The sequence below is a fragment of the Homo sapiens genome, chromosome 6 (genome assembly GCF_000001405.40).
Source record: "Homo sapiens chromosome 6, GRCh38.p14 Primary Assembly".
NCBI classification, from domain to species: Eukaryota; Metazoa; Chordata; class Mammalia; order Primates; family Hominidae; genus Homo; species Homo sapiens.
In genome coordinates this window covers 131,750,126-132,271,662 of record NC_000006.12, presented here as the reverse complement: position 1 = coordinate 132,271,662, position 521,537 = coordinate 131,750,126, and the positions used below count along the sequence as shown (strand labels likewise).

Below are 521,537 nucleotides of genomic sequence, written 5' to 3'. Positions count from 1 at the left end.
AACAACTTCCTCTTCCCACCTCCTCTTTTCTATTCCAAGAAGAAACAAAGAAACAAAATATGTTTTCTGCAGGAAGGTGTGTGTGTGTGAGACTGTGCATGCATGTGTGTGTCCTCATTAGAGGAAAAACAGAAACTGTCCATTTCTATCAACTATTCAGAAACAAAAAAGGATAAGCTTCACAAGCAGGAGCTTGGAGAAATAAGGAGCAATATTATTCTAGAAACCATCTTTTCTGTTTGTTTTTCAAGATCTGGAGAGGTCCTGCATTTGCTGCCTGACATCCCACTCCACATGGTCTTCCAGAAGGAGCCACAAAAGGTAGGAAGTTGGAAGCCAGCCTTGAAAAGGGAAAGGAAAGGACCCAGCAAGGAAGGAAAACTAGTGGCCAGTGATCAGCTGTGTTTACCCACACTGAGCTTATAAATACAACCTAGGCAATACCTCGTGATTTGGGTGAATTGCCAGGTGCACTTGGATAAAGAGAAAACTCAGGAACACAGGAATAAGAAAGGCCAATGTTTGCTCTTAATATCTGGCTGTTAAAGCAATTTACGCAAATCACACTGGGCTGAGTAAGAAGAGACCAACCAGCTGAGCAACAGCATAGGAGGGAAATTGTCTCAAGACATGGAAGGAGTTTTCACATCCTGTTAAACTTGAGGCTAGTGTTATTTTTTGCAGTAAAGCTATGGAAAATACTGGAAGGTTTGGGCAGGGAGTCTGAAAACAAAAATCATGCTGCTTGTAATTGTATGTCTGCCTCTTTGCCAGCTGATGTAGACGAGAAACCGCCCAGCTGTAGATCATTTCCTCTTGCTTGAATACCCATTTGCAATGATTGATTTTAAAGGTCACAGGAGTGCTTGCCAGCACATTTTTATATAAGGAGTCCAGCCTTCTGTTTTGACATTAGTCAGATGCATATGTGGCACCTGAGGAACAAGGAGGAGACAAAGGATCAGGTTCCCTTTTGGATCCATCACTGTCAAGATGGAAACTCTTGCATGTCTGAGTGCCTTATTTTGGCCCAGACACCCCCAAACTGATGGGGAAAAAAAAAACACCTCTGTAATATTTTTATACCGTAGTCTCAAAATTTTACCCTTTAAATTTTTTCACTCTTCTAAAACTTTTCCTTTTTCTTCCTTCCCTTTCCTGTATCCTTCCCTAAATATTTTCTACATCCTTACTATGCATGTCACGTCCTATGCAGCTACTGGGTATGTATGTAGGAATACCAAATAGTTTTGCATCAGGATGTTTACAAATCTAGTGAAGTTTTGAAAACAAATAATAGCAACACGATCCACCAAGAGACTCACGTACAAGGTACCATGTGTCCAGATTAACAACCTACAAAACATTAAAAGTCCCCACTAATTACTAATTTAATGAAATTATTTCTGCTATCTATCTATAGCTATCTATTGCTATATCTATCTGATTAATAAGTTATGGAAGCTTTTTCTTTTTAGCTTTTCTTTCTTTATAAAAAGTTCACTTATTCTTAGAAGGCTTCCTTGACTGATTTCAACCAACATTTATTAAATGCTTATTAGGGGCCAGCCAGGCAGAGTACTAGGATTCGAGGGTTACAAAAATGCATAGAAAAGCTCCTAACTAAAAATAGCTTATAGTCTTAACAGGTGAGACAGATTCTCAAAGCAATACTATAATGCAGGTAAGTAAGTTCTGCAAGTTATGTGTGAAGTACTTACTATGAGAGCACTGAGCCAAAAGAGATGGCTTTTCTCTGATGGACTTCCTGAGAGATGAGCGGATCAGATGAAGTCACAAAGAGGGGAAGACATTTGAGCTAATGCTTGAGAATCATTAAGAGTTCACCAGACCATCTGGTGGCACTGTGTTTATTTCAGACTTTTACCAAAGTTTAGGTGCAACCCAGTGGGTTTTTACAGCTACAGAATGCAAACATTTCAAAATTGATTATTGCCCATCCTTGTTCTTGGGTCTCTTCATTGCCCTGGTAAGTCCGGTCACGTTAATCAGTCCCTGCGCCTTTATCGAGGCCTTTCCTAGCTTACCCATCTCCTCCATTTATCTAACCCATGACCTAATGGTGTCTTGCAAGTTACCTTTCCACCATCCACTCACTTCTGAGCCTACGTTTCATCTCCAAAAGACCTGTTAATTTGTTCTTTCTCAAAAAAGAATCACCTGCTCTGGGTCTTATCCTATAGCAGAGGCTTTGTAATTTCAGCCTTTCCTTTTCTCCAACAGCTTCTATGACTGGAAGGGAATGGAATAAAGATTTTTTATTCCACTACTAATTATTCAAATACCTATTCCATCCCTAGGCAGTAGAAGTCACCATGGTCAGCTTTCATTTGTAATAATTTTCATCCCTGTGAATAACACTTGACTCCTGACCTCAAAGAGGTCAGGTATTTCTAGGTACTTTATACTAGCATTGCTTGTTCTTACTTATTTATAACTCGTCACATCCCTACAATAAAACATAAATGCAGTGACTGCATACTGTTAATTGGCCAGATTATCTCATGCCAATTTCTCTTACTATTAGATACCAGTTAGTTATAAATGCTGCTGAGCACCTTAATTTTTTAATGAAAAAGCTTTTAAAATAGTAATTGAGTGTTTTGAGCTACCATTTTCTTTTTTCTTTCTTTGTTTCTTCTTTCTTTTTTCTTTCTTTTTTTTTTTGAAACAGAGTCTCACTCCGTCACCCCAGCTGGAGTGCAGGAGTGCAGTGGTGCAGTCTCAGCTCACTGCAACCTCTGCCTCCCAAGTTCAAGCAATTCTCAAGCCTCAGCCTCCAGAGCACCTGGGATTACAGGTGCATACCACCATGCTTGACTAATTTTTATATTTTTGGTAGAGACAGGGTTTCACCTTGTTGGCCAGGCTGGTCTCGAATTCCTGACCTCAAGTGATCTGCCCACCTCGGCTTCCCAAAGTGCCCGGATTACAGGTGTGAGCCACAACGCCCAGCCTGAGCTACTATTTTTTAGGCGATCAAGCCCAGTCTCAACTGCAAGAGACTGAAAATGTGGAACTAATTACAAAACAAAGTAAGTTAATTAAGTAGGGACATAAACATTTAAATGGGATTGGGGTCTATGTTTGACGGTTTGCAACTGGTCAAGTTATATAGTTATAGCAACAAATTCTGCTGTTGCCTTTGTGGTTTAGAATGACTGGACTAAAAATACCCAATTGTTTTTAAGTTCTAAAAAGCAGGCCAAATCCCACTTTAGGGACTCTGTGTTTTCTGACGTTTTCTAAATTTTCTCTTTGAAGGTAGAGAAAATATTGCTTTCTGAGAAAAGGTATGTTCTTGGAACAACTGCATAAAGCTAAAAATAGTGGGAATTGAACATAAGAATGCTCACAGAGAAGTGAGCCAAGCTGTAGATTCTGGTTGTTATATTTGACTAAGAAAGTCTCCAAAAAAGGAAGAAAACAAAATCCTAATAGGTTATATTAAAAATCCAATTGATGTTATTTGAAAAGCAGCTGTCTTTTACGGGGTAAGATTTACTCCCTTTAAAACAATCCATTTTGTTTCATTTATTTTTCTGAGAACTCAGTATGATTCAATTGGCTTAAGATATTACACATTATTGGCTGGATAACTAAATTTAGTTTTGTAGTCATAAAATAGAAATCATAACATTCTACTACAAAGTATAGATTAGCTTCCTTCATGGTTTTTAAAAACGTCTGGTTTCTTTTTAGTTTATAAATGTAAAGCATTGAGGTTTCAAAGAGGAAGTGAAAACTGCCAACTGAAAATGGCTAGTGATCCATCTAAACCCAATGCAATGGCCTTTGGAACATACTATTTGGATATTAAAGAGAGAATAACATTTTTATATATCTGTTGGGAAACAACATCTCTACAACCATATGTTTTAATGATGAGCCTGGAGAGATATTATTTTTTAAAAATTCTTCATTTAAGCCCCCATATCCTTTAATTTTAATTTTTATAGTAAATGACACTATAACAACACTCTGGCTTTTTTTTTTTTGAGACAGTCTTGCTCTGTCGCCCAGGCTGGAGTGCAGTGGTGCAATCTCAGCTCACCGTAACCTTCGCCTCCCAGGTCCAAGTGATTCTCCTGCCTCAGCTTCCTTAGTAGCCGGGATTACAGGTGCACATTACCACACCTGGCTAATTTTTTTTATTTTTAGTAGAGTTGGGGTTTCACCAACATGTTGGCCAGGCTGGTTTCAAACTCCTGACCTCAAGTGATCTACCCTCCTTGGCCTCCCAAAGTGCAGGGATTACAGGTATGAGCCACTGTGCCCTGCCCAACACTCTAGCTTTGAGTGTCTAAATTAGTCTTCAGGCTAATTCACTGGAGGTCATTCATCTTTGTACAGTAGTAATAGAATTGGCAGTTCTCTTAGCTTTCTTTGTTGATAGCTTCTGAGCTCAGAAATAAATTTTCTTTGCTATGGTAAGAAATAGATTGTGAGAGTCCATAGAAATGAGGCATGATATTTGGCTCAGAAATTCAAAATATGTTGCACGTTCTTTTGTGGATTGACCTTTCATTTATATAATGGACTGAGGGATTTTCAGTAATTCCACAAAATTATTATTCATGCTCTTAATCCTGCCCCCATTCTAACACCTGACCATGATTTTGGGGTCACCTTATTTTTTGAGAACATACAATGCTTAAATTTTGGGTGAGGCTTCAAAGTTAGTACTAAATATATCATCAGACAATACTGCCACACCGGTAAAAAAGCCATGTGAGAAATGCATCAGCTATAAGAGATTGATAATGTACTTTCAAACCTGGGCTTCAGACAGCTAGTGAAGAAGTCATTTTTAAAGTATTCAAAAGATAGCTCAGGGGGTTATGTAAGTTCAAAGTGTAGCTTCACATACATAATAAATACTTTTGGCCAATCTCTAAATGATGTGGATATAAATATTATCAAAGGCTGATTTGTTCCCTGAGCAATCTCAGTTTCAATGATGGAAGTATTTTATAGATTGCGAATGCTCTTGCTCCTGGAACATATATTATTTCTCACATATTAAGATGCACCCTCTCTTACCCCATATTCAAGAATCAATTCAAAATACATTAAAGATGTAAACATTAGAACTGAAACTACGAAAGTATTAAAAAAAACATATGGAGATACTTCTACAATTTTGGTCTGAGCAATGATTTATTAGATATAATCCCAAAGCACTAGCAACCAAAGCAAAAACAGGCAAATGAGATTGCATCAAACTAAAAAGCTTCTGCACAGCAAGAGAAACAGTGGAGTGAAGAGACAACCCACAGACTGGGAAGAATATTTGCAAATCATATATCTGATAAGGGGCTAATATCCAAAATATATAAGGACCTCAAACTACTCAATAACAAGAAAACACATAATCCAATTAAACAATGGGCAAAGGACCTGAATAGACATTTATCCAAAGAAGACATACAAATGACAAACAGGTACATAAAAAGTGTTCAGCACCTCTAATCATTAGGGAAATGCAAGTTAAAACCACATTGAGATATAATCTCACATATGTTAGAAAGGCTATCATAAAAAAAAGAAAGACAACAAGCATTGGGAGGATCTAGAGAAAAAGAAAGCCTTGTACACTGTTGGTAGTAAATTAGTACAGCCATTTTGAAAAATAGTATGGGGGTTCTTCAAAAAACTAAAAATAAACTACCATGTAATCCAGTAATCCTGGTTCTGCATATGTATGCAAAGGAATGGGAGTCAGTATGTTGAAGGGATGTCTGTACTGCCATGGTCATGGCAACATTATTCACAATACCCAAGATATGCAAATGAACTCAGTGTCCATCAATGGATGAGTGGGAAAAGAAATACTATTCAGCCTTAAAAAGAAGGAAATTCTGTCATTTATGACAACATGGATAAATCTAGAGAACATTATGTTACATGAAATAAGCCAGGCACAGAAAAACTAATACTGCATGATAACAGTTATATGTGGAATCTTAAGAAGTCTAGCTCCTAGAAGTAGACAGTGATGGTTACCAGAGGCTGGAGGTAGGGTGGATGAACACAGATAAGGGAAGTGTTAGTCAAAGGGTACAAAGTTTCAGTTAGACAGAAGGAATAAGTTCTAGTGATCTATTGTACAGTATGGTGACTATAGTTAATAATGATGTATTGTACCTTTCAAAAGTGCTAAAAGAGTAGATGTTAAATGTTCTCACTACAAAGAAATAAGTATATGAGGCAATGAATTTTTTATTAGTCTGATTTAATCATTCCACAATGTATATATGTATTATAACACCACATTGTACTCCATAAATCTATACAATTATTATTTGTCAATTAAAAATAAACATTAAAAAATACACCCACTCTTGCGGTCCTAAATCAGGTGCAATGAGCATTAGCTAAGGAGATGAAAAATATCAGATTCTCATTACATTCCTGTGAAAGGCAGATAATATACAGCATAAACCCATTTTAACCAGAAAGGTAATATAACCATTACTTCATTGAATGCACATTAACTGAGGGCTTAACAGGTGTCAGAGAAATTCCAGATGTTGGACATATAGAGACAGAACCCTTGTTTTAAGAAGGGCTAAACAAAATCTGTGCAGAGTCTAGTGCAGAGATTATATAAACTGGTAACCCAGGGTTAGAAGTAGGTGGCAGAGGCCGGGTGCGGTGGCTCACGCCTGTAATCCCAGCACTTTGGGAGGCCGAGGCAGGTGGATCACGAGGTCAGGAGATCGAGACCATCCTGGCTAACACGGTGAAACCCAGTCTCTACTAAAAATACAAAAAAAATTAGCCGGGCGTGGTGGCGGGCACCTGTAGTCCCAGCTACTGGGGAGGCTGAGGCAGGAGAATGGTGTGAATCCAGGAGGCGGAGCGTGCAGTGAGCTGAGATTGTGCCACTGCACTCCAGCCTGGGAGACAGAGCAAGACTTCATCTCAAAAAATTAAAAAGTAGGTGGCAGAAATGTTTGTTTTGATCTGCAGAGTTTAAATATATATATGTCAAAATACAGATACTTTTCTCTCCAATTCTGGATATTTAGAATTTTCTTGAAAATCTGACATTGGGTTATTGCCTAGGCAGACATGCATTTTTCAGTCACTCCCACTTTATGGTAAATACGCCAACCCACTTTGTTCACTTGTATGTAATAGTAATGCAAAGGAGAGAATGAGAGAGTCTGTAGGACTTGATAATTTTCGGGATGTGCAAGATGGTGGGGAATACGGTAAGCAGAATTTTAAGATGGTCCATATGACCTTGGCGCCCTGGTGCTATTCCTGTGATTATGTTACCTTGTGTGGCAAAGGGGAGGTTATCCAGATGCTCCTAATCTAATCATACAAGCCCTTTGAAAGCAGAGTTGTCTCTGGTTGGGAGCAGAAGGGAGATTTGATGAGAGATTTGAAGCATGAGAAGTATTCAACCTCTTGTGAGAAGCACTTCACATTGCTGGTTGAAGACAGAAAGGGTAAGCTGAGGATTACCTCCAGAAGCTCGAAAAGACTCCCAGCTACCAGTCAGCAAGAAAAAAGGCGATCTTAATCCAGCAACGGCAAGAAACTGAATTCAGCCAACAGCCTGAATAAGGTTTGATGGTGATTCTTCCCTGAGAGCCTCCAAATAAGAGCCCAGCCCAGCTAGTACCTTAATTTCAGCCTTGAGAAACTCTAAGCAGGGAACCCAGTTGAGCTCACCTGGGCTTTTGAGCTGGAGAACTGAAGTAATAGATGGGTGTTGCTCTAGGCTACTAAGGTTATACTAATTTATTACAAAAGTAATAAAAAAAATCCAAGCAAGGAAATAGCTAAGGTCAACTTGGGTCGCTAGAAATGTGCAAGTATCTATAAGTAAAATAGTTAATATAAGAAACGGAATCAGAATGAAAAATATGACTGAATTTAGTTTCTGATTCAGCTCCTTGGATGGGCCATCAAGTTTCATTCATTCATTCTTTTATTCACTCAGAAAGCATTTGTAGTGCACACACTGCAGGCTAGGCCTTGGGTTTGTAAAGATACTGATGAAATTGACCTAGATTCAATGTCTGGTCAGTAATAAGCAGTCAATATATGTTGAACTGAGTGGAACTGTATTAAAAGCCTTTGAGAATCTTCAGTCTGGTGACTTAAAATTCTTAAGCTATGTAGTAAATAAATGCCTGTATCTTCATAGCCCTAGCCGCTTCATGGACATGCTCTGTTTTGATCACTTTATTATCATTGTTGTATATTTTTTGTATATAAATTTGTATATTTTCTACATACATTTATTTACCTTGTTTACTACTGAACATATAAATAACATAGTTTAATTCCCCTTTCCTCAATGTAGGTATGATTTTGTGTGTGTCTTTGAAAATCACAAATACCATTCTTACAGTTGACCACTAAATTAATGGACTAGATAGACAAGGGTCCCTTGTCTGCAGCTTGTTCCTCTGCCTGAAATCCATAGCAGATATTAGGCCATGGGTCACTGTCTCTTATAGTGTTTCTTGTCTGTGCTCTCCAGTCACCAAACAGAATATGAATACCTTGAAGAGGCTCTTTCTCACTCACAGCTGTTTACTCACCAATGCCTAGTGAATAGTAGGGTGTCAATAATTGTATGTGTACAGATTAACTTGCTAATCAAATATGGCAAATAATTTTACCATAAACACATAGAAAAGGTGTTAAAAACTAGAAATAGACACAAGTACTAAGACAATACTTTAATCTCTTTGTTTTGGTGCAGTAGACTTAGAATATTTACAGCAGGTTCATTAATCTGTCCATCCACTAATCCATCCACTAATCCATCCATCCATCCATCCATCCATCCATCCATCCATCCATCCATGCAAACATTCAGCATGTCTTAAGCGCCAGCCATATGTGGACACTCTTCTCTTCCTTTTATTTACTGATTGTGTGACCTTAGACAAGTCACAACCTGCTTGAATACTTTTTCTTTCCTATAAAGTAATGGCAATGATTCCTATCTATTCTTTGCCCTTGAAGTCTAAATGAAATATTCATTTGTATGTGTGGAAGAAAATGCTTTGAAAAAAAGTTCTTTGAAAACTGTGAGTTTATCTACAAAAGTAAGATATTAGCATTATGACTAACATAATTATCACCAGGAATGACCACATTCATATAAATGAGGGCCAGGAAAATAAGAAAATTTATTCACTTACATACAAATAGATCTTCCTATGGTTCTCATATGTCCTCAGGAAAATGGAGGCTAAATATAATGTCTTTGTATTTTTTGCATGGGGTTTGAGAGAACAAATCATGTGCTGTGTGATGGATAGCAACACATCATGCATTCATTCATTCATTTTACAAACATTAATTGTTCCAAACTATATGCAAAGCTCTTTGCTAGGCACCTTATGTGAAATAAAGTGTTTCGAGAAGGTAACTTAAGGATAAGTCTGTGTTGTTCCAAGTTAAAAAAAATCAATTAATCAAATTATTTCAAATATTTTAATATCCCTAATCATTTTAACAAAATCTGGATTATTGTCTTGTTCCCACTTTTAATCCCGGGTGTTGGCGTCATGTAATGCTGACTGTAGGTAATATTTTTAGAACACTCCATCTGCGTCAGTAAATGTGAGTACTTTACTTGCATTATATAATTTAATATTTGCAACAAACCTAAAGACATATCTTTCAATTTTACATATTGGAAAACTTATATGATGTGACCCTGAGGCCAGTCTCTTGGCCCCTATTTTGTACTACCTCAGCTTTTGTTGTCTGAATGCTTAGACACATTATGTTACATAAAGATTAGTAGCTCAATGATATAATGTGTTAGTGATGATTGTTCTCTGGATGGGGCTCAGGTCCTAACTTGATCATAGAGATTCAAAAAAGCTAGAATCCTGTAGGCACAGGCAGCTTTCCATGTTGTCTCTCTCATGTAACATATTTTCTCAGAATAAAAAAATTGATCTGTTTTACATGGAAAATATAGTTATACTTCCAAAAAGCTGAGAAATATTTCAAAGCATGTCAAGCCAAAGCCTGCAGCAAACCCCTTCTTTGACATCACACAATGACAGCTGTCCCAACATGTCTGTCTCTCTTGTGCTCAACAACAGTGATGTGGATCATGTAACACCACATGCTTGGGAGGCATGCCAGATTCCAAAGGCTCCTGCATCTTTCCCAACATTTACCCCTCAAGTACAGATACAAGAGTCATATAAGAAATGGTCAGTGTGGATGAGGTGGGTGGATCACTTGAGGTCAGGAGTTGTAGACTAGCCTGGCCAACATGCTGAAGCCCCATCTCTACTAAAAATACAAAAATTAGCTGGGCATGGTAGCGTACGCCTGTAATCCCAGCTACTCAGGAGGCTGAGGCAGGAGAATCACTTGAACCCACGAGGCAGAAGTTGCAGTGAGCTGAGATCACGCCACTGCACTGCAGCCTGGGCGACAGAGCAAGACTCCATCTCAAAAAAAAAAAAGAGAGAGAGAGAGAGACAAAAAGAAATGGTCAGTGTGTCATAATTCAAATGAGAGAGAATTTTTACTTATAAGAGGGAAATTCTCCTTAGCTGAATATTATAAAAATCAGATGTGATGTTCTACTTTACATTAAGTAGACTTTTCATTGACATCCATGACTGAGAGAGTAGAACATATAAGAGTCACAGGGAAGATAGACTTTGCTGGAAATGAGATGAGCTGAGAGGAGTGTTATCCATCAAGAGCTTCATTCTGAGCCTGCTCCAGTTGTTTCCAGTACAGACTAAAGGACTGAGCCTGCAGTTGTTACAAGCACAAGAATAAAATAGGTTTGGAAAACTCATTCATAACCAATGTGTAGTCTAATGATCTGCTGAAATATGCCTGTGTGGCTGGCAAGAAAGCCAAAAGTAGCCCTGTCGTTTCATTCATTGAGTCATCTAGAAGTGCTGGACAAAGTGATTTGGTATATTTACCTTTATGATTAGAACTGTTGTGTCTCCAAGATCTTCTCCTTCTATACAGAAATCTGTGTATTACAACCTAGAACAATGCAGCAAGGTAAGTCTAGATTTAGAAGGGGACCATTACTGTCACTGTCCTATTTCCTGTCATTGGTATGATTTCAAGATGCCAAGAATCTCTTTCCCTGTTGGAGGAAAGTCCAATAAACTGGAGATCAGAGGACCTTGACTCATCCCACACCGCTACCAATAAGCCATGTGTAACCTGTTATGTTTCTTCATCTCCTCCAGTAATGAATGAGAGTTTGGAAATTTTCTTCCAAATCTAGAAATCTCTGTTATTTTCTCTGAAGCTTACATTGCTTTTTATCCATGGACACTTTCATGCCTTTAGCTATTTGTTCAAATCCCTTTTATCTTGAACCTGATTCAAATGCTGTAATAAGTCTTCAAACACCCATGCTCTTGTACAAAGACTTTAGTGTTCAACTAGGACACACCATATATTTTTCAAGTTACTGAATCTTTGGAAACAAAGCAGGGTCTGGGAGATATCAAATGTGTATAGGATTTTTATTGGAAGGGAGAGGAATAATAGCAGACCTGTGATTGTTACAGACTATTTGAAGAGGTCTGTGTGTCCAAAGCAGAAGTGCAGCTAATTTCCTTGTGCTTCCTATTATTACTGTTGTCTATATTTTAAGCTATCATTGTTTTGTTGATTCGATGGTAATTCTGTTTTAAGTTTTTTGAAGTAAAAACGAAGTTTATGTTATAGAAGTTCATTGTTAATCGGTAAGACAAAACTAAGAACATAAATACCAATGATGATAAGTCATCCTTAACAAGAATCCATACTACTGAAGTACAAAATAGTATATATTCAACCATTTAATGGGATGAGGAAAATTTTAGTTATTTACCATTTTTAAAAAAGCTTAATTAGAAAAGGAAGAGCTACATGAAGTATATTAGTCCATTTTCACACTGCTATAAAGAACTGCCTGAGACTGAGTAATTTATAAAGGAAAGAGGTTTAACTGACTCACAGTTCAGCATGGCTGGGGAGGCCTCAGGAAACTTACAATCACGGTGGAAGGCAAAGGAGAAGCAAGGCACCTTCTTCACAAGGTGGCACGAATGAGAATGAACTCAGCAGGAGCTACCAAACACTTATAAAGCCATCAGATTTTGTGATAATTCACTCACTGTCACGAGAACAGCATGGGGGTCACTGTCCCCATGACTCGATTACCTCCACCAGGTCTTTCCCTTGACACGTAGGGATTATGGGGATTATAGGGATTACAATTCAAAATGAGATTTTGGGTGGGGATATAGCCAAACCATATTATGAAGACTTTTGGAAGTACTTCTGAGTAAAAGAAACAAACAAAAATCCCAAGTTTTTAGATGTGCCACAAGGTGGTGTGAAGAGTCCAGTTTAGCTTGGTTGTTTCATAGCAAGGAGAGAATAATGGAGATTAAAAGGGTAAAGTGCAGCCTCAGAGGAGGTAAAGCAGAGAAGTGGTGCAGTGGAGGTGGGAGCTGGGAGTAGGAGGTGTTTGTAAGTTAAGAAATTGGGATGGACTTGTAGTATTTTCTTCAGAGGCTGAGTTCCTCCCTTTCTTCAAAACAACAATGCTCCTCCTGGCATCTCTTCCTCTTTAACTGATAGGAATCCCTTTTTTGTTTTTCTAAAGTGTCTTGAAAGATGACTTTTATTTTTAGAAGTAACCACACAATACATACACCCTACAGCGTGCAACTTTTCTTCTTCAGCCATAAAACATTTTTGAGTTAAGAATTTATGACTATTTTTACAGAATGTGAACTGTTCGAGGACTAAAATCTATAAGCAATGATTCATACAGACTGCCTATCACTGATAAGTATTATACCTTTAATTCACATTTCTCTCTCCTTAACTTGAGAGAATTGAAAGAGTATGAAAAAGTGTAGTTGTATCGAAAGGATATCCCACAGGCTTTAGCTTGATGTAGTTGGAAGAGCATCCTTATTGAGTGTTTCAACATTTTCCATCTGGGCTGTCAACATGTGTTGCCCGAGCAGGGCAAAATTGGAGAAAACAAACCTGGAAAATCCCCTTCAGGGTATTGATTTTCCTTTTCCCAGAGAAAGGTTTGGGCATGAAAGGAAAGCCCTGCTGTTCTTACTGAAAGTCACATTCTTTGGAGTGGTTGGTTTTTCTACTGGTTTGCAAATCTGAGAGTAAGCCAGTCCAAAAAAGCACTTAGAAAACTTTATTTTCATGGTAAACATTATGCATGCCCAGGGCAAGTTCTCCTCTGTAAGATTATCATTACAGGGGCATTCCTCAAGAAGCAATTTATATATCACTTTTGAGTGAAAGAGCTGCCAAATATATAAATATTCATTTATTCTCAGTTCCATACTAGTTTCTGATTGGTCTTAAATGCCAGTGCTTTAGGAGCAGGTAATGGATACTATAGTTCTTGCCCTTTCCTGAGTTTTTCTCCCACTGGGAAAATGAGCCAGTATCCTCATGACTGCTTATGTGGTAGGTACAGCAACATAAGCACCAAAAGAAAAGTAGATCAAAGTTCCCCTGGTATTTTAAAGAGAGGGTTCATTACGTTTAGGAAAAGGTCTTTGCAGGAAGCAGAATTATAGATGGGACATGAATATTGAGCACCTGTAGTGACTCAATTTAACACTGAGATTCACAATCCTGTTTGCAATAAGCAATGTTAACAAAAACCAGCATTAGCTGAGTCTTTAGTGTGTGCTAGGCATCACTGTATGGACTCTACATATTTAATCTTCACAGAAGCCCCATGAGTTAGGTGCTACTATTATCTTTATTTTACAGATAAGACAACCATGGAATACAAGGGTTAAATGACTTGCCTAAAAGGCACACAGCTGCTAAGTGGCTGAGTCAGGATTTGCAAACAGCCAGGCCTGGTCTCTTATCCACTGTGTGATACAAGCTCTCATTTGAATGCTGTAGATAAACATAATTGTACAGGTATAAAATAAACAAACTCATTGCATCATCACCTAATCTACTAAGGAACTCATCTGTTTGGCAACCTTATGTATTTGAAATACAGTTATAAACCAGGTGGGGGAAAAACAGCTTGTGAGCGGATAAAATACACACCAAATCAAAGCACCAAAGAACAGGTACAGTATTCTTGGGAGGGTATAGCTGACCCTTACCTCAACTGTATTTGCCATTAATTAGCACATACACTGCATGTACCTGTTATTATTGTATTACACAATTTCTCTGTTGTTACTGTAGACAAAAGTGGTTTCCAAATCCAAGGAAATTCAGATCTGCTTTCATTGACATCTATATTCACAGCAGGGAATGAGTTTACATCGGGTCACTTAATGCAAGAGCCCAAATTCTTATCAATTTTAATGAACCCTAGAAAAAACATAGCCTTGCACCAGAGTTCATTAAGAAATGTTCATGCTGGTGACAATAAATCATGAAAAAAATATCAAACCACTTTTGACTATTGGTTCAAGAAGAAGAGAGCATAAAATGCTGTATGGAAAGATCTCTGTTCAAATTAGCTAATCATTTTCAAACCGATAAGTAGTACTTTGGGGAGAAAATACCCTCTTAGAACCAAAACTCATCTATCCATAGCAATATTCTTTGAAGGGTCCAAAAAGTTGAAGTTGAATATATTTTTCTACTTTTGTAAGATAGTGTGACTCCTGAAACAAAAATGCTGAGTGCCATGGCCTCGCATGGGTAGAGTTGATGCCTGTTGGGCACACAGTACCATCACACAGAGTGGGGCTGTGAGCAGGAAGGGGTCCTTCAGGGTGGGTGCAGCTTTCAAGACCCAGTCTGGAAGCAGGACCAATGGAAATTGGTTTTTCTGTCTACAGAACTTTCACGTAGCCTATTTTACCATAATAGATGTAAAAAAATTGAATATGATTCACATATTAGCAAATAAAGGTGCATAAATTATTTTTCAGTTAAGGGCTAGGGGTCCAGAAGTATCTCACCAACATCTGATAAAGTTTTAACTAAAATGCTGACTCTTTAAATAATGGACCAGAAGTCTTTGCCTGAGACACAAAAATATATAGGCACCTTTCCCTTCTTTACTTTAAAAACAGCCCTCCTAACAGCCCTCCTTTTTTACTTTAAAAACAGCACTCTGTTCAATAGAACTGTTGATTTTAGTAGTTTATCTGCTGTTGCATAGGAATCAAAACATGGAAGACATCCCCTGAGTATCCTGCCTTATCTCACATACTTATTCTGTACTCTCAGTTTTGTAAAATTAGCACTTCTTTACTGATAACATCAATTGCATCAAAACATCAGCTAAAATCAGTTTTATCCTGCTTTTTTTCATAATAACTTTATCCAGCTTTAAAAACAACAGTTAAATGATATCATCCCAGGGAGCCTCCATGGTAAAACTAGAATGAGCAAGAACCTCTTATTACTATATTCATTTGTATATGATGAGACCACCTTGCTATTAAGCTGAATATTATGCCTAGAATACATAGTAAGCCTTTTTGCTCTGGAGAAGAGATCCATGTCAACAAACACTAAGAACCTAGTATGTATCCATCCCTATACCATGCACAGAGAATATACTATTGAGGAAAAGAGAAAAGATGGATCTCAAGCAACTCAGATTCTAACAAGGAGGCAGACACAAAACTGTCTAACAAACAACATGGAAAGTGCTATAGAAGCACACTAGTGCCAGGAAGGAAGGGGTGCAGGTGCGCAGAGGGAAGTGTGTTACCCTCTGGGCAGGGCGTGGAGAGGGAGAGAGGGGAAAGGATGGAGCAATGGTTGGAGAAGATGGTATAGCTGTTAAGATTCCTAGCTCTGGAATCGTTCAACAGACCTGCACTGCAAGTGAAGCTCTACTATTTATTAGTTAGTGGGCCTTGGGCAAATTATTTATCTCTTTGTGCCTTTTCTGTAAAATGGGAATAATAGCAGGACTTTCCTACTTGGGTTGTTTTGAGTATTACTTGAGATCATGTATGGAAAATAGTAGTCCAGTGCCAGCAGACAGTTGCCCTTGATAAATGCTAGCCAAAAATGAAGAAGAAAGAGGGCTAATCTGGTAGGGGAGAGACACCTGAGGTTGGTTAAAGGATGGCTAGCCAGAAAGGGGACACAAGGTTGAAAAGTACGTGGAGGTATTATTTGGAAAAAACAAAGTGTACATAGGAACTTGGGTATAGAGTGTATCATGGATGTGAGGAGTAATAGAGTGGGGACGAATTAATACTACAGGTGAAAAACAAAGTTTGGTACATTGCCACCCCCCTCACAATTAGGAGAGAGAAAATATTATGAAAAAGAGAATAACTTATGTGCTAGAATATGTATAATACCTAAATACCTAGCACTGTCTGGATATAAAATTTGTACTTACATGAAATAAGAATTGGGTTTACTCCAGTGTAGCAACTATAAACCTCAGGCCACCATGAGGGCTGCTCATGAGACCTATCACCAGCATCTGACATGGTGGATTGTCTCTTTCACACCTACTTCACGTGGGTTCCAGGATACCACACTCTCTTGGTATTCTTCTTACTCCACTGTTTGTTAGTTGGGTCTGAGTCTCTTTATTAAACAAGCTGGTGACAAAACGTTACTGATAGCTGACTCTATAAGAATCTACCAAAATAATCACTATGGATTTTGAACACGTTCTCCTGGTCCCTTCAGAACTTCCCTGCTGAACTGCCTACATATAGCTTTCTTCCCTCTCATTGATTACTCTGCCGTCACTGGTACCATCCATGAATTGTCTTGCCTGTTGTCCTCTGTACTCTAGAACAGCATCTCTCTTCTTTCAATGTTACCTGTGGTCTTCTGTCATGCCAAACCAAGCTGTATTAGATGGAATTACAAAAAGCAAAATGATTAGAGGATGAAGATGTACCATGGAATGCAGATGCAGAACCATTAATTTCCCATGGGGTAGGCTTTTCACACGGGATCAATGTGATTGAGAAACTAGCGGTGGACTGTAGCTGGACAAGCTCAAAGATTAGCCACAATTTTGGCTGGTGTATATCTTCCATAGTGAAGTCACTTACTGGGATATTAGCAGATTTATGATGATAACTAAAATGACTACTATTAGACATCTATTATATACAAGGCAGCAAATTTCTTTTTTATTTGCTTGCTTTGCATAACTTAGCACTCCCAGTGATCTCTGGATTTGGAGGTTAAGATGCCTAGTTTCATAGAAAAATATTTCTTGGCACCCGGAAAGCTTCTAGTTAATTGCTTTTAGACAGAGATCTTTGAAGTCATTTAAGGGGTTGGACTAGTTTCCTATTGTTGCTGTAAAAAATTACCATGAACTTTCGTGGCTTAAAACAAGACAAGTTTACTATCTTAAAGTTCTGGAGCTCAAAAGCCTGAAATAGGTCTTCTGGGCTAAAACTAAGGTGTTGGCAGAGCTTGGTTCCTTCTGGAAGCTCTAGAGTCTGGAAGCTCTAGAGGACAATCTATTTCCTTGCCTTTTCCACATTCCAGAAGCCTCCTGCATTCCTTGGCTCATGCCTCCTTGCTCCACTTTGAAGTACATTACTCCACCCTCTGCCTCTGCCATTCTCCTCTCTCTGCCTTTGGTTCTCATGTCTCCTTCTTATGTTAATTCTTGTGACTACAATGGGCCCACCAGGATAATCTCCTGCTCAAGATCCTTAACTTAATCATATTTGTAAAGTTCTTTTTGCCATATAAAGTAGCATATTCACAAGTTCTGGGGATTAGGACATGGAAATCTTTGGGGGGAGGCATTGTTTTGTGTATGACAGTGTCTTATAATGAAACATTAAAATATAGTTTTCAGTAGACCAGTACTACCTGATAGAAACCATGAGAAAGCAGAAGCTTCCCATAGTTAAACTTTCATTGAGCAGCAACTCTGTGCCAAGCTTTATATTACTTGTTGAGAATGTAAAACAATAATTGCAATAACAAACAATAACACAGCTACCAATGTGGGAAGTACTTGTAGGTGCCAAGATATGTTGAGATAAATTACCCCTACATCTCACAAGAATACTAAAAGGTTTCTGACCTCGTTTTGAATTAATTACTTCTATAAAGACCCTCTCTCCAAATAATGTCACAATACTGAGGATTAGGAATCTAACATAAGAATTCTAGGGGACACAATTCAACCCAAAACAGACGTTAATACCAACATCCCCACTTCACAGCTAAACCACTGTGAGCATATTTGGCTCTCTTCTCTTAAACCCTCATCTCTTTTGATGACATACTTTAGCTAATTAAGGGCAGCTGTCTGCTGGCACAGTGGAGTAGGAAGAACACCAAGATATTCTCTAATTTTACTATTGCATAAAATAAGGCTCTTAATGGGTAAAGAAGCAATTAACTGCAGGGCAGGAATTTGAATATGGATCTTGTCATTTCAAATCGTAGGCCCTTTGAACTAAAATATATTGCCTATTTTCCCCACTCCTCTTTTTCCTCAAGATACTTGAGAGCTTTTCCTATGTCAATGTTCATAAAGTACTACTTGTTTTCATTCATTCAGCAACTCACTGTGCATAGAGAGGTAGATTCCCCAGATCTGCCCTCTGTCCTCAGGGAAGTTAATTCTCTTGTCTTCTTCCCTTTCTTTAATTTACTAGAAGTCTAAAATATAAATATATCTTTCATGTTTTTGGAACATTTGAATGCTAAAATCATTTTGTCCAAAAAGAAAGTAAAAAAGTTTTATAATTGCTCATGAGTGAAGCCCTGAGTATATTGTGGTATAAGTTTTATTGTTCATTTTATTGTATACATTTCATTGTATATTCAGAAAATAGTTTATTTTCTGAACTAGAAAGAGATCTCCCTGGACAGATCCAGTGGGGTTAGTTCAGCAAGATGTGTCTGTACAAGAACATTAGAATTCCATTGAGATGGAATTTCCTTCTCATGCAATGGATGAAGACTTTGTAAGTGAATTAGCATGATTTGTACATAATAAAGAAACGGATTATTTCTAGAGCCTAGGATTTATAACCGCTACATTTAAATAGTTAACTGATATTGACCAAGGAGGTGGTGTATGCTCAGAAAAGTCCTGGGCACTCTGACACACAACTAAGCAAATAATTTATTATCTTTTACTTGATGTTTGATATTCTAGATGGAAGTTGACATGGTAATGCACTGAAAGGATGCAGGATTTTTCTTGGTCACTTTGCCAGCCAGGAGACTCCAGCCAGGGACACTGCTGTCTGGGCCTCCCTCAGTCACACTACCTGTTACAAGAAGTGCTCCATGCACTCGGTCTGCCAGGGCCGAGTCTGGCTTGCACACTGGCTCAGCTCGTGACTGGCCGGGCATGCCCCAGCCTGCCTCTGTTATAGCATGTACTCATGTTCAGTGGTTCCTAAGCTCTTGTCCCACTTCCAAGAAGAATGAGGATATGCTGACAATTGAAGGTAGAGGAGGGCAGAGAAGAATTTTGTTGAGCAATGGCACAGCTCTCAGCAGAGAGGGGGTGTGGGGATGATCTCTCCCACAGTGTGGCTTGGTCCAGGGCCTTAATGGGTTCAGAATAGGGTAGTATATGCTGATAGGTTTGTGAGTATGCAAAAAAAGTTAAAGGCACCACTCAAAAGTGGGTATGACAATGTAAAAACCAATTAGGAAAGGGTAGGTATATGTGAAATAGGTGAAGGTTGGGGATCAATCACAGGAAAGCACAACAAACAGGAAGTTTGACTTGTAGCTTGGCTTTCAGGCTTTAAACTGTCTTTGGCTTGGAGATGGGGTTTCACTGGGGACCTGCCCCTACCTGCCTAGGCATTTGTCTGCCTCCTGCTGCTATCAAAACTGTGATTTCACTTTAATTGGAATTGTACTTCCTTGTCTTAAAAACAAATAAACAAAAAAACTCAAAACCCAAAAACCCTGGTGCCTGACCATCTGAATTATAAAAATTGAGGAGGAAATTATTTTTCAATCAACTGAGTTCACTGGAGTATTATTTGTTCCACATTAGCTAATGTATGTCATCAAAAGAGATGGAGGGTTTTAGAGAAAAGAACCAAATGTGCTCAAAGGGGTTCAGCTGTGAAGTGGGGATTTTGGTATTAATGTCTGTTATGGGTTGAATTGTGTCCCCCCAAATTATGATGTTAAATTCCTAATCCTCAGTATTAGATTGTGACCTTATTTGGAGAGAAGGTCTTTATAGAAGTAATTAATTCAAAATGAGGTCATTACAGTGGGATCTAATCAAATGGGACTAGTGCCCTTATGAGAAGACAAAATTCTGACACAAACACAGGGAGAATGCCATGTGAACGAACATCAAGGCAGAGTTAGGCGTGATGTGTCTGCAAGACAAAGAATTACAAAGGTTTCAGCAAAACCACCAGAAGCGGACACAGGCATGGAACAGATTCTTCCTTACAGCCAGAGAAGGAGCTAGTTCAACTGGGACCTTGGAGTTGGACTTTTAGCCTCCAGAACTGTGAGATAAGACATTTCTGCTGTTTAAGCCATTCAGAATACCATGTGTAGTACTTGGTTACAACAGCCCTACCAAACCAATATAATAGGTGAATCCTTTAGTAAGGAACTACTGATTTAAGAAAATCCTGATAAGTTTCCATAACCCTGTTCCAAATCATTCTAATCCAGCATTTAAAAACTGTCTCCTGCTTTGCTGTCAAATTTTATGGTTACCATCCCATCCTCTGGCAAAACTCTAGGCCTTGGATTTTCAGATATAAGTCCTAGTGGTATACAAAGCCACTGAATGTTCTCTGTGTACTACTAAAATCACTTTACTTAGCTGTACTGGTCTTAGTGATATAAGCCTTGGAACCCAGGCAAACTATAGCAACTGCAAAACATTAACATGTGTAAACAGATTGTATCTTTAAAAAGGCTAACAGCAAAACAAATGCTAATTGGGCTGTTAAATTTCAGAGCAACTAAAATTTTATACTTAATCTGCAGATTATAATAATGATATCACTGTTTTCTTTACAAAACAATCTATTATTCCATCGAAGTAGCCAAATCCGTTAATGACTTTAAGAAGGAACATACGGATTAGGGTGATTCAATATTTTCATATGGGAAAATTTTGTTCATCTGAGAATAAAATATTAATGGCACATAAATAAGATTTTCTAAATCTTGCTAGTGGAAACAACTTGAGCCATTTTACCTAATTTTTGAAGATAATTTGATTCATTGGATGGTATTCAAGATGCATGCTATACAGGACAAGAGAGCTTTAAAAATGCAAAAATTAAATTCCAAAAGTTACATTTAAAGTAAATTGACTTCTCTATAATCCATATAACATAATCATAATCATGATAAGCATGGGAAAAATTAGAAAATGAATAAGATACTACCTAGCTTTAAGAAATGTTTGGTTTATTGGAAGCGATGAACTATTGTATTCAGAGTTATAATTCAGAGAAATCAGTGCTACAGTAGGACGGAGAATGGGTATGTTAGGGTTTCCCAAACCATAGTCCAATCTATTATAAATTCAGTATTCTTTCTTTTAGCATGGAGGATGCCAAGTGGTTAAGAAAAGTCTTTAGAATGTTAACTGTTAGGATCCTTGGTCTGGGAAAATTTGAGAAACATCTCCCATAATGTGTGTCAAAGATTAAATTATGCATTTCCTGCTATCTGCTAATTCTGCCCTTGCAATGATTTCTCCTAGTCTCACTGACTCTTCTTATAAGGCAAGAAGAACCGGTATCATATCAGGCTATTCAAGCTGGACATCAGTTCAAACTTGGCGACAGCTCTGAATTTCTTCCAGAAAAGGCTGTATGGATTAAGGAGTTTCATTACTGAAGTATACAGAACAGAACTCTAAACTCTGTATAAACTTAGAGGTTAATCATTGTCATATATAATTCAGTATGTCTACCTTGTGAGAAGTTTCAGTATCACAAGAATTAAGTCAGTTCTTTACCATTTCAGCTTTGATACGTACATGAAACCCAACCTTCTCCTCTTGTTCCTACTGTGCTGCCACAGTTGTTTATGCTACAGAACTGGGAGTCATTCTAGTTTCTTGTTGGGAGACAGTTTTTCATGGGTATCTCCAATTTCTGCAAGTCTTGCAAGCAAGACACATTGTTGTAAATTATCTTTACAAGAATATCTATAGAATGAAGAGCCATGATGATAGAGTTGGTATCTTTCTCTGTAGCAAAGTGGAAATTTGCTTTCAGTCTTGGAAGATAGAGAGAGTATATCCCTCTAGAGAAAAGGACAGGCATGCTTAATGGCCATGATGAAAGTTTTGGGTTCCCTAAACTCAGGGTTCTTTTTCTGTAATAAAATCTACTGTGTGAGCAAGTGTCACCCAGCTTTTTTTTTTTTTTTTTTTGTAATGCCCTGTGGACATGGAGCCTTAGGAAACTGGCATAAAAAATGCAGATACTCTGGCTGCTGCTATTGCTATGAGTAATAAATTATATTTTGTCTCTGATCCAGGAGATTTCTGTCTGCTGTCAGCATCCATAAAACTGTAGAAGGCTAAATTGTTAATCTGCAGGTAGAGTATAGACTAACTGTAGTTCTTAACATTTCCCTCACTCATGTATACATGCCTCTCTCATACTAGACATAGAACTTTATATTTTCCCGTCAGAGCTTTAGAGTTCCTCTTTTTTTGAAGCCCAATTTCTGTAGCTACTTAATAGCATCCCTGAGGTCCTCTCGCTCGTATTGCCTCGCTTTTCTTCTTAATGGTCCTCAATGTCGCTGCCCAAATGATCTTTCTAAGATAAAAACTGTGCATCATTCTCCTGATAAAATGTTGGGTTGGCTTCCCCAGGAAGGTGACAAAAATTCATGGATCACAAATTCTACAGAGTGGCATCAAAGTTTCATGAACACCTCCCCTAACCTAATTCTTCCACTTAACTCCTGGTATCCCCAAAGTATGTACAATATTCCAATCTTAGCAAACTATGGATTCTTCAAATTCCCACTCCTACATTCATGCTTTTGCATATCCCATGGTGGTGAGTGGGAACAGCCCACCACACTTTCCACCCCATCCAGGCCTGGTAAATCTTTTTCATCATTCAGGACTCAACTACCATTCTATTCTAAAAAGAAATTACTCCTGACACCCACTTCCCAATCTGACTTAGATATATACCTCTTACTCTTATTGCACCTTAAACACATTTCCAGAATTAGATTTATAGAATTGTGTCATAGCTATTGGTTTCCGCATCCGTATTATCTGCTAAGGGAGAAAGTCATGCCTTCCCTCCTTGTATCCTCTGTGTATCACACAGTTCCCAGAAAAATGTAGGTGCACATTGATCCTTTCGTAGATGCATTACTGAGTACACACTGATGACTGTTGCAAAATGTAAGCCTGTTCTGGAAAGAGACACATACTCAAGTTAGTAATATGAGGGCTTTTGATGAAGTTGTCTTCAGTATATACAAAATGTAGATCAACATTTCACTTACCTGTTGATTATGATCATTACTGACACATCATTATACAAGAATTATAAAATATCATCAACGAATTAGCTGTTCAATAATTTCTTGAGCTCTGTTGACACAGCTGGCCTTGGTCAATGTTATTAACTTTATGCCGGTCAGTTTAAAAGCACTCAAAACAGCCATTGCAACAACTCTACATGAATGAACCAAGTTTAATAGTAAAAATAGGATCTTCCTGAGTTCCTCTTGTGGGAAGCCTGAGAACTGCATCTGAGAAGTATACGATAAAAACACCCAAATTTTGCTATTTCCCGTTGGAAGAATATCAACTGTCAGAAAGGAGGAGCGCTCTGTAGCTGCTTCCTAGTGGATCTAAACACATCCCTTTGCTTCCTCTCCCAAAGTTTATACTGCTTTCCCAGGAACAGCAAATCAAAGGAAGCAGGAGCATATCTTACATGGGGCAGGAGGGCCAGATGAGGAAAAGCAAAAACAAGAGAACAGGGAGAGTTATGACTTTGGACCCCAGAGAAACAGCACATGCCCTTCCTCACACACTCTCTCTCCTGTGTATATTTTCATAGCTTCTCAGTTTCAGTTCACTTAGCAGTCCCAGGAACCAATGCCAAGTGGGAAGATGTGACTCAGTGAAGAACTCTGAAATGTGACATGGCTTGGCCTCACTGCTTCAACCTAGGAGGCAGCTTCACTCACTTCGAAAGGCACATCATCTCAGATATCAGCCCGCAGGCACACACTACCTGGTACCCCTCAAACTTGGGTACCAGGAGGAACCTGTGATTAGCCAGTGTCACCTCATCAAAGTGCAAAGAAAAGGGGCTGGCAGCAGTCACTCAAAGGAGGGAAATCCAACCAAGATTCCTACCTGAAATCAAAGGCCTGTTCTATGGAGCAGGGGTGGACATGGGGACAGACACTTCCTCTGTGAGACAGCTTTGAAGTTGCCCTTTAGAAAACATGCCTCTTCTCCAAGCTCTGCACACACACTGGGCTGCCACCCACAATTCTACCTCTACCACCCAGAAGAAACCCCCAGGTGGCATGGCTTTTCCTCACACTGAGAACGAAGAGGAGGGCAGTAAGGATGCCCGTGACCTCCCGGCACCGGGCACTGTGGAGCTGGTTTCCCGCTGCCGCAGAGAGCTGGTGGGAAGGGTCTGTGCCGAGTTTGAACTGGCATATTTCTAAAGTCTTTTTTGTAATGAAATATTTATGACAGGAAATCAGGTTAGACATTCCTGAAGCTAGCAAGAGTTTAAGAACACACTGTCCTATCCTTCCCGGACACGTAAATGCAGTTAATTTTTTGCAGGAAGACTCAAGTACCTCATTCCTTTACATTTAACCTGAGCCATCGAAGGAATGCAAACACTGATGTGGAGCCAGGCCTCTGGTAAGGGATCACCGTATGCGGGCCGCACAAGGAAATCCCGACTGCCGCCAGAATTGATACTGCAGAGTGAGCTATGAATAGAAAATTTGTGCATGATTATGAATATGGATAAAATACATCACTCATGGCCAGGGAACGGCAGGCAAGATTGAAAACACATATTTTGGATCACAGAATATTTTCAAAAATATGTTTAAAAGAAAATAAACACAGATTGTGTGTGTTCATTTACTGCTTGAAGGACCTTTGGGGGCAAGAGACATCAACAACTTTTCCTTCCAAACCATTTGGTTTTCCTTGTGCTTTTGAGCACCGAGCTGGACCCTCTGGGAAGGAAGAGGGTTCTTGTAGAGTGCAGGGTAAGCAGTTTTGCTGGCAGGCATTGTACCCCTTTCCTGTGGAAGACAAGCAGTTGAGTCTTTGAGTATGCCTGGGAAGGACCATGTGGCTTGGGGAGATGTGCTCAGCTCATTCCTATTAGCATTTGTTTACTCCTCCTCCAGCCTTGGAAGGATTCTGCTGGCTTCTGCATTTTGTGCTCTCATCTTTTTACTTCTAGATTATTCATGAACATTAAGATTGCATCTATACTGTTAAGCATTCAGATGAAAACAAAATTCGCCATTTTGTGTTACAAAAAAAGGGCTGGCCTCTGGCAAAATTAAGAAAGAGGAAAATGTCATTTTGAAATGTCATCCCACTTTGATAACTATACTCCACCACATCAAGTCCCTCCCTCCTCTTACAGGAGCCCGAGTCTTCTTACTGTTATCTTCATATGCCCAGAGTCACTCATTTCCATAGCACCCAAAAATGCGCTGTCTGGATACTCCTGTCTCCTTTACTCTTCTTTCCCTTCAATTAATCTCATGTGCTCTCCTTCTCAATGCCTTGGGACCCTGTGTTCTAATGTAATATATTTAATTAATCTGATAATGCAGCAGATTATTCTGTGGTTGATTCCAAGTAACATGTTCCATTTAATAGGAATACTCACATTTTTTCATTTCCTCTCCTGCTCACTACCTCATCCTGAGAATCTCCCTAACTCACAGCATTTACTGGAAGCAACCTGAGCCGCAAGACACACTGCTAAATTTGATTGGGTCATGCATTGACACCTGACCAAAAGAAGAGTAATCTGTAGTCTGACCAGCACCCTATGATATCATCTGATGCAAAAAGACTGCCCAAATGGAGACATATTGTGTACTAATTTTACTATTTCTCAGGGGTCTTAAATAAGAAGTCTACCAATTATTATCATCTGAATTGAGAGGTCATAATGTGGAACACTAAGGGTAGAAGGTTTAGGTTCCAGTTCCCAGGTTCAGTGCACATGAGACCCAGCTATGCTGTTTTCTGCTATAGGTTATCATGGTACCCTGGCCTTGTTCTGGAGCTTTCCTCTCAAGCAAGACAGCAGAGATGAGAACAAGAAGTGTCTCCTGGGGATTATGCCTTAATTCCAGGAAGGATTCTGTCTTGTTCATGTCAACCATTGGATTAACTAAGAGTTCTCAGAGTAATTGAACAAGGGAAAAACATCTATGACAACTCCCCGAGTTAAATAAATCTGTTCCTATGTTGATGAAAACTTGAATAAGTCAGTTTGTGACTCATGGACTGAAACAAGAAATCTACTTATCACTTCCTAACCCTTCAATAATTATAGCCCCATATTCTATTATACTCAATGTTGACTATAAATTAACTTTATGTAAAAATGAGATGTTCCTTTTTTGACTTAAGCCAATTACCTCTGCATGAGATAGCCTCCAGAATATAGAGATACTATCTTTTAACTTGTTTTGTATGTCTTGTGGCCTAGTGGTTATTCCTATAAGTGTTGAGTAAGCATTATTTGAAGGTGGTCATGCCCATGCTAATGTTGACGTGTGTGACGATGATGTGGATAGACTTTACATTTAAGATGGGTCATGTGTAATTGCAGCATAACACTAACTGATGTTCTATTGTCTATTTTCTCTCTTACTAGGAAGGAAGATCCACGTAGACAGTGGCTTGTTTGTCACTGTTACATCCCTAATGCCCAGAACAGTGTCTTTAATGTAGTAGATGCTTAATAAATATTTGTTAAATGAAAGAATGTGTAAAGATTAAAACAAAACAAACAAACAAACAAAAAAACACTTGGGTTGGGTGCGGTGGCTCATGCCTGTAATCCCAACACTTTTGGGAGGCCAAGAGGGGTGGATCATGAGGTCAGGAGATGGAGACCATCCTGGCCAACACGGTGAAACCCCGTCTCTACTAAAAATACAAAAATTAGCTGGGCATGGTGGTGGGCACCTGTAATCCCAGCTACTCGGGAGGCTGAGGCAGGAGAATCACTTAAACACAGGAGGCGGATGTTGCAGTGAGCCGAGATTGCACCACAGCACTCCAGCCTGGCGACAGAGCTAGACTCTGCCTCAAAAAAAAAAAAAAAAAAAAAAAAAAAACTTGAAGGGGAAGCCATTTCCTCTTCCATAATCCAAATTTCAGTGTTTGGCCTATTGCAGACTGTGTTTTTCTCCATGCTATGCCAGACCCACTTCTTTTTGACATTAGTTCGTGACTGCTGTTACCCCAGATTTTAATGAATGGTTGACCTACTTGGTACAATATTTTTTTTGATAATGTGGTATTTTTGGAAGGCACATACCTGATAATATTTCTTATTCTTGACACTGATGTGGTAACTACAAAAACACACCCCAAATATATGCTCTTGTTATTAAGTAATTTGTCAGTGTTTGAATAGGGCGCAAGGGAGGATGTTTTGGTAGTATTTAGGAGTAGAAAAAGTAAAATCAACTGTCCATGTTCCTCCCTCAGATCTACCTTGTAATTTTATAAATAAATATTGTACATTCACACACATACACACACACACACACACACACACACAAAACACACACATGGCATATAAAAATAAATAGATAGGAGAAACTGGCTTGTACCTCAGTTTAAGAAGGCTAACATTTCTACAAAAATCTTTGGAAAGCTGAGGGAGAATTATCTTCCAAATTGCTTCAAGGTTACTTGGAAAGTATGTTTATATGAAAAATGGCTTAAATACTGAATTCACATCAATTTTCTATGAGTTTAGTTTTTCTAGGAGAGAAAAACCAGTCCAGTAATGATTTATAAGAAGATTTTCCTATTTTGTTTTACTGTTATTTTTGCCTGAGGGAATGTTTCTTGAGAATCACAAAATTTAGTAGACTTCACTTGTTTTGCAGCAATCCCAGAAAAGAAATAAAGAGCTGATATATATGATCGTTGCAACAAATCAGTATTATGGAATATCATTGTTTCTCTCCATTGTTTGGAAAAGTATTTAGAAGTAAGAGGAGAAGCATTATTTGAAGCTGTGAGTAATAAGTAAGTGAGAATTATTTAAGTTATTTTACTTGTTTGTACAACTGATGTGCATATGTTATGTGTCTTCTGCAAATATTTGCAGCATGGACTCTATCATCTTTGTGGCTGTGAATATCTCCAGACATTTCATGACCAGCTCACCTTAAAGCTTTTTGGCATCAAAACGTATCAATCAATACGTTATCAATTGTGACAAATTCTTATCAAATATCATATTTACTCTTTGTTGGTAGAAAATAAAATTTTCTAAAAAACAAAGAAAGCCAAAACTTCCAATTTCAAATGCACAACATTCAGGAAACATGAAGTGCATGACTGCCATTTGACTTCAGTCATCTCAGGGACTGCAATGTTCAGCCAGGGGAGAAATGGCTGCCTAACTGCTAACCATAACCATCTTGACCTGTTTATTAACTTCTTAGTGTTATTATTTGTTACTTTTCTTTTACTTTCTGTGCTTTCTTCATTAAGTTCTGTTCCATATTTGTAAATGGATCAGATAACCAAACTACCATTAAGAAAATGAAAGTAGAAAGTTGTAAAGGGAATTAATCCTCTTATACATTTTCAAGACAATAACCAAACAATCTTTTAAAAATTTAATATGACAGAACCAAAGCTTCCTGTATAATCACTAGACTATACACTTCATAGTGGTAGAAAGAATGGAAATCTTGTTTACTGCAGAATACCAAGGGCCTAGCACAGTGCCTAGCATGTAAAAATTGCACAACATAGACTTGTTGATAGACTGGAACATAAGGAATATGTTCTGGCAGAAAAGTCAATTCAGAAATATATTCTTAGCCAGGGTGAGTGCCAAGCACAAGCAGTGCTAACCAGAAAAAAGTGCCCTTTAGGGAAATGATGAAAAGCACATACATAATTCAGAGAAGTAAACACCTTAAAAATTTTTAGTAGAAGCTTCTATGTCCAACACCATTTGAAGAATTTTACAAATTAGAAGTCAGTGTTGGCCAGGTACAGGCTCACTCCTGTAATCCAGCACTTTGGGAGGCCAAGGTGGGCAGATCACGAGGTCAAGAGATTGAGACCATCCTGGCCAACATGGTGAAACCCTGTCTCTACTAAAAATACAGAAGTTAGCTGGGCACGGTGGTGCACGCCTGTAGTCCCAGCTACTCCGGAGGCTGAGGCAGGAGAATCACTTGAACCCAGGAGGCAGAGATTGCAGTGAGCGGAGATCACACCATTGTACTCTGGCCTGGTGACAGAGCGAGACTCCGTCTCAAAAAAAAAAAAAAAAAAAAAAAAAAAAGAAGTTAGTGTTTTGAATAAACCCAGAGCCTGAACAATTATTTACAGCTTTTCAAATGTGCAAGCAGATTTTTCCTCTTTAATTTCCAGAAAAGGCCTGAAGAATCAGCATCATTGCAGGGACTATTCTTATGACCCCACTCTCAAGGAATAGACAAAGAAGCATCATGAAGCAGAGCAGCCACAGTGACAAGAACAAAGCCAAATACACAAATATAGGTTGCAGACACAAAAGGCCAAGGATTTATGTAAATCAATATGAAATGGAACAACTTTGGGGTCATCAACATCTAATCATAATTGATATGGGCTTACTTTTTTTTACAATTTGAAATTTTCATATACAGTAATAGAACTCAGATGTAAGATAGAAAGTAAAAGATAAGATTGATGAGCTTTAATTGTACAGCAATGGTGCTTCCTTGGAGGGTTTGGGCAGGGAATGGAGATGGTAAGATGAGTTTTGAAAAGTTTGAGAAGAAATACAGGGAGGATACTCACAGCATTTCTCTCCCCCAGTTTATAAATAGAACATTATCCGTTACCTAAGAAGACCTCTGAGAGCCCTTCCAGAATGCTATGTCCTTTCCTCTTCAAGCAGAAGTAACTACTGAGCTGCATTTATGGCTGCTGTTACTTAAATCTGGGCAGGGGTTTGTGATAGCCCCAGTCAATGTAGTATGGGGAAATGATGCTATGTGGCTACTGAGGCTAGGTCATGAAAAGGAGGTAGCTTCTACTTGGCTCTTTCTCTCAGGATGCTTGCCCTGGGAACCCAGGCTTCATTTGTGAAGAAGCCAGGCCACGTGCAGAGGCCACGTGCAGGCTGAAATCTTCTGCTAACCTACCGGCTGAGACCAGCAGGAAGCAGCCGACCTGGGACTGAAAGAGTCTCCATATGACTCTACATCACAGTCCGTCTTCCAACTGAGGCCCCTGACATCATGGAACAGTGTCCTTCCTTTCCTCCTGCAAATTCATGACCCACAGAAATTATGAGAGATAATGAGTGGCAATTTCTGTTTTAACTTCTCTGTTTTGGGGTAATTTGTCATGCATCAACAGATAACGAATGCTCCACTTTACCATATGGTTTTTCTCCTTTTCTAATACATGGCTAAGTTTTGCATGCTTTTGAATTTTATATGAATAACATCATACTTGATCTATTCACCTGAAATTTTTTTTCATTCACAGTTATATTCTTGAGATATATATATATTGGTATATAGCTAAATTTATTTATTTTCACAGCTACACAGTAATCTCTCATTTTGTGAAACCAAAGTTATTGATTGGTTAATACTGAAGATTACAGAAACTTTTTTTTTCAGTGTCTTTGGTATTAAAAACAGCACATTCTTGTATGTGTTTGATGGTGGTGATGCGCAAATGCAAGAGTTCTCTAGGGTATAGATGTTATCTATGATGTTTATGAAATTTGATTTAAGGCCCAATATGGGTCAATTTTCAGAAATTTTGCTTTGAAAGTATAAGTATCCTCTATTTGTTGTGTGAAGTATTTTGTATGCTTTTATGACACCATTTATGTTAATAGAGTTCTTCAAATATATTCTTTCTGATTTATTTCTTACTATCAATTGCTGACAAGAGTGTATTAAAGTCTGCTGTTTTGGAAATCTTATCTATTTCTCCTTGTACTTCTGTCATTTTTTGGTTTATATTATTAGGTGAAATTAAGTTTAGCATTAATATCTCTTCTTTATTAATGAATTACTTTATCCTTATTCAAGAAATATTCACAAGGTCCATATCGCTTGATGTTGATGTAGCTTTATCAGCTTTATTGTAATTAGTTTTTCCTAGTATATATTTTGTCTTTATATTATCATTGTGGTTATTATATATAGCTGGATTTAGTTTCTAATGCAACCTGAAAATATTTATATTGGAGCATTTACTTAACATGTAGTTTTTATTATTATTTAAATGTTTGGATTCATTTCTACTTTCTTATTTTGTATTTTATATTTGCCTTGAATGTATCATATTTCTGTTTTTTATCATGTTTTCTGAACTCCAGAAAGATTTATTATTATTATTTTATAAGGTAAATCAGTATTTTTAGATTTACATATATATTTGCTTGCATTTTAATCATTATTTTTCCTTACATATTTACATCTGGGATCATTGTCTTTCTTCTTGAATTACATCTTACGACTTTTGAATGTGAAGGAGATTCTGTTAGTGGGAAGTTGTCTTAGATTTTGCTTGCCTAAAAATTTATTTTTTTCATCTTCATCCTTGAATTATTTGTGAAGTTTTTGTAACTTTCTGCTAATATTTGTTTTTTTCTCAGCATATTGGGGATTTTGTTACACTCTCTTCTGACTTTTAATTTTGCTATTTTTTAAGTTGGCTCCAATCTAACTGGCATTCATTTATATAGTTTCTTTTATTTCTAGCTAGATTTTTAAAATAAGTTTCATTGAGGTATAATTTAGATATCTTACAATTCACCAAGTGTATGCACACAATTGTCTCTTAACTAGGATCGAAATATTTTCACTGCTTTTTTTTTCATAATTTTACTCTGATATATTTAGATGAGGTTTTCTTTTTTATTTATCCTGTTGGAATTCATTTGACTAATGGGATTCTTCATCTGTGGGTTGGAGCTATTCTTTATTTCTGAAAAATTATCAGCCATTATTCCTTCAAATATTTCTCCTCCACCACTAATTCTATGACTCTAATTTAATATGTGTTAGACCTTCTCACTTTATCTTCCATGACTCTTAAACTTTTTTCAGATATTCTACTTCTTCCTTCTATATGTTGTTTCCATAATTTTTTTCAAGTCTCTCTTAAAATCCATTAAACACCAATGTTAAAACTGACTATTGAGTGTTTAATGTCCATTTTTGGTGCTTTTCTAGAAGTTTAATTTTTACTTTTGGAAATTGTGCTTCACAGTTATTTTATACTATCTTGGATCATATTTTGCATTGCCTTTTTTACATCACTTTTAGAACATGAAGCACATTATTTTGTATTATAGTCTGTAATTTTTACTGGCATGAGTCTGCTATCTATCATTGTGCCTGGCTCACACACATTATGACTTGCGTCCTTCTGTATTTTATTATTTTTGATTCATATTTCTTGGAGTATTAGGTGAAGGAATTAATTGGGGTCTGAGTTTCAAGAGTTCATCCAGAGAAAGTCTGGATTTGCTTTTGCAAGGTGCCTAGTGACATTGCCAACCTGGTACCATTTTACAGTTTTAACTTGAGGATTCCCAAAACTACCTCGTTGGTGTAAAAGTGGTTTGCAAAACCATGTAAACTGCAACTTATGACAACAAATTTTCAGGGAAAATGTTCTGTCTCTCTATGTAGCACGAAGGTTTGCACAGGTGTTTTTCTGTGCAGTCCCCAGAGTAAATTTAAACGGTCTTATTTCTAGTTCAGCCTTCCACTGAAGGCGTAAGCTTTGGGATTCTATTTTTGTGTAGAGTGGGAGAGTACATTCTGGTCTATAATTTGAATAGGACCTGGGTTTTATCTCCTGTCCTCTGTGCACATGAAGCCATGAAATTAAGCTCAAAACCACCGGATTTTAACAAATACCTTCAAGATAAAAGCAGCATTCAGCTTACTCCTCTAGTTTATATTTTATCTATGTTTTGACCTCTAATTATCCTTTAATTTATAGCCAAATTATTGATCATTTGTCTTACCCAACATTTTATTAATAATTTTTTACAGCAGGAAGTTGATCAGAAAGTCTAGTCCACCATACTGCCATAATCAATAGTTGTGTTTCATGTTTTTTTAAAAATGAAAATATTAAATGTGACATCACGAAGATGTATCATTTTTTCACTAGTTTTTCTATGCCTATATGTCAATATATCTCATCTCTTATATGTATTCCCTTTATGCAGAGGTAAATTACTTAACCCTTATGTCTAATTTAAACTGGGAATAATTCTGGTATCTGTTTTATAAGTTTGTTTTGCAGGTTAAATTGGCAAATGTACATAAAATAGTATAGTGCTTGGCATGGCATTTAATGCTGACAAAAGCCTGGCTATTATCATTTTTATTTCTATACTCTATTGAGAAAAAAAAGACTTCTGTGGCTAATACACTCTCTGTAAAAGGTTAGAAAGCCCTACTCAAAGACCTGTACCTGCTTACTAATCTGAAACTAACAGAAGTCTGCAAAAGATTTGAAAGAGACTTTGCTAATAAAATACCAGAAATTTCTATCAATGGTTTAAGTGAGAAGACAGTGAACACATGTAATGTGCATTCCTAATCAAGTAGCAATAGCAATGATAAAAGAAAAAAATCAGAGTATTCCAAGAAAAAATGAAATAAAGAAATAGGTGGAAGCAATTAATGCTGGATTGTTGACACTGTTTTCCAGAACTGTTGTTTCGTGAGCTATGGTGCTTATGATTTGTAGGCAGCTGTACATTTCATATAAAGGACTTTGCTAATACTCATGTACACTTTAATGTAGACATCCTTAACTTCTTTGCTTCATATCTTTTCTGAATTTAGACTATTGTTATCCCTTATGTTCTGAGAAGTGAGGGATTTGAGCAGGTGATTTGTAAAGAATTCTAAACCATGAGATTATGTCACTAAAACATAACTATGCTCATTGATGGGTAGAGAACTAATTTGGGGGGGCATTTGAACTTGGGCTTTCAGAACAGTAAGTTCATAAAAATCAGGAACAGAGATAATCAATATTCTGAAGGTGGCAAAGTATCTAATAAAGAGACTAAAGTTATCTGGGTGCTCTGTTGTCATTTGCTGCCTCTGCTTTTGCGAATGTTGATGATAATAAAGATTAAGAAAGTCTTTATCTCCTGGATAACCTGGATCATTGGGATTTTTTTTTAAAGACTGATTTCTTTGGCATCTTATTTTCCTAATTTTTAAAATGAATCTTCAATGAATGAAAGGTGATTTAGGGACGATATCTCTGGAAGCAGGATGCTGTTTATTCACAGACTGGGGACAAACCTGTGTGGCTTGCATTTTCAGCTTCCCACAGTGTTATGGAAACAGAAGTTAGCTTTGGCCTGGAAAAACGGCTCTCTGTCATTCTCTGGATGTGTGCATCTTCAGGGAACAGGCTGCCAAAACAAACAGGCACCATCAGATTCCTTTCCACCTCCCACGGAAGAGTGGCCTTATTGAGGATGAGCTCTAGAATGGTGAGAAAGGATTTATTCACCCATCACTGCCTTTGCCCTCCCCAAATTCTTAGACCCCTCACTTGAACCCTGCGGGGGATGCAGACAATCAGCATAGGAATGCTTTTGTAAACACTGTTTTTCAGACAGTCCTTCATCAATGAAAAAATGAGGACAGCCTGGACCCTTCCTCTGCCTGTGCTGTTGTTGACTGGCTCAGGAAAAAAAATGGAAAGTTGCCATTTGAAATCTCACCTTGCTGTTAAACATGGCTTTTATAGACCTACATATACATACAAATATATTTAATCTAAAGTTACTCATTAGTGGCATCAGAGATTTGTCCTTGCTGTTCAATAAGAGAAGGTGTCATAATGTTACAAGCTGGGAAAGATCTTAGAGTTAATTAATCCAACTCCTCTTTGTATATACAAAACATACCTTGCTTGTGACCCAATGATTCATAACCACTCAAAAAATGCTCACTATGTGAAATTTCTTGAATATTCCCATAAATTTGCTTGCCATTCCCGAATCCTTTTAAAAACAGTTCTTTGAAAGGGCAATAGGTCCAAGTGACCTTTTAAAACTTACAGTGAGAAATTCATTATTGATGGATGCTTATTGTGAGACCAATGAGAAGATACTTTAAATTGGGGGAAAGAAAAGTACATTATTAAGTGTCAGCAATATAAGTGCCATTATTATAATCATCTGATCCTAAGAGTATCTTTTGAGGTAATGTTTTCAAACTAATGAGCCAAAAGCAAATATTTCTTTTATGGCCTGGTGTGTTCTAAGCCTTAAACTTGGTATCTTGAAGGACGTGAGAAAAATGAAAGGCAGTTATTGCTCACTGAGAGCTGGCAGAGATGAAGATATTGCAAGCCATTTGTGAATTGGGGAACATAATTGCATAGCAGAGTACCAAAATTGCATAGCACATATCAACAGCAGATCTGGATGAAAAGGTAGATCAAGGATAATTGAGGGAAAATCTTCACAAAAAAGATGAGATTGGAGTTTGATTATGATTATAAAGAGAAATCTTTTGGTTTTGCTCCATTTAGTGTGGTCATCAGCACAAAGAACCTCTTATGAGTTGACATTAAAGAGCTATTACTGACCATTTCACTGAATGACATAACAGGCAAAGGAATCTACGGATTTTCCAGACCACACACCCTTTAGTAAATAATTGGATCTTCTGGTCTCTAAGTGGTACTGTTTCAATTATCAGATCTGTTTTCTAAGTTAAAATACAGTGCCTGGTAGAAAGAAATGTAGGTTTAGAAACACTGACACAACAGGGAATACACATGATATGACTTTTTCAATTGCAGTATTTTGTAGCATTTAGCCCCCGATATCCTAAGTGTGTTTTTCAGATTTTCCTATGTTAAGTCTCTTAGCAATAGTTAGGAGATAGAAGAAAAGTATTTTGCAACTTATTGGTGATATCACAAGAAGAACAGCAAAACCAAATTTACAGAACAAAATGTCTTGGCTGAAGCTTGTTCAGCAGCATAGCATAGTGTATAAGGGAAAGCTATGATTGCCCCATCATGTAAAAGTATTTATAAAATTATGCCACACACACATAATTATATATACAAATCAGCATACTAACCACTTGACCCAACAGATTTTCAACTCGTCTCAGATATTCCGTTAGTTCACTCAAAGATTGTATTCATCACTTTTGCTGAAATGAAAAGATATATAATTTACTAAAGCCAGAGCTAATTTTACAGTATGTACAAACACATACATACATATAAATAGCATATATTTAATTATAACATATGTATATATATGCACATACATATATAAATTAACATAAAGCTATAGCTTACACATACATACACACACACACATAAATAGCCTATACATCTATTTATAGCACATATACACATTTTTTTGAAACGTAAGTCAGTGTTGACTTAAACACACCTTAAAGACATTTTTGTTACAGAATTTGCTATTAAAGCAAATGTTTTCATAACATTGTTTTCATAGCAATGGTTTCAGGGGTCAGAAGAAATCTCTAACTTATTTTGCAAATGAGATGAACAGAATCTAAAAGTCTGGGTGCATCTATTAAGATCTATATGACCTTCAGATCAAGTGTATGTAGGATATGCAGATGTGTATCAATTAGAAGAGAAATTGTTTTCTAGGCCTTCATAAGAATCTTTTATTGTAATTATGTGGTTAGTATAAACAGGCTTTTGTTTTGATTTTTCTAGGAATCTGCTTTACAACTTTAAATGCAAACAAATGACATGATCAGTTTACATCTCTAAGAATAATTTTGATATAGGATGTGGTTTTCCTGGGTAGGTCAAAAATATTCCATCTCCACAATAAATACACAGACTTGTTTCTACTTGATCGATGACTCGAGTAATTAAAAATCCTGTGTATAAGACCAGCACTGTTACCAAGTTCCAATTTAGGAAAATATCTCTCAGAGATGAGCATTTTTCCTTCAGGGAATAGTTTAGTCACTTGGATCAGGTACCTTATATTAATTCATCACTAGCCATTTTAAAAATGATTTACAACCACTGCAAGAATTACTGTTCAATAATAACTTATGCTAACTACCTCAAAAATACAAATTCATTATAAGACTTCCTCAAGAAACAGACCCCTGGTTTCTAAAGTTGCAAAGAATATTTAAGCATCTTTAAGTACATGGTTTGATGATCTTAACTTCTTTAAATATTTGAAAGAGTATAGTGCAGTGTATGTATTCAGCTCATTTGTAGATATTAACTCAGGTATTTGTTAAGCAAACAAAGAAAATAAATATCACCTAAGATAATTATGTGTTTTTTAAAAGGTATGATTTAAAAACTTTTAACAGACTTGTAAAACTTTTCAATAATTTAAAAATTTTACTAAAATGTAGCCATTTGGAATTTACAAGTAGCTGGTAAAAATCCTCCTAGGAAAATGTCCTGTTGTTGAAGATGGCATCAAGAAAAGACAGACAAAAATCCTTTCCTCATAGAGTTTGCATTCTAGGAAGGCGAGAGCACAGACCATGTGTGAGCGTAGTTCTATCACAAAACCATGGTCCTGAAATTTAGCAGTTTGAATACTTTTTTTTTTTCCAAAGATAAACATAGGACAGTCATGATATTAAATTATTTTAAATTCTTTTTAGGCATTCCAAAGAACATGATTTTGAAAAAAATCTTAAGATCAAAGTTTTATTATTTTGTTTTTTTCCCAGCCCAAAATAAGAAACGAATGAAAGAAACTGTAGTAACTGCCTGCCTATCAGAGCTCCGCATCTCATTTTTTGGCTCCACAGCTAGGCCTGCACTGTGCTCTTATTTGTCCTTTCATCAGTGTTTACGGTCTTTATTTAGATTTGCTGTTTTTAGTGCTTCGGGAGACAGATGTGGGAGGATTGCTTTAAGTCAGAAGTTTGGGACCAGCCTGGGCAACATAGTGAGACTCCATCTCTATGAAAAATTTAAATATTAATTGGATGTGGTCTTGTGTGCACCTGCAGTCATACCTACTCAGGAGGCTGAGGTGGGAGGATCACTTGAGTGACCATGCCACTGCACTCCAGCCTGGATGACAAGGCAAGATTCAGCCCCTAAAAAAAAAAAAAAGGCTTTGCTGTTTTGGTTGACAACTCAGAATTATGTTAAATAATCAAGCAATTTATTAGTTATTTCTGTTAAATTACCTAATCATTTTGACCACTATGTGAACCAATGAATTTCTTGCTCATAAATTAGTTTGTCGTGTTCAGAACACATTAGTCAGGCAGTCTATGAGAATACTGTCTTGCTTCACTGAACTCTGGGACATCAAAATAAAGTTGCTCCTCAACAAATTTGAGTTACTTATTGCTGCCCCATCTGTTAATAGGAGTAAAAAGACTATTGTTGAAGAATTGGCTATTAACAGTTCCAAATCCATTGCAGAGGCCAGTGGTCAAACAAACTTGAGCCCCTTTACATAGGATAACTGCGTCTGTGAATCTCTCTTTATGTATCTGGGGTTAATTTGGTGCTAGGATCGCTCCACCTGCTGAAAAAAAAAAAAAGAATCCAAGCTGTGATACCACACACCTCCTTGACCCCAGGTTTAGTCATAGGTCCCTATTACAGTCAGATTTTCCCTTCTAATAGTTCTAGAATAAGTTACTATGTCTACTACTACTACTACTGGTAGACATAGTCCCCTAGACCTTAAAATGAGCTAACTTTTATGCAAAGGCCAATCTCAGGGAAAGAACTCTCCCATGCCCTCCCTTGATGTGCAGATCCCACCAGGTGGACCGCGGGTCTAACTCTTTGCCCAATGAAGGACATAAGCAATTTGAAGGAGGATTGAGGAGGCCACAAATATTCTAGAGATATGGAAATTTTCTCAGAACCAAGTAAGACTTTCTAAATATCCCCTGTAATCTGGAGAGTCTAAGGTCAATTAAATATTCCCAGGTCTAGAAGATGACCCAAGACCCAGGCTTCTGCTTAGATGTTAATTTCATGGTTCAGGCATGAGTAGTTCTGGATGCCTATCAAAGTTCTGCAACTATTTATGAAAACTTTGCCATGAAATTTGCTCTTCTATGCCCTTCATTTATAAAATACTTGCATGGTTTTTATGGAGATTTGTCGGCTAATGAATAAATTTTAAAAGTGCTTGGCTTTGTACTCACTAATAATTGGCATATTACTAATCAATTTAGGCACAATTTTATTTTGTGCCAGGCTTTCAGCTCCAGAGTGAATGTTATCTAAAGCCATGTATTTCAAACTATTCATGATACAAAGCTAGGTAGTAATAATTATGAAATAATTTACATTAATACAGTAGAATAGACTAGAACATATTCAAGAGCACCACGTAATTATAAGCATGTGTATTATTCCCTGAAAAATTTGTTTCAGATTATATATGTGGAATCTGATATAAAATATGTTTCTTAATATGAGTCATATGCTACAAGCTAGAAAAACACTGATTAAAAGTTTACTCTTTTAAATCATTTTGTTTAATCTGATAGAAACTAACCTGTGCTCTTGGTGGAAAGGAGAGGTCCATCATGCAAAATACTGAATATCCTAGCAGCTTTTATTCTGATCTTGTTAACATGAATTTGCCAGTAGTTTAGTGATTTTAAAAAATGGATGAGCCTCTAGGTGGGAATTATATTAAGTGATTTAGCTTTGCACTAGCCAATGGTTTAACAAGATTGGCCCAGAGTCTGTAAGTTTATTGCTTAAAATCAGTTATCTTGTGCCAAATGTACCCTTCCAAGAAGAAAGCATTATGACATAAATCACATTGATTCCCTGAGATTGTAGCCAGACTGCATTGTTGTAATGATAGTACAGATATACGGTTGGTGAAAAATATCTTTTAAAAAATGAGCAGATAAAAATCGATTCTTCTTCCTTTCTGTGCTCAGAAATCTGTTGCATATAATGTAACAATACTGCTTTATAAAATTAGCTTCACCTGTCTTGCGTTAACTATATCCAGCAGATGAAAGGAATTCCTAATGAAATGGTTAAAACCAATTGAATAAACATTCTTGGTAACTAATGACAACAGTCCAAGAATATAGGGACCTGATTCTTTCATTTTCCCAGCTCCAGGGAATTAAAGTCTCACATAACATGGGTTTCTCTCAGTGTTTTCCACTCCAACAGAAGTTTCCTTTGTAAGACTTCTGCAAATAGCATACCGATGGGTAAAGAAACAGCTTTTTAAAAATCTGTTCTGTTTTTCCCCCAGATTTTTCAAATATATTAACTTTGGTTTCAACTCATCTTTCCCACAGAAAAAGTGGGGGGGAAAGTGCTTGTTTTCATCTGGCCTGGGCTGCAATGTTTTCCTTCAGAACAGAGAGAAGTTGAGAGGGCATCTGTCTGGGTCACAAAGACAGATCTCAGCTGTATTTTCCAATGTGCAGGTAGGTGGTCTCAGTGTCTTTGGCAGAATACAGAAGTCAGATAATAAAATGACTCCAGGGACAGAGTACCCTTGTCAACCTGCCATCAAAGACTGTAGTTTCTCCTCTGCTAGCATGACAGGGTTGTTCTCTTCAATGTTGCAAACCTTCAGAAAACCCCAAACTTTGTAGAGTAAGGAATTCCAAATGAGTCCCTCCTTGAAAAAAACAGAAAAGAAAAAAATTCTTTAAGACATGTGTAGACCACATCAGTGATACATGAACCACAGCTGAATTTTATAAATGTCTTGTGAACAACACAAGACATTTATAAATGTCACATGGGACATATCAGTGACCCATAGCTATGGTAAACAGCTGTTGAGAGAATCATATGCCAACCACAGAAAAGACATGCAAAACACTAGATCTACACAAGCTAGGTTGACTAATGCAACTGATAAGGTGTAAAATTCTGCCAATCATTCCATTCATAGGCGTGAAGCCATGAAACCTTATGATCAATTAAATCAGATCTATCATACTATTTTGCAGAAATCTTCTATAACATTTATATATTTAGAGATTCCTGATTATGCAAATTGTGGCCAATGACATGTTAGTGGCTTGGGGAAGGTACTAGATAGCCTTAACTAGCTAGTTCTATGTGAAATAACCAAGTTATTTCATATTCATTAGCATATCCATATGAGAATACATTTCTTTCATCCTATTTACTTTAGCTTCATTTCCATATGCTATTTTTTAAATATATGGCAAAAAGAGAAAGCAAACAAACCAGACACTGAATTCTCAGTTACTTAGGCATTGCAGATTTAAATGGTCCTTAAAGGATACAAAAGAACCGAGTGGGAATCAGGGATGGATATATAAAGAAATGGTACTTTTCCAAAGTCTAGAAGAAGAGATTGAAAGATGACACAAATAACATTTTTAAATGCTTATATTAGAGGTATGCCTAAGTCATATTTCTTATGAAAGCATTTATAGTCTAGTAGAAGCATCCAGGCAGAGTAGAATTCCCTGGGTTAAATAACTCCAAGAGCACAAAACATTACCTTCTACTTTTAAGTATGAGATCACTAGTCAAATATATAATTTTTATAGCACATTATTGCTATTATTTGCATCTTCAAAGTCATTTTTTACTTCCACAATATATTCTTACTTCATTCATGTTATGATTAAACTTAGTTATGACAATTATTGAAATTTAAATACAACCTAGAAGTCTTAACCACTACTATTTTATACTTGCACTAGCAATTTAGTTCTATGTATTATTGCATGAATAGCATGAAGTTAATGAAGAATAGGTTATGATTTCAATCCTTGGGCAATCTAATTAACTTTCCAAGGTCACAGAAAGCAGCCTTGTCCCAAGCAGCCCTTCACAAGTATAGGCCTTTTGCCCTACAGTAGATTGGATAGATAGGAAATAGGGGCAGAGTTCCATCTCTAATGCTGCACACCACTGGAACCCTAGGACTTAAGAGTCAGTGAGTTCTACAAAAGAACATTTTGTTTTCATTTCAATAATTATCAATCATCAAATGGGTCAGAAATACTGAACCAAAAAGCACAGATGCCATATATGCCTAGGTAATGTAGAACTGAAGAAAGCTTTAGATAGCAAGCAAAAATATAAGTATTACATGAATTTCTGAAAATCTCAGTATTGGGAGATGAAGAGTTTTTCTCTGGGCCTCCATATTATATATAATTGCTATTTTTACTGTATACTGTTTTGTCTCATTTGTTCTTCAAAGTTTCCAGTGATAAACCTCCCATTACTTTCCTTGATGGGGATTCCATGATCTGAGAAATCTCATCAATAAGAAGTTTATCCCAGTGTGGTTCTTGTGTTTTTAACCAGACATTTTTGAGGTATTAATGTAGTCCAACTATTTCTGTGTTAACCACATAAATTTTATGGGAGTCCGTCCATTTATTTTTATTTAGGGAGGAACCTGTCAGGAATTTCTTTTACCACAGAACAGATACTTTTTGTGATTATTATTTGTTTTTTGTAGAATACAGATGAAGTTTTTGATGTGTTAGAAGTCCAACAGAGCTAAGAATTTAAAGGTCATACTTATGGAAGAGAAAATAATTTCTATCTTGGCAGTTGACAAAATGAAAAAAGAGTTATGAGTTTGGGTTTCATGGTTTACTGCTATTTGCATAGCTACTTCAATTATTTCAACTGTATTGATTGGTAGATTTGGTAAATAAATTAATCAATTCACTGAAAACTTATTCCTACTGGTGTTTAATTCCTCAGAGATGAAACAGTCATTTGGTAGAATTTTCCCCCACTTTTCTGTCATTTTTTGAAAAAAATGGAGATAAGAATTAATCTTTGGTGGTGAGGAAAAGTCAAACCAAAAATGGAAAGCATCCTAATTATATTTTGATTAGGTTATTGAGCATAGAGCTCAAATATAAAGATAGTAGGGCAGGAAATATCATTGATAGCTCTTTGCATAGGAGTACTGGAATAGTATAGAGAAGACAATATTACTCCTGTTATTTAATTATAAAGGGAAAAGATTAAAATGAAGGAAAAGATAATTTAAAAAATAAATTTCTTTCATCATAATTTTCTCTGGCCTCATATAACCTCTGTTCTTGTCATATTCATCTCATTACACACCTGCAGATATCATATTAATTTATAATTATCCATTCTGTTTTTTGTCCTTTCTGCCAGAAGTGCTTTCACTTTCCTCTCAATTGGTCAATATCTAACCCACTTTTCAAGTCCTGTATCCTTCATAATAACTTCTCTGACTACTGTTACACATCTAATCTCAACTTTCACTGTTGTGAGCCAGATTTCTTAAACATAGAAGAATTGAATCATTTGTTTGTCTTAAGACTCCAATTAGATTGCAAGTGCTTTGTGAGCCAGGGCCTTGGTTATCTCACAATAAACTAGCTCACTATTTCCAAGAGGCATTCAAAAAATATGCATGTGATAAAAATGCAAGGGGAGGCATGCTAACAAATGAAAAGACCTAGAGCAGAAAGGCTCTGGGAGTGAATAAAGAAACTAAAGTTGTGGGTCAAATGAAAGTACAGCTTAAATAGATAATAACACAAAATGTCTCAAGAAAAATTATGAGACATGCAAATAAACTGGGTTATGTGATCCAAAATCCAAAAAAGAATCAGTCAATTAAAGTGGACTCACAGGTATCATAGATATCGGATTACTTGACAAGGCCTTTAAAAGGTAATTATGACGAATATGTTAAAGAGTTTTACGGGAAAAAGGAAACAAGATGCATGAGCAAATGAGATAATTCATCAGAAGATTGAAACCTACAATACCAGAAATAAAGATTTTATTTCAAGGGCTTAATAGTAGACTGAACACAGCTGAGCAAATGGTCAGTGAACTTAAAGACAAGTGAACGGAATTTATCCACACTGAAGCACAAAGAAAGAAATGCAAAAAAAAAAAAAAATAGAAAGAAAAGAAAAGAAATGAGACAAAAAACTGATTGGTGTGTGAGATCTGTGGCTCTCAGCAGATTCATATTTAGTGAACTACAAGCAAGGGAAATATAGCAGAAACCCAAACTAAGTACACCATAGTCAAACTACTGAACATGAATGATAAAGTCCTGTTTGAATATATAACACTCAAGAAAATATCAATAAGAGTGAAGACCGAGTTCGCATTAGAAAAATAGAGCCCAGAATACAGAATAACTTTAAAGGAATGAAAATAAAAATAGGACCAAAAAAATCAAAGCTGAGAGAATTTATTTTCAGCAAATCTGAACTACAACAAAAGCCAGAAGTTTTTCAAATAGAAGGGAAAGTGATCACTTACGGAAGCCCAGATTGTCAGAAAGAAATAAAGAGCCACTGAAAGGAGATCACTCACAATTAATAAGAAAAATGGTAAACAAAAACAACTCTCCATTTTTAATATAGCTCTGAGACATCTTGAAACTACAAGGCACAAAAAAGGAGAAAAGGCTACCAAAATAATGAAGGTCAGATAAGAGTATATGAAGATACAAGGAAATGAGTAATTGCAGAATTCAGCAAAAGCTGATAGAGCATGCTTTTCCATAGCAAGTAGTACATATGATAGTTTTAAAATAAAAATCTCCTACTTATGATTATGAGAATGGGCTGCATGAACTGCTGGAAGGAGCTTTGATGGACCCTATTTGAGACTATGTCTTAGGAGCTGGGAAGGCTGAGATGAATAGGAATCACAAAAGTCACACTGGCTATCTATTTCCAACTTGGTGCCTGTATTAGTCCATTCTCATGCTGCTATAAACCACTGCCAGAGACTCGGTAATTTATAAAGGAAAGTGGTTTAATTGACTCACAGTTCAGCATGGCTGGGAAGCATATCCTCAGGACACTTGCAATCATGGCAGAAGGGGAAGAAAACATCTCCTTCTTCACATGATGGCAGGAAGGAGAAGTGCTGAGCAAAAGAGGGAAAAGCCCCTTGTAAAACCATCAGATCTTGTGAGAACTCACTTGTTATCACGAGAACAGCAGCATGGGGCTAACCAAACCCCATGATTCAATTACCTCCCACTGGGTCATTCCCATGATACATGAGGATTATGGGAACTACAATTCAATTTGAGATTTGGGTAGGGACAGAACCAAGCTTTATCATTCCACCCCTGGGCCCTCCCAAATCTCATGTCCTCACATTTCAAAACACAATCATGCCTTCCCAAAAGTCCCCCAAAGTCTTAACTTATTCCTGCATTACCCGGAAAGTCCATGTCCAAAGTCTCATCTGAGACAAGGCAAGTCCCTTCCTCCTATGAGCCTGTAAAAATCAAAAACAAGTTACTTACTTCCCAGATACAATAGAGTTACAGGCATTGAGTAAATATACCTGTTCCAAATGGGAGAAATTGGCCAAGAAGAAGGGGATACAGGCCCCATGCAGTTCAATATCTAGCAGGGCAGTCAAATCTTAAAGCTCCAAAATGATCTCCTTTGACTTCATGTCTCGTATCCCAGTCATGCTGATGCAAGAGGTGGGCTCCCATGTCCTTGGGCAGCTGAGCCTTTTCGATTTTGCAGGGTACAGCCCCCCTCCTGGCTGCTTTCACAGACTGGCATTGAGTGTCTGTGTCTTTTCCAGGCACACGGTACAAGCTGTCAGTGGATCTACCATCCCGGTGTTTGGAGGATGGTGGACCTATTTTCACAGCTCCACTAGGCAGTGTCCCAGTAGGGACTCTGTGTCGGGGCTCCCACTCCACATTTCCCTTCTGCACTGCCCTAGCAGAGGTTCTTCATGATGGCTCTGCCCCTAAGGCACACTTCTGCCTGGACATCCAGGCATTTCCATACATCCTCTGAAATCTGGGCAGAGGTTCCCAAACCTCAATTCTTGACTTCTGTGAACCCACAGGCTCAACACCACCTAGACACTGCCAGGGCTTGGGGCTTGCACCCTCTGAATCCATGGCCCAAGCTGTACCTTGGCCCCTTTTAGCCATCGCTGGGATGCAGGGCACCAAGTCCCAAGACTGCACAAAGCAGCAAGGCCCTGGACACAGCCCATGAAACATTTTTTCCTTCTAGGCCTCCAGACTGGGCCTGTGATCTGCCATAAAGACCTCTGACATGCCCCGGAGACATTTTCCTGATTGTCTTGGTGGTCAATATTTGGCTCCTTATTACTTATGCAAACTTCTGCAGCTGGCTTGAGTTTCTCCTCAGAAAATGGGTTTTTCTTTTCTATCACATCGTCAGGCTGCAAATTTTCTGAACTTTATGTTCTGCTTCCCTTTTAAATGTAAGTTCCAATTCCAATCCATATATTTGTGAATACATAAAACTGAATGCTTTTAACAGCACCCAAGTCACCTCTTAACTCTTTGGTGCTTAGAAATTTCCTCTGCCAGGTACTCTAAATCATCTCTTTCAAGTTTAAAGTTCTACACATCTCTAGGGCAGCGGCAAAATGCTGCCAGTCTCTTTGCTAAAACATAGCAACCGTCACCTTTCTTCCAGTTCCTAACAAGTTCCTCATCTCCATCTAAGATCACCTCAGCCTGGACTTCATTGTCCATATCACTATCAGCAATTTGGTCAACGCCATTCAACAAATATCTAGGAAGTTCAAAACTTTCCCACATCTTCCTGTCTTCTTCTGAGCCCTCCAAACTGTTCTAACCTCTGCCCATTACCCAGTTCCAAAGCCACTTCCACATTTTTGGGTATCTTTATAGCAACACCCCACTGTCTGTGGTACCAATCTACTGTATTAGTCTGTTCTCACACTGCTATAGAGGACTGCCCAAGACTGGAAAATTTATAAAGGAAAGAGGTTTAATTGACTCACAGTTCCATATGGCTGGGAAAGCCTCAGGAAACTTACGATCATGGCAGAAGGGGAAGCAACCACGTCCTTCTTCACATGATGACAGGAAGGAGAAGTGCTGAGCAAAAGGAGGTAAAGCCCCTTGTAAAACCATCAGATCTCATGAGAATTCACTATCATGAGAACAGCAGCATGGGGGTAACTGACCCCATGATTCAATTACCTCCCACCAGGTCCCTCCCACCACATGTAGGGATTATGGGAACTATAATTCAAGATGAGATTTGGGTGGGGACACAGCCAAGCCGTATCGGTGTCCTATAACTTAATCTCAATATAGCAGGCAAACTAATCCATTAGTCTGATCACCAACATCCACCTGTTTCCCTATAGGCTGATCTTAATATAGCATCCAGAGGAATCCATTGAAAACAAGCCAGATAGTGTTATATCCCCATTCAGAATTCACCAGTGGCTTCCCTTCTCACTGAATCCAAATCTAAAGGTCTTACAAAAGTTTACAAGGCCCTGTATGATCGGATCATCACAGCCTCTCTGCAGCTTTCCCCACCCTTCCCTCATTCAAGTGACCCTAGTACTCCTGCTGTTCCTCAAACACACCAGGCATTCTCCTGGCATGGCCTTTTATTCCAGTTGTTCTCTTTAACTGAAAATCTCTTGTCGCAGATATCAGTAATGCTGGCACCTTTTCCAAAGTCATCTTGGAATCTAAAAGAGTCTAACTTATAGAAGTAGAAAAAAGAATAGTGGTTACCAGAGGCTGGGCAGGGAGAGAGGTGGATGGGGAAAGGGGAGATGTTGGTTAATGGGTGCAAAGTTTCAATTAGATAAGAGGAATAAGTTCTGGTGTTCTATTGCATAACATGATGACTATGTTTAACAGTAACATATTTTACATTTTAAAATTGCTAAAAGAATTTTAAATGTTCCGCCACAAAGAAATGATAAATATTTAGGTTATGGAAATGCTCATTAGCATGCCTTGATCACTCCATAATGTACACATGTATCAAAACATCACATTGTAACCCATAAATATATACCATTATTTTTAATTAAAAATAAAATAAAACCTTAAAAAACCCAGTCACCTTTTCTTAAATTCACTCTATTGATGAGGCCTTCCTTGACAGATCTATTGCATTTTCCTTGCACTCTGACACTCCATATTTGCCTTTCCCATTTTTTGTTCTGCATAGTATTTAATACCATCTGTCACACTATATGTTTTATTTATTTATTTTTTTAGTTTGTCTTTTTTTATTGGAATTAAGCTCCATGTTTAGTTTACTCCTGTTTCTCCAGTGCTTCAAAAAGTACTTGGCACATAGAAGGTAATACATGAATAATTGTTGAGTAAATCAATAAAATAAGAGAGTATAATTGTTGCATAAAGGAAAGGAAAACTTATGAAGAGATTTGTGAGTGATTCAATGAAAATTCTGCTCAGGGAAAATTTAAAAAAAAAAACAGAACCCTCTCCTCAAAATCTCTTTAAAAACTGTTCATTTTTTAGTTTTCTGAGCTTCGAGCTCCTTATCTGTAAATTGAGAATAATAAAATACATATATTATGGGATGTTACAAAGCCTAAATAAAAAGAAAGACTAAAGCATGAAGTAAAGTTCCTGGCATGGAGGTGGCAGAGTATCTTTAATACATATCACTTCTCATACCACTTTTACTTACTGTTGTCTAGGGAAAACCTAAAATTATCTCAAGAGCAACACCTGGGATGGCATTATTCTTCTCTTAAATGAAAGTATGCCCAAAAGTGGAAAAAAGGCCCAACTCACCCACTCACCAACCAACCAAACAAAAACAGATGTTAGTAAAATAGAAAGTCTGAGACTTCTTTTATGCTTTTCAAAGTTTTTGTTGCTCCTGCTTTTGAAAAATCAGTTTGTCTTTATCCAAATTCTACAAGATAGAAATGTATGAAATTACTTACATTTATGTAACTTCTGTGTAGATGTGTTTGCAATACATTTATAAGCTTATCTCCATATATGTAGGCATACTTCATACATGTAGCCATATCTCCATACGTGTAACTATGCTGGAGTCAAATTTGGGAAAGCAAAGGCAGGCTCAAAGAGATATATTAAGTGAAACTATGCTGGAGCCCTTCTTCAGCACAACTGTACTCAAATAATTATATATCTGGTTTCATTAAAGGGTTTTCACTTTATTCTTTTTCTTATCTCTTCCAATTTTGGCCATTTCTCGCCATATTTTTCTTGTTATCCAAAAGATTGACCCCTTGCTGCCATTTTTTTTTAAGTGGAAGAAGAAAATAAGCACCTCCCTCCTAACTCCGTTTTTTTTTAATCATTTTATTCCGGGTTAACTTTTTATCCTTTTGCTGGAAGTAAGAATGCTGTATTTGACTTGGAGAAATATATACATTGGGAAAAATAAGGCCATTTTTGGCTGTGGTTATTTGGGAATACTTTCTATTTCTTTTTGTGTCACTTAGAATGCAAATCAAATCTTTTGGAATGTTAGTCTATCTCAATGAACATATATATAGTGATTTGGGACACAGGATTTATAAAGCATTATGCCTCCTCTTCAAGGGAATTTTACTTTCTCTGTGGTTCAGGAGTTTGAGTATCTGGGTCTCATTGTGAAATAAGTAAAATGCCAAATGGATGCATAAGAAACATTAGCAGTTGGCTCATGCCTGTAATCCCAGCACTTTGAGAGGCTGAGGCGGATGGATCACCTGAGGTCAGGAGCTCAAGACCAGCCTGGCCAACATGGCAAAACCTTGTCTCTACAAAAAATGCAAAAGTTAGCTGGGTGTGGTGGCACAGGCCTGTAATCCTAGCTACTCAGGAGGCTGAGGCAGGTGAATCCTTGAACCTGGAAGTCGGAGGTTGCAGTGAGCCGAGATTATGCCACTGCACTCCAGCCCGGGTGACAGAGCGAGACTCTGTCTCAGAAAAAAAGAAAAAAAAATAGCGGGTAATTCCTGCTGACACTAGCTATGTGAATCTGAGTGATGTAGTTAAGCTTTCTAGGCCTTGGCTTTAAATTAAGGAGTTTTGACTACATGCATGAGACTACAGGAATATGTTGTAAGAAAAATAAATCTTGAAATGGGTTGACAGTAAACTGGAATTTCATTCCCTAAAGAATGCAACAGAGAAAGCAATGTTTGGGAGCTGCTCTGATACCATTTATCCATTTAACTCAGAAACTATAATACCATTTATCCCAGAGTGGCTACTAAGACTCAAAGTAATAGAAGACCACTGAGGTAGGACTTAGGAGAAATTATAAGGAACCGCCAAGAGTTTAGAAGACCAGCTGAAGCTCTTATCTGAGAAGGACAGAGTCGGCACCTGGGTACCTTTAGACTTTTCCTTGGAGATTCTTTATCAGAGCAGATGCTTCTCCAAGCTTATTTCACTTTTCAGGTGATTCTGGGAACTCAAAGTGACATAAGAGTGAGGGCCATTTTATTTTGTGTGTGTGTGTGTGTGTGTGTGTGTGTGTGTGTCTGTATTTCATTTGCTCTGATCTTTTATCCATTTTGTAAAAATCTCTGCCCATTACATCTTTTGGGTCATTTGGCTTGATTCATTACCTTACACAACATCTGCATCTTGTAAAATTTTCCTAGTTGTGTATTTTCAGTTTAAACGTGTTCTTGACAGTTTTACTGTTACAAAATGAACTTGTTTGTGCTAGCATTTGCCAATTCACAGATGTCTTATTTATAGGATAAGAGAGGGCATTTGTCTTCATTTAGAAAATAGATCATGAGTCTTCATAGTCCTTATATTCTTCTTATCCATAAAAGCTATGAGCATAGCACTGATCCAAATCTATTTAAACTTTGATTGGTCAAAACCCAGAACAATGGAATTAAACAAATATTTGGAAAAGAACTTCTCACTGCCCAGATCTATTTCTCAATCCTCCATGTATTTTAATAATTTAGGTGGCCAAGTGGCTTATGCAGGGCACACTGCTGAGATGTATTTGGTGAGATATATTTTGTGTGGCTGCCTTTATTGGAAGCTGATTGTCAAATGGTATAACAGGTGAGGGGCTTTTTCCTAGTGAAGCCAGAGATCAGTGTTTACTTATATAAGAGACACATTCAGTAATTCAATGGGTCATGTCTATTTATTGCCTACCATATTTACCAGGCATTGTTGCTTTTGAGAGTAGAGTGATAATCAATTCAGACATGATCTTTGTTTTCACTAAGCCCAAACAAAATAAGCAGACAATTATAGCACCATATGTAAAGTGCTAGGATAAGGCAGTACCCGGAGGGATACCTAACCCAGACAATAGGGTCCGAAAAGACTTCTCAAAAGGTGTGAAATCTATATTGAGACCTAGAAAGTGAATAAATGGAAGTTAAGTGTTGTGGTTAACTACTTTGGTATAACAACCCTCAAACATAGTGACATAGAGCAATTGTTTTACTATATTTTACAGTTTCATGGGTTAGGAATTTGCACCGGGCTTGACTGGGAGATGCTGGTGCTCCATGTGATTTTTATACAGTGGGTTGTGTTCTAAGCCCTAATGCTCAACTGGAGAATTCTTTCTTTCTTAGTGGCTCAAGGCTCATGGAGAGCACTCTGAGATGAAGATGGAATCTCTGAGACCTTCTCTGACCAAGGCTCAGATATCACACAGCATGACTTCCTCAGTATTTCAGTGGTTTCAAGAGAGTCATAGAGAAAGCCCAGATTCAAGGAAAAAGGATACACAAGGTTGTGAATAGAACAATGTTCACAATAGAATGTTCTGTGGCAATTAAATACATGATGTTTGTCTCCTTTTCTCTTTATCAATAGAAATTATATTTGTCTTCGGGAGTTGCTCTTTTTAAGGTTTTCCCAAATATGCCTAGACATTTTTCTCCTAACAAAGTTGCAACAGTTTCCAGTTTCCCAGAGGGAGGAAGAAATCATAGAAGTCATTGGCCATGATCTGTTGGCATTGGAAACTTGTCCTAGTTGTGAGAAATCTTTTAATTATTTAAGCCAAGTTTAACTTATAAAATAAACACTCTTATGACATGAAAAGCCTCATACAGTCTGTATATGACACCATTACTAATGTAATGAGCTAATGTTAACTGGCCTCTATCATCACTCCACACCATGTTACCTTTTTGCATAATATAAAGTCCTTTTCTGAATTTGAGGCAAACCTCTAATCTCATTAATTTATTCTGTTGACTAATCTCCTGTATTTTCCTCCTGGTGATTGATGCCAAGGGAAAACTGGCCAAAGATCTGTGGAGGCTAATAGGATGACTTTTCATATACCATGATATTAAAAAAAAACCTAATCTGGAAAAATTAACATGAGATCAACCTATTTTTATTGCTAACGAAAGTAAAGGGGTGGTGTTGCCTTGATTTTCAATATTTTGAAATTTTTAAGTAGGTATAAAAAAACCCCTTTTGCCACACATTTTAGGCCCTTGAAACAAACAACTTCTAGGCTGTAAAACAAAACTATATACAGTTTTGTAAAATGTTAATTTTTAATTTTTGCGGGTACATAGTGGTTGTATCTATTTATGATTTACATGAGATATTTTGATACAGGCATGCAATGCATCATAATCACATCATGGTAAATGGAGTATCCATCACCTCAAGCATTTTTCCTCTATGTACAAACAATCCAATTATACTCTTTTAGTTATTTTAAAATGTACAATTAAATTAGTTTTTACTATATTCATCCAGTCGTGCTAGCAAATACTAGGTCTTATTCATTCTTTCTATTTTTTGTACCCATTAGCCTTTCAAACTTCCTTCTCAGCTCCTGACTACCCTTCCTCTGGTAACCGTCCTTCTACTCTCTAGCTCCACGAGTTCCATTGAAAAACTATGCACAGTTTTGATTGTGCCATAAATGGCCTAATTGAAAACAAAGACTTTTATTTCTTCCTGTTCTGGGTGGACCCCTGTTCTGAGTTGCTTACACATTAAGTCCGTAGTTTATAGAAGATCTTCTCCCCTGATAGGCCAAACGTTTTTCTCTTGGGTGATTTTGTAAAAAGTTTAAATATGTCAGAATATAAAATTTTGAGGCCATCCTTACTCTCCTGTGTTCTCATCTTTTTTCTTTTTTGCAGCAGGGAAATAGCTTCACAGACTTTTGACAGTGTACTCAAACTATGTATTTCAATATGTCTACTTCAAGATTATGTATCTTCTATCGGATTATTTACTTGTCAAGTTTGATATACGTGATTAGAAAATAACAGTACTATTATGATTAGTATCATTTCTCACTACAATTAAGAAAATAACATGTACATATTTTGATTTTAGAATAATAGTAATATTTAATATTATTATACTGACCACTAGATGGAGACAAGCCCTCCTCGCTTCACTCATGATAGTTTTCTCATGGTTGAGTAGAAACCTGCAACAAAAGAGTCAGCTTATTACAGTACTGGATGTTCAGAATTATAACAGATATATTATTACAAGCTTTTATTACTGTCAGCATCATAAGTCTCAGAAGCTGTTTAATCTGAGGAATGTGTACTCTGTTTATACAAAGCATTTTCTGTTATCACTGGGAGTCATTTCCAAACTAAATAGTAATGACATTATAAAAGCAAATTTTTTTCTCAATAACTTATCAGTACATTCAAAGTTCACAGGTTTTGTTTCTTGCACTTTTTTAAAATTGCTTTTTTGAAACATTAAAAGAGTTGCTCTTTCACTGAGTTCTTAAGGAGACATTTGGTGTTCAACTTTCATGCAAGTTATTTGTTTTGACATAAAATATAAAGCAAACATTTAGAAAAAACTAACATAAATTCATACTCTATTGCTTAGGTAATGTTTATCACCTAAGAGAGATTGATTTAATAAAATATAGAGTCTACACATTACTTTATACTTTAGCATCCTCCTAAGGTAAGATGTTAACATCTTAACAAGATGAGAATTTGTGCATTCTGTCCAGTGGTCCTCATATTTGCTCACATGTTCTCTTTTACGTATCTCAAAGACCAGTTTTTTCCATTTTTTTTTAAGAGTAAGATTTCCTGTGTATTGTAAAAAATGAAATAAAATAATTTTAGGACACTGTTCTATCACTGTTTTTAATATTCCAATGAAATCTAAAGCCATATGATAGATATATATATTTATATATAATATAATAAATATAAGTATGAAGCAAATATCATATAATATAAATATAAAGCCATATGATATATATATGATCATATAGCTATATGATCTTTAGCATCATCTATTTTTAAAATGCATTATCAAGATTTTCATTTTAATATTTCTTTTTTACCCCTTGGACTCATGTTTTTCATTCTATTTTTCTTCACAGAATATTATCCAAATGTAACATATTTTATGCTTAAAAGTCTTATTAAACACACTATAATATTTTTCTGGTACAAAATTTTGTATCTCTGCCATTAAGTTATATATGCATTTATTTGTTTTTTGTCCATCTTTACCTACCAGAATACAGACTCCATACTGGCAGAAATTTGTTTTCTGTTTTGTTGCTGTTAAATTCTAATCATTTGAAACAGGGCTCAGTCCAGAGCAGACATTGACTAAATTTTTTTTAATGAATGAAGATGAAATTTAAAAGTTTTCAATTTTTGTATGATGAAGAGTCTCTATGTTGTAAATATTTCATCCTAGATTGCATTTTCATGGCAATTATTAACATAAACCTTTTAATTAATATAAAATATGTTAAACTGTTGATAATTACTAAGACAAAAGTAAAGTGTTGTCAGAAATGCAGTTTTTAATGAGATGAATGGAGCTTTTCATGTTTTCATTAAGTCACATATCCGTGGATGAATATTGTTTATTGCTGGATAGAGCTCAGTATCAATTCTATTTCAACTTTTTATTTTCATAGATGTAAATACTAAAACAAGTTAATCATATAATCACGACTCTTTCAAATGCTCCTTAGATGCCAACTATCATATAGTTATTTGTCATTGACAGAATTGCAATGATTCATTGGATAATGGGTTGATTAGGTTCTTCTTCAATTTTATTGAAAGTAGAGCATATAACTACCTTATTGGCAAGACGGTGTTACCCAGAGGCACCATTGTTTCCAAATGTCCATTTAACTTCTTAGACATATATACCTCTAGATGTACTTTCGTTAAAAAAAAAAAAAAAGAAAAAGAAAAGTGGACAATCACAAAGAGAGGGGTAATAGTGAAAGAAAAGGAGGGACGACATTGGCTTCAGTTCCATCAGAGTTTCTTGGGTCCTCACGCAAATTACGTGAAGGAAGCATACAAATGAAATTAGAGACCTAGAAATGTATTGCCTTAAAGCTATACCTCCTACTATTTATTTTTTGTGAATACACAGATTACGTTAATTTATAGGTTATAGTTCCAGGCTACCATTTAATTTCACTGTGGCAGCCTGAGTCCCAGTACTTTGAGCTGACACAGCTAAAGCAGAGTAATACCCTATCTGACAGTGGTGGAAACTGTGCCAGTCTTAAATACCCCACAATAATGATAGGAAAGCTGTTCCAGTTGGGCAAATAAACTGATACATGCAGCATTAAATGATAATGCGCTCATCTAACAGAATAATCTTCCCATCTGATGATCATGACTGGTCATAGGTCAATGCAGGGACAGTTGTGTTTTCCAAAAGATTAGTCATCTGAGCCAGAATAGGATCTCTATTTAGTATAAGAACTATAATTTACTGAAAAATTGTGGAGATGCTTGCTCAATTAAACACATTATTTCTAGTCTTCATGGTCATCTAACCTAGTAAGACACGTATTGTTATCTCCATCTGCTAATTAAAATATGAGGATAAAAGATGTTGAGTAACTTGCCTAAGGTCATATAAGAAGCGATAAGTAGCACAGTGGTCACATAAAGAGCACATATTGCAATGTCCACCCCAAATAATAATAACAATAAGAAACATTTATTAAGCATTTACTATTGTTAAGCTCAGTGTTCCAGCTGCTGAGCATGAAGGATGAAGCACCAAGAAGCTTTGCTAGGAAACAGCAGAGCCAAGATTCAACACACGCAGCCTGAGTCCAGAGCACAAATTTTTTTTTTTTTTTTTTTTTTTTTTTTTTTGAGACAGGGTCTCGCTCTGTCACCTAGGCTGGAGTACACTGGCATGATCGCTCACTGCAACCTCTGCCTCCCGGGTTCAAGCTATTCTTGTGCCTCAGCCTCCTGGGTAGCTGGGACTACAGGTGTGCACTACCACGCCAGGCTAATTTTGTATTTTTAGTAGAGACAGTGTTTCACCATGGTGGCCAGGCTGGTCTCAAACACCTGACCTCAAGTGATCCACCTGTCTCGGCCTCCCAAAGGATTACGGGTGTGAGCCACCATGCTGGGCCAGAGCCCAAACTCTTATTAACTCCCATATGGCACCTAGGAAAGTCAATCATTAAAATTCATAACTACATTAAAACAACAGAAAGGGAACATCTCACTGACTAGAACCTAGGGGGAATGCCTGAAATATAGAAAGCAAATTGAAGCAGAGCAGCATTAGGCAGATAATGGGAGCAGATGCTGGAGAGGAGGTGGATGCTGAGGAGACAGAGGCAGTGGTCATCCTCAGGGTAATTAATTGGGTATCATAGCAAGAGCATCTAGGAAACAGACTCCCAGTATGTTACTTCTTGGCCAGCCAGGATGTCTGCATCGTCAGGCACTAGCATGTGGGAGTTTGGGTCTGAGAAATAAGGCAGAATTCCAAGTGGTTGGCAAGACTGAGAAGTGGAGTGTACTCACATCCAGGAGACCTGCTGCTGATGCGCTTGGTCCAGTAGCACATTCTGCACCCTCAAGAACATCTCTCAAACACACTGCTGCACAAATTCCAGCAGCTCATTAGAATCCTTAACCCTTACCTGGGTTATGCAAATATGCAGCAGACAATCTAATCAGAAATTTCAGCCATAAAATGAAGAGCACAATCAAGAATCATCAAACATTTAAGAATACAGTAAAAGGGGGCCGACATATTTAAGTACAGTAAACACATTATGAATATCTGAAAAACCCAGAATGCTGCAAGAAACATTTAACTCATAAAAAATAATTAAACAGAGATCATAAAAATTAAAGCTAAATCAATTCAGTGCTGGTAGATGAAACAAAATGGGTCGCTTGTTCATAACTGTTGAAGATATTTAATGATAAGTACATGGGTTTTACTATTTCTTTCTATTTTAACATACATCTGAAATTTTCAATAATAAAAGACTGAAATCATATATTTAAAAAGCCAAATAGAAAAATCAATACGGTAGAAATTAAGCCAAGGGATTCTTACTGAACCTACCACAAAAGATAAAGAGAATGAACATATCAAAGAAAAATTAAATGACAGGAAAGGCAGATCTTGCAGTTGTAACATCGTCTTGTAGGAGTAACCTGAGTGATGGGCCACAATATACAATCATGTACCCTATAATAACATTTCGACCAACAACCAATGACATATACGACAGTGGTACCAGAAGATTATAATACTGTATTTTTACTATACTATGTACTATGGAGTACAATGTGATATTATGATACTTGTACAAAATGTGGAATGATTAAATCAAGGTAATTAACATATCCATCACCTCAAATATTTATCATTTTTTGTGGGAGAATATTTGAAATTTACTCAGTGATTTCGAAATACACAGTACATTATTAATAACTATAGCCACCATGTTGCACAATAGATCACACACACAAAAATTATCATTCCTTCCTAAAATGAAACTGGGTATCTTTTGATCAACGTCCTCCTGTTCCCCTCCTACTCAGTCTTTAGGAACCACCATTCTACTCTCTGCTTCCATGAATTTAGTTGTTCTAGATTCCACGTATAAGTGAGAATACGCAGCATTTGTCTTTTTTTTTTTTTTTTTTTTTTTTTTTTAACACAGATGTCCTTTTCACACCCCGGCTTTCTCAATTATACTGATCCTTATTTTCTGTATTTCTGTTGGCATCCTTTGCATAGCCATAACCTAAAGATTTATATTTAAATGTTGTTTTTCTAAAGAAAACATTTTATTTCCTCATTCACATACATTGTGGTTTAAAGGATATTTTAGCTTATCAAGTAAATGACGTGTCCCTTACTATTAGAAATCACTTTTAAAAAAATTTGCAATCACAGGCACCCAAAGTCAGTGGCTATTTTCAATTGGCAGTGGATTCGAGCTCTAGCTCTCTTTTTTATGCCCTGTCATCCCGCTCAAGTGGTTAATGATCAACAGATATCTACAGAATATTGGAGAAGCATAACAGGAATCATTAAGGCAAATATTTTACCATTTCGTATGGGTTATTTCCCCTCAAGTTCTTTCTCTTTTATGTAAAGGTTTTTGTATATCAATTTTTCATAAGAAGGAATAAGTAGTTTTCTTAACCTTTTGAATATTATTACCAATAATTTATCAGAAAGGTAAATATAAATTATTTCAGATTTTACTGTATTCTTGATTGTTCCTGGAATGGAACTATCTTTATTTTCTGGAAAACCACACTTAAAAAAAAAAAAAAGAAAAGAAAAACATTTGTCCCCTCTTGTTAGCCTCCTGCCAGGGGCTGTGGCTCTATAGAAAACTGTGGTCTCTTGAGACCAGGTAATGAGCAGAGCCACCTTCTGTCTTCATGTCTGGATCTGCAAATTCCTAATCATACCTTGGAGCAGAAGCCTCAGACTGACATTGAATAAGCTGGGTCTTGACTTTAGTGGAGGAAGTGGCAAACTATCACATAAGAAGACATGGTGACACAGTGGTAAAGGGAGAAAGAAAACAAGATCCTCCCTCTCTAAAATGAGACTGAAAATAAAACTGTTTAATAAGTAATATGTAAAGGGAAAGATAAATGAATTTATTGGAAAATAAAAGTGCTTGGAAATTAAATGAATATAGATTTAATTCAAGAAAATAGAAAAAGAGTGGAATAAGCTGAAAGAAAGAAGAAAGGATGTTACATATGTAAAAGCAAAAATTCATAAAATGAAAACAAAGGAACAATAGTATCAGGAACTAAAATCTGGTTCTTTTTACAAGACTGATAAAGTGGAAAAAAGATATAAATAAATAACAAATGAAATGATAATAGGACATGATTATAGATCCAATGGCAACTTTTGAAATCATTTATGAATATTATTAATAACTTTCATCCAATACATTTTAATATTTAGATACAATGCATAATTTATAGAAGAATTACCAAAAATTATGTTGGGAAGGAATAGAAAACTTAAAAAATAATAACTATTAAACCTTGGCACAATTAAAGCTATTATTTCAGTATTCTAGAGTGTCCCGACCCCTTTCTCCAACATTAAGGCTAGAAAATTTAATAAGTGAGCTTTATAAAGCTTTCAAGGAACAAATAACTTCTACTATGTATATATTGTGAAAGAAATGAACATTATCCAACTGGTTCTATTAGATTAATTTATGCTTATTATCAAAGCCAAAAAAGATAGTACAAGAAAAGTCAACTACATGGACAAATCTTGTTGTGAACCCAGAGAGGAAAATTTAAATAAAGTATTAGGAAATTAAATGTAACATTTATTGAGGATATATGAATAAGTTAAAAGAAGAAAGTTGTATAAGGAACTTAATATTGTTGAAAGAAAATTTAAGAGAATATGCTCATGACTCATGACTGAAGAGGATTTCACCATAGATAAATTGGAGTATATGAATTTTAAGAACCTTTATTCAGCCAGAAATAAAAAACATGCTATGAACAAAGTTTTGAAAAATCTACAGTTTGGAGTATGCATTTACAACTGTGATATCCAACAAAGGATTACTCTGCAGAAATAAGGAATAAGTTCTACAAATATAGCAGAACCAAGTGATGGATTTGGATAGAATCCAATAGCTAAAATCCAGTAAGTACTATGAAAAAAGATGCTAGTAAAAAAATTAAAATTTAAAAAATACACATCAGATTAACAAAAGTATATCTATTGTTGACAATACCCAGTGTTGGATAAGATCTGAAGCCTAGTGGAAATGTAAATTGCCACATGCATTTTGAAGAGTAGTTTGGTTATATTAAACAGAGATGAAAACTGAAGAATCTCTTATTTATGTATTCAAAGAGATATTTATGAAAATGTTCATAGCATCGTTGAGTAATAGCAAAAAAAGAGGATAACATTACACATATAAATTGTGGAAGAAATCTTGTAATAGATATGGCACAGCAGTGAAAATGAATGAACTGCAGCTGCATATATCAACTTGATTGGGTTTTTTCCCAAGATGGCAGATTAGAAGCTTTCGGCATGACTCAGCCCCTTGGAAATAGCAATATAGTAGATAAAAAGCAACTTTATGAGTTTTAATTCAAGAAGGAAAACAGAAACCCACCAGAATCATGAAGGACACCCCAGATCCCAGGGAGGAGAATGCTAGCAAACAGCCTCTGTGATGGTGTCTGGCTGATAAAAGTCAGTGAAGCCCAAGTATGTGAGAGAGGCAGAGAGCCTCCCTCTGTGCGCTATCTTTCCCCCAGAGATCTGAGCAACCCAGGCCAAGAAAGAGCACTTTGTTTCTCCCAGGCCCTGGAGCTAACTTGGGGAGAGACTTGGAGATGCTGTGAGAGAAAGACATGGTCTTTTCCCAGACCTGGGACTGAGAGGATGCCATTTTTAATTTGGGAACATACAAATTCAGCCACTCTTAGCTGACCCAACAGCATGGTCATGCAGGCATTTTAATCTCAGGCCAGAGATTGGAGCGCCTGCTATGGAGCAGCATAGGGGCTTCCACAACCAGGAGTGTGGAAAGTGTCCCAGCAGTAGGTTTTTGAATTGTGTTCTTTCCTATCACAAGCCTGGGGCCGGAGGAGAGCTGCTACAGCTGCAATTTCTCCCAAGCAGCAAGACTTGCAGCCAAGAGCAGCTTGGGGACCTGGAACTGATCTGTGTGTGCCATTTCTGGGTGTCCCAGGCTGCTCCCCTGAGATCATGGTGCCGCAGGGCCCTCTCCACTCTATGCCCAGGCAGATTTCCTGGCATTCAAAACACTTATTTGCCTGGCTCAGCAGCTTTAGCTGCACCATCTTTCCTGGGCATGGATTATGGTACAGTGAGGACCTCTCTGCTCCATGTCCATGCAGATCTCCAGGGATTTGCAGCACACACTCACCTAGACCAGCAGTCTGAGGTGCCCCACACTTCCTGTGCAGAGATTCTAGTTCAGGGGGCACCGCTATGCTACACACCCAGGCACACAGCCCTCCAGGCATTCAGAGTACCTGCTTGCCTGATCCAGAAGCCTGAGTTGTCCCATCCCTCCTGTGCAGAGACCTTATGCAGCGAAAGCCCTCTCCACTCCACTCCTGAGCAGATCTCCAGACATTCAGGGGCACCCACTCACCCGGATCAGCAGCCTGAGCTGCCCCACCCTGCCTGTGCAGAGATTCTTGTGTGGGGAGGCCCTCTCTGCTTCATGACCAGAGAGATCTTCAGGAATTTAGAGACACCTGTTCTGCTTCACCAGCCTGAGCCACCCTGCCCTTTCTGAGTATAGATTATGGTGTAGTGGGGCTCTTTCTGCTCTACACCCAGGTAGATCTCCAGGCATTTGGAGCACCAGATGGCCCAAATCAGCAACTTGTGCCACCCCACCCTGCCAGTATGGAGATTCTGGTGCAGGGGGTCTGTCTCTACTACACACTCAAGCAGATCTCTAGACATTCAGAGCACCTGCTTGCCTGGTCCATGATCCTGAGTTGCCGCACCCCTCCATGCAAAGAGTTTAATGAAGGGGATGCCCTCTATGTGCTCCACACCCAGGCAGATCTCCAGGCATCTGGAGCACACACTCTCCTGGGTTAGTAGTTTAGGACATTCCACATTCCTGTGTGGAGAACTTGGAGACAGGAAGGTTTTCCAGTTCCATGGCTAGGCACACCTCTAGGCATTTGATGACCATGCACTGGATTCTCCCATGCTGCCAGTGCGTGTGCCTGCCATCAGGTGACCTGTAGGTGGACCTGCCCAGGCTGGCCCCACCCTTTGTGGTTCCCACACCCTGGGGCTGAGCAGGGAGATCACAGCACTGTGCATTCTATGAATCAGCCCATTGCCTGAGGCAACAGAGAGCTTCTGACAGTAAATAGGGATCAAGTATATTCCTAACCATGTTGGCTGTAGCTGGCTCTTACCTATAAGGACCATCTACTGGCTTATAGGTGAAACTGCACAGCCCAAAATAAAACCTAACAAAGAAGTGCCACAGAAGCAAAGCCAAAAGGTCCTACCCTGTATTCTCTATAGTTGCACCCGCAAGGAGGGGGGAAAGGGAAAGAGAAAGAAAAAAACATAATATTATAGGAAAAGAAAGAAAAAAGAAAAAGTCCTACTCGCATGAAAATAATTACAAAAATTAGAAGTGCCAGTGTCTCTCAATGAGAAAGAACCAGCACAAGAATACTGGCACCATCAAAAAGCTGAATGTAGTGACACCACCAAGGGATCGCACTCTCTCTCCAGCAATGGTCCCTAATGAAAATGGAAACTCAGAAATGACAGAAAAAGAATTCGAAGTATCAATTGCAAGGAAGCTCAGTGAGATCCAAGATGGGCTGAAAGTCAATACAAAGAAACTGCTAAAGCAATCCAGGAAATGAAGGGAGAGATAAACATTTTATTTAAAAAGTCAATCCAAGCTTCCAGAATTGAACACTTAAGAAATTTCAAAATACAATGGAAACTTTTATCAATAGACTGGAATAAGCAGAAGAAAGAATTTCAGAGCTTGAGTACTGGTTTTTCAAAGTAACACAGTCAGACAAAATTTTTTTTAAAAAGAATTTTTAAAATGAACAAAGTTTTCAAGAAATATGGGATTATGCAAATGACCAAACCCATGAATTATTGGCATACCTGAGAGAGAAGAAAAAATAAACAATCTGGAAAACACATTTGAGGGAATAATTCAAGAAAAATTTCCTAATCTTGCTGGAGAGGTAGACATCCGGACACAAGAAATCCAGAAAATACCTGTGAGATAATATACAAAATGAACATCACCAAGGCATAGAGTCACCAGATTGTCCAAGATCAATGCTAAAGAAAAAATCTTAAAGGATGCTAGAGAAAAAGTTTAGATCACATATGAAAGGAACCCCATCAGGCTAACAGCTGACTTCTCAGCAGAAACCTTACAAGCCAGGAGAGATTGGGGGGCTATCTTCAGCATTCTAAAAGAAAAGAAATTTCAACAAATAATTTCATATCTCAACAGACTAAGCTGCATAAGGAGTTTTTCCAGAAAATCAAGTGCTAAGAACTCATTACCACTAGACTGACATTACAAGAAATACTTAAGGGAGTTCTAAACACGGAAATGAAAGAACAATACCTGCTACAACAAAAACACATTTAAGTACATAGCACTCAGACTTTGTAAAGCAACCACACAATAGAAACTGCAAAGCAACCAGCTAACAATGTTATGATAGCGTGAAAACCTCACATAACAATATTAACCTTGAATTTAACTGGTTTAAACTCTACAGTTGAAAGGCACACAGTGGCAATTTGGATTAAAATACAAGACCCACCCATCTGCTGTCTTCAAGAGACCCATCTCGCATGTAATAATACGCATAGGCTCAAAGTAAAGGATTAGAGAAAGATCTATCATGCACATGGAAAACAAAAAAGAGCAGGGGTCACTATTTTTATATCTGATGAAACAGACTTTAAACCAACAACAGTGAAACAACAACAACAACAACAAAAACCAAAGAAGGGCATTACATAATAATAAAGGATTGAATTCAACAAGACTTAACTATACTAAATATATATGTACCCAACATTGGAGCAGTCAGATTCATAAAACAAGTATTTATAGACCTATGAAAAGACTTAGACAGCCACACAATAATAGTGGGGAACTTTAACACCCCACTGACAGCATTAGATCATCAAAGAAGAAAAATAGCAGAGAGATTCTGGGCTTAAACTTGATGCTTTACCAATTGGAACTAATAGACATCTACATAATACTCTACCTAACAACCACAGAATATATATTCTTCTCATCTGCACACAGAACATATTCCAAGACTGATTACATGCTCAGCCATAATGTACCTCTCAATAAATTAAAAGAAAATTGAAATCATACCAACCACACTTTTGGACCACAATGGAATAAAAAATAGAAATCAATACTAAGAAGATCTCTAAAAACCACACAATTACATGGAAATTAAACAACTTGCTTCTGAATGACTTTTGGGTAAACAATCATATTAAGGCAGAAATAAAAAAATTATCTGAAGTAATTGAAAACAGAGACACAACATACCAAAATCTCTGGGATGCAGCAAAAGCAGTGTAAAGAGGACAGTCTATAGTGCTAAATGCCTACCTTAAAAAGCTAGAAAGATCTGAAAATAAAGATCTAACATCACACCTGCAGGAACCAGGAAAACAAGAACAAACTAACTCCAAAGCTAGCTTATGAAAAGAAATAACTAAAATTAAATCAGAAATAAATGAATTTGAGACCCAGAAATTCATACAAAAAAGAACAACGAATCCAAAAGTTGGTTCTTTCAAAGGATGAATAAGATTGATAGACCACTAAATAGATTAACAAAGAAAAAAAAAGAGAGAAAATCCAAAAAAGCACAATCAGAAATGACAAAGGTGATATTACAGTTGATCCCCACAGAAACACAAAGATCCTCAGAGACTATCTGAACCCCTCTGTTACACAAACTAGAAAATCTAGAGGAAATGGATAAGTTCCTAAAAACCCACATTCTCCCAAGACTGAATCAGGAAGAAATTGAAACACTGAAAAGATGAATATCAAGTTCCAAAATTGAATCAGTAATAATACACCTACCAACAAAAAAAAGACCCAGACCAGAGAGATTTTACAGCAGAATTCTACCAGACATACAAAGAAGAGCTGGTACCCACTCTACTGAAACTATCCCCAAAAAAATTAAAGAGGAAGGACTCCTTTCTAACTCATTTTATATAGCCAGCATCACCCTGATACCAACACCTGGCAAAGATACAATGAATAAAGAAACTAAAGGCCAACATCCCAGATAAACATAGATGTAAAAATTCTCAACAAAATACTAGCAAAGTGAATTCAACAACATATCAAAAAGTTAATTCACCATGATCAAGTAGGCTTTATTCCTGGGGTGCAAGTTTCATTCAGCATACACAAATCAGTAAATACAGTTCACTACATAAATAGAATTAAAAACAAAAACCAAAAGATCATCTCAATAGATGTGGAAAAAGCTTTCAATAAAATGCAACATCCCTTCATGATGAAAATCCCTAAGAAACTAGGTATCAAAGTAACATACCTCAAAATAACAAGAGCCATTTATGAGAAACCCACAGCTGACATCATGCTGAACAGGCAAAAAGTGGAAGCATTCCCTTTGTGAAATGGAATGAGACAAAAATGCCTACTTTCACCACTCCCATTCAACGTAGTACTGGAATGCTAACCAGAGCAATCAAGCAAGAGAAAGAAATAAAAGGCACCCAAATAGGGAAAGAAGTCAAGCTATCTCTCTTCATGGATGACCTGATTCTACACCTAGTAAGCCCTAGAGATTCCACCAAAATGTTCCTGGAACTGATACACAACTTCAGTAAATTTTAAGGATACAAAATCAATGTACGAAATTCAGTGGCATTTGTACACACCAATAATGTGCAAGCTGAAAGCCAAATCAAAAATACAATCCCGTTTACAGTAGCCAAAAAAAAAAATACCTAGGAGTACATCTCACCAAGGAGGTGAAAGATCTTTACACCAAGAAGAACAAAGCACTGCTAGAAGAAATAACTTATGTCAAATAAATGGAAAAATATTCCATGCTCATGGATTGAAAGAATCAACATAATGTAAATGGTTATTCTGCCCAAAGCAATCTATAGATTCAACTCTATTCCTGTCAACCTACCAATGTAATTTTTCATAAAACTAGAAAAAAAAACTATTCTAAAATTTATATGGAGCCAAAAAAGAGCCCAAATAGCCAAAGCAGCCCTAAGCAAAAAGAACAAAGCCAGAGGCATCACATTACCGGTTTCAAACTATACTATAAAGCTACAGTAACAGACCCATAGATCAACGGAACAGAAAAGAGAACCTAGAAATAAAGTCACACACCTGCAGCTATCTAATCTTTGACAAAATAAACAAAAACAAAAACAATAGGGAAAGGACTCCCTATTCAATCAACGATGCTGGGATAGCTGACTAGTCATATGCTGAAGAATGAAACTGGACTCCTACCTTTCACCATATACAAAAAGCTGCTCAAAATGAATTAAACATTTCATTGTAAGACCTCAAACTGTAAGAATCCTAGAAGAAAACCTAAGAAACATCAGTCTGGGCATTGGCCTTGGGAAAGAATGTATGATTAAGTCCTCCACAGCAATTACACAAAAATGAAAATTGACAAGTGGAACCTAATTAGACTAAAGAGCTTCTGCACAGCAAAAGTAACCATCAACAGAGTAAACAAGCAACTTACAGAATGGGAGAAAATATTCACAAACTATGCTTCCAGTGAAGACCTAGTGTCCAGAATCTGTAAGAAACTAAACAGTTGAATAAGCAAAAAATAAATAACCCCATAAAAATGTTTAAAAGACATAGACATTTCTCAAAAGAAGACATACAAGCAGCCAACAAACATATGAAAAAATGTTTCATATCATTAATCATCAGAAAAATGCAAATCAAAACCACAATGGATACTATCTCACACCAGTCAAAATGGCTGTTAATAAAAAGCCTAAAAAAACAACAGATGCTGGCAAGGCTGCAGAGAAAGGGAACACTTATACACTGTTGGTGGGAACGTAAATTAGTTCAGCAACTGTGTAAAGCAGTTTAGAGATTTCTCAAAGAAATTAAAACAGAACTACCATATGACCGAGCAATCGCATTACTGGATATACGTGTCCACAAGAAAATAAATCATTCTACCAAAAAGACAGATGCACTCGCATGTTGATTGCAACACTATTCACAATAGCAAAGACATGGAATCAGCCTAAGTGCCCATCAGTGGTGGCTGGGATAAAGAAAATGTGGTACATATTCACCATAGAATACTATGCAGCCATAAAAAAGAACAAAATCATGTCCTTTGTGGCAGCATGGATGCAGCTGGAGGTCATTATCCCAAATGAATTGATGCAGGAATAGAATACCAAATACTGCCTCTTCTCAGTTACAAGTGGGAGCTAAATATTGGTTACTCATGAACATAAAGATGGCAACAACAGAAACTGGGGACTACTGGGGTGGCAGAGAAGCAGTGAAAAACTAACTATTGGGTATTATGCTGAGTACCTGGGTGATGGGATCATTTGTACCTCAAACCTCAGCATCACACAATATATCAAGTAGCTAACCTGCACATACCCTCCCTGAATTTAAAATAAAAGTTGAAAAGAAAATTTAATTAAATCTCAATTACAATATTAAGAAAATACATTACCAAAAAATACATACAATATGATACCATTTGTGTAAAATATGAAAACATGCCAAGCAGTGTTGGACATTGTGCTATAATAATGTTATAACAATGTAAACATGCATGAGAAAAATAAATAATCAAATTCAGGTTGGTGATTATCTTGCAGAAGTTAGAGAGGGAGGAAGGAAAACATAAGACATGAGAGAGGTAGAGAGGGAACCCCAATCATATTTGTAATAAGTATTGCTTTAAAGAAAACCCTAAAAGTTGAAGCAAGTATGGCAAACTGGTAGAACTTGATAGAGCTGGGTAGCTGGGTCTTGGTTCCAGATACTTAATTGTCACATATTTGAAATATTCCTTTTCTTTCTTTCTTTCTTTTTTTTTAATTGAGACCGAGTTTCACTCTTGTCGCCCAGGCTGGAGTGCAGTGGTGTGATTTTGGCTCACTGCAACCTCTGCTTCCCAACTTCAAGTGATTCTCCTGCCTCAGCCTCCCGAGTAGCTGGCATTATAGGCATGCACCACCATGGCCGGCTAATTTTTGTATTTTTAGTAGAGATGGGATTTCACCACATTGGTCAGCCTGGTCTCAAACTCCTAACCTCAGGTGATCTGCCTACCTCACCCTCCAGAAGCGCTGGCATGAGGCACCGCACCCAGCCTGAAATATTTCTTGATAACCAAAGTAAGGGCATTAAAAACACAAGAAATCAGAAACCATCTTTTTAAAAACAGGTTTGGGAAAGTGTTTTATATAGGGTGGAGTTGGATTAAAAGATCCAATTTGCTGCTTCAAACTCTGGGACCCTCATTTAAGGAAATGATGTCCTTTTCTTAATATCAGTCTCCTGGCTAGTTCAGGCCCATTTTCCCTGACCATATGAATTTTTCCAAATGGGATCTTTCAGCAGTATGCTTTTCAGCAATAAGGATACAGGGGTTTTATGGGATCAGAATCTTTAGACAGTATGATCATTAAGAGAAGGTTAAACTGAAAAGTCAGAAGAAGAGAAAAATTTCACAGAATTCAAATGTAAGATTAGACATATGTTAAGGAACAAACAAGCCACATATATACATCTTATGTGATTGGGGGGAAATGTTTGTATTGCTTTTTTAGCTGTTTCTGGAAGACTCTTAAAAGTCCTCTTTATAGTCTCATTTGAGCATTTTGTTTTCTTCTTTTCTGGGCATGGTTAACAAATTAAAGAGCCTATTTCCTTTCCACAGCTGTGCGTCATTGCCTTAGGGACTATTATGGGAACGGATTCTAAAGGAGTTACTTCTGCTGTCCAGCAGCAAGAGCTCTTAATATAAACAAGGCTGTAAGCTACCCACATATTGAACAGATGTCTGCGAGCATTCCTGCTGGCTACTCTGTCCTGTGGGATGTCCACTGTGTATTCCCTGATAGCAGACCCCTGACCTATGAAGTAATGTTGCCCTGAAGACACTGGATGCAAAGACAGGTCTGAAGTAAATTCAGTGAATTTGCTTCCTTACGCAGCCCTTAGAAAGTGATGGCTGCAGTATCTGGGAGTTGTGGGAGATTGGATTGTATTTTATATCTATAGATATTTGTTAATTTTTACTATTTTCATGAAAATGAGAAACTCTAAAACTAAGGCATTTTGGAAAGCTAATATTTTCCAGTAGGGATAAATACATATTTTAAAGTTCCAAATGATTAAATGGCTTAGATGGGTGCATTTTACCAAAGGCCTATTCATAAAATGAGAATTGGATTAAGATTGTTTAAAATTAATGCAATAATGAAGCTGATGCTGACTTTCTTTCTAATGTACTAAAATAACCAGTCTGACTTCAAATATCTGTATTTATTTTATTTGCTAGACATCCTCACCTTATTAAAAAGGAATTTTCTTAGCAAGACTTATTTGGAGAATTGAGCAAGTGAGATTTTAGGAAATGGGACAAGAGCTAGAGCAAGATAATGTTCTAGAATATGCAAAGACAAAGGGAACTATGCAGGTGCTTCGATTATCTGAGATGTTTCCAGCCTGCTGAGAATGGACCTGATTGTATACCAAAGTCAGGCTTTCATTCTAACTGACTTTGGGCAATGAAAGTATGTTAGTAAATGGCTTTGGCATATGGTCATCTCAGGCTGAGATCACTGATCTCACAGTCCTGAACTTTTAGAGTTGAAGGAGTTTTTAATATTGATAAGGAACTGTGGCCCACGCAGGACCACACATCATGATGGTGTAAGTATCATTTAACCTTATCTTTACCTTTAATTTTTGCGTTCTAAAGGTACTTGATTGTTATAAAAGTCTAAAAATATTATTTACATATATACATACACATATATACATATAAATGTATATATTTAAACAATATATAAATGTATGTATTTATATATTTAAACATATGTATATAAACACTACTCATGAACAGATTTTGACAAAAAAGAAGAAAAAATCAAACTTGAATCCAACCAAGACTCTAGATCTTATTAATAATTTATGATAAATTTAAGGGAAAGAAAAATATGTCAGATTACATCATGAGGTTGCAATCAGCAAAATTTAGACAGTGCAAACTCTACTGGTTAAGGAGTTGTGTTTCTTCCACACACAAACATAGTTATGAAAAGGGAAGCTTTAAATGAAAAGAAATGTAACAGACCTACCAATCTAATGTCAATCTTAATTATAAAACTGTGGAGAGGGGTGTGTGTGTATGAAACAAACAGGTAAATATAAACAATAATTCATTTTTTATGCTATTAAGTAACCATTGTTAAAATTATTTTCTTTTTTAAAAAAATTATTTCAGTTTTTTGAGATATAATTGGCAAGTAAATTTGTATAAGTTTAAGATATACAACATGATGATTTGATATTATATATTGTCAAATGGTTACCACAATCAACACATCTATCACCTCACCTAGTTACCATTGTGTGTGTGTTTGTGTGTGTGTGTGTGTGTGTGTGTGTGTGTGGTGAGAACATTAAAAATCTATTTGCTCAGCAGATTTCAAGTATACAATATGGAATTTTCAACTATGGTAATATTAAAAGTTTCTTGGTATAATAATGACATTATAGCTTTTTGAGGGAGTTCTTATCTTTAAGAGATACAAACTATAATATTTACACATAAAATGATAGATGGCTGAGATCTACTTCAAAATATTCTGACTGGCATGGGGTAGCGTGGATGGGGTATAGATAAAACAAAACTGAACATTTTGATAATTATTGAAAGTGAGTAATAGACTCACTGGGTTCCTTAAACTAGTCTTTCAACATGTGTGTTATATTTGAAAATTTCCATAATAAAAAGTTAGAAAAATTTACTGAACACTAAGCTAAAATTCCCATGAAGGCCAGAATTGCGTCTATCTTATTTACCCTTTCATCCCTAGAACATAGCATAGTAGATATATATAATAGCATCTCAATGTAGTCAGAATTTATTAACCAACAATATTTGATATTTTATACTTGAATCTAAAGAGTTTCATTTGCCTTCATGAGGCCTCTGAGAAGTAGGATTCACTATACCTTAAGAAGTAGTGGAAGAACAGGGCTCAAAGAATAAACTCAGTCTATGTGCTGTATTAATTTATTTATGCCCCTAACATTTCTTGATTTAAGTGATCCTTTCAATCTGAGTCTGTCATATACCCTATTACAGAGGTCTTCCAAAAACTCTTCTAGAGTTATTTTAAGGTCTAAGGTCTACTTTATCCTAACTTCCAAAATTCCCAGCAAGTTAATTGATATGTTTTGGTTCTGTGTCCCCACCCAAATCTCATCTTGAATTACAATCCCCACGTGTTGGTGGAGGAGCCTGGTGGGAGGTGATTGAATCATGGGAGTGGACATCCCCCCTTGCTGATCTAGTGTTAGTGAGTTCTCATGAGATCTGGTTGTTTGAAAGTGTGTGGCACATGCGCCCTCACTCTCTCTCTCTGGCTCTGCCATGGTAAGACGTGCTTGCTTCTCTTTCACCTTCCAACATGATTGTTAACTTTCCTGAGGCCTCCCAGTCATGCGTCCTGTTGAGCCTGTGGAACTGAGCCGATTAAACCACTTTCCTTCCTAACTTACCCAGTCTCAGGTAGTTCTTTACAGGAGTGTGAGAACAGACTAATACATTAATTGAATAAACTTTTGTTTAGAAATTCAGTATAAAAGATATTCTGCCCTGTGATTGGGGTAAAGCAAAGGAAATATTTAGTCCTCGAGAAGCTAACTTCTATGGTGTGGATTAGGAGCCTACTCTCTATATAGAAACTGACCCTAACATGTTTAGGAGTTGCTTTGCTCATGAGCTATGAGGGACGTTATTTTTTTTCTTCTTCATCTTACTGTCTTGAAACAAAGTCAGAGCAGCTGAACTATAGTGGGGTTATTGGTTATTTGAGTCAGCTGCTGCACTCACATGCTATTACTCTAAGCTATGAGCCCCGATATGATTGAAGGGAGAGTTTTTGTCACTGATGTCATCCTGGCTTTGGTTGTGGAGCTTTCTTTAAAATTTCACTTTGCGTGATAGGCATACTTAATCCTATGCAAAGATAAATCTAAATAGTGCTGGATAGTGAACATACATTATCATTTTTTGGCGTCTTTTTGTTGGTGGTGGTTTTTGTTTTGTTTTGACCACTGTCTAAGGCAGAAATCTAGTCCAAATTATGACAGACTTCTGACTCATCATTTGGAAAATGGCCTTCCATTTGCCAAAGGTTTATTCAGATGTTTTTATTGTATTATGATTATTATTTCTACTTTTTTTCCCTAGAATCTGAAGTTTTTAAGATTAAACCTACAAAATAGAAGGTTATCCTTTAACTATTAAAAAGGGAAAAAATAAAAACCCCAAGAATGTGATTATAATTTAGACTAGCCATGAGAATTAATGACTCCAACCCACACTCAACACAAAATTTTATTAGTCTACAGTTTGTACTGTATGCTCTTACATTTCAGTCCGTCATGCCCTAAAAATGTGCTTTTCCACTTGGATAAATAATTGAAAATCACCCAATGTCTAAGGCTAGTTTGCTTCTGATTTCCACTGTGAGGCTATACAACTTTTGGGAACATGTGATCAGTGCCGAACAAGGGCAAAAGTTTACCAACTATAGCTCCTTTAGTGTGAGTGTTGGTGTTTGGGCTCTGTTTCCCACAGAGAATTTTATCCTTAAATGGAGTGTGTCTATTTTTTATTTTACAAGTCCAAGTAACAATTTCATTTTAGTCAACAGCACAATTTTTTATATATATTTTACTGGTTCTGAGTGTTACTTTTGAGCAGACTTTCACATGAATTCACAAAAGTTAATATATTAAAAATAAAACACATATAATAAAAAATAGGCAAAGATGTTCAGAATCATGATATAGGGATGTTCCAGTTGGTTCTATCACTGGGTACACTAGCTATTTAACAATTCACTACCAGATACCAGTTCTCCTCCTTGTTCCCATACAATTCACCAAAATCAAAGACTTCTACACACACACAAACACACACACACACACAGACACACACACAACAAACCTTCTTTTAAAGCCATATCCATTAGAAAGCCCAAATGTGTCATGATCAGCTAATTTCATTGATCAAGTCCAGCCCATTAGGAGGAAACAGGCAATATCTTTGCATGTCTATTTTAAACTTAATAAAAATACAAATTTCACTGAAAGCACTAAAGTGCAATATCTTGGGGTATGTAAAGAACAGGCAGGGCATGGGCCCCATAAACACCACCTGCTCTTCTCCAGAGCTGCTGTGATAAGGAGATCCTAGCTACAGGCTGTCAGTCTGGAAACTTTTTTTCGGTGAACACTTCGGTGTGCCAGTTCCTGGCCAGCAAATGTCAGTTGCTGAGTCAAACCTGAGGCATGCAGAGAAGGCCATCTTCTTAAGTGCCGGTACTGGGCACCTCTGACAAGAATGGCTTGGGCATCTAAGCATCTCAGGGTCTTCCTTCAATTCTACTGATGATTGAAATATATTTTGATCCCTTTGTAGGTTTAGTTTATTTACTTTTCAAGATCAATATTTTTCCCCAGCAAACTGATAGACATGATCTTTTAACATAAAAGTAAATTTCACTTTTTAAAGATACTATTGATAAATTACTAGATTTTTTGAGACAGATGTAAATGGAGATTTTCCAGCTCCAGCAGCAGGCTTAAGGAAAAGTAAAACTATGGTACATAAGGAATATACAATTGTGAACAAAAATTGAAGTATACTTAAGGATGATAAAAAAGTTTACTAGTATATATTTACAAAGTTGATAATGTCTAATTAACAAATGCAGTATTCAAAATTCAAAGACAGAAAGTAATAAACTATGACACAAATGAAGCATTGTAGTAAAAACTAGCAAGTTTAAAACTGAGATTAGCTTAGCTGATACAGGACGGTCTTTGACCAATCCTGCTGATACGCAGGAAAGGACATAACCTCAGCAGCCCCATAGCCTGGACTTTCATTCATTGCCATTAAGAATAACATGAATGTTTTAGTGATCTGTGGCCACTGAAAATCTAACAGTTCCCTCTGGCTCTCAGGGTAGACAATCTGGATCTGCTAATACTTCCACTGATAACTGACTGTATGTCTCTTCCCAAAAGAAAAAAAATGGATTTGAGTATTTCAATGGGCAGAGTTTCAGTATCTGGCCATCTCTTTAGCCTCTGGAAAGTTTACAGATAGCCACTTTGGGTGAGCTCTCCATGTTGAGTTGGTTCAACTGGGCCCTGTAAGACAGAATCACATGGGTCAAAACTCAGTAGATTATAACTAAGAAACCACTCTTTGAAGGTACAGAGGTATGGCTAGACTTCTGAAGCTTTTTAGAAGAATGTATTGTAAATTGCAAACTACATAGGAGTATGGGCTATCTGGCACAAGAAAAATAGAAAAATATTTTATTATGTAGATACCCACAAAGGCCATCATCATGTACTTATGAATAAAATCTTTTATTCTTTGTTATGTTTAGAAATTTTATAATAAACATTTGCTATTCAAAATAAAAATTATCACTACTGCTCTTCTCAACAACTAAAACATAATAGATACATTTTTACTCATTTGACAAATATTTATTATATGCTTATTATATGATAAACATTGCTAGTTGCAGAGGATACAAGAGAGAAAATACAGACAAAGTTTATGGTTTTGGAGAAGATATGCACATTGACAAATTTAACAGTATTATGCAGGCTATGATAGAGGAAAGATAATAATATTTTTGGGTTATAGACAGGCATTTAACTGTAACCTGTGTAATCTTGCAGGGTGGGGGCTACCTGCAGATAATTACATATAGGCCAAAACCACCTAGAACTGAGTATAAAGGAGAAACAAATGCAGAATGATGTCCAAGTTTCTCTTTCTGCCTTGAGGGACCAGATGAATGATGGTGCTATTCATTGAGGGAAAATAAATCCAGGAGGAAAAGCGAGATTGAGAGGAAGATTAGGCCAGGTGCAGTGGCTCATGTCTACAATCCCAACACTTCAAAGGTGAGAGGATCACTTGAGGCCAGGAATTCAAGACCAGCCTGGGAAACATAGCAAGACCTCCCTCTCTCCAAAAAATTTAAAAAACTGAAGAAGGTCCTGCATTCAGTTTTGAAGATGTTCTTGAAGTATTTGAGAAACCTTCAAGTGGATTGGAACAATAGGTAGAGAGAGATACGGTTCTGAATCTGAAGAGATGGAGCTATGCTGGAGATAAAGCTGTGAGATTCATCAGCCTATAAAAGATACTTGAAGTCATGGGAGTGAATCAGCTCACCCAGGGATAGTGAGAAGAATCAGAAAAGGCTTAAAAGGCAAAACCCAGGCCGGGCGCAGTGGCTCACGCCTGTAATCCCAGCACTTTGGGAGGCCGAGGCGGGCGAATCACGAGGTCAGGAGACCAAGACCATCCCGGCTAACATGGTGAAACCCCGTCTCTACTAAAAATACAAAAAATTAGCTGGGTGTGGTGGCGGGCGCCTGTAGGCCCAGCTACTCGGGAGGCTGAGGCAGGAGAATGGCATGAAGGCGGTGCTTGCAGTGAGCCAAGATCGCGCCACTGCACTCCAGTCTGGGCGACAGAGCGAGACTCCATCTCAAAAAAAAAAAAAAAAAAAAAAAAACAAGGCAAAACCCTGAGAAACAGAGAAACATCATTATGTGCAGGTAAATGGAGGAAGGGAAACACAAAGAGACAGAAAAAGATTGGCCAGAGATGAGAAAGGATGGGAAAACCAAGGAGATAACAAGGGAAGTTGAACAATGGAAGTAGAAGGCATATGACAGTGAATTGAGATTTTATTAGACAATAAGCAAGTGTCAGAATGTATGAACTTAATTTTTAAAAAACTATTTGTCTGTCAAAAGGGAGGAAAGAGATAAGGTAGTAACTGGAGATTGAGAAGAATCTTAAAAGTGGAAGAAGCTTGTACACAATTAAAATGTTAATGGAAAAAACTCCCGTATAGAGTGAGGAACTTTAGATACAGCACACAGGCAAACAATCAATACAGCAAAATTCCTGAAGGCAGGGAGGAGCTGGAATTCAGATAATAAATGGAGAAATTAGCTTCAGATGGACGAGAAGCATCTCTTTCATTGTAAAGCAGAAAGAATGTTTAAAAAGACAATAGACTGGTTTGTGAATAGCTGCATATGTGATTTTGGTAGCGGGAAGTTCCTATTTTTCTAATGATATGGACAGGAGACAGGGAAATACTGGGTAGAAGAGGGTGGTTCCCTGGCAAAGGCCCCACCCTCAAGCCTGGATTCCCATAGGCCTAACTGAGAACAGGCATTCCTGTTTTCATGCCCAAAGCGTTGCCTTTTGGCCCACCACACCCCCTATCCTGTAACCATATAAACCCTGAACCCCAGGCTCCAGAATCAGAAGATGAGGAGACAAGCAGACAAATGGCAGCACAGCATGGCAGAGAAAGAGAGAAGAGAAGGAGCGACTGAGCACTGAGAGGAGTCTGACCACTGGCCAAACTCCAGGGGAAGATCATCTTCCCACTCCATCCCCCTTCCAGCTCCCCGTCCATCCCATTGAGAGCCTCTTCAACTACTCACTAAAAGCCCTGCATTCATCCTCCAAGTCTGTGTGACACCTGATTCTTCCAGGATGCTGGACAAGAGCTCAGGATACAGAAAGCTGCCACACTGGCCGTCTGTCCTTGCTGAAAGGCAGAGGGTCCACTGAGCTGGCTAATACTTAAGCCATCCACGGATGGCAAGGCTGAATGGGCACACTATAACACATGTCCACGTGGGCTCCTGCACCTGTCCAGTTGCATGCTCCCCCTCCTGTAAGAGGTTTGAGCAACAGCAGCCACCAAACAGACAAGCCACACCTCCATCTCACACCCTGCAAGGAGGGGGTCAGGGAACTCTCTTGTTTCAGTAACAGTTTTTGTTTTATATCATGATTGTCACTTATAGATCTTACTATATGCTATTGTTTTTATTCAACACAATTCATATAACTAAATGATTTTTCTCTTTCTACATAGTTTTTTTTTAGAATTTAGCATATTTAAAACATTGCTTTGAAATATAAAGTACCCAGGTATACAGATATTTTGCACCACATCAACAGTTTCATTTTTATTTCTAACTTGCATAGTTTCTGGCTTCACAGTGAAACATTAACTGGGCACCAGAATTTCCATTTACGTATAGGTCTTTTGGCTAATATCAAATGTATAGAAAATCATTCTAAATTTTAAATATTAGCTCTATTTTTCAGACGTAGTTGGCAATCTATATAAATAGCTTCAGGAATGCAGCTTAAGCTGTATTAGTAGTTTAAGAAATAAGATAACCAGACATACAGGCAAAATGCTTGCAAAAGAATATTTTTGTTTGCATCATTTTTCATACTGACAAAATTTGGATACAAAGTAAAATTCAAACAAGGAGAAAATGCATGAATGTATTATGATTAATAAAATACCTACAATTTAAAATATTATTCACAAAGGACTTAACAAATATTTATGACAATCATTGATAAAAACAGTGTAACATTAATAAATACAATATGACTTTTGTTATGTTAATGTAAACATGCATTGAAAAAATAGATTATTTGATACATTGCTACTATTGTGGTTTGTATTTTGTTGTTCCATTTATCTGTGCTTTCTTTTTTTGTTTGTTTGTTTGTTTTTGTTTGTTTGTCGAGACAGAGTCTTGCTCCGTCACCAGGCTGGAGTGCAGTGGCATGATCTTGGCTCACTGCAACCTCCACCTCCCAGATTCAAGGGATCCTCCTGCCTCAGCCTCCCTAGTAGCTGGGACTACAGGCACCCACCACCACACCCTGCTAATGTTTCTTTTTGTATCTTTAGTAGAGACAGGGTTTCACCATGTTGGCCAGGATTGTCTCGATCTCTTGACCTCATGATCTGCCCGCCTTGGCCCCACAAAGTCCTGGGATTACAGGTGTGAGCCACTATGCCCAGCCTTATCTGTGCTTTCTAAAATGGAAATATAAACATATTAGAAGCAGTAAAAATTAAATTATATTATGAGAAATATATTCTTGGATTGTTATATTTTGAGGAACATGTGGTTAAATTATTTCTAATTACTAAACTTTCAGATGATATGCACATCTTGAAATGTCTATTCTTTTATGTATCAGATCTGATATTTACCTACTTTCCATATTAATTCTGTTATAAAAATGCTTCATTTTCTAAATTTGCCCTTTTTTGCTGAGAGTTAAAACATTTATATTTAATAAAGAAAGTACGGGTTAAATGCAAAGGCCAAAAAAAAAGGGCCAATACTATTTAATTTAGAATTTGTTGTATTTAACATGGATCATCTCCCTCTTCCTTTCCTCTGGATCTTTCCAGCTGAAGCTTCTCACTCAGTCTGTGCTGTAAGTCAGAGCACGGTATGTACTGTACCTGTACTGGAGCATTTTATTATTTGTTAGAATTTTTCCTAGTGCTAGGTCATTTTGGGCAGGAAGTCATTGCCAGTTAGAAAGAAGCAGAAGGAAAAGCAAAAATAATGTACTCTAAAAAGGGTGGTATTTGCAAGTTACACATAACTGTTATTTTAAACCATCAAGAACTGGGTTTGGTGGTGGCAGCCACATCTACCCTGGAGGGTGTCATTGAAGAGAACTAGGTATTACAGGAGCCACAAGCAGACTGTGCAATTAGGGTTATGTGAAAGGATTGGGTAATCCTGCAATAGTTACTGTTACATAACGCGTCAGTCGCTGCCCAGGGATATGAGCGGTAACTGAATATTATAGCGGGAACTGTTAGCATTGATGCTGCCAAGGGTCACTAACTGTTTCCATTATAAACTTTATTTTGTAGTTGGCTTATAACCCAGACAGTTGAATTTACATCAGGTGGAAACCTGGCATTTAAATTAGAAGCCTAGAGGCACTATTTTTTTTTTTCAGTAAGAAAATTTTGAGCTAGGAGGTACTAGAGAGAACATCTAGTCCAACAACTATTTTACAAATAAGATAGAGGTACATATTTAAAATAGAAAGAGAGACATATTTAGTAGCATGCAGTTACCTAGAGGCAGAACCAAACCTAGGACACAGGCTTTTCTGCCCTCCAGATTAAAAAACAAACACAAAAACAAAAAGGCTCTTTCTCCCATCCTGTGCTAATTTAATTTATTTTTAATATATGGAGGTGCCAGAGGAATGTTGACTATCTTACAGTCAAGAGGTGTCCCTCTTAAAGTATGAAGTGACTTGCCCAGGGAAATACAACATGTGGAACAGGGAAATACAACAGAAAAGAACACAGGCCGTCTTCTGTCGCCATTTGGCATTTTTATATCCTTTCCTGCAGTCCTGTCAGCTGTCTATTCAGTTTATTCATTGATTATCAGAAAAGAAATGATGGTTAAGCCATTGATACATGGGGCTAGTTTACTGCTTCTCATAACCAAAAAATGAATCATAAATTGAGCTGGAAAAGAAAGAAGGGCTATGAAGCCAGCATCATGTTTCTGTAAAACCGCAATTCGTTGAAAGGTGAGTTCAATCAGTTAACCACGCAGTCTCCATGATATCAAAAGTGTACTGGATTAATTTTCTTTGATAAATTCTAACAATTAGTTTGTGAATATTAGATAAAGTCAGAACTTTTGATGTAAATGAAGTGATGACATTTTCTTGAGCTATGTATTACATCAGTTGGTTGGAAGTATAAATTATCAATACATCATGACATCCTGCATAGTTGGCTTTCCTGAAATCTAACCCAGAAGAACATCCTCTGTCAACTGTACCATAGCTCAGTATTTAAAAGAGACCTGCTCTTCCAGACCTGAAAGAATATTCTATCATGACGGTAGAAAGTTCATACCAAAATCACATTTGAATTTTAAAACCTATGCTGTGACCAGTATACAGCTAGTATTCCCCCTCCTCTCTCTATTTTCACCTGTGTTGACACCCAAGATCATGGAACTTTTTTTGAACATGTCTTTTTCCTTTACCGGGTGGTAAGTTCCTTTGAGTATAGGGACTATGCATTGTTTTTCTGATTCACATTCTCTCTTCCATCTACCACAGTTGTACTGAGCCATAGTGCTCTATATACACAATCAAAATTTATGTTGTTTGTTATATTATTTTCTCAGAGATATACTTCTGCAGAGCCTAGGATTATATTCACATCTCCTATGGAAGAATGTGATGATAAAGTGTACTAAGCCCAGTTTAAAACAGGAGAAATAAACATGCAGAGGAGCCTTAGACTTTGACTTTTGCTTACAATAAGTCAGAAATGAGTCGGAATATACTAATTAGAATTCCCAGTGTATAATTCGATACACCTAACCCAATCAAGAAAATTTGTCTATTGTTTGTATTTTATGCTATTTGTAACCTCTATTTCCCAAATTAAGATGTTGCATTATGTTTGTATTTTGTTTATACTTTGTTTGTGGTCATTATTATTCTGTAGCTTTATGACATTGACAGCTTGAAATTCCTACAAACCATGAAAACCATACTGAGGAAGTGGGTGGTAATTGGCAAAAGGAAAGCATAATACGGAGAGAGTTAGTCAAAGGCTGTTGTAATAATTTGGCTCTGTTAGAGGGTTCATTTGTTTTGCATTTCTTGTCCAATGTATTATAACGTTATTGAAGATGACTTCATAGGTCAAGTGTCACTTAGGAAACCTCGTATTTTTATTTAGCATGAAGAGATCCAAAGTTGCCAGAAAGTCAATATTTATCAGGGTCACTTCATCTAATATTTTTATTTTCTCCATAACCTAATCCCCATTTCAGGAGTTGACAACTTTAGTCAGTGGTTTAGTTATCCTCTTTTTGTCAGAAATGGTGTGTGCTACCAACCTAACTTCTTGTTGCTAAGAATGAGAGTAGGCCGAGGTGCATTTTCCACTGAATCACATGTCTCTGTGGTTTAAAAGCACAGATATTAGTTGACCTCTTGCCATTGCTGTCAGGTTTCAGTGGTGTTTGGGATTCTATTTTAGGAGTTTGGGACCGAAAAGTGAACATTTAAATCTTTTATGGAGCACTTGTCCTTAAGAAAAATCCATGTGCAGACACTGAAATTGCATATTAACAAAAAATGCATTACAAGGATTTTGACATGCAAATGAAATTCTCTGTGCTATTTGATTTTAAAGCCATTAAAAAGGAATACTGTTTTGAGATGAAAACTATGTGGAATCCTTGTAAATCTAAAGTCAACCCTGCAGGAAGTTGGAAAAACTGACTCATCACCCCAAATGACCTTTCTATCTCTCGTGTATACCTACCCAAAAAAGCCTTGCTGTTCTATAATCACAGAAGTGTTAGAGCATGCATGAACTCCATGTTCACCACACTTCCAGCCCACATAAAATTCCAACTGGTGACTTCTAGGAACGAATATGATTTCTACAATGCTGAGAAATAATTCTATAATGAAGTTTGTCTTTTGATAGAGATTTAGTGATATTGCTCAATTTAACCCTTCCACTGGACACGTACACATGGATATACTAACATATTTATTATGTGTAAGATGAATATATTTGCTGTATTTTTTATTCAAGTATTACTGATGCCACCTTACAGCTTATTTATTATTAATGCTACCTTAGTAGTTTAACATCCAAAACACTTTCAATACTTCATTTGTTTTCATTCCTTTGTGGTTTTGCTCCTCATTCTGGGAGATTTTCCTTGATGTGTCTTTATTTTCCAGATCACTAACCAGGTATAATACCAGGATTATTTTATTCTCAGCCCCTTTATGAATAATTTTATTTTCATAATCATGGTTTTAAAATATTTTATTTGTAGAAGCATAGTTTTAAATTCTAAGAAATCTTCTGGTTTTCTGATTGTTCTTTTTTCATAGTAGCATGTTTTTGTTTTATTGATAAAATATTCTCTGGATCATGTTGAGGATAATGATTGTTTTAAATTCTCCTTTCATAAAAATAATCCTTTTCTCCCCTATGGTATTAGTTTCCCTTTTTTTTTTTTTTTCTTTTTTTTTTTTTTGAGACCAAGTCTCACTGTTGCCCAGGCTGGAGTGCAGTGGTGTCATCTTGGCTCACTGCAACCTCTGCCTCCCAGTTTCAAGTGATTCTCCTGCTTCAGCTTCTCAAGTAGCTGAGACTAAAGGCACGTGCCACCATGCCTGACTAATTTTTGTATATATTTTTAGTAGAGACCAGGTTTTACCATGTTGACCAGGCTGGTCTCAAACTTCTGACCTCAAGTGAATCGCCCACCTTGGCCTCCCAAAGTGTTGCAATTACAGGTGTGAGCCACCATGCCCGGCCAGTTTCCTTCTTTATTTTTGTACATTTTCTCCCAATACTTGATGATAGATGTATACATAAGTTTGTGTATGTGAAAGAGGAACATAAGAGAAGGAGGAAAAAACACGAGGGAACAGAATGTTGATTTCTCCATTGAATAGGTTCATTAATCCTCCCAAAATCTGCATTGTGGTATTGAAAACCACAGTATGTGGGAGAGAGGAAGTTGTGACTCATACTTATGGATGCAGTCTAAAGTGAGGCTCAATTTGACCTCCTAAATCTGTGTACTTTGATTCAGCAATTCCATTTCTAGAAGTCTATATTAAGGGACTAGTCAAGGTTATATGTACCAAGGATTAGGTTTGAGAATGTTCATCACAGTCACAACAATGCAAGAATAATAGAATGCAACATCAAAACTGATATGCTGGATAAATTTAAGTTATGGTGATTCAGATAATAGAAAATAATGTAGCCCTTAGACATTATGTCTTAAGGTACTATTTTAAAAAGGAAAGAAAGGCTCACATGATAGTATTGGCAGAAAGAGAAAATGCCTAATAGTCTAAACAATGTGATTCTATTTAGAAAAATAAGACAAGGGAAATGTGTGTGTGTGTCCTAAAATGAAATATGCCAAAGTATTAACCATGATTATCACTGATAGTGAGAACATTATAATTTCTGTGTTTTGTCTTAGTGTAATATAATTCCTCTTATTTGTAATACATAACTTCTAAAGTTTCCTTTTTTTTTTTTTTTTTTTTTTTTTGAAACGGAGTCTTGCCCTGTCTCCCAGGCTGGAGTGCAGTGGCGTGATCTCTGCTCACTGCAACCTCCACCTCCTGGGTTGAAATGATTCTCCTGCCTCAGCCTCCTGAGTAGCTGGGATTACAGGTGCCCGCCACCCCACCCAGCTAATTTTTTTTTTTTTTTGTATTTTTAGTAGAGATGGGGTTTCACCATGTTTGCCAGGCTGATTTCAAACTCCTGACCTCAGGTGATCCAACCGCCTCGGCCTCCCAAAGTGCTGGGATTACAGGCATGAGCCACTGTGCCTGGCCCTAAAGTTTTCTTTGTATATAGTTAACGCATATAAACTATATGTAACATATATATAAATTATGAAGGATAATAGTGAAATAAATAGAAACAAAACATTTCCAGATTCATGAACTGGAATACTGCCAACCATTTTGAAACTACTTATACATACTTCTTTAGTTCTTTGTATTTCATTTTCCTGTCCCAAGAGGTAAGCACTCTCCAGAATACTGAGTTTATGCTTCCTTTGTTTTGTTTGTCTTCCAAAATATATTCCTTAACAGTATAGTTTAATTGTTTTTGTTTTGGAACCTCATAACATTGAATGATATCATGTGTAACCTTTTGCCACTTTTTTCCCCACATGTTTTTCAAAATTTCATCACTTTCACTCCTGTATAATATTACATTATGTGACTATGCTTGAACGCAAATGACCATGAACAGAAAATATAACTATGAAATATACAATTAATATTAACTAATAATTAGTTATATTTTCTGTTCATGGTCATTTGCGTTCAAGTATTTTTTATTATATGAATACCATTACCTAAATCACTGTGCCTGTGTCAAGACACAGGACACATGTGAAAAGATTTCTCTAGCTGATAACCTGCAATGGAACAGCTGGGGCACGTATTGTGTGCTTATTACTTTTATATTTCAAGGTTAAAGTGTTTTCCAATTACTCTCCTAACACCAGTGGACAAGAATTTCTATAGCTCACACCCTTGTTAATGGCAGTCATTGTCATACTTAAGTTTTGCCCATCTAGTGGATATAAAACTGTCCCATTATACTGTTAAATTGCATTACCGCATTGTTAATGATTAAAACATCTTCCATATACTTTTGGTCATCTAGTCTTTCTCCTCTGGAAAAAAAAATGCCTTTTGATGCTTTTCTGTTAGGTCGTTGGTCTATTCTTATAGCCACTAAGAGTTTTATTAGAAGATATTAGGAGATATTTGGTTTTTTTATCTTTTGTTAATATATGGCTGATATATTTTTCTAATTTGTGGCTTGTATTTTACTTGTTGTGATTTCTTATAATTAATGGTAATTCTTCATTTTAATGAGTCAAAGTTATTAAATTTGTATTTTTTAGTGGGTACTTTTTGTGTCTTGTTGAAGAAATCTTTTCCTAGCCCCATGACTATAAAGAAACTCTCCTTGTTTTCTTCTAAAATTGGGTAATCTACCTTTTCAAATTTAAGAATTTAATCAATCTGAAATTGATTTGTGGAAATTGTGTATGATAAGGTTCTAGTTTCATATTCTTTGAAATGAATAATCCACTCAACCAGCATCATATATTGAGTGGTCCCAACTTTCCCATTGATCTGCCTTCTCAATCACAGCATTTCCATATGTGTATGGGTCTATTTGTATTTTCTCATTTCTATTATCAGTATCCTTTTTGTTTGCAAACCAATACCACACTGGCATTGCCATGGCTTTTTAAAAAGTCTTGCTGTCTCCTGGGGAAATCGCACACTATTTTTATCTCAGGGATCTCTTAACTAATCTTGGGCTTTTCTTTTCTTTCATCAATATCAGAATCGGATTCTCAAGTTTCTTTAAAAAATTCTATGAAATTCAAATTAAAATTGCATGTATGCTATTTGGTGATATTGACTTCCTTGTAATAGCAAGTCTTCCTTGAAAGTGGCAAAATTTAAACTTATTTATGTCTCTTTTAATGTCTCAATAATATTGAAAAGTTTCCTCCATGAACTCTTTATATTTTTGGTACATATGTTTTTACACATCTTATATTTTGTGTTAATATAATAAATGGTGTTTATTTTAAAATGCTATTTCCAACTCTTTATTCCAAGTATACAGTTTCTGTATATTAATTTTTTTCAGCACTTGGCTATATTGTCTTACTAATTCTATGGATTCCTTTGAGTTTTTCTATCTGTCAATTAAAAAGATTTTAGTTGTTTTCCCAAACCTCAGAATTTTTATTTCTTTTTGTCTTATTTGACTGTCTTAGAATTCCATGCTGAATGGGAGTGCTGTTCTTGTTTCTGATTTTTTTCCCAGTTCTATTTTTTGTGTATTTCAATAGGTTTTTGGGGAATAGGTGGTGTTTGGTTACATGAATAAGTTCTTTAGTGGTGATTACTGAGATTTTGGTGCACCCATCACTGAGGCAGTGTACACTGTATCCAATGTGTATTTATCCCTCACTCACTCCCACCCACTCCCTGAATATATATATATATATATATATACACATATATACATCTATATACATATATACATGTGTGTGTATACATATATATCACAATTTGTTTATCTGCTCATTGATTGATGGGGCATTTGGGCTGGTTTCATATTTTTGCAATTGCAAATTGTGCTGCTGTAAACATGCGTGTGCAAGTATCTTTTCGGTATAATGACTTCTTTTCCTCTAGGTAAATATCCAGTCATGGCATTGCTGGATCAAATGAGTTCTACTTTTAGTTCTTTAAAGAACCTCCACACTGTTTTTCATAGTAGTTGTACTAGTTTACATTTCTACCAGCAGTGTAAAAATGCTCCCTTTTCACCACATCCATGGCAACATCTATTATTTTATAATTTTTTTTATTATGGCCAGTCTTGCAGGAGTAAGGTGGTATTGCATTGTGGATTTGATTTGCATTTCCATGATCATTAGGGATGTTGATGATTTTTTCATACTTTTTTTTGCCACTTGTATATCTTCTTTTGAGAATTATCTCCTTCATGTCCTTAGCCCACTTTTTGATGGGATTGTTTGTTTTCTTCTTGCTGATTTGTTTGAGTTCCTTGTAGGTTCTGGGTATTAATCCTTTGTCAGGTGTATAGATTGTGAAGATTTTCTCCCATTCTGCAGGTTGTCTGTTTACTCTACTGATTTTTTCCATTGCTGTGCAGAAGCTTTTTAGTTTAATTAAGTCCCATCTATTTATCTTTGTTTATGTTACATTTGCTTTTGGTTTCTTGGTCATGAAGTCTTTGCCTAAGCCAACGTCTAGAAGGGCTTTTCTGATTTTATCTTCTAGAATTTTTGTGGTTTCAGATCTTAGATTTAAGACTTTGATCCATCTTGAGTTGATTTTTGTATACAGTTATACAACTAGATAAACTAGATAAAAATCTGGTTTCATTCTCCCACATGTGGCTAGCCAATTATCCCAGCACCATTTGTTGAACAGGGTGTTTTTTTCCCCACTTTATGTTTTTGTTTGCTTTATCAAGATCAGTTGACTGTAAGTATATGGCTTTATTTCTGGGTTCTCTATTCTGTTCCATTGTTCTATGTGCCTATTTTTATGCCGGTACCATGCTGTTTTGGTGACTGTGGCCTTATAGTATAGTTTGAAGTTGGATAATGTAATGCCTCCAGATTTGTTCTTTTTGCTTAGTCTTGCTTTTGCTATGCAGGCTCTTTTTTGGTTCCATATGAATTTTAGGATTGTCTTTTTTTTCTAGTTCTGTGAAGAATGATGGTGATATTTGGATGGAAATTGCATTGAATTTGTAGATTGCTTTTGGCAGTATGATCATTTTCACAATATTGATTCTACCCTTCCATTAGCATGGGATGTGTTTCCATTCGTTTGTGTCATCTATGATTTCTTTCAGCGGTGTTTTTTAGTTTTACTTGTAGCAGTCTTTCACTCCTTGGTTGGGTATATTCCTAAGTTTTTTTGTTTTGTTTTGTTTTGTTTTGTTTTGTTTTGTTTGCAGCTATTGTAAAAAAGTTGAGATCTGGATTTTATTCTCAGCTTGGTCACTGTTGGTGTATAGCAGAGCTACTGATTTATGTATATTAATTTTGTGTCCTGAAACTTTGCTGAATTCATTGATCAGTTCTAGGAGCTTTTTGGACGAGTCTTCAGGGTTTTCTAGCTATATGATCGTATCATCAGCAAACAGTAACCGTTTGACTTCCTCTTTACTGATTTGGATGTATTTCTTTCTCTTTTGTCTGATTGCTCTGGCTAGAACTTCCAGTAGTACTATGTTGAATAGAAGTGGTGAAAGTGGGCATCCTTGTCTTGTTCCAGTTCTCAGGGGGAATGTTTTCAACTTTTTCCCATTCAGTATAATGTTGGCTGTGGGTTTGTCATAGATGGCTTTTCTTAGGTTAAGGTATGTCCCTTCTATGCCAATTTTGCTGAAAGTTTTAATCACAGTTGGATGCCGGATTTTGTCAAATGCTTTTTCTGAGTCTATTGAGACAATCATGTGATTTTTGTTTTTAATTCTGTTTATGTGGTGTATCACATTTATTGACTTGCATATGTCATATGTTAAACCATCCCTGAATCCCTGGTATGAAACCCTCTTGATCATGGTGGATTATCTGATTATCTTTTTGATATGTTGTTGGATTCGGTTAGCTAGTATTTTGTTAAGGGCTTTTGCATGTATGTTCATCAGGGATACTGATCTGTAGTTTTCTTTTTTGTAATGACCTTTCCTAGTTTTGATATTAGGATGATACTGGCTTAATAGCATGATTTGGGTGGGGGCGGATACCCTCTTTCTCTGTCTTGTGGAATAGTGTCAATAGGATTGGTACCAATTCTTCTTAGAATGTCTGGTAGAATTCATCTGTGAATCCATCTGGTCCTGAACTTTTCTTTGTTGACAGTTTTTTTAATACCATCTCAATCTCGCTGCTTATTTTTCTGTTCAGAGTTTCTATTTCTTCCTGGTTGAATCTAAGATAGTTGCATATTTCCAGGAATTTATCCATCTCCTCTAGGTTTTCTAGTTTATGTGCATAAAGGTGTTCACAGCAGCCTTGAATGATCTTTTGCATTTCTGTGGTATTGATTGTAATGTCTCCTGTTTTGTTTCTAATTGAGCTTATTTGGATCTTCGCTCTTCTTTTCTTGGTTAATCTCTCTAACTGTCTATCAATTTTGTTGATCCTTTTAAAGAACCAGCTTTTTGTTTCATTTATCTTTGTTTTTGTTTTGTTTCAATTTCATTTAGTTCTGCTCTGATCTTGGTTATTTCTTTTCATCTGCTGGGTTGGGGCTTGATTTGTTCTTGTTTCTCCAGTTCCTTGAGGTATAAGCTTAGGTTGTCTCTTTGTATTCTCAGATTTTTTCATATAGGCAATTAAGGCTATCAACTTTCCTCTTAGCACCACCTTTGCTCTAACCCAGAGGTTTTGATAAGTTGTGTCACTATTATTGTTCAGTTCAAAGAATTTTTTAATTTCCATCTTGATTTCATGGGTGACCCAATGAACATTTTGTGGCCTATCATATGGTCTATCTCAGAGAATGTTAAGTATGCTGATGAATAGAATGTATATTCTGCAATTGTTGGGTAGAATGTTCTGTAAATATCTGTTAAGTCCATTTGTTCTAAGGTATAGTTTAAATCTATTGTTTGTTGATTTTCCATCTTGATGACCTGTCTAGTGCTGTTAGTGGAGTATTAAAGTGCCCCAGTATTATTGTGTTGCTGTCTATCTAATTTCTTAGGTGTACTAGTAATTGTCTTATAAATTTGGGAGCTCCAATGTTAGGTGCATATATATTTAGGAATGTGATAAATATCACATATTGGACTAGTCCTTTTATCATTATATAATGTCCCTCTTTATCTTTTTTAACCACTGTTGCTTTAAAGTTTGTTTTGTCTGATATAAGAGTAGCTACTTCTGCTCACTTTTGGAGTCCATCTGCATCTTTTTCCACCCCTTTAGCTTAAGTTTATGTGAGTCCTTATGTGTTAGGTGAGTCTCCTGAAGACAGCAGATACTTGGTTGGTGAACTCTTATTCCTTCTGCCATTCTGTTTATTTTAAGTGGAGCATTTAGGCCATTTGTATTCAATGTTAGTATCGAGATGGGTGGTACTATTCTATTCATCATGCTATTTGTTGCCTGGATATCTTTTTTCCCCCATTATGTTTTTGTTTTATAGGTCCTGTGAAATTCATGCTTTAAGGAGGTTCTATTTTTGTGTACTTCAAGGATTTGTTTCAAGTTTTAGAGCTCCTTTTAGCAGTTCTTGTAGTGCTGGCTTGGTAGTGGCAAACTCTCTCAGCATTTGTTTGTTTGAAAAATATGGTATCTTTCCTTCACTTATGAAGCTTAGTTTTGCTAGACACAAAATTCTTGACTGATCATTATTTTGTTTAAGAAGGCTAAAGATGTGGCCCCAATCCCTTCTAGTTTGTAGGGTTTCTGCTGAGAAATCTGCTGTTAAACTGATAGATTTTCCTTTATAGGTTACCTGATGCTTTTCCCTCACAGCTCCTAAGATTCTTTCCTTCATCTTGACTTTAGATAACCTGATGAGTATGTGCCTAGGTAATGATCTTTTTGCAATAGATTTATCAGTGTTCTTTGAGCTTCTTGTATTTGGATGACTAGATTGCTAGCAAGGCTGGGGAAGTTTTCTTCAGGATGACAAGATCTCTAGCAAGGCTGGGGAAGTTTTTCTTCAATTATTCCTCAAATATGGTTTCCAAACTTTTATATTTCTCTTCTTCCTCAGAAACACCACTTATTCTTAGGTTTGGTCATTTAACATAATCCCAAACTCCTTGGAGGCTTTGTTCATTTTTTTAATCCTTTTTTATTTGTCTTTGTTAGATTGAGCTAATTTGAAAGCCTTGTCTTCAAACTCTGAAGTTCTTTCTTCTACTTATTCAATTCTATCACTGAGATTTTCCAGTGTATTTTGCATTTCTCTGAGTCCTTCATTTCCAGATATTGTGATTGCTTTCTTCTGCTTCTTTTTTTTTTTTTTTTTTTTTTTTTGAGATTGAGTTTTGCTCTTGTTGCCCAGGCTGGAGTGCAATGGCATGATCTTGACTAACTGCAACCTCTGCCTCAAGGATTCAAACAATTCTCCTGCCTCAGCCTCCCAAGAAGCTGGGATTACCATGTGCCACCACGCCCAACTAATTTTGTATTTTTAGTAGATACGAGGTTTGACCATGTTGGCCAGGCTGGTCTCGAACTCCTGATCTCAGGTGATCCAACTGCCTAATTTTCCCAAAGTGCTGGGATTACAGGTGTGAGCCACTGTGCCTGGCCTGTTTTTTATTTATGCTATCTATTTCACTGAAAAATTTTTCCTTCATATCTTGTATCATTTTTTTTATTTCATTAAGTTGGACTTCACCTTTCTCTGGTGCCTGCTTGATTAACTTAATAATTGACCTTCTGAATTCTTTTTCTGGTAATTCAGAGATTTCTTCTTGGTTTTGATCCATTGCTGTGAGCTAATGTGATCTTTGGGGGATGTTAAGGAACCTTATTTTGTCATATTGCCAGAATTGTTTTTCTGGCTCCTTCTCTTTTGTGTAGACAAATCTGGGGCTCAAGGGCTGCTGTTCAGATTCTTTTGTCCCATGGGGTGCTCCCTTGATGTGGTGCTCTCCCCCTTCCCCTAGGGATGTGGCTTTCTGAGAGCCAAACTGCAGTGATTGCTATTTCTCTTCTGGACTCAGCCACCCAGAGAAGCTGCTGGGCTCCAGGCTAGAAGTGGTGAGTGTCTGCTCAGAGTCCTGTGATGTGAACCATCTTTGGGTCTCTCAGCCGTAGGTACAAGCACCTGCTCCAGTGGAGATGGCAGGGGAGTGAAGTGGACTCTCTGAGGGTCCTTGGCTGCAGTTTTGTTTATTTCACTAGTTTTGTGTTCACTGGCCTCCAGCCAGGAGATGGTACTTTCAGGAGAGCATCAGCTGCAGTAGTATAGAGAGGATCAGGCAGTGGGTGAGGCTATAGAGCTCCCAAGAGATTATGTCCTTTGTCTTTGGCTACCAGGGTAGGCAGAGAAAAACCATCAGGTGAGTGCAAGGTTAGGTGTGTCTGAGCTCAGGCTTTCCTTGGGCAGTGCTTCCTCTGGCTGTTGTGGGGGATCAAAGTGTGGTTCCCCAGCTGATGGAGTTGTTTCCACAGGGATTATGGCTGCCTCTGCTGCCTCATGCAGGTTGCCAGGGAAGTGGGGAAAAGCAGGCAGTCACAGACCTCACCCAGCTCCCACGCAGCCCAAATGATTGGTCTCCCTCCCACCATGTCCCGTCAACAGCACCAAGTTTATTTCCAGGCAGCAGGTGAGCAAGGCTGAGAACTTGCCCCAGGCTACCCACCTCCCAGCTGAGAAAGCAAGCAGGGTTTCAGGTCTTGCCTCTCTGCCTGCCATGGCCTCTGTGCTGTGTCTGTACTTCCAATTCACCCCTCCCCCAGGTTCTGTCCAGGAAACTTTGCCTTCTGTCAAAATGTTTACAAAGTTAAGCTGGAAGTTTTATTCTCCCCGTGGTCTTTTCCTAGGTCCTCTGGCAGCCCTCCCCAAGGACCCCTGACAGGGAGAGCTCACAGGGCTTTCCTTGCTGTTGTTTCTAACCCTGTATTTTGCTCAGCTCTCTAAATTTGTCTCAGCTCCAGGTAAGGTCAAATCCTTCTCCCATGATATGGACCTTCAGGCTCCCCACTGAGGGTGTGTATTCCGACACCCATGATCCCACTTTCACACTTTGGGCACTCATAGTTTTTCAGCTGTCTCCAGGGGCCTGCAGCAGCACTCCGCTTCCTTCAAAGGATCTGTGAATTCTCTCAGCTTTCCTGGTATGTTCTTGTGGTAGTTCTTGGAGCAAAAGTTCATGATGTGAGTCTCCACACGCTGCTCTGTCAATCCAAGTGGGAGCTGCAAGTTAGTCCTGCCTCCTGTCTGCCATTTTTTTCCTCCCCTTGTTTCTAATTTTAAAGGGAGCACTTTTACTATTTTGCCTCAAAGGTTGATGTTTGATGTAGATTTTCTGTTGAAGATTTTTATCAGATTATGGAAATCCTCTTTTATTTCTAGTTTACTAAAAGTGATTTTAAGATTATAAATAATTCTTGAATTTTAGCTATTATTTTCTCTATTTACCGAGATGATTATATGTCTCACTTTTTCTATAGAGTAATTAGATGTATAGATTTTTCTGAGATATTTAGCAATATTGAATTTCTTGATCATAATATCATTATAGATTAAGATTCCCAAAATATTCTTTTGTCAGAATATTGTTTAGAATATTTGTATATATGTTCATGTCCTTTGTTTTCCTTTCTCATATTTGCTTGTTAAGTATAGTTGGCAGAATAATGGCCCCAAAAAGTTGGCCACATTCTAATCTTTGGAAACTGGGAACACGCTATGTTACTGGCAAGAGGGGTCTTTATGGATGTGATTAATGAGCTATGTATTTTGAGACTGGAAGTTTAAAAGCAAAGAACATTTCTGATATATCATAATAATGTGTGATCCTAATTGCTGAGACCAGCTCAGTCGGGGAGACCCTAACCCAGCAGCGCTAGAGGAATTAAAGACACACACACAGAAATATAGAGGTGTGAAGTGGGAAATCAGGGGTCTCACAGCCTTCAGAGCTGAGAGCCCCAAACAGAGATTTACCCACATATTTATTAACAGCAAGCCAGTCATTAGCATTGTTTCTATAGATATTTGATTAACTAAAAGTATCCCTTATGGGAAACGAAGGGATGGGCCGAATTAAAGAAATAGGTTGGGCTAGTTAACTGCAGCAGGAGCATGTCCTTAAGGCACAGATCGCTCATGCTATTGTTTGTGGCTTAAGAATGCCTTTAAGTGTTTTCCACCCTGGGCGGGCCAGGTGTTCCTTGCCCTCATTCCTGTAAACCCACAACCTTCCAGCTTGGGCATTAGGGACATTATGAACATGTTACAGTGCTGCAGAGATTTTGTTTATGGCCAGTTTTGGGGCCAGTTTATGGCCAGATTTTGGGAGCTCGCTCCCAACACCTAATGTCTCAAAATGTAGTCACTCATATCAAGTAGCATTGAACCCACAGTAAAGTAGTCTCCCTCTTCTCAAGTGATAAATATATATGTAATGGACTGAGGTGATAATTCCTGCTGTTGCCTGATATCACTCAAGACCTGAAATGAACCAGTAGAAAGGGGAAAGTCGTAAGATGTTGAAAATAGACACATCTCTGAAGGATTATAAAAGCAGCCAGGACAAAGCCTTGTTCAAGATGCCTTTGGAGGCCTGTGAGAACTCTGAGGACTTCTCACAACTTTAGGTGGCTGCCGCTTGAGGCTTTGCCCTAGAGAGGCAGTGATGCCCCAACTGACCAGCTTCCAAAGGACTCCAGACCCACTAGAATAGGCTCCTGGGCCATCACTGTGGTTCATTACCTCCCATCTTTTATTACTACCTTTAGGTTGAATATAAATTACATGATTGATGACATGTAAGGCCTCACAATAAATTGTGCACTCAAGCATACATATATATTTTTTTAAAAGATGTAAAATACATATAATTATATGTCAATATATAACTGTATTATAATTAAAATTATGAAATTATATTAATTATTACAATAAGTATATATAACTATAACATACAATTATATACAACTATAAAATGTATATATATATAACTCTTCTGCCTCTGGTGGGAGTTAGCACACTTAATTCACATAGCAGTCTCCCAGTTGTGGAGAACCAGAGAGTATGAAGACTCAGCCCACTGTTGCTGGCTTTGAAGATGAAAGAAGAAGACTATGAGCCGAGGAATGTGGGCAGTTTCTAAAAAACAATTCTACCCTAAGCTACAGGAAGGAAGATAGCTCTACTGACACCATAATCTTAGTCTAGTGAGATCAGGAGACTTCTGGCTTCTAGAGGTATATATAAGATGATAAATGTGTATTGTTTTAAACAATTAAGTTTGTGGTAAATTGTTACAGCAGCAATAATATACTTGTTTTTGTTATTAAGATCATACTTGGCTTTTAAAACGAAATGGAATTCTTTACCTCCTACTTCCATTTTCTGGAAGAATGTTTACAAGGCTGGAATGATATAATACATTAGCAAAAATTAGTAAATCTTTTTCTTTGAATTATTTGGCCTGCTGTTGGCTTTGTAAAATATTTTTTAACAAAAACTCTGGTTAAATTTTAAATTGCTGTAAGATTATTCTTAATATTCTAAAGTTAATCTTACTCTTGTAAGATACTTCTTTTCTTATGTGACTTTTGTTCAGGAACTTCTAATTTTCCTACATCCAAATGTAAAGTTTCATCGTATTCTGATCTTCTTTAATTTCTGCCTTATCTTTAGTTATGTTCTCTTTTCTATTCCTAATACTATTTATTTGACTCTATCTCCCTTTTATTTGTTCTGACCAGTTAACCAGTAGTTTGCCTATTTTGAACATAATTTTTTCCAATTTTTTTGCTTTTGTGTATCTATGTTTTTTTATGAGTCACTTTATTTTGTGCTGAAGAACATACCTTAGAAGGTACTTTACTGAAGTTGTGCTGGTGATGAAAGCTCCAAGTTCTTGTTTATGTTCACGTCTTTATTGTGCCCTTATTATTGAAAGAGAATTTGACTGGTTACACAACTCTAGGTTGACAATTTTATCATTTCACTGTGTCCTGGCTTCGGTTGCTGCTGTTGAGACACCTACTGTTAAATTCAATTGCTTCTTTTTGGGTGATTTGTTTGTTTTCTTAGTCTACTTTGAAGAGTTTTGCTTTGGAGTTCTAGAGCTTTAGTGGAAGGTACAGGGTTATGGATTCATTTTTATTTATTCAATTTGGTATGTGTTGTGCTTCTTCTATACGCAGATTATCTTTCATCACTTCTGGAAAATTCTTTGTCATTACCTTTCAAAAGCTGGCTCTGCTCCATAACTTTTATTCTCCTCTCAAACTCTGTGATATGGTTTGACTCTGTGTCCCTAACCAAAGATCATGTCGAATTATCATTCTCAATGTTGGGAGAAAGATCTGATGGGAGGTGATTGGATCATGGGGAGTGGATTTCTCCCTTGCTGTTCTTGTGATAGTGAGTGAATTCTCATGAGATCTGGTTGTTTAAAAGTGTGTAACATGGCTAGGCACAGTGGCTCACGCCTGTAATCCCAGCATTTTGGGAAGTCAAAGCGAGTGGATCACGAGGTCAGGAGATCAAGGCCATCCTGGCCAACATGATGAAACCCCGTCTCTGCTAAAAATACAAAAATTAGCTAGGTGTGGTGGCATGTACCTGTAATCCCAGCTACTCGGGACGCTGAGGCAGGAGAATTGCTTTAACCAGGGAGTCGGAGGTTGCAGTGAGCCAAGATCATGCCATTGCACTCCAGCCTGGCAACAAAGAGAGACTCTGTCTCAAAAAATAAAAATAAAAAAAGTGTGTAGCACTTTCCCCTTTGCTCTCTCTCTCTCTGCTCTTCCATGTGACAATTATGCCTGCTTCTCCTTTGCTTTCCACTGTGATTGTGAGTTTCCTGATGCCTCCCCAGCCAAGCCTCTTGTACAGCCTGCTGAACTGTGAGTCAATTAAACCTCTTTTCTCCATAAATTACCCAGTCTCAGGTATGTCTTTATAGTGGTGTGAGAACAAACTAATACAGAAAATTGGTACCAGAGAAGTGGGGCATTGCTATAAAGATACCTGAAAATGTGGAAGTGACTTTGGAACTGGGTAATGGGCAGAGGTTCAAAAGTTTGGAGGGATCAGAAGAAGACAGGAAGATGAGGGAAAGCTTGGAACTTCCTAGAGACTTGTTGAATGGTTTTGACCAAAATACTGATAGTGATGTGAATAGTGAAGTCCTGGCTGAAGTGATCTCAGATGAAGATGGGGAACTTATTGGAAACTGGAGAAAAGGTCACTCTTGCTATGCTTTAGCAAAGAGATGGTGGCATTTTGCCCCTGCCCTAGAGATCTGTGGAACTTTGAACTTGAGAGAGATGATTTAGGGTATCTGGTGGAAGAAATTTCTAAGCAGTAAAGTATTCAAGATATGACCTAGTGGTTTCTAAAAGAGTACAGTCATATGTGTTCACATAGAGATGGCCTGAAAGTGGAACTTATGTTTAAAAGGGAAGCAGAGCATGAAAGTTTGGAAAATTTGCAGCCTGACCATGTGGTATTAAAGAAAAACCCATTTTCTGGAGAGGAATTCAAGACTGCAGAAATTTGCATAATTAAAGAGCTGAATGTTCACAGCCCAGACAATGGGAAAAATGCCTCCCGGGCATTTCAGAGACCTTCACGGTATTCCCTCTCCTTACAGGCCTGGAGGTCTAGGAGGAAAAAATGGTTTTCTGGGCCAGGCCCAGGGCCCTGCTGCTTTGTGAAGCCTTGGGACCTGGCACCCTGCATCCCAGCCACTCCAGCACTAGCTGTGGCTAAACAGGGCCAAGGTACAGCTTAGGCCATTACTTCAGAGGGTGCAAGCCCCAAACCTTGGTGGCTTCCACATGGTGTTGGGCCTGTGGGTACGCAGAGGGCAAGATTTGAGGTTTGGGAGCCTCAGCCTAGATTTCAGAGGGTGTATGGAAATGTCCAAATGTCCAGACAAAAGTCTGCTGCAGGTCCAGAGCCCTCATGGAGAACCTCTGCTAGGGCAATGCAAAGGGGAAATGTGGGATTGGAGCCCCAAACAAAGTCCCCACTGGGGCACTGCCTAGTGGAGCTGTGAGAAGAGGGCTACCATCCTCCAGACCTCAGAATGCTAGATCTAGCAACAGCTTGCACTGTGCAGCTGGAAAAGCTGCAGACACTCAATGCCAGCCTGTGAAGACAGCCACAGGGGCTCTACCCTGCAGAGCCACAGGGAAGAGTTGCCCGAGGCCTTAGGAGCCCACCCCTTGCATCAGTGTGGCATGGATGTGAGAGATGGAGTTAAAAATTCTTTTGGAGCTTTAAGTTTTAATTATTGCCCCACTGGGTTTCACACTTGCATGGTGCCTGTAGCCCCTTTGTTTTGGCAAATTTCTCCCTCTTGGAATTGGGGGCATTTATTCAATGCCTGTAACTCCACTGTATCTTGGAAGTAACTAACTTGTTTTTGATTTTACAGGCTCATAGGTGGAAGGGGCTTGCCTTGTCTCAGATGAGACTTTGGACTTGTAGTTTTGAGTTAATTCTGGGATGAGTTAAGACTCTGGGGGACTGTTGAGAAGGCATGATTGTGTTTTGAAATGTGAGAAGGACATGAGATTTGGAAGTGGCCAGGGGTGGACTGATATGGTTTGGCTCTGTGTCCTCACCTAAATCTCAGGTCAAATTGTAATTCCCAATTTTGAGGGGAGAGACCTGGTGGGAGCTGATTAGGTCATGGGGGCAGATTTCCTCCTTGCTGTTCTCATGATAGTGAGTTAGTTCTCATCATGAGATCTGGTTGTTTTAAAGTGTGTAGCACTTCCCCCTTCCGTCTCTCTCTCCTGCTCCACCATGTGAAGACCTGCTTGCATCCCCTTTGCATTCTGCCATGATTATAAGTTTCCTGAGGCCTCCTCAGCCATGCCTCCTGTACAGCCTGCAGAACTGTGAGTCAATTAAACCATTTTTCTCTGTAAATTACCCAGTCTCAGATATGTCTTTACAGCAGTGTGAGAATTGACAAATACACTCCGATAAGACAAGGTTTAGATTCTCATTTTCCAACTTCCTTATCTATTAACCACTCTTTAGTAATTTTTTTGTCTTTGTGTTGCATTTCTAATTTTCTTTCTGATGAAACTTTCAGTTTACTTACTGACTTCATGTTAATCTAATCACCCACCAAATTTTTAATTTTAAAGAGTTTATTTTCATTTTTTAAAGTTGTATTTTTTTAAATCTGTCTGGTAGTTTAAAATATTTTTACCTTCTGTTTTTAAAATATTTGATACATATGTCCTACATCTAACAATTTCAATATCTATAGTCCTTGAGATTCGTATCTATTGCTTGTTGATTTTATTGAATCTCACCAATGATGGCCAATTTCCTTTTGCTGTAATCTTTGATCAGAGTTTATATTTGACTGACATAAATAAATAAAAACACCAAGGACCTGAATTTCCTCCAGAGTGGATTAATACCATAATACTCTTTCTCATTCAGTAGAAATGACTAGAAATTTACAAGCAGTAATGTCCAGTGCTGACACAGTTTGCTAAAGGAGAAAAACTTGAATAGTTATTGATTGTTAAAACTGAACATGTTAAATCATGAGGTTTGTTGTGATTATACAGTATAAAACAGTATATAATATAAACCAGATTACATAGTAGTATAATGTTTAATAAAGGTTCTTGGTGTGTTTTTCATGCTTCTAAGTAAATTCAAGCTACTACCATGGAAGTTGCAGAGCAAATCAGTGAAGTACTAGAGTAAGGTAATTATTTCATGACTGGTGAGTCACTACAATCTCATACCAGAAACATAATTAAAAACAAGAGTATATAGTGTTTTACAGAAAACACTAACAAGTGTGCTTTCTTATTTTTAAAAGTCGTGAATTTGGGATTTACAAGCAAAAAGTCCTTGGAGTCTTTTAATAACACAAAAACTCTGTCCTTTTTGAATAAAATTAGACAAAAACTCAAATTTCATGATGAGAAGATACAGGTGAAATGCAGATTTTTCTTAAATTTTATGGAAACAGGCATTAAACTATTTCCCAACCTTTTTCTTATCCATCTGATAAGATGCAATGGCTATATGAGAGCTTTGTCTTTTCAAAGCAGCTGCATCAACTGTCTTACTATTATATTTAATGTGTTTTATTAAACTTCTAATTAAGTTCTGTAGTGTCTGCCTTCAGTTACTTTCCTAGGAATGATTAGGTTAAAGAATATAGGGCTTGTCAGGTATTTTTTTTCACAACAAGAAGTAAGTCACTCTTGGGCATACTTCTTTGAAATGTTCTTAATAGGTTCTCAGTAGAGAAAACTTGCAAAATATGTTAAAATTAAACATGTCTACTTCTACCTAATAATCCAACCTGATAAATTATCCAATAGAAATAAATACCACATTTGGATTATTCCATCAGCTAATACTGGTTTTTAATAAAAGAATACCCACCAATGGTGGGGGACATAGTATTTGAATACATGTAAGTACATTCAAACCACAGAATGTGTTCAGAAACACTTCTCTCACATTTTGACACATCTTGAGAAAAGATGCACTGACTGTCTTTTCTTCTGGATTGTCTTTTAAAGGATGTTTGTGTAATGAATAACCTTGAGTGACAGAGATAGTGTCTCTCCCTAGAACAAAGAGCAGGAATGCTTGCTGTCTTGTATAAAAAATATCATGTCTCCCTCTGGATCAAAGGACAGAGACACTTACTGCTCATTATAAAATATTCATATTCCCTATGTAGAGAGTTCCTCTCCTGGAGTGTAAACCACTACATACGTGGGCTATATCTGGGCCCATCTGGGTCACCTTCACAGGGTTGTGGAGCAAAGAGAACCCGCAAAAATAAGCTGATGTTCATGCTGCTTACCAGGCCGTAATAAAGTCATTTGTTTTGACTTAGGAGTTTCATGCCATTTTTTAAATCCATAAAGCTGTGGCAGACTAGCTCATTATCTTGCAGTTAGAGAACATGTCAGGTCCTTCACAATTCTTAACAGTTTTGGTGACAATAATGGAAGCTGACTTAGGTGTGGCTTTCAGGAAGAGAAAAGACAAGAGTCCTGCAGGCCAGGTTTGGGAATATGACAAGGCTCTCTGCGACCTGATACCAAATGCTGGGCAAAAGAAAGGGAGCACAGTAAGGGTCCCCTACTGTCCTTCCTGATAATGAATCTTTAAAGGATAAGCTGTAATAGACAGGACTGAAACAAACTGCCCAAATGGCACCTTGGTTTTTGCTCACTCTCCTCTGGGAGGGTGGATGAGCAAATGTTACTATGACAATGGGGCAGCAAGCCCTCCAGCCCCAGCCAAAAGGCAATGAGGCCATGGCTGATGAACCAAAGAGTCCCCAAAGCAGAAATAAATGATGTCAGCAGTGGAGACCTTGCCATTCAATACAGAGCTTTGGGAAGATTAAAATCATTAAATGTTCTTTTGGTTGAGCCATAAGCCAGCACCTGCTCAAAACCAGCTCAAATTGAGTGAAATGCCTTACTTAATGGCATAGAGCCCCTTTCTCTTTTGATATGCTCTGATTACTCTCTTCCCTTCTACCCTGACTTCAGCTGCTTTAAAGAGAAGTCTCCCTGCCCCCCAGAAAGACCAAAGGCCATATTCATCAATCTCATTATGCTGGAACTCTGTTGGATAAAACTGCCCAACTCATCATCTTACCCAATACTGTGTGGGGAGCAGGCACTAGATTCAAGGAATGGAGTTTGGGCCAGGTTCACAGTGAAGAAGGGAAATTAATGTGACTTTGTACGTTGAGGAATTTTGGACCAGTTCAGTGTACTGTTGTAACTTCTACATCTGAATGTACTTCCTCATCCCAAAAGTGCCAAGGGGATTCTCCTGATCACAGAAGAGCTGCATGCAAAGTGCTAATGCACAACTTCAATACACCTCTGAGCTCAAGTCTTTGTGACAAGTCTTAGTCAGTTAGGGTCCGGGCAAATAAAGCCAACCTCTACCTTGAGGGGCCCTTGGGATATGGGGTTAACTTCTCTGACATGGCTACTTAAAAAAAAAAAGTAGCTAGTAACTTGCTGGGCTCTTGGCAAAGCTAAATACCTGACCCATAGAAACCTTGTGACTCTCTTGCCTGGTGTTCCCATTTTTTTGGGTGGGCCCTTTATTGGGTGGGACTCGATGACTAACAAAGTAAGAAAGGCCCAATAAGCCTCACTTGTCAAATAAAATGATATATTCAAAAGCAAGCTCCCAGCAGCATCTTAGCATTAAATGAGACATGACAGCTTGCCTTCTCAGGGAAACTGTATCCTCCATTCTGCTTCTGAAAGCAATGTCACTGGCTCAGTGGGGACCTCAATGCCTGGTCTGGTTCCCTGATGGTGAACATCTATGTATATAATGTTTTCATCTAAGTAATTCAATTACTAGTAATTTGTAAAACAGCATATTCATATGTGTGCCTAAAGTAATGTTTACCAGAATGTTTACTGCAACATTGTTTTTGACAGCAAATGACAAGGAAATACTTAAAAATCTCTCATTGAGGAACTCTCTAAAGAAATCACTTGTAGTTCCATACAAACTATGGCTAATTGTCCCAATAAAAATAGTGTTAACAATTTCTATCTTTACGAACAGTGACTATTTTCTCTGTGTTTGTAAAGTGTGAATAAAAGCATGTTTCATTACCTTTGCCATTTATTGACCAGCTATATACAACATAACAAATGACAGTTGCTTGCTTAGCAAAGGCAACTTGAAGGCAAACCCCTTAGTCTCCTCCCTCAATGTCCCAACTCTCCAGTCCCACAAGACTGTCCCTATACAAATTCTGGGACTTATACTGATTTCAAGATTTATTGTTACATGAAAAAGCAAGGATCTGAAAAATGTAAAATTTATCATTTTCCTGTAAAAATGGCATATATACAGATGTTTGCATGTACTCCTCTGAAAGTAAACACAAGACACTGGTAATAGGGCTGCCTCTACAGAAGAGGATAGGGGAACCCTGGATGTCTTTGGTGAAAGTAAGACTAATTTTCATTGCTATAGATTAAGGCTCACACTTAGATTAAGAACTATTATCTCTGGGTGGTAAAAATCCAAAGGACTATTCATTTATTTATTGCCTGTTACTCATTTTGTATTATTTCTACAATGAACTGAAATTCACTTCAAACAGAAAAAGTTAAAAATATTTTGAAAGGAGTTGTCCAGCAAGAATATAGCAGAAGAAAGGAAATATCTGTATTTTGGCAGCTAGAAAAGGAACATAAATTGTTGTAATCCCTGGTGATTAAAAAAATACAATCCTTAATGTAAACCTAGGTGCTGACATTAAAATAGGAAAGAGATAAAAATGACATAAAACTAGAAAGGCAAGTGACTGGCAGAAAAAATAAATCCAGATGCAAAATTACTTACCAGAAAAATTCTCAGATTATATAATCAAACAAAAATTCAAATAATATCTTGCTTTTATTATTTATTTTTATGTCTTCCTATATGCAAGGATATATTCAATCAAACAAACAGTATTATAACAAGAAATTCTCAGTTCCATTCATTAGATTTCAATAGCTGAGTTTCTCCCAGAATCCTATCTGGAATAACCTCAGTCATTACCATACCATACAGACAGATAGATTTCCCTGGGGCTTTTGGTGGGGATTCTTTTATTCTGACAGCACTTTGAAGGATTTGAGATGGAGAACGCTGTGCCGTTGCCTTTGCACATCTTCCAGACAGTGGAGAATGCGTTTAGGGGCAGCAGATTGGAGTTCATCTTTTGGGGGCCTGTGAAAATATTTTTGGCCTTTGTAGATTGGTTGAACTAAAAGGGAAAAAAAAATACCTTAAATCATTGGATTGGTATACACTACCAATACTCTACTCATGTTAGAAGTAACACACACACAAATTAGTTTATGTAACTCCAAGAATGTAAGGTAGATGTTTCATCTTTTAGGAAAACAGCACCTCCTAAAACAATTATTTTATTTCATTCTTGGGGTTGTTGCTAATGGCAACAGAAAGAATGCACTGGAGTGTCATAATAATCCTCCATTAAATCCCTACTGTTTAAATTTTAATGCTATAATTCAAGAGCTGACAAAAGCCCATTGAGTTTGTCTATGGGGAGGAAAACAGGCAGGCCCATTTTCTCAGGGGTGATGCTATAGCAACATGGAATGAATTTGGGGTCAGGGAACAAGCAGTCTCCAAGCTTTGTTTGCATTTCCTGACTAAAAGTAGAATCTAACATTATAAATTTTACCCAAATAAGTATTTATTTTGAATAGCAGGAAGATAGCTCACTTTGTACTGCTGTTTACATTGAAAACAGAGAGAAGGTAACAAAACCAGAACTGGAAGAAAGACATGCCGACAAACATGTTATGAAATGACTATTGAAGTGACCACTTTAGAAACCCCTAGAGCCTCTCTGCGTTTGCTTGACACCCAACCCCTCTCCCGTGGACAAGCAATGCTTTAGAACATGGAAAAGTATTAAATTTGCAAAATGCCTTTTTAAAAGAGAGAGACAAAGGAAGTCTGATCAACAATTCCTGAATGTGACCCCTTACAGTCATGCAAGACATGGCAAAGACGGGTGTTGTTGATTTTGTCTAGCTCTTTATAATGGCACTTTTGTTTTAGTGGGAGAATTTATTTCTACCAGAATAAACAAATACACCTGAATCACAATTGCCTATTGTGCAGCAGAAGGCCAAGAAAAACCCTACCCAATTCCCACTAGTTTCTGCTGCCAACTTTTCTTTCCTCAGGCATCTGTGTTTTCACTTTTGGTTTGAGTGTTGAATATTAGCATATTGAGTCAGTGTTCAATAGCATAAAATATTACATTTTGGGTGGTTATCCAATAAGATCTATCTAGTTATAGACTCTATTTATATGGCTTGCAATATACAAAAAAGAAGACTGTTAGGTTTTCAAATGCTAAGTCATAGGTGAAAATATAAATATCTGTAAACCTTGTAGCTCAACAAAACTCAAAGCTGTTTCTTCTTTTTTATTTCCTCTCTCAGACCCTTGCTGTCTCACCTTGACAATGAAAAACTCTCACCCCTCCCAAACCTCTGATGACCTCTAGTACCCATCCTTTATAATTCATCCTAAATATAATGGCAATATTAATTATCCTCTTAATAACAAAATCCCTCTTCTATTAAAAATCTTTGATGTTTTAAAATAAAATTCACACTTCTACATATTTACTCTGCTATTACAAGTAAGTCAAACTGTATAACTTGTTGTTCCATTTATATATCTTGCTTACACTTTTCTCACGGTATATTTACTTAGATGCTGTGTAGAATTTCCTCATCAATATTCTATTCATCTTTCAAACCCAGTTTATATGTCACCTTTTCCATAAAGTTTTTCTAGATCACTCCTTCTGGAAAAGATTTCTTTCCTTTTCTCACTCTAAGCTCACATGGTCCCTGTAGAATTATCTTTGGGTCATTATTTCATATTTTCTAATGAACTCTGTTACTATTATCCCACAAGGACAGAGACTATATATTTAGTTATTTTTCTTTCACTCATTTTACTCTTAGAAAGAAAAGTTTTTTAATAAAAGTATTCTCTAAGCTGTATTGCTTACCTGGTTTTGCCTCCTAGAAACACAAAGCAGATTACATTCAAGTTATAATTATTATCAACAAAAGGATTTGTAGAATAAAACTTAAAGCTATAGAATAAAAAATATTAAGTGATATGTTATGATCAAGTACTAGTGCCTTAAATAAAAGAATGGTTTAGCATAAAAAGAAAAATAAAGGATGGGTTATTCTGCATAGACAACCCTAATATCTGAGTAGTTTATCATAACAATTAAGTATGTGCTCATGTTACTCATTCAATGAACACTGGCAATAAGACTTTGCTCATCACAGTCACTAAGGGATCCAGACTGACAGAAGAGACATCTCTATACATATTTACATAGTCACTGTGTCAGAAAAAGGGAAATTGGTGACACATACCATGCTACCTCTGAAAATTTCTTCCCAGAAGTAGCACATTTTTTCTGTTCATACTTTATACATCAGAGCAAGTCACATGGCCAACCTCACTTCCAGGGGACAAAGAAGTGAAATTCCACATGTGTTCAGACACAGAGACAATTTGAAATACGTGGAGAATAGCACTAGTAATTATTTTTCCACATTTTCCCCCCCAGTAGTTAGGGGAAAAAATAAATTTCAAAATCTATATCAAAATAGCAAAATACTCAAAATTAGGAAACTCCCTGAAATCATTTGAACATATATTTCAATAACCTTAACAAACAGCATCCTTAATCATGAAATTTGAGACTTTTTTTTTCTCTTAAGATACATTAAATACAAGGATAAATTAAATACAAGGATATTATCATTGCTACTGAACCATATAGGCTGCAAGTCATGGCCAGCATAAGATGTAAGAAAGAAAATAAGGTAGATGGTTTGGAAAATAATAGACCAAAATTGCCATTTCTATAGGTATGATATGAATTGTTGATATGGCTTACCTTTTGAATTTTTAGAATTTTCTATTATAGTTATTAAAAATTATGATCAAATTTTCCATAAAAATTACTTTAAAATTTTAAAGTAGAATATTAACAACCTGTGAAATAATGGCAAAAGAATGAAAGTTTGTAATTAGAGTACTAGAAAAAGAAAAAGAGAGAGTATGAAGCAGAAAAATTACTTAACCAAATAATGGTTAGAAATTTTCAAACTTTATTTAAAAACCCACACATAATTTCAGGAATCTAAGCAAAAAACAAGCAATGGACATTATATTAAACTGCTGAAAATCAGAATTAAACAGAACATTTGAAAAGCAAGAGAAGAAAAGACATATTACACATTAAATGCAGAGGACCAATAATAAGAAACAAGGCTGACCTCTCATCAGAAACAATGAAAATGAGAAGACAATGGAACAACATCTTTAAACTAAATGAAAGACAACTATATAACTTGTCAACCTAGAAAAGTGTTAATCAGCAGATATGTATTACAGGAAATGCTACAGGAAGTTCTTTTGGCTTCTGGTTCTTTGGCTCAGAGTAAATGGTACCGGATGGAAATTTGGTTATATAAGAAGCAATGAAAGATTAAGTATGTGACCGGTTTCATGAAAATAAATTGAACAAATTAGATGAAAAGGACAAGCTTTTTTTGAGAAGCCATAACAAATCAAATTAACAAAAATGAAAGAAAAATATTGAATAATATTATTAAATAAATAGAATTCATGATTATAAACCTTTTCTCAATGAAAATGATGGTGTATACTGGTGAATTTTATTAAACATTTAAAAAGTTATATGCTTTTTAACTTTAAATACATAACATACTTCTGATATTTTTTATAGGAATTTGCATTTAAGGAAATAGTCTACCTTTACTTGTTGAATGGAGATACATAGATCTCAGGTCTGCTAAAAAAATTCACTAACAATTTCAACCAGGATATTGCATTGTTGAGGTTATCCATTTGTTGTTCAGTTAGTACTTGACATTAGCCTTTAACCTCAGCCAGTCTCCCCCCTGGCATAGGCTGATATATGAGAAAAGAAATGGTCCAGGCACGGTGGCTCACACCTGTAATCCCAGCACTTTGGGAGTTCAAGGCGGGTGGATCGCAAGGTCAGGAGTTCGGGACCACCTGAGCAACATGGTGAAACCCCCGTTCTCTACTGAAAGTACAAATATTAGCCGGGCGTGGTGGCACACACTTGTAATCCCTGCTTCTCAGGAGGCTGAGGCAGGAGAATTGTTTGAACCCAGGAGGCGGAGGTTGCAGTGAGCTGAGATGACGCCATTGCACTCCAGCCTGGGTGACAGAGTAAGACTCCATCTCAAAAAAATAATAATAATAAATAAATAAAATAAGAGAAATGTAAACTTGGCCCAACTATTGGACAAAAAAAAATCAAAGTTACAGCCTTCCTGATGGTTATGTGATTGATGTTAACATTGATATAAATAAAGTCTGTTTCTGAAAAGAGAAGAAAGAAAAGAAGTGCTGGCAAATTTGAGCCCAGGTCAAGTGAGTTTGTATTTCATACCCAAATACTTCAAGCCAAATATTTGGTGGACTCAAACTACTTATATTTCCTATCATCCTTTTTATCACAGGGTATTTGTTGTAGATAGAAAAGACATAAGAAAGGACAGACTTTGATGTGTTTTTCTTTCTAGTTCTAAGAATTGCTATTTTGTCTTCTAGCAGAACACCTTCCCAAACATAAGATAATTGGCCAAAGTAGAGAAGAGAACGAATGGTGTATATCTATGAACAGACAAATTTTCAGTGGAAGAAGGGAAGTTCTGGCAAGCTTCAGCAGCATACTTTCACTAAATCTTTAAGTGCACGGACTATAGTGTATGTAATAATGTTGCAGGTCAGGTGACTCTGAGATCATGCTTAGTTTACAGAAATTTGGGGGGAAATTGCTGTCAGGATCAACAATTGGGGAATGGGAGGAAAGTAGAATTAGGCCAAAGAAGAAGTTGGACTGCAACATAGTAATAAGAACTAACTAAGGAAACTCAAGGAGAGCCCTGAGGTTAGAACAGTCCTTTAGATGGGGAAAGGAGACCAGACCATCATACCCCACATCAATCAGACTTCAGGTGCAGCCTGCGCTCTGGAGGAGGAAAGATCTTGGGCAATGTGCCTCTTTTCAGAAGAGGGCAACTTCCAAAAAGGTCTGATGGCTGAGAGCTCAACCATCAATGCTCCCAGAAGTTGAGTGAATTTGTCCTTCCTTCCTGAAGGGGGAATCTGAGCAGTGTAGCAGAGCATTCTGTACTGTCCATTCTTGCACACCTTGAGTCCTCTTGCTTCACCTAAGTTCTGAAAGCTGTATCTTCAGGACTCTGAGGGATTTCTTTCCTGCAGTAAGCTTCCTAGGGGAAAGTTAATGGAGAAATGCTATGTCTCATTGATGCAGTTGGGCTTGAGGCTACATCTGTGATAATTTATTGTCCTCTTCCTCTACACTCTATCCTAGAATCACTTCTCCCACAGCTAGCACCTGGTCTTGGTGGCTTACCTGGTTGGATGACCCAAACCCATATCTCTGATTGTCTAAACATCTGGTCCTCAAGCCCTTATTAGATTGTGGCTACTGTATTTGTCAATTTATCATGAAAACTGGGCAAAGAATTGCCATGAGATAATCAAGTACCAAATATGTTCCTCCCCTGTCCCAGTGTGTCATAACAGCCTTTCTCCTGATGATCAGCTCAATTGCTTCTATCAATATGGTATTCCCCCCTTGCCAACTTGTCCCTTGGCATATGGAGTCTGAAGTGCCCAGGCCAAAATCATAGCTTATGTTTCACTGATAGATATTCCCCATGGTAGGAACGAAGACCACTAAACACATGGAGTTCAGAATTTCAGAAAAAGGAAGCAGAAACTCCCTATGTGTCATTGCTATTTTCTTTTTTTAAAAAATGTTACTTTATTTTAGTTCTGGGATGCATGTGCAGAATGTGCAGGTTTGCTACATAGGTATACATGTGCCATGGTTGTTTGCTGCACCTATCAACCTGTCATCTAGGTTTTAAGCCCTGCATGCTTTAGGTATTTGTCCTAATGCTCTCCCTCCCCTTATGCCCCACCCCCCAACAGGCCCCGGTGTGTGGTGTTCCCTTCCCTGTGTCCATGTGTTCTCATTTTTCAACTCCCATTTATGAGTGAGAACATGCAATGGTTAGTTTTCTGTTCCCGTGTTGGTTTGCTGGGAATAATGGCTTCCGGCTTCATCAATGTCCCTGCAAAGGACATGAGCTCATCGTTTTTTATGGCTTCATAGTATTCCCTGGGGTATATTTGCCACATTTTCTTTATCCAGGCTATCCTTGATAGGCATTTGGGTTGGTTCTAAGTTTTTGCTGTTGTAAATAGTGCTTCAATAAATATATGTGTGCATGTGTATTTATAGTAGAATGATTTATAATCCTTTGGGTATATACCCAGTAATGGGATTGCTGGGTCAAATGGTATTTCTGGTTCTAGATCCTTGAGGAATCACCACACTGTCTTCCACAATGGTTGAACTAATTTACATTCCCACCGACAGTGTAAAAGCATTCCTATTTCTCCACAGCCTTGCCAGCATCTGTTGTTTCCTGACTTTTTAATAATCGCCATTCTAACTGGCGTGAGATGGTATCTCATTGTGGTTCTGCCCCAAAACTCCTTAAGCTGATAAGCAACTTCAGAAAAGTATCAGGATACAAAATCAACATGCAAAAATCACAAGCATTCCTATACACCAACAATAGACAAGCAGAGCCAAATCATGAGTGAATTCCCATTTACAATTGCTACAAAGAGAATAAAATACCTAAGAATACAACTTACAAGAGATGTGAAGGACCTCTTCAAGGACAACAACAAACCACTGCTCAAGGAAGTAAGAGAGGACACAAACAAATGGAAAAAAATTCCATGCTCATGGATAGGAAAAATCAATATTGTGAAGATGGCCATATTGCTATTTTCAACTCTTCATGCCTGCCACCATGTGTAACCAATGGAGCACCACATATCTAAATAATGGAGCACAGTACCATACAATGGTCATGAGACTTGAGTATAGACTGTATCTTGGAATATGATTTCTTATCCTTATATGGTATCATTTTCAAGCTTCTGCCTCACCTATGCCTTCTATGAACTACTTTATTGCTCTTCAATGGCAGCCTCTTTTGGATGGTGTAGTTTTTAATAGGAACAGTCGATCTTATAATCATCCAGCCACTGTTGCACCTCTTTTCCTGTAAAGTGAGTTTCTTTTACAACAAAGGAAACAATCAACAGAATGAAGAGACAACCTATGGAATAGAAGTAAATATTTGTAAACTACATATCTGATAAGGAGTTAATATCAAAAGTATATAAGGGACCCAACTCAACAGCAAGAAAAAAATCTGATTAAAAAATGGGCAAAGAACCTTAGTAGACATTCCTCAAAAGAGAGATACAAATGGTTGACAAGTAATACTCAACATCACTAATTACCAGGGAGATGCAAATTAAAACCACAATGACATATCAGCTCACACCTTTTAGGATGTGTATCAAAAAAAGAGACAAGTATTAGTGAGGATGTGGAGAAAAGCAAATACTTTTACACTGTTTACAGCAATGTACATCAATACAGCCATTATGGAAAACAGAATAGAGGTTGCTCTTAGTCCAGAATTTCTGAACAGTGGCATATTGACATTTTGGGGTGGATTATTTATTGAGGGAGGCTGTCCTGTCCACTACAGGATATTTAGCAGCAACTCTCTAGCCACTAGATGTCAGTAATATCCTCCCGTTTCCGACAATCACAAATGTCTCCAGACATTGCCAAAGGTCTTGGGGGTGGGATATGGGAGATAAGGAATTGCCCATGGTTAAGAACCACTGTGTTAGTGTGAGGCAATGCTATATGAGATCTCCTGTTGATGGACTAAACTCTCTGCAATCCCACGGCTAATGGTGCTGTTTGAGGTTCTTTGACATAAAACACAGACCATACCTGGAATATGTATAAATTCAAAAAGCATTAATTCGAAATGAATTAATGCTTCCATCCTTTGAGGATGGAAGAAGTCCAATGAATTTAACTTGCCACCAGGTTGGCTGGTTGATCTCCTGAAGAGATAGTGCTGTATTGGGGGCTTAGTGTTGGTCTCTGTTGCTACTTCTGGGACATTTGGCAGTGACAGAAGTTATAACAACTTCAGTAAATTGGTGGGGCCCATGCAAAACCTGCATCCCTTACACCATGCTTACTCTGTTCATGTGCTTATTGTCCAAACACTGAAGTCTCTGATGACAGAGTATGGCTGATATTGACTGGCTGACACTTTGTCTACTCCAATTACCTGGTTGTTTAATGTCTCTTCTAGGGTAGGTATATTCTCCCTTAGACATTAGCTGCACTACAAAGATCTTCAGACTTTGTGCCCACTCTCACTAGTTCATTCATATACCATGACTCCAGACTGCTCCTGATCTTCCCATCTTTCAAGACTGAATGCAAAAAAAAAAAAAAAGGAAAACATCTCATCAATATTTTCATGCTGATTACATGTTGAATGACAATATTTAGATATATTGGATCAAAAAATATGCTACTAAAATTTATTTCACCTGTGTTTTTTACTTTTTTATTTTATACTGTTTTGCTTTCTTTTTAAAAAATTTTTATGGGTACATAATAGTTGTACATATTTGTAGGGAACATGTAATATTTTAGTACAAGCAAATAATGTGTAATGATCCAATCAGGGTCATTGGGATATCTATCACCTCAAATATATATCATTTTTTTGTGTAAGGAACATCCCAATTCCACTTGTTTTGTTGTTTTGAAATATACAATAAATTATTAACTATAATTACCCTGTTGTGCAAGTGAACACTAGCTCTTATTCCTTCTATCTAATTGTATGTTTGTACCTATTGCCCATTCCCTTTTTATCTCCTGTTCCCAACTATCCTTTCAAACCTCTAATAATCATTATTCTTATTCTCTATCTCCATGAGCTTTTTTTTCAGCTCCCACATATGAATGAGAACGTGTGATATTTGTCTTTCTGTTTCTGGCTTATCTCATTTAGCATAATGTCCACAAGTTTCATCCATGTTGTTGTAAGTGACAGGATTCCATTCTTTTTTTATTGCTGAATAGTATCCCATTGTATATATGTACCATATTTTATCTATTCATCTGTTGATAGACATTAAGTTGATTCCATATCTTGGCTACTGTGAATAGCCCTGCAATAAACAGGAGAGTGTCGATATCTCTTCCACATACTGATTGCCTTTCTTTTGAATATATACCTAGCAGTGCAATTGCTAGATCATATGATAGTTCTATTTTTAGTTTTTTGAAGAACCTCCATACTGCACTCCATAGTGTCTGTACTAATTTACATCCCCACCATCAGTGTTCAAGGGTTCCCCTTTCTCCACATCCTCACCAGCATCTAGATACACACACATACACAAAATGGAAAGATATTCCATGTTCATGGATTGGAAGAATCAATATTGTTAAAATGTCCACACTACTCAAAGCAATCTACAGATTTAAGGCAATCCTTATTAAAATACCAATGACATTCTTCACAGACACAGAAAAAATAATCTTTACATTTATATGGAACCATAAAAGAAAACCAGAATAGCCAGAGTAGAGAACTCAGAAATAAATCCATGCACTTATAGTCAACTAATTTTTGGCAAAGGTGCCAATAACATACACTGGGGAAAAAGACAGTCTCTTCAATAAATGGTGCTGGGAAAACTGGATATCCATATACAAAAGAATGAAACTAGACCCCTGTTTGTCACTATATACAAAAATCAAATCAAAATAGATTAAAGAATTAAATCTAAGACCTGAAACTATGAAACTACTAGAAGAAAACATTGGGTAAATTCTCCAGGACATTGGTCTGGGCAAGGATTTCTTGAGTAAGTTCTCAAAAGCACAAGCAATCAAAGCAAAAATGGACAAACGAGATCATATTATGCCAAAAAGCTTCTGCACAGCAAAGGAAACAAAGTGGAGAGACAACCTACAGAATGGAAAAAAAAATTTGCAAACTACTCATCTGCAAGTAATTAACAACCAGAATATATAAGGAACTCAACTCAATAGCAGAAAAACTAATAACCTAATTAAAAAATAGTCAAATGATCTGAATAGATATTTCTCAAAAGAAGACATACAAATGCTAGCAGATATATGAAAAAAAGGCTCAACATCACTAATAATCAGAGAAACGCAAATTAAAGCTACAATAAGATACCATCTCACCCTAGTTAAAATAGTTTTTGAGTTTCTTACATATTTTAGATACTCATTCTTTTTGAATATGTGGTTTGAAATTTTTTTCCCAGTCAGTAGCCTAATTTTAGAGCATCTTATCGGGGTCTTCTTCAAAGCAAAAGTTTTTAAAATTTTGATAAAGTCAAATTTATTACTATTTTTTTTTCTTTTTGAATCATACTTTTGGTATCAAGTCTGACAGCTCTCTGCCTAGGCCTAGATTCCTAAGATTTTCTCTTTTCTCTTATGTTTTTTTTCTAAAGCTTTTATAGTTTTACATTTTACAATAAGTCTATTATCCATTTTGACTTACATTTTATATAATGTGTGAAGGTTAGATTGAGGTTTATTTATTTATAATGTTAGTTGTAAATGCTCTTTATCAAGTTGAGGAAGTTTCCCTCTATTCCTCATTTTCTGAAAGTTTTTATTATGAATGGGTGGTAAATTTTTGTCAAATGCCTTTTCTGTATCACTTGATGTAATCGTGTGATTTTTCTTCTTTAGCCTATTAATACGATGGACTACTTTGATTAATATCAAAATATTGTAACAATATTGTGTCTCTGAAATAAACTTTGCATGGTCATGGTGTGTAATTATTTTATATATTGCTGAATTCTATTTGCTAATATTTTGTTAATAATTTTTATATTTACATTCATGAAAGACACAGTTCTAGTTTTTTTATTTTTATACTGTTTCATCTTGTTTTAGTATCAGGATAATATTAGCTTCACAAAACTAATTGGGAGGTATTTCCTCCTCTTCTACTGGCTAGAAAAGATTGTGTAGAATTAGCATTACTTTTTGTTTAAACATTTGTATGATTGATTTTTAAATTATAAATTCAATTTCCTTACTAGTTAGTTTTAGGACTAGTTAAATTATCTGTTTAATATTTGGTGAGTTGTTGTAGCCTGTGCTTTTTGAACACTGGTACACTTCTAAGTCATCCAATTTATGTGTGTAGGTCATTTGTAATATTCCCTTATAAGCCTTTTGAGGTTGTTAAGGTCTTTACAATTTGTGTTGCCTTTCTTTTTCTCTGTCAGTCTTATTTTGTCAATCTCTCTTACCAGTCAAACTGCTGTCAATTTTATGAACCATTTCAAAGGACCAGCTTTTCATTTCATTGGTTTTTCTTTTAAACTTTATTTATTTCTGCTATCATCATTATTATTGCCTTTCTTCTGCTGGCTTTGAGTTCATTTTGCTCTTCTTTTTTTGAGATTCTTGAAGTAGGAGCTTAGATGACTAATATAACACATTACCTCCTTTCTAATGGAAATATTTAGTATTACAATTTCCCCCTCAGAACTGTTTTAACTATGCCCCTAATAGTTAAATATGTTGTATTTTTTAATTTCATTCTATTCCATTTATTTTTTATTTTCCTTAAGAATTCCTCTTTGATCCCTGGACTATTTAGAAATGTGTAGTTTATTTTGCAAGTGGTTAGAAATGTTTCTGATATCTTTTTGCTGCTGGTATCCAGGTTGATTCCATTGTGATCAGAGGATACACTTTATGTAATTTCAATTATTATAAATGTGTTGTCTTTTGTTTTATTGCCTAGGATACAGTCTATATTGATATATATTCCCTGAGTGCTTGAAAAGAATGTGTAATCTGCTGTTGGGGGGGCAGTATTCTACAAATGTTCATTTGAGTCTGTGGATTGATGGTGTTGTTGATTCTTCTATATCCTTGCTGAATTTTTGTTCAGTTCTGTCAGTTGCTGAGAAAGGGATGTTGAAACCTTGAAGTATAATTGTAGTCTTGTCTATTTCTCTTTTAAGGTCTATCCGTTTTGTAGATGTATGTCTACTCCATCTTCTCAGAAGTAGAAATCTTCTCTTATTGACAATTTTGATTGAACTTTCCTAACTCCTTCTATGAGCATTTTCATTTTAAAGATATTATTTGAAATCAGATTCATTAACTTTATTACTTGAGAATAAAATGGTCTCCTTATACATCTGTTTGAAGAGAAAGAAAATCATCTTAATTACAATCAAGTTTAGCCTGTTATCCTTGAAGGATTCTACTGGATGAGTGATGCATAGTCATGGACAAGTCCCCCAGCCCATGTATATATAGCATCTTCTGACCTAAAGATAATGGCAAATGATAATCAGCCAATATATAAGACATGTACATTACCAGCTGGCTTTTCAGCCAATGTTTTTCACAAGAAAATAAAATGAAAAACAGAAAATATTTCTCTTGTGAAATTTATAAAGGACCGAATGGTTGGCAAAGAGAACATGAGTCCTAATGCCAACCACATCAGTATCTTTTGGGAAAGGGTTTGTGCCATGTCACAAAAATTCTCTAGTATGTTCACCTGAGAAACACAAAAGTCCTAGTGCTCTGGGAAGAACCACCTTAAAAGACATATCTTTAATGCAATTACATAAGTTTTGACTAATTTTAATAGCAAGAAATATGTCTTTATTCAGTATAAAAGAACAATCCTGAGCACAGTAAACAAACCAAAAGTTGTAGACCAGCTCCACAAGATTTTCTGTTAAAAGTCCTTTTCTAATTCTACAATTGTTTTATTACTGCAGAATACAGTTTTAAGAAATTATGAGAGAATACCTGAAATTGGAGAAAATCCGTTTATTTTTAAATTTTGAAAGCATTTATTATTTTATTATATAAAACAGAATAACATGATTCTGCACAGATATCTAAGTGACCTTACAGCAAGCTACAGAACTGAAAAGCTCTGATAAGTGATTTGTTTTGGGATTCTGAGTCTCAGTTGCTGACTTGAACCTACGCTGTATATTCAGTATTGTGCTTTAGAATGACACTGTGGCCCTGATAGAAGGAAGGGAGGAAGAGAAAAAAAGAAGGTAGTAAGGAAGGAAGAAAGAAAGAAGGGTAGAAGGGCAGAAATAAAGTAGAAGGAAGAAAGGAAGGAAGGAAGGAAGAAAGGAGGGAAGGAAGGAAGGAAAGAAAAGTTCAAATATTTTAAATAACCAGCATTTGTAGGGAAAGGCCATTGTTTTTTTATAAATATGTCTCACTGGCTCTGATTTAAGGAACATGCAAAATCAATAAAATAAAAAGGACTGGACAATTTTGTTTTTTTCAGCCTTTCTAAGCTTCCTTCCCATTCATTTCGTAATAACACCTCTGTTTTCCTTTGGAGATTTATGCTTCCTAGTGGATCAAGTGGGAGAGCCCATTACCCAAGCTGGGCCAATCAGTTACTTGCAACACAGACTGTTAAAAACTTTAATAATATACAACAATATTTGTTTCCCCTAAAATATTGTTGATCAGCCACATTTGACTAGAATATAAAAAGTCCATAATCATTTTGAATAGCTCATCTGAATCTCCGGATTGACTGATGCTTCATGCCTTTCAAGTATTCAAGTTCCCATATGATTATGGGAGCTATGATTATGATTCCATATTAATTTCAATACCCACAAGGATGTTTACTGCTTCAAAAATGACTTTCTCCTTAAAAATGCAACAAGAGTGGTCAAGACATATGTCCTCTCAGAGCAGTTAATGAAATTGGTTTGCCTTAAATGGCACAGGTTGAAACTTCATAGACAAACCACTGTCAAATCTCTTCACTGGATACTTTAAATAGGTAGGCTGTTCATGAGTCTTTGGTATAACATAATTTGCACTATGTTGGAGGAGAATGTTTGTGGTTTTCAGTACATGGCTTTATAACACCTTTCAAAAAAACTTCTAAGAAATCACATCCACAGAAGATGTTATTTGAAGGTACCAGAAGGCATCAACCTTTGACTAGAGGGAAAATATTTCTCTTGAAGAAGAATAATAAATAGAAAAATATGCAAATTCTAATAGATTGAAGGTGATTTCTACAGTTTCTACTGAAAACTGGATTGTGGCAATTGAAAAATCAGATGGGTGTAGATTCGAGATGAAAATTCTAGAAATGTTCATGTTTTTAAAAAAGTTTTAGAACTAAGTTGACTGAGTGGGATGATGTGAAAAGTTGGGTTCAGAGAAAATATACTCAGTTACTTGGTGAATAATCTCACATGAGGCTTTACCATGATGAATTAATGCCTACCACAAGCTGGGAATTTAAAGCAACATCTGAAAGAGAAACGTGCCTTTGCCTGGGAGAACCTAACACAGATAAACCTGTGAAAGAGATGATCTCTAGCCTACCTTTACTTTCATTCTTCTGTCAATACCACAAACTGGCTCTTATTCTCCTCATCAGACAGAATAATCACCTTGCCCCCGGCCGGATCCTGCCTTTTTTGGATCACCAAGGCAAGCACTTCTGTCTGAAATGAAATGTAAAAGTGAAACACCTGATTTGTGACATCTACCAATGCAAATACATTTTAAAATAGCTATCTAGTTCTCTCTCTCTCCATATATATATATATATATATATAGATAGATAGATATATAGATAGATAGATAGATATAGATATATACAGTTTTTGTACATAAAAAATACTTTTCAATGAGTCACCAGAAGAAGAGATGAACTGACAAACAGTTTTAGGATGATATATTATTTAAACCATATAGATAAAAATATGAAGCTTTCATTAGTAAATGGTAAAAAAACATAATTAAAACACAGGTCTTTGGAAACTTGTTCTGCCTTAACACACTGCTACCTCAAAATAAATATATAAATCAATAATACAGAAATAAAAGTCATGAAAATATTGATATTCATTGAGTTTCAAACATCGATGAAGATTTTAAATCACATATTCTCCAAACAAAAAGGTAATGACTAATTAACAGGGTTTTTTAATGGTATGTTTTTGCTTGATTTATTTTTATATTCCTGTTTAGTTGTACTAATAGTTGTACATAGTTGTACTAATGTAGCACCATATAATTTTAGATTCTAAACTTTTCCATTTAACTTTATAATAAACACATACCATAGTTTTAAAACTTTTGTAAATATGCATGGGTGGTATTTCATTGAATTGGATGTTCCATAATTTTAAAAATGTTTTCTATTTTTGGTATAATTTTGGAGCGCAGTCCTCCAGGTTTAAATATTTTGTACTGATGCCTGAAAATAAAATAATTTTGACCTGCACCTCTTGTGACTTTAGGAATACAGTGTTCGTTATAGTTAAACTCCATCTTCTCGAGAAGAATCTTGAGAAGAAAACCTCAATGGCAAAGTGTGAACAAGCAAAAGAACTGCCAATAATGGGAAAAAGCCATCCCTATGATGTTGCAGTTCTCGGAGCCAAGGAATAAGTCTTGGATATTTTGGGATTGGTTTGCTCAAATATCGGATTTGAGGAACTCTTCAGGCTCACATTTTTCCTGGATTAGCCTGACTTTGACTCTTTATCCTTATATAGAAAGGCCTGAACTGGTCATATTTTAAAAAGAAATGAAGAAAAGATTTTTCAGGTTAAATCAAATTTTATGTTTCTGTTTCTCCCAAATTATTTTCAGATGCAAGAAAAAGCAAACCACACAGACGAACTGCACACTGCAATGAAGTTGGAATGCAAGACTTCATCAGAAGGGAGGGAACAAACTGGATAATTCAACCGCAAAATATGTGAACCACAAACGAGTAAATACACAAGTAGACACAACACACACACGCACACACACACACACACACATACACACGTCTGCTTTTTACCCAGGAATTTTCATCAATGGAGTTTTAAAAAAGCATATATATCCCCCAGCAAAAGCATATGGAAAATTTCACATTTCTATGTTTAAATGCTTGGCTTTACACGTATTGTGAATATTCTTTTAGAAAAGCACGAAAAAATGGAAACAAGTTTTTTTTTATCAGGCCATAAACAGCAGATTAAAGTTGAAAATAAATCACTATGCCTAAAGTCTTCCTTTAAGACCCAGGCCTAAAATGTTTCCCTAAAATATATGAGTTTCCTGCATGAATCATTTTTGTTATCCTCTATTATACGTGCTCATTTGTGTACAGGGCAAAACATTTTTACCAAATAAATCAATGTTAGGGATAAAGAAACCCATAGGTTGTCTTCTCCTTGGGTCTGACAATTAAGTAAAAGAGCAAGGTGACTAAAACATAATATTCTAATATCAAATGTAATCTTTTTGCCAGTTGTCATAAATTTTTTAAAAAATATATTTGGTTATGTATAAATTATAGACTTTTAGCCAAATTTTGACAGTTTAATTTTCAAATAATTAAAATGTTCACTGGGCTATGAAATCTCATTTAGGAACCTTTATGGTAAAATAAAAACTTAGTATGACTTCTAAATCCCTTGGGGAAGTACTAATGTCCTACATTTCTAAAATGGTTTATAGTTTTCAAAGACCTTATGCTCTAAGATTATATAATTGATTCCATTAATTTCTTCCTTATTCTTTTTTTTTTTTTTTTTTTTTTGAGATGGAGTCTCGCTCTGTCACCCAGGCTGAAGTGCAGTGGTGCAATCTCGGCTCACGGCAAGCTCTGCCTCCCGGGTTCACGCCATTCTCCTGCCTCAGCCTCGATTAGCTGGGACTACATGTGCCTGCCACCACGCCCGGCTAATTTTTTGTATTTTTAGTAGAGACAGGGTTTCACCACTTCCTTATTCTTTATATGTGTCTGGTACTATAGTAGGTGTCAGGGATTTCTACATCCATAACACAAAGCATATCTATGAAAGGTGTTCATTCATATAGAGGAAGAAGATAATTTAAAAGACGATTAGGCACTTTTACTTCTGAAAATATAGTAGGATCGTTGTTTATAAAAAACCCTTCCAGTAAACAATGCCTAAAAATACTGAATGAAGTTTTGTAAAATAATACATTTTTGTGTTATTTGTCTGATAAACAAGTCAAAAAAATCTTGATGGGCAGAAATGAAAAAAGGTGTGACTCCAGAAAGTAGACAAGTTCAAAAGCCATTGTTTGCCCTAAGGACATCTGCCATTCCTGGTAGCCCAGAACTGCATGGACAGAGTAGAAACAAAGCCTGGTCTGTGCAAGGGAAAATGGAAAAGCAAAGAAACAGCCTCAAATCAAAAGTCTCCAAAAGGTGACATCCCTAGTTGATGAACTAAGAAAGGATGTTCTCAGGAGATTGAGACCATGCAAGCAAATGTGAATGAGAATGACCGGAAAAGAAAAGTCAACCTGATGATTCCAGCTCAAAATGTTGCAGATTTTGGAAAGACACATATATACTTTGAAGTAAATATCAGCCTCATCTTTCAAAAAGAGTAAGAACATAGTAAGATGATGAAGAATAAGAGATTTTTCAGAAATCACTAGGTAGATTTGAAAAAAGAACCAAATGATCAGTCTGGAAATAAAGGCATTCTTGAGAATATAATATAGGGAGAAAGAGATTGAAAATAGGAAAGATAGTTAAGCAAAACAGAAGGTAGAGAAGGTAATTGAAGTTTCAGAAGTAGAAAGAGAGAGAGAGAATGGGAACAAGGAAATACTCAAAGAGTTAGTGATGTGGGATTTTCTAGCATTGTTATGGACTGCAATCTTTAGTTTCAGGAAATCCAACAAATGCTAATATAAAGTAGAATAAAACACACACACACACACACACACACACACACACACACACTTTTAGACACATTGCAATCAAACAGCAGAACACCAAAGACAAAAAGATCTTAAAAAGAGACACAAGATAAAATAACTTTAAACAAATGAAAATTAAACTGAAGTAGACTTCCCATTAACAACAATGGATGCCAGAATAATATCTTCACAGCTCTGAAAGAAAATTTATGTCAAGCTAGAATCTTATACTCAGTAAAATTATCTTTTGAGAATGAGGATGAGATAAAGACATTTTTCATGCACCCAGGAAACAGTATAGAATGCTGGAATTCGAGACATAAATGAAATTATTTTTTTTAAATCCCTTATATTTGCTTTATGCTTTATAATCACAACATACTTTCACTTTTTTTCTCATCTAGCCATATTAATGTGGTGATGCTATTGCCTCAAATAAGAGTTTATGTTTTTCTAAAGTTGGAAGAACATTTTATTAATTAATTATTTAAAATAACAAAAATAATATGTAATCTGTTCAGCTGACTTGGAAAACATTGAAAAGCGTGTAGAGGGGAAATAATCAAAACCATCCAATATCTCATTCCTCAAAGGTAACTACTGGTAATATTTCATTCCCAAACCTTTCTATAATTTTCTGTGTATGTATCTTTTGATAACTTACTTTTTTCCTTGAAAGTAGATCATAAGAATACTACTCTGCCAGTCATTTTTTTCTAATTACATTTTTAATGGATAAGTAGCCTTTTGTCATATGAATGCTGCTTAATCATTAAATCAGTTACTACTTAGCCATTGTGGTATTTGGATAATTGTGCAGCACATATTTCCTTTCCTCCCTTCTGACTATAGAAGACTTTCTGTTTATACTGAGCTTGGCCATGGAACTTAATTTGACCAATGGAAGTTAATGGATTTTGTGCAGAGATCTTAATTGTGCTTACCCCAATTAGTTTGTCTCTGGTGCTTTGATGATTCACCATAGGTAGTTGCCGTCCTTTAAGCTTGGGTCCCCAAATAAGCATACATGGAACAAACCTGAACCCAAATTGGGCCTTGGTGCCAAGCCCCACCACTGCAGAGCTGCCCATTTGTGCCTCGTTGAGGTAGGCTAATCTTTGTTGATTTGCAGACCCACGAGCATTGGAATAAATGCTTGCTGTAGCAAACCATGGTGTTTGGAGATGGGTTTTTTTGTTTGTTTTATGAGATGGAGTCTCACTCTGTTGCCCAGGCTGGAATGCAGTGGTGCGATCTCGTCTCACTGCAACCTTCGCCTCCCAGCTTCAACGGATTATCCTGCCTCAGCAGAACTACAGGCACGCGCCACTACACCCAGCTAATTTTTGTATTTACAGTAGAAACGAGGTTTCACCATGTTGGCCAGGATGGTCTCGATCTCCTGACCTCGTGATCCACATGCCTTGGCCTCCCAAACTGCTGAGATTACAGGTGTGAGCCACCATGCCTGGCCTGGAGATGGTTTTTTACATGTATTGATGTGACAGTAACTGATGAATACAACTGGAATTGGACACTGAGGTTGTATTCTAGTTTTGCTATTATGAATAGTGCTTCATTGAACATGTCACTATAGCTTTTTAAAAAATTATCATTAGTCCCTTTCCACAGAGGAAGAATCTGAGGTTAGGTTGAAGTTTTGTCACCCAATGGCACAAACCTATTAAATGACAACACTGTAATTTGAATCTGAGTCTGTCTAAAGCCAAAGGCCATGTTCTTTTAAGATGCTACATTACTTGTCACTAAAACATGTACACTTTTTAAATGATAAAATATGTCTGGCAATTTATAATAACATAAAAATGGCTTTGACTGGCACTGTAAGTATTAACTGCTTTTTGTCTCATTTTCATGGTCTTTTAAAATAAATATTGTATTGCAGTCATCCTACAAGAGACACTAAACTTTACACATATTGTTTAAAGCAACCTTAGTTTGGTACAATATTTTTTCTTAAAGCAGGCATTAAATCAGACTGTAATTTGTAACAGAAATTTTAGATTCAACATGAGAATGAGCACCTTGCTAAAACTTGGATTTCTTGGTTTGCTTTTGAAAATAGTCATCTTTTTTATAACATTACTGTAGGTTTATTTATATTTTACAAATATAACAGTAAGCTAATACTTGAAAGAGTGTGCAGTATCTTAAAACTGAGTACTTCTTATTAGGAATAAGTAATGTTCACATTATTTATGTGGGACAGAGTCATAAGATAATAATATACATCTTGTGAAGAAGCAGACAGGCAAATTAATAGCTGCCAAAAGAACCACAGTTTCTGCTTATGTTTGATAAATTAAACATGTTGATATAGAACTAATGATATGTATATAAGTAAAGAATACCATTCATTTATTTATGTTCAGCTAATATCTAACTTGACATCATGTAACCACCCCCAAAAACTGATTAGATTTAGTTAGAATAATTCCAATAGACAAAAGAGCATTATTCTCATGAGCCCTCTAGCAAATCATATCTCTGACTTTGACGTCCATGGATATTATAGCCAAAGCAAGGGATTATAGTAGTATGATCAATTTGCAAATACAGTAGTTTCTCTACATGGTCTTTATATTACCTGGCTCTACATATATGCATATAATACTTTGATTAGCTGTGTTCAGTCACACAAAGACAAGCCAAGTTAATTGAAATAAAAAATACAGATCAGCTTTGTCTTTCACAAGCAAAGCTGCCTATGATAACAGCTAATAAATCACTTCCAAATTTTAACATACATTTAAGTGTGTACCCCATATCTTTGCATATGTACTCAAATGATAACACAAGATGGAATGGAATGTAGAATGAGAGAGGCAAAAGCAAGTTTCTAGAAGCTAGGAGACAAAGTCATTTTCTAGTTGGATATGAAATATCCAACTTTTCAATTGTCTTGAAGGAGGCTTTTCACGTCTTTGCAGTTGTCTTGAAGATGAGTGTGGTGATAATAGGCTGGGACAGTGGTGGAAATGTGGAATAAAGGTATGATGGACAGAAGTAAGCCTATTTTAGATAACATGCAAAATTCTGAGAGTTATGAGAGGTCAATACAGGAAAGTAGATAGGATGTCCAGGATGGGTGATTGTGTGTGTGTGTGTGTGTGTGTGTGTGTGTGAAGAAAGAGACCTGAAGGGCATCTTTCCATATAATACTTAAAATAGTGCAATATATGAAGGCTTATATATACAGGAAAAAAATTCTTGAATTTCTTTCTCTTCCTAGAGTAAAATTGCTTGTGTCTCATGCATGCCAACATTATGACACAGTGTTAATTGGCATCAGTGAAACAAGGCAAAAGGGTCTTAATCTTCAGGCTCCTCACATCAGCATATTCCATTAAAGAGTTCAGTTCAATATGGCAACATCTCCTGCCATATTAGTCTTCTTTGCTGTTATGTATTAGGGACATGTGGGGCCAGTATGGGATGTGTAGATGTATCCAACTCCTCCCTGAAACAGCTCAGGCAAAAGGGTGTAGGCCTGGGTTCTGACCAACTATTTCTCAGGCCCTAGGAACTGCTTAAAAATCCCAGTTTACTCACTGAGCATCCAAGACCATGGATGTCTGTGGCATTTCCCTTCACCCCAGGGAGTCTCAGGTCTTTTTGGCCTGCAAATTGCTCAGCCATAAAATGATGTCATAATGAATGCACCAATGAAACACTGCCAGCTGAGGCTCACAAGGACAGAACCAAAATGACAGCACTGTCGAATGCTTCCATGCATTCCCAGACTCGTTTTTGGATAGTCTCATTAGCCAGATGTGAACTTAATCCACTCTAGTCAGCTAACTTTGGGATGACTCTCCTCCCACATTGCTGACCATAATTATTTCCTGCTGTAAGAATACTACTCTTACTGAATGTGACTCTTAGTTTGCTTTCTGCATCTTGGCTGCCATGTCAGGTTATATAAAATCGTATTTTTCAAAGTATAAAATGGATATGCTCTATATAAATGTAAGGTATTAATTAGCATCTCCAAAATCCTTGCTCTGCTGAATGTTTATCTAAAGAGAGACTTCTTTTTCAGTGTTTATGAAATGGTATTTAGTGTCTCTCACACAGCCCAAAGAAGCTACTTTAATGTAGCTGAAAACCACATGCCCAATCACATCCTACTCCATTTAACACATAAATATAGGGTGAGAAAGAGTCCACTCCAAGCAGCAATAAGCACACGGTGCTCACCCCAAAAGTCCTCTCCTCCCCACCTTATTCAACAATAAAAGACCTACCCTTCCTCCTTTCTCAACAATAAAACAGCAAGGGAGTGTTATGTCGCAGTACATTCAGGCTGCTAGAACAAAGTACCTTAGACTGAGTGGATTATAAAGAAAAGAAATTTATTTCTCACAGTTCTGCAGGCTAGGAAATCCAAGATCAAAGTGTTGGCAGATTCAGTGTCTGGCGAGGGCCCACGACCTGCTTCATAGCTGGCCGTCTTCTTGCTCATGTGTCTTCTTATGATTGAAGAAATGAGGGATCTTTCTGGTTTTTCTTTATAAGGCAATGAATCTTATTCTTGAGGGCTTCATCCTCATGACCTTATCATGTCCCGAAGGCCCCACCTCCTAATACTATCTCCTTGGGGGTTAGAATTTCAACATATGAATATTGGGGGAACAAACATTTAGAACAGAGCAGTGTAGAACAAACGATGGTTCCTTCTTGAGCAGTCTTGAGACCCAAGAAGAATAAAAACTTTATCTCCACAAGAAATTTACATTAGTAAATGTAAACACCTTTTGTCACTTTAGAGTACTACTTAAAGATTTGCTAAGGTTTCACTTCAATGAAGGAATTCAATGCATCCTGCTATTACAAATCTAGGTTAAGGTAAAAAGTAATTGTTTCTGATGGTCAGTGGCTAAATAAGCCATTTCAGGCTGAAACTGTGTTCTTCTGTGTTGTTTCTTACTCCAAAATAGTTTCTTATAAACTTCTCTGTGACACACTAAGCAACAACACTTACAAACTCAATATACTCTCATGGGCATATGTAGATTTTCACATCACCCACGACATTTCTTTTATCAAGTGCTTCAGTGATTCAGAATCTCCACCATTGTTAATGGCTCATCAGTATCAGTCTCCCACACTTAGCTGAGACAGAAGCTACTGGTGATGTACAATTCCTGAGCAGTCTGCTGCAACTCCATTCTCTCCTGCAAAGCACAAGAGAATGCAAGCGACAGTCTTAGTCCATTTGTGCTGCTATAACAAAATACCTTAGACTGGGTAATTTATACACAAGAGAATTTACTGCTCACAGTTTTGGAGGCTGGGAAGTCCATGATCAACGCACCACAGATTCAGTGTCTGATGAGGGCTTCCTCTCTGTTTCAAAGATGCACTCTCTAACTGCATCTTTACATTGTGGGAAAGGTGAACAAGCTCCCCCAGGCCTCTTTTATAATGGCAACAATATTCTCACCCATGAGAGCTCTGCCCTCATAACCTAATCACATTCCAAAGGTCCCACCTTTTACGACACTCACCTTGGAGGTTAGATTTTAGCATATGAATTTTGGAAGGACACATTCAGACCACAGCACTGAGAGAAATACTACCACTAGAATAAACTTTAAATCATTTTAATTGATATTATAAAAACTAACTCATTCACAACTCAGTACTCTAAGAATTATTAGAACCAATACACTTTATGGTCATTGATTTAAACAACTCGATGCCAGGACAGGAAGTTGAAAAGCGCTACTCTAAAAGGGGACAACAACGTGCGAAAAAGCATGTGGACTTTTAAAGGATTGTCATGTTCAGTTTGCGATTGGAATTCTGGTTGCTAAGAGGTTCAGGCATTGTTGTGAATGTCTCAGTCTCATTCCACACTCCACTCAATCTTTACAGGGAAGTCTCTGTGTGGGATGAAGAAGTCAAGAGATACAGGAGAGATAACAGAATTACACTCAAGTCTGATAATGCCATACAATTTCATTGGAAACTGCAAAGATTGAGGGAAGTTGAAGTATTCACTCTGTGTGGTGTTCATTCAGCCAGATCCTATTAAGCCTGAGCATCACAAATGCTCATGGGAAATTGAGAAAACTATAGTTTATAGAAGTAAACGGATCATTAACCAGAAATGTAAGAAATAGCTGATGGTCCCTGTGGACACATGATCTTTGGGGATCTGTGACTCTTTTTTGTTGAAACATTATTTTGGCTTGTGATATTTTGCTTGTGGGCATTTTGGGCTTGAGCATAAACAGTGGTGATGGTAGAAGAGGGAAATTAGTGTAGGTAAAGAGAGAGAAGGAAAAGACTGAAGGAGAGAAAGGGGAGAGAGAAAAGAAACTTGGAGGTAGTGTGGGAAAAAGAGGAGTTACCATTTATTATACACATTTCCTAAGAACTTGAACTGTACGATCTTTCGTTTAGTATTCACAAGATTTTCTGAAATAGATGGGGTTTTTTAATAGAGGAAAAAAACTTAGAAGAACATTCTTGTCCAAAGCCACCAAGCTACTAAGCTGGGACACAAACCCTGATCTCTCTGTTGCTGGAGCCCTGTGTTCTAACTGCTGCATTGCTCAGGTTCCTGGGCCTTTTGGAGGGTCTTCCTCTCTTTGAGGATGGAGTTGGGTGTTGGCAAATTGTTTAAGAAGAACTCCTTGGGTCTGGAGAGCTCAGAGGAACCAGAAGTGAGAAAGTTGGGAACTGACTCCAGGCTGATCTTTTTGGGGAGGAAGTGAGAAGAACTGGGAGATAACATGGTGGTTTCCATTTCCTTCCAGGGTGTTCTGAAGGTTCACCAAGATAAGGAAGAAGGCAAGGACTCAGGAGAGCACTATGTAGGAATGAAGATTTGCATTTGGCTGTAGCTTTCCTTGTGTCATGGATCTTAGGAGGAAAGTGTTTTAATATGGAAACAGAAGGATTACAGAACTCTCAGACTTTGAGAATTCTTGATTTAACTGATCAGTCTCATTTTTTTCAGACACTCAGAATAGTTTTGGTATATAGTTTTGTGTTTATTTCTATTCAGACTGCAATTGGCTGTAATGAAGTCCAATAAGTAGGAACAACTGTTTGAAGAATTGGAAACAGGGGAGGGTTTTGAAATCACGTTCATCTTCATATCATCATCATCATTATCATTCTTAGGTAGTGGATTTTTCTTCTTTCTCTCCCTCTCTCTTCCTCCCCCAATTTCTCTCTCTCTCTCCCCCCCAACTCACTTTCTTTCTTTCTCTCTCTCCTTCTATCCCCATCCTCTCTTTCAGTAACTTCAGATCTAAAGATTAATCAGATTTGTGAATTTTTAGTGAATTAGCACCATTATGGTTTAAGTCATGCAGACTGGACCTTGCTAGCTACTTTTTTCTCTGCCACAGACTCCTGTGTAAAAGCTGATCAGAGTATATATGCGCACTGGAACCAGTTCCAGTGATTGAACCGTGGTAAGTATTAACAAACTTTTCCACACCGCTTTGTGACACCACAGAATAAATTCTCAGAGAAGTAATTACTCTGAGCAGCCACAACACAACTTCTGACTACAACCACATAGTCGTTGCAATCTTTTAGTGCATACAACAGGTTTAATAATCTTGGCAATACAACTTTTGAAAAAATGGGTGGATGGTGTTTTTACTAATTGCTGAAACACCACAGAGTATCTTATACTTAAAGCTAATGATAAATACTCCAGCAAATACTATAGTTTCTATAAGATTCTTGATATTGACACTGAGTAGATACACGTATTTGCTTTCACTTCTAAACAAATAGTCAAAATAATTTAGGCCTGTGCTTCTCCAATATTATCATATCAGGAGATTTTGTTACATTGCAGATTTTGATCCAGGTGGTCTGAATGGGGCCTGAGATTCTGCCTTTTTAGCAGGCTCTCAGAGAGTGCTGCTGCTGCTGTTCTAGGGCTCAACCTCTGCAAAGCTGGGGCTCTAGAGGGCAGATGATGTGTGCTGTAGAGCTCAGCCTTGGGACACATTCTCATGGATATTTAACGGTGTGCTCCTTCACAGTGGTCCTGTCCCAACATAAGAAACAGATGCAGCAGGATTTGATGTCAGTTTAAAATTCATAATTTCAATATTGTGCCAAACAATCCAAATTCAAAAAGGAGACCAGTCTAGGGTAAAAAAACCAACTGGTTGCCAGAGTCACATATATATTTTTTGTGCATTTTCTAGAGTCCATGTATAGAACCTGACTACAAATAGTCTTTTTAAACTAATGTGCACAGTAGCTCTTCATCCCACTTGTATGAGAACACATCAAAATGGCAATCTGAGGGTGTAATCATCTATTTTTAATACCAATGTTTTCAGGACCCATTTAATTAAAACAAACAAAAAAGATTTCCTTTCTTTGAACCCACAAGTCTGATAAGCAGCCAGTGCCATTTCTTGGTGTAATCTTAGTAAAACACATTCCACATCCCAAGAAGTTTTTATGAAACCATTCAAATAATTTCAAACATTCTCTTCATTCTATTGTCCTGTTATTTAATACACACACAGACACACACAGTCAAAGCACATGCCCAGTTGTGCACACATAAATGGGCACATACAAGTGGGCATGCACAAGCCTGCACATTGTCTAAAGGTATTTGTTATACAAACATCACAATATCATTACTTTTCTTTATCTTGGATTCAGGCACACTACATTTTTTAGTGTACATTCAATAATATGCTGATAGTGAATTCAGCTTTTATATAATCTATGGATTAAATTTTTCCAGGAACTTCCAATTTTACTCCAATATGATTCCAGTATTCTGAGAGAAGGTTATTCCAACTAGAATGTGCTGAAGGGATGGATGTGGCTTCCATGCAGGGCATATTTCAGCTTTTTCCAAATAACATTCTTGTAGAGATTACAGGATAATCTGGAAGCCAGACCCAGCCAATTAAAACAGTAATTGAAATGGCTGAAAATGTTTTCCTTGGCAATTTTTTGTTATTTTGCTTCATTTTGGGTTTCCTTGAATAACAAAAAAACTAGGGTCAATCATAAGACTCCTAATTTATTTTCTTGGTTATCTTTTCTCATCGAACAGAAAAGGGCTGCTGTGGAGCTTAAATTAAAACCTGAAAACTGTGGTATGGGGTGGTATGAAGGCAGGCATGAGAAAACATGAAATGATTCTTAAGCTAACACAAGTAAATCTCCTCTGAGCATAGAAGATGTGGGAGTTTCTGTTTTAGGTGGTAAGAGTGAAATGGGGCGGGGGATTCAAAAGGAAATATAATAAAAAATACAGAAGAGGCTTTCTTGTAAAATATAGGTTTAATTTTTTTGAGATTAATAGGTACTTGAAAGTTGAGACTTATAATTTTAAGACATCTAACATGAAGAACTAAAAATCATTTATGTACCATAACTCTCTTCCACTGAAATCAGTTGTGTACTATTGAATGATTGATCATGTCTGGGGTGAGAGAGTATCTGATGATTTTTAGTATTTGCCAATTTCCATAGTGTAAACATTTTTATCACGGCTGATTTCAGTCTGCCGATCTGGCATTGATGAACATAGAGCTGGAAATAGATAGGCACCATCAATTTTGCAAGGCTCTGCAAACTGCTCCAGCACACTTCTGACTAAAGTCATCACTTTACAAAAGAAGACAGATATGAAAAAGCAATCGCAATTGATAGCAAGTAAAAATATCAATAGAGGAAATTAATAGGCAAAGATAAGCATCTCACAAATTAATTAATCTAAGTTCTGCTGATTAAAATGGCAAAACTTGAGAAAACCCAAATTATGTAACTGATTTAAAAAGAAAAATACTTTTCCACGTCATTCCATGATGTAGCTTCTTTCCTTTAAGGCTCTACTTTTAAGTCAATTCCTCTATGAACCCCCTCTGAAGAAATCTGAAAGTAGTCATTGTAACCATGTTAGCATCCTCTTGGAATTATGATGACTTCAAAATATCTTAATACTACTGTATCTAACTCCACACATTGGAATCCCTTGGGAGCTTCCATAAAGTACCAATTCCTTGGTCCCACACAGGACCAACTAAATTAGAAATCTTGGGTAGAGCTCAGCATCTATAATTTTGGAAAGCTCTCCATGTACTTAATTTGCAACCAGGGTCGAGAACAACTACACTATATATTTATTTGTCTGTATTTTCATTAAAAGTGCTCTGAAGCAGGGTTATGTTCCATTCTCTTAAAGTATGGCCCTGTAGCTGGGCCATATATAAAATTTTTTTCTTCCTTTATTCATTTTCCCATCTGCATTGTACTGGCAAATGTGGTGAATCAATAAAGACTTTTGGTTAAGTTTTAAAAGGACTAGAAATACAATGTCGTTTCTATGGATTGTAGATTGAACTTATGTTTATTCTTATTTTCTTATTTTTAGGTTTCAAACCAAGCTCAGAAATTTTTGAGAGGGATCTCAGTCACCAGCAGCATGTACTAATTAATAATGATTTTCAATTATTCCACACAACACATGTGGAACAACTCAACCTTTGACTTAGAAATGGAAACTAATTTTAAATTTGATTTAGTGAATAATTAACTCATGAGATTTATCTACATTATGCTAATATGAATATCTTTATGCAAAACCAACAAAGGAAGCAAAAATTCACTCATTTAAATAATGTAAAAAATATATATATATTAACAATATAGGTGAGGTTTTAGCTTTTTCCTGGAAGGACAAACCATACAATGCTATAGCATGCATGTTTATAGGATTAATTAATTTACATTCTTCTTACTCCAAAACAATCTTAGGCTATTTAGAAATGATTCTACCCTATTTTCCCATGCACAGTCATCATCATTAGTAGCTGTATTGATCAAAGTTCTATCTGTGAATCTTGGAAAGCCACGCTTCATGTGTAGAAATCTATGCCACCCTTAGGCAATGCAACAGAGCCAAGAATAGCAAGAAGCACAACAAATAGCAGCTGTGGCTCTTTGCATGTGTGGTACCATTTAGGCTAATGCCCAGGATAGCATATCATTTGTCCAAAAGGTGCAGCTGCACCAGCTGGCAGACTGTTGAAGGCGGCAAAAACACAGAAGGCAGAAACTGGCACCGATCCTTGCCTCTCCCCAAACCCACTCAAGTTCTTGCAGCACTACTCTGTGCAATGTTCACAAAGAGTCATGGCCAGCATTTGGGCAAAACATGCAATATGACTTGGCTGAAGAGCAGGTGTCATCATTTGACTCAGTCACTGGTAGATGCATCTGAAATTAAGTGTATTAGTTCACCACTGCTGCATAACAAACCACCCCAAAGCACAGGGGGCTTTAAACAGCAATTACTTATTGCTTACACCTATGTGGGAAGGATGGGGTTCAGATGATCTAGGTTGGACTTGGCTGGTGGCTTTTTTTTCTCACTGTGATTCTGTGAATTGACCAATGCATCTCTAGCCTATGTGTATTCATTCTGGGGCTCAGGCTGAAGGGGCAGGAGCGACCTAAAAGGAATCTTCTCATGTCAGTGACACAAATGCAAAGGTGCAAGTGGAAATACACTTACAGAGCTTTTAAGGCCTAGGCTTAGAACTGGCATATTGTCACTTCTGCTCATATGCTATTGATCAAAACATGTCACATGGCCAAGTTCATATTTAAGCAGGGAAGAACCACACTTTTCACATGAAGAGACCATGGAAAAGGCTTAGATAGGTTCAGGGACACATAAAGAGAATTAAGTTCAACATATTTATCTGACATATAAACCCATTACTTTTTACAGAAAAGAGGGATGATTATGATGACAACGGCAATAGTAATAATAGTAGCTATCTTGTACTATGCATTTGCAATGGTCCAGGCACTCTTCCAAACTCTAGATAGATAGATAGATAGATAGATACATACATACATACATACATACATCATACATACATACATACATAGCTAGGTAGATAGATAGGCAGATGAAGTTCCATGTAATTCTCACAATAATCTTATGAAATAAGTATTACTGTATCCTCCTCTTATAGACAAGGCAACTGAGGTAGAGAGGGGACTTATAAGAAATATAATGGATTATTATTATTATTATTATTATTATTATTATTATTTTGAGACAGGATCTCTCTGTCACCCAGACTGGAGTGCAGTGGTGCAATCATGGCTCACTACAGTCTTGACTTCCCAGGCCCAAGCAATCCTCCCACTTCATCCTCCTGAGTAGCTGGGACCACAGGCGTGCACCACCATGCCTGGCAATTTTTCGTGTGTGATTTTTGGGTAGACAGGGTTTTGCCATGTTGCCCAGGCTGGTCTTGAACTCCTGGGCTCAAGTGATCTGCCCACCTTGGGCTCCCAAAGTGCTGAGATTACAGGCATGAGCCACCATGACTGGCCAATACGGGACAATTATTAAATTAAAAGAACAATATGTGCTCATTTTCTTAACCTATGGTACAGGAATATTATGTGAATTATGTTCTGTAACTTAAGGATTGCCTCCCATGATATTTACTGTGTTGGGAGTAGAAATAGACAATCTGGATGAGCATGCCATGGTCATCAAGGAAGAGAGACATGAACATGATGTGCTCATCTCTGGGGTTTACCTACAGAATGTGCACATCAGTAGAACTTAGTAGCAGTGACCACCAAAACAAACTGGTAGACTTTTGAGGAGGAATTCAATTTGCTTTCTATTTCTTTCAGGTTTGAGGCTTATGGAAATCTGTACATGGAGGAACCTGTGGGGTTTGAAAATGGAAATCCTTTGCTCGTTTATAATTTAGAGCACGTTGGGAAAGATGAATTCTACAGAAAGGGGAGAAGCAGAAGCTGTCATTTCCTTTTTAGCAGTAGTGGGCAATGTGGGGAATGGAACAGACAACAGATACGGGATTTTACAGCAGCTTCTGGGAAATTTGCTGAAAACCTGCCCCAGTGCCACAGCTGTGGCTGAGATCAAGAGTCATAGGGTAGTTTCTTATGATTCTTGCAACTTCCTGAATTCCTCAAAGGTTACAGTGGCTTTGTCTGGCCCTCACTCCTCAAATGGACTTTTTTGGTGCCTAATTCCCTATGTTTAAGTCTCCTCCTGTTTGAAGTCTCTAGTTGACTACTCTAGTTGATGAAATGAAACCTGTTTCAGGTGATGAGTGTTGAAAGCTTGTAAACAGGGATACATTCAAACAATGATGATACATTTGCTCAAAAGAGAATGATTATCTTAAAGATATCCTCCAAAGTAAAAAATTGATCAACAGAAAATGATATCTTAATAACAATAATCTAGATGTAAAGGATCTGTTAACAAAGATTAGGATATGGGCTTGGCAGACAAGTTGTCAAGTGGAAGAAGGTGTACTTCACAACTAGAGAAGGTCACTTAAAAACCCCACTTTTTAAAGGTATAACTGACAAAAAATAACAGCACATATTGAATGTATACAACTTTAGTTTGGAGATAAGTACACATCTGTGAAATCATCACCACAATCTATGCAATAAACTTATCCATTGTCTCCGAAAGTTTTCTCTCACCCTCTTTATTATTTGTGATAAGAACACTTAACATAAGATCTATCCTCTTACCAAATTTTTAAGTATATAATACAGTACTTGTAACTATAGACACTACACTATACAGTAGATCTCCAGGGCTTGTTCATTGTATATAACAGAAACTTTGTGCACTTGGAGCAATAACTTCCCATTTCTCTCACCACCCCCTCCAACTCCCGGTAACCATCATTCTATTCTCTATTACTATGAGTTTGACTATTTTAGATTCCACATATAACTTAAATCATACAATATTTGTCTTTCTGTGCCTGGCTTGTTTCACTAGCATGATGTCTTCCAGGTTCATCCATGTTGTCACCAAAGGCAGTATTACTTCTTTTCTAAGGTTAAATAATATTCCATTGTATATATATATCACATTTCTTTATCCATTCATCAGTCGATGGACATTTAGATTGATTACATGTCTTGGCTATTGTGAATAATGCCACAGTGAACGTGAGAGTTCAATTACCTTTTAGAGATCTTGCTTTCAATTCTTTTGGATCAATAACAGAAGTGGGATTGCTGAATCATATGATAGTTCTATTTTTAATTTATTGAGGAGCCTCCATGCTGTTTTGCATAGCGGCCGAAGCAGCTGCACCCATTTACATGCCCCCTAACAGTGTACAAGAGTTCTCTTCTCTCCAGATCCTCGCCAACACTTTTTATCTTTTGCTTTTTGGATAACAGCCATTCTAATGGGTGTGAGATTCATTGTGGTTTTCATTTGCATTTCTCTGATGACTAGTGATGTTGAACATCTTTTCATATGTCTCTTGGCCATTTGTAGAAAATGCTATTCTTGAATTCATTTTCAAAATATACATTGAAGTCTGTTTTTGTAAAACTTAACAATAATCATCAAATTAAAAACTAGATGTGTCAGTCTCAAATCATTTAATAATATTCAATCAAGAATAAAAAATTTAGAAAGCAAAACTCATTAGTTCTTTTATTTACTCAGCAATTATTTCTTGAAAAGCTGTAAGTGCTAAGCAGTACTTAGATGCTGGGGGAAGTAACAGAGAGCAAAAGATTTGAAGACAAATCCTTGCCTTCATGGAGCTTGGTTTTAGAGTTTGATATAGACAATAAAGATGTTAAGTACTAAGATGCTTATATAGTACTTTAAAAAGAAGATCATTATGGCTGGGTGCAGTGGCTTGCCTGTAATCCCAGCACTTTGGGAGGCCGAGGCGGGTGGATCACCTGAGGTCAGGAGTTTGAGACCAGCCTGACCAACATGGAGAAACCCCATCTCACCTAAAAATACAAAATTACCCAGGCATGGTGGCACATGCCTGTAATCCCAACTACTCAGGTGGCTGAGGCAGGAGAATCCCTTGAACCTGGGGGCAGAGATTGCGGTGAACCAAGATCATGCCATTGCACTCCAGACTGGGCGACAAGAGCAAAACTCCATCTCAAAAAAAAAAAAAAAAAGAAGAAGATCATTACTATGAAAGATAAAATGGATATGAGGAATTCTGGGGTGTTAAGTTTGCAATTTTAAATAGGACAGTCAAGGTAGGCCTTATTGAGAAAGTGATATTTGAGTCAAGACTTAAACTAAGCAAAATGCGAGCCATGGAGATAACAAAAACAAGATTTTTCCAGGCATTGGAAATTGTTTTTGCAAAGAAGCTGAGGCTGGGATGTGCCTGGCATGTTTGGGGAAGAACAAGGAAACCAGTGTTGCTTAGGTGCAGAGTTTCTGTGGAAGAAAAGAAAAAAAAACTCGGAGGAAATAACTTATTTAAGAGTTAAATTGAACAGTTAGCTAAATAGCAACAGAGGAAGATCTCAGTGTTTCCAGTTATTTGGCTTTTCTTTTTTTTTAACACCTTATTAATTTACTTAGCTAATGAATTAGCCAGGTAGGAAGGTAGGTGGGTGGGTAGGTAGGTAGGTAGATAGGTAGCTAGCTAGTTTTAAGGAGGTAATACATGCACACCGTATACAATTCCGAATTTCCAGTGGTCTGAAGGAGTGTGCACAGTGAAAAGTCAGCCTCTTTGATGCACTTACACAGTGTCTCCCTACCCACAAGGATCCAATGTCACTAGTTCTCCTATGTATCTTTCCAGAGACATTCCATGACTCTTTCTAATATTCACTGCCAATTGAGGCAATTTGGAAAAGCAGAGTGTGTCACTGAGATCTCGACAAAGTTCGCTTTCATAGACGCACCTGCATCTTTGTACAGTAATTACAGACCCCGAAAGAGGAGGTCAGCCCAGATGGTGCTCATTTCATATGGGTGGGGTGGGGCCTATCTTGTGAAGTCACCAAGTCACCTCATGAAGAAGTGACATGGGTGTGGCCACTATTTATTCTGACAGCTATTTTTGTTCTCATATCCAGAGGAAGATTCCGTGGCTGTCGTTTCTTGTCATTTTCCCCCAAGTATAAGGAGTGATTTCACTGCATGCATGAAAACAGGTGTAATGAAATTTAAAAAGAAATGGTAGGCAAAAATAAATAAATGCAATAATAAAGTGAATAATAAATGGAAAATTTCTGTGTTTCACCAATCAATATGGACCAGGGACAATGCGTTCTTTGTTTGATAAAAGTTAGAAATCCAAGTTTTTCCTCAAGTGCAGCCAAACTACATGTAATATATACTTTAGGCATTCGGGCATTTCCCTTATAGGTAAACAAACAGCAAGCCATAAAATCTTCTGTATTTCTTTGATGTTACAGACAGTCTTCTGTTTTATCATGGGCTGCAAGTCTGATTCTGTTCTGTGAGATGTCTTGCATAATTTTCTAGTAGTATCAAAAAAAAGTGCCATACAATCAGAGTCTACCTCTCCAACGATAGTAAGATAAAGGATGTTGATTTCTTCAGGAACATTCCTATGGCCCTAGCATTGTCATCACTCAACAGCCTGTCTCTATAATGACTACTATATTTTCTAAGACACCATCTCTGGAATTAAAGTGTATCTTTAGCTTTGTACTGGTGTTTCCAGTCCTTGAATTCCCCCAACTTGATTTTTCTTAGCCTAAAAAATGACCTAAATTTCCTTTTCTTTTATGTTCTACCTCTTTTTTGCCTCACCTAACACATGTAAACCACCATAAAAGTTGAGTAGTAGCTCTCCTGTTTTTCCCCTTAAGTTTTTTACTTACTCCAATACACATTTATTCTAGAAGGACATTTTGGTTCCAGCATATCCTCAAGTTAATGATATCATAATGTATGCTTCTGACTCAGTTTGAAAATCCAAATAGATTAATGACAGTAAAGACTTTTGAGAAAGTAAATAAATATATTAAGGATGCTTGAGAGACAAGTAATATAAATACAGTCCCCCAAAACAAGTAAAGAGAAAGCTGTGATTCAGTGATAGCAACTTTTACCTGATTCTTACCTTGTTCTCCCACTGTACTGCCTGCTCCAGGCTTCTTTTCCCAGCATAATCTATCCAGACCACTTGTGTTTAGTATCCAAGTGTAGCTCTCCTTTGTTCCAGGCTGAGGTCCAGGATATAAAGCTGATGCAGTCACAGGTTCTAGTGGGTTAAATAATACTTGGGCACTGCTGGATGCCAACTAGCACAGTTTTCTGGAGATGATGTCTTAACTGGAAGAATGGAATCCATTAGTTGGAATTTCAGTTGCTGACTGATCAGCAGAAGAAATATGTGGGATAAGAATGTCTTCTGCAGCCCCTTAAGTCAAACCAGATAGGAAACTGCCTCCTCAGACTGCACGAGGAGTCTACTGAAATTCTGATTTTCTTAAATGTACAGCAAAGAAGTTTAAAACACCAAAATAGGGCACAAGAGAGTTATTGTAATATTAGTATCAACTTTAGGTGAGAATTTAGTCATTAAATATAATTTACTTCCTATTTATTAAAAATGCTGGCTTCCTGAAGTCATTCATAAGGAAATGAATCTGTGAGGCATAACTTGTGATCACAGCGGGGGGGTGAGGAAGTCCTTCAGATGCAGCTTCGTGGGGAAAGCGTGAGGAACAACTCAACTGGCTTCCTATGTGAAATAGACAGATTTGTCTCTAAGACGTTTAAAAAAGAAGAAGAAATAATAATTTATAACTTAGAAATTAAAACTGTTGAATGCCTCATCTAAGATGAGGCAGCACTATCCATTTCAAGGATTATAAAATGAGAGAAGTATGATTTGTAGAAATGAAATAGAACTTTTTCTAAGGGAAGCTTATAAACTTGAGACTACATATCAGACAAGTTCACAAGTTTGGGGAAAAGGGGTACATGTGTAAGCCTCTCATGTTGGGCTAAGAAAAGGAAAAAGTTGTTGGGTCTTGAGTTTAATTTTTAAATGTTTTGGTGAGTAGAAATGAGCTCATATAAATAACATTTCCTCTTTTGTGCTTTGCCTAAACTATTCTTGTAAATTGTGATCTTTAGCCACACCAATCCCCAGAGTTCCTCAGATTTCTGCTTCAGTGCTGCTCATGTCATAAACAGAATTCTTATAAAAGCATTTTTAGAATGTAAAATCTGCAGTGGTCCAGAGATGAAGCTATGTTTTAAATAGACCTATATTATTAGTGAAAATATGGTGTAGTACAGCACACAGCACAGAGAGCCTGAGGGGTCCTGGTCCTAGGCCCAGCTCTTCTGCTGGCCATGTGGCAATGAATGCTTTGTGTCTCCGATTTTTCACTGGTGAAAGAAGAGGGATGAAATGAATGGCTCCTCAGTTATCTTCCAACACTGAGAATCTGCCTTTGTTATGTAAGAGTAGCCGGGCTTTCACTCAGGCCTGATCATGAATAACAATCTTAATAGTGGTGAGTAATGCACAGAGTCACTTTTCCACAACTAGGAGAATCTTGGGTCTTGAAGAAAACCTAGGAAATCATATCACCTTGTCCTCCATTGCCAGTGAGGGCTGCATCTTCATCCTTCAAATACGCTCTTTCAGGCTAATCTAAACAACTCTTCCCAAGGGGCAAACTTCACAACTTCTATGTCCTTAATGGCAGAAGTTCTTCCTTATGTTTGGTCTGAATCTCCCTGCTGAATTTGCAATTTATTTTCATTTGTCCTATCCTTAGCAGAGAGGGAGCACAACTGGGGCACACATTCAAGTGCTATCTATTATTAATCTGAGCCATAGTAAATTTGTTTGTACTAGAGTTTCTGGGGTCTTACATTGCATTCCAGTGAGATGATAGAACCTGATCCCTTGATGGAATGTTCTTTTTGAGGTCTAAAATGACTGAACGATAAAGGCTAACAGGCTGGCAGGAATCCTGAGCAGTTCTTGATAGTGGTCACAGGAAAGGGCATTGTTTCTTTGGCTGTCCAGTCTCCTAGCAACCTAGTGTACAGCGGCTCTTGACATAGGGCTCTCTGAAACCCCACATTTAGAACTATTAAACTATTTCTTCTAAAATTAAATATGTGCTCAGGCAACTGTATTTTAAAAATCTGATAAAAAGGTAATTTTTCCAATAGCACCTGGTGCTTAGTAGAGATAGGGAAAACTGATGAAAGGGAACATAATTATACCATCTAGCCCTACCCACTGCTTTCTGAAAGGTGAGCTCTTATTATGCCCATTTTACAGACAAGGCAGATGGACACACACTGAGAAACGAACAATGCTAACAATATCAACAGTTTAAGAGGGAAACGTTTAGGATTTGGAAAAGCAAATGAAAGCAGGTTTACCTTGCTGACACTCAAAAAGTAATAAGAGCTCCCTATTCACTTTCTGCCTCCTCCTAGTCATGTGGGTGTCCTGTGAGAGGCACAGAAGAGGAAAAAAGTGGTATTCCCTGGGGATGGACTTTCCCAGCCTCCTCCAGAGCAGTCCAGGTTTGTGAATCAATGCAGGAGGTGGGGGTGGGAGTGGGAGGGGTTGGCCAGGCAAGGCTTTCCCTTTACCCACACAGGCTGTGATTAAGAAGGCATCCATCTGTCAACAGAGGCTCTCAGCTGTATTTCCAGCCCAGCTTCCTCCCAACTGACTCATTCAGTGATGCCACAATCTAATGTTTATGACCTAACAGATGATCACCATGGAAGTAGCACAAACCTTGGACTGTTGAGGAGCAAAACCAGCGTAGAGGAGCTGGACCGTTTAGGAAAAGAAAAAATGAAGACCCTTATTCATAGAGACCACATGTTAAGACTGAACATCCCACTCCTCATGTGGGCATTTCCACCCATTACTAAAATTGATATTTGGATGCCTTCGTGCCTGTTGGAGAACCCAAATAAGGATTTCAGGTGACTGAGTACAAACAGATAGCATGGCATTTAGAAACAGACAGCAAGAAGTAGAAGGGAAAATGTGTGTGCAGCAATTTAACGAGGTTTGGATTACAAATTCAGTTTCCTTATCTTTTTGCCAGCATGTGGCAACAGTTCTAAAGGAGACAGAAAATGCATTGAATGCCAGGAGAAAGATGAAGATCCCCCCAAACTCAACTTTATAAACAGTCCTGGTGGAATATTCACAATGTGGAAGTCAGGATAAACTGGCTATTCCACCCGCCACTGCCCCCCAGGAAAAGAAAAGCCTAAATGAATAAGAAAGCCAACGGAAATAAGTGCTTTTTAGTAAAGATCATCGCATTTGGTGCTGTGAGTGGCAGGAAGCGTTGGCACAGACTTGGGAGCTACATGAGGACTCCGGTGGCGTGGTCAGGGTGAAGTGAGCCTGACTTCCTGGCCTGGCCTCCCCAGACTAATAATCAAAAAGAGCTGCCCTTCCCCAGCCCTAAACAGCCCTGTGTGAACACAGTGTCTCCTAGTAGTGCCTGTGGCTTACAAGTAATGTGAGAGTCTTTTTATAACTGTTGAGGTTTAACGTAAAAGGAAGCTCAGAATCAGCGGTAAAGGGAGGGGAATGTTGTGAACTACAGACCATCTGAAATGGGGAAAATCATAAATACCAGAGTGTCTGATTATTTGAATGTCTCTTGAAGTCAAATAATGAACCTTCTTCATGTTCTGCTTTTCTGGACTTGGCTCCCTCTGACAAATTTGCAGGCATCAGGGTCTGTCTGGAATTCCTTCCAAGTTGGAGGGATATTTTTTCCCTTGACATTTTGCAGCTGAGACAGCCGGAGCAGGAAGCTGAGGAGCGTAACATTACCAAATATGTCCTTTCTCCTGCCCGTAAGTTCTATTTCCACAGGAAAAGAAGGCAGATGCTGGCCAATGAGAACTGGCCAGTAGAAATGCAGCCACAGCAGGCGGCCTCTACTGGAAGTGAGGAAATTGATCAGATGCCATTTTTCACAAAAATGGAAACTGTTCTAGGTACCACCAATTAAAATTTGTGCTACGCTGGAGGAAGAAGTTTGACAGGTTCCTACAAGTTGCCCAGCTATTTCAGGGGAATTCTTTATCACTCTATTGGTCTCATTTTCTCAACACCCCTGGAGTGGGAATTAGAGAGTTGGCCTTGGCTGCTGACACACTGTGCTTTTGACCAGATCATTTCTCCTAGGATGTGGGGGAAGCTTCAGATGCTTTATTGCTAAAATGAAGGTTTGGATGTGATGAGCTCCCAGATCCCCTCTGGGTTACCAAGACTGTGGTCTCCAAGCTTCTTCAATCGTGTGTTTCAACCACTAAAATAAATCCAAATATTTGTCCAGATGCTTTTCTTTATGGGTCTAAGACACTAATCTCAAACTATCGTATCTACATGGTCTAGGAAAGAACATAAGTGAGCAAAATAGCTGCAGATTGCATACTCTTTGCTTGCATATTAAATACAGTCAGTTCTCCATATCCGCAGTTCCACACTAGCAGATTCAATTAACCTTGCATTGAAAATATTTTTGAAAACAATAATACAACAATAAAAAATAATACAATTAAAAAAATAAGATAGCCATTTACATGCCATTTACATTGTATTAGGTATTATAAGTAATCTAGAGGCGATTTAAAATATAGGGAGGATGCGTGTACCTTACATGCAAATACTACATTTATACAAGGAACTTGAACAATCTGTGTCTTAGAACCAATCCCTTCCTCAAACCTCACCCTTATCCCCACCCTGCTGATACCAAGGGCCTGCTGAATGTAAGAAAATTCTTTTTTTTTTTTTGAAACATAGTCTCACTCTGTCACCCAGGCTGGAGTGCAGTGGTGTGATCTCAGCTCACTGCAACCTCTGCCTCCTGGGTTCAAGAAATTCTCTGCCTCAGCCTCCTGAGTATCTGGGATTACAGGTGTCCACCACTACGCCCGGTTAATTTTTGTCTTTTTAGTAGAGACGGGGTTTCACCATCTTGGCCAGGCTGGTCTCGAACTCCTGACCTCGTGATCCACCCGCCTTGGCTTCCCAAAGAGCTGAGATTACAGGCATGAGCCACCGCACCTGGCCAGAAAATTCATTTTTTAAACATAATCTTCTTGTTTCATCTTTATTTATCCTACTTTTAAAAGAGAACGCTTACTGAGAAAGTTCTTTACTGAGGAAAATAACAACCTATGCATGTTTTAAATGGCCAGCAATGCTTAATGTTGAGTCAAGAACACTTTGGGGAATGGTAGAAATAGGAGTAATCTGGAGCATGGACACCCCATTGGTCCTAATGTGGAAACTGCTTCTCCAGTGGGTCACCTTCAAGCAGAAATGGAGGCCTACTGCTGTTCAATTGTGATTTTTCAAGAGAAATGGGAAACTCTATTTTAACGTGAAATTGAGTTAATTTCAAATATTTTGTCTCAAAAATTTTAGAGTCAAGATTTGAGGACAAGTGTATGATGGCAACGGGCCACACTCAGCCAATGAGTAGCTCCTTGGTGATCTCTGATCTAATATTCAGCTGATTTAGCTAGCCCTATAATTTTTTTGTGTGATAATATTGGAACTTTGCAGTCAGACCTCCATACTCCAGTCAGGGTAATTATGTATGTGTAAGGCAGAAAAACATGAAATATTTCATTAATATCACAGTGTTTTTCTTTGGAGCCACTTCTTGAATCTTCTTAAAGCTGCTCCATCAGACTAGTGATCTATGTTGTTCAGTCATGAAAGTAAGGAAAATATTCCATTGCTCTTGATATAGTTGTCACTTTTGCATATGAAAATCTCACAGAAAAAAATGTATTTTAAACAACATTAGATAAGATTGGCAAACTTTTTTTGTAAGGGTTCAAGCAGTAAATATTTAGGCTTTGTGGACCATATGGTCTCTGTTGCAACTGTGCGTGACTGTGCAAAATCAACCATAGACAATCCATACACCAATGGGCCTGGCTGAATTCCAATAAAACTTTATTTATGCAAACAGATTGTAGGCCAGATTTGGCCCACAGGCTGTAGTTTGCCAACTCCTGTATTAGATCATAAGCTCTTCTAAGTTGTAACCTGTACCTCATTCAACTCTGTATTTTCAGGCTACACAATCCTGGCACAGGGGAAGCACTCCATTAACATTTAAAAAAATAAATTGAAGGTTGTTGAACCTAGCAGTTTATGACAATCATAATTAACTTCCCATTTACATGATTGAAACTTATAGTAGTGTTTATAGGTTGTGTTCACTCTGAGACTTACATCAGCATTTGAACCTCCTCAGAGAGTTTGTGGCTTAATCTCACTGTTCAAAATGAGGGAAGGAGGTGCCCAACCAGACTCATGCAGCAACCTAATGGCTTGCTTACACCTCATTCTGAGACTGATGGATCAAAGATCAGGAGCCACAAAAGGACCCTCATGATTTTACAGAGAGGCTCCTTTACAAATCTTTACCTCCACTCTTCCTTTGACAATTTAAATGACCCCAAACCAAGCATCTATGGAGTCCTTACACTGCTGCACAATGGTTTTCAAAATGCTGGTTATGACACAGTGCACATATACTAAAACATTTCCCAAAGCAATCCTCATCCTTATGAAGGGTAATTCACTGGGATATTTTCCCTTTGCTTATATTTTATTTATTTTTTAGTGCTGATCATAACTCTCTAAATTGATTTTAGAGAAATTTTTCTAAGTAAAAATGAGATCAGAAGTCACCAAGCTGCTGTCCATTGGCTGGGTAGGGCCCTTGTCAGCATCCTATGCTTGGCTCTAAAATTTATGAGCCAAAGTTTTATTTTCAAAATGTCACTGGATGTGACATTTTGTTTGAAAACCAAAGAAGCAGGCTCAGTTCTGTCCTTTGGGGATTTACAATTAAACTGGAGACATAAGACACAGATATCCGATGTCTATGGAATACCTCCTGAGATCTGTTAGGAGACAGGTCATAGTATTTGTGCCACCTGGAGTTCTTCACTGGTGATAGCTGGCATTTTGACAATCATAGATAAGCAGTGTCATTGGTCTGGGCTGGAGCCTTGCACATGGAAACCTGTCTAAAGAAGAGAGAAAGAGAGAGAACTGAATTGGGATGAGGACCCACTTTAGAGAAAAAAAAAATCCAAGTAAAAAGGCATCAGAAATGGTTTTTTTTCACCCAATTGCATTCCCATGGTGAATGAGGAGAACCCAAACTGAAATCAAGATTTATTGGCTGGAACAGTGTGTGAGAGGATTAGAGGAGAATGAGAGCTCAACCTGCTTGACTTCCAAAAGTCAAAATGGAGTTACTGGAGGAAATGGTCTGGAGAAGAGCTTAGTTTTTTTAAATGAAAGTAACTCTGTGGAGAAAGGAGAAGATAAAATTTCTCCAACGCTCCAGCCAAGACCAGTGAGGCCAATCTAGACATGCAGTTATTTTTTAAAATTAAGTATTTTCTTTTTGGTTAATAAGTTTGTCAAACCTGGCACAGTTTTGGAAAGATAATGGGGAAAAGAGCTGAGATAGTTTGGGGTGGATAATGCGGAAGAGAGCTGAGATAGAAACTTGGGTAGCCAAATGGTCAAGCAAATTAATTAGTTTTGATAGCCATATCCAAGTTATGGGCAAAATATACTAACTGACCACCATTTGGCAGTAGGTGTGGGGAGGTAAGGAATGAAGGGATTGGATTTGGCAGAAAGGCCCCATAATCAAACACATAAAAGCAACCATATGGATTTTCATCAACATAAAGAAATTAGCCAACTGCAAATTCTGATAGAAAACCTCTGAAAGTGAGAACCAAACTATGTAGGAAAAAAATTATATGAATAGAAAGACCTATAAAATAGTTTGGGACACATAAATTAATGTTAAAGACATGTCTATTGAGAATCAGAAACAAAGGACTGCATAAAATGACTTAAGAGAAAGGGAGATAAGGTGGAGGGAAAATAGGAGGTTTAATATTAAAACCTGGAAGAGGAGAAAATATTAATTTTCATTATTGTTATAGACTAAATGTTTGTATGCCCCCCAAAAATTTACAAGTTGAACCCCTAACCCCCAATGTGATGATATTAGGAGAGGGAGCCTTTGGTAGGTGATTAGATCATGAGAGTCAAGTAATGGATGAGATTAGGGCTCTCGTAAGAGAGACATCAACGAACTCCCCCTCTCCCCTCCTGCCATGTAGGATACAATGAGAACATGGATGTCTATGACCAGAAGGGGGCCCTTGCCAGATGCCAAATCTACCAGTGCCTTGACTTTGGACTTCCCAGCCTTCAGAGCTGTGCAAAATAAATTTCCTTTGTTTATAAGCCACCTGGTCTATGGTATTCTGTTATAGCAGCCTAAATGGGCTAAGATAATTACTATGCAGAATTCTAATTTTATGGAAAGAAAAATCATAACAACAATGAATATCTTATTTAAAGATTATTTTCACTTTTACAACTCTACAATGGGATTTTCATTTCAAAGGGCTTTATGAAATACACAAGTAAAAGAAATAAGAAAACAATAATGAAGCCAAGTGATAATATTCTCTATTACATGAATGATGGCATCATAGATATCAGGAGTCTGGTTTTGCAACACTTAAGGGAGGGTGTCTATAATTATCTCCCAATGATGTGAACCTTCACCTAATTTTCCTCAAAATATAATTAATTTTAAAGCAATTTTAAGAAATCTTGGATGTTATAAGTCCAGTGCTATTATGTCCATCAAAAACCCAACTCCATTATTTTGTTGACATGCTAAGTTTCACATAGCATTTTAATGAAAAAAAAAGCCATATTTTTAAAGTGATACGTCATATCATATACTCTCTCTTACAGTTTAGATTTCATTCTCCAAAAGGTTTCTCCTAAGTCTCTGCCATATATTAGGAATAAATGGAATCTTTTGTAGTGATCTTCTCAAAGTTATGGTTTTAAAGACAAGACTTATTGAGCTTGATCTCAAAGTGCTAGTCAAGATTTCTTAACTTTTCTTCAGAAGAGAAGGTGTAGGTCTTTATCCCAAGACTAGTTGAGAAATAATTGAGAATAAAAACAAGTGGCATTCCAGGTGCAAATCATTGTGGACTTATAGGAAGAAAAAGGGAGAGAAGGGGATGCCTCCTGGAACCTGAAGCAAGTGTCTTATAATGAGACACATAGTGTCTGATTGCTCATTCAAATATTCAATCATCTCAGTAGTAAAAGGAGAAGTAGCAGGAGACTTGGACTCACAATCCCAGCTGCTGGACTCTCCCTTAGGGTGGGGTCCCCTTTTTGTCATTTGCCCTTAAGGACAACCACCATCTTCTCTCTATTCTGGGCAACTTGCTTGAATAGATGGCTTTTACTTAATATTACAGAAAAATTTTCCAGGGCACTACATCAGTTCCCAATGCAGACTTACATTTTTTTGTTATTTCCCTCCTCTCTCACTGTGTTAGTTCATTTGCAGAAGAAAATTCATTATAAACATATATATCTAATATAGATACTTGTGTATAGTATGTGTATACATGTAAACACACTCATTTGACATCCTATTTTATCCCCACACACAATTCATAAAACAATATTTCTAGAGTCCTGTTCAATGAGAGGTAGAGTTATTACAAGGTATTTTAATACTTTGTAATATAATATTGTTTAACATAATATTGTAATATAAGAAGTGACCTGCAAAAAGTATTTCCCCTAAGCCTTTCTCTATATAGGACCAGCATTTATTCTGCACATGTTCTATATTGCAACTTACAACATAGAAATTGCAGTGACAACAATTTGTAGGAGGTAGAACATAAAAATGACTGATTTTTCCAAGAAAAGAAAATATTCTTTAGACAGGAAATGACGTTACCAGCTCCTAAGGCACCTAACAATATTTTCTGGGTGAATAAGTAGATATTGTCAGGTTGGGAGGACACCACTTTTTTTCTTTGTTGAAATGTCAGTACTAGTAAGCCAAGTCATCCAGCTCTGGTAACTTGGATAGTGCTGGGTCAGGTCAGGCCTGGGACTCAAGGTGGCAGGGCAATTTCACTCAGGTAAGAGTGAAATTAGAGGTTAACATACCATATGTCTTAATATTTAAGTTACTAATCAAGCTAACACACTATAAAAACATGTTTGATTCTCTTCCTTGACATATATACTTTCAAAATGACAGAATTGGAAGCATGTATAAATCTATGGTTTTTATGTGACTGAAGACCAGAAAACTATTGAAGACCGTTGCATTAATTTTTATTGTGCATTTCTAGCTGCTTTGTTGAAGTCCCATGGTATTGGCATGCCTAATAAAAGAGGTAAACAGATTTAACAGTAATATGAATTTTTAATATTGTGGAATGCTCTACAGCCACGTTATATGATGGTTGTGGATACTACACTAGTTTGTGCGTATTTCTGGAGCCACCAATTGGAACATGAAGAGAAGTAAGAAAACTTCCTTTTTGAGTAAGAAAATGGCTCAGCACTACTTGGAAACAAGACTTTGTTATGAAAGAATGAATTGCATTCATATTATTAGAGAGGAGGAATTTGACAAGTTACTTAATATTTTCTTGTTCTCTTACCTAAGGGCTTCTGCTGTTCAAATCTTGCCTCTACTCCAAAACAGTTTCTCTCTTCTACATCAGCAACAGCACAGACACAATCACTTTTTCTAGGATACAGGGCATGAGATAGGCAGAAGCATTTCCCTGGAGCCTGAGCCATTTTAGTCACGAGAGCAGTGGTTAGGGTTATAGGTCATGCTGTGCCAGTGCTGAGGACTGGATCCACAGTAAGGGCACTCATGTGTTTTTTACTAAAAGTATTTGTCATGTGTTTGTGATATGCAGTTAATGGCAGGGGCCTCTCTTATGTGCAAGTAAAGGTAGTACTAGGTCTAGGTTTTTTGTCAAGTGCTTTCTAGATGTTCAGAATCCAAAAAGCCTTAAGGCATGAACAGCTTTCAAAGAAAGATGTCAGTATTATGGAGTTCTTTGGCAGGCTAAGATTTGATAATTCTATGTACTATGTTGTATTGCCAAGGTGGCCATTGCCATACGGGAATAGAGCTGTAGATCACTTATAGCAAAAGAGTTGCACCGATGTTTTTTTTTCCTCATGGACATGATCAAGTCTGTGGCAGGCGAAATCAGGTCTCCTCCAGTGTTTTGTTTTTGTTTTCTTATGAGAATTTCTGATCCAATTGAATTTGGCAACTCCTTGATCTTGACCCCTGTTTTTCTTGCTCTCATGTCTCTATGTCTTTTTACCTAAAAAACACTCTGTCACCACTGGTTTAATTTCAGTTTAATTACAAGTCTTTTCAATTTCTGATCCATCAAAGGTTTGGTCTTCACTAAGCATGCATTTCCCACTCCAGACTCCAAACACTGTACAGGCTTTGAACAATGGGTATCTGTTCCCTCCTGTCAGGTTTCCAGAAATAGGCTTTAGAGAGCTGCCATGTGTTTCTCTTTCTTTACACTCCAGCAAGAACCCCTCCGTGACTTACATACACAGAAAGCCAAAGGCCCTGAATGGTTATTTATTCTTGCTAGCTGGATGACCCTGCACGTGGCTCTCAGCATGGGTGAGGATTAGAGAACTTTGGAGAGGTGCGTCATGTAATTTAAGTACAAACAAAACTGCATGAATTTGCGCTTTGCTTAGATCATGCAAGGAAGTTCAGGGTTAACCATGAAACCCAACTCAGCTTCCTATCTTTGTTTTTCCTCATGTACACTCAAATGGGAGAAGGATCAGGTATGATCCTTCTCAGAGACTGGTCATTTTGAAGAGCTTACAACATAGCATTCAGCCCTTAGAATGGACACTCTGAATATTTTAGCACATGACGCCTGATGTCCTGATTAGATCAATTTGCTACACTTGCTTTAGATAAATAAAGATGGACAAAGTTTTACCCCAATCATGAATTGTATGTGAGCTCTAGGAATTGTTCGTCTTACAGCTTCCCTGTCATCTGGTTGTTTTCTGCCCAGTTTTGTGGAGTTTTATCCTACGCATGCAATTCAGTATTCAGCAACAGGCTCAAGGGATCCCAATGCAGAAATGTGGGTGTCTTTCTCTCATAGCATTCTCCTCTCTGGTGGTTTGCTCTGCAAATTTCTGCTGTCTCTGCCTCCCTGAAGTCCAGTCTCTACTCCTCTACTCTGCAAGACTGAAGTTCTCTCTTTGAGGTCTTGCTACATGCACCATGTAGCAAATGCCTTCAGGCAGGAAACAAGTACATTCACTGAGCTCACCTCCTTTGTCTCCCTTCTCTCAGATGTCACAGTTCTGGCTGCCCATTGTCCAGTGCCTGTTTCCAATGATACAGGTTTTACTCTGCTTTCTAGTTATTTACAGTAAAATGGTAAATGTGCTACCAGGTACTTTTTTATGGATGGAAGTAGGAGTCTCCAGTCATAAGTTATGATTTAATGATATTAAAACCAAGATAAAGACGATCTATGTGTTTACCAAATACATTTTCTGTTTTCCTAGACTTCACTTTCCATGCTAGATACAAAAAGTTAGAGCTTAGTTCTGGGGTAAAAATTGTCTTAATCTTATAATGAGTCATAATCAAGAGAAACACTTCTTTGTTCTTGGATATTGTCTTAAAGATGTGAAATCTGGAATTGCTGAAGTCAGCTTGCAACTAATCTACAGAAGAGGTACATATGCCAAGGATGGCCACATGGAAACATATAAAGTACCTATGTTCTTGATGATTACATAGAGCCAGTGAATTAACCAGTTAAGAAATATCCTAACTTCAGACTTCTTATTATATGAGATAATAAATTCCTTACAATTAGAGCTAGTGGAGTCAGGATTGTCTGTTACTTACACCCAGACACATTGTAACAGATAAATTCCTTCTTATGAGTAAGTTAGTAGGTGACTTTGAAAGCCCTTAACTGAAATGAGGGGGAAAGGACAATTTTGAGGATTTGGAGAAAAAGTGAGGAGTTCACTTTGGACATGTTGAGTTTGAGTTACTTACAGATCATTGATATGGTTTGACTCTATGTTCCCCCCAAATCTCACTTTGAATTGTAATCCCCAGATGTCAAGGGAGGCCACTGGTGTGAGGTGATTGAATCATGCAGGTGATTTTCCCCATGCTATTCTCATGATAGTGAGGGTGTTCTCATGAGATCTGGTGGTTTAAAAGTAGCTGTTTCCCCTGCGTCTCTCTCTCTCTCTCTCCTGCCACCTTGTGAAGAAGGTGCTTGCTTCTCCTTTACCTTCTTCCATGACTGTAAGTTTCCTGAGGCTTCCCCAGCCATGCAGAACTGTGAGTCAGTTAAACCTCTTTTATTTATAAATTAGCCATTCTCAGAGGGTATCTTTATATCAGTGTGAAAACAGACAAATACAATCATCCAGTGGGATGTCAATAGGCAACCTGGATATGTATATAACCAGCAGATGAAAATGTTCTGTAGATTTTGGGATCATCAGTGTATGGTTTTTGAAGCTATGGTTATAGAGACTATTACTTAGCAGAATAAGCAAGGATGAAGATGTTCATCAAATGTGGTCTCAAGGAGAATGTATTCATCTCATTGTAGAGGGTAACCTAATTTTATCTTGCTATTTCCTTTCAGACATCTGCAAAAGGCTGGGTTAGGATCTGTGATGAATCTGGAGGCCCGGCCTAGTAAAAAGGTCAGGAGCACACACTGATGACAATGGAAAAGCCACGCTGGACCCCGTGGAAACACAGATGGTCCCTAAAAATCAATGCAGCCTGGTCACGTATGCAACAGTGTTGTCTACTTCTTGTTTTTAAGGAAATATATAAAACAGTCCAAAACAAAGCCATAAAGATTACAGTGCCTTATAATCAGGAAAAATTGTATAAATAGAAACCTATGTAGTTTATCAATATAACTCATAGTTCTTAAAGAGAGTTTGACAAGTTTATGCAATAAATCAAAACTGCAACAGTTTATTCTCCTAGGAATTTACCCCCTAGTTAGTAGATTATAAAACTTTCTAATATTAAAGAAGCATAACCCAAAATTGCAGTCATAAGAACATTGATTTGGTGATTCCTTAATGATCTTTCTTCATAGAATCATGAATGTCTTCAAAACAGCCAGACGCAGAACACCTTTATGTCACATTACCAAATTTTTAAAGAAATAAAGTTTCAGTTTGTGTTCAAATAGGTTTAGAGAAAGATTATTTTCCTAAACTAAATTGGGTGGAACGATCTCCTTTGACAGTCAAGCACAAACTAAAGTATTAAAATAAGCTTTGACGTATGTTAGCGACTATATATAGACTCAACCAATCATGTTAAAGGCTAGAGTAATTTGATATTTATTAATTACCTTAAAATACAACGAAAAGATAAGTAACATTAGAAGCAAATATACTTGGATATGTAAATGTAGGCACTATTTTTCTTTAGAAGTGAAGATTATGTGTAAAGTTACAAGGACTTGAGAGAATGTATATAAAATATTTGCTCCAGGGCCTGGCACCTACTAATACTGAATAAATGAGAACCATCGCTGTTGTGACATCATCATTCCAGCTAGGCCAGTCCCACTGCATCATTGTAGTATTATTAAAAACACTGTAAAATTTTATTTGTTTTCACCTAAGACTTGTACAGTGTAATTATTTGTCTATAAAGACAAATCATATCAGTGGTCTATTTAAGTTTAGGAAGTGGTAGATAAAGTTTATCAAACAAAACCGCCCTCCCTCAAAAGTCCCAGTAATAAGAATGAGTCAGGAAATGTTGAGGCTAAGGACTGAAGTAGCTCTCTTTTAAGATGTTACAGTCACGATTGTGAAGGTTCTCCCACCTTCCCAGCCTCACCTCCGCCATGCCATCTTGGCCACCCCTTCCCTCTCTGGAGGTATTGGGAATCCCAGAAAGAGCCAGAGGAAGCTAGCTCTACTTGTCTGCTCATTAACCAATCCAATCTAGCTCTCTCTTTCCAAAGAGTATTAAATAACTTACCATCCCTTCAGACTAATTATTATTCCTTCTTTCAGACCTTTTGTACAATTAACTCTAAAGCTCTCTCCTTATCCTTTCCCTGTTTAATTGCAGTTCTAAGCTAGATATTCTTTTGCTGATAATAGCCTGGAAATTCTAAAATGGCTTTAGGATATGCCTTAGTTAGGGTTGCAGGGATCATGTTATTACTACTCTACCTTATTTTAATGTCCAGGTTTAATTTTTCCTTGAGGGTCCCTCACAAGGTTTGATAAAGGTTCAGTAATGCTTAGGGTTTTACCAATCACATTTATTGAATGAATGTTGACCATGCTAATCTCAGTCTCCCTGAGGCTCTAATCTTTCTGAACATCTGTTAAATTTGGTGTTCTACCATGCTCAGTTCTAGGCTCTCTTAGCTCTTTCATTATATAGTCTCTCTAGATGATCTTATCTTTCCACGTTTCCATTATGATCTATATGCTGATGGCTTCCAATATATTTCCAGTCCAGTCCTGTATTGAGAGCACAAAGTACATATCTCCAATTATCTAACTGCTCTTGAATATCCCACAGACATCTTGTCCCTGAACCCAAGAGCCTAATCCTCTCCATTTCTCCTATTTGTAATGGAATCATTTAATTAGCCCAACAGTAGTCCAAGCCACAGAGAAAAATGTCACTTCTGTTTCTCCTCACACATCCAATCAATACAGTATTTTTAAAATCTTACTGCTTAAGCCTTTCTACTTCTGTATAATACCACTGTGTTTTTTCCTGTTTTGGGTCACTACCATCTCTTACCTAGAATCCTTAAAGAGCCTCGTAACTGGCCTCACTGCCCCTAATCTTGTCTTTCTTCTACCTCTACACTCAAATCAGGATGATCTTTCCAAACAAAAACCTGTGATATACAATAACAGAAAGTGGAGTAGAAAAATATGGGATTAATGCCACCTATTGAGCAGTGATACTAAGGAGTTTATTAGAGTTTTAAAAATACATTTGGTCATTTAGAAGTCCAGGAAAAAAAAAATAGCTGACATTTGCTGAGGGCTTTTCTTACAACTATCTGTAAAGTTGACAAAGATGATGATGATGATGATATGAGGATGAAATAAAAAGATGACTTATATGTTCTTAACTCATGCAAGCAGACCAGTGTGGAAGTAAATAAATTGAAAGCAGTGGGTTTAAGCTAAAGGAAACCAGTCTATCTTTAGGGCTGGCCCCAGCAGGGGTAAAGAAACCAGAACAAATGTGTGTCCAAACCTAGGCAGCATTCAGACAGATGTCAATACTGCAGGACTCCTGACCTCCTAGGTGACTAGAACAGCAGAAGAGTACACAGGAGCAAATGGGGACAACATTCTTGTCCTGGGTGTCCGATCAATTTGGAGAAGGACTGCATGCAATACCAGTGTGTATTGAAAAGATAGGTGGAGGCATCAGGGTCATAGCAAAGCAGGCTGGCATTCAGGGTAGGACCACACCTAGAGTATAGGTGGGCACGTTGAGAATAGAGCTATAATCAAAATACCCGTGCAAAGCTGAGGGTGAATCTTGAGCAGATAACTCTCTTCAGACACACTGAATACAGGCCGACTGGAGAAAAGATGGACCTTGTCTAATGGTGTCTGCAGCTGGATAGAAATGAATGGAATAGAGACTGATGAAGAAACAAATAAATCCACTCTTAAGTTCAGCAAATACTCCTGGAACGCCTACAGCATGAAAGACACTTTGGTGACTTTATGGGCATCGCAATTATGCAAAGTCAGGAGAAAATGCCTAATTCTCCCATAATGTTGGTACCACTGCCTTCTGTAAAGAAAGGCATGAATAATGCCACCATTTCCAGGCACAGAGACCACAGTTATATAAACAAGCATCCATCCTTTCAGGGAAGTCAAAGGATGTGCCAGAGCTCTCACTTCTGTTTACATGGGGAGAAGACTTCATCTCCCATGCAGGGAAAACAATTTTGATTTTGCCAATGCCCCTGGAAGGTAAGAGAGTAAAAGCTATGTATGAATTAATACAAGACAGTTTTCTTTCCAACGTTACAGGACCAAGAATGGAGTGAGGAAAAGAGAAAAGAGAAATGGAGGCAACTTTGCAAGAGGGTAAGATCTCAGAGCACCAAGACAAAGTATACTCTCTAAAGTCAGTGATACTATGTAGACTTCTACGTCATTAGATTAGGCCTGCCTGGAGTAAATTTTTAAATGTGCCATTTTTAAGTTACCTAAATGAGTAAAGGTGGTCTTTTTATTTTTACTCTATTTATATTGCATACACAAATTTTCTTAGAGAAAATTTCAGAAATGATACCTTCTTTCAAACTGATGGCCAATATGCTATCACCAGTTCAATTTTCTGTATTTAGACACTAATTAGAATGTTTTCAGGGAATCTGCAATAAACCTAAGAAAATAATTAAAGTTTACTGATGATCAGGTCAATTTATATTCTATCTGGCTGTCTTGTTTTTAAACTCATGCATATTAAAGGTATGATATGAGTGTGAATTTACTGAAGCACAAATCAAAACCTGGGATTTGTGTTGTAATTGTGTGCATTAATAGACTAGCCAAAACTTGCAATAACTTTCTGCTAAGCATATCAAGTAGTCCTAAGTAGTTGATACATCTACTTTCAAGCTTCTGCAGATATTCTCAGCTTATGAGTAATTGTGTTTCCCATGCAAGTAAGAAAAAACGAAGATTGCTTGCTTCAGAATAATGATAACCTATTACAATAACCCAGAAAACCAAGGTATCAGAAACCTGATGAGATCATTTATTCCATCATCTCCTATTATGCACCCACACCACCACAGCAATGTCCTCACTTAGCTCTTGGTTTTCTCAGAGGGCTTATTCTTCAGAAGTACTTGTCTTTTGTTTTGCTGCAGACTACTTTGTTTTTGGCTTTAATAGTCCTCCCTGCTTATTTTCTGTGGAGACCCAGGTTCCAGTGCTCATTTGGGCATCTGACAACAAGTAGGGTATTACATTTTAGAATCCAAAGAAATAAAATTCTTTCTGTTTTGCTAAATGATAAAGAACAAAGAAACAAATATCCAGGCCATTTAAAAAATATAGACTTTCACAGATATGAGGTTCCTCTAAATAAAGCCTTCTCATTGTTATTCATATTCATTTTTGAAACACAGACTAGAATGTCTCAAAAAGTTTTCCAAGAATGTTATCTTTTACACTCAACTCAAGAGTTCATTGCCAATTCCAAAGCTCACGAAGTTTATTTTACAAAAATACGCTCTGCATGAATGGGGCATATGAATCAAAGCAATTATGTATTAATTAGCCATGTTGCCCACGTGTATGTTTCTTTCCTTCCTTGCTTTAACTCACTTGTATGCATCAAAAAGAATGAAATTTGAAAAGGAAACACAAGATTTCAATTGATGGACTATTACGATACAAATGGTTCACTGACAGTAGCCTTGGTTTACTTTCTGTTTCTGTTCCGATTCTTCCCCACAAATCTTTGACATTAGCAAAACTTTCTTCTACAAATTATTCTTAATGAAAACCTTCACACTCTTATGCTTTATCAGATTATGTCAATTCATCTCCTGAAGCTCTGAGAGACTGTTGTATTTACTGGCAAATATCCTTTGTAAATCGCCTACTCTTTCCCTCTCACCAGCTGCATCACCTGAGGCAAGAGGACATGAGAAAATTGTGTACTAGTCACATTCCACAGTGACACATCTTCATCTGTCAGCTCTTGGCTTCGGTGTCTTGGGAAATTCTGACATGAGGAAATATTTCAAAGAAGTGGTATTGCCCCCAGAATGAAGCCTAGTTCTAGTTGTTTCGAAGGTATTAAAATGTTTCCCATCTGTTCTGTAATCATATCATTTTTAAGCACCCTCCATATTCTATCCAGGCTTCCAGCTGAACTCTGGGAATACAAATATGAATACCACGAATAGAACAGAGTCCTTGATCTCAAGATGTGCAAATTCTAGTAAACAGAGACACAAGGAAGATAATTCAATATATGTTGCTGATATTATGTATTCATTCACACAAATGTGTTGAGAACCTCCTTTGCCAGGCATTGTGTTAATCATGACCGTAGAAGGGAACTCAGAGGAGAGGCCCTTCGCCCCGATAGAGACGGGCAAGAAAAGTTCATGGTCAAAAGCACAGTAATGTGAAATGTCATAGACAATGCAGGGATCCATAAGCTATTTGCTATTTTTAGAACATAAAATGCTAGGATTAGAAAAATGACAGACAAATTTGAAGTTGTGTGAAGGAGAAAGAACTAGGCTGGGAAGGATCCAAAGGCACTCGGCTTCCTAAGGCCCCTTTCACCAGAAGGAATGTATTAGATTGGTGTAAAAGTAATTGCAGGTTATGCCATTAAAAGTAATGGTAAAAACTGCAATTACTTTTACACTAACCTAATAGAACAGCTGAAGATATTCTCTTAGCGAAGTATTATAAACTCATTAGGCTAATTTATAACTACTGTCTAGAATTTGATTAAAAGATTCCCATCATGAACCAAACAGATAAAGGATGCTAAATTTATGTGACAGAAATAAAGAGGGAGGTTAGTTTGACTGAAGAGTGGAATTTTTCACAGACATACAACACACACATTCACACACACACAAACTCTAGCATAGCAATTTATTTGTATTAGCTAAAAAAATTTACTTAATATTCAGTGTGTCTAAAGCCACTACCCAAATCATGATTACCCTGAAAGGGAGTGAAAACAGTCAAACTATCTTCAATTTGACTCTTGCTCACTCACTTTCCATATATTCTTCCTAGTCTCTGTGACTTCTGAGACTAGATACCTTTATTATTGGTTGCGGAAAAGACAGAGAAGTATTACCGCTATATTGCTCACTTTTTCCTAATCCCTTTCTCGCTGTCCTACAAGGAGCTGGAGAAAAACCTATTCTCTGATGTGAATTACATACAAACTATTCACATTTGACCACATCCGCTGGGAAAACTCACTAACCAATCCCAAGGAATGTACAAATGCAGGTTCCAAAACACAGGCTGACTGATCATTCTGGCCGTCTAAATTGGGAGCTAATTAAATGTTTTCACTGGAAGTCTCTTCTCACTGCAGCAGAACAGAGCCATTCTGAAGCAAACACTTTAGTGAAACACTTCTTTGGGAGAATCCAGCTCAGCTACAAGAAACAACCACTTCTAGCTGGTGGCACGATCTATTCCTACTTGATTTCTCCCCCAGTGTATACATGTAAGTGAAATAACACTTATGCACATGTAACCGCAGAGAAAAGATGACATTATATCTCATTGATGTCAAAGTGATCGGCAACAGTTTGTTATTACCTATGCAGGATTTGGATCCAGTCCACTAAGGCTGATGAAAGATTATATAAATAATTTGTATAAAAGAGCTTTCAGAGCAGCACTTAAACATGTTGGGTATCACTTGAATGCAGTAAAGAGTGGGAAGCTAAGTCATTCATTTCATTTCCATTAGTAATTAGATATTGCTTGAAGCATTTTTCCTGCTTGGCAATCTCCTAAAGAAATATACTGTTTGAGGCGGTGGAGCTCTAACTCTCTCCAAATGAGGAGCCTAAATTTGGACTTAACAGCCCAGGCTTCTTGTGAGGGGCAGCTGGACTTAGACTGGCCTATGTGGATCTAAGAAGGAAGGCTGACAAGAAATCCTGAAGGCCGGAAAGGGAAGTTGCTAAGTGTCTCCAAGTGAGAAGTCTCTACTTGGACTCAGCCCAAACTTCTTTAGAAAGTCAGAAGCTTTTAGCACCACAAAGTCTTACATGTTATTAATTATTAGGGACCATCATTCAATCATTTTGGATGCAAAAATTAGTAGCATTTTGGGAGGCTGAGGCGGGCAGATCACTTGAGGTCAGGAGTTCAAGACCAGCCTGGCCAGCATGGTGAAACCCTGTCTCTACTAAAAATACACAATTAGCCAGGCGTGGTGGCACATGCCTGTAATCCCAGCTAATCGGGAGGCTGAGGCAGGAGAATTGCTTGAACCCGGAAGGCAGAAGTTGCGGTGAGCCGAGATTGCGCCATTGCATTCTAGCCTAGGCAACAAGAGCAAAACTCCATCTCAAAACCAAAAAAAAAAAAAAAAAAGGAGTTGTAAATCAGAAAAGGTAAAAAAAAAAAAGTCCATTTTTCAAAAGATTCAAATGGGCACATTACAAAAGTGATTATCTAAATATCCAAGAAACATATGACTATTTGATTGCCTCGTTAGTAATCATGGAAATGCAAAAAAGCTTTTATGCTACGATAAGAAACCTAGACTTTATCCTCTGGGCCATGGTAAGCCATTGAATAATTTTGACAGTAAACCAATTAAAAAAAAACTCAGAAAATAGAAATAGACCCACAGAGGATCCAAATATTGATACTCGCACTTATATAGAAATGTAAAGAGCCAAGAATAGCCAGAATATTCCTGAATAAGAGGAATACAGTTGGAGGACTTACTTTACCAGATATGAAGACATATTTTAAAGCAATAGTAGTAAAAGCAAAGTGTAATAATAGACAAATAGACCAATGAACACGCTACAGTCTGCAGAAATAAACTCACACACATATGGACACTATGGCTTTGATAAAGGTGGCACTGTACAGCAGAGGGGAATATACTGTCTCTCAGTAAGTGATACTGGGACATCTGGATATGCATACAGGGGGGGAAAAAAAGAAACGACTCCTACATTACATCGTACACAAAAATCAATTCTAGGTATATTGCAGAGATCAATGTGAAAGGTAAAACATTAAAGCTTATAGAAGAAAACGTATGAAAATATCTTCATGATTTGGGGACAGGCAAAGATTTCTTAAATAGGATCTACAAAGCACTAGCCTTAAAGGAAACAATTGATGAACTGAATTACATGAAAATTCTAAACACAGATTATTAAGAGAGCACAAAGGTATACATACCTGCATATCTGCATCTATATCAATATCTATCTATCCCACAAGATCTTATATCTGGAATATATAAACAACTCTTACAAGTCAGAGAAAAGGTAGTGTGTTCAAATTTTTAGTTGAATAGGCACATTACAAAAATGAATATTTAAGAAACGTATGAATATTTGATTACCTCATTAGTAACCAGGGAAATGCAAAGTAAAACTACAGTGAGATAGCATTAGACTGCCCCCATATTATGCAAACTTAAATACCAAATGTAGACAAGGTTATAATACCAAATGTAGACAAGGTTATAATACCAAATGTAGACAAGGTTATAATACCAAATGTAGACAAGGTTATAATACCAAATGTAGACAAGATTATAATACCAGATGCAGACAAGGTTATAGAGCCACTAGAATGCTCTCAAACACTGATGGTAGAAGCATAAATTGATACAACCAGCTTGGAGACTCTGGTAATCACCAAACTGGACGTAAATGTACACTGTGAATTAACAATTTCACTACTAGGTAGATTCCTAGTTTCTAGTTTTCTCAACAGAAATGCATATATATCTGCACCAAAATAAACCTTTAGAGCATCATTATTTGTAATGGCCCCAGACTGGAAATTTCCCAATTCCCATTCTACCACCTATTCTAACAATAGAATGACTAAATAAATAATAGTATATTCATATAATGAAATACCACACAGTAATAATAATGAATATTCTGTAACCACATGCAAAAAAAACAGGAATAGTTTTACAAATATGAAGCCGGGCAAAAAAAAAAAGAGTATATTCCACATGATATCATTTCACAAAATTAAAAGCAGGCAAAACTAATTTATGTTGTATTCAAGATAGTATTATCCTTGGGGGTAAGTAGGTACTGGAAGATGACCAAAAAGGAAGTTTTATGGGTGCTGATAATATTCAGCTTTTTATCTGAGTAGTGGTTATGCAGGTATATTCAGTTGAGAAAATTAATCAAGCTGTATACATATACATCCTTTTCTGTATATTTTACTTCAACATAAAGGTTAAAAAACACCTAAAACAGCCAGGCAAGTAAAGTACATAAGTGAATCATATTGGGTATAAGTAAAGTACTGACAATATTTCTTACTATTGTTTGTTCTTAACAGCATCTTAGTCTTTTTTGACAGACATACTTGCATATTACACATCCAAGACTACTTTTTACTTTAAAATATGTACCAACAGCATTGCTGAATCAAACATAATACTAAGTGGAAGAAGTCAGATGTGGAATTACCATATAATTCCTTGTATACACAGTTCAGAGTCAGGCAATACTATCTGTGGCATTAAAAGGCAGCTTGAGTAGTGTTTGTAATGGGACACAGTAGGGAATTTTAGGATGCTGGTAATATTCTCTTGATTGGGTGGTGATTACAAGAGGTTTTTTTCACCTTGTTGACTCATGTGTGGTGGCTCATACCTGTAATCCCAGCACTTTGGAAGGCTGGAATGGGAGGATTGCTTGAGCCCAGGAGTTCGAGATCAGCCTTGGCAATACAGTAAAACTTTGTCTCTACTATAAGAGTAAGGGTTCATAAATATTAGACCTTTATTAGGCTACATATTTATGGTTTATGTACCCTTCTGTATGCCAATAAATATCACATTAAAACACAATTATGGAATATACCTTGTAAGAGAGTTGGAAAAGGATATAACATCACTTTTTTCTCATCATTTAGAACTGAGAAAAAAGTTGGCAGAAAGTAAAGGCAGAGCAACTGACCTGCTTAAAAGAATCCTTCTAGGGCTGGGTGCAGTGGCTCACACCTGTAATCCCAGAAATTTGGAAGGCCAAGGCAGGAGGATCACTTGAGCCCAGAAATTTGAGACCAGCCTGGCCAACATGGTAAAACTCCATGTCTACTACAATTACAAAAATTAGCCAGGCGTGATGGTGCATGCTTGTAATCCCAGCTACTCAGGAGGTTAAGGCACAAAGATAGCTTGAACCCGGTGGGTGGAGGCTGCAGAGAGCTGAGATAGAGCCACTGCACTCCAGCCTGGGCAACAGAGTGAGACCCTGCCTCAAAAAAAAATAAAAATAAAAAAAAAAAGAATCCTTCCAGGCCCATGTTGTTGCGGGAAGTCAGGGACCCCAAACAGAGGGATCGGCTGAAGCCATGGCAGAAGAACCTAAATTGTGAAGATTTCATGGACATTTATTAGTTCCTAAAGTTAATACTTTTATAATTACTTACGCCTGTCTTTACAGCAATCTCTGAACATAAATTGTGAAGATTTCATGGACATTTATCACTTCTCCAATCAATACTTTTATAATTTCCTATGCCTGTCTTTACTTTAATCTCTTAATCCTGTCATCTTCATAAACTGAGGATGTATGTCGCCTCAGGACCCGGTGATGATTGTGTTATCTGTACAAATTGTTTGTAAAGCATGTGTGTTTGAACAATATGAAATCTGGGCACCTTCAAAAGAACAGAATAACAACGATTTTCAGGGAACAAGGGAGATGACCATAAGGTCTGACTGCCTGCAGGGCCGGGCAGAACAGAGTCATATTTCTCTTCTTACAGAAAGCGAATAGGAGAAATATTGCTGAATTATTTTCTCAGCAAGGAATAGCCCTGGGAAAAGAATGCATTTCCAGGGGGAGGTCTCTAAAATGGCCGCTCTAGAAGTTTCTGTCTTATGCAGTTGAAGATAAGGGAGGAAATATGCCCTGGTCTCCTGCAGCACCCTCAGGCTTGCTAGGATTAGGAAATTCCAGCCTGGCGAATTCTAGTCAGACCAGTTGTCAGCTCTCGAACCCTGTTTCCTGTTAAGATGTTTATCAATGACAATTCATGCCCAGCGGGACATGGAACCTCAACAGTAATTCTAATTTTGCCCTGGCCTTGTGATCTTGCTCTGCCCTTCTGCCCTTGTGATATTTTATTGCCTTTGAAGCATGTGATCTCTGTGACCTATTCCCTATGCATACACTCCCTCCTCTTTTGAAATCCCTAATAAAAACTTGCTGGTTTTGTGGCTCAAGGGGCATCATGGAATCTGCTGATATGTGATGTCACCCCCAGAGGCCCAGCTGTAAAATTTCTCTCTTTTGTACTCTTTCTCTTTATTTGTCAGACCGGCTGACACTTAGGGAAAATAGAAAAGAAACTACGCTGAAATATTGGAGGCTGGTTCCCCCGATACCATGTTATATCTATCATGCCTGTTCAAGGTCATCCACTGACACTTGACCAGGTGGACTTTAATAGAATGCACTCCCACTCACAATGGCAGAGTATCAGCCCAACTCCATTTTTCTGAAGGAAATTCTGAGTTGTAAAGAACCTTTGAAAAATATCTATACATAGAATAAACTCAAACTTTTACAATTAGGATTTTTTTCTAATTATTTGCAATCTGTTTCAAAACACTGAAAACATGTTAGTGTGTACCCAAACAATTTTGTTTTCTAGCTGAACTTTCATCTTCAGAATCAGCTGTATAATATGGGCAAAGTTGCCAATATACTCTAAACATTTTGCTATAAGACTACAGCCTGAAATTCCAAAGAAGTGTATATTGCAGCCTGGTTTGATTGATTTTTATTCTTTTTCTAAACGAATGCTTTTCTTCTTGTTTGCTTGCTTTCTCCTTTGAGGGAGACTTGTAACTTGCCTCTAACTAAGCGTGCCCAGCACGAATTGTTACTCATAAGATTAGTCTATGTGCTGTTCTTGCTTTTCGGCAGTCCGCAGCGTGGCAGAATCTTTTGGAACTATGCTTCACATAACCACAGATAATTTCCTTGCTTTGCCTCCTTGTGCTTGTCCTTCAGAGTGTGACAGCTGCCTAGTTGCCACCAGCCTATATCCTTCTCATATACCCACCCTAGAAGACAGTGCAACTAAGCTAGGGCAAGATACAGGGACAATGCACTTTTTGAAGCCCAAAGTTGACAGTTGAGGCCTTCTTTTTAAATTACTTTTAGTGGCCAGGTTCTGTGGCTCAAGCCTATAATCCCAGAACTTCGGGAGGCTGAGGCGGGAGGATCATCTGAGGTCAGGAGTTTGAAACCAGCCTGACCAACATGATGAAACCCCATCTCTACTAAAAATACAAAAGTTCACTAGGCATGTTGGCGGGTGCCTGTAATCCTAGCTACTTGGGAGGCTAAGACACGAGAATCCCTTGAACCTGAGAGGCAGAGGTTTCAGTGAGCTGAGATGGTGCCACTGCACTCCAGCCTGGGCAACAGAGCAAGACTCTGTCTCAAAAAATAAATAAATAAAAAGTAAATTACTTTTTGTGTATCACTTATAAGTAATTTTCATGAGGCCTTTGCATAAAGGCTTCTTGTGAGCACAGCAAATCAAGCAATTGCACTGGTGCATGCTTCAAATACCTTGCCTGCTAGTTACTTGTGTCTGATGTCTCTTCTCTGGCAGGAGGGGGCCAACCAAGGACTGGAAGAGTTGAAAGGATAAAACCAAAATAGCCATGATCACAAGTCATGTCCTGGAAGGATGTTAGAAGTTGAAGCTGGGGGCAAATCTGAAAGATGTTCTCAATCCAAGTGATGAGACAGAGAAAGGATGCTGAGACACGTAGATGACTCATAAAAAGGGAAATTAGAAATGAGGGGCGGGGAGGTACACAATCAGAAGTGGTCTTTAGTTGATAATAGGTTGCTGCAAAAGTAATTGCTGGTTTTGCTTTTTTTTTTTTTTTTTTTTTCACCAACCTAAATAGCCTACAATGAGTTAGCATGACCTAAGAATTAAAACATTGATGTCTGGTCTCCACCCAGACACACTAAATGAGATTCTTCAGAATGAGGGCCTAGAATCAATCTTCTTTGTAGCTTCCCAGATATTTCTGGTGCAGCTGGTCAGTGGAGCAACATTTGGGAACCACTGCTCTGGAAAAACCTGAGGACAGAATGGATCTCTCACTAGCTTTTTGCAAAACTCCAGCAAAAGTTGAGTAGGAGATAATGCTGTTTAAAGGGGCTGGAGGTAGTTGAACAGGTTGTTAGTTATTCAGTAAAATGGCTTCCAGGAAGAATATTTGCTTCTCACACTGAAGAAGGGAAGCCAGTTTAGTGCAAACCTCCTGTTATAGGAATTAATCCAGAATGATGTCTGACTTGGGAACCTTCTTAATAGATCATTTCCTCTCCATGGTAATATCAGATACATTTAGACAGCAAAAGGGAATGGCAGTATGCTAGCCCATCATAAGCTGAATAATTGATTTTATTTTGTTACTGTCACTGAAGGTGATAATATTAGCATCTTCAACTAAAAAGAGAGAGGAAAAGAAACTAGTGTCAGGGGCAGCTGAGCTTATATCAGCTTATGGGGAGATAAACAGAAAGCCCAATCAGGCGCTCCAATGGTCAATAAAGAGGAAGTAAATAAGTGTTTAATTCAGGGACAGAAGAAAGCACCAAGACTTGTTGAGATAGCAGAGTCTTCCGCAAATCCCAAACGCCTCTCTTTGTGTTGACAAAACAACACAAAGTGCCTGAAGCAGGACGCTAGGCTTGTTTACAGAGTGAGCCTGTGTGTCCTTGGCTCTCTTGCTTCCACAGCTGGCATTGTGTCTGTACTATTGTCCCATTCACTAAAACCAGAATTGAGGGAACTGAGGTAAGCCATTGCCCAGAGTGTTTCCTCAGTTCTTGAGGAATGTTTACTGAGGTGTGGTGTTTTTCAAAGTCTTTAATAAGTAGTACGCCATGTCCTCCGTACCTTTATTTTTCTAAATGTGTGGGGAGAACACTGTTTTCTGCTCCTTTGCCAGCATTCCAAAACATTTCTTGTTGCTGTGAATTCCATGCCATCTTCTGAAAGTGGACAGCATGACCAGTGCTTTGTACTGCAAGGCTATATTCAGGTTTTCCAAATAAGAGAAACTTGACTTTGTAGACAACCCAAAAACTAAGGCCCATCAATGGTGTAAAATGGAAATCTTGAAAGCAGCAACATGTATAAGAAGAGTACAATTCATTTTTGCCTTCGGGACTGTAGGACAGAAACAAACAAAAAAAATTTTCTTTAATATCTTCTTCATGTCATTTTGATTCATCCTGAAATCAATTGCCATCATTTAGGCAGACCACAAAACATTGTATTAGAAAGCAAATTTTAGGTTTAATGATATAAATATTTGTTTTTCTAATGTAAGCACTGAAACTTTTACTGATTTTACCACTGTGTACTAACCTCTGTTTAAATGTTCTCTTTTTGCAGAATAACTAGCCTAGTATGAAATTTTTACTCTTTGCCTACTAAGAAAATAAGGAAGTGCATTTATTTCATTTGGATGACAAGTAGACTATAAGACATAGGAGGAGAGAAGGAAAACTATTTTATTTTTATCTCTGTAAGTTAAGAGATGGAGGTTTATTAAAAATATGCAGGGAAGACATTTTTCAACTAACCAAAGAGCAGTTTTCAGACTCTACCAAAATGCTCCCCAACTTTGAAGGATATGAGAAATTCTGACCTCTGTGAACCAAGGGTGCCCATGTTTTGAGAAGGACTACTTTGTACTCAGTTTGGAGGTTCCTTTCAGAGCATCTCACACATGCATTTGTGTGTCATACTCCAAAATGGGGTGATATGGTACACTGCAATTTGCATGTTAGTAAGAATTAAAGTCAGAGCTGGACATGATGGCCCACTCCTGTAATCCAGCACTTTGGAAAGCCAAGGGGGGTGGATCACTTGAGTCCAGGAGTTCAAGACCAGCCTGGCCACCATGGCGAAACCCTGTCTCTAATAAAAATACAAAAATTAGCCAGGTGTGGTGGCACATGCTTGTAATCCCAGCTACTCAGGAGGCTGAGGCATGAGAATCATCTAAACCCGGGAGGTGGAAGTTGGAGTGAGCCAAGATCACACCACTGTATTCCAGCCCGGGTGACAGGGAAAGACTTTATCTCAAAAAAAAAAAAAAAAAAAAAATACAGCTGGGAAAAACATGAAAGGGAAGGACACAAACAATTTCTGTAGGAACTATTGTAGTCGAGGGGTTGGAGGCTTCATCAGACCTCGAAGTGTCTTTTTAGAAATCAAAGATTGAGCACTGATTTTTTGAAAGGATCCAATGGAAAGTGGATAATAAATAGCAAATTAAAGAAATTGCCTTAAAACAGGAAGACTGTAACTTTAGATCTTAAATATCAAAATGTGAAAATAAAGAAGAGAATTGTCTGTGATGAAAAAACGTACTTTACAATTTTTCAAAAATTAGAGAATTAGGATAGATACAGAGATTTCAGGAAGGTAGTTTGTTATGTAAAAAGGATGCATTTGGCTGGGCACGGTGGCCCATGCCTGTAATCCCAGAACTTTGGAAGGCTGAGGCAGGCGGATCACAAAGTCAGGAGTTTGAGACCAGCCTGGCCAACATGGTGAAACCCCATCTCTAGTAAAGATACAAAAAATTAGCCAGGTGTGGTGGCGGGCACCTGTAATCCCAGCTACTCAGGAGGCTGAGGCAGGAGAATCGCTTGAACCTGGGAGGCAGAGGTTGCAGTGAGCCAAGATCGCACCATAGCACTCCAGCCTGGGCAATATAGCAAGGCTCCATCTCAAGAAAAAAAAAAAAAAAGAAAGAAAGAAAAAAGAAAAAAGGACACATTCATTAGAAAGGCAAAACATTTTAAATGGCTCTATTTTTTGTAAGAGTTTAAAAATATACTCCTATATTAAATTAGCATCAGCAAGGCCATTTTATCTGTTAGTCACTGGAGACCAGTGTCAATGGATTGTAAGATTTTTAAAGTATTGGCTCCAAACCACAAATGCAAGCTGCAAAATGGAAATTAATAAATGTTTAATTAGCTATCTACAAAAATAACATCAACTAGTCAGCTGCAACTCTACTCTTATAATTGCAATATAAATTATATTTAATGTAGGATATGGGTGGATTTTAATTTGTTTGATATGTTATACATGTGGGGTAGCCAAAAATAAGAGCACAAGGGCTCAAAACAGCCCTGAATAACATCCATATGATCAAAATGGAAATCTGTGTTTTCCTAGAGACACTGGAAGTTAAATAATAAAAAGTAGGAGAATTGGAAATGTCAGTGTTAAGTACCAAAGCAGCAGGCAGGCCTGGGAGAAAATACTGCTACTCTCTTACCCTCAGAACAACCAATGCTGGCTGAAATCTTCACCTCCATTCATCCAGATGAAGGCACTGTTGTATATATCTCTTGATATCTCTTTCTTTTCTTTTTTTTTTTTTTTTTTGCTTTTAAAAGCATGTTTTCTCTAAAATAGGTAAATATGCCATTAACATTTCATTGTGAATCCAGTTAGAAAGTCAATTAGCTACTATTCCCTGAGAGGTGATATCCCAAGGGTGGGTTGAGTGGTGGGGAGTGGGTGTGAATTTTAAATGTGAAGAAAGACCTAGTTCAGAGCAAGACAGGACTGACAGGGATGTAATAATTAGGAATGACTAGGATATGAATATATTACGTGGACAAGTTTAATTTGGGACTAACCCTGGATTTAGGTATCTTCACCTGATCTTCCTGACTAAAGAAAAATGATCCACTTTTTATTAACCACTTATCACCCAACAAATATTGTGATACATCAGCTGATACCCTACCAACATAATCTACATTCAAGGGACATGATGGAGAAAGGCCAAAATGCTTTCCTTAAAGGACTTTCTTCTCTCCGTTGCCCTTCTCTCTCCACCTCTGTATTAGTGCATTTTTCCACTGCTGATAAAGACATATCTGAGACTGGGTAATCTTAAAGAACCAGAGGTTTAAGGGACTCACAGTACCATGAGGCTCGGGAGGTCTCACAATCATGGCGGAAGAGCAAGGGAAGTCTTACATGGCAGCAGGCAAGAGAGAGCTTGTGCAGGGAAACTCCCCTTTATAAAACCATCAGATCTCATAAGACTTATTCACTATCACGAGAACAGCATGGGAAAGACCTGCCCCCATGATTCAATTACTTCCCACTGGGTCCCTTGCATGACACATGGGAATTGTGGGAGCTACAATTCAGGATGAGATTTGGGTGGGGACACAGCAAACCATATCAGCCACTCCACATAAACAGTTAATCTTTAGAAATTAAGCCAAAAGTTATGTAACTTGCTGGATCAGGAGCTGTAAAGCCAGCTAGAACCTTGCAATGTTAAATCATACAGACTACCATGAAACAAATCATTTTTAGGTTTTTATTCATTATTCATGGAGTTGCTTCTGAACCTCTTAACCAAGACAGAAAAAAAAATTAACCTAGGAGGTAAAGTAGGAATTAAAAGAGCCATGTATACAAAGCAGAGGTATGGGATACAGGGAAGAAAGCTGCTTAATTAACTTAACAAAATTAATTTTGATATACCAATAACTCCTTGTGTTTGACTCTTTACATAACTGTCCTCAACATGAAACTGCTCTGTTGATCTGAAAAGAAATCAAGATTGAGGTTGACAGGCATTTTAAATTTATTTTTCATTCTTGACTTTGAAAAGTTGATTACTTGGACAAGCTTTCTCCTGTCACCCTTAAGTTTTCAGAAGCAGTTCTTCAATTAAACTTTATTCATAAAAACCCCAAACCTGTCATTTCTCTTGGATGAATGAAGCTTTACGGTTTTCACTGGGAGAACACAGGGAAAATATTATTTTTTATATATAGTTTATGAAAATTTACTTAGTTTTAAATAAAATGAATACCTACCTGTTATAAACAAGTCAAATGGCATAGAAGGGAAAAGTGAAAATAAAAGTTTCCCTGCCCCCAGTTTCTTCATCTTTTTAATCCTACCCCCTAAATGTACACAATTATTTCTTATGTTCTGTACCTTTATTTTCCATTGTTAAAGTGACAACAGAGACTTCTGCTTCTGATAAAGGAGGAATGCAGCCATACCCTATATAGATTAGTACAGAGGTTTTTCTTTCATACCCAATACTTTTTCTCTGAGTTGCATTTTTCTCCAGATGCTGAGGTACATCCTGTAACATGCAGTGTTTGTCTATAGGTAACATAGTCATCTCTTTTGACTTAGCAACTGGGAATCAATCCCACAGGAATCCTGACATCTTTGCAAAAGATATGTGCAAGACAGTGGGGCATTATCCAAAACACTGAAATTTTGGAAGCAACCTTGAATGTCCTACAATAGGTACAAGGCACATCTTCACTAAGCAGTCATGAAAATGATGAGATAAATTTATATGTGCTGACAGGGAAATATATTTTGATGAAAAACCAAGGAAAAAAAATCTATTAAACGCCAAAAGCAAATTACTGAATGTATTGTATGATTACACACATATACAACACACACATGCAAAATGAACCTATTTTATTATTGTTATTCCCAAACTTTTCTATGCATTTACATACATATGTAACATAAATACCGCATATATTATGAAATGAATACCAGAAGATAAAGGTAGTTAATCTTAGTACTAGGAAGGGTTGTTATATATATATTACACTCTTCTGATGAACCTGAGAGTGGCTTTCTTTTGTCCTCTAAGATTCATGAGGGCAGGGATTTTTATGTCTTTTTATTCACTGCTGATCCTTGCATCTGGAACATGGTGGGCTCTCAATCAAAATGTGTTGAATGAATGAGCAATCTTGTTCCTCCCACATTAGAAAAACTGTATATGTTAATACTTGATAGATTAGGCCCAAAACAAAGAGGAAAAAAATAGGACTCTAGCTATAAAAAGAAATTTTATTTAAAAAATTCTATACAAAGAAATTTAAAGAGGTCAGAATGGTGACGAGATGGAGGGACCAACCTGCAGGGAGAGGAGGAGGAGGAGGAGGAGGGGAAACCTAGGGGAGAGACTGTTCAGAGGAGGAGAGCAGAGAGCTGGTATGCAGCACCCTCCTTTCTGGGTCTAAGCTCCATTTTCCAAAGGGAAGACTTTCTATTAATAGGTTCTGAGTTCACATTCTTACAATACTAAGAATAGCAAAAAAGAGAATGCCATAGTATTAGCAACTAGATTTAGAAAGATGACTTTGACTTTGCAGGACAATTTCAATATTGACAAAAAAACACGAAACAAAAACAAACAGTGGCCCCGAGAACCATGGTTTATATTTATATATGATCATTGATTCCAGCTGTTAGTGATCACTTCCTTCTTCCTCTTTTAATGCCAGATGACTATCTTTCGTTTTTGAGGAAAGGACCTATGGCTGAATTATAATTGAAGAATTTATGACTTAAATTGGTTTAATTAAAATATATAGAAAGGGGCAGATATATATATGAATGAAACTCACCATAATATATTTCTGTTTTCTCTAATGGTTATTGATTTAAAGTTTAATCTATTATTTATGAACAGATTCAACGTTCATCATTCGTGAGGCATGAGGCTTCTCATAAGTCACTCTGTACTATGACTAATTAAACTTATAGAGTAGAAATCCATATTTGTGTGATCTCTTAGGGCTCTTTGGAGTTACTTAGTTAATGATTGCTTAACTTTTTGAATCATAAGTTTTTATTCTCAGTAAACTCAGAGGTACAGGGCCTATGTGACACCAAATAGTCTCACAAAGCCACACAGTATTAAAGAATAAAAAGCTTACACTTTATAAAGACTAGCTACATTTAGTTATATTTAGCTACTAAGATATACAAAAACTAAAGAAACAATATATTAGACATAGATTCTCTATGACTAAATGGAGTATATGTTCCATTTACCTGGGACAGTTGCTACCGACTCCCATTGTCCTGGCACAGTTCTTAAAAGAGCCCCCTTCGGAGTCTGTCCAAGTTTGAAAATAAGTTATATGGTTACCCTGTACTAAGGAAAGAAAATGGTTGGCCTTAGGCCAAGTTTCTGTCTTTTCTTCGTGTTAGTCAATTTCCATTTCATATCAAATTCTCAGAAGCCAGAATTCCAGGAGAATGATTGAAAGGATATCTGAACCTCCCTTAGGATATTGAGGAACACACACTAATTTGGACTACAACAAGGTCCCAGCTGTGATACGGCAAAAACTCTCAGAACTCTTTGAGGTTGCACTTCTGTAGAAGAGACAGTTGCTTGCTGTTTGGGTTTCATATTGAAATAAGACAGTATGTGCTTCTCTCTCTGCCTCCCTTAAGCTCCCCTCATTAGGACAAACAGCATTATAACAAGGAAGCTGCTGTTTTGCTCCCTACAAATCTTAATGGATAAACTAAAATTCCAGTGCAGTGTAATAATTTGAGCTTTTTCTTGAGATAGCTTTTGATGTCCACAACAAAATTGACCCAATACTTTGATAAATGTAGAGTCTAAAAAACTTCAGTCCTATGTAGCTTTCAGCTTATCCCTCTAGTATTTCTTGTTCTATCACTGAATGAGCTCACTTATCTGATATTCTTAAGAACCTCTTGACATTCCCAGGCTTTTCTTCTATTTTGTAATCATTTTCTAGTTCCAATTTGTTATTTTTATGTTATTAATTAAAACACTTCAATTAAGTCAGGGGCATCTATTTAAAGGCAAGAAGGAAGTTAACTGAATTGGAATGCACCATAAATAATAGCTTTGCATTTTTAAAGAGTGGTGGTAGTAGTGATGGATACTTTTTTGGATTTTTACATTTTACTTTGTCTGCTTAAGCTATGGCTATTATCATGGCTCTCTGATACAGTGTGCTGGGAAGCAATCTCTTCCTTTTCACAAGCATCAGTAAGCAGCTATTTTGTACAAATATTTAGACATTCTTTGAGTTAAAATGGCATTGTTGTATTAATACCCTTGTAGAATGTTAATCTTGGTATTTTAGATTTCAATCATAATTTGTTAAAAAAAATTAACTCCTACTTTATTTCCCTTTACAAATATGTTCTGCATTTATTTGATTACAAGTGTCTTCATGTATAATTCTGACTTCAAATGGACCAAATTCTCCCCTGCCCACATTCTTCCTGGCTATTGGAAGCATCTTGCCTCTGCAGCCTTTGTATGGTCATGTTTGATAATCTCACCTCTACAGCGAGCCTGGCTGCTGGCCATCTGTGCCTGAGCTTCCCCTTCTGTGTGGCCCTTCTGTTCTCTTCCCTCCACTGATCCTAAACTCATAGGTGAATATGACAGTTTGATATCCCTCCTCAAAGCTGTAATAACAAGGTGCCCAAATATGACCCAGCTTGAATAACAACACTTTGTTTTAATGTGAGGTCTTCTCAGAAGAGCTTCCCATACATCCTTGTACTGGTTAATTACCCCACAGAAGCCAGTCTAATAGGGAAGGAGAGATGGTGACAGCTTAGCAACAACGGTCATAGCCCTGCCCTTAGGGGAGCTGTTGTGTAGAAATGTCCTCTCAGTCCAGATCTTGAGGCACAATTCCCAGGCTTCTGTCTTCATTTTGGTATTGCTGATTTCTTTTGTCTTTAATTTGAAACTGGAACCTTAAGCCCTGGCTATATTCTCAAATTCTACACTGGACTGACAATAAGTCTACAAACTGCCCCCAGCCATCTCCTCAGACTCAAAACCTTACTGCCTTATCCACACTGGCCTGCTATTACAGACCTCTGATTTCCATTTATATTCAAGACTCACACCAATGAAAAGAATGCTTTCTGTTTCTAGAATCTTCCATCTGCTTCAATCTCTAGCATAATCTTCTCAAGCCATTTATGACTCCTGAAGCTCTTAAACTTGCTCTTTTTGTGCAGACTTCTCCCATGGCAGCCTCCAGTATTATCCTAAAATATGGATATGGGAAAAAAGAAAAATTAGAAAATGCCTAATTCTCATTATTCTTTTCTCTGCCTACTAATCTCTGGTGGCTCCCTCAAATGATCAGCAAATGGATTGCTTTGGTAGACAAGATTCCTTAGAATCTTATTCCAAACAAACTTTTCAATAGCATTTGATAACTATCCCAATGTGTCCATGCATCCTAAGTCCTAATTAAGCAAGACAACTAAAATGACTCCCCCAACTTAGCAGGGGTTTCAATATCTTCATGCTATTACTTGTCTCTTTCATTGGTCTGGAAATGCTTTCTTCTCATGTTTTATCTTGCAAACTCTATTCACTCTCTACAGGCCCACTGAATTATCATCTTTTTTAGAAAGCCTTCCCCAGTCCATCTAGAAGGTAAAAACTGCTTACTTGTTACTTACTACAGTGCATTAATTATTAGTGTTCTTATGATTTCTCAAGCCTTTGTTACTGGAGAGGAAATATCATGACTACAAGAGGCAACTCTATCTGTTGAAATTAAAAGTTGGCTGGGGATAAATAAAAGTATGGTCAGACTGATTATAAGGATCTAAAATGTGCAAACAGCTCCTCTTAAATCTTTTATTTTGCTTTCATTGCTTTTGTGAATTTGTTAGGAAGATAATCTTCGTTTTCCTAATTTAAGTTTCCACATAAAAGTATTCCTTAAAAATAAAGAGCCTTTTGACTGCTGTAGACCTAACTATTAGCTTAGCTTCTATACCCCCTAACCAGGTACTTAGGAAAGTTCCAGGTTACTCAGTAAAGATGATTCCCCCTTTATCAGTCCTAATTGAGTTTATTCAATTTCTTTAATATATTCATTAGCCGGCCAGGCAAGGTGGCTCACGCCTGTAATCCCAGCATTTTGGGAGGTCAAGGTGGGTAGATCACTTGAGCTCAGGAGTTTGAGACCAGCCTGGTCAACATAGTGAAACCCTGTATCTACAAAACAAAACAAAACAAAACACCAACAAACAAAAATTAGCCGGGTGTGGTGGCATACACCTATAATCCCAGCTACTTGGGAGGCAGAGGCATGAGAATCGCTTGAACATGAAAGGCGGAGGTTGTAGTGTGCCAAGATTGTCCCACTGCACTCCAGCCTGAGTGACAGAGCGAGACTCTGACTCAAAAATATACAAATGTATGTGTGTGTACATATATATATATATATTTATATATATATGTATTTATATATATACTCACATTTAGAGCTACCCCTAAAGAATAATAACTCGTGTTCTAAATTTAGCACACTTACACACCTGGGGAGAGCATAAACTAATCAATGGGTTGTCAATGTGAGAACTGGTGTTACTGATTAAAGGGTTATTGAGAACTTTCTAGAATTAAAAAAAAAAAAAAACATGAGTTCTGAGATTTAAAGTGTTCAAAAAGTAAAATGTTTGGTCAAGAGAAATAAATTCACATTTGGTTACATTGCAAGGAAACTAAATACACTGCATCAAAGATAAATATATATACATATATATGTATATATATTCATTAGTCTCAAGTCAGAATAATCCTGAGTTCAAGAGACATAGACACACTGTTAGTAAAAAATGAAGAGGTAATCTGCTTTTAAGGAGGGAGTTATCCATGCCCCTTGGGAAGCACTTGGAAAACACTTTGCAGTTGTTCTACCTAAATTCCATCGTGAGAGTGGTCACTTCTCGACTGTACAATTCACTCTGCCAGATTTAACACCAGCAAATGACTAACTGGAAGTCTGATCGTTAAGTTAGACACATGGCTTCCAAGGAACTATGACGGGAAGTCTCCATGTAAACATGAGAGGCAACCATGTGCCTTTTCCATGTAAAATTGGATTTCATTTCTTAGGGAATGAAAATCACAACGGTAATTACTACTCACATCTTCCACCACACCTCCCAACATCACCCTGTTGTTTTCTTCAGAGGCATGGCATTTTCAAATGAACAGTTTTCTACCTATAACAACGTAATCTTGATTTCTCTCCATGCCCTCAACATTGTTTAATTTATATATTTAATCTGCTCCTTTTTTTTTCCTGAGTTCAGATCTTGAGTCTGACATAAGTTCATAATATGATTAATTGTACCCCAGAATACTATGACTTCATTCTAGGAATAACAAAACATAAGTTGCAAAATCTGAAAAGCTTGTTTTGTATGCCATCATCTTAATTAGGTACAAAAATTTGTATGTAATTTGAAACATATTATTGGGAGGGAGAGATTTAAAAATCAGACATTGTATTGCTTAACTATTGTTATATAAAAATAGCTCCAAAACTCAGTGACTTAACACAACAAGAAATTATACTTTTTCATAATTCTGAGTGTTGCCTTGATTCTGCTGATATTTTCTGTGGCTGCGTTCTGCTGGAGGGTTGGCTGGGATTACGTCAGGAAGGCTAGACCATGAGTCCTTGTAAGATAGTGATCTCAGGGTTTCAACAGGGCCATCCCCAGTGCACAAGCTTATATTCAGCCTCTGCTTATGTCACATTTGCTGATATCCTATTGGACAAAGCAAATCACATGACCAAGCCTAGAGTCAGTGTGGAAAGGACTACATAAGAGCTTGGATACTGAGAGGCATTGTGTATCAGGACCGTTATTGTAACAACCTACACAAATAAGACAGCATGAGAGCATTTTTTAGTTTAGTTTTTTTGTTTTGTCTTGTTTAAAGACAGGGTCCTGCTCTGTCACCCAGGCTGAAGTACAGTGGAATGGCCAGAGGCTCACTACAGCTTGAAACTCCTGGGCTCAAGCAATCCTCCTGCCTCTGCCTCATGAGTAGCTGGGGCTACAGGCATGTGCTACCATTTGCCACCAAAATTAACTATTGGCTAATTTTTTAAAAAACTTCTAATAGAGATAGGATCTTGCTATTTTGCACAGGCTGGTCTTGAACTCCTGGCTTCCAGCGATCTTCCTGCTTTGGCCTCACAAAGTGCTAGTATTACAAGCATGAGCCACCATGTGAGGCCAAGAGCATATTTTATTCTTACATTTGGAGATACCCCTAAAGAATAATAACTTGTGTTCTAAATTTAGCACACTTACACACCTGGGGAGAGCATAATCAATGGATTGTCAATATGAGAACTAGTATTACTGATTAAAAGGTTATTAATAGAGAGCTTTCTAGGATTAAAAAAAGACATGAGTTCTGAGATTGAAAGTATACAAAAAGCAAAATGAAATGTGTGGTCAATTGAAATAAATTCACATTTAGGTACATTGCAAGGAAACTAAATACAGTGCATCAAGGATAAATATACATTTTTTTTTAAAACAAAGACTAATTATAAATGAAAAACATTCATAAGACAAAACAAATCTTATGGTAACAATAGCTTGTAGAACCAAGTGGAGTGATATCTTCCAGTTACTGGGGTTAAATAACTTTCCATTAGAATTCTGTGCTTAATTAAATTATCATTTCAGAATATGAACAAATCTTTAAAAGTTTAGATGATAAAAGCTTAAGAGTATTTTCTACTTTAACAATTATAGATACAATTCTATATAATAGTTAATAAGAAATGATATGGAATTGGGATTGTATGAATAGTCAAAGCATATTATGCATTTTTAAGTATAGATAAATATTTTGAATAACTTTACTTTGTTAGAAAAAAATGTATATTTAAGTAAGTAAAATAAAATGTAGTAGGTGTTCACTAAATGAAAAGAAATATAATCTATACTTCCAAATCAGCAAAGAAAATAAAGGCGAATTTTGACAGTGGTAGCCTTTATTTCCTTTGCTGATTTGGAAGGGCAAGAGGGTGTTGATGAGGTGCTGAGAGGGTGTTGTAGTCAGGATAGTCTAGATTGTGCTGATAAACAAACAACCCCAAAATATTAGTGGCTTAAAACAATGAAGTCTGCTACCAAAGCCAACTGTTCTCAATGCAATGGCTTGACATTTCACCTCCACATTAACATGTCCTTAAAGACCATAGTAACAAAGGAGGAAAGCTTTGGAGACTCTTCCATTTTAGTATTGGCAATTGTACATGAAAGTTACGTATGTGACATCTACTCATATTTTATTGGCTAAAGCCATTTATCAAGCCAGACCCAAGCCCAAGGAGCAGAGAAATCCAATCCCATCTATACTAGAAGAAAAACAATAATAACTATTGGTGAGTAGCACTAATGTGTATCACAGAGGGAAATGCTTACATAGGGGAGTTATACATGTAATTATTTTTTTCCTTTAAAAATTGAAGCAAAAAACAATGCCATCCCCATAAAGCTACCAATGACTTTCTTCACAGAATTGGAAAAAACTACTTTAAAGTTCATATGGAACCAAAAGAGAGCCCGCATCGCCAAGTCAATCCTAAGCCAAAAGAACAAAGCTGGAGGCATCACGCTACCTGACTTCAAACTATACTACAAGGCTACAGTAACCAAAACAGCATGGTACTGGTACCAAAACAGAGATATAGATCAATGGAACAGAACAGAGCCCTCAGAAATAAAGTCGCATATCTACAACTATCTGATCTTTAACAAACCTGAGAAAAACAAGCAATGGGGAAAGGATTCCCTATTTAATAAATGGTGCTTGGAAAACTGGCTAGTCATATGTAGAAAGCTGAAATTGGATCCCTTCCTTACACCTTATACAAAAATTAATTCAAGACGGATTAAAGACTTAAACGTTAGACCTAAAACCATAAAAACCCTAGAAGAAAACCTAGGCATTACCATTCAGCACATAGGCATGGGCAAGGACTTCATGTCTAAAACACCAAAAGCAATGGCAACAAAAGCCAAAATTGACAAATGGGATCTAATTAAACTAAAGAGCTTCTGCACAGCAAAAGAAACTACCATCAGAGTGAACAGGCAACCTACAAAATGGGAGAAAATTTTCACAACCTACTCATCTGACAAAGGGCTAATATCCAGAGTCTACAATGAACTCAAACAAGTTTACAAGAAAAAAACAAACAACCACATCAAAAAGTGGGCAAAGGACATGAACAGACACTTCTCAAAAGAAGACATTTATGCAGCCAAAAAACACATGAAAAAATGCTCACCATCACTGGCCATCAGAGAAATGCAAGTCAAAACCACAATGAGATACCATCTCACACCAGTTAGAATGGCAATCATTAAAAAGTCAGCAAACAACAGGTGCTGGAGAGGATGTGGAGAAATAGAAACACTTTTACACTATTGGTGGGACTCTAAACTAGTTCCACCATTGCGGAAGTCAGTGTGGCGATTCCTCAGGGATCTAGAACTAGAAATTCCATTTGACCCAGCCATCCCATTACTGGGTATATACCCAAAGGACTATAAATCATGCTGCCATAAAGACACATGCAGACGTATGTTTATTGTGGCAGTATTCACAATAGCAAAGACTTGGAACCAACCCAAATGTCCAACAATGGTAGACTGGATTAAGAAAATGTGGCACATATACACCATGGAATACTATGCAGCCATAAAAAATGATGAGTTCATGTCCTTTGTAGGGACATGGATGAAATTGGAAATCATCATTCTCAGTAAACTATCGCAAGAACAAAAAACCAAACACTGCATATTCTCACTCATAGGTGGGAATTGAACAATGAGAACACATGGACACAGGAAGGGGAACATCACACTCTGGGGACTGTTGTGGAGTGGGGGGAGCAGGGAGGGATAGCTTTAGGAGATATACCTAATGCTAAATGACGAGTTAATGGGTGCAGCACACCAGCATGGCACATGTATATATATGTAACTAACCTGCACATTGTGCACATGTACCCTAAAACTTAAAGTATAATAATAATAAAATAAAATAAAATAATAAATAAAAAAATTTAAAAAAAAAACATAACATTAAAAAAAATTCTTAAAAGTTAGCATTTGTTGAAATATGACCAACACATGAATGATTGTTATATTATTTGTGGCACATCTCTATATTATTTTATATAATATTAAAAATCAAATGTCCTTAGTTATGACAATAAGAATTTTATATTTTAGCTTTATTACTTATAATTCTATGTTTGCAGCCGTACATAAGCAATGCTGTCCTAATAATTAAGCTCATAGTGTTGACTAATCAGCACTTTGCCTTAGTCTTTTACCTATTCCTTGCTGATGGAGCACATCAAAGCATTTGGCTATATAAGTGTTGTTCTTACCTTAGCAATTCTATAAGAGATATTTAATTTTAAAGCGTCTTTCCAAAAATACAAGAGAAAATAAAACAAACAAGAATCCCTTATAAATCCAGGTAATTATGTAATTATTTGTATAACACTGAAAAAACATTTGTTTTAGAGTTAGATAATACTGAATTTGAATCCCTAGTTAAGTAGCTGCATGATTAGGGCAAATTTTTCTAACCTTTCTTAAGTTTCAATGTCCTCTACTGTAAAAATAGTGACTATAATGCTTATTTCTAATAATGTTATGGGGATCAAATGGCATGATGTAATTAAAAGCACCTGACACATAGTAAATGTTTAATTATTTGGTAATTCAATCAGATGCAATTATTATTTTAAATAAATCCTAGAAGTAAGAAATGAAATAAAACTATTCTAGATTAGCCTTTTGAAAAAAAATGCCATCAGTGACGGTAATAACAAAGGAGTGAATCCCCACACCTTCTATAGCCACTTACTCCTGCTGCTGAACCTGCTTCCCAAAAGATATAGGTAAAAAGAATAGCACAGCAAAATGCAACTATTATCAGTAATGACCTCTGCTCCGAATCCTTATCTGATTAATCTTTATCATGATGAAATAGATTGAAATATTTGTGAGTTTTGAGAGCTAATTTTGCTCTTTCCCCCTGAGATTTATAACAAAATCATTTTCTTTATTGTGAATCTGGTGCAAAATCTATTGTCTTTCCCAAAAGTCGGTAGTTAAGACTTAAAAAATATATATTTTCTTGATATCTTTGGTTTCAGTAGTTTGACTATAATGTTGCTAGGTTTTCATTCTATTTATCTTGTATGGGTTTTGCTAAGGTTCTTCAGTATGTGATTTGATAGTTTTCATCAAATTTATGAACTTTTCAACTATTAATTCTTCAAATTTGTTTTCTGCCCCACTCTGTCATCTCCCTCCAATGACAGATGCCTAATAGTGTTCCACAGGTCATGGAGGCTTGGTGAATTTATTAAATGTTTTTTCTCAGAGTTCTTTAGATTGAATAATTCTACAGATATGTTTTCAAGTTCAATGACAATTTTCTACCTTCTCCAATCTGCTGTTAAGTCCACCCAGGGAACTTTTAATTGTGCTTTTTAATTCTAGAATTCTCATCTGTTTCTTTTTTATAGGTCTCAATTTTGTGCTTAGATACCCTATCTGTACACTCATTAAGATTATCTTTACATTTAAGTCTTTAAACATTATCTACAATAGTTTTTAAACATTATCTATAATAGTTTTTTAATATTCTTATATGTGTTTAGAATGATATCTAACTCATCTTTGTTTTAATCAAATTTATTTTTTCTTGTTTATTTGTCGCATTTTCTTGTTTCTTTTTAAGTCAAGTAACTGTTTATAATATGGTGGACATATAATTATAACTTGTGGGAGGCTGGATTATGTTGTATTTCTTTAAAGGGGAATGCCTTTTATTCTGACAGGTAATTAAATTACTAGAAGGACTTTTTGCTCTCCTTAAGTTTGGTCTTACTCTTTATAATCATAGGTCTATTTTGGTTTGATCCTTAGTCTTAGAATGAGACCCTTACCACAACATGTGGTCCTTACTCAAAAGGTATGGCTTTTCTAAGATCTCAATTAAATTCTCAAGGCAATAAGGACTCTATTCTGGCTGAATTGGAGCTTCAGTGTTTCCCAGCACAAAGCAACCTCTGGTATCTCCATTCCTCTCTCAGCCCCTTAGCAGCTACTCTACTAGGTCTTACACACACAGCCCAGCCCTTGGTTAAGGATCCAGAGTGAACCTCCATGCATATTTCTATCCTCTCCACCTCCCATTTCACACACACAAGGCTCAGTTCTCTTCTGGTTTCCTGCTCTGCAAATTTAGCTGTGTCAAGAGCCCAGAACTCTGATCTCTGCCTCCTCAATTTAGTTAGACTGCCATTCTACTTGGGCTCTGTCTTTTGTGCCATCATAAGAAAAGTATCCCCAGGCCAAAAGGTAGGGTGAATGTCAGAGCTCACCTCATGTGCTTTCCTTCTGTTAATTATCAGAATCCTGTGCTGCTTGAAATGCATGAGATCAGTTGCCTATATATTGTCCAGTTTTATAGTTGCTTATGGTAGGAAAGCAAATATAGTAACAGGTACTTCATTATGGCCAGTAGAAGTCTTTTGAGTCCTTTTCCTATTCCACTGCTAGCATGAGACAGAAGATAGTCCATAGCTTGTTTTTCTTCAGGTCCATATTTTCTTTGCATGGGCTTCATTCTAACCTTGTTTTGCCTTTCTGAGTTTAGCACTCTCTGGAGGAGGTAAAAGAAAGTAAAATACAATAAACTCTCTGAGTCCTAGTATTTTGTGACTGAATCTCTTAACCTGTTAGAGAAACATGAACATTTTATGGGACAAAATATGCTACATTTTTTTCTTCAGCTATAACCTCTTGATATTTTGTGCAGTGGATTTTTTAATGGATAATTAAGGTTGGCTACTTTGTAATCAAAGTACCCAAGTAAACAAGTACCCAAAGTACCCAAAGTAACCAAGTCATATTTACATAGATATTTGTTATATGGAAAGCCCCTTAGTCACTTTAGGCTGCCATACGAAATACCATAGACTGGGTGGCTTAAATAAGAGAAATTAATTTTCTCACAGTTGTAGAGACTAGATAGTCCAAGATCAAGGTCTGGCAGAATGAGAGCTGTTTCTCACCTATTTCAGGTGAGAGCTGTTTCTATCTTGTAAATGGTGGACTTCTCCCTGTGTCCCCACATGCAAGAGAGAGAAAGAAAGAGAGAGAGAATGCAAGCACCCAAGCATAAGCTCCCAGTGTCCCTTCTTACAAGGGCACGAATCCCATTGTGGGGGCCCCATCATCATGAGTTTATTTAAACCTAATTATTTCTCAAAAGCCCCACCTCCAAATGCCATCACACTGAGGGGGTGGGGCTTCAACATATGGATTTGGGAAGTACACAGTTCACCCCATATCAAGTCTTCACACTGGCACATCATGAAAGTTTTCTTCCATGATATATAACATAAGAGAGAAAAGGGTTTATATGAAGATCTCTCCTGTGATAAAGGTATGTTTGTACTTTTTCCAGTTTCATTAGTTTCATGTCTAAAAATAACTGCTCCTTAAATAATATTCACCTACAATGGGAAAAATTAGTCTCAAACATGAAAAAAAAATCATTTTTAAAAGGCTTGAGGGAAATGTGGCAAGAATCCCAAGAGAAAAAAATATTCTACAGAAATGTCTACAAAGACTAGGCATACATTTTTGAGGTCTTGTATCCTGCGGGTATTTGTAGAAGAGGAAAGTTTCTCTAACCTCCTTAGTCAGGCATTTATAGAGCATCTCAATCCCTGCATTTAGATGCTGATGAGACCCACCTGCTAGCAGCAGGCGCTTCAACAGGATGGCCAGAAATCCCAAGAAAATAATCAAGATGGAAAAAAAATAAGCCATCCTCAGCTTCTGAATAAGAAACTGGCTCACAGTCACACACAAAGCCATAGACTAAATAGAAATTTCCCATCCTAAAAATGAAATGTGTGCAGAATTCTTGGTGAGCGATATTCAATACTGCATCCACATTATATTATCACTATTTGCAAAACTACTCTGAGTTTTTTTTTGTTTGTTTGTTTTGTTTTTGCAGAAACATGCTTCCTTCTTTGTGATATTGCCGCTGGGTGAAGGGGAAGAATCTCCAGAGAGGCAATGTGACACCTGACACCAAAACTGTACACGACGTTAATACTAGAAAAACTATCTTCTTAGTTCAGTAATAAGACACTCGTTTCACAAAAAGAATCAGGAGTTTTCTGACTCAATTTTTACTTTAGTAGGAGAAATCTTAGAACACTCTTATCAGAGTGAGCTCTAAGATGTAAGAAAAACCTAGATGTTTGGAGAAAATTTAGTTACTTTGTGTGTGCTTCTGTGTGTTTCTTTACTTTGGGTTTCTGTGTGGATAGAAAAGAGGAATAGACAGTATTCTTCATTTATAAATTGAACCTACTCATTCTTATTTCTAGTGGTGATTATCTATATTTATACTCTCAAGTTCTGTTGTAAATAAGGGCAAAAAAGAGGGCTGGGTAAACTCAAGGCCCACAAACAAAACTATGCACTAGCAATTGGCCCGGGCAGTAATAATTGAATCCAAAAATGTAGGATAAGTTTTGAGTATATGTCTATATAAGTCATTATTGTGTTAAATTAAAATATTGCAAGGTAGAGTGTCTTTTTATCATTGTGCCATTTAGTAGCAATGTGTGCATCTAGACTCTGACTGAAGTTCTGAGTGACCAAGGATAAATAATTTATCCCTCTCTGCTCCATTTCTTTAGCTGTAAAATGAGAAGGAGAATGACAGAAACATGAAAAGAAATTGCAGAATGTGGAGTCGGGACAATTGAGCTGACATTCAAAACAACCTCACTCTTGAGGTAGAACACCTTCTGTGTAAGTGCAACTGAACATAACGAACAATTTCTGTGGCATCAGCCCTGCACTAAAGCTGATATTAGGGGCAATTCTGGAGAAGAGATGTTCAAAGCTCTATTCCAGAAAGCATACCATATTTATTTTCTTCATGAGATAAATCTTTTCTTATATCACACTGACAATTATCAGAGTAATTTGTATTACATATTATTACATTTTTACTTTAATATTTCACTTTATTCATTTTAATATCAATTGGCTGCTGCTGCTTTCATGACAAATAATGTTTAAATGGGAGGATGGTACTTGTGTGTGTGCGTGTTTTATTTTATATTATATGCTATCATATGTTTAATTGAGATTTAATTCACATACCATAAAACTCACTCATTTAAAGTGTACAATTCAATGGCTTTTAGTATAGTCACAGAGTTGTACAGCCATCAACACAACCAAGTATAAAACATTTTTCCCTGTGATTTGAATTACATGCGCCTTTTACATAGACAATGCCTGATCTTCAATTGAAGGGCTCTATAAGAGAACCATAGAATTTCAGAGCTAGAAAGGATGTGTAGGCTATGTATTCCAGTAATATTGCTTACATAAATTTCACAGCCAGGAAATGGCAGATTCCTGGCTCCCGGTCCTTAGCCTAGCACTCCTTCTTTCACCAAAGATAATAGTCTTTCACATGAATCACTGGTGTTTGCCAGTTAATGACAGCCTATTTTGTTCTGAGCTCCCTTCATAAAGAACATAGCATAGTTTGTCTTCCAAGATTTGTCATTAAAATGAAAGAAAGCCTAACCAAACAAAACTTGATATGCTTAGCATATGATCAGCAGAATGATAAAGTTATATACGAAGTGTTTTTACAGTACAATGAAATATATCACTTCTATTTCATGTATTAGAGCCTAGTGGTCAGAAGCATATATTCTGGAGTTATAAATGTCTGTGGCTCTGCCACTTATTAGTTGTATGATCTTTTTGAGCCTTAACTTTCACATTTAAAGTGGAAATAATAATAATAATAGTACTCCCCTTACAAGGTTAATAAGATCAAGTGAGATAATCAGTATGCATACTGAGGTCAGTGCCTGGCTACTAGTGCAACACATGTGCCATTAGTATACTTTCTTTCTTTTTTTTCTTTTTTTAAGAAATGGGGCCTCACTCTGTCACTAAGGCTGATGTGCCTTAGACTCACTGCAGCCTTGAACACGTAGTCTCAAGGTATCCTCCTGCCTCAGCCTCTCAAGCACCTGGAACTACAGGCATACACCATCATGTCTGGCTAGGTTTTTAAATTTTTGTCAGAGATGAAGTCTCACTATGCTGCCCAGGCTGGTCTCGAACTCCTGGGTTCAAGTGATTCTTCCACCTCTGCCTCCCGAAGCACTGGGATTACAGGCATGAGCCATCATGCCTGGGCTTATTATTTTCTGATACGTATATATCTCTTTATATATTTTAACACTGTCAATTAAAACAAACTTCCTCGAGTTAATGTTTAAAGTCACTATAGGATCTTAAATTGTTGCAGCATTTTAAAGTTTACCAAAGCAAATTTACATGTATTATTTCATTTGATCCACTCAAAAATCTGCTAAGATAAAACCCAGGATAACCAAAGGGTTGATCTAGCTTTTCCTTTCTCCTTCATTCTGAACATGTTTGCTGTATCAAGTTACCAAAAAGGAGAGTTTAGGAAAACAGACTGAAGACCCAAATTCATAACACAGACTGATATAGATTTAATAATTATTTTCTAATGTAGGTCTGATGGCTTAGCAGTGTGAATTAGAAGAAAAGTTTCTTTCTGTCATGCCCAGGCATGAAGAAGAGATGCAAGCACTAGAAAGCACCATCCTCCATACTGAAGTTCTGGGACACTGAGGGCCACGTGGACATGACTTTGTTTCTACAGGAAAGCCAGAATATCAACTTAAATAAATACTTTTATAGAAAAAAGTGTATTTCTCATATACAATTTCAGCTAGAAAGGCATATTCCAGAGTTTAAAAAATTTGCTATTAAACAGCCAATTCTCATAGTATTAAAAGCCAGTGTAATTGAAAGAGGACATCTCAATGCTAGACAAATAAATAATACAAGGGAAAGACTGTCACCTCCCATCAATCATCTTTTTTTACTACCTAAACTTGTATCTTTGTCTATTTTACACGGCACCAGCACCACCCTCTCTTTAATTTGAATGGCTATTTTTATCCCTAAAAATGCCCGGTTACTTTATTCTTCCTGGGGCTGTCCCAAGCCTGGGTACTTGCACCACCAAGACACCGTGGCTTATCTGTGGCTGCTGCATAGCTACAGGGGCTGCAGAATTGGGAGGTCTAGGGACTGCCAAAGGATTGGACACATTGCAGCACCACCACGTGACATGCTTTCCATTTGTAATTCTGTTACTGATTTGCGTTTCCCAATGAAAGGCATCCTTGCACTCAGAGACAGGAAGCTATAAGAAGTGATTTCAATTCTGTTATAATTGGCCAGGTTATGGGGCAAGGTATTTTAGTTTCTGTCTTGTTCTCTTCCTTTGCTAAAGAGGAGCTTGGACTGAGGATTTTTTAGTTTCCTACCCTGGTCATGCATTCTATGATTTTGTGTAGTTTATCGTTAGTTATCCAGTAACTTACAATGTTGTCTTGTGTTTGGAGTTTCATGGTTGTCTTGTTGGTTTCTTTTTGTTTGGTTTTGGTACTTCTGTCCTCACAATCCTAAGGAACACAGTATTAGGCAGAAGCTTCCCTCATGTCTTTAAACAAGCAGGCCAGTCTGGGTGCGCTTACAAAAGGCACAGACCCTATTGCACAGCAATCATGTTTTCTAAGGTCAGAGTGAAAGCTAGAAGACAATTGGCTGGGAGATGTTGCCTGGGAAAATTCGCAGAGTCCTCTCACATACTTTTACATTATCCTCCAAAGTGCCTCAAGTTCTATTTATTCTTACAGCACTGAAATAACCCCAGCATACCTCTGAAACAGTGCAAGAAAGAGTCTCTTTTTGACTTCGCCATGTATGGTTTCAATCTGACAGTTTCCATTTTCATATCACATGCTGTTCCTGCATTGGGTTCTCACAGGCCTGACATATAGCCATGTCTCCCCCAAAAGGGTAAGGGATGCTTGCTGGGAAGAGGCACATAGAAATTCCATCCAATTACTTGAGGGTTTTATTCTTAACATAGCACTGAATAGTTTAATATCTCTTCTTTCCTGTTATAAATAGGTTCTGATGCCTATCACTGTAGCTCACTGAGAAAGAATGCAAACAGTCCCAGGAATGAAATACTCAGGAAGGCTGTTCTGCTTGGTAGGAGGTATTTTATTTTAAATGACAACATTTTCCTCTCAGACACAGAGAAAGCCTTACATTTTTGACCTGTGAGTTTCTCCTCTTTAGGAATGACATGATGTTTCATATGAGAAAAAGGCAAAAGAAACAAAGAAGGAGGAAGTGACATCAGTAATAATAACGTGCTAAAATAATATCTTTCTTTCCTCAGCTTTTTTTTTTTTCAAGTTGGAGTCTTGCTCTGTCACCCAGGCTAGAGTCCAGTGGCACGATCTCGGCTCACTGCAACCTCTGCCTCCCGGGTTCAAGCGATTCTCCTGCCTCAGCCTCCTGAGTAGCTGGTATTACAGGTTCCTGCCACCACACCCAGCTAATTTTTGTATTTTTAGTAGAGACAGGGTTTCACTATGTTGGCCAGGCTGGTCTCGAACTCCTGACCTCGTGATTTGCCCTTCTCAGCCACCCAAAGTGTTGGGATTATAGGCGTGAGCCACCGCACCCGGCCTCCTCAGCTGGTCTTCAAAGGAGCATTCGTTACTGTGACCAAATCTGTGTGTTCATGCTGCATTCTCCCGGAGCAAATATCATCCATGTGAAGGTCTGTTCAGAAGGACACCTAGAAAGGGCCAACAACATGAAGCAAGTGGAAGCACATTATAAAAGGCATGAATTTGAATCCATAGCATTGATAAAAAATCTCAGGAAGAGGGTTGCGCCGAGAGGCTCATGCCTGTAATCCTGAAACTTTGGGAGGCCAAGGTGGGTGGATCACCTGAGGTCAGGAGTTCAAGACCAGCCTAGCCAACATGGTGAAACCCTGTCTCTACTAAAAATACAAAAATTAGCCGGGCGTGCTGGCTCATGCCTGTAGTCTCAGCTACTCGGGTGTCTGAGGCAGGAGAATCGCTTGAACCTGGGAGGCAGAGGTTGCAGTGAGCTGAGATTGTGCCACTGCACTCCAGCCTAGGCAACAGAGTGAGAATCGGTCTCAAAAAAAAATCATCACAGGAACATAGTTTCAGAAGATAGACTTGTTCTTTTTCTCCTATACAAGGAAATGTAGATGTGAGAAATGATCTGTATGTATTATTACCTAAACAGATTTTTTTGTTGAATGGATACCAACCAATGCAGCATGTAAGAAACAAATACATGAAGACAGCTACAATTATAAAATTTCCTGGTTTAATTATCGTAAGTTATCAGATATTTGTAGAGGGGATAATGAGGTTTTGATTTCTGAGTGTAGAAATATTTCTCATTCCTGCTACAAGATAAGGAGAAGGCCCCTGATAAAATTTTATGTCTCTTGATTGTAGTAACAAAATATGATTCTAAAGAGTTTCTATGTCCTTTAAAGTCAGATAAAACTTACCTTTCCCCAAGATTGCCATATCTCAAACTCAGCTGCACATGACAGTAATCTCCAGTTTTTGCATGACTGCAATTCTTTTTTTGACCTGAGTCCCTAGTTCTGCCATTAGAAGGTTGTAAGCTGTGTGCATTTCTGAATGTATACCATTTTAGTAATTCTGGATCTTTTGAAGCATGTTAGAATAAAGAAAGTATTCAGAGCTGATGATATATAGAAATATCTAAACACACAAAAATGATGTTAAATGATGTTTGATTTTGAACAGTATGATAAAGAGTTTTGAATTATAGGCTGGCCCATATTTATAGTAAAAATCAGATTTCTAATGATACCCCCCAAATAGCTATGTCTGTAATCTGTAACAAATGACATTTTTCTTGAAATCATAAATAGGAAATTATTTGAACACTTATCCTAAGAGTTTTTCAGTTGGCTCTTGGTCTAAGAAACATAAACCTATCCAAAATCAGGGAAATATAAGTGCAGTAGTAGTATTGGAGTCTTGAAACATTCCAAAAAAGCAACATACTAAGTTTGTTTTGCTAGTTCAATCTGACTGTGTCAATCAAACCCTAATGACTTGCACACACAAAGGTTTTATTTCAGGCACTTGAAATTTTTACATAAAGTTAATAGAGTATCTAAACAAAGTTGTTTTTAAATTGAATCTTCTAAACTGCTTTTACTTTCCTCTTTCCTTTCAATGACAGCATCCATGTTATTAATAATTATCATCCTCACCCAGGTCTAGCAGATACACAAAGTGGCTATTAAAATGCTTATAAAGTTGACTCTGCTCCTATAACAAGCATATACACATGACTATTTTCCCCTAATCTCAATATACTCTTCAAATAATTTCTATTGAAGTGAGCTCATTTCTGTTTCATGGCATTTGGGATGTTTAGCATGACCCTCATCAATCCAGCCCTAAGAGGTCATTTTTCTCCTGGCCAATTAATTACTCAGTAAGGCTGTGCCATCTGCAACCAAAATATCCAAATAAAATAAACATTTTGAGAATTACATACAATGTGGTTAATCATTGTACTCATGATATTGACTCATGTACCTATAAAGTCTAAATCTAAAGAATAGAAATTCTTTATCAAAAGCCATCTTGACCCACGTGTCTTTAAAAAATACAATGGAAATTCGAAGAGCAGAATAATTAGAAAGCAGAAAATGTAAAGGCAGAGTTTCAAAGTGACCCAGATCCATACTGGAGGTCAGTCTACCTTTACAGTTTCCTCATACAAAAAATAGAAAGAGAAGGCAGCCAGGCGCGGTGGCTCATGCCTATAATCCTAGCACTTTGGGAGGCTGAGGTGGGTGGATTACGAGGTCAGGAGATCGAGACCATCCTGGCTAACACGGTGAAACCCCACCTCTACTAAAAATACAAAAAAAATTAGCTGAGCATGGTGACACCCGCCTGTAGTCCCAGCTACTTGGGAGGCTGAGGCAGGAGAATTGCTTGAACTTGGGCGACAGAATGAGACTCTGTCTCAAAAGAAAAAGAAAAATAGAAAGAGACACCTTTAGTCCATTTTCCCTTGTCAAAGTAGACAGAGATCATTTAAAATCTGGAACTCTTTAGGTTTTAAATCAAGAAACCAAATACCTACAACATGGTACCTTATGATAGATGAGAAGTACAGTAAGTCATGTTAGAAGGTGCGGTGTATAAAGCCATGTGGGGATCTGAATAATAGACTGACCTTTCTAATTAATATTAAAGCAGTTCGGCTGCTAAACAAATGGAAATAACTGAAAATAGTCATACTACCAAGTTACAAGCAAAAGCTATTAAAATATGCTTTTCCCCCACATATACAGACATTTCAAATGGATGTAACTGCACAGAGAGGTATGAGCCAGTAAAAAGCAGACAATAATTAGTAAGTTGTCTTATATAAAAATTAGAACAATCTTGAAAGCTTGCACTTTATACTTGGGAAGGATGAGCTTTGATCTTAATTTCAGTTAAAAGCCACTATTACAGGTACTATTTCCTTTTATTTGTTTAAACTTTTAAAAACCAATGTCAGCAATTTCACATTCTCTCTTATACCTGGAAAAGTGCTGGTTGAAACTTACAGGTTATCTTTCAGTCCTTTACTCATTTCACTTTTTATCTCTAAATGAAAAGTTGGGAAAATAGTCTCTCCACTAAGAGTATCTTCAGTATACTCCTTGTTTATCTATTTCATCGTGGCTATATAGTTTCCTGGGTTTCAGACATACCACAATGTAAAAGTTGTGAAAACCCTTTAACATACAGACTGTGCTTTTTGCATGCCGAGAAGGGAAACCATACAAAGAGTGTTTCCAAAAGAAGTGTTGATGTCTCGGGGAAGAATGTGGAGGAAGTTTCCAAACAGGAAGACAAAATGTCCTTTCAGACAACTTAGGATATCATTTGGTAAAGACATAGCATGAAGATATGAAAGGTCATAAGAAGTTTGACAAATATTTTTAATTTTTGGAGAAGACAAAATGAGAAAAAAATGAGTATAAACGGTATCAGTGAAGAGGTCTATAAAACATTAAAAAATAAACCTTTATTATTTTCTCATAAGCAATATTGCTGAGTATCCTTTTATGTGCTTAGCATTTTATTTGGTTTTGCAGGGGACTCAGAGGTTTTGACACAATCACTTCCCTCAAAGAGTTTACATGTGTACATAAAATTAATAAAACAGGGCAAGGAGAGATGAAATAAGGTTGTGACTGTGACACTAATAATATGTGTACTAGGACTCAGCAAAAGAACAAATAGGAAGTCAAGAGTTGTCAGGGAATTAGACATGGCGAAGGAAAGACTTGAGCTGGACCCTGAACGTAAGTAGAAGCTGATTGCAGAAGATTGAGAAAGGGTTGGGGAGGGGTTATACAAAGGGGAAGACTGGAATTTCCAAAGCCCATACAGAACCCAACATGGTGAATAAGAAGAGATTACTGAGGGTACTGGTGTGCATGGAGAAAGGCCACATGTTGGGAAATGAAAGGATATTATGTTGGAAGGGTAGAGTGAAGTTATATATAATCCAAACAGGACTAAAACCCTATGTGATAAGTGATGAAGGGCCACTGTGCTTTCTTTAATACAACTTAGGCCATGAGTAAGAAAAGCATTTTTTTGAAATTTTTACAGGACTCTTAAAATGTTTCAACAACTGGGACTTGTTCAGGAAAATGTTCTAAGTATTTATAACCTAAATCCTAAATTTTTGTAGATAAATGTGATTATTTTTACCTAGGCCTGTATCTTATTCTAGTAGCACAAATTTTGCTGCCTAATTCTGTAGGATACTTTATGGTATTCCATAAAACCTACTGGAGAATTATTCTATGCATACTTCTATAGAGGTTAAAGTTCATCTAAGGCCATACCACCCTGAACGCACCCAGTATCGTCTGATCTTGGAAGAATTTAGTTATATATAGATTCAACATAAATATACTTATTCAGTCTGTCATTCATTAATTAATTCATTCCACATTTACTTAGCACTCTGTCTCCCTCTCTTTCTGCCAAGTATTCTACTTAGTACAGAGGATGTAAAGAAAAAAAATTAGTTCTTGACTTCTATGAGTCTGGTGGGAGATTATAAACAGATAAAAAACTGAGTATAATCTAAGTAAAAGTTCACTGTAGCACCTATTTTTTTTCTTTTTTTTTTTGAGATGGAGTCTCTCTGTCGCCCAGGCTGGAGTACAGTGGCACTATCTCGGCTAACTGCAAACTCTGCCTTCCAGGTTCACGCCATTCTCCTGCCTCAGCCTCCCGAGTAGCTGGGACTACAGGCGCCCGCCACCATGCCCGGCTAATTTTTTTTTTTTTTTGTATTTTTAGTAGAGACAGGGTTTCACCGTAGTCTCGATCTCCTGACCTCGTGATCCGCCCACCTTGGCCTCCCAAAGAGCTGGGATTACAGGCGTGAGCCACCGCGCCCGGCCTGCAGCACCTATTTTAATAAGGAAGAGAGTTTTGTTTTCAGTAGCTTCTTATCAGAGATCAAATACAAAACACATAACATTCCAGGATGTCACAAGAGTCACATTTCTGTAAAAGCTTCTACTCAATGCTGCTTATCATAATGTCACAATGTCAGAATGCACAGATGGCTTGTTTGACCTGGAAGGCTCTGTACAGGTGGTGATGGTGGGCTGAGTGTCTAGAAGGAATGCAGGTGCCCTAGATACCTGGCCCAATCTTGGAAAACAATGATAACAATGGGGTTTGTACCTTTCTGCCCCCAGAAACTCTTGGAAAATACCTGCTGCAGCAACTGTGGGACCACTGTTAGCCTTAGTTCTACCAAAGGAGAGTACCTCTAAACAAGGAAAGAAATTATGCAGTGTCATTCCTTTAGGCCATCTATACCCTCACATAGTCTCATTAAATAGAGTAACTTGTGAAGAGATGGAGTATTTCAAGGGCCTCCCACCCTCAAATTATCTTGCCATGTGGTTACTGAATGGACTCAAATCATTCAATTAGAGATAAAATAAAAGCCTTGAATTATTCCAGTGAACTCAAATTTATTCCTTCAGAGATAAAACCAAAGGCTTGAATGAAGATGCTTGGTTGATATAATGCAGATGACTGAAATTCATCTGCATCAACCTAATGTGGAATCCATCTGCCACACTATAAAGGCTGGCATCGAATTCTCTTCTGGTTATACAAGAGGAGAAGGTTAGAAAGCAATTGGGAATAATGTAGCAAGAAAGGTCAAGAATGTGGAAGGTGAGGGCCATGAAAAGGAATACAAATTCCATCAACTTTATGGTTTGGTTTGGGATGAGTGTGTACCTCTGAGTATGTGTAAGTCAATGCTGTTTATAAGCTGATTGCAGTATGCTGCTGGAGTCCCACCAGTTAAGTAAGAATCATGTCACATGGCAGAAATCAACCCTGTTTGACATGATTATAAATATTTTATTTGCCCTTTTAACAAAGAATGTTATCCCCTCATGATTCCAGAAGAAGAATAGAGTAATATGTAAAGGTGGGACCTCTCAGGAGGACCATTTGGTTTCAAATCCTGGATATTCCTCTTTTGAGCTGTGTGATCTTGAGGACATAACTTGAGCAGTTTGTACTCAGGTTCTCGTCAACAAAGAGGATGAGAATGACACCTAACTCAGAGGGTTGCTGCGATGCTTAAATGCAACAATACAGAGGGGGCTCTTTATGCAATAAAAAGCTCTAAATTCATATTAGTTAATATTGTTTTTGCATAGGACTGAAAACATCCAAAGTCATTTAATCGAGACAACAGTAGGCATATTCTGGCAAAAAGGAAGACTGAGAAACTTAGGATAATTGCACATTTACATTGTGCTCTGCAGGCTATTCTAAAATATTTGGCACTTTTACAAGAGCCATGGAATATGATATCATCAGCATCTAACCCGGGGAATCTGCAGAATGGGCCGGCACCACAGGAACTGTTTTTGTGAACTACCAGAAAGAGCTTCTTAAATATTTCTAACAAGGTGACCGAATAGAAAATGGCACACGTAGGGTCTTGGGTTGAGGTATAGCCCAAGGGGATCTGTGGCAGGTGGAAATTTCTTTTACGTCTCCTTTGTGCACATTTTGTTTTCCATATCAAAATATATTGGCTTAAATATATAGAGTGTTCACAAAAAATTCTAATTCTAACAAGATGAATTCTCCAGGAAGTTCCACGTTGTTCATCCGGGAGTATCAACTACTAGGGCAACCTAGCATGAATTCTTGAGGATTCAGTGACTTCAATTTGAGAAGCACAAAAACAGGAGATACATTACGTGTGTGACAAGTTAGTGGGTGCAGCGCACCAGCATGGTACATGTATACATATGTAACTAAGCTGCACATTGTGCACATGTACCCTAAAACTTAAAGCATAATAATAATAAATTTAAAACAAAAAACAGGAGATACAAACAGAATTTTATTTAACCTACTGCCACTGAAATAGGTCATACAAATTATTTAACACATAGTTGTGATTTAAGACAAAAACAGGAAAGATAAACCTTGAATATTCTGGTTCTCTGATAATTTCCATGCTTATCAACAATTTGAAAATAATGTGATTGAGTATTTTCATCACTCAAAAAAATTTAATTTTTAATGAAAATTAAAAAATTTCATTTTTTAAATTTATTCAGAGGGTATATGTGATTCTCAATGTAAAGTCATCATATTGATCCTCAATTAATGCCTCAGGTTGTCCAAGTTACTCTTATTGAAGTTGTCACATTTTTGTACAAAGAACATCTTACAGTATGTATTTTTTAATATGTAGTAATTTATTTCTTCTTTAATGTTCTTTACTTGATCATTTTTGGCCATGGAAAAGACAGGAAGATATAGGAAATACCTAAAAGAAATAAACAAATCCAGTTAAGGTTTGACATTCTTCTATAAAACAGAAAAAAAAGTCCAGTGGGTAGCCAATAATAGCATAAAACTCTGGCTTGCCATATTCAAACAGAAAAAATGCTAATTAACAAAATACTGATTTTAATAATGTATGCATTCATCCAGTTCTTTTAATGAACCTTCATCACACTTCTCAATGAAAAACTTTAAATATCTGTTTCAATTCGTTAGATGCTTTCCAATTCCTTATAGACTTAGGTAGGGTGTGCAGTATCTCTTTTGGGGCACATAAAAGTTCTTCGATGATTATTACCAGTCATTCTAAAATACCAAAATGGACTAGTTTAATTATGTGGAAGTTAATTTATAGATATCATATTGCAGTGACAGGAATAAAAAATAATCTCTCTCCATAGAAACCAAATACAACAAGGAAATTCTAATTGAATCACATGTGTTACATGGACATGAGCCATTTCACACCACTTCCACTACTATCACTTCTGCTATATCAGTAGTCATGACCACCATCAACTCTTGCCTAGATTATTGCAGCAATCTCTTCCTTGGCCTCCACTGATCAACTACCGTCCATTCTCAGCATAGCTGCCAGATCACTTCTTATAACAATGTCATGTCTCCTTAAAAAAAAATTCTTGTCCGGGCGCAGTGGCTCAGGCCTGTAATCCCAGCACTTTGGGAGGCTGAGGTGGGTGGATATCTTGAGGTCAGGAGTTCAAGACCAGCCTTGCCAAAGTGCTGAAACTCCGTCTCTACTAAAAATACAAAATAGCCAAGTGTGGTGGCGCACGCCTGTAATCCCAGCTACTTGGGAGGACGAGGCAGGAGAATCACTCGAACCCAGGAGGCAGAGGTTGCAGTGAGCTGAGATCGCACCACTGCACTCTAGCCTGGGCGACAGAGCAAGACTCTGTCAAAAAAAAAAATTCTTAATGCTTATTAGAATTCTAAAATACACTGTTCAGCAATCTATATTTATATAATATGGATAACCAAATGGTGACATATAAAAATAAAATGAAAAATGTTTTACTTAAAGGAGATATAAGAATAAATTTTCATTGCTCCATGTTGTTGAAGCTGAGGTTATACAAATATAAATTATAGGGTTTACTACTTTTTTAAACTATTATTTTAAGTACAGGGGTACATGTGCAGGTTTGTCTTTTAACAATATCTGTCGTATTTAAATACTACCCTTGTGCCTCATTCAAAGGAGCCTAATTTTCACAACAGCCCCCAATGCTCCCTACCTTGTCTGTATTCCTGTTCCCATCCTGACCTCATCTTACTGCTCTTGCCCTTGCTAATCCACTGGGACCACTAACTGCACTCCTGCCATGAGCACACTAGCTGCATTGCTGCTTCTGGTTACACATGCTGCTCCTTCTTCCTAGAAAACACTTCCCCCACAAACTTATTCAACTAAAGTACCTGCTGTAATTTCACTCTCACTTTGACATTCTTTCTAACACATCTAAAGAAAAATTTCACTCCATATATATCTGATACTCATTTGCCTACTTCATTTCTTTTTGATAGTGTTTATCACTCTCCAACACACTATATGATTTACCTATTATGTGTAATATCTTACCCGGTCAAATGTAAGCTCCTGACAGCAGGGATTTTTTAACAGTTTTTATCTCCACTATAGTACCTATACCTGCAACAACAGCTAATCCAATAGATACTCATAATAAGGTTGTCAGATAAAATACAGGAAGGCTAATTAGCTTTGAATTTCAGATAAAGAGTGGATAAATTTTTAGTATAAATATGTCCCACGGTATGTCCCATGTAATATTTGGACCATACTTGTACTAAAAAAAAAATCTATTTGTTGTTTACCTGGAATTCAAATTTAACTGGTGTCATGTAATTTTACTTGCTAAATCTGTCAATCCTAACTCAAAAACATTTGTCAAATGAATGAATAAAAATTTTGGAGGGTGGAAAGCAGAAGGAATAAGGTAAATAATATGGCAAGTTATAGAAATTAAATACTAATTGTCAACAGAGCTGGGGTAAAGGAGGAGAGGAATGAGGAAGCCAAAAAGGAAAAAGCTGATTCATGACATGGACCCTCAAAACTATAAAGAGTTAAAAGCATCGGCTGGGCTCAGTGGCTCACGCCTGTAATCCCAACACTTTGGGAGGCCAAGGCAGGCGGATCATGAGGTCAGGAGATTGAGACCATCCCAGCTAACATGATGAAACCCCATCTCTACTAAAAATACAAAAAATTAGCTGGGGTTGGTGGTGCATGCTTGTAATCCCAGCTTACTTGGGAGTCTGAGGCAGGAGCATCACTTGAATCAGGGAGTCAGAGGGTGCAGTGAGCTGAGATCGCGCCACTTCACTCCAATCTGGCAACAGAGCAAGACTCTGTCTGGAAAAAAAAAAAAAAAAATGGCATCAAATACTCAGAAGTGGCAGTACAAAAATGCATGGGGGCAGGGACCTGGTGCAGCAGCTCCTATAATCCCAGCACCTTGGGAGGCCAAGGCAGGCAAATCACTGGAGTCAGGAGTTCCAGACCAGCCTAGGCAACATGGAGAAACCCCATCTTTACAAAAAACACAGAAACTAGTTGGGCATGGCAGCACACACCTGTAGTACCAGCTACTCTGGAGGCTGAAGTGGGAGGGTAGCTTAAACCCAGGAGTTCAAGGTTGTGGTGAGCTATGGTAATGTCACTGCATCTTAGCCTGGGCAACAGAGCCAGACCCTGTCTCAAAAAAAAAAAATGCATGGGGACGGGGTGTGAGGAACTATAAACAGGAAGATTAGATACAAGTCTTTTAAGGAAATAGTTAGACTAGTTAGACATTTAAAACCACCCCCATGTTGACAAGACAGATGACTGCTCCACCTTACTCCAGCACAAGACTACAGTTGTACCTTTTGGGTGTAAGGAACAGTAAAGGTACAAAAGACAAAACAATTGAGCAGAAATTTTGATAACATGTAACCACAATCCATTATAAAAGCTCTAAGCAAACTAGCAATACTGCAAATACTTGTCTAAGAAAAAACCTACAGCAAACATAATGCTTACTGGTGAAATGTTGAAAGCTTACGCCAGATTTTGGAAACAAAACTAAGATGTTTTCTAAAACCAACTATACTCACTACCTTGTTAATTAATGAAAGGAAACAGAATAAAACACATAAGAACTAGAAAATATGATTGTGAATGTAAAAAATCCAAATATTTACAGATAAAATGATAGAATTAATAAGTGGATTTAACAAAGTTGCAGGATATAAAAATCATTTGTATTTATATATGCTAGCAAAGCCAGTTGAAAATGTAATTTTAAAAAGATAACATTTATAAGAAATAAAATTAAATACACAAGAATAAATCTAAAAAACATGTATAAGACCTCCATACAATACTACAAAACATTTCTGGGAGAAATTTAAAAGATTTCAGTAAATCCTTATGGATTGGAAGAATTGATACTGCAAAAGTTTCAATATCCTTAAATTAATTTACAAATTCAGTAAACTCTTAATAAATAATTTTGACCTGTGAAAGGAAAATAAGTCTTGGGGCTCCAAAATCACTAAGCTAAAGTGAAAAGTCAGGCTGGGAACTGCTTAGGGCAAACCTGCCTCCCATTTTATTCAGTCATCCCTCTGCTCACTGAGATAGATGCGTATCTGATTGCCTCCTTTGGAAAGCTAATCGGACACTCAAAATAATGCAACCATCTGTCTGTCACTACCTGTGACCTGGAAGCCCCCTCCCTGCTTCAAGTTGTCTCACCTTTCTGGTTGATACCAATGTATATCTTACATATATTGATTGATGTCTCATGTCTTCCTAAAATGTATAAAACCAAGCTGTGCCCTGATCATCTTAGCCACAAGTCATCAGGACCTTCTGAGGCTGTGTCATGAGCGTCTGTCCTCAACATCGGCAAAATAAACTTTCTAAATTAACTGAGCTCTGTCCCAGATATTCGGGATTCACACACCCAAAATGAAAATCTGGTACTAAATTTACATGAAACCACAAAGGGCCAAGAATAGTTAAGCAATTCTTGAAGAATAACAAAATAGGAAAACTCAAAATGCCAGATTTCAAGATTTATCTTGAGGTTACAGTAAATAAGACAGTGTGGTATTGATGCAGGACCAAGTAGAAACAATGGAACAGAGAGAGAATGTTGAAACAACTGGGCCAAATGTATGATCTCCTGATTTACAACAGTACAGAAAAATCAATTCCATGTGAGCTGTGATGTGTAAATACAAAAGGCAAAGCAATAATATTCAAGAAGATAACATGAAAGAATATCTTCATAAATTGAGAAGGGACAGATTTCTTAAACAGGACAAAAAAAGCAGTCACAATGAAGAAAAACAATTAAAAAAATAAAACTTCTTTAAAATTAAACTTCATTTATAAATGTACCATTCAAACAGTGAAAAGTCACAGCATGAGAGAAGATATTGACAATATTTGATGAAGACCTCATGGCCAGAATAGAAAAAGAACTCCTAAAAAATAAAAAGATAACTCAAATAAGTTTTCTCACTAAACTAGTTATCCTCCACTAAAGACGATAGTCAAATAGGCAATAAACATAAAGGTACAAAATAACCAATAGGGAGATGCCAATTAAACAGTAAGTTGCCGCTGCTCACTCATCAGAATGGCTAATAGTAAAACAAATAAGCAAACACAATGGATAATAAAAAATGTTGATAAGGATGTGGAACAACTCCAACTTTCCCACATTGTTGATGGGAATTTAAATTAGGACAACTACTTTGAAAAACTGCCAAAGATTATATTTATTACCCTAGCATTTCCAGTAATAGCTATATACCAAACATAAATGAATACACAGATTCACTAAGAGACATGATGGAAATGTTCACATTATTTGTGAAAGCCCCAAATTAGAAATAACCCAGTTGTCCATCAACAAATAGAATGGATAAATAAATTACAGTATGTTCATAAAATACAAAGAAAAAAAAACTATTACTGAGCACAAAACCATGGCTAAATTTCATAAATAAATGTGATGCCGTGCAGAAAAAAAGTTTGTATTTTGAATATTTTTCCTCTATTTGAATTATATTTAAGCAAACAGTTTCCAAATGAAAGAGCATTGTGGAAAAAGAGAGTAAAAAGGAAAATAAGTCTCCAGAGTCCAAGAAGGAAGCAGTTAACAGAGGGATAAATGAGGATTGAAATTAAATCTGCCCTGAGGGCATTTTCTGATCCCTGGAACCTAGAGAACTGAGTTTTAACTTAGATACTTGCAAGGTGGTGAGTTAAAATGGAGATCTTGTGGATAAAGTTGAATCTTCCAGGACAGGAGGCAGGAGAGAGCATCTAGAAAATATGTAGCTCTTAGAAAAGAGAAGTATCAAGAAAACTTTTTAGTCTTTATTTATCTGGATTTGGGGAAAAGGTATTCAAGGCTACAGGTTTTAAGATCAAACTTTAGATGACCTGTGGGGTCTGAGAAAGCCCAAGATAAGGAATTAAATCATTAGTAGATAAATAATGTCTCAGGATGCTTGCCTGAAGCAAACAATATCTTACCTGGAGGAATACACACTCCCAGTTCAGGTGTCACAAAATTATCACAGATTAAGTTCTGAAGAGGAGCTCAAAATACAAAATTGCAAAAAATCACAAAGAAACAAGCTACCATAGACTCTCAATGTCATTTTTTCTACTTAGAATAAACTTTAAGTGAAGAAAATTCGTCTGTGGCTCACACCTGCAATCCTAGCACTTTGGGAGGCTGAGGCGGGAGGATCATGAGGTCAGGAGATCAAGACCATCCTGGCTAATATGGTGAAACCTCATCTCTACTAAAAATACAAAAAATTAGCCGGGTGTGGTGGCGGGCACCTGTAGTCCCAGTTACTCTGGAGGCTGAGGCAGGAGAATGGCGTGAACCCGGGAGGCAGAGCTTGCAGTGAGCCGAGATCACGCCACTGCACTTCAGCCTGGGTGACAGAGAGAGACTCCATCTCAAAAAAAAATAAAATAAAATAAAATAAAATAAAAAATAAAGTAAATTCCAACTATTGATATACAAATCTTTAATGATGTAGGTGGTAATTATTGCATGGTATGCTTTTAAGTGATTTATGGGAAATGAATTTCTTTTCATAGCTAGACATGAAAAAGATGAATAAAATATAAAGGAAATTGACACAGTCATAACTGAGAAATTCTAATATATGGATCCTATTTATTAGGTGTGTGAAGTTTGGAAGACCTTGATATGCTATAGCTGACAAGACCAATACCTGGCCAAATGAAAAGGCAAGTTCATTAGGAAAGTGACCAACCCATAAAAGGTAAAACCATGTATTCTTGGTTCCCATACACATCTTAACTCTATAGACTATTATAAAGACTTATAAAGGACTTAAAAACATAATAAATAATTGTGAATGTCTGTGCAATATCAGTACTCAATATGGAAAGCCACTCTGCATAAGCCTTTTCCCTGTTTTATGCAAATAGGCTTGCAAACATCTGAACTAACAGAAAGTAAAAAAAAAAAGTACCAGTCAAGTTGCTTAGATGCTAGAAATAAACATGTATAAACTGTTCTCTGTTCAGCATGAATAACCATAGACACACACAATGCAACACAGAAAGCTAAAACTGTGCATTATAAAGATAGCAGGACTTTTGAAAAGGCCAAACAGCTGTGAAGTACACTTAGCCACGGGTCAGAGCCTATTTTATACTGGGAGGTTTTCATGTTTTTGTTCCACTAATAATTCAAGACTGGACTTGTCTTATACCCACACTTTGTATTGTATTAGTAACACATAAAACATAACCAAAAGTAACATCATTCTAAATAAAACAAATGACAATTTTTTTATTTTCCAAAATTTGAAGATGTTTGAGGCAATAACTTTCAACTCAGGAATATTATTGGTTTCTATGTAAACTCAAAATTATTCCTGAAAACTCTAATTTCCTTTTGTTTCCAATTTTTAAGTCTTTTCAATGCTTTTAAGTCTATACCAAAATATTTTATACATAGCAAAGAATATGACATTTAATGCAAAATAGGATGAAGGAATTTCTCTTGAAATTCTAATTCTTAAAAACTAAAACTGAAAGTTCATTAAAAAATCCGTTTTGAGGAATTGTCGACCCAATTCAAACCTTCTCTACTTTGACTTAGTACTAGATTAAGATTATTGCATTCTAAGATCAGGTGGCCTCTGCCAAGTTCTTACCCATTGCTTTACAGATTAATGTTAATTTCATAATTGTAAGACTGGATAAGTCATGAAGAATTCTATTTCTGGGAATTACTCCAGCAAGACCTGGGGAACATCCACACATTCATGTAGACAAATTATTTTATACTACTTTTTTAGAGAGAGTGCACTATTATCTAGGTATATGGACATAATATACAATTGATAGATAGATATATATCTTTTATTTGCTCTCTTATTGGGCCAGAACTCTAACAACCCTCTGCCATCACTATCCAGCCCTATAGACGGAGATCCCAGGTAGGTCTCATGAAATCTTGTCCTACACAAGCCAAGCTAATCCCAAACCAAAGATGCATAGTGAATCCTCACAAAGAGTTTCGGTGTACACCCTCCATACAGCTTCGTCTTCTCTGACCCTGCTTTACAAATTCCAGCTACTTCAGGCAGCCTGAATCACTAATCTCTGCCTCAAAAGTTCATCAAGACTGGGACTCTATTTGGACTTTCCACCCTTGAAAAGGGTTCAAAAAACCTTCCCTGGCAGGAGGCGGGTGGAAACTAAGGAAACAGTAGGCTTTTCAATGAACTTACCTTTTCGTGGTGTTGCTCTTCTATACTGAGTGTTCTACTCTTATTATTTTCTGTTCTTATCTTTATTGTTTCCTTCATTCTTTATACTTTAGGTTAGTTTTTCTGTATTGTAAGACTACATATAATTCTTAGCAGTTCAGAGTCATTTCTTTGGCTGTATCTGATTGTTTATGTGAAAAGTCATATTGGCACCAATTGGATATACTATGCCTTGAATGACCGCAGTGACAACACCTATTTATTTTTGTATTTTTAGTGCCTAACAAGTGCCTAGAACATAAGCCCCCAAATAACGTTTGTGTTTTTAAGGATCTAGAAAAATACATTTCAATATGATTAATCTTTGGAAAAATGCAAAGCATTTGGTTCATGTTGCAAAATCTACACACAATATAGTCTTTAAAAAATCACTGGGCACTGGAAGTGGTGGCTTATGCATATAATCTCAGCACTTTGGGAGGCCAAGGCCAGAGGATTGCTTGAAGCCAGGAATTCAAGACCAGCCTGGGCAACATAGCAAGACCTCATCTCTACAAAATTAAAATTAGAATAAAAAATAAAATTAAACAATCACCACGTTGTCCAAAGGATGTATGAAATAGAATAAGCATCAATTTTAGTCAACTTTCAAATCATTGTCCATATCAATAGATAAAAGCAGCAGTGTTAAATTTTTCTTTTACAATATCTCCAATTTTCTCTGAAGTATCTCTAAAATTCTTAAAAAACAAAACAGCTACACAGTGCATTTTAGATATTTTTTTTTCCTCCTAGCCTTCCTCCTGATTTCACTTGGATCTATGGGCAATATCTGATAAATTGGCTCCCACAAGTAACTTTAAATAATATTAAAAAATGAAATAGTTTATTTTATAAATAGGTCATTAAATATCTGCCATCATAATAGTGTATTATTAAATATTACTAACAACCAGATTTTTATTTTTACAAGAAGGCTTCTGTAAATTTACCCCAAATGTTATCTGTCTATGGCTCAGGTCATCCTTACATAAAGTATAATGTAAAAATAAAATTATTCCATTTTAATTTTTAAAATACTCTGAAGGGAGAAAATTGAAAACATAGACCACAGGCCCTAGGTCTCAAATATCTTCTCTTGACAATTTCATTTCCAAGTCCTTTCATCCTTTACCTGTTAATGAACTTTTGGATATCCATGTAATGGAGAGGAGTAATCATATCGAGCATTCAAAGTTCTGAATGCTTTGAGAACTGTAAACACTTAAGAGGCAAAGATATGGCTCTTTCTCTATTCAACACTGAAATTAATACATGAGTATTTAGACCTCAGTTTTACCTTCTACTTATGTTGTGATTGAAATATCCCTGGACTGAATTAAAATCAGTCTGCATTAATTAAATGACAACAAAATGTTGAGGGCCTTCGTCTTGGTGACAGGCATTGTATAGATGCATTTCCTTAAGCACCCAGAATCATGCCTGGTAGCACGCACAAATCATTCTAGGGTCCATTTACATTTACACACATTACTCACAAAGAATACAATGCATATATACTTTGGATCAGATAACCTACAGGACTAAAGATGTGTGATTTCAAACTGTGTTAGGAAGGGCCACCATGAGGGATCATCAAGTGCAAGCTAAACAAGATTGGTCTTTGGATCTCTTCTGAAGTCTGTAATGAGATTTCACTGATGCTGAAATAACGTTTTAAACCTCATGTTCCACTCAATATAGTTTTCTTGGAAAAGCATTATAAAAATACCACCTTCCAGTCTTACTTGCTTCTGTGTTTACGTAAACTGTTTTTATCCCAGTTTGTAACCAAGGCTGCACATAAAAGAAAGAAGGAAATCCATTATGAGTCTGAAACAGGAAATTCTACATGTGTTCTAAATCATCTAACTGTAGAAACAGCTACATCGTTACTGAGCAGCCACCACGGTAGCCCTGGGAGTGAACAAACATCTCTCTGGGGCCCTGATGCCTCACAGAAGAGACCTAGAGAGAGCAGCTCAGAGATGAGTTGCTGAAATTTGAAAATGTAATTGGGTTGTTTTTTTTTTAATTTAATGGGTTTTAATTTGGTCTGACAAATGTTTCTTTTCCAATTATGAATATAGAATTTGACAAACAAAAGCTCAAGCCAGGCATGGTGGCTCACACCTGTAATCCCAGCACTTTGGGAGGCCGAGGCGGGCGGATCATGAGGTTGAGAGATCGAGACCATCCTGGCCAACATGGTGAAACCCTGTCTCTACTAAAAATTCAATAGTTAGCTCGGCGTGGTGGTGTGTGCCTGTAATACCAGCTAGTCGGGAGGCTGAGGCAGGACAACCGCTTGAACCCGGGAGGCGGAGGTTGCAGTGAGCCGAGATCGTGCCACCGCACTCCAGCCTGGCGATAGAGCAAGACTCCATAAAAAAAAAAAAAAATTTACAAATCTTTGTTCAAATATGGTGTTTTTTTATTCTATGATTCTGCTCTTTAAAAATATGTAATGTATTTATAAATTTAGATTATAATATTAATATGAAATTGAATATTATAAGGATAGAGAAAAATATCCAGTAAAATACTTCTACAGTAGGATTAGCTAATGTAGAAAAGAATAGTCTTCACAAAGAAAAAGAGGTTTAAGATAAAAGAACAATGATTTGAACAGGAATATTAAGTGATTTTTAAATTAATTTTTTCATCATTCTTTTCTAGGTCATCTATAAATAGCATGTATAAATAACACTTAAAAGATTCTAATTAAATATGATGATCTAGCCCAATTTCCCCTCTAAATTTAGAAAGAAATATTCCACATGACAGCAGCTACCACCAATCAGTCGTCTTCCATCTTTGCAATCCCAGCACCCCACACTACAGCAATTTATTTCATCTCTGCCTCCCACTTGCCAAAACCAAGTGGTAGTCATTTTCCCATCTCAAAACTCCATGCACCTTTGTTCTCATCTCTCATCTAGTGTGTTGTGCTTTGTTTTTAAGCAAAGAATGAATTTGACCAAGAAACACAGAAACTCTACAGGGGTAAGAATACACTAACTGAAGGGTCTACATAAAAAGATCTGGGCTACACCATCTATTAGTCTTTTGCTCAGATATGTGGAAGACCCATACTGACATATGGGTCACCATAAGGAAGGATGGATGGTATAAGGAAGATGGCCAGCTGTTGCCACAATAATTAAGTAGACTCTGTCTACTATTTTCTATTAAACACTTCACCTCAGCAAAAGCAGCAAGATTGAAGCCTTATTTCTAAATAAGATCAGTTCTAGGCAAAAAACAAAAACAAAAAACAAAAAAAAAAACAGTGGTCAAAATCGTGGTCTTCTGCCATTTTTTTGTCTGTGTCTCCTTTCTCCAGTCAACCCTTCACCATAATCACACCACCACAAGGGTCTCTCACTGGGTACCCCTTGAAGATCATCATATCCAGCCAGAAGTCCACTTCCCCAAACCTTCCCTGCATCCTCTCTACACTCACTGAACTCTAAACCGCTGCCTCATGGGCAACTTGTTTGTTAATTTGATAAAAAGAACTTCAGGTGAAAGCTTGCTAAAGATGAGCTCATGTTTTGTCCATTCATAGTAACATACCATACCCACTCACAAGGTGTAATCCAGATGAGTGACTCATTGTATGTGGGCTTCGAATTACATGATAAGAACATATATTTTTAGCAATTTAAAGTCTTACTGTAGTATGATCTATAGTTTCTATAATTCAGTCCTTTTAAACAAGAGCCCAAAGGCCATTACTGCTCCTTCTGCTGCTCTCCAAGGAGCAGGAGCATTTAGTGTAAAAGGGAGACCTGCTTAGGCTCTACCTACTCAGATGTGGGATAAAGACCAGAACCATACAGAATGGCTACACAAAGATTTTGCCAATACTTCAGGAAATGAAAAAATGACAAGGGCAAAAATTGTTGAATCCCAACTCAGTAAGATCTAAAATCTTTAAAATGAGTTTGCAAAACTTTTGTGCAACACATGGAAGAATCTATTTCAGAAGACTTCTAGAACAATTAAGAAGGACGGTCAGGAAAAGATTACCTATTGGAGCAACTTTTTAATACCAGTAAATTTAGTTTGCCTTAGTAGCAGATGCCTTCACGACCTTATACGAATTGTGATATTTAAGTGAATGAACATACACACCATTTTTATTGCTGTTCCTACAAACTTCTACTTTGTTTTAAGTTCTCAGTCTTACCATCCGTAGTTTTATACACCACAGTCCTTTTCACAAGCGTGCCACAGCCACACAGGTTTAGGGAAGATTACTTATTTCCAGACAGGTCTATATCCCAGCCCCACCTAATCACTCCACTCAGCAAATACCTGGACTGTCTACGTGAAGTCTAGACGGGCTTCCAAGGGGCAGCTGAGAAAATGCAAAATTGCTCTCAGTTAGCATGCTGCAACTAAACCCACCATCTTCCTCCCTGGCTTATGAAAAAAATGCCCTTTCTCCAACTGTATACCATTCCTCACTCTTAAAATATTTTGTTTTTTGTTAAGTAGGAGAAGAAATACAACCTATTCTTAATAATTAAATGTGAGTATTGTGCTATTACATTTTCCAGGCAGATCTACAAACATTCCACCCTTTCATTTTTCTGAACAACACTATTAAGTTAGATATTATTCTTATTTTATAAGTGAGCCTTCCATCCCGCAGCTAGAGTTGAGGTTAGGGTCGGGCCTTCAGATTCAGTGCCTTTTCCATTATGTTCTTCCGCTCTCCCTTATTGAAATGTTTGTTGCTCTGTACATATTTTGCTATATAAGTTTTAATTACAACATCTGAATAGTAGGAAGGCACTCTGTTTCTTTTTTTACAGCACATAGCATAGTTTTAACTAATATTTCTAAATAAAATGTGTATTTGCCAAAATCAGTGACATATTTCTTTTAGATAAGAAATATTTCTATAGATTAGCCAGTGAAATTCATTAACAAGTTTTCAAGCAAAGGAAGCAAAAAAGAAAGTGGACCTTTTCAGTGCTATCCAGAGGCAAGGACATAGTCTGTCTTAACTCTTTTGATCTTCATGGCAACACCATGAGTGAGTTATTATATTTTATACATGAGAAACCTGAGTTTCAAAGAAGTGTCTTACCCAATTCACGAAATACGTGGCGGAAATGGGATTTAAACTTAAGTCTCTCTGACTCCAAAGCTCATAGCCTTCCCACTAAGCCATCATACCTTTCTACAGGGTGGCCTCTCTGGTAAACTCTACGAGAAGGAAATTTACTTTGCACAAAAAATTCAGTCTAAGCCTATCCTGATTAAAAGGTCGTGGTCTGTCCCTGTTCAGACAGTAAATTCCAGACAAAGTGCATGTGCACTGAGCACTAACTGTGTGTTTCATCCTGGAGATTCTCTGCAATAACAAGAGTTCCTTTGGGGAAAGTTCAGTTCTTTAGCCACCCTGGCACAGTCTGGGATGACTCAGGTCAGACTACAAAGGCTCCAAACAATCCCTTCTAAACAAGATCTTAAGAATGTCAATGACTAAGGTACAATTGTTCTCAGATGACCTTGGGTGGGGGCCATGATCACTCACAGTATGAAAAATTAAGTGATATGAGATGGGGAAAGTTAAGGTGAGGAGTTTTACTGCTTTCAGGATCCAAAAAGAAATTTTTAAAATGTGCCAACAGACTACAGCATAACCTGATAAATAGCAATCCTCTCTCAAATCTTACTTTTTCCTCTTTTGTTGAAGAAAATGGAAGATAAGACTTGAGTGAAGTTACCCTCTAAAGCCCTACAGGAAGTGTTTATTTTGTCTTATGTATAAAACCATAACTAGTATCCAAAAGAACTTGATGTCCCTGTTAAGAATGAAAAAGACCACGGTAAACAGCTGGCGGGAGCTGATAGCATGTCGCACCATGTGCATTCTTTACCAGCCCCTTGAATTGCTCATTTCAAAAAGGAGAAAACATTTCCTGCCTCAGTGCATAACAGGGAAAGGCGAATGGTCTGGAATGACCTCACAAGATTTAAGCAGTTTGCCAAAGAACTTAAACAGAATTTGCTCAAAGCTTCGATCAACTGAACATTTGCCATACTATTTCAAAAATGTCTGCATTCACAAGAAAGAAATGTCTGCATTCAGAAGAAAGAAAAATCCTCACCATGAGACATATTCTCAGTAAGAAATCATTACAACCACTGAAAATGTTTTCATTGTTAATATGTACAAGTGATAATATCAGAATTTTTGGTGTTTCTTCAATTTCCCTTACTCCTATCCAACTATAACTTTGTGAAAGCAAAGACTATAATTTACTAATGTATGGGTTCTTTGTAGAATTTAACATATTTATGCATTTACTCCCTCAACAAACAATTGTGCTTAACATTGTACAAACACTGGAGATACAAAGACATTTGATGTATAGATCAAATGTTTCTTGAGCATTTGCTGTGTTTCTGGCACTGAGCTAGAAAATGGGCTTATAACTGTGAACTAGACAGTCAACTGTCCTATCTTCATGGAGCTATCAGTCCAGTTCAGTGGGTCATAATCCTGGCTGTGAATCAGAATCACCAGGGAGCTTTTTAAATAGACCGCTGACCGTGCCTGACCTAACACCAATTAAATCAAAGTCAAGACATGATTACAATATACTATGATAAACGTAATGATTGAGAAAAATAAAGAGATATTTTGAGAGCACATAGAAAGTACATACAACCCAGATTCAGGGCTAAGTAGAATGTTTTAAATAATGATTTATCAGTTAGCCTAGGAAATAAAGGGAAGTAAGGGAGATGGAAGCGTTCTGGACAAAAGGTGTATGAGATTCAAAGGCAGAGAGGCCCATTTCTGGGGTAGTACAGTGATGTCACTGCTTCTGATGTCATATAGCATGCAAGGAGAGAAAGACCACCAAAGAGACAGGATAAGTATGTAGGGGCCAGAGCAAGAAAACCCCAGATTCTCATACTGAGGAGGAGGTATTTATTCCTGAAATAATTAAAGCTTTGGAGGAAATTTAAACAAGAAATGTATGTGATACGACCCATTATTTTACTTTCTTTACCCTCAGGCCACGGACACGTATATTTTGCAGATCTAGAAGCAATAATACAGTAATCCCAAATTGAATCATCTCTTAATCCCTGAAGAAAATCAATCATTTGATCCGCTAAAGCGATCTGTCATTATTCCACTTAAATTCATGCCCGGCTTTTTCTGTTTCCCTTCCAGCAAAATCAATCATTTGTCTTGCTCCTAAGACTTTCTCAAGCCCAATCCCTGAGTGATGCTGGGGACACTTAACACCCTTGTTCCCAGGAAGAGGAGAAAGCACTGGGGTATGGAAAGCATAATTTGAGCTTTGTGCACAGTCCTCCAGTGGAAAGGGAAACTAAGTATCCCAAAGTTGTTTTTAAAGCATTTTGTCAGCTTGCTTACCTGATAAGGCAAGAAAGTGGATCATTTATTTTCCTGGGAAATTATGGTAATTTAAACTTTTTCTTCAGAGTGTCCTATAATTGCCTTCTGGGTTTCATGAAGCCCAAAACATGTTTTTGTTATTTATATCCCCTTATTTTTCCCCACTATTCATAAAGCAGTGAAAAACAGTTCTTACAAATAAGGGAAAATTCAAGTACAGTACCTGCTTGTGTGACTCAATATTTTAATTTGATTTAAAAATCAATAATTTATTTTAACTAAATGACAGACATTTTATTCCTATGTACAAAGAACTCAGAAATTCCACCCTACCTCCCACATCCCGTTTGGTCACAAGAGAGATAATGGCTGCATTGACAAGAACTATTTCCAGTTCCTGTCAAGGGTCATTTCAGAAAGAAAGCTCAAGCAAAAGCCTCACACTATTATTTTTATTTTAGAACATTTAAAAATAAATAACCAGTTATTGGTCTCAAGGGTCTTCCTGTTTCTGCAAATGAAAACCTTGGGAGAAAGTAGTTTTATGCTGGTGAAGCATCAGGTTGGTCAGATTAAAAGGGACCAAAGAGAACAGCCCAAACCCAAATCCTATTCCTCTGGAGCTACAAGTGAGATGCTGGGTTTTTTTCCCATTCGGTTTTCCTAGTGGCCTTATGGGGTCAATCATATGAGATGAATACTCACATGAGACAAATTTAGGTTTTAATTTCCTTTTAAGAGGAGCCAGACAACAGCATGCCACATCTTTTGACATCAGTACTAATAGCAGATACGAGTTGATGCCTTACTCTGTTCTAGGCACCATGCCACATGTTTTACATACCTCTTTTTATTTAGCTTATACAATAAACCCATCCCAAGACCCTTATGTACATCCCACTGATAGGAAAAGAGACACAGCCAATAAATGGCACAAAAGAGATTAGAATCCGTTTTTTAGACACAAAATTGAAAGCTCACAACCACTATGTATTTGTTTCTCTGTCATTAAACTGATTTTCCATGCAAATCATTGTCGTTCAGTATTCATATGATGCATATGTGACAAAGGCCCCAAGTAATGAACTGCTGCTCTCTGACTCATTACATACACATTTATGGTCTTTAGCTATGTATCACAAAGCTGCGGAACAGTATTTACATCTTCAGTGAGGCTCCAGCAGTTAACCATGAGCCAGCTGCAGGTCACCTGGCCTTACAAAACAATTCAAAGTTATATGCTCGTGTAGCTCTTTCCAGCCAGGAAATGGAAATAGAGTATTATTGATGGTATATTTGTTTTAGATTTGTTAGCCCTGAGATAGATTAATTGTCTGCTGAAATATTTATTCTTTTCTTCCTTGATAGTATCATTCCTGCTACTCTTGATACAGTCAGCATATTACCACTGAAAATTACTTTTTGTTCTCTTAATTCTACCTTCTGCTATTCTAACCCAGTGGTTAAAAATAAAAAAAAAAAAGTAAAAAACAAAACTGTCATTTTTTCATTCTATTGTTCATTCTGACATTTCTAGTTCAAGTCAATGTTGGCAATCATTCTTAATAGCCTCAATAATAACCCTTATTCAAGGATTTGAGAAAACAATGTGTGGAATCAGAGGAGCAATGTGTGGTATAGGGGGAGCAGTCTGTATTTTAGAGTAAGACTGGTTTAAACACTGGTGCCTATGCTTAACCTCTACAGTCCATGAGATTCTTATTTGTAAAACTTGAAAATTACTGCTTACTATGAAGAGTTGTTAAAAGGATTAAATATAAGGTATCTGAGGGCCAATAATTTTACATGTTTAAAATAAATGACACTTTATAAATGACAATACTTACAGTCCTATCCTTAAAGGCTGTTTTAAAACTATTTTCTTTTAAGAAATAGATTTTAAAAATTAAACAATGTCAAATACATTAGTGTCCAGTACAATAATAAAATCCTTTTAAGCAGGAACCTTAAGTGATAGCTTTATCTCTGCCATATTCATCTAGTCCAGTCCTGATAAACATCACAAGGAATAAGTGGGTAGGGTATAGAGTTTTAAAAATATAATTAAGAGCCTCCTTTTATGAAAATGTTTCTGTGACTATGAATTCCATGAAGATACTTTTTAAAACTTCATTTTTTTCTTACATCATTTCTGACTATTGTGTGTAAAATCTTTTACATCATCGTCATGAGAGTGCCAGCAAATGTTCATGAACATCACAGCGGGCTCGACTATGAACTTCTGGGTGAAGAGGCATCATGGTATCGTGGTCATGACACATGAATGGAAATCACACTTGAGTCTGAATTCTAGCTCTGACATATAAAGTGGTTTGATCTTCCTGAACTGTTTCCTTATCCATATGCTGTAAATATGATAGCTATAGTTGCCAGTATTAAGGACAATGATGCTGATGAAGGTGTACACATAGTAGGTGCTCAATAAATGTGTTTTTTCCTCTAATCTCTCTATTTGTCTTGACATACCTATTATTTGCACTTATTAGGTTAATTTGATTGAATCAATATTGTATAAATATATGAGATAAAAACACTTTACAAAATCCAGCTAAGCACAATAACCTTTTATTATAGGTAAGAAAATATGCCTCTTCTCACTTCATTTTCCAACTGGTCTATGAGTGCAGATATGCACACATGCATCTGTGGACACACGTCACAGACACATGCTGACATGCAAATTGCTTAATCTTGTTCCAGTTAATAACAAAAAGCAGAGCCTGGCAGCAGCACTGCAAACACACTTTTGTTTAGTGCTCCCCAGTGCCCCAGATAGCTGAGTGAAATACTTTATGGTTTAGTTGTTGCTGGACAGCAAAGCCATTTCGAGTGTTGCAGTGGGAACTGCAGTTTTCCAGTGGACATATAATCAGCCATGTCAGAAAATAAGAAGCCCTTATCTAACTCACAATTCAAAAGATATTGTGATATCCTCCTGAGGTCAATATCTGGTTACATGATTCCCAACAGAAATATAAAATTCTTATGATTAAGAATGATTAAGAAAGCAATGTACAATGTAGAAGAATCGCCAGATTTCATAGGCCACTCCAGACCCATTCTGCTTTCTGTGGGAAAAAACAAAAACAAAGTAAATTCTTTTATATCTTTCTCAGACAGGAAACTTCATGATGAGAAAGTTAAAAAAAAATTGTAAGGAAAAAGCAAAACAAGAAATTTCAGTGATGCAACTTATTTATTCTTAAAGCTATTTCCCTGATCTACCGTTACACTGGAAACCATTAGCAGGTGCCTTAAATTTCCAACAGTTTTGAATGTGTGAATCTTGTTAGGTTGCCAAATAATTAACTTTGTTTATTAATTACCAGTTTCAGGATCTTTAGCAATAAATTTTGCTGGTAATGAAGAACCCCTTACTACACACATGCACACACACACACACACACACACACACACACACACCCCTGGGGGACCTTTTACAGCATGAGGCTATTAATAGGCAGATAGCCTCTGTTTTATGAGACTCTGCCACCAAATTGATGATGCTGACCCACTGCTCTTTCATATTACGCTAGTAAATACTTGAAATGGAAATCTTGGGATCATAGATGAAACATCACAAGGTAAAAACATTGCAAGGTTAAAAACTTCATGTGTCTCAATTAGAAATTATTCTGCTTGGTTGATATTTTCCATTTGAAACTTTTTTTTAAGGAGTCCTGGTTTCTCTGAGGTTTTGCTCAGGAGGCTAAAATGTTATGTCTAACAGTAAGCTGCTTTAATTCTTCTTCCTTTCTGTTTCACAGTTGAAACAGAGAATTTGCATTGTGAGGCATATCCCGGCCTTCCCCTGAAGATAAACAAAATGTTGAATCCTCCAAAAGTTGACTATGTGATCTATGCCACTGGAGGCAAACTATAAGTAATATATTACATGTTGAATCTGCTTAAGAGAGAACTAAAAGTATAATTGAACAGCTTGAGAGGTTGTTTAAAAGTATTGTTTATTCCCTAATGAAAATTTAGCCCAGGCCACAAGTCATTATTACTCCAAAGATCAAGGACTTGAAGATTAAGCCCCACTTTTGCTGACAGAGGTCTTCTCACAGCAGAATCGAGAATGTTGGTGGGGAAGTCTACACAGTAATTTCCTATACTGCAAATAACTCAGTAGAGAAACAGTTTGTCCCAACAAGATCACCATTACATTTTTTAAGAAGAGCAAAAAATATTAATAAAATAGTTAATAAAAATGGAGTGCCTCAGATTATCAGGATTGTTTGAGAAACTTGATCGTGTAATATTTTACATAAAGAGTCAGTTTGCATTTTGGGGGCCTTTTCAAAGACTGAATTCATTTTCCCTTTATTTCATGTCATGCCACCCTATCTTTATTTAAGGTACTTAACCAAACTTTATCTCATTCATCACTTCAGAGAGCAGCAATTGGGGCTGGGCTCAGCTGAGGAGTTCTGGTCAGAGCTAGACTCACTTATGCATCTGCAATCAGTTTCTGGTGGTCAAGTGCTGGCTGGTCAAGGATGGCATGGTGGGCAGAGTAGTGACCACTCTTCCCCTTTACATACACACACACACACACATAGATGCACGCGCACACACACACACACAGTCCACATTCTAATCCCTAGAATCTGTGGATATACTACCTTACATGGAAAAGGGGGGTTAACATTGCAGATGAGATTAAGGTTGCTAATCAGTTGATCTGAAAATAACATTACTCTGGATTATTTGGGTGGGCTCAATGCAATAGTAAGGTCCTTAGAAGTGCCAGAGAGAGTCAGAAGAGGACAGAGTGATATGATGTGAGAAAGACTCCACCTGCTTCTGCTGGCTTTGAAGAGAAAGGAAGAGGTTATAAAATCAAGGAATGTGGGCAGCCTGTAGAAGCTAGAAAAGATTAAAAAATAAAAAAGGGGTTCTCCCCTAGAACCTCCCTCTGAAAAAGAACACAACCCAGGTGACACATGATTTTAGCCCAGTGAGACGTGTGTTGGACTTCTGCCTTACAGAACTGTAAGATGATAAACTGTAAGATGATAAATTAGTGGTGGTTTTAGTCACTAAATTTGTAGTAGTTTGTTATAGCAGCCATAGAAAACTGACACTGATTATTTCATCTAGGACAGTTCGTCTCTGCTCCACATGGTCTCTCAACTTCCAGGGCAGGAGGGGGCCTGTTTGCATGAAAAGTGAGCAGGTTCCAAAAGAATGAATAGACAGAATGGAAGACTTGTTGTTATCTAAGTCCAGAATTGGCACACCATCATTTATGCCATGTTCTATTGGCAGAAATTCACATGGCCTATCAAGATTTAAGGAGAGGGGAAATAAACCCCACCCCTTACTGAAAGGAACTACTAAGTAGCTCAAATAAAAGAGGGAAGCATTGAGTAGAGTTTTGCAAGAAATCTACCACAAAGACTAAAACGTTCACATGCAGTTCACATCTCACTTTTATTAGTTTTTAGGAATTGAGTTTAAAATTTGAACAACAGGATTATCTTGAAGATAAGAATAGTATACTCTATACTTTGAAAACAATGTATCAGTTTTGAATTGCAGTAACCTTTCTTTAAAAGTTTACTAGTATTTTTTTTTTTCATTTAAATTTACACTATTCAGGTTGTTCAGTTTATCCCGTCATCTAAAGCAGTGTTGTCCAACAGCAATAGGATGGGAGTCACATATGTAATTTTAAAATTTTGGTAGCCACATTTTAGGAAGTAAAAAGAAAGATTATTCTACTCTCTAACTCCATGGGTTTATTTTTTAGCTCTTGCATCTGAGTAAGAACATGCAATATTTGCCTTTCTGTGCCTGGCTTATTTCACTTAATGTCCTCCAGTTCCATCCATGTTTTTGCAAATGACAAGATTTCATTCTTTTTTTATGGCTGAGTAATATTTCATTGTGTATATGTACCACACATTTTCTTTATCCCTTCATTCATCAACAGACATTTAGGTTGATTTCACATTTTGGCTATTGTGAATAGTGCTGCAATAAACATAGGAGTTCAGATATCTCTTTGACATACTGAGTTCCTTTCGTTTGTGTATATACCCAGCAATGAGATTGCTAGATCATATGGTAGTTCCATTTTTAGTATTTTGAGGAACCTCCATACTGTTTTCCATAGTGGCCAGTACTAATTTACACTCCTACCAACCGTGTAGAAGCATTCCCATTTCTCAACATACTCACTGGCATCTGTTGTTTTTCGACTTTTTGATAAAAGTTGTTTTCACTAGGGTGAAATGATATTTCACCATGATTTTGATTTACATTTCCCTGATGATTAATGTTGTTGAGCATTCTTTCATATGTCTCTTGGCCATTTGCACGTCTTCTTTTGAGAAATATGTGTTTGGACCTTTTGCCTATTTTTTAATCAGATTATTTGGTTTTGCTATTGAGTTGCTTGAGTTCCTTGGGGTTGGTTAATGGCTACAAAAACATAATTAAATAGAAGGAGTAAGATCTAGTGTTCAGTGGAACAATAAGGCAGCTACAGTTAAAAATAATTTATTGCATATTTCAAAATAAACATAGGAGAAGTGGAATTTGAATTTCCTAACACAAATAAATGATATATATTTGAGGTGATAGCTATCCCAGTTACCCTGATTAGATCACTACACTTTATCTGCTTGTATCAAAATATCACATGTACCCCATTAACATGTACAACTATTATGTATCCATGAAAATTTTTAAAAAATAAAAAGGAAAAATTTATTTTAAAAAAGTAAAAAGAAACAGGTGAAATAAATTTTAATAGCATATTTTTATTTAACTCAAAATATCTAAATAAATATTGTCATTTAACATGTAATCAGCATGAAAATATTGATGAGATGTTTGACATTGTTTTCTTCATGTTCAGTCTTCAAAATCCAGTATGCGTTGTATGCCTCTAGCACATCTCAACTTGCATCAGACTCATTTCAAGTGCTCAGTAGTCCCACGTGGCTAGTTGCTAGACAGAGTGTAAAAGATTCAAGGAAAGTTGCAGGCAAAATTACAAGTTGCTCTTAATGCTCTTCTCTCTTTTCTCGATTTAGACACCTTCCTGCTTCCCGTTTCGGGCCCCCCAGTGTTTTGCTGTCCATACCCTGCTTCCAGGAAAGCAGAACAGCACATGGTGTGGAAGTGCATTCTGATTCAGACAATCCTGGATGTGAAATCCAAAATACCATTTACTAGACTTTGTAACATAATGTAATCTGAGCTTCAGATTGCTCATCAATACCTATCTCACTACTCATCACAGAGTTTTTTTTTAAATCCAAGTGCACTGATAGACAGAAAGACATTTAGCACAGTGCTTGGCACAATAAAGGCACTGTAAAGAAGCTACTACTAGTTTTGCTTTTTAAATCATGTCTGCCAGATGAAAACAATGCCCAGTATTAAAAACTGGATTGCTTTTGGAGTTTCAGGAACCAGTCACAAGCTCTAGTGGGTATTCATTTAGGGGAGGATAATGAATCAGGGATTTAAACAGATGATGGAGGAAAGGTGTGCTAGAGAGCAAGATTTCCTGTGAGATGCCTGACACTCCTAAATCCTTCTCTCCTGATAGTATAAAGGGAAAATTAAGAAATCATATTTCGCTGGGCATGGTGGCTTGCACCTGTAATCCCAGCAATTTGGGAGGTCAAAGCAGGCAGATTGCTTGAGCCCAGGAGTTTGAGACCAGCCTGGGCAACATGGCAAAACCCTGTTTCTACAAAAAATAAAGAGATTAATCAAGCATGATGGTGTTTGCTTGTGGTCCCACCTACTTGGGAGGCTGAGGTGGGAGAATCACCTGAACCTGGGAAGGTCAAGGCTACTGTGAGCTGTGATCGTGCCACTGCACTCCAGCCTGGTGACAGAGTGAGAGACTCTGTCTCAAAAAAAAAAAAATCATATTTCAAGACTTCATTCAAGATAAAATCATTTCCAGTTATTCTATTATGATAACATTTTAAAAATCAGAATGTGAATATGGAGTAAACCATAAATTTGGTTTTCATTTTTCTTTCAAGCCAAGAAGCAACTGATTTTCCAAAACTAGACAGACTGTAATCTGCTTAAATATGGAAATGAAAATCGGGACAAAGGACAAATTCATTGATGATTTACAGTTGTTTGGAGCCCTTACAGTTTTTCCCACAAGCTAGACAAATCTTAATACAGTTACATGATACCAGCGTAGTTCATACTGTCTTAATGAATCACTGCCCCTCCAAAATGAAGAAAAATATACAATTATTAGCTTCCCAGAAACTTAACAAAATGTTGGCAAATTCAATGAAATATTCACTTTGTGAGTCAGTCAGGGTGTTCTCTGATATTTCCAAGGTGTACAGAAGCAGTAGCAAACATATTATCTTTGGCCTTCAGCCCATGTGACTGGGCACCATGCAGGTATCTGACAAATGAGAGAGGACACAGATGAGGAGTAAGAGAGATGTGTTCATGAGCTAACTGGGTGGTTGGTTGGACACTGGAACATCCTTTAAGTCACCAGGTGTATTAGTCTCCTCAGGATGCTATAACAAAGTACCACAAACTTGGTGGCTTAAAAACAACAGGAATTTATTGTCTTACAGCTTTGGATGCTAGAAGGTACAAAACCAGGGTATCAGCTTGGGTATATGCACCCTCTGAAACCTATAAGAAAATCCTTCCTCGCCTCTTCCTAGCTTCTGGTGGCTTGCAGCTGCGTAACTCCAATCTCTACCTTTGTCATCACACGGCATTCTCCCTGTGTATATTTTCACACGGCCATCTTCTTATAAGGACTCCAGTCATACTGAATTAGGAACCAATCCTACTCAAGTATGACCTCTTCTAAACTACAGGCATACCTCAAAGATACTGCGGGTTTGGTTCCAGACCACCACAATAAAGTGAATATTGCAATAAAACAAGTCACACAATTTTTTGGGTTTCCAGGTGTGTATAAAAGTTATGTTTGCACTATGCTGCAGTCTATTAAGTATGCAATAGCATTATGTCTAAGAAAACCAATGTACATACTTTAATTTAAAAATACTTAATTGCTAAAATGTGCTTATCATCATCTGAGACTTCAGCGGGTGGTAATCTTTTTGCTGGTCTTACCTCTATGTTGATGGATGCTGACTGATTAGGGTAGTGGTTGCTGAAAGTTGGAGTGACTGTGGTAATTTCTTAAAATAAGACAACAATGAAGCTTGCTTCATCAATAACCTGCACACCAAGTTTGCCACTGTTCATGAAAGACTTCTCTGCAGCATGGGATGCTGTTTGATAGCATTTACCCAGAGTAGAACTTTCAAAATTGCAGTCAGTCCTCTCAAACCCTACCACTGCTTTATCAACTAAGTTTATGTAATATTCTAAATCCCTTGTTGTCATTTCAACAATGTTCACACCATCTTCACCAGGAGTAGATTCCATCTCAAGAAACCACTTTCTTTGCTCATCCATAAGAAGCAACTCCTCATCCATTAAAGTTTTACCATGAGATTGCAGCAATTCAGTCACATCTTCAGGCTCCACTTCCAATTCCAGTTATTCTGCTATTTCCATTACATCTGCAGTTAGTTACTTCATCTACTGAAGTCTTGAATCTTTCAAAGTCATCTATGAGGGTTGGAACAAACTTCTTCCAAACTCCTGTTAATGTTGACATTTTGACCTTCTCTCATGAATCATGAACGTTCTAAATGGCATCTAAAATGAATTCATTCCAGAGGTTTGCAATTTACTTTTTCCAGATCCATCAGAGGAATCACTATGGCAGCTATTGCCTTACAAAATGAATATCTTAAATATTAAGACTCAAAAGTCAATATTTCTCCTTGATCCATCAGCTGCAAAATGGATGTTGTTAGTAGGCATGAAAACAACATTAATCTCCTTGTACATCTCCATCAGAGCTCTTGGGTGACCAGGTGCATTCTCAATAAGCAGTAATATTTTGAAAGAAATCTTTTTTCTGGGCAGTATTTAAAATATTCAGTAAACTATGTTGTGTGAACATTGCACTATGATCTAAGTTTTATCATTCAAGTTATAGAACACAAGTAGAGTACACTTAGCATAATTCATGAGGACCCCAGGGTTTTCAGAATGGTAAATGAGTACTGGCCTCAACTTCAAGTCACCAGATGCATTATTCCCTAATGACAGAGTCAGATTGCCCCTTGATGTTTTGAAGCCAGGCACTGACTTCTCTTCTCTAGCTATGTATGAGATGGTATCTTCTTGCAATGGAAAGCTGTTTCCTTTACACTGAAAATCTGTTGTCTAGTATAGCCACCTTCATCAATGATCTTAGCTAGATCTTCTGGATAACTTGCTGCAGCTTCTACATTAGCACTTGCTGCTTCACTTTGCACTTTTATGTTACAGAGACAGCTTCTTTCTTTAAACCTTATGAACCAACCTCTGCTAGCTTCCAAATTTTTTTCTGCAGCTTCTTCACCTTTCTCAGCCTTCATAGAACTGAAGAGAGTTAGGACCTTGCTCTGAATTAGGCTTTGGCTTAAAGGAAGGTTGTGGCTGGTTTGATCATCTATCCAGACCCCTAAAACTTTCTCCATATCATCAATAAGGCTTTTTCACTGTCTTATCTTTCATGTGTTCACTGGAGTAGCACCTTCAATTTCCTTCAATAATTTTTCTTTTGCATTCACAACTTGGTTCACTGTTTGGCACAAGAGGCCTAGCTCTTGGCCTCTCTTGGCTTTGTACATGCCTTCCTCACTTAGCTTAATCATTTCTAGCTTTTGTTCGAAAGTGAGAGACATGAGACTCTTCCTTGCACTTGAACACTTAGAAGCCACTGTAGTATCACTAATTGGTCTAGTTTTAATATTGTTGTGTCTCAGAGAATCAGGAGGCCCAAGGAGAGGGAGCGAGATGGGGAGCTGGTCACTGGAGCAGTGAGAATACACAAGATTTATTGATTAAGTTTGCCATGTTTTGTGGGCATGGTTTGTGGCACTCCAAAACAATTACAGTGGTAACATCAAAGGTCACTGATGACAGATCACCATAACAGATATAATAACAATGAAAAAAATTTGAAATATTGCAAGAATAACCGAAATGTGACACAGAGACATGAAATGAGCAGATGCAGTTGGAAAAATGGTGCCGATATACTTGCTTTATCGCAAGGTTGCCACAAACTTTCAATTTGTAAAAAATGCAATATCTGTGACGTTCAATAAGGCAAAGGTCAATAAAACAAAGTATGTCTGCAATTATATCTGCAATGCCCCTATCTCCAAATAAGGCTACACTTTGAGGTACTGGGGATTAGAACATATATATATGAGAGGGGACACGATCCCACCTACAATCCCACAATCCCACTGGGATTTGAACAAAATGATTGAGAAACAATATTGTATAGTGGTTTAAACATGGACTCTCGAATGCTTATCAGCTTGGATGAACACAGGTGAATTCCAGTCCTAGGTTCGCTGCTTAGCTGTGTGACTTCAAGCAAGTTCTTTTAATCCAGATGCCTCCATTTTTTCTAACTATACAATGGAGGTCACAGTAGAAACTAACTTACAAGGTTACAGTGAGGATGAAGTAAATATATAAAATGCTAAACAGTGCCTACCACATAGGAATATTATAAAAGTGGTTGCTAATTATTACTATTGTTATTTTTCTTGTGTATTGCAGCATAGCTACTCACAACTATTCCTATCCAAATCTGAAGTTCTATTCCTCACAGAGGCAGCTATGCTAATATTCTGTTTTGTCTTGTTTTTGGTCTTTATTGTATAGTTATTTTTCTTTTGAAATTAAATGACTCTTCTGTCTCTTATGCTTAGGGCATGTAAACAGATAAACTTTCTGAAGAGGAATTTGGCCACACATATCAAAAGCTATAAAAAAAATGTTTACAGCATTGGATCCAGTCATTGTATTTCTATGAATTTATGCTAAATAGATAATTTGAGGACAAAATTCTGTTACTTGGGTTTTTTTTAAATAATAGTCATGATTATAATAACAAAAAGTTATAAAAAAGCTATTTTTGTAATAATTGACTTTTGAAAATCATGATAGCTTAATGTGATTGCATACTATTCCATTTTAAATTTTTGAGATCATCTTTAACAAGAAACTATATTCACCATATATTGTTGAATAAAATAAGGACAAAACACTGCCTAAAGCGGCAATGCTCAACAGAATTTCTGCAATGATGACAATGTTTTATATCCATGATAACTAAAACAGTAATCACTAGACATGTGGTAAACAAACATTTGCCTGGTGCACTAAAGAACTTTGTTTTAAACTTTATTTCATCCAGGCGTGGTGCCTTATGCCTGTAATCCCAGCACTTTGGGAGGCCGAGGTGGGTAGATCACGAGATCAGGAGATCAAGACCATCCTGGCCAACATAGTAAAACCCCGTCTCTACTAAAAGTACAAAAATTAGCTAGGCATGGTGGCGCATGCCTGTAGTCCCAGCTACTCGGGAGGCTGAGGCAGGAGAATCATTTGAACCTGGGAGGTGGAGGTTGCAGGGATCCAAGATCGTGCCATTACACTCCAGCCTCAGTGACAGAGCGAGACTCCATCTCAAAAAACAAACAAAAAAAAGCGCCCCCCACCCAAAAAAAACACTTTATTTCATGTTTATTAATTTAAATTTAAATAGTCAGATGTGTCTCATGACTACCATAATAAACAGTGAGGGTCTGTGGTGTCTTTTGTTTGTTGATTCCTCTGCCCCTTTTCTCTTCACCTTTCTTTAAAGCCTCATCTTTCTCTGTGGCTCCCTCCAGACCCCACCTTGCCAGTGATGCTCACTATTCTCTATTTTTTTTTTTTACTAAGCATCACAGATAACCAACCTAATAAATGAATCTAATTCAAACCATAATGAAACTTAATGTGCTACTAGCTTTGTAAATACTTGGAGTACTTGGAATTTAAGCAAAATTTGACCTACTGCCAAAATAGTCTCATGAAAATTTCATGCATGCAACTGAATATGGGGACAGTAAATTATTTTTGATGATCCAATAGAAGACCTTCCATCCTTCCTTATTTTTTTTTTTTTTTTTTGAGACAGAGTCTTGCTCTGTCACCCAGGCTGGAGTGCAATGGTGTGATCTCAGCTCACTACAAACTCTGCCTCCCGGGTTCAAGCGATTCTCCTGCCTCAGCCTCCTGAGTAGCTGGGATTACAGGTACGCGTCACCACACCTAGCTAATTTTTGCATTTTTAGTGGAGACAGGGTTTCACCACATTGGTCAGGCCGTTCTAGAACTCCTGACCTCGTGATCTGCCCACCTCGGCCTCCCAAAGTGCTGGGATTACAGGCGGAAGCCACTGCGCCTGGACCCATCCTTACATTTTTAAACATCCAGTATTTCCCTGAGGGCAAGCCATTCCACGTATTTAGTGAGGACACTGAAGTGCTGAAATACGAAGAAAGAATGGAGCAACTGCAGCTTTGCCGAGTTTATTAGCTCTAGTGGCCTTGTTATGGATTTTGTAGTAGTTCTACATAATAGGATCAAGTCATCTATGAACACAGATAGTTTTACTTCTTCCTTTCCCATTTGAATCCTTTCATTTCTTTTTCTTATCTAATTGCTCTGGCTAGAACTTCCAGAACTACATTGGATTGCAGTGATAACACTAGGGTCCTGTTCTGTTCCTGATTTTATGGGGAAAGTTTTAAGATTTTTGCTATTGAGTATGATATTAGCTGTGGGGTTTTAAAAAATAAATACCCTTTACCATGTTGAGGAATTTCCTTTATATTCCTAGTTTTCTGAGAGGTTTTTTTTTTTTTTTTAAATAATAAAAGGGTGTTGCACTTTGACAATATGAATTACTTCCAGGTAATTAATATTCTGCAAACAGCACCTAGCATTGAGCTTTGCACAGTCAATAATTTAATAAGTGTTTGCTGAGTTAGACTGATTGAAAACAGCAAACACCAAAAACCTGGAATCACATGTTAAGAGACATTCTTTGAATAAATTATCCTTAGAGATTTATTTGGAAAGGTTGGCTTTTTTTTCCATTCAACACAAGCCATAGAATTCCCATAAGAGTAAAAAAAAAAAAAAAAAAAAAATAGAGATGACCTCTTACGCTAAATAAATTTTAAAATATGAGAAGCGTTAACTCTAACACCTAGTACCATTAGCAAATATAATTAAGAACACTCTGAATTTAAACAGGCTCAGTCATATGAGGGGAAGCCTATCTCAGGCCTTCTATAGAGAGGAGCATTTGCAGCCTCCGTAGACTATGCCAAATATAAAAGTTTCCTTGACAGCTCGATGTCAAATTTGAATATCTAAGGGTTTCCTCTAATTAGATCACATGACATATATTTTTAAAGTCTATCAACGGCCGAGTAGCATTTTGCAGAGGGACTCTGTGGCTTCCACTAGAAGTCTGTATTTTTCCTCCTAGGTGCATCTGTGGTCTCTCTTGCTAGGTATGATGGCCTCAGGTATGCTATTTTCCTTTCAGGCATCCTAACTGGACCTTGCTGATGAAAAACAAAAAAATTCACAGGGAACATGCAGTACAAAATAATATTTGTCACTGATGTGGTAGAAATAGAAAATTACACAAACAATTTGGGAATTATAGGTTCATCACCGCTGGGGTAAAAAGTTATAGACCATTTCTCACCCTCAATTATCCATTGGTTCCCTGTTGTGCCTAAGCCAAATACTTGGTTTCTTTGCATGCTTCTCTAACTTCTACTCGCCAAGATCTAACACTCTAGAAGGCCAGCCAGGAATGACACTGGCCAGGTTCTTGGTGAATACCTTTGAGGGCAATAATATATGTTTACATGTAACTCACAATTAATCACTAAACTTCCTTTTGGAAAAAAAAAACATGTTTGGGGGTATATTTTACTGTCTGAGGGGCAAGAAATAATAGGATGGGAAGACAGAAGCAGCAAGTAAGGGGGGATGATTGAAAACATTTGACTTGGCTTAAAATAAAAGTACATATTTCACACATATTTTTAAACCAACCCCAAAAAACAGCCTGACTTCGAACATGCTGAACAGGAAGCCATTTACTGTTGGAATGCTTGCTGAGGCCATCCAAAACACACACGTTTTTAATACCCCTGGGCTATCTAAAAAGGGTTAGGGTGAAAATATTTAATTTATATGTGCAATCCAGCTTCCTGTTTTATTTTTTTCTTCCTTGCCAACTCTGTTTTTCAAACTTTGTGAAAAATGATAGGAAACCCATTTCATTTTTCTCCCCGCCCTTTATTGACCCAGCTGTAAAGCCTGCCTCAATTTATAGGTCCTACCTGGCTTGAAGACCAAAGAAAGAGAAAGGTAAAGGCGGATGTTAAACTCTTCTGGTTACTGTGGCTAAAACGGAATCTGGGTGGGGGAAAGCTTGCCATGGTGTCGATATCAAGGGCAGGGGCTGTGGAAAAGGAGCTCACCTTAGCTTTCAAAATGTGTGCATTCAGTAGTATGTGTTCAAAAAGGGTAAAAGGAAGCCTATGAAGAAGAGGGAGAAAAGAAACAATTTTCTGAGTATCAGATGAGTGACTGGAAACACCTGAATCCTATTAAATTTCAGAGTCTTGGTTATCAAAAGGAATTTTAAAATATTTGGGAGGAGAAAAAAGATTCAAGTAATTAAGAATTATAATTCAAGCAAAAGATTTCCCAAAACTTCATTTAACTGTATTGGAGTGCTTTACACTTGGTTTAACATTGAAAGTATGTTCTTTTAGAATAAAATGATTTCCAGATGCATGTACTTTACATAGAATACCTGTTACACAGTATTATATTTTGATTCCTTAGTATTATATCTTGATTCCTTGAGAATGCTGAGTCAGTGTTCAATAAAACACTTGAAAGAAAATCTGAAACCAAATGGAAATCCAGCAAGTCTGAAGTTCAGATTTCAAAATTCTTGAACCCAATCTAATTTTCCCAGAAAGCTGACCACACTCTATGGAAATCCATCATAGGAAGGGTTTTCTAATTGAGCGGTTTCTTTCCAATACTTCAAGAGATGGGGGGAAACCTGTAAACACTTGAACTCAAGTAAGTATTTCCACACTGCCTCTTGATGCTGTGGGTTTTTTTCTTTTAAAAGAATTTTTTTTACATTTAGGAGGCACGCGTGCAGTTTTCTTACATGGATATATTGCATACTGGTGATGTCTGGGCTCTAGTGTAGCCGTCACTGAATAGTGAACACTGTACCCAGTAAATAATTTTTCAACCCTCATCCTGTTCCCACCTTCCCACCTTTTAGAGTCTCCAATGTCTATTATTCTACTGTATATGTCCATGTTTAGCTCCCATTTACAAGTGAGAACATGCGGTGTTTGAATTTCTGTTTCTGCATTATTTCACTTGGGATAAAGGCCTCCAGTTCCATCCATGTTACTGTGGAAGACATTATTTCATTCTTTTTTGTGGCTGAGTAGTATTCCATGGTATGTGTGTGTGTGTGTGTGTATCACACACACATATATATATATGTATATATATATATGTATATATATAAACCACTTTTATATTGTCATGGAAATATTCAACTTTATAGTAACACAGCACCTTATATCTTTATTAAGCCAGCTTTCAAGGCTTATAATCAATAAATGTGATAGCATCAATTTGCACTTTTGCATTTGGAAAAAAGTCAGACTTTCTATTAGCCTACAAATACTATATGGCCACAGATGCACACTGTAGTCGATGCTGTGCAGTTCCATTTGAGACCACATTACTGATTCTTATCCTTGTAATATATTTTCACCATGGCTTCTTTTAAGGAAGGTGACACAAATGTAAATTTCTGATGTATTTTCAAGGGGAACTAACATGGATTATCAGTCTTGCTGCACAGTCTCAGCTCTGTGCCAGCCATCTATTATAATAATAAGACTGCTGCTATGAAACCCCCTGGAACAATTTTTACCATAAAATTATATCTCTTGGAATTATGGCCCATTGCGGTATTGTATCCAATCACCTGTGAATTGTGCCAACCAGTGGTATGTTGCTAAACCAGGTCTCTGGGTGAGACTGATTTGCTGATTTCTATGGTGTAAGTGCTCCCATTATGGTCAATTTCAAGGTACCAATTTGATACCACTGAACACAGGTACAAACTGGATCTAGCATACCATTGAAACCAACCCATCCAAGACCCAACAGCATGTATCAGAAGGGGATACCCTCCCTTTCAGGTACACCTGCATTCTAGACACCTCATGTTCTTTCTGTGTCTGGTGACCAACAAGCCAAAGAATCTTGAAGCCTGAGGCACTGGGATCAACTCTGGGTGGGCAGGTTCTCCACTCTACCTTGGAGAGTTTGGTCAACCTTTCTGACCTGTTCTGCTCCTATTTCTCCCACCCTGGATCTCCTTCTGTCATTGGCTCTGTCATCCAGTGATGCTCTCGTGGACCCCAGAGATGGGTGACAAGGGTCCTGCTTTCTTTCTTTGCTTACATTATACTCTTGCCCACTGGTGTTAAAATCTAACTCAATTTCCCTTATTCTTAAACCACCTTCTCCAGTTAATGACTCCAATTGCAGTTGACTCAGGCTTTGGCTACTGCAAAAAGCCCCCAAACCCTTTCCCCTGCCATTCCCCTCAGACAAGCTCCTCTAAACCCAGAGATTGGTGCTTGCTTGTGTTAGATTGGCATTTTTGCTACTCTTCCTGAATTTGTTTTTTTATAGGTTGCAATCTCATAGTTGAGACAGAAGGATCTACAGCTTGTCCTGTCTCCATTCTTTCCTTCTGCTAAGCCCAGTCCCTTCGGGCTCCCCGCTATTGCCTCATGGCAGTGTAACCTTCTGGAAGCCAGTCCTAATCAGCACTGAGTAGGACTGAATATTTTTTTCTGCCTAACATATTCACTCCTGATAGTTTCAAATATAAAGGTCACTTTAAGGTCAAGAAATTACTCAAACTCTTCCATGTGTAACGATAATTTTAATACGATTTTTATTGGGTAACAAAAATTACCATGATTAGAAGAATTTTATAACTAATTTATATTTTTGGTTCATGACAGCCCCCTCGTACATTTGAAAAGTAGTCCATTTATAACTAAATTAAACAATGCATCTGTTGCCTAGCATGGTACCAGTGCATAACAGTACAGAATATGTCAGTTCTGGTTATTATTGCTGATGTTGTTCTTATTTCAAACATAGGACCTCATATCCAGACCACTAAATGATCTTGTCTCTACTCTTGTCACTCCATAACCCATGCAGCAGCAGGAGTAATCACTCTAAGACCCGAATTGGATCAAATCATAAAACACAAGTTTGTTTAAGCCTTCCAATGTTTTCCTTTAAATAAGAATAAAATACCAACACTTTGCCTAAGCTTACAAAGGCCTGCATAATCTGGCCCTTACCTTTCTGGCTTTCTTTCTGATCCTCAGATCAAGCGTCCAACTTCCATAGGACCAATGCCCTTAGTCTCTTCCACCTGGCATCCTCTCCCCGCAAGATTTGCTCATGGAAGTCTCCTCTTTAGTCATCAAATATCGGTTGAAATGATATCACTTCAGAGAGGCCTTCCCTGACCACACGATTTAAACAGCCATCCACTTGCTTTCTATTACTTTATTTTAATCCTCTGCACAGCAATTTTATCCTTATCTGCTATTTGCTTATTTATTTATTTATCGAATACCTTCCCAACCAAAACATAAACAGAGATCCTATCTTATTTACCATTGCATTCTTGTAGCACTGGATTTGTAAAACATCTACTTTATTCAGCCACAAAAAAATATAAATGATATGCATTTATTGTGGCAGATTCTTTGCAACAAATTCTTGAGCTTGCATCATCCTTGACCCACTATATTAAATGATACATTTTCTGAAATCTAACAAATCACAATCCTCACTCAACTATTTGAAACTGAAGGCAATGATAATAATATCTATGTTCCACAATTTGCCGGTTAGTTCCTATGGCAAGTCTGATGAATTACTATTTCCCACAGTGAACAGCCATTTGATCTACCTTTACCTAGACCCCAATCTTGAAATAACCAGGAATCACTGGATAAGTGCCTCGTTATATAAAAGAGAAGTTATACACTATTAAACCTGGTTCTCTGAAACCTGGAATTTTAGCATTTTAAGTACTTGTATCACAAAAAAATAGATGGATTCATTTCCAGTTATTGCAGTAAAAGGAACAGGTTACAATGGAGACTGAAAGCTGCTTTATATAAACAAACCCTTCTAAGTCATCGTGGAGAGTCTTCTAAGGGACACTCAACCTAGTAGCATTGAGGCTGAAGTCATGGAAGTTCTTGGGCAAACCATATAAAAAGCCTAGTCATTTTATGGCAAGTATTTTTGCTGAAACTACTTTCACAAAGGAAGCAAGTTCCTCTCCAGCATTATGTCTGTATACAGTTGACCCTTGAACAACACAGATTTGAACTGCATGGCCCACTTATACATGAATTTTCTTCAATGAATACATTAGAAAAATTTTGGGAGATTTGTGACAATTTGTAAAAGCTGCTATGAACTACGTAGCTTAGAAATATCAGAAAAATTGAGAAAAAGTTAAATATGCCGTGAACACATAAAAAATATGTAGCTACCATTTTATCATTTGCTATCATAAAATACACAAAAATCTATTATAAAACGTTAAAGCTTATCAAAACGTATGCACAAAAACAGACCGTATCAGGTGCCATTTGCAATTGTGGGAAATGTAAACAAATGCAATATTAAATCATTACTGCATAAAATTAACTGTGGTCTATACTGTACTACTGTAATAATTTCATAGCCACCTTCCATCGCTACTGCAATGAGCTCAAATGTCACATTATACTCTTAAAGCACCATGTGACGTTAATCATCTCCACACAAGCAATTTGTCTCTCTAGTAAATGGTGAATTGCAGTCCAGACAGATCGCTCACAGTCTTTACATATTTGTCATCATGCTTAGTTCAATACCATAATCCTTGACTAACACCATGGGACCCACATGAAGTGATGCTGGAAGTGCTGCCCAGAAGCAGAGAAAAGTCATGACATCACAAGAAAAGGTTAAATTGCTTGATAGGAATTGAAATTGAGGTCTGCAGCTGTGGTTGCTGCCATTTCAGACAGAGGATTCATCTTGTAAACAGATAATGTAACCTTAAGGAATGAATAAATACAGTACAGTGCAATTCTTGCATTGCTATAAAGAAACATCCAAGGCTGTGTTATTTATAAAGAAACGAGGTTTAATTGGCTCACAGTTCTGCAGGCTGTTCAGGAATCATGGCGTGGCATCTGCTCAGCTTCTTGGGAGGCCTCAGGGAGCTTTTACTCATAGTGCAAGGCAAAGGGGGAGCAAACATCTCACACGGTGAGAACAGGAGTAGGAGAGAGCACAGGGTCTGGAGATCATGTGAACTCAGAGCAAGAGCTCTCTTATCACCAAGGGGATGGCCCAAGCCATTCGTGAGGGATCCGTTCCCATGATCCAAACACCTCCCACCAGGCCCCACCTCCAGCATTGGGGATTACAATTCAACAAGAGGTTTGGGCAGGGATAAATATCCAAACTATATCAGCTGTATATGTATTTCCTCCTCATGATTTTCTTAATAACATTTTCTATTCTCTACTCTACTTTATTGTTAGAATACAGTATAAAATACATATAATATACAAAACGTGTGTTAATCAACTGTTTACCAATAAGACTTCTGGTCAACAGTAGGCTATTAGTACTTATGATTTTGAGACATCAAAAGTTATACATGGATTTTTGACTGTGTGGGGGTCAATACCCCTAACTCCCACATTTTTCAAGAGTCAACTGCCATTAGCAGGGAAAATATTTTTTTTTTTTTTTTTTTGAGATGGAGTCTCGTTCTGTCACCAGACTGGAGCACAGTGGCGCCATCTCGGCTCACTGCAACCTCTGACTCCCTGGTTCAAGCGATTCTCCTGCTTCAGTCTCCTGAGTAGCTGGGATTACAGGCATATGCCACCATCCCAGCTAATTTTTGTATTTTTAATAGAGACGTGGTTTCACCATGTTGTCCATGATGGTCTCAATCTCCTGACCTCATGATCCGCCCGCCTCGGCCTCCCAAAGTGCTGGGATTACAGGTGTGAGCCACCACACCCAGCCTGAGAAAAGAAATTTTAACAACTAATAATATCAGTTCATAAATAAATATTAATTATTCAACTGAAGTTTGACTGTTGCAGACATACAGACCAAGAATTTAACCACAGTGACTGCCGAACAGTGACAATCGTGACTGACACTTTGGCAATAATGACTAATCCAGTACGGACTGGCAAGGAATAGAGAAACATGATGGAAACCAGAGTAAAAGAGAGAAGAGGTCCAGACAAAATGAGAGCATGGATGCTTGAGCAGTGTCTAAGTAGTGTCGCCAAAATGTGAAACCAACTGTAGCTTTATTCATATATTGTTTGTAATTGCTATATATGTGAAATAACTAATATGGTGTGATAAATATTTACAGAACTCAATATAAGCCATTCCATACATGTGTTTGAATCTTAACTAGTTATTTCATTCTTAAAGACTAATTATTGAGAGGATAACTTGAATCAATTGAAAACATTCTACCTTTCTAGTCATTTATTCAGTGAGATAAAATAGTTTACAATCCTTACAGCAGACTTCCTTTTAAGGTGTTCCTCAAATAAAGAAAAGGAAAGAGTGGTTTCGTATGCTCATACAGGTTTTGGAAACACCATATGAAATAATGTTAAAATGTTGGTAATAAGATGCTTTCATAGCTAATGTGCAAACTGTACCTCCAAGGGTAATGGATGCCACTTCCAGATGGCCATGGACTCATTTCTTCGCAAAATACCTATTAACACCTGAGAAACATTATATGGGAAATATATGCCTAAAATTGTGCCTAAAAGCCTCATACTTGTCCCTCTATTAGGAAAAAAAGAATAACAATAGGATTCTTAGTCTTCCACCTATGGGAAACTACAATCCACGACAAAACAAGCTAGGATGTACCAGAAAGCTTTTCCAGAAATTCCTCAGACTTCTGCTCAGAGCTCATTAGCCTGAACTTGGGCACATGACCATACACAGGGAATTCTATTTCCCAGCATATACAGTTGAGGAAGGTATAGGGAAAGAAGGTTAAGAACAGGTCTGGGGACTTCACAGCTATGGTTTCCGACATAAAGGGAAGTACCTTGACTTGTACTCACAGATATTAAAGTGCACTACAGAAATTACAATATTAAAACAGTATGGTACCAAAGAAAAATAAACATGCCAGAAACAGAACATAATACGTAGTTCAGAAATAACATCTAGAACATTTTAATATATTTAGCATATCACAGAGAAGACTACATTTATACAGAAAGGAAGGGTTATTAAATAGATATTTCTGTGAAAATGGTTAGCTATTTGAAGGATACATAACATCAGTCCTTACTTCAAATTATAGTCAATATACGATATACATTACAGATTGGCTAAAAAGTTTAATGTTCAAAAAAGCCTAGAGGAAAATGTGGATAAGGAGATACTGCAGTTTCAGACTTACTAAGCATAAAAGCTATAGAAAAAAATACAAAGATAAAAAGATGGTAAATTTGTCCTTAAAAAATAATTCATGGATCACAAAAAGCATCCGCCTCCTCCAAAATTTAAAATCAAAAATTTGGGGAAAACAGTTGCCAAAAATATGACAGATTTCAAGTTGAAATATTAATATGTCAATAATTTCCACAAACAAGAGAAAGAAAGTGAATGGACAACTTACAGGGGAAAAGTGTATAACAATATATTTTTTAAAAACTTCTAAAATCATAGTCAAAGAAATACAAATTTAAATTCAAACATACAGCCTAGTATAAAATGTTTTAAATAAAAATTCTTAGTACTGTCAACAGTGTGGTGAAATAGACAAACTTATAAGTTGGAAGCAGGAAGGTCAAATCTTGCAATCTTTCTCTAATTCTGCTTCTAAGAAAATTATCCTAAGGAAATACTCAGATGGAAAAAAAGACAAATATAAAAACTTTCATCATGGTTTTTTTTTAATAAGAAAAATCAGAAACAGTCTATTTAACATCATATTAATCATGGTAATAATGGCCGTTGCTTACTTTGTGCCAGGCACTGTGCTAAATGTTTTTAAAAATGACCACATATTAACCCACTTAATCCTTACAACCTTATAAACCTTATTTTCAATCTCATTTTAGAGCTGAGGAAATGACAGTAAGGAGAGGTCAAGTAACTTGCCCAAAGGCACCCAGCTGGCGAGCAGCAGAGCTGGTTTGCAAACCTAGGCTGTGTCACTCCATATTCCAGTCTTAACCCCTACACATACCACTTCATGCATCTGTCCATATCATGGCACATGATATAGTCATTAAACTGTTTCCAAACACTAATAATCTGAGAATATGCTTACGTTATAGTTGGGGAGGGAGAGGAATCATGATATAAAAATATATGTATGGCATTATCCCAATTTTGCTAAGAAGCAAAATACATACAAGTAGAAAAAATTAGAAGGAAACACATATAAAGGTCAAAGTGATTTTCCCTGCTTGGTAAGAAATTTTTAATTTTTTTTTCTTTATATTTTATGTACTTTACAAAGTTGTAATGAAGACATGTCACTATTACAACCAGTGAAGAATAATAGGAGTCAATTTAAAAAGAGAATCAGAAAGTATCGATAGAATATTTTTTGTAAGTGGATGTAGCTAAGTAGGTTAAAAGTAAGATGAAAGTAGATGAAAAGTAGAAAGAAGAAAGTAATATTTTTTGTAAGTAGATGTAACTAAGTAGGTTAAAGTAAGTTGAAAGTAATGGCAAAAACTGCAGTCACATTTGCATCAACCTAATATAAGTGGGTACAAAATTCTACATGTAACTAGAATAATTTATATCCTCTTGCCTTAATTGCCTTTCTCATTGCATTCTCAAGCTAGTACTAATAAGCCTTAACTATACATACAGCAATATGAGAGCTGCAGCTATGTCTTAAAAGCTGCCTCAGTTACGGAATTCCTTCCCCATTTATGTATCTGAAACATGGCTTTTAGCACATTCTTCGCAGTACTGCTGAAGACTTCTTTCAAGAGCACTGCACTGCCATTGCTGAAACAAAAACCTCCAGAGTTTCAGAACTTTCATTTATTGAGAGAAAGAAAAATTATTTATGAAGAAAATTTCCTTCCTTCCTTCCTTCCTCCCTCCCTCCCTCCCTCACTCCCTCCCCTTCTCTCTCTCTCTCCCCCTCTCCTTTTCTTTCTTTCTCTTTCTTTCTTTCTTTCTTTCTTTCTTTCTTTCTTTCTTTCTTTCTTTCTTTCTTTCTTTCTTTCTTTCTTTCTCTCTCTCTCTCTCTTTCTTTCTTCTTTCCTCCCTTCTTGGCAAAGACATTAAAACATTCCTGTTCATAGCCATTGCTACACTTCTTTCAACTATAACCTATCACCATGTTAAAAGAGCCAAGTTGGCTTCTCAGTTTGTTCCATAGAATTCAGATTCAGCTTGAGCCTCTAAACCAATTGAAAATCTTGTTGTGTAGAATTAGCTTTTCTTTGAGGTCCAAAACTGTTAGAGAAAGATGAAATACACACACACATATACATATAAACTACCTCTTCCTATATAAAAATTGAACACACTTCTACATATATTATCTAACTTTATCTTCACAATAGCCCTTTGAGGAACTAAAGATGCAAATCCTTAGGCAATTGGGAGGCTTTCAAAATAAAGTTAGAATATATATATATATATATATATATATATATATATATATATATCTCAAAAGCCCCTAAATATTAAAGCTATTCACATACCACTGAGTTTCAAAGGCTAAAAGCTGACCACAAGGAATAAAAAGCAATGCACAAGTAAACAAATGCAGGAATTATGGTCAAGGCAGATTGCTATTTGGGGTCTGGCTAAAAGAACTGCAATAAAGCTTTGCTATAACGATCTTCTCATCCTACTGGGGGGTGGGTGCTTTTTTTTTATACATCCTGAATGCAAATAATTTTTTTCAGAAGCTCTTTTTGTCCTTGTCTTTGTCAAACCCCAATTCACTTAAAAATTACCCTCCAGCCACTGGATCACTGGACAAGAGTTTTTAAATTTGTCAACCAGCTAATCACAGGAGTTGGTCTGTGGGGACCCAGACATGACGGTACCACCAAGGGAGGCTACAAGTGTCAATAACAAGTTAGCCAGTGATGGCCTGCAGTCTGCCTGGAAGCCAAACAGAAATAACAGTGCTAATTTTAACTTCATCTGATTGGGAATACAGAAAGTGGCTTCAAGTTTCTCTCCTTCCCACCTGGAAAGAAAGAACTAGCTGGGCACATGAATGAGGAAGCAATGGCACAGGTAGATGATTCCAGTGTTACTGTGAACTCAGATCTAATTCAGCCACTTTCTCTCCACAAATTTCAATGGTTTTTCTATTCCATGAGCAATAAAGTTCAAATCACTTGATCTGTCCTGAAAGACCCTCCACACTCGCCTTTCACTTCTTTCCCAAATTGATCTCTCTACCCTAGGTGCACTCCCTCCACTTTTATTGGAGGAACATAACAACAGTAATTCTGAACATTAATTGAGCTCCTACTGTATGCCAGGCAGCGTACTAAATACTTAACATCTGTTACCTCATCCAAGTCTCACAACAATCCTGTATTGTTCCTCTTATTATCATTCCTATTACAAATAAAAAGTACACAGAAGTAGAAAATTTTACATTTCTTTATCCTCCAGTCTACTATAGCTTTGGTTGTTTTTTGTTTTGTTTCATTTTAGATTATATTCATTTAATTGTTATTTTCTTCTTTTACTTATTGTTTGTAGTTGTTTTGGGCTATCATCACAACCTGCTTTGTATGATAGCTACTTGCTCAGTAGACACTTGAGTGTAGAGAGGGATGTCTCTTAAACCGACATCCAGGCATCTTTGGGGTCCCTAGGTCTCTTTCAGGGGCTCTGTGAGGTCAAAACTATTTTCATAATTCTACTAAGGGTTTATTTGCCTCTACCATGTGCAATACCACAAAAAACTTATTGCAGAAGCAGATAGAATACTACCGCCTCCCCTTAAACTAGGCTTTAAAATATTTTCAGAATATAAAACAATCCCACTTTCTCACTTATTTTTTGCTTTTGAAAATATAGTTATTTCTATAAAGGGTTATATATTATATTTGCATTGTAATGAGTTTAATTTTTTTTTTTTTCTAGATGGAGTTTCGCTCTTGTTGCCCAGGCTGGAGTGCAATGGTGTGATCTCGGCTCACTGCAACCTCCGCCTCCCGGGTTCAAGCGATTCTCCTGCCTCAGCCTCCCAAGTAGCGGGGATTATAGGCATGTGCCACCATGCCCAGCTAATTTTGTGTTTTTAGTAGAGATGGGGTTTCTCCATGTTGGTCAGGCTGGTCTCGATCTCCCAACCTCAGGTGATCCGCCCACTTCAGCCTCCCAAAGTGTTGGGATTACAGGCCTGAGCCTCGGTGCCTAGCCAAGTTTATTCTTAAATAGATTAACATAAACATTACACATTTTGTTCAGATTCAGTCTTTAATATGGTAAATGTAGATATGCATAACTCACGTAAACAAAAGCTCACAAATCCCAAGTTTCACAAATATTTTCCTCCAAAATATCATTTTCATTGACAGTCATAGATTGTCTTTCCCTAAAGTAACCTAAAGGAACATTTTTCACCCAAAGTTTTTAATAAGATGTATAGTGTATACAACTCTTCAACAAAGTGGCTCCCACACACATCAATCTGCCATTCAAATAGGTGCTTCAGTAAAATTACAGATTAGTACACATCATGATCCTTCAATCAAAGGAATGTGTATGTTCTCGCTTCTCTTACTAATACAGAAAACAGATCCATCATTATTCTTTTTTGTGTCCCCACATGGTATTTAGTTCTGAACCTAGTATGGTACTGAACCACATTGTACCTAGTTCTGAACTGAATAGGTGATGAACGAATGTTATTAAAAGTGTTTTGTCTAAAAGGACAAATTACCTTGAATTATTATAAACCATTTTTTAAATGTTCATTTTCTCATAAATAATTGACATGTTAATTATAAGATTTCCATTTCACATCATTCAAGTAGTTCTGCTATTTGTTACAGTTATCATATGAGTTTATTTCAATGCCATCTCATTTAAAACATATTATAATTCAGACTTCATGATAATGGCCTAATGACCTTGTCACAAACAATAATAATATTTCAATATAACTATATAGTTATATAAACTATAGTTAAATAATAACCAAAAATTACTACAGAGATAATATTATATTATGCCCTGCAATGTCCTTAAAAGGGCAAAATTATTATTTTGGATTAGATGAGTAAAGATCAGGCAAGCCATACTTGAGAAGCAGTGGAGACAAAAATTCAAATGAAGATGTTTATCTGGACCTCCCGAGTTGTCTAAATTGGCCTGGAAGGGTCCAGAAGTATTTTCTTCTGGGCTGGCCAGAATCCCCATGAGAAGAGCCCACTAATATGAGTTGGTTCTTCTCAGTCTGACCCTAAAGAGTGATGAAATGGAACTCTAGGAAGTAGGAAAGGGAAATCTTGATAATACAAGTGTACTGAACTTGACGCATTTCAAATGTGGCTATTTTCACCAATAAACTTGAACATCTTAGGTTATTATCTAGAAACATCAAAAAATATTTTTTCCTACAGGAAATGTTGCATGAACCAATTAAAGGAGTACACTGAGAACAAATAACCAAACCAAGATCTTACCTAGCAACCCCTTTTGTTTGACTGCTGTGTTATTTACCATGTGTCAAAAAGTGAGATTTTTATTTTTAAGAATATGAATTTAGATTCAATTTCCTGGTTCTCCTCGTGATGTGAATTTGCCTTTGCAACCTTTCCTTGACTTATTTTCTCTCATTAATTCAACAAGTATATATTGGAAAAACAGCTGCATGCCAGGAATTACGGATTCAGAAGTGAACAGGACAGACAGGGTCCCTGACCTCACAGAGTTTACATACTATAGGGAGAGTCTGAGCCCACACGAATATTCATATTCAAACTGTAATAGATGTCAACAAGGAAAATATCAGCTATTTTAGTAGAGTATAACAGAACTTAATTATAACAGAATAGAAATGATATGTGTATTAATATTAATCCACCACTCTTTTGTTTATCCTATCAATCACCAGATAAATGTCACAAAATAAACAGCATACATAACTTTAATACATATACCACTATTAGATGTGGTCATCCATTTGCATGATCCGTCTCATAAAACTGCATACACATATATAAATATGAAATCTCTTTTTTGTAGCAGGTGTTTACATTACTACATAAAGATATGGACATAATGTGTAGGTTTTGATGTTGGTGATGCTATGTTAATAATAATTATTATCAATCTATCCTTCTCTCTTCCGCTTGACTTTTTACCTCAAGCACAGAATTCATTATGTTTCACTATTCAAAAAACTTCGGTTGTGAATTTTCTTATTTTTTTGACTGCAATGAAGAGGAATACTATGACATCATTGCTGAAACATACTTTCAAACCATATCCATTATCAAATCAAATGTTCACCTATTCCACAGGACTTTTCTTAGTATTAAGACCCTTGACTTTCAGAGTTTAGAGAACTTTATTATGGCCTTTCAATGCCAAAAAGTAAGGTTTTATGAAAACTAGTATTAATGACGATTCCACAACACTTAGAATAAAGCCTATAATTACACTGAACTTTTTTCAAATTAGATGCATGATTCACTTTCTGACCAAAAGGACTAGACTTGACACATTTGTCATTACTCTGAAGCTGGCTTTGGGAAATAAGCCTTATTACTATATAAAAAATTAATTATCTATTTTGATAATTGACTCATGATCTAATATGAAAAAATGACAGCAGTCAACAACAAAAGAAATGATACAACTCAAAAATGAGCAAAGGACTCAAATAGACATTTCTCTGAAGATACACATATAGCCATTAAGCATATGAAAGGATGCTCAACATCAATAAATATTAGGAAAAGGCAAATCAAAACCACAATGAGATACCACTTTATACCCATTAGGATAGCTATTATAAAAAAGAAACAGAAAACAAGCATTGGTGTGGATGTGGAGAAATTAGAGCCCAGGTACATTGCAGGTGGAAATGGAAAATGGTGCAGCCTCTGTGGAAAATAGTATGGTGGGTCTGAAAAAACTCAACATAGAATTACCATTTGATGCCTGGCGCAGTGGCTCACGCCTGTAATCCCAGCACTTTGGGAGGCTGAGGTGGGTGGATCACGAGGTCAAGAGATGGAGACCTTCCTGGCCAACATGATGAAACCCCGCCTCTACTAAAAATACAAAAAATTAGCTTGGCATTGTGGCACACACCTGTAGTCCCAGCTACCCAGGAGGCCGAGGCAGGAGGATTGCTTGAACCCCAGAGGTGGAGGTTGCAGTGAGCTGAGATTGTGCCACTGCACTCCAGCCTAGTGACAGAGCAAGAAAGACTCCTTTTCAAAAAAAAAAAGAATTACCATTTGATACAGCAATTCAATTTCTGGGTATATACACAAAAGAACAGTAAGCAGGAACTCAAGTAGATATTTGTGCACCAATGTTCATAGCAGCATTATTCACAGTAGCTAAAAGGTGGAAACAACGCAAATACCCATCAGTGGATAAGTGAATAAACAAAATGTGATCTATACCTACAATGAAATATTATTCGGCCTTTGAGGAGAATGAAATTCTAATACATGTTACAATATGGATGAACCTTAAAGACATGTGCCCTGAAATACATGAAAGTGAAATGTTTTATATAACCCTACTTCACGAATGGGCTTCTGTAATAGTAGAGACAGTATTCCTTTATTATTGTATTTTTTTTTTGGATTTTTAAATGAGACTTGTGTCTTATTTACATAAGTGAAATAAGCCAGACACAAAAGGATAAATATTGTTATGTTTTCAGTTATTTGAGGTACCCAGAATAGTCAAATACACAGAGACGGAAAGTAGAACAGTGGTTATTAGGAACTGAGGGGAGGGGGAACTGGGGAGTCATTGTTCAGTGGGTACAGAATTTCAGTTTGAGATGATGAAAAAGTTCTAGACATAGATAGTGGTGACAGTTACACATCAATGTGAATGTACCTAACGCTAATGAAATTTTGGAAATGCAAATCAAAACCACAATTAAATATGATTTTACATCCATTAGGATGGCTAAAAACAGAAAACAAGTGTTAGTATGGATGTGGAGAAATTGGGGCCTTGTACATCAATGTGAGTGTACTTAATGCCACTGAACTGTACACTTAAAATGGTTAAAATGGTAAATTTTATGACGTTATGTATATTTATTACAATTAAAAAATTTAAATGATAGCAAAATTGATGAAGAACAAGGGGATAAAAAAAAATATGTTAGCTATTTGGAAGCAACCTATTTTCATTCCATTGTTCATTATCAGGCATTAGACACAGCCTCTGCGTGTATGTTATTGATGAGCATAACAGACTCCCTAATAGGTTTTTGTAAGGGCTTTTCTACAATACATTATTTTAATTGTCAAGAAATTGGAGAGTTTTTTATGTTTAACCAAAGAGTACATGGGTCCTTGGACATTAGAACCTACTTTACAGAACAGAAGTAGGACTTCAGAAACTTAATTGCTCAAATCTTTTTTTGCATTTGGAAGTCTCACTCCTTTTGGACAGCCAGATTTTACTGTAGTCTTTTTCATAATTCATCTTGTGTGCAATAAACCATATCTGTTTATCTTAAGTTCTTCCTCCTGGGATGAAATACCAGCAAAACTGTAGACTTTTATAATAGGCTCAACATTAAATACAATGTGTTTTTTTTCTACATGTTAAAGTACTGGCTTCATAGTAGATATGACCTTACCAAGGAGAAAATATTTTCCATTTGGATAAGCTCTCAAATTGGATGAAAGGGAAACAGTTTTGGATTTCCCAAAAACTAAAGAAAGAGGTCAATTTCTTAAGGAATTTGCAAAACAATTTTGCTAATCAACACAAATTAACCTATTTTTATTATGAAAGTGTCTACTTATATCTATTTAAAGTAATAATTCAAAATAATGGCAAAAAAAATGCCACCTTGGTACTAGTAATTGATTGTTATTAATAATACAGCAGGCATGAGTCTCATTTAAAAACCTAAAAAATAATAATAGAAAAGGAATACTGTCTCTACTTTTAGAGAAGACCATAAGTGGAGTAGGACTGTATAAAGCATTTCACTTTTTTTTTTTGAGACAGAGTCTCAGTCTGTCACCCAGGCTGGAGTGCAGTGTTGCGCTCTCAGCTCACTGCAACCTCCATCTCCCGAGTTCAAGTGATTCTCCTGCGTCAGTCTCCTGACTAGCTGGAATTACAAGCGTGATCCCTACTAATTATTGTATTTTTAGTAGAGATGGAGTTTTCACCATGCTGGCCAGGCTGGTCTTGAACTCCTGACCTCAAGTGATCTGCTCACCCCAGCCTCCCGAAGTGCTGGGATTACAGGCCTGAGCCACCACGCCTGGCTGCATTTCACTTTTATGTTTTTCAAGTCACACAGACCGCTCAAGGAGGTCTTAAACCTGTAGGAATAAATAAAGAATCTCTTGGTCAAAATTTGATAGCTCTTGCACCTTAATTTTAAGTGTAACAGAAAAGCATTGAAGTCAAAAGCATTATCCACCAATGCCTTCATAATGAAAATGAGGAAAAAAAGGAATGTCTGACTATGTGAGTGTCAAAGTGGAGAGAGAAGTCCATAGAATTATTTTCAAGAAAATATATACATCTTCATTTGGCAGTCCACACTGAGAATGGGACACCTGAGAATTCAATGGGAAAATATATTATTAGCATGTGAAATCTCAAACCCAATCCATTTCTTACAAATACCTATATTGCTTAATGTCAGTGTACTTATTCTAGTGCCTGATCCTCAGTAATGCAGAGATCAAAGGAAAAGTATTAAAATGTGTTTTATCACATTCCACACAATACGATATGACTTCATTAACGATAATTTCTCTAAAGCCAAAGAGACATTTTTCCTATATATAGAATGGGACCTAGGACTTATTTTCCCAGATTTTTATGTTCTTTTTTATTTGGGCCAATGAATATAATATAAACTAATTGAGCAAAATTACAGAAATGTACTAACAGTTTTATTATCAATGGTATTGAAACAGGACTACATTGCTACTCCATACCCAGGTCGCCAGCCGTCTCAGATTGGAAATGACCCATTTTCAGTAATTAAGATAAAAATGAGCTTTGATTTCAAGCATTCCCCATGTGTTTATGCAGTCTTAGATTTTGATACAACTTTGGGGAAAATCCTATGAGATTTTTTCTAAATCAACTCACATTCAAAAGATATGTTTTTTTAAAAGACTGTATTTTATGCTGCTACTCATGATTAGCACATAGCACAGTTATAGACAGAAATGGGGAGGACATAGTTTGACTTTAATGCCTCGTAATTATGTCCTTGTAGTCCCCTTTCCCTTAAGCCTTAGTCCAAATTAATTTCTTTTTAAAAATAATTCCCACTTTTATTTTAGATTCAAGGGTACATGTACAGGTTTGTTACATAGATGTATTGTGTGAAGCTGAGGTTTGCAATGCAAATGATTGCATTACCTAGGTAGTGAGCATAATACCCAATAACCCAATAGTTAGTCAACCCTTGCCTCCCTCTCTCCCCTGCTATTAGTCTCCAATGTCTATTGTTGCCATCTTTATGTCCACGAGTGCCCAATGTTTAGCTCCCACTTATAAATGAGAACAGGTGGTATTTGGTCTTCTGTTCCTGCATTAATTCACTTAGGATAACAACCTCCAGCTGCAGCCATGTTGCTGCAAAGGACATGATTTCATCCTCTTTATGGATGCACAGTATTCCATTGTGTATATATACCACATTTTCTTTATCCAATCCACCATCGACGGGCACCTAGGTTGATTCCCTGTCTTTGCTATTGTGATAATGCTGAAATGAACATACAAGTGCATGTGTCTTTTTGGTAGAATTATTTATTTTCTTTTGGATATATACCCAGTAATGGGATTGCTGGGTTGATTGGTAGTTCTAAGTTCTTTGAGAAATCTCTTGCTTTCCACAGTGGCTGAACTAATTTACATTCCCATCAACAGTGTATCAGCGTTCCCTTTTCTCCACAGCCTCACCAGCATCTGTTGTTTTTTGACTTAGTCAAAATGAATTTCTAAAACTTAACTTCCAGGCAATTATATTCTGAATGAAAGGGAATCTTCCGGTACCCTTCAGTCAGCTAAGGAACATATTGTTATCTATTCAGATTTCTGGATTGCAGATATTAGGAATATTTTTCATGATATGTATTTGGACCAGAGAGAAAAATCAGAGATACTAATTTATTTATTTAGATCATAGAGCAACCCCAGTACAGACCTTCATTTTCCTTTTGAATGTATGAATCATGACTTAAGTCCCAGTTCTAAACACAGCATGAATATAAAAGGGCTGCCTAAGTCCAATGACCTCTTAGCATCAACATATTAGGACCAACTAACTTGTTTTATCTGTTAAGTTTTTCACTATATGAATGAGAGTGGTTGAAGCAGAATTCACATGAATCATCTCTGGAATCAACATAGTATGATAATTTGCCTGTAGTCAATCACAGCAAGGATGTGAACCGAAAACCCCTAAGGGAAGCAATCACAAAAAAGGAGTTTTCCTAGCAGGGATGTCCAAGAGAGAGAATACAGCCATGGGTTCTTAGTTTCTGTCTCTGGTTGGGCCAGTAAAGCCCCTTCCTCATCTCTCTCTTCCGCTTATCACTAAAGACAGAAACTAAAATCCATGGCTTCAGGCTGCTAAAGTCTAAAATAAAACAAAACAGAACAGCAATAACAACAAAATAAAGTAGTTTGGACAAGCTTGCTACAGGGTATGAAAACTCTGAGCTTCATCGTTAGTGACTATGCTGCTCCCCGCTGCAAGGAACATAATGTGCCGCCATCCTCCTGCAGCTGGAAGATCAAGTTCCTGGCACAAGGTTCTGCACCTCACTTTGAAGGAAGCCTTTTCACAGGATTCAGCCCCCATGATGGTGTAGGCAGGAGAGAGACCAAGAACACCCACATCTACACAGCAAGGCAACTAATGGACTTTTGCATGTTACTATCTACATGTCCTTGCCTTTAACCACTACCTAAAAGGGAGCTTTTGTTTGGATAAAGTAAATGAGTTTATGTTGGATAATTCTTTTTATATTGAATAATCCCATAATAACTGTAAGTAATCTGAAAAGGCACTCTCTGTTCAGTTTTTACTTATTATGTGAAAACCAGTAGAATAAATGTAGTATGGCTCATGGTAAATTTTGAGGCTCCTGTAGCTTTGAAAATACCCAGGGCACTTCAATCTGACTTTCCCAATATCACAGGCATAGCAGAGCGCATGCTAAAATCCAGGCTATTTACTTTCCAGCTCAGCTCTTTTTCTATTCCATAACATGCATCCCATAAAAATATTCCCTCATGACCAAATCAAATTACATAAATTACAAACTCATAATTTTTGTTGGAATTCAGTGGGTGAAAATATTTCCTAGAAGACAAAGATTGAGACTTTTCCATGATTCTTTTACATTGGCATCCTAATTTTATTTAAAATATTATGTGAGAAATATAAAAATTAAGTAACATTTTTAAATTATTTTCTTGACAGACCCAACCAAAACTTCAGTGGTGAAAAGTACTGAGCTGAAATGGTGAAGAATATTACATGGGCTTTTACATAAAATCACACATCCTTAATACTAAGTTATATTTTAATGTCTTGGAATCAGAATTTGTCTTAAAATCAATGTGTTCACTGTCACACTCAAAAATTTACTTAAATCAATGATAGATCTTACAGCCAATGTAAACACAATAATCTGCTAAGCCATTACATTTTGAACCTAACTATAAAATGAATGAAGCCTCCTATCTGAGATCCTAGGAAAGTCTATGTAATTGAGATTCTTGTTTTATCCTATAACTGTTGGCACAGAGTTTAAATCTTTCATTTTTCTTTTTATTAATCAATACCCTCTTTGGCAATGTTCTTTCCAGTCATCGAAGAAAGTTGAGGTGGTCAATGCAGAATATATGTCTCCCATGTTTTTCACCACAAGTTTCTTTTCTTTTTTCTGTTATAATTCTAATGTTGATTTGCAGAGTTACAGAAAATGTCCCTCAGAGTCCCAATGGAGAAAGGCTATTGATTTCTCTCCTCAGCACACTCTGGCTTCATCCCCTTTTGGAGTTCAAAGCTAGCCTGGCCCCTAGACATACTCAGAAACTATGAAATATTAGGTTGGTGCAAAAGTAATTGTGATTTTTTATTCCTGGCAATGTTCAATGTCGAAGCCAGGAAGGAACACCATAAATTCCCCAAGGCTGAGAAAGCAGAAAACACTCATTTTCCTCAGGCAGAAGAGAATTCTCAAGCAATCACCATCACAGTTATGCAAACTGTCTTTTCTCTGGAATAGAATGATGCCATAAGTCTTACCTGTTTAGTAAGGTATTTCCCTGAATGTAAACAGGACTCTGAAGCCATCCAGCCGTCTTTCTCTAGCTATACTTGCTTTAACCTTTCTACACAGACCCTGTTGTCAAGTCCTTGTTAATAATACCCTGGATTAATCTTAAGTTCTCTACCTCTTTTGGGGGGCACTCTATGTAAAATAGTATTTGGGAAACATTAAAGTTTGTGGGTTCTACCAAAGCTGTTTCTTGGTAAGCGGGGTTTGGATTCTTATTTCCAAATGCCACCTCCCTGAAAGCTGAAGTAAAACCACCCATTCAGCTGGATACAGTCAGTCCCCTTCCCCCACTAAAATAGTCCTCAATGCTTTTCTCTGCATCCCAACCCGTTCCTTCCACAATTATCTCCAGGCCTACAGGGAGTGCCCTGCACCTGTAGCTTCTGTCATACCCTCATCTCTCTCTCTCTCTGGGTTGAGTTCATGTGACATGTCTAATGGTGGCATAAAATGAAGAAATGCAAAGAGGGAAGAAATGTGAGCTCAATGAATTATTTCTCGACCCTTCCCTGCTCCCCATGCTGCCTTTTCTGCAGCGTTACCATTGGGCCTTCCCTGCTGTGCCCAGGCCAGTCCTTTCTCTCCCCGCCTGCCCTGCTCATGAAAAGCAGCGCCTACACATCAGTCTACTTCTCCATCCCATTTCCGCATGCACCCACAACCTCAGCAAGATGCAACCCTGTTTCCCCTTCAGGACCTACATAACAAAAGCAAAAACAACCAAAACAGAGATGAGGGGGACTATCAAAGAAATTTTGTATGTCTGTTTTGTCTCACACAGTTCTAAAGCAAAAACAAAAACAAAAGCAAAATAAACAAAAAACTCGGAATAAGACTGAGGAAATCTTATGAGAACATTTTCACACACACACAAATTGTCCTAAACATCATGGTAAGTTTTATAATTCTATTAGTAGAATATTCCATATCAGGAGAATGATGTACTTGAAAGGCCCTTCTGCATGAGATTGAGGACCTTATTTTAAAACTTCATTTTTCACTTGGCAGAACACCTGGATACGCTCTGAAGCCAGGTTCAGCTTAATTCTTGACTCTCCTATTTGCTATCAGTGTGACCTTGGAAAATTTATTTAATCTTCTTATGACTCAGTGTTTAATAATCTGAGAATGATGATACCTACCTAATATGGTTATTAAAGAGGAACAAGTAAATTAATACACATTAAGCACTTAGAACAATACTTGGCACAGTAAGCATGCAGCAAATGTTATTACAATTATTATTATATAACACTATTTCCTATTTTTAATTTTAATTTTAAGTTCTGGGGTAGATGTGCAGGTTGTGCAGGTTTATTACATAGGTAAACATGTGCCATGGTTGTTTGCTGCCCCTATCAACCCATCACCTAGGTATTAAGCCCAACATGCATTAGCTATTTTTCCCAATGCTCTCCCTCCTTTCACCCCACCCCATGACAGGCCCCAGTGTGTGTTTTTCCACTCCCTGTATCCATGTGTTCTCATTGTTCAGTTCCCGCTTTGTTCAGTTTAGTTCAGTGTTTGGTTTTCTGTTGCTGTGTTAGTTTGCTGATAATAGTGGCTTCCAGCTCCGTCCATGTTCCTGCAAAGGACATGATCTCTTTCTTTTTTATGGCTGCATAGTATTCCATGGTGTATATGTACCTCATTTTCTTTAACCGGTCTATCATTGATGGGCATTTAGGTTGATTCCATGTCTTTGCTATTGTAAATAGTGCTGCAATGAACATACGCTTGCATGTATCTTTGTAATAGAATGATTTATATTCCTTTGTTATATATCCATTAAAAGGATTGCTGGGTCAAATGGTGGTTTTGGTTCCGGATCTTTGAGGAATCTCCACACTGTCTTGCACAATGGTTGAACTAATTTACATTCCCACCAACAGTAACATATTATTTCTAACTAGGTTGCAAATTTCCAAACATCCTTATGAACTACAATCTGTGTAGAAGTTAGGGACTCTTGTTAATTCCTTTGAGAGGAAATTTTAGGATGTTGTTCAAATTTGTGTTGAGTGGAATGATAGACTGTTCTCTTTATGTACAACTAATAAATAGTAAAAGGAAGTAGTCTGATTGAAAAAGCTAGGATGTAAATTTGACACAAGACATCCTTAGGGGCTGAAACATGGAATTGGCACTTCGGAGATTACATGTAGTATTTTCTTCTGGAAATATTAAGAAAGGAACAGTTAATTCTTTTTTCTGGGTGCCTTAAAATTCACCAGCTTAAAAGTAGACTATTAAGTGAATCTTATGAGGTTCCCTTGAGTCCTCTTCCTCAATTTTGATACAGGTATTCATGATCAGGCTCTTAGGAGGTATCTCTATGGCCCTTTTTGTTTGAGGCCTCATGAAGGCTTCCATTCGGCTCACCCCTCCCTCTACCTAATATAAGTTTCCAGGGAATTAATAGCATTTCAACACAAGAAATGACTGATAGTTTCCAGGGCCTCTTGTGGTTACTATAATGTTGTTATAGCAGGACAGGGCCAGGCCTACTGCAGCTAGATGGCAGCGAGGAGACCACTGTAGTATGTTAATTGGGATACAGCGAATAATCCCTTACATGGCGTAGTTTCTGTGTGTGCTAAGGGGCCTTTGTCCCAGCCTGTTAGTTACAAATGGTAGGAGACTGCATTAACTCCATGCAGTTTCATGGCCCCTGTGACTTAATGAGTTTCTGTGGTGGCCGGATTGACTACCCCCCACCACTGGCCCTCTGCTGTGCCATATCAGGGAGCATCAAAGAGCCAGTCTATTCACTTGTATCCTTGTCTGTTAAATATCCAAAAAAGTGCTGAACTAAAGAGAATAAACTTGAACAAGGGGAAGTTCTTCTAACCCAAACTGACTCTTTGTTAGTCTACCCTACTTCGCTTACCATTGGGTGTTAAGAATCGGTTTCATGTTATGCCAATACAACCAGATAGCTTCATGAAAGTCTATTTAGGTTTGGAAAATAACATGTATGCCAGGCCCCTTGCCATTTCAATAATACCCAAACAACATTAACATGATGAAAGCTAGCAAAAGCAAGCTATTATGCTTTCATCATCCAGAATCCTAGTGTGATGTGTAGAAACCCTTCTTTTTCTCCAATAACACCAAGATTAAGCAAATGCAAACTTGGTTATCAGAAACAATTCTCCCTTTTTAACTTGAGGACCTCTTTAATTTTTAAAGCTATTTTCTGCATCCACACAAAAAGCTTTCTCCCTACCCTTAACGTATTGGGTATGAAGCAGTAACGATGTGCCAAATTCTGTGAAAGACATAGTATCTTTCAGCATTGCCTACTGAGTTTATAATCTACAATACAGCTGGATGCTAGAAGCTGTCACCTGAGATTTTCCTACATTTGGAGGTGGTCCAATGAAAAAATCCTTCCCATCAATATTGTTAGGGTCAGCAATACCTCCTTGAGAACTCTTGTTCAAGTGACATTTTACCATTCCAGTGATAGCGTTAAGGGAATATCACACAGAAAAAGCAATCCCAAGAATGCCACAGATTCCAAGAGAATTGGAGTGCCTGCCTATTTACCACCTGACAATCACAGCCTGGAAGCCCAGAGCCTGTCCCTTTGGTCATGCCTTGGACCTAATTTAATCTCCTATGTCCTTGAAATTAACCCATGAAAAGGGCATTATGCTCACAATGCGCAGAGCAGATCTGAATTAAATTTCTTTGAGACCTAAAGCGGAAAACTCTGAACCCCTTCTCCTTTCCCCACTCTCACTCTTTCCCCTTTCTAAATTGCCAGAATAATGACAAAAACTGCTTTTCTCGGTATTATTTCATGTTGTCCCCCTGCCCTCCCCACATCCCCCCAATCTAAAACACTAGGGTCTCTGGCCTCAAGGGTGCTAGTCTGTCACCTTAGAAACTGTTTCCTTACAAGGCCATGGAATGGCAGAGGGCATGCCTTCGCTGCATACTTTGGCAACCATGAATTGCTGAGTGCTGCTCTCATGAATGGGAGTCTTTCACTGCCATCTGGACATGCTCACAGGTATAAACATTTTTTTTTTCATGAAGAGGTCCAGAGAATACACATTGCATCAGTAGGCCTCCTGAATGACAAACAAAGCCATCTCATATGTTGGGACAGCTATAATCACATCAGAGTTGATATAACATAGGTCTGTCTCTAATGGCATTGCTTCCAGACAAGGTCAAATTAAATGTTCAATTTAGACATTCTTCAGCTTTGTCAGGCAAGCAATGTGAATTAGAAAGAGGTATGGAGAGGGAGGTAGAAAGAGGCTGTCACTATGATATGGAAGACCACTGAGTTTTGCCCAAGTATAAATATGCTACCTTAAAGAGTCAAGAAGAGACCATTCACGCCTCACTAGCAATTCTCTAGGTGGAAGACCAAAAGAAAGGATTCTTTCCCTTGGCTTGGCAAAATAAGACTGGGACTTACTTCATTCAAAGGCATTTTTATGGTCTTCATAAACAAACATTACAGATGAAATTCTTAACATATTTATAAGAACATAGACTTTGTACTTGTTTGGGGGTGGCAGAGGGGAGAATGTGACAAGGGCTCTATTATGTTTTCCTGTAAACAAAGTTGCCATGAACTTGGAATTCGATCATATCCAGCTTTAAATTTTATTCTTCAATGTGTCTACTGTTTTGCTTGGACGTATTACTGCCCTTTGGCATAAAACTTTTAAATAATTTACTAAAATTTTTTTAGTAATTTTTCTACTCTTACAGATATAAGTAGTTGACATCTCTGTCAATTTTTTTCAGGTATGAGGTCTTTTACATGTCTCTAGTTCATTCATACACACATAGGGACAGAAGCAAAATATAGAATTCCTGCCATACTCAGCTATATAACAACAACAGAATTCTCCCCATGAACTAAGACTTTTCATTGAAAGAGATGAAGGAGAGAAATCTTAGGCAAACAACAACAACAACAACAAAACAGATAATAAGCCAGGCACAGTGGCTCATGCCTGTAAACCCAGCACTTTGGAAGGCAGAGGCAGGCAGATCACAAGGTCAAGAGATCAAGACCATGCTGGCCAATATGGTGAAATTCCATCTCTACTAAAAATACAAAAATCAGCTGGGTGTGGTGGTGCACACCTGTAGTCTCAGCTACTTGGGAGGCTGAGGCAGGAGAATCACTTGAACCTGGGAGGCGGAGGTTGCAGTGAGCCGAGATTGCGTCACTGCACTACAGCCTGGCGACAAAGTGAGACTCTGTCTCAAAAACAACAACTACAACAACAACAACAAAAACAGATACTAATATTCCTAATATGACAAAAAGGGCAACATGAAAGAGCCAAGAACTGTGGGCAGGGAACAAGTAGGTGTCAGTTTTCAGAATTTTGCCATTTGTGAAAAAGATGAGTCTTCTAAAAATCTTTACAGACTGACGAAAGGAGCAGGGAGATGGCCAGGTAAATTTTTACAAAAATTATATCACACCTAATATTTCTGCCACAACCACTGATGAATCTGGTCTGGTCTCAAACATGACTTGGAATGGACCTGGGAAGTTTGTAACAATATACCCCCTTGTCATAATAAGAAGTGGTATTTTTTCCTTGCTTGATGATAAAGCTTTCCAGTTCAGTAAAAATCTTTGTTGACCAGATATAAAAATGTTCCTTTCCAGCTGTTAAATTGACCCTGGGCTTTTTCCTCTCCCTCCCTCCTCTGCCTTTTGCCTTTAAAAGTTCAGGATGTCTCAAACAGCAACTGTTACATTCTGTCTAGCAAGCCTGGATTGTGGACAGTGATCTAACCTCCTGGAAAAAACATGGAGTTCACCCAAAAACTGAGAGAGACATTTCTCGCCCCAGCCGCCAGCTCATAGGTTTCAAAGCTCTGGGACAGACCTCATGAACATCTTGGGGCTTTAACGTGTAAGCTGGCAGCGCCAACTCAAACACAGAAAGCACTTCAGCAGGTATAAACAGCAGCCACACACCAGGCCAGGCTCAGAGGAAGGCGGGTGGGGGAAACCAGTCAGCAGCCCTTGCCTGCATCACTCTCCCTCAGCCTTCTGTGTCTGAGGACACACGGAGAAAAATTGGACACACCCCCTTTGGATGACAAATTAAGAGAATCAGAAGTCTCAGACTAAATGATTAAATGAATATAAAAATACCTTTCCTCTTGAAAAGCAAGAGATCTTGCTAGTGTGTACACACACACACACACACACACACACACAGAGAAGCATCTTTGCAGCAGTAACTCACCTATAATCATTTTGAATTGCTTGAAAGCAGCAAAATTAGCCTTTCACAGGAAATGTAGAAAATAAAGACACTTCTTTCTCCTTTGGGGACTTTGCTCCTTTTCTTCTCATATTCTCAGTGTTTGCCCTTTCCTCCGGGCCTACCACACTGTTTTAAGCATGCTTGGCTTTCCATATATTGATATTTATTGCTGGCCTCAGTTTTCAATGCTGACACTGGCACTAAATCTCAGTGCTTCTAGATCAATGTGTCTCATTGTACATTTAGAGAACAAAAGAGAATGTCCCCACCACTGAGGGAGCAGGCCATGAAGCTTATAGGATATAAATTGACTGGACTTACCTGGGAGCACTCCCTCTGCCCTCTGAGATTTTAAAGCAAGACAATTAACCATTACAGGTGCTATTCATTTTCATACAAACCATTTTCTAACAAGAAGGAAGTACATTCCCTTCCCCAAGAGAGTTTGTTGACTAATATAGCTTCTTAGAATATTTATTTTTAAGCTTATATTTCTTTATACTTTTACCCTATTTTGTATTTAGTTGAAGTTCACTTAATAAACTTTTAAAAATAACTTTCAAATTGTTTTTCATTCATTTACTCAACTAGCATTTATTGAGTGCCCACTAAATGCACTACGTTGCTCTTACAGATATAAGTAATTTACATCCCTATCGTCAATAAACACAGCCCCTAATTGGAAAAACGGTCTTTGAAATTATACATTATAAAGTTTGCCATACAAAACCCCTAAATCACTTGAATATTATATTCTCTAATCACCACTAAAATATTTATGGAAGCACATACTGCACTCTGAACTCTTCCCTTAATTTTATGGAGGTACAAGTCACAGAAAGCATGCTCCCTGCTACAAAAGGACTCACAATCTATCCGATTAAGGCATATTTCACCTGTTTCCTGCTTTATACGTTAAAACTAAGACATATATGAAATGAACATCTCTTTAAAAGCCACAGACTCACAATATCATAGACTGTTATACCTAATAACAATTGACAGGGTAGGCATATAGATATATGCCAGCCAAATTCTTAATGATAGAGTGAGATCTCTCCAAATCCATGAAAAACTATGCAGAACAATTCAAAATCATTTTAGTCATAAGCTCTGACTGGAGCTAAGTAGAAGAAATGTGTCCAATTGGTGGTGATTGACTTCTGCTTTTCTAAGTTATGAAAATCCAAAGATGTATAAAGCACTTCATAATGAGTTCATCTGTTTCTATTTTAAATCTTTTTATTAATTTAGTAGAAACTTGACTCTTACATCACTAAGAAGCCATACTTCGAAATAAAGTGATCTTTATATTGGTTTTGAACACTTCTGAATGACTTCTCAAATCTAGATGAAGCTATTTGGCCCTTAAAATAAAAATACTTAGTGTAATGAGATTGTTTCCCTATTCATGGATATATGGAGCTAATTAACTTTATAAAACTATGGAAGAAAGATTTTTTTTCTTTTTGATTTATCTGTAAGTTGAGAAAATTTCAAGCTTAATGGAATCACCCATTTGCTATATCATTGATTTAGTTATATTGTGGATCCAGCTTTAAAAATTCCCTAAGTGTCATTTTAGCAAAATTAAATGCACCATATGAACTACATTTTGCTAACAGATCCTGTGCTCTCAACTAAGAGCAAGAAGATAGGAAGAGTACAACGGTTTCTTGCTATTTTTACTTGACTTTCTGTTGCTTAAGTCCTCTGGGATCTCAGAGGGCAATCTAGATTTATTGAGTCTATACCGCAGCAGACATTTTAGAGCCCATGACACATATCATCTCTTGCATGTGTTATTATCTTCCTATTTCAGACGCAGAAAGAGATTCAAAGAGGTTATGTATCATTCTCAATGTCAAACTGCTAGTTAGGTGATAGAGCCAGGATTCCAACCTGGTTATTCCAAGATCTGATGTCTTTCCAACACATTGTGTTCAGTTCTTTATTCCAGACTTTGATATATCCACATGTCATGTTTGTACTAAAACATACATAATTTGTACCTTTGTGTAGTATAATAAGAATTCTTAATTGGCCATCAACAGAAAAACACCACATTAAAAATGAAATATTAAAGTCAATCTCATTAACAGGAAAAAGACAGGGACGTATATTATCAAAACTGCTATTCAACATTATTCAGGAGATTGTGGATAAAACAAAAAGTAATAAAAGAAGAACACATATACATACATACTGGAAAGAAAAGATAAGTTGTACATTCATATGTACACATGATTATACATCAAGGAAATTCATAAGAATCAAAAAATTTATTTTAGAAAGTTATTAATGTTTAAAATAAATATGTGTAACTATCACCATTTGTCTTTTTATATCAGCAATAATTAGTTATTTGAGCCACTAACTGGAAAATTCCCATTCATGTCATTAAAAACAATTTAAATGGTCTATAAATAAGTGTAGCATGAATGGGGTAAAACTAATATGAAAAAACAAGAACTATAAGACATTAATGACTTATACACAAAAAGACATGAATAAATGGAGATAATCATGTTCTGCATGTGTATATCATGGTAAAACTCCTCACTATCATAATGATGTAAATTACCTCAAAATTAGTGTATAAATTGAATGCATCCCCAATAAGATTATAGATGATACTTGACAGATTCTCAACTTCATGTAAAAATGAAATATGTAAGAAAAGTAGAGATTTAAAAACAATTTTTTTAAATCCATGGTAATGAAAATAGTATGATATTAACACAGAAGTAGTCAAATAGATTCAGAACAGGATATATACAAATGTAGCCAGGACTAAAAGATAGTTTGATATATGATAAAGAGGATATTTAAGTTCAATGAGAAAAAGGATGGAACTAGCTATTCCAACAACATTTGGGGGAAAATATAGCCTTCATTTGCCAAAAGAAAAAATGAGTGAAAAATATGATCAAATAATTCACACACGCTGTAAGACAAATGTTGAAAAATAGTTATATAGTAGCCTTAACATGTGCACACAAAAAAATTTTAAATGTCAAAGAACTTTATGTAAAATTAAAGAATATAAAATTACTAAAAGAGAATGAAGTAAATATATTTATAACTATAATGTAGGGAAGCCTTCCTGCCTAAGATATATTAAAAAGCAATAAAAATAAGATAAATATTAAAAAAGAAAAGAGTGGTCAATTTGACTGTATCAACTCTAAAACTTCAAAATATAGCCATACAAACAAGGGCACATACCAAGTTAAAAGAAAATTGACAGCATGCAGAAAAATATTTTAATTGTATGTATTACAGACAAAATATTAATATTTAAACTGCATTGTGAACAGATCATCTGGATCAAATCAGTAAGAAAAAACTAAAACAATGACAAAAATAGAAAAATGAGCAAAGCTTATAAACTGGCTTTTCACAGACATGGAAATACAAATGGCCAAATGAATAAGTAAAGCTGTTCAACCATCCCGAAACTATTAAAATACAAATAAAACAATCAGGAGATTTTTTTTTTTGCTCCAAATGGGAATAAATTTTAATGATAAACTTTATGAGTTTGTAGGGAGATAGGAAAATGTCTGTGATTGCCTCTTAGGAATATAAATTGATACTGATTTTCTGGAGGATAATTTGACAATAGCTTTAAATTTTAAATGTGTATATCTTTAAACCAAGCAATTTGCTTTCGGTAGGTTTTAGAGAAATGTGAACCAAAACAAGTATGTATCAAGAGTTTCATGATGATGTTGTAATGCTGAAAAATGGTAATTCTCTAAGGATCCATCAAAAGGGAAATCATTAGATAAATAAAATATATCTATGCAATGAAATCCCTTGTAACAAATAAAAAGAATGAAGAGGGTCTACTTCTATGAACATGGATAGATCTCAAAATAGGGACATTAAAGGAAAATACATGCCATTCACCATTCAAGTTTTTACAAAAGGAAGTTAAAAATAAGAATAAATCAGATCAGTAGTAAAGTGTAAAGAAAGATGTGTATGAGTATATATATACACATATATATACATATCTATGTATATGTGTATGTGTGTATATATACACACACATATATATGTGTGTATATATACACACATATATGTGTGTATATATGTATACATATATGTATACATAGATATGTATATGTGTGTATAAACATGTTTATACGTGTGTATATGTGTATATACATATGTATGTGTATACTTATACATGTATACATGTATGCACGCATACATATACGTGTATGCACATATGTGTATATGTATATATATCTCAGATCTGATAAAAGAACTAGAACTTTTGAAAAAAGGGGCCAATCTTAGTATTATTTGGCTCTTTTATAAAAGGATATATCCTATGTATATACTGTTAAGAAAGGTTTAATGTTGATTGTCTGCAAATTAACTAAAAGTCCAATGCAATACCAAATTCCATTTCTTTTTAGAACCTGACAATTGATCATCTAAGGAAAAAAAGCTGAAACGTAGCCAATGCCTTTTTGTAATACAGTAATGAGGGAAAAATCATTAACACAGTATGGTATTAGTATAGAAAAAGGCTGGTAGAGCAAAGGAATACAATAAGAAGTCTGTAAACAGGTACATGCATATTAGTTGAGAACCTCTGGTTACTAAGTCTAATTTGCCTAAGCAAGACAAAAAGGTACATCAAAGAAACAAATAAAAAACATAAAAAACAATCCATATGCACCCATGTTCATCGCGACATTATTCATAATAACCAAAAGCTGAAAGCAACCCAATTGTCCCCTGACAGATGAATGGATAAACAAAAAGTGATATATATGTACAATGAAATGTTATTCAACCTCAGAAAGGAGAGAACTTCTGACACACGCTACAACGTGGATAAATTTTGAAGACATTGTGCTAACCAAAACAAGTCAGTCACAAAAGGACAAATATTGTATGAATCCAGTGATATGAGGTACCTAGTAGTCAAATTAATAGAGACGAAAAGTAGAATGGTGGCTGCCAGGGACGACAGGAGGAGAGAAACATGAAATTATTGTTCAATGGGAATGAAGTTTTGGTTTGGGAAGATGAAACAGTTCTTCCGGGATTACTAAATAACTGGAATCAAGATGGCCCACACAACCAGGTTTCTTTCCGTTGCATTTCTCTGTAAACTTGTTTTATTTACTTTTACTAGACACTGCATTTTCCCATTTAATAGAAAGTACAGATGTCAAATAGCCCCTGAGTTTTATACTACGTGATCACCTGGTTTACAGCAAAGGTGCCACTATAGCATGTTTCAATAAAGGGTGCAGAGTCAATTGGATATCTGCATGAAGGAAATTTGAGTAGACCACATAAAATTAAGATGGATTGTCAATCTAACAAGAAAAAGTGAAACAATAAAGCTTCTAGTAAAAAACACAACCTTAGGTAGTTCAACATTTCTTAAGCAAGTCACAAAAGGTAATAATTATAAAGGAAAAGTTTGAAAAAAACAGATGAACTTATTTATTGAAAGACACGATTAAGAGAAAAAATATTTCTAACTGTAAGTATGAGACATCACATATATCAAGGAGCACATACCCAGAAAAAGAAAGAACTCCTATAAATAAATAAAGAAAAGACAACCCAATTTTTAAAATAGGCAAAAGACTTGAAAAGGTGTTTCACAAAAAAGAACATCCAAATTATTGATAATCATATGAAAAGGTGCTAAACTTCCCTAATAATCAGGAAAATACATTGCAAACTACAATGATATACCTCTACGCAACCATCAGAATGACCAAATTTTTTAAAATAAATAATACCAAGAATTGGCAAGAATATACAACTGGTACTACCCCCCATTGCTGACATAGTGATAAACTGGCACAATTCCTTTAGAAAACTGGCAGTATCTTTCACAGTTGAATGGACACCTATTCTATGAACCAGCAATTCTACTGTGAGTTAAATGTCCAACAGAAATGTGTACATGTATATACCGAAAGACGTGTGGAAGAATCATAATAGTGTTATTTGTAATAAACATATAAAACAAACATACAAAATGCCCATTCACAATGAATAATTTACAATATATTCCTGCAGTAGGATACAGGAAGATGAATGAACTATTGATACCTGCAACAACAGGGATGGTTATAATCATCCAATACATGCAAAATGTTGAGTGAAAGAAGCCAGACTATAAATGAATACAAGACTAAACGATGGTGCCATAAGTAGGATAGCACTTAACTTTGGAGAGGAAGAAGCAAATTAGGACAAGGTAGGAACCCAAAGGAGGCCCCCAGAGTGATGGATATGATATGTACTCTGCCTTGATCTGAGTGTTGGTTACACAACTGGTTTCACTTTGTTGAGCCAGTACCTATAATGTGCATGTACTTTTTCTATATGTCTGTGATGCTTCTATTGAAAAGTTTAATTTAAATGGTGTTGGAAAACAAATATTCTTTACTCCTTGATGATGGGAGTATAACTTGAGAGGACCTCTTTGGAGGGCAATTTGATATTTAACAACCCAGTAATTTCATTTCTAGAAGTTTGTCATATGGACATATTCACTAGCAACAAAGAAAATAAAGAGAATAATACATTTATAACATTTTGAAGCACTTGTTGTCATATATTTTTTCAGAATTTTACATGTACTAGTGTATTTTTTAATTCCAATAAACCTATGAGACAGGTGATGATGTGTACAGAAATGTAAATAGCAGTATTACTTCCAATAATAAAAACTGGAAATCTTAATAATCCCCAATAATGAAATAAATTAATTATTATCTCATTCATACAGTAAAATGAATAAACTACACATATATTAAAATAGGTTGATAATTTATTAATAAAATTTAAAACACAGGGCTAAAATGATCATTTTAGAGCTCATTTTGTTTTAAAAACTAAAGATGAATATACACACAGAAATAAACCTGCAAAGCTACAAGCTAAACTCTAAGTCTGGTTATCCCTGGGAGGTGGGATTGTGAGGAGGACGTATTCTTTGTAGTTCATGCATTTCTCTATTGATGGAATGTTTTACGTAAGCAATGCATTATATTCATAATTAGGAATAAAATGTAAAGCTATTTCCCATTTTTTTAAAAAAGTAATGATAATAATGATGCACTTAATTTGTCCATTCTTCAGCTAAAACACCAAACAATATGGAATAAATTCAAGAAACTAGCTTATTTTAAAATATATCCAGAAACATATTTTATATATTAAAACGAGATTAAATGGAATATACCTCAAAATGCCTGCATCTAAATCCCTTTGCATTTTTTTTTTTTTGGCCAACTCTCGAGTGATCTTTAAATCCATTTTATCTTAACACCAGCCAACATCAAAAAAAGGTATGGTAATGAGTATCTTTATATTCTCTTTATGAGAAAACTATGTCTATATTTCCTGCCTCTTTGTTTTGGTGATACTGAATGGAAACTTTAATTCACAAGATTTGAAAGTAAACTTTGTAAAATGACACAAGTGTAAAAACCATTAGTGGCAACAACATTTGCTAAATACTGACATCTGACTGTGTGATAGATCAAGTTTAGCTGCTTGGGCTATCTAATTAGAAAAATGAAGGTATATGGAAGAAAAATAAGAAGTCCTTGGCACCCAGGTCAATAGAATAACTTGTAATAGAACTGTTTTTCAGCGTTACCTAACTAAAAAAGAATGTTTTCAAGAGTTGGAGTTTAAAATATGCTGGCCAAATTGCAAGGCATAAACAGTGTATTTATATGCACACAAACAACTTAGGAAAATTCATAGCCAGGAGAAGTGCATTTTAAACCAAAGTGTTTAAAATCTCTTTTTCTCTTTCTCTTTCATTATGGACTTCTGATTAAACAACTCTTCAAGAAGATAAATTGCAAGCCTTCTAGTATTCATGCCTAAAAGTTGAGAAGACACTGGCAAGAAGGAGGAAAAAAAAAAAAAAAAAGAAAGAAACAAAAATAAACAAGCGACCTGAAGGAACTGTGAGCGTTCAAAGCTTGGCATTAGATTTGGCAACAGGTGAATTTTCTTTGGAGGGTATTAATTTTGTAAGTCAAAGCTATTAAAATCCAACTTCCCTTTCAGGTCTGGAAGGCATAATGCACAGATCTCTTGCTCCAGCTCTCCCTAGGGACTGCATTTTATCCAATTAGTCCCAACCCCTTCACTGGCTCATATTTTAAGTACAAAGTCTGCTGGCCAAGACCATTCATTTAGTCTTGCCACATACTGTGAGGAAGTCTATGTCAATGTTAATCTGGCCTTCCCGGATAAGGATACATGCCCTTACCAAATGTACAAACCTACAGTTTCCAAAAATGTCTCATGATACTTTTAAATCTCGGGAAAAAGTAAAACCTTTAAAAAGGGTTTAATACCCTTTTTCTTCACAACTCTGTTGGAAACAGATTGTTATTCATTTATAAATTATTCACTATCCTTTATTTTCAGCTTACTCTTTCAAGATGTATGACACCAAGAATTCTTTGACCACGCTGGATTCAATCCATCACACTTCCTTCATATATAGATTCTCCTATTTTTTCTCCTAAAGGATTGTTCCATACATTCTCCATTTTTCCTCTTGAACTTCTATTCATCCTATAATCTCTGCTGTCAGTCCCATTGAAATGGGTGACTCTATGAGCCTGTCTGATGTTAGCTCTTTTACTTTTGCCCCAGCTTCCATCCTCTCTTGCTCAAGTCTGTCCTCTCTCTTCTATATTGTTCATTTTTTCCCATTCTACCTGCTATTATTTAAAAGCAAACATCCCATTCCCTCCATCTCACTTCAAAGAGACTTCACCTCACCCCTTCACAGAAGCTGCCTTGGTAAAGAGCCCTAAGAACCTCCACATTGCCAAATCCAATGGTCATTCCTTAATCCTCATTTAGTTGGTCAGTTGTCAATGTTTGACACAGTCCCTGCTTCCTCCTGGAAATATTTTTTCTCACTTTCAGTAGCCATAAGACAGAGCTACTTTTCTGATTTTCCTCCTACCTGATTTTCCACTTCTCAGTGTCCTTTTCAGGTTCTATAACCTCTCCTAACTAGTAGTTCCCCACAACACAGTCCTTGGTCTTCCTCTCTGAGTTTACTCACTCTCTGGTTAATCTCACCCAGACTCATGGCTTTAAATATCATCTATTTGCTGAGCTCTCCCAGATTTATATTTTCAACCTGACCTCTTCTTTGATCTCTGGACTTAAATATCCAGCCATGCATTCAACACCTCCAGTGGGATATCTAATAGGCATTACAAATTTAACTGGTATAAACTAAGCTTCTCCCCACCTTGCCAAGAACTGCTCTTCCCGTCGTCTTTTTCACTACAATACATGACAACTCCATCTGTCCACTGGCTCAGGCCAATAAATCCTAGAGTCTCCCTTTGCTCCTCCTTCTATCACCTTCTCTCCACCCTATTTTGAATTCATCAGAAAGCCTTACTGACTGTAGTTTCAAAATATATGCAGAATCTGACCAGTGTTTACCACCTCCACTGCTACTACCCTGGTCCACACCACTATCACTTTCATTTGGATTGCAACAAACACTTAACTGGTCTTCCTATTTCCACTATTGTTTCTTCACTCATTTTACTCTCAACACAGCTGACAGACTGATTCTTTTAAAACATACCATGTCATGTCAACTCCTCTGCTCAAATTGGCTACTTTTGTCACTCAAAATGAATGACAAAGTCCTTATAGTGATCAGAAGAGCTTATTTGTCCTGTCCCTTTCAACATCCAAGTTTTCTCTCTTACCTCCTCTTCTACTATTTCACCCTTCCCTGACTCTGCTCCAGCCACATTGGGCTACTTGCTGTTTCTGGAATAAGCCAGGCTTATTCCCACTTCAGGCTATTACCTCTGCCAGGAGTACTGTTTATCTAAGATAGAAACATTGCTCATGGCCAGGCGCAGTGGCTCATGTCTGTAATCCCAGCACTTTGTGAGGCCGAGGCAGGCAGATTGCCTGAGGTCAGGAGTTTGAGACCAGGACGGCTAACATGGTGAAACCCCGTCTCTACTAAAAATACAAAACTTACCCAGGCATGGTGGCACACACGTGTAGTCCCAGCTACTCAGGAGGCTGAGGCAGGAGACTCGCTTGAACCTGGGAGATGGAGGTTGCAGTGAGTCAAGATTGCACCCCTGCACTCCAGCCTGGGCAACAGAACAAGACTCTGTCTCCACAGACACACACACACACAAATCAAATCTTCACTCAGTGAGACCACTCGTTACTGAGGTAACTCAGCCCTCCAAACTCTCCTACCTGCCCTTCTCAGCTTTTCTTTACAACATTTATCATCACATATGTTTTATAGTTTATGTACAATGTTAAGTTCCATGAAGACAGGAATATTAGTTCATTTTGTTCACTGCTGCATTCCCAGCACTTGAAATAGTGCCTGAGACACAGTAAATACAGTCAGCTTGTGGCCAGGAAATGTGCTAGTTGCTAGATACAGTACTGTTTTACTCCTGTAACCACATTGTCCTTTTTCTGCTGCTATAACAGAATACCACAGACTGGGTAATTTACAAAGAAAAAAGTTTATTTCTCACTGTTCTGGATGCAGGAAAGTCCAAGAGCATGGCAATAGCATCTGGCAAAGGTCATCCCATAGAGCATGGGTGAAAGGCAGGAGTACACAAGAGAGAGGAGATGGGGCAGAACCTCACCCTTTTATCAGAAATCCACTGCTGTGATAACTAACTCTCTCCTGAGATAATGGCATTAATCCATTCATGAGGGCAGATCCTGCATGAGATTAACCCCTTTTAAAGGCCCCACTGCCCAATACTGTTATATTGGCAATTCCATTTCAATATGACTTTTGAAGGGGACATTCAAACCATTGCACACATCATCATTTCTCTGAAGTCAAAAATTCCCACTCAGATATCTCTGAAAAAAAAAATTTATTTCAGAAAACATACCAAGTAAAATATTTATTATTACCACACTTATGTCCCAGAAACATGCCAGGTTAACTCCTTTTGCTGATATCCTCCTAAATCTGCCTGACAGTATAAACCTGAGCATCTTTTCTTAAAAGTGTATTTCCTAATAAAACTCATTAGAAGAAAACAAGTTCTCTGCCTACTTTAAAATTAAGTCATGCTGGAAGCGGTGGCTCACGCCTGTAATCCCAGCACTTTGGGAGGCCGAGGCGGGCGGATCATGAGGTCAGGAGATCAAGACCATCCTGGCTAACATGGTGAAACCCAGTCTCTACTAAAAATACAAAAAACTTAGCCAGGTGTGGTGGCGGGCACCTGTAGTCCTAGCTACTCAGGAGGCTGAGGCAGGAGAATGGTGTGAACCTGGGAGGCAGAGCTTGCAGTGAGCCAAGATCGTGCCACTGCACTCCAGCCTGGGTGACAGAGTGAGACTCCATCTGAAAAAAATAAAATAAAATAAAATAAAATAAAATAAAATAAAATAAAATAACATTAAGTCAAAGAGGTACTCTATAAACAAACTCAATAATAATGCCACTTTATTAATTTTTCACTGTGTATAACTTGGATTTTTTCTGATTTTTGGCACCAGGATTCCTGTATTCTGTGAACTTCTTGGCAAAAATTACATGTCATGTTTTTTAGAGAGAATTCATTACATACACTAGACTTGTCTGATTAAGTTTTAAAATTTGAAGAAAACATCATTTATAACGAAAGCAGAAGAAATTTAAGAGAACCAACAGCAAAGAATTATTTAATAAGCTACTTTTTATTTTTTCTCATTCTAGTCTCATCTCTTTAAATAAAGCACTGTTAAAACTATCTGTTGTTGAAACAACAGGATTTGGCTGGTGACTTCCAGACCACCTTGTGGCTGAAACAGCAATGTGTTCATCAATATGTTCATCATCTACTTCTTCTGTGTCTATGTAAACAATAGATGACACTGGCATTCCCTTTGCACTTGGGTGTGGCCGTATGACTGGCTCATCATGTGTGATTTTGTCCTGTGATTCAGGATGAAGCATTAAGAAACCTCTTATGTGATTCTCTCTGTTCACTCATTTTTTAGCTGAATGTGAAGGGAGCTTGAGTCCTTGAAGGACCACAAGATAGACTGATCACTGATCAGGAACATCTACTTTGGATCTGGTATATCAGCAATAAATATACTTTTATTGTGTTAAGCCATTAGGATTTGGGAGTTTATTGTGGCAATCATTGTTACTTATTTTAAGTAAAATACTACTAGAAATTGGGCCCCCAGAGGTAACTGGTTCATAGTCCTATCATTGGTATATCCTCCAGATGTCTGGCAGGAGCACATGTAAAATAAACATACCACGTAGCATCAAGAAAAGCTGCCTTTCATCTGTATTATGCAATGACTACCACAGCATGGCAGAAGTAAATTAAGGCTTCCCAGAACCAAGAAATGTTCTTAAACATAAGTTGAAATGATTGGAATGCAGTTCAGTGAATAAGAACCTTTCTTTACTCTTTAAATCAAAGTTAAGCTTAATTTCTGCCTCCCGCCCTTTGGTCTCAATAGTAATGAATTTAATAAGAATTTTTGAAACTATTTTCCCCAGTCAGAAAAATCTTCCAAAAAGTTCTCTAAACATCCCCAACATACCATGATCTATTTCCCCTTAAAACTATAAAATAAATCTATTCATATATATTTTTTGAATGTCTACTAGACCCAAAGCACTGAGATAATCCTGTGGAGAAAGAAAAGTACAATATATGATGCCTACTCCTATTCTTAAGCTTAACTTTCCTATTTCAATCCCTCCATAATTCAAACAGTGCTTTATAAAATATGAACATATGTGTCTATGATGATCAAGAAAGAATAGTTGGGATTATACTTGGAAGTAGAAGACTACAGATGAGACAGAAATCAACAATGGAGAAGTGAGAACAGAAGGAGTGGACTAATGAGGACGGGGAGGTAGGACCAGCTATTAACCAGATTTTGTTTTCTGGTTTTGAGAGGTAGAGGTTTTCCCACAGTTATACAGGTGTTGCCTAGTGCCATGGCTCCTGAACACTCCAGTCTTGACATTCCTAGACAGATATTACCTATGGTTGTGGCTGTTGAACTATACTCCAACCTAGGCGCTTCTTAGACTAAGGCTGAGTTTACAAGGATGAGGATTCTAGGAACAGGTCTAAGGGACAAGAGCAGCCCTGGACCAGGGCCTAGAGGTGGCCTGGGTTAGAAAATGGCCTGTAAAGTAATTCAGGCCCAAGTGTTCTTAGAAGACAGACATGGAGCCCAGCTTCTGAATCTTTTGTGATTGCCAACGGCACTAAACAGATAGAGGTCTGCATTCTTGTTCTGCCGCTTGTGAGCTGGTGATGTTATTTGTATATCACTTTGCTTCTCTGAACCTCCAGTTTCCTCACCTGTAAGACGGGAATGCTTACAGGACATATTTCATAGGGTTATTACAGGAATTGAGATGACATATGTAAAGGACTCAGCATAGTGTTTGGCACATAGTAAGCACTCCCCAAATGGTTATTATTTAAATGCCTCATATGCATAATATCCAAGGTTCTAAGAGAAGATCTTTTAATTTCATCCATCCTTTCAACCAACCAGTAAATTTTAAAAACCACCACCACCACAACAAAAACACTCGATTATCTGAATGACCTGATTATGGACACATATGAAGAATGCTCTGAAAATATATATATAATTTTTTTTTAGACAGAGTGTCACTCTGTCGCCCAGGCTGGAGTGCAATGGCACAATCTCGGCTCATTGCAACCTCTGCTTCCTGGGTTCAAGTGATTCTCTCACCTTAGCCTCCTGAGTAGCTGGGACTACAGGCGAGCACCACCACACCCGGCTAATTTTAGTATTTTTAGTAGTGACAGGGTTTCACCATGTTGGCCAGGCTGGCCTTGAACTCCTGACCTCAAGTGATCCACCCGCCTCGGCCTCCCAAAGTGCTGGGATTATAGGCATGAGCCCGCCCAGCCTGAAAATATTTTTGAATACAATAAGACAGGCTTTAAAGATTTAACAAAAGATCTTCATGAAGATTTCCCCAAACTGTATGGCAGACTGAAGAAAAAATTGTTTGCCTACCACTTTATGGTCGTTACCAAATAACCTGACTGATATGGTTTGAATGTTTGTCCCTTCCAAATCTTATGTTGAAATATGATCCCCTGTGTTGGAGGTGAAGCCCAGTAAGAGACGTTGGATTATGGGGACGGATCCCTCATGAATGGCTTAGCGCCATCTTGGTGAAGAGTGAGTTCTTTCTCTGGTAGTTCACGTGAGAGCTGTTTTTTGTTTGTTTGTTTGTTTGTTTAAGTGTGGCACCTTCCCCATTTCTTTCCTGCTCCTGTTCTCATCATGTGACCTGCCTGCTCCTCCACCTTCTTGAGGCCCTCTCCAGAAGCAGATACCAGTACCACGCTTCCTCTACAGCCTGCAGAACCGTGAGCCAAAATAAATCACTTTTCTTTATAAATTATCCAGTCTCAGGTATTCCTTTATAGCAATGCAAGAACAAACTAACACACTGACTCTGAATATCAGCCCTGCTTATCTTGCCACACATCCAAAAAGGAATTGCTGGTAACAAAAGGAAGTGAACTTAGAACTCTTAGTACTTACTTCTCATTTACAACCTAATGCTGAACTTCCCTTTTGCTTTTACTAGAGAACACTTACATTATAAAGCCTATGAGGTACATTCTCATTGCTATAAATGTACATGACTTTAAAAAATAAATAAATAGAAGCTTAAAGTACAGTTAGTTCTCAATTATTCATGTACAAAATAGGGTCTTTGTGAGTTAAACACATCAGATAAATAAAATAAATATCTGAAATAAAATAAAAGACTTTCTACATTCAGTAGGCACCCAGTTTCTCCTACCCACAAAGGCAGACTGAGATCACTCAAAATACAGTTGCATTTTACTGGATTCTAAATAAAACCAAAAAGATAGCCTTCTGTCACACAAATCCCCTAAAATACATTGGCTATTTGACCTTGAATGAGATATTTGCATTCTCTGGTCTCATTTTCCTCCTCTGAACAGTAAGGAAGTGCAACTAAGCAGTTTCTGAAGTTCTTTCCAGATGCAATATTTTGACATTCTCCCTTGAAACTGATATCTCCCATTAGCAGTGACTCGTAGGGACTTCCAAGATAGTCTAGCCAAACCTTAGCCAATGCTGGAAGCCCCACTACAACATCTGATTGACCATCTCCATTGACAAGAAATTTACTACCTCCTAAGATAGTCCAATCAAATTTCCAGCAGCTATTTTCAATAGTAGGTTCTTCCTTAGACTAAGCTAAAATCTACCTGTATGAGGCAGGGTTCTCCAGAGAAAGAAAACCAATAATATATATACTATGAAAAACTGGCTCATGTGATTATGGAGGCTCAGAAATCTCAGTCTGCAGTCTGCAAACTGAAAACTCAGGAAAGCCAATGGTGTAATTCTAGTCTGAGTGTTACAGGAAAGGGGTCCCAATCCAGACCTCAAGAGAGGGTTGTTGGGTCTCGCACAAGAAAGAATTCAGTAAAGCAAGTGTAAAGTGAAAGCAAGTTTATTAGGAAAGTAAAGGAATAAAAGAATGGCTACTCCATAGACAGAGCAGCCCCAAGGGCTGCTGGTTGTCCATTTTTATGGTTATTTCTTGATGATATGCTAAACAAGGAATGGATTATTCATGCTTCCCCTTTTTAGAACAGACAAGGTAACTTCCTTTTGTTGTCATGGCATTTGTAAACTGTCATGGCACTGGTGGGAGTGTAGCAGTAAGGACAACCAGAGGTCACTCTTGTGGCCATCTAGGTTTTAGTGGGTTTTGGCTGGCTTCTTTACTGCAATCTGTTTTATCAACAAGGTCTTTATGACCTGTATCTTGCGCCAATGTTGGAAGTAAATGCTTGGTGCCGCAAAATGAAAATAGCACTCAGGCAAAAGTTTTCTCAGCAAGGCAATTTACTTCTATAGAAGGGTGCGGCTCACTGGTGGAGCAATGGCGAGAGCACACTGGACAAGGGAAGGGAAGGGGTTCTTATTCCTAATGCAGCTAGTCCCTACTGCTGTGTCTTTCCCCTATTGGCTAGGGTTGGACCGCACAATCTAAACTGACCCAACTGGCTAATGTTTGAAATTGAACACAGCTATCTAGGCAGGAAGGGAAAGGCTTTCTGTAACAGGGCACAAGGCATGTCTAGGCTTGTCAGGGCATATCAGGGCGCAGCAAGGGTGGGAAGGGTTGTTTACAGCACTGGCAACTATAGAAACTAGAGAAACAAAGAACCGGAAGAACAGGGAATTAAAACCTTTTGAAGAGGAATTTATCATCTCTATCACCAACCTCCTATCTCATCCTGTGACTTAGAATGGCTTAACTGTCTAGGAATGCAGCCCAGTAGGTCTCAGACTCATTTTACCCAGCTCCTGTTCAAGATGGAGTTGCTCTGGTTCACATGCCTCTGACATGAGTCCAGAGAACTAGAAAACCAGTGGAGCCAATGGCGTAAATCCTAGTCCCAGGGCAGGAAAAGATAAGATGTGATGTCCCAGCTGGAGCAAATGGTCAAGAAGAGACAAATTTCCCCCTTTTCTACCTTTTTATTCCTTTTTATTATACTCAGACCCTCAACAGATTGCATGATCCCCTCCCCAAACTACTTTACTGAGTCTACCCATTCAGATGCTAATTTTATATAGAGAGAGCCTCATAGACACACCCAGAAATAATGTTTAATCTGGGCACCATGTGGCATAGTCAAGCTGATACAAAAAATTTAACTATGTCTGAAATGTTTGCATATAGATCATGAAAACTGAATATTCTATGTTTAAACCAAAAATAAAAATAAAAGCCCCTCAGCCATCAGAATGGACCCTCCTCTCAGCAAGGGCATTCTACAGTTAATCTGAAAAAACTAGTTTAGGCCATGATGGGAAGAGGGAGCAAGACATGCCTCATTATATACTCTTCCCTTTTGGAATTACTGGTAGAGCAGACTCTTTAAGTCTGATAAGAAACATTTATGTCTGGACTTTCTGAAGCCTGCTACCTGGAGGCCTCATCTGCATGATAAACTCTTTGTCTTTACAACCCCATATTCTAACCCAGACATTCCTTTCTTTAGATAATAACTCTTTCAACCAATTGCTAATCAGAAAATCTTTAAATCACCTATGGCCTGGAAGCCCCTGCTTCAAGTTGCCCCACCTTTCTGGACTGAACAAATATACCTCTTACATGCATTGATTGATGTCTTCTGTCTTCCTAAAATGTATAAAACCAAGCTGTGCCCCAACCACCTTGGACACATGTGGTCAGGACCTCCTGAAGCTGTGTCAGAGGTATATCCTTAACCTTGATCGAATAAACTTTCTAAACTGATTGAGACCTGTCTCGCATACTTTTGGTTGACAAATGTAATTATACCTCTCTACATCAGGACTACAATACTGAATATAACAATCTCTTCATCAAGGATTAAAATAAAGTGTATAATGTAATTTAAATTTTTTATATCGGTATAGCTGAAGGGCAAGAACTTCATTTCTTGAAATGTTGCAGTCAACTACATCCTGTACACATCTACATTCTACTTTCTACACTGAGCTTCATTCCAACAAGCATGAGAACAACTGTCCAGATGTTCTGAAACATATTCACGTTTATTACCTCCATGCAAATGTCTGCATTTTCATGTGGTTTTTGTAGACATGCTTTAAGAATAATTAAAGTTATTTGATACATGCATATATTTATAAAGGGTGATATTCTAATACTTAGATCATCAGATTTATTCAGACACAGCATTGTTAACCGGACAGGGGTCCAGATCCAGACCCCGACCCCAAAAGAGGGTTCTTGGATCTCGTGCAAGAAAAAATTCAGAGTGAATCCACAGCGCAAAACAAAAGCAAGTTTATCAAGAAAATAAAGTGGTGAAACAACAGCTACTCCATCGACAGAGTAGGGTGTTCCCAAAAGTAAGAGGAAAAATGCTTCCACCCTAAGTACAATACTCGTTTATTGATAAGATTAAAAAAAGATTATGGGAGATGTGTTACTGCTACAAGAGTTTGTGATAAAGGATTAATTTTCTTAATTGCTATATTTTGCAAGAATCGATATTATTATCTTTAAAGCAAAATTAGGAATGCTTCTGTTCTCAAGATATTGCGATATCAGGACACTCCTAAGTCTGGATCTGTTTAGTAAATGTTATCAATCTGTTCCCTAAATTGTAGGCATATAGAGATTAGGAATACCTAACTTTCTGGGAATGCAGCCCAGCACGTCCCAGCCTCATTTTCCCTGCCCTCACTCAAGATGGAGTTGCTGTGGTTAAAACGCCTCTGACAGCATTGCTAGTAGGGCTTAATAATATGTTTGAAATTTTATCACATTAAAAATGTGTGGGAGAGCTCTCAAAGGTTTTAAGCTAACAAGTTAGATTTAGTTAAACTCTTTGAATAATAACATATTCATTTTTGTTTGCTTTTATTTGCCATAGCTATAGGCACCCAAGATACTCTACAAATGTTGGAACCCAAATACTTCTTCATTGTAATCATAAACTAATCACTTTTCTAAGCATGGGGATTTATCTGATTGCTTCTATACTTTCAAATCAACATTAACTTATAGTCTCTTAAAAAATCTGTAACAGCAGACCAACTTACTGAATATCTTGGTTCTAGGAATGTGCACAGACTGAGCACAGCCATATGCAGAATTAAGCATCACATTTTTGTAGACTATTCATAAAGTGAAGAGTTTCATTTGTACTCATAAATGATACTGGGAATAGACCTTAACACTACTGTGTTTTTAAATAAGCTTGATCTAAAACCATATCAAGAAGTTTAGAAGTATGCATGGTGCCTCACAGGTAAAAGGTGCTGCCCTAGGCAAAGCGACAAAATAAACTTTGCTGTGAATATTGTGCTTCAGCTTTCTCATTTGCAAAACAGAAGTAACACCACCAAACTGTGTAGCCTCCAGAGAAGAGTAAGTGTGAAAGAATATTGAAAACCCTAAAGAGTACCACATAGGCATAAAGATGTTAGAATAGTTGCAATTACTGTTGCGTTCATATAAGTTTCCATTCTCATTTTAATATTAACCAAATTGTCTAAATATCTTATTTAAAAGAAAAATTTAAGCTAGAATTTTCTTCAGGACAAATTTTCTCAAGACATTTTAGAATTTCCTGCTTATTTTACTGCTAGCCAAAAGTACTGCAAAAACACCCACTCTTGTAATTCCTTCACACCTCTGTTTCCAATCCTGGCCAGATCCTCAAACACAAAAAAAGATGTGTTAAGATAGTCAGGGGAAAAGTTCAGTGGATGCTACTGAACCTTTAAAACAAACTTTGAAACAAAAGTGATGGAAGTTATTTTTTGGTACTTAGTTTGCAGTTCTTCCATCAACGACTAATATGATAAACCTGCTCTAATTTCTAGAGTTTTGATGATTAAGCATTTCAGTTGCTCATCATGCTTTCCATATATTATATTTGTAATCCTAATATCCAGAACTAAAATTCTCTATCTGTCTAAGGCAACAGAACATGTAGCAGCATTCAAACCCCATCACACTTGAAAACAAGTTCACGGCTACATACATAATATTCAGTAACTTGATAATAACTTGTTTTATTTATATCCTTTAACACTTACTCTAGTAACAATACTCAGGAAAGTATGGAAAGGAAATAAAGGTCATCATGTTTTGATGGGATAATCTCAATGTCAAATGATTTCCCTCTGGTTTCCCTCAAGCTCTTGGGAGTGGTTATGGAGTTTAGGTCAGCTTTTTTCAGCTAAAGAAAGATACAGAGCTTTATAAAATAAGACAAAGAGTAGAACAGGGAATAACACTAGGAAAAAATAATATTTTTATGGTGAAAAATTGCCACAAACAAAATGGAAACTAACAGGCATATTAATTTTAGGGTGTTTTGATGACATCATTCTTTTAAAGGCCATTAGAAGTCAGTGAGTTATTTAAAGGATAAGGTTAGAAGGGCTTAGGGGAACTAAAACCCTACAATTTCCAGGAAACACAAAGCATGTGTCTACCCTAATAACTTTAAGTGTATAATTAAAAGAAGAAAGCTTTAATGCTTTTCTAGTCATGGTGGACTCCTGTGCTTTTTTTTTTTAAACCCAAAAGAAGAAAAACAACAACAGTGAAACTAAAACCACCAAGTTCAATTCCGTGGGCCATATCCTAAAAATAGGTCAGACTCAGACTTACAAAGTAAGAAAGAAAAAAAAAAAACAAAACAGAAGATCTGAACTGCTTTTCAAAGTTGTCTGAATTTAATGCCAAGTCCACGTGGTGCCCTGGTTTTTAGGGGCCTCTCGTGAGCTGCGCTGGGCTCTGTACAGCCACCAGAGATTGAGCACATGACATTGGGATGTGACAGAAGAAAAAGTTATTAAAAAGCATACATGTTTCATTCTTTATGCTATTATTTAAACATACAATTTCAATTGTTACAGAAAAATGTCATAGCTGCATTTTAGAGTTTTCTATGTTAGTTCTCCATAAGTTCACACAGAAGATGGTGAAATAAAAATGTAACAGTTCATACTCTGTATTTTGAATACTGTTTTCAGTATGTTTTTCTTCATGTCTATAATGAACATGGTTTAAAAAAATTAAAAGTTTGTATTTGTGTACATCTGTATCCACACAGAATGATAAAATAAAAAACACATTAAGATTGTAATTCAGGACTTTTCTTCATTATCACTTCCTCTTTCATAAATGCCCTCTATAGTCTGGAATATACTCCAAGACAATAGACTTACCTTGGAGTAGTTTTCCCTATGAATTACTTCAGTCACAATTTTCTTAAAGATGATACATCTATTGAGATCAAGAGATTGGAGTCAAATGCTTGTTCTACATGTGTTTACCTTCTAGATTCACCTTTAGCAATTAGATGATTAGGTGTGGATGCTCACTGAGTACATGGCACAGATGTAGATGTTTATTCCATCATTTCAGGTAGATCATTGAAATCGGTAGATCAATAGATCATTGAGCTCAATAAGCATCTAGGCCTGTGCCATGTGCCACGTTGGACACTAAGATGAATAAGAACATCAGCATGTATTAGTGAAAAGACTTAAAATAGTTCACATGTCATGCTTGGCTCATTGCCTGACAAAGAATAAGCCCTGTTAGCCGCGGCTATGACGTCAATGCCAGTGAAGACGGCTCTAAATGCAAAGCATCCCCAAAACTCTGTGCTTTCCGTTTTCAAAAGCACATTGTGCTATTAATTCTGTTTTTAATAACAAGCTTTCTACCTACTGTTTATAATGCAGGGCCAGGAGAAGAGGATTAGACAAATATACAAAAACCTACAACACAATATGTAATGTGATTAGGGAGATATATACAAAGTATTATGGTTGCTCAAAATAGAGTGTCGAAATGAGGAAAGACTGTCTTCTTGGGAGTTGATACCAGAACTGGGATTTGAAAGATGGTAAACAGCTCAACAAAGAGTTCAGCTACGTATTAACAGAATACATCAAGGGAGTTAGTTGTCAGGCCAGATAGTGGCCAGTTTTGAATGCTAAGCTAAGAACTTATTTTAGATTTTATTCACCAAGGACTAAGGATCCACTAAAGATATTTGAAGAAGGGAGTAAAATATACATATACATACATATTTCCAGGCATATATGAGTGTATGTATGTTGGTAGGTATGTATATATTTATGTATCTCAAAGTACAAGACTACTCCAAAATTCTGTTTTCCTAGGTGGTTAATAATTTACTCTTGACATTGGATATAAAAACTCAAGTCTTTCTGGTCATTAAGCAGTCATGAAGAGCACTCTGGGGAGATAATGGTCTGGCTGCAGCAGGCAAGCTAGAAAAACTAGGGGTGTACACGAGGCTCCACTGATGTTGGGTTCTGTGTCCCAGTCTGTGGTAGGTGGGAGCACAGGCCTGCGGCAGGGCAGCTGGACTATGACCTGGACCCTGAAGCACCTGAGGAAGACTGACTCGTGACACCTGTTCATACCCTCCAGGCAGGTTGGAAGCTGCTTGCTTATGTCCCACAAGGGAGGACTAATTTATTCTCAAGTACTTGCATAGGAAGGGTGATACAACAAGACTGAAATACTACCCATCCTAGAGGCTGAGAGACAGCGCCTGGTTAGACCTGGAGGTGGTGTGGGAGCAGAAAGGCATCTTGTCTGCACCTTAAGAGTTGCATGATTCCTTCTCTACTTGTTGGTTTATTAGTTCCCTAGGACTGCTGTAATAAACTGGGTGGGTTAAAACAACAGAAATTTATTCTCTCACAGTCCTAAAGGTCAGGGTCCAAAATCAACATGCTGGTGGGGCCATGCTCTGTCTGAAGGCTCTAGCAGTGAGGATCCTTCCTGCCTCTTCTAGCTTCTGGTGATTGTTGACAATTCTTGGCATTCCTTGGCTTGTAGCTACACCACTCCAATCTCTGCCTCCCTCTTCACGTCGCTTTCTCTGCGTGTGTCTGTGCCCAAATTTCCCCCTCTTATGAAGGTATCCATTATTAGATTAATCCAATATGACCTCATCTTAACTTAATTATATCTGCAAAGACCTTATTTGCAAATAAGATCACAGTCACAGGTTCTGGGGCTTAAAACTTTAACATATCTTTTTAGAGGACACAATTCAACCCTAATAATTGCCTTGTTGAACACTAAAGACAAAATGCTGTGTCTCTCAGCATTCAAAGGCTGTCTCTGGTTCAATATCTCTGGACCTGCCCCCTCGTGACTCTGTGTATCCTTACCTAATAGTGCCTGGGAGATACTAAGGATACAGAGCCACAAGAGAGCAGGATTCCAGGACATAGGGGTACAAGGCTCCACATGTGCCTGAAAAAATGGATCTCCAATCTCCCAATGGTCCTGAGTTCCCCCCACTACAAACTGTCCAAGAGTTCAGTCTCAAGAAGGAAGGAAGCCATAGTCAGAAGTGATGATCCATTTGAAACGGCGGGACCTTTAGGACAATTCTGTCCTGCTTTAAAGCTCTGTTTACTTCAGTCCCTCAGGAAGTTCTCTCCCAGGCATTTTTCAGACCCAGCCGAACAGTTCTCAGAAGCTTATGTAGGTGTGCATAGGTGAGGGCTCTGATAAGAGGAGGATGCTCTCCTGCAAGGGACAATGTGGTTACGCTATTTGTCTTGAGGTAGCCAAAATAAATGCAGCAGAAAAGAGTGTTAGGACCATTACCGACCTGGGCAGAAATAGAAATGCTGACAAATTTCTACTTTTTTCTTTTATTTAATACAAAATCTATAAAACAGCAACTGAAATTATAAATTTTTCTCTAAACTAAAAAGGAAAAATAGTCAGGTTTTCTAGAGTTTTTGAGTTGCCAGCTCAGAATCACTTAGAATCTCAACATGTTAGACATGTGAGTAAGAGTATTACAGGTACCGAGTTTATTCTCAGGACATGTTTATGTTCACATTGACCCAGGATAAGAACTAGTGACAGCTGATGGAATTTGTCAAAATTGTAGTATTTTTTTGTTTGTTACCTTAGGTAAATAAATTACAATGAATTCTTTCTTTAGTGCCTTATAAATATAATTTACTTCAAGTCTGCTTATCTTACTAATTTCTAAACTCCAGGAAGATTGGGCCTCTATTTGATTTGCTTCTATGTCCCTAGAACAATGCCCATTATATAATAGAGGTTCAATAAATGTTTTGGAAATGATTATAGGCCAAAAGCATTGCAGAAGAAAAGCCTTACAAGGTTTAAGGACTACACTTACAGGGAAATGGAAAGGAAGATCCAGTGAGTCATTCCGCAGTCATGGATCATGTCATGAAATGAATATGAATCACAATCAGCCTCCAGGATTATTGAGCTGGGAAATTGTTAGCTTTGAAGCTTGGCAGGCATGGAGTTGACTTGATCCATACCCCACACAAAATTAAGTCCCCAAATCCAATGTACAGCACTAATTTAGAACATAAGCATCTAAAATATTGCTCATATCTTGAATTCAAATCCAAAGTTGTTTTTTTTAAAAAAAAGTAGTAAAATCTCTACTCATATGGGTTTACAGAAAATCCTTGTTTAAAAAAAACCTAATTAAACAAATTACAAATGAATTCACTGTACTACAGCCCAGCGGCATTTGTATACAGTTGCAAAGCATTCGTATGATTTCATTTTTCAGTTTTGTAGTTTTCTAGTACTTCCTGGGCCTCTCCTGGGAAAAGATTACTGCATCTTCTAATTCAGGGGTCTATGGAAGATATGGACATACTAATTTTTCTTAGTTTTATTCTTTAAAATTAGTAGGTATGTGGGTGTTCACTGTACATTTCTTCTATATGTTTAAAAATTTCCATAATAACATTTTGAGGAAAACTGTTTAAATTAGAAACAGTAGGACATAGGTTATTAATTACCATTATCTGAATAGACAGCAAGTACTTAACATGTTTGGATATTAATAAAATTACTATATTGAGATATACATACGTATGTACTTTTACAACTTTGGAGCAAATAATTTCTCTGTAACAAAAGACTCTGTCATGCACCAGAAGGCACTGGGTTGAAACAGATGATTTCTCCATATCATTTCCTGATTAGTACTAATAGACACAGCTGGAGTACAAAACTCTAACTGCCTTAAATCACTCACCCATGTATACATATATGTGTGTGTACCTGTGTGTGTGTGTGTATGTTGAACCATGAGAATTTGCTACTTTTGTAGGTCACAAACTATATATCAGCAGTTTCCTATGGTCCAACCTAATATGTACAGAGGCCCAATCTTCATGGAGTTTAGAAATTAGTAAGGTAAACAGACTTGAAGTAAATAATTTTTACAACTTACTAAACAAAGAATTCATTATAATTTATTTACCTAAGGTGATAAACAAAAAAAATTACAATTTTGATAAATTCCATCAGCTGTCACTAGTTCTTATCCTGGGTCAATGTGAACATAAACATGTCCTAATAGAGTTCAACTTGGTATCCGTAACACTCTCACTCATGTGTCTAACATGTTGAGATTCCGTTATACAACTCAAGACTGTCTTTATTTGACACTGACTTGGCATCCACTTTTTGCCAGGTACCATCTCCATTTTTAGAGATATAAAGAGGAACAGGCTCTGCACTAGACAGCCTATAATGTAATCTCTCTCTCCCAAGGTGTACAGTCTAACAGCAATGTTTATAATGTGCCAAGAAAACAGAGACGATGGACCATTCATTCTGACTGAGTGACTGAGGAGAGCTTTATTGCAGATGTGATAGGAATCTACCAGGAGACAAGGGAAAGGCTGCTGGGGCCCTAAGGCATCCCCATGCATGGCATGGAGGTATGAAAGGACTCGGCCCAGCACAGTGGCTCATGCCTGTAATCCTAGCACTTTGGAAGGCCAAGGTAGGCAGATCACTTGAGGTCAGGAGTTCAAAACTACCCTGGCCAACATGGTGAAATCCCATCTCTACTAAAAATACAAAAAACATAGCCAGGCATGGTGGCACACACGTATAATCCCAGCTATTGGGAGGCTGAGGCAGGAGAATCTCTTAAACCCGAGAGGCAGAGGTTGCAGTAAGCTTAGAGTGTGCCACTGCACTTCAGCCCGGGAGTCAGAGTGAGACTCTGTCTCAAAAAAAAAAAAAAAGAAAGGACTCTTTCTGCCAGGGAACGGTGAGAGGTGCAGGGTGAGAAGCAGGTGTTACTTTGGTTTACTGAGTTGTCAGCTCAGAATCACTTAGAATCTCAACATGTTAGACATATGAGTGAGAGTATTACAGGTACCAAGTTTAACTCTATTCTCAGGACACGTTTATGTTCACATTGACCCAGGATAAGAACTAGTGAAAGCCGACGAAATTTATCAAAATTGTAATTTTTTTTTGTTTATTACGTTAGGTAAATAAATTATAATGAATTATTTGTTTAGTAAGTTATAAAAATTATTTACTTCAAGATTGTTTGTCTTACTAATTTCTAAACTCCAGGAAGATTGGGCCTCTGTTTGATTTGCTTCTACATCCCTAGTACAATAGGAAGTAGATTAGGAACTGAGGCAGCAGGTATAGATTGGGTGATATTCTGGAAGCCATGCCAAGGAGTTTAAGATTTTATTTATAACTTTATTTATAAAGTCATGATCAGCTTTGGTTTTCAAAAAGATTGATTTTAGAAAGATAACTCTTTCTCGTGATGATGTGGAAGAAAGACTAAAACAGGAAGAAGTAGGCCTCCACTTTGCCAGATAGGACATTGTTACAATAGTCCAAATAAATGTCAGTAGGAGGGTGGAAAAGAGAGGCTGGATTCAGAGATATTTCTGCAATGGAACTGACAGAATCTGGTAACCTTATTTGGTAACAGACCAAATATGTCTGTCACCAAATTTGGGGACTTTTAGGTCATTATTACCTTTTTCTGCCTCATTTTCTTTCTCATTTCCTCTTCACACTCCACTTATATCCATGTTAGATCTTCTGATATTGTCCAACAAGTAACAGAGTTTCTGTTCATTTTTGTTTTAATTCCCTTTTCTCTTTATTATTTAGAATAAGGAATTGCTATTATCTGCCTTCAAGTTTACGAGAGCTGTTCTCTGCCATCTTCAATCTGCTCTTAAGCCCAAGCAGTGATTTTCTTCCTTTCAGATATTATATTTTTCCATTCTATAATTTCCATTTGGTTAGAGCTTCTGTTTCTATGTTGAGAGTCCCTCTACCGATTTATTGTGATCATATTGCTCTTTATATTTTTATATAGTTATAACAGCTGCTTTAGAATCTTACCTGTTAATTCCAATTTCTCAGAGTCTCTATTGATTAACTTTTCTCTTAAATATGGCTATCACTTGCCTGCTTTCTTCATATATTTAGTAATTTTGTTTTGCACCCTGAATCCTGTAGAGAATATGTTCTATTTCACTGAAGAATATTGATGTTTTGCTTGTTTGTTTTAGCAGGGAAAAAACTTGGAATATGTGAACTCCAAACTCGGTTTCTCTTTGGTAGCCAGCAGCTGAAATCTCTGTTCAATTCCCTTAACCTTAGGTGGGTACTACCTACCACACATTGCATATTTCAGAGGTCAACCAGTTATCTGGACAGAGTTAACATGCAGAATTTTTGGCTCTTCCTCTGCGTTCTTCTCCTTTCTGAGATATTTACTCTCATTATCCAGTCACTATGGTAGCCCTGAGTACAGTGCTGGCTGGAGCCTGCCCTCAGGTCAGAAGCACTAAATAGATGAAACTCACCTAGTAGGGTTTTCTTCTTCCAAATATCAATTCTTGTCCAGTTCATGCTTGCTTTTGTTTTCCTTCAGTAGCTTCAGAGAGTTGTTTTATATATATATATAAATTTACATACACACACTGAGATACATACACACTATGTGTATAATAATGTGTATATTGTTTGTGTGTGTGTACAATTGTTAACACTGGGATGGTTGGGCTGATAGGGGTTATTCTTCTACTACTAGAGGGGGAACCCATATTGATTATATATATTTGCTGTTTAGAAAGTAATTAGAAAACAATTTATAAATAATAAGGTCCTGAAATGAAAATAAAATATATTAAGAAAAAATCCAATAGAAAAATGCACAAAAGAATGAACAAATATTTCATGGGGGAAAAGAGAAATGGCAAATAAATATATAAAAAGATGATCAACTTGGTAATAGCCAAGTAACTTTAATTATTATAACAATAATTCATACCCATTTTGACAAAATTAAGACAACAAACAAAATCAATATTTAAAATCCATTGGAATTCTTGTGCACTGCTTGTGGTAATATAAAACTGTACATAGAAAAATAACAATGTTATCTTACAAAGTTGATCATTTGCATACATTGTGACCCAGCAATTATATCACAGAATATATACAACCTAGAAAACCTCCTTATTTGTGCATCAGGAGAAATGTCCTAGAATTTTCAGGGAGGCAGATTTTAAGATAACAAAAAAATCTGGAAAACAAAATATCAATTTATAAAATAATGGAAAAAAAATTTGACATTTTCACAAAAGTTAATATTATACAGCAATGAAGATGAGTGACTTACAATTACAGACATTAATATGTATTACCTTAAAAACAATATCAGGATAAAAAACTAAATACTGTATTATTTACATTCATATGGCTATGTGATAAAACTATTTTCTAAAGGTAATGATCAATGAAAATTCAGCATAGAGGTTACATCTAGAGGAAACAAGGGATAGATAGATAAGTAAGAATAAAAAGATATTAGTATTTTTCTAATTCTTTTTTTTTTTTTTGAGATGGAGTTTTGCTCTTGTCACCCAGGCTGGAGTGCAGTGGCATAATCTAGCTCACTGCAACCTCCGCTCCCCGGGTTCAAGTTATTCTCCTGCCTCAGCCTCCCGAGTAGCTGGCATTACAGGCACCCACCACCACACCCAGCTAATTTTTGTATTTTTGGTAGAGTCAGGGTTTCACTATGTTGGCCAGGCTGGTCTCGAGCTCCTGGCCTCAGGTGATCTGCCCATCTCAGCCTCCCAAAGTGCTGGGATTACAGGTGTGAGCCACCGTGCCCAGCCATATTTTTCTAATTCTTAAGGAGGCGATAGACTTGCAAATGCACTGGAGTTCGAGACCAGCCTGGTCAACATGGTGAAACCCTGTCTCTACTAAAAAGACAAAAAAAGAAAAAAAAAATTAGCCAGGCATGGTTGTGGACGGACACCTGTAATCCCAGCTACTGGGGAAGCTGAGGCAGGAGAATCGTTTGAACCTGGAAGGTGGAGGTTGCAGTGAGCCGAGATCGTGCCACTGCACTCTAGCCTGGGCAACAAGAGGAAAACTTCATCTCAAAAAAAAAAAAAAAAAAAAAAAAAAAATATATATATATATATATATATATATATATATATATATGTCATAAACTATTAATGTTTACTTATAGTCTTTTGTATGTATAAAATAATACATTAAAATGTAAGAGAGGCAGAAAATGTGGGGAGCTTAGAAAAAGATAGATAATAGTCTAGTAGCAGAAATGATATCTTGCTGCCATGTTTTCTGTGGAAGTTTAATGCAGCTAAACATATTTTTTGTAAATCCTAACTAGTATAACATTTAAGTAATTAAGCAATCAAATATATTTTAGAATTAGTATATTTTGGAGCAATAAGGCCTTCAAAAGTCATACTTGTGTTAAAAATGATGTTCTTAGCATTCATAAGCTGATAATTTGTATAAAACATATTTTTGATGAAATAATTCTGACCTCAATTTTATGTACAGATATCTTTGCACTTATAACTTAGTTTTCTAGCTATTATTTAAATAGACCTTCCTTTTGCTTTACAAGCTAGTTTGATGGTACTGTACACCAAGTAACTGTTGTCATTGAAACAAAATATTAAAATATTCTCACATAAGTTTTAAATCTCCTTCCCCAATATTTTGTCTAAACTGAAATGTGCTTTTTCTTTTCAAAGTATGAGTTCTTTCAATATAAACAACTATTTCAGAAGGAAATAATGTATAGTTAATGCTAGATATAAAAGATATTCTAAAATTCTATGGACTTCTGAACATCAGATGTTGAACAAAAGCTATTTGGGATCATATTGTAGATTTCCCCAAAAAACCACTGAGCCTTTTGCTAGTGATGTTATAGAGTTCATCTTGAGAGTACCTGGGAATATTTAGGAAAATAGTCCCAATTTGGAATATAATTAAATTCTTAGTCATTAAGGTAAAGAACATACCAGACAACAATGTGTGAGGCAGGCTTTCCTAGACCAAGGACAGAGAGTAAATTGTAAATCCATAAAGATTTCCAGGGGACAAAAAAATTTCCTTATTTTTTTCTTCTACTTATCAAGTATATTTAAGTTCTAACATGTCAGTTTTGCCAATCTGATGATACTGGAACATTAAAAAATAAAAGTATAAAGGGATTAAGAGGCTGGGCATGGTGGCTCACGCCTGTAATCCCAGGACTTTGGGAGGCCGAGATGGGTGGATTACCTGAGGTCAGGAGTTAGAGACCAGCCTGGCCAACATGGTAAAACCCTGCCTCTACTAAAAATACAAAAAATTAGCTGAGTGTGGTGGCACATGCCTGTAATCCCAGCTACTCGGGAAGCTGAGGCAGGAGAATCGCTTGAACCCAGGAGGCGGAGGTTGCAGTGAGCCAAGATCACACCATTGCACTCCAATTTGGGCAACAAGAGTGAAACTCCATCTCAAAAAAAAAAAATTAATTAATTAATTAATTAATTAAAAAATAATAATAAAGTGATTAAGAGCCGGTACGATGCTTATGTGGAGTACAGCTGAGATGCCTCCTATTTAAGTGTGGTCTGCATACGAGCTGGAAGCTTGGTAAAAATGCAGAAGCCTGGGCCCACTCAGATTTATGGAGCCAGAATCTTTATTCCAAAAAACCCTCAGCTGACTCATGTGCACATTAAATTAAGGAATCAATAATATAGGTTAAATTTATTTCAAGTAAGTTTACATAAAAATCATTTGCTTTTCTTCAGGTCGGAAAATTCCACAGAAATTCACGTGAATAATGAGGCAAGCCTAGACTAGAGAAGTGTTGCTATTTTTTTCAACTCTCTATTCTAATAACAACAAAAAATTCTATTATTATATCTCCTCTTCTGGATATTGTTTTCGTAAACTGGGAAAGCCAGAAAGGCAGGTGTTTCCCTTAGGTTGAAGGACATATACAAGATCTTCAAAGACAAATACCAAGCTGGAATTATTGTTCTGTAAAAAACCTTTCCTGTTTTTTTCTTTTAATAAAAAGACAGAAAACAAAATACCTTATCCCAGTAGATATTAATCTTTTAATTTATGAAGGTTGACCTAAAAAGAATTGGAAACACGCAGTTAAGATGTTGCCATTAACAAAAGCCAAAATAGACAAGTGGGATCTAATTAAACTAAAGAGCTTCTGCATGGCAAAGGAAACTACCATCAGAGAGAACAGGCAACTTACAGAATGGGAGAAAAAATTTGCAATCTACCCATCTAACCAAGGGCTAATAACCAGAATTTACAAAGAACTTAAACAAATTTACAAGAAAAAAGCAAACAACCCCATCAAAAAGTGGGCAAAGGATATGAACAGACACTTCTCAAAAGAAGACATTTATGCAGCCAACAGACACATGAAAAAAATGTTCATCATCACTGGTCATCAGAGAAATGCAAATCAAAACCACAATGAGATACCATCTCACACCAGTTAGAATGGCAATCATTAGAAAGTCAGGAAACAACAGATGCTGGAGAGGATGTGGAGAAACAGGAACGCTTTTACACTGTTGGTGGGAGTGTAAATTAGTTCAACCATTGTGGAAGACCGTGTGGCGATTCCTCAAGGATCTAGAAATAGAAATACCATTTGACCCACCAATCCCATTACTGGATATATACCCAAAGGATTATAAATCATGCTACTATAAAGACATATGCACACGTATGTTTATTGTGGCACTATTCACAATAGCAAAGACTTCGAACCAACCCAAATGCCCATCAATGATAGACTGGATTAGGAAAATGTGGCACATATACACCATGGAATACTATGCAGCCATAAAAAAGGATGAATTCATGTCCTTTGTGGGGACATGGATGAAGCTGGAAACCATCATTCTCAGCAAACTATCACAAGGACAGAAAACCACACACTGCATGTTCTCACTCATAGGTGGGAATTGAACAATGAGAACACTTGGACACAGAGTGGGGAACATCACACACCAGGGCCTGTCATGGGATGGGGGGCTGGGGGAGGGATAGCATTAGGATAAATACCTAATGTAAATGATGAGTTAATGGGTGCAGCAAACCAACATGGCACATGTATACCTATGTAACAAACCTGCACATTGTTCACATGTACCCTAGAACTTAAAGTATAATAAAAAAATGAAAATAAAAGTAAAAAGACGTTACCATTAAAGTTTACAAATAGCAAAAAATTAAGTTTTGAAAAATACTTAGAAACTAGCCTTTTCCTTATTCCCCAGATGTAATCCATCAGCAAGCCCTGTCAGTTCTTTTAATAGCTCCATAGTATATCTCCAATTGATTTCCATTTCCCCTGAAACCCCTCTTGCCCAAATCAGCTTCATCTCTCATCTGTACCACAGCTTCAGCCTCCTCACTAGTCTCCCTGCATCCCCTCATGATAGAAAAATATTCAATTGGGAATACAAGGTAAATTCCTTAATCTGATAAAATATATTTTTTTTTAAATCTGCAGTGAGCTGAGTACAGTGGCTTGCACCTGTAATCCCAGCTACTTAGGAGGCTGAAGCATGAGGGTCTCTTGAGCCAAGGAGCTCAAGGTTGCCGTGAGCTATGTTCATGCCACTGCATTCCAGTTTGGGAGATAGAGCAAGACCACATCTCTAAAAATAAACCAAAAGACAAAAAACAAACAAACCAAAAAAAAAAAAAAAACCTTACAGTAAACATCATAATTAATATTTGGTGAAATAGAAAGAATCCACTCTGCCTTGAATATAAAAGACACACAAAAATATTTTTTGTTAAATTGACAAGCCAAATCAGAGAGTTGAGAAGTCACAACAGAGATGTTACAACATAAATAGTTGACATATACAGGGTGATGAATAATTTAATAGGTGTTTCAAAAATGATTATTGCATTATTTCATTAAAAACACCCCAGAATTATAATCATTCTCCCTAAGAATCAGACTGGTTCAAATTTTGTTCATTTAAATTTTGCCCAGTAAATTTTGCAAAATTTAAGGCAGGGCAATAATAACTATGGAGACTTGCAATTTGCATATTTGTATTATTTTCCCCTTTCTCTTGAATTTCTACTCTTAGACACATCTTACTAAGAATTTAATTCTATCCTCCTAGTTGTATTGTACCACCTCTTTTTTTTTTTTTTTTTTTTGCCTGTTTCCTTTTAAATTATAAGTCGATAGTGGAATTAGCCTCTGAATAAATAAGTAAAATATCAAATAAAAAATGGCTAAGATAGGACCTAGCTAATAAGGTCATTCTTTTTAAAGCCTCGATTTACCTTATTTTAAGAAAAAAATACCTAAATAACACCAAATCCTAAAAGACATTGTTCTTTGCTACATAAAAATGTTATTTTCTTTTTGAGAAGAAAATAAAAGCCTCTCTCAAAATGTAGATATTTAAATAACAGACAAGAATTCCTTTTAGGCTTTACTTTGGTAGACATAGTGGAAGGAACAGAGATTATCTATGAAAAAAGTTACTTCCTAAAGTAATATAACAGTTGGTTATTAACATAGGACATTATCCACCTGTATTAAGGTCCTGGGTTATTTAAATCATAATGAACCTTTCTCTGCAACTTGAACTTTATAATCCACATGACAAGTAGAAATAATGGTATTTTGCATTCTTAAATCATATTCTAAAATAGAGCAAAAATTTGTGCACATTCTGCTAACCTTTAAAATGACTTCTTTTTTTCTATCAGGATGATTCTCAAAGCATAAAAAAGAGCAACTAAGCTATGAGCTTCTTGGGGGAAGAAGCTGTGTTAGTCAACTGGCACATAATAGTCACGTAATAGATTTGTCCAGTGAATAAATCAGCTTTAATTTTATTTTAAAATAGAAACACTAAAACATGATTGTTGCAAGATAAAATTATCTTAGATAATAATTGCTACTAGAATATATTTCCAAATTGCCTGACAAAAATAAATAAAACATCCAGGCTAAAGCAAGAGGATCCCTTAAACCCAGGAGTTCCAGTCCAGCCTGGGGAACAGAGCTAGACACACCCTACCTGTAAAATAATAAATAAAACATCAGATGGTGGCACTAATTGTCGAAATTTTACCCTGGTTTAGTCACTCTACATTTGTTACTTTATTTAATCCTTACAAAAAGCCCACCAAGTCAGATACCATTAGTATCCAAATTTTACATTTGAGAGAGAATGGAGGCTGAGTTACATGACTTGCCTAAGTCACCCAGCTACTAAATGACAGAGTAAGAATTTGAACTCAATCTGTCTTCAAGGTTTATTCTTTTAACCAATATGCTTTCCTATCTTCAGTGTTTTTTTTGTTTTGTTTTGGTTTGGTTTGGTTTTTGGGACGAAGTCTCGCTCTGTCACCCAGGCTGGAGTGCAGTGGCACGAGCTCAGCTCACTGCAACCTCTGCCTCCCAGGTTCAAGCGATTCTCCTGCCTCAGCCTCCTGAGTAGCTAGGATTACAGGCACACACCACCACAGCTGGTTAATTTTTGTATTTTTAGTAGAAACAGGGTTTCACCATGTTGGTCAGGCTGGTCTCAAACTCCTGACCTTGTGATCCGCCCAACTAGGCCTCCCAAAGTGCTGGGATTACAGACGTGAGCCGCCATGCCCGGCTCCTATCTTGAGTTTTTTAAAACTACTTTTCATTTACTGTGTGTAGTCTTTGAAAACCAGTAAGAGAAAAAAGGCAGTAGACAGACTCCTACTTCCTAAAAGGAGATACTAGACATAATGAAAGTGCTTGTAATGGCACATATTTAGAGCCAAGATGGTGGTTTTCAATAAAACTGAGAAAGGGTGGATTGCTTTCCCACAGAAATTGTGGAAACATACATGCTATCCAACCTTAGAATTGTAAAATTGTTCATGTTTTTGATCTTAGGACCAAAGGAAAAACTACAAATTCCACTGTTTGGAACATTTAATGGAAGAGTTTTAAAGGAAATCATTATTATAATCATGGTACCCACCAGTACTGTGAGAATCCAAGCTCTGTCAACATTTTCTTTATAAATTCACTGTTAGGACTTCCTAACTCATCAAGTATTATTCAGCTCGAGCTAAAAAATCTGAAATGTAAGATCTTAAATTGTGAGTGATATTATTCCAAGAATTAAGGAGGAAAATGGATATCATGTGATTCAGACACAATAGAAAAATGTTTGGCTTGTGCAGCATTTTAACAGGTATTAGCTGTCTGTTACTTTGTTTTTCTTGCTTTGGAGAAAGTTTTTGGGGTGGGGGGGTTGACTTGGAATGGAAAGTTAATTTTAAAAGTTAACATGTTATATACAGTTTCATAAACTCTTAAAAAAGAAACCTAGGTGTTGTCTTCACTTTCAGAGTCTGCACAGGGGCTTGGAATCTCACAAAGAGAGATTACTTTTAAGAATTCTGGCACTTTGCTTTTAGTTTAAACCATAAAAAACTGAAAGAACAGCCATTTCTAATCCTGCCCAGTACATTCCAGCTAAATGGAAGCAAGAAGACATGGAATAAAAAGAACTATTCAGTCATTTCAGAACTTCAACAAATATTGAGTTAAATATCTTTTCCAATAAGGGTTAAAGCTTAAAGGCTCTGATTCCTCTTAATATACTTCCTTTATCTCTATATTTTATACTCCTTGATATTACTTTTTTTCATCTTCCTTCTTTCAGATAACTTGCTTTTAATACAAAAATCAAAGATTAAAAAAAGTGTAACAAGTCATAGCTTATGAAGGCAAGTAAACTCAATTTATTTAACAACTCTATCTGGAATCATAGTTACTTCACCACGTATCATGTTTGATAACCATAAATGGTGTGTAGGATCACATTAGATAGCTATCCCAAGAGAACAAATGAAATAGTGTAATCCATTCAGTTCACTATGGCCAATCTACATAGTCACAAAATACGGGAGAGAACAAAAAGATTAAGTTCCTCACTGATGTTGGAAAATAACACAACAAATTGCCCAAGGCTACTCTACTTGCCTGGAGTACAATTAATGTTACCTTATCTGGCTTCTCTGGCTAATGCAGTCAATTAGATTTTTACCTTGATGAATCTATAAAATACACATAGTCTACATGAAGTTCTAAGTTTAAATTCCCTCTGTCTCCCAGGATTACGAAAAGTCAGCTGAATAATTTTTAGGATGCAATGTAATTTAAATTCATTTTTTGGCAGGTCCTGATATTCCCTACCAAAAGAGTCATCAGGCTATTTTACCTAACCCAGAATTTCTGCTTCTGGATTTATTTTAGATAGTAAATCTCTTCATCAAACATTCATTTAATGAGTAAAGCCTTATGATAATAGACTTGCTATGGTTTGAATGTTTGTCCCTTCTGAAACTCATGTTGAAACCTAATTCCCAATGTGGCAGTATCAAAGGTGGGCCCTTTAATAAGAGATTGGCAGAGCTCTCATGAAGGGAGTGATCCATTCATGGACTAATGGATTAATGGGTTAGTAGACTAATGAGCTACTATTAGTCCCATGGTCCCCACTCATGGGAGTGGGACCATGCCTTTATTAGAAGAAGAAGAGATATCTGAGCTAGCACACTCAGCCCCTTTGCCATGGTGCCCTGTGCCATCTCAGGATTCTGCAGTACAAAGAACCTAACCAGATGTAGTCCCTTGACCTTAGATTTGTCAGCCTTCACAACTGTAAGAAATAAATTCCTTTTCTTTTTAAATTACCCAGTTTCAGATACTCTGTAATAAGCAACAGAAATGGACTAAGACAAGACCCATTTTAAATAAACTATACAATAAATAAGTAAAGTCCTGAAACTATGAAAATCATGGCTCTTTCCACTATTAGGCATTCTTTCTTATGATTCACACAATTTTATGCATCTTTTTTTGGCTACAAGTTCATCCTCATATTAAGTAAAAATGGTTTAAAAGTAAACTGATTGATGTGTCAGCATAATCCAAATACGGCTGACATCATCGTATAAGTAAGTATTGTGCTAAAATCCTGAAGTTAGAAGGTTTATTGTGAGTAAGAAGCCAAAAGTTCAGACATTCACCCAAAGTTGATCCAAACCTTTTGGGTTGGAAATATTTCAAAATTGGGCTTTCCCACAAAATGGCCTGTATTTCCTGTTTTGGCTAAGCTGGAAATGCAACAGAAACAATACTTCTTATGGCATGTCATTGCTTCTACTTTTGGTCTGAAAACACCAAGCAGAGACTATGAGTGTGATGAATCAAAAGAATAAAAGTTGAGTGGAGAGATGTCCTGGGCTAAGAAAGAGTTAATGGGAACAAAATTTCCTAACTTGACCACCAGTTAACCATAGCTTGGATGCCCAGTGTGCTATGAGTCACTAGCAACTGGCTCCAAAATAACACAAGAATATCTTAGGCTAGCTCATTACTGGAGTATATTGTTTAAAATATTTCCAGAAAAAAATTAAGCAGAAACAGTTACTTAATGGATAAAATGGTATTCATGTAAATTCCTTTTTACAGAATAATCTGGAAATGAGATGCACAAACAACTTGCCAGGGAGTCTGACAATGCTATTCATAACCTTCACTTAGAGATTTTAGGCAAAAATCACAGCTACCTTCAACAGCGTTGATAATAATAACGCTTCATGGGAAGAGTGTGGAATTGCTAAAAACACAACACACTGAAGTCTCAAAAGTTAAGTCTCAAAAGTTTTATAGATTGTGAATATAGGGGTATATTTTGCATCTTCCAAAAGGCCACTTAATGCTTCCTCTAACTTAATTTCTTAAAAAAGAGTCTTTAAACTTCTTACTTTATTAACTTAAACCACTAATGCTCAACCATTTGGTTAATATAGTTATAGGATCTGTACAATATTGATTGTGCATACGCAAATAAGAAACCAAATTTGGGAGCTATTATTCTTTTTTACTTGATTGCTCCATAATAAATGAGGATGGACAAGGCCCTTAACGTTGCAATATGGAAATGCCCTCTTCTGTAACCTGGAAATATTACTTGTCCCCTAATAAATAAGTCCCAAAGATGAAGTACACCTCCTAAAATAAATAAATAAACAAACACATGAGAAAAAGAAAAGCTGTTTAGGATTTGAGGCCAGGACAAGAGCCTTAATAGTATAATACATTGATACTAACCTATAAAGGAAATTTGTGAGTCCCTGCAAAGAAGAGTGAAAACTTAGAAAATAATGAAATGAGACAGCAGGACAGAGACACAGATCTAGGTGTCACTGGCCTTCTCATCCATCCCTTCCTGGAGGTCTGTCCATCCTAGCAAAAGGAGCAGGCCCAGCAGCGTGGTGGTCAGAGCAGGGTCTTGGGGTTCTGAAGCATGGTGGTGCAGAGGTCCAGACAAGGCAAAGCAAAGGAGTGGAGGATCTGTAGCTCAGAACTAGCCCAAGGCAAGTTCTCCACCAAGATCACAGCAAGAACCAAGCAGGCCAAAAGTTAGTAAATTCTAGAATAAGCGAAGAATGCCAGAATCAGAAAGATAACGAAGGGGCCTAGACCAAAGGTGGGAGTAATAATGACCGTTCTAGAATGTGCTTTAGGTGGGTGCAGAGAATGGAGAGGTGCCCTATAGGCTGGGGCAAAAATCTGGCTGTGGTGTGCATTGTTTGGTTTCTTTGTTTTTCTTTTGCTGTTTTGGCAATCACCATTTTGCCACACTTCCTGCCTCTCCCTTGGTTTACACCCTTTATACTTCATCTGTGTGTTACTTAAGTATCCCCATGAGTTTGTACCCCAGGTCTGTATAACACTTGACATGAAAAACAGATTAATCAAATGCACATATGCTATGTTTATAATTCATTTATATGGCTGGGTTAATAATTTAGTAATTTCAGCTAATGGTTTAGAAAAAAGATAAAGTCATAATGCATTTCTTGTTCTGCAGCAGTCAGGCTTCCTTCCTGGAGCCACGCTGTTGGCAGACTGAAACAGGCATGATCTATGCTGTGGGACCACATTCAGTTGATGGTAAAGCCTAGAATAGCGTTATTGGACTTTAATCTAGCAAACTATGCGTGTTTGTTTGTGAAACTTTGACTCCATGACAAAGACTGTATTTGATTTAGGACTTGCTTCAGTGAGGCAATCCTGAGAAAACAAAACTCAAATTACACAGAAGCAAAATAAATACATAAAGAGTGGCTCTCCTAATTTATAAATTAAATGACAAGGAAACCTTTGTATAGTGAGCTATTTACTGGGGGCAAAGACCATGTCTTATTCATATTTTATTTCCCAGCATCTAAGCATCGTGTCTGGCACATGGTAGGCACTCTATAAACGTTCACTGAACTGAACTGAATTGCATCGCTTCATATCCCTACTGCTCGACCCCTTTCATCAGGTTAACAGCTGCACTTAACCTTGGCTCAGCCTTCGCTACCTCAGAAAGACCCTCCCTGACCTCATGTATTTGATCAATTCCCACTAATACTCATAAATATAATATCATGCATTCTCCTTCAAAGCACCCATCACAGCTATAATTTTACACTTACAACCATGTGTCACATGAGTATGTTTTGATCAATGATAGACCATATATGTGACAGTGGTCTCATAAGATTATAGTGAAGCTTTTATACTGTATTTTTACTGTACCTTTTTTATGTTTAGATACACAGATACTTATCATTGTGTTAAAATTGCCTGCAGTATTCAATACAGTAACATGCTGTGCAGGTTTACAGCCTAGGAGCAAAGGCTATACTGTGTAGCTTAGGTGTGTAGTTGGCTATAGCATCTAAGTAAAAACATTATGATGTTCTCACAATGACAAAATTGCCTAATGATTCATTTCTCGGAATGTATCTCCCTTGCTAAAGTGATGCATGGCAGTACTTACAAAGCTATTTGATATAAGCAATACAAACCATAACAAATACATTCCAAGGAGGCAAGGGCTGTGTCTTTTGGTTTTTGTTCATGAGGTAGATATTGTTTTTGTTGGCACTCAGTAAATTTTTGTTAAAGCAATGAAACAAGAACCCATGGTTTCCTCTCATTCTAATAATACTCACAAAGCCTCAAAGAATATGAGATAAATTATCCAGCACATATGCACATTATAGTTGGAGCTAGGAAAGCAAGGTTTTGTGACGCAGAACATCCAGATGGGAAGAAATTGATAAAGAAATGGAAAAACACAAATATCATTCATTATGGTCAGACATTATTCTCCATCCTGGAGTGTATCATGGAAATGTTTGTAGAGAAACGTTTATTCTGCCGGGCACAGTGGCCTGTGCTTGTAATCCCAGCACTTTGGGAGGCTGAGGTTGGAGGTTCACTTGAGGCCAGGAATATGGGACCAGCCTGGACAACATAGCAAGACCTCATCTCTACAAAAAATAAAAATAAAAAATAGGCCGGGCATGGTGTGCATGCCTGTAGTCTTAGCTACTCAAGAGGCTGAGGCAAGAGGATCACTTGTGCTCAGGAGGTCAAGGCTGCAGTGATCTATGACTGCACCACTGCACTCTACCTGGGCAACAGAGCAAGACTCTGTCTCTAAAAAGAGAGAAATGTGTATTCTTTTGTAGACATTGTAGATGTTTTATTAAAACACACACACACATGGCCGGGTGTGGTGGCTCATGCCTGTAATCCCAGCACTTTGAGAGGCTGAGGCAGGTGGATCACAAGGTCAGGAGTTCAAGACCAGCCTGGCCAATATGGTGAAACCCCATCTCTACTAAAAATACAAAAATTAGCCGGGCATGGGGCGGGCACCTGTAGTCCCAGCTACTCAGGAGGCTGAGGCAGGAGAATCGCTTGAACCTGGGAGGCAGAGGTTGCAGTGAGCCAAGATCATGCCACTGCACACCAGCCTGGGTGACAGAGCGAGACTTCTTCTCAAGAAAAAAAAAAACACAAACACACACACACACAACAATCCATTAAGTTTAACCTAAAGAATCTTTTTACTAAAGGTTAAAAACTTTCAAATATGAATTTCATACGGCTCAACGTAATATTTACTCACATGTAAGCAGTTTTTCTATCGCATTGCTCTCTGTACCTTGGGAGTGAAATAGAGAGATACAGATCTAAGTCCAAAACACAATACTAAAAATTATGATATCTGGGGATTAATGAGGTTATTTTTGGTTAAAGAAAAATAAAGGGCAGAAACTGAAAGTTAATCATGTTTAATCTAATACAGGAAACTTTATAATAAGCCAATATATCCAATTATTCCAGTCAACAAGCTTAATAAGTAAAATTCCAGAATGGTTAAGGAAAAACAAGAACATCCAAGAGAGCTGTTGCTTTCATTTAATTTGACCCTTTTTATGAAGCAACTACCGTGTGTCAGGTAGCATACTTAGCACAAAGGCAGCAGCAGAGAAAGACACAGACACAGACATAACTTACAACAGTGAAAGGTTCCTCAGCCTGTACCTTGCACCCTTCCTGGCTCTTCTGTCTTTTCCCAATCCCTGGGGTAAACATCTGGCCTCAAGCAGGGCCACGAGGAATGCTCTCCTTCCCCTAAAAGGAAGGAATTTTTAGAGACAGTGCTATTCACCGTCAGGTTTTGATAAATATTTGTAGAAAAAATGAAAGAATTAATTCATTAATCATCCAATTGCTCTGAGAGGGAGATCTGTGAATGAGGAGTTGAACCAAAATATCGATGGCTTGCTTTCAATAAAAGTTTGGTTTGTCCAGGTTAGCTCTGATTCTAAGCTTTCAAGTGTATTAGTTGATGACCCATCTGTAATCTGAAACAAAGAAGACATTTTTATGGTTGATTTAATTCAGATTTACCCAAAATAAAAACTTCCCTGTTCGTTTTTAATCATGTAATATGTTCAGCAGATTACAAGGTGGTGGGATCTCAGTTCTGTCACTAAGTGACTTTGAGAAAATTACGTAACCTCTCTGTGTCCTTTTATTTATCCAATAATGTTAATAATCACACAGTAATTTTGCAAGGATTATATGAGGCAGTACATTCAAAGCACTTGGCCCAGTACTAGGCGTATAGTAAGCACCCAGGCAACATTGGTATTATGATTATTATCATTGTATTACTTGTAGCACTATTATTCCTGTTCCCATGTATTCTTATTGGGCATTCAAGATTCTAGTTAGATTGAAGAGCTCTGCTGAAAGGTCCCCTGAAATACCTGGTACCTTCACTCAATCTTTCTAAGAATACTTTTTGAGCTTCTGCAAGGTATCAAGGTTGACCAGCTCCCCAATTCAAATGGGTGACTTACTGGGGGCTCAGAAGGAAGAGGGCAGAAGAGTAAGTGAAGCACATATGTACAGGACAAAACTAAGCTACAAAACTTGAGAAGAGTAAACCTAAGTAATTAGTCTGATGGGATCAGGTACAGAAATAACATCAGAATCACTGGGCTGTGTAAAGTCTTAGAAAATCACCTTAACCTTTAACAAGAAGACAGCCTAAGCTTGGAGAACTTTCTTATCCATAATTGGGCCTTAGTTAATCTATAATGCAAAAGAAAAATGCCCACTCTTCAATGAGCATAAATCTCATCAGAGATGATTTGTTGTGCTATTGGCTCATTACAATAAAAAATTAAGAGACAACATGGTTACATTGGCAAGAATCATCATCCAAACATGACTGGAAGTCTATCCAGCAATGGAAGTTTAGCACTGGGTTAGGAATAAAAATTCAGCCTAGGGAGGAACAGTGAGAATAATTTCCAAATGTGCTGAGTAATAAAATGGAAAAGTAAAAGCAGCTCCTCATACTAAATTCTTATATCCCAGGTTGCTCATGGCTGATCTTAAAGGAACTGAAGTCAGCAGTGGAGGATCCGTAATGAATTATCTGAAGGCTCCCAAATTGTCTGCAGTATCATTACTTGCTGACTGTTTTTCACCAACTACCTATCTAGTTTCCACAGACAAGGGCTCATTGTAAAATGTCAGAATTATCCTGCTAGAAATGCAAAAGACTCAGAAAACTTCATACGCATGGACTCTAAATGTTTCATGGGTTTTGTTTTTGTTTTTGTTTACATTAAGCTACAGATGGGGTGGAGAGATGCCCTGTGATCTGTCAGGAACTGCCTGCAAAAACTACTTGCCAGCTAATAATTAGCATTTTTTCATGGGTGCTGGAAAAAGAAGTGACATTCCTGGGAGAAAGACCATCGACTTTATTACTCTTAGCAACAGCAGTAGCTAGCATTTCAGCAGTTTCTTGCACCAGTTCGACTACCTGCACACATAGTAAGCATTATAGGAGAGAGACTCCAAGCTTACAGAACCTGAATTTTTTATGGTGAATAGCAAGCATGCCTGCCCTTTGCTCTAGAGAGAGGCACTATCTCCATCTTCCAAGGCTGTTCACTGTACAAACATTTTTGAAATGACAGAATGAAATAATGTCAGTTAGTTCCTCTGCTCATAAGACATGTAGAAATGTGAGAAGCCCGTGGAGAATTGTCTACCAGCATGACCTTGACACTGAGCACTCACAGCAAACATGTTTCTATTGTGCTTGGCATCATGCTGCTAGATGGTTTAAATGACTCCGGATCGCCAAGGTCCTTATCTGGACAAACCACTATTGCACAGTCCAAAAATATTTTTCCGAGTTTCTCAAGCCATCTATAGGTATTCATTTCCTCTTTTTTAAGGTCAGTAAAATTTCTGAAACTTTTGTCTTTTACCATTTTCCAGAATAATTTGGGGATTCCCATTACAAAATACTTCTGCAATGTAGAACATCTCTATTTCACTAGCATTAAGATAGTATTCCAAAATATGGTCCATAACTATCACGGGTTTGAGGTAGACATAGGCTTAGTGTAGACCATGAAAGCATTTCAATAATGATGCTTCCTGCATCTCCCTCAAGTAAACCTGTTAACTCAAGTTACTATTTACTCAAGTAAACCTGTTAACACTGACATGTTAACATGGTATGAATCCTAGCTTTAATGCTTACTAGTTTTTACTTGGATGATTAACTTCTTCCTCTACCTTAGTCTCCTCATTGTGAAATGGGATAACAATATTCACTCTTCCTACCTTACACAATTTTTGAGAAAGTCAAATGACATAACATTTATGAAAGCATTTTATAATCAAGAAAAGATCTTAAAGGTGCTTTAATACTCTAATAAGTATCTCCTGCAGCTTGCTTGTGCCTCAGGGATGCCAAACCTAATCTTTTCATGCCCTGAGAAGCTGGGTTATTATAGTGTATCAGGCATAGTTGTAGGGTAATCAGTTGTTTGCAATTAGATTCATGTGTTATTGATGTCCAGGGGACATATATTTACCATCAAGGATTTAGGGGGAGGTTGTAAGGTAAAATGAGTAGAGAGTTGGAGGGAATATAATGTTATTTCTAGGTCAGAGGCCATTTCTGGATATGTAAAATAGCCAATGTTTTATGATACCACATATTGGCTTTTGGTGAAGTTTTAGCTGAGATTCAGTGAATAGGAAAGAGATAAAGCATCCTTTTGTTACAGTCATCGTAAGTATGCATTATGCCATATTTTCATCGATTTCTTAAGGAACCAATAAGGCTATTATCAGAATATATTATTTTTCCCCAGCAGTGTCAAGATGGGTCTACAACACACAAAAGTCTCAAGAAAAATAGTTTAAGGCCTATAAAAGATGCACTGCGGCTGGTGAAATGGTTCTCATGCTGGAAATTACAAAGACTGGGATCAAAAATTCTCGTTTCTGCCTAACTTCCCATCATGAAAAACCCTACAGACTTTTAATATAGTAAAATGGCAAGAAACACAAACATCAACAGATGGAAAGCAAAAAAGACAGGAGAAGGGGAAGGGGGTCAGGATCTGTCACTGATCCAAATAGTTTTAAAATGAAAATGAAAACCAGAATAAGAATTTAAAATGAACTAAAACGTGGGAATACTAATATATTATTTTGACACTGTACTGTTTCCTTTAGGAAGAAAGCTTGATCCAGATTATGTTTACTCCTCAGAATCTTGTACTCAATTCTCTTTTCAGAAGTTGTCCAATTTTGGCAAAGATAGTATTTAGAGGAAACATATTTTTCCATTAAAATTAAAGTTTAAAAATAATATCTCTCAATTCTCTAAGTTCCCTTGAACACTCAAAAGGCTTTGAATCAGCACAGGGATTAGATTTATCTAAGTATGTTTCTAATAGCACCAAATGGTCTAGAAAGAAAGTGATTCTTAGAGCTAAATATGAAGTCTCTTTCCAAAGAAGAGTGAGTCCAGAAGTCAGTTTGTATACCACATGTCTTTTATGTTCTATTCTGTTTTTACATCCAAAATTCTTAACATTGAATAATGTATTTTTCTTTTTTCTTTTTTTTTTTTTTTAAGATGGAGTCACACTCTGTCGCCCAGGCTGGAGTGCAATGGCACAATCTTGGCTCACTGCAACCTCTGCCTCCTGGGTTCAAGCGATTCTCCTGCCTCAGCCTCCCTAGTTGCTGGGATTACAGGCGTGTGCCACCACACCCAGCTAATTTTTGTATTATTAGTAGAGACAGGGTTTCACCATGTTGACCAGGCTGGTCTCAAACTCCTGACCTCAGGTGATTCACCTGCCTCAGCCTCCCAAAGTGCTGGTATTACAGTCATGAGCCACTGCGTCCGGCCTAAATAATGTATTTTTCAATTCTAGGGTATCCATTTGATTATATTATATAGATTCCAGTTCTCTGTAGTTCTCCATCTTTTCATCCACTTTGTCTATGATTTTCTCTATTTTCTTGATTACATTAATCATAGTTTTTTTTAAATCCCTATTTAATAATTGTAATATCTAAATCTTCTTTGGGTTTACTGTCTTTTTTTTCTCTTGGGTTTCAGTCATTTCTTCCTGTTTTATAGCATGCCTTGCAATTTTTTATTGAATGCTGAATATTATGGATGGAAAAATTGTGAGGCTCTGAATAATATCTTCCTTCAAAGAGGATTAAATTTTCTTCTGGAAGTCAGAAAACAATTACTGGTGGATCACCTTGATCCTGTCTAAGCCTGATCTAAAGCTCTGTTAGGGCTTGTCTATTTCAGTTTTCCTACTAGAGTATGGTTCCTACTCCTAGGGCTTGGCAGACAGGGTCTCCACTGAAAGCCTGAGGTTGTTTACCAATGCCCCCACTACCTTGGAAGCACTTGAATTCCTATGTCTCCCCCAGCACCATGAGGCTGCAAAATATCTCAGATAAGCTATTTGGCCGTCCAAATGTTCTTTTAACCTGGGTTTTTGGGGGTCTTGCTCATTTATATGCAGATATTTGGGCTACTTTTCTGAGGTTTCCACATCTCTAGAATTTTGCTCTTCTAGTCCTAGCCACTTCTGTTGTCCAAAATTCTGACTTCTTTCTCCTTAGTCCATTGTAACTTAAAGGAAAATTTTCACGATGTCTGGAGCCCTTGATATCCTGCAAATGAAGGAGGGGGATGTCCTCAAGTTTCTTGCAGCAGAGACCCAATTAGGTGGCACCAACCTTAACTTCCAATAACAGAATACCATCTTTTTCCTATACTTCATTCACCTGTGCTGTGATTTAGAAAATGCCCTCACGGAAGCAGCCAGAGAAAACATAGACTCAACTTTTGTGCTTCTCTTCTCTCAAAGATCATAATTATGCCCTAATTATGTTGGTTGTTCTCCAATGCCTTCAATTTATTGTTTTACATGTTCTGTACTGCTTTTATAATTGTTTGCTGTAGAGAAGTTTGTCCAAGTGACCCCATCATGGAAACTGAAGTCTTCAATATAAACTTCATTACATAGAATGCTTAGAGGCTGAGTTGAGCTTTCACGCAGAAGCAAGCATAAATATATGTATCATGATACAGGCATCAAAAGAGAATCAGGTACCCTTGATACAAATTATCAAGTTAAATACCTCTTCCTAGTAGAAGTGGGGAAGAACAAAAAAATCTGGATTGTTAAGGGCTCTAAAGATAGATTCTTTACTAGGAAGGGTATAGGATGCAATCAATAGGGCAGATGTAGCAGAGTATATTTATTCAATAACTTGCCCTTCCACTGTCTGTGGGTCTTTGAGCAAGGTACCCATTGCCTATGGAGTCAGCTTCCTCACCTATAAAAGGAAAGATGGGTTCCTTTCACTCTGTAGAGACTTGAGTCCTGCAGAAGTGGTGAGCCCAGCTCTAGTCCCCTCCCTTGCAACAACGAGAGCTCATGCAACAACTAGAGCTCTCTGTGCAAGCGTAGAAACTTGGAAAGCATAAGACTACATGATTCCAAAGATTTTTTTACAACTCTACAAGTCTCTACTTCTATGTATATGTTTAACTAGATAAGAAAAAAAGAAACTGTCAACTTTTATAACCAGAACCAAAAATGAAACCATTTTAATGGTGCTTAGTTTTTGCAGATTTCCTACACAAATTCCCAAGACCCTCATAACTTTTAACTCATATACTTGGTGAATATTTAATCCATGTTTTAAATTCATTTACCAAGAATTTATCACAATGATTATTTTCTAAGAACTAATGACACATTTAAAAAGACTTCTTAGTCTATTTAATAAATAAGTTTTACCATAAAGTCTATGTTTCAAAGCAAGGTCATTTAACTTAGTAACTAAGCTGCTAATTAACCTGGCTTATGAGGTTTCTACTAAGTGAAAACATTATTCTTCTGTTTCTCATTAAATGGCCCTTATCATGAGTTAATAACATTTACAAGATAGATCATTAGAGCACTGAGATGTTCTTCTCCATCGATTCCCAAATTTTTTAGTATTTTAATTTGGTATAGTAAATATTGAATCTCCCTTGATAATATTAACTATTAAATATAATAATACCTAACATCTGGGGGGCACTACTATATTCATCAACAATATTCTAACACTTAAAACTACATTTCACTGAATTCTCAAGACAACCCCCAAAAGAAGGTTCTCCTACGTTCCCCATATTCCAGAGAGACAACTGAGACACAAGCTATTACTACAGTGAGGGGCAGAACCACCCTTACCAAGACCGCTGACTCCAGAGCCCAGACTTGGAACTACTGTGCTCACAGTTGCATATCTACAACTACTATAGGCAAAAACCACAGCTGTAAGTTGGAATTCAATTTATTATTTTCCATTTATTTTTATTGTATTCAGAGTATATTTCTCCACTATAAAAAAGACAGGATGATGTAATGAGAAAAGAAAAGAAAAAGAAATGCAACAGAGACAGAGCTAAGTCAAGGGTCATGGTACTTAGCACTAGTTCTGCCACTAACTAGCTATGGGGCTTGGGACAAGTCTTTACATATATATTCCAAGCCTTAAGGAGGGAAAAAAAAACCCTCTCTACTTTTATCATATAAAATTTATAAGGGCTTTAGGGAATTATGTCAATTGCATTATTAATCATCAAATACTGGTGTGATTTATTATCGCTGGAGAAATAACTGTAAATAACATTAATGCTTTAATTTCTATTATACTGTCCTAAACTGAGCTTTTTAAAAAAGAAAGAAAAAACTATTCTAAGACAGTTTAGAAATGGTTTCTGTTGTTTCAAGGGACTTTTCCTATAGATAAGAGTAAAATTATGTTTCCCATATAATCATTCTTCTTAATTACACTGCAGCTTCCTAAAGATGAACCACACCAAATAAACTCTAGAGACCATATTTAGAAGACAGGGTAATTTGCAAACACCATTTTAAATTTATTCATCTTATAGGACAACATGTGCCTTATCTCTTGTTTTCAGGAAAAAGGAAACTGAAATTAAATGTACTTATATTTGCTATATTTATGTCCAATAAAAATCTAGTTCACAAGGGAAATACTAAAACGGTCAGACTTGGTTAGTATGTGATCACATGCTTGAATTTCCACAAGTATTGCTTATGTCTTTCACACCTTACTTTTTTCAGATCAGGAAGACAGTTTCTGTCTGTCACTTCTTTATCCTATTACCTGAAACCAAAGTACATGGTGTTACTTTCACAAGCTACAAAGAAAACTCTTACTACTAAATTGGTTAGTTTTAGGTTCAAAGTGGAAATGATCTTAACCTTTTATTCAGGACTTGCCAGATAACATTATCCACTAGCATCTATAAATGTAGAAATTTTATAATCATTTAGGTCAACTTCGTTTTAATAAGTCATCCCAATAAAATATGTGTGTTAAATACTTCAAACTACCTTCCTTTTGGGTTGGGGAAAAAACAGACATTTGACCTTATTTTTCATTTTTTTTTTCAGTTTTTGATAAGGTATGAGCATTAAGAATTAGTCCATAAGTCAAATGAGTATAAAATTAAAAAGGAAAAGCCACTAATTTTAGTGAATTTTCACTTTGGTTTACTTTCAGTTTAATGTCCTAGTTTTTTTTTTTTTTAATACACTCACAAAACATTGACTCTGTATTTAGTTTTCCGCACTCATCTTCCAATTCAATTGTTAGTTCTGCTGCTTATCTGATATAGCAATCCTTCACCTTCATAACATTTGGAGAGTTGCAGAATTCTCTACTTTGAAACGCTCTCAATGAAAGTGACTCCACTACCTCTTTCCATATGTAAACACACCACATAAAAGACATTTACCTAAATGATTCTGCAGAATTTAAGAGCAGTGAAGCTCAAAGTTTGTATTTATGCATAACTTCTAATATTCTAATTAGGAATAAAGGGAAGATAAATCTGAAAAGGATGCCTTATTGAGTCTGCAAAGTTCTGCTTTAATTCCCCACCATTTGCCACCCCTTGTGACTGAATTTCCAAGAGTTACATGGAGTAGGACATAATTCTACATGTTAGAAAAAAGAATGCTATATCTCCATGCTTTTGAGGTACCAGTTGACTCAAGAGCAGCTTGACCCAACCAAGTTAAATTCAAGTCAGTTCATAGTTATAAATATGCAAAACACTCTACTAGGCATATGGAGAAAATAAGCACAAGCTGGGCCTGAGGAGTTTCTAGGGAAAATAATACACTTCATAAAATCTTCTTGTGACACAAAAATCCATTTGTGCTAAAAGTAATTAGTCTCCCCTCTCATTTTGTGTTTTATAACTTCTCTTCCAAATAGGGTTCTGAGAATGGAATATTATTGCTATTAATCAATCCAAGACAAATGAATTATCTCTAGCCTCTGACTGTATAAAGGATTCTCCCACAGTAGCTACTTTTGCCTTATATGTAAATTCTACATATTATTAGAACATTCTGGTGGGAATTGAAAACCCACAATCAGATAAATAAGGATTTGGTAATAGATCCCATTGTATTTGTTACAAACAACATTGGTAAGTTTTTGAAAAATACTTCAAAACTAATCAGTCCCTATTTCTAATCTCAAGGTCACAATAATCAATTACTTAGTTCTAGGAATTCTAAAAAGAAGTTTTTTGAGTGTTAAGATGGGCATTTAAATGGATAGTTATTAACTTAAATTTTGAATGAACATCATGCCTTCATTAACATAATTTTTTAAATTCTACTTTAAGTTCTGGGATACATGTGCAGAACATGCAGGTTTGTCACATAGGTATACATGTGCCATGGAACATAATTATTTTTAATTTGGCTTTGTAAATTTAGAGCCGAGGGTGTAATATGAAAGTAATGTGATAGTAAGCCTTTATGCTGGTTTAAAGGAAAGTGTCATGAACATTTCACGACTTTCATAATTCCTTCCAAGTAGACAAGAAAAATTGTAAGTCTTTCTTATTATGCAACCAACAAAAAAAGTACACTCTATTGATACAATGGTTATTTAAAAAATTAACAAAAAAAATCCTGAATTTAGCCTTTCCACTTCATATTTTCATGAAATTCTAACTTACTGTAATGATCTTAAATCTATGTTGTAATGAAGTATGTTTTTTTCTTTTTAAGAATCACATACTCATTCATGTATTCATTTATCTAACGATAGGTAGGTCTTTAAGCACTTTAGAAAGCATGGTGCTTTGTTCCTTTTGATATATCATATTACCTGACAAATATGGATAGTTCACCATATCCTCTTATCTTTACAAAAGGCTGTGTGGTATCTGGAAAACCTATGGAATTTGGGGAGTTAGAGCTACCTGGCTTCACCACTTATTGGCTCTGTGATGTGGATGTGATACCTAAATAATCTTTGCAACCCTCATCCCCATCTATAAAAAGGAAGCGACCCTGAAGGGTTGTGTGAAGATGTGACTTAACCTATGTAATCAGTCCAGCACAGGTCATCAATCAATGGTGCCACTATTGTTATTATTCACATATGTGAGGGCCGCTCCTATAAACTGACGTAAGGGTGTGGACCTGTATTGCAGCAACTCCCTTCTTCCTCCAGAGCACATGGACGGCCAAAGGGAAAGTGTGTATAAAAACAGAAGACATCCACCAACCCCCAACAGCTGCTTCCTAGACTGTACATGAGGGGTCGCTGGGAAAGTAGCATGGTATGGTGGAAAGTCTGCAGTCAGTGGGGCTCCTCTGCCCACTATGGCACACAAAAGACTGTGTCACTGAAATCTGCCTGCCTTTGTGCACTCTAAAAATGAGTGGTTGTATTTCTTCAATTGACCAGTATTTGGACCGAACGATCTCTAGAGTCCCTGCTGTCCTGCCGCTCTCACAGTCAGTGCACACTGACAAGGCTGCCTATAAAGTTTCAATGAAAATATGAGACACACAGTAAAAGTCTGCCACAATAAAAAAAAAACCTATACAATAGGAATAGTTCATTAATGATAATGTACATGCTATCTTATATTATAATTTACATTGCATTTTTGTGACTTTCCGTTTTTATTTCTTTTTAATGCATCTTTTGTCTCTAAACTGACATAATTCTAGTATTTATTTTTTCAGTTAATTTTCTGAACACAGTACTTAAAAGCCAAATTGCCAGTTTAAAGCCAGATATCTGACAACACCATCATTAGAGATTACATTTGTTCTACAAACACTCAACAAACTCTCAAGGGATGAGGCATTGAGGTTGGCACTGAAGACATGGAGATGAATGATTCAATTCTGCTCTTCTGAAGCTCTCATCTGGTGAGGTATACAGACAAATCCCCACACAGTCAGAGAAAGGCTGTGGAAACATAAGCACCTAGCTGAGTCTGGAGAGCCACAAAAAGAAAGTGACATGGGCACTGAGAGTTGATGAACGGGTAAAAGTTGGCCAGACTCTACAAAGATATAAAGACATGAAACTCTTGGTAAAAATCACATTAGTGGGTGGCTGGGGGTAGATAAAGGCATTGGTTAATGAGCACAATCATACAGTTAGGTAGAAGAAACACATTCTAGTGTATGATAGCAGAGCAGGGTGATTATAGTTAACAACAATGTAATATACATTTCAAAATAGATACAAGAGAGGACTTGAAATGTTTCCAACATATAAAATGATAAATACTCGAGGTGACAGACACCCCAAGTGTTGGACATCACCTCAAGTATTGATCATTTTATATGTTAAATATTTTGTTAAATATATGTCATATTTTGTTACATGCGTAGACTGTGTAATGATCCTGACTTGATCATTACACTATCTACGCATGTAACAAAATATCACATGTACACCACAAATATTTGTATCAATTAAAAAAATCACCATTAGTCTTCACATTAGCAGTGTCCAGTGAATGCACCCATTACTAAGTGAATGAATGAATGAATGAATGAACTAATGATAAATTTGTGAGCTAGCCTCTCAAGTAACAGCTTTAGCTATGTTTTTTTCTCATCAATATAAATATTTCCACTACTTCATAGTGACTGGATGTCCACTGCATACCAAGCATCATTGTAGGAATCATGGAGAATCATAAAAGAGGGTCCCTGAATTCAATACGCATTTACTGTGCCTTGTATTTTTTCCATATGCCTGGCATTTTGCAGGTTGTGGAAGAAAAAAATACATACATACTGTTTATTAAAGCAAGAGGAGAAACAGAAGCCTAACAAAAATTACAGTATTACTAATTCTTAGTTTTGAGGCTCTCTTCATTTTACCCTGTAAGTCAGTAAATGTCTTCTTAACATTTGCTAATCCCTGAATTAGTATAGAGCAATATGTATGTTAGAGATGTGTGTGTGTGTGTGTGTGTGTGTATTTCAAAAAACTAAAGGACTGGAAATGAAAGCAACGTATTCAACATTAGAATAAAAGAAAGAAGAAAAAATTAGGATTCTGGCTCTTACAACGCAGTCCCTTCCTTAATCTTTCAATCCCCATGTTGACCCAGGTCAAAATGGCCCATTTACTCTCTTCCATGTGCCACGGCATCCCCAAAGTCAGGACTGTTGTCCCCACTACTAAGGTCTGAAATGCCCATGCTGCTCCTCTCTTCTTCATCCTTTGGCCCAGCTATGTCCACAAAAAACGTCAGGCTGGGTTTTTTCAGGTTGGTTATTTCTTCCTTTGTGGAACACTTAGTGCTAAATCCTTCTATTTCCACTTAATGACCGACCTCTGCTGACTCACCGACACTTGAGAAAGAGCTCTCAAGCCTCATGGTGTGTGGTTCTATCATCATCTGTGCCTCAAAGTGCCTCAGAAATTCTAATTTCAGGGTCATGACATATTGCGTTACACCAATCCTTCAGAGTTTTCTGTGTCCTGTGGTTCTCAAGTTACACAATTGCGAGGACCACTGGTTGAACTTTTAGTCTATATACGTCTTGCTTCTGCAAATAGATCATAACCTCCTTGTAAGCAAGAACCAGGTATCTTTTTACATCTCGCTGTGTTTAACACAATGTTAGAAACAGACCAAATGCTCAAAATATTTGTGACTTATTTATTTCATTGAGAGGTAAACAATAATAAATGACTCACTGATTTTTAATTTGGGACAGTTGAATACATTTATTAGTCTGGAAGCATTTCACACTAAGATCCTCTTATGCCTAAGGTTAGGCAACTTTGACAGCCGCATTGATTTTTAATATTCTATCAGCCAGTCAATCAGCAACTTTTCCTAAACACCTACTAGTGTTACTAGCCAATTTTCTAGAGAATTATTTACTTTAGTAAATTACGGTTAGAATAAAATAAACATGGTATTTCCTGATATTCTGAAGAACACAAACTTACCAGGTATGAATACATAAGCCTCAGAAATTTTATTTATATAATCAATAAATACAAAATATTTACCTATGAATTGATATAAATAGCTATTTTATAAATTATCATAGTTTCTAAGACCTTAGTAATTATGCAGTTTTAGCCAAATTTTATAATATTTTAAAGTTCAAGCTAGTCCCCAAACTTTACATAAAAAATTCATTCAGTGGTAGATCTGTTTGTACCAGATGCTATGTGAGAGTTATTCACAAATACTCAGAAGTCAACTTCCAAGAAAAACCTTAAATTACCTAAAAACTTAAGAAAAAAAATGGTAGCAATTTGCCAGTAAGCCCTCCGATGATCTTTGATATCTTTAAATCAGAAGAGTTTCTATACCCTTTCCCTTTCAGAATTTTAGAGATTTTAGAAAGTCTTTGCCCCAAAATGTCATTAAAATGTTATCATTTTCTACATATTCCATTATGTTAAAAAAGGTTGAAAAGCATTGCTCTACCCTAATACTATAATAGAATTAGAAAATTATATAAATAGTTACATCAGAAAATATCAATATGAAAATAAAATTATGCCTCTCTCACACTGGTGAAGTCTGTATCAGCTAGGACATTTTATGGTACAATATCGAGAACTTTTTAAAATAGGGTTAGGGGAACATATTGGCTCATGAAATTGATAAATTGAGAGATGGAGTAACTTTAGGCAAGGCTTGATTTAGTACCAAAAATAAGGTTTTCTTCTGTGCTTATGCTCTGTATTTCACTGCAGTACTTTCATTCTTAAACTCCACACATTCGTCTCCCAGCAACCACAGGTGCTCCCAGAATGTCCAGAGCATCCCCAGACCTCACATCTTCACACTACCTCCCTCAGCTGCTTATTCAGATAGTTTATGCTGATCGTTTGGTATTCCAAGGATACACACACATGCACACACACACGTGTACACGTATATATAATAAATATATATAAATTTACATATATAATTTATATATATAAAGATATATATATATCTCTTATTTCCAAGATGTCAATTAGACAGTAGAATAAACTTGGAGATGAAGACTAGAATTTTCTTTAAAATGAAATGGAACGTATTTTAAAATACCAAGGGCATCACATCCAGTAACGATAAAATTACAAAATTTTTGTTTCACTGTGAATGTGTATGTGTGAGTATATATTTACTGGATCAAACAGAAAAAAAGCTTCCTACTAGAGTCAAAAGTTTATTAGGGTTGGGCATGACAGCTCACGCCTGTAACCCCAACTCTTTGTGAGTCTGAGGCAAGATGATCACTTGAGGCCAGGAATTTGAGACTAGCCTGGGCAACATACCGAGACACCGTCTCTACAAAAAGAAATTAAAAATTAACCAGGTGTGATGGTGCATTCCTGTAGTCCTAGCTACTTTGGAGGCTGAGATGGAAGAATTGTTTGAGCCCAGGAGGTCGAGGCTGCATGAACCATAACCACTGCACTCCAGCCTAGGCAACAGAGTGAGACCCTGTTTCAAGAAAAAAAAAAATAGTTTATGTGATTGAACATACTTAGCCACTGCTCCAAGTGCTGGAGAGCAATCGTGAGCAACTTATAAAGCCATGAAACAGCATGATAAAATGTGTAAGTTATTCAAATGCACTGGTAAAACCAAAGAATAGGGCAGGAGCCCTGGAACTGATAGATAAGAATGGAGAACATAGAAGCCAGACAAAGGCTCTTATCTTAGAGGTAATGGGAGCCACACAAAGGTTTGGTTTTAAGCAGGTGAATAAGCACTGTAGATTGATAGATTTCTCAGGCAGCAGTGGAGAGAATGAATTGGAGGGCAATAGTGTGAGTTAAAAGACCAGTTAATAGCAGAAAGACTAATTCAGTGGTCCAAGCAAAAGATGTTGAGGGTATGATGTGTTAGGAAGTTATCATGAGAGGTAGAGTCCACAGAGCTTTATGAATCATCAAATATAAGGACTGAAAGAGAAAAAAGAATACAAGACAACATACAAGCCTCAGTATGGAGTGACTGGGAAGACAGTGTTCTAATCACTAAGATGGGTTCACATCTAAAGGCAAAAGATTTTGAAGTAGAGATGAGTAACAAATTTAGTTTTTACTATGCTTACTTAACATCTGAATAGGACATTCAGATTAATGTGTTGTTAATAGCACAAATGAACTCAGAACCGAGTTTCCGGTTGGGATCCAGACAGCAGGCAACCATCAACAATGTGACAGGAGAAGAATATGTAAGAAGAGGACTAGGGACAAAAGACTACAGGTCACTCACATCATAGGGGTAGGCAGAGGGAAATGAGTCTGCAAAGGAGAACAAAGGAAATGGTCAAAGAGATGGACAGAATGGGATTCAACTAAATACCTACAGAGAGATCAAATTGTATGAGAGCTGGAAAGAATCCACTGGATTTGGCAACAAAGAGGTTATTTGGTGATAATTTGCAGTGCCATGGTCAGGAGCTTTATTACAATGGGTTGAATGGTAATATGAAGGTGTGTATTTGGAGACAGTAAACACAGGGGATTTGTGTGTCACTGTGTGAGTATGTGTGTGTTTTAGGAGCTTCAGTGCAAAAACAAGCAATGAAAAGAGGCTGTTAAGACAATGGGAGGGTTGTTTTATTTCATTTGTTTTGGGGTTTTTCTTTATTATGTGAGAGAAATGTAGCCATGTTTATAGGTTGGGAAGAAGAAGCTGCTAGAGAAAAACAAATTGAAAGACAGGAGAAAATGAAAAGAAAAGAGAGCACATGGTTCCATAAGAGATGTAGTGCCACAGGTTCCAAAGAGCACATGGTTCCATAGGTGACATGGTCCCATAGGTTCCAAGGAGCACATGGTTCCATAGGTGACTTGGTTCCATAGGTTCCAAAGAACACATGGTTCCATAGGAGACATGGTTCCACAGGTTCCAAGGAGCACATGGTTCCATAGGAGACATGGTTCCACAGGTTACAAAGAGCACATGGTTTCATAGGAGACATGGTTCCATAGGTTTCAAGGAGCACATGGTTCCATATGTGACATGGTTCCATAGGAGACTTATGCTTTTGGATCTAAAGCCCAAGTGGAGGTCTGTCTGAACCAGCACTATTCTGTCAAACTTTCTGCAAAGATAAAAATGTTCTCCATGCCATCCAAACAATAACCGTTAGCTGTACATGGCTACTGAGTATTTGAAATGCAACCAGTACAACTGAAAAACTGAATTTTAACATTGGTTAATTTAAATGAAATAGCCCTATGTGGCTAGTGGCTGTAGAACTGAACACTGCAGCTCAAACTAAAGAAGCGAATAGGAAGCTGAGAGCCCATCAATCCTGGAGACAAAGGCTGGAGGTTTTCACACCTGGTAGTCTCATGTAGAAAGGAAGGCTGATCAGCAGGGAGGCAGAGGAAGGGTTGACAGGGTAGGACCTTGGAGGGAAGCAGTTAGGCTTGGAAGGGACACAAAGGAAAGGATGGCAAAGAACTGACCAGAGCAACTAAAAGCACAACATAGTAGAACCGAGGACACATCTGAGACTAGAGACCACAAATGTATGGCAGACACTATAGGAACAACTAAGGCAGGCACTGGCTTGAAGAAAGGTCATGAGGCCAAAGGCCAGAAGTGTAACAAGGGGCTGTTGGCATAAAACAGTATGCCATGGAGAGAGAGGAAGCAAAACCGTGTGTCCAGGAGAAAAGGAAGGGGCAAGAGACCAAAGTCACGATCAGGTCAAAACATTGATGTGAAGAATAAATGAGCAAGAGAGGCCGGGGGCGGTGGCTCACGCCTGTAATCCCAGCACTTTGGGAGACCGAGGTGGGCAGATCATGAGGTCAGGAGATGGAGACCATCCTGGCTAACACGGTGAAACCCCGTCTCTACTAAAAGTACAAAAAACTTAGCCAGGCGTGGTGGCGGGCGCCTGTAGTCCCAGCTGCTCGGGAGGCTGAGGCAGGAGAATGGCGTGAACCCAGGAGGTGGAGCTTGCAGTGAGCCGAGATCGCCCAACTGCACTCCAGCCTGGGCGACAGAGCGAGACTCCGTCTCAAAAAAAAAAGAATAAATGAGCAAGAGAGAGCAGGAGAGGACAGAAATGTAGGGCTGTATTAGTCTGTACTCACATTGCTATAAAGAACTACGTGAGACTGGATAATCTATAAAGAAGAGAGGTTTAATTGGTTCATGGTTCTGCAGGCCGTAAAGGAAGCATGACTGGGGAGGTCTCGGGAAACTTGCAATCACAGCGGAAAGCAAAGAGGAAAGAGACACGTCCTACATGGCTGGAGCAGGAAGAAAAGAACAAAGGGGGACACTTTTAAACAAGCAGATTTCATGAGAACTCTCTCATGAGACAGCACCAGGGTGATGGTGCTAAACCTTCAGAAACCACCCCTATGATCCAATCACCTCCCACCAGCTCCACCTCCAACACTGGGGATTACAATCTTACATGAGATTTGGTGGGGACACAGAGCCAAACCATATCAAGGACCCAAGGGGATTGCAGAAGTTCTATGAAATGGCAGGGTGTATGGCAAATCCTGACTAGCTTAGAAGAGACAGGCAAGAGGAGCTTAGAAGTGAGTTTGGATAGTGATTTGGGTGGATATTGGGGTAACTTACGATGGTGGCAGGACTTTGAGCGTGAAAACCCGAAAAAATATATATATATATATATATATGAGATACTATACACACACATTATATATACACACATACATATATACAGTATATATTATAGGAAAGCTGACCAATTATCTGCAAAGATGATCCACTCCCAAAGGGAAAGTTCAGGTTGGTACCATGATCAAACCCCCCAACTTTTAAGAACGTCCATTTGGTTTCTCTAGGAACTTTTGTTGTATTTCTTTTTCTTCAAAGAGGCAGAGAAAATAACCATGTTTTTGACTGTCAGTGTTATAATATTAGGTCACAGCTTTTGTAGCTATTAAATGCAATTGTATTATTCAAAGGGACATTTCATTTTCCACTTGCACAGCTCTCTCTATTTTGGAATTGTCTCCTCTAGTTATTGAACTTAATAAGCTTAAATGCCCCCATATGTACAGAAAGGGTTCAGTATTATCCATATTGTGAGGCTGTATGACATCATTGTATCCAAGCCCTTTCATGGTCATTTTACACAGACTAGCACTTTCTCACTTTCTTTCTCTCTCTCCCTCTCTCTTTCACGTCATGACTTTAATGGCAAAAACTAGAAACTTACATTTTCTCCCTTCTCCTACAGCATTAATATTACCCACATGCATGTGCACGCCCACACATTCACCCATGGGGACATTTTCCAGACACAGCTTTTGCAACTATCACAAAATTAATAAATCCTATATTAAACGGTGCCCAATTTTTTACTATAAATATTTCTACTTTCACATAGGTATTAATCTAATCTGTTTAGATGTTTCAGATATGGACGTTTCTAATAATAATGATAATTGGTACCAAATTACTTAAACTGTATTTCTTGCTGCTTTCAAGAACTTATACTCCCCCCTGTGGCAATTTGATGACAAAAACAAAAACAAAACAGAAAAAAACAGGATCCTGAAGACAGAATCACAATTCATAAATCATTCACAAGTTCAAAATAACGGTATGTTTCTTGCTAGAAAAAGGCTGTCAATACAAACTGTCATGACATTCTTTTTTTTTAAGTGTAATCTGCATAATACATGACCGTGAAAACTACTGAGCTAAGTGCTAATACGTAGTAAATGTGCTAAGGCAGAAATTTAGTATCTAAAAATATTCAGAGATGAACTAAAAGGACAGTTTTATTTTACTTTAATGAACATTTATTGAGTGTTTAGTCTCTGACAAGCATTGTTCTAGATGTTTTAGGATTTTTTGGTATTTAACCCTTGCAAAATGTCCCAACAATTCTATGAAATCTTATGAAGTGGGTACCATTATTATCTCCAGGTTAACAGAAGCAGAGACTTAGAGAGATTAAGTAGTTTGCTTAATGTCATGCATTAAGCCATATTAACATTTAATCATATTATTAAATAGAGAAATAGAGAAAAAAAATCTCTCCTGAAATGGTGAAAAAGAGAAATACAAAGTACAGCAAATTTTATATTCAGATCAATTTGATGATATATCTATTTCTAAAACATTCTAAATCAAGATAAAAATTAGGACTCACTCAATCCAAAATGGTGGCTAATTTTATGAAATGCTTTAAACTATAAAATTAGCTTACTTTAAGTGACAAAATTTCACACTAGAATGTCAAGCTACAATTGTTAAAAATCTTGTTTAATCAATTAAATATGAGCCAAGTTTATTTTGGCAGGTTTTATTCTTACGATCTTGAAAACAAAGCATAAACACCAAAGTTTTTTTTTTTTAAATGATGTACTAGTGTCTTCCCCACCTCACTGCACCTTTGCTTTTCTAGGCCTAGCTTGGTGGAATATTGGGCTGCCAGAAACAGTACAACAGGAGTATTTCCCTACCACCAGCAATGCCAGGAAAAATAAGGAAGTCCAAGTAAAATGACCCCCTGCAACACTTTAGTAAAGGATGCCAGGTGATGTAGCTATGACATAAATACATTTGGTGAGTGGCTTCTGCCTTGTGGCCTCCTGCCCTCACATGCAGGGTCTAAGAATTCTCCTCGTCCTTGGCGCTTACGGTAGACAAAATGGCTTCCAGATGGCCGTTTCTGCTCAACATAAGGTCATTTTCCCTTCTTGGAAAGTTGGATATGATGCATGAGAAATACAGGAGTTTGGACTTCTCGAGTTCACTTTAGATGAAGGCCAGGCTTCAGTGTGTAAAATGAGAACACATGAGAGAAAAGTGGTAACACCACACTGTGGGTCCCCCCTCTCGGGGAGGCTTCAGAAGCTGACAAGGAAAAACCAGCTTGACCCATGAGGGATGGGCCTGCCTCGAAAGCGATCAAAGCCAACCAGGGAGGATACATTTGACTGTGGCAGTGCTCAGCCCTACTGCAAAGCAACATTGGTTCAAAGTCCATCTGAAACTGGACTGGAAGTTTGCTTGCTTACCTTCTGAGCTGAAAGCAAATAGTAGGAGCCTCAGCAATCAGTCAAATACGGAAACAGCAGGGAAAACCACAATCAAGAAGAACCAACATAGAGACGTTAGAAATGATGAAAATGCCACAAAAGATTCAATTGGACAAAATAAGTTTTTATCATCTGTATATGAGAAATAGCTTAATAGTGATATTATTTCCAGACATGAGCAAGTCAATGGTTATATGAAATGTAATCCTGTAGTTGTTAACTTTCACACACATGTGCAGGTCAATAAGAAAATTCCCTCATCATAACCCCACCATTCCTAGACAACCCTCTCTCTCTGCCATGTGTAGTTATGACAAATCGCATTCCATTAACAACATGAAACTAGTTATGATTCCAATCAAATCCTTCCATGGTTAAAGGAGAGAGGGAGAAAGCTGTAAACCTGAAAGGCAAAGCATATTCAGTTTGAGGAAAGTGCATTTTCAGTTAAGGCAAGTTCATAAAATAAATATCAATAACATGGCAGGACATGTTTATTAGGGGATACTCGTGAAAAACCTATGTTGATAGTAGACATTGCTTCAGTGCTGATGGTTTGTCCCAGACTCTGTCATGATATTTATCCCTAAGGGTAGCTTATCAGTGAATGATACAATTATTCAAGAAGACCTTCATGATGTCTATGGTTGGTCCCAGTCTCAGCCGAAACAAGACTGCATAGGGTTAGACTGAACGCTTTCAGTGTGGGCTGAGGCTGACATCAGAGCAGAGCACACCCTGATATTAAGCCTCCCAAAGCATACCCATCATCTTATTCATTTTTTCCTTTTTTAGCTGCATCAGTTAGTTAGCGGATAAGAAGAACATATCTGTCTACATAGCAACATCACCAAAATCTTAATTGTTAAAAAAAAAAAAAAAAAGCAAATCTAAGCCCAAATTTCTCTACTAATACAGGTCAGTAAACATTTTCTTTCTACTTCATGTTTATCTCAGACCACGGCACAATACAATAGTGACTGCCAGTTAGCCCACAGGTGTTTATATGCCTTCTAGGGTGTGTCCTTTAAGAGTTTAAGATCTGAGATAACTATCTTAAGGACACACAGTGTTTAGAGATCACCATATATAGAATGGAAAGAAAAGAAGCCGTGAAGTTTGGAAGGAAAGGCAAGGGGTGTTCTCTTTAGAAGAACTGAATTTAAATTCACTTGTCCCTTCTCCACCTCTAACCAGGCTTGTGTATGTTAGCATTATTGGACCTCAATTTCCTCACCTGCAATATGGGTAGAATAATACCTAATGCGATTGTTATGATAATGAAGTAAGATGGTAACCGTGAAAGGGCTTTGTAAATTAAAAATTTCTACATAAACAAAAGAGAATGCAGTCAAAATTTTGAGTATCTATTTTAGGCACCCAGATAGAGTTCTAAGAAGCGTTCCCGCTAAATTGTTCAGATAAAATTGGCATCGTGCATTCTAACATCAAATTAAACAATGCATTAGTTGACTTTTACTTCAAATCTGATGATGTCAGGATTTTAAATAGAATGTGGTTTTTCTTCATATGTGGTGAAAGTTCTGACTTAGAAGATAAGATACCTTCTCAAAAAGCCTTATCCAGGTGCTCAGATTTTAATATATGATTCCCATAGGCATGGTTATTTAAAGATTTACACACAGGAAAATAGTTTAGAAACTCTTTGGATGATTCAAACAACTTGGTTTTTAGCATTCTAGAACATACTGGCTACCAAGTTTGCTTTTAATTTGAAAACTTGTCACCATCATGGTAGCACAGTTCACATTACAAAATGAAATGAAAGAAAACTGTCAACCCAAATATATGTAAAGTGTTAAAGTCTGTAGCATCACATTAAGTAAAATACCACCTTGGTTTCCAAGAAATACAAATCTAAAGAAAATGTGATGGACACAAGCAATCATAATTTTTTGGTTGTTTCTTTATCATTTGCATACCATATTCTTATTAGTGATAAGTTACACATTTTTCACTGAAGAAAGGAAGACTGTTAGGAACTCCCTAACTCTCCCCATCCTCCACAAATCAATGAAAACTATGAACATATAATGAAGATGAAGGGAGTAGATGCTATCAGGTGACAAAAATAAGCTGAGCATAGAATTTTGTTTTAGGTATCCTGAAAACTATGATTAAAATGCATGCCCACATTATCATCGAAGTGACAATATAAGGTATATAAGAAGCATAAGACAAATTTAAAAGTTTCATCTGTGGCCCGGCGCAGGGGCTTACGCCTGTAATCCCAGCACTTTGGGAGGCTGAGATGGGCTGATCTCTTGAGCTCAGGAGTTCGAGACCAGCCTGGGCAACATGGCAAAACCCCATCTCTACAAAAAAAAAAAAAAAAATTCTTTTAATTAGCTGGATATGGTGGTGCACACCTGTAGTCCCAGCTATCCCAGCTACTTGGGAGGCTGAGGCAGGAAGATCACTTGAGCCCAGGAGGCAGAGGTTGCAGTGAGCCAAGATCATGGCACTACATTCCACCCTGGGAGACAGAGCCAGACCCTATTTCAAAAAGAAAAAAAGTTTTCATTTGTTAAATGTCTCTATCAATCCTGAATATCTAATCTAATAAAATAAATAAATAAATAAGAGGTAGGATTTGATTTTCTCTGAGCTCTCACCTAGTTTTAACACTCTAAAACCCATGCAGAGCTGGACACTGTTATAAAATCAAACTGTGACAGGCTTTTACAGTCAATCTGAGTTGGGCTTAGTTTTGAGAGCCACTGAAGAATGGAAGAGAAGGGCAATTTTAAAACTCTAATACCTTTATGAAAGTGCTTTCATAAATATTGTCTCCTTGAGCTGCACATTAACTGTGAACAGGTGGGAAATTTCAGGCTCAGAGAGAGTAGGTGTCTTCCCTGAGGTCACTGGCAAGCAAATGGCAGGTATGGAGCTCACACCTTCACCTCCTAGCCAGTCCCCTAGGCTCCACCTAATGGTATTCCAGGGAGTTTGAAGTTGTGAGAAGGGACCTCAGGCCTCTTGGCTAGAGGTGGGAGCACATTTCCAGGGATGAATGATGGGGTCTGGCTTAATCTGCACCCCTTTCCCACCCCGCAGCAGAATCCCTAGGAATACATTCATGTATATTTCACACTAGTCCTTTCAAAATATTTATCCTTTCACTTACTTCTATTATTTGAGATAAGATAGCTAGTCCCAATTCTCTCTTCCTCCTAAACCTATTGATTGGGTGTCCCCAAATCACACATCTTAAGAAATGCTTATTTCCTCTGTTTTTCATTCCCACTCACTTAAATATCACCTTAAGTATCACCAAGGGGATGCTTCACATTTAGCCCTGATGAAGCAAGGGGCTGTAAATACTCCTGGTTGCTAAACGGTGATGAATTTGAGATTCTAACCTGTCGAGGACAGTGTAAGAGACCACCAGGCTCATTCCTACCTAGCAGCATCCTCATCTGACACTATCTTAGATGAACAAAAGCTGACTAGAGGCAACACAGGATTCTAAGTAAACTACTTTAAAAAAAAAAAGAGTCAAATTAACAAAATAAGTGAAACAAACAGTAAGTTGAAGGGATATCATCTTACAAAACAAAACTTCCTTTCTCACCCCTCTGGCCTCCAACTCTATGGACAAGCGAGGAACAGGCAAACATAAAACACAAACCACATGCAACGGCCTTGACTGCCTTCTGACAAATACCTTTGCATTAGAAAATATCCTAAGAAAGTCAGAGAACTAATTATAAGGAGGAAAAGGCATGAAGGTAATGAATGTAATTTAGATAGTAAACATCCGCGTTTATCTTCCCCGCCATGAACTCCCAGCAAGTACGCCCTCTCCTTAACCTTCATCTTAAGCAAACAGGAGGTCATGTCAGCCAAACCAGGGTCCCTGAAGATTTCAGAATAATATTTATTACTATTTTACAAAAGGCTTCTGGGATACCATTTTTTTTTGTAGAATTAATTTACATGATTGAATTTGAGGCACGCTAGAAACATCAGAAACCTCCCCCTGACCCACCATAAGGACAAATCGCTCACTGTCCAGATGCCCATATACGGCCAGACTTCCTCCTATAAGTCTGACAGCTCCGTGTATGCATTGCGTATGGGTCTTGGCTCTGAGTCACATTCCTCCGGCATGTTTCCCTGGGAGCTTTGATTTCCGCTTTGAGGGCTGGCACTGACTCCTACTTGCTCTTATAAGAAAATGTCTACAACTAAAAGTTGAAAATGTGCAAGATTCCTTCTTTAAGTACACAAACACTCCAACTCTGGCCACTTTTCTGTAGTCCTGCCAGGTTTTCTCTGTGTCTGATACCTGATCAAGAAACCTTTTTTTTTTAGGGAGGAAAAAACAACAAAAAACTTAAGGGAAGGAATGTAATACATCCACAGCTGAACATCTTACAAGACTTAACCAAACGACCAGTACAAATGATGCCCTAGTAGACACACACACATACCTTATATAGCTTGGTAAACAGGACTCAGTGGCCAGCTTAGTTAATTCCTCATTTTACCACGAGGAAAAAATGCTCTCTAAAAAGCATTTGCTAGATAAATACTTGCTTACAAGTCAAAATTAGTGCATCTTAACCATTTTGCACACAAATTCAAAGATCTTTTTCTCCCAACTCTGACCTGCTGTCAATCAAAGGGGCTGGGGTAAGTCAAAGTTGGATGAAGTTATAAGAAGCCACTATTTCCCACTTTACCGCCCAGGCACACACAAACATTTGCTGAGTCATTGATAATAGTGCAAGAATTCAGATCCCATGGCATGAATTATGGATGGAGTATCAGCCTTTCCCTTTGAGTTTCCTGGCATTTGATGGTCCATATCACAATAAAAACATACTTCTGAGTCTGTGAATGTCTTGGGTGTCTTCTCTCATTCTCTCTCTCTCTGGGTGTGTGTGCATGTATGTGTCTGTCTGTCTCTGTGTCACTCTCTTAATAATAGTCTTTTAACTCCTTCAAAAAGAGTTTTGATCATAAAGCCTCAATCTAACCTGATAATGCACAGAAACTTTTTCTTTCCTGAGATTTCATATGTTCTATATATTTCAATATGCTTATTTCCTCTTAAGCAACATTAAAATCATCTATTTGGAACTGACTATAGATTTTTTTGAGACTTCGAGGGACTATGAGAATTTTATAGTAAAACCAAATTCTTTCTTTTGACATTTTTAACAACAGAGCAGAATGGTAATATACTTATTATACACAGAGATTGAAAAAAAATCAAGAAAATCTGAAAAAAATAAAGCACCAATTCCCTGGAATTTTCATCTACTCAGCCCTCACTGAACCCTATTAAATTAAAAAAATTATGATTACTTTCATTTTTTAAACAGAAATGGGAATATGGCTCCTACGTGTGACTTCCCTGAGATCTGCGAAAGGCAGTTCCAAGAATACAACCTAGGCCATCTAACTATAACCCAGTACAACAATTTATCCCCTCCATGAATGAGTCTCCCTGCTGCAGGCATGAAGATGGTGGTAGCTTTCAGACTCTCCTGAGGATTCAGAAATTCCCCAACCCTTCTCCCACCTACCTCACTCTGCAAGCTAGGAGAGCTCACCACCAAGCCCACATCCCACCTTAGGTGAGACTCGCACTGCACATCCCTACCCTTCCCCAGCCACCACACCTTTCCAACCATTAGAGGTAGATGTAATTGGGGGTTTAGGTCTTGAAAGGTTTCACTGTGGCTTCCCACATATTTTGGACTTTTAAAATCATCCACAAGGGAAGAAAAAGTTGAGGGCCAAGTTGCCTTTAATACACATGTGGCTATTAAGTTAACTTGGAATGTTCCTTCTTTAAATAGGAACTCTTAGGCCTCTTCTTTTTGAGGAATGCTTGGAAAGGACATTAAATAACAATGACGAAAATTCTTCCTGAGCTTCAGAGGGCACCCCCACCCCTTTGCTGGCCATTCACACTATTGACATGCAACTACACTCTATAACATGTGGCTGGCTTAACGAGGTAATCGTGCACAGATGATATGCTCTATGCTGAAGTTGGAGTGGTTATATTTCTTCTTGGCTATTTTTCAACAGACTGTACTGAAACTTTAAAAATTTGATCAGTTTAAACAGGCTGTTTTCAAATGATAAATCTATAATGCATTGTTTCTAAAGCCGATCTTTGCACCACAAACAGATATGCTTATCTTGAACCCATGCTCTGAAGCATCAACAACTTAAAGGAATCTACTCATTGGTAACACCAATGTCAAATGATGCGGCATTACAGAATACAAAAATGGTATGGCCCTAGAATCACTCTCTTTATATAAAATGGGAACTGGAGGTATTAACAAAAAAGCCACTAAACAACATAGATTCCAAATGAAAGCACAGTGAATTAGTTGGGTCTTTAGTGAAGCTAAGTAGCACTATATTAAGAAATGGAGATATGCTTAGGTTTATTGGCCATATTCAACATCTGCACACACCCAGGGAGAATAAAGCCTATTCTTTCCTTGTCCTGACCTCACTCCCTCAGGCTGCATGTTCCTTGGGTAATGAGAAGTCACAATCACTATTCATAGATGTGTGGGGAGTCACTAAAAATATATTATTCACTGTCAATCTTAGTTTATATCCAGATACAACAGGGTACACTGCTCTTGTAATGGAATCAGACTTCTTATTTTAACAAGACAAACCAAATCCAATCCACATTTGAAGATTATAGGTTTTAATATAAGAAAATGCACTCATTTCTCAAAGACCCTAGTGAAGCTGTGTTTAAATGCTCCTAGGTGAACCCCCTTTGCATCCCAGTGTTCCCACCCTGACACCCAGAGCCCCTACCTACCCAACACAGAATCATTTGCTCTGATAGAACAATGGATCCCTTTTTCTGGAAACATTGATGGCCACTCCTCCCTTGTCCTTGCCTATATAAAACTCCTACATATATTAAGAGAAAACTAAGCAAGAGTTTTGGAAATCTGCCCCAGGAGACTGCATCCTGAGTCACACGCGTCTTTGTTCTCTTTCTTGTCCCAAAACCGTTACCTCAAGTGACAAATGATCAAATCTCAAATATAGAATTCAGGGTTTTACAGGTAGGCATCTTGAGGATTTCAAATGGTTAAAAGCAACTCACTCCTTTTCTACTCTTTGGAGAGTTTCAAGAGCCTATAGCCTCTAAAACGCAAATCATTGCTAAGGGTTGGGGGGGAGAAACCTTTTCGAATTTTTTAGGAATTCCTGCTGTTTGCCTCTTCAGCTACCTACTTCCTAAAAAGGATGTATGTCAGTGGACAGAACAGGGCAAACTTATTCGAAAAAGAAATAAGAAATAATTGCCAGTGTGTTTATAAATGATATGAATCAGGAGTGGTGCGAAGAGGATAGGGAAAAAAAAATTCTATTTGGTGCTGGAAATACTGCGCTTTTTTTTTTCCTTTTTTTTTTTTTCTGTGAGCTGGAGTGTGCCAGCTTTTTCAGACGGAGGAATGCTGAGTGTCAAGGGGTCAGGATCAATCCGGTGTGAGTTGATGAGGCAGGAAGGTGGGGAGGAATGCGAGGAATGTCCCTGTTTGTGTAGGACTCCATTCAGCTCATTGGCGAGCCGCGGCCGCCCGGAGCGTATAAAAGCCTCGGGCCGCCCGCCCCAAACTCACACAACAACTCTTCCCCGCTGAGAGGAGACAGCCAGTGCGACTCCACCCTCCAGCTCGACGGCAGCCGCCCCGGCCGACAGCCCCGAGACGACAGCCCGGCGCGTCCCGGTCCCCACCTCCGACCACCGCCAGCGCTCCAGGCCCCGCCGCTCCCCGCTCGCCGCCACCGCGCCCTCCGCTCCGCCCGCAGTGCCAACCATGACCGCCGCCAGTATGGGCCCCGTCCGCGTCGCCTTCGTGGTCCTCCTCGCCCTCTGCAGCCGGGTAAGCGCCGGGAGCCCCCGCTGCGGCCGGCGGCTGCCAGGGAGGGACTCGGGGCCGGCCGGGGAGGGCGTGCGCGCCGACCGAGCGCCGCTGACCGCCCTGTCCTCCCTGCAGCCGGCCGTCGGCCAGAACTGCAGCGGGCCGTGCCGGTGCCCGGACGAGCCGGCGCCGCGCTGCCCGGCGGGCGTGAGCCTCGTGCTGGACGGCTGCGGCTGCTGCCGCGTCTGCGCCAAGCAGCTGGGCGAGCTGTGCACCGAGCGCGACCCATGCGACCCGCACAAGGGCCTATTCTGTCACTTCGGCTCCCCGGCCAACCGCAAGATCGGCGTGTGCACCGGTAAGACCCGCAGCCCCCACCGCTAGGTGTCCGGCCGCCTCCTCCCTCACGCCCACCCGCCCGCTGGAAAAAGAAACCGCTCGGACTGAGTTTCTTTCTCCAGCTGCTGCCAGCCCGCCCCCTGCAGCCCAGATCCCAACTCGCATCCCTGACGCTCTGGATGTGAGAGTGCCCCAATGCCTGACCTCTGCATCCCCCACCCCTCTCTTCCCTTCCTCTTCTCCAGCCAAAGATGGTGCTCCCTGCATCTTCGGTGGTACGGTGTACCGCAGCGGAGAGTCCTTCCAGAGCAGCTGCAAGTACCAGTGCACGTGCCTGGACGGGGCGGTGGGCTGCATGCCCCTGTGCAGCATGGACGTTCGTCTGCCCAGCCCTGACTGCCCCTTCCCGAGGAGGGTCAAGCTGCCCGGGAAATGCTGCGAGGAGTGGGTGTGTGACGAGCCCAAGGACCAAACCGTGGTTGGGCCTGCCCTCGCGGGTGAGTCGAGTCTTCCTCTAAGTCAGGGTCGTGATTCTCTCCCAGGGAGGGAGTCCTAACTGTGCCGACCGAACGGGGGAAATACCTTATCCAGGCGTTTTACATGGTGTTTGTGTGCTCTGCTCTCGCAGCTTACCGACTGGAAGACACGTTTGGCCCAGACCCAACTATGATTAGAGCCAACTGCCTGGTCCAGACCACAGAGTGGAGCGCCTGTTCCAAGACCTGTGGGATGGGCATCTCCACCCGGGTTACCAATGACAACGCCTCCTGCAGGCTAGAGAAGCAGAGCCGCCTGTGCATGGTCAGGCCTTGCGAAGCTGACCTGGAAGAGAACATTAAGGTACATGTTCTGCTCCTATTAACTATTTTTCACAGGAAAAACAGTGGATAGGACCCAACTTAGGGCTCTTGCCACGCTTGTTAGTATAAGCCCGTTATCTCCAAAACTATCTAACCATTGAGCTGTTTTGCTGGAATGAGAGCTTGTGTAATAGCAACCACCAGTTTTCCACTACGAAATCTTCCACAGGGTTAGTTAATTCAAGACATTCCAAGAGAGGCTCTGGCTATTTTTGGACATAGCAAATGAGACTCAAACTTCCTCCCCTCAAAATATAAACAGAAGTCAGACAACAGAAGACTAAAACACAGAGGGTTGAAGAAAGCCACTCCTCTTGTAGAGTCGCTGATTTTTTTTTTTCCTCTCTCTTTTCCCTTGTCTTCCTTAGAAGGGCAAAAAGTGCATCCGTACTCCCAAAATCTCCAAGCCTATCAAGTTTGAGCTTTCTGGCTGCACCAGCATGAAGACATACCGAGCTAAATTCTGTGGAGTATGTACCGACGGCCGATGCTGCACCCCCCACAGAACCACCACCCTGCCGGTGGAGTTCAAGTGCCCTGACGGCGAGGTCATGAAGAAGAACATGATGTTCATCAAGACCTGTGCCTGCCATTACAACTGTCCCGGAGACAATGACATCTTTGAATCGCTGTACTACAGGAAGATGTACGGAGACATGGCATGAAGCCAGAGAGTGAGAGACATTAACTCATTAGACTGGAACTTGAACTGATTCACATCTCATTTTTCCGTAAAAATGATTTCAGTAGCACAAGTTATTTAAATCTGTTTTTCTAACTGGGGGAAAAGATTCCCACCCAATTCAAAACATTGTGCCATGTCAAACAAATAGTCTATCAACCCCAGACACTGGTTTGAAGAATGTTAAGACTTGACAGTGGAACTACATTAGTACACAGCACCAGAATGTATATTAAGGTGTGGCTTTAGGAGCAGTGGGAGGGTACCAGCAGAAAGGTTAGTATCATCAGATAGCATCTTATACGAGTAATATGCCTGCTATTTGAAGTGTAATTGAGAAGGAAAATTTTAGCGTGCTCACTGACCTGCCTGTAGCCCCAGTGACAGCTAGGATGTGCATTCTCCAGCCATCAAGAGACTGAGTCAAGTTGTTCCTTAAGTCAGAACAGCAGACTCAGCTCTGACATTCTGATTCGAATGACACTGTTCAGGAATCGGAATCCTGTCGATTAGACTGGACAGCTTGTGGCAAGTGAATTTGCCTGTAACAAGCCAGATTTTTTAAAATTTATATTGTAAATATTGTGTGTGTGTGTGTGTGTGTATATATATATATATGTACAGTTATCTAAGTTAATTTAAAGTTGTTTGTGCCTTTTTATTTTTGTTTTTAATGCTTTGATATTTCAATGTTAGCCTCAATTTCTGAACACCATAGGTAGAATGTAAAGCTTGTCTGATCGTTCAAAGCATGAAATGGATACTTATATGGAAATTCTGCTCAGATAGAATGACAGTCCGTCAAAACAGATTGTTTGCAAAGGGGAGGCATCAGTGTCCTTGGCAGGCTGATTTCTAGGTAGGAAATGTGGTAGCCTCACTTTTAATGAACAAATGGCCTTTATTAAAAACTGAGTGACTCTATATAGCTGATCAGTTTTTTCACCTGGAAGCATTTGTTTCTACTTTGATATGACTGTTTTTCGGACAGTTTATTTGTTGAGAGTGTGACCAAAAGTTACATGTTTGCACCTTTCTAGTTGAAAATAAAGTGTATATTTTTTCTATAAAGGGCTTGGTTATTCATTTATCCTTCTAAACATTTCTGAGTTTTCTTGAGCATAAATAGGAAGTTCTTATTAATCATAAGATAATTCACCAATAATTTTCTAAATATCTTTAATTATTCTATACATTAATAAATTGATTATTCCATAGAATTTTTATGTAAACATACTTCACACTGAATCAAGTATCACAGACTTGCAGGCATACACACCACATTGACTATACAGCCATTTTTTTTGTTATCTTCACAGAACTTTATAGACACTTTAAATTCAATTCTCTCTAGATTACTTCAGTCTCCATTAACCCTGTTGTATTACACTTGGTCCTTTTGGCATTTGTACCTCTCTGGCCGTTATAGGTTAGTTTCCAACCCTTCACATCACAAACTAGTCTATGTGCCTTGCACGTGGAAAATGTTTACATTTTTTAAAAATTTTATGCTCTAGGTCTGTTTCTGAACTTCATTACCTTACTGTTAAATCTGAAAATTATGAAATGAAATCCTCATTTAAATGGAGCTATTTCATAAGTCTTGTTTTGTATAATTCCGTTTTTGGTTGCCATGATAACCAATGACAAACAGATGGCATAAATAGAAAAGGGAGGATGAGCAAATCTTCCATTCATTAACATTAATAGAAATTTGTTTTGAAAGTAATTCCTCCATTTGCCCAAGTCTTTAGCTTTATCAGACTTCCAGATTAATGCATCCTACCTTACCAAGTGGTTTATACATGAGAAAATGGAATTGTTCAAGAAGCCTCATGTGGAAACAATATTGTACCTACCCAGGTAGGTTTTTACTAAAGAGTGAACCAAAGTGAATGGTAAACAAAAGCAATACACCAAAGGCAACTAGAATCTTCTCCACATGAGGATAGCTGAGGATTCTAGGGGAAAAAAAAATTGCAGACAGACTAACTTTTCCCAAGGTAATTAGCAACGTTGTAGTGCCAATGTCATTTGGACAGACAAAAATACACCTGAAAATAAAGACTAGCTCTACAAACAACTGTCCACACCACAAACCAAAGGGAAAACTTCCCGTGTTCAGAATGTGAAAATTTATGGTCAAAACTCTGGGCTTTAAGGATACACCCACATCTGTATATAGCAGTGCTGCCAGGAGCAGCACCCCACCTCCCCAAATAAATGCGCATGTACACATACACATAGGCACACACACAGAGTACACTGTTAGTTCACACTTCCTTTCTGTCAATTAATTCCTAACTGCAAAGATGAAGGGCCATGCATGATAAACGAGACTGACTACTGAATTAGAGCATTCTGGAAATATAGAAGCAGCAGGAAAAGCATAGATTTCACATTTTCCAAATACCCACATTAAAGAAAAAAAAAAGAGTCACTAGATTGCAAAACAAAAATCCCACAGGCAATGTTTCTACAAAAATTAGATGGCAATGCACACTTTCACCCCCCAAATATCGGAGGTAGGGGGTGCCAAATCATCAACCACCGTAAGATCTGCACCGTGTCAGCACATGTGTGAGAAAAGCAGAGAAACAACAAGGTATCTGATGCTTCTGAGAACACGAGAGCTCTCAAACAGCCAGCAGGTAGTCACTAGATATATAGAAGGCCAGGCTGACAGCAGCTGTTGAATCTAGTAGGGGTTTGGCCTAGCACTCCAACAAAGCTTACAAGCCAGGGCTGCCTCCCAGGAGAAGATCCTCATACTCCTGGAAGTGGAATCTAAATTGAGCAGGTCACCAGACAGATGTTTCTCAAAAGAAGACACACAAATGGCCAACAAGTATATGAAAAAATGTTCAACATTACTAACCATCAGGGAAATGCAAATCAAAACCACAATGAGCTATCACTTCACACCTGTTAAAATGGCTACTATCAAAAAAACAAAAGATAACAAAACTGTCAGCAAGGATGTGGAGGAAAAAAAACCCTGTGCATTGTTGGCAGGAATGTAAATTAGTACGGCCATTATGAAAAACAGAAAGTTCCATAAAAAATTAAGAATACAATTACTATATGATATAGCAATCCCATTACTGGGTATACACTCAATGAAAAAGAAGTCAGTATGTTGAAAAGATATCTGCACCTCCATGTTCATTGCAGCAGTATCCACAATAGCTAAGTTACAGCATCAACCTAAGTGTCCATCAACAGATGGATGGATAAAGAAGATGAGGTATATATACACAATGGAGTACTATTCATTAAAAAAGAAGGGAATCCTGTCATTTGTGGCAACATGGATGAACCTAGAGTACATTATGTTAAGTGAAATAAGCCAGGTTACAGAAAGAGAAATATAGCACTATCTCACTCATATGTGGAATCTAAAAGGTTGACCTCATAGAAGTAGAGAGTAGAATGATGGTTACTAGGGGATTGGGGTTAGGCAGGAAAGTTGGGGAGATGTTAGTCAAAAAATATAAAATTTCACTTAGGCAATAAGAATAAGTTCAAGAGATCTATTTTACAATGTGATGACTCTAGTTAATGATACATTCTATTCTTGAAAAATGCAAAGAGAATGGTTGTAAAGTGTTCTTAGCACAAAAACGCTAACTCTATGAGGTAATGCATATGTTAATTAGCTAGATTTAGTCATGCCACAATGTAAATATACTTCAAAACATCATGTTTTACATGATAAATTAGGACTTTGTCAATATAAAATAAAACAAAATAAAAATTGAGTGGGTCAGGGACAACAGAGACATTGAAGGATTTGGATTAAAATGAGGAGGGAAACAGAGGTTTAAAATCTCAGAAGGTAAACTGCAATATTTTTAATGCTGCATGAAAACAATAAAAGAGGGAGGTCTGTGAATTTAGAAAATTAAACCAAACCTCCTTCCTGAGCAAACTTTAGTAAAACTAATTTTATATAAATTAAGAAAACAAAATTATTGAAGCCAAATCCCTACAAAGTCACTATATTTAAAAAAAGAAAATAAAGAATAGAATAACTTTTCTGCAGATAATAAAAAATGTGAGAAATACATATCTACAAAATATAGAAAAATTATAACCTACTATTTCAAAAGTTTAAGAAAATGATGTTGGACATAAATGATATTAATAGTAAGGAAATGATGACATAAAATAGCAACATAAATCAGAATTAGCAAAACTTAAAAATATAGTTTCAGAAATCAACAGAGATTTAGAAATAAAGGAACTATATCAAACTACAAGGAGCATAAGAGTGAATATACTCTTACAGATAAGAAAACAAGTTTAAATATAAAAGAAGAAATAAACATATTGCAATAAAAAGTAATAAATATTGTGGACAGGCAAAGAAAATCCAATATGTGGAGGGTAGAAATTCTTAAAGAAGAAAAAAAAATCCTAAAAGCTATAAGTCAAAAAAAACTTTACTAGAATAAAAAAGTATTTGAAAGCACAAGTTGAAAGGGTGTGCCATGTGCCTAAACAAATCAACTAACAGCAAAACACATTCTAGTAAAACTGCTGGAGTTTAAAGAAAAGGGAAAAGCTATTTGAACATGAAGACAAAAAGAACATGAGCCTTATAAATAAAAAGAAAATTAGCTCATCGTTAGATTTTTTTTACAGCAATACTTTATGACAGAAAAAAATGGAATAACTTATTTAAGATACTTAAGGAAAGAAAATGAGAGTCAAGAAACTTTTATCCTCTAAAACTGATTTTCAAGAATGACTTGATTCTTGAAATCAAACCTTGAATGACTAGGTTCATCCCTGTTGTCACAAATGACAGGATTCCCTTCTTTTTTAATGAATAGTACTCCATTGTGTATATATACCTCATCTTCTTTACCCATCCATCTGTTGATGGACACTTAGGTTGATTCCATAACTTAGCTATCGTGGATAGTGCTGCAATGAACAGGAAGGACACAGACAAACTGTTAAAAACACACAAGAACTCAGGGCATATTTTTCCTGTGAGCCCTTGCTGAGGAACCTACTAGCAAACAAGCTCAAACAACACAAATGTCTGAGAGATACTAACCTAAGGACTGTAGTGAGAATTGAATATAGCTCACCTTTAGAACTAAGACTGAATGAAGGTTAAAAAGGAGAAAGTACTGTATACAGTGTAAAAAGTAGAACATTTCTGCCTGTTTATTTGCATATATTTATTGGCATATATATTTATTTGCATATATATTAGATAATAAGGAAGTTAACAAATGTCATTAAGATCAAATCAAAAGGATTAGGGAAACAAATTGAAGCCAGGCACAAAAGCATACAGAGTAGGGATATCTGCTCTGACACCATAGAGTACAACCATACAAAGTGGAAGAGAGAATGGAGATAGCATATGCCTTCCCCGCCAAAAACAATTTAACTGCTTTTAGTGATAGTGGTGGTATTAATATTGTTATTCTGGGAATGTTAGGTGTGGAATGTGTAAGAAAGCAAATTAGCCATCATGAATGTTCTAACTCTATCCCCAGCATTCATGAGTACTGAAATTCTCAGTGAGAAAGTCAGAAATTAGAGATATAATGGAAAACTGCTAAGGAAAGTTCTGTAGTCCAGAATTTGAACTGGAAATATAAGCATAAATTCGTGAGGTATTTTGTCTTTTAAAACACACACACACACACACACACACACAATTTTTCCCCCTACATCTGCCTACATAAGAGGCTTAGTTAGAATGACAACTCAAGACCAGTGAATATCACTAGGCCCAGATTTTACACTTGAAATATTACTTTCTACTAAAGAATATTAGGACTTCTTGGAGAATGAGTGATTCCAAGTCTGGGGCAAGAAATGTGTAAGATAAATTCATTTATGTTTAGAACATCTTTTCACATTAGATAATAAGGAAGTTAACAGATGCCATTAAGATCATATAAAAAAAACTCTGGAGACAAATTGAAGAGACTCCAACTAAAGATGACACAATTGAGTTTTAATAAGAATGAGAAAGGCAGTACATTGGGCCTATTGACTATGCTTACATTCATTAATTTATAATGATCGTTAAAGAAGAACAACTGGCCAGGTGTGGTGGCTCACACCTGTAATCCCAGCACTTTGGGAGGCCGAGGTGGGTGGATCACCTGAGGTCAGGAGTTCGAGACCAGCCTGGCCAACATGGCAAAACCCCGTCTCTACTAAAAATACAAAAATTAGCCGGGCGTGGTGGTGCGTACCTGTAGTCCCAGCTACTTGGGAGACTGAGGCACGAGAATCGCTTAAACCCGGGAGGCAGAGGTTGCAGTGAGCCAAGATCACGCCACTGCACTCCAGCCTGGGGGACAGAGAAAGACTCCATCTCAAAAATAATAATAACAATGAATAAAAAATTAAAAAGAAGAACTAATTGGTAATTTTCTGGGAGTGATAAGGAACTAATTCAGTATATACAAAATATAATTTTTTCTGATGACTTCAGTATCGTTTTGTGTGTGTGTGTATTACACATCTCTCAGTGCCTCAGAAGACAGGCTGAATCTTTACCAACCCCCAACATCACCCAAAGATGGCTTTTTTAAAAAAAATAAATCTTTTAGTCAATTGTGCTCATCCATGATGGTTACTTTAAAGTAATTTTCTATTTCTTTTAATAATTTTTAAACTTTTTCAAATTTTTTGAAATGAACATACATTATAAGAAAGAGATTTTTTAAAAAACAAATTTCCATCTCATTAAAAAAACAGCAAGGAATATGTCAAAAAGTGTTCAAGTATTTTATGATTTTCATTTAGATGAAACAATACACAATACATAAATAAGTAAATAACTTAGCTATTCAAACCACTATATCTTAATTAGCCACGTGCCTAGGAGTACATGCAACACACATCGAATCTCTAGGGAATGCCCATATTCATTGTATATTCAGTGTTGTCTTTTACTCTATTTCTCTATACCATAAATAAAATGGTGAACGATTTTCCTCTGTATAACTATTCCTTACCTCATGAATCATACTAATTATATATAGACTGTTTCTAAGACTAAGAACAAAATAAACAAAGTAAAATATATTCTTAAAATACTGTCAGATTCCAAACCTAAATATAGGATTCAAAGCAATAGACATGTAGACCCATCTTCTATATTACATGTTTAAAAGAGAGTCAAAGAAGAGTTAGTAAGAAATGAGGAGCACCATTGATTAATTAGAATTTGCATCGCAAGAATATAAAACTTTTACATTAGGTCAACAAATTCTAACACAATTTTTGTCAGCAAGTTAACATGTATAATTTAGATAACTACAATAACTTTTAGTCTTTGGTATATATTCAAGAGAAGTGAGCAAAAGACATACAAAATTCTCAAAGCAGTTTCATCCATCCAAAAACTGAAAGCAAAAATCTGAATTCTGTAAACAGAAAAATTGATAGAGTATAGAATATTTATATAATGGAACAATATACATCAATTAAAAAGTGCATTTCCCCAAAACATGTTTCTTTGCCATATTTTGAAATGGCCCCGCAAAGTTGTTCTTTGTGAGGGAAAATTTGCACCTCTAAAGAATCTCTATTAATATAGATAGATCTTTTTCTTCCAGACTCTCCCAATCGTAAAGAGATGAACTGAGATCTGAATAGGAAACATTTGTCACTTCTTGCCTCTACAGGCAGCCACTATAAGACCTCAGAAGAACTTGGGTTTCCACAATGTTTATCTTAACCTGAACATTCCCTTTCTATCTATCCCAGGCCTTTTTTTTTTTTTTTTTTTTTTGATACAAAGTCTCTCTCTGTCGCCCAGGCCGGAGTGCAGTGGCGTGATCTCGACTCACTGCAACCTCTGCCTCCCGGGTTCAAGTGATTCTCCTGCCTCAGCCTCCCGAGTAGCTGGGATTACAGGCATGCACTACCACACTAGGCTGATTTTTTGTATTTTTAATAGAGACGGGGTTTCACCATGTTGCCCAGGCTGGTCTTGAACTTCTGAGCTCAGGTGATCCGCCCGCCTCGGCCTCCCAAAGTGCTGGGATTATAGGCGTGAGCCACTGCGCCCAGCCTCTATCCCACGTTTTGAGACAAACTCAACCAATTGTCAACCAGAAAATGTTTAAATTCACCTATAACCTGGAAGCCTCCCCTTCCCCCACCACCCGCTCCACATCTGGACCAAACCAATGTATTTCTTAAACGGATGTGATTGATGTCTCATGCTGCTCTAAAATGTATAAAACCAAGCTGCCCCCAGACCACCTTGGGCACAAGTTCTCAGGACCTCTTGAGGGCTGTGTCATGGGCCATGGTCACTCATATTTGGCTCAGAATAAATCTCTTATATATAAAAAAGAAAAGCACTATTATGGTGAGTGAAAGAAGTCAGGCACAAAAGCATACACACTGCATAATGTCATCTATATGAAATTGAAGAGGAAGCAAAACTAAATAGTGATAAAGGCAGGGTAGTGGTTACTTTGGAGGTGGGGGCATGAGAGAACTTGGCACATATTGTTAAATCTCTATTATATTTCAATTAAAAAGTTTAAAAATTAAATATATTCAAGCACTTTTTTTTTTTTTACTTTAAGTTCTGGGATACATGTGCAGAATGTGCAGATTTGTTACATAGGTATACACGTGCCATGGTGGTTTGCTGCACCTATCAACCCGTCATCTAGATTTTAACTCTGCATACATTAGGTATTTGTCCTAATGTTTTCCCTTTCCTTGGCCCCCACCCCCCAACAGGCCCCCATGTGTGATGTTCCCCTCCCTGTGTCCATGTGTTCTCATTGTTCAACTCCCACTTATGAGTGAGAATATGCGGTGTTTGGTTTTCTGTTCCTGGGTTAGTTTGCTAAGAATGATGGCTTTCAGCTTCATCTATGTCCCTCCAAAGGACATGAACTCATTCTTTTTTATGGATGCATAGTATTCCATGATGTATATGTGCCACATTTTCTTTAGCACTTTTTAAAAAGAATTTTGCCAAAACATTAAAAGTGATTATCTAGGAGTTATCTTTTTCATCTTTATTATATTCCATACTTTCCATATCATTTACAAAGAGTACTTATTCCTTGCAATTAGAAAAAAAAACTTATTTTTAAATATTTAAGATGAGTTCCTGAAAAATAACACATAATGTTCATAACACGTTTCATTGCATAATTAAATTTCTACAGCACCATATAAATGTGAGATTGGAAGGACTATTTAATGAGGATAGAAACTCAAAGATAGAAGTACCTATAAGAAGAAATTCCCTCAAAGTGTACAAATGTCTTAGGGAGTCACTGAATTTCCCTTTTAACATCCAATGTGTACTCATGTCAATTTTTATTTAAATCTGAGAGGATGGCTTGCTGTCTTTCAACATTCACATTTTCATTAACATATCAGCAGGCTTATTCATTAAGTCATAGTTCCAAAATAAAACTAATGAATAGAAACTGTTGAAACTATATATATGTATATATATAGTTATATATATATACAACTATATATATAAAACTATATATAGTTATATATGTATATATATATTTTATATACATATATAACTATATATATTTTTTATATACATATATATAACTATATATATATATATAAAACGGGACTCAATCAACATCATTTAACTATAGAGCATGACAAGATTTTAAGGTTTCTGGAATCCCATGAGGAAAATAACATCTCACTATGTATGTTCCACTTCAGCAATAAGGGTTATCAACACATTACATCATGTGTGTGTGCACTACAGCAGGATACTGACAGGCAAATAAATAGAAAATACCACTTTTATGAAAAACAAATATAGCTCTTATTTACTCTGCCTTTACCTAGTTAAAAGAAAAATACAAAAACTAATAAAACCAAAAACTAGAGACACTAGTTCATGAAATATACTGGAACAGGGCAGGAGAAGCCAAAAGAAGGGAAGAGATAACACTTTCAGTCATTTTTACTCACATGTGAATAAATATTTTAAAGCAAATTCAGCTTCTTTTTTTAAGTTACTCTGCGTAGACTCACTTTCATACAAGAAACTAGGTTTGATGAATGTCACTTAGGGCATGTAGGTCCCTTCCCTGCAAAAGCTGGGCTATAAATAAATACTGTAGTAATTACATTTTTGGTCCAAGATACAATAAAGATAAAGAGAATGATAATAATAAGTCCCATGAATCTAACTGATTGAGGACCATTTTGTATTCATTGTCTTGTATTGTCAAATAACCTGCAGTCTATCATCATCTTTATAAAAACAATACACAAAAACATGTAAAGTGTTCCAATATAACTGCTCCTGTGCTCCATGAAAAAGTTGGAATTTAGAAAATACAGACATGTAACACAAACCATATGTAATCCAAGAGTCAAAAAAGCAATTTGAATCAGGAAATTTTGATCAACATTTTGAACTTAAAAATCTTCATTTTTAACTGTTTTCCATTTTTCAATCCAAGTATATACTTGGGATGGAAGCCCTTTAAAATAGAAACACTTAGCATTAAAAATGAAAAGATAAACTGCCATTCTTTTAGTCTTTTTAAAAATGTTCTTTTATGTCTTTCCAGAGGGATTTATTTTTAAATGAGAATAGGCCCAACTCCTTATTTTTCTCCCCAATCTGAATTCCTCCCTAGCTAAATTCTTTCTGATCTGTGTCATCCTTGTTCAGTATTTGTTATACCCTCTCTAGGGAGGTATCATCAAACTCTAAAAATGACATTAAATCCAAGGGCTTAGGAAATATTTTCTACAACATAAGCCTGGTTTGTATGTGATTTTTTTTGCATTTTATTTGTTTGTTTTTAACCTTTAACCGTAATTTGGGCCGATGACTCCCAGTGTGAAGATTATCTTATGTCACTCATAATTTTAAACTCAGGATTATTAGGCAAGCTTGCGTACTTATGTTAAGGAGCCCTGGGAGGTCTGGGCTATTTGCCAGGACTCTGTTTACATAGATGCCTCAATATCAATAGCCGGATGTGGTTAGAGAAAGGAGGCTTGTGGAGCATTAGCCAATGCCATGCTTCCCTTGCTTTTGCTATTTGGGGGAAGAAGTTATGTGCTTTCTAGTGTGACCTTTGGAAGACAACTAATAGGGAGGACAGGAGCTCTGCCTGAGCACTGGGAATGTACATTCCTGTGTTTGGCCTTGGTGAACAGCAAAAGAAAGTGGGAAAGACAACTAGGAATGGGACCCTGGATGATATGACACATACTCGTAGTTCACTCATAACATTTCTAGTTGGCTTTCATCCTTTTTAGTTTGAGTCTGTCAATTTTCTATCTGTGTTATTAGTCTTTCTGTTGTACTGTCCCTAACATGGTAGTTTAGTGACCACCCATATGCAGAAGTTGCTCAGCTAACCGAATTACATGGAGGACCCCCTTGATGAGAAAACACTCACCAATATTTCAAGCCTGAAGTCCAGAACACCTGTCAATGGGACTCTTCTACCGGAGGTATGAATAGTAGCCGATGGAGATAATAAAGGACTTTGAAAAAACAGTGTGGCATTCTAACTGAACCCCAGGGCTTCGTAAGGAGCCTATTGAGACCTGGCTTGGGGGTGCTGCTAGAAATCAAATGCTCCCTCTAGCTATTGGAGAAATCCAGACGTTTTGTAGAGAAGATGTTTGGGATTGAGGTCCTTTAAAGTTGAACATTTTAGGATTCACTGAATGAGATTCTAGGGGAATGGAAGTCATTAATCACTTGGAGCAGCATTCACCAGCAGGAAGATCTGCAGGGAGGTGCTGCTTGTGGTAAGGACCCAGGCCAATAGGAGTGGCTGCTAGAAGCTGCTGCTATGGAAACCCATGCTAATTACTGTTGGAAGGAGCAACCAATGGAACCTGCCATGGCCAGGAGCAACAGCCAAGAGGCTCTACTGGGAGATGTTTGAAAGCACCATTGGGTGTATCTAAAAGAGCTCGGTCAGGGGATCATCTGCTTGAAGAATCTTTAGGGTGGAGGGTGTTGTTTTGGTTCTGTTGAAACATGCTTAGGTGAATCATCTTTGATTTTGGAGAAAAAGAAAAAGACTATCGGTCTTATTACCCTCCACACTAAGACAGCATCATAATTTCCCTCAAAACCAGCTTCTCTGTGTGATTCTGCATTTCTATTGCCTGTAGTACTAATAATCTACTTGTTACCCAGATAGAAACACCCCATTGTCAATGAATCCTCCATTTCCCTTTTTCAGTTTTAATAAAAGTTAGATTTTATTTCAGTACAAATCTATCTTGAGGAAAATATAAATTATAAAAGACCATAGACATTCTTTCAATAAAGGCAATTAACTGATTAATTCAAACACCTGTGGTATTGGGTTGCCATTAGTAGTACCAGTAGTCAAATTTTTTAAAAGCCAGATTAAAATAGAGATTTTATTCAAAAAGGCCACAGTTGACCCTTGAAGAACATGGGTTTGAACTGCACAAATCCACTTATACATGAATTTTTTTCAATAATAGTTACGCCAAGGGACAGCAAGACCAACTCCTACTCTTTTCTCTTCTCCTCAGCCTGCCCATCATGAAGACAATGAGGATAAAGACCTTTCTGATGATCTATTCCCATTTAATAAGTAATAAATATATTTTCTCTTCCATATAATGTTCTTAATGGCATTTTTTCATTTTATTTTCTCTTACTTTACTATAAGAATTCAGTGTCAAATATATATAACACACAAATATGTGTTAATCTATTGTTTGTGTTATTGGTAAAGCTTCCAGTCAACAGTCGGCTAGTAGTAGTTAAGTTTATGGTGAGTCAAAAATTTTACGTGAATTTTTAACTGCACAAGGGGTCAGCACCCCTAACCCCTGTGTTTTTCAAGGACCAACTGCATTGCAATATGGGGAAGAGAACTTTGAAATAGGGAGAATACTCTATTGCAGAAGTGGCAAAGTCTAAAGGTCGAACAGAAAAAGACCTTTCTTTTATAAGGAGAAGTAAATAGGGCTAGCAGGAAGTTTGTGAAAGAGTGGGGCAAGCGAATGGAGGTAGGCAGATGGCATGAGAGTGGCTTTGACAGTAAATTTTTATTCTCTTTGGTCACTGGATTCTTGGAGTAAGTCATTGAGAAGATATTCTGTAACTTAGCACTTGCTTAAAAGCTTGGGAATAAGATAAAGTTCTGGGACCTGTAGGGAGAAGCCTGACTAGCATTTGATCAAGCCAAGTCAATGGGTAAGTAATGAGTAATTGTGAGGGCTTGGGCATAGCACAGCTCATGGTTTTAATGCATGTATAGATATACACAGACATAAATATAGAATGGGTTTATATATGCACTTAGCTGTATGTGTATTTTCTGTCAACTGAGCTGTCATCATCCTAGGTGCTGTGACACCCCAGAACAATTAACATATGTAGAACCCAAATTTTAATAATGTCCAATAAAAGGAACTAGGGCTTTTTGGAAAAATGGCTGATTTCATGGCTCAGGCAGAGAAAATGCAAGATAAACCTGCAAAAACTTGTGGCACCAGCAAGTAAGAAATTGCTGAAAAAAATGTTAGGTTCATACTGAAAAGACAACTTGAAGGAGCTCGCAATAATTAAACCTGAGACAATTTAAGCAAAAAATATATATAATAGTAATGAGTCACAAGTATCAGAATAACTCCATTTCTTTTTCACCAACACTCAAATATTTGAACTTCAATTTAGAGATTTGTTTATATAAAAAGTGGTCCCAGATACAGTCATGGGCCCCCTGTCCCTCCACCCACACATGTTTTGGGGAGTTTTATCTCCCAAAATATTGGAGAAAAATTTCCTTGCTCTTCCAGCAGTGGGAGGAGGAAAGTAACCATTTTGAAATACATCTGGGTACTCTTCTTAGCAGGGCCTACCCTCGGGAGAAAGTATTTTACTAGAGTTTAACCTATGCGTGTTTTGTCAGAGTCTAATCTGTTTAACATGGGTTTCTTACAGACAATAATTAGTTGGGTCTTGATTTTTTGTTTGTTTGTTTTTCTTTGAGACAGGTTCTCCCTATGTTGTACAGGCTGGTCATGAACTCCTAGGCTTTATATCCTCCGCACACAGTATCCCAGGTAGCTGGGGTTACACAAGTGCACCACCACGGCTGGTGTGTTTTTAATATACTCTGACAAGCTCTGTCTTTTAATTGGCATATTTAGACCACTGACATCTACAGTGATTATTGATATAGTTGGCTTAACATCTACCATATTTGTTACTGTTTTCTATGTGTTGCTCTTGTTCTTTGTTTCTTCTTGTGTTCCACAGGGCTTTTGTCTTTTGTGGCATTAACTGAGCATTTTACATGATTCCATTTTCTCTCCTTTCTTAGCATATCAATTCTACTTTTTTAAAAACTTTTTTAACGGTTGCTCTAGAATTTGCAATACACATTTACAACAAACCCAAGTTCACTTTCTTTCTTTTTTTTTTTTTTCTTGAGACAGAATCTCGCTCTGTCACCCAGGCTGGAGTGCAGTGGTGCATTCTCGGCTCACTGCAACCTCTGCCTCCCGCGTTCAAGCAATTCTCCTGCCTCAGCCTCCTGAGTAGCTGGGACTACAGGCACCTGCCACCACACCCTGCTCATTTTTGTATTTTTAGTAGAGACAGGGTTTCACCATATTGGCCAGGCTGGTCTCGAGCTCCTGACCTTGTGATGCACCCACTTCAGCCTCCCAAAGTGCTGGGATTACAGGCTTGAGCCACTGCACCTGGCCCAGCCAGGTTCACTTTCATATAACACTGTACAGCTTCATAGATAGTACAAGTACTTTGCAATAACAAGTAATCCAAATTCCTCCCTCCTGTCCCTTGTATCATTGTTGTCATTCATTTCACTTATACATAAGCATGCATATATATATATATATTTATATGTATACACACAGAGATATACATAAACGTACATAACTGCTCTAAAATATAGCGTTTATTAGTTAAAAAGTAGTCAAGTAGTCTCAGGCTGTAGTACCAACAAAGCAACTGGTGGGAGGAAATGCAAATCATCTCTGGAGGAACACACCCTCATCTCATATCCCACCTCCTTCCTCTTGTACATCTAGTTCCTAAGGGTTGAAGGGAGCTCCTGGAGGGATGCAGAAGCAGGTTTCTCTTACATATCCGGTCACATGTAGCTGGGAAGGAAGGCATCCCTGGTTTCACTTGGGCTGATGCGGCTGCTGCTAACGGCTCCTACCAATGGGACTGTGAAAATGTTGGGCCTAGTTTCCTTGGGTTGGTGATCAACTTTCTTCCTGCCTCTTCAATAATTGGGAAACCCTTCCCACAGGGACAGTCATGCCTCTCTTTAGCCCCACAATCTATCCAGACAGCCAAGTGTGGTTTCCTAAGGGGGGCTGATCACTGGCTAGTCCTATCACTCCTGCCCTTCTTCTAACCCCTCATATGCTTCAGTTAGCAGTGGATACCGAAGTCTTCTTTCCTTTTTTCTCAGAGAGCTTCCTGAAAGTGAGACTGAGTTGGGCTTTCCCCATCTTATTCCCAGGCATGAGGTCCCTTCTTGCCCTGATGGTGGAAGTTACCACTGCAGGCCATCCTATCTTCAGAAATGTCTAGACAAGAAGCAATTGCCAATCTCTATTCACATATTCACATAACTCCAAACTCAGAAAATCTAAATCACCTCCAACTTTCCATCTCCATAATTCTCATTACAGCCCTCACTATTTTTGACGGCAATGTGTGTATGAGTCGGCTCATTAGTTTTCCTGTTCCACCCTCATTCTCCTTCTTAATTACTGATGCCTGATTAATATCTCTGGTCCCATAAGTTTGTTGCTCAAAAAAAAAATTAAATGGCTTCTTAACTATTATCAAGATAAATACCGACTTTTCTGTATGGTATCGAAGATTTTCTGCAAAATAGCCTCGAAGGAACGACAAGAATCTCAAATTACTCTTGGACATACCTTTTATGCAAAAACCAAGCTGGACTTACTCATATTTCCTAAATAGTTTCCACATGTAACTTCACTTAATCTAGTCTCTCTGCCTGAAAAATTCTTCCCTTGATCTTCTCATAATGCATGTGTGTATATGTATATATATAAGCACATATATATTTATATCTAAGTCAACTTCACTCATCATTTAAAGCCCTTCCCAGAAGTCACTTTTTGAATGATTTTTTAATACTACCCTGAATCCCATAACCTCCTAGCAGCCCTCTTTCCTTTCAGATGCCCTAACAAATACTGTTCATAACTTTATTTTATCATTTATATCAGTTTTGCCCATATTCTAGTTTTTTGCTGTCCATAGTAGCTGATAGACAAATGTGGCTATTACACTTAAATGAATTAAAATTAAGTACAGTGTAAAAGTCAGCCTCTCTGTCACAGTAGCAATATTTCAAACACTCAGTAGTGACATGCGGCTAGTGGCTTCCATACTAGACAGCACAGATATAGAACATTTCCATCATCACCAAAAGTGACATTTGAAAGCACTGTTCTGGTTGTTTATTGAAGTTACTTTATTCCTCCTCCTTTCAGCTCCAGTTAAAAAGGAGACAGTGTTCAGAGATGAGGCTGGGAGGGTTGAGGAAGTCTAGGTCATAGGGACCTTGTAAACTCTGCTGAGGTTTAGTTTTAAACATAAGGAAGCTGTGCGTGGTGGCTCACGCCTGTAATCCCAGCACTTTGGGAGGCCAAGGAGGGCAGATCACCTGAGCTCAGGAGTTTGAGACCAGCCTGGCTGACATGGTAAAACCCCCTCTCTACTAAAAATACAAAAATTAGCCAGGTGTGGAGATGCATGCCTGTAGTCCCAGCTACTAGGGAGGCTGAGGTAGAAGAACCGCTTGAACCTGGGAGGCAGAGGTTGCAGTGAGCCGAAATCATGCCACTGCACTCCAGTCTGGGTGACAGAGGAAGACTCCATCTCAATAAATAAATAAATAGCATAATGAGAGGTCACGGGAGGATTTAGATGTTAGAAAGATCATTCTGGCTGCTGAATTGAGAAAGGACAGTAGAGGAGCAAGAGGGAGGAGGGAGACTGGGGAGGCTACTGGAGAAGTCCAGGAGAGGCGCATGGTGACACGGGTGGGAGCTGTGTTGGTGGACGTAGATGGAGTGGTCAGATTCAGTGCATATTCTGCACATGGGACTTGCTGATAGGTTGGCTGAGGGATATTAACAGGAAAATGAGTATATCACCCCAGCTTTTTGCCTAAATGAATGGACAAACTGTGGTGCTGTTATCTGGCATTGGAAAGACTAGGGAAGAAGTAGATTAGTTTTTCTGAGGAGAGAGGTTTTATATTTTAGCATGTGAAAGTGTTATATCTAGAAGCAAATTATTTGATTCTGGGGCTGCTACTGTCTATAGGCTTGCTACCATGAAGGCTGTCACCTTTCCTCCTGGATCCCAAGCATTTGCAAAAGCCACCACCTGGACTCTCAGTAGACCATTTTAATTTGAGGTCAGGAGAACTTTGGAAGAAAAAGAGCCTCCTAAAGTCATCTGTTATGACTCTTATTACAAAGAGAGAGAAAAGCTAAAGACCCAGAGAAGCAGGGATATCTATATTATTCTATGCATGTGGTGGACATCTGTTGCTTATTTTTATAGCCTGACTTCCAGTCTGATAACTGTACTTAATCTCGCTCTAGTGCAGGGGTTGGCAAACTCTGGCCTGTCATCTGAATCTGGCCTGCTCTCTGATTTTGTAAACAAAGTTTTCTTGGTACACGGTCATGCCCTTTTTTAAAAAAATGTAGTATCCATGGCTGCTTTTGAGCTACAGTGGCAGAATTGAGTGACAGACTGTATAGCCCACAAAGGCTAAAAATATTTACTATGGGGCCCTTTTCAAGAAAAAAAATTGCTGATCTTTGCTCTGGTGGATTATTCCCCCAAGTTTCAGCCCATGTACTTTGGGTAAAGCTGACCCCACTCATAGCCTCTCAGGCTTGCCTGGGCTAAATCAGTCTGCACATTGACTCCCACTGTCATGAGTGATAGGTTCAGAGGTAACTGTTAGCCTCTGCTTGTCTAAACCATGAAAGCTCAAGAGTTTTATTGGGACTTCTGTGACAAAGATTGTAACTTTTTGTGCTGGTTCTGAGTCCAGAAAAATCTAGCTCTGGAAGTGCCAATAGCCACCTTGGAACAGCTTATCTGAGGCTGAAGGTAACACAAAGGAGAAAGAAGAGTTATACAGAGATACAGAAAGTACTAAATCCTGGTGATGTGTCTTCAGCTTCTTTATCCTTCTCTGTCACAGTAGCAATAATTCAAGCACTCAGTAGTGACATGTGGCTAGTGGCTTCCATACTAGACAGCACAAATATAGAACATTCCCAACACCAAAAGTGAGATTTGAAAGCACTGTTCTGGTTGTTTATTATCACATTTTTTTTTTTTTTTTTTTGAGACAGAGTCTAGCTCTGTTGCTCAGGCTGGAGTACAGTGGCATGATCTCGGCTCACTGCAACTTCTGCCTCCCGGGTTCAAGCAATTCTCATGCCTCAGCCTCCCCAGCAGCTAGGATTACAGGCGCCCGCCACCACGCCCAAATAATTTTTGTATTTTTAGTAGAGACGGGGTTTCACCATGTTGGCCAGGCTGATCTTGAACTCCTGAGGTCAAATGATCAGCCCACCTTGGCATCCCAAAGTGCTGTGATCACAGGCGTGAGCCACTACGTCTGGCCTGTTCTGGTTGTTTATTGAAATTACTTTATGCCTCCTCCACATGGGATAATATGGAAATGTTCAGAATAGTGCAATAATCCCGAGCTTCCAAAGAAAGACACTCTCTCTGTTTAAAGGTTCATTGCCTGGTCAGACGGTTGCGCTAAGAACACTTAAAAGTAGCATTCAATCAATCAATCAATCAGTCAATCAAACCAGAAACAACAACAGCAACAACAAAATCTAAGCAGTTTCTACTTTTCTATAACTAATAAAAGGTTATGTTCTTCTGAGTCAAGTTACTTCATTTAAGCTCAGAGAAGAAAGAACAGATTCACACCATATGGAAATAAGCAGTGTGTTAAATGAAGCCGTTGGGAACTGAATTGATTTATTTAATGCTGATTTTCCATCAAGTGCAGAAAGTACCTTGCAAAGAATTCCTAACACTAGCAAAATTGGCAACAAGAATATTTCACACTTGTAATTGAAAAATGCAAATTGCCTACCTCAGTAAATCCCAGGAGGTGTCATTAGGGACTAATAAGTAACATTATTGGACACTCAAATACCTCTATAACTTCACTCCCAGCATTCTGACATGGAAACTTGTGACATCGTACAAGGATTAACTTTATGTTAACTCTCTAATTCTGTTAAAGTGCTAGTTACTGTAAGGTATGCACAACACTATTCTAGGAGAGTGGAACATACTGGTTTTGGTTTTTGTTTTTTTTAACGGATTAATGCAAAAAGCCCCATTTTTCAAATTGAATCAACAGAAGAATTACTAGGGAGCTTTCCTCCTGAACAACTCTATTAATCAGTGTTCCTGTAGAAACAAACAGCCCCCAAATCACAGTGGCTTGTAACAACAAATGTTTATTTTTTTGCACAATTACATGTTGGCAGTTGTACTTCTGTTGCTGTGGCTTTGCTCTTTGCACCTTCTCATTCCAGGAACCAAGCTAAAAGAGTAGCCCCTACTGGGGACATATCATCATTCTTGAGGCAGAGGGAAGAAAGTAAGAGGCAGAGCCAAATCACACAACTCCCCTTCAAGCTGCTGCTTGGCTGTGGCATTATACACTTCCAATGGCTGAAGCAAGTTACACGGCCAACCTGACCTGGTGCAGGAAGTGTATGCTGCCAAAGGGGGGTGCTCTACAAGGAACATGGCAAGGGGTGAAAATGCATGATTATCTCACTGGGCCGAGAATGAATCCTTGGAACAGCAATGCAATCTACCACAAGATCAAATTTGTACAACCACCTTAAGTGTATCCTTCCCCCAAGAGACTATACCAAATTTCATCTTTTTAAATTTTAAATTGACACAGTGTTTTGCTATGCTGCCCAGGCTGATCTCAAACACCTGGGCTCAAGTAATCTTCCTGCCTTGGCCTCCCAGATTGCTGGATTACAAGGGTGAGCCACTGCTCCTGGCCACACCAAATTTTATAAGGATAAGTATTTGATCCTATGTTCAATTCTACTCTTATGTAGAATTGAACAGCCTATTCTTCCACCGTGTACAAAGACCTAACCCATGTTCTCTTTTTTCCAGACTATATGACCAACCCACTAGGTAGCATCATCTGTAATCCTCCCAGGAATATCTGCATATTCAAATAAATGAAAGAATGGAAAGGCTAATGAAGCTGCCAAAATTCTTCTCTTTTTTTTAGATGGAATTTTGCTCTTGTCCCCAGGCGCTGGAGTGCAATGGCACCATCTCGGCTCACTGCAACCTCTGCCTCCCAGGCTCAAGCGATTCTCCTGCCTCAGCATCCTGAGTACCTGGGATTACAGGCATGCACCACGCCCGGCTAGTTTTTGTATTTTTAGTAGAGACAGGGTTTCACCATGTTGGCCAGGCTGGTCTCAAACTCCAGACCTCAAGTGATTTGTCAGCCTTGGCCTCCCAAATTGCTAGGATTACAGGAGTGAGCCACCGCACCCGGCACTGCCAAAATTCTTACTGCTAGAAATTCATATGTTCCGCTGACTCTTTTTGACACACCATGCTAGCTACAATGTGCAATTGTCCTGTCTGGGAAATGGAAAGGCCAGGTATCGTCTGGGTGGAAAGGGGTTTTCAGTGTCATTTTACGGCCTTAATAAGCTCTGAGAATTCTTACTATGGAAGTTCCTCTCTACAGCATATTAAAAAATCAAAACAAAACCCTATCCCACATTAAATATAATTCAGGACTGTAATTTTTTTGAAAGGATGTTTATAATTTTGCTTTTGAAATTATTTGCCTCCAAGTGGCATTTGACTTATGATTCGCTATGATTTGTTAGCTATCATCACCATGTATACTTCAGAATTCTTTCAAAGTAAGAAATCCCAACTTCCAAAATTATTTTCGAATGTAATGAAATTAGTATGCATCCTAAATTTTACAATTAATACAGCTGACATAGTGTTATAGGAGCTTCACTCCTGAGGCCAGCGAGACCACGAACCCACCGGGAGGAATGAACAACTCCAGAGGGGAGGAACGAACAACTCCAGATGCTCCGCCTTGAGAGCTGTAACACAGCCAGGTGCGGTGGCTCACGCCTGTAATCCCAGCACTTTGGGAGGCCAAGGCGGGCGGATCACCAGGTCAGGAGATAGAGACCATCCTGGCTAACACCCCGTCTCTACTAAAAATACAAAAAAATTAGCCAGGCATGGTGGCGGTCACCTGTAATCCCAGCTACTAGGGAGGCTGAGGCAGGAGAACGGCCTCAGCTCAGGAGGCGGAGCTTGCGGTGAGCCGAGATCGCGCCACTGCACTCCAGCCTGGGTGACAGAGCGAGACAGAGTCTCAAAAAAAAAAAAAAAAAAAAAAGAGCTGTAACACTCACCGCGAAGGTCTGCAGCTTCACTCCTGAAGCCAGCAAGACCACGAACCCACCACAAGGAAGAAACTCCTAAGACGTCCGAACATCAGAAGGAACAAACTCTGGACACACCATATTTAAGAATTGTAACACTCACCGCGAGGGTCCGCGGCTTCCTTCTTGAAGTCAGTGAGACCAAGAACCCACCAATTCCAGACACAGCAGGACAAGCTGGCAGGAACCGGAAAAGCCATCCTCTAGGTCTATACGTGAAAATGCAATTTGAGGTGCTACGGAAATCCTTTACCACTGCACTATGCAGAGCCGTCGCCACTAGCCACACATTGCTACTGAGCGTTTGAAATGTGTCTAGTGCAACTAAGGAACTAACTTTTAAACTTTATTTAATTTGAATTTATTTAACTTTAAAAAGCAATATTCTGTTCAGTTATTGAAAAAGTTTAATGTATGACTAGAATAATTCAAGTATATGACTCTGTTTTCAGTCATAAATTTTATAAAATCTCTACACAAATCAGATATTTTCAATGGAAATTTAGTGTCCAAGTTGAGATGTGCTTTCAAAGACTAAGTATAAAAAAGTGTAAAATATATCAATTTTATAATGATTATACATTGAAATAACAACATTGTATCGGGCTTAAATAAAATATATCACTTTTACTATGTGGCATTAACATATTATTAATATAGTACTAAATATATTAATAGATTAATTTAATATATTTAAATATAAATATACTAAATATTTGTATATTTTATGTAAAATATATAACTATATAAATGTATAAAGTAATATATTTAAGAATATATTAATGTATCATTGAAACTAATTTTACCTGTTTCTTTTTATTTTTTTAAATGGGACTCCTGAAAAATTTTCAATTATATATATGACTCATGTATTTCTTCTTTTTTTTTTTTTTTTTTAAGACAGAGTTTTGTTCTTGCTGCCCAGACTGGAGTACAACGGTGTGATATCGGCTCACCACAACCTCCACCTCCCGGGTTCAAGCCATTCTCCTGCCTCAGCCTCCTGAGTAGCTGGGATTACAGGTGCCTGCCACCACACCCAGCTAATTTATTTTGTGTTTTTAGTAGAGATGGAGTTTCACCATGTTGGCCAGGCTGGTCTTGAACTCTTGACCTCAGGTGATCTGCCTGTCTTGGCCTCCCCAAGTGCTGGGATTACAGGCATGAGCCACCACGCCCAGCCTGACTCATGCATTCCTATTGAACAGTACTACACTATTACATGTTGGTGTGTATATCCATTTAAATTGTTCAATAAATATAATTTTAATGGTTAAATACTGTACAAACTATTTGATAACCATTTTTTCCACTTCTCAATATGTCAAGAACATCTTGCCATAGCAATAGATAATCATCTACAACCTTGCAAAGACTAAAATGAATGAGAGATCCTTATTTGCCAGCATGAACTTACTGCTGAGCAAATTATTTGTGTTGGACCTCCATTCCTTAATTAGAACACCTCCTAAAATACTGAGGGCAGAGCAGAGAGGTAGCAGGTAGGGGAGCCCTGGACCATGCAATGAGATGTGTTTCCAAGAATCTAAGTACAGACTTGGATGAAAGGAGTATTTAAGAGCTAAACTTTTCATATTACATCTGCCCTAGTTGTAGTAACAATAAGAGACAATCATCTGTCAATAGCTTTTGTGGGCTATTCTGTCATTCAGGCTTATGCTCAAGCAATAATACCATTTTTAGGAGGTGACTATATAGTTGACAAACCATACAGCACCCACAGACTGCCTCTAAGCAACCAATACAAAACAGATTGATGAGACTTGCTGTACTTAAAGTCTTGTAAGAGAACAGGGAGTAATAAAGTCTCAAAATAGATTCTCTAATAAGAAAATTTTTCCTTAAATGTCAACTTTTGAATTTCAGCTCAACTATAGCAAATCTGTACTCCTCATACTTAAAGAATAATTATTCTTAGATGGAAATATACTGTATTTGATATATTGAATATACTGGCACAAAAAGGCTAAATTATTTCACAAGTTTTCAGATCCCAAAGGAATAGTTAATGGCACCAATACTCCTTGCACACTAAAAATTGTCTAGAGACAATATTCATCATCAACACTACTTCTCAGAGATGCAACATGGTTTTGGGAAAAAATTAGAGGTTTCTAGTGTTTCAACAACCTGCATTTAAATCCTGGATTCACATTTACCAGTTGTGTGATCTTAGAATGTAATTTAACCTTCCTAAACCTTTCCCCATCTTAAAAGGAAGCAGTAATAAATGCACTGTATGTCAACGTAAATATCAACATTTAGTATTTCATTCATTGGATCCTTTGAAGCATTTATTTTGTGCTAGGTACATAGTAGCTCATATATAAGTGCTAAGTAAAATTCTTTCTCTTTTCTTTTCCCCTTTATGTTACTTAAACATCTAACCCAGCTACACTGGAGAACACACAGGTAAAAGAGCAGAGATAGGAAGAAAATAAAAATAAAACATGACACCCTGCCATAAAAGACTAATAGGATTATATACAGTTTGGGTTTTTTTCCCCCTCATTTCGCTTGCCCCTAATGATTTTGTTTCAAAAGACATTGCAATGGAAGTCCACTGCAATAGAGTCATTTGCTCTTTCTTTTGTATTACACTGACATCGTGTGGCCATCTGAAGACGTCTCTAGAAATTGACAACTGTCATTCCCAGATTTTTAACCTTCAGCTGCAGAGATGCCATATGAGTAGTTGAATCTCTACATTTAAGAACCAAATGACAAAACAAGTCCCTTTTGGAGGCTTTAAACATATTATATACATAGATAATTCTAAGAATTCAGATTAGCTGAATAATTTGACATATTATTCTGTTATGGTTTAGATAGTTAATAAAATATTTATTTTTTGTTTGTTTTAGGGAGAAAGGTCTCATCCTGCCACCCAGACTGGAGTGCAATAGCATGATCATAGGTCACCACAGCACCAAATTTCTGGGCTTAAGCTATCCTCCTGCCTCAGCCTCTGAACTAGCTAGGACTACAGTCACATACCATCATGCCTGGCTAATTTTTTTTTTTTTTTTTGGTTGAGACAGGGTCTTGCTATGTTGCCCTGGACTGGTCTCAAACTCCTGGCCTCAAGCAATCCTCAAGCCTCAGCCTCCCAAAGTGCTGGGATTATAGATGCGAGCCACTGTTGTCAGTCCATTAGTCTTGATTTACACTTTAGTAATTTTCTTTTGTGATTTGGAGACAAAACTTTACAAACATTTTTGTAGGCCTTTAAAACTTTATATCCATAAGCACTGTATCTGGAGCACCTAATAGATGAAATATTGTTTTATGACAGGGCTTCCCAAGTCATCAGAATCCTTGGCATAGGATTTGTTAAAACAAAGATTGGTGGTCTCCATCCTCAGAGTTTTTGACTCTGTAGGTCTGAGGTGGGATCTGAAAATTTGCATTTCTAACAAATTTCCTGGTGATGCTGATACTCCTGGTCCCAGCACTACATTTGAGAACCACTGGTGTTGTGTTTGCAACTGCTAGGATTCAGAGCAGACCATGAGTGAGGTGAATTCCACTTAGAGGAGCAAGGGTATGTGCAGCTGTATAGAAGATATTTGATTTTTACCTCAAACTGCTTACCATGTGGCAAGAGGTACTGTCCGAAAGACATGGTGGTGCTGCAGTGGGCAGTGGAGTTCCAGTTTTTCTATTAATTTGTAGAAATCCCCTGGGAAGGTCATTGCCTCTCTCTGGGGTTCGGTGCTGCCTGCACAGAGTGAGTTTTGAGGATCAAAAAATTATGAGATAGCAGGGCACTGTATCCATGAGAGTTAATACTTTATCAGTATTAAGTGAGAAATCAAAATAATGTGGAAGCATAATATTCTTTATATGCAGTCTAAACACTAATGCAATGCAAGAGAGCAGGAAAACCTAAGTGAGAAAGAAGTGGTTTGGCACACCATTAGCTAAGGCTAAAAAGGCCCTCAGGACCAGCTACTCTCCCATAGCTTCAGAATACAATTGCTAAAAACCTGGAGTGAACTGAAGACTGTAACCTTATTTTACAAATGAGAGTACCAGCACGGATGAAATTGCAGTTGCAAACTGGCCTCTGAACCTAGCAAGACCCATGTCCAACAGCGACACCTTGTGGCAATGACTTAGATAGCTGCACTGAGGGACAGCTGACTCCAATGCTCTCTGTCTGGGGCTTGGAAGAGGACCAACTCCCTTTATATTGAATAATCCTGAGGAATTCTTCAATAATTTGGGGGAGAAAGTAAGACCTCAAAAGAGAGACACTGGATTCTTGCATAAAGAATAAAATCCAGGCATCTGGATTTTTTTAAATTACACAGAAAAATTGTGACCAGATTTGTATATTAAAAATCAGTAATATGGGTCATGTGTGTAATATAATATTTGTTTCTGCTGTGGGAGAGTCAAGCAGGACTCAGTCTTCTGTATCTAGATCTGTAAAGGGCTCCAATAATGAGAGAAGGAGCAGCTGTCACTGGTCCTACTCTGTTGTTAAATATATCTATGGGTGCTAAGGACTACTTGAATGAATAACCTCAGGTGTTAAGAATTTGCTAGATGGATTTATGTTTCTGAGCTGTAGATAAACTGAACATTCTCCCACTACAAACCTAGAAATTGTGGGTAAAATATAGCCAACATTATTTTAAATGCATTGTTGAGCTCTCAAGAAAAAAGAGGAATTCTACAGGGCCTTCAAATAATAATAAATTTAAAACTATGAGTGCCAAATAACACGGAGGCCACCTTGGAAGGGAGGAGAGTTTCCAGTCCCAGTAACCAAAAGTCTGCAGTTTTAGCACCCATATGAGCACAGAATGTAAAACGCTGAACCCAGCTGATGAAGCTGAAACTACAACCATCACCCCATGACCATCCCCCAATAAAGCCAGAACACTTACTGAACCAAAACTTCATTGAAGGGGTGGGTTAGAAAAAATCCACTCACTAGCACAAGGAGAAACAGTTTGATCTGTTTGGATAGGAAAACAATTTTCCTCACCATTTATATCTGTGAGTCTTCCCATAAAACTCCTTGAGGTTTGAAACAGTACTACCTATATGGTCTGAGAACCCCCAAGCCAGGAGATTAATAGTTAGTCCCAATATACAAATATCTCGGGTATCTGACTGAAGCAAACTGGAAACCTCTTCAGAGGGGCATAGTTCCAAGTCAGGTTGTAGAGGATTTCTACAGATGAAGTCTAAGATGAGTTCGCAATTCAAAATTACAAAACATAATTTAAAATGATCATCCATGAGAGAATGTTGGGATACAAAAGCAAGAATAATAGACCACAACCCACAAGTTAACAGAAAGGAGGAGCAGAACATCAGTTAGGGATGGGGATGGGATAAGGAATAGGTCTCCACTCCATGCAAGTGGAAATGACTGCTAGTGGCTCTCCTGAGCTCTGTGTTGAGAATGTTCTGAGGCCATGTCCAGGCTCCATGGGAAAGCTTCATTGTCATATTTAGTGTTCTCTTCCTATTAGAAAAGTGTGTTTATTTTTCTCTCTTTCTTTGTCAATCTTCTCAGACAAATGAAAACAATTTACTTTACCCAAAGCACTAAAAAGAAAAAAAAAATCGACACACATATTTATCTATTTGTCTTCCCTCCCTGCCCTCACCAGCACCTGTGACTGTTCTTGACACATAGAAGGCGCTCACCTGATTTTTAATTTTTATGGGTACATAGTAGGTGTATATATTGATGAGGTACATGAGATGTTTTGGTACAGGCATTCAATGGTAACTAAGTGCAGAATGGAGAATGGGTTATCCATCCCCTTAAGCATTTATCTATTGAGTTACAAATCATCCAATTACACTCTTTAAGCTATTTTAAAACATACAATTAAGTTATTATTGACTATAGTTACCCTATTATGCTATCATATAGTAGGTCTTATTCATTCTTTCTATTTTTTGTACCCATTAACCATCTCCACCTCCCCGCCAGCCCCCCACTACCATTCCCAGCCTCTGCTAGCCATTCTTCTACTCTCTATGTTCATTAGTTCAATTGTTTTGATTTTTAGATCCCACAAATAAATGAAAACATGCAATGTTTGTCTTTCTGTGCCTGACTTATTTCATATAATATAATGATCTCCAGTTTCATTCATGTTGTTTCAAACAACTGGATCTCATTCTTTTTTATGGCTAAATAGTATTCCCTCATGTATCTGTACCATATTTTCTTTATCCATTCATCTGTTGATGGACACTTAGGTTGCTCTCAAATCTTAGCTATTGTAAACAGTGCTGCAACAAACATAGGCATGCAAATATCTCAATATACTGATTTCCTTTCTTTTGCATATATATATCCAGCAAAAGTGGGATTGCTGGATCATATGGTAACTCAATTTCTAGATTTTTGAGGAAACTGCAATCTGTTCTCCACACTGTTTGCACTAATTTACATTCCCATCAACAGTATACAAGGGTTCCCTTTTCTCTACGTCACCACCAGCATTTTTTATTGCCTGTCTTTTAGATATAGGCCATTTTAACTGGGGTGACATGATATCTGATTATAGTTTTGACTTGTATTTATCTGATGATCAATGTTGAGCACATTTTCATATGCATGTTTGCCATTTATATGTCTTTTTATAACTTTTATTTTAAGTCCGGGGTACATGTGTAGGTTTGTTACATTGGTAAACTTGTGTTATGGGGATTTATTGTATAGATTGTTTAGTCACTCAAGTATTAAACCTAGTACCCATTAGCTATTATTCCTGATGCTCTCCCTCCTCCTATCCCCTACACTTCGACAGGCCCCAGTAAATGTTGTTCCTTCACATGTGTCCATGTGTTCCCATCACTTATAAGTAAGAACATGCAGTATTTGGTTTTCTGTTCCTGCCTTTGTTTGCTAAGGGTATTGGCCTCCAGTTCCATCCACGTACCTGAAAAGGATGTGGATGGAAAAAAATGATCTCATTTTTTTTTATGGCTGTGAAATACCATAGTATTCCATGGTGTATATGCACCACATTTTCTTTATCCAGTCTATCATTGATGGGTATTTAGATTGATATGTCTTTGCTATTATAAATAGTGCTGCAATGAACATACAAGTGCAGGTGTCTTTATAATTGAACAATTTATTTTTCTTTGGGTATATACCCAGTAGTAGCATTGCTAGGTAGAATTATATTTCTGTTTTCAGATCTTTGAGGAATCACCACACTGTCAACCACAATGATTGAACTAATTTATACTCCCACCAACAGTGCATAAGCATTGCCTTTTCTCCACAACCTTGCCAGCATCTGTTATTTTTTGACTTTTTAATAACAGCCATCAGCCATTCTGACTAGTGTGAGATGGTATCTCATTGTGGTTTTGATTTGCATTTCTCTAATGATTGGTGGTGTTGAGCCTTTTTCATGTTTGTTGGCTGCATGTATGTCTTCTTTTGAAAAGTGTCTGTTCATATGCTTTGCCCACTTTTTAATGGGGTTGTTTTTGGAAATTTGTTTAAGTTTCTTATAGATGCTGAATATTAGATCTTTGTTGGATGTATAGTTTGCAGATACTGTCATTCTGTAGGTTGTCTGTTCACTCTGTTTGTATTTTCTTTGCTGTGCAGGAGCTCTTTAGTTTTATTTAGAACCCACTTTTCAATTTTTGCTTTTGTTTCAATTGCTTTTGGTGTCTTTGTCATGAAATTTTTGCCTGTTCCTATATCCAAGATGGTATTGCCTAGGTTGTCTTCTATTGTTGTTATAGTTTTGGGTTTTACATTTAAGTCTTTCATCCATTTTGAGTTGATTTTTGTGTACAGTATAAGGAAGGGGTCCAGTTTTAATCTTCAGCATATGGCTAGCCAGTTATTCCAGCATCATTTAATGAATACAGAATCATTTCCCTATTGCTTGTTTTTATCAGGTTTGTCGAAGATCAGATAGTTGTAGGTGTGTGAAATAGAGAACCATTTCTGGGTTCTCTATTCTGTTTCATTGGTCTATGTGTCTGTTTTTGTACCAGTACCACGCTGTTTTGGTTACTGTAGTCCTGTAGTATAGTTTGAAGTTGGGTAGCATGATGCTTCCAGCTTTGTTCTTTTTGCTTAGGATTTCCTTGGCTATTCAGGCTCTTTTTTGGTTCCATATGAACTTTAAAATAGTTTTCTCTAGTTTTGTGAAGAATATCAATGGTAGTTTAATAGGAATAGCATTGAATCTATAAATTGCTTTGGGCAGTATGGCCATTTTTATGATATTGATTCTTCCTATCCATGAGCATTGCATGCTCTTCCATTTGCTTGTATCATATTTGATTATTTTGAGCAGTGTTTCATAGTTCTCCTCGTAGAGATCTTTCACCTCTATGCTGAAGACTGGGTGCAGGCTCCTGTTGGATGTGGTGTTGGCTTGGGGGCAGGGCACTGGCGTGAGCAGGTCTGGACACCTTCTCTGTGCCCCACAAGCAGGAGTGATCACTCAGGGTGCGAGCAGGGTCCACTGTTCTCTGCACAGTGTTAGCACAAGGGCCAGGTGTTGAGGTGGGCGTTGCGGGGGAGCTGGCTTGCTCTGTGCCCACCAAGGCTCTGTCTTCAATGACAGCCAGACGGGGCAGGGGGGCAGACTACACTCCCATGCACTGGCAGGGCAAGGAAGGCAAAACCTACCTGTGCAGACTTGTGCCAGCAAAGACACGTGAGGAGTTTCCTGGGCCTAGGGAAGCTGCAGTGTGGGGAGGGGGTGGATGGGCTGGTGTGTGGCCTAGGGGCAGCCTTGCTGGAGCTCTCCACCAGTCAGATACTATCTGCCAGCACAGAAGCTATGGCGTGGCCTCCAGGGCACCCAAGACTGCCCTGCAAGCAGGTCTGGCCAGGCTGGGACCCCAGAAAGGCCAGCAGACCAAGGGGTGCTCAGGTCGAATCAGCCCTGTCTGATGGACAAGACCACCCTGCAGAGATCAGGATGGACAGTTCCCCTAGGGCTAAAGTCTCCTATGGGAGCAAGTCAGGCCTGGGGAGATGGCTCTCCCTGGCTGTGCTCCACTGCAGGTGCTCCCACATCAAATCGTCCTGGCTCCACATCAGCTTGCTTGCCCTCCCACGACTTCTCTAAGGAGCTCTTCTTGCCAACTTGAGTGTCCATGGTGATCAAGGGATCTTCTCTTGCCGGGGTTCCAGAGGCCCGTGGAGAGAGCAGGTTGCTCCTTGCCAGTTCAAGTCACCCATTCTCCTGGAGCTGTTGTGGTCCAAAAATCAGTCCCAGTGAGCAGTATCCCCAGGCAGTGTTCCCAGGTTTCTTCCCCTCCAGCCCAGCTTCTGTGTCTTCCCTCCATCCACTCTCAGTGCCTTGCCTCTGAGGATCTGTTAGAAGCATGCCAGTTATCTGGGTCCCTCTGTGGGAGCTGTTCCACCTGGCTGTGTCTATTGGGCTATGTCTAGCCAGCTATATTGCATTCCCCCACTTGCCCCCATATCTGTATGTCTTCTTTTGAGAAATGTCTATTTAGATCCTTTGCCCTGTATTTTAATCAAATTATTAGATTTTTTCCTATAGAGTTGTTTGAGCTCCTTATATATTCTGGTTATTAATCCCTTGCCAGATGGTGTTTGGTAGATCAGCTTTCATGAAACAAACCTTCTCTTCCTCTTTGCTAAGCTACCTGTCTTCCTGAAATCCTCGGCCTGAGTAGTGACACCAGCTGGTTAGAGGCATCAAAGGCAGCAATCAGCCCTCAGAGGACAGTCCCAGTGGGGCACAGGAAGTCAGCTAATGAAAGGGCTGGCCACCGAACCTCCTCATATGCCACTTAAAAGCCACTATTTTTACTCTTTGCAAGATATTTTCCACTTCAAAGCTGCTGCCTTTCCCCCCTTGATATACCCTTACTTCCCAATTAAATTTTCAGGCATGCTTTCTTCCAGTTTCAAGCCAAAATTCCTTCTGAAAAGCCATCTCTCCAAACATGGTTTTATGAGGAAAGCTAACAGACCTGAACTGTGGGGTGTTGAGGGCACCTTTGATATGGCCCAGAGCACAGACAGCCCTGTCTCCTCCAGGGTGCACTGCTAAACAGACAACTACTTTAAATAGACAGAACTCCACCTCTGCCAGCCTTGCCCTCCTCCCTTTCACAAGCCACATCCGAAATCTCTATCATCCACACTCCTCTGTTTGGCCTGGACAACAGAGTGACTTTGACAAGGCTCTCAGAATATTCTTCATGAACGCCAGCATTCCTCTTTGTGGTCTGGTTAACCACAGTAGATGAGTTTAGTTTCCCCTTTTCACAGAATTTTAGAAGTTGGTGGACAGATGCAAGACTGTAGAGATCTGATTACTTAGAGTGGCAGAATCAGAAGGAAAAGGAGAAAACAGCTTCACAGAGAAAATGGCATTTGAGCAAGACCCTAAAGGAAACGTGAAAGGCCGCCCATGAGGAGGGAAGAGTACACACAAAGATGGAGAGAGAAGATGTGAGGTGGATATGGGGCAAACCAAGGGCGACAGCTTGAGAAAAATCTAGCAAATACCATGAAGATGAATAATTAAAAGGTAATGTTAATAGGCTGGTTGGGGTCAGATCATGGAACAAAAAAGAATTGGAAAGTTATTCTGTGGTAAAAACAGAAACCACAACCATTTAATGAGCATCTATCTACCATGTGCCAAAATCTACCATAGCCACTGAGGTTACCATGAAGTCTCAGACACGGGCCTCAAAGTCCCCTCTAGGAACACAGAGGCTAATGTCTAGCCACCAGGTTCTTGTGAAACACATGTTATAAAATAAGAGTATTTTACCCTGTGACAGAAACAAAGTGCTTTAGGAAACCAGAGGCAAGGGAAGAAGAGGTGATGGTGGGAGAGTGGCCAAGTTCAGTGTCACTGCAGAGGAAGAACAGTTTGGACTGAGCTTTGTGAAGTGAGATAATGAGAGGTTTGGGGATTGATGGTGTATTAGTCTCTTTTCACATTGCTATAAATAACTACCTGAGACTGGGTAATTTATGAAGAAAAGAGGTTTAATTGACTCACAGTTCCACAGACTTAACAGGAAACATGACTGAGAGGCCTCAGGAAACTTACTGTATTAGTCTGTTTTCACACTGCTAATAAAGACATACCCAAGATTGGGCAATTTATAAAGAAAGGAGGTTTAATTGGCTTAGAGTTCCATGTGGCTGGGGAGGCCTCACAATCATGGCAGAAGGCAAAAAACACATCTTACATGGTGGTAGACAAGAGAGAATGAGAGCCAATCAAAAGTGGAAACCCCTTATAAAATCATCAGATCTCATGAGGCTTATTCACTACCTCAAGAACAGTAAGGAGGAAACCGCCCCATGATTCAGCTATCTCCCACTGGGTCCCTCCCACAACTTGTGGGAATTATGGGAGCTACAATTCAAGATGAGATTTGGGTGAGGACACAGTCAAACCTAATCACTTACAGTCATGGCGGAAGGTGAAGGGGAAGCAAGCACCTCTTCACATGGTGGCATGAGAGAGAGAGCTAAGGGGGAAGTGCCACACACTTTTAAATCATCAGATCTCATGAGAACTCACTCAGTATGATGAGAACAGCAAGGGGGAAATCCACCCCATGCTCCAAGTACCTCCCAACAGGCCCCTCCTCCAAATCGACATGAGATTTGGGCAGGGACACAAATCCAAACCGTATCAGATGGGATATATAGGCAGGAAAAGAGATGTTGTTCAGGGAGAAAGCAAGTGTGCTTAGATCAGTGTAATATTAATAAATATTGAATAAACAGCTGGAGGTGAGGGGAGATCTTTGTTAGTAGAATTACACGACTTCTATTGTAAATGCTTCCATTGTGGATACTTTCAAACTACCAATGTGAAGTTAACCAGCTTGCAAAACCTCTGACAATTTATCAATGGACTCTTCTAAGTAGGTGAAGGCTGGCCCCTGCACACCACTGCTTGGTTTGAATATGCTGAATTCGAGGTGACTAGTAAGAATTACAGGTCTGTTGATCCACTGAGAAGCTGAGCCAAAGCAGGGTCTTCAAAGACTCAATGGTCTGCTGTATTTGGGGAAGATGGCACTGAGTAGGTAGCCTCCAGGTCTTATGCCCCTATTCAACTGAAGCAGCTCTGCTGTAAAATCTGTTTACGCTCAAACAGTATGCACCGCTTCACCATTTTAGAGGCACCCAATAAAACAGTATTACAGTTGATATCTAAATTGAAAGCTAAATTCAGATTCGCAGAATGTTGAAGAGTTAATCCTTCCAAGTAGCCCTGAGTATACTCCAAAGTCTCTTACGCTGATGCTTGTTACCATATGTCTCGTAATCGCTTACTGCCACCTGCTGGGCAAAGAGATGTAGCACTCAAGGACAAATTGTATCTCAAGAACAAATTTAACCCTAAGCAGCTGTAACATCCAGTTCTTGGTCCTCCGGTGTCACTACAGTTGTTAAGACAGAAGCTGTTAAAAAATGACAGTCTAGGCAGTTCAGAGAAATGTCCCCAGTGGCAGCTGCAGCCATCGCCAGTCATTCTGAGAGCTTTCACGTGACTGGTGAAGGTCCCATTGATTGGCCCAGACTTCAGTGACCCCTGAGGTACAAGGGAAGGCATTTCTCCCCATATGATGCTCCTCTCAGTGTTCAAAGATCCCAATGGATACTCCAACACCCAAGCCAACATCTTGATTCCCCCAAAATTCCCATGGCATCTGCATATCTAGTTCATGGGCACTCCTTACTTACATCAAATATCCCTAACATTTCCTAAACTAAAAATATCCAAGGATGATACTTCACTGAGCTCTAATATTTAAAAGACTTTGCATTGTCTATTATACAAAAACATAATTACAAGAGCTAAATATAGTTGCTGACTTACTTTTCTTACTTCACAAGGAAAGAGGACTTCATTATGAGAAGAAAGAAAAAACACTCAAAAGAAGGCACAAAAGATATTTTAAAGTTATTGATGGGCTAATTATTAATGTGATCACCACTTTTCATATGATAACAACAAGGTGAAATTTACAGTTATTTATGAATATGCTAATATGGGTATTAAAAATTTTTACCAGGAGTGAAAATTTTTCTTTGTATTATTTATTATTTTTTCTAGGTGTGTGTGTGTTTTAATAACTACTACTTAGCATGACTCTTTTGTGAGTCACCTGCTCAACGTCACATGTGCTATGGTTTAAATGTGTATCCCAAAAGGCATGTATTGGAAACTTAATCCCTAATGCAACAGTGTTAAGAGGTGAGACCATTAAAGAGGTAGTTAGGCCAGGAGGGCTCCACCTTCAAGAGTGGATCAAGGCCATTATCTAGGGAGTTGGTTTGTTATAAAAGGACAAGGTTAGTTCATTCCTCTCTCACTTGCCCTCTCTTGCCCTTCACCTTCCTCTATGGGATGACATAGCACAAAAGCCCTCATTAGCACTGGCACCATGATATTGGACTTTTCAGCCTCCAGAAATGTGAGCCAATAAAAATTTCTGTTTTTTATTAAAAATTAAAATAAAATAACTACTATTTAATACAAAAATGGAAACTTCGTAAACATAACAACTAACATTCTGATTTAACTTGATTGAGAAAAATTAAATAAAGTGGAGTTTCTTGAGCCTTAGAGTGGTGGACAAATTCAGATGTTACATTTGTTTCTAAAAACAGAGCATACTAATATCAACCCCCCCTTCCCAAAAAAATACCCTACAGCTAACATCATTCTTCACGACGAAAGACAATACGTTCTTGCTAGAATCAGGAACAAGGCGAAAATGTCCACTTACCACCGCTTTTCAGCATGGTATTAGAAGTTCTAGCCAGTGCAATAAAGCAAGGAAAGGAAATAAAAGGTATGCATATTGGAAAGAGAAAAATAAAACTGTCCCTTTTTGTAGAGAGCATGATTGTCTATCTACAAAAGTCCCAAGGAATCCACCAAAACACCCTCCTAGAACAAAAACTAATTGTATTTCTACATACTAGCAATGGAAATGTGGAAGGTAAAATTTTAGATACAGTAGCATTTACAATTGCTAAAAATATTCTTGAGTGTGAATCTAATAAAAACAAGCCAAAAACTACGAAATAGCAATGAAAGAAATCAAAAATCTAAATGAATGGAGAGACATACTGTGGTCATGGATCAGACAACTCAACACTGTTAAGATGTCAGTTCTCCCCAAATTGATACATAAGTTTATTGCAATTACCAGCACAATCCCAGCAAGAAATTTTGTTGATAAGGACAAAGACAAGATTATTCTAAAATTTATATGGTGCTGGGCACAGTGGCTCTTACTTGTAATCCCAACACTTTGGGAGACCAAGCTGGGAGGGTGCTTGAGCCCAGGAGTTCAAGACTAGCCTTGGCAAAGTAGGAAGACCCTGTTTGTTTGTTTGTTTGTTTGTTTGTTTGTTTGTTTGTTTGTTTAGAGACGGAGTCTCAATGTCTCCCAGGCTGGAGTGCAGTGGCGCCATCTCGGCTTGCTGCAACCTCCCACCTCCCGAGTTCAAGCAATTCTCCTGCCTCAGCCTCCCGAGTAGCTGGGACTACAGGTGCATGCCGCCATGCTCTACTAATTTTTTGTATTTTAGTAGAAACGGGGTTTCACCATGTTGCCCAGGCTGGTCTTGAATTCCTGAGTTCAGAAAATCCGCCCGCCTTGGCCTCCCAAATTGCTAGGATTACAGGGAACTGCGCCCGGAGTAAGACCCTGTTTCTAAGAATTAAAAAAAAAAAAAAAAAATTAGCCGGGTGTGGTGGTCCACACCTGTGGTCCCAGTCACTCAGGAGACTGAGACAGGAGAATCTCCTGATCCTGGGAGGCTGAGGCTGCACTGAACAGTGATCATGCCACCGCAGTCCAGCCTGGGTGATAGAGTGAGAACTTGTTTCAAAAATAAAATAAGATAAAATGTATATGGAAAGGCAAAGGAACTAGAATAGCTAAAAACAATTTTGAAAAAGATGAATCAAGTGGGAAGACTCACTCTACCCAATTTCAAGACTTACTTTGCCGACACAGTAAACAGGTTACATGGTACTGATGGAGGGACAGTGACATAAATCAATAGAACAGGATAAAGAACCCAGAAGTACACCTAAGAAAATACACTGAACTGAGTCTTAACAAAGGTCAAAAAGCATTGCAATGGAGGAAAGATAGCCTTTTCAATATACGGTCCTGCAGCTATTGTATATTCATAAGTAAAAATGTGAACCTTGACCTAAATCTCACACATTATATAAAAATTAACTCAAATTTTTGAATCATAGATTTTAAAGTAAAATGTAAACTATAAAACTTTAGAAGAAATCATAGACAAACATTTTCAGGACCTGGGGTTTGACGAAGAGTTCTTAGACATGACACCAAAAGCATGCTTCATAAAAGAAAAAAAAAATGATAAATTAAACTTCATCCAAATTAAAAGTGTTTGTCCTGCAGAAGACCCAGTAAAGATGTGAAAATACAAGCCGCAGACTAAGAGGAAATATTTGCAAACCACATATCTGATAAAGGAGTCATGTCTAGAATTCATAAACACTCTCAATCTGCAACAGTAAAAAGTTAAACTATTCACTTAGAAAATGGCAAAAGACGTGATGAAGTATTTCACCAGAAAGCATACATAAATGTCAAATAAGCACATGAAAACATATGCAACACCTAATCCAATTGTGAAATGCAAATTAGGATCACTATGAGCTATCACTGCATGCCTATTAAATCAAATCAATGAAAAATAATGACAATAATGAAAAATAATGCCTGTAAGAATATGGAAACACTAGATGTTTCACACATCGCGGGTGGTGATGTTAAGTGTTATGGCCACTCTGAAAAACTGTTTGGCAGTTTCTCAAAAAGAAATAAACATTCACTTACTAATCAACCTAGCAATCATCCTCCTGGACATTTAACTCAGAGAAATGCAACTTTAAGTCCATAAAAGAACCTGCATATAGTTGTTCATAGCAGTGTTATATGTAACAGATAAGAACTGGAAATAACTGAAAATGTCCTACAATAGGTGAGTGATTCAGCAAACTGTGTACCTCCAAACTAGAAATATAACTCGGCAGTAAAAAAGCAATAAACTATTGATACACAGCAACTTGGCTTGATTACAGGAAAGTGCACTAATTGGGGGGAATAAAGCCAATCTCAAAGGGTCACATACTGAATGATTTCATTTATATAACATTGAAGCTACAAGCTATTACAGGTTACAAGCTTAGTTTATTCTCTGCATTAGATTTGCATGATTTACTTCTCTGTGTCTCTTTATTAGATGTCATCTCCAGTGCCAATGTCATCCTTTAATAGATGAACAGTTGCCAGGGTTTAACGATGCTAGAGGGAGGAGGTTAGTAGTATTGTAAAGCGGTAGCCCTGGAAGATCCCTGTGGTAATGAAATAGTTATATATCTTGATTGAAGTGGTGCTTATCAAATCTAAACATATGGTAAAAGGACATAGAATTATGCACATGCTTTTTATCATTGTCAATCAACTCCTTGGTTTTGATGATGTAATCACTGGGGAAACCAGGTAAAGGATACACAGAACCTCTGTACTATCCATCTCTGCAATTTCCTGTGAATTTGTAATTATTTCAAAATGAAAGTCTTTTTTAAAAAAAAATCCAACTCACAAGAATAGAGAGAGGATGCGCTTTGACAATTAATATATTTGTGTGCTATGCATGATCGAATTACCTCTTCTTGGTAAATTCAAAGGGCAGGAAGTCCGGGCGTGGTGGTTCATGCCTGTAATCCCAGCTACTCAGGAGACTGAGGCAGGAGAATCGCTTGAACCCAGGAGCGGGAGGTTTGCAGTGACCCGACGTGCCACTGCACTCCAGCCTGGGCAACAGAGCGAGACTCAGTCTCAAAAAAAAAAAAAAAAAAGAAATAATTAATTTAAAAAAAAGACAGGAATCCAATATATTAATTATACTCCTGCTGAATCTCTTTACTGCTTTCTTTATGCCGTAATTCTTATACTGTAGTACACAGATGGTTTCTATTACACTTACAACTCTTTACTAAATTTGATTTAATGATTTACATGTCTATATCCCTCTATCAGATATCAAACCTGGGTCCACACCAATGTCATCTTTGAAATCCCAGTGTTTGGCACAACAATGCATATTAAGAGTTAAATACAGGTTGGTGAATGAATGAGCTATAGTCAAATAAGTTGTACATTCATTTTAAGAAGTGGAAGAATTGGATTTAATCATTCCACAATGTATACACATATCGAAACTTTACATTGTACACCATAAATATATACAATCTGTCATTTGTCAATTAAAATATTTAAAAGAAATAAATGGAAGAATGTAAAAGTGAATAACTTCAGATAATAGCTATGGGAGTTTGGTGTCTTTCTAGGAAATATTTTGATGAATGAAAGCACCTACATTTTAATGACAAGAGCATCTTACTGAGAACGTTCTCTCTCTAGCTGTCCTGGTTCCTTCCCCAAACTGAACAATTCCAAGACTTGCCAGCAGGGGGAGAGCAACTCTTTAGAGATGGCCTCTAACTATATGCTACTCTGCAGCTGTAGGAGTTTCCTATGTTCAATTTTATCTGATGTATAGAGTTAACAATGTTTCTAAAGTGACAACTGTATTTATTGTTGTTGTTTTTAGTATTGCTGTGAAACATAGTCATAACAAACTTGTAAATTCTCCATCTACAATCAGGATTTACCATTTATGCTGTCAACACGTCCTCTTCTTCCTCCTCATTAAAAAAAAAAAATTGTGGTTAACCACAATTTTTAAAAAACCCACATAACATAAAATTTACCATGTTAAACACTTGTAATTATGTGGTTTAGTGGTGTTAACACATTGTTGTGCAACAGATCCCTAGAAAACAGATCTCTTGTAAAAGTGAAAATCTACACCCATTAAACAACTCTCCATTCTCCCAGCTCCTCGTAAGCACCATTCCACTTTCCATTCTAGAAATTTGAGATCTTTGGATGCCTTATATAAGTGGAATCATACATTGTCTTTCTTGTGAATGGCTGATTTTACTTAGCATAATGTCCTCAAGGTTCATCTATGTTGTAGCATATGTGAGATCTTCCTTCTTTTTTAAGGCTGAATAATATTCCATAAATATCCCACATTTTATGTATTCATTTATCTGTCAATGGCCACTTGGGTTGTCTCCACCCCCTGGCTACTGTGAACAATGCTGTGAACATGGGTATGCATCTACTACGTCCTTTGAAGTATGGAATCAATATGCACACCCAAACGACTTTTGCCCCAATTCTTTTTTTTTTTTTTTTTGAGACAGTTTCACTCTTTTTGCCCAGGCTGGAGTGCAGTGGTGTGATCTTGTCTCACTGCAACCTCCTCCTCCCAAGTTCAAGCGATTCTCCTGCCTAAGCCTCCCAAGTAGTTGGGATTACAGGCATGTGCCACCACACCCGGCTAATTTTGTATTTTTAGTACAGATGGGGTTTCTCCATGTTGGTCAGGCTGGTCTCGAACTCCCAACCTCAGATGATCCACCCACCTCGGCCTCCCAAAGTGCTGGGATTACAGGCAAGAGCCACCATGCCCAGCCTCCAATTCTTTATTTTTTTGAGACAGGGTCTCACTCTGTTGCCCAAACTGGAGTACAGTGGTATGATCATGGCTCACTGCAGCCTCAAACTGCTGGGCTCAAGGGATCCTCCCACCTCAGCCTCCTGAGTAACTGGGACTACAGGTGCACACCACTATGTATGGCTAATTTGCTTTTGTATCTTTTGTAGACATGGAGTCTTGCTTTCGGGCTTAGGCTGTGTCTCAATTATTAACTTCACAAACAACTGATGGAAAGAGGTAAAACTGGACCTATTATTCTCTGAAATGTTAGATTTATGTCAATTGTATTTCACAAAGTGTAGACCACTAGCCTCAGAATTACCTAATGTGTATTTATAAGGAAGAGCTACAGACTGTCGTGAGAGTGATGGGCAGGATTCTACCTGTCAGTAGGGTTTACTGAGTTTTATAGACAGTAATGGTAGAGAACCACAGCCTCAAGCCAAGTTTCCCCAAGCAAACCATAATTAGGTTCATCCAATCAAAGGGAGAGAGGCCAAAGTGGGTTTAAAATGACACATTGTATTATAAGAATGAGCATAGCAGAAGAGTGGCTTATACTCCCTCTTAATTAGAGAAACATCTAAACCTCCTGAAATAAACAGGAGATTCTGAATGTGACAAGCAGAGCCAGAATTGTCTCTGAACTCTGCCCCCCAGCTTTTCAGAACCCTGATTTTTCTCACTAATTCCCTCAAATATGAGGAAAAGCAAATTGACTATATAGGTTTACCTATTCCTTTTCCTGACTACTTTGGGATGGAAATCAGTTGTCTTATTTAGCTAATGCTGCATAACAAATCATATGTCGATTTATTGGCTTTTCACAATTTCCTATTTTTCACGATTCTGTGGCTTGTCTGGGCTCATATAGGTTGTTTTTCTTATGGGCTTTTCTGGGGTCACTTGTGCCGCAGCAGTCATCTGGTAGCTCTATTGGGACTGGAGAGCATAAAATGGCCTTACTCTCTCATATGAGAACTTGGTGCTGGCTGTGAGCCTGGACCTCTCTACTGGATAGTCTCTCATCATTCAAGTAGTTTAACCTGAGCTTTTTTTCATAGTGGTAGGAGCTCCATTTTCGGAACCTAAAGCAGAAGCTGCAAACCTCCTAAGGATGCCTTATAAAATGCAAAATGTCACTTCTGCCACATTCTATTTGCCAAAGCTAGTCCCAAGGCTAGCCTACATTCAGAGGATGTGGAAACAGGCTCTGCCTGTTGATGGGGGAGCAGCAAAGTCACTTTGAAAAGGAGCATGCAGAATGGAAAGATAAAACAATCGCTACAGAAAATGGTAACATGATGGGAAAACTGGTGAAACAAGGAAAGGGAAAACAAGGACAGGTACAGTGGCATGCACCTGTAGTCCCAGCTACTTGGGAGGCTGAAGCAGGAGGATTACTTGAGCACAGGAAAAAAGTAATAGAAAACAGAGTTGACAGAGATGTGTTATCTCCTCGGTAGGTGATAAATAAATGGGCCAAAGTATAAGAGCACTCAACACAGGAATTATTTATACCTCAAATGAAGAGGAACTTCATATGAGACACAATTCCGGAAGAGGAAAACAGCTCAGATACCATGGAAAGTCTGAGGACAACCTCAATCCATCTTTTCTTCTACCCCTAACTTTCATGCACGTCCCTGTGAAGAGACCACCAAACAGGCTTTGTGTGAGCAATAAAGCTTTTAATCACCTGGGTGCAGGCAGGCTGAGTCCGAAAAGAGAGTCAGCGAAGGGAGATAAGGGTGGGGCCGTTTTATAGGATTTGGGTAGGTAAAGGAAAATTACAGTCAAAGGGGGGTTGTTCTCTGGCGGGCAGGAGTGGGGGTCGCAAGGTGCTCAGTGGGGGTGCTTTTTGAGCCAGGATGAGCCAGGAAAAGGACTTTCACAAGGTAATGTCATCACTTCAGGCAAGGACCGGCCATTTACACTTCTTTTGTGGTGGAATGTCATCAGTTAAGGTGGGGCAGGGCATATTCACTTCTTTTGTGATTCTTCAGTTACTTCAGGCCATCTGGGTGTATATGTGCAAATCACAGGGGATGCGATGGCTTGGCTTGGGCTCAGAGGCCTGACATTCCTGCCTTCTTATATTAATAAGAAAAACAAAACAAAATAGTGTTGAAGTGTTGGGGCGGTGAAAATTTTTGGGGGGTGGTATGGAGAGAGAATGGGCGATGTTTCTGAGGGCTGCTTCAAGCGGGATTAGGGGCGGCGTGGGAACCTAGAGTGGGAGAGATTAAGCTGAAGGGAGGTCTTGTGGTAAGGGGTGTTATTGTGGGGTTGTTAGAAGAAACATTTGTCGTGTAGAATGATTGGTGATGGCCTAGATACGGTTTTGGATGAATTGAAAAACTAAATGGAATAACAGAAGGAGAAAAACAGGTATAAAAGGTCTAAGAATTGGGATGACTCAGGATATCTGATTAGAGAGTGCCTAAGGAGATTCAGCATAGTCCTGCCAGCAAAGATTATTTATTTACTTCAAGAGTTAAGAGTGGCAGTTTGGGGATAGCACCAGGAGATATCAGCTGTGATGGCTTGGAAGAATAGTGTAAACAAGAGCAGGGCATGTATGAGTAGTTGAGAACAGTGAATAGGAGTATGACTAGACAGAAGATAGCAGGGATGACAAGTTTTTTTGGGGCACAGTCTAAGTTGGTCTGGTGTCTGGAATGAGACTGGGCCTAATAAAAAGGAGCATCTATACAGGAGCTCAAATGGGCTGTACCCTGTAGCATTCTGAGGACAGGCCTGAATTCTGAGAAGGGAAAGTGGTAAAAGTATTGTCCAGTCCTTTTTAAGTTGGTGGCTGAGCTTGGTGAGGTGTGTTTTTAACAGACCGTTTAGTCCATTCTACTTTTCTTGAAGACGGAGGACCGTAAGGGATATAAAGGTTTCACTGAATACTAAGAGCCTGAAAAGCTGCTTGGCTGATTTGACTAATAAAGGCTGGTCTGTTATCAGACTGTATTGAGGTGGGAAGGCTAAACTGAGGAATTATGTCTGACAGAAGGGAAGAAATGACTGCGGTGGCCTTCTCAGACCCTACAAGAAAGGCCTGTACCTATCCAGTGAAAGTGTCTACCTAGACTAAGAGGTATTTTAGTTATCTGACTCGGGGCATGTTGAGTAAAGCTAATTTGCCAGTCCTGGGTGGGAGCAAATCCTCGAGCTTGATGTGTAGGGAAGGGAGGGGGCCTGAATAATCCCTGAGGAGTAGTAGAATAGCAGATGGAACACTGAGAAGTTATTTCCTTGAGGATAGATTTCCTCGATGGAAAGGAAATGAGAGGTTCTAAGAGGCGGGCTAGTGGCTTGTACTATAGCATAACCTGCTTTTGCTGGTGTGTGGCGATTAGGCCTGGTGGAACCGCCATCAATAAATCAAGCGTGATCAGGGTGAGGAACAGGAAAGAAGGAAATTTGGGGAAATGTGAATGTCAGGTGGATCAGAGAGATACAGTCATGGGGGTCAGGTGTGGTATCAGGAATAATGTGGGAGGCCGGATTGAAGTCTGGGCCAGGAACAATGATAATTGTGGGACTTAACAAAGAGTGAGTACAGCTGAAGGAGCCGGGGAGCAGAAAGTATATGCGTCAGGTATGAGGAAGAAAATAGATTTTGGAAGTTATGAGAACTGTAGAGAGTGAGTTGAGCATAGTTTATGATTTTGAGGGCCTCTAAAATTATTAAAGCAGCAGCAGCCGCTGAACGCAGACATGAGGGCTAGGCTAAAACAGTAAGGTCAAGTTGTTTGGACAGAAAGGCTACAGGGTGCGGTCCTGGCTCTTGTGTAAGAATTCTGACTGCACTAACCATGCCTAGGAAGGAAAGGAGTTGTTGTTTTATAGAAGGTGCTGGGGTTTGAGAGATCAGTCGGACACGATTGGCAGGGAGAGCACATGTGTTTTTATGAGAATTATGCCGAGATAGGTAACAGATGAGGAAGAAATTTGGGCTTGATTGAAGTAATGGGGGCTGTCTGTGAAGCTTTGTGGCAGTACAGCCTAGGTAATTTGCTGGGCTTGATGGGTGTCAGGGTCAGTCCAAGTGAAAGCGAAGAGAGGCTGGGATTAAGGATGCAAAGGAATAGTAAAGAAAGCATGTTTGAGATCTAGAACGGAATAATGGGTTGTAGAGGCAGGTATTGAGAATAGGAGAGTATATGGGTTTGGCACCATAGGGTGGATAGGCAAAACAATTTGGTTGATAAGGCGCAGATCCTGAACTAACTTGTAAGGCTTGTCTGGTTTTAGGACAGGTAAAATGGGGGAATTGTAAGGAGAGTTTATAGGCTTTAAAAGGCCATGCTGTAGCAGGCGAGTGATAACAGGCTTTAATCTTTTTAAAGCGTGCTTCGGGATGGGATATTGGCGTTGAGTGGGGTAAGGGTGATTAGGTTTTAATGAGATGGTAAGGGGTGCATGATTGGTCGCCAAGGAGGGAGTAGAGGTATCTTATACTTGTGGGTTAAGGTGGGGGGATACAAGAGGAGGACGCAAAGGAGGCTTTGGAATGAGAAGAAGAGCGGCAATGAGATATAGCTGTAGTCCAGGAATAGTCAGGGAAGCAGATAATTTAATTAAAGTGTCTCAGCCTAATAAGGGAACTGGGCAGGTGGGGATAACTAAAAAGGAGTGCTTAAAAGAGTATTGTCTAAGTTGGCACCAGAGTTGGGGAGTTTTAAGAGGTTTAGAAGCCTGGCTGTCAATACCCACAACAGTTATGGAGGCAAGGGAAACAGGCCCTTGAAAAGAAGGTAATGTGGAGTGGGTAGCCTCCATATTGATTAAGGGGACAGGCTTACCTTCCACTGTGAGAGTTACCCGAAGCTCGGCATCCGTGATGGTTTAGGGGGCTTCCAAGGCAATCGGGCAGTGTCAGTCTTCAGCCGCTAAGCCAAGAAGATCTGGGAAGGAGTCAGTCAGAGAGCCTTGGGCCAGAGTTCCAGGGGCTCTGGGAGTGGCTGCCAGGTGAGTTGAACAGTCCGATTTCCAGTGGGGTCCCACACAGATGGGACGCGGCTTAGGAGGAATCCCGGGCTGCGGGCATTCCTTGGCCCAGTGGCCAGATTGCCGGCACGTGTAGTAAGCTCCTGTGGGAGGAGGTTCTGGAGGAATGCCTGGCCTCTGCGGTTCAGGCATTTGGAAGTTCTTGTGTGCTGGAGATGTGGCTGGGGTTTGTCTCACCGTGGAGGCAAGGAATTGCAACTTTTTTCTATTATCGTACACCTTGAAGGCGAGGTTAATTAAATCCTGTTGTGAGGTTTGAGGGCCGGAATTTAATTTTTGGAGTTTTATTTAATGTTTTATTAATGTCGGGTAATAAAATGTATTTTGAGAATAAGACGGCCTTTTGACCTTTTAGGGTCTAGGGCTGTAAAGTGTCTCAGGGTTGCTGCCAAACAAGCCATGAACTGGGCTGGATTTTTATATTTGATGAAAAAGAGCCTAAACGCTATCTGATTTGGGATAAAGAAAAAGGAGCATTAACCTTGACTATGCCTTTAGCTCTAGCCACCTTTTTAAGAGTAAATTGCTGGGCAGGAGGGGGAGGGCTAATCACGGAACGAAACTATAAGCCGGACCAGGTGTGAGGAGGGGAGGTGATAAAAAGATTATAGGGTGGAGGAGCGGAGGCTGAGGAAGAATTGGGACCTAGCTCGGCATGATGAGGAGCAGTCTGGGGAGGAAGGGAGAGGTCAGATGGGTCTGTAGAAAAGGAAGATTAGAAAGACTCAGTGACGCTTGGGGTTGGTACTGAGGGGACATGCGGGAGGGAAAGAAGGAAGATTTGGGACGAGTTGCACTGGGCACAGAGACTAGGAAAGGAGTGATGTGTAAAAGAATGCCTGGACATCAGGCACCTCAGACCGTTTGCCTATTTTACGACAAGAATTATTTAGATCTTGCAGCAAGGAAAAATTCAAAGTGCCATTTTCTGGCTATTTGGAACTACTGTCGAGTTTGTATTGGGGTCAAGTGGCATTGCAGAAGAAAATAAGGCATTTAGGTTTTAGGTCAGGTGTGAGTTGAAGAGGTTTTAAGTTTTTGAGAACACAGGCCAAGGGAGTAGAAGGAGGAATAGAGAGTGGAAGTTTGCCCATAGTGAAAGAAGCAAGCCTAGAGAAAAGGAGGGAAGGGGTTCGGGGGATCTTACCTTCCAGAAAAGTGGGAAAAGGGGTTGGGGCACAGAGATAAGAGGTTGGAGCATGGAAATAAGGGATGAGGTACAGAAGGGGTCGGGGCACGGAAATAAGGGATTGGGGTGCAGAGATAAGAGGTCGGGGCGTGGAAATAAGGGATTGGGGTGCAGAGATATAAGAGGTTGGGGCACAGAAATAAGGGATTGGGGCACAGAGATACGAGGCTGGGGTACTTGCCCCTCCTCTAGAAAAGCGGGACTTGCCACTAAGGGTGAAGGAGAAGGGGTTGAGGGGTACTTGCCCCTCCCCCAGAAAAACAGAGAAGGGGTAGAGACAAGGAGAGAAGGGGTTGGGGTACTTGCCCTGTCCCCCAGAAAAGCAGAGAAGGGGTAGGGACAAGGAGAGAAGGGGTTGGGGTACTTGCCCCTTCCCCAGAAAAGCGGGACTTGCCGCTACGGGTGAAGGACCAAGGCAGGCGTCCCTGCGTGGTCTGACACCTTTGAAACGTGGGTGAATAATCAGAGAGGCGCCCCTGCAATGATTAAACACCAAGGGAAGGCTGCCTTCCCAGTCCGTGACCGGCGCCTGAGTTTTGGGTCCACGGATAAAACGTGTCTCCTTTGTCTCTCCCAGAAAATGAAAGGAATTGAAATTAAGAGAAGGGAGAGATTGAAGAGTAGAAAGGAGAAAGTGGTTGAGGGACAGTGAGAGAGGTTGGAGAAGAGAGTAAGAAGAGGCCACTTACCTGATTTAAAATTGGTGAGATGTTCCTTGGGCTGGTCGGTCTGAGGACCTGAGGTTGTAGGTGGATCTTTCTCACGGAGCAAAGAACAGGAAGACAGGGGATTGATCTCCCAAGGGAGGTCCCCCGATCCGAGTCATGGCACCAAATTTCATGCGCGTCCGTGTGAAGAGACCACCAAACAGGCTTTGTGTGAGAGCAGTAAAGCTGTTTATTTCACCTGGGTGCAGGTGGGCTGAGTCCGAAAAGAGAGTCAGCGAAGGGAGATAAGGGTGGGGCCGTTTTATAGGATTTGGGTAAGTAAAGGAAAATTACAGTCAAAGGGGGTTTGTTCTCTGGCGGGCAGGAGTGGGGGGTCACAAGTTGCTCAGTGGGGGAGCTTTTTGAGCCAGGATGAGCCAGGAAAAGGACTTTCACAAGGTAATGTCATCACTTCAGGCAAGGACCGGCCATTTACACTTCTTTTGTGGTGGAATGTCATCACTTAAGGTGGGGCAGGGCATATTCACTTCTTTTGTGATTCTTCAGTTACTTCAGGCCATCTGGGTGTATACGTGCAAGTCACAGCGGATGCAATGGCTTGGCTTGGGCTCAGAGGCCTGACACTAACCTTCCTTTTGGCTTCAGAAAAGTTGATAAGCTACAAAATGTTCCTCCCTGACACTGTAAAGGAAGAAACAAATAACTCAGACACAATTTGGAAGATGGTCACCTATCCATCTCAGAGTAAAATAGAATGTCGATCTTGAATAACATAAAAAGAAATGGCATTAAACTCAGTAAATATGCTATAGGTTTAAAACAATAAAACAAAGAAAGGAAGAGAGGAAACAAGGAAGGATGGAATAAAAGAAGGAAGGAGGGAAGAAAGAAATAGAGGGAGAGAGGAAGGTAGAAAGGAAAGGCTCATTCCACCTGCTCCACTTAGAAGAAAATACAGGTGATAAAATTGAGAATAAACACTGAAAAAATGTTTCATGTTATATAACAGGTTGATAGGAAGGAATACAAATCCAATAAATAAAAAGAAGCTCAAAGAAGAAACAATAAAACAATAGAAAGAGATTTTAAAACAGGGAATAGCAGGTCCCAAAAAATAAAAATATAGAAATAATAAACTAGAAATAGCAGGTAATATAATAAGCATTGATAAAAAATGAAAGCAAGGGGACATATAGGAATGTTTGAGATAATCACAGTGATGAAAAATATTTTTAAAAGAGATTAATGCAATAATCAAGAAGCTAACAAAGAAGGCAGAACGTTAACTGTCATGGGTTGCATGGATGCTTGTTAATTTCTTCCTTATACTTCACAGTATTTTTTTTTAATTTTCAAAATAAAAATAAAATCTGCCATTAGAAAATCTCTATTGTTTTTAAAAGGGAGGTTATGGGAGGTGGGGAGGTGTTAGGAGGCAGTAAGAAACTGACATATAAAAAAGGGACAGCTTAGTAAGGAAATAAAGACAGAAAATATAAACCAAGTACTATTAGTCCTGTCCCACAGTAAAGAGAAGCCTAAGAGAGCCAGAGGCAACAAAAGGAATGGGGTAAAGACAATAGAAAAATGGAAGGACAAGAGCATATTCAAGAAGAGAGATGGAAGCAGTACAGAGGTGGGAATTACAGGTGTGTTTGTGGGGGGGGGCTGTGTGTGTGTGTGATTTGAGAAACAAAGCCTTGTAGGAAGTGAGGCATCAGGTCTGAAAGAAAAAGAGTTACACTTCCTCTATGAGGGACTAGAAAGAATGTCAACAGGTGTGAACTCAAATGCTTGAAAGTGGAAAGGAAGATGATACAAAACAAATGTCTTGTGCAGTGCAGCAGAATTCAAGCCAGAATAACTGGTTTAGAATGCAACTACTGATGGAATAGAACTTAATGAAAGAACAGGAACATTTTCAATGTGCTTTCAGAGGAGACAATATACAGTATTGTTTAAATATATGAACTTTGCCAAGTCCTGGGTTCAAATTCTTGCTTGGATAATGTAAATCATTTAGCACAATGTCTGGAACAAAACCCAGTAAATGATAGCTATGATTATTTTTATATTTGTATTTGATCTATTTCAGAGATGTCTTGGTTATCACAATATTGCTGATTCATTGGGTCTATGAAAATTTATGTTCCATATTTCAGTTTCACTGTCAACTATCCATCAGACACCTGATGGATGGGATAATTTTGTTTACCTCTAATTCACTTCACTACTAACTTAGCCAATGCTAAACTCCATTGCCCTGAATTTCAAAGATAGGAGGGAGGGTGAGAAAATGTCTCTCCTCTTTGGTAAAGTGTGTGAAAGTTGCCCAAAATCTATTTGTTCCAGATGCCCCAGTGTGTTTGCTACTGGGGTAGTAACACCAGTAGCACTGATGTGCTTTTCCTCATAGCAGAAGGTGTTACCTGGAGTTGAGGGATGTGAGAACCAAGAGGCACTACCCTGTGTCTCCACCTTTGCCAGTGAATGTTTATGATAGCTTGTCACTGGAGAAACACTATGTGCTTTGTAGAGAGGTTTTCATTTGAGATGTCAAAACTGAAAAGTTCACGCTTTCCCTTCAGTTCACCAGGCAGCAGACTTTCCACAGGACAGATTAACTGAAACAATTGTGAATGGCTCTTGAAAAGTATTCTTATTCTTTTATTATTATTTTTAAAAATTCTGCTTTGTGCACTGGGAAGAGATCTATAAATAAACTCTTTCAAAAAATTTCCCATTGAAAGTATCTTCTAGCACTTGAAAACTACGGAGGCAAAGAATAATTACTGTGAAATTGTCCTCTGGCTGTATTTCTGTAACTTGTTATTCCTTAGCTGTCTTAAGTGGATGTTTGGTATGACTGTACCTTTGGTTTTCATTCATCTGGACATTTTTTACTGAGCAACTCCGATGTGCCAGACATTATGCTAGAAATAACAGATGGTTTTGGAGACATGACTGATATGGTTTGGATGGTTTTTTCCCCTCCAAATCTCATGTTGAAATGTGATATTCGATGCCAGAGTTGGGCCTGGTGGGAGGTGTTTTGGTCATGGGGGTGGATCCCTCATGAATGGCTCTGTCCTTGTGCTAATGAATTCTCACCTTAAGAGTTCACACAAGACCTAGTGTTTAAAAGAGCCTGACACCTCCTCCCTCTCTCTCTTGCTCCTTCTCTTTCCATGTGACATGCTGGCTCACCCTTTGCCTTCTGCCATGATTGGAAGCTTTCTGGGGCCTCACAAGAAGCCAAGCAGATGCTGGTGCCATGCTTACATAGCCTGCAGAACTGTGAAGCAAATAAACCTCTTTTCTTTTTAGATTACCAAGTTGTGGGTATTCCTGTATGGCAATGCAAACAGACAAACACAATGACGATAAACATATGAAAAGGAAACTATCTTTGTAAGAAATATATGCCAACTTGGTGTGGGTCTGTGTCCCTACCCAACTCTCATGTCAAATTGCAATTCTCACTGTTAGAGGAGGGGCCGGAGGGGAGGTGACTGGATCATGGGGGTAGACTTCCCCTTGTTCTCATGATAATAAGTGAGTTCTTATGAGATCTGGTTTGAAAGTATGTAGCCCATCCCCTTATGCTCTTGCTCTCTCCTGCTGGCCATGTGAATACGTGCTTCCTTCCCCTTCACCTTCTGCCATGATTGTAAGTTTTCTGAGGTCTCTCAAGAAGCAGAAGCCTGTGCAGCCTGCAGAACTGTGGGCCAATTAAACAACCTCTTTTCTTTATAAATTACCCAGTCTCAGGTATATCTTTATAGCAGTGTGAGAATGGACTAATACAGATGCTAAAATGCCGAATGAGAGTTACAGTCACTGAAAAAAACAATCCCACAGTATTGAGCTCTCACCCTGTGAAACTGCCTTTGCAAAGATTATGACAGTGAGAGAAATCTAACGTGGCTGACTCTGTCTTGCTTCTAGCCTCACAGGCTGGCTGTCTTCACTCAATCCAGTGAAGCAAATTTGTGACTTCCTCAATTGTCTCTATAGATAATGTCACTATTGTAGAACCTAAGATTGATATTTTGATACATTTTTCTGATTTTTGCATTCTGGCAATTGACTTCACCTGGACCCATGACTCATGACTTAACCAATCCTGTGGTCTCCCACTCAGAGGTGGACTCAATGCATGAGGACTGTTTTCACACCCCTATAATTGCCTCCCCAACCAATCAGCAGTACCCATTCCCCAGTCCCATGCCTACTAAGCTATCCTTGAAAAACCCTAACCTCTGAGCCATGTAGCTAGATTAACATTAACTAAATGCTTTCTTTACTACAATGTCACAATCTCAGTGAATTGGTTTTGTCTAGTCAGTGGGCAGGAAGAACCCATCAGGTGATTACACTTGTGAAACAGCACACTTGGGACACATAAATCTCATCAGGGTTACAGTTTTCAGGAATATGCTCAAAGTATACAGTCTAAGCAAATGTAACTGATGTTAACCTAAAAGAAAAAACTGAAGGAAACTTAATATAAGCAGAGTTTATTTGGGCCAGTTTTGAGAATTGTAACCCAGAGGGATGGATTCAAGTTTGCCCTGAATGTGTGCTCCAATTAGCAGCAGTTACAAGTGAGTTTTTAAAGGAAAAAAGAGGCAGTTCCTAAATTGTTTACCAAGAAGTTACATCAACGTAACATAAGCTTGCTATACATTGTTACAACATAACTTGCTATACATTGTTCTTTGCATCACAAACTCCAGGCATGTGAGGATAATGAGTGAGGCAGCTAATAAGGAATGAAATGACTTTAAACAACTGCCCCTAGGCATGGCGGGAGGTGGGTGGTAAGAATAAAGTCTCACACTCACATCTCTCTGGGCCTAATAAATTCTACATGCCTCACACAGCTCAGGCTGCCCTGAGCTATTTTTCTTTTCTTACAGGATCACAGGCTGGGAAATGTTTAGGTGGCGCAGCTTCTCTGGGCTTCCCAGTTTCCTTAAGAGGTTGGTGTTCTCTGTAGGATAAGATCCCGCCAGGTCCCTGGAAACCCCAAGTGGAAGCTAACAATCCTCTTATACCTATAACCACACCACTTTGAAATTATTTTATTTCGTGTTAAGCTTGCAAAGACTGCTTTTAGCAAGTTGTGTATTTGGATTTGGAGTCTGGGTCCTGGGTAAAATTTCTTAATAGGCCACGGTGCCATCTACCAACACTGTGTATGGGTTATGGAATAATCAACTGCATTACACATCTGTAGTTGTATTGCAACCATAATACATAACAAGAACTAGACTGAGGGCATGTACTGTCTGTTACCACCAATGTTGGGAAAGTCTGACCACATAAACAATGGATCCTAAGGATATGGCTTTGGGCTGGACCTTGAAATAAAGGTAAAACATTGACAAGAGAGCACCAAGGGGGCAGGCATTCCACCTGCCCTGTTCTCCAACTTACCCCTAATGCCTGACACAGAGTAAGCTCAGCTTTGAAATCTACTGTCAACCCTGAGCTGGGAAAATCTATTCCAGTGCCAATATCTTAAAGTGTGCTGTTGAGTAAACCTGTAGAGATAGCTTATGAACAAGTACACAGACAAAAGACCCATAGATTTACCATCTTGTTTCTGTTTGGACCTTAGTACAAGTGGTTAACTCTCCAGACAGTAACATTGTGTCAAGATATAGAATATAACAGAGAATCCAAAATTGTAGGTGTCATAAGAATTTTTTTTTTTTTTTTTTTTTTTTTTTTTTTTTGCGATGGAGTCTTGCTCTGTCACCCAGGCTGGAGTGCAGTGGCGCCATCTCGGCTCAGTGCAAGCTCCGCCTCCCGGGTTCATGCCATTCTCCTGCCTCAGCCTCCCGAGCAGCTGGGACTACAGGCACCTGCCACCACGCCTGGCTAATTTTGTGTGTGTGTGTGTGTGTGTGTGTGTGTGTGTGTGTGTGTGTGTGTGTTTAGTAGAGATGGGGTTTCACCATATTAGCCAGGATGGTCTTGATCTCCTGACCTCGTGATCCACCCGCCTTGGCCTCCCAAAGTGCTGGGATTACAGGCGTGAGCCACCGTGCCCAGCCAGTGATTTTTTAAACTATAAAAATTTGAACAAGATCCATTCATTGGACTGAGAAAATTTCAGTCTAATTTAAAATCCTTTAGAATTTTTAGTTAAGTTATAAACTTTCGGTTCAGAGATCCCTGTTTTATTTCCTTTATGTCACAGCCAGCATAATGCCATCTAAGTAAATGCATACATTTTTTAACAGTGAAAAATATCTAAACATTGTGGGGCAAAATTATGAGACACTGTATGAGACACTGTAAAAAATTTATTTCCTATATATTTCTTCAATTATTTTGTATCTCTACTATGTGAAAGCCAAAGTATATTCCATTCTGAGTTCTGAATTTCTGATATATCATTTAAAATGTCATTTTAATTAAAATCCTAAAACTATCCCTTGAATCGAGAAGTTACAGGCAAGTAAAAAGTTAAATTTAAAACAACAGCATTGAGTAGGATGAAAGAGGCTTCTTTTATATTCCTTCCTTTTGACATCCCATGAGTATAATGCCTCTTCCAAGGATTCTTCCATTTCTAGTAGATTAAAATGTATTTCACATATCTGTTTTCTGGTATGAATATGATTTCTAGTAAACATTTTTTTGTTCAATCACTATAATGGAGAGGATAAATACAAAAATTTCACATTAAAAGAATCTATAGAAGTTCCAAGTCTGGTTCCAGACCATTCTAAATACTAAAGAATATATATGCCTGTCATTTGTTTTTACCTGGAAGTATGACTAAATATAATTAAAATACCAAGAACAAGGATATAGGTCACAGATCAGAAGTGTTTACTCTATGAACCTGAAATGAACTTTGGATTCTTTTGCCTTTCAGCATTACAGCTGTGGTTAACTGTCAACAACCCTCGGACTCAGTTTCATGTCTGCAGAGAAGCACCATCGCCCATGATCCTACCCATCCTCCACACACAAAGCCACAAAGGAAAGCAGCCAGAGTTCTGTACGTATGTTTTATTTGAACATCCACATTTCTTAGCTTAGAGACAATTATATTCCGTACACTTTTCTTCTCTCTCTCTTACAATATTTAGACTGGCCAAAAACCAGGGAAAATGTCCTTGGACTGCAGTCATTATAAAATTTTACTTAATGCTTATGAAAGCACTCATGTGAAAAGCTTCAGCATGAAGTGTAATCACCACATTCAGTTTCAAAGTTCAAATGCCCATTCCTATGATGGGTAAACACCTACCATAGCGCAAAGAAGGAGAGTGATTGTGGGTAATGACAGAGGAGGAAAAGTGAAGGGGGTAACAGCTTCTCCCAGAGGAGGGGGTGGTCCCTGTTCCATGCCCATCTTGTCTCCTTAAACAGGAACAGCCAACAGGCCTACCAGTCCTTGTACTCTATGCAGCTACTTCCCCTGCTGGAAATGAGCAGCTGCCTTCTTCTCCCTAAGGTTTGTCCTCTTTTATCTGATTCTTGGAAACGTTTTTTTAAGTTTTGCCAGGTTCTTTGTTCTTTCATGAATGAACTGATGGAAATTTTCTATGGAAGTTACTTACCTCACTTAAGAAGCACACAGCAGCTCTCGCCTATAATCCTAGCACTTTGGGAGGCCAAGGCGGGGGGATTGTCTGAGCTCAGGAGATCAAGACCAGCCTGAGCAACACAGTGAAACCCCATCTCCACTAAAATACAAAAAGCCAGGTGTGGCATGCGCCTATAATCCCAGCTACTCAGGAGGCTGAGGCAGGAGAATTGCTAGAACCCCGGAGGTGGAGGTTGCAGTGAGCCGAGATCATGCCACTGCAGTCTAGCCTGGGCCACAGAGCGAGACTCTGTCTCAAAAAAAAAAAAAAGGACTGATGTGAGGCATGACAGTAGAAATCAGGATAGGCTGGAGGCAGTGGCTCGAGCCTGTAATCCCAGCACTTTGGGAGGCCGAGGCGGGCAGATCACAAGGTCAGGAGATCGAGACCATCCTGGCTAACACGGTGAAACTCCATTCTCTACTAAAAATACAAAAAATTAGCCAGGCGTGACGGCAGGTGCCTGTAGTCCCAGTTACTCGGGAGGCTGAGCCAGGAGAATGGCGTGAACCTGGGAGGCGGAGCTTGCAGTGAGCCAAGATCTTGCCACTGCACTCCAGCCTGGGTGACAGAGCATCTCAAAAAAAAAAAAAAAAAAAAAAAAAAAAAAGAAATCAAGATAAATAAAGGTTTCACTTTGCATTTGAAAAGCTAAGAACAGCCTTTATTGGAGAAAGTAGGATAAAGACATTTCCATATATGTTCATGGGAATTTACCATTCAAATTTACCATTCAAACTGGGGGAGTAGAGATCAGTCACTTTTGCCATCTTATCTGTTTAAAACTCTTTCAAGAAAAGAAAAGAAAGGAGGAGTCTCTTTCAAGAAAAGAAAAAAAGGAATACTGTGTAAGAACCACAGAAAAAAAGCTAAGTAGGAGCAGATGTGGGTGCTCTTTCCTTAACAGTCAGCATAGAATGTAGAGACTGACATTTTCTTTAAGAACAGATTATTATAACTAAGCAAGAAAAAGTATGTGTACATAAGTTGGTCACAGTGACACTTGTAGAAAATATAAGTAGCTGTAAATGGGAAAATGTCAAAAATGTTCCATCCAAGGAATGTTAGAAGGTCCCTTCTTTGCCTTGCTCATCTGAAAAGTTCCAATTCACCCTACAAGCCTTAGCCCCAAGGCTGGGAAGCCACTGCCTCTACTACCAAGAAGCATCCAGTGTCTCTTTTGTGCAGCCTGGCACCCCTCCTGTGGCTTCATGATAACATCTATCACTCTTTAGGGATCATTTACACTTCTGCTGTCTCTTCTCCCTAAGACAGAGAAAATTGTCACTTGTTCTTTTTTGTATTCTTGGCGTCCAGCAAAGGGAACAGACATCTATCCATTTAATTAAGCTCTGCTAAGATGCTTTGAGTTAAATTGTGTATGTTTGTGTGCTGGAAAAATATGTAAAAATCAGTGAGACACTTCTACAAAGGCAGAGTAGACATCCTTCTGCTAAATGCATATAAAAATCCTGGATATTATATTAAAACACAGCAAGACTCTGAATAGTAGACAGAAAATAGGCTAGGAACATTGGGGCCCAAGTAACAACACTGTGATGAGTTCCCTACATTTTCTTTTCAGCTCATATATTTCCAACTTGGAGCTGAAAAAGTCAGCAACCTGGAAATGTCAATAAATGCAGGGGAAAAAAAAGCCCTAAGAGAGTCCTGCTCTCTCCTGCCAAAGGACCAGAAAAGGGTAGCCAAGCAAGGGTAAAAAAGGCTGTACTCCAACCAAACACCATGGAAAAACACCATGGCCCCACCCATACCAGCAAATGCTGAGTGGGGAGTCCAGACTTACACTCTCACCAAGCTGTAAAGAGGTGCCCCAACTCCCTGACTTTTGTATTCTTGGTATCCAGCAAAGGGAACAGGCATCTATCCATTTAATTAAGCTCTGCTAAGATGCTTTGAGTTAAATTGTGTATGTTTGTGTGCTGGAAGAATACAACTCCAGAGTGGTGTCGGAGAAGGCTGTGTAGGCTACTGGGAATTTCATTCCCACCTGGTGTAATGAAGCTCTTCCTGGTCACTCTGTCCCATAGCATTAGTGGAGATTCCCAGGGTGCACCAAAAGGTGCCGCTGCACATTCCAGCCAGGGAAGAATCAATAAAGACCTAATGGGAAACTGAATTCTCACCTTGCCCAGTAGTAATGAGGGGACCCTGTTACTCAGTATAAAGGGAGGCTGACTGGGGAACCTGGACTCCTAGCCACACCTGGTAATAATGAAGCAGTGCTCCCAATTCCCCTGCTGTGGTGGTATCTGAGAAAGTTGGCTAAAGCAGAAGGTTTAAATAAGACCCATAGTCTCATAACATAATACCTAAAAATATCCAGGTTTCAATAAAAAATCATTCCACACACCAAGAAACAGGAAAATGTTTCCGAATGGAAAAAAGACCATCAGTAGATGCAAACAATGAGGTGACAGATGTTGGAATTATCTGATAAGGATTTTACAGCAGCCATCATAAAAATTCTTCAACAAGCAAGTATAAATGCACTTGAAACAAATGAAAACGTAGAAAGTCTCAGCAAAGAGACAGAAATTCTCAGCAAATAGAAGATATAAAGAAAAACTGAATGGAAATTTTAGAAATAAAACATACAATAACTAAAATATAAAAATCAGGAATAAATGGGCTCAACAGCAGAACAGATTAGACAGAATAAAGAATCAGTGAGCTTCGAGACAGAAGAATAAAATTACCTAATCTGAACAACAGAGAGAAGCAGGCTGAAAAAAATATCATATACAGAGCTTCAGGAAACTGCAGGACTGAAAAAAAAAAAAAAAAAAAGCAACTTCCTAAATTATTAAATAATTTTGAGTTGTAAATTGTATTTTCCAAAAGTCTTTGCAGCTGGCCCTTAGGCCGTTGAAGAATGGTCACACGAAGGACATATAAAAATCTTTGGTGTACTGATATTATACCTCAATTGGACCTATGTAGCCTAAAAGTTAATGCAGTCTTTGAAGGTTCACAGGTAGGGATAAAAAGCTACAGTCAAGGTAGTAAAGAAATCAAGTTCATTGTGTCATTTATCATGTCCACCAAGAAGATGTGAGGTGATTGGTGGCATGTTCTCTTCAATCTGTGGAACTTCAAAATGAACCACTCAACAGAGAATGGCTCTGCTGCTGGTAGGGTAAGTCTTGTGCACAGAAAGAAACATTCTAAGCATCTCAATAAAAAATGGCACCTTGCATGCACTGACTGGTGCTCTGAAGTTTTGCCAAGATAAGGTACAATTTTAACCGTCTATAGGGCCACATTTGAAGCCATTTTAAACCTATGTTAATTACCAGTGAGCAGGATAGGAATATTTTTCTTTTTTAAATACAAATACAAAGTAAGATTTTATAATAGGTAAGTATATTCAAAGATCGTCCCTCAAAGTTGAACTCATTTGAACCATTAAATCTAAAGAAATCCAATCAAAAAATTAAAAAGAAAACACATAAGATTAATAACTTGGATTTTGAGGGGATATACAGCAAAGATTGAAACAAGGTCTCAGAAGTATTTTGGCTTCTGTTAATTTTTTTTTTGATTACAATGAAAAGAAATGAAACTCCAAGTTAAAAGATATCCAGAACCACTTTAAAATTCTCATAAAGATAGTCACATAACATGGGCTACCCCAACCCTACTATAAGTCTACTGTTTGCCCAATGCCATCAAGGTTTATTACCAATAGTAAGAAAGATTCAAATATCTGGTATCCAGACAATGTTCACAGCTACTTCTCCTTTAAGAGAAGCAGAAAGGCAGTTTTAGGTGTGGTCTGTCTTTATTCCCCCGAACTTGATCAATGTATACAATGCTTACACATTCAAATATGTGCAAGATTCAACAGGAACACTCTCCACTGCTGTGCTGAGTACGCAAGTTTCCCTGAGATGTCCGCATCACCGAGGGCTCCGTTCTAACTCTGGTCGACAGTTTCTGAACAATGCAATAGTGTAGCTAGAGGACTATATAAAATATAAGGTTCTCTCAAAAAGATTCATGGTGTTTGGGGATAAAAAACATATCAGTCTTCTTGGCTAAAGGTTGGCAAATGTGTTTTCAACTTTAAAATGTCTGAAACTGGCTCTTTTCTTTGTTGATAGAAGCTGAGTCCAGTGATGTGCTCAACATCTGTGATCCGTGCTCTGTGTAACATTAACAATTCTTCAACCCATGAGGAGTCATGCTTCCCATGCTAGGAGAATAGGAAATATAAAAGAAAAGTTACCAAGAGAACACTCAGTTCACTTCTATAAGTGCTCCATCTCCCCAGTTTAATCATTTACGAGATTTCAGCTCTGAAGTGGAACGTGCCACATGATTTGTTAGGCATCATCTCTCCTCTTGAGTAGCTTTCCTTCTAATACATACCATGCATGTTTGTTTAATTAGATGCTTCAAGTTTGGGGAAAAGAAACTATACCTGGAACAGATGGTCCTGCATTACATAGGTTTAAGAAACTTCAATGGCGTGGGGTTAAAAAAAGGGGGAAAACAGAAATTACATGGCATGGGAAAGAATATCTGAATAATGTAAAGAATCACTCAGAATGCCTATTATTAAAAAGTCAAAAAACAACAGACGCTAGCTAGTAAGGTTGTGGAGAAAAAGGAATGCTTTTACACTGTTGGTGGGAGTGTAAATTAGTGCAACCACTGTGGAAGACAGTGTGGCAATTCCTCAAAGACCTAGAGGCAGAAATACCACTGGACCCAGCAATCCCATTACTGGGTACATACCCACAGGAATATAAATCATTCTATTATACAGATACACGCACGCATATGTTCAGTGCAGCACTATTCACAATAGGAGAGACATGGAATCAACTTAAGTGCCCAACAATGATAGACTGGATCAAGAAAATGTGGTACATACACACCATGGAATACTATGGTGTATATGGTCAATGATAGACTAAATTAAGAAAATGTGGTACATGTATACCATGGAATACTATGCAGCCATAAAAGATCATGTCCTGTGCAGGGACATGGATGGAGCTGGAGGCCATTATCCTTAGCAAACTAATGCAGAAACAGAAAATCGAAACCTCATGTTCTCAATTATAAGAGGGAGCTGAAGGATGAGAACACATAAACACGTGTGGGGGAAGAAAATACACTGGGGCCTGTTGGAGGGCAGGGGGTGGGAGGAGGGAGAGCATCAGAAAGAATAGCTAATGGATGCTGGGCTTAATACCTGGGTGACGGGATGATCTGTGCAGCAAACCACCATGGCACACATTTACCTATGCAACAAACCTGCACATCCTGCACATGTACCCCTGAACTTAAAAGTTGAAAATTTTTTTAAAAGAGGCTGGTTCTGTGACAATCGTATCAGGTAAACTAAGGAAAGTTATTTAACATATAAGTCTTGATTCCTTTATCTGTATCCTCCTCATCGGGTTATTTTGAGGATCAAACGTAATGATGTGTGCAAATGTACTACACAAATACTAGTTTTTATGAGAATGTGTTACCTACAAAGATGCATGAAGAAGCCCACGTGGGCCAAAGCCACATGCTAAGAATGGTGGAGCAGAAAGAGGGAAAAGTTCTGGGTCCCTAATGGTGCAGTTGACCCAAAGCGCCATCCCAGGACTGTGTGCAGCTGGACTTGCTGTTCCATGAGGAATCCCTGACTTGCTTAAGCCACTGCAAAGGGGTTTCTGTTATTTGCTGCAGAACCCTACTCTAATTGATACATTCAATGACAATATAATCTCTCAAACGAAATAATGAAGCAGGGAATAGCTGCATGTTTCCAACAATGCCCACAAAACTGACAACTTTCAGTGGAGTCAGATAATCATCAGGCAACCAACTAAAATCTTGCTATTCTGTATTTAATTCTAAAGAATAAAGGGAAAAATAATGAGAAATGTGTTCTATAGGAACAAGTAATTCTGAAAGTTTATCATAGAAACAATTAAGGAGAGACATATCTTCATGAATTTTAACGATATATAGAAAGACTACTACCATCAGGGATGGCAAACGGATCATTGTATTCTACTCTTGGGCCCAGAGAAGAGCTCACTATTTTGTTCACTGCTGTGTCCTCAGTACCTAGAGCACCTGATTATAAATATCAAAGGAATGAATGGTGAATCAAAGTAGTAGTGAATGAATGAGTGGATACAGCACTCTTTCCTGCTGAGCTCATACTGGGTCTCAAGATCCTAACTCCAGGTACCTACCACCCATTCATTGGGACTGGTATGAAAGCTACATCTTTTTGCAGATTCAGGTTTAGACTTACTTGGTGTCACTTCAATGAAAAAAAAAAAAAAAGGAAATGTAGGAAGTACTCTGAAAGAAATATATTTTGGCTCACCATAAGAGAAAACTTAAAAATTGCTAAAATGGGCCGGGCACAGTGGCTCATGACTGTAACCCCCGCACTTTGGGAGGCTAAGGCCAGCAGATCACCTGAGGTCAGGAGGTAGAGAACAGCCTGGCCAACACGGCGAAACCCCATCTCCACTAAAAATACAAAAATTAGCTGGGCATGGGTGGCAGGTGCCTGTAATCCCAGCTATTCGGGAGGCTGAGGCAGGAGAATCGCTTGAGCCCGGGAAGCGGAGGTTGCAGGGAGCCGAGATCACGCCACTGCCTTCCAGCCTGGGTGACAGAGCAAGACTCCAAAAAAAAAAAAAAAAAAAGGCCAGGCACGGTGGCTCACGCCTGTAATCCCAGCATTTTGGAAGGACAAGGCGGGTGGATCACAAGGTCAGGAGATTGAGACCATCCTGGCTAACACGGTGAAACCCCATCTCTACTAAAAAAAAAAAAAAAAAAAAATTAGCCGGGTGTGGTGGCGGGCGCCTGTAGTCCCAGCTACTCGGGAGGCTGAGGCAGGAGAATGGCGTGAGCCCAGAAGGCGGAGCTTGCAGTGAGCCGAGATCATGCCACTGCACTCCAGCCTGGAAGCCAAAGTGAGACTCTGTCTCAAAAAAAAAAAAAAAAATTAGCTGGGTGTGGTGGCGGGCGCCTGTAGTCCCAGCTACTCGGGAGGCTGAGGCAGGAGAATGGTGTGAACCCAGAAGGCGGAGCTTGCGGTGAGCCGAGATCATGCCACTGCACTCCAGCCTGGGAGCCAAAGTGAGACTCTGTCTCAAAAAAAAAAAAAAAATTGCTAAAATGTTATGCAGTCTTGATGTCCCAATCTACAATGTAGATTTTTAAAATTCTGAGCAAATAAGATAATATAAAACAATTATTCCCAAACACACTGGGATGACAATACGATAAGAAAGGAAAAGATTTTTTATAATTAAGTGATACACAGAAAATTTGAAATGTTGTCTAACAACTTTAATTTATAACAGTGCTGACACTTTGAAATTATACATCCAGTTTTAAAAAAAGAGAAAATCCATACCTCAGATAAACCTAGACTTTAGTGGTTAAGCCATACAAAGTTTGATTCTGATCTGATTTTTAGTATCTTTACCAGACAAAGGGGCCAGGCAGGGTGGCTCACACCTGCAATCTCAGCACTTTGGGAGGCCAAGACAGGAGGATCATAAGAGGCCAGGAGTTCAAGACCAGCCTGGGCAACATAGAAAGACCCTATCTCTAAAAAAAAAAAAAAAAAAAAGAAAAAAGTAAAAGCAGACAAGGGTAGTCTTCCCCAAAGATATGTCATCTTAAAAGATCAAATTTAAAAGCATCCTATAATTTCGAAGTCCATGTGTACTCAGTTGTGCTTTCTCTCACTGTAATGTCAGATGGGTGACATAAACAAATATGCATATGTCTAGATTTTCAACATGCAAAGTAAATATACAAAAGCTACTTACCACACAGCTCTCGCTGTTATCAGTCCTGTGAGGCAAAATGAAAGCTAAGGTGTCTAGGTTTTCACAGTGCAAAGGCGTCTGAGATGTATCTTTACAGCTTGTTAGCACAATAAAGAAGTGAGTTGGAATCAAAATTTCTTGGTTACGGATGACTCTTCTTTTTCTGTAAAACATGCCAATATTCATTTTAAGAAAGAAATAACTATCTTCCTTTTGATGAATATTTCAGTAGAGCATGCTTTTAATACATATAAAAATCAAATTCAAACAAATAATTAAATATAAGAAGCTAGTAATCACAATACCTCAACATACTCTGCCAGATTGAGAGCAATAATTAGAAGACAGGCAGATAAACACACTCCAAATAATTTTTATTTTCTGTAGAAGTTTATTGACTTTTAGAATTCTTTTAGTTCTACCTAAAGACATTGAAATTGAAACACTAAAGAAAAGAAAATGTCATTTTTGAACACCTATGACCAAGAGTGTAAACCATTATTGATAGTCTTAACTTCTAGGCGATTATAGACAAATAGTGGGCAGAGAAAGAACTGGTTAGGAATTTTCTATTCCAGCCCCTTCAGAGAGGACATGTTGTCATGAATTGTTTGTTCTAACTGGATTTTCTTCCTTAATAACTTAATTTTTTAAACTGAAGTATATTATCAAAGATGTCCCAAACATCTTTACCTCATAGTCATTCTCCTATTTTAAGGCTGTGTTTGTTTTTTCAACATCTTTCAAAATTTAAGGCAGTGGAATCATTGTTTTCAAATATGACCTTATGTAGAAACATAATCTATAAAACAGATTTAAACAGAGGGCTCTGGGTGAAGCCGTGGGTAGGAAGCATATGCAGTTCTCTTCTGTATCCTCTCCAGTGCTACAGCTTCTAAGGCAGCTTTATGCCTCAAGGGAAAGTAAAAAACTGTAACTTTGCAAATTGATGTGCTTTCTGATGTATTTTGTAAGTCACATATATCTAAGTCAGCCTGGGAGAGTAGGAAAGTTCTGAGAGGGGCTGAATCTCAGTGGAATCTCAGTCTTTTTCCTACGGACTTAACAGCAAAATTGCTTCCCAAACTGCTGTAATTATTGTTTCAATAAAGATCAACCAGTTTCCAAGATGTTCTTTCCCTCTCTTTTTTAAAAAAGCACCACTGATGGTTTCCTTCAGACGGTTGCTTTTTATCATGCCCCTCCAGCCACAGTTGGGTAAAAGCCATAACATTCACCCAAGGCCACCAGACTCCAAGCACTGCAGCTTTATAACCCTATTCATTCCTAGACTCAGGATATCTGTAGCCACACCATAGAGTTCTTCATCTTCTGACTCACAATATATTAAGATCATATCTTAACAATCAGCCACACAGAGATCTTAAATGAGTTCAGCATTTAAACTGAGTGCAAAAATTATTCAACTGAACTGAATGGGTGAGAAACACTACTTTTTTACCTAAAAATATTTTACTGAACATTGAGCAAAACATCAAAATTAATCAGATATTTCAAGAGGCTTCCTGTGTAGTCAGAAGTGTCATACACATAAACATACGACACTGGATAAAAAAGGTTCTGTTGACTCAACTGGATGGTAATCCCATTTCTACTGGATGGTAATTCCTATTTTTAAGAGTAATGAAATATGTTCTTACTGCCTCAGATTCTCTAAGGAATCACAACGTCCATCATAATCAAAGTCAAACACAGGACCACTGACGACATTGACACCATTTCTTTCTTCAGCATACTTTCGCAGTAGGGTGTCATGAAAGTAGCGCCATATAACTGAAACAAGATAGAAGCCAGTGTAGTTTCAAAAGAACAAGGGACCATGTTGACGTGTGAAATAAATTAACACCATGATTCAAAATTAGCATTTATAGTAAATAAAGATAAAGTCAAGTTTGGCTTCAGTCTTCGTTTTGTTTTGTTTTTTGTTTAGAGACAGAGTCGTGCTATATCACCCAGGCTGGAGTGCAGTGGCACAATCATAGCTCACTGCAGCCTCAAACTCCTGGGGTCAAGAGATGCTCCTGCCTCAGTCTCCAGAATAGCTAGGACTACAGGTGCACATCACCATGCCCAGCTAATTAAAATTTTTTGTAGAGACTAGACACCAGATCTCACTGTTTCCCAGGCTGATCTTGAACTCCTGGCCTCAAGCAGTCCTTCTGAGTTGGACTCCCCAAAGGGCTGGGACTGCAAGCATGAGCCACCACACCCAGCCTTGGCTCTAATCTTAGTGTGAGGCCAAAAATTCATTGTTCAGCTTTGGCCTTTGAAAGGACTCACAGACAAACGTTGAACCCAACTCTCTTTGAGACATCCCTGAACAAGTACATCATGTTGAAATTGTGATCATATGTCATCATTAAGCATAGCAACATCGCAAACACAAACAAGGCATATTATTCCGATTTCCTATTAATATCTGAATATTAACTTTGAAATATTCACAAGTATTCTAGATATAAATTAGACTAAAAACTCCTTATATGCTTATATTTTGATATTCTATACATCAATTTAAGTAACTAAATTTTTATTCCTGTAAAAGTCAAATGCTGCAATAGTTAATGATGATGTAAAATCTATTCATTTGAAAACATAGACAATTATCAAGAACTTCCAAAAAGTTAAATAAGGAAGCCGAATGAAAGTTAATATAAGTGTTAGCAGACTGTATTAGCTGGATAACTTTAGGAAGCGCATCACATACTTTCTCACCAAAACTGTTTGCAAACAATTATACAATTAGAATACATGATAATTCTAATAATTTGTAGAATTTTTGTGTACTAGTATTCTCAAAGTTAAACCTTTAAGAATGTATTTGGTATTAATTCATTTAATTTAGACCATAAGTCCTATTACATATGAATTATGCCTATATGTGCACAAATTCATTAAAATTATCAAATATAGAGTTAACATTATTTACCTTGAAAACTCTGGTACATTGGCACTATATTTGTAGTAAGCAAAGCTTCAGAATATATTCCACTTGAATTTTTATTTAGTTCTACAAAGAGAAAAGAGGACAACTTTTTCATTCTTCACAAATAACATAGGAAATTATAGTTTCTCATGGTTAGGGGAGCATTTTTAAAAATTAGCTGAGTACCATCTTAAACCTGTAAAACTTTCCCAAGTACAGGGTCAAGGGAAAATGTAATGTGTTTGGTCAAGTCCTTTACAAAAATAAAATATTTAAGAAGTCTTTTCAAGATGAGCATGTCAACGAAACATAAACTTTAATAACAAGAGCCCCAAATTAAACATATTCAAACGTTATTGCCCTCATTTCAACTAAAAGGAATTGTGTTGACAATCTTCTTTCCTTACACTTTTTCACAGTGAAAAGAAAAAAGAGAACATCTGGCTCCAGAACAACACCTGCTACCCAGAAAAAACATCACAGGATGTCTGTCTCGAAACACCATACAAGGCTTCTCTGTATGAATTTGAGGCTTGGACCTGGTCTATTTTTATAATGCAATAGCCAAGTTCTGACTTCAGACACATACTCTGGGAACTGAACTGGATGCTGACGGTAGTTGAGCACCTGGAGCTTTCTGATTTTTGCCTTTTAAGGCTGGCCCCAAAATGGCTTCTCATCAACATACAAATTTGCCATTTCAAAAAATAGAATACTTAGCTTCAAAAAAGCCATTCCCTAGAGATTCTGGATCAGTGAAAAAGCAAGCATATGTAAGCCTCTACCTTTACCTACTTCTCTGACAAACGCATTTTCTTTTTAAACAACAAAGTTATTTATCCTAACAAAGTTATCTTCCTAAGAACCTTGATATATTCTTCCAACTTGATATATATATTCCACCTTCACAATATTCTCAAATTGTTTAAAAGAAATGCAGAAAGGAACCATGAAGTGTTCTGCTTACCATATCTGCACTACATCAACTACCCTCCCAACAAAAAGAAAATTTTATAAAATTCAAGTTTTAGATGATTAAAATTTTTCCCTTGGTAGTTCTAGACCAAATCCACAATTTTTCACCAATAAATAAACAAAGCTATATATATATAGCTATATATATATAAAATAGTAATATATATACTTTATATATATTATATATATAATATATATATAAAATAGGTAATATTTATATATATATAATAGGTAATATATATATTACCCTATAATGTATGGTAGGATTTATAAACAAGAAAGAAAACAAAAAGGAGAAAAGGGAAGGTCAGGAGAGGAAAAAACTTACGTGGTGGGGAGAGGAACCCGTAACTCACTTTGGTGTTATTTTTATAAAATGAACATTTATGGACAGGACTAAGAGGAATTCTAAAGTCCTGGTACAGACAGTTGGAGAAGTCTTCCGTAGAGAAACTGTCCTGAAGAACGAAAATGAGAAGAACTCTCAGATATCAGGCACAGAGAAGAAAATTGCTTTATTAATATTTAAAGGTGAACTACATCATAAAATTATGAAGCTCTAGCTGTCAGCTCATGTCCTTCCCTATTTTCCTACTAGTATATTCATCTTTTTTTCTAACTAAAGTGTAAAAATGCTTTACAATATTAAAGATATTAATTGTCATATTTATGCAAATATTTTCAGATTCTGCTATGCTAATATGAAATAATGTTTAGAATGATTTTATCTACACAATTTTAAATATTTATTTATTTATTTATTTATTTATTATTATTATTTTTTTAAGATGGAGTCTCACTCTGTCACCCAGACTAGAGGGCAGCGGCGCAATCTCGGCTCACCGCAACTCTGCCCCCCAGGTTCAAGCGATTCTCCTGCCTCAGCTTCCCGAGTAGCTGGGACTACAGGCATCTGCCACCACGCCTGGCTAATTTTTGTGTTTTTGGTAGAGATGGGGTTTCACCATGTTGGCAAGGCTGGTCTTGAGCTCCTGACCTCAGGTGATCCATCCGCTGCAGCCCCCTCAAAGTGCTGGGATTACAGGTGTGACCCACCACGCCTGGCTAATTTTTTGTATTTTTAGTAGAGACAGGGTTTCACCATGTTAGCCAGGATGGTCTCGAACTCCTGACCTCGTGATCTGCCCTCCTCAGCCCCCCAAAGTGTTGGGATTACAGGCGTGAGCCACCGCGCTGGTCAATTTTAAGCTTTTATATAGTAAAATGTTGATTTTTAGAGATCTGAGTCTATCTTCCATAGTCAACTACACTGCCAAAAGTTGCTGGAGCAAAGGAGGACAGTCACCGAACAGCAATGTAAAAACCTCAAGCATCGCAATGACTGTAAAGTTATGCATTTTAATTACATAAGAAAACTGAAAATGGAATCAAGGAACCCATAATTAAGGTATAAATATTAATAAATAGGATGGGGTGCCTATGAAAAATGGTGTAGACTGATCAATTACAAAGTCAAAAATTTTTTTAAGTGTTTGGTGTTTGAAGACAGTATTGAAAAATTTTAAAAATCAAAGTTCAAGAAATTTTATATAAATATATGTGTGTATTATATATTTGTAACATAGAAATTATATATAAACAGACATATCCCTATCTTTTTATTTGGTTGTCTCACTGATTAGTAAAAATCATTTTATTTTTTAAATCAAACTGCTGCCCTCCACTATGCTCTCTCAAATCCCTTTGTCGTTCCCTTAGGGCATCCTGTACCTTGCCAGTCACTTTCAGTTTCAGCCCAGTTTAAAATTTCAATTCCACGTAAGATCAAAATCTCATCTTCCCCCTTCTCTCTTTCCAGCACCATCTCCTTCACCATTCCTCCTTCTACCAGAGCACCCAGGGGGCCATGGGTGAGGGGGAAGGCTGCTCTTATTCTGGGATATTTGCCCTCACTCCTTTCAAGGCCTAACTCCTCTGGTGTTGGTGGTGGGCAGGATTCTGGCCTCTCCCTGGTTTGGGCTCGTGTCTTCCTATAGATGGTACGTGCAATGATGTTACTGAGCTTTAATGGCTTTGCCAAACAGTGAGGGCCCCCTTAGATTTGGACAGCTGAGGGAAATACTTGTCCTCACACAGCCATGTATTTAGAAATGGGTAACTGTGACTGATCCTAAGGCTGATTTCATGCAATTATAAATTGGAATCATAAAATATTAAAACTGGGGTCGGGGAGGAAAAGAGAATTCTTTTCTTTCTTTCTTTCTTTTTTTTTTTTGAGATGGAGTCTCACTCTGTCACCCAGGCTAGAGTACAGTGGCGCCATCTTGGCTCACTGCAAGCTCCACCACCTCCCGGGTTCACACCATTCTCCTGCCTCAGCCTCCTGAGTAGCTGGGACTACAGGCGCCCGCCACCACGCCCGGCTAATTTTTTTATATTTTTAGTAGAGATGGAGTTTCACCGTGTTAGCCAGGATGGTCTCGATCTCCTGACCTCGTGATCTGCCCGCCTCGGCCTCCCAAAGTGCTGAGATTACAGGCATGAGCCACTGCGCACAGCCCAAAAGAGAATCTTTACTGCACGACCCTCATTTCACAGAAGAAATTTGGTCTGAGTTCTCAAAGTCATGCAGCTGCTCAGTGGCAGAGCTTGAACTGGAACTGAATTTTTCTGACTCCCTCTTCAGTGTTCCTCTAATGCGGGAACTGAGTATAAAGCCAAGGTGAACAGTGAGAAACTATGCATTTAATGTTCTGCTTAATCATTAATTTGAAATGGCCACACATAAAGAGGTGACAAATACTTGCATTTCTGTCCACGGTATAGGATGTCCAAAGGGGCATTAAGATGTCTTGGCTGTATCCACTCATAAACTGGTGCTGGGAAAGAAGACAGATGGTGTTTTCCTTCTGGAGAACTCTAGGTCTTCCATAGGGTAAAGTTTCATGCTTAATAATCTTCTCTTGGGTCACAGGATGAAAATAAATGTAGTTAGTGTGCATTATATGATAATATATAGTGTGATACACTCATCTAATCCTTTCCTCTACTTAATTATATTGAAGATTTACTTTTAACTATTAAAAAAACTGATTACAAAGGGTAGAAGCATAAACAATTAAGAAGACAAGTGAGGTTCACTGTTATTTTTGCCTATAAAGATTCTGAAATCAATGTAATATCAAGATACCATGAGGACACTATATGAAATTGCTAAATATTCCAGTTAATTCAAAGTTATATTACCAAAAATTCTTAAGCACTATTTTAATTACTTATTCTTTAGGACACACTCCAGAAAGCAAATTTTTTTAATGATATGTGTACTTGGAAAGCAGAAGTTCAGAATTGAAATTATGAGACTAAACTAAATAAAACAATAACAATATAGATATTATTTATTGCCCTTTTTCCAAATGTCAAGGGCTTGGTACACATCATATAACTAATTTTTACATTTCCCTATGAATTAAGGTTATATGCCCATTTTACAGATAAGGAAACAGCAGCTGACAGGGAATACTATTTCCATGAACATATAGTACCTAAGCTCATATTCAAACTTGGATCTACTCAATTCTGAAAGTGCCATCATTCACCACAATACTTTGCCACCTTGGAGATATCAAAGATTTTCCTAACTCCAGCATTTACCTAGGGATTTTATAGAGACAAACTTACATCAGAACTAATGCAGAATTTACCTCTTTATTCTAGTAGAAAAAAAATGTGTGCCAAGTAACTTAAGGCTGAGAGAGTGTATTATAGTGACTCCAAACATTCAAGTCATAAGTGAAAAATTTCATCAGTTGTCTGTGTATCCTTGATTTTTGGTCAAAAGTGATGCAGAAATAACTTTAGATCAATAAATCAATATATAACCTTGTATGATTAAGAACCAGGTGAGATAGAAACTTAGGTATTTCAAATGGGAATCTCAGTCTCTATTATCAACTTACAGAAATCATCAAAAATTTTTGAACACCTCCATCATGTTCACAAGGTGTGATTCAGCTTCCACTAAATACATTACATACAATATCCACTGCAAAATATCTCCTTTCCTTATGCCTAATAGTCTAAACTGTCAAGCAAAGAAACCTCTATGTTTCATCAGGTGGTCCTCCAGAACTCCCTTTATTTTATTGGTTATTCTCAAATAATACCCCCAAGCCAGTTCTCTGCATTTCACACTGATGAGAAAATGCCTGCTTCACATTCCGAGCTTGAGTGTGTAGCATGCCTTACCTTCTGCCACAGTCAGATTGAACTGTGTTTGAAAATCCTCAATCGGCAAAATCTAAAAAAGGTTATAAAACTATTTTTAAGGACTGAGAGACATGTTTTAAATTTTGTAACATAGAACCGCTATAGATTGATTATTCCAACATAGAACAAAGATCATTTATGATAGTCTTGTATTAGTGGATTTTTTTTTCTCTTTCAAGGCAAGAGTGTTGCTCTTTCACCCAGGCTGGTGTGCAGTGGTGCAATCATGACTCAGTGCAGCCTTGGCCTACTGGGCTCAAGCAATCCTCCCACCTCAGGCTCCCAAGTAAATGGGACTCCAGGCATATGTCACCATGCCCAGCTAATTTTTTTAGTTTTTTGTACAGACAGGGTCTCACTATGTTGCCCAGTCTGGTCTTGAACTCCTGGTCTCAAGCAATCCTCTCACCTCGGCCTCCCAAAGTACTGGGATTACAGGTGTGGTACACCATGCCTGGACAGAAGTTACATTTTTGATGAAAAGGACAGAAGGAGAGGAATGACAGTTGCAAAAGACAAAATTGTTAGTATAAGCATCACACCAGTAATTAAAAAATAAGAATATGATTGCTGCTTTATAATTCTCATCTATATACCCCAACAGTCTTTCTTCTATTCTAACTCAAGTCTAAAACAAAATGTAAAGCATGAAATAAACTACTCTCCAAATTGCTATATATATATATATATATATATATATATATATTTTTTTTTTTTTTTTTTTTTTTTTTTTTGAGAAAGGGTCTTGCCCTGTTGCCCAGGCTGGAATGCGATGGTGTGATCTTGGCTCACTGCAACCTCCGCCTCCCAGGTTCAAACAATTCTCCTGCCTCAGCCTCCCAAGTAGCTGGGATTACAGGTGCCCTCATGGATGTTATCAATTTTGTTCATAACTTGTCTAGTATTTTTATCTTTTTATAATAATGACATATTAACATGGAAGTAAAAAAGGACAGTGTAATATATTCATTTCATACCAAGAAATCTTTTTTCTCCCTACATTTAAACAATCTGAATTGTATTTTTAAAAAGGTACATTGTGATTGGTTTACTATGTGCTCATCACCTCACTGCTAGAGTTAACAGCACAGATTCCCTAATTCAGGATGCTCAAGAACTGAACTAGACTTCTCCACACCCGTACCCAAGTCAACTAACTAGACTTCACCACACCTGCACCCAAGTCAAGTCACAGCTCCAAGGAATTAAAAATAGAGTGGAAAATGCAAAAACTAGAAAGAGAAAAGATATATCACAAAAGATCTACATGCGCCCCCTAGAATTAAAACATATGTTTACCTACCCCCACTCCTAAATTCTAATTTGATTATTAAGTATTTTTACAGCACATGCTATGCAGAGGGTGCTATCAAACCATACATACTGGACCAAACTTCTTGACGATACTTACCGAAGGGTTACATGAGCAGCCAAGGTTATCTCTGGGGTTTCTTGTGAAGGGGCACTGTACCAGGGGGTGCACTTCTTTGGGATGCTTTGGCGTATAAACAGGATTCTTTAGAAGGTGGTTAAGACTTCCATGAGTTCCGTTATTAGGAGCCGGTGTCAAATTCAGTAAATCTGCATAATTTCAAGATGGTAGAGTTACTTAGATGTTTCAAATCAAACAAATAGTAGACTTGTGCCATGATCTTTACTTTTTTAAAACCAAATACATGAGTCATTTACTCTTTAACTAAAATAAAAGTATAAAACTCTCTTGGGTTTTAGAGTATTTAAGACTAGGTTATTTTTAATAGAAATACTGATATGTATGCTGTATTTCACTACAAAATTTCTGATATTTAAAGCATACAATAACTACAGTCACAACCTGTTGAATGCATATTTTTGCCAATCATGGTACTAACATATTTTCTTATTTATTCCCCAAAACAATTTTATAAGTTATCATCAATATTTGGTAGATGAGTAATCAAAGTGTTTTACCCAAGTCTCAAAGTTACTAACTAAATGATCTAGAATTCAAAACCAGCTTTGTCTGAGTCTAAGACTCATGCTCTTAAATGTAATAACAGCAAATACTTATGTAGTAAGCACTTACTATATGCCAGCTGCTGTTTTAAGTATTTTAGGATACATTAACTCATTTAAACTATATAGACTCCCACTAAAAGAATTATACTTAAGACATATTTAAGGTTTTGCAGATGCCTAGGACCATTATCAGAATAAGAAACTAATATTTAAAACACACAATGCTTCAACACAAAAGGACTACTTCAGAAGGTACAAAGTAAACCAAGAATCTCCCTAATGGGTCCTCCTTCATTTCTGCAACCTTGACACTGACCTATATTCAACCATTATGGCTACCAGAAGTTCCAAAAGTTTTGTCCACCTTTCACTGCCCTCAATCTCCTTTTTCTGGCTTCTATCACTGCTCTGAGTCAAGAATCAAATCACTAAGCCGAGGGCCTAGCAAAGTGCTGGGCAGTGGGGGTGTGCAGACCACCCTGCTGTGAGTGGTGTACTTTAACCAGCAAGCAGCCTAGTGGAACAAACAGATAAGTAATAAGATGACATGTTCCCCACATTTCTTCAGTGAGTCTGAGAGTCAGGAAGAAGGTAAAAATCTGTCTTGCCTCACCATCATCTCCACAAAGTTGCCTACAATGTGACCTGCTTTTGATAATCCTATTTCAGGTCTATTTTCAGAAGGGAAAAAAGGCACCTGTTCACACTTACCACACATTAAGTTATAGACTTCAATGTTTTCAAAGGTGTCAGCCTCAATGCCATGCTTGAATCCAGGTCCATAGCCAACAAAGAGGGCCTAGATGGCCAGAAAAGGAAGTTTATCAGTGCATTTCAGCTGTCTACAAGTTGGTCCCAAAAATTCTGTTATCCACATTGTACATATACAAACTGGTTATGATAAGATAAGAGGAAAACTACCACGCTCAGTGGACTTTGTGGGAAATATAGTTTTAACCCTATCACACACATAATCTAAGGACATCTAGGATAGGTCTCTTAGTTTTACTACAATTCTTGGTTTGACAATCAGAACAGAATGAATGATAACATTTTTTTTTCATCTATGACATGCAATATAAACCTCATCCTGCCCACCTTACACAGTGATGCAGGGATCAAATTAAATAATTATTGTAAGTTTATTTTGAAAATGTTAAAGTGCTGGGTAAATGTAAGATATTATCCTTCTCAGAACATAAGTCTGATACTTTCTTATCTATTATAGCACTGGTTTTCTTCAACTGTAAAGCAATACTCTCAACAGAGCACAAAAATTTGAAAAATAATTATTAGAAATATAATAGGAGATATGTCATATGTTTATGAAACATGAATATAAAATTTTATTAATTTTTTAACTTTATGAATTTAGGGGTATGAGTACAGTTATGTTACATGGATATATTGCACAGTGGTGAAGTCTGAGCTTTTAGTGTTACCCATCACCAGAATAGTGTACATTGTACCCAATAAGTGGTATTTCATCCCTCACACTCCTCCTGCCCTCCCACCTTTGGGGAGTCTCCAATGTTTATTATTCCACTCTGTATGTCCGTGTTTGCCTACTGTTTAGCTACCACTTACAAGTGAACATGTGATTTTTAGCTTTTTGTTTGAGTTATTTCACTAAGGATAATGGCCCCCAATTCCATCCATGTTGCTGCAAAGGACATGATTTCATTCCTTTTTATGGCTGAGTAGTATTTCATGGTATGTGTGTGTGTGTGTGTATATATATATATATCTCACACATTTTTAATCCAATCATCCATTTATAAATATTTAGGTTGATTCCATGACTACTTCTGTGAATAGTGCTGCGATAAACATACGAGTGCAGGTGTCTTTGATAAACTGATTATTTTTTTTCCTTTGGGTAGATACCCAGTAGTGGGATTGCTAGATTAGGGGTAGTTTCATTTTTATTTCTTTGAGAAATCTCTATACAGTGATCCATAGAGGTTGTACTAATTTACATTCCCTTTGACAGTGTATAAGTGTTCCCTTTTCTCCACATCCTTACTACATCTGTTGTTTTTTGACTTTTTAGTAATAGCCAATGAATATAAAACTTTAACAAAATTCTTTAATGTTCAAAGAAAAATAGCTTTATGAAAGTATGTTCCATTAATTCTCATTCAAGACATATAATCACAGTATGTTTTCAAGTCTAAAACTTTGCATATCATTTTTTCTTTAGATTTAATCCAATTAAGTATAATAGGTTTACTCACTTGCATATTTGAAAATACATTGTCAGAGCCATGAAATCCACTTCCACAATATTTCCTTTCTGAGGGATTCCTAATGTTGACATATATGAATTAAAAATGTAAAGTCCTTTCATAAAACATAATTGATAATCATAACATTATTTTCATTGATTAAAAAGTATGTAACTATTTTGTTAAACCAACACAACGGTAAATAAAACCACCTGGCTTTGAAAAGCATTAAGAAGTCACCTCTATCTTTTATTTCATGGACAAATTAACTATAAGCAATATAGTAGACAGAAGAAAAACCACTAGCATCAAGACAGAAGTGGTTTTGAACATTGGCTGTGTGATTAACTACTTGTGAGTTTAGATAGATTTAACTGTCTTCTTTGATTTCAATTTCTCATGTCGGTTATTTGTAAAAATTCAATGATATAGCCTAAAGAAATGCTTGCAACATGGTGTTTAGATATTTACTAAATATTAGTTCTCTCATGAAGATAGGACCATTTCTCCTTTCATATATATATATATTTTTTGAAAACTAAAAGCCCAGCTCTCCAATAAGAGTGGAGACAGTATAATTCTGTTTACTGAATTTTGGTTCACTGCTTAGGTTTTGCTTGACAGGGGTATGTATCATGACTAGCTTCTTGGCAACCACCAAAACAGTTAATGAACAAGTTGTGAGATATTAACACTATTAACCATCCAAATAATTTGCCAAACACACCAATAAACTAAAGTTTATTGATGGATTAGTATAAGAAGAATGAAAAAACAACGTGTATAATGAAGATAGTTACTCATTATTATAAAGTGCTTTTACCAACTGTTGGCTAGGCTTTGGAGGCACAATTAGACATACTGTAATGTGCAGGAGACATGCAATGGCAAGCAGTAACAAATGTAGATTGTAAGAAGTAATCAATATGTATATGAAAAGCCAGAACAATGGTTCTTAGCCAAGGATGGTCTGGGTGATCCTTCCTCCCCATGGGACTTTTGGCAACGCTGACGGACATTTTTGGTTGTCACATTACAGAAGAAGTGCTACTTTCATCTAGTGGGGAGAAGTAAAGGATCCTTGTCAAATATCCCACAATGTGCAGGACAGCTCTCCACAACAAAGAATTATCTAACTCAAACATCCATAGGCCGACATTAGAAATCCTGGGTTAGAGTGAAGAGAATCATACTTATACAGTTTTCACATAACAATATTGTTAGAAAGGGCCCAATGGTTACCCTGAATCACTAACCGATCAGACTAAGTTTACCTGGGAGACTGTCAGAACTTACAATGCAAGTTGCCACTGAGGGTCCAAATAGAATGTCAAGGGCTCAATTCTATCACTCTTAGCAAAGTGCAAACGCTTAGGTAAGAAATGTTTCAGGTAAGGTTTGAAGTGCTGGTTTGGTTCCCGGCACTGAAATTGCAAACAGCAAAGAAAAACTATTATTTCCCTAATATCTAAAAAAGTGTCAACTTTTTTAGGGAAAGATATTTATTAGGGAAAGATATTTCCCTAATATCTATAAAAAGTGTCAACTTTTCTTGAAATTGCTTTCTAACTTCATATGAAATTTTTTTTCACAAACATTTCATCAGCTGGCCCAATAAGTCAGATGAAAAAACAGCTAAATAAACCACTTATATAATGTACAAGGTAAATCTTCCAAACTACTTGAAATATTTAGAGGAAATCATAATTATTACTGCATAAAAGCCCCAGAACTCAGTGTCACTAGATTATATTCAAGTTACCACTAATGGTTCTATTTTCAAACATCCTTGTAAGTGCAATTGTAAGAGTTTTCTTGCAGACTTAAAATGTATGAGTATAAAATGTAGTATAGATAACTCAGCACTAGTACAGAAACTTAATTTTTTAAGGCATAAAAAAAGACTGGAAGGAAATATATCATAACGCTAATGGTGTTTATGGTGGTACAGCTACAGGGTTTTTCCTTCTACTTTAAAAATTATTTCTTGTAAATAGTTTTAAAATTATTTCTTCTTCTCATATAAATTTTATAATGCCAATAGACAAATTCTTAAAAATTTTTCAAACCTGGATTATTGGGATACGACCTTAAAGATCTTTAAACTACACAGCATTTCCATGTTGGCCCAGATTACTAAAATATTCTAATCCTTCAATCCCAATAATAGATGCTGAAACTTTTCTCTCAATATATATTATACAAAAGTAAAAATAACTAGATAATGGAAAATAAAGATACTCACAGAAAGATTTCGGGCAATGCCTTCATAGTTAACTGGAGGGGAACAAACATAAGAATTAATAGTTGATTGTATACTATAATTAAAACATAATACAAAAATATAGAATGTCAGATCCAAACTCTGCATTTAAATACCAAGGCAGGTTTTAAAGAGTTCATTTAAGTCATTACATTGTAGCCACTGAAAGGAATTAGACAGACCTTTAGGGATCACCCTGTAATGACACCCATGATATAGTGTCATATTGTTAAAGGGAAAGACAAGTTACAGAACATCTACCTATCCATCCATCTCTTAACCCACATATCCATTCATCCACCTAACTATCCATCCACCTGTCCAACCATCTTTCCATCCAGTTAGTAACCAATATCCATCATCCATCCATCCCTCAAAATATCTATCCATCTAGATCTGGTATGGTTTCACTGGGTAAAAATAAAAACTGTATGTGTTTTGTAAGGCTGTTTTGTACATCTTGTTCCCTAGGAAATACTCAACAACAAAAATAATTATTCAAATATCTCAATTATCCAGGAAGACATAATCCAAGCTTAACAACGGTTGTTTCTAGAGAGGGGAAATGAGTTGTCAAGTAGGAGGACTTCAGGTGGGAAGCTGTTTCTTTTTACTTTGTATACTTCAATATTCAATGATAGTTCTAGAATTTTCAAATAAGAGGGGTATGAGGAAACTTCAAAGAGAAGGCAAGTAGACTAGTTTAAAAACTGCATTTGCATAGTATGCCCATGGATTTACATAGGGTACTTTCTACTACAAATCAATAACTGTCTAGCTTCCTAGATTTTATTTTAGCCAAACATTACATAAATTTGAGAAAATTATCCAGATAAGAGTATACATTTTATATACATATATTTTATATATTTATGTAAAGTGACATACATATATAGTTTTTGCTTTAATTTGGGAAACTTGAGGGCCTAAGATAAGGGTATGGTACAGCTTAGCTATCCCATCCCAAACATCTCTGGAGACTGCTATTGCCTGTAGAGCTTTTTTTTTTTAGATGGAGTCTCTCTCTGTCACCAGGCTGGAGTGCAGTGGCGCAATCTCAGCTCACTGCAACCTCTGCCTCCCAGGTTCAAGCAATTCTCCTGCCTCAGCCTTCCCAGTAGCTGAGATTGCAGGCACATGCCACCACGCTCAGATAATTTTTGTATTTTTCATAGAGACGGGTTTCACCACGTTGGCCAGGATGGTCTTGATCTCTTAACCTTATGATCCGCCCGCCTCGGCCTCCCAAAGTGCTGGAATAACAGGCGTGAGCCACCATCGTGTCCAGTCTATCTGTATAGTTTTTATAACAGGTTTTATAACAGTCATGTACTACTTTTCTAAATTAAAAAAATACGAATTAAAACTTGGTATTAGGCATATGCAGCCTGTGCTTTGTGACACTGTGTAAATCTATCTGCATAACCATTTTCCTGCAGTGAAATCTATTTTCTTCATTAATAGTCAATAGTATCTATCTATTGAAACATATCTTACCAAATAGACCAACCTAACCCAATTCCGGTAATTGTCAGAAAAGCTTATTCTCTTTCTGTTTCAAAGTTAACTAACTATATCATATCAAAAAGACAAACAAAATTTGCTCTACACATCTGAAAGTTATCATGGATGGTAATCAAAAAGAGAGGGAGGTAACAGAGGTGGAAACAGTTATGAAATACACTTGACTGGCAAAAGAATAAATATTTTAAAACATCTTTTGGCAGTTTATGTTCCACATGTGGTCAAGAGATGTGAAATTCATTCTTCCCTATGTAAAAGATACATTCTTTATTGTTTCTGAAATGGTTTAAGGGAGGACAGGAATCAATTGCCTATAGAATTAATCATTTCTGCCAGCACTCCTCCTCACAACAGAATATTAATCCCAAACTAAGTAATTTTAATGGAGTGTCATTAATTAATTAAACTTGAATAAATGTAGTTGGATTTCTCTCTTAAACATTTTTTCTAGTATAATCTTTATCCTGACACACAAGTAAAACACACACTTCAACATAAAATTGCACTAAGCTCATCAAATATTATGCTTAGTCCATGAATAACCAATAGGTAAGTTGTGTTCTCGCATCCAGTCCCATAAAATCCATTTGTGTACAAAAGCTCTGCATTGGAGATTTAATCATAAAAAAATTAACTGTGATTCCCTTTAGTTTAGCGATATAATGATTTAAAGGAAGGTATTCTTTTTTTTTTTTTTTTTTTTTTAGACCAAGTCTCACTCAGTTGCCCAGGCTGGAGTACAGTGGCATGATCTTAGCTCACTGTAACCTCCGCCTCCTGGGTTCAAGCGATTCTTGTACCTCAGCCTCCAGAGCAGCTGGGATTACAGGCAGCTGCCACCAAGCCAGGCTAATTTTTGTATTTTTAGTATAGATATAGTATAGTATCGTATATGTATTTTTAGGGTTTCACCATGTTGGCCAGGCTGGTCTCGAACTCCTGACCTCAGGTGATCCACCCACTTTGGCCTCCCAAAGTGCTGCGATTACAGGCATGAGCCACTGTGCCCGGCCTAAAGGAAGGTATTCTTAATATGACCATATTCAAAGTTATCACAGAGATATACTTACATGAATAGTATTTATCTGGGACATCAGAGGGTCTCAATCGAGCTGCAGGTCCATAGATAACTTTAATATTTTTAACATCCCCCAAATATTTATTCAGATATATGTATTTCTTACAACTGCCTTGTTCCATGCCTAGGAGAAAAAAAAAATCCCAAAACATGCTGTAACTTTAACAAAAAATTTAATATGCAGAGCAGAACTTCTTTCACTTCCAAGGTTAAATTCGTTAAACATGGGTGTAGCACTCATATTAGTTGAAGATCTGATAGGTAAGACAGAATTTCAGCTGTACCTATCACTTCACTTTTTTCAAAATCTTTTCCGTCACCCAAATTTTGGTTAATGTTTCTTCTTATTTATATATTACAATATCATTATGTGAGCAAAGAAGAATGTCTTATCACATTTTTAGACCGAATGTGAAAGCCCAGTTATTTGCCCCAAACCACCTAGGATATTAACTGGGAGTGTATGTGTATGATTCACTCTCATTCCAAGACTGGTACTTCTTTGCATGTAACTTCTTAGGACTGCTTCTAAACACAGATTTCTATAATTATTTCTGAAGCAAAAAACAAGAACAAAAACAAAAAGAACCTATTTTCTATTTTCCATAGGCACGCTGCTCCTATAGTCCCCAAACTGTACACAAGCGTGTTACAAAGATCACAGTAAGTAAAAGTGAAAATATTATCAAAATTAATATATCATGCTTCTAAAGTCAGATTTATCAAGCTAAAGAAAATTGAAGGCTGGGCACGATGGCTAATGCCTGTAATCCCACTACTTTGGAAGGCAGCAGTGGGAGCTTGAGAGCAAGAGTTTGAGACCAGCCTGCTCAACATAGCAAGATCCCATGTCTACCAAAAAAAATTTTTTTTAATTAGCCAGGTGTGGTGGCACATGCCAGTAGTTCCAGCTACTCAGGAGGCTGAGGTAGGAGAATCACTTGAGCCCAGGAAGTTGAGGCTGCAGTGAGCTGTGATCATGCTACTGCACTCCAGCCTGGCTAACAGAATGAGACTGTCTCAAAAACAACAACAAAAAAAGGAAATTGAAGCTATAATAATCAGTTCCAACTAAATCTAAAATTGTAGAGTTACACAAATTTAATGTTGAAAATATATATTTTTTAGCTATTCAAATTCTTGGTGTATTGTGCTTGATAGGCACTTAGGTTTCTGTGAATTCTGTGTTTCACTTATATTTTATATTTAATGTATTTTTTTCCTAAAGACTGTCCATAAGAAACTACATTTTTAAAAAAGAATTAACTACAACATTCAGAAAAAATTGGGAAACCATCAAGTAAACTTTCTTCAGCCCTTTATCCTGAAGAGTAAATAATGCAAATTCAGATTACCATGATCTGAAATAAGGATGAGGTTCAGGCATCTGTGCAAGTTCAGCTCTTTCAGACCATCCATCAGCATACCAACCATACCATCAACCCTCTGCAAGGCTTTGATGACCTAAGAATGGGAAGCAACAACCTCATGTGATACCTTCCACACTAATGGCTATTTATACATAAAGCTATCTCTGTTAAAAAAAAAAAAAAAGAAAGAAACAAAGAAAGAAAGAAAGACAGACAGATAGATAGATAAGGGCCAGTGGATGCAACTACAATGAGCTGATTCACATTAGACTAAGACAGGTCAGGGTCAGAGATACAAAGAACAGTAAATAACTGCAGATCATTAACAATGCAAGAGTCCTAATTCTATACACGTTCAATTTTAAGTTTTGGGAATGAGATTAGCTGATCTATTCCTGAGGTCAGAATGCTACTACTTAGATTAGACCCAACTTAAGCCAAAATAATAATAGCTCAAATCTACAGTGTTTGGCCAGAAACCAATATGTTCTTAATTACCACTTCATTTTCCACAATTCATTTCTTCTTATACTTTCTGATCATTCAAATGGTCACTGTATAAATATGTTTCCTAATTTTCAAAAATGTTCAAATTATTCATGAAATGCTTCTTATAATTCAATGTATTTAATTTTCTAAATTAGAACTCATAGGAATATAACCCATTATTTCCTTACAAACTGCATGTATTTTACATATGAATATCACAAGAACACAGAATGACAAATGATATTGGCAAACTGCTTTCTGGCACTTATTTTATCCTCTCTCCTTGCAAAACCATTTGAGAAAAATTTTTGTGCAGTTTTGTGTATTTTCTGTAATGTGTGGAATCAGCTTAATCTTCATTCATTGTCAGTATTATTTCACTATAATATGAGATAAGCTCTTTCACTGTAACATGAAACAAGACAACGTCTTTCATTCAAAGTTATCCAAGCAACATGAACTGGAATTTTTAAGTATTAAGATAAAGTGGGTTTTGGTGTGCCAGTAATGTTGGAGTTCACAGAGTTTGCAAATTGATGGATATGATTTGAAAAGTAATGGGCTCAACCTTAAATGAAGATGACTCAGAAAAGCAAGTGCTTTGGCACACTGTTAGTGAATTAGAAAAGGCAGCAATGATTTTCAAATGTATGTAACCTTATAAACAAGTATAAAATGATCCTGGGATTTTTCTGTAGCCAAATTGACCCAGACACAAGTCTTGGGTATCAGTGACTTTAGTGAAAGAGTAAAAATCACACTAGCATGTAGCCAATTGTTCAAATCAAGACAACAGCTACAAGAAACTTTTCCCTTTGACCAATTATGACATGTCCACATTGCTGGCATGCATCTTCCTTATCCTCCCTCTAAGCAGGAGTATTTCTGCCAAGTTGAAGGACAGAATGAAAGGAAGGCACAATGGAGTTACTAACTACAGTGGAGCTGCTGGAGATGGATTTTGATGGAAAGAATACAAAGGGTAAAAACAGACCTAGGTGAGGGTCAACTTCCTTCTCTCTTCACTCTCTTTTATCCAAGGTGATAGTGATCCAAGCAGTACCTACTTTTTAAGAGGGGCAAATCTAGCGCAGACCCAGGGAAAGGGAAATGAAGGGAAGATGGTTTAGGCAGCTGTTGTAAATTCAAGTGAGAAAAATAAGGATGCTTTTTTGCCTCCCTTCCTTCCTCTGCTGTTGCTGAATTAGGCAAGCAGCACCCTCAAAAACAGGGACCATGACAGACATGTCAGGCCAGGCTTTAGTCTGAACGCTGTGCTGAAGAGTCCTTAAGGCTCACCGACTATCCAACCTGGGCTACCTGGGCGGGAGAACTGATAGGAATTTGGGAGTGAAGCCCTAGAAAATTAAGAAAGAGTGTTTTTTTTAATAGTCTATGACCCCTTGGAATCACAGGGGGCACAAGATCACTACACAAGGATTCTGACAGGAGGGATCCTGGCAATACCTCTTTTCACTTTTTTCATGACCCAAAATAGTCAAGATCCTTACTTTTTACTTCCTTTCATATCTTAGGTCACCAACAAAATATATATCAGAAGGAAAGTCAACTTAGAGGTACAAGGAAATATGCTCAAATCATTTTCTTTTTCTCTTTTTTTTTTTTTTGAGACAGAGTCCCGCTCTGTGCCCAGGCTGGAGTACAGTGGTGCGATCTCGGCTCACTGAAACCTCCCCATCCTGGGTTCAAGCGATTCTCTTGCCTCAGCCTCCTGAGTAGCTGGGATTATAGGCACACACCACCAGGCCCGGCTAATTTTTTTGTATTTTTAGTAGAGACAGGGTTTTGCCATGTTGGCCAGGCTGGCCTCAAATTCCTGACCTCAGGTGATCCACCTGCCTCAGCCTCCCAAAGTGCTGGGATTACAGGCGTTAGCCATGGTGCCGAGCCTTCAGATCCTTTTCTGTTCTAATGCTTCCTGTGTTCCAAAATACTAGGTTGGTGCAAAAGTAATTGTGTTTTTTTGCCATTAAAATGGTAACAAAAATGATATGGCCACGTGAAAACTGAAAGCAGTGTTTGCTGTTTTAAAGTGCTACACAGATTAAAAACATAGCTAGGCGCTGGCTAAGTTCCTGAAAGGGTGTCAGGTCAAACGAGATGTTACACTGAAAGTGTTAGTCCATGAGCTGTTTCGTACCTCTAGTTTCCTAGGAAATATTCAACAAAATCACGTATTCAAATATCGCTACACTTTTGATAAAATCTCCCATCCTTCTATGGGACCTCTGTTGTAAGCATGGTCTCAGGTGGCCAAAGACCTATCTCCTAAGGAAGAGAGTTCATAGGAGGCTTCCTCTGCTATTTGACTTATTACCCTGTATTTTCACACTGGAGGTTTAGCTGTTTATAACATTCTCAAAAAGCACTTAGTATTTAGGCCAAGGTAAGGGGCGATGGAGTGGATAAAGGCTTTCAAATTGAAAATATAGAAGCTAATTGATCATCAGTTTAATTTAGCACTGTGGAAAACACAGGCTAAACAATTCTCCCAACTCTTATTTTGTTTAAAGTGCATCCTTATATTTAGTAATATTGTGTATAATACTTGCTTTTTCCAGAAATGATAGAATCTTATAAAATGGTCTAGCAGCCTCCTTCAAAGCGAGGTTCAGTTTGATGACTGGGTTTAATGAAATAATTACTGATAAAAATGTACTTACTTCACTGCTGACTGGTCCATATGAATGACCTGAAGAATCTGGTTCTTCTAAATACAGAGTGTAAAAGTGTGGTCTAAATCAAACAGTATCAAAATGTAATATTTTACGAACACATTGAAAAACAGAATGGAAAAAATAATTCATCAATTGATAGGGATTAAATTTTATAACACTGGTGTAACAGTTCTACTGAGAAATAATTTACAGCTTTGAAATTCTTCAAAATGTGGTATGATCATTTACTAAAGAATTTATTTCGATATAAAACATCATAGCAAATAGCAAAGTTTTGTTGTAGTCTATTTTAAAATAGTATATCATTTCTACAAAACGAAGTATTTACAATAGAAATTAATTGCCTACAGACCTTTCATCTTTAGGAAGCTGTAGCCACTGAAGAACAGCTAAAATCCTTTCTTCAAATGGTACTGAACTAAAATGAAGAACAAACAAAAATAAAAGATGGCTGACAATTGTTTGGGTGTAAAATATAGTTTTTTTCATTGAAAATGTCATTAAGAGCTACTAAATGCTATTTCGCATCTATTGTGTTTGAAATCAAGGGTTTTATTTGAAAACTTTATTTTCCCAATGAAAGAATGAAAGTTAGGTTTTACACAGATAAAAATTGCAATTGGATTTAAAACTTTGCTTGCTATCCTCTACTTGAGGATAATATTCATGGACCTGAAAACAGTAACTGCATACCACATGAATAACTCATATGTTAATATACTTTGCAAAGCATACATCATGAAGCACTCACTCACTGATGACTCAGCACAGCTGTGAAGCAGGCCCCTGAGGAGCAGACAGCAGTTCTCTACGCAGTATTTCCTGAGCAGAATTGAATATGCCTTCCTCTGGACACAGGCTTTGTTTACACACCTCTAATCAGAGTTCTTGCCCCACCCCAAGTACAATTAGTTGTATACTCTACTAAATCTTAAAAAGCCAAGAGATCATATACTATTAATCTTTGAATCCCCCATGCTTAGTACACAAACTCTTCTTTGTTTTTTTTGAGACAGAGTCTCACTCTGTCACCAGGCTGGAGTGCAGTGGCGCGGTCTCAGTTCACTGCAATCTCCACCTCCCGGGTTCAAACAATTCCCCTGCCTCAGCCTCCCGAGTAGCTGGGACTACAGGCGTGCACCACCACGCCTGGCAATTTTTTTTTTTTTTTTTGTATTTTAGTAGAGACAGGGTTTCACCGTGTTAGCCAGGTGATCTCCTGACCTCGTGATCCGCCTGCCTCAGCCTTCCAAAGTGCTGGGATTACAGGTGTGAGCCACCACGCCCAGCCCATAAACTCTTAATTACTGTCCATGGAATAAAAACAGTGGCAAATAAGAAGGTGGAGAAGAGGCATTGCACTGTGCTCCTGGGAACCATAAAGAACACTAACTAGCATAAGATCACAAGGAAAATTGCTAAGCATTTCGTGTCTGGGATTTAAGATATTTTCTGTTCACCCTTCTAAATGCATTGTTGTATTGATTTTGTGACCGAAATTTTATAATTTAAAAATAAATAAAATTATTTCGGTAATCTTGCTCAAATCGGCCAAAGAGGTTCTTCCATTAAAAAGTTTTTGTATTTTCTCAATGCATCATGGATTTCAAATATCACAGAGAGGTTATTCTAATCAGTTTCTTACATTAGAAAGCATATTTACTAATTTAGAAATGGAAATCCAGAGGTACCATTAATATCTTCTTTTTAATAATATTTGCAAACGCAATAGATGCTAAATAGCAGAGATCATTCCTATCTGTATCCTCTTTAATACACTCATCTTTTCCTTCTCTTGGTTCTGAAACCATCTTTGCAAAAATTGTAACAGCAAATTATGACAGTGAAAGAGATCACACCTAACCAATTCCATCTTGCTTCTAACCTTTAAGCTGTCCTTGTTCATTTCTGAGCATAGGCTGAAATAACCTTGGGAAGGAATTTAGTTGATAGTTTAACTCTGAAACAAAGTTGGTAATAGCCCTTCCCCACCGCCCAGAAAAAAAAAACACACACACAGAAAAAAAAACAACTTCTTGCCTGAGGACTGGTCTACCTTTGTAGGACTAACAAATTAGCTACAAGATCAGAAATTATAGTTTAGGGGCCATGCGGCCTCCAGCTGTAAGAGTCTGAACCTCCCCAAATTGCTCCTGGGAATAACATCACTAGTGTAAAATCTCAGATGAGCGCTTGAGATATTTACCAGACCATGCCCTGCAATCCATGTATCAGCTGACACCACCCAGCCTGGTCATCTGGCTCAACCAGTTTTGCAATCCCAGGAACAGGAGATAGCAAGAAAAACTCACTTGATCCCCTATAATTCCATCCCCAATCCAACGCATCAGCATTCCCCACTTCCCGAACTCCTGTCTGCCAAATTATCCTTAAAAACTTGGATCCCAAAATGCTCGGGGAGACTGATTTGAGTAATAATAAAACTCCAGTCTCCCACACAGCTGGCTCTGCATGAATTACAATTTCTCCATTGCAATTCTCCTGTCTTGATAAACCCAATCTGTCTAGGAAGTGTGCAAGATGAACCTGTTGGGCAGTTACAGTTCTTTTTCTTTCTAGAGTTAAGATGTGCAGTACTCCCACTCCCAGATCTCTACCTCCACCATGACCTCATTTTTCATGTCTGCCCGAAGATCTGAACTAAACACGTTATCGGTGTTTCTCAAAAGGCTCTAGAAAACACTTGTCTAGTCTTTTTTTGTTTGTTGTTTTTTTTTGTTTTTGTTGTTTTTTGATAGGGAGTTTCGCTCTTGTCGCCCAGGCTGGAGTGCAATGACGTGATCTCGGCTCACTGCAACCTCCGCCTCACAGGTTCAAGTGATTCTCCTGCCTCAGCCTTGTGAGTAGCTGGGATTACAGGCGCCCGCCATCACGCCTGGCTAATTTTTGTATTTTTAGTAGAGACGGGGTTTTACCACTTTGGTCAGGCTGGTCTCAAACTCCTGACCTCAGGTGACCCCTCGCCTCAGCCTCCCAAAGTGCTGGGATTACAGGAGTGAGCCACCACAGCTGGCCCACTTGTCTAGTTTTACTGTCCATTTACCATCTATCTAAACTCTTTGAGAAAGAGTTCTTCAGTTCTCATTTTTCAGCCAACATATCACTCAAATGCTAAAGCTCAGGATTCAATAAAAAGGAGATTACATAAGAATAAGCTGTTCTATATTACAGATCCTAGAAAAAATTCATTTCACATACCCATTATACATTTTATAGATGTCTGGGAAAATTCCGTTAATTTCCACATCTGATCCTGGCCAGAAAAATGTGCCAGACTTGAGGCCTTGATACTTAGCTGTGACCCAAATCTGGAGCAGAAAATGAAGGAAAATTAAGAAATCATGCAAACATTCATCTCTTAGGAAAGTATGTATTCATACCACACCAATGCATTCCTCTCTAGTGCTAGAATGCTTTTAAGGTCAACAAGCTTCAGCACTTAGATGACAATAATCATGTAATATGACTCTTAAGCAGCAACAACATATTAAATAGTCAGAGATTAACTCCTGTAGCTTTTGGAGCTATTCCCCTAATTAACAGTTGTCTCTTAAAAGAAAAAAAATTCACGAATATACATGTCTTTAACTTGCTGAGATATCTGTGTATGTAACTAACATTTATTAAGCACTTATTATTGCCAATCATGGTTCTAAATAGTATTCCTACAAGCATGCTACATTATTAATTCACATAATCCTCACAATAATCCTACAAAGTAGTAAACAATATTATCTACATTATAGATATGATAAAACAGAGGCAGAAACAGAATGATTTGTCCAAAGTCACACAGCTTTAAATGTCAGAGCTAAAATTTGAATTCATAACCTGCAAACTAACTATTATGCTCTTTGTCCTTCTAAGAGGAATATCATGATTATTTAAATAGACCTTATATAATTATTGTGGCAATTTTTAAAAAATTTTTTTAAATTGTGGCAATTTAAAAAAGTAAATTGGAGAATTGGAGAATTTTAAAAATTAAAAAGGAGAACACAGCTTGGAAAGTAAATTGGAGATCACAATTGGAAAGAAGCTCCTAAATTAGCACAGGCAAATAAAACCAAGACGTTCAAAAACAACGTAGTTTTGTGTAGATCAAAGCTATTACCCCCATACTACTGCTATATGCTACTGGTAGAAGAAGAATTGATCAGAAAAGAAAAATTGCCCAGCACAACCCAAATCCACCTCTGAAATAAACTACTCTCCTTTTACGCAATTATACAAGTTATGTTTAGGATTATCAGCATTCATCTCCATTTACAAAAGAATGGCCACAGACACACTAAATGAAATCAGTTATTAAAAGCTCTAGAGAATCTGGTTATTTTACTCTGATTGAAATAGATGAGAATAATTAACTATTTTAGTAGAAAAACAAAGAACTCACTGGTTCTCCTTTGTACCACTCAGGATTAAATTTCTCTTTACTTTTAAGTGAAAAGGAAGCATTCATTTTGGGATCATACATTTTATTGTCGATTATGCCATGAGATTCTGGATACAATCCCTAAAAAAGATAAAACAGATTATATGCAAGTTGTGTTTACTTAATGTTAAATACATTCACAGAAAAAAATCATCAAAAAGAAACCGATAACTGAAGCTACATGGAATTATAATAAGTTTAAGGAAAGAAAAACAAAAAAATCAGGTAATGGCAAAACGCAACCTCTTAAGATTTTATGTAGTATTTGTGATTTAAATTATGTAATAGGAGAAAATAAGTCAGTAATACTAAGGATAAAGATCTATATAAAAAAGGCAGCCTCAGCCAGACCCAGTGGCTCACACTTATAATCTCAGCACTTTGGGAGGCTGAGGCAGGCGGATCACGAGGTCAAGAGATGGAGACCATTTGCCAACATGGTGAAACCCTGCAGGGAGCTGAAGGCCCGTGGGACATGACCAACTCAGCATTCCATGGAGGCTATATGGTCAAACAGCAAACTGTTTTTCATGAATGCAGGATGTGGGCAAACTCACACTGCCCTGCCACCAAAAGGTTTGCTGAGGGCCTCACTCCCTGGCCAGGCTCCTTGAAGTTATCTACTGAGAAATCTAGCCTATTGTTAAAAGAATGTAGTCTCGCAAGCCTGCTGTGAACCAAAAGGCCAACTGACAATTAGCCGACAACCACCGCCCTCTACTCGCTATCTCTTTTGCCTAATAAATATGGAGGGCTGTGTAAAGCTCAGGGCCCTTGTCCACTAGAGGCAAGGTACCCCCTGACCCCTTCTTCCAAATATACTCTTTTGTCTTTGTCTTTTATTCCCACATTCCCCCCATCCGCCCCTAGGTCCGGGCAGGCTACAAAACCCCGACTCTACTAAAAACACAAAAATTAGCCGGGCGTGGTGGTGTGCACCTGTAGTCCCAGCTACTTGGGAGGCTGAGGCAGGAGAATTACTTGAACCCGGGAGGTGGAGGTTGCAGTGAGCCGAGATCGCACCACCACACTCCAGTCTGGCAACAGCACAAGAGTCCATCTCAAAAAAACAAAAAAAAAAAAGGTAGCCTCTGAAATTTTGAAAACAATGCTGTTGTCTTTTTAAATTGCTGAGTAAAGCATTTCTGCAGAACAAATTCCTTTTTTGGCGAGGTCCCAGAGTAGCTTGGATCAATATAAGCTAACATACTAATTTTCTGGCTTCAATTCTAAAGCTTAGTGAGTTCTACTGTTTTATTTGACTCAAATTAAATCTGGAAACACTGAAACAAAAACAGGATTGTAATCCTATTTGGAGTCAGGCAAAGTGGCTTGCTTAAATTCATCATCAAGATGATTAGAAAGACAAGTTGTGAACACAGGAGTTTGGGAAGGTTTTTTGGCTCAAATAAAGTAAGCCTCAAAACTAGGATACAAGAATCAGAGAATATTAACACTGAAAGGAAACCAGGAAATCGTTTCTTGAGGTCTTGAGTCATCTCTTTTCACAGATGAGAAAATGGAGACTCAGCCAGTAAAGTGACCTTTCCAAAGCCACAGCTAGTTTGTGGCAGAGCAAAGATCAGAACCTGGGTTTCCTTACTTAACTACCTATTGGAAAATAAGTTGTTTTTCTTTTATCTTAAATCTATTCCCTCAAAAAATGTTACAATCCCATCTCACTTCTTCAAACAGATAGAAGTTGAAATGCAGAGCTTACGGTGACAATGCTGTAGTGATTGGGGAAAGTTTTTGTTGGATATACCGGTCTCATGTTTTTAGTATATGTTCCACATTTTTCTAGAAGGGAAAAAAATAAACATTGTTATTAAATACATCTGACAATTGGCTTACCTCATTTAGCAGTGGTACCACAGCAGTCTAAATCACGTAAAAAAAATTAGCCCAGGAGGGATTTTAATCAGATAAAAATTCAGGATGAATTATAAAGCAACACTGTGGATACAAATCCAATCTTAAAGATGACTTCATTTTTCTCTTAGTCAGAAAAACATTAAAATAATTAAGCCAATTACCCATAACATCACTTCATTCAAGATGAACAAGTTATAATAAAATGATGCTTGTAAGTTCTTTGATACTACTTAGTGGTCAAATACCTAAATCATAAGAGGTAGAATAAGAAAACTGAACTAAGTCTATAAATTAAAACAAGGATGAAGGAGTAGCTGGGAAGACAGGGTCCCAGGCCATAAATCTAGAAGCAGCTAACCCTGGACAAACTCAGCTGCTTTAAAGACAAAAGGCATCTTGTGGCTTCAAGTCCAAGAAAGTGCAGAAGTCCGACTATTCCTGATGCCCTGCTGATCTAGTTCTGGTGCCTCATTCTTTTTCTCCTGCCTCTACTATTGAGGAGGGAACACATAACTAATGATTCCAGCGTTCAATACTCCATTTGCCTAAAAAAGTCCCTCAAATTGGCATGTGTCTATATATCTCACTGCCTTCCATCAGTTCAGAATTACAGGCTACATTCCCTAATTATTCAAAGCTAGGGCTTGGGCTCATGGTTTAATGATTTATTTTAAACTTCATATACAGGTACCTCCACCTCTTAACTCTAAACTCACGATGCCACATTTGGCACCATGGAGACAAGCTCTCCTGATAATGGTAACAAAGGGCTGTATTTATTTATTTATTTTAATTATACTTTAAGTTTTAGGGTACATGTGCACATTGTGCAGGTTAGTTACATATGTATACATGTGTCATGCTGGTGCGCTGCACCCACTAACTCGTCATCTAGCATTAGGTATATCTCCCAATGCTATCGCTCCCCCCTCACCCCACCCCACAACAGTCCCCAGAGTGTGATATTCCCCTTCCTGTGTCCATGTGATCTCATTGTTCAATTCCCACCTATGAGTGAGAATATGTGGTGTTTGGTTTTTTGTTCTTGCGATAGTTTACTGAGAATGATGATTTCCAATTTCATCCATGTCCCTACAAAGGACATGAACTCATCATTTTTTATGGCTGCATAGGATTCCATGGTGTATATGTGCCACATTTTCTTAATCCAGTCTATCATTGTTGGACATTTGGGTTGGTTCCAAGTCTTTGCTATTGTGAATAGTGCCGCAATAAACATATGTGTGCATGTGTCTTTATAGCAGCATGATTTATAGTCCTTTGGGTATATACCCAGTAATGGGATGGCTGGGTCAAATGGTATTTCTAGTTCTAGATCCCTGAGGAATGGCCACACTGACTTCCACAATGGTTGAACTAGTTTACAGTCCCACCAACAGTGTAAAAGTGTTCCTATTTCTCCACATCCTCTCCAGCACCTGTTGTTTCCTGACTTTTTAATGATTGCCATTCTAACTGGTGTGAGATGGTATCTCATAGTGGTTTTGATTTGCCCAAGGTAATTTACAGATTCAATGCCATCCCCATCAAGCTACCAATGACTTTCTTCACAGAATTGGAAAAAACTACTTTAAAGTTCATATGGAACCAAAAAAGAGCCCGCATCGCCAAGTCAATCCTAAGCCAAAAGAACAAAGCTGGAAGCATCACACTACCTGACTTCGAACTATACTACAAGGCTACAGTAACCAAAACAGCATGGTACTGGTACCAAAACAGAGATATAGATCAATGGAACAGAACAGAGCCCTCAGAAATAATGCCACATACCTACAACTATCTGATCTTTGACAAACCTGAGAAAAACAAGCAATGGGGAAAGGATTCCCTATTTAATAAATGGTGCTGGGAAAACTGGCTAGCCATATGTAGAAAGCTGAAACTGGATCCCTTCCTTACACCTTATACAAAAATCAATTCAAGATGGATTAAAGATTTAAACGTTAGACCTAAAACCATAAAAACCCTAGAAGAAAACCTAGGCATTGCCATTCAGGACACAGGCATGGGCAAGGACTTCATGTCCAAAACACCAAAAGCAATGGCAACAAAAGACAAAATTGACAAATGGGATCTAATTAAACTAAAGAGCTTCTGCACAGCAAAAGAAACTACCATCAGAGTGAACAGGTAACCTACAAAATGGGAGAAAATTTTCGCAACCTACTCATCTGACAAAGGGCTAATATCCAGAATCTACAATGAACTCAAACAAATTTACAAGAAAAAAACAAACAACCCCATCAAAAAGTGGGCGAAGGACATGAACAGACACTTCTCAAAAGAAGACATTTATGCAGCCAAAAAACACATGAAAAAATGCTCATCATCACTGGCCAACAAAGGGCTGTATTTAAACTTCAAAGGCCACAGGCCTGCTGGGAAGAACACAGCTTTGTCCATGCAAAGCTAAAGACTTTTTATGCAAAACATTAAAACAAAACAAAACTATCTTCTTCCATGTAGAAATTAAAAACTAAAAATTTTTAAAACTCTCCCAAAATTATTTTGGCACTTCATAAGACAAGCATAATGACGTACATATGAATTTACAAAGAGTGATGTTAATGTTTAAAGCACCTCACATACTCAAATCTGGTAAGCAATATTTTAGAATTCCAGAAAAAAAGCTAAAGTAATTGTATTTACTTACATCTATTTTAGTCCAGTATTACATTGTAGCTGCTTAAAGGTTGTTAACGTGATTTAAAACTTTGGCATCAATATTAAGAAAACACCATTATACTATTTTATGGGGAATTTATAGAAAAATCACTTAATTAAGGCCTGATTGGGATTTAAAAAAAAAAAAAAAGGAAGAGTCCAATTCAATCCAAAGGATAATACAGAATAACTGACAAATATTCTATGTCTGTACTCGTAATATCTCAGAAATACCTTTAGTTTTTGAAATTCTATTTCTGAAATAAAATATCTGTAAAATAAGGCCAGGCATGGTGGCTCACGCCTGTAATCCTAGCACTTTGGAAGGCCAAGGTGGGTGGATTGCTTGAGCCCAGGAGTTAGAGACCAGCCTGAGCAACATGGCAAAACCCTGTCTCTACTAAAAACACAAAAATTAGCCAGGCATGGTGTCATGTGCTTGAAATCCCAGCTACTTGGGAGGCTGTGGCACGAGAATCACTTGAACCTGGGAGGCAGAGGTTGCAGTGAGCCAAGATCACACCACTGCACTCCAGCCTGGGCGACAGAGTGAGACTCAGTCTCAAAAATAATAATATTTGTAAAATAAATAAACAAGGGACTTTTTCACAAGGAATTCAAAATTCTGAGAAAGAATAAATACATATAAAAATGGCCAAAGGTTAAAATTCGAAGATAACTATATTAACTTATTTTTTTGAAGGGCAGCTTCAGAGTAATCACACTATTAAAGATAAGCGCCTTACACAAGGTTCAACTACTTTGCCATAGAAAAGTTTAGTGAAACAGTTAGGTTCTGCCAGTACTTTTCCAAGAAAGACTGCCTGCCTAGTCAATCTCACTGAAATGGTGATATTCCAGCAGTAAACTCTGAAGTTACTCACTTAGTTTGCTAATAACAGGAAGAAGTCCACCCCAAGTGTGTAAATATTCTGCCCTGAATCCATCCAAAGAAAATAAGAGGGTAGGAGGCGTTTCAAACCTGGGTAATGAAAAAGAAAAAAAAATGTTTAAAGAAGCAAAGACAAGACATATCCAATGAAGATGTACCCCCTTCTTGGCACAGGTCCAGTGAAGATTTTCCACTAAGGTCTGTGTGATCTTAAGAAAACTAACTAACAAAGTCGGCAAGCATACTTATAAAGTACGTTTTACATGCATTTATATTTATATACAAGCTCTATCATTTCGTAATACATATATATCATCACATAGTATATATTAAGCATTCATATCATTTTGAGCCACCATACAGAAACATCATTCATGGTTCCTGCTGTTCCAAAAGCTACACCAATTGCTACTAAAATATAATATTGTTTTCCCAATTTGCAGGAAAATAAACAATAAAAAACAACAGCATATAATATTTCCATAAATATTCTTCCTGAACCACCACTTTCTGATATGGACTCTAATACAGTAAATAGTACTTCATATAGTATATACATTACACACTATTTTATTATTTAATTTATTTTATTATTTTATTTTTGAGACAGAGTCTCACTCTGTTCCTCAGGCTGCCGTGCAGTGGCGCTATCACAGCTCACTGCAGCTTCAACCTCCTGGGCTCAAATGATCCTTCTGCCTCACCCTCCCAAGTAGCTGGGACTACAAACACGCACCACCATGCCTGGCTAATTTATTTATTTATTTATTTTTTGTAGACATGAGGTCTCACTATGTTGCCCAGGCTGGTCTCGAACTCCTAGGCTCAAGCAATCTTCCCACCTCGGCCTCCCAAAGTGTTAGGATTACAGGTGTGAGCCACCCACCAAGCCTATATACTGTATTTAGTTTTTAGGCTTAATATATTTAAAAGATATAAATACTTAATACAAAAGTTTGAGAGATACTATATTTAAATATATAAACAACAAAGAAATAATTCAAAGCTGGGAATGATCAATGAGGTTTCAACAACACATACATACATATACAAACAGTTAACGTGTAGTGTGGAAATTTCAAAAAGGAGGCCAAAAACCACAGAGGATGCTAATATACTTGACAAACGAGAATAGCTATGGACAATGGCCATGTGGCTACCCCAAAACGGCCATGGCTCAGAAATTTTTCAGCATCTAGTGATACATGGTAGGTGGTAGGGAACTTCTATAACACTGGATAACTGTTAGACTTCCCACTGAAAGTTTACTCAGTAAATTTAAAACTTGACAGGAAATACCTTACCTTGCCTTTTCAACTCTGCCTCCTCCCACCTTACCCTCACACACAAACACAAAAGCAACCCCACAAGGAGAACATTTTTATACAATTTTCACTAGCTACTATCTGTAACATAGCTCCACTGAGAGACTCTGTAGAACCAGTGTATATAGTCTTAACGGTCCATACAAAACTAGTTTTATTCAATCAACAGAAATCATAAAAGCAGGTTAGTGGGCCATCACGTAAACATACTGGTAAATTATCCAGTGTAATAATAAGTGTCCTAAGTTACAATCTTCTTGTAAAGAAAGGGTTATGTTTTCCACTAAAAGATTCAATATTACAACTGAAAAATTATAAGCAATATTTAGAAGAAAAAGAAAGATTTGAAATTCACTAAGTCTAACATTCCCAGTATTCCTTGGATTTAAAAGACAGTTTAGGGTACATGAAAATTTTCCTTAAAAAAAGGCTCTTCTGTTGAAATTATTTGGTTGAGGTTTAGTTTTGGCTGCTGTTGCTACTGCTTATTTAAATCAAAAGTACTTTTCCTTCCAAAAGAAAAAAAAGAAGACATATAACAAAAATTACATACATGAACAAAATGAACTAAAATACAGCTTAAAAATTTTAATAGTCTGGGAAAACTATCATTTTAAAGAGGTAAAAATACATTTCTGAAGATGAGTAATTCAAATGTATGAGATGGTAGACCTCAAATGGAACAAAGATAAATACACTTAACACCTTTATAAAATCTTCACCCTTTAAATTCCACACATACTCTTTTTGATGGTGTCATATATGGAAGACCCTGTACAAAATATCTGAAGGACAAAAAAACCAAATATGAATTATTTTAAAAAAATGTATCATCTCTCACAAATAGGTTGTTATCCCAAAAATGTATAAATGGACCAAAATACAAAAAAAAAAAGAAGCTAAATTTTCTACAAGTTTAGCAGCTCTAAAAACTCCAAATAAAAGTAAAGATCCTTCCTTCCTGAAAAGGAAAATGCAAATATTTTTATCTAGCATTCTTCAATACCAAAGACTAAATATTCATGGCCTCTCTTTTTTCTATAAACTTCCAGAATAGGGATAACTCCATAATCATCTCTGTTCCACCATTGCCAAACACAAGATCTGGCTAAAAATACAGGTTGGGCATCCCAAATCTGAAAATCTGACATCTCAAATGCTTCAAAATCCAAAACTTTTGAGCACTGACATGATGCTCAAAGGAAATGCTCACTGGAGCATTTGGGATTTTCAGATTTGAGATGCCCAAACTGGTATAACTCAAATATTGCAAAATCCAAAAAAGTCCAAAATCCAAAACAGTTCTCATACCAAACATTTTGGATAAAGGATACTCAACCTGTAATGTTTAATAAACCAGTGATTTTATTATTTTTATCATCTTAATTTGGAAAGAAAAAAATGATGCTGTACTTCTAAAAAAGAAAAAATTAATACCTCAGAATATAATCTTACCCTGCTGGGCACTGTGGCTCATTAATGCTCTCACATGGTTCTTCTACCCAACTTTTCTCACCTAAAATATTTTCAAGAAAATAAAATGAACACACTTAACAGTAATAATAATTGTGATGCTTGTGAGACACATTAAGACAGATTCCAAAAACAAAGTATGTGAACAGATTGATAGATAACACAGGACATGACTCTGGAGGTGTATAATCAATAAAGAGAATTATTGTGCTTCAAAATAAGAGTTAGTTGATATCAGGAATTAAAAATGGATGCACAATTGTAAGACTAAAACATACTACTGTATTTGTGAGAACTTGAAGGTATCTTTTCCATTTTCAAATTCTTAATATTTTCAGCCAAAATTTACAACCCTCCCCTTCTATCCACTCATCAAAATCCTTGGTATTTTGGTGTCTTAGTTCTCTCTCATATAGAGTCAGGTTCTGTCAAGAAATTTGAAAAAAAAATAATAATAATACCTGGACAAGACATCATAATAGTATCACCTTACAAAATGCCCTCGAATCTTTCTAAACAATTTCACATCGACTCTCTCAATGCACAGCAGACAGTGTCCCCATTTACTAGGAGGGAAGCCGGGACATAAAAGTCAGCCAGGACTGTAAGAGGGATCTTTCCACAAATACAACATCAAGTGTGCTGCTATTATCAAAATAACATGAGAGGGTGGTGGCAGGGGAATGAGTGGTTATAGATAAAATATTATTGGCCGTGTGCACATAATCATAATTATGAAGCTGGGTGATGGGTATAATGTTCATTACATACTCTCTCTCCCCATGTGTATGTTTAAAAGTTTCTTTAATAAAAAGTTTTAAAATTATTTTTTTCAGCTAATATAGTTGGCCAATAGCCATGACTCCTAATATAAAAGATAACACCTATGTAAAGCCCCGCTAAGACGCTGGAAGATACCAGGCTGCTGCAGAGCCCAACGAGCACCTGACCTTGACACACAGAACTGTAGTTGATGCAGCAGTCGCCCTTGTCCTTGCAGTCATCTGAACAGGCACAGAGGCTTCTGGTCAACCTTTTCTCACCACACCTGAATTTGTTGCAAGTCCATATATGTTCTAGAAACAAACATCAGCAAAATGTGTTTTATGTCTCAAATTCAACATGTCCAAAGTGAACACAGAATTGCTGTCTTCCTGAGTATGATCCATGAGCAACAATGAACAATTTCACAGCTCTTAGTCACTCACAGAATCTGCCACTACCATGGCCACTCTGAACTAATGGGGTAAAATATGTAGGAACCAATTATTATTATTTCACTAAAAGTCCAGAATTTTGTCATTTTCAAATTTAGATGCACCTTACCATATGCAATTCATATGTAGACCTGGCTTCTTCTACCTGCTAAAATTTAATCTAAGTCTGACTCTCAGGTCAAGGTGAGAGGATTGCTTGAGGCCAGGAGTTTGGGATCAACCTGGGCAATGTAGTGAGACCTCATCTCTACAAACATTTTAAAAATTAGCTGGGCATAATGGTGTGAGCCTGTAGTTCCAGCTACTTGGGAGGCTGAGGCAGGAGGATCTCTTGAGCCCAGGAGTTCAAGGTTGCAACGAGCCATGGTCGAGCAACGGCTCTCCAGCCTGGGTGACAGAACAAGTCCCTGTCTTTAAAAAATAAATACTAATGAAAAATAAATAAATCTCTCTCATTTAAAAATTATTCCATGTCATATGCAGAGAATTCCAAATCTAACTAAGAAAATTTTCATATTCTGATAGTTTTATTTTGAAAAATATAGGTGGACATATAAGATCTCTTGCCGTCAAAGAACCATAATGAAAATATTTCTATATTTCAAGCAGGCTTTTAGAATTTGAATGCAAATTAGATTACAAAGGCTTTCAGCATACATTAAAAATAGACAAAGTTCTGCTATCCATAAAATGTTTAACAGAGAAATTCTGTAAATTTTTTTCTCTTAAGGAACTGTTGAAAGAAAATATAAAAGCTAATGTCAAAACGTGTATGTATGCTAAACTAAAAAAAATTCAAATGAATTAGGTAAATCACATACCTGAAAGACACAGAACTTTCCTTGATCTTTTCCTAATGACCATAACTCCACTTTTTTCCCTGCTCATCCTTACCTGGTTCTATGCACGTCTCCTGGTAATCTAAACAGCAGTTTCCAAGCTCAACACAGGCAGCATCACAGCGACAGTTCCCAAATGTTCTCTCGAAACAGCGACCTTTGCAACTTTTAACTGAAAAAATTGAACGATAAGTCAGATGTTTCTAATCATTATATAATTCAAAGTAAACATCAACGAATACAACTAAGTTAGGTGTACACTAGGTTCAAATACTACTTTAGAAAATACAGATGGGGTAATAAAGTAAGGCAAAAATCTTTTCACAAATACACACAAAAAGTGATACAAACAGAAAGTAACCTTATGTGCCTGGTTTGTGATTTTTATCTCCTGATGTAGGAAAGAAAGATAACTTTTTAATGATTATTATTACAAACGTTACTGGGTCTGATAAGACTTAAATAACCATGGTGTGATAAAATAAAAGTCAGAATAAAGGCTTGTTCTGAATACTTTGTGCTATGAAAAAGTTGGCTTAAGCAGGCATGGGGTTCCCTAAAATTTCAAAATGTGGGAAAAATTTTTTTTAGAAGTGGTTAAGAATATTTTAGAAAGGAAAAGATTACCTAGCCTGCCTCACTCTCAATCCTGGTGTAAAGAAGTAGTGGGTTTGTTCAGAACATGCTCCCTGGCATAGCTCTTCCCTCCCTGACCTGAAACACCCATTTCACCTTTAGATCCAGACTGGCTCCCTCTAAAAAGCTTTCCTAACTCCCCAGCTAGGCCTGATTTCCATTTTTTTAAGCTCATATAAAACCTTGTCCTTCCCCTCAATTACTTAATTCCACACGTAACTAGGTTATTTGGTTAATATCCCAGTTAGACGGCAAACCAAGACCACATCTGGCTTTGCCCAGCATACTGTCTCCCTAAAACCCAGCCAGGTGCATGCCATATAGTTGAGATTAGCACATTTTTGCTAAATGAATAAATGGTAGACATGGGAGGAAAGTACTTTTCATGACAGTTTTTTACTGTTGAAGTTCATTACTAGATACCTTGAATAAGCCAGGTTTCACTGGAGAGCTAGAAAATTAGGACAATGAGAAAAAAAGAAAAAAAGGAACACATGGAAAATAAGGGACATCCAACAACAACAAAAAAGAAATAATCTTAGTTCTTGACTTTAATGGTGTTCTGACCCAAAAAGACACTGCCATGGAATTTACCTCTCATTTGACACTGGGAAATCAGGCAATTTTAAGAAGATGAAGTAACAATAATAATTTCTAGTGTCAGAAATACGAACTTTCCTGACCTGGAGTGGGGGTCAGGGAAGTCTATTGGAATAATAGCTATTACTTGGAGCTCATTAATATGCACCTAATAATTTTTAAAAATATGATGCATACTATGTTGGGCTTGGATTAAAATTGTTATTTTTCATTTTTAATTTGTATGTGTCAACTCAGGAGTGAATCACTTCATGCTAAAAGATGACATAGGTAAACACTAAAGTCTGTAACTGTTTACTTCAGTTAAACTTAGATACATGTGTTCTGAATAGTTTACTGATACATAAAATTACTACTTTTCAACAGTACATGATAGCTTAATAATCACTAAAAATTTTTTAAATAATTAATATTACAATCACAGAATAGCCAAACAGAAGAACCTGTTCAATTTTCAAAGCTGAATTCTCTAGAATGACCATCAATGATTTTATTGCGAGAGGATGGGGGGGGAACTACCTCAAAGACAAGATAATAACCACTACGATTTACTGTGATCCAGTTTAATTATTTATTATAATCTTGTCAATGCTGGATAGATTTCTGCAATTGATGGAAAGAAAAATATATCTAGAAGTTTAAAAAAATATCATTGTGGCTTTGAAACAACCAATGTCTGCAATTTTAGAACCTTAAGAGCACATACTGACAGGTTTCTGGTTGCCCAGGGATGGTAACTGTCACCTAGTAACCTACAGGGTTGCTTCAGCAACTAACTCCTTAGGGTAAAAGAGCAGTAAAGAATGTCCTCTGAGTCCCTGGAGGAAGTCAGGGAGCATGGGCTCCAGGACAACAGCATCAGAACCCCCGGCCATGTTTTGTAAGTAGAACTTTATATGACTAATATAATACAAGAACTTCAGGAAAAAGGCTCAAGCCAGCGTTGAATTGACAATATCTATGGAGTACCCATAGGAATAGGAGATAATGTTTACCTCAATCACATTCTTAATAAGGCTGTGCACACACATACACACACACACACACACACACACACACACACACACACCTAATTACCTTCTTTGGCACAGCTTGGTTTCAACCCAAATATACAACCAAGTATTGTTGTTAACACACATACTGACAATACCTGTAGGGAGAAAAGAGAAAATTACATGGTTTCTTTTTTAAAAAATATTTTATCTTATTTTTTATTTTTAGAGATAGTGTCTTACTCTGTTACCCAGGCTAGGGTACAGTGGCATGATCATAGTTCACTGTAACCTCGAAATCCTGGCATCAAGGGATCCTCCTGCCTCAGCCTCCCAAAGTGGGGGGATTATAGGCAAGAGCCACTAGGCCTGGCCTTATATAGTTTTAAAATCCTTTTATTTCTCCAAATGTTTTATTGCTTTAAATGTTTCTAAACTTTTTGGTGCTGTTCTTTTTTCCAGTCTGGGGCTAGTCACGTAGATGTGTTCACTTTTTGAAAATTCCAACTATACACTTGTGATTTGTATACATTTCTGTATTTTATACTTTAATAAAAAGTTTACTCAAATGTCAACCAACCATTCTATACCATCCAATGTTAATGTAATTAGAAACTCTCCTAGTTAGTATAAATGAATTAGTCATAAAAATTATAATTATTAAGGGAAAGAGAGAGAAAACTATTTACAGAGTCTGGATTTCCTATGTATCAATCCATTAAAGGCAATATGTGGAATATTATATGCCTCTTTTAACAGTTCTACACAAACCCAAACCTAACATCCTCACATGTACTGTGGTACCTTGTGGGAACGAGCCCTGAAGAGGGTCAGCTGACAACCTCCTGGACCAAGTGTTACCACAAACTAGTTGTGTGATTTCAGGCAGGTCACTTAAGCTTTCTAGATACCAGTTTATTCATCTATAAAATTTAAGGGTTGGACTACGTGATCTCTAAACATCTTTCCAGTGCTAACACTTTGCCACTTTCCCATTCTCCACTCTTCTGGTCTTTGACATTTTAAAATAAGTGGACACACCCTACAACCCCTAAGAACCATGACAGAACTTCTGTGAGTTAGAAGACAAAGGAGCGGAATAACCCACAAAACAATCCTCAATTTTTTTTAGTGTGACAAAGTTTCCTTGAAAGCTCCCTGGAATGTCAGATTACAGGGCACCTCAATAAAATATTAATTGAGTACCAATGATGCGCAAAGACTGTTATACACTGAAGGAAAAAATAAGAGATAGCTCAAGGGGTTTCTACTTGGGTAGGAGAAGTTAAAAACAGCACATCAGTGGCCCATATTTGGTAGGCCCTACAAACCGCCTGCAAAGTTCTACAGTTGTTTAAAGAAGGAGAAAGGTTGGGGTGGTTAGGGAGAGGGAGATCAGAAAGAGTTTCCTAGAGCAAGCTTTTGGCATGGCTCTGAATGGGGGGGAAATGATGGCGTGATGTTGCCAGGTGGAACTGGAGGAAGGAAAGAGAGGACAGAACACAGCAAACTTCTAGGAGAAAGGGCAGCATAAAGAAGGGTTCCACGAAGGCAGGCACATGGAAGGTGGCAGATAAATAATGAACAGCCTATCTTAGCTGAAACCAAGAAAATGCAAACGGGAATGGACAATGGGTGGAGGTATGGAAAGATGGTGTAGTATTTCCGGAAAGCTAAGGTGAAGAGATAATAGAGACAGGAGGAATGGGTGAATAGGACCAAGTAGATGGTTGGTGGAGGCTTTTATAAGAATTCATTCCTTCAGATGAAGAGTATTGAGTACGGACTATGTACTGGACATTCAGTAATAAAACAGACATGACCTCTGCTCTCGAGGTGCCTACTGTCAAGTGACTGCAAAGACTTAAGAGGAAGTGAATGGTAAGGAAAGTGAGGCAGCAGGTCTTACTTACTTCAAAATAAAATGGATAAAAGAAAGGAAGAGTTTTTGCAAAGAAAGCAAAAGGTTAGCCTTCTTTAAGGATGCAAAAACATGTGTTTTTCTTTGTGTGTGTGTGTATATTCCTTAAAATAAGGAGGTATCAGAGGAAGAGCTTGAGCAAGTCAACAAGGGCAAATAAGCAGAACAAGGTATCAGAAGAGAATAGTAATGGATTCTCCTAAACTTCTGATGGTGGTGTAAACTGACACAACTATATGGAAAGATAATCTCTAAAAATATCTATCAAAAACATCACAAACGGCCAGGCACTTTGAGAGGCTGAGGTGGGGGGATCACTTCAGGCCAGGAGTTTGAGACCAGCCTGGTCAACATGGTGAAACCCCATCTCTACTAAAAATACAAAAAATTAGCCCAGCATGGTGATGCACGCCTATAATCCCTGCTGCTCGGGGGCGCTTAGACAGGAGAATCGCTTGAACCCGGGAGGCGGAGGTTGCAGTGAGCACAGATCGCACCACTGCACTCCAGCCTGGGCGACAGAGCAAGATGCTCAAAAAAAATTAAAAAAAAAAAAAAAAACAAGCCAAAACAACAACAAAAACTGTTTTACTGTCAATTATAAATGTATAAGAAAATAAAACATAGTAAAACATCTATATTTAGTGTATTATAATTTAAAACATTAAAAACATGAAGAATTGGCCAGGCACGGTGGCTCATGCCTATAATCCCAGCACGCTGGGAGGCCAAGGCAGGTGGATCACGAGGTCAGGAGTTAAAGACCAGCCTGGCCAAGATGGTGAAACCCCGTCTCTACCAAAAATACAAAAATTAGCCAGGTGCAGTGGTAGGCTCCTGTAATCCCAGCTACTTGGGAGGCTGAGGCAGAGGTTGCAGTGAGCCAAGATCGCACCACTGCACTCCAGCCTGGGCGACACAGTGAAACTCTGTCTCAAGGAAAAAAAAAAAAAAAAAAAAAAAAAAAAACCATGAAGAATTGAAATTGTATTTATCTGTAAACTTATCTAGAATAGTCCAAACAGTACTTACCTTCTTCTCATCTATCACATAACTCACAATACAGAGTGAGAATATTTTCTGTGCCTTGGAGAATTGTCATATTCCATATTCCTTTCTAAGTTTAGATCAGTTTCCAATGTTTTCACATAAGCTTTGCACCTTCAACATTATGAAATGTCTCCAAGAGGAAGTTTTGTGGCAGTGTCACTCCCTCTGGGATATCTTCATTCTTTTTCTCACAACCACTCTCCTCATTTATGTCAAAAAATTCAGCTTCACTAGACTCCTCTGGCTTCATATCTGGAGTCTATTGCACCATGGCAGTGTTAGCATTCCCACGGTTAGCTGTTTCTTCCATAACTCCATTTACTTTGACTTCAATTTCACTTCCAGCATTATTACCTCCTTTCTTTTCTTTACTTTCATTCTTCATCAGTTCATTCACTTTTTCAATTATCCACTTTTTGAAAACGTCATATAGGTTTACCTCTGAGAGGCAAAGCAACAACACAACTACATGCTTTTGCTGTCTGTGCATGAACTGACTAAAAGATGCCTATGGGCTAATCACTGGCAGATTTTGAAAGAAATGATGCAATTGGTCACTGACCATAACTTGCACTTGCTATTTGCACAGTGATTTGTGGACTGATGAGCTAGCAGCAAAGTTTGTACTTTACGCAATTACTCACAGTTAATATATCTTGGTAAATGAAATTTGAACTATGTTGTTGGGAGCTGGTTTTATTTAATTAAACTGTGGTAACTGAAATTTGTGCATGTCAGAGAATCATGCAAAGCTAGTACTAACTGTACTCTCACAAGTGGCCAAAATAGTTGTCCAAGGTGTTTATTTCAAAACTGTATTCATAAAACAAATGAACAAAAAAACTAGGAACAACCTAAGCTCATTTTAAGGAAGCTGGTTGAACAAGTCATATTTTACTTATACAATAAAATACTCTCAGAGGGTTAGGCTCAGAGATAGGCATGTCAGAAGGCTGAGAGGAAGATATACACACACACACAAAAACACCACATACACACACAAAACAAACTAAGGTATAGCAACAGGAAGCTAGAAACAGCTGATGAGGAACCTCTTCAATCTTCTTGGCCAAGTAAGAAGCATCTGGGTGGGAGTGTGGAAGGAATAGAGAGGGCTTAGGGCATCCCATGTGAAAGATGGCAACAAACCAGTGGCGACAACAAAGACTGTCAACGAGGGAAGAGTAAAAAGACCCTCCAGCTCTGGGAGCCCAGCTTAATCTGAAATCATGGAATATAACAAACTTGAATGGCCTGAAATTCTAAGAGTGGAAGTGGGAAAATGGGGGAAAAAAAAAAAAAAGACGACATGCCCTGGGAGAGGGAAAGGTGGGGAAAACAGAATACAAAAGGGGATAAGAGAATTAAGGCATGGGTGGAATGGCTGAAAGGGGCAGGACAAATTGGATATGAGTATATGAGTAGAAGAACTAGATGGACAGGAAAACTACTATGGAAAGACTAGGTGGTAAGCAAGCATTTAAATGGTAACCATTGGTTTAAAATACACATGGTTTATATATAGCTCTTTATCCTCTTGTTAAGTAGCTGAAGACACATGCTGACTTTTAAAAATCACCTCTTCATTATTAAAAAGAAGTTCTTGATTTACCTTTTATAAGATGAGGCATAGCATAGAACTGAAACAAAAGTATGACAATAGAAATGATCATTTCTCATTGACAGTCACATCCATAAAAGATGAAATTTAGAATATCTACTACTTTGTTACAAAACACCTAATCAGAATGATTTTTAGTAGGAAATTCCCCTTCAATAATTTTCAGAGCTGTGAAACCTAATTTAGTTTGAATTTTCCTGTCAAAGCAGTTTAACTCATCAATATCATAATCTACCATCCATTTTAATCTCCATAACAATTTAGGTATTTTTCAAATTTTAATATTTTCTAAGAAACCATAGAAATACATCTTATCTTAGAAAACAAGAAACTGGGAGACAGAAAGTAAAAGCAAAGTTTTTGGAATATTTGGAGTTTCCTGCTTCTTTAGTTAACTAAATCATTAGTTCTTAGACATTTAGTGAGTCAAAAGAAATACTAAAAAAAAAATTTTTTTCCCTCACCAATTCCCTCAAATACAATGGCATTAATATCATGTGTATTATTCTTTCTGTATCAGGCATTCATTGAAATACGAGTGTCCACAATGTGCAGTCCCTGTACTAAAGACCAGAGATACAAATAAAACAACTCCTACCCTTACAGAGAAACAAAGGAAGTTGGCCGGGGGAAGCATTAGAACGAATGATTGCAATGGACTTCAGTAGAAACATGTAAAAAATGCTAACATACTAACAACACAGTGGAGAGCAGAAAAGAAGAAAAGGGTTTCAAAAGGCTTTACAAAGAGAGATTTGGAGAAAAAGGGACCTCTCCCTCTGTCAGTAAACAAAGGTTTGAGTATCTGCAAGATGCAATGTATTTAGATTCTGTGGGGAAATACAAAAAAAAAAAATAATTTGCAGTGAAGTCCTAATGTCAGAGTTTATAAATCTAATAAAGGCAACAACAACTCTGGAATGATGCCATAGGCTGATGATAAAGATATGACATAGTTAGAAGCAACCTAAGAAATGACATAGTGGTGACCATATATACGCCATGGTGCTTCATGCAAAGCCACAGAGGTAGGAAAGACAACACCAGCCTGGGAAGGAGAAAATAACAACAACAATCATGGCTGTCACTTCTCTAGTAATTCCTACGTGCCGGGCACTTTTCTAAGAGTTTTATATTAAATCATTTAATCCAAACTATAACATCACAAGACAGATTACGATTAACACAGTTTAAGGAAGGTGAGCTACAGAGGTTAGTAACTTGCCAAGGACCGGGGGTTGATAAGCATCCACAGCAAGATTTGAACCTAGGCAGGCAGAGTGTAAAGGAGGCAGGTAGGAGTGGGAAGGGAAGGGGCTGGAGGGAAAAGGGAGGGAACAAATGGGTCCTGAGGCAGCCTGCGGGCGGTCAGTGGAGTGTGTTCAGGCGCTGAAATATGAAAGTGACAGGACTGGATTTAATAATCCCAGAACGATCCCTTGGGATCATTGTGGAAGGCTATGTTATGAGTCCGGTGGGAAATGAGGTCTTGGACTTGCTAGACCCTCCTCACCGAGGAGATGCTAGCACCATGTTTCTCTAGGTCTTCCCTCACCCCTAGTTACTGCAGCTCTTACCATGCTCCATAAGATTTGTCTGTCTCTGACTAGACTGTGAGTTCCCGAGAGGCATGGATTTATTTATTCAACCCTGTGTTTTCCACATCTAGCATGGTGCCTTGCACAAAGTAAACATTCAACAAATAATCGTTAAGCTGAACATCAGCAAGCTGTGATTTAATTAAACATAAATGGGGAGAAACCATAAATCCCCTAATTTTCCTCATCTAAGCTGACAGAGTCAGTTTGTTAAGTGACATTGTGTCTGCATTACATAAAAGATACCTACAACAAATATACACACAAAATTTTGTTTAGGAAATGGTAGATTGCTGGATGTGGTATTCCAATGTGTCAGACGGTATGAAAGTGCCATTTGAAATGAATCAGCTGACTACATTGCCTATCAGTCCTCTGATCTTTGACCAAAGTTGCATGCTTTCTGAAAAAGAACTGTGAGGATTCAGACCAGCCTGGTGCTGGGAGTCTTCACGGGATTTCGTTTGCTGGAGGATGGGGATTCGATCCTATTGAGTAAATCCAGTGCCAAGAAACTTCTACAAGATATTCAAAGGGAGATTCAAAGACAACACATTCCTGAAGAACTTTGGAGCATTACAAAAGCTCAAAGCAGAAGTTAGAATCTCTTCTAAAAAAAGTTCCTAAGTCCACTCAAGCAGTTGTTCATGCATGCTTGGTCTCTTATGCACTCAGTATCATTTTAGTTACGCTAGATTTATCTGAAGAAGATCCTCTGAAACTGCAGTGAAACTTGATGTGAAGCCCTTTACATAACTAGTCACATGAAAATCAGGAAAAGGGACATCCAGCACTGAACAAGCACATCACATAGGGACAAATCTCACAATCTCTCAGTGAAACACTAAAACTAAAGAAATTGACACCTGCCTGGTAGAAAGAGCTTCAAGTTCAAAATGACTTTGGTTCAAATTCCACCTTTCAATTCATTATTCAGCATTGAACAAATATTTCTTGAGATCCTACTACATCTCAAGCACTGACCTAGTGCGGGAGAGACACCTGTGCACAAAACAACTGCAGTGGTCTCAGGCGGCTTGCATTCTTCTGACTTCTAGACAACCAGCAGCTGTGAAAGTAGGGAATGTTTCAAATCCTCACTAAGCCTCATTTTTAAATCTATGACGTGGTGATAATACCCACCTCACAAAGTTGGCAGGAGCCTTCGGCGGAATGTACAAAACATGCCTAGATTGGTGACGAGGGCATAGGGTTACTGAATAAATGGTAGTTCCTACTAGAAGTATCCAATCACTGAAAGGACTGGGCCCACTACGGATTCTTCCAAAGGGATAGTACAACTTTACCAATGTTTGTCAACTGTACGACAGCCTAGTTCCTATTTTCTTAAATGCCATAAACCAGTGCATTAACATTTTTCCTTTTTTTGTTTTAGTTCTACAGTAATCTGTTTTCAACAGTAGCTGAAGACCATGCAGGAGCAAGGAATCTGAGAAGAAATACAACAAATTATTTTGCAGGAAATGATGGCACTAGACATTTTAGTTATAGGTATACAGTGGCCTTCCAGCCCATGCTACTGAAAAGGGAATCCATGTAAACACCAATTTGTATTAATATATTAGAGATTTCTACAGATTCATATCTATCTGCACTTTTAATATATTGCAGCCCTAGACTGATTCAAGCATTTTGGGTACAAGTAGCTGTGAAAAATCCTAAAACAAATGCCATAAAACATCTATATTATTTGCACTTCTGGGAGTTTATACTAAGGTTAAGAAAGTATGTACAAATATTTAGATGTAAATATATACATTACAGTACTATGTATAAGAAAAAATAGACATACACATAATGTCCAAGAGTAGGAAAATAGCTAAAGAAATATAGACCATTTATATAACTGTTATACAGCCTTCTGTATATAACTGTATATAACTGTATATAACTGTATATATGGCTGTATATAACTGTTATACAGCCATGATTTAGAAGAATATTTAATTGACATGGAAAAATGACACATTATTGGGTATAAAGAACAGATGATAAAACAGAATGGGTAATATGGTCCCAATTTTTGGTTATACATAAATCTACACTTGATGGATGGGCTTACAAGTTATTTTGTCATCTTCTTAGTGTTTATATTTATTTTCCAAAGTTTCTCCAATGGACCCATGTACTTTTGGAATCAGTACACAGGACAACCACAGGACTAATGTGGGTATTAGTGACCCAGAGTAAACTCTTCCTCATTCTGGCATTTTAGGGGTTCTCAGCATAACAGTAAGCTCCTTCTCTGCCTATTTACCTTAAGCAAACTTCAATAAACAAATTCTGCCTGAATACTCAAAGCTCCATGAAATCTACCTAATCTCTCATCCTTAAATATAAATGAACCACCATGATTCACCAGTCATTGGAGGTAAGCCTAAGACAAAAGTCTAAGATCAACACAGAATGGTAAAGGGGAGAGGGGAATAGAAAAAAAAAATAGAAATAAAAAGACATCTTATTAAGTATATTCAATGGGATTCAAAAAGACATATACAAAACTTCACATCAAAGAGTCCTAATATCAAGTATCCAAAATAATAAATCATAGAAGAAGGCTCATACCGATTCACATCACTGCAAAATTCCAGGACAACGACAGTAAAAAGATCTTCAAGTGAAAGGCCATGCTAACTTCATAAACTAGGCTGTAAGGATGGTAAGATTAGAGTTCGTTTCTCCTTGGAGGTTTAGAAGAACTCAGTGGAGAACATATCTGGGCCTAGAAAAATCTGTGTAAGAAGTTTATTAATTTGTGGTTCAATCTCTTCATGGGCTAGAGAATTACTTAGATTTTCTAATTGTTCTTGAGTAATTTTGATAAGTTGTATTTTTTCTTGTAATTTTTCATTTCACCTACCTTTTCAAACATATGGTTATAAAGTTGTTTATAATAACCCTTTGTTATACTTTCAATGCCTGCAGCATCTCTATTTGTGTTCTTTTTCATTCTTGATATGATTTGTACTGCCACCCTTTTTTGTCTGTTTTTTACTTAATCAGGCTAACCAGGAGTAATCTTATCTTTTCTTTTGTATGCTTATTGTTATTTTATTAATTTCTGGTCTTACTCTTATTTTTCTTTCCTTCCATATCTAGGCTTAATGTTCTGGGTTTCGGGTTTTTTTTTTTCTTACTGTTAATATGGATGCTTAGATTATAGCTTTTCAGACTTTTCTTTTAATATTACTATCTAACTTGTAAACCCCTTTAGACATCATTGTTTTATAAGTTCATTTAAACTTACCAAATATTTACCACTTTCTTTATGCATTTTTTCTTCTCAGCTTTCATCTGGAATCATCAGCCTAAAGTACATCTTTTAGATTCTTCCTGATAGCAGACTCTCTCAGTATTCGTTAGTCTGCACATGTCTTTGGTTTATTCTTGTTTTTGAAAGATATTTCTACTGGATATGCAAATTCCAGTTTGGCAATTATTTTCTTTTGGCACAGTGATGATATCATTACACTACCTTATGCTTTAATCATCACCACTGAGAATCCAGTCATCAGACTATCATCCTTTTGAAGTGAATCTGTCTTATTTTCTCTAATAGCTTTAAACTTTTTTATTTTCAACTTTGTGTTCTACAATGTTATTCTGTTGTCAACATATATTTATTTTATCTATTCTACTTAAGATTCAATAAGCTACCTGAATCTAAAGATTGGTGTCTTTCATGAGTTCTTGAATTGTCATTTATTCAAATACTGTTCAAAATAAGAAATAAGGCAAGATAGATAATAGTAACAGAAAACAGTATATTATTTTAAAAAAGATCTAGAAAGTAAAAAAATAAAATTTCTAGAAATGAAAAATAAAATGAATAAAATTAACTCAATGATTTAAGAGCAAAAGAGACATGGTAGAAGACACTAAAGATTAAATATTAATGCCTGCCTATGTGATGCCTGGGAACATCTACTATGATAATTGTCTTAGAGCAGAATGCCCTACATCCTCATAATTATGTCAGCTTGGCAATTATGGGAATAGTAATATTTATTATCTCATTAACAGGTTTCAAGATTCACAGAAATCATTATAGGAATACCTATCAACTTACAGCTGGCATAGGTTGAAAATGACAATGATAGAAGGAAGGGGAAGTAGTAAAGAAGTAATGGAAGAGTTATTTTATAAACTTTGGTTTGTTTGTTTGGTTGGCTGGTTGGGTTTTTTTTTTTTTTTTTTTTTTTGAGACAGAGTCTCACACTGTCACCCAGGCTGGAGTACAGTGATGAGAGCTCACTGCAACCTCCGCCTCCCAGGTTCAAACGATTCTCCTGCTTCAGCCTCCCGAGTGGCTGGGACTACAGGCATGCGCCACCACACCCGGCTAAGTTTTGTATTTTTAGTAGAGACGGGGTTTCACCATGTTGGCCAGGATGGTCTCAAACTCCTGACCTCAGGTGATCTGCCCGCCTTGGCCTCCCAAAGTGCTGGGATTACAGGCATGAGCCATCGTGTCTGGCCTTTATAAACTTTTAAGTAATTTATCAAACTACACACACACACACACACACACACACACACACACACACACAATGACAACAGGAACCCCAAATAAGCTAGAAAACTCACTCTTGTTCTTGGTGGACAAGGTCATTTATTACCAAACCACTGCTTGTAAAGATTGACAAGAAGCAATCAGTAGGCTAATGGCAACATAACAGAGGGGAACCCTACTGGTTTCCTTTGCCTCTGCACAGATCCACACATAAGGTAGTACTTGTCACTACCTGCTCAAGCCCAGCTGCTAAAGCACGTCTAGGACCTCTCTGCATGAGCTCTAAGCAAGCTAAGGTCACAAGCACTTTCCCTAAAAAGGGATTCCTGCTTCTATGGATAAAAACAATCTCTGCCCTATGGATGCCAGTACCGCACTTTCCATAAACATAAAAGGAAGAATATTGGCTTTAAAATGAGTAATGTTAAGACAGGAGTCCACAAAAACATGCTTCAAAGACTTATCACAGCAATTTTGTTTGACTTTCCAAGAATCCACCATCAACCCATTTTTTTACAATAATGATTAATGAAATTGCTGGACGTATGCCATCATGTCAAACAGTACTTGCTTCTAATTTGTGTCAGTGTCATGAATCTCGTGCATTTAAAAAAACGCCAAGTTCTTCTATTATTTGGTAAGTGGGGAAAATCAGTAGCAGGCTGAGTTTAATAGATTTTATCTAAGTGGATTCTAATTGTGAATAAAGAGAACAATAAGATTTTGTCTAAGTGGATGCTAACTGTGAATAAAGAGAACAGTATTCATTAAAACACACACACACACACACACACTCGGCTGGGTGTGGTGACTCACACATGTAATCCCAGCACTTTGGGAGGCTGAGGCGGGCAGATCACCTGAGGTCAGGAGTTCAAGACCAGCCTGACCAACATGGTGAAACCCTGTCTCTACTAAAAATACAAAAAATTAGCCAGGCATGGCAGTGGGTGCCTGTAATCCCAGCTACTAGGGAGGCTGAGGCAGGAGAATCGCTTGAACCCAGGAGGCAGAGGTTGCAGTAAACTGAGATCACTCCATTGCACTCCAGCCTGGGCAGCAAGAACAAAACTCCATCTCAAAAAAAAAAAAGAAAACCACACACTCTTTTTGGGGATCTTTTGTGCTTTCTGTCACATCTTTCTTTTAAAAGAACAGAAGACAAGAGAAATAAAGTCAGAGAAGGTTGAGAAGTTTTACGATTACGACACGAAATGGAAATCCTTAAGTGGTGCCCATATGTCACTTAGGGGATCTGGGCCTTTAACCTTTCTTTAAATGAAAAATTAAGATAATCACAAGTATATTTTTTTAATTTTCAAGTATGATATGATGTACATGAAAGAGAACACAATCCCCTAAATCTAATATAATGTTAGGAGTCACTGGTAATAGAAAATTGCAGCTCAAAACAATTACTTTAAATGATGAGAACACATGGACACATGAGGGGGGAACAACACACACTGGGCCTGTCAGGGGTGCAGGGAGGGAAAGCATCAGGAAGAATAGCTAATGGATGCTGGGCTTAATACCTGGGTGATGGGATGATCTGTACGGGAAACCACCATGGCACATGTTCACCTATGAAACAAACCTGCACATTCTGCACATGTACCACTGAATTTAAAATAGAAGTTGAAGAAAAAAATAATAAAAATAAAAATAAACAATTATTTTAGATAAACATAGTATAGATTTGGTTGGACTAGTATCTTGGGAAAATAAAACTATCAGATTCTTCTCCAAACTAAAATTAGTAATCCAGAAAAAGATATTTTAGTACGCCTGATATTTAAGCAAATAATCATTACATCATTCCTCTTTTTAATTAATTATCCTGATAAATAAGCATTTGAAGAACAGACTCAAAGAAAACTCCTATCAGTAACTCATGGGAGCTGGTAATGACAATTGACAAAATAATTTTTTTAGAAGGAAAGGTTAAAATGAAACATCAAATTAAAAGACTGGCTTAAGAAAGCAGGAATGATTCATATTTTACCACTTAAACTGTAAGTAAATTACACATTAAAATTCCAGCCATATTCAATTAAAAATATAAGTTTGGTGAAATCGTGACCATAATCACAAAGAGACCAGTAACTCTCAATGGTTTCATATCTGAATTAAGACATGTATTACTTTTGGAGCTTTGTGATCTTGAGAAAGTTACATTATTTATGTCCCTTTATCAATAAACAAAAAGAGTTGGACTAAATATTTTCTATGGTCCCTAATAAATGTAAAATGTCTACAAATTTACTTCTCTCTGGAAACTAATCATACCTTTATTTGAATAACCCCTGACCCTACATCCTGTACCCTCTTCTCTTAAAGACTATTACCTCAGCTGGGCGCGGTGGCTCACGCCTGTAATCCCAGCTCTTTGGGAGGCCAAGGAGGGCAGATCACGAAGTCAGGAGTTCGAGACCAGCCTGGCCAACATGGTGAAACCCCGTCTCTACTAAAATGGTGAAACCCCGTCTCTACTAAAAATACAAAAAAAAAATTAGCTGGGCGTAGTGGCACACGCCTGTAATCCTAGCAACTCAGGGGCCTAAGGCAGGAGAACTGCTTGAACCCAGGAGGCGGAGGTTGCAATGGGCTGAGATCACGCCACTGCACTCCAGCGTGGGCGACAGAGTGAGACTCCATCTCAGAAAAAAAAAAAAAAAAAAGACTATTACCTCAAATATGTACATGCATAAGATTCTTGGTTGAACACAGGCTATTAGAATGAGAAGCTTGTCTTGAGATGCTCCTGTAACACCAGCCCAGGAGCCTTACTTCCCCAGGCAAAGCAGAAAAGGGGCCAGAAACTCACCTGCAGCAGGCCCTTTATATTTGAAATCTTTCCTGGGTTTCTGCAAGCCCTCCAGACAGCTGATATTTCTAGGGCAATTATTCTCCTCTTCTGTCATGCTCATTCATTTTTGTTTCAATAAGTACCAAACATTTTCAAAGAAAAAGATAAAATTTAACCAGCACCTATAACTTCTGCCTCAGTGGGCAAATCACTTCTTTACTAAGATCTCACCAAGTGCTTTCACAGGTCATTTCTCTCTGAAGTTAAAGGTCAAAGAATAAAACATCCATCTCATAGTATAAAGTAATGGTTTCATTGAGCTTTCATGTTCACCTTCACTCCATGACTTGTAGACCGTCATTGTATCTTGAGACACAAGCATTTCATCAATAAGGAGAGTGACAGAAAACACCTCAACTGCACAGCAGAATCACTCTTTAAAAGGCTAAAGGGTCCCTCCTCAGATACAGCCTCCAGCCACTGGAACTTCTATTTAGATTCACAGATAGTTAACCCCCAGAAGTAATCATAGAATTATTAAATATCCACTCCTCTGTTCTTGGTCTGATGGTTTTAACTGTCTCCTGTCTTCAGTAGGACTGTCACTGTCGCAAAATGCTGTTTTTGTGGTCTTTATCTATTGTACTGATTTACTTCAGCATCTTAAGAAAAGCAATCTATTGAGAAAAAAGATCTTGAAGTGCTTAGTAAACAAAATTTCTCTCTCTTTCCTGATAACAAAATACAATGGCAAATGGAGCAAATGTTTAAAGGTATAAAATAAAATCACCAGAAGAAAAGATGAGCAAATATTTTTACAATTTTGCTTTACAAGTATGACACAAAATCCAAAAATGATAATGGAAAAGTTGATACATTTGAGTTCATAAAAATTGGAAATTCCTGTAAAGCCAAAAAAACAAAAATCCACCACATTGGGATGGGGGAACAAGGATAAGACATTTTTGGTACATGACAATAGATAATAGGGTATAAAAATCAAGTAGAAAAAAAATCCAATTTTTAAAAATACCAAAAGTAATAAACCAACTATTTAAAGAAAATAGCTAATAAAAATATAAAACATTCATTTTCATTAAAAAAAATCAAAGAACTACAAATCAATGAGTCCCTTTCCTACCCAACAAAATGAACAAACATTAAAAAGACTGATAATCACAAGCTCTGACAAGCACATAAGGAGAAATAGATTCTTTCACACTGCCTTCACAGAAGTGTAAGTTCCTTTCTAAAAGGTCATTTCAATGAATCTACCTAAATTCAAAGTGTGCATATTTACCACTCTTGCAATTCCATTTCTATTATCTGCTAGAAATAATCACATAAGCACACAAAGATATGCACACAGAGATATTTATTGTAGCAGTGTTTGGAATTGCAAAAACTTGCAAATAACCTAAATTTCTGTTTATAAATCATGGAGCAAATATAATTTGGTAAATCCAAACAACATAAAATACTATCCAATTATTTTAAACTTATGTAGACCCATCACTGGAATACTTGCTCTTAAAGCCTTCAGCCTCCATGTAAGCAGTTACCCTTACACGGAGGCCACCATGCTATGAGGAATCCCAACCATTCCGTGCACAGAGACCACATGGGGAGGCCCTAAGACTGCAAGAAGAGACAGAAAGATGCCTGGCCAGCCCCTAAATGCCCCAGCCCTTGCTGTTCCAACTCTAAGTCACCATCTAACTGCAGCTGCATGAAAGACCCTGATTCACACAGGTCCAGTCAAGCCTTTCGTGGACTCCTGACACACCAAAAACTATGAGAGATTTTTGAGTTTACAGAGCTGATGACCAGGTGCTGAACAGAGATGAATTTATCAAGTTGGTCACACAAACCAAGATGGCTCCCTGCCCACCTGAGGAAGCATGCTTGCCTTTCTCCTTCTCCCAGATCTTATGCCTAAATCATTCCCAAGGTAAAGTGCACATCTGGCCAGCTTCATTCTGAGGGAATAACCTGGTTATTTATCACTTCATTGGAGAAAGGGAGATGTCTGAAAACTAATCCACACATATAGTGCAATGGAGGCATGGGTGGTGTGATGCCCACCTCTGGGAAATGCACAGAGTTCAGGCACAAAGGTTTATGTAAGTCCACTCCTAATTTGCAGGGTGGAGAAACTGACTTTTGATTATACACACTAGTTTTATGGTTATATAATATTAAGAAATCTGTAAGGAAAAAAAAAAACAAGTCAAGAGAACCTAAAAGCCTGGAACATCCTGTAGGGCCAGAAAGTAAGGAAGTGCTAAACACTTACAAACACACACACGTCAAAGGGTCACAGAAATTAACTGCCAAGTGGCCATGGCTGGAACAAGTTAAGCAAAAACATGAAAAACAGAGTACTGGGTTATAATTCAAAGTATAAAATAGACATTAATGACTCCATACTGAAAAAGACTGAATAAATAAATATAAGGGGGAGAACAAATTTCCAATTCAGAAGAATTCCAAATAATTTATGCAGATACTCCACCATCAAGGAGGTGGAATGTAACTCTCTACCAAAGGTACAGTATGGAAAGGGACAAAAAAGAGTATCTTTACAGCAAAGAAACCTGAAAAAGACTACCTCAGCCGGGTAGTCAAGGTTAACATCATCAATGACAAGACCTATTAATAGCATTAATAGCAGATACTCTTGAAATGATGAGTTAAGAATGGCACTTTACCATCTGTCATGTGCTTCCCAAAAATACGTCAGTCAAGTATAATCATGAGAAAAACATTAGACAAATCCCAGTTGAAGGACATTCCACAAAATACATGACTCATACTCTTTAAAACTGTCAAGGTCATCAAAAACAAGGAAAGTCTGAGACGCTTCGCCAAGAAAAGCCTAAGGAGGCCTGACAACTCAGTGTAATGTGGTATTCCTGGATGGGGTACTGGAACAAAAAAACAAAAAAAGACATTAGGGAAAAAACAAGTAATTCTGAATAAAGTATGGACTTTAGTTAATAATCATGTATCACTGTTGATTCATGAGCTGTAACAAATGGACCTTACTAATGTAAGATGTTAATGACAGAGGAATTGGGCATGGAGTATATGGAACTCTGCACAAGCTTCACAGCTTTTCTGTAAATCTAGAACTATTCTCAAACAGTATGTTTATTGAAAGGAAAAAGAAAAAAGAGAAAACAGAAACAGGCATGAATCCATATTATTCTACCAAAAAAATTCCATTTCATTTTTAAAATTTTTTGATCTATTTTCTTTTCTTTTTTTTTTTTTTTTTTTTTTTGAGAGATGGGCTGTCACACTGTTGCCCAGGCTGGAGTGCAGTGGCATGATCTTGGCTCACTGCAACCTCCACCTCCCAGGCTCAAGTGATCCTCCCATCTCAGCCTCTCGAGTAGCTGGGACTACAGGTACATGCCACTATGCCCAGCTAATTTTCCGTATTTTTGGTAGAGACAGTGGTTTCATCATGTTGCCACGGCTGGTCTTGAACTCCTGAGCTCAAGCAATCCACCCACCTCGGCCTTCCAGAATGCTGGGATTACAGGCGTGAGCCACCCAGCCTGGCCCTATTTTTTTTATTATTGTTTTAAATGCATTTACACACTCAAACCCATATACATATATAACTGAGAAATGATTCTATATACAATTTTTGTTTCATCTTTTTGCATGTAATACTATTTTGTAAACATTTTCTTATCTTATCAATAAATCTTTTAAAATATACATATTTTAATTTAGGTAGATCAACAGGCTGGGACATGGAAATATGTAAATCATAAACAGAATTAAGTTAAAAAGGCAAACTGAACTTTCACTTTTTACATTTCATCAATGTATGATTTTTTTAAATCAACAATGTGCAGACAGTGCTTTCACATCCTTTCCCTGCCTGTGATGGGCACTGTGGTCAGGTGCCTGGACTCCCCTTCAGAGATAAAGGCACCACTGCTCCTCCAGCTGCTGGGAGTGGTCACCTATAGGGAGTGTCTCAGCTAAAGACAGCCGCTTTGCCCAAAGTCTCTCCTCCTTCCTGGGGCAGCTTGCCCCCTCCTGGACCACTCTAGAGGGTCTCCCACTAGTTTAAGAAGGTCCGTAGAGTGGGCATAGCCTCCAATGAGCATCACATCCACTGAGCATTGCAGCTCACCTTCACCCTCTGCACAGCCCTACTTTCTTGCGTTGCCTTCCACAGGTGCACAGCCTCCAAAGAGCATCACACCCAATGAGCACTGCAGCTCACAGTCATCCTCTGTATGACCCCAATTCCTTGTCTTGCCTTCCACAGGTGCTGATCTCAAGAACATACTCTAATGAAATCCCAGGCATGCTCATTTCCATCTAATAGTCTGTTTCCCAAGAAACCCAAGTTGTGTTACTGCCTTTTCTTTTGATCCGCCAACTCAGAGAAGTAACTTTGACTACTACACTTCCCAGACTCCCAGACTCCAAGCATCAGACCAGGAGAGGCCAACAGGAAAGAGAACATTGGAGGGTGGGAGGAAAGGAGAAATCAGAATGTATCTACCTTGTCCTCCCTGCTCCGGGTGGGACCCCTGCAGTGGCTGCATCTGCCCAGGGTCCCAGCTGCTACAGCGAAGCCCTAGCTCCCAAGCTCTGGTTTCATCACCTTTTTCTTTTGCCCTTCCTGCTCTCCAGGTGGTAGCGGCTTCCTTCTGTTACTCTTCTCAGGGTTGCCTAAGGGTCCTACCATTCCCTGTTTGACCGTTAGCTCTTCTAACACTTTTGGTATTTGTTTCCTATATTAAATTATTTTGATTAAGTTACTGAGTATGAGCTTTGTTTTTCTAATTGGACTCAAACAGTAAATAATCAGACCAAGACAGATAAATACATGGATGGATGGATAGATAGACAGACAGACATCCCAAGGCACAATCTAAACTAAATTTAATATAGGCAAAGAACTCTCCATTTTGAGGGTTATCTTGTTTTCTAATTCTCAAATCCCTTTGATGCAAAAACATATTTTAATTAGATCTTTCTTCAGTTGGTTTAAAAAAAGAAAAGAAAAATTGTCCCCCAATCCTGAAAATAGTTGGTCTCTTTTGCAGCAACTATCAAGAAAGATATGTCGTTAAATAAAAGTAGTATTAAATTACTTTAGAAAAGAATTGTAAAGTTTAGTTCAGCTCATAAGATAGGAAAGGGAGGAAAGCAGTTTTATTAATGGTGCAGAACAGCTCTTTCTGCCCTCAGGCAGAGGACCCAACAGATGGACTGCAAGGAAAAGCCTCATGAATCTTATCCAAAAAACATAGTTTTTCCTGCCTAGGCAAGAATCTTGCCTATGCAGATAGTGGGTCAGAGATGAAAAACAAAGGGTGGAAAGAACATAATGTGCAGTTAAGTTTCTGTAATTTATTTGCTGTTTTTTTCTGAAATAATTTTTGGAACATACTCATTCGGGCACCTTGTGTTTATCCTTGAAAGATGGGCTCAGTAGAAACAAACAAAAAGACAACTAAACAGAGGATTTCTAGTAATTCTTCCTGTGGACAGGAAATGGGAGATATAAACCACCACTTAATTTCTGTAAAGGCCTAGTATTTTATTCAATCACAATCACAGTGACAACTTAAAGACAGAATTTTAAAATTGGTAATGGAGGGGAATGTGTGGGCCTGGGGCCCGGGACTGGAGTCACACAGGGCTCCGGTTTGTTTTCCAGCTGCCTGCTGGACCTCTCTACCTGGATGGCCCACAGGTACTGAAACCCCCGTGTTTTCAATACCACACTCATTAGCCTCATCCATCATTGACCCTGTGGCCAAAGACAGGAAATTTTTCAATTTGAGACTAATTGCAGGGTTCCAGTTGGCCAGCATTCATAGGAATGAAGACAAACACAGAGATGGTATGTCTAAGAAACTTCAAAAGGTATAGATCACCTGATTGAAGCATTTCTGATTTATTTAATATTTTTTCATTATATTTCTGTCCTCCTACAAGGGAAAGTCATGATTACACTAACCGAGCTAAAATGTTTACTAGCAGACACCCAGTCATCTTATCACATCTTAAAATCATGGTAGGATGTCTTCTGGTATTACATCATGCTGATCATGTGGACATGCTGGCTGGAGCTCTCCAGCTGACACAGAGCAGGGTTCTGTGCTGTCTTCTTACAAAGTGGAATTTGACAATCATTGCACCATGCCTTGGAACATCCTGAAAGCCAGCATAAACACATCCTCTAATCCCGGGACATCAGTTTCCGATCCCACTCGGAATCCAGAACGACCTCCACTGACAGCAGGACTCCTACATCAACGCTGTCTGTTACGAGAAACAGCTCCATTGGTTTGCAACGTTCTTCCCCTACCTGGTGCTCTTGCACACACTGTTCTTTGCAGCCTGCAGCAACTTATGGCTTCACTACCCCAGGTACCAGCTCCAAGCTTGAGCATTTTGTGGCCATCCTTTATAAGTGCTTCGATTCTCCACGGACCACCTGCACCCTGTCAGAAACAGTGGCCGAGCAGTCAGTGAGGCCTCTGAAACTCTCCGAGTCCAAGATTTTGCTTTCGTCCTCAGGGTGTTCAACTGACATAGATTCCAGAAAGCAGTCATTGCCCCACCTGCAGCGGGCTTTGGAGTCAGCTGGTATAGAAAGCCCAACTTCCAGTGGCCTGGACAAGAAGGAGGGGCAAGAGGCCACAGCCATCTTTGAAAAAGTGAGAAGATTCCGCATGCACGTAGAGCAGAAGGACATCATTTATAGTGTGTATCTGAAGCAGATAATAGTCAAAGTCATTTTGTGCTCATCATAACTTATGTTCCATATTTTTTAACCTACATCACTCTTTAAATTGACTGTTCAGTTGACATGTAGGCTTTTACAGGATATAAGCCTACCAGTGTGTCTATTCCTTCGCAGAAATCTTGAAGTTTCTGGCTTCATTTTATACCATTTTGGATGTACTCTACAGTCTGACCTCCTCCTACAGGCTGTGGTGGATGCTGAGGAGATCCATGAAGCAATATTCCTTTGAGGTGTTAAGAGAAAAAAGCAACTATAGTGACATCCCTGATGTCAAGAATGACTTTGCCTTCATCCTTCATCTGGCTAATCAGTATGATCCTTTTTATTCCAGACGCTTCTCCATATTCCTATCAGAGGTCAGTGAGAACAAACTGAAACAGATCAACCTCAGTAATGAATGGACAGTTGAGAAACTGAAAAACATTAGCTTGTGGAAAATGTCCAAGACAAGATAGAACTGCATCTTTTTATGCTCAACAGTCTTCCAGACAAATGTCTTTGAGTTCACCGAAATGGAGGTGCTAAGCCTGGAGCAGACCCTGGAGGTGAAGCTGCCGTCTGCCGTCTCACAGCTGGTCAACCTCAAAGATGTGGACCATTCATCTCTGGTAGTAGACCATCCTGCACTGGCTTTTTGGAGCAGAATTTTAAAATCCTCTGCCTGAAGCATCCTGAAATGGGAAAAATCCCATGCTGGGTATTTCACCTGAAGAATCTGAAGGAACCTTATCTTTCCCCTATGTGAGAAACTTTTCTGCCCCACACAGGGAGGCTGTGTTCTCCCTCAACAGTTCAGTACTGTGCAGTTAGACGGCTTTCAGGACTTAAAATATCCAAGGACCCTCTACTTGCAGAGTAGCCTCTCCCAGATCCCACAAGTCATTGCAGACCTCTTGCCTTCACTGAAGAATTGTCCCTTGATAATGAGGGAAGCAAACTGGCTGTGCTGAACAACTTGAAAATGATGGTCAATAAGAAAAGCCTAGAACTGATCAGCTGTGACCTGGAATGCATTCCATACTCCATTTTCAGCCTGAATAATTTGCATGAGTTAGACCTAAAGGAAAATAACCTTAAAACTGTGGAAGAGATCATTGGCTGTCAGCATCTTCAGAATCTTTCCTGCTTAAACTTATGGCACAATAACATTACTTACATTCCTGGATAAACTGGGGCATTATCTAACCTAGAGCAGCTCTTTTGGGGTCCTATTAATATTGAGAATCTGCCCTAGCAGCTTTTCCTATGCAGCAAACTACATTATTTGAATCTAAGCTATAACCACTTGACCTTCATTCCAGAAGAAATCCAGTATCTGAGTAATTTGCAGTACTGTGCTGTAACCAACAACAACAGTGAGATGCTACCAGATGGGCTGTTTCAGTGCAAAAAGCTGCAATGTTTACCTTTGGGGAAAAGTAGCTTGATGAATTTGTCCCCTCATGTGGGTCAGCTGTCAAACCTTACTCATCTGGAGTTCATTGGAAATTACCTGGAAACACTTCCTCCTGAACTGGAAGGATATCAGTCCCTAAAGCAGAGCTGTCTGATTGTTGAAGAGAATTTGCTCAATACTCTTCCTCTTCCTGTAACAGAATATTTACAGACGTGCTTAGACAAATGTTGACCTAATGAAGAGACTCATGTTTCAAAATCATTTTTGAAAGTATGCTCCAGGGCTTTAAATAAGAAGTAAAATTTTCTAAGTTAATAAAGATGAAAAATGGGTGACTATTATGAAAAAAATTAGTAATTAATATATGAGCTTATAATTAGAAAGGGAACACAATTTTAGAAATGTGTCACCTCTTCATGTATATATTTAGGCTTAAATCAACTTAATCATATTCAATAATCATTTGGATAAGGAATCTTAAAATAATATTTATAAGAACGTTGATATCTTAACTCTTTTAATTTGTCTTCTAGTAAATGTTTCTTGAACAAGTACTATGTACATTTTCATCATTGTTAATTGGAGAACTATCAAGGTATTTTTTAAAAACTATAATATCACAATTTTTACATGCTATCCAAGTGAAGTTTTTAAGATGCTAAAAATGTTCCACAGATCTGTACTGTCAATATGAAAGTGACTAGCCGTGCGCCATTGCATAGCACTACGGATGTGGCAAGAGTGATTGAGGAAATAAACTTTTTGCTTCATTAAAGTTTAATTAGATGAAATTTTAATTTAAATAGCCACATGTAGCTAGTGGTTATCATCCTGGAGTGAACACATCTACGGACTCAAAATCTAGCAGGAATAAAAAAAGTTACGAAGTGGTCAATTAACAACAACAACAACAAAAAGACAGTGTGCTCTTCTATTTTCAGGCTCCCTTTGATTTGTTAGTGTCACTAAAGCTATTATAGTTTTCAGGGTCCCGTTGATTTGTTTGTGCCACTAAAGCTATTATAAAATGATTTTTCCAAAAGTAAATCAGAACTTGTCACTAAGAACAAAAATAAAAAAGAAACCAAACAGAAAAATATTTCAGTGATTTCCAATTGCTTTCAATTGCTTTTGTTTGTTTGTTTTTTTTTTGAGACACAGTCTCGCTCTGTCACCCAGGCTGGAGTGCAGTGGCGCCATCTCAGCTCACTGCAACCTCCACCTCCCGGGTTCAAGCAATTCTGGTGCCTCAGCCTCCCGAGTAGCTGGGATTACAGGTGTGTGCCACGACAACAGGCTAATTTTTGTATTTTTGGTAGACATGGGGTTTCACCATGTTGCCCAGGCTGGTCTTGAACTCTTGGCTCAAGTGATCTGCCGGCCTCAGCCTCCCAAAGTGCTGGGATTACAGGCGTGAGCCACTGCACCCGGCCTCCAATTGCTCTTAAAACAAAAACCGGCTGGGCACGGTGGCTCATACTTGTAATCCCAGCACTTTGGGAGGCCGAGGTGGGTGAATCATGAGGTCTGGAGTTTGAGACCAGCCTGGCCAACACAGTGAAACCCCGTCTCTACTAAAAATACAAAAAGTTAGCTGGGCATGGTGACGAGCACCTATAATCCCAGCTACTCGGGAGGCTGAGGCAGGAGAATCGCTTGAACCTGGGAGGCAGAGGTTGCAGTGAGCCGAGATGGCGCCACTGCACTACAGCCTGGATGACAGAGAGAGACTCCGTCTCAAACAACAACAACAACAACAACAACAACAAATCCTGCCTGGAGATGGCTCTGGCAACATTTCCCACCTCATCCCCATTACACTCCACTCAGCGCTGCACACCAGCCATCCTGGCCTCCTCCAAGCTCTGGGATGGGCCGTGTTGTCTCCTCTCCCAGGGCCTTTCCCCTGCTGCTGCCTTTTCTCATAATCCTCTTCTGCTCGCCTGTCACTTCCTAAGAAATGCCTTCTCAGACCTCCTGGACAAGGCTAATTCCCCCTCGCTATGTACACAGCTTCTGGGCTGCACTTATTTCAGCTGCAACTTGAGATAATCTTGTATAATTCTTCGATAAATATCTGGTCCCTTCAGATAAAACCTAAAAAACAGACAGTAAGTAAACTTTCCCTTTGACCATTTAGCCCCCAGCCTCTTGCACCAGACTGCCCACACAGTAAAAACTCTACATATTTGTTAAATAAGTTACAAACCATAGCAATAACAATATTGAACCCCGATCTACCATCTAGTATCAGGCACTCTTCTCATTAGTTTATAAATATGAATCCACCTAACCCTCAAAACAAACCTGTGAGGTACTACTACTATTATCCCCATTTAATAGGCAAGGAAGCTATGACACAGAGAAGTTAAGGGACCTGCCCAAAGACCCAAAAGCAATTATTGGCAGAGATGCGATTTACACTCCAGCACTCTGGCTCCAGGGTCTGGCCTTACTCACTAAGCTCTATGGCCTCAACAGGATCCAGTAGCAATTGAGTGGTTCTGGGACAGGGAGATGGGGCCAAAGAGCATCTAAAGAATGTTTCATTTGAGAGGACACATTGAGTTGGGTCTTGGTGGGTGCCTGATGTTGGGTGAGAAAAGGAGAGGTTAAAAAATCACGGTGGGGTAGAAAACAGATATAATCTGTACAAAGTGTATTTGGAGAACTGTACAAGGCTGAGCTGAATGTCATAGAAGGCGTGCTTCAGAGGTGTGGAATGCTGAAGAGAGATATGCATCTTCAGTCCTTTTTTGACTCTCTAAATGGGCAAAGTGCCATCACAGCAGCAGTTGACTGAAACATATCTGAGCCCTACAATCTCCTTAATACAAAGTATGCACATAATATTGCATGTACTATACATCATATAGGATACTGAGTCCCACTGAGGTATGGGAGCTAGGCCAGACACTCCCAAGCCAACAGATTTGCTCCCTCCTACCTCACAGAACTGTACCCATTAAAGGAGATAAGTCTTTAGCATAGGGCCGGACAAATAGTAAACACAAATAGATATGTATGTATTTAACAAACACACATAGCACTTACTACCAGCAAGGGTCTACTCTAAGTGGTTGACAAATATTAACTCATAAATGACTGAACACATATGTCACAGACTCAGCACTGCTACGAATGGATGAAACTATTCATGGTGAGCCCTACATTGATTAACGTCTACTGTTATCCCGCGTGTGGGAAATAAAAACTAGTCTCGGCTTAGGAGTATATATTTTCTCATTGTGTGCTGTGGCAGTCCCAGAAAAATTCTGAGCAGAAACATAATGCAGAGAAGCTATTATTTTAGAAAAACTAGTAATTTAACCATGAAAAAGAGACATAAGCAATAGAGATGGAGCTGAGGAATGAATAAAACAGAAAACAAACATGTACCAAAAAGCTAGAAATTCTTGGGGACTGAGAATGTCTAAAGTATGCATAGAAATAGTTTCAAAGATTACCTACTGAATTGAGGATACTAAAATAAAAGTCTCAAAATCCTACTTATGAAAAGTACATTAGAAAGCTGTCTATCAATGGTAAACTTTCATAATGGAATATAAATGAAAAAAGGCAACAGAATAATATGCACAAAGTGATCTCATCTTTGTTTTTTTTTTTTTAAAAGTGATATGTACACATAGAAAAGTCCTGGAGGGGAAAAAACCCAAAAGCAATTTTCATTTTCTTCTTTATACTTTTTTATATTTTCTGAATTTTTTGCAATAGATAGTATTTTTATAGCAATGGGGAAAATATTGTAAGCTCTCAAAACAAATATTTTGGAACTAGAAGGAACCCATCTAATCCAACTCCTCATATTACGGTTAAGGAAACTGAAAGTCAAAGAAAGAAAGTAATTGTTCAAAGGTCACATAGCAAATGATTCATGTGATTCCCGTTTAGACCCTTTACATGAACCCTGTCTCTGAAGACCTTTGCTTGAATCATTCCATAATACTCAATATTCTTTTTCTTTGAAAGTTTCTAAGAGATAACAAATGTATAAATACTTATATATGTCAATATTCTTCACATTTACCTCCTTTGTGCTGATTAGTAAGGTATTCAAATAAATCGTGTCCAAGTAGAGTTGTTTCCTGCTTATTTCCCCGACTAATCCAAAAGTAGATAAGACCAACAGAGTCTACTCATAATGCTCCTAAACCACACTGTTCCCACATGAATATTTCATTCACCTGTTTCCTAGTATCCCAGAGATTATAATCGAAATGGTGCTGGGTGGCAGTTTATAGGAAGCTAGTGTGTTTGGATGATGAAGTATTATGGAATAAACTCTGGGCCAAGGACATTTAACCTGATTTTACATCACCTGAAAAAGCGTTGGTATAAGATTCCTTTGTTTTGGTTTTGTGTCAAGTATACTGTTGATTGTTGAGAGGGGACTGCAGTGGAAACTTGGAATTGGATAGTTCCATTGATCGTGCGATGGAAAGCACCATCTACATGATATTTTGATAGATGGATGGCTGAATTGGAAAAACATCTGAATGTTATCAGGTAACAGCAAAGACAGAAGATTGGCAACGCTAAGGGCAATAAAGAGCAATTAAAGGACAAGCCAGTGCAGAGTAAAAGAAGGCAATTAAATTATAAGCAACACACGAGAGCACAGGCAGGTTCCTGAAAGACAGAGATGGTATATGCAAAGGGAGGAGACTGTGCCATGTTCTGTATGTGCAAGAGCAATGGGGCTACTTGTATCCATGTGCCACTGAGGTTCATGGAAGGAAAGGGGCCAAATGCAACCAGCGGTAGCACCAATTCAACCTAATGCAACCACAGTTGAGGTCATGGAGGCCCATTGAGTTTTTTCATTTTGTTTTAGGTTTCTAATCACAACATCATGTATGAAGTCAGTGGCACAGCGAGGGTTAATTAGAATTCTCAGCTACAGAAATTCCAGATGTGGTGCCTTCTGTGCTGTCTCATAGCCTTATGGAGTGCTGATATTCAAACTTAATTGTTCAGACAAACCTCTGAGGATCTATGAAAATGCAGATCTTGGTTTAGTAGGTCTGGGGTGGGGCCCAAGATTCTGCATTTCTTACAAATTCTAAGAGGATAATGCTGATATGTCAGTCTGCAGACCACACTTTGGGTAGTTAAGGATGTAAAGTGCCTTCTGAGTAAGGTAAAATAAAAAATTCTCAGTCACATTGAAGCTTATCAACAATAACAAGAAAAAACCACTTATTCAGGGCATATTATGCACCATTTTGTACACATTATATAATTTACTTCTCCTAACACACTCTAATATGATTTTGTCTCTATGCTACAGTTGTGGTACTATTTAGGAAACTTTTTTGTCTGTATTCAAACAGCTAGTAACCGTAGCAGGATTTAAACCTGATTTTGTCTGACTCCAAAACTATTCACCAATAAACTACAGAGATGAGATTAACAGAATTATTGATTTTGTGATCTTGGAAAGTCTCCAAACTTTCTCTGAGCCATGATTTTTTCATCTCTAACATGGGGATGGATAACAGCAGAGCTGTGGTTTGGACTAATGAGGTAGGAGATGTAGAAGTATTTTGAAATTTATAAAAGAATGTAAGGATACAATCATTGTAACTAGGTTAATTTTCACTCTCCTCTCCCTAGTTCTTGAGAGTTTGTTTGGAGGTTCTAGCAGGGGAGTGCACCTATTCATATACCCTTGACCAAAGACTGGTTCTCATCTATGGGAGATGGTCATCTTCTTCAACCGAGCGCACATCTTCGGGAGGGACACACGTGGAGTAGTGAGGGAGGAAGGGGACACCCGCCTAGCCAGCCAGATAGCCAAATCAGCCCTGGCGATCAATGGGGTGATAGAAGTCACAGCCAGATCGCCCTCACATCCCCTAGTTCTGAAAAATATTACTGAAAATATTACTGGATGTACACCTATTTCCTAAATATTTGTAAATATATTCACGAAATTTTTCTTATCAGGATCCCATTATACTTCTAAAAGTTACTAACAACCCTAAGATGCCTTTTCAGATGATTATGGACATTCTTCTTTAAAACCACACCAAAATTCTAAAAGTAGTAATCTCTTAAACTATGACCAGTCGCTCCGAAGCAGGGAAGGGGGGCAAGATGGTTTACATCGCAAATGGACAAGTGCTGGACAGCTGGAGTCAGTCTCCATGGAGATTATCTTTGATAACAGATTTCTTATGGGGAACAGCTGAGTTTGTGGTTTTGCTTTTCAAAACTCTGCTTCAGCAAGATGCGAAAAAAAAAAAAAAGAAGCTATGGAAACTCATCTGATTCCAGATATGATGATGGAAGAGGGCCACTGGGAAACTCTCCCCAGAGAATTGGTCGAATCAATCATTTGCGTGGCCCCAGTCCTCCTCCAATGGCTGGTGGATGAGGAAGGTAAATGTCTGCTCTATGAAGCAGACAACTGGACATGCATATTCATAGCAGAAAGAAACCATCAAGAAGTGGGGGGCTGGCCATGCTGGAGCAGTAGACAAATGTGTGTGTCTAAATAGGGACTGCTCTGTGTTCTCACAGATGAATGAGGTAATGCTGGGAATTCCCTCTGCAGGGAACTGGCTGACTGACATGCAGTTCCACAAATGCACGTTTGTCTCATTATCTTTTTTGTATAGTTTATTAAAGTATTAATATAGTTTCAATAAGTAAGTATTTTTAGGTTGCAAAATGAACTCATCTTTATATTAAATTCACAAAAAAACTGAATCTGAAGAATATAACTAAAAGGCTGTGTATTTAACATTTAGTGTCACCTTTTCAACTTCTGAAATACTGTTCATTGGTAATTTGTTCTCATTTATAAATCACATTGTATTCATTTCGATAGAATGCATATATCTGTGCTCTTGAATTAATTTTTATCTTATATTTGTCTTTTGAAAGAAGTAAATTATGGCATAAAAATGGAAAAGGTATTACTGAACTTTACATACTGTTACATTAAAATCCATTAGTCTATCTTGCACTTTGAATGGAAATTATACCAATGCATAATTTTGTAACATCATCCACTCATCCTTTGGAAAATATTGGTTCACTAAGTTCTATCATTCTTCCAAATGTTAACGCATGTCATTAAACAACATGAAAAAAAACCACATTCCTCGCTATCTTCATCAATTTTGTGTAAGGATCAGGAAGCTGTTACACTCAAATGGCAAATACAAGTTTTTCAAAATTCTAATTTTTGCTTGGAAGCTCAGATTTTATCATAGACAGCTGATAGCTTCATAGGTTTTCCTTGAAGGGACAAGCTAACATCACTCATTTTTGAGAAAATATGTCAAATAAATAAGTCTAAATAAAAAGCTTGTCAGTTCTTTCAAATAAAAATGGTGTTCTTTGAAAAAAAATTAGTTCAGCTTGCAACTTAAACAACCGCACAGCTGCTTTTCCTCTAGAAAACAGTACTTCAGTATGCAGCAGATATGCTACATGCATACTTCCAATTGTGTCACATAGAATATCAAAAAGACAGGTAATCTAGGTTTCAGATTATTAAATCTGCTTCATCAAGGACATTTTTTTTTTTTTTGAGACAGAGTCTCGCTGTGTCACCCAGGCTGGAGTGCAGTGGCACGATCTCGGCTCACTGCAACCTCCGCCTCCTGGGTCCATGCCATTCTCCTGCCTCAGCCTCCCAAGGAGCTGGGACTACAGGCGCCCACCACCATGCCCGGCTAATTTTTTCTGTATTTTTAGTAGAGACGGCATTTCACCGTGTTAGCCAGGATGGTCTCGATCTCCTGACCTCGTGATCCACCCGCCTCGGCCTCCCAAAGTGCAAGGATTACAAATGTGAGCCACCGCGACCAGCCTCATCAAGGACATTTTTATTGCTTCATCTAAGCAATAAAACATCTAAGGTGTTCTTTTTAGTGAAATGGCTTTTTTTTTATTGCAAGTGCATGACTACTTGTACAATTGGTGTCATTGCAATGACGTCTGCTAAGGTGCCATCACTCCTTTAATACCACGGTGTAAAAGTCAACACAGTGAAAGGGCAAATAATGTCTTAATCTACTGAGTTTCTTTTCAATTCTCTCTCTCTAACCATAAGAGAGCATCAAGATCCCCCAGATGCTTGCTAACGTCAAAAAAAGCTTTCTAAGCAGGAGGGGGATCGGGAAACACATCTTTAGGAACAAGCTAGTTTCTCAAAAATATTCACCTGAAAACCAAGATAGTGATTTTTTTTTAAGACTCTCAAATCACACCTGTTATAGGATGTTTGCCAGCTAAGTCTGTGCAAAGTCCTGAAATACGGTGAGAAAATGGTCAATCCATAAATGAGAAACACTTGTGACAATTCGCTGTGACAATTTACTTCCTCCAAAATGATTTTCTTATGCATATTATACATATATATAAAATATGGAGATATGTACATACACACGTGTGTGTGTGTGTGTGTGTGTGTGTGTGTGTATGGAGAGAGAGAAAGAAAGAGAGACAGAGAGAGATTGAGAGAGAGAGAGAGATAGACATGGGGTTTCATTATATTGCCCAGGCTGATCTTAAATTATGGCCTCAAGTGATTCTCCTGCCTCGGTCTCCTTTAGAGGCATGAGCCACCACACATCCCAAAATCACTTTCTATCAAAACTCTCTATTTTTCTATTCTACTACATTTCAAAATAAGCCAAGAAGGAAACTCAAACTAAGAAGAAAAGCACAATTTCCCAAAAGTATACCTACTTTGGAAGCTCCCAGAAACAGCTGATTGTTGACTTCACACTAATAAAGTGCACTAATTTTGGCTTCCACCCAGGAAAATCTCATCACTGAACTACCAAAGACACATATATATCTCAATATAGAGGCAAGCTTTAGCATCACCACACCAGAAATTTCTTAGGTTCTAATTACACATTGTTATACTGAAGCAGGCAAAGGAGAGTTGGAAACCCAACAGCAGGCCAAGCTTGATGAATAGGATATAACATTTAGCAAATGAATGGGATGGCATTAGCTATTAGTCCGTGATAAAAATCTGTAGATAAAAGTCCTTCCAGTTACCATCATAGTCTATTATGTACTAATGGTGTGGCTTTTGCCTATAAATTTAGCCCATTGTTGCTAGAAGTAGAGTAAATCAACCACCTACATCTGAATAACTTGAGGTGCTTGTTAAAAAGTGAGGATTCTTTGGGTCCATTCCAAATCTATTAAATCATAATCACTGAGATTGGAGCCTAGGAATCTCTGTCTTTAACACTTCCCAGGTGGTTTTTATGCACAATAATGTCTGCATGGAAACCTGACTGAATCCCTGACTGAGCCTCAGATTCCTTATCTGTAAAGCAGAATTGACTGTCATCATACTTTCCTATTTCACAGTTGTTGAGTATTGAGGATCAATCAAAAATATATGGGAAATGCTTTTTAAAGCTGCCAAGTGCTACAAAAATGATTATAACCATCTAAACTTCTACCACCTACACTTCTACCAACACCTCTTCTAAAAACTAAAAGTAAAAAAAGGTAAAAATAATTTTTCAAAGACACTACAGATATCTTAATTCTTGCAACTAAATCTCAGATAACTAGAATACTCAGAAAATAGTCTTCCCGTTAATATTTAACTGAACATTCTGGTCACTCTTTTGAAAAACCTTAAATGTGTTCCTACATTGTCTTTCCTTGGTAAATGCATAACTTAGTTTTTATCCGATGACAAGGGATTTTCGAGCTGGGTCAGAATTCTGAGTATCAGGTTTTGTTGCACAAGATTTATGCTTAGAAGAGTAATCTATGTTCGGCCCTGAGCTCATTTGCTAAAAGGTTTCTTGTTTATTTTTTCTTGTTTGGGGGGTATTTTATGGTTGATGGAGGCATGCTTATTTTAACCAAAAGCAGATCTCTAATTACAAGTTGTATTCCAAATGCTTATTTGTTCCTAAGTTGTCTGGAACTTAAATGCCTCTCCCCATAGTAAGAAAAAAAAAGAAGTTATAAATCATGATAAAGTTCTCTGGCTTGTACAAAAAGGCCACAATATAGATGAAATACATTTGCTGTATCTTAAATGTCACACAAATATTTTACAATGGTAGTCATCAAACTTGAGAGCAAAATTGAATATGAAACTATTTTCATTTACCTTTAACATTGCTACTTAAGATAAAAAGAGTCAGCTGGATGAAGATGAAAAGCTGATACAGCCGGGCGTGGTGGCTCACGCCTGTAATCCCAGCACTTTGGGAGGCCGAGGCGGGCAGATCACTTGAGGTCAGGAGTTCGAGACCAGCCTGGCCAACATGGCAAAACCCTGTCTCTACTAAAAATACAAAAAAAAAAAAAAAAAAAAATTAGCCAGGTGTGGTGGTGTGCGCCTGTAATCCCAGCTACTCAGGAGGCTAAGGCAGGATAATCACTTGAACCCGGGAGGCAGACAGAGGTTGCAGTGAGCCAAGTTCACTCCACTGCACTTCAGCCTGCACTACAAAGTGAAACTCCGTTTCAAAAAAAAAAAAAAGGCTGATAGATAAAAATTTCTGTAAATGCTCTAGAAAGGTTAATGGCCCCCAGTTCTTTATTATACAGAACACATAAGGTCTCTCAATGTGACCACCAAGGATTTTCTTCAGAGTCATGATTAGGATATGATGGGGGCAGGAGATGACAAAACTGAGTGTCCAAAGTTAACTAAACAAGTGAAATAGAAATTAGCAAAGTGCTTTTGAAACAGTAGCTACGTATCCCTGAGAAAGAGACAACATGGAGTGGAAACAGCTGAGCTACAAATGGTGAAAAAGAAATACCAGAACAAGATTCAAGGCAGAAGAAAAGAAGGGACAGAAAGCAATGCTGAAGAAGAGCGAAGAATCACAAAGACTGAATTCAGGGTGTGGCAGCAAAGTTATCAAAACCAAAGAGGCCTTGGTGTAAGTGAAGGAGGCTCTCCTTCATACATGCCGACTGCCACACTTGGAGTGTCTGTACCTGAGAGAATGTTCACTGACTAGATTTCTGATTCTGAATCCACGTTATCACAGAGGCCCCGTCTGCCTTCTTCTTAGGCACCTTCACCTTAGTTGGGTACTTCTGTTCCTTCACTATCTCCTCCATCTCCCTATACCCAAATAAAATTATATCCCAGTTTTAATCTTACCCCTGAATTTATACCCAAGTGTCATCTCTATGTGGATTCCTGACCATCACAGACCCTATGGGTCCCTGCTTGTGTATTTAGTCTTCCCATCTTCCCCTTTTCCAAATCAAAGTGTGGCTCAGTCTAACAAAAAATGCAGTACATTCATTCAAGCAATTAAAAGCTGACATTGAGTGTCAGGTACTATCCTCTGCCTAATAGTAAAAACAACAGTCTTGGGTTCCTAGGAATCCTTTATGTATTTTATTAGAACATGTGAAACAAATACCATAAGGGACACAGAGAACACTTCTCTGGCCTCTTAAGATGCTCTGGTTATTCTGAAATTAAAATGTTCAACTATGGCTGGACAGATAACAAATTTTATAAACCAAAGGAGCAATGTCAACTCCAAGTCTGATTAAGAGCAGAGACTTAGCTTGAACATTCTTCCTTCCATATTCTAGAGTTAAGATAATGGATCATAAGGGAAGGAAAAGGAAGCTAATTGAATTATAATTTTTACACCCAAATCTCAAATAATGCCAGCTTCTGCCTCTTATAAAGAAGTCTTTCACAGCATATACTCAGGGCAACTTGAATCTATGCTCCTGGGTTGTATTCCTCAAACTTGGCCCAAATAAAGCTCTATAATTACATTAATTTTGCCTTGGTTTTTTTTTTCTTTAGGTCAGCAGGATTCACAGTGACTTCCCACCACCACCTGGTGTTTTTCTCTAAAATCAGTGCTTGGTACCAGCATGAACTCATTGCATTCTCCATTTTTGGAAGTCCTACCACATGTTGTGGAGATGAGGTCTCACTCTGTTGCCCAGGTAGGTCGTGAACTCTTGAGCTCAAGCAATCCTCCCACATCAGCCTCCCAAAGTTCTGGGATTTCAGGCATTAGCCTCTATGCTCCGCCAGAAATCTTATCTTGTGTGGTTGAAGCTCATTGAGATTGGATGGATCGGCATTTCCATTGTGCAAACCACACTCAGTCTTCCAGAGTGGAAGAATAAATAAATGGAATCATGAAAAGTTAATTGGCAAAGCTTACAGAAAGCTTTAACCTTCCCTGGCCTAAGGCTCTTCCATTTGCTTAACTTACATTCTACCCTGCTTGGAAAACATCAGCTTTCTCCTTTTGAAATAAGAATGGAAAGATCCATGCACCTGGATGAAGGAGACTACGAACCAGCTCTCCTGAAAAGTTGTAAACTAAAAATAAAATCCAAAGCCCTCGACCAACTGAGTGGACCCACTCTCTGCCAAGGAAACCCCAGAGAAACCTCAAAAACTGAGCTCTCAGTCAAAATAGGAAGAGAGGTCAAACGCACTTAATTCTACTCCCTCCCTTTTGGAGTTGAGGCGTAACAATTGACCAGCATTAATGTTACAATAGAAATAAGACCGCGAAAACGTCTCTGTGGCAATAAGACACCAAGTTATAAACAAGACCTTAAGGGTATGCAAGGGGAGGGTTAAGTCATGTCTGCACACCCATCAATTTTGCTACATAGCATCATGCTTAACTTACAACATCCCTTTTTTTTTTTTGAGACAGAGTCTTGCTCTGTCACCTAGGCTGGAGTGTAATGGTGCAATCTCGGCTCACTGCAACCTCCGCCTCCCAGGTTCAAGCGATTCTCCTGCCTCAGCCTCCCAAGTGGTTGGCACTACAGGCATGTACTACCATGCCCTGCTAATTTTTTTTGTATTTTTACAAAAAAAGAGGTTTCACCCTTTTTTTGAAGGGGTTTCACCATGTTGGTCATTCTGGTCTTGAACTCCTGACCTCAAATGATCCCACCTGCCTCAGCCTCCCAAAGTGCTGGGATTACAGGCATGAGCCATCACACACAGCCACAACAGCCCTTTCTGTTGATTCCAAGTTTTAGACAGAGCCTTACTCCTTTAATCAATTGCAAATTAAAGAATCTCCGAATCACCGGGCAAAGTGGCTCACGCCTATAATCATAGCACTTTGGGAGGCTGAGGTGGGTGAAATTCCTGAGCTCAGGAGTTCAAGACCAGCCTGGGCAACAAAGTGAAACCCTGTCTCTACTAAAATACAAAAAAATTAGCCAGGAGTGGTGGTGTGTGCCTGTAATCCCAGCTACTTGGGAGGCTGAGACAGAAGAATCGCTTGAACCCAGGAGCGGGAGGTTGCAGTGGGCCGAGATTGTGCTATTGCACTCTAGCCTGGGCAACAGAGCAAGACTGTCTCAAAAAAAAAATCTCTGAATATGCTGAATAAATAACCTGTAAGCCCTTGCTTTAAGATATCCCACCTTTTCATATGGAATCAATGTATACCTTTCATGTACTGATTTATGTCTTTGCCAGTAACTCCTGCCTCCCTGAAATATATAAAAACACACAGTAATCCAACTGCCTCAGGTGCACATTCTCAGGACTCCTTGAGAAAGTGTTTCCCCGAGCCACAGTCACTCATCTTGGCTCAGGATAAAGCTCTTTAAAATATTTTACAGAGTTTGGTTTTTCCATTAACAAGGTGATACTCTTCACTATTGTCAAGGCCTTATAAGTTTCTCACTGAAAATTCTAAATTAATTAAGGATTCTTTTAACAGCAAGCTCTTAGGAGACAAAAACATCAAAGATCATGGTCTCCAACCTGGAAGATTTTGTTTAATAGAAAATACCATCAAATAAAGGACTCCTAGCCACGTTAGAAGGGCCAATATCAGGCTACCCTGCCTAAGTGGACATCTTCCTCAGTGGAGATCTTCAACACTTTGTTCTTTAGACCAGGACAAGAAGTGGATTAAAATATTCATTTGGTTACCTTCAGGAATAGGAACACTTTTCATATTTGTATTTCAAGTTGTTTTGTTGATAATTGTCCTTATTTGTGTCATCCTTTTGATTCTTAAATTGATTATGCTTTGTATTTCTAGATGTCTAAAGTCTACCACAAAATTCTATAACAAAAAACTCATCATAATAGCTAGATGCTTAGAAATGACCCAACATACCTCAACTCCAGTGTAAGTGAATGACCTGAAATCCCGCTGCTCTGTCCCCTTATTTTTCAATCCAATCCCTGAATTGTTGCCTACCAATTCAGCCTTGGAACCTCACTAAGTTTTTAAGTGATAGTACTTCTGCCCATCTCATTCCCTCTGACATGGGACAAGACTATCCGGAAATGAGCCTTCCCAGCAATGTGGGACAAACTTACATCCAAAACGTTGATCATCAGTATTTTAAGAAGAGAAAGATTTTTATTAAAAGGAGGAAATGAGAAAGAAAAATTGCTCAGAGCAGTCTGAGATATGCGAACTATGCAAAATTTATCAGGCCCAGAGGGACATGAGCATGGGACTTCAGTCACATCACTGCACCCATTCCCAGGGGCAATTCTTTAAAAGCATTTTGTTCCTGACAGCTGCCTCACCCACTATCTTCATGTTCCTGGAATGTGTGATACAAAGAACAATGTATAGCCAACCAATAGCTCGTTATTGTAACATGAATGCTTGATAAACAACTTAGGAACTGCCTCTTCCTTTTTCCTTTAAAAACCCATTTGTAACTGCTGCTAATAGGAGCATCTACTCAGGGCAACTTGAATCTATGCTCCTGGGTTGCAGTCCTCAAACTTGAGCCAAACGGACTCTCTACATATATATAGATATAGATATAGATATAGATATAGATATAGATATAGATATAGATATAGATATATAGATATAGATATAGATATATGTTTTTTTAAAGAACTCTTTCACTGAAACATGAAAGTAGTCTTCAGTGACCACCACCCATACGCAAGCCCTTTACACATACACAGATACACAGATATATGTATTCATAAGTATAGCAGAAGGTCACAAACAACACAAAAAAAATGCTTTTGAGGAGCTAACTGGAGAAATGTATTGCAATGTAGTTGAGAATTACATGACTGTAAAATCACACCAAGAAACAAGAAGGATATTTAAATACATCTCCAAGTCAACACATCTCGGTGGAAGTCTACACTTCAGTTCAAAACTTCATTTACAACCAAGGAAAGGCATCTAATATTTAACATACCTACTGACACATGTAGAGAATAATACTTGTTTTTCCCTCTTGCTGTTTTCCTCAGTTTGGCTCAGTACCTAGGCACAAGCATTCCAGGGCCCAGGGCCAAAAGCCTCTAAAGCACAGCTTGGTGGCCCTCTCCTAAGATCAACCACCACAATGGGGAGAAGCCAGGGTAGGACAGAATCCTCACTCCTTCATCCACTCTCACACATCTACATCATTTTAGTTTATCTGAGAAAACTGCAGAGTAATGTAAAAATTACATTGCCACTGCAACATGATTGCCTCTGAAAGGCAAGGCAACGCAACTCTTCTATTTATCCTGCTAAATTAAAACAGTGTAGCTGAGGATCATAGTGCTGGGCCTCTCCTAATCCCAACCCCAGGTTGCAATTAGTTCAATCTGTTTCTGCAGCTTTATGAAAAGTGTGCTGAGGTTTAATCTGAAAACAAAAGGAATTCTATAATTGCAGCTCCTTTCTAGAAGACATATCCCAGAGCTCTTTGACGACAATTGTCAGGATGCTTTTGGGGCCTTTTCCATTTGGAAGCCCATTATTTGGGGAAGTTTTTGGGGGGGGGGCGGGGTTGGGGGAAAAAGGTATTGAAGTAGGGAAGGGAAAGAAGAATACGAGTTTGCACTTTCAGTTCAGTAGCTAAATAGCAATTTCAACAATAAAGGGTCTCACCGTGTCACCCAAGCTGAAGTGCAGTGGCACAATCACAGTTCACTGCAGCCTTAACTTTCCCTGGCTCAGCTGAACCTCCCATGTCAGCCTCCCAAGTAGCTGGGACATAGACGCATGCTACCATACCCAGCTAATTTTTGTATCTTTTGTAGAGATGGGTTTCATCATGTTGCCCAGGCTGGTCTCAAACTCCTGGGCTCAAGCAATGGAACCGCCTCAACTTCCCAAAGTGCTGAGATAATAGGTATGAGTCACCGCACCAGGTCTATTTGGTAACATTTGTATGTTAATGTCTCACAGTGTTCCATCAAAAGATATGAAGTAAGAATTCTTTCCAATTCAATAGATGCAAAAGACCCCAATTAATGGATAAAAAAGGTCCATAATAGTCCTACTTGTGGAAGTAAGTCCTAGGACACTTCCATGTCAAATGCCCAGAGTAGCATCATCACACAGAATGCTGTTTGACCAGTTGACTGCAGGTCTCAAAGACTGGACAGCTTATTCCAAAACTAGACCTTTGCTGATATCTGTTGTGGATGTATAAGTAAATGAGCAAGAAAAATTTAAAACCTGAATTTTGCAATTGGAAAACCTGTAAAGGTTTATAGGCATGTAGAAATGGTTTTACACAAGAGTTACACACTGATTCCATATACAATTATCGACTACCTCATCGTGTGTGAAACACCTCAAGGTATTAATACTAAACAATTTAAGTGATCAGGTTGTAAAAGCTAAGGTCTTCCATTAACAAAATTTTTAAAAGGTGACTCAAGAGACTAAGTTCTCATCAATATTGTGTTATTATAGACTCAAAACAGTGTTACAAGATGCAAAATTTTATCTTGAGATGCAAACATCATGTGGCTTGGGGTACTTATTCTGTGAAACTAAGGCTTCTTTTTAAGTACTAAGCATACGGCACCATCTCTTAAGTCTAGGAAGATTGATTCCTCAAAGTATTATAGCATCTCCATGATGTCCCAAATATAGTGAAAATGGAAATGCATACAAAATGAAAGGAGACTTGAAAAATTAGAAATTTTTCTACAAAGCATTATTCAATCATATGTAAGGGGATATATTTTAGGGTACACTATACATAGAAATCTGTGATTTCCATATAATACAATAAAAATGATTCTATTTCCTTGCTGTTTTCAATTTACTTCCCTACCTACATTCTTCAGCTTGATTTTCACAATAATCCCATGCAATGCACAAGGGAGTTGATGTTGTCCCATTTTCACACATTAGAAATTGAGGTTTAGGGACAGTTACGCAAGGCCTCAGCAAATAATAACAGCCAGGAATCCAGGCCTTCTCTCAATCAGCACTTCCCACCATGAATTCAGAATAAAAACCAACCCCCACATTTCATGAAGTTGACTGTGGGTCCTGCAAATGTCATAGCAAAATAGCAGAGGAGTAATAGGTAGCTTTTGTTAGCAACACAAACCGTGTAGCCTCTGGTTAGAAGAGTGGGCAAAGAATCATAAAGGTTTCTTCAGTCACATAATGTGAACATCCATGGAATTTCTGAGCACCTGCAAGGAAATTCCAAAACGGAGCGAAAGGGAAAAAGTGTTCCGTAGAGTTCCTAATAAAACTTAAAGAGCTCCGCTAACTCTTCAACTGCAATCAGTTAACCCAAGTGAAGTCATGTATACTGCGCCCAGAGCCCCCTAAAAGAAGCAACACATTGATGCACCTTCTTAAGACCAACAACTTTCGCGTTTGACATTTTTCTCCTCTAAAAACCCGTACTCTCCTGGGGCAGGGGGTCGAGTATTTCTAAGGATGACCGTTTTGAACAGCCTGCTTTCACAGGCATCCATAATTCAAGTGAGAGTGAACCATCCTGCCCTGGCAAGGTACCTGGCAGGGGCGGCTGTGTAGGGCACTTGCAAAGGCTGCGGAGGAGAGCGCGCGGGCGAAGAAGCACTCCCGGACCATGCCTCTCTCCGGTGCCCGGTGCTGACTGCGCTGAGAGCGCAGGAGCTCGGCGCCGCCCTCCCCGTACTCCCAGCCCTCCCGGGCGCCGGGGCCTGGCCGCGGACCTACCAGCGAGAGTACTTTATAGGTGTTGGGGTCCTTGGCAGTGCGGGCGCGCGCCGCCTTCTCCAGCGGCTCCTCCCCCACGTCCATAGGGGCCAGCAAGGACGCGGCCGCCTGCGGGTCCCCGGGCGCCTCGGCAGCGTGGCTGCGGCCCCGATCGCGGCCGTTCCCCGCCGGGCCCTCCCGGGGAGCGCGCCCGCCCTCGCCGCCGCGGCTCCCGCCCCCCGCGCAGCCGTCGCGCTCCATCGTGGCCCCGGCCGCTCCGGCCCCGCTGCCCGGCCGCGCCTTTAATAGGCCCCGCGCCGCCCGCCCCGCCCCGCCCCTCCCCGCCGCGCCCGCCCCTCGCGGTCAGATCCTTGGCTCCCCGCCCTACACCCGGCTCTCGCAGTCAGGGCAAAGCGACTCAACGCCCCGGATTATTTGGCTTCCTGTCTGATTTCGGGCACTCTGTGTGTCGGTTATTTTGGGTCCCTTACGTGGGCGTGTCTTAAACTTCCCCCCAAGCCGTCCCCTCCCCGCGCCCCGGCCACCCTCCCGACACTTGCAGGAATCGCCCTGCGTGGCCTCGCGGCGCGGGCTGGGCTGGAATTGCAGCGTGTGGTCTGCAGAGGGCATGAGATCATGGGGCCCCAAAATAGAGCGGGGAGGAGGAGAAGGATGCAGCCGCCGATGCCGGTCCGGCTTCTCAAAGGCGGGAGAGAGTGGAGTCTTGGGGTCGACCTGTGAGTTTCTGGATGGAAATGCAAATGAACCATGGAGGAAGGCGACTTTCTGTTTCTCCCCCTCTGCGCCCCGTCCCCCACTACCTACGGTACTCTGAGAGAGAAATCGTCCACTTAAAATACGTGGGTTCACATGTACTGAACACACGTAAGGGATATTTCGATTCCCACGGTTTTATGTGGTTTCTGGAGTCTTCTCGCTATTGTTTGTATGTATATTTGCTTATTTTTCTAGACTTTCTGTATTGAAGGTTTCAGGAGTTGGCGTTGCCCTCTCCTGAGGTTGACACTGATACCTAGCTATATCAAAAGTGTTAATGCAATCTGAAATACTTTGATAAGCCTTATTTTTCAACTAGGACGCTAACAGTGAGCTGATTCTTGGTGGGTTTTGTTTTACCTTTGATTCTGGAACTTGTACATTTTCTGGCTCATCACTTAGCAAAATCACCAGTGTGTAGTGAAGTGAGACAGAGGGAAACCAGTGACTTCGAACTACTTTGCAATACCCAGGACTGACTTCAGGTACCAAGGAAAACAATTAATTTTCAATACATTTTGAATACATGAATATATACAAGTGTTTACAAATGAGAATGAATGTTTAACAAATATAAAATGCATGTTATCCCTTTAAAATAGTCAACTTGGGATGCTCTTCATTTATACTGACTCATCCATCCACCCATCCATTTATTCATCAAGTAATGAATCCTTCAACTCAATCTTTTGGCCTCCAACTATGCATACCATATAAAAAATGAATTAAAATGTATCTTTCCTTAAGTGTGGTGGAAGCGGGGGTGGGGGGGTAGGACCAACTCGTAAACAAAATAATTAAAACCTAAGTCATATATGCAGAATAGAGTCACACATAGGATATTGATACAGGAGATAGAAATTATTTAGGCAGATAGTATGAGCAAAAGAGCCCTCGGCAGAACTTACCTTCTAACAAAAAGCAGCCCAAGAAATCACTTCCTTTCTAACAAAGAGCAACCTGGAAGATTGGGCTGCAAACATAGGTAAGGAAACTGGAAGCTTGCACGGGAGATGCCGGCAGCGGCACAGACAGAAGGGGCTACTGGGGCCAGGCATGTCCACCATGGGGGTTCCACCTCCCCTCTTTTTTACCACATGCACAGTAAGAAGGAAATAAGCAACACGGAGTAGCTACCTGCCTATATAGTAGAAGATTGGGGCCGGGGCTGCCAGACACTTAAGCCCTATGCAGATGACACACCTGGTCCTAACCGGGTTTTCATGCCATATGCACGAAACCGGGTTTTCCCTCCTTATGTAGATCAGACACCGCCTCCCCACTAGCTCATCTATAAAAACCCCTGCATTTCACCACGTATTGCAACCCATTTTTTGGGACCCCTCTCTGTAGCAGAGCTATTCTCCTCCTTTTGCCTATTAAAAATTCTGCTCCAAACCTCACCCTTTGTGTGTGTCCACATATTTGATCTTTGTGGCCGTGAGACCAAGAACCTCGGATGTCACCATAGACAACAAAGCTACTTCAATATTATGAGAGCTTAGTAGAAAGGACAGTTGACATCTGGAAGAAGTAAAAGCCTTCCCTCAAAGCATTATTGAACTTTTTTAAAAAGTTACCTTTGAGTCAGCTCACAAACCACCCAAGAGAAACAGGTTTTCACTGTTTCATAATCACACATATTTTTCTGCCCCAAACTTGGCTCCAAATTTTCCTTTGACTCTTTCCAAAAATCAGATTCAAGGACAAAGATTTGCTCCACTGAGACTGGTCAAATGAGTGTCAAAACCTCTAAAAGCAACTCAACAGAGACATTATCCAAAGTGCCTTTAAACCTGACAAAACAAATGGAAGAAGTGTATTGTCTGCATCTCAAGGCAACGAACCACTTTAAAGACTTAACATTTGGAAAACACAGTGTGCAGTCTCCAGGGTCACAAACATCTTAAGGCCTAGGGAAAGCATTTTTCTGTGGCATTAATTTATTTTTAAGATTTTGTATGACATCCTGGTTTTTCTTTCTTTTTTTTGAAAGCACAATATGCCATGAACCATATTTGACTGAGGCAGCCCTATACACACTGCAAAAGGCAAACCATGTGCCATGTTAAAGGTTGCAGCATCTATTCAACAGGATTGTGTGCCCAGTGTGGGCAGATGGTCAGATTTTTCAAGAGAAGCAGGAAATTTAAATGTTTGTGTGAATTCTCCGGTTGCAAAATGTTGTCTACAAAATTCAGAGAAACAGTTTCTTCAAACAAACAAAATGTAGCACGTTTAAAAGCCAAACAAAATGTAGCACATCTGCAGGACAGACCTGGCACACACGTCACCAGGATGTGGCCTCTGCCTAATGCTCATGCCTCATCTGTGCCAGGTGGGACTTAATATGGGTAATTATAAAAACCCAATTGGAAGTCTAAAATCGGAAGAATAAAAATGAGCCAAGGCCGGGCACGGTGGCTCACGCCTGTAATCTCAGCATTTTGGGAGGCTGACGCGGGTGGTTCACTTGAGGTCAGGTGTCTGAGACCAACCTGGCCAACATGATGAAAACCAGTCTCCACTAAAAATACAAAAATTAGCAGGGCATGGTGGCACATGCCTGTAGTCCCAGCTACTCTGGAGGCTGAGGCAGGAGAATTGCTTGAACCTGGGAGGCGGAGGTTGCAGTGAGCCAAGATCATGCCACTGCACTCCAGCATGGGCAACAGAGAAAGACTCTGTCTCAAAAAAAAAAAAAAAAAAATGAGTCAGATATGCCATTTTCAGGTTTAGCTATAGACATTGCAAAGCCTATAGTGAAATATTGCCTCAGTCTTCTTTATTCTAAATGATCTGAGGGACAGCTTCACCATCACATTCCAAAGTACAATAAGGTCATGAGATATAAAACCACAACACAATTTTTGGGTTAATGCAAAGGTGAACAATGAATGTTTCATCCTTAATCCTAAATCACTCTGTTTTAGTGATTGCATACTCTAATCTGGAATAGCAGTAAAGATGATAATTTAAGATTTTGTGTAAGTTTTCTATTAAGTTTTATTGTAACATAAATATTTAGACATTTCTGTCTTGGTGCTTGAAGCTTTGGTTGTAGATAAGGCCAAAACACCAAACAAAAACAATTTATCAATGTTTAATTATTACTTTGAAATATTACTTTGAAACAACTTTTCTTAGTGATTAAAAAATGAAATATGCTGTAGGGTAATTATTTTAGCAGCTGTTTCAGAGCTTTTCCAGCTTTCTTCTAATTCGCCAGTAAAACAAGAAAGACATCTAGCCAAATCTAAACAGAAAAAAAACCCACAAGCCTCTTTAATCTTTGTGAGGCCTAGGGAAAACATTTTTCTGTGGCATTAATTTATTTTTAAGAATGTGTATGACATCCTGATTTTTCTTTCTTTTTTTGAAAGCACAAAAATATGTCCCCTGGAGCAAGAAGCTTGGATAACTATGTGACCTTGAACAGATTACCAGAAGCCTCTGAGCCTTAGTTTCCTTATTTGTAAAATGCTCTTTCAGATAATATCTCTAAATGCCAACAAAATGTTTGACATTTCAACTTTACACAAACATTTAAATCTATCATTTGCATTTGTAAATCAACCACTCACTACCCCTAAGGGAGAGAATAAAAAGATTTAATTTTCTCCTATATTATGCATGGTTTATATATAATCTCTGGGAAGGTTTGAGACCTGTTATTGGGCCTGCATCTACAAAGAGGGTAAGGAAAGGATTCTTGCTGCTCTGGGATGAAGGAGAGATGCCTACAGGGATCAGTTAGGTAACAAAACGAATAGAGAGAATTCAGAAGTGTAAGATCCAAAGGAGAGTAATAGAACCTGGGAAAATGGAAAACGCATGTACCATCCAAAGAGAGTGTGGGGTTCTAATTAGGGAAAAGGAGTCAGGATGGCGGGACCGAGGGAAAGCAAAAATATAAAGCAGATAAGCTGTAAGTCTGCCTTGCTTTGTGGTCCAGAACATGTAGCCCTCTTGCACAAATAACTCACAATCTTCCTGCACTCAGCTATCATCAGACCCTCGGGTGATTAAAAAAAAATGCAAGCTAATTCACTGCAACCTCGGTGTTATCAGTACTGCACAAAGCCCTCTTCAGCACACAGCACAAGCACCATTCTAGAACATCCCCAGCAAGCCTTCGTCTCCTTGCAGTCAGCTCCTCTCTTGCTGGCCTGCCCATTGTTCCCTTGCAACACATTTTCATACGTGCTCTAATAAATATGACTTTCTTTACCTACAAGTATCTTCATAAATTCTTTTTACCCCCACACCACTGGCCCCAGATTGTCGCTGATTACCTGCTACAGGAAGTTGGTTTCTAGTCCTTCACTTTTTGTTAACCACGGTATCTGCCACTCCTTCATTATCTCTTACACTTCTATTTCAAACAAAATGTAGGGTTGCCAGGTAACCTGAATTTTAAGTTTGATTAAAGTACAATTTACCTATTATCATATCTACCCATTATATGCATACAGTTCAGTGATTTTTAATAATTTATACAGTTGTGCAACTATTAATATGATCCAGTTTTGGAACAATTTCATCACTTCAAAAAGTTTGTTTCTGCACATGTATAATCAAAAACTCCCATTCCAGTCCCAACCAAAGACTTCTCTGCTTTCTGTCTGTAGCTTTGCCTTTTCTAGAAAATTCATTTAAATGGTATTATACTAAGTTGTCTTTTGTGTCTGTCTTCTTTCACTTAGCATAATGTTTTGAAGTTCATCCATGCTGATGCAAATATCAGTAGTCCCTTTTTATACATAGTAGTAATTTATTGTATGGATATATCATATTTTATCTTTTCACCAGTTGCTGGACATTCGTATTATTTCCAGCTTGAGCTATTATAAATAATGCTTCTATGAACATTCATGTACATGTCTTTGTGTGAATCTGCATTTTCATTTCCCTTGGGTAGATAACTGGGAGTTTCATTGTTAAGTCATATGCAAAGCGTATATTTAAATTTTTGAGAAACAGAGAAACTGTTTCCCAATGTGGCTGTACCATTGTACATTCCTGCCAGCAACATGTAAGGAGTCCATATGCCCCTCCTACACTTACTATTCACAGTATATCAGTGGGTAAGGAGTCCACATACTTTGCAATACTTCCTATTCTCAGTCTTTTATAATAGCCATTTGAATAGGTGTTTGGTGGTACCTCAAAGTGGCTTTTATTTGCATTTCCCTAATGACGAATTATGTTGAACACCTTTTCATGTGCTTATCTGTCATCTATATGTCTTCTTTGATGAAATGCCTACTCAAATCTCTTGCCCATTTTTATCAGATTTGTTTCTCATCTGATTATTGAGTTATAAACTTTTTTATATATTTTGGACACAAGTCTTTTATCATATTTATGATTTGCAAATATTTTATCCAATTTCTTTTTCTTAATGTTGTCTTTTAAAAAACAAGTTTTTAAAATTATTTTTATAAAATCCAATTTATCAATATTTTCTCCTATGGAACCTGATTTTGGTATCATATATAGGAAATCTCTGACTCACCCAAAGCCACAGAAGTTTCTCCTATGTTTTCTTCTAAAGTGTTGTAATTTTAGCCCTTATATTTGGGTCTAGGACCATTCTGAGTTAATTTTTGTGTAATGTGTGAGATAAGGGTCTAAATTCATTGTTGTACACATGGATACCCAATGGTTCCAGCACCAATTGTTGAAGACTCATTTCTCCATTGAATTACCTTGGCAGCTATGTCAAAATTTAATTTACCATAAATGTTGAAGTTCATTCCTATGGTGATTGGCCCTATGATGAGCATTTCCCCAACCACACCACACCCCACACCAGCCCCTGGTTACCACCATTCTACTTTCTATGTCTGTAAGTTCAAATTTGTCCACATGTAAGTGAAATCATATGGTATTTGTCTTTAGGTACCTGTCTTATTTCACTTAACATTATTTCTGAACTCTGTTGTGTTTCATTAATTTATGTGTATATGCTTATGCAAATACCACATTTTTTTATTGCTGTGGCTTTATAGTGATTTTTGAAATAAGTTAGCATACCTCCAACTTTGTTTCTTTTCAAAATTATTTTAGCTATTATAGGCCTTTGCATTTCCATACAATGTTAGAATTACATTGTCAATTTCTATCTTAAAAAAGTCTACATTTTTTCATAGGATTATGTTTAACCTATAAATCAAATTGAGAACAATTGCCATCTTAACAATATTTAGTCTTATAATTTATGAATATGGGATATCACTTTATTTATTTAGATTGACTTTAATTTTTTTCAGCAGTGTGTATCCTCACCCTACAGGTCTTGGTTTCTTTTGTCATATTTACTCCTAAATATTTTATGTTTTTGATGATATTATGAATGGAATAATTTTCTTAATTTCACATTATTTGTTCATTATCAATATACTATAATACAATTAGTTTTTTGTATGTTTATCTTGTATCCTGTGACCTTGCTAAACTTGCTTATTAGTTCTAATAGTTTGGTTTGATTTGGTTTGGTAGATTCCTAAGAATTTTCCAAATGCAAGATCATGTCATCTGCAAATAATGACAGGTTTACTTTTTCCCTTCCAATCTATATTTCCTTGGTCTTTAATTTCCTTTTATTATGATGTTTATTTGCCTTTTGTGTCAGCTATAATACTGACCATATAAAATTAGCTCAGAAAGTGTTTCTTTTCCCTTGTCTACTTTCCAAAAGAGTTTGTGTAGGACTGGTATTCAGTCTTCCTTAAGTGTTTGTTAGAATTATTGAGATGAAGCCATTCAGGCCTGGGCTTTCCTCATGGAAAGAATTTTAATTATAAAGCCTATTGTGGCAAGGCATGGTGGCTCATGCCTATAATCCCAGCAATTTGGGAGGCCAAGGCCAGTGAATTGCTTGAGCCTCAGAGTTCAAGACTAGCCTGGGCAACATGATGAAACCCTGTCTCTACAGTAAAAACATAATTAGCTGGGTATGCTGGTACTGCCTGTAGTCCCAGCTATTCAGGAGGCTGAGGTGGGAAAAATCACCTGAGCCCAGGTAGTCAAGGCTACAGTGAGCTGAGATGACACCACTGCACTCCAGCCGGGGTGACAGAGTGAGACCCTGTCTCAAAAAAAAAAAAAAAAAAAAAAAGTTAATTGCTTTACTTGATATAGTATTCTTTTCCTAGGTCAGTTTTTTTGTAATTTCTAGGAATTTTTCCATTCCATCATTTTGTACATAAAGTTGTTCATAATATTGTCTTATGATATTTTTAACTTCTATAATATATATACTTATGCCCCTTCCATTGTTTCTGGTTTTGATGGAGATTTCTGTCTTCTCTCTTTTCATGTTGCCTAGACCAACTAAAAGTTTGTCAGTTTTGTTAACCTTTTCAAAGAACCAACTTTTAGTTTAATGGATTTTTCTATTATTTTTTGTTTTTCATTTCACTGGTTTTTATTCTGTTTTTTATTTTTCTCCCTCTTCTACTTACTTTGTTTGATATGCTAATAATTTTCTAGCTTCTTAAAGTGATAATTTATATGATTGGTTTCAGATCTTTATTCTTTTGTAATGTAAGCATTTAAAACTATACATTTCCTTCTAATATGTAATGTTATATATTAATAGATGTATTAGATAGATATTATATATAATAGATCTGAAATCAATATTATACATATAATATTAGACAGAAATTTATAGCTAGCATATTCTATTCCCAAATAATGTTCTAGGTACTCCAGGAAGGAATGTCAATTCTGCTGTTGTCGAGTAGAATGTTCTGTGTATGCTAATTAGGTCAAGTTGGTCGATAGCACTGTGTAGGTCTATATCCTTAGCAATTTTCTGTTTAGTTTTTTAAAAAGTAATTGCTGAAAGAGGAGTCTTGAAATCTCTAACTATAATTGTTGAGGTGTCTATTTGTCCTTTCAATTAGGTTTATTTTGCTGTTTACTGTTGGGTAGGTATATGTTTGTAATTTTTAAATCTTCCTGATGTATTATCCATTTAATCATTAAGAAGTGTCATCTTTCATCTCTATGCTGATATTTTTTTAGCCTAAATTTTCTAGTGTTCTATTTCTTGTCTTAAAACTGATTTTTTTCTCATTTTAGTTTAGCTTATCCAGCTCTCTTATGGTTACCATTTACATAATATATCTTTTCTTATTCTTTTACTTTAAATCTAAAATCTTGCTTTTGGTTAGTCTGACAATCTCTGCCTTTTAAATTGAGTATTTAATCATTCATATTTAATGTAGTGATTGATGTTCCAATTTATGCCTGCCACTTTGCTATTTGTTATATCTAATTTCTTGTCTCTCTCTTCCTCCTTTACTTCTTTGAATGTATTAAAAATGCTTTTTATTATACCATATTCATTTCTCTGTTGAATTTTAGCTTTTTTAAAAGTTATTTTCTAGTCATTAGTCATTGTTCTAGGAGTTACAATATGTATTTTCCATTTATCACCTACTTCAGATTGAAACTGACTTAATTCTGGTAAAATATAGCAATTTTCATGTAATACATATCTATTTATTCATCCCTCTTTTCTGTTATTACTGTCGTATATTAATCTATATGTCTTGTAAAGTCAGTGTTGCAGTGTTACAATCATAGCTTTAAATAATCTTATGCTTTTTAAAGAAATTAAGATTAGGTATATATATACACACATGTATATGTATATATATCTGCATACACACACTAATTTTTTCCCTGCGTATGAGTCACAATACCTTCTTTGCATGAATTGTAGTTTTAGTTGAAAACTTGACTTTCAAATATATGTTATAACAACTCTGAATTCTGATTATTTTTCTGTTTTTCGTTAGTTTGTTTTTACCAGTGTTGTCACTTTTACAAAGCAGTGTTTTCACACTGCACTATGATTCTATCAAATTAAGTCTATCCCTACAGTGGCTAAAAGCTACAAACTCCCACTGTTGTTATCTAAAGCTCCAGCAGTTTTTCAGGAGTAAAAATGGCCAGCTTGACTGCCTATGATCAATTTACATAACCCTGAAATGGGTGTTGTTGAGAGTATTGTTTATTTTAATACTTTCATTTTGTGGAATGAATTTGCCACTCTTTTAACTTTCATATCTGAAAATCTATCCCAGATTTTTAAATAAGTACTGGAAACTAGATTTTTTTCAATTTTTAAATATTGACAAATGAGTCAGTATTTTTAAAAACACCATGGAAGCCAAAAAAAAAAAAAGTACCTGTGAGACTGACTTATCCTTAGGCTTCTAATTTGCAAACTCTGTCCCTAAGGGTGTACCAGTTATGTCTGCAAAGGATTAAAACTTTTCCTCAGCCTTCATTTGAACTGTAGGCTAGGAATTCCCTATCTATACCAATGTCTACTCTATAAATACTAAATCACATTATCTCAATCCCTTTCTATCCTTTTGGATAACTCAGTGATTGGCGTAGTATAGAAAGAGCCAAAATGTGTTGAGCTGAGTTAAGGTTTAAGATGGTTAAGAAGGGGCTGGATCCTCAATATATAATTGATATGTTGTTCCAAAAGAAAGGGAGTTTCATGCTGGATAGCAAAGATAACAAATGTTCACCAGAATTTCACTGGTTCCTATTTATTGTTGAAATTCTCTAAAATTATGAAGTTTCCATGGGCAGTTTCCTCTGAGACAAATTGCTATAAAGGGCCACTCCTTCTACTTATTGTGGGCATCATGTCTGTTCTTTGGATATTATTCTGAATTTTAGGAAATGTATGGAAAAGACAAAAATCTACACATTTCTAGTCAGATGTGTATATACAATGGTCCAGTGTCCTTATAAGCCTTCATCCCACTGGGTAAGAAGGGATTGAGATGGTAGGGGTAGGGGAGGGGAAATGAGATCATATCATCTCAATACTTTTCAGTATCTTTGTGATAACTCAGTGTTTGGAGATAGATGTGTTCATTATTCCTGTTTTCTCTGCTGCCTTTAATCTTTCCCAGGATTGTGTCTGGATGTTTACTGGCAGGAGGTGGACAGGGTTGTTGTGGCAGTGTGAGATGGGCCTTGCACTGGCTTGCTTCTCTTTGAGTTCTTCATTATGTCCTTGCTGATCAATGTGCTCAGTGTCTGGTCTGATATGGTCCCTGGGAACTTTCCACTTGTATCCTCTGAGATGCCTCTGGCAAATTTCTGACTTGTTTTCTTAGCTTCATCAAGGCTCAGAGGTCTTTTATAGCTAAACTCTACCTCAGTTCATGGTACAGCAGCAGACACCTCTGAATACAGCCACATTCTCCATAAAGCCATGATCTAAGCTCTTTAATTTTGGCTCTCTGGGTTAGGATAACTTTATCTTTAACTGTGAGGTCCACAGTATTACTCCAATGACTCTCAACTCAGGTACCTACCATAGACCCAAATGTCATGGGGTAGCTTCTGGATTGCTCTCTTCCTACAGGAGAGTCAATGAAGCTTCGAAGTGCTACCTTGGATTCTGCTTAGACACGTGGCACAGCTGTTTATTCCTGGAAGTAGCACCTGCGTATTGATGAGGGGAACATTCGTCCAACAGTCTCCTCCTCCATGAGGTCCAATCAAAATGCAGGGTACAAACATCTGTACTTCAGGCTTTCTACCAACCTTACCCAACACTTAGCCCCAAATCTAAGATTTCAGCTTACCATAAAGTAAAGGCATCATAAAGATGTGTAATTGGGAGCTCCCCTTAACTCTTTTCACTCTTTTTCCACACTCCACAGAGTCAAAAGAGTCAACTTTCTCTCATTCCCGGGTAGCAGAGACTTCCTGTACAGCATCTCCTGACTTTTTTCTAACCAGGGTTTATAGTAAACTGAATATTCAAGCCTTTCAGACCGTACTCTTAATAATGCTTGTGGGAGTTTAAGAAGTTTAGAAATAATTTTCTCTCTTAACAGCACCTTGCTTTGCTGGGTAATTAAAGTTATATTTTTGCAGCAGAAAGCTAACAATAATAATTTCTTTTTTTTTGTATATTTGGCATAAAGAAGCCAAGCCTCCCTACGTTATCTCCCTCCCCATGCTCTGAGGCAAATGGATAATTCTGGTTGATTAGGGATCAAATCACACACACAGGAAAACAAAACCAAAGAAACTCTCATCATTCTTTTCAAAAATTTTTACTCACTTATGCCCCTGCTAGTATACGACCATAACATGTATATATAAAAAATCTTAACAATTTAAAAAAATTCACCAATATGGGATGTCAATTTTTTTCTACTGATAAATCATCAAAGCTGGTTATGTACGATCATGGGAAGCAGAAAGCCAAGCCAGAGAGGCAAGAACATGGCCTTCCTTTTCACCTACCTAGGAGAATATTTGCTACAAATAAACTAAGCAAAATAAGCACACAGAGAAAAATAAGACCAAAAAGAAATTAGCAGAGCATTAGGTACCTAAGGGACATATAATTAGCATACGTGTATTAGGATTCTACAAAAACGATGGCTAGAAACAATATCTGAAAGAATAATGGAATAACACTTTTCCATTTTGAAGAAAACTATGAACCAACAGATTCCAGAATTTTAACAAATGCCAAGCAGAATAGACACTGAAAGACCACACCAAGGCATCTCATAGTCAAACTGCTGAAAAAGAGTATTTTTAAAAATCTTAAAAGCAGCTAGACAAAAAGATACATTGTATACAAAGGGTAAAAAGATAAGAATCATGGAAGACTTCTTGTCCGAATGCATTTGAACCAAAAGAAAATGGAGTGATATCTTTAAAGTACAGAGAGAGAGAAAACATTTATCAAACTTTAATTCTTTACCCAGTGATGTAGTTTGGCTCTGTGTCTCCACCCAAATCTCGTGTTGAATTGTAATTCCTAGTGTTGGGGAAGGGACCTGGTAGGAGGTGACTGAATCATGGGGGCAGATTTTCCCCCTTGCTGGTCTCATGACAGTGAGTGAGTTCTCATGAGAACTGATGGCTTAAAAGTGTGTGGCCCCTCCCCCTTCACTCTCTCTGCTGTCGCCATGTGAAGAAGGTGCTTGCTTCCCTTTTGCCCTTCAGCAATGATTGTAAGTTTCCTGAGGCCTGCCTGCTATGCTTCATGTACATCCTGTGGAACTGAGAGTCAATTAAACCTCTTTTCTTCATAAATTATCTAGTTTCAGGTAGTTCTTTGTAGCAGTGTGAGAATGGACTTACACACCCAGTGAAAATGTCTTTAAAAAACAAAGATATAATAAAGACATATTCAGACCAACAAAACAGAGAATATATCCCCGGAATTGCACTATGAAAAATATTAAAGGAGATTCTTCAGGCAGAAGGAAAACGATACCAGGCTAAAATTTAGATCTATAAAAAAGAATAAAAAGTAAGGAAATTATAAATGTTTGAATAAATATGATTTTTCTCATTTTTATCTCTTTAAAGTATAATTCAATTGAGCCAAATGAATGTGAATTTATCATGGGATTTGTAACATACACAAAAGTCAGACACACAGCATAAGAGGGTGAAATGGAATTAGAACTACTCCAGTTAAGCCAGGTGTGGTGACTCATGCTTGTAATCCCAGCACTTTGGGAGGCTGAGGCGGATGGATGGCTTGAGCCCCAGAGTTGAAGACCAGCCTGGGCAACATGGTAAAACCCTGTTTCTACTAAAAATACAAAAAAATTAGCTGGGCATGGTGGCACATGCCTGTAGTCGCAGCTACTTGGGAGGCTGAGGTACAAGAATCACTTGGGCCCAGGAGGCGGAGGTTGCAGTGAGCAAGGATCATGCCACTGCACTCAAGCCTGGGCAACAGAGCAAGACTCTGTCACAAAAAAAAAAAAAAAAAAGGAGAGAGAGATGAACAAATTAAATTCAGATAAGCAAAGGGAAGAAAATAATACAAGAAAAGTGCAGAAATTAATGAAATTGAAAGCAAAAAAAACAGCAGAGAAATCAATAATATCAAAAGATTTGTGTTTGTTTGAGATAGGATCTTACTCTGTCACCCAGGCTGAAGTGCAGTGGACAGATCATGGCTGCAGCCTTGACTTCCTGGGCTCAAGCAATTCTCCCACCTCAGCCTCCCAAGTAGCTGGGACCAAAGGCGCTCACCACCATGCCCTGCTAATTAAAAAAAAAAAAAAAAAAAAATTGTAGAGGTGGGGTCCCACTATGTTGCCCAGGCTGATCACAAACTCCTGGGCTCAAGTGTCATTCACCCACCTCGGCCTGTAAAGTGCTGGGATTACAGGCCTGAGCCCCTATGCCCAGCAAAAGATGTTTCTTTGAAAAGCTTAATAAAATTGATAAACTTCTAATCATACCCATCAGGAAAAAAAGAAGTCACAAATTCCCAATGTTGTGAATGAAACAGGTGACACAAACACTACAGATCCTACAGATTTGGGACTTCAACATAACTTTTTGGGGAACACAATTCAAACCACAACTACTGAATGAGGTTAAGACATGGTGGATGTGATAAACTGGGAGAAAAGAAAAGAGGTCATGATAATGTCAAAGAACAAGAGTAGTAGAAAGGAGGGTGGTTGAAGGAATAAGTGGCTCTAGTGAGAAACTGGAATATTGAATGCCTATATATAGGTCAATACCTGTTGAATAGTACACCTAAAATCAAAACATTTTGTGTATATAAAATATACCTCACTAATGGAAAATTTTTAAAATAAAAAATGAATTATTGCAAACAGGGACTTCTGGGAAAAGAGGATGGATCTACCATACACACTTATATTCACTTTCTTGATTTTTTTTTTTTTTTTTTAGAGACAGTATCTTTCTGTTGTCACCCAGACTCTTGAGTGCAGTGGTACAATCATATCCTCAATACAGCCTTCAAATCCTGGGCTCAGGTGATGCTCCCACCCTAGCCTGCCAAGTAGTTGGAACTACAGGTGAAAGCCAATGCACCTGGCTAATTTTTTAATTTTTGGTAGAGACAGGGTTTTGCTTTGTTGCCCTAGCTTCAAGCAATCCTCCTGCCTTGGCCTCCCGATGTGCTGGGATAACAGGTATGAGCCACCATGCCAGACCTGGTTTTTTTTTAAAAGACATAGATCCATAAAGACAAAGAGGGTGATTAATAGAATATTAGATGGACAAACAAATGGACACTTGGTAATTGCTTTAGGAGACCCAAGAAAGTTTAACCCTAAAACAGAAGTGGAGACAGTCAAAATGCAACCAGGGGCCAGGCCCAGTGGCTCACACCTGTAATCCCAGCACTTTTGGAGGCCGAGGTGGGCAAACCACGAGGTCAGGAGTTTGAGACCAGCCTGGCCGACATGGTGAAACACTGTCTCTACTAAAAATACAAAAATTAGCTGGGTGTAGTGGCAGGCGCGTTTAATCCCAGCTACTCGGAAGGCTGAGGCAGGGGAATTGCTTGAACCTGGGAGGCAGAGGTTACAGTGAGCCGAGATCGTGCCACTGCTCTCCTGCCTGGGTGAGAGTGAGACTCCATCTCACACACACACACAAAAAAGATGCAACCAGGTTGAGCTGCACCAGGTAGTTCTGTTAGAGGATGAAGGTAGGACTAGAAAACAAGAGAGTTGGTTGAAAATCTGTTTAAGAAGCTGTTAGAAGGCCAGATTATTTTTCTGCCTCCATGCAGCTGGTGACTGTGTCTCTTCCCTTTTATCAAGAGAAAACTGGAGGTGAGGTCTAGTCGATGAAGAAAATAAAACCAGAGCCCTTGGACTCTAGGATTCCAGAACAGAGAAGCAAAACATTACCATATTAATATAATTAATTAACATATCATTACCATAATAATATGGAAAATCAATTGCAAATGTTTATACTGAATAATAATATATCCGTCCTTTGAACACACTGTATACCAAGGACTGTATTAGAAACAATAGGGATAAAGAAAAGAAAAAAAGAGTGGCCCATTCTTACAAGAAACTTCTAGCCCAGTGGGGAGGACAGAGAAATATATTAATAGTTAATTGCAATTCAGTGTGTTAACAGCTATGAAAGAAAATACAATGTATTGGAGTCCGTCGGAAAGGTACCAATTCCAAATTAAGAGCCATAGTCCTTTTGACCATCATTGTTTACACCTATCCTGTGTCCACTTTGGAAAACCTATTCTCCTGACAGCCACTAGAAGGGGAAGTCCCACAGATCCTGGGACATGGCACTGCCCCATGACTAATTTGAACAGAGAGGGAGGCCTCACAGAAATCCAGCAACCCATTGACTCAGCTGGGACTGAGGTTTCCTTGGCTTGGTTTGAGGTTTTCTGTTGCTTGAGAATTCTGCAGCAGACATAGCTGGAAGATCATGACGTATTAGGCTGGCGCAAAAGCAACCGTGGTTTTTACAGTTAAAAGTAATGACAAAAACCGCGATTACTTTTGTGCCAACCTAATAGAAAAAGGGGCTTAGGGAGACCATGCTGTGCTGTGCGCAAGGTGAGTCAGCAGAGGAATCTGCCATACACAGAAAGGCAAGCACGGAGCGAGCTTTTGGAAAGAAACGGAGACAGGAGGGAACATGAAGTGACCTGATTGTCGGGCCCTAGCCCCCACCTGCGTGGCTCTACTCTCCCTCACCTACTGTCTTTGGGTTTTAAATATTTCTTTATTCTTAAAACAATGTCCCTCCTTTTTGTCATGATCTAATTTTAGTTGGTTTCTTTTATTACATACAAAAAGTACTGGGGTCATAGAAGACTTCCTAAAGAAAGTGATGCCTGAGCGAATCTTGAAGGACCCCCCAAGATTTAGGCAAAGAATAAGAGAGAAGATAATATTTCAGGATGAAGAAGCCACATACACAGATTCATAGGCATGACAGTGTTGCTTCTTCCAAGACCTGCAGTGCAAGCACTCGAATGCACTGAAGCTCATCACAGCTGGACAGAGAGAGGCCAGAAATGTTCAGCTGACATCTAGGCACTGAATGAATGAGGTGATTAAGTTAGCGCTTCGCCCACCCGTATCTTGGAAAATTCTTTTCTACAAGTCAGAAAAAGATAAATAAGATTACTAGAAAGTTTGGCAAGCCAATTAAAGACAGGATGAGTTGTGATACTTGGTTCCAGGAGAAAGATTTACAGGAATAATACTATGTGTAAATATTCTATGTACAAAATTATTCCAATGGGAGAAAACAGCCTCCAAAAATATCTTCATTGTCTCTGAACTATAAGTAAAATCATTTTAAGAAATTAATGTAAGATGAATGGAATGGTAATTACGTACAAGTTGCAAATTTTCCATGTAGATCTAAAATCAAGTAATTCTGAGAACTTGCTATCAACAAACTGAGGATCAAATATTAAGATTGACTTTATTATAGCATAAAAACATTAAATATAAAGAAATCTCCCATACTATTTGGATTCTCATACTTTTTCTTTAGAAAGTGTTTAAACTGCAGCCGGACGCAGTGGCTCATGCCTGTAATCCCAGCACTATGGGAGGCCGAGGCAGGCGGATCACGAGGTCAGAAGATTGAGACCTTCCTGGCTAACACAGTGAAACCCCATCTCTACTAAAAGTACAAAAAAATTAGCTGGGCATGGTGGCGGGTGCCTGTAGTCCCAGCTGCTGGGGAGGCTGAGGCAGGAGAATGGTGTGAAACCGGGAGGCAGGGCTTGCAGTGAGCCAAGATGGTGCCACTGCACTCCAGCCTGGGTGACAGAGCAAGACTCTGTCTCAAAAAAAAAAAAAAAAAAAGAAACGAAGTGTTTAAACTGCAATAATTTTATTAAAATATATTCAAATTAAAATGAAATTTGAAGATTGAAAAATGTTTCAATAACTTTGTTTACTATTGGTAATGTATTTCCTGACTAGGAAAAAAATGAACATTAAAAATTAACTCTTTTAGTAAATCGATTTAGAAAATCAAGGCAAAAAAATATATATACGTATAAATACATATATGTGTACATGTACACATATATATGTACATGTACATATATATGTGTACATGTACATATATGTGTGTCCATATATGTGTATGTGTACATATATGTGTCCATATATGTGTATGTGTACATATATGTGTCCATATATGTGTATGTGTACATATATGTGTGTACATATATGTGTATGTGTATGTGTACATATATATGTGTACCTATATGTGTATATATGTGTACATATATATGTGTATATATACGTATATATGTGTACATATATATGTGTATATATACGTATATATGTGTACATATATATGTGTATATATACGTATATATGTGTACATATATATGTGTATATATACGTATATATGTGTACATATATATGTGTATATATACGTATATGTGTACATATATATGTGTATATATACGTATATATGTACTGGAGTGCAGTGGCGCAATCTCCACTCACTGCAACCTCTGTCTCCTGGGTTCAAGCAATTCTCCTGCCTCAGCCTCCTGAGTAGCTGGGATTATAGGCATGTGCCACCATGCTCAGCTAATTTTTGTATTTTTAGTAAAGACAGGGTTTCACTAGGTTGGCCAGGCTGGTCTCAAACTCCTGACCTCAGGTCATCCACCTGCCTTGGCCTCCCAAAGTGCCAGGATTACAGGCATGAGCCACTGTGCCCGGCCGACTTCCAGTTTCTGAAAGCATAATCACATCTTCCACAAACTGGAACACTCAACAAATTGATCTGATCAGGAATGGGAACTAACAATAATGATAGCTATCATTTTATTAAGTGCCACCATGTGGTAACCATGGTGCTGGGAACTTTAGCCATTCATTTATTTTTCACCTCTTTGTTCATTGATTTTTTAAGAAAATTCATTTATTCACCAAATATTTAACAGAGTTCTTACAATGAGGCAAGCATTATTCTAGGCACAGTACCCAAGAGTAAGAGAACATCAGGCTCCTCAAGTTTAGTCTAGTGAAGAGACATAGATATGAATCAAATGAAGTGCAGAGAATTATAATTGTAAAAGTTGTAATAAATACTCTGGTGAAAAAGGACCAGGGGCAAGGAGAACATATAACTGGATGTATGTAGCTGAACCAATCTGTAGCAGGAGTAGGATGTGGTCAAAGAAGTGTTCCCTGAGAAAGTGATGCTTGAACCAAGATTTGAGTGAAAAGTAGGGCTTAGAACTAAAGGAAGTGGAAATAAGACCACAGACCTAGATAATTTTGAAACATGAATTTTGGTGGTCGTGTAAAATGTGTATATAGGAGGAAATGAGACAGATTGGCCATGAGTCACCAACTGAAGACTATTCATACATCAGTTCTTAAGCCACCAATTTTATGGGTTCCCTTTTATAGATGAGAATAATTCAAGGTCCCTCAACACTGCCAGATACAGTTTTATAAATCAGAGAGGAGGAAGGCATTTGAACTCATAAGTAAACCAACTTCAAAGGGCTAATAAATGAAAATATACACTTGAAAAGTGATTTGGGTATTTGCATTTGAAAATTAGGGAGAGAAGCAGTAAATTAAGTCATATACATTTGAAAATAAATTCAAATATATATTTTGAAACAGTGGAAGTTGCAGCAAATTTTAAAAGTTATACATTTGAAAGGAGATTGGAAAAGAAAGCAAGACACAGAATGATTTTGAGGAAGGAAATCAGTAAAGATATTTTTTGTTTTGATTTAACTTCAGTTCTGAGATACTGTAAGTAGCAAGTATTCTATTGAGGGCTGTAATAGGGAAATGAATGTCTTTTGTTTTTTCTCCTCAAACATAAAAAGTTGAACTTGTGTAGACATTTCATAGGAATAAGTTCTGTGCAAATGGAAAAAGTGAAATATAAAGATGCATTTTGATTATTTTTACACTTTCTTCAGAATAGAGATATTTGAATCTTGTGAATCACAAACTGTAAAAGGCAGCAAGTTTTTATTTTAGTAAATTATTATGTATCTTTGAAAACGGGGATGGAAACTCTGTAGGTCACAATGTGAGGCTGTTATCAGTCTGTCCACAAGGAAGCAGTAAGCTCCTCAGCTCAGAGTTAAGGCTGCCACAAGAGATGAATGGGCAGCTCAGCTCTCCAGCAGTTGCTGTATTATAAACACAGTGAAATAATCACAGAGACAAAAAGGACTTTAAGGATTCACTCAAGTATGCTCTTTGGCAGTAAGCTGTGACTAGGGCCCACTGGGAAACAGCTGCTGATGACAGCCCAGTCTGGCAGCCCCTGCGAGAGGTGGAGTTGCTTTTGCGGAGCAAATTTGGGCTTCAAGCTAATCATGATTCAAGCGGGCATTGAAAAAAACAATCACAGGTGCCTCATAGAGAGCCTTGTTGCCATGCGACTCTATTATGTCAAGAAAATAAATAATGATAAATAATAAGATCATACCAGCTGCCACTTATTGGACATTTAAAATATGCTAGGCACTGAGCTATGTGATTGCAGATTGTCTCCACTTGGGACTACTTCACTTGGGCTGACAAAACAGAACCACCTAGAGAGCTGTGCCTCCATCAGTCCTCTGCCTGAGGCAGGGATCACCATCTCTTTTCATGAGAAACCTAAAAGGTTTCCAGTCCTTTCGTTACAGTCCATTTTACCAATGAACTACATTTTAAACCAATGCCCTTTGTATAGAGTTGGATATGAGGTTGTTTCCAATCTTGTAACTCCTAAGAATGTTACAGAGAATATCTTTGCACATACCGTATTTCCCAGTGTGACTACATCTGTAGGATTCACACTTACAAGTGAAAATGCTGGGTCACTTTTTTAAGTCTCTAAAGATCCTTGCAAATAGTCCTCTACGTAGGGTGAATGGATTTACTCTCCCACAAGCAATGCATGACAGATCCTGTCCCACCCCCACAACTTCTCAATATATAGTGATGACAATAATAGCAGCCACATGTTGGTATCTACTACTTTCTAGGCGCTATTCTAAATGATTTATATACATTAAGTCACTTAATCCTCACAGAACTCTAAGAGATAAGTACTATTATTTCATTACCACTTTATAGATGAGGAAACTGAGGCAAATAGAGATTAATACATTTGCCCAAGGTGACACAACTAGTCACGCAGGCAGGCTTTTAATTTAGGGTTCGTGCTTTTAAATCTATGGTTATACTGCTCAAGTTTTATTTTTGCAATCTGATGGATGAAAAGAGGGTACCTCATTGAAGGGTCTATTTGTATTTCTCAGATAATAAGATTGACATTCTTTATGTAATGATTTGCTCTGCCCCCTTCTGGGAATTGGCCATTCCTTTTTGTTTGTTCATTTTTCTACCAGGCTCCTGGGCTTTTACTTATTGACTCATCATACAGTCAAGGCCTTTTGATTTTACTCATGACTTTTGCTCCTAAGTGTTTATTTTTTCTATGCAATATTTTGTTTTTATGTAGTCACATTTATTGATCTTTTCTGGTTTCAGGTTTTTATGTCATACTTAAAATTCTTTCTTCTAAGTTGTTTGTCATTTTTAATTCTAGATATGGGTTTTATTTTACAAACAGCTACCTATTTTTTCTAAAACCATCTGTTGAATATCTTTTTCCTACCTGTTCCAGTCATCACAGCTGCATAACAAACCACCCCAAAATTAGTGGCATAACTGAAAAACCATTAGATAGTCGCATGCCACATAATGGTGTTTTGGTGGATGATGGACCACATATCCAACAGTTGTCCTAGAAGATTATAATGCCCTGTTTTCACTGTACATTTTCTAAGTTTGGATACTCAAATATTTGCCATTATGTTACAGTTGCCTACAGTATTCTGTACACTAACATGCTGTATAGGTTTGTACACACCTAGGTGTGTAATAGGTTGTGCCATCTAGATTTGTGTAAGTACACTCTATGATGTTCGCACAACAATGAAATCACCTAAAGACCCATTTCTCTGAATATCCCCATCATTAAGCAGCACATGATTGTATTATGCTCACAAGTTCTGTGGGTCAGGAATTTAGAAGTGTCACAGCAGGTAAGGCTGTCTCTACTCCACGATATCTGGAGTCCTCAGCTGGGAATACTTGAGGGCTGGGGTGATGGGGATGGAATTATCTGAAGACTTTCTCACTCATTGGTTGATACAGGCTATTACCTAAGACCTGAGCTGGGGCTATCAGCCACAATGCTTATTTGTGGTCTCTCTATGTGTCTGCTTGGGCTTCCTCAAAACATGGTGCCTGGGTTCACTTCCTCCCAAGAGTCAAGTGATAGGTACCACATTTAGACCTAGCCTCTAAAGTCACATAGTGTCACCTCCACATTTGTCACAAAGCCCATGCAAAGTCAAGAAAATGAAACACAAAGTTAACTTGTAGGAGTGAGAAGTGTCAAAATCAGATCATACAAAGAAAATTGCAAGCATCTTTGGAAAATATTATATATTTCTTTTATCATGTACTGAATTGTATTTGTGCTGAAGACTATTTTGAGGTTCTCTACTGACATATTTACATAACTGAACCACATTGTTTAATTATTACAGCCTTGTAACATATTTAATGTATGCTACATCTACTCTTCCTTCATTATAATTCTTTTCCCGAAGTGTTTCTAGCAAGTTTTACCTTTTCGTTTTTCCTTATGAACTTAGAATAAACTGACATAATTAAAATATCATGTTAGTATTTTGATTTGGATCACCTTAAATACATAAATTAACAAAAATAATTTTTATCTTTTTGATTTATCACCTTTGGAATATGGTAAGAAACAAACTCATTATTCTGAGAATTGATACATAAATGGAATAAATAAAGCATTTATCTTATTCTTCCTATTTGAATAGTACCTCAGGATAACCAAATAATTGATGAGAGACTATTATTCTTTGTATCAAAATTCAGCTAATAAATAACAAAAGAGTGATAGAATTGGAATACCATCTGTTTACAACCCCTAATGCAATAACAGATCTGGGCAATGATCATCTGTGACTGTTGAAACCGTTAGGTGAAAGCCTGATATGTGACATTAAAATGGATGTAGACCAAGCTGTTAAGAGCTTTGTTGACTATTCCTTTTTCATACTCCTGAAATCCTTGGGTTATATCGTCCTTTCCTTCTTTCCTGATTATTCTCTTGTGTTCTTCTGATCACCGCCGATTATTAACAGATATCACTTATATCTTGCCCACAGAATTTCTTCATACTCTAACTCCTACCATGATCATGGGCAATGCTAATGTTCATGGTCATGATGTTCCTTTACCTGCTAAATCTGAGAATCTTTCTGCTCACTCTTCTCAGCAGGTCACGGCTCCACTCTGGATCTAATATCCACCTGGAACTGCCTACCCTCTGAAAATATAAACTTCAATACTCTAGTTTCTGACCAGAGCCACTTATTCTTTCAGCCAACCTGCATTTCCACTACTCCTGTTCTTTAACATGATCTTGAATTCTTTTCTTTTATCCCAGTCTATCACATCCAACATCCATCATGTCTCTTTTTTTTTAAGAGACAGGGATCTCCCTATGTTGCCCAGGCTGGCCTCAAACTCCTGGCTCAACTGATCCTTCTGCCTCAGCCTCCCATGTAGCTGGGACAGGCATTCACTGCCATGCCGGGCTCCATCATGTCTTAACCTCATGACCTATGCAGTAGTTATGGTTTAAATTGTGTCCCCCAAAAAGATGTGTTGAAATCCTAACCCCAAGTACATTTGAATAGGACCTTATTTGGAAATTGAATCTTTACAGATGGGATTAGTTAAGTTAATGAAGTCATGCTGTGTTAGGGTGGGCTCTAATCCAGTGACTGCTGTCCTTATAAAAGAAGGGAAATTTGGACACAGACACAAGTCGGACATGCACAGAGGGAAAATGATATGAAGACACAGAGGAAGAACTCCAAGTGTAGATGGAGGTTGGGACTATGCAGCTGCAAGCCAAGCCACACCCAGGATTGCTGGGAGCCACCAGAAGCTAGGAACTAGCAGGAAAGAATTCTCCCCTAGAGCCTCCAGAGAGAGCATGGCCCTTCTGACAGCTTCATTTTGAACTTCCAGCACCCAAAACAGTGACAGAATAAACATCTATCATTTTAAGATACCCAGTTTTTGGTACTTTGCTATCACAGCCCTAGAAAACTAATATAGCAGCCCAGACCCTCTATCTAGGCTCCTAAGCATGAAAACTCACATACTCCGAGAATGGATGTCATCAGAATCCCATGGCCTTCAACTTAGCTGGATCTTTAATACCATTCAACTGTATTTGAAGATATTTCTGGTCTCTTCAGTTTCTCTTTTTTGACTATAGCTGTGCTGATCTTTCTCAACTCTCTTCAAGGCACATTGATATGGTTTGGCTGTGTCCCCATCCAAATCTCATCTTGAATTATAGTTCCCATAACCCCCATGTGTTGTGGAAGGGACCCAGTGGGAGGTGATTGAATTGTGGGGGCAGATACTCCCATACTGCTGCTGTCATGATAGTGAGTTCTCACAAGATCTGATGGTTTTATAAGGGGCTTTTCCCCCTTTGCTCAGCACTTCTCCTTCCCGCTGCCATGTGAAGAAAGACGTGTTTGCTTCCCCTTCCACCATGATTGTAAGTTTCCTGAGGCCTCCCCAGCCATGCTGAACTGTGAGTCAATTAAACCTCTTTCCTGTATAAATTATCGCAGCCTCAGGTATGTCTTTATTGGCAGTGCAAGAATGGACTAACACACACATGAAGCTACTACTACCCACTTCCACATAAAAATCCCTGCTGCAATTGGGGCTACTGTCTGCCAAGGTCTGTCTGGTTTATGTAGGGGCCATGCGTTTCATTTGCCAGTAAATTAAAGAACATAAAAGGGGCTACCACCCAGGCATCCTTTGGATCTTTAAGGGTGGCACTAACTTCTGCAATTCCCTTGGTGTGTGAAATTGCTTTAGGTGTACTATATTGCGGTGGAGGCAGTTTCAGAGACTTCCACCTGGGCTTCCCACTGTATGATAGCTTTTACTGCACAGGTGAAAAACTCCAAATGAGTATTCTGACAACTACCAAGTATGTCCACTCCTATCATGCATTCAGAGACTGGGGAACTGGACACTTTGTCAATCCATGGGCTCCAGGTGAGTTGGACACGAGCCAGGATTCCACCATTGCTTGGCCTCCCATATACCCCTACTCTGCTAGAGTGGCCATGATGGGGCTTCAAGTCTTTGGCTGTCAATATCAAGGAAGACTTTAGGTTCAACAGTTCTCAAAATGTCAAGGTATATCCATTTCTTCAGAATATAGTTGCCTGTGTAAATGGCTGTAGATCCCTTTGAGAAGGAACGAGGAAGAATCATTAATATATCCACTTGCTGTGGTGTTATAGTGATCCATCCTTATGGGGACCAAGCCACTCCATTAGTCAATGAATTTTGGGTCTGAAAATTGGCTTAGGTCTGGAATCTAAACTGGAGACAGTGACATTTTAATTTCTGTATTCAACCTCCTGATTATCCATTCTTGATTTCTTTTGTAGTTTAGATGGAATGATACCCTTATTGTCTGCCCACTTATCTTGCCCTGGGAATACCATGCACTGTTAACCATATTCATAGCTCTTGGTGGCTCAGGCTCTTAAGATTGCCATTCCACAGTGTGGGTCATTATCATAATTGCACCCACCTGGCTTCTGAAGCTTCAGTGCCACCACCTGGCTTCCATTATTACAACAGCTTTCTGGGATCCCAGTTCTGTAAAGCTTCTCCTATCCTCAGCCCTGAACTCCAGCGAAGAACATCACTGAACTCCACAACTCTGGCTGGCATCCTCTCACTAGTATATTCCTTATGGGTCTGGCAAACTGCTTCCTTGGCATTCCCACAGAATATAGCCAGTTGGTGAACTTTTTGGCCTTACATTGTATATCCTGCCACTGCAGCCTGCCTGCTACCATGAGCCTCTTGATCCCCTTGCTCAACTTTGTACCGTGGAGTTGTGGAATTTCAAATAAAGTGAGCGTGAGCCATCATTTTCCCAAAGTTTTCAAAGCCAGCCTAGCAATGCATTAGCATCATCTTCAGTGGATCCTGCCAGTGTTAAATCCTGTGTTAAGGAAGAGGGCTGCCATATTGATAAATTCTTTATTGTATTGAATATTGTCTATGATATTCAATTCCCCTTAATTCAGCACACCCAGAATCCAGTTCCGTAATTTCTCCCCAGAGACTCTGGCATATGGGAACTGTATCCTGTGTCTCATTTGGTCTAAGTCCTTTTTCTCCCCTCGCAGGCCCAATGCTCACACAACTCAGCTGTGTTGTCACTTGACCCTACTTATTGGTCTGGCTGACAGGGGACAGGGAGCTACATCCAGAGGTGGGCATGTGTTTTTTTTTTTTTTTTTTTAAGGTCTCAGCTCATCTTCAAGGTGGTGGGTACTAGTCTTGAAAAAGGAAGAGTGGGCCCAGTTCTGCAGGTTTGGAGTCCTGTTTTCTAGCAGAGAATAGGTAGCTTTTGAAGGGTATTCAAAAGCTGAGATGTCTTTGTCTGAGATATGGGGCCCGGACCCCTGGCAGAACAAGACATTGTGTGATACTTCATATGATAAGTCGTTCCTTAATTCTTTGGTCATTTCTGGGAACAGCATGAAGCTATATTTTTGACCTTTTGAAGCAACAGCAGGGAAAGTTGTTACTTGTATTACCTTACGCTTTCAGTGTTTCACATCCCTTTTCATTCTTCTCATGATATCACTTCCTATCACATGCCAAATACATCCTAAGTACTTCTGTGTCCATCTGTTTCTGTGGAACCCCAGAGCAGTCATAAAACATATTTAAAAATCGTTGTTTATTAGGCTCCAGAGTGTTTGGAAATCTGTTTCCTAAATATATTTATTCACACAAGTTCCTCCTTTGGTTACAGATATTTTGTTAGATTTGTGTTTGAGGAGTGGGTGAAAAGAAGGGGAGTGGTAGCAGGAAAGAAGGAAAGAGTATGGTTAGGTTGTGCCCAGGATCCATGAATCCTAAATGGACTGCATCCAAAATGAATTATTTCGGGGGCTTCTGCAGCTGTTTGTAAATACAGGTAGTTAAGGAAGTAGCATGATATGGTGAAAAAAGGATTTGGAATCAGAATGCCTTTACTGAAGTCCTAGTTTCTCTATGGAAAGTGGGATGACTGTAGTCAAGTCATTTGACTTCTTTCTGTTGTGGTTTCCACATTTGAAAAAATGAGAATAATAATACTACCTGCCCTGCCAATTTCAAAAAGAGCTATTTGAAATATTAATTAAGATTCTGGACATGCCTTTCCATCTGGTGGCAACCATCAGGTAAGCCAAGGTGGGTGCATACAAGTACATCCGGGAGCTATGGAGAAAGAAACTGTCTGATGTCATGCACTTTCTTCTGAGGGTCCGCTGCTCAGCTGAGTACCACCAGCTGTCTGCTTTCCACAGGGCTCCCCACCCCACCTGCCCTGATAAAAGCACGCCGACTGGGCTACAAGGCCAAGCAAGATTGTAGGATTCGTGTTCGCCGTGGTGGCTGAAAACGTCCAGTTCCGAAGGGTGTAACTTACGGCAAGCCTGTCCATCATGGTGTTAACCAGCTAAACTTTGCTCGAAGCCTTCAGTCCTTTGTAGAGGAGCGAGCTGGACGCCACTTTGGGGCTCTAAGAATCCTCAATTCTTACTGGGCTGGTGAAGGTTCCACATACAAATTTTTTGAGGTTATCCTCATCGATCCATTCCATAAAGCTATGAGAAGAAATCCTGACACCCGACGGATCACCAAAAACCAGTCCACAAGCACAGGGAGATGCGCAGGCTGACATCTGCAGGCTGAAAGAGCCGGGGCCTTGGAAGGGCCATAAGCTCCACCACACTACTGGTGGTTTCGCTGGGCAGCTACTCCCTAGCTCCGCCGTTACCGCGAATACAAGTAAAGTTTGTACAATTCATACCTAATAAACAATTTAGGACAGGAAAAAGAAAAGATTCTGGACATGAACACTTTGTAAATTTTAAGGGACCATTTAGGTTGGTGATGATCTTCCTGTTGCAATTAGCATTGAATAGTTATAAACTAAAGGCAAACTATTCCTAAAGGGTGAATTTGCCACTTGAAGTGATGGTTTCTTTCCTATAAAATTTCTTGCGTTTTATTTTTTAATATTTCAAACTAAATAAATATTGTCAAATGAAACCTGGAAATATTTTATGTTTTAAATTAATAATCATTTCTAGTTTCATACCATGAATATTGAAAAAAAGTTTTTATATCCTCAAAAAAAAAAATCTACAGGGTATAACCACAGAGAAGGCAAACTGGTTTTTCCTATGCTCCTAAGCACATTCTACCCAGAGGGATAGCTGTATAAGTTTGTAGACATATCTGAGGATCCAAAGTAAACTTCTAAATATACAGAACTCCATTCAAGAAAATGATACTTTATTTTAAAGTAAAATTTGAGTTTAAAAATAAAAGTGTTTTTTAACAAGTTCCGTGCTGAGATAAACAGGCCTGCCCTCTCTCCACCTCTCCCCACTATAATTATCTTCGTTCCCCCAAAAATCACATAAGGTTTCTTTCTTGCTTAACATTACTTCTTTCTGCCTCATCCCGGCCTATTCTCACTTCCTTTGGGTCTGTTGCTCCCAGGTGACATGTAGTTTTCAGGTAATAAGCAATATTTAACTATCCTTTCTTAAGGAAGATTCTGGATATTACTTGATTCCCTTTCCTCACTTTCAATATCTCCTGTATCTGCTGTTTCTTTCTTTCCAAAAATGTATTATTATTATTATTATTATTATATAATATACATAAAGTAATTAGACCCAATAATAGTTATTATTATTAGGAATAACTATTTTGCTGATTTAAAATTACTCTTTAACTAATAGTAGAAAGAAATCCTTGAAAGATATTATCCTACTAAAGAAACAGCACGTTGAAATAATTCTCTTGGATATATAACAAGCTTGCAATGAAAAACAAGCTTATAAAAATATAATCCCTTGGCTTGCCTAGCATCCTACCTGCCCTGCCAAAGAAAAGAAAATGTGCTTACCAAATCAAATTATTCCAGTTGGTTGTTCTTCTTAACCAAATCACTGGCATAACTGCCAAATCCATTCCCTTGGGCGGCCTGCCACACACTCCTAATAGAACCAAATGGAACCAAAACACTGGACATGTTAACAAAGGTGAAACCAAGACAGAACAGGGAACTGGACAAATCCATTGTTCCCCTAAGCCCAGGGGGAAGAGGGCCCCTGCTGAGATCACCCACATTTGAGACCTATGATCCTCTGTGGGGGATGTTAGACTTTCAAAGAGGCATGTGTTTTCTTTTTGTTTGTTTGTTTGCTTGCTTTTATGAAACAGAGTTTCGCTCTTATGATCCAGGCTGGAGTGTAATGGCTCAATCTCGGCTAACTGCAAACTCCACCTCCTGGGTTCAAGCCATTTTCCCACCTCAGTCTCCCAAGTAGCTGGGATTACAGGCACCCGCCATCATGCCTGACTATTTTTTGTATTTCTAGTAGAGATGGGGTTTCACCATATTGACCAGGCTGGTCTCGAACTCCCAACCTCAGGGGATCCGCCCGCCTCGGCCTCCCAAACTGCTGGGATTACAGGTGTGAGCCACTGCGTCCGGCCACATGTGTGTTTTGGAAACAAAACATATTCAATATTGTGATAAAAGTATATAGTTGGAAAGCCAAATAAAAGTGCTTATTTTGAAATTTCAAATCATTTATTTTATTTTATTTTTTCCCAAGGAGGGCATGGATTTTGAAATATTGAGAAATGCTATCCAGATTTTTTTTTTCTTTCTACTTCTTATGAGAACTTGCCTGATGTTCTTGGCAGAGCTAAGGTCTGTATTGACGGTGTCAAAACCCATCAGAAAGTTAAAATCATGTATGCTACCAGCTTCACAGGGTGCAAGGGGGAGAAACCCAGCCTCCATAGGATCCATGGCCCAAGGCACAGAAGCTGATGGCATTTGCCTCTACCCTTCTCATCCTCAGTCTGTCTGTTTATGGAAACTGTAATTTCAATGCCCATGGTGGCACATGAAGCTCAAGTCATGTGCCTAGAGGGAGCAGAGGGAGCTCTGGATAAGTCTGGATACAAGGAGAGTTGCCATCCCAGGACAGAGTGATTTTCCACACCAATTTCCTGAGAAAGAAGAAGGAAAGAGAGGGATGAAGGGGAAGGGAAACTTGGCCACATTTATCACTGTGGGCTCATTTAAGCCTTTTGCTAAGTAAACATAGAAAAATACAGTGAAACCAGACTTCATTACTATATCCAGAAAGTATTTTACATGATTAACTGCTTTTTAGTCTCCAAATCCTGGAAGGCAGCTCTGCAGAATGCACTAATAGTTCTCAGAAAACCCATAAGAAAGTTAAAAGTACATATGTTAGTGGTGTCAGGAAATATTAATGCATACGTGTTGTAATGGTTTTTATTGTTTTTTAAAAATTATTTATTTATTTATTTTTTGAGACAGAGCCTTGCTCTGTTGCCCAGGCTGGAATGCAGTGGCACTATCTTGGCTCACCACAACCTCCACCTCCCGGGTTCAAGCGATTAACCTACTTCAGCTTCCCTCATAGCTGGGACTACAGGCATGCACCACCACACCTGGCTAATTTTTTTATTTTTAGTAGAGACAGGGTTTTACCATGTTGGCCAGGCTGGTCTGGAATTCCTGACCTCACGTGTTCCACCAGCCTTGGTCTTTCAAAGTGCTGGGATTACAGGTATGAGCCACTGCACCTGGACAAAAATTCTTTATTTTAAATATTTGTGGGTACATCATGTTGTAATGTTGGTCATTCCATACAGAGGAATAAAGATGGAAGTCTTTACCATCTTTATCAGAGTAATCATTTGGTAATTGACAAAAAGGATAAAGAATTGGCCAGTTTCTATACCTGAGATTTACTGAATATTTGAAGTTATTATTGGAATCAGTGGTGATTTCTGAGAAGTGAAGGCTAAAGATTTTATGGTCCCTGCATTCTCTACTCAAAAACAGAGCACTTGCTTTACGCAGACTTGTCTTTCAAAGACCCTGAGGATCCCCAGCTTGAGAAAGTACAGATTTGAGGGCGGAAGTCTCCCTAGCCGAGGCCACAATCATATCTATGCACACAATAGCCTAGACTCTGATTTCAGAAACAAAGTTACTAGGTTCCACAGTCCCGCCATTAACCAGCAGATGCTGAAATTACATAATTACTATATTAGGAATGCCTTTGCTTGGCCTAACACTTTACTATAAAATGCAAATATACTTAAGAGGGATGATAGAATATATTTCATCTAGTATTTGTATTTTAATGGAAAGAAGTTTATGACAACTCAGGAGCCAGTTCTGATAAGCACAGGGAGACAGGATGAGGGCACTGAGCATCTGAAATGACTGTGACGTAAGAGGGCACACACAGAGGGCCCCGTGGACTATGGAATCATTTTGCTCATTTATTCCCCAGCCTTACTTTATTGCACTCTAGCCCTGACAGCATTCTTCTCTTGGGATAGCATAAGTTATCTGGATAAAAGAAAGAGACAGAAACTTGTAAAACAAAACAAAACAAAACAAAAGGTAAACCAAGACTCCCCATGTGATGAGGCAAGTGGAACAAGCTGGAACATCCCTTGGCCAATAGAGAATAAAGAAAACCCACAATAGGAAGGGTGTGGTGGCTCATGCCTGTAATCCCAACACGTTGGGAGGCCAAGACGGGAGGATCACTTAAGGCCAGGAATTCAAGTCATTTCAGATGCTCAGTGCCCTCATCCTCTCTCCTTGTGCTTATCAGAACTAGCTCCTGAGTTGTCATAAACTTCTCTCCGTTAAAATACAAATACTAGATGAAATATATTCTATTGTCCCTCTTAAGATTATTTGCATTTTATAGTAAAGTGTTAGGCCAAGCAAAGGCATTCCTAATATAGTAATTATGTAATTATGTAAAACATGGCGAGACTTCATCTCTATTTTTAAAAAGAGAGAGAGGAATAGAAAACCAAATACCACATGTTCTCACTTATAAGTGGGAATTAAATGATGAAAACACATGGACACATAGAGGGAACAACAAACATGGTGATCTTTCAGAGGGTGGAGGGTGGGAGGAGGGAGAGACTCAGGACAAATAACTAATGGGTTCTAGGATTCATACCTGGGTGATGAAATAATCTGTACACCAAACCCCATGATACAGTTTACCTATGTAACAAACCCGTACTTGTACCCCTGAACTTAAAATGAAAGTTAAAAGAAATAAAAAATTAAAGTAAAAAATAGAGAGAAGGGGACCAAGGAGAAAACCCACAATAAGTGGCTAGGCACCCCTGAAGAAAGGTGGTACAGAAAGCACCTAAGAACACACACAACCTTTGTATGAAATGATGTTACCTATTCCCAAGGAATTCAGGCAGCCCTGATTTCTGCCACGTCCCAGCATTCTCTCTGCCCCTACCCTCCTAAGCCTGTCTTGTCCACACCCTTCCACCACACAGTGTGCTCTGCCCCAGTGACCCTTGAGTTCCTGGGCCATCCTCCTGGGGCACTGCTTTCAGGAAACTGTGCTCTTATTTAGTATCAGCATGGGGGTTACCCAGAAGACCTAACCAGGACTAACAGGTCAGAAATAGGCTGAATCTCACCAGGTCCTTCAAATTCTCACGGTTCTTCAATCTTCCCACCCCATGTCTACCAGCACCATCAAGGCTCGTATGCCCATTTCTTATGGGTGTCCGTCCATGACTTAGACAGATAGAAATTGGGAGCCTACTACATGGCCAGCCCTGGGAATGTAGGTGGGACCAAACAAGACACAAACCCTTGTCTTCCTGGTATTATAGTTTAGTGGGAAATACAGGCAGTAAGTAAGATAAATAAAAAGTAGTAAGCAGTAAGCTGTATGGAGAAACATTAAGCAGGGAGGGGTAGAAGACATGTTAGGGGGAGGTGATTGCAATTTTTAATTACGATGGTTAGGGGAAGTCTCACGGAGAAGGCGACATTCCAGTAAAGACCTGAAGGAGGTGAGGAAGGATATCTGGGGGAGAGTATTACAGGAAAAGGGACCAGCAAGTGCATAGCTGAGGCCAGAACATGCCTGGCCTGTCTGAAAAATGCCCAGAAGGTATATATGGTTGGAGCACAGTTAGTGGGGAGGAGATGAGAGCAGATGAGGTGGAAGAGGTAAAGTGGCTAGGCCACAGAGGCCATTGTGAGTGAGATGGGTGACAATTCTCACCATCATCTCCCTACTATGGCAAAACCCACAGATGCTGAAGCACCTCTGTAGGATGCTCCTCTGGGGAGATGGGAGGATGATATATCCTTTCCTCCAGAAAGAAGTCAAAGGATTTACTATAGACACCTAGATGTTCTACCCTGTTTGGAGCCTCTGTCAGTTTCAGGCATGATCCTTATATGTTTCTTGATCCCCTCAATGGCAGTTACATGATATGTTTGTGTCAGGAAATTGGGTTCGCTCTCAGCTACTACAGAGATACATGTTTATGGGGTTTCATTTGCTCTTGACTTTTCAGCCAATTAATTCAAGAGCAGAGGAAGTATATGGAAAAAATTTACAATGAGAGATATAGGCACTTTTGGCTGGGTGCGGTGACTCACACCTCTAATCCCAGCACTTTGGGAGGCCAAGGCGGGCAGATCACTTGACGTCAGGAGTTCGAGATCAGCCTGGCCAACGTGGTGAAACCCCATCTCTATGAAATATACAAAAATTAGCCGGGCATGATGATGCGTACCTGTAATCCCAGCTACTCGGGAGACTGAGGCAGGATAATCGCTTGAACTAAGGAGGCAGAGGTTGCAGTGAGGCGAGATCATGCCACTGCACTCCAGCCTGGGTGACAGAGTGAGACTCTGTCAAAAAAAAAAAAATGAGAGAGAGAGAGAGAGATAGGCATTTTTGCCTATCAGAGATATACCACTGAGAATATCAAGATAAGATAATGACCTGTGGAAGATAGGAGAGGTGGTTATGAATTCAAAGGGAATACAATTCACCTGCATCTGTCACAGGGCATCCCTGTGACTAGATCAGCTATATTTGTCTCCATACAGAAAAAATGTGTGCTTCTCGATGCAATAGTTATACTTAGATAGTTAAGACTTGCTACCTTTCAAACTATTTTAATCTATTTTATATTTCACAGTATCCAAATGTCATTATACTATTTTAATGAAGAGAAGATTTTTAAGAGTAGGTTAAAATCACACAGATTGAATTCAAGAGCAGAAAACATTTAGCAGAGACTGAAAATCAATGATTCTAACCCCACTCTACCCTTTTCATAATAATAATGATGTTTCATACAATTTCTTTGTATTGAAAGCTACTACTTAGAACACTTATTCTGTGCTGGATACTGTAGTAGGTATGTATTAACTCTTCACATGTATTAACGCATTACAAAATTTCTAAAATATTCTATTTTTATACCATTTTATAAATAAAAAAAATTGATGCTTAGAATGTTAAAGAAATTTGCCCAGAGCTCCCAAGCACTGCCCAGTGTTGCTATGTGTAGCTGCCAAAGGCACACGCTCTCACCCACTTTGCAGAGGGAGGCATGGAAAACACCACCAAAATATACTCAAATATTAAGAAGCAATAAGCAGATGGATATCATTAGATCTGCCTGTCCTTTTTAATCTGGCTTATTCCCTGATGGATTTCTCTGATGAATGAGGGATGTGCTCTCCTTAGAGAGCCAGATGTAGGTTAGGCAAGCTGTAGGGAATCTTGGCTTGTTCAGATTTTCCAGGCCTGTCCATTGACCTGACAATCTTGTAAAAATAGATACAGACACATGATTTCACTTTTTCCATATCCGAGTCCAGTTTCAACCAAGGAGTTCAAATTTTTGTGCTTAGGAGAACATAATGGACATAAGCCAAATGAACGGTGATACTCCCAGCTTGCACTGTTGGTCCTATTCGAATTTATGCAGCACTGCTCCTCTGAGATTTTGTTTTCTCTCCCTTATCTCAGAATGAGATATGCAGAAAAATCTCCATAGTAATGAAGTAAGTAGAATATACACTAAAGGTCTTGGTCACTTCTTTCCTCAACCATAGCAGAGAGAACAGAAATGACCCCAGGGCTCCAGAAAAGCTCCCCACTGGGGACACTAATCAGTCCAAAGGCACATCGTTTACTTTCCTTGTGTTCTGGTCATTCAGGAGTATGAGAAACCAGCTTTGTAAAATTGTGACTGAGACAGTGAAAGAGATCTAACCTAACTGAGTCCATCTTGGTTTTAACCTTTCAGCTGTCTTTGTTCCTTCCTGGGCATAGACTGAGCTAACTTTGGGAGGAACTTAGTTTACAGTTTAAAACAAAGACAATAGCAGCCCTTTCCCAAAACAAAGCTCTTTCTTGCCTGGGGACTAGACTGCCTTTGTAGGACAGTCTACAAGATTAGAAATCATGGTTTAGGAGTCATGCAGCTGGAGCCTACAAAATTCTGAACCTCCCTAAACTCCTCCTAAAATCAGTGCTTGAGATACTTTGCAGACCCTGCACTTGATGGATCAGCTGGCACTGCCAGGTTGACAAACTCGCTCATCTGATCTTATGGCACCAACCCAAGAACAGACTTAGCCCAAGAGGACAGCTTCAACTTTCCATGATTTCATCTGCTACCTAACCAACCAGCACTCCTGGCTCACCGGCTTCCCCCAACCCACTATCTTGTCCTTAACAACTCTGATCCCCAAATGCTTGGGGAGGCTGACTTGAGTAATAATAAAACTCCAGTCTCCCGCAGAGCCAGCTCTGTGTGAATTACTCTTTCTCAATTGCAATTCCCCTGTCTTGATAAATTGACTCTGTCTAGGCAGTGAGCAAGGTGAACCCACTGGGCAATTATACACACACAGGTGCCAAGTATCTCAAAATCCAAACTCCTTATGGTTTTGGTCACAAGATCCTTCACCTCCTTTCCCCCCACCATTTCCATGCACTCTTGTTTCATTGCTATCTACTTAAATCCACAGCATTTACAAAAAAGTGGCTCTCTCTTTACAAGTGTGTGGCATTCAAGGAAAGTTCTCCATTACTTATATGTGATTTTTATAAATCAAATAAATGCTTTTCCATTGGTGTACATTGCTATTCCAGAAATGCCTGCCATGTGAAGGGGCCAATTTATACATTTGTATAAGTAGATATGTGTAATATACATTTATTATCTTTACAAGATATATTAAAAGTCACACGCTTCAATCTTTTTGAAACCTCATATTTATGAAGAACATAATTTCTGACAAAATCATTTTCTAATACTGAATTCAAGTTAGTGAAAACCTCTAGTGAAACAACGTGGTGATGAAATTTGAAGACCCCAAAAACATTTTTTATTTCTAAATATTTTCAGAGCAGCAATCCTCTTATAATAAAGCACTCATTTTTAAAACAAATATCTATTCATTTAACAAATATTTATTGAGTGGTTGGTATGTGGCTTGGGCACCTACTGCCTGCCAGGCAGGATGCTAGGTGATAGAAGTACAAAGACAAAATGAGCAACAACAAAGGCAACCCCTGCCCTCATGGAGTTTGGAGTCTAATGAATCCTGTCATGTGGTAGATCAGAATCAAATAACCACACTGACAAATACAATTATAAGCTAATAAAGACTAGGAAAAATGTCCAATGCTCACCAATAATTCAAACCATTTAAATGTAAATAATTTGCATCAATAAGCTATACTAGGATGCATATAAATTGATAGTAAGTGTCCAACTGGTTATTCAACAATTCCATTTAGATGTCTAATCAGCATCTAAACTTCAGTCAGTATGTCAAGCCAAGCTCCTTTTCTCCTATCCTTTTTATTTTTATTTTTACTTTATTTTTTTAGAGACAGAGTCTCACTCTGTCACCCAGGCTGGAGTGCAGTGGTATGATCATAGCTCACTGAAGCCTCAAACTCCTGGGCTCAAGGAATCTTCCCACCTCAGCCTCCTGAGTAGCTGGGACTATAGGCACAAGAGTAGCTGGGACTATAGGCACAAGTCCCAGCTACTCAGCCAAACTAATTTTGTGCTTTTTGTAGAGATGGGGTCTTTCTATGTTGCCCAGGCTGATCTCAAACTCCTGGGCTCAAGAAATCTTCCCTTCTCGGCCTCCCAAAATGTTAGGATTACAGGTGCAAGGCACCACACCCGGCCTTGTCTTGTCCTTTTCTGTTTTAGTTGTCAATTTTATCCTTTCGGTTGATTAGGACAAACTTCAGTATCATCTTCACTTCTCCTCCTCCTTCAATCCTTATATCCAACCCTTCAGCAAACTGTGGCTCTGTCTTCAAAATACATGCAGAATCTGATCACCTCTCACTCCCACCACTGATACCATTGAGGTCTGGATTGTCACAACATTAAATGGTATTACATCTTGCCTAGATTTTTGCAATAACCTCCTAAATGGCTGGCTTTCTTCCACATTTTCCCTCTTAACAGTCTATTCTCAATGTAGCTGATGCAGTGAGCCTGCTAAAAGCTAAGTCAGAGCATGTCACTCCTCTGTTCAAGATGTTCCCACCTCCCTCCCTTCTGCCTCCCATTAAATTCAGAGTACAGTGTCCTGCGTGTCCCAAACAAGGCCTTATTTCCATTCTGACTTTACCTCCTGCTCCTCTGTCTCTCACTCCCTCTACACTACCATCCTGGCCTCCTTGCTGGTCCTGGGACTTGCCAAGTACATTCCTGCTTCAGAGCCTTTGCTCCCACTGTTCTACTTGCCTGGCAGAGCCAGAGATATGCTTGGCTCACTCCCCCCTCTCCTAAATGACCCCTTTTCAATGACGTTCACCCTACATTTAATAGGATGACCTCTTTCCACCCTCACTGCTCAGTTTCCTGATTCCTCTTAATTTGCTCTCCTTTTCCTTTTTCCCCGGCACTTGGCACTTGTTATCATGTATGTAAATTTATATAAAATTATATTGTTTATTTGTCTCTCTCTCCCACTAGAATCTAAGCTTCATAAGGGTGGGAAACTTTGTCTTCATTCACCGATGTATCTTAGGCACTTAGAACAGTTCTTGGCATATATCATGTGCTCAAGAAATATTTTTCAAATAGATGAATGAAAGTTGGCAGGCAGGGTAGTGGAGTGGAGAGTGCAGGCTTTGAGTAGGCAAACCTGAGTTCGAGTGTTTGCTTGGTACTCTCGAGTTGGGTGAGCTTAGGTGAGTTACTACACACTCTGAAGCCTCAGTTTCCCCAATGTAAAAATGTGAACAGTAGTGTTGTGAGAATTACACGTGAAGCACCTTGTGTGGCTCAGGCACTACAGGTGTAGTTATTATCTGTATCACAATATTTTATGTGAAATAGTTTAAAAAATGCTACATTTTCAAACAATATTCTAGAAATCATAAATACAGTTTTAATATTTAAAAATTATTGCTCACTTTGCCACCCCAGGTACTACTCAAAATGTTAAAGATCATTCACAGAGTCGGTTCTTCTGGATTCTTCTGTAGGAGCTTCAGCAGTTCAGTTAGTTACTAGAATAGGAAGCACCCGGGGTTGAAACCCACAATTCTGTAATAGCAGGGGCTCTTACATCATGAACACCTAAGGACAACAAAATGGTCTCATTAATAGTAGTCAAAATTAGAAGAATAAGAAAGACAGGCCCATTTCTTGGGACAAATAGTATAATATCGGCAGATGAATGAGTGAAAACGAAAAACATTCCATTTTGCTTTTTAGTTTTCTTTCAAGAAGAATGGACTTTAGACGAAGAGTGGCAGAACAAACATCAGTGAGAGGATATAGAAGCGTTTGATGTGTGAGATTGTAGAGAGAAAGTGATGCTTCTCTGAACTGCATGACTCCCACAAATTAAAGTGGTGAACACCCAAGGAAACTTCTCTTGCATCTCGAAGCCACCTCTAATTGCTTTTAGAAGTGAATTGAGGCTGAGAGTGGTGGCTGACACCTGTAATCCCAGTAATTTGGGAGGCCGAGGCGGGGGGATCACTTGTAGCCAGGAGTTCAAGACCAGCCTGGACAGCATGGCGAAACTCCCATGTCTACTAAAAATACAAAAATTAGCCAGGCATGGTGGCGTGCGCTTGTAACCCAAGCTACTCAGGAGGCTGAAGCATGAGAATTGCTTGAACCCGGGAGGCGGAGGTTGCAGTGAGCAGAGATCATGCCATTGCACTCCAGCCTGGGCGACAGAGCAAGACCCTGTCTCAAAAAAAAGGAAGTGAATTGAGACATATTTTCTGAGAGGCAGATGATAGTGGGGCAGCTATCATTAAAAGTTTCTAAGATAAATTGCACATGCTGTAGGTTGGCTTTAAAACATATGTTAAAACCACTCAGAGGGCGTAACAGGAACCCATGTAATTCATGAAGTCCTAGTTTATTCATTCATTCAAAAATCACTTACTGACTGACTACCATGTACCCAGCACTTAGAGGATGCCTTTTCAATGAAAACAAAACAAAACAAAACAAAACCAAAAACTCCACCCTCATGCAAAATAACTGTATTCATTTTTAGTAGCCAATAAATAAAGGCAATGCCATAGCCAGAGTACAGCTGAATCTCCAATAGCATTTGACAAAGGCTTTTGAAAGACACTAATAAAGTGGGTGTCTTCACAACTGATTGAATGGCAGGTCCCTGACCAATGCATGGCAAAACTTGTAGAAGACTCTTCTGGCTTATATATAGATCACTATACACAGAGTGAGCCAAGGAGGTGACTTTGGTCTGATGTTGTGGCAGTCCATCCTCTCACAGCTGTAAAGAAATACCTGAGATTGGGTAACTGATCAAGAAAAGAGGTTTAATTGGCTCATGGTTCTGCAGGCTGTAGAGAAAGCATGATGCTGGCATCTGTCTGGCTTCTGGGGAGGCCTCCAGAAAATTACAGTCATGGCAGAGGGCAAAGATGGGAGCAGAGCAGGAAGAAGACAGAGAGAGGGGAGAGGTGCTACACAGTTTTGTTTTTTTTTTATTGTTGTTGTTGTTTTATTTTTGTTTTGAGATGGAGTTTCGCTCTTGCTGACCAGGCTGGAGTGCAATGGCACGATCTCAGCTCACTGCAACCTCAGCCTCCTGTGTTCAAGTGATTCTCCCACCTCAGCCTCCTGAGTAGCTGGGATTACAGGCATGCACCACTGCGCCTGGCTAATTTTGTATTTTTAGTTGAGACAGGGTTTCTCCATGTTGGTCAAGCTGGTCTTGAAATCCCGACCTCAGGTGATTCCCGCCTCTGCCTCCCAAAGTGCTGGGATTACAGGCGTGAGCCACCACGCCCAGTGGTGCTACACAGTTTTAAACAAAGTGTGATAAGCGATAAGTGGGTTATCTCATGATAAGTCACTCACTCACTATCAAGAGAACAGCACCAGGAGGATGGTGCTAAACCATTCATGAAGGACCACCCCCATGATCCAATCACCTTCAACAGGCCCCACCTCCAACAATGGGGATTACAATGCCACAGGAGATTTGGGCAGGGACACAGATCCAAGCCATATCAGATAGGTAAGAGAAGTCCTATTCAGAGAGGATATAGAGGCCATTCCATTCGGTGGAGGTCTCCTCAAGTGGAGTATTGAATTCAGTTCCTGGAACCACAATTGAGATGAAAAGGAGTATAGTTAAGTTGAAGACAACGACAAAGATGCTGGAATGGGGTACAGAGACCGTCCTGGGAAGAGCAACTGAAAAGAAAACCCCAGGTGCTTGCCCTGAGAGAAAAGAAGATTTGGGGAGTACATAATGTCTGCCTCGGTCTTAGAAAGGGTGCTGTGGGGTGGAGTGGAATGGAAGGAAATGGCTGGACATTTATTGATCATCTCCGAGTCAGGAACTCTTTGAATGTATTATCTCATTTAATCCTTATATTTAGATTTTATTTGTTTGTTTGTTTTGTTTTGTTGAGATGGGGTTTCACTCTTTCGCCCAGGCTGGAGTGCAGTGGCGCGATCTCCACTCACTGCAACCTCCGCCTCCTGGGTTCAAGTGGTTCTCCTGCCTCGGCCTCCCAAGTAGCTGGGACTACAGGCATGTGCCACTATGCCTGGCTGATTTTTGTATTTTTAGTAGAGACAGGGTTTTGCCATGTTGGCCAGGCTGGTCTCGAACTTCTGACCTCAGGTGATCCACCCGTCTCGGCCTCCCAAAGTGTTGGGATTACAGGCGTGAGCCACCATGTCTGGCCATATTTAGCTTTTAAACACTTGGTCTCATGCACACAAACACAAAACATCTCTCCCCAAAGCATGCCAGAAACACTGGCTCTGAATTATCACTCTTGTATTAATTAATTCTTCTTGTTTGTAAAAGTTCTGAGGAGTTAAGGTCAGTCATGATTCAGAAGAGAAAAAACAAATAAGTACTCTATTCTTAAGAGCAAAAGTTTAACTAAGAGGCAGAGGTAGAGAGAAACCGCTCCCTGACATCACAGAGGACTTTGTCATCTGAAAGGACACATAGAGTGCAGCCTAAAATGTCACTTGTAGCTACCCAATCTCATATAAAAGTATACTGATCACATAGTACAAACCTGTGCAAAGGACATAGGAGCTGATTTCATAAATGGGACCTTAGGACTTTAAAATGTCTGGTTCATTTTGGAAATAAGAAAAATTGGTATGCCTATGTGGGAAAGTCAGCTCAATTACTCCAGTTCAGTAAACATTTCTGAATCGGGCTTCTATTCCTTTAAAAGCCATGCTTACCTACAAATTAGTTTTGGTTTATACAGGCCCTCCTTAATAGCAATATTCATGAAGAAAGGAATCCTTTCAGAGAGACCTCAGAAAATATATAAAAAGGTTCTTTGAAAGCTATCACATTTTGAAACTGACTTTTAATGAGTTGCTGCCAGCTGCAGTGAGCAGTTTAAGTAGATTCGATGACTTTTCTTTAATTTTAGTATTTAATAGTTCACTTTTTCTAATTATTCTTAAATAAATATTCTGAGCTTTCTGGTGTTCCCTTTAAAAGGAAACCGCCAGCATAAGAGGCAGAATTCTTTTTGCCTGGTAGCTTTTTAAGCAGATTCTGCACATCTGAAGTTTTATGACTAAAGAGAGCCATAGATAAAAATGTAAGAAAACAGACCGAGAAAAAAGATGCCAAAAACATCACTTTATTAAATAGCTATTTTAAATATCATGTTTTGATTCTTTGAGGGTGAATAGAGTGGTAAATAATAGAACAAGAGTAAAAACAAACAAAAAATACCATTACGGAATAGAAAGGCACTGTGTTTTACTGAAAAAGTCACTGTCCAGATTACCCTGCTTTGGAGGCGGTTGGAAATGGAGAATCACATTCCCAAAGTGATGGATTCCTGTCATGGATGATCCAACTGGTCCTTCCTCCAGCTCTCAAACTGGAGTCAGGTCAGTCCTTAACTTCCTCAAGGCTGCTCTTCGCTAATGCTGCCTTTTATTAAATATTTATTATATGCCAGGCCTGGTTAAGCACTTTAAGTTCAAGATTGGACTTAATCCTCACCATAGTCTCGTGAAGTGGATATTATTTTTATTCCCATTTTACAAAGGCAAAGACTAAGGCTTAGAAATTCTGCCTAAGCCTGGTAAGTGGTGACTCAGTCCCAGAGCCCTAGTTCTTTGCTGTTACACCAAAATGTTTCTCTTCACCAAGGTCCTTCCACCGATGCCAGGTCCATGGATGCCTGAACTCAGTTAGTGATATTCTAACGAAAAGGAAAATGCCAGATAGGAAATAAATCAGCGGGCTCCACAATGTCTGGCCACTAAACCAGAGGAAACCCCTGCCAGGGGTAATAATAAGCCACAGGTGTAAGATCAGGTCTTCCAGCTCATTCCCTGACAGCCAGGGCCGCAGCTCAGCCTGGAAGAAGAGCGTCAGGCTGGCTGAGGAAGCACTGAGAGAGAGGAATCTTGTAGTTTTCTGTTATTTCCATTTGTATTTTTTCCGATTTCTGGGCTTTGAAAATCTGCCAGAAAAGCCTGAGAACAGGCTTAGGAGCCCTTTTGGCAGCACCCTTAGGAGTTGTTAGCCAAATGCTCCAAACTGCTATCCTGATCACTGAGACTTGTCTGTTGGGAGAAGCTCAAAGATATTCTTTCAGCCAAGATAATTAGTTTAGCAAAAGAGAGCCATTGTGGTTTAGAGAGCTCACCATTGATTACTAGGTCGCGATAAGGATTGTTCTCTCCTTTTCTCCCTCATGAGACCTTAGATAGTAGAGTACTTTCGACCTTGTGCAATAGATATCCTCTTTTCCATTGAGGATAATGTGGGCAGGAAGGGGAGGGAGGCAGGAAGAGGTAAATACCCATTGTACCACTTTTCAGCACTCAAGTTTACACCATCAGCCTTCACATAAGCCACAGGCATTTGCCCTTCTGTAGAGTCAGCAGGAAAGCGTGATGTTCCTAAGGCGAGCTATGGCCCTCTTGGAATGCACAGACACTTTTTTGTCCAAATAACTTGATGACAAAAACTAGCCAAACCGATGAAGTTCCTTTTTAAGATATTTTCCTCCTTTCTTACCCTTAGGCATTCCATTCATAGTCATTGCAGGAAATTTAGAAAATACAGGTAAGCAAAAAGAACACAGTTAAATTAAAACCACTCAAAATACCACTATGCAGAGGTCATTACCATTAATATTTTTGTACAGATTCTTCAAAACTTGTTCTATTCAAATATAAACAAACAAAAGTTACCTCTTTTTTAAAAAAATAAAATTGGATCAAATTCTACCTATGGCTTTGTGACTTGCTTTTTACTTAACAACATATCAAAAACAATTTTTCATATAAAAATAGAAATTTATCTTATTTTACTGCTCTATCAATATATGGTGTCATCATGTATTAATCAGCCCCCTATGTCCAACCTTTAGATCATTCCTCGCTTTTCACTATTACTTTAAGCAACATCACAACAAGTATCATTCATGCATTTTTGAGCATTTGCCAATTATTACTTAAAGATAAATTGCCAAAGCTCAAGCCAGCTCATTATTAAAGCTTTGAAACACTGCCCTTGTGAAAGATTGTATTCAGTAGCAGTTTCACCAGAGATGTCGAAAGCACCACAAAGCCCTTTTACAGGAGCAGAGCAAACCAATGAGCCCAAAAATAATCTCAGGAGAAGGAGGAGGCAGTTTCATTGCTTTTCCAGGAGACCCCGCACTGGGATTTTTACAGTTCATGGATGATGACGTAAACAATTGTTACTCTGTTGCCCCCACCCCAAACTTGTAAAATGAGGCAGTAACAGAGGGATTATTATCACCGAAGAGTGGAGAGTCCAGGGGTTTTCTGAGAACTCATTGCTAGTGCTAAGGCAGCAGAGTAAAAGCCAGCCTTGGGTGTAAAATCTTACCTACAGTTGTTGGTAAACGCTGATGCTTCGGAGATGCAGAATTTATTAATCTAACACTTAAATTGCTCTTATGTGCAAGCCACTCTCCTAAGTGCTTTAATTTTGGATTATTTAATTTTCATAATAATGCTATAATAAAGCAGATATCATTTTTATCTTCATTTTCACAAGAAAAGGTTAAGTTCCTTGTTAGAGTTAGCTGTAGAGTCCATGTGTCTAACCACAAAGCAGCATTGCCCATCAGAGGATGTCCCTAATCTGACTAAGAGCATCCTCAACTACCCCTACATACATGGGGTAATAAATATTCAACTTTCCAACCAAGCAGGAAGCACCACTGACCAGTATCGCCATAGTAAACACAATGAAAACCAAACTTTGCACACAAGAAGTCACTTAATACCTGAAATACCTAGAATAAGTATAGATAACAACATGTTCCCTATACCTGGTTTAGCTCTGGTTTCATTTGCCACTTATTAATTTTAACTATTTATTTTCCTGAGAAGATCCAATTTTTTTCTCAATAAATCATAATTGGACTATTTAAGATTTTATACTTTTCAAAGCCCTTGACATCTCATTTAATTCCCCAAACAACCAGTTTGGAAGGTACTGAGGCTCAGAAAAGCTGAGTGACTTGTTTGTGGTCACTTGGTTAGATAAATAACAGAGGCCAGATATGAACACATGTCTTCTAACTGCTACTTCCCACTCCATCATAATCCACTTATCTCTGTAAGTTTGCAACAGGCATTGAAACCAAGCAGAATGTGAGAGAGTGTGCTCATATGTCAAAAGACATAGGTAGGTAGGTAGACACACCACAAACACACACACACACACACCATAACATTGCATGTATTTGGAATTCAACTATCTGGTGAGCTCACCTTCCAGAATTCAAGACCATCTGATCTATTTTTTCTCACTTCATTAGTATCCTAAACACTTGTAGTATTTTACCACGACTCATTTTTACATGACTGTTTCCCTCTCTGAGACTGTAAGCTCCCGCAAGGGCTACACCAAGTCCTCATTGAGCCATGTCTGGTTCAATGTCTGGTATGTAGAAAGGATTCAGTAAATATTCATTGATTGAGTAAATAATGGGATGAATGAATACTTGCATCTAAGAAGGCAGCATAAAATGATTTGACATAGCCAGTGTTCACAGCATGAAGCTCATAGGAGCTTGCTGTAGATTTGTTCTTATACTCTACAACCACAAGTCTATTAATAGTTTTTATTGTATTAAGTAACCTGTTAGATGATTTCCAAATCAACCTGTGTTGGTTTGCTAGGGTTATTATTACAAAATATCACAGACTATGTGGTCTAAGCAATAGAATTTTATTTTCTCACAGTTCTGGAGGCTAGAAGTCCAAAATCAAGGTGTAGCAGGGCTGGTTTCTTCAGGAAGGATCTGTCCCAGGCTTCTCTCTTGGGTTGTAGATGACAGTCTTCTCCCTGAGTCTTCAGGTCATCTTCCCTCTGTAATTGTGTCTAAATTCTCTCTTCTTATAAGGACACCAGTCATATAGGATTACAGCTATCCTAATGACCTCCTGTTAACTTAACTACCTCTGTAAAGACCCTACATTCAAATACAGTCACATTCTGGGGTATTGGGGTTAGGACTTCAACATATGAATTTTGAGTGGAACACAAGTCAGCCCATAACACCATCTCTGTGAGACAAGTGAGAAAAGTGACAGGCAGGGCTGGTATAGGCAGTCACACAACAGCAAAGTGAGAAGTGACATCCAACAACCTGAAACCAGGGGAGTTAACGGGGCCGGGGCAGCGGGGGCAGGGGTGACAGTGAGAACACAATAAAGACCAAGAACAAAATATTTAAAAAAAAAAAAAAAAAACCAGGCCGAATGTGGTGGCTCATTCTTGTAATCCCAGCACTTTGGGAGGCTGAGGCGGGCACATCAATTGAGGCCAGGAGTTCAAGACCAGCCTGGCCCACATGGTGAAGCCCCATCTCTACTAAAAAAATGCAGAAAAAATAAGCCAGGTGTGGTGGCATGGGCCTGTAGTCCCAGCTACTCAGGAGGGTGAGGCACGAGGATCGCTTGAACCCAGGAGAGAGAGGTTGCAGTGAGCTGAGATTGCACCATTGTACTTCAGCCTGGGCGACAGAGTCAGACTCTGTCTCAAAAAGAAAAAAAAGAAAGAAAAAGAAAGAAAGGAAGAAAGAAAGAATGAAAGAGAGAGAGAGGAAGGGAGGGAGGGAGGGAGGAAGGAAGGAAGGAAGGAAGGAAGGAAGGAAGGAAGGAAGGAAGGAAGGATCTACTTAAAAAGACTGAATTCCTAATGGCTCCAGTCGTCCTTCATAACACATCTCAAAGTGAATTACCACAAATCATAGATTTGAAAATGAAAAACTAAAATATCAGATAGTCCAAAAAATAGGTGCAAATAGCAGAAATAGACATATTCTATTCTTTACTTTTTTCTGTTAGTTTTTCTTTGCCACCCACCTTCTAGGACAACTGCTTAAACATCCTGGAAGACTGAATCACCACGTGTAAGGAAATCCAGGAGTACTGGTTTCTTGGAAGTCTTGTAGGTGAGTCATATATCATAGATTTGCCTTTAACAATTTCATTTGGAAAAAAGTTTTCACATTTCCCAAATCTACAGTACGTCTGTTAAGCAGACTTAAAGTTAAACACGATGAAATAGTACATAGCTTGTTAAAGCTGGAAAGTGTTATATTGTGTGCTTTTTATAGCAAAAGATATTTTCACTTCATCATGTTGCCTTTTCGTATTCTTTTTTGAAACCACCACTATCATCAATCGTTGTAGTAATTAGTATTAATAATGCTAACTGCTCTAACAAATCTACCAAAGACAGGTAAGCTTCAAACACAGCCACATAGAGTATTTTGGTTGTGACAGGTTGGTTCTTCCCTTGGCAACCTTAACGCTTTCATGTTTGGAAACTGACCAAGTATGAGGATACATTCTGTTACATGCAGATGACTCTTTTTATGTTGGATACTTCCAAATTATTTCCTGAGTATATTAGGAGATTTGAATTTGGTCTAGATTTCTTGATGTCCCTGAAACCTCTTCATGGGATTCTTCAGAGTAGGCCAGGGTCTGTCTGGATAGCTACAGTTGTTCCAAAGGGTTCAATTCTACTCCCCCTTTGAATAGCCAAGAGTTTCTACATCTGTAAAATAGCATTTACCTCATAGTATAAAGGAAAGGTTAAATGAAATAATGTATGCAGAGCACTTGGTACAGTGCTTGGAAATAGGTACAGATAATAATCAATACACAGACTATGACCCTATACAAGCAGTGCTAGAAGGATACACATCCTGATATTAGTGGTGATTTGTTCTGCTTGATGGTACCATGAATGCTTATTTCTTTTGCCTATCAATATTTCTCTGTTTACAGTAAATATTTATAGCTTTGTAATAAGTAGGATTAAGAGGTTATTTTTAGTCCTTAGGATAATATTTTAAATTCAGTACAAGTGTTTAATTTATCTCTCTTTACCCCTGAGATTTTCCTGTTAACTGGATAAATTTTTGTTAGTGACATAAAAATATAATAATAAAGTACATGGGGAAGAAAATACTTGCCTAGGAAAGTAGTCTTTTTTTTTTTTGCTTCAGCATTCTAAACTTAGAGGGAAAGTATTAACAACAGATAACCTGGTACTCCTAGCAGCATTTTCAATTAAGAGGAAATGGATGACTGCCTGGAAGTCCAATTGACCCACATGAGCCTGAAATCCCCTGGGAGTTTCTCTTCTCACCCTGTGCCCGTTCTGAGGCCAAACTCAGCATTTTGCCACATCTCCCAAATAGATCCAACACCACAGTGACTTGGTTAATAATATCAATTTTACTGAAGAGGAATTCTAGGGGAATTGAGGAAGAGAAATCACATCATCCACCACCCTGCAAAATTAAAAGAAGTGAAGCTTCAAGATTTGCCTCCAAACTCCTTTCTCTCAAAAATCCTGTATATTGTGCTGACATTCAAATCTAGCCTTTGACTTGATTCCTCAGTTACTGAAAAAGAAACCCAGGCATGTAGCCAACAATGCCCGCCACAGACAACATCCATCACCCCCACAGCAAAAACAAACCAGAAAACACAACAATCACTATCTAGTGTTAGTCAAGTCTGACCCCTGAATATGTTTTACCCTCCGTCTAAAGCAATTTATCACAATATTTACAATATTTACCCAGCACAACTGTGTGTGTGTGTGTGTGTGTGTGTGTGTGTGTGTGTGTGAGTAAGGGTGGGAGGTGTGGTTGTGGTGAAATTCTGCAGCAAAGAGAATGTAATTTTTATCAGATGGGTAAATATACAAAAGGGTTATATATCCATAAACACATAGGGATAGATATACAATATGAAAGTGACAGGGACTCTCTCAGCTCTGCTTTCAGCCTCAGCCTGTCCTTTCCCTGAGTTTTGGTTTCTGATGACAATGGTCTGGACAGCCCTGAAGTCCTAAGTGATGGGACTGGGATTTTTGACTTAAGTTCCCTCTGTGTGACAGCCTTCACCTGTATGGCCTCTTAAAATTGAGGATTTTTATTAAAATAGTAGATTTTAGATGCTCTGGCTACCAAGAAAAAAAAGGGCAACTATGTGAGATGATGGATATGTTAATTTGCTTGACTCTAGTAAGCATTTCACTATGTATATGCATATCAAAATATCATGTTGTACACCTTAAATATATACAATCAAATAAATAAAATAATTGTAAATGCCCATGACAGTAGTTTCTGCAAACACATGGACCTCCAATGCAAGTATTTTTAAAAAAACTTTTTGAAAACTCTAAAAAAGCCTTTCCTCTATATACGTTTGTATAACACATTTGATTAAGTTGAATTTTAATTGAAAATACAGAGACAATTTCTACTTCTTCTTCAACAGCAGTGTGTCCTAATAGCATATAAAACTGTCTTGAACATGCGAATAAGACTTATCTGATAGCTGTCATGAATCCAAATTCAAACTTTTTTCCAACTATTTACTCCATCACTCAGCAACCATTTAGTAATTGTCCAGTTACTGTTTCCAAGTATGTGGGCCTTGGCTTGTAAAGTCAAATTGGCGAAAGAGGAAAACCTGCCCTACGAAGTTTCCGTCAAATAAGTCTAAACTCCAGACAAGTCTTGAGTCACTCTGACTCTACTTGGTTATTGAATTATATGGAAACTTTTCTCTACTCATTGGCACTGCTAAAACCTCCAGACAACTGGTTTCCAGTCTTACAGTGTGGTGTGCTGTTTTTCTTTAATTGCCTTTTGAAACACAGGATAGTTTTATTTTCCACTTTCACCTTGCTGTTTTGGGGTTTCAAAATTTATATTTGCATATTATCTAAGTTATTCTTATTTTTAAATAAAGACAAGGAAATTTCAGATTTTAATATTTGATCTCTTTTTTAGCCATTGTTTCTTAAAATATCAGCCATCCTGTCTGAGGCAGGCACATTCCATGGTTGTCCCAGACATACCTAATGAATACAGCTCCCCTGCAGAAAATATGGGAGGGAGGAGAGAGTATTTGCCCTGGAGAGTTCCAGTCTGCCATTTTGCTGATCATTCCATTATCAGCATCTTATCCTCGAAGCTTTACCCACAGCACTTGTGCAAACATTATCTCTCCATATCCCAGAAAAACAAAACTAAGAATTGAACGCATTAATCTCTTGGGAATATATACAATTCAAAAGAGGCATAAAGAATTGGAAGAATTTATCACCTCTCCTATGGGAATAGTTCAGGTCCCAGAAAGAAAAGTTTTCAGAAAGAGCCTTAAATCCAGTTGGTTTCACCCTATTGGCCATCCCATACTCTGCACAGAGGGGGACGATACACTAGACTAAAAACAATATTCTAAATTCTCTGAACCTTACTTGCTGCATCTGTGCCTACTTTCAGAGTTGCTTAAAAAAAGTTGGTTGTGTAAACTTTAAAAAGTAATATCTTATGAGTGCATGTAAAAACTTGTGGAATCTGAGAAAGGTCTGTAGACTTGTTAACAGTATTGTACCAGTGACATGTCCTGGTTTTGATATTTTACCACAGCCATGTAACATGTTACTAGTGGGGGAAGCTAGCTAAAGGGTATACTGGGCTCTTTGTGCTATTTTTTTCAATTTTCTGTGAGTCTATAATAATTTCAAAAATAATAAATGTGATATATACGCTTTAATTTTAAGAGAAATAGTGTCATCAGAAGTTCTGAGGTTAAGGTACAAAACACATGCAATTGACAGTATTCAAGAGTTTTGGACTTACAAAAATGACAATTTCATATGGTATCCTAATACTATAAAATGTGTAAAATGCAGTTATACTTGGGTTTATTGCCAATAGACTTGTTTTTGCTAACTAGAAAACAAACAAAAAACCCCCACAAAATCTGAACACTTTTTTTAGTTGATTGTAATTTTAGAAAATAAATTCCCCTCTATCTAGTTTCTTACCTTTTTTTTTTTTTTTTTTTTTGAGGCACAGTCTTCCTCTGTTCCTCTATTGCCCCAAGTTGGAGTGCAGTGGCAACATCTTGGCTCACTGAAACCTCTGCCTCCCGGGTTCAAACGATTCTAGTGCCTCAGCCTCCTGAGTAGCTGGGATTACAGGAGTGCGCCACCATGCCCAACGAATTTGTGTGTGTGTGTGAGTGTGCATATTTTTAATAGAGATTGGTTTTGCCATGTTGCCCAGGCTGGTCTCAACTCCTGGCCTCAAACGCTGCTGCTGCTTCCGTCTCCCAAAGTGCTGGGATTACAGGCATGAGCCACTGAACACAGCCTACTTTCTTATTCTTGAGATGGATCTTAGGAAATGGTTATAAGAGGTCTGAGAGGAAAAGAAATGTGTTCTAACAGCAGTGCCGGCTTCTACTGCTCCTTGAACACAGTGCATGTCCCTGTGTTGACTGCTTCCCCATATATCAGCCTGGCTAACACTTTGCCTCCTCTAAATCTTTGCTCAGATTTCAGCATCTCAAAGAGGTCTCCCCGGAGTGCTCTGCTTAATATTTCTTGCAACCTACACTTCACAACATCACTACATTCAATTTTTCTTTCTTTCTTTCTTTCTTTGGAGACAAGGTCTCGCTGTGGTACCCAGGCTGGAGTGCAGTGGCACAATCATGGCACACAGCAGCCTAGACCTCTTGGGCTCAAGTGATCTTCCCACTTCAGCCTCTGGAGCAGCTGGGACTACACAGCTTCTTTTTACTCTTATTTACTTCTCCTTTTCTCTTCTGTGGCATTTAGCACTTTTTGTTTGTTTGTTTTTGCTTTTGTTTTTTGAGACGGAGTCTCCCTCTGTCACCCAGGCTGGAGTGCAATGGCGCGATCACGGCTCACTACAACCTCCACCTCCTGGGTTCAAGTGATTCTCCTGTCTCAGCCTCCAGAGTAGCTGGGATTACAGGCGCACGTCACCACTCCTGGCTAATTTTTTTGTATTTTAGTAGAGACAGGGTTTCACCGTCTTGTCCAGGCCGGTCTCGAACTCTTGGGCTCTGGCAATCAACCCGTCTCGGCCTCCCAAAGTGCTAGGATTACAGGTGTGAGCCACCGCGCCTGGCTGCATTTATCACTTTCTAACACACATAATTTAATTTTCTTATTTGCTATACCTGTTGTTTACTGTGTCTTCCCTGCTAGAATATAAGGCCGTAAGGGGCAAGGATCTTTGTCGAGTTTGTTCCTTGATTATCCAAAGCCCCCAGAACAGTGTCTGTAACATAAAAGGAGCTCAATAAACATTCACTGAATAAATAGATTTAACGAGATCTTGAATAGGCAAGACATGTCTAGTCTTTCAAGACTACAGAATGACTGTATGACTACAGAAGACAGTTGGTTCCAGATTCAGAGATAGCAAGAGAGGAAGACAGTGAGTCATTTGATGAACTCTCTTATATCAAAGTAATCAACTGAAGATTTAATTCTAAATTTCTGCTCTCAATTTGTGGAAAACTTTGCTTAAATGCTGTAAAAGGCTGATGTCAGAATCTGAGGTGAGAGTTGATGATGAAATCTCTGCAAGCTAAGCCCATTTTCTGAGATGAGATTTAGACAGATTTGGAGGATGTATCTACTGCCACGGCCTATTGATCTGAGCCACTGTGGCCAATCTGTTGCAGTTCTTTGTCAATATCCAAAAGTAACAATGCTGACCATGCCATGCTTCCTTTTTTTTAAAATTGTTAATGTGGCCACAGGATAAAAATATCCTGGGACCTAACCAATAAATGGGGATTGTAATAGAGGCCGACCAAATTTAAAGATCGGGGCAACCACAAACCATGATGAAGGATGCTATTAATGTGACTAACTCATCTGGCAGGAAATATGGAAGTCAAACCTCCAAATCATAGGGCAAAGATCAACCTGACACAATCCACAAATTTGAATCACTTGTGTGTAAACCCAAGTGGAGCGGAATTGCCTGGTTAATTCAAAAAGTGTGCTTTATATATGCCTGAGAGAGGATAATGCTACCACATGGCAGCCTCTGATGGACACAGTTTATATCTAGTAAGTTATCAAATCCTTGCAACAACTCTCTAAGGTAGGTATTAAATGATCCCCTTTTTGCAGAAGAGAAAACCAAATTGTAGAGTTTAAGGAACCTGTTCCAGATCACACAGCTAGGAAGACAGGATTTAAACCTTGGTGTCTATAACTTAGGAACCCATGCTCTTATCAATACTCTACTGCCTTCTAACACTCAAATGAGAGCAGATGATTCCTTAGGAGACGATTATAAACAAACTTTGTGGTTATCACTCTAAGGAGACAAGACAGGAGGAAGTCGTTGTGTTAATCATTACACATATTTTCTTAATTTCAGGAATACGAAAACTGTTGTAAAGTCTCAGAGACTGACATTATAAACGTATGAACAATGTTAACAGAATGTTATTTATTTAGTCCTTAAGAAATGGACTTGCTGGCCTCTCCAGCTTTCTCCTAGACCTACGAATGTCTACACCTTAGTAAACACGGTATGTTAGGATAACAGAACCAGCCTAGCTCTAAGTCCAGTGTTGCCCTTTACTATGAGTTGTTATCCAGCTAAGTTTATCCTGTGGGTTTGGGATAAGTCTGAATTGCATGGATTCTCTGTCATTGGAAGGCTGAGGTTTGTTCCTGTCTGGAAGTTTGTTCAAGCGTGAGTCCACTGATTGAAGGAGAGATTGTGGTCTGCTAGGGATGCTGTGTAAAGAGGAAGTCCTTTCTTCAAACAGCCTTGTTTGTGTTTTTGAAAACTGTTAGAGTTTATGTCCTGTTTCCATTCCCATGACCAGCCCTCCCAAAGTAAACAAATGACAAGTGGTGGTGGGAGAGTAGTGGTGATACAGGGGTGGGGACGGGGCGGAGGAAGGAAAGAGATTTCCCTAGGGGAAGAGGATTTTCAAAGAACCCAAATATAATTTGGACATAAACTCAAGTGCCAAAACCAGATGGAGTTTACATCAAGATCAGCCCAATTTGTAAGCATAAACACAGACTCCTAAAATCTTCATTTACTGGTTCTAAAATGACCAAACACTGATGGACTCTCTTAGACTAAATTCCAGCTAAATTAGTGGCTAGAGGTGAATCCTTAGCCCATGAATAGGTGCACCCCTTTATCCAGTTTATCCCCCTCTAGCTACCTGACCCTACCTACCAGCAGGGGAAGCAGGTTTCCACTTGCCCAGAAAATTCATTTGTTTGTGACATTTTCTAGAAGAACAGACCCAGAGCCTTCTTAATCCTGACTATGGCTCTAAATACCCTGAAAGATCAAAAAATGCATAAAAATAAAATTTCAGAATTTAAACTACATCTGGAATATAAGCCAATGTTGAGAATTTCCCTTCTTTCCAAGTCTGCTCCCAAGATCTTAGCTGACCTCACTTGCGTTAGAAAGTCCCCTTTCTACCAACAAGAATTCATTGTAATCCTTGATTCAGTAACATTGGAATTCACAAAAATATCCCTCTTATATGCCTGTCTCCCAAAATACATACAATTGAAAATTGCAGTAATATGTGGTTCCCTCTATTCAAAAGCAAGCAGTTCTGTTGTATTAAATGCTCATCTACATGAAAAGCACTTGTCAAAAATTTGGCTTATTACATATTTCATTGTTATCAGAATAAAAAGGAAAGGGAATTACATTGCTTGGGATAGTTCTATCACCTGAAAGTCAAAAAACAACTTGAGTCAGGTGATGATTGGTGCTGGAAGCTGACATTATGGATTCTTAACAACACCTGCATGATTCTACATTAATTCTCAGCTACACATGTCTTGGGTAATTTGTAAAAACTTAAGGCATTTATTGAAATGTCAAGCAGTAATTTCCTTTTGCTCTGATAAGTTACACTTTCCACTAGAATAAATTTTCTAAATATTCAAGACACAAGTATTTTCTGAAAAATTTGAAATTCCCCTGAGGAAAAAACACTGAACCAAAGTAACATGAATTGACATTTCCCCAAATCCCATATTAAAACACTGCATTTCAAAGAAGAGATATACCCAAGAGTCATGTATTAATAGGATATAGTCATTGTAATCATTGCTTGTGGGATTATGTGTGATTTAAATATTTGCATATATAAATATAGATATATATACACATTTCGGATAGTCTTACAATGAATATGTATTACTTTTATAATTAAGAAAAATAAATTATTTTCAGTGAATTAAAATTTTAAGTACACCAATTTAAGAATTACGGTTGTGCCAATATAGGACTTTTATTTTTTCTAAAATGAAACCACAATATATGTTTACCCACTTCTAGGAACTTGCCCAGAAGATACACTTTCAATAATGCAAAACTGCATATATATAATATTCATTGCTGGATATTTGTAGTTACAAAATGTTGGAAACAACCTAAAAGCTTTTACATAAGAGACTGATGTAATGAAATGATACATCTACACAATGGAGTACTATGCAGCAATAAACTAGGATGAGGAAGACCTATGTGTATGGAGTGACTTCTGGGATATACTGTCAAGTTTTTCAAAAAGTGTGAAAGAAACCCAGGCGTGGTGTAATCCCAACACTTTGGGAGGCCGAGGCAGGAGAATTGTTTGAGCTCAGGGGAGTTTGAGATCAGCCTGGGCAACATGGTGAGGCTTTGTCTCGACACAAAATTAAAAAAAAAACAATTAGCCAAGTGTGATGGCACATGCCTGTGGTTCCAGTTACTCGGGGGGCTGAGGCAGGAGGATTGCTTGAGCCTAGGAGGTCGAGGCTGCAGTGAGTCCTATTTGAGCCACTGAACTCCAGGCTGGACAACAGAGCAAGACCCTGTCTCAAAAAAAATAAATAAAAAATAAAAAAGATATTAAAAAAAAAAGTTCAAAAGGAATATATAGTATGCCTCTTTTGCATAAAAAAGGAAAATAAGAAAAATATATCTATCTGCCTATTTTTGCAAAAACAAATACAGAAATGATTAACCAGAAACAAATGATGTTGGTCGTAAACACAGGGTGGATGGAAAAAGAAAGAGTGGAGGGAGGACACTTCTTCTGAGTGTCACTTTTCATCTAATTTTGGCTTTTAAAATCGTTAATATTTTATACACTAAAACAAATAAACGTGACTCAACAAGGTTGGGGAAACTCCTTAACAGAATATAAATAGAAACAAATGAGCAGTACTATATTTCAAATGAATAATGTAACTACACTGAAGGGGGAAAAACAAGTCCAAATAATTCTGGAACAATATTCTGACCAAGTTCTTAGCCTAGAAACACTTCTTGCATTCTACTTGGTAGATTTCCTTCTTTAAGTGGTGTTAGTCTGCAATTCTTACTCTCCGTGTATTGGAGCATATGAATAAATATATTGACGATTTTGGGAACCAAATTTCTCACTATTGGAGAAGGAAGATACAATTATAAAATAGAAAGTTGTTAGAAAAACTATGCAATATTGGATTATAATTGAATTCATGGTTTTTATTCATGTGGTGTTAACTTTAAAAAAATCACAAATCTGTGAGTTTGGAAAAGACTTTATTTTTTGTAAATGGTTACAGCCTGCAAAATGGTCACCCCACAGGATGGGAAATATTCCTCTAGCTAAGACCAGACAAGCACTTCAAAGCAGGAAAGATTGGAGTAGTAGTTTTATGCTGAAGAGGCTGGCTAAAAATACATATTTAACAGGTTATGGGAGAAGCTGTAAATATTCATGAAGGTGGTCCTGACACATGTGTATTGAGCAAATCTGCATGTAACATATAACCCATGTTCACTTGTGGGTGGAGACTTAACATTCAAAAGTATTACAGTTATGTCTACGGCCATACCACCTTGAATGCACCCGTTCTTGTCAAATGTATTACAGTTGGGCCCTATACATCGAAAGATCTTTTCAGGTTACAAAGTCACACAAGTGAGCAACCTCTGTAAACCAGTCAGAACCAGTCCGTGGTCGGTGGTCTCCCTATCAGAAGAAAGTTACTGAAATCAGGCCCTTGTCCAATCAAAGCTGTAGTTATAGCTGGTGGAACAGTGGTTCTGTTAGTCAGTGTCAGTGAGACGAGTTGTCATTGTTTTAATATTGCTTATCTCAAAGCCTGTGCTTGAGAGAAAAAACAAAACAAACAAACCAGAAAAACCCTTGTGGCAGTTAGAACAGTTTATTCTAGGCTGGGCGAGGTGGCTCACGACAGTAATCCCAGCACTTTGGGAGGCCAAGGCGGGTGGATCACGAGGTCAGGAGCTCGAGACCAGCCTGGCCCACCATGGTGGAACCCTGTCTCTACTAAAAATACAAAAATTAGCCAGGTGTAATGTCATGTGCCTGTAATCCCAGCTATTCAGGAGGCTGAGGCAGGAGAATTGCTTGAACCCGGGAGGCAGAGGTTGCCGTGAGCTGAGATCGCACCACTGCCTTCCAGCCTAGGCGACAGAGAGAGACTCCATCTCTAAATAAATAAATAAATAAATAAATAAATAAATAAATAAATAGAGCAGTTTATTCTTTAAGTGTAGGGTGCATGACTTCATCCTTGCCTGGCATGGCCTTTGGTCTTGTATATAATTTGGTATCTTATTGCCACAGAGTCTGTTCTGTCAGTCTTACCATATCTATTTCAACATTAATGCTGGTCAATTGTGTCTAAACCATGAAAGAGAGTGGGTAGAATGAGGCATGTCTGACCTCCCCTCTCTCCTGGCTGTGGCCAGAAACTCAGTTTTAAGGTTTTTCTGGGGTCCTGTTGGCCACAGAGGGTCTGTTCTATCAGTGGAAGACTTAGGATTTTACTTTAAGTTTACAGTATTTATGAACACAATGATAGATATAGGCAAAGAGACATAGATATAGATTCCACTTTTGTTGACTGAAGATGCCTAGATGTTATGATACCCCAGAAGCAATTAGGGCACCAGTGCCCACTAAATGGAACCAGGGCATTTTGGAGGAAGAATTGATTCCAGAGTTAGTGCAGGGAAAGTACAAAATAATCCTGAATTTTTTTTTCTGTACTAGAAAATAAGAAAGTCCTCAAAAAATAATGGGGTATATACAAATGACCCAGGACCCCACTTAAAGAAGCTCCTGTTGACCAACTCTGGGACTATTTGAGTACTGACATAAGTAATGATCTTAATGTATTCTAATCTGTTGGAATAAAAAAAATGAGTCTGTACAAACAATAATAAATAAATAAATAACAAAATAAGTGAGAGAACACTTTTGCTTATAGTAGAATGCTGATAAACGTAAAATAATGGAGTCTCTAAGAATCACTCCCTTTGCAACTATCATCGTAAAAATTGAATCAGGGAAAGATTATTAACGGATACTGAAGCTGTTGGGTAAAAATTTAATGAGAAACAGGATATGTGTAGGGTCTCCATATCCTTCTACAAATAACTTATAAATTGCTAAGGGAAAAATACTGTCTCTACAGAAGAGAAACTTATGAACACTAACATCACCAACTGATCAAATCTGGCATGGATTAATGATGGCACAAATGAACATCATGTGCTTCTAAATATGAAGCACTGAGGACAAATGTCACTAAT

The 521,537-nt window shown here is 37.9% G+C and overlaps 2 protein-coding genes, 2 long non-coding RNA genes, 2 other non-coding genes and 4 pseudogenes across 18 annotated transcripts, besides 14 other annotated features; 5 read left to right on the top strand and 5 right to left on the bottom strand.

Annotated features, from left to right (window-relative positions):
- Window positions 1-102,288: 102,288 nt before the first annotated feature.
- LINC01013 (long intergenic non-protein coding RNA 1013) lies at window positions 102,289-139,091 on the bottom strand. Of its 10 annotated transcripts, none has more exons than NR_187602.1 (6): window positions 138,952-139,091; window positions 137,180-137,391; window positions 125,251-125,443; window positions 116,886-117,007; window positions 110,749-110,896; window positions 102,289-102,625 (listed from the first exon to the last, which is right to left on the bottom strand). It is a non-coding gene; the product is annotated as a long intergenic non-protein coding RNA 1013 (long non-coding RNA). The 10 variants fall into 10 exon arrangements; NR_187598.1 differs by lacking the exon at window positions 138,952-139,091 and adding an exon at window positions 109,532-109,704 and having other exon boundaries at window positions 102,289-102,662; window positions 137,180-137,638; NR_187603.1 differs by lacking the exons at window positions 102,289-102,625; window positions 125,251-125,443 and adding exons at window positions 105,569-107,766; window positions 109,532-109,704.
- Window positions 138,257-138,758: an enhancer, noted in NCBI's record as "NANOG hESC enhancer chr6:132454045-132454546 (GRCh37/hg19 assembly coordinates)". NCBI's record gives its function as "activates a minimal SCP1, AML or CMV promoter by ChIP-STARR-seq in naive H9 embryonic stem cells {active_cell/tissue: H9 hESC(naive)}" and the evidence as "EXISTENCE:reporter gene assay evidence [ECO:0000049][PMID:30033119]".
- Window positions 138,257-139,726: a biological region, named in NCBI's record as "BRD4-independent group 4 enhancer GRCh37_chr6:132453077-132454276".
- Window positions 138,527-139,726: an enhancer, noted in NCBI's record as "BRD4-independent group 4 enhancer chr6:132453077-132454276 (GRCh37/hg19 assembly coordinates)". NCBI's record gives its function as "activates an origin of replication core promoter dependent on BRD2, P300/CBP, MED14 and CDK7 cofactors, and independent of BRD4, by STARR-seq in HCT116 cells {active_cell/tissue: HCT116}" and the evidence as "EXISTENCE:reporter gene assay evidence [ECO:0000049][PMID:35650434]".
- MIR548AJ1 (microRNA 548aj-1) lies at window positions 156,400-156,471 on the top strand. The gene has a single exon (NR_039673.1). It is a non-coding gene; the product is annotated as a microRNA 548aj-1 (primary transcript).
- Window positions 156,472-169,337: 12,866 nt separating this feature from the next.
- On the bottom strand, window positions 169,338-369,711 carry CCN2-AS1 (CCN2 antisense RNA 1). 4 transcript variants are annotated; one of them, NR_187595.1, is made up of 6 exons: window positions 369,512-369,711; window positions 347,593-347,719; window positions 261,739-261,806; window positions 196,766-196,870; window positions 180,937-181,217; window positions 169,338-172,732 (listed from the first exon to the last, which is right to left on the bottom strand). It is a non-coding gene; the product is annotated as a CCN2 antisense RNA 1 (long non-coding RNA). The 4 variants fall into 4 exon arrangements; NR_187594.1 differs by lacking the exons at window positions 180,937-181,217; window positions 196,766-196,870; window positions 347,593-347,719 and adding an exon at window positions 367,429-367,716; NR_187596.1 differs by lacking the exons at window positions 180,937-181,217; window positions 196,766-196,870; window positions 261,739-261,806; window positions 347,593-347,719 and adding an exon at window positions 367,429-367,716.
- Window positions 186,161-186,340: an enhancer, noted in NCBI's record as "active region_25069". NCBI's record gives its function as "activates an Ori minimal core promoter by ATAC-STARR-seq in GM12878 lymphoblastoid cells {active_cell/tissue: GM12878}" and the evidence as "EXISTENCE:reporter gene assay evidence [ECO:0000049][PMID:35858748]".
- Window positions 267,390-268,589: an enhancer, noted in NCBI's record as "BRD4-independent group 4 enhancer chr6:132324214-132325413 (GRCh37/hg19 assembly coordinates)". NCBI's record gives its function as "activates an origin of replication core promoter dependent on BRD2, P300/CBP, MED14 and CDK7 cofactors, and independent of BRD4, by STARR-seq in HCT116 cells {active_cell/tissue: HCT116}" and the evidence as "EXISTENCE:reporter gene assay evidence [ECO:0000049][PMID:35650434]".
- Window positions 320,291-323,487, top strand: CCN2 (cellular communication network factor 2). Its single transcript, NM_001901.4, has 5 exons — window positions 320,291-320,556; window positions 320,671-320,893; window positions 321,120-321,371; window positions 321,503-321,714; window positions 322,103-323,487. Exons 1-5 carry the CDS (start codon window positions 320,491-320,493, stop codon window positions 322,397-322,399), a joined length of 1,050 nt encoding a protein of 349 aa, NP_001892.2. The 5' UTR covers window positions 320,291-320,490; the 3' UTR covers window positions 322,400-323,487.
- Window positions 333,280-333,574: a silencer, noted in NCBI's record as "tiled region #2799; HepG2 Repressive DNase matched - State 5:Enh, and K562 Repressive non-DNase unmatched - State 24:Quies". NCBI's record gives its function as "represses a minimal TATA promoter and a strong SV40 promoter by Sharpr-MPRA in HepG2 and K562 cells {active_cell/tissue: HepG2 | K562}" and the evidence as "EXISTENCE:reporter gene assay evidence [ECO:0000049][PMID:27701403]".
- Window positions 361,400-361,694: a silencer, noted in NCBI's record as "tiled region #1543; HepG2 Repressive DNase unmatched - State 12:CtcfO". NCBI's record gives its function as "represses a minimal TATA promoter and a strong SV40 promoter by Sharpr-MPRA in HepG2 cells {active_cell/tissue: HepG2}" and the evidence as "EXISTENCE:reporter gene assay evidence [ECO:0000049][PMID:27701403]".
- Window positions 363,731-364,257: an enhancer, noted in NCBI's record as "OCT4-NANOG-H3K27ac hESC enhancer chr6:132228546-132229072 (GRCh37/hg19 assembly coordinates)". NCBI's record gives its function as "activates a minimal SCP1, AML or CMV promoter by ChIP-STARR-seq in naive H9 embryonic stem cells {active_cell/tissue: H9 hESC(naive)}" and the evidence as "EXISTENCE:reporter gene assay evidence [ECO:0000049][PMID:30033119]".
- Window positions 364,258-364,784: an enhancer, noted in NCBI's record as "OCT4-NANOG-H3K27ac hESC enhancer chr6:132228019-132228545 (GRCh37/hg19 assembly coordinates)". NCBI's record gives its function as "activates a minimal SCP1, AML or CMV promoter by ChIP-STARR-seq in naive and primed H9 embryonic stem cells {active_cell/tissue: H9 hESC(naive and primed)}" and the evidence as "EXISTENCE:reporter gene assay evidence [ECO:0000049][PMID:30033119]".
- Window positions 369,235-369,787: an enhancer, noted in NCBI's record as "OCT4-NANOG-H3K27ac-H3K4me1 hESC enhancer chr6:132223016-132223568 (GRCh37/hg19 assembly coordinates)". NCBI's record gives its function as "activates a minimal SCP1, AML or CMV promoter by ChIP-STARR-seq in primed H9 embryonic stem cells {active_cell/tissue: H9 hESC(primed)}" and the evidence as "EXISTENCE:reporter gene assay evidence [ECO:0000049][PMID:30033119]".
- Window positions 369,788-370,341: an enhancer, noted in NCBI's record as "OCT4-NANOG-H3K27ac hESC enhancer chr6:132222462-132223015 (GRCh37/hg19 assembly coordinates)". NCBI's record gives its function as "activates a minimal SCP1, AML or CMV promoter by ChIP-STARR-seq in naive and primed H9 embryonic stem cells {active_cell/tissue: H9 hESC(naive and primed)}" and the evidence as "EXISTENCE:reporter gene assay evidence [ECO:0000049][PMID:30033119]".
- Window positions 376,294-376,438: an enhancer, noted in NCBI's record as "145 bp enhancer 74 fragment used in the MPRA reporter construct; PK_construct_1823". NCBI's record gives its function as "activates an SV40 promoter by MPRA in HepG2 cells {active_cell/tissue: HepG2}" and the evidence as "EXISTENCE:reporter gene assay evidence [ECO:0000049][PMID:23512712]".
- Window positions 376,359-376,372: a transcriptional cis regulatory region, noted in NCBI's record as "HNF4 motif; enhancer activity is reduced when this motif is scrambled". NCBI's record gives its function as "necessary for full MPRA enhancer 74 activity {active_cell/tissue: HepG2}" and the evidence as "EXISTENCE:site-directed mutagenesis evidence [ECO:0005528][PMID:23512712]".
- Window positions 376,508-463,643, bottom strand: ENPP1 (ectonucleotide pyrophosphatase/phosphodiesterase 1). Its single transcript, NM_006208.3, has 25 exons — window positions 463,388-463,643; window positions 423,815-423,887; window positions 421,557-421,673; window positions 420,396-420,521; window positions 419,428-419,488; window positions 416,640-416,737; window positions 412,916-412,995; window positions 411,157-411,276; window positions 409,959-410,068; window positions 407,092-407,157; window positions 406,725-406,797; window positions 403,537-403,645; window positions 402,174-402,305; window positions 399,562-399,593; window positions 398,613-398,740; window positions 397,326-397,395; window positions 395,800-395,887; window positions 394,502-394,671; window positions 393,070-393,121; window positions 391,629-391,783; window positions 389,189-389,318; window positions 387,889-387,969; window positions 386,600-386,732; window positions 384,939-385,101; window positions 376,508-381,322 (listed from the first exon to the last, which is right to left on the bottom strand). Exons 1-25 carry the CDS (start codon window positions 463,625-463,627, stop codon window positions 381,152-381,154), a joined length of 2,778 nt encoding a protein of 925 aa, NP_006199.2. The 5' UTR covers window positions 463,628-463,643; the 3' UTR covers window positions 376,508-381,151.
- Window positions 411,559-412,105: an enhancer, noted in NCBI's record as "NANOG hESC enhancer chr6:132180698-132181244 (GRCh37/hg19 assembly coordinates)". NCBI's record gives its function as "activates a minimal SCP1, AML or CMV promoter by ChIP-STARR-seq in naive H9 embryonic stem cells {active_cell/tissue: H9 hESC(naive)}" and the evidence as "EXISTENCE:reporter gene assay evidence [ECO:0000049][PMID:30033119]".
- Window positions 443,072-445,799, top strand: LOC100421775 (leucine rich repeat containing 8 VRAC subunit B pseudogene; annotated as a pseudogene).
- Window positions 451,091-451,329, bottom strand: RN7SKP245 (RN7SK pseudogene 245; annotated as a pseudogene).
- On the top strand, window positions 451,540-452,355 carry SELENOKP2 (selenoprotein K pseudogene 2; annotated as a pseudogene).
- On the bottom strand, window positions 479,432-479,491 carry MIR548H5 (microRNA 548h-5). Its single transcript, NR_039610.1, has one exon. It is a non-coding gene; the product is annotated as a microRNA 548h-5 (primary transcript).
- RPL15P9 (ribosomal protein L15 pseudogene 9) lies at window positions 490,315-490,993 on the top strand (annotated as a pseudogene).

Excerpts from the sequence above, each read along its gene's own strand:
- CCN2 (NM_001901.4), top strand. The coding sequence starts at position 320,491 with ATGACCGCCGCCAGTATGGGCCCCGTCCGCGTCGCCTTCGTGGTCCTC. Across the intron at positions 320,557-320,670 it reads TCCTCGCCCTCTGCAGCCGG|CCGGCCGTCGGCCAGAACTG; the intron begins GTAAGCGCCGGG and ends TCCTCCCTGCAG. Across the intron at positions 321,715-322,102 it reads ACCTGGAAGAGAACATTAAG|AAGGGCAAAAAGTGCATCCG; the intron begins GTACATGTTCTG and ends TGTCTTCCTTAG.
- ENPP1 (NM_006208.3), bottom strand. The coding sequence starts at position 463,627 with ATGGAGCGCGACGGCTGCGCGGGGGGCGGGAGCCGCGGCGGCGAGGGC. Across the intron at positions 421,674-423,814 it reads ACCAAGCTGTGCCAAAGAAG|TTAAAAGTTGCAAAGGTCGC; the intron begins GTAATTAGGTGT and ends CAATTTTTTCAG. Across the intron at positions 403,646-406,724 it reads ATGGACCAGTCAGCAGTGAA|GTCATCAAAGCCTTGCAGAG; the intron begins GTAAGTACATTT and ends TCCCATTCTTAG.